This window comes from Lemur catta, chromosome 11, assembly GCF_020740605.2.
Source record: "Lemur catta isolate mLemCat1 chromosome 11, mLemCat1.pri, whole genome shotgun sequence".
Taxonomy (NCBI): Eukaryota; Metazoa; Chordata; class Mammalia; order Primates; family Lemuridae; genus Lemur; species Lemur catta.
The window spans coordinates 58,309,586-58,886,301 of NC_059138.1; the positions used below are offsets into that span (position 1 = coordinate 58,309,586).

The 576,716-nt window shown below is 36.2% G+C and overlaps 1 protein-coding gene across 1 annotated transcript; it reads left to right on the top strand.

Moving 5' to 3' along the window:
• Nucleotides 1-65,036: 65,036 nt before the first annotated feature.
• NXPH1 (neurexophilin 1) lies at nucleotides 65,037-357,057 on the top strand. The gene is made up of 3 exons (XM_045564885.1): nucleotides 65,037-66,196; nucleotides 67,046-67,209; nucleotides 355,104-357,057. The coding sequence occupies exons 2-3, from the start codon at nucleotides 67,156-67,158 to the stop codon at nucleotides 355,863-355,865; spliced, it is 816 nt and encodes a 271-aa protein (XP_045420841.1). The 5' UTR covers nucleotides 65,037-66,196; nucleotides 67,046-67,155; the 3' UTR covers nucleotides 355,866-357,057.
• Nucleotides 357,058-576,716: the final 219,659 nt, after the last annotated feature.

Here is a 576,716-nt window from a genome sequence, read left to right on the forward strand (position 1 = left end):
TACCCTTATGAGAAGAAGAAGGGAGACCAGAGCTCAGATGTTTTCTCTGCCATGTGAAGACACAGTGAGAAGGCTGCCATCGACAAGCCAGAAAGAGAGCCCTCACCCGAAACTGACCGTGCTGGCACCTTGATCCCAAATTTCTAGCCTTCAGAACTGTGAGAAAATAAATTTCTGTTGTTTAAGCCACCTGATGTATGGTATTTTCTTATGGCAGTCCAAGCAGACTAATATATCACTACTGATATTTTTATATCTTTTTATATTTTAATATTCTTCTATACTAAAAAAATACATATATCCATATATACTTACAAATATGGCACTATGCCCAGTGGTTTAGATCAGCACTAATAGAAATGTATTGAGAATCACATATATAATTTTAAATTTTTTAGTGGCCATATTGAAAAGTTAAAAAAAAAACCCACAAAATTAATTTAAATAATATTTTTAATTTAACCCAACATAATCAGAATATTGTCAGCTTAACATGTAATCAATTTAAAAATTATTCCTGAGATATTTTATATTCTTTTTACATTGTAAGTCTTTGAAATCTAGTCTATATTTTACACGTACAGCAAATTTCAATTTCGAATGGCCACATTTCAAGTGCTGTTGTTACCATATTGGAAAGAGCAGGTTTAGATCAAAGCCTTTCAGTGTTGGGTGTGAGCTGGGCCTCTGCACCTTATTTGTCAAATGGCCTTCGGAAATTTATTTAACCCTTTTAAGCCCTGGGTTTCTTGTGTTTAAAATGGAAGTAATAGAAGTTTTATATTATTTTCCAAGTGCTGTCATGATGCCTAAATGATATGATATGTAAAGCATGTATACTCATGGTGGATAGCACTCAAAGAATATGGGCTAAAATTATTTTTTTAGTCATAAAATATGAATCCTTATTTTACAATAAATTCTGATTATATATTTAAAATCATTTCCTGCCTAAAAGTACTTTTCCATAAAGTGTAAATCTATACACACCAGAAAGTGAAATGTGTTACCATTAAAGATCATATCATCTCATTGCAATGCACTATGTATATGTGTAAGAGTGTGTGTGTGTGTGTGTGTGTGTGTGTTTCTCTGCCCATGGTTTAGGAGAAGTATATAGGTGAGAACATGATATCACAAAAATCTTCCAAGGTCTAATGGGCTGCATTACATTGAGAGCTCAAGGCAAGTATGTTATTAAATATGAAATGTCTGATTTTGAATGAAAAGTTTAGTTTATTATATCTCAAACAAGAAGCAGTACAATTTATCAAAGTATGTGCCTAAACTATTGACACAGTTTTGCCATCTTAATGGTAGCTTGTATATGTCAGCAGGGAAGAAGCTTGGAGAGTGAGTGGTGATAAAATTGTGAAAAACATTTTCCACAGCCTGTTGAAAATTGAATATTTTTCCCTGTAAGAAGTGGTCCAAAGCCTGGAGAAAGTGGTAGTCAGTTGGTGCAAGGTCTGGTGAATATGGTGGATGACAATTTCCAAGTCCAGTCTCTGTAGTTTGAGCCCCTTTGTGCAACATGTGGTTGAGTGTTGTCCTGCAAGAGGATTGGCCTGTCTCTGCTGACCAGTCTTGGCTGCTTCATTGCAAGCATCCTCATCATTTCATCCAACTGGTTGCAGTAGACATCCGCTGTAAAGGATTTACCAGGTTTCATGAAGATGTAGTGGTTAATACCAGTGCTGGACCACCAAACAAACACCATTAGCTTTTTTTGATGAATATTCAGTTTTGGACTGTGTTTTGGCACTTCATCTTTATCCAACCATTATGCCAAATGCTTGCGATTGTCAAAAAGAATCCATTTTTCATCACACATAACAATACAGTATAGAAATGGTTTGCCTTTATGTTAAGACAACAAAGAAAGGCAAGCTTCCAGATGATTTTTCTTTTGACACTCATTTAATTCATGTAGAACCCATCTATCCAGCTTCTTTACCTTGCCAATTTGTTTCAAATGGCCCAGTATTGTTGTATTAGTAATGTCAAACCTTGCTGCTAATTCACGTATAGGTTGAGATGGATTTGCTTCCACTACAGCTTTCAGCTCTCAGGGTGGCAGAATGCTCTTGGTTCTTGGTGCGTTCTTGGCCAAAGAATGACCTCACACTCCAAAGTGTCAGGTCCAGCCTCTTGGTGGACTGTTATCCTAGTTCTTTGGCTCCTTGCTTGGAAAAAAAATCACAAGAAGGGTTGGTGGCGGGGAGTGACCACAAGCAGGAAGCAGTTTCATATGAGTAGCTTTTTATTATAAAACAAAACAGGTCTGTCTCCACGAATGGAGAGAGACATACTGACTCATTGACTCACTGGTCTCAGGTTGCCCACGTGGCTCATTTTCATGATTAAAATCACCAGAACGGAACTTCTCAAACTACCATGTGTTCTACTGTGTGTTCATTAGCCACATCCTTCCCAAACACTTAGTTGATATTTTGAGCTGTCTGCTCTGCATTATTTCCACAATGGAACTCATATTTGAAGATAACATGAATTTTTGACTTATCCAAAGTTTCACAAAAATTGCTCCAAAAAAAAAAATTTTAAAGATAATCACAAGCCAAACCATGCATTTGAAAGAATGAGGATGTACCTTCACAATAAAAATAAAGAAAGTGTCAAAGTGAAATGTCAGAGGTATCAACTGTCAAACTTAGTACTTAAGGAAATGAGACACTTAATACTTAGTAACCTAAATATTTCTAATGGTGGTGAAGAATGAAGCATCTTCCAATTTCTTAGTTGACATGCATCATATTACTCCAACTGTTGCCGAATTTAATATCCATTTCATTTATTGAGAGTCTCAGCAAAAAGGCTAGGAAAATCAATTGTGAACATGAATTATGGCATTTCTTTGAATATAAAACATTTCTGTTGTTTCTAAAATCTGCACCATGGTATCCTCTATTTCTGAGTGGTAGGTTATTAATGAAATCCAGTTGCACCTTTTCATGTGCTTGTTATAATTTTTGTCAGAAAGATAATAGCAGTTCCTGGCACAATAACCTTTCCAATGCTCTGTAGCTTGATTTGCTGACAATTCCTATCCTCAGTTCTTGTGACTGGAGAAGAGGTGAAGTGGAAGGGTTGATCAAAGGACAGAGATTATCAAAAAAGTTTAAATAACTAAATCATTAAAAGGATAATATCTTCCTACATGACAAAGATATTAACAAGAAGAGAAAATAGCATAATATGAAAGGATTTTTCACGAAATGAATTTTACAGTATTGGAGAAGAGGAAATTATGCCAGCCTACGTGTATTCATTTGAGTCTGAATATTGGCCTTTGGTACTCAGCTTTACATGTCCTATTTTCTGTTGTAATTTCTGTTAAGAATAGCAAATCAATATGGCATTTTTTGAGGACCTAAACTGGCCTGAAAGCCAAGTTCCTTTTTAAAGTAAAACTATTATATTTGTCATATTTAAATGTATCCAGTGGAATCTAGTATCACACAGATTTGAAATCCACCACTGCCCATTAAAAATTTACAAGACAAAACTCTGCTTTAAGAGTCATTTTACGTTGTTCTTTCTCACTTCTCCCACAGAATTTTACCCTAATGAAGTAGATATTTTTCTGTTTGACAGGTCTTTTATTAGTAATCATCGTATCATGCTTTTCTGCTACCACACTATGTTTATAAATTGATAGCATTTTAAAAAATTTTGTAAGGCTCTGAGCGTTAAAATGTTTTTCTCTTTTGAGTGATGACATTTTTGTTAACTAATAATTTATAAAACCAAAGTAAACATGAACTTTTTGGTACATTGTTATTGCAAAACAAAAATAATTCACAGTTCATTTCTTAATGAGAGGGATTATGTTTCTGTATGTGTCCCATGGGATGGGGAACATAAACAGTGTCCTGATGAGAGAATGGTTCTTGGAAAGCGAGATTTCAGATTGTCCAGAGTCAATGGAGATAATTTAAACCATAGGGAGAGAAGGTATGGGTGGGAGGTGTGCTTTTCTTTTATAAAATGGATAAGGAGCAATTGTGAAGAGGAGTAAGGCTGGGAAAGGAAAACCTGGTAGACAGAACTGCAGGCGTGTTCTCCGGCTGATCAATTTTAAGAAAGAAGATACAGTATGTGGAAGCTGAGCTGTGGCCATAGTTCCCTTTGGAATACTTTTTTTTGAATCTCCAAGGGTCAGCAACCCTTCTTGGAAGACTTATATAATAACCATATATGTGGCATATATTTTGGTAGAACATTGATGAATGGAATGGATTTGTAAAAGAAAACTACTTTCAGGCTCTCCATCCTTTTCTAGGTGCAGGGGGCTGTGTTAGACCAGGAGCAATATCAGTCAGTGTGGTGTAGTGGAAGGACTCTGGGTTTTGGCTTTGTTACTCATTAGCAATTAAGCTGTCAATTATGGCATCAGTGAAACTGAGACAAACTATGAGTAGATGCTATAGAGTTGCTATAAAGGGTCAGTGAAATAACACAGTTAAAGTACCTGGATTATAAAACACATAGTAGGTGCTCAATAAACAGTATTTTAAAAAGTGTATATACCTGTGCAGTATTTACTTGTTAAACAGTTAACTTAGGCATGTTAAAAATTTTGATGGGAGTTTATTTGTGCAAACAGTGATTCATGAATCTGGCAACACCAGACCCCAAGTGGTTCAGGGCTCCGCAGAGGACATGTGAGGGAAAAACTTTTATAAGGTATTCAGGGAGGCAAAACAAAGAAAATGTTTGATTACTTAAAGTGGAAAGTCAGAGGTTAGTTTGTGGCTTCTGATTTGTAAAGTCTTTGATAAGAGGTTAGTGGCAGTTTCTGATTGGTTAAGCTTGTTTCCTTTTCCTAGGCTATGATCATTCACTCTGAGTTGGGTTTTATTTTGCTTATGTAGGAACTCAAGGTTCTGGAGCTGTCTCAGCCTAATGGCCTCCCAATTAATTTTTTTTTTTTAAACAACTTTTAGCAAAATTCTTTAGAGGAAGGGTGGATTCAAAACTGCCCCAAGATTGGTCTCAGATACACTCAGAGTGGTAACCAGGTATTTACCTGCGGACTCAGGGATATTCTCACTTATTTATCATTTTGCAAGAAAAAAGAAAGAAAGGACAACCTACTGCTCTCCTAAACTCTGCTTGGAAAATTGCAGGAATTTTCTCAGCCATCTGCAAGCACAAGAAGATATATGCAAAAGCCGCTCAAAGAGAAGGCCTCACATCCTAGACCCTTATCAGCCAAATACAATGCCCAACAAACAGCTAGAAGGTTTCATTTCACCAGAGAAGAGCTCCTGCTTTGAAATGTTTTCAAAGTTTCCATGACAAAATATTCTTTCACAGTCTCTGCATCAGTGAGCTGCTTTGTATTTCTAGCCCACTAAGCAATTAAAAGAAGATGAATAGATGTATTCCGGCATGTGTGATAACAAATGGCATACTTAAGGTGACAAGGTTTTCTGTGTTAACTGACTTTGCAGTCACTTGCAAGTTTTTGAAAAATATTCCCTTTTATCAGAAGTTTTTCCCTTCTTAATCTCAGCTTAAAGGCTATTTTTCTCAAGCAAATGGGAGAAGGACTTTTCAAGTCATCTTTGATGGGACAAAATATGTACATATTCTCTCTGTGCAAAGGAGCTGCTGCTTTTCTTATGACGGCTTAAAATTGATAAAGTTTTAAGCATCAAGCTGTTCGCCATTACAAAAGATGTTCATGGTGGCTATGAATGATGAGCCTTCTGCAGAAAACTGAGGTGGTCCATTTAAATTGCTACTCTATGGCTCAGGCTTTGCGATAAGGTTAGTGCAAACTAGGGAGTCTCCAAAGAGACTCAGGACATTTTTGGTTCTAGACTATTCTCAGGAACAGGGAACAATGAGAATTAAGATACCATTTTGGCTGCAAATTAATGAAAAGAGAACCAGGCAGCATTCAAGACCTTTTAATTTAATCTTCAGTTCTTATCAAGTCTGTCTGCTTTATTTTCTCTCTTTTTTATTTTTGGAAAATTTACCTGCCTTGGACTTCAGTTAGGATCTCTATAGTTATCTGAACTCATGCTTATTAAATCTGATAATTAGAATCGTAAGGAATTCTAACCTCCTCTTTGGCTTATGTACTGTCTTGTAGCTTCAGGAAACAGGCCATGTGGTGTAAGGTAATAAACATTGACTTGAGGGAAAACAAACCTGGATTCAGGTTGTGACTCTGACACTTTTGGCTCTGTGACCTTGGGCAAGTCACTTGATCTTGTTTAGCTACCAATTTCAAATGTAAAATGAGGCCATGGGATTGATCACATTCTCTAAGGGTGGTAATATGGCCACATGGTTAGAAACTTGTCTTTGTGATTAGATAGACATGGATTTGATAGAGCTCTTTCACTTCATAACTGTGAAATCTTGAGAATTTTATTTGAACTTTCTAGACTTGCTTATTTTCTTAAAAACAATTTAAATGATATAACTATCTTACAGGGTTGCTGTGAGGCATAAAAGTGATAATGCAAGTGCTTGATAAAGAGCAGTTTATATTTTCTGAGATTTCTTACCCTAAAAACATATATACTGGCCAGGTGAGGTGACTCATGCCTATAATCCTAGCACTCTGGGAGGCCGAGGTGGGTGGATCATTTGAGCTCAGGAGTTCGAGACCAGCCTGAGCAAGAGCAAAACCCTGTCTCTACTAAAAAAATAGAAAGAAATCAGCTGGACAACTAAAATATATATAGAAAAAATTAGCTGGGCATGGTGGCGTATGCTTGTAGTCCCAGTTACTCAGGAGGCTGAGGCAGGAGGATCGCTTGAGCCCCGGAGTTTGAGGTTGCTGTGAGCTAGGCTGACACCAGGGCACTCTAGCCAGGGCAACAGAGTGAGACTCTGTCTCAAAAAAAAAAAAACTCACAAACAAACAAACAAAAAACATATATACCATTCTAAGGTCCTTAATAATGATTCAAATCATAGAACATTGGATGGGACTCAGATTATCTCATCTAAATTCCACCTTTTATAGATGAAAAAAAAAAAAAACCCAGGGAGAGATTAGGTGACATGCTCCAAATCCCACATCTGACTCTGACTCTGACTCTGTAATGCTAAGTACATGTGGCACATTCAACGAATATGCTCTTCATTCCAAGAAATTCCAAATATAGTACGTCACCCCCAAATTGTACAGAGTGAATGGCCTGAAAAAGGGTAAAGTGTATTACAAGCTGTCTCTTTAGAACCGCCTCCACTCTTTTTGGGAATTAAAACCTGTACCTCTGCCTTAGGCCAGTGGTTGGAAGGGGCAGGGGAGTGTCCTTTGTTCTTTATACCACAGGAGATGCACAACAGAACTGGAACTGTAAGTTTGAGGGAGATGGGATTGATCAGAACCATCAATTGTAGTTAAACAACAATACCCCGAAGCTGAAAACCCTCCCTTTAAAAGCTCTGTATTTCTGCTTATAGGATAGGACAATGGTACTTTAAGACCTCCTCAAGAGCCAGCAAATTAATAAACCTCCCTTTCTTTCTCCTCAAACCACTTGTCCTCATTCTTTTGATGTGGCCTCAGGGACAAGTGCAGAACTTTTGGTAACAGAATCAGTGAACTCACCAAAACCATTTTTCTTGTGGAGAGAAAAAGGAGATCTTTATGTTACTATATTCTTCTTCCTACCTAAAATAGCAAATTTTCCATGAGTAAACATAGAAATGGACAAATAAGATAGAAGGTTCAGTCTTCAATAGATGAATTAGGACATTTATCAAGACAGGGTCTTTTGTCTAGTGGCTTTCAGTAAGTGAAAAAAATATCTGCAGACTACTCGTCAGAGTTGTGGTGAAATTTTTACATTGAATGCTTAAATTTCATATTCCAGTTTTCATCATCTCCATAGAAAATGTTTCCAACCTTCTCCAACCACAGTTCTTTCAAGAATTATTTTTATTGTACTTTTACAGGAACATTTTGTCCCTTGGTTCCATTTCACACACTTCACTTCATTAGGCAGAAACTAACTAGGTTTCCAATGGGAGAAAAGAGAAAATGTGAAAATTCAACTGTAAAACAAATATGTATTTTATGACCTGCACCTTGTGAAGTTCCCTTGCTGTGTATTTTGGCTAAATGATGCCTTCAGACACATTGCAACTTACTACCTTTTAGACTGCTTGAAGAGATTAGAGTACTTCCCAGCTCTTTAAAATCTAAAATGGGAACATTAAATGACAGAATGCCTTCCAGTATTGATATGGCTTGCGTGGTAAACACATCTTGCCATTTCACAGTTCTATGCACGGTATATCTAAAAGATATCCCCTTTCTCCATTCTCCTTGCTCCCTGCCCTTTTCTTCTGCAGTGGAAAAGAACCTTATGCAAAGGCATAGAGAACAAATACTGAACTGGATTTATCTACAAAGCATGTTGAGGCTGGAGCTGTAATGTTTACCCATATTCTCCAATCTCCATCTGAATAAATAAAGTGGTATCGCGGGATAGGCTGCTCTGCAGATAACAAGTTTTAAACTCATTCACCCTGAGAAATTTCAATTGGTATAGTTTGCCTATCAAATGGATTTAAAATTGTATTGTCACTGCAGTGCTTTCTATGGTGATTGCTGCAGTTCTGTGGTTCCATGCCTCAATAGACGCTTTGATTGTGTATGTCTGCTGCTTTCTTCATACGCCTCTGTTCGTAATGGTCTGTAATGTGCAACCTCGCTATCCAGTAATAAAGCTGAACATCACCCTTTCTGTGATTTTAACTAAGGAGTTTATCTGTTTGTAGTGGTATTTTCTGAGAGTAAAAGAGGATATCCTTTTTGTTTCTTTCTTTCTCTCTCTGTTTTTTTCTCTCTTTCTCTCTCTCTTTCTCCCTCCCTTCGTCCCTCCCTCCCTTCCTTCCTTCCTTTCTCTCTCTTTCTTTCCTTCTTTCCCTCCCTTATTCCCTCCCTCACTGCCTTTCTTCCCTTTTTCTTTGATCTATGTATCTTTCTTTCATGATGGGTTTGATGGATATTTCTGCTGAATTTTTGTGAAGAGAAGATAAGTTCTCAATGCATTTTTTCCTTGTTAATGGCTTCAGTGGCCCATCGTTTATTATCTGAGTGCTGTGTGCCCTGAATAGATGGTAGAGTAGATGAGGCAGCTTTTCACTTGGCAATCTGCCTCCCAGCTGCCAGGGAGTCGTCCTGGAGCTTTGATTGAAATCAAGGACTGTCATGTGCCTCATGCTTCACTGGTTCCAGGAAGGAGGCCAGGATTATATCCCTCTAGAAAGAGAATCAGCTATATTTCCTTCCAATGCCTTGATTTCACTCTTAGGCTCAATTATCTATAAAAAGAGCTTCTACAGCAAAGAGACTTCACCATGGAGAAATGATGTTAATATGGTGAAGAGACTTCACCATGGAGAAATAATGGGATATAAAGAAAACTATATTCCAACTGTCTCTGATAAGTAATTTAATATTAACTTAAATCTGCAATTGCAAAGTAAAAAGACAAAGCCCCAAACTCTGATGCTTTTTCAAAGGAAAGATTGCTAGGCTGCTTTGCTCAAGTTGGCCCCTCTGTTTTCTCCACAAAATCACCCTCGTAATCACTCTCTCTGACTAAAATCCTCGAAGCATCAATATCAGCATTATACTTTCATCAAGCTTGATGTTGACTCAAAATGACTAGGGGTAGAACATCACTGGATTTCAAACTGACCTTGACACGTGGAAGAAATGGGCAGCTATAAACAGGCTGAACTGGTTTAATCTAGTGACAAGGTGAGAAAGAAAGACTAGGTGTACAGACACCAGAGGGCAGAACTGCTGGTGCACAAACAGCAGGAAAGAGGTCAGGAGACACCGGAGCCACTTCATTCCAGATTGGCCTGGGAGAAAACTTCTCTGACCACCCAATTAAATATGGAACCTTATTTCACTCTCCATCCTCTAATTCAGCTTTATTTTTCACCGTGTACATATGTGTTATGTTAAATACTTTTACAATATATGTATTTTTTTACATGTGGTTATTATCTGAATTTCCCACTAGAATATGAGCTCAAGAAGGCACTTGCTGTGTTTGGTTCACTGCTGTAGTTTCAACATCTAGAGTAGTACCTGGCACTAAATAAACATTTGTCAAAATAATGAATAAAAATGGGAAATACAAGTGGGTTATGTTTTATTGTAGCTGGAAACTTTAACCTGGGACATTGATTGCTAATAGTTCTCCTAGTCACTCAATATGTTTTAGGCTTTATAGAACAACTGTACTCTGTTTGGTGTGCAGGAGTGTGATATTAGAAACTTGGTACAGATCTTACAAAGATAGATGAAAAATAGGTGTAGTTCAGCCTTTGCAAGAATTTAGAGAAGTCAGGGCAGATTATTCTCTCTTAGGGAGGAAAATACAGCATAAGTATGAGATTTAATAGTACCTAACATATGTAGAAATACCTAAAAGTTAGTAAATAACAATAGTTAACATTTCTAGAGTGCCAAGCAGTGTTTTAACTACTTCGCATTTATTAGCTCTCTTAATCCTCACAACAGCTCCTGGAGGTAGATTGTGTCATTAGCTCCTGCTACATAATAAAGAATTTGGCTGACCTTTCTCCCTGGCTCATGGGAGGGAGCTTTTAAATCCTTGGAATTTCCTGAGTTACAAGAGTGTCTTTGTTATTCAAGGTGGGCTCAGACAGATTATGCTAATGGGATGGGTCATAGTGGGCCACTAGATAGTTTCAGGATGAGAGCTGACTCTGCTAGAAAGACCAGACATGTGATTAGGGAGTCAGGGAGTTGGGGCTTTGAACCATTCAATATCAGCCCAACCTCTTGGGAGGGGAGAGGGGTTGAAGATTGAGTTCAATCATCACATGATCAATGATTCTGCCAATTAGGTCTCTATAATGAAACTCCAATAAAATCTCTGGACTCTGAATCTTGGGTTGGTGTGTCCTGACCCCACAGGGAGAAATCATGGAAGATTCTAATTTGAGACTCTCTCAGACTATGCTCTGTTTTTCTCTTCTTTTTACTGATTCTAAATTGTATTTTTTTGCTATAATAAAATTATACTGGTATAGTGCTTTCCTGAGTTCTATGAGTTGTTCTAGCAAATTATCAAACCTGGAGAGGTAGTGTGACCTAAATTTGCAGCCATTTGGTCAGAAGTGCAGGTGGCCTGGGAACTCTTGGGTTTGTGGCTGGTGTTTAAAGTGAGGGCAGTCTTTTGGGGTGTGAGTCCTTAAGCTGTGCAGTTTCATCTAACTTCAAGTAATTAGTGTCAGCATTTTATTGTAGCCCCACCTTACAGATGGAGAAATAGAGGCATGCGAAGGTCAAATAATTTGCCCAAAGTCTCACAGCTAGTAAGCGGCAGTGTCAGGAATTAATTAAATCCAGGCTATTGTAGGAGAGGAAAAAAATATTTTTTCCCTCTACTCTTCAAAGTTTTTGGGCCCCTGTAGACTAGGAACCCTGCAACAAAAGACAGATTAACAAGAGAAAAACAAACGGAAGTTTATTTACATATCTACTTCATATATGCCTGTGAGAAAACTCAGGAGAGTAACTTTCCAAGGTAGCTTAGAATTCAGGCATAAATATCATCTTTAGCTCAAGACAAGAGAGAAGGGTGCGGGGGAAGGCCAGTTATGGAAAGGTGACCAGGAAAAGTACAAAAGCAAGAGTAAGGTTTATTCTTGTTATTTAGTCATCCTTCTTTTCCAGGTACAGAGAGGGAGACACTCTTGCAAATGGAGATTTCATTTATAAATGTCAATTTACCTTACAAAAAGGTAACTTCTATTGTTTTCAGACCATCTCCCATGTCTGCTGTTTCTCAAGATAATCAGCTCAAAATAATCCTTAAGGGAAAGTGGCATGTTTTTGGAGTGGCATGTTCTGCTGCCTTCACTCTGCTTGCAGAAGTTTTCTGCTTTAATCATTACGCAGTTCTCTTTCTCAATTAAAGAGCTCATTTCAGTTTTCAACAGATGTTGGATTAGAATTAATTGATTAGAATTTATTACCCTGCTCATACCTTGATTTTGAACTTCTGGCCTCCAGAACTGTGAGAGAATAAACTTCTATTGTTTTAAGCCCACCTGGTTTGTGGTGATTTGTTACAACAGCCCTAGAAAACTAATACAGCACCTCAAGTTTAATATGGCCAAGACAGAACTCTTTATCCGCCCCCCCCACTCAAAGCCCCCTCCCCGGTAGCCTTTCCTCAGCAGATGGCAACTTTATCCATCCCATTGTTAAAGCCAAAATTTAAGGAGTCATTCTCGCGTCCTCTTTTCCTTGCCTCCCACTTCTAACTTTGTACAGATGTACAGTTTGTACAGTTCTCTGTTGCTTTTATCTTCAAAACACACCCACTTTTTCCACTTCCATTTCTCTCCAACTCCATTATTACTCCCCTGCTCCCAGCCACATCATCTCTGATCTGGACTGGTATAATACCTTCTTTACTAATCCTCGTCATTAAGTTCTTGCCCCATTGCACTTGGAATAAAATCCAAACTTCTTATCCTGGCTTACAAAACACTACATACAGATTCTTTTTCTTTCTCAAATAGAGGAACTCTTTCTCACCCTAGGTCTTTGCACTAGTGGTTCCCTCTACCCAGAATGCACTTCCCCTGCTCTTAATGCAACCACTTTCTTCTTGTCAATTAAATCTCAAGTTCAGGGTCACCCTCTTCAAGAGATCTTTACCTGAATACCTGATTTAACTAGCCTTCCTGGTATTTACTTTCTGCCACATTAGCCTATTAAAATTCTTTTCATTGCGCCTGTCATTATCTAACGTTTTTCTTTATTTGTTCATCTTCCCTCACTAGAATACAACCTCTATGAGAACAGAGAACTTGCTTGTCTGGTTCACCACTACTTTGCTAATGCTTGAGTAGCCCTTGGCATGTGCCAGGAACTCAGTAAATATTTTAAATTAATAACTCCCATTCTCCTCGCCCATTGCAACATTATGTAAGAAATATTGACATAGGTTTTCAAGCACAGAGCTTTGAAGGTTTGGACAAATCATCCAGAGAGAGGTGACTAATGATCTAATATGCTCCTTTTTTTTTTCCCTTCATGAGAGTTTTTTATACATTTTAGCTTCCCTTACTAGGTTTGCAGAGTTCTTCCTTTTGTTGATGGATATTAAACCCACCCAATTGGGATGATTATACGTCAAGGAAAAAAATATATATACTCCTTTCTAAGAAACATGTGCAGCACCTTTAAAGTTGTTACTATTTATATGTATGGGGCTCATTATATAAAATCAATGAATAAATGTGCTCTTAAGTAGCGCCTATAAGCCATTAAGACCTATTGAAGCATGCCTAATTTTTAATCACTTTAAATCACCTACACATAGTGAAAATAATTTTTACAGTTCACTGATAGTTTTAGAGATTTCTATTGTTGTTAGAAAACAATGAAAAACAAATCAGTAGATTTCTGATAGAGGGCTTCCTTCTAAAGAAGCACTTAACAATTTGTCTTAACACTTTCTTTTCAAAATATGAATTTTAATTCTACTAATATTTAATTCATGCTTTTAGAAGTTGAATTTTAGGTTGATGTAAAAGTGCTTGGTAAATTCATGCAATATTTAAACACAAGCGATATCCTAGCAATTAATATCCTAGCCCCAAACTACTTATTTCCATATGGTCTGTGAGATGAGAATGTTTTTTACATTTTTAAATGTTTGAAACAAAAATCAAAGAAAGAATATTTTTAGACACCTGAAAATTACATGAAATTCAAGTTTCAGTGTCCAGAAATAATGTTTTATTGAAACATAGCCACGCTTATTCATTTCTAGATTGTCTGTGGCTGCTTTCCCATTACAATCGCAACGTTGAGTAATTGTGACAAAGACCATTTAGCCCACGAATCCCAGATATTTGTTATCAGGTCTTTCACAGAAAGTTTGCTGACCCTTGTCCTTTGTTGATCTTAACCATCTAATTAGAAGACAGCAATCCTATATGTTTAAACTCAGAGCAGCATTTTCTTGTGTCTAAGAACTGTTTACATTTAAAAGAGCAACACAAACAGATACAAGAAAATGGAGCTACCCACATCACGTATAGGTGTATATATCTATAAAACCTATTAGTGGAAATGTTCTTCCCTAGACCATATGGGAACAGGAGACTGTCTTTGTTAAGGCATCTATTTATATTCAGGTATGATATTCAACCAAACATGTATTTAAAGTCCTTGGTGCTATGACACAAAGATAAATGAGGAAGTCCCTACTCTTTAGTAGTTCATGATCAAGAGAGAAGTTCACGTTCTCATTTCATTTCTATGCAACTCAGTGAGACTCTTACTACTATTTTAGAAGTGAGGCAAGAGAAATGCACAGATCAGGCAATTCGCCTGAGACACCCTGAAATGTTTGAAATTTCTATGTTTTGTTCTGGGTTCAGGTTAACATAGTAGTAAAAGATATAGACACAGTTTTACAAATGGCCTAGTGCTGAGCAACTGTGTAGGAAGAAGGAGGAACCTAAGGACAGTCTAAATTGTGCCAGTCCATGTCAGATGAATTCCCAGTATTGTTTCTTTCCACAACTGACAGACACCTATATACATTCCAGGTTTAACGCAGTTGAAGGTCAAGCGTAGGGACATAAGAAATGGGAGGGCAACAGACTTCCCACTTTCTAAAGGAGTGTTTTCCTTTAGAAAATACGTTTCAGTGGATCACAGACACCATACCAACTTTCCCACTTTTAAAAAAATCTCAAAATAGAGTCCATGAAGCCTGGGAAAGTGAAATAACATAAGGGTCGCTGAGAGAAGCTCTGAAGTCTGACCTCGCTCAGATGTGGATGTGCTGACCCACTTCCATTCTAGGTGGAGAATAAATTCAGATAACAATACAGGCTGCTGTCCTGTGGAGCCCACATGTGGCCTTAGAAATGGGCATGCTGCCAGAGCTCAGAGCAGCCAGGTTTATAGATGCACTGATAGTCATTTCTGTGGTTCCAACTGGAAAGGCAATGCAGAATAATAAGGGTCTAGACTTCAGACTTTCTTGCTGCAAGAAGGAAATGGCTCCTCCCCCGTGGCCTGAGCTATTTTTGTAATCTATGAATTTAAAGAGAAAATGTATTGTACAATCAAAAGAGCAGCGAGGGAGGAGCATAAACTCCTGCCCCACACCTCTGGGAACCAGCTGATTCAGACCAACGTTACAACACATGTGGACTGGGCTGTTTATTTCACTCTTTCACTCATTTGGGCTTCCATACATATTTTTCTCTGGTTTTCTCTCCCCCACCCCCAGGAGAGCAGATCCCAGTTAGAACTGACATGACTTTCTCAAATGAGATTTCCCAGAATCAAATTACAAAATATATTATTGTTAACTATAGTCATCCTACAGTGTCCTATATAACTGTTAACAATAGTTAAGAATAATATATTACACAGATTCAAATAGCTAGCTAGATGGAGGATATTGAACAGTCCCAATACAAAGAAATGATAAATGTTTGAGGTGATGGATTTACTAATTACCCTGATCTGACCACTATACATTATATGTATTGAAACATCACTAGGTACCCCATGCATATGTAAAGTTATTATTTGTCAAATAAAAAAATAAAATTAAAAAAATTAACAAATAGCCCCAAATAAACTTCAATCTCATTGAAAAGCACATCCAAGAATGGTACAATAAACATCCGTAAAACTGTTACCTAACTGTTACCTAGATTCACTTAACATTTTGTCACTTTTGTACTTGTATGCTCACTCTCTCTCTCTGTTGCCATTCAATATAAGAACAGCTCTCCTGGGACATACAGACTATTGCTCTTAAGTGTTGGAAGAGATCTTAAGTATTATCTTCTCATGTATGGTAGGAAAAATGTACATCATGTAATTTTTTTCCTTCCCTGAACCATTTGAGAGTTAGTTGTAGGCTTCCTGACACTTCCCCCTTCAGCCTGTGTTTTCTAAGAAATGGACATTCTTTGACATAACCAAATATTAATATTATATGCAAGACATCAACATTAACACAACACTATTACCTAATATATTGTCCATATTCAAATTTTCACAATTGTCCTAATAATGCCCTTCATAGGTGTTTTAAAAAGTTAAAAAAAATTTAAAAATCCAGGATCTAATCAAGGATTATGCATTGCATTTACTTGTCATGCCTCTTTAGGGTTCCTGTGATCTGGGACAGTTTTTTGGCCTTTTGGCCTTTGGAGGAGCCCTGTTTTGGCCTTAAGAAGAGTTAAGGTTAGTTATTTTGCAGATTGTCCTTCCATTTGCATTTGTCTAATGATTTTCTTATGATTCAGTTTAAATTTTTTTTGCTCTAGAAATGTTACAGAGGTGATATTGTATATCATCACCCTTCTCAGTATATCTAATTAGGAGACACACTAGCTCAGTTTGTTCTATTATTGCTTATGTTAAATTTGATCTTTTGATTAAAGATGTTCCCACTATGAAACATATCCTTCTCCTTTGAAATTAATAAGTAATTGGGGGAGCAATAATTTCTGACCGCGTTAATATCCTGTTCTTCAACAATTTTTCATCCATGATTTTGGTATTTATTATAATTCTTACCTCAATCAATTATTACTACGGTGGTTGCAAATGGTGATTTTTTTTTGAATTCTAAAATATCATCCCTTCTGCATTTATTAGAATTTTTTGGTAAAGTATAGATTTTCTTTCTCCACCCACTTAAAAATATTATTTATTTTTCATTGTTATACACACATTCATAATCACATGTACACACATATACATTTTATACTTGTATGAAAACATGGATTAACAAAAATTCATTGTGTTAAAATTTGTTTCTGCCATTCTTCGTTATGATGCTTGAGTCAGAATCTGTTTAATTTAGATCCACACTAACTTAGTCCCGCTGCTGGGGATCTGGAATCTGTGTGATTTGAATCTAGCCTAGACCACAGCTCTCCTGGGATGTTGACTATGGCTTTTAAGAGTTAAAGATATCTTAAGCATACCTTTTCATGGATAGTAGGAATCGGCTGCAGAATGTTTTATATCCATCAGTGGGAAGAGTCTGCACTATTCTGGTTGCTCTCATCTCTGGAATGATGATCTTCTTCCCAGTGAAGAGGCCCTGATGCGTCCGATTCATCACACATCTTCTGCCATCTGGTGGTGGGCTGTGAGGCCAACAAGAAGAGACCAGGCAAAGTCTACATATTTGAAGACTAAAGTGGGACATGTGTTGTCCTATACTGTCCACCCATTACGTGATGGTGCCCAATTAGCAGGTTATTTCTTTTAAAACAGAGTCCTTCATTTTAAACACATATAACTTTTTATGAGAGGAAAGATGGTGAGAAACATTTACTGGTTTCTGTGCTGGGACCCATCACAAATGCTACTACCTGAATTAAACCTCAAAAAATTCTAGGGGGTAGACAGTATTATCCTCATTTTACAGATCAGAAAAGAGAGAACTAAATATTGTGTCATGGTCATGCATCTTGTAAGTGGTGGAGCCAATACTGAAACAAATTTATATGACTTTGAAACCTGGATTCTTTCCTTTCACTACACTGACTCTAAAGTGTGTTCATCTGTGTGCATATGTGTGTGTGTTAAACAAAGGGAGTGCTATTTGATATGTAAATTGATGAAGGTCTTCCAGAATCTCAGACTGAAATGAAATGGGCTATGAACAATTAAAAATATGTTAAATATACTAGTATATACTTTTAAACACTTTTTAAAAAACAGACAAGGTCTCTGTTGCCCAAGCTGACCTAAAACTCCTGGGCTTAAGGGATTCTTCTGCCTCAGCCTCCCTAGTAGCTAGGTCGACAGGTGCATGCCACCATGCCACCATTTTTAGGTGTGAGCCTAATCAGATAATCACTAATACCTGATTTCCTCATTTCCATAATAAATCTAAGGTAGGCAGTGGGGTCAAGTATTTGAAAAAGGCTGGAGTTAGTAATCATGGAGTTGTTGTGAACATTAAATTAGGTAATATATGTAAAGTTAGCTCAAGTCCTGACAGAAATTGTGCTCAGGAAATGATTGAAAATTCCATTATTAAAGATGAGAAGAGTGAATGGAAATCCTTTTAAGCTGGTCAATATTCCTCAGATCCGAAGACTGTCTTAATGTGTCTTCCTAGAGATGCTTCCATGAGTTACTCTTGCTTTTTCTTTTGACCTGACCTTATATTTAAATTAAAGTGATTCTTTGCCAAACAGTTCCAGGGCCTCACTACCTGCTAATCAGACACCCTCTGTGACTGATATATGGAGACTCTTAACTTTTTTCTTTCTCTGCTTGTTGCTGACTAGCGTCCACAGAAACCACCTGATTTGGAAAGAACAGCTGTTACGGATCATCAGGACTGAAACTGTGACAGTTTTAAATTATCTGAGGAGAAACCTATTTTAGGCTACCTTTCTAAGGTACGTTGTAGATTTCAATGTTTTTATCAATGTTGGTGAGTCAAAAAAATAATTAAGCATTGTTGTTCACTGTCTTCAAATATTTTTCCTGTTTTTGTTTGCATGTACATGTGCAACTCTCCCTTTACTTATAGCTCGTCAAATAGAAATACATATTTTAATTATTTGAACCATTTTTGATTTATTATATTTCATAGAGCACTTTACCATAGATTTATTTAAGAATATTTTTTTATCTATTATATCTCAGGCACTATCCCTTTACGAGGTAAAATTTAAGAAAAAAAATAAGTTAATATAAAAATCCATGTGCCAAGCACTGTGCCAGGTATAGGCAATATAAAAACTAGTAAGATATGGGTTTCCTCTATAGGAATTTAAAGACAGGTTTATCATCGCAACTTAATGAAATTAACATTATTAAATACATTTAATGGGAGATCAGGAAACTGACATTAGAAGAAGTTGAAACAATTTGCATAAGGTTACACAAGGAGTAAGTGGCAGAATAATAATTTGAATAAATTAAATATTTTATAATATTCTGTTTTCTAGATCAGCTTTTGAACTATATCTCTTTATGTTTTTAAAGACATTGATCTGAGATTAAAATGTGCATCCTTAATTTATAGTCTATTTAGAATCAATATTATACAACTTCCCATATAATATAATAATCATACAATAGTATACTTCCATTTTCTCCCTTTCAACTTTTAGGCTATTTTTACAATATATTTTATTTATAACTATGTTATAAACCCCACAATATATTTTATTAGTTTTTTAAATAATACATGCTCTTTTAAAGAAATTTAAATAAGGATAAAATCTTATATATTTTTCCATGTAGCTACCATTTGTAGTGCTCATCCTACCCCCCCATGCTCTTAAATTTTTCTCTTTATCATTAGTTTTGAGTAATTTGATTATGATGATTCAATTAATTAATTAGTTCAATTTCTTATTTTTTTGCTTTGTTGAGTTTCTTTAATCTGTAAGTTTATAATTTTCATCAATTTAAAAAAATTTTGTTCACCATTTCTTCAAACCTTTTTTGAGTATCTCCTTTTGTTTTCTTTCCTTTAGTGACTCTAAATATATAAATATCAGGCCACTGGAAGTTGGCTGGCAGCTCAGTAATGCTCTGTTATTTTTTGTAAATTCTTTTTCTTTTTATGATTAATTTTGTATAGTTTTGATTGCTACTTCTTCGAGTTCACTAATCTTTTCTTCTTAATTACCTAATATGTCATTATTCTCATCCAGAGTGCTTTACATTTCAACATTGTAGTTCTCATATTTTGAAATTTGATCGCCCCAGCTTCTTGGTTTGCAGAAAGCAGTGCAGATCTACTGGCAATAAATATTTTTAGCTTAATGTCTGAAAAAGTCTTATTTTGCCCCTTTTGTCTTTTTTGTCTCTACTTAACATTTTGAATATTTTGGAATATAGTAATAATAATTATTTTTTGCCCATGTCTGTTAATTCTAACATTAGTCTTAGTTCTGGGCTGGTTTTGGTTGATTAAATTACCTCCTCATTATGGGTTGTGTATTCTATCTTCTTTATATGCCTGATAATTTTTGCTTGGATGCCAGACACTGTGAATTTTATCTTGTTAGGTGCTGGATATTTTTGTGCTTTGTACTGGGGTGCAGTTAAGTTACTTGAAAATAGTTTGAACACTTTGGGTCTTGCTTTTATAATTGGGTATAATATATACCAAATATATTATACTAAAACAGGACATCACTTGGTTTAGGGATAATTATTCACCATTGTGAATAATGATCACAATTAAAGTTTCATGAGGAAACTAAAGTTGAAAGAATTTGAAATAATTTGCATAAGGTTACACAAGGATTAAGTGGCAGAATTATAATTTGGGTTAATTAAATATTTTTATAAATTCTATTTTATTTCCTAGATTGGCTTTTGACCTGTATCTCTTTGTGCTTTTTTAAGACATTGATCTAAGATTAAAATATGCATCCTTTTAATGTGTGAACAGAGCATCAGTTGGTCTAGGGATAATTATTCACCATTTCTAAGGAAATACCTTCTGCCCACTCAACCCAATGCCCCATGAATAATAGGCTGGTGATAACAGGCAAAAATCGTTGTCCCATGTGACCATTGGGTACTGTTTCCTCTAATTTCCTGGCCTCAGGTATTTTCCTCACATGAATGTGCTGAATACTTGATGGAGATGCTCTGAAGGTTTCCAGGCTTCTGTTTTTGTGCAGATCTTTCTTTTCTGACAATAGGTCCTGCAAACTCTATTTGCTTTGTTTTTCTGGACTTTGAGCTTTGTCTTATCAACTCAGAAAGTGATGTTTTGCTTGTTTTTCCCTCCCTGGGCAGTGGCCTGGAAACTCTCAAGCCAGGAAGCTGGGACAGTCAGAAGGCTCACTTTATTTATTTCCTGTTTCTCAGGGATAATTATCCTTTGTTGACTGATGTCTTGAAAACCATTATTTTATATATTTTGGTTTTTTTGTTTCCTTTTTGTTACTTTAGGTTTTTTCTGTTTTTAACTGTATCTTGGTTTGAAGCAGAAATCTCTTTTAGCACTTTAAAGATGTTGTCTTATAGCCTTCTGGCCTCTGTTGTTTCTGATAAAATGTTAGAGACATCTTGTTATTGTTCCCCTATGTGTAATCACTTTTCCCTGTTTAGGGAAACATAAATAAAATATTTCTTTATTTTGGGAGTTGCTGTTTACTATCATGTGCCTAGGTGTGGTCTCCTTTGTATTTGTACTGTTATAAGTTTGCTGCTCAGTTTCTGGGATCTATGGGTTGATGTTTTTCACTATATTTAGGGAATTTCAATCATTACTTCTTCAAATATTTTTATGCCCTAACCTCTCTCTCTCTTTCTTTCTTATCCTTGCAAGACTTTAATTAAACATTTTCCTATTGTTCCACAAGACACTGAGGTGCTTTTCATTTTTAAAAATCATTTTTATCTTTGTTCTTCAGTTTGGGTGATTTCTATTGATTTAATTTCAAGTTCACCAATCCCTTTGCCTCCACTGTCCAATTTGCTCTTAAGCCCATCCAATGAGTTTTTTATTTCATGTGTTTTATTTTTCAGTTTTTGATTGTCCATTTGGTTCTTTTTATAGCTTTCATGTCTCTACTAATATTCTCTACCTATTCCCTCACTCTGTCCAGCATTTCATTTAAATCTTTAAACATGGTTATAATAGCTTTTTAAGTGCCTCTCTGGTAATTCTGACACCTGCATCATCCTGGGGGATTGCTTCTATTGACTATTTTTTCTTTTGACTGTAACTCATATTTTCTTACCTATTTGTCTGTTTAGTAGTTTTTAAAAATGTAACATTGTTGATGTTACATGATTTACAGATTATGATGTTTTCTTTAGGGAATGTTGAGTTTTTTTCTGGCTGATAGTTTAATTCATGATGGATCACTTAGATCGCACAGAGCAGTGGTTCTTGACCATGGGTAATTTGGCTCCTTGCTGCCCAGGAAACATTTGACAATGTGTGGAGATATTTTTGGTTGTCACAACTTGAGGGTAATGGTGGCATATAGAGGGTAAAGTCTGAGAATGCTGCTGAATATTCTACAGTCCACAGGATAGCACCACACAGCAAAGAATGATCTGATCTAATATTTCAATAATGCTGAGGTTGAGAAAACTGACATTTTGGATTTTGTTAGAGAGAGTCTATTTAATTTTTTTCCTCAGTTCTAGGACATGTTGCTTACTGTAGGGCATGGTCCTTATTTCTAAGGTGTACCCTTTCTGCAGTTTTAATTAGATATCCAAGTTACTAAGTAAAGCCTCTTCATTTCACTGTGACAGGCTGGGACTCCAAAGTCTCCCAGCTTTACAACTTTTGGTATCTCCATTTGGGAGACACTTCCCAGCAGCTGTTTTGTGGTTGGCCTCCCTGCCTCTTACCTAGCACACCTGCAGCCCAGCACTTGGCCAAGGTTCTGAGCAGCACCTCCATGCAGAGCTCTGGGGACCCCACATTTTTAATCTCCCCTATCTCAAGGACCTTTCCATATAAATTCCAGCCTTCTCAGCAACGCTAAGCTCCAAGTTCTGTCTCCTCTGCCTAATGAGACTGCCACAGAAATGTGGGGTCCAAATGAAGTTCACCTCATCTGTAAGTCTCCTGTCAAGGATCACAGAGCCCTGTGCAGTTTGTTGTCCAATGTCTGACAACAACTGCTTCATATATTTTATCCAATTTTATAGTTTACAGTAGTAGTATAATTCCTATACCATTCATTCCTTCATGGCCAGAGGCGGGCATCCCAGAACTACAATTTGAACCCCAACTCTAAATTTTAGATTGCCTTATCATTCTTTGAGAGTAACAAGATAAGATGTTCATTTAATCAGAGATAACTCTTTGATAGTAGATGAAGATAAAATTGTAGTTTCCTTCCCTAGGGAATGCAAGAGAGGAGTGTTTCTTCTACAGCTACCTCATCCCATTCTCCAATGTCATTTCTATGCCAGCTAATAACACCATAAAAATGGTGTCTTATCTACCAAAAATAATAGCTATCTTCTATCAAATGCTTCCTATTCCTGGATACTGTGCCAAAAAATTTACACACATTCTATTTGGTTTAAGGTTCACAGAAGCCTTATTTTCCCTGTTTTACTTATGGGGAAACTGACGCTCCAAGAGGGTAAGTAACTTGTCCATGCTCTCAGAGCTGGTTAAGTGACAGAGCTGAGACATAAACCTAAGTCTGCCTGACTCAAAAGCCTCAAATGTGTATCAGTTACAGTAGACTAATTGCTGTAGCAAACAACTCTCAAATCTCAGTGGCTGAACATAATAACGGTTTATGAAAGTGTTCTCATTCACATCTCATTCTGGCACGGGTTGATGGAAACAGCAGCCTCAGGCAATGCTCTTCAAGTTCTCTGTTGTTCTACTTCATCAGAAGACAAAAGAAGAGTGTGGAGGATCAAGCAGGAAGATTTTAAAGCTGGTAAGTGGAGAGCATCACCTCTGATCGCATTCGGCTGGGCAGAAGTCAGTTACTGAGCCCCACCTAGCCACGCGGAGGCTGGGAGTTGTAGTCTAGCTGTGTACCTAAGAGGAAAAGGGAGAGGTTTTGGTAAACAATTGGCTAATCCCTACCATACCACATTAAGCCAAATTCTCCCCTAAGTCGCTCTTTGGGACTTGTCTATACACTTTGCTCTAAATGGAATTTTTCTAGTCTGGGGGCCTGCTTTAGTTCAGCAAATAATCCTCTTAGTAGCGAAAGTTAACACAAATCATACAAAAGAATATTTGGATCTTAGTTCATCTATTTATCACATTGTCCCTCACAGGGCCAATAATATAATAATTCTTACCATCGTCATCCCCAATTTTAAGCAATGCACCTTTATTCTTAAATTTCTGACATTCTAATCTACAAGTGGTATTGACATTATTTTAATGAAATCCCTGTTCTTGCTTTCCCACCATTGTCTCCTATCATGCCCTGTAGACCTGGCCCACCATGGTGTCAACACAGGTGTTTTCTGGCCTTTATCTCTGAGTCTATAAACACAAAATGAGTGTCAGGAACCTTGTAACTACTCTGGAAACAAAGTCAGTGCTAAATGAATAGTTAAAACAACAACAACAACAACAACAAACACCCCCAAACCAAAAACCCACCAGTATGAGGCAGATATTTCCAAAAAGGACTGGCTTAGATTCCTTTAGGAAATGGTGGTGACAATTGGGAGGTCAAGGTTAACTCAGAAAGAGGCAAAGCTGCAAAGCACTTTAGTCACATTGCTCAGACCACTTGAGTCTTTCTTTTGATTTCAGTACATCTCTGTCATCTGTTTGGTTGGAATGTTTGGACAAATTCCCTAAATTTCGTATCAAGTGCACCTTCCCTAATCCAGGACATCTTTTTCTCTCCTTTCAATGAATGACACGTCCAAATTTTCCTTGTCTTTATTATTTTTCTTCCTGATTCATCCTACAGAGGACTGCAACTATCTTCTTTCTAAAAGTGCAGTTCATTTATCTTATTTTCGCTCAGATATTTTTAATTGCACATTTCCATCTCCAGATAATGGTTCCACCTTATGTCTCTAATTTTGTCTCTGCTTTCTTCCCTCTTATGTCCTCTGATCCAGTCAAACTGGTGCCTTTTGTGTTCCCAAAACTTGTTGTGTACTTTCCCACATCCATGCTCTTACTCACGGAGCTCCCTATACCTGGATACCTTCTCATTCTCCTCTATACTCCTCAAATCCTACCCAGTTCTCAGGGCCCACATAATGATCTCTTCTGTGAAGTCTGCACCATGTTTCTGGTTAGATAAATCTCTCTCTTGTGTTTGTGCAGCACTTTGCACCAATCACAGTATGCTTTGTGTCTGATCTTCCCTATTAGATCATGAGTTCCTGGGGAATAGGTGTCTTGGGAAACTTCCTATCCATCTCCCACACTGACCTGCACCACACCTTGTTCAATGCAGAAGCTTAGAAATGCTTATAGGGAAAAACTAAAAGCAGGATGTGACATCAACTATATCAAGCCCCTTTCTATGAATTAATCTGGCAACTAATAACATACTATCCTCAAAATGACTTGACAATGTACATGAGATAAATCATCTTATGTACAACTAAGAGTGCATTTAAATGATCTCTTGAAAAAAAATACATAATACAATAAAAAAGAATACATAATCTAGAGCAAGCAGTTAAAAAAAATAATTTCTTCAAACAGTTACAGTTTAAATAGATTTATAATGTTCTTTGATAGCCTGCATTTTCTTAAGGATAATTTTTTTTTTTTGAGACAGAGTCTCACTCTGTTGCCCGGGCTAGAGTGCCCTGGCATCAGCCTAGCTCACAGCAACCTCAAACTCCTGGGCTCAAGTTATCCTCCTGCCTCAGCATCCCGAGTAGCTGGGACTACAGGCATGTGCCAACATGCCCGGCTAATTTTTTCTATTTTTATTTGTCTGGCTAATTTCTTTCTATTTTTAGTAGAGACGGGGTCTCACTCTTGTGGAGGCTGGTTAAAGATAATATTGTATGACTTATTAGATAGAAAGGAAGATTGGAATTATCCCTATAAAATGATTCTGATTTCTAGTTTCTAGAAAGGCCTCTTAAATGATAGATATTTCATGTGCCTGGGATGGTGCCACTGCAGGTGTCTTCTTTAGCAATATCCTGGGTACAATTTTGTATCTAGGTTGGCTTTGCAAAGGAGAAGCACAACTTTTGTTGAAAAGCACTACTGCTGGTGCAGGCTTGCATATGAGAGAGATCCTTCAGAAACAGTATATATCTTCATCAAAATTCTAAAGGCATTGGAACTGTCATTCAAAGAGTTAACATCTGTGAAGAATAAAAAATGCAATGGAGAGGTTTCAGGCAAAGCATGGGGAGACTGATAAAATTATCAGTGAATTAAATTCAGACAGATGGCTTTGGAAAGGAATGAAGTACACAAACCTTATGTAGAGTGTAATGACTCTCACTTTGACAGGGGCTTTGTCAACGGGGGTAAGCCCTTTTTATTTTTTAATTTGCATTTTAAAGCAGTTGGAAGTCAAATTCTTCTCCTTTTCCAAAGGTGTTGTTTCGTACTTACAGCAACAAAAACAACAATGAACTTATAAAGCAACCTGGACAGCCACAGACTCTACAATGCCCAGCTTGGTAGAAGGCACATGGTAGGCATCATGCATGCCACTTCTCCTCTGGGCTCTCAGATTGGCTGCTCTCAGATGTAGATCAATAGGTCCTTGGCAGTTAAAATATTTCTACAGAACAGAGGCCAGTCATTAGCTCTGCTTATAACAGCAGGATGACAAAGGAGGCTTTCAGCCATCAAAACAAGACAGAACAAAACAACAACCCCCCCAGACCCCACAAAACAGATAAATAAAAAATCTCTGCAAAACAAATAAATAAAATCCCCAAAACTCACAGAATGAAAAGACATAAATCAATGGATCTCTGATTTTTAAAATTTCAATTTTTATCATTGTTGGTTTTGTTAAAAAAAAAAAAAAGAAAAACTAGTAGGTATTAATACTATCCTTCTACATTTAGACAAAAGTGATGAGAAAATAATATGTTATTTCTCTCTCAGGATTTCTTTTTCCTTATGGTTTCTATTTTATCTTCTCTTATTTGGCTCTAGGGACCCCTTCTTTCAGGTGACTGACCCGGCATATTCACGCTTGAACGCTGATGGCCAGGCTGCTTCCTAGTGATGGACTTTGCTTTTGTTCCAGACCAGATGTTCTGTTTCTCCCTGGTAACAATTTGCATTGGGGTACCTTATTATACGGTGCTCTCTGGAACTGGTGCCAGGGTAGCCTCCAAATCAGCCAAGAGCAGCACTGAATCAATGAGACAGCTGGCGGCCTCCCTGGGGAGGGAACGTATTTTACCTTTTTTGATTCATGCAGTCTCTGCTAGTTCAGATCCAGGACGCCATGAATGATTTTTCTTAGCGACAGGTGAGAACAAAAAAGCTTTGTAAACCTAATTCAATAGAAGCTGGAGACTCAGTGTGCTATTGATTAAAAGGAGAAGACGATGAAGAGGAAGTGTACACACAGTCTAGTAGCATTTTCCCCATAATGGACTTCTGTGCTTCTGTCTCTGTTGGAGTTGTCAGGTTTGCTGGGAGGAAAAGCTTGCAATCAAGAGTATTGTGTTTATTGACCTAGGATTAGGATTTTAATCATGTCTCTGAGATTGTATGTTATCTACAAAAGCAAGAAGATTACTCTTTTTTCATTTTTTAGCTATAAAAGTCACTGATCTATTGCTAACTTTGCTAAAAATTCAAGGTTACTTTAATGAGCTTTTTCACATTATCCCAGATTTAATGTTTAGGATGTGTTTATTTATAAGGGCTATGGATTTGGGTAAAAATCATCCATGTTTACCCTCCAGCAAAGGATTACAGCTCAGTTTGGATCCTTGCCCTATGTGATGCACATTTCAGCACACTTTTTGAGTCAGCAAGAACACTAGTCCTGGTCTCTCACTGCTCTATGAATGCAGGCCAGTCTTGAGCCATTTTAATCAGAGAGCCCATTAGGAGATGAGGTGGTACAATACCTGGGAGCTCCAGTCCTGGTGCAGCTGAAAGGCACAAATGTGACAGTCACAGAAGTCAGGGACCCTGCTGTGTAACACCCCCATCAATCACGGCAGACATATTGGCAACATGATGGATGATACCCAACCACTGACCTTGGTGGGTTAGCCTTTGTCACATAAGTAACAGAATAAGTCAAAGCAGTGGGTCTACCCACCATCAAATAGGAGCAATAAGCTGTGACAGCAGCAGAGGGAAAATGAACATTAGTGGCAAATGGTGTCCATATTTCTGAGCCAGGAGGAACAGCTCTCTTATTGTTCAACCATTAAATGGGATAGGATATTTCAGGAAAGGGGAAAAATCAATGTCATCAATGCATCCTTGTAATAGTATGAGATTTTCTCTCTTAACTAAGGTATAACTTAGAGAGTAGTAGATCTTAGTACAAATGTTAGAGATCTGTAGAACAGACACTCTCACAGGGTGAGAACTATTGTAACATAGGTTACTTTAAACCTGAGAAAAAAATTAGAGTAACCATGGAGCAAATCTCATACAAAGTAAAGTTTCAATTCCATTTGCTATATATTGGCTCATAAACGGGCAGTTCAACATTCAGTTGGTGACAGATGGCTTGGCTTGGGACTAGAAATAATGTAGTTGGGGAATCTTGCTGGTTTTCCCATGATGGTCCTAGAACTTGTCTCTGCAGCAGTCTCTCAAGGCTTCACAGTTACAAATGACCTGCCCCAAGTCCCTTTTCAGGAGTTTCAGTATTACTTGATTGATCATAGAAAGCAAAGATAAATTCTCAATATGATATCTCAGTAATGTGCAGCTGGACATGTAGAGGGCTCTATGGCCACAGATGATAAAGGACACAGAAAAAAGATTGTGATCAACTTGCTTTTCATAGGAAAGTGAGGTTAGAACAGACCGAAGAAAGATCTACCCATTATTTTCCAGATGGTAAGGAAAACATGGTATGTGGTAAAGAATTTGATCAGCTTTATCCCTCAGGCAATGGAATCACTGAAAATTTTGTCTTATCTCTTTTGAAATCAATGTTACAAAAAAGAGACCCAGATGTCATGTGCTTGTCTCCCTCTCCAAGCCAAAACATTCGAGTTGGTATCCTGAGATACCGGGTCAAGGTGAACCAATTAGGTGATGCATTTACATCTAGGGGTCAGACCCTGCATATTTTAAATCCTACCAATTCAAGTTGATGTGTACTTTTTTCAAACGTTTTCTGTGTCCTTACCACTGTGCCAGCCATCAGTAAAGAGTTGTTTTAAGGCAGAGGAGAAACTATTTATTATAGCAGAACTTATAAACTTTTTGAACTTCAAGGGGTGTGTATAAGCTGAAAATGCATACGGAGTCAGAAAAAATTCAGAAAATGAAGGAGCAATATTGTATGCATATTAGCTTTATTAAGGAAAGAAAATCTAGAGGTGTCTCAAAATCAACCTTCTCTCTTTTGAGATTGATGTGAGGAGCATGAACATACCTTCCCAGGGATGATCTGATGATATGACATTTGTCTGACCCAACCAGACATTTCTTATGTTCTCTAGTTCTTGTTGGGAGTTGAGGCTGAAAACATGAAGCATGTGGATGGGCTATGTTTGGCTGTGTGGGCTACTGTCTGGAGAAAGCAGATAAAGCCAAGATTCAAGCCCTGATGGCATTCTGGGTCCATTTCTCTCTTTTCTGGATGGAAGCCTAAAATGCTGCCAGACTAGAAACTGAATTACTTCTCTTCTTAATCTTTCCCATTCTTCTTGACTGCAGGATTTATAAAACATTGCTCTTTGAGTCTAGGTATCATCTTAGGATCACATCATGATAACTCTATGTGTATGTGCTGGGAGGGCAAAGTTGCAAAGCAATTACTCAGCAATGCCGAGGAAAGAAGCAATTACTGGAACACATTGTAGCCCCGCTTGTCAGAGTGAGTTTTACTTGGGCACAAGGGAAGCATTAACTTGGGCAGTAACCCTTTCAGAGGCTTAATTTAATTTTTTCTTTCCTTTAATTGTGTGATTCCAGTATTTTAGCTACAATCCCTAGGCTGTAGAAAGCTTTAAACAGTTCCTTTTATAAAGGAGGGCATGGGTTTTTTTTGAAGTAGAATAAACAGGGAGCTGCATAATTTATAGGAAAATGGCACGATAGGCTTTTTCTTCACAAAGAACATTGGGGTTACATTGGAACAAGCCAAATACCATTTTAATGAATAGTCAGTAATCAGCAGCAGCTACAGTAAGTGCTTGAATTTTTTCTTTCATGTCCATAAATTGAGCATATGATTCTGATTGCACTCATGAATGCATTGGCCTATTGCTACCCTCCCCTCCTGCTCAGATCTCCTGCGGCAGCTCAGGCTCAGTGTAGAGCATTAGGAAAAGTGGAGGGTGAGGCTCTTTTAATATGTTTAATTTCTATCCCCTTTAAATACTATAACGGAGAGGAATGTTGACAATACATTCTACTTACCTTTTTGGATCTAGATCACAATTTGAGTTTGAAGACAGCAGTATTGTGTTCCAGAAAAATAGTTTATACCAATAGCCATATTTTAATGTGAATTTTAACATGAATTGAAAAGTTGTCTTTCAAATAAATTAATTTTTTTTAGCAGAACTTTATCTCATTCATAGACTTCCAAGTTGCTCATTCCTCCAAGATTTTGCATGTTATCTTCATCACTTGGAATGTTTCTCCCTTTTTCCGCCACCCCCCAATTTCTCAATATTTTTAATTCTAACAACAACCCAAACAAAAACTTTAGGAAATTATTCTTTTCTGATCTAATCGGCAATCAGATCCTGTTTACTTTCCTACTCAATAGTTCCTTAGCCTCTGTGAAGTTAATGTGAGCATTGAATTTATTAATTTTTAACTTAGATACTTTCTAAAAATTTAAGATCATTTGAAAAATCTAAACATATTTTCTACTTGGAACAATGTTATATGTAGTACTTATAGCTCAGGCCAAGTTACAAAATTCATTTAGTCCAAAGTATGGGTTAAGTACAAATATTTAAAATTAAAAAGTGGCATCAGAAAATAATCTTGCAATATTGACAACAAAATAAAATATTAGAGTTTTACATATGCCATGTGCTGTTTTAAGTCCTTTACAAGTATTAATTCATTTACTTTTCGCTATATTCTTGTAAGGTAAATGATATTATTATGCATATTTTACAGATGAGGAAACTGATGTCCAAGGAAGTTTAAGTAACTTCTCAAGTTTACATAGCTAATAAGTGATAGAGCTGAAATTTGAGCCTAAAGAGTTTAGCTCCAAATTCCATGATTTTAGCTGCAATATTAATGGTGATTATTTTTTTTTTTATAATTGAGGAACAGAAGAAAGAAAATTAAGATAACTTTAGTAAATATATTCAGAAGATAACTGAGACATTGTTAAATGCTCTAGAAGTTGACAAAAGTGCTTCTACTGAAGTCTAGACAGTTGCTGCCTTCTTATCAAGTTTTTAACCTACAAGAACAATAGAGAGAAAAGGTTGCAAAGAAAGGGAGAAAGCAAGTGAGAATTTTTCTATATGAATTTGGTAAGAATTTGAAACAGAAGGAAAGAAGGAAGGAAATTAAAAGAAATTTATGAAAAAAATATTTTAAAATATTAAATAACGAGCATTGAAAGAGGAAATATCGAATTATAACATACGCCTAATGCTTCCTTATAACTGACTCAACGAGAAAGAAAAAGACTTTATAAATGTGGGATCTGATAGTTTCGTCAAAGGCCCACGAGGCAGCAGCATTGTCTGAGACAGTCTTGTGCCTAAAGTTGGATAGCCAGAGCCTAGGGTGTGCAGCGGAAGGGAAGTGAGAAACACATATGGGAGACATCATTCAGTCGCCATAACTTGGAGAATACCTTATTAAGGGTTGTCACTTGTGATCCTTACATGTTTTGAATTTCTTTATGTTTTTCCTTCAACTCAGTAAATTATAGATTTAGGGATAGGAAATATTGTATCTTTCCATAGCTCCTGCATTTCAGTTTCTCATATTTGAAAAAATGGCAGAAGTCATTCTTACAGAGTGCAAAAACTAAGCACTGCCACGGAACCACCTTCCTGATCAAGGTATTTCCTCATCCAGGTTAAGTTTCTTACTGCCTTTTGAATAGTGATCTGAACACCGTATTCACCCAGTTAATAATGTTGAGTAACCGTTTTCCTGCACTCTGAATTTTGATTTTTATATAAGCACAGTGATTTTGCAGTTTAAGTCTGAAAAGCATCTGTTGTGTCATTCTCTCAGCCAAGGACAGTGACTTCTGCTGCTTTCTTTTGTATTTTGCTCTTACTTGCCCGAGGAGAGTAACACTGAATGGAGGAACCCCTAGGAGAAGATTTGGGTAGAATGTAAGCACTGTGGGGAAGTGAAGAGTTTAGCTTTGCATTAGGTAAGCAGAATTTCAGCAAGTCCGCATCAGCACATTTGTGTGATGTTCTGGTAAGGCACTTCCCTTCTGCAGCCCACTCATTAATTTTCGGAAGCCTGACAGAATGGCTAAAAGGATGATCAATTTCCAGTGTCACTCCTGGCTTGTTTTTAGCCTTATGTAAAAGGAGTTCCTGACAAGTAACCCTGCTCATGCCCTCAAAATGTCTCCTATTATTAAATATTGGGAATAAACTGAAATAAGGAAACTAGCTTTTTTCTGGCACTAGAACATTTGGTTTAGAGATGATGAGATTAGTGTCTATTAACGACTTTTAGGTGGGTTTGAACACCCTACGCAGCAAAACCTTGACAAAAATAAACACATTTCAGGAGAACTTCTTTTCCTTAACAGATTTACATGGAACAAATGGGACATCCCTATTCATGTTCCAAGTGACTGCAAAACATTGTTACCTGGTAGGTAAAATCCCAACTCTCTCCTCCTTCCACTCCCTCTCTGCTTTTATATCGAATGTGTTTCTTTAATCCTGGGTAAATAATTGGTGTCACTGGCGTCCCTAAACTGCCCCTGAGGGAGTTGTGGGTGGCACTGTAGAGTCTCTTTACCACAGGGATGTAGTCTTTCCCTCCTTCTTTTTGCTTCTATCTCCTCATTCACTCAGTTTTTTTCTTCTTTCCTGGGTGTTTCCCTCTTCTCCCTCTTCCTTTTGATAACACCTTTTCCCTCCTATCTTGAGGCCAAATCAAGGCAATGTTTAGCCATTTTGATGTCTAATGGCATTAAAGCCTTTGCTGATGTTGGGCTCAATCCCTTTTACACCCCTAACATTTGGTGAACTCTTAGTCTCACTCAATTGCTTTTATACCCTAATATTTGGTGAGCTGATTTTATTCCTAAAGTGCTTGGTGCAAAAAGGGGAGAAAGTTATCATAGAACCCAGCTGGAGTATTTATATTGCAAAGAAGCAGAAAGTTCTAAGAAAGATGGGGCCTTAAGGTACAACGTACACTGCATGGCCTCGTATATATTAATTGATAAGTGTTGGCAAATGTGAACACCTGCCCACAAGGTAAGTCAATGGCACAGACTTAGTAAGGGAGGGGGAAGAACAGGAGAGCATCTAGCCCATTCACAGGGGGCAGCTGCTACTGAACTCCACTGCTTCCATTCTTCAGGAATGAATGTGAGATTTGCATGGATTTGCTTGGTTTGCTGCCAATTAATACAACAAATTATTGTCCTGGCAAAGAAAGAAAGAAAGAAAAAATAAAACAAAAGGAACAGAAAGGAAAACAAAAGTAAAGAAGAGAAAAGAAAAGCTGTTTATAGGCAGCTTGTTTGTGACTTCTGCCATAAACACTGAATTCCGGAGATAGCGTGTTGCACTTTTGTTACACCTGGAAGTCTTAATGTTACTACTGCGTTTGGACAGAAGTTTGAGCACAAACACTTTTCTAGAGGAATGTTCATCCGCTCAATTAAAACTCAGTAACTAATCAGAATGTGAAGTTCTGAACTAACACTGGAAACAAAAAACTGACTAATTAAACAGCATCACCTAATGCTAAGATACAAAGAGCTATTAATTTATGAAGCTAATTGGATTGGAATCCAGCTAAACCCAAACCCGAGTTACATTCTAATTGCTCTTTTACTCTAGAAAATTTCAAAGACCACTAGATGATATTTTTGCGGTGACGGTTTTTAACAAGCCATGTAGGCCACAACAGAAGCCGTTATTAAAGTAGTGGTATTTGAAAGAATTAAGTGTGAGACCAGTTTTATGGAATTGGCTCAGAGTGCATTAGAAGAAAAAGAATTTGTAAAGGGCTTTTTAAAACATAGCCTACATTTCATATACACTAACATCTAATAGTCTCATAATGTGTTTTTAAAAATTTTTTTCTGGACTGTTGTCTGAAATATAAACTGAATTGTTTTCCATTCTTTGAACCAGTTAAGAATCATTTCCTTTGTCTTAATAGAGCTGTCAGGCTGTTTACAATCACCTTGGCTTTGATGTCTGTCAAGAATTAACACACACAGAGAAGGCTGGGAGATCGGTTTGACATGGTCTTCCCCTGTAGATGCAAAGTGACTGACTTAACCAAGTGGAAGAGCATGTTAGACAACTTGACGTGGAGTATAGGACGCACGGTCACGTAGTCTGAACCCTAACTGATGTTGAGTGTTAAAAGGACTCTGTACACTTCCATTCAGATCTATTCCTCAGATATTTGCCCTCAAAAAGGGCCTTAGATCTCAGGTGCTCTATCTTTCGTAATCTAAGTTGGAACAACCTCAAACAGACCCATGAGTCATTTCGGTTTTCCTCATCAGTGACTTTACTCTAGACTTATTCAGTGCCTTGAAGATGTGCAGCTTGCTGAGCTTTTGTGGGGGTCCTGGGTCACCCATGTCCTTCATTCTTTACAATCTTGTTAGGAAATAGGAGACATCAGCCGCAGCTTAATCTTTCATTCTCAGGGCTGCCAGAGTGGTGGTTCTCAGTAAGATTAAATAACACCCAGGAGAAGTGCTGAGTCCTTCCACAGGACTCCCAAGACTTACAAGTGTCAGAGTGTGTCCTCTGGGCAGCAGCTGGCCAGTCATCGCTGACTTGGGGGATACCACGCCCTGCCTTTGTGTGGCAGCTCTTCAGGAGCCAGGCTGTGCGGGGAGTTTCCACCTTGCCAGGCTCACGGCTGTTGCTGGTCATGAGCAAATGCCCCTCAGCGTGGGCAATTTTTATTTTCCTGGGCTCCATTCGTCATGCATTCCTGCCGAGTGACCTTTCTTCCATGTCTCTTTACTAGGTGCCCATTTATGGGTGCAAACAATGTCTCACTATTGGTTTCCATGCTTTGTCCTTTTCCAGCCTTGTGTCACGATAAAGCCTGTCAGCAACTTGTCACTTGCAGTTCAAAACCAACGCTCTGGCTCATTGTTTCCTGCACACATCTCCTCTCTGTCTGTCATTGGATGGAGTCTCAGTGCCACGCTCTGAGAACCATTGTGTAGTACAAAGGAAGGGAGGGTTAGGAGAAGCTATGATCTCAATCACCTGTCAAAGATTATGTCTCTATGAGGCCATTATCCACCAGGCTTTGTCATTTGGCTTTTAGTTCTTCCCTATCCCCCTCCCACTTGTCCACCTTACTTATTGTGTATCCACTTGGCCACAAGTGAGACCTGTGGTAACTATGAGAAAGGATTTTACCTTGAACAACTTGAGGACTTAAAAGTTGAAGGCCAAGGGCAATACAAATGGAATGAATGGGAAGAAACAAATGATGGTAATTAAGTCGCCAACAGTAAACCTCTGTGGGGAAGGTGATAAAGAAACAATGGGCATGGAAGAAACATTCATAAAGCTCCTTCAAGGTTTTGCACAGGAGAAAAAATAATCTATTTTATTTCAGATATTGGCTTATTGCTTCTGAAGTCGAACAGGCTTGTCATGTGATTACTCCTTCTCCTCTTCCGTCTTTTATTTTTTTCTTACCAGCTGTGGAAACCGACTTCTTACCTTAAAGGCACTGACTGAATTCAGTAAAGCTGCATTTTCTTGACAGTAAAGACGTCATGAAACCCAAATATGTGTGTGACATGTGTTTTATTCATCCCTGGGCTTGTCTCTCTGTGAGCAATGAGTTTGAACACACATACACCCAACTCCATAACAACCTCTGTCATATCTGTATTTAGATATGTAATGTCTTATGTAAATAAAATCTGTAATTAATTTTTACAATTCTGGCGGCTTTCTGCAATGCTTTTCCTCATCACCATTGTGTACAGAGTTAGCATAATATTAAAGATTTTGTATCAATTTGTGTTTCTTAACTGGCTAACCTATTTCCAATCTGTGGCACTTGAAAAATATTTCCTTTGAAATCTTTCTTTTCCTCAAATGGGAAAACTTCATAATTAGATGAAGTGACTATATCAGTAAGATAAAAAAAGAATATCTCAAGATTTAACCCCTTGTTTTCCATCTTTAGAAAGCAACTTTGCATGGAGTGTGAGATTATAAAACTTCCAAATTTATGTTTGTACTGTATTTTTTAAAAATAATTATAGTAATAATTCATGTATGAACACAGATTATAAACCTCTGTAATATTTCCAGTTTGTTAATATTTTTATCCTTGCCTGGAAGCATCTACTTTAATTTCTGACTGCATTTATCTGCTCTCTAGAAGCTATATGAGAATTTAACCTTTCAGTGTCAACGAAAGGTGGACACATGAGACTCTAAAGGGATCCTTTCAGATTTTCCCACTTTCCAATCACACAGTGTCATATTTCAGTTTTGTGATTTGTACAGAAAGTAAAGACACAAATTCACCCATTTGGCTTCATCAGATAAATATACCAACTGGCATGTGCTTTACACACTGAGAAGAATGATCATTTCTGGTTGTGGAAAACTTATTTTTAAAATTTTCTGGCAGTGGGAATTTTATGTCTTAGTCTGGAAGCAGCAGCATTCCTCAGGTTCTTCATTCTTTGTGTGTGAAGCCAAAGAGAGTTTCCAGGCATTAAAAACTGTGTCTTTCCTTTGCGTTGGTGTAGGTAAATTGTAGAGGTTTCTTGTTGCAGATTGTGCACTTGGCATCATCTTTGCAAACACTATAGACCTTTCCACTTCATTACAGGATGTGTTTCCAAAGACATACTGAATCTTTTCCACAGAGAGCAGAGACAAGCTCTTTTTTCTTAGCCAGAAAAGATCTAGTTAGCTTATATCATTAACAGAATTTCTTCATATTATGGCATAACTTTCTCACTATTCATCTTCTGAAATGCTACTCACACTATTAGATGTCATCAGGAGGTGGGCAGTATGATCAAATAGCCCTATACTATGTTGGGCCCAGCCTGGAGGCAGAAGCCTTAGAAATGATATATAGGAATGCTTCCTATTTCTGCTAGTTTAATAGTTTAGTGTGCCCGGCTCCATTTTCTAGAATTGGATATTCCCCTGACCCAGATCCACTAGATATTTTATATTGTAAATACACTGAATTCTTACAATTGATCAGAAATTTGTAGATTAACCTACATACTGATTTCTGGAACAATAGTTTTGTTAAGGCACCCAGAGGGTGAGATTGAAACAAGGGTAAGTTAGGGGCAAAGACCTGATGTGGTTATTCCCTATATGTGTCTTGGGTTGGGCATCCCAGAAACAGACTCTGAGGTGAGGATTCACGTGTGAGTGATTTGCTAAAGAAACACTCCCTGGACGAGCATAAAGAAGTGAGAGAATCAAGGTTGTGATTTCAAGCCCAGTCTCAGAGGATGTCAGCTCCCCTCCCACCCACAGGGAAGCAGCTCAGCAAAGAGCTGGGCTTTCTTGATCCCGCCTCGGTCAGTCACTGGCTGAGCACCACGTGCGGGTGAAGGCTGCAGCTTCAGAAGCTTAAGGGCTGTTTCCCATAGCAGAGAAACAGGTGTTATCTGTTGGAGGTGAAGGCAAAATGAACCCGGAAGAGGCACACAGAAAAGCAAAGCGGATCAAGAGCAACTGGGCAGACCACAGCGCCCATGACATGATGTAAGTCCTGTGGAAATTGGGTTTGGCTTCCTAGTACCACCTTGATGTTTCTTCAAAGGCTAATTTTTTTCCTTGTTAGTTAAGCCTACTAGGGATCCTGGCCCACTAACAGGAAGCTTGGATGCTAACTTGGAGTGGTATTCTGGAACCGACTCCAGTCTAATTACAAGAGCTGATTATGCACATCCTAACTCCCTTTTCAGGGACGTGTTGGTAGCTTGAAATCATCTATGGCAGGCGTATTTACATATGGAAATCTGAAATCAAGGCCTTTTTCTTGGAGAGAGGTATGGAAGAGGGAGCCAGTTCTTAAACAATTACCATCATATTACTCTGATGCTAAACTAAAATGTTAATAGAGACAATGATGTTATTAAAAGTGACTATTCCATTAAATGCATTAAATAATAAATATGAACCATTTTGTAATTATGAAATGCTATACAAATAGAATTCTTGAAAAAATGCCTATGACAACATAAGAAACATACAACATACAATATTTCTCCCTAACTCTACCAAACTGGCAACATATTATTTAAAAAAAATGTGAAAAGGGGATTCTTCAGTTGTACTGAAGTGCTGTTGCTGATATTAGACCACAGCTATCCCAGTATAGAGTTCAGTTATAATTTTCTTCTTTTATTTGCTTTCCCAAGATGCCTACTTAATTGCATTATGAGTCATGTCTTATGCTTTGCTTCACTTTTGGGCAGATATACAATCTTTTATTGATAGGGGCCACCACCTCAATGTGGAATACTCCTCTGTCTGGCAGATATTGTGAAGGAAATAGGCTAGTCCAATAAAAAGAAGCTGCAAAAAAAAAAAAAAATCAAGAATTTCCAGTCTGCCTGAGTATTTTCAAAGAGCACAGCAATCTTCAAACTTTTCAAACCTCTAGCAACAAATCTGTTTTTTAAATGCAATGTCAAGAAGCCCTGTTTGAGGGCTAGGAGGATCACCTCCCTTCCTTTATCAGCCTGTCACTTGCCAGGACCAGGGAGGCTCCAGGCTGGGAGGCTGCAGGGGAAACCTGCCCTGAAAGGATTGGGTCATACCCCTCCCTCGTTCCAGAAGGGCAAGGAGCTTTGAATTTGATAGTTGAGGTTTTGAAAACCCAAGTGTGGTAGACAGAATAATGCCCTATCTCCCCAAAGATATCTACATCCTAAATCCTCAAGCCTGTAAATATATCCCCTTACATGGCAAAGGGACTTTGTGAATGTGATTAAATTAAGGATCTTGAGACGGGGAGATTATCCCGGATTATCTGGATTGGCCCAATGTAATCACAGTGTAATCCCGTAATCACAGTGTAGGAGGGTCGGAGGCAGAGAAGAAAATGTAATAATGGAAGCAGAGGTCTGAGTCATGTAAGGAAGGGGCCATGAACCAAGGAGTGCAGGTGGCCTCTAGAAGCTGGAAAAAGCAAGGGAAGTGATTCTCCTGGAGAGTCTCCAGAAGGAACACAGCCCTGTGGACACCCGTTTACACTTCTGACCTTCACAACTGTAAGATAATAAATACATATTGTTTCAAGCCCTAAGTTTGTGGTAATTTGTTACAGCAGCAGTAGGAAACTAATACACCAAGGTTCTCGGCTCCAGTCTCTCATTTGAAGGGACCTTTATGCTTCCTTTTTTGCAGTACTGCTTAGTGGTTTCCAAGAGCTGAGCAGGGAGAGTAATAAAAGCAGCTCCAGAGAGGAAGGCTGCATGTGACTTCTAATGAGCTCAAAGAACTTTGCTGTATCGGTTCATTTATCCTAACAGATTTTTTTATTAGAAGGGATTTTAGTCTAGCTTAGCACACAAAAACATTAACGATGTCTAATATATGGAGTCTTTTCAAATTTTATTATCTTCCTGCTAACCTGATTTTTACAAGATAAGCATTTTCTATTATAAATGAATTAGGTATTCATTATAGAAAATTGGAAATAGACATAGAATGAAAAAGAAGAACCATCTATTTTCCCATTATCAGAGGAAACCGTTCAATATTTTGACATATTTCTTTCCGGTGTTTTCTATGCAGTTTTAATATTTATTGCACTCATTTATATATATATATATAACATTTTGTATCTTGCTATTTTCACTTAATATTCTATAAATACTTTATGATTGTGAATTTATTGTAACTGTAATTTTTGCTATTCTCCAATTTGGGGACTTCAAAAATAAGGTTCTTGCATATAAATGTTAAGAAATCAACTGTGGCTAATATAAGCATAAAGGTTTTGTAATAAAAGGATAGTCAGGTGGCTTATGGAACTAAAGGGAAGATTGAGGAATCAAGGGACACAGGTGTGGCACAGTATGTTTAGGATGCTAGATATGGGTCTCTCATTCCAGACTGTGCCATCCTTTAACGTTGCCTTTCTTTGTGGAAGGAGGCTTGCTTCATAGCAACTTGCTCTTCCTCTTTTGAGAGAATATTCTGACACTGGGTACCCATAAAATTCCTTGAGTTGACAGGTTCCCGTATTTTTATGGGATTTATCTGCCACCTGCATCCACTCTGTGATATGCAAATACCTTTTCAAGCCTTCTAGGATAATTTATATCTTGATTTCCAGATCATATCATCATGATGTCACCCATATAGGGGACCACCATTATGTCCTTAGGAGGAGTATGATGTGCAAAAAGTTTTGGATTAATTGTGGCATGGAGCTAGAGATTTCATATGATACTGAGGCAAGAGAGTAAAGATGTATTTAATACTATGCCCCCTGCCAGATTATAGCAAACCGCTTATGGTGCTTTCTGCTTTTAGAGAGAGATATATGGAGACGAGTACTTTTTCTTAGACTGAAAGCTACTTGCTAGATGCCAAGGTCTGTGTGTATTTGCTTCAGGAAGAACAGCGCAGATAAAATAGCACCTTCAAGTAGAACAACCAACTGACGAAGCTAACATGTAATTACTAATTTAAATTCTCTAAAACCCACATGTCTTCTGAACAAGCCAAACTGAACAGTTCAATGGAATTGTTTATTCATTTGAACCACAAATACGTATCAGGTGCCTCAGTGCCAGGTCCTGTTCCAGACCCTGGAGACACAATAAATAAAAATTCTTGCCATCACATAGCTTGTATTCTAAGGAATCATCCACTTAGCATTTTTTCAGATTTAGAAGGAGACACTAACCCTTGAGATTTACTATTTGGTAGAGAGAGACAACACCAGGAATTTCCAGGTGGCCCATCATACTGTAATAGCACTCAGTTCATGCACTTGTCCTGAACGTGGGTGGTATCACCCCAAGGGACATTTTGGAAACTTGTGGGCACATTTTTTGTTGCTACAATGATTGATCAGTGTTACTGGATTTAGTAGACAAGGGCCAGGGATGTCATGTATAAGACAAACCCATGCAAGTGAGAATCACCCAACTCCTGCACAAATTGCAATGACATTCAAAGATATTCTGTAGCCTAAAACCTAATCTCATCTTTCATAAGAATGCTAATTATTTTTGTACAGTTTTGATACTCTTTGAATTTTCCTAGAGTAGAAATGCCATGTAAATTGGGATTGAGTTTATTTTGTTTGGAATTTTTAAAGAGTTGCACAGCATTTTGCAAAATCACTTCTTTGATGGCAATGGCACTTGAGTTGCCAATATGACACACAGATATCAGCCTTTGCTGGCAGCTGTAACATTCACAGTGATGCTATAAATGGGACAAGCATATAATTCATTATGACTTCTAATGCAACCATGCCTAAGCATTTCCTTTTTATGTTATTTTGAATTAATTTCCTTTTATTTCTTCTTTGTATTACAGCTGAGCCGTTCTATTGTCTTTTGAAAACTTATGCATGTAGGTGTCATATTATCATGAATTTCATCTCAGGAGAGTAAAGCAGGCTTTTGAAAGTGTCTGAAGGAGGCTTAGGTCTGATTGGCTTGAGATTCACCTCTTCATTGGCCCCATTTTCAAGGAGTCAGAGTAGGGGGTTCTGTCAGGTGATGAGCTGGCAACAGTATGCCCGTGAAATGGGGAAATAACCTGTAGATATGTTTGGGCCTCCACAGGACTACCACGATATGCTCTTGGTTCAGAATTCATCAGTATTTGTCAGCAGAACTACATAAGTGCCTCTCTGACAGGTGAATACCAGTGGTACTCAGTGTGGCTAAGATTTAAAGTTAGCTTCAGCAACTGACCAACAGTCCCCAGTGCCACAGGTCCCCTTTGAAGGCTAGGGGGAAGATTCACTGGAAATTCTTGTGTCATTGCAAAGCCCTCCTCAAGGATTTGCCAGTTTTTCCTCAGTTAAAGAGCTCTGTGTCTATGACATATTGTGATTGTTGACAATTGGTATATATATACCACATTTTCTTTACTTCTTCTTCTTCTTTTTTTTTTTTTTTTGAGACAAAGTCTCACTCTGTTGCCTGGGCTAGAGTGCCATGGCATCAGCCTAGCTCACAGCAACCTCAAACTCCTGGGCTCAGGTGATCCTTCTGCCTCAGCCTCCCGAATAGCTGGGACTACAGGTATGTGCCACCATGCCTGGCTAATTTTTGTATATATATTTTTAGCTGTCCGTATAATTTCTTTCTATTTTTAGTAGAGAGGGGGGTCTTGCTTTTGCTCAGGCTGGTCTTGAACTCCTGAGCTCAAACAATCCGCCTGCCTTGGCCTCCCAGAGTGCTAGAATTACAGGCGTGAGCCACCGCGCCCGGCCTACTTCTTGATTGATAGGCACTGAGGTTGATTCCATATCCTTACAATTGTGAATTGTGCTGCAATAAACATATGACTGCAGGTGTCTTTTTTAGAAAATGACTTCTTTTCCTTTAGGTAGATACCTTAGTATTGGGATTACTGGGTCAAATGGTAGGTCTACTTTTAGTTCTTTGAGAAATCTTCATACTATTTTCCGCAGAGGTTGTACTAATTTACATTCCCACAGTGTATTAAGCATTCCCTTTCCACTGTATCTGCGCCAATATCTATTATTTTTTGACTTTATAATAATAATCCCTGAATTCTTCACCTCTTGGAGTTTCCCCTAAATCAGAAAGATGTTCAGGTGTGGGTAGCCAACCACCCCCCCCCAGTTGTTTACTATAAAGATGTTCAGATATTTTTCTTCAATTTTCTTGCTGTTTTAAATGACACCCTGGTAAATAGCAACATTTTTAGTTATTTTTAAGGTAGATTCTCAAGTAAAGTTTTGAGGTCAAAGGTCTTACAAAAATTTTAGGATGTATGATGTATACTGTCAAAAATGGTTTCTGAAATTTTTGTACGAATTTATTCTCATTCTAGCAATGTTCACTGTATCTTCATCCCCAATGACCTAAGACATTTTCATTTCCGTCAACACTCCATTATTTTTTCTCAAAAATATCAACTTTTAATCTTTTAATTAAATTTAGCATTTCCCCATTGTCTTCTTGATTTCTTTGCTTTCTTCTCAAGCCCCTAAGAATACATAGACTGAGAAGGACACAACATCACTTCTGTGGTATTCCTGACCCAAATACATAACCCTCAATCTGATTATAAGAGAATGTCAAACCTGCCCTGGATATTCTACAAAATAATTGGCCTTCAAAAGTGTCAAGGTCATTAAAAAACATAGAAATCCTCAGAAACTATCCCAGAGGAGGAGAGACTAAGGAGACAGGACCAGTAAATGCAAAGTGGGACCTGAACTGAGTTCTGGACCAAAAAAGGCTATTATTGGAAAAACTGGTAAATTTGATTAATCTCTCTAGATTAGTTAATAATATAATATCAATGTTTATTTCCTGGTTTTGATAATTGCACCATGGTTATCTAAGATAGTCATTAGGAGATGCTGGGTGAAGGGTGTATGTACTATTGGCATGACTTTTCTGTAAGTCTAAACTTATTTCAAATAAAGTTTAAAAGTTTGTATTTTTATCTTGTGTTTTGTTTGTAAATAGTAAAAAATAAACAGTAAAAGTTAGTGCAGGTATCCCAGCCTATTTCCTCACTCCCTTATCTTTTCTTTCCAATCTCTTTGCACCCTATGGAGGATGGTAAAGAAATGTCCTAAGTGTGGCAACTCCCTCATGCCTCACCCAGAGCAGACACAGCGGACTGACCCAGGCACTCTTTCCAGTTGAGCTTATTTCCTGCCATCATGATTTGGTTGGAATTGCCATACTAGTTAAAATGCATTTACCATCTCTGTATGATGGGATGCCTTTCTGTTATGTAATTCTTAATTGATTTCTGAAATTTACAACCATGTGCTTTTACCAGTTTACATTTTAAAAATACATGTTTCATTTTTTCCCAATGTTCCCTTTGGAAAACTCAAACACTCTTCCTCCACTTATTTCATGACCATGTGCTTCAGGCTTTTTCAGCTGGCTGTGCTTAACATTGTTCTAGTTATTTCAGGAGCAAAAAAGAAATAGAATACATGATTCTACTATTTAAAAAACTTAAAGTCCAAATAAAGAGATAAAGTATAAACACGAGAAAACTAGATAATGAGTAAAAACCACACAATCAATATGGGGCAAAAACTGAATGGCTAAGTTCTTAGAGCACTAAAAATACATCAATGATTTAGGGGCCAGTTTAGCGAAGGAAGAGATTCTGGAGAAGTTGCTTTTCCTGTATTGATGCAATAGGAGATTCCCCAGGCCTTGCCAACATGTAAATATAAATACAGATGATATTAATGGTGACAACACAAATTTCAATCCATTTTTTCTTTCAGAACTTGGAGCTGTTCTCCAGCGTTGCAGAAGTCCTTCAGGGGTGAGTGGCACACATGAGTCTACAAATGATCACTTCTTAGCATTTGCTTTTGGCCCCTTGTTGATTTCTGGTACCTGTGAAGGCACTTGCTCGTGCCCTTGGTAAGAGATTTATGTCTGAGCTGAGGCCACTCTCTTTCTGCTGCTTGCTGGGCTCTCATGGGGTCTGAGTTATACTAAAGTCTGCAGAGAAGTAAAGAGAGAACTCCTATTCCTCACTTTGTATTCCACCTTGTCATCTAGACACTGAATTGTGTTCCTCATGCCCAGGAATTTCACAGAATTCCTTGGGAAAATACGTCCTCACTTTTTGAGGAGTTTAGGGCTCAAATAAGGATTCATGGAACTGGATAAGAGAGCAAGATTCAAGGTAGACACCATGGGTTCACCTCTTAGTATCCATGCGAAAAAAAAAAAAAATCTAACAACCCGCATGAAAATTTACTCTTGGCAGGGCTATTCACTGCATCAGACTAGTTTAGATAGTTCCAGATTTTCCAGGTTGAGCTACCATCTTGCTATGTCTTACTTGGTATCATTGCTTTTCATTTCATGATCAAAAATTCTGAAATGTGCTTTCATTTGGATTCCTTGATTTGGGTCTTTGGGAGTCACCTCTGTTAACCAATATTGGGAGCATCTTCTCAGGGCCTGCCCTATTTACAATATCATGGAAGACACAGCAAAGGATGAAGATGCTGTCTGGATTCAGTAACTGCATAGCTTTTCATTTCCAGATTTTTTTTATAACCTTGATTTTTTTTACTCAAAACCATCATTCATCCTTGTATTGTGGTCATTCCCCTTAACCCTGTATCCAAGCTTTACGGAAACTGTCAAGGGCCTTTATAAAATCCATCAGTGAAACTCTCCAACCCAAGAGTACTTTCTCCTCTCTGAGCCTTACTCTAGTATGCTTATGTGTGTTTATTATCCTCCTCTCTCCTTTAACACATCTCTACCTCACACTCCTGAGCACAGCTCCTCAGTGTTTCCAAGAAAATCAATAAAGGTTGCTTATGAAGCATATTTGGTTATTTTTTGTTGTTGTTGACTATTAACCTTTGAAGAATTCTGAAGAATTAAACACACATCCCATTGCGGAGGACTTGCATGCACTATGTTTCCAACCTGCTGTGTCCATTGGTCTCGATGATGCCTGGGCATCACTCCTGTTTTCCCTTCTCTGTCTCCTGGCATGGACACCAGTAGCACTGAGTGTGATCATGTGTCAGAAGTTCTAGGAGTGCTTTAAAAGTGCATGGTTATTTGTTTCCTGTCCCACCTACCACTGAGTCAGACTCACTGGATTCATAAAAAAATATTTGCATGTCTGAACTGTCTTCATTCTTTTCTTATTCTGCCTTGAAAGTTTTTCTGAATATATAATTGAAAACAGAAAATAATGTTTCCTCAGAACTTGAAGAAAACGTTTGATGATGAGAATTTCCTGGGAGAGCTGTTTCTTTCTAAACTTGGAGCAAGAATTGGAGAACTAGCCAGAAAGTTTGAATCCAAATCTCTCTGGATTTTTTAGTTAAGAATTTTACAGTTTTATTATGTTTTGTTTTGTCTTTGTCCATAACGACTTCACTCTATATTTAAATTTTCTGAACTTATTTTTGCATTCATATTTGTACTTCCATTTCATGGAAAGAATAGTTTATTCTTTTAACAAATGTGTCTTTACTGAGAATCTACTTTGAATTAGACACTGATTACAAAGAAGAGTCAAGGTCTCAGCTTTCAAGGAATTAGCACACTGAAGAGACAGACAGGCAATTGAACAAACAATTACATGCCACTTGATGAGGACTGCAGTCAAGCAAGGAACACAGGAGTCAGCTCAGCCTGGGAGAATTGAGCAGGGCTTCCTGCAAATACCGACACCTGAGCAGGCAAGGATTGCAGGCAGCAAGTGTGTCTGTGGTTACTGCTCTGTGTGTGTGTGTGCGTGCATGCACACAGTGCCTCTCTCTACGTTAGTTTGATTTACTTTGGCCATTTTCTCTCTACTATTTTCAGTTCTATTAGTTAAATCTATCATGTTTCTCACATCCCTCTCTTTCACCCACTTGCCTTCCTTCTCTTTTCCTTTCTAAACCATTCTGAGGAGCCAAACCTCTCATCGTCATTGGCATTGACCAGCCGGACCTCCCCATGTCTCAACCACTTGTTCCTTTTGCTTCCATTACCTCCTCTTCTTTCTTGTTCTTTTTGGACCTTGAACGAGCAAATGGAGGTGTTCCTTTAGGATCCTTGCATTCCTGTGCCTTGTGCAGTGGTACCCGTCAATGGCTAAAATAGCTAATCTCTGAAATTGAATGATGTTGAATGAGGAGATATGATTGGCCCAAAACATGCACAATGATTTCTCTCCACCCCCATGAGAGTCAAGAGCAAGTGGTTTACTACATACAGCCCTCTCTTGGCATAGCTCCGCCTGATGTCAAGTTCCCCCAGTCTACTTGCTGTCTCTTTTGGATGAGTGAAGGATGCGACATTGCCAGCCCTGCAGAAAAACATTAAAGACTTTGTTCACAAAGCAATTGTCATACTCTTTGATCTCTGGATCAAGTATCTTGAGCATTTAAGGTGACAGTAATTTTGGTTCTCTTATGGGTCAGTTGCTGACTTCTTCAGGGTTTTCCTATCCCAACCACAAATTATTTTCTGCTTGTGCCTTGATATCTCTTATTTCTCCTTTAGAAACCACATACAATTGAATTTCCTTCTCATTCTCCTCCTTTAAGTAGGCTTCAATGTAGGGCGAATGAAATATATTTAAACATTAAATATTTGAACTAAAGATTCAAAATATGACCAGGAAGAAGGCCTTAGGGGTGTACAGTGTGAGATGCATCCTGTGCACCACTTTGTATCCTCTTAGCTGAGTTTCAGTGACCAGTTCCGCGCAGCGCTCAGAGCTTTTCGCAGGTGTAATCTTTTAGCACCTCACCTCAGGCTGCTGCATATATCTTGTCTTTTCTAGTGCCAAGAGCTTGAGCTCCGTTCATGTGTAACATGGAAGTATGCCTGTGGTCTCATCCTTGACGACTGGAAACAGAAGTCAATGGATAAAATGTGTCTGTTTCCCGTTTGTCCCCTGGGCGGACAGTTCTGACATTTCCCAAGGCTGCTCAGAATGTCTCAGCAGAATCAAGCACGAGTCATCTATGATGCAGTGGCAAACTCAGTATGCAGCCTCTGTTTATTTTTATTTTTTATTGTTCTTTCTTCCTTCTCTGTCTCATTCTCATTGGTCTCTCACTCCTGCTCCCTGGGACATATTCCTAAGTAAATTACCTGTCCCCAAGATCTTCATCAATTCATGCTTTCAGAGAAAACTCGCACTGTGACATCGTGAGCATTTTAGCACATATGCTTAATAATACTACATTTCTCTCTTTTTTCACTCTAGGAATTTTGGGGCAATTATTGAAGCACTGGGAACATATTATTCTATTTTTTTCATTTCTCCCTTCTTTTCACGTATTTCTTTCTTTCTTTATTCTTTTATTCAATAAGTGTTTGTTAAGCTCTTGCTATGTGCTAAGCATTATTTTCCTAGTTTGGGATACATATTTGAACAAAACAAACAATGATTCTTGCCCTTGAAAAGCTTATATTCTAGTGGAGGAAGACAGGCAATAAACAGTAAATCCTATGTGGTAAGTAAATCACATAGTCTGTTAGAAGATGTTAACAACTATAAGAAAAATAAAAATTAAAGAGGATAAGGGGGAATCAAGAATTCCAGGGGTTGGATGGCAATTGTAAATTTAACTAGGGAGGTCAGTGTAGGCTTATTGGGAAGATGACATTTGATTAAAGACTTGAGGGAGAGGAGGAAGTTATTCTTGCAGATAAATTTCTATCAGAGGCAACAGCTGGAGCCGACACGTCATATTGAAAGAACAGCAAGAGTGAACTCCTTTTTTCCAGGCTTCTTCCTTTCTGCTATTGGCTAGTCACCTAAAGCAGAATGAGCTTCACACACCGTGCATTTCTCTGTCTGGTTACTCATGGCTCCTGCTCAGTCTCCTGCGAACTTCTAATTCCTTCACATTGTTCTCCCCATTCTCTTCTTTTTCCTTCACATACTCCCAGTGATAACTTTTTATTTCTGCAAAAGTAATCTCAGGTATATCCTTCCTCTCATGCTGATGGAGCAAACATTTTTATTGTACATTCTGTTAGATAAGAAGGAGGAAGGAAAATGCCAATTTTGCAAAAGAAGAGGAAATTTGTTATTGGCCCCAAAAGAGAGGGAACTTCTATTCTCATGTGCTATGTATTTCCTAGTTTGATTGCACAAAATAAGATCTAGTACCTCACACCCATTAGGATGACTACTATCAAAACAAAAACAAAAGCAAACATAAAGAACAAAACCCAGAAAACAACAAGCATTGGTGAGGATAAGGGGAAATGGGAACCCTTGTGTACTGTTGATGGAGTTAAAATGTTGCAGCACTATGGAAAACAGTATGGCAGTTTCTCAAAAAAATAAAAATAAAATTACCATCTGATCCAGTATATACCCATAAGTGAAATATACCCCCAAAATTGAAAGCAAGATCTCAAAGAGATATTTAAACACCCATGTTCATAGCAGCATTATTTACAATAGCCGAAAGGCAGACCCACCACTGGAAAAAAGATCACAACTCCCTGAAAGCACAGATGATTGTTAGCAATAAATTATTATATTTAATTAAGAAATAAACATTGTTTTTTTAGACATAATACTATGGCATACTTAATAGACTACATAGTAGTGTAAGCATAACTTATATATGAACTTCGAAACCAAAAAAATGTGTGCAACTCACTTTATTACAGTAGTCTGGAACCAAACCCACAATACCTTTAAGATATGCCTATATTATAAATCTTCTTTGGTACAAAAGTCAAAATGTCCCTTTTGAAATGTTTATTTGAAAATTGAGTACAACACGATATAACAACTCCCTTTATTACACTTCTGCTCCTATCCACCTTTTGTAAATGAAGACACTGAAACAGTTTTATAGGGAACCTAGATTCTTCTCCATTCATTGACCTGGCTTGAAATAGGGGGGCGGAGGAAGACATTCGGGCCTAACTGGTGAGCTTTCTCTTTCCTCCTTTGTTACCTGACTAGAATTGCTCAGTAATGTTGGCTATTCCATGAGCAGACTAAGCTAGTTACTATGCTGGTGTGTATCTAGATTTGAAAGATCCAGACTGAAATTCTATTTCCTTAGACAATGCTCTTTATCTGACCCAGTCCTAGCACTTCTTATCTAGAAGCAATGACATTTTTCTGGTTGTTGGATTACTTTGATAAAGAGATTTGAGAAAGAGTAAATCAGAACAAGAATAGTAGAGTATTTCCTCGAGTGAAATATATAGACCATCTCATTCTCATGTGTTCAAGAACAAAGGGGTATACTTTTTCTTAGTGTTATGCTGTGACATACCTAATGTATTTGAAACTTGGGGCAGATCATTGTTTAACAACACCTTTCCTCTATATGACAAAATAGTATTCAGTAATTATCATAAAATAAAATCAGAAGTTTGTAGCTTTTATCCACAGGCATAGTGCCTATATCTTTATCTCTGAGTGTTCCTGTGTCCAGCCATTAATTTAGGATAATTTCTGGTTGCCTGATGCTGATCATAATATAACAAAATTTTGTCTTAAGGATTTGTTACATCAGCCTCTAGTGAATCTTTCAGGCAAGGTAATTATTTGAGCGCTAAAAAGAATAGGGTTGAGACTTTATTAAGCTTAGGATAGACTTATGAACAGTTTTTTACTCACTTGCTATTGAAGATTTATTTAATAAATGTCTGGATTTGTGTCACAATTTGTTCTGAGACATGATTTCATTATAATTTGGTAATGAGGTTGTGGGGGAAGAACTGTCACACACCTTAACCTTCTTTTGTGACCACTATTTCTAACAAGAACCTGAGAGTGTACTCAGCCAATTTTGTTTGTCAGTTCACAAGAATTGTGTATTCAATGGTCACCCTTGTTTCCATGTTTCCTTGGCTGTTTCTGTAAACTCAGCACTTACATGTGTAGATATTCCACTCTTAAGTGTCCAATGGATCAATTATGAGATGACATACTTTTTTTAAAAAGTACAGTCAACCTTATAATTGCTCTGTTTCACCAGGAAACAATGGCAATTAGGGATTTACAGATGGAATGAATCCAAAGATGCGAAAGATTAAGTTCAACAAAAGTGACAAGGACTCTTAGGCATTTAAAAGTATTAATATAAAAAAAAGTATTAAAATAAAAGAATGGAAAACATCTTGACTATAAAATATCAAAATCAAGCTTTGAAGTCTTCTTATTTCCTTTTGTTTAGGATGTATTACTGTCTTTGTAAGAAATGGTTAGCTTGGTTCAGTAGGTGAGCTGGGCTATAGCAATATATGGCAAACACTAGGTGGCGCTGGAGGACTGTAATAATTGACCACAATTAGCGCCCTTTACAAGTCATATCATTGTTGGAATGTAAATAAGTGTGAAATTTTACATTAAAAGTGATACATATGATTGAATTTCTTTCTCTTCTGACTATGCTTTTGCTCACTAAAAATCCAAGTGCAGTTTTGTCATGAGTGAAATAGAGTTTATGCAATGCTTACTAGGCAATAACTTTTCAAAACAAATTACACTGGGAAAGCATCCCTTTGTTTGGATGCTCCCGTTTAAAAATTTTGTTGATCCTCAAAGTCATGGTCATAGTTTGGTTAACAGTCATCAACTCATTGTAAACTATCCACAGGAAAATGTACTTGACAGTAGCCTCTCCAGTGAACCACCGTTCCTTATTTCGTGCAGGTTTAATATTTTTTTTTTTTTATTTAAAGGGTCACTGTAAATCTTGTAGCATAGCAGAGCATATGATGAAAGGCGAAGGCTGTTTCTTCATCCTCCATTTGCTCACATTGTAAAAAAGAATGAAAAATGTCTGCCGCATAAGCTGATCTTTTTCGGGTCTCATCTTTACTCCTCAATGGGAAAATCCATGTCATAATCATTTCACTGAGGGCTATTTTTGTTCATTCTCATTGAAGGGTATCCACTTCCTTGAATCTAATTAAGTTTTGGTAAAAGAGAAGACAGTACACAGGGTTAATTATCATTACATTTCTATTCTCTTTTTAAAAATGATAAAAGAAAGCATATACCTAAATTTTTAATCAACTTATTTGTTAAATTCCTCTGCGATATCTGAAAAGGTTCTATCTCATTAATTAACTGTGAAGCCTAAGACGCAAGGTAGAAATAGCAAACTGGAGACTTAAAATATAAAAATATATAGTCTAAAGATGCAGTAGTACCTTAATATCTTAGTCAATAAGAAGATCATTCTCACAAAATTAACATGAGTCTAATACAATTCATTATATTTTGAATTATAAAAGCTAATCCAAAAGCTCTACATTGCAGATTTACAATTCACCATGAAGATAACCAAAAAGCATTTGTGTAATATAAAATAAGAAAAGTGATTACTAACATACAGTTAAATTTAAGTTAAATTATCCCAATTTTATATTCCTTTATCAAAGATAATTTTAAAAATTAAAAATAACACTTTGGTTTTATATGCAATTTCCCTGAAAATCTCAACATCACTTCAAGTTTTGGGACAGATGACTTTAGGATATAAGCTATATGCTGAGGGCACCCTGAGCCAGCACTTGGGATGCTGAGCGAAATCCTTGGCTACCTTAACTGGCTGGTCTCTCTTACTAGAGAATATATTTCCTTTATAGTAATATATGTTGCCATATAATTTTTCTTTCTCAGTGTTTTTCTTAGAGCCCATAGCCAAAAATAAAGCAAATAAGATTGTTAGACTTTTGTTGTTCACCTTGAGGGATTCACTCATGTTGGGAAACCTGTTAGTAAATTATTCACTGAGATCTCTAATGGTACTCCAATGACCTCAGAGGGTTAAGAAATCTTTCAAAATTCACAAGCATTCTCATACCAGGGAAGTAAATGGAAAATCTTTTAAAATATATCTAAGATAGAGAGTTCAAATAGGCTTAAGAAAGCACTTGCTTAATAAACCATTCTTTGTTTTGTGTTCTTCAGATCAGAAATCTGAGAGAAAGATCAGGTGGGAGAAAGACATCCACTCCAAAGAGGAAACGTATTCCCAGAAAACATATCTAGCCTGTAAGCCATTACTGTTTGAATCAGTGGTAGTTTGACAAAGCTTTACAGATGTACAGAATCAAAAGGAAATAGAGTTGTTAAAGAGCGATGCACTTTGTTGTGTTGACATTTTGTTAAGGTAAATGATCAAACCAATTGTGAGACTAGAAGTTCATTTGCTATTAAAGAAGAAAAGAACAGAATTGTAAAACTACAATTTCATTGAAAAACAAATTCAGCAAAATCTCATCAGTTCCAAATGGAAAGGCTTGAAAAACAGCTTTGAATTAGGTTTCCAGTGTGTTTTATTTATTTTTTTCCCAGGAAGCAACCATGGTGGAAAGAGAAAAGAACTAGATTTTAGAAATCCTGGAATTAAGTTCTGAATCTAGAACTGTATTCAGAAGTTTAGGCTCTAGAGTCCTAGAATCACCATGGGCAGGTTAAGTTCTTTAAGGCTATTTCTTCAACAATAAAATGTAAGCTACCCACATCCTATGGCCCTCATGTAGATTAAATAGGACAGTGTCTGATGTAATAAGTATACAATGTAATAATTATACAATGTAATAACTATAGAATGTAAACTCCTTTGCATCCATCCATCCACACATCCATTCATCATTTATTTATTCATTTTATCATGTATTAATCCTTCATTAAATGTCTTCATATGTGGTAATATTTTGTTTCTCATTTGATTTTTCATTGATCCTGAAAGTGCGAGTTGAAAAATAGAATAAACAGAAAACAAAAAATACTAAGCTAAGCTTGGTCTAAGATTTTTAAAAAGTGACATGTATTTAAAAGTAGAATTATTGAATCCAATATATAGCACAAAAAATACCTCATGATGTTGACATACAGATGATACCTAAAATCTAGGGTAGACGTATATTGCAGAAAAAGTGCCAAAAGATGAGATCAGAGTTAATTTCTGAGAGGAGAAAGGCCCTTGGATTGAAGGAGAAATTTCCAGACAAGGATAATAACACCATAATTAAAATGACAGGTAAAATAAGCAGCCTCTTTTCAGGAAATAGTCAAACTATCCAAACTAAAGCAGCGGGCTGTATAAGAAAATACTAAAAGACAAATTTTGGGTACAGCCATTTCATGAGGTTCTTAAAGGTCAAACTGAGGAGCAGACATTTAATCCATGAGTTGCTTAAAACAGTTAGGCAGAAGAGCTAGGAAAATGGGCAGAGAATGACATTACAGAAATATTTATTTAGTTCATAATATATTTCTGAATACTCACCATGAGCACGGAATTGGGCAAAGCACTGAGGTGGGTGTTGCAGACATGAAAGGAGATATTGACTCTTTCCTCTAAGAGCTTCCAAATAGTTAGAAAAATAATATAAACATAGTGAGGAGTTAAGTATCCTTAAGGGGGAAATATGGTAACACGCCCAAATGAACTGGTCCTAGGTAATATAGAGACTAAGGGAGAAGGAAATTGAGATGGATAAGCATTATCTTGAAAGAGTGGTCTATATTCACTGTCTACACACTCTCTCTCCTTACATTTTCTCTTCAATCCACTCCATTCAAGTCTCCTTCTCATCTACCCACTAAAACTGTTCTTATCAAGGTTACTAAAGACTTCATTTTTCTAAATTGCAATTATTTTCAATCTTACTTGACTTATCAAAGATTTTGATTTAGTTGCTCACTTCTCTTCCTTGGCTTCCTCGCACATCAGCCAGTGCTCATTCTTGGTTCCTTTTGCTGAGTCCACCCCACTCCCCGACCCCCACCTCTTAACACTGAAGTGCTCCAGGGATCGTTTCTTCTTTATCTAGGCTGGGTCCCTTGATGATCTCATGTCTTTAGATACCATCTACATGCTGATAATACCCAAATTTATATTTCCAGCTGAGACATTTAACCTGAATTCCTGATTCACAGTATTCAGTATCTCCACATGGAGGTTTAATATATATCTCAAACTTGATCTCTCCTCTTCTGTCCACCTTCTTCTTCCACAGTCTTCCTCATATGAATGGTGACTTCCATTCTTTCAGGTACCCAAGGCAAAAACTATGGAGACAACAGTGTCTCTCATATTCCACATTCAATCTATCAGCAAATTACGTCATTTGTTCACAATATATCCAGAATTGGCTCACTTCTTACCACCTCTACCACATCCATATCACCAAATCACTGTCACAGCTTATTTGGATTGTTGCAGTAATCTCCTAACCGTTCTTCCTGCTGCAGCTCTTGATCTCCTTCAGGCTGCTGTTGACACAGTATCTGCAGCAATTGTGTTAAAACGTGAGTCAGGACATGTCACTTCTTTGCTCAATGTAAGCATCCTGTAAGAACCTATGAAGCTGAGTCCTTCCAGTGCCCTTCAGAGGCTGCTGGACCCGTCACCATTGCCATTGTCTCTTTGTCACCTCTCCCTGGCTCACTCTTCCCCAGACAATTTGGCATTCTTGCCATATATACAAGGTATGTCCCTGCCTCAGCTTTTTTCACTTGCTTTTCCCTCTAACTGAAAAACTTTTACTCAAAGTATCTACATGGTCTTCTCCCTCACCTCCTTCCTTCTTTGCTCAATTGTCACCTTCTCAGTGGGGCTCTCCTCAACCACTCCATTTAAAATCACTTCTGTTTTTCACTCCTGTCATTCTCTACCTCTCTTCCCTTCATTTTTTTTCTCCATGGAACTTATCACCATGCAAGTTACCATATATTTTAACTTATAGTTTGTTTATTGTCAGTCTCCTTGCACTAGAAAATAAACTCCCTGAAGACAAGGATTTGCATTTATTTGTTCACTGCTGTATCCTCAGTACCTAGAATCACTGCTCATTCAATGCATTTGTATTGAATGGGTAGATAGATGGTTGGGTGGATCGGGAAAGCTTCAGAGAGAAAGGTTTCAATCCAGATGATCAAAATAGTTGGATTTGGACAGGTGAACACAAAGTAGAAGTGGATGGAGAAGGCTATTCCAGTTAGAGGGAGCAGCATAACAGAGAACTTAAGGTTTGAATCTAGCCTAATATGATCGGGGGCAGTGGGCAGAAAGCTAACGCAAATATTCTTGGGAGCACTATATTATTCAATCTTTAAAAAATTTTGTTTATTTTATTTTTAATTGACAAATAATAATTGCATATATTTATACAGTACAACAGTGATATTATGACACAGTTGGTGGATTCCACCAACAGGGCATTGAAAACATTTGAAAAAAATAACAATAAAACAATAAAAATAATGCAAAGAAAAAACAATACAGTGGCACAATTATTTACACAGCCTTTACATTGTGTTAGGTATTATAAGTAACCTGGAGATGACTTAAAATATAGGAGAATATGTGCATATAGGTATTATGCCATTTTATGTCAGGGACTAGAGCATTCAGGGATTTTGGTATCCATGGTGGTTCCTGGGACCAGTTCCCCTGGGATAATGAGGGACTAGTGTGTATGTATACATTATGGGATGATTAAATCAAGCTAATTACTATAACATATCCATGTTATTAAATATTGATGGCTGGGATAAATACCAGACTTTGGCAGATCTTAATTGATGCCACAAAAAGGTTCCAATGCCATCCTGCGAGATGGAGTTTTTTTAATTCCAATCTACCACCCTCTATGATAGGGTTTCTCAAAGCTCACTTTTCTGACAACCTTCATCAGGATCACCTGGATACTTTTTAAAACCCTGAAAGTTAAGGAGCAAAGCCCAGACCAATGAATCCTAATCTAAAGCATGGCCCGGGAAGGTGCATTCTAATAAACCCTCCACGTGAAAACTAAGCAAACTAAGGTTTGGGAACTACTGTCTTGGGGCAGACTAGCTACTAGCTCTAGGATTGCTTGGGGATGAAAGAGAGGAAAGGAGGTCAGGTGGGAAAAACTATATATAGGTGTGGATCTAAGTATTCTACCACAGATTTAATCAGAGAAGCTTTGAGCTTCTCTGTTTAACCTACCATGTTTCTGAGTGAAGATTCTCTTGAAGAAATGGTTTCTTAGAAAAAAATTAATAAATACATGAACATAACCCTGTTCTAGACATGGGAAGGTAAAGAAAGATTATTTCGTTTGTGTGCCAGGGAGTAAGCAGAAATATGCTGTTTAAGAAATAATCTACGGGTAGTATAAGGAGTTGATCCACCGATCAAGCAAGTATTTATTGAGCGTCTACAGTATACTAGGCATCATACTAAGTGCTGGAGGTACAAAGATGAGTAAGACAAAGTCCCTGCCATTGCAGTGCTCATACTAGTGAGATTAATGGGAGTTGGGAAACTAGTTAGAAATTGTAACCCGTAAGAAGACAGCTGCCCAGATGCGAGGTGATGAAGATCTCCTCTAGAGCAGTGGCAAGGAGGTAAATGCAAGAGGTATTCTGAAGGGAAATTTGACAGGACAGTGTGCCTGAAAGATGCACACAAAAATAACCAGAGCTATTCTGAGCTGTAAAGGCTATGTGCATAGAAGATTTGGGTGACACTAATGTAGTCAGAGGCGCTGTGAATAGGAACATGTGGTGGCAGGGAGGGTGGTGTTGGGGGTATTGTCGTATTCATCCTTGAACATTGTGTATCAAACAGCAGCAGAACATTTGAATGAAGATACCCTCTGGTGGACAGAGATACTAGACTATAGTTTAAGTCAAAGGGGAGGGCTGGAGGGTAAATTGTCAGCCTGGGGTTGGTTAGTAGGACACACCAGCACAGGAGAAAAGAGGAAGCCATCAGAGGCGTAAAGAAGAAACCTGGGAAGGATGGTGCTGTGGAGTTAGCTGTTGGTATCACATACTCCAAAGTAAAAACTGAGGAAGGCCATTGAATTCAGTTAAACATTAGATTACTTTAGAGTCCTGTCATGAGTCAAGGAAATATGATTCAGGGGTACATAACGAGATCGGGAAGCAGGAGCCACTGGTATATATCATGTAAGGGGTTTAACCACAGTAGGAAAAGGTGCTAGTGGTTTTTCTTGACAGAAGGCCTCACAGTTCTCCTTTCTGCCAAAAAGGTTCATTCAAAAGCCCAGAGCTCTAAGGCCTAGCATTGCTTTTCTACGGGCATGGCTGACCCCACTTCCCAGGCCTGGAGCTGCAATGACAGTGTGCACAGTGCTTTTCCCAACTCTCCTCCCTCCGTCTCCCTTTCCTTTTTCACGTGGTCCTGAAGGTAGAAGGGATAAGGTGAGGCCTGCTTGTGATAAGCCTTTGGGTAAAATACTAGTAAATGGTGAAGCAATCGAGTGGTGAGATAGGATTTTTGGTGTACCTGTGCAGGGTGAAGCTAGAATTTAGGGATACCAGGGACTTTTTGGTACCACCACACACTTGGCCCTGGATGTGATGTGACCTGGTTAATGGGTCAGTCACTGAGTAACCCATTCAGGCTAAATTTCCCATTCAGTTTCTGATTCTGAGAAGAGTATCTGAGGACATTTAGGGTGAGGGAGCTTGTGCCTTCTGGCCTAGACCTCTTACTCTAGTACTGTTCCTTTGCTCATTTCACTGGGTTGAGTTTTGCCTGAACACTTTCTCCCACTATGCACTATCTGAGCACTTCACAAATGAGGACTTGCTGTTCCAGAGCCTCTCACATGCTCTCTTGCTGGAGGTGCACTAGGCTATTTTCTGGACACTGAGCTTTCTGAGTGTGGCTGAACATTCAGCTCAATTCAGTTCAAGGGAAGGCTAGGGGTGCAAAACTAAATGTCACAGTTCAGTGGAGAAGAGAAATGTACAAACAGCATGGTGCAAATGATTTAACAAGATGTTTTAGTGCACAAATCCCTGAGAAATGTGGAGAGGATGCGAAGTGATCTCTGAGCAAAGGTTTGTAGGAAGATTAGGAGTTTATCTAAGGATTGAGTTGAGAGGAGTCAAAGCAAAGGGAAAAAGGCGCAGAGGCCCAGAGTTGAGACATGCAGTTGTGTGTTGGAAGCTCTAAGGATAGGTCACTGACGAATGCAAAGTACGCAGTTGAGGAGAGGCTGAGTGGCAGAAGAGAAAAATGGAGGAGTGGACAGAGGCCAGCTCAAAAGGGGTCTTCTGTGTGGAGCCTGGGGATTTGGACTTGATTCTGTAAGCAAGGGAAAGTTTACGAAGAGATTTAGACAAGTGTGCGGTGTGGGCACGTTTTGGTTTTACCTCTGTCATTCAGTGAGAAGGGCAATTTTATGGAGATAGAAGCTGAAAAAGTGGAGAACAGTGAGAAGGCTATTGCCGTAGACCAGCTGACTAGCGATATGAGCCGGAGTCAGTAGCAGTAGCAGGAACAGAGAAGATAGGAGAGAAATGAGGTAATTAAATATAAAATTGAGAGATGTTAGTAATTTTATGTTTGATGGGGAGGACAAAAAAAGAATGAATAAGGGAATTTGGTACTTAAGTTTTCCAGAATGGTAGTGGTGTCACTAATTAGTCAGCTTTAGGTGTGATAATGCTGCAAAACAAATAATCCCTAAATCTTGACAGTTAAACAATAACCATTTATTTCTCACTTTTGGATCTGCAGGATTGAAGGTCAGCTTGGTGGCCATGCTCCAGATCACAGGTCAGGCTCTGGTCTGCCTTATGTGTTAATCTTATTCCAGGTTCCGTGCTGAAGAATGCAGCTTCTACCTGGTGCATGCTGTTCTCCTGGTGGCTGGAGGGGCAAATGGAAACATGCTATGCCTTTTGAAGGCTCTGATTATGATTAAAAGGAATAAATAAGTAAGGAGGGAAAGAAAGAAAGCCTAACTTTGCATATGTGGGGAGGTATACTTCCCCATGCCATCATGAGACCTCTTGGCAAAGAGCATAGGCTTGGTCCCATTTCAAATAGAGAACTCCAGAGTCTATCACACCAACTAACAGGATATGTACATAATGTAATGATATAATATGTTCAGTTTTAGGCATATTAATTTTAGGTACCTCTAGCATGTCTAAGCAGACATGCTGGTAGTTGAATATCTGGGTCAAGGAAAATATCAATGTGTACTTATGAACTTGGTGGTCATTGGATGTTAATAATTAATAAAACCATGGAACTAAACAGGATTTCCTACTAGGAGTGAAAAGAGAAAAAGAGAGTTACTGATACAGCCCTGAGGAGCACCAATGTTTAACATATGAAGATGAGTGTACAGATAATCTGAGAAAGAATGGCTAGAGGGTGAGTTGAAAAACTTGGAGAGAGAATGGTGGCACTGACACTAAAATAGTGGAGACAGTTTTAGGGGGTAGTATGCATAATGGTCCAGCGATTCTCAGATTTGCTTTAAGTCAGGTTCTGTGGAGACTCATGTGAAGATCTTCTTATATAATTTGAGAGGTTACCTTTCAGAACTAAATTGCTGATTGGGGCACATAGACTCACTCACAGTGGAGTAATGTAAATAAAACTCAGGGTATGGTTCCTGGCATGTACCTGGCACTCAGTAAACAGGAGCCATTACTCTAATGAAAACTGTGGAGCTTTGAGAAATTACCGTCCATTTAATACAAAATTTGATGTTAGTCCATTTTGCTTTGAACTTTTTCAAGAGCATTTTATTATTGGAACTGGAAGAAGCATTAAATTGTAGAATTATGTGATTTTTATGGCATGACCTCGAAGTTAATTATGGTGAAATTCCAGTAGAGTTGTTTCCATTACTTTGATGGTTAAAAAGGGAAATTGAGAGGGTTGTTGCATCCCTGTGATATCTCTTATTTAAAAGATATTTAATCCAAAACATTGTTATCGCTATGATTGATATTTGGGTGGAAACAGCCCTTTTTTCCCTGCCTGTATAAATCATCTTGTTTTACAGTCATATTGCCAAATTAGGATAAACTCTGCAAAAACATATATGTTTCAAAATATCAGGTACTTTTGATTATGGAGATGAAGTATATATTTGCAGACTCACTTTCAGAGAGATTGTAGACTATGTCCTTATAATTTCTTCCATCCCTATGTGGTTGAGATTCCCAATGTTCTTTCTGGCTGAAGCAGATACAGTATTTTGCTTTGTTAATAGAACATTGGTGATCAAGTTCTTTGTCTTTAGTGATTCTCCTTTAGGAAACTGTCAATTAATAATCTCTGGAGGAATCACCATAAAGAATTTCTGTAATTAGATTATAGTACAAAAGTTTGCTGGCCGGGTGCGGTGGCTCACGCCTGTAATCCTAGCCAAGGCGGGTGGATCGCTCAAGATCAGGAGTTCGAGACCAGCCTGAGCGAGACCCTGTCTCTACTAAAAATAGAAATAAAAATTATCTGGACAACTAAAAATATATATAGAAAAAAATTAGCTGGGCATGGTGGCACATGCCTGTAGTCCCAGCTACTCGGGAGGCTGAGGCAGTAGGATTGCTTAAGCCCAGGAATTTGAGGTTGCTGTGAGCTAGGCTGATGCCACGGCACTCACTCTAGCCCAGGCAACAAAGTGAGACTCTGTCTCAAAAAAAAAAAAAAAAAGTTTGCTTAGTCACAATATTTTAAAAAATTTTTAATTATGATTTTTCGGCGATGACCCCAATCTTCTCATCTTTTACATTCAACTGCCTTTTTAATGCTAGCTTTCTTTAATTTCTCTTATTGTGTTCATTCTCTTTTTAAAGTTTGTGAGCATAATTACAGCTACCCTACCTTTGAGAACCTTCTGTCCTCACCTAGCAGAATAAATGAAATATGGATAAAAGAGTGAGCATAGAAATTACCTCTAAAAAAGAAAAGGCTTTCTACATAAAGCTTTTTTATTCCCTATAATTTTTTTCCCAGAGCTTGATGGGTATTTTTCTCTCTAGTCCAGTGATCTTGTTATTAAAGAATTCTTGTAAAAAGTAATTTAGCACACATGCCTCATCGTTATTAACCAAGTTCTACTACATTCAAACACCAAATATTCTAGGCTGGTAAAAATCACTTTGCAAATGATTCTTCCTTCCACTAGCAAAATATCTTGAGGGTGTGGAGAGACTGGAGTTTTCTTAGTTGTCCTGAGTGATGTTTCAGAATTCTGCAAAAGTAGAAATAGCTTTGGATTTTTTAGCAAATATTCTTGAGTATAATAAAGATGACACTTTGAGTGTAGATTCTCATAAATCAATGGCATTAAAAACATGTGCAGAACAATTTATGTGAAAAAGTGATGTGATTAATACAACAGTCAACCCTTGACCTAGAAGAAAGGTTATGAGGGTGGGTCAGGGAAGAAATGCACACACAGACACACACCGAAAACGTTGGCTGAAACCCACAAACACTTGATTTAAAATATTTGAAATGCACTGAAAAAAGCCTTTTAAATTGTTAACATCTTTGAAAATCATAATGCAGTATACAAGTGTTTTTTTGTGAAGTAGGTAAGTTTTTTAAACAAGAAACGACTTTACATTTAATCATATAAAATAGAGTACCAGAATTTCATAACTTGAAGTCATTTTAAACACCATCTATTCTTACTTCCTCATTACATAGAGGAGAGTATCAAGGCCAGAGGAATCTTTAGGCACTTGCCCAGTGTTATACAACATGAAAATAGCAGGTTATACTGAAGTCATGGCAGAAGGATGATACAATCTTTGTAAGTTTTTTGGTGCTATTAGGAAAAAAAATAGGCACAATGCAGTACATGTATAAAGTGACATAATCTGGCCTGAAGCTTAAGCAAGACCACAGCTGGGTGCTTCATAACAATTTTTTGTATTTACTTGGATTTGGGGTAAAATATGGTGATATTCATGTGTTTTTAAGACAGGTTCATTTTAAGACAGAGTTTTATAGAAATCAAGTTAACTCTCTTTTTATCTCTCTCTTCTTCCCACCCCCAAGATAATTTAAACCTTTAACACTTGCCCTCCCTTTCCTCTGCCAAAGAAGAGAATCATACAAATGAAACAAACCAAACACCTAATTACATTTAACAGAACTATTAGTATATTTCAGAGAAATTCTAATTTTAATTTCTTCTGGTTTCAATTATCAGGAAAATTAATATCACTACTTTCTTTTGATGTCAGCCCATTTAAACCCTTTAAAAATATATCTCTTGGAGAGAAATATATATTGTTGTTCTAGACTGCTCATTTCAGGTTGGACTAGACAGACTTGGGGAAAAGCAAATGGCAGAGGGTTGTGTTTTATGGTGTTCATAATTCATACTAAGTTTATCTGTGTCTCAAGTTGCATTGCACACAAAATTTAGAAAGAGAATGATTTCTGAAAGGATTCCCAACATGAGTAAAGTCTGAAAAAATTGATACAAATACTGTACTTCTTAAGTATAATCACAGTTTTGTTCTATCCAGGTGAAGCTGATTGTTGATGTATTCTAAGAGTGGATTTTAGAGTAGGGTACTACTTTAAACAGAAGAATGTATGAGAATAATGCTCTTGTTGCTTTTCATTCTTTTTAAAACAAATGATAGGAAAGAAGGAGAGAGAATGAGCCATCCTCATCCCCCTCTCCCCCAATATCATGTCATTAAAACTGGAGAGGTTTAACAGAAACAATGACAAGGTTTTCAGTATTACTTTGTGGCTCGGCGTCCTTTGCTGATTGAGTACTACAGGAAATACTGGAGAAAGCTCCTGTGAAGATACAAAAAATGACAGTATACTGCTGTTTTATATCCCAGGTCAAGTGTCTCATAGGATCCAGTGAGAGTTGGATGTCTGGGTAGAAGATCTCAGGTCATTAACAGAAAAAGTTCTTTGGCACCCTGTGTCATAGAACAAAGTGTTAAACCAGTTCCCATTATTGGGTGCCTGTGGTGCTTTTCTTAAATAATCAGTCCCATTCAGACAGAGATTTTAAGGTCCCTTATCATCTTTGTATTTCACAAGCAGTAATTTTTTTAAGGCTAAATGGCACTAGAGGCAGAATGCTTTTAAAGTAGGGCTGAGAAAAGAACTTGGTATAGCCCAAAGCTGGCCTGATTCTTTTTTATTTTTCCAAAGGTCAGACAGAAGTTCAGCTCTGACATCATTGTACTTGGGCGCCAGATAGAGGCTGGCAACGTTCACTCTCAGCTGTAAACTCCAGCCTGGGAGGGCCAGGGAGCTCATGTACAAGTGGAGAAGAGTTTTATAATGGCCTCATGAATTCTGGAGGGTGGAGTCAGACAAAGCTTCCTTTGTCCTACTTTCACCCTTCAGCCTCAGTCATGGGTGCCCTAAGTTTTTAATTTTTTTTCTTCAATCTTTTTAAGAACATAAAAAAATTGTGGTAAGTGAAAATAGCCAAGACAACATTGTAGTTATGCTATATGTACACGTGTATTTTTTCCAAAGTGGATTTTCAGAATTCCGGTTAGAAGGTGTGCTTCGCTGCCATATTCTGCATAAGTCCCAGTAAATTCCAAGTGGTCACAGTGGCAGAGTACAACTTTTGAGATTAGAAGAGCTTGCTCTTTAAAGAGCTATTTTTAGCTGGGAGGGAGACTGTAGGCCTCAAAGTGCCAGCAGGTGTGTCCTATAGTGGGGATCTAATTTGGACGCCTTTGGAGATCTCATTCCAGGTGAAGGCCTTAGCGGGGCTCCTTTTGCATCTGCTCCAGGAAAGGGTGGTTCCCTGATTGTTGCTGCCTTGTTTGGAGGGGTGGGTGGGGGTGGGTGGCCTCCATCCCCAGGGGAATTCAGCCTGTTGTCGTCCTGAGACCTCTTGTCTAGAGTGTACATTGTGTCTGAGTCCAGACCAGCCAGAGTGAAATCCTGCAAAGCCTGAGGTGTCCAACAGCCACACTTGAGGAAAGGACATCCTGAGACTCATTAGAAATCACAATTTTATTTTGAGGCCACTCTCTCAGGCTCCTGAGACAAATTCCAACCAAATTCTTACAGATTAATATGGAATTGTTATCCTGCTGTGTGCATCACTCAGAGCCAGGCTCTGGCCAAGGGCAGGCCTGGAGAGGTATTGGGCAGGGTAGAGGAAGAGAAACACCCTTAGCCTGGCTCCGACTTGTGGCCTGAATTGGGGCATGCTGAAGAGCCTGGCAGCCCCGCAGGCACCAGAAGGGCATGGTCCGGGATCTCACTGAGTACTGGCAAAGCTGGTCTGGTGGTTGTGAGCTGGAAAGGGTGAAGGGGAGAAGAAAAGAACAAGGTTTGAAGGGGAATGGCGGGAGTGGGGTAGAGATATAGAGATGGAGACCTAGAGAGTCAGAAAACCCGAGAGAGACTCACGGAGAGGCAGAGGGAGGCAGAAAGATGCTGAAGGACAGAGACATGGACCACAGGAATGACAGAGAAAGGGTGTGTGTGTGTGTGTGTGTGTGTGTGTGTGTGTGTATCTATATCTATTTATCTATCTGTAGAAAGCGAGACTGAAAGACACATCAAGGGAGAGATTGAGAGAGACAGAGACAGCCAGGGTCAAGCATAGAGGCCAAGTCCGGGAGACGCCGGTTGAGTGGGAGGTGTTCGTAGCAAGAAAGGTGGCAGCGGCTGGAAGCACCCCCCATCCTCCTCCTCCCTCTTCACGCTCGGCCCAGTCGGCGGCGAGGAGTCCAGAGCCCAAGGTCGCCCAGTCCTCTCGGCTGTCGCGTGCTGAATGGCTGGCAGTCGCAGCACCTCCGCCTCTGCCCGGGCAGCCACAGGTCCGAGGCTCCCAGCGTCCGCGCCCGAAGTCGGCAGGGGCTTCCTGCACCCTCTCGCTCCGGTCCCCACCCTATACACCTCCCGGCTGCTCTCCCCGCCACTCCTCCGGCCTTCGCGGTCCTCCCTACAGCCCCGAGGAGGGGGCGCCGCGGCCTCCGGAGACTCGGCAGGGCAGGAGCTACTTCTCCCAGGGGGCCCGACCCACCGAGAGCCTGAGAGCGGGATCTATTTACACGGGGTATTAATTAGTCTTGGAGGAATCATTCACCCAAGTGCCAATGTAAATGCCCGTGTCAGGAAGGTAGGCGTGCCAAGCCGCGGCTCTGCGGAGAAACCACGATCGCCGCGGCGCCCGGAGACCCAGCGCGCTCCAGAGCGTCCCCGGGTGGCCGGGCAGCTCCAGGGCCAGCGCCCGCGACTCTACTGGAGAGCGGCTCCTGGGCTTCTCAGCGTCACGGGTTAGATGTGCAGTTGCTCCGTGTGCCCGCAGACTCCAGATTCTCGCTGCCCCCACCCCTCCCTCGGAAACTCGGACTGCTCGCGCCTGTCGTGTGTTATTTTTTTTCCTTCCGAGAGGCCAGTGTCTTATCTCTCAAGTTCAAGTCCGGAGGACTTGCCTAGTCTCCTCCCCTTAAGTCATTTCTATCATCCTCAGGCAGCTGTGGGAAGCTGGGAGCCCTGGATTGCTCGTCCCAGTGCCAGCGCTGGCAGTCCCAGTCTGTCCGGTGCAGCAGCCCGGCGCATTCGCGTCTCTCTCCCTCTTTCTCTCCCTCCCTTTCTCTCTTCCTCTTTTTCCTCCTCTACTCCCCCCTCCCTTTCTTGTCTCTTAAGTTTCCTGCGCCGTTAGTCCAACTGTGCCAAGCCTAGGCTCCTGCGACCCAATCCTGAGCTCCACCGGGGCACTGGGACGGCGACTCCGCCAAGGCTGGACGAGGCAGCCGGACCTGTCCTCGTCCTCGGCGGAGCATGGAGACGGAGCGCCTGGGAGGGCACGTCCGGGGCGCTGGAGACTCCAGGCCCGAGTAGCTTCTCCATGGAGCCTGCCCAGAGCGGTCCTTGCTCGCCGGATTCGCCCCAAGTCCTGCGCGGTAGGTACCCTTCGCCTCCACTGTTCCCGGAGGGGACACCTTGGGGCGGGGTGATGGGCAGGAGAGAGGGATGGCGGACAGGGGCACTGGTTGGGGGACAGAGCATGTCTGGCAGGTGACCCCGACAGCCCCGGGCAGGCTCCCAGTCTAGAAGTTGGCTACTGGCTGTGCCCCTTTAGCTCTAAAAAAAAGTACTACTAGAGATGTGATTGTGTGTATATGTGTGTATCTGTGTGGGCAGGAGGCTCGAATGGGTAAACTGAGTCCTGCTTTCCTGTATGCAAATTTCATTCTTTCCCCACCCCCACTTCACTGAACGTGTTGAGATACTCAACACCTAATCCTGGTCAGTTCTACCTACCCCTTCCTCTCACCGCGCCCCTTCGCTCAATCTCTCTTTCCCTCTCTCTTTCTCTCTATCTCTCTCTGCTGGTGTGTACGTGTGTGAGCACTGCCAGGGCTGGCGAAGAACCAGCCGCCGCCTTTAGTCCAAGCTGCCTGGCCATCAAACACTAGGGCAGGTCTCACTGCCGGAGACGGCTGGGCTCCGAACCAGCCTCCACGCGGCGGCTCCGTGTGCTCCGCCGCCGGGGAACTCGCACCCGAGGAGCGCAGGGCGCAGGGAGCCCCTCGCCCTCCCGCCCGCCCGCCCTCCTGCCTGCGGACCGCGCGCTTGCTGTTCTCGGGCTCTGGATTTACTTGCTTTTCAATTTTTCGTACCCCTCTTCCTGATTTTTTTTTTTTGTTGTTGTTGTTCCCTCCTCCCCGCCACAACCCCTGTCCCCGCTTGGTCGCAAAGCCTAACCTTGCCCGCGTGGTCATGGGATGTCTAATTTCATTTGTATCTAGGCTGCTGAGAGCGCTCCTTGCTCTGTAAAGTGGATGTCAGGTGGATCTATGTTTTTGAAGGAACAAAGACTCAGAGAAGGCACCGCCAAGGAAGTTTGATACGCGGGAGGATGCAGGCTGCGTGCTGGTACGTGCTTCTCCTCCTGCAGCCCACCGTCTACTTGGTAAGTCTCGGCGGGTCCCGCGCCTCCGCAATTCCACGCCGGCCAAGAGGCGAGGCATCTGGGGGCGCACGGGAGGAGGGTGAGGCCGCCTGTTCAGCGAGAGCAGCGTTCCTGGCGACTGTGTTGGAACAACTTTGGCAAGCGGGTCTCCGGATCCCTGCGGGATTTTCCGGGGTACTCAACCCCATTTCTTGCTCCAGTCTCCCCTCTCATGCGCGTGACTCTGGACAGCGGCTAGGGCACCCTAGACACCCCAGACGCAAAGAGGTAGTGGGACAGATGCTTTATGAGGGACTCTCAGTAGTTCATCCAGAGTTAAAACTAAAGGAAATAAGGGTGGTGGTGGCGGTGGGTGAAAGCACAAGTCTGTCCAGGTCTGTGACTTTGAAAGTGAATCTACCCACCTACTCTTCCAATTTGGAGATGTGACACATAAAGACATGCAGGCAACTTTCTTTGCCTTGCAGAGAGTCAGACAGGATAAGTTTAACTATCAGGAATACCGCAAGCAATCAGATAGAGTTAGGTTAGAGATACTCCGGCAAACATGTCCACCTCCCTCTCCTCTTGACCTCTTCTGTTCACCAGATAACTAAATCTCATATCCAGTGCCTAGCCCCTTATTAGGGAAAGGCAGGCCTTGTTGCCAGGGAGAGAATACTAAACAGCTGTTGTCCACGTCCTCCACGAGCAGAGTTTTCCAGGTCTGGACTTCGCACACTGTTGGAATTGGGCTGGGGCAAAGCGCTTTGTTGTGGTGAACTGGGAGCTGTCGGCACCACGCCGAGCCAAGAAGGAGAGTGCGATTTCTCGAGTCTGACTTCTGGGGTAGGGGGACAGGGACACTTCTGCCCTGTTGGTGAAGTTGTGCTCAGTGCATCGACACCCATAACCTATCCTGGACAGGGGAGCGCACCGAGGGCTCATTGTGTTCTGTCTAGGGGTGAGGAGCGTTAGAGCGGCCTGGGCTCTCTGGTGGGGCTAGATAAACGGGATTGGAGGTGGTGCTAGCGCACCTCAATCCCAAGGGCTTCAGAGCCCACAAGCCTGAAAGTGTTGCCATTCCTGCAATTGACAGCGTTTCTTTAGCCGTTGGCCCTCGGTGCGCGTGACTGCAGGACTGCGAGTTGTGTGAATTCTATGTGTGAGTGAGCATGTATATATGTGTGCGTGTGTGTGAATATGTGTATTTAACAGATTTCAGCTTCGATGCAAGAACCCTCAATGTTGCCTTTCTTTGCACCTTTATCGCCTGACCGTAGCAGCCGCGGACGCCAGAGGGCGCTGCGCATCAGTGTCCTCGCCCACAGGACACCTTGGGGTAAACAGGTGAAAGCAGGGGCAGCCAATCCAAAAGAACTGCCTTTCTGACTCTGTCACCGAAGTCTGTGCCTTCCTCCGCTGGAACGCAGACGGAATGCAAAAAGAGTCCTTACCATTTCTCATCTTCAATCGTTTTCGCCCCTACCTGTGTCCAGTAAGCCCACTGACATTGAGAGCCCAGAGATGGAGGGCAGAAAGTTTGGTCCGAAGAAATACAGAGATTTTTTATTGAGAGATGGGGGAGGGAGTGCAAAGTGAAAGCGACAGAGTAGGAATATTAACGATTCCCTTGACCGTCGTAACCCGCCTGCCCCTCCCCTCTGCGTACCTTTACGCAGACCTGAACCTGAGGACGGTTCCGACGTCCTTGGGCTGTGCTCACACGCACGGCAAGGGCTCGCGGCTATGGTGCAGTTTATTGCTTGGAGCAAGTATTTCGATAGTCTAGAAAATAATCTATCAAAAGCAGAAGTGAAATCAATACGTTGTGTTAAATTTTAAATGTGTTTGTTGGCAGTTAAACCGTTTTCCACTCATTACAACAACAGTGCTGGATTTATTCTAATGCGCTGCGTTCTCAACAACAAGCGCATTAATTCTCCTTTAATTGTAAACTGGGAGCATTTGAAAACCATTCAGTGTGCAAATTATGCTGATTCAATTACCGTTTAGTTACAGACTTCATTACCTGAATGCCTTTTGGCAATACAGAGAAAGGAGACAATTTTTCCAATTTCACTCAAAACAATACGAAATGTGAACAATAAAATAGAGAAGGCGATTTAGAAGTCCATTCTTTTCTCTCCAATCTAAAGTTGTTTTGTGTGTCGGGGATTAGAAACCACACACACCACAAAAACAAAAGGCTGATGGCTGTGACCCAAGGCAGTATTTCCAGGGATTGTAATCCCATGGATATATGCCAGCAGAATTCCGAGCTGTTTTCCTGGAAAAGCAGGAAGCTGACTTTTACCATAGAAATGGATTTCAAAGGTTGAATTGGGCAGTCACTTTAGGATGGTTTTAGGCAAATAAAGAAGCAGGAAGCCTTGATTAAAAAAAACTCTAGGGCAATGAACATATCAAAAAGTGATCAAGACTTCTTTCTTCATCTATTTCATTACCCCCCAGATACTGTTAACTGAATTGATCATTTATTGTAGCTGCACCCTAGAAGATCCCAGCCCTTTGCAAGAACCTGTAATAGATGCATACAGATTGTCAGGAGCTGCTTAAGTTACACTCTAAGAAGGCAAGGGTGGCAAAACCATTGTTTTATTTTTTCCTTCAACTGACATAAGCCAGGAAGGAATTTTATGAGTAATTTTTGCCTTTATGAGCTCACACCACTAGTTAAGTGACTGACACACTCTGTTTATGCCTTGTCTTTTAGCTGATACCTCAGTGCACCTTTCCCTTTAAGCCCATGGATTCCCAGTTATGTTTGCCAAGGAGTAATCACCACATTATGTACAGGGAGTAAGGCTTGTCTAGTTATCTCCTATACAGAAATATTTAGGTTTCTACCTGTAGAGAAATAACTTAAATGGTCCTAAACTTGAAAAGAATTTCTTATGAGAAACAACTGTCTATCCAGCAGATCAATGCTCCACACAAAGCCAGTCTCCTGCCTCTATTAGGGTGAATCTTCTCAAAGTATGTTTCTTGGCCCAGGATTCTTTGAATGCTTGTTCTAGGTGGAGTATTTTGTGTTTATTGAGACATGGGTCAGTCCTAGTTCAAACTGGAAGCTTATTTTAGTACTTCAATGGGAAGCTAATATGAAGTGTTTTTGCAAAGTTATCTTTTAAATATATTAGCTAGAATACTAAAAAATACCTATTAAAGCATACTAGCTAGAATACTAAAAATTCAGCACAAGGCAAGCTCCAACCACAAATGTACGGGGGGTGGGTAAACCATCTTTTAAAAATAAAGGTAAGGAAATACTCAGCTTATTGAATGTTATGTATTGAAGATTTAAAAGTCTAGATTCAATAGTTGAGGAGCCTATGGCTTAGCAATATTTATTTAAAAAAGAAAAAAACACTTCTGCAATCTTTATTTTCCTATCAGTTCTGGACCGATTCCAGGATATTGTCAGTATGATATAATGCGATAACAGGACTATAGCATTTTAACTGAATGAAAGCATGCACTGAATAAACCAGAAAAATATGGTTCTCATCTCAATCTTAAGAATGGGGGCCCTAAATTGAGTTATTCTCAGTGGACCATGCTGAAGGATAGGGACCATGCTGAAGGATAGGCCGGGGCACAGGGAGAATGTCCCCCACAGAAAGTGTGGTGTTCTGTTTGGGGGCTTACCTGTGGTAATTCTGAGATAGAGAATTGAGTACAGTGAACCCTTTCTGAGCACATCAATGAAAAAGTTACTCAGAAATAGAGTGTGGAGGATCTGACAAAGGGATGTATGATGTTGTTATGATCAGACACACATCCAAAGCACTATTTTATTGAGAAGAGTTCCTGCCAGTTCTGCTAGGAATTAAATTGCTAATTATTTAGTTGCCTTTTTAACCAAAATGGGCAAGATTTGAAAATCCTTTCTAAACCTTATGCCACAACATTTTGAGCCATCTATTCCCTCAAATTTAGGGTGTTCTTAAAATATGAATTCTATTCTATTGTTTAACAGAGTTTGAAGAGTGACTAATACATCCATGGGACCACTACATCTGCACTGTTAGAAGCCAGAGGATTTTGGTGAATTCCACTCATTATGAAGGTGGCTATTAAAGATTATGGAAACTGGGAGAAAAGCAGAGCTAGAGAGACCACCAATGTCTATCCTTTGGACTAGGCATGTGTACTCATCCTTTGAAAACTAAGCCAACTGCCCACTGAAAATTTCAATCCATTTGAGATTATTCCTGAAAATAAGCTAAATAAAATAAATCACCTGACAGTGCAAATATTAAGGGTTCTCTATTAGAGCTAGTTCTTGGAGGCAGTACCACATTTCTTAACTCTTCTACCTCAGACTAGCCTTTCAGATATAGGATTAAACCTAGATTTTAGAGGGTCCCATGCCCCAGCAGTACCACAGGAGAACTCATCAGTCCCAAGATGTATTCCTGAGCTCTGTGGGACAGAGAAGTTGCTACTATTGCAGGCATTTATGAAATGTTCAACTCTCCATTGATCAGGAAAGCAGCTATCCCAGGTGTGTGGGAAGCACTTGGGTGGGTCGCCTTTCTGCCCCATTTCCAGGAGGATTATTTGGGTCTGGGGCCTTCTAGTGATAGCTTCAGGGAAACTGCCTTCAGTATTAGAAGGAGAGAACCAGAATTGCTCCAACTCTCTCAGCGGTATTTTTTCGGAAAGCCATTAAATTCATGGCTCCTCTTTGTACGAGGTTGATTTCTATTTGGCTTTGAATTGTTGACAGCTATTTCCCCCTTAATGTTGTCTGGCTGAAAAATATATCGGGTGGCAGGGAAATTGGTTGATTTTTTTTGAGATAGGTGCCCAATGTCCTACTTTTCTATCCCAGGGAAGATTTTCTGCAGACTACAGAAATTGACAGCATTGTCAGGGTAATAACCACCGTCGACAATATTTTCAAAAGGGCATTTGAGTGATGAAAGCATTTGGATATTGCTTTTTCAAATAAGCAATTTTCTGTCTTGGGCTTCTTTGATTTTATAGGGGGTGGGGAGTAGAGTAGAGGGCAGTGGGGATGAAGGAACCACGCTTTTGCAAGGGGATGCTTTTCCCATTTGCCCAGTCCTGAAATACGGAGGTGCTTGTCAGCTTCGCCTGGAATTCGGGGTTTGAACGGCCCTCAAAGAATTCGGCTGCAGAGGCGAGGGTAGTTAAGAGTCAAAAGGGAATCCCGAGAATGAGGAAAACCCTCTTCTTGCACTCCTCTGCCCATAAAAGCAAGTCGATGGAAGCCCTGAAAGTTTACTTGCTCTCAAGTGGCAAGTTAGGGAGTGTGCATTCTTTCTGATTTTTTAGTTTTTTTTTTTTAAAGAAAGTGCCTAGCTTTAATTCGATTCAGGAAAGATCCTTTTGGGCAACTACGTCGTTTAGGAGCTTCAGATCTCATTTTAAGACCGTAACAGTCCTGGTCATTTTAATTAAAGGGAGTCCGCCGGCCAGGAGCCGTGGGGTCAGCGGCTTCAGGCAGCAGAGTCGCAAGTCTGGTCTGCGCTCTAGCCTCCCCCAGCATCCTGCTTGCCACCACTTGTCTGGTCCCGCCGCATGTTTGCAGGAAGTTGCAGTCTTGATTTATCCGCTAGTCAAGTTCCCGACCAGCTCTTTTTCTCCATGTCAGCACTAACCCCTCCCAGAGCTTGGTAAACAAAGCGCGCGCATTTTTCTGCAGCCGATTGGCATGTTGACGACTCCGCTTGAAGGAATGTGACAATAAAGTGGGAAACCAAAGCTTGGCAAGCACTTAATCAAGGATAAAAAGGTTCCGCTGTAAGGATGTCACTCAATTTATTGTGAAAGTCGAATGAATTACGTTTAATGAAAGTGCTCCCCAGATGAATATTACCAGCAATTTCCTGAGTTGGCTCTGTCAGCTCGAGATGAGGAAATGCCAACCCAGATCAGAAAAGAGCGCCCGTCTCAATTACTATGCAAGCTTTCCAAGAGCGGCTTTTTATTGAGATGATATATATTGGCGGCTTCTTCAAGCCCCTCTGTGAGCCCAAGAGCGCGTTTGCGCATTTTCCAAGTTTGCCGTCTGCCCTCGCGGGTTTGCTGGCTGTTGTTTAAACTTCGGACGAGCACGCCGCGTCTCTGCTGCGGGCTGAAAACCTAATTACCTCTTCTGTAAACAACTTTCCCTAATGTATTTTATTTACTACGGAGGTGGGGGGTGAAGGGAGATATGGAGGTGGGGGCGGAGAGAATTCCTTGGCTTTGGGTGCCCTTTGTTGTAGAAAGTTCCTTGGGCGCCTAGTCCCGGGCCCTGGAGAGTGGAAAGCGAGACGGCGTCGGCGGCGGGTGGCTGGGGCGGTGCGCCTGGTGGAGTCCCGGGAGCAGCTAGGGAGCAGCACACGTCGCTGGGCCCCGGCTGGCGAAAAGCTTTCGCAGCTCCTTCTTCCTTGAAATTAATGAGGGTGTTTTACTCTTTCAAGCCGGAAAGACGATGGGGAGGAGGATACACAGGCCTCAGCCCGGGCGCATCGCCTCATCTGCATGAGAATGGAGAACTAGAAGGCTTTTCTCGGACTGTTTCTTTCTCCCACAATAAGACAAATTGCTGCTTAGAAAAACCGCGTGTTTCCTTAGAAACTGGCTTGCGGGGGCTCTGCGCGTCCCCGCTGAACCTGCCTCCGGCCGCCCCTCGCCCGTCGCCCCCGCTGCCCTAATGGGTTCTGGCGGGAAGGATCCCGCAGCTGCGGGGAGGGGCGCAAAGGGGGGCCACCGGAGGGAGGGGGCGTCCTCCCCGCACATCCCGCCTCGCGTCTTGGGCCTCCCTCCCCACCCACTGATTTTAAAGGCCATTCATTTGAAGTCGTCTTCTATAGTGAGACACGAAAAACTTTTCTTCGACGTAGGCTTCCTACCCTTGACTCGGAAACTCAGTCCTCTGACCAAAGCTGCAGGGTTCGAGCCCCGGGAAGTTTCCCAGCCGGAGTCGCCGCAGTCACAGCCGTGTGCTTTATTGTCTACTTTTAGCCGCAGGTGACCTCGAGCAATCCAGACGGGTTTATGAACACACAGGAGCAGCCCCCTCACGTCCGGGCCCCAGGGCCCCCACACCAAAGCATTGCTTCTGGGGAACTTTTCGTCGAGTTTCGGTGCTTCTGAGGCAGCAGGTTGGACGGCCGCAGTTGTCGGGAGAGAAGCCGCGGGCAAGGAGGTGGAGCAGGGCGCCGGCGGGCCGAGGGGCAAGCCTGGGCCACGAGAGCGAGTCTCAGGACCACGGCCAGCGCCGCAGGCTCCGCCCCGCTCGGTGGTGACAGCGCGGCTTGCCCCCCCCACCCCCGTCGCCGCTCGGGCCGAATTCTTCTTAAAGTCGAGTTAGCGCTCCCTGCTTCCGCAGGCGCCTCCCTAAGGCCCAGTCGCGCCTGTGACAACCCTCCGCCCTATCCCAGTCATTCGGGAGTACCTCGCTGCTGTCACTAGGTCCCCAACGTGTCCTGAAGTCAGAACCTCTAGTTTGCACTCTCTTCCCCCGCCCCCTCTGCGGTTGTGGCGTCACGTGATCACAGAGTTTACGCAGCGGGGGGGGGCGAATCCTTCTTCCCCCCACTTTCTCCTCTCCTGCCCCCACGCCCTCTCACTGTCATCAGATCTACCTCTCCCCCCAAACAGAAACGTGAATCATGTAATGTAGAGTTAGAAGTGTCTTTAGTAATGTGAAGGACTCATCTGCAGACAAGGAAACCGAGGCAGGGAGAGGGAAACCAACTTTCTCACAAGAATAAAGCCACCAGAAGCGATTCCTGCCCCGTCTCCCACCTGCAGGGACCAGGGCTGGAGCCACCCATATGCTCTCCAGGATCAGGCGCCTTTAAAGAGCGGCGCGCGGGGTTGGGGGGAGTCCTAATTATTACGAATTTCTAAAGTAGCAGTAATTATTCACGGGGAGCAGGACAAACCGCGGCCCAGGCGAGGGAATCGATATATTTGCTATCGAAAGTGCCTGGCTCGCCTTTAATGCAGACGAATGGGGACGCAGCCTCATTATTTTCCACGGTGAGGCTCACCAGCGTGGGGCCTGATGCAGCGTGAAATTTATCATCATTAGGCCCAGGATGGGGCGGGGAGAGGCTCTCTTTATTTACTTGCCAAACAACAACCACCAACACAAAACAGCAACAAACAACCCCCCAAATGCTCACTCTCACACAACCATTGTCCTGCCTCCCTCGCCCCCTGGCTCCGGCCGCAGTTGCACGTTCCCCCGAGGCCTCTCTGCGAGCTTTAGAGCGGACACTGCGGTCACTTAAGTGTGCGCAGTTCCTCCTGGGCGGCTGTCACACAGTTAATTTGATCCAGAAGTCAGCCAGATAGTACCGAGCGTTGGCGCTAGGGGTTGTCTATGTCAAAGGCGAAGGTTGGCTGGGAAGTTCTGTCAGTTTCTCTCGCCTTAGTGTAAGAGCCAATCCTTTCGTGACACCCGATTTTGCCAATCCCCGCAGTATTAAAGGAACAGAGATCCGGCAGGTAGTGCCGTCAACCCACAGGAGGAGTCAGCTCGGAAAAAGGCAAGCCCCGCAAGAAGAGAACGAATCTAGCGGCGAAGAGGGGTCGGAAATTGAGCAGGAAGGGAAGTGAAGGTGTGGGCGCCACGTCTCCCGGGTATTCTCTTAAGGCCCTGGCGAGACCCGCCGCCTCCCTCCTCGGAGCGAGATTCTGGCCCTTTGCCTGCAGGCCAGCCCGCTGCAGTTTTCTAGGACTGGGGCTAGGCCCCTCCTCCACCCACTGAGGTCACCGAACTGTCCAGGGTCCTGCCTACTGCATTGCAAGCGTTTTACTTCTCTTTCCGCAGTTCGTACTCCCTGGCACAGTCCTTCCCACACACAACTTGCCCGACGCCCCCGGTGGGCAGCTGCTGGGCTGAAACTTGTATTCCTGCGCAGGTGACTTCCCAGTTCCTTGCCATGCCATAGTTCTCAGGGTCAACTGAGGGGAGTGTGTATGTGTGTGTGTGTATTTGTGCCTGATCTTCATCAGGCACATTCCTCCCCTATTACAGTGAATCAATCCCTGCAGAGAAGATACGATGTGGCAATTAAAAAAAATCTAACTTCTAATTCATTGCAGTAAAATCATCATAATTATAATAACATTAATGAGAAGCAAATTAAAAATTGCGAGCTCCCAGGCATTTAAGTAATAATATCTGTTCTCCCTCTTGGATTTTCTTTATCTTCGAGCCTAACCTTTCATGGTGTATTGTGATTACCTGAGTGTCTGTGTTTCCTTGTCGTCAGAGACAGCTAGCCAACACAGTGCCAGGACTATATGATCTACTGGCATCATTTCCTCCCACCGTCTTCATTTTTAGAGGCTTTGTAATTAAACTCTGTGAGATATATGTAACATACATCCAGTGGAGAGCCTTATTATTTATATTTATGTAGCATGCTGAGAAAGGAAAATTAAGGAAGTGCTTATATTGAAATAATAAGCCTGCTTTGATATTAACAGAAATGTCCTTTTAATTTACTTTTCTCAGGCCTAAGGGACTATCTCTGTGAGACCAGACCCCACAGTCATGCCTCTTTAAAGAGAGATTCCAATAAAGTGGAAAAGACATTTATTAGCTTGTACTAACTTAGAAGAACAAAAGACCAGGCTAACCACTCACTGGAAGTGTACACTACGGTGAAGTGCAGTATGATGCCGGAAGCTGAGCAGAAAGAACTGGCTAGAAACAGCTGCAAGGCCCTACACCACCATCATGCATGAATTTACTCATAGTATAACAGGGCCGTACAGAGCCAACACAAAGATACCATGGTGCAAATCAACAGGAATTTTAATGTAATTGAAAACCACAGATTAAAAGGAAGGAGGCACTGATTTCCTTCTCTAAGAGATTATTGCCAGAAAAATTATAATGGAAAGGCGTGGAGAAAATTTACTGGCTCAGAAGAGCCTTTTCAATTTACAGATCACACACACACACAGAGCAGAGCAAGGTTGAAAATATATCTATATATCTACCTCTTTGAAGAATTTCATGGAAAATTATTGTGAAAAATTCTTTTGTTTTCATAAGTTGTTGGCTTTGGAATTCCAACTTGGGTTTGCAGTACCATTTCCTTGATAGGAATCTGGTACCTGACACTACACTGTTGTCCTCTTTATGTCAGTATTTTCAGCTATAAAATGAAAACAATTTTGGTAAAGAGAAACTGCTGGCATGATAGCTGAAATTTTAGTCATGTATATATACTCCAACGTCTCCAACTGAACTTTAGAAAATGATTCTTCTCCTTGTAACCTTGTAGCTGGATGTTATTAGAGGCCCACAGGTATATAAAACAGCTTATATAAAATTAATGGACTGCTTTACATTCACAATCTCTAACTTGTGAAGCCCTTGTAAAATATTGCATCTATTTAAAATAGGAAGAATATAAAGTCAGGTTTGGTGTGCAATCAATAGTTGTAAATGGTTCAGTGAAATATTTGATTGTTTTGAGTGAGTTTGACAATGTAATGGAAATTTATTGTCCATATTAGTGCACTGATATGATAATCATAAGATTGTCCCTTCTTTTATGTACTTGACCTCTTTTGAAACTGATTGAAAGATTCCAAGGTAACATCTAAGTACATGATCAAAATTTTAAGAAAGATGCATTTATTGACTTACCAGATTACAAAGCGATCCATGGGTCACTAAGAAATCACAAATGAGAAAGAAAAAAACCCTCTCACATGGTTTCATTATTTTGTTTAAAATGATCAACAATATATTAAAGGTGTTTGCTGTTGCTATTTTATATGCATTTTTAAATAAGTAAATGGATAGAGGTTTTAATTTCAGCATCGAACTTCATAAAAATGAGACTTCTGAATGTAGTTAAATTATTAGAAACAAATCCCATGGGAAAATTTTGGAAAAATCTGAGGTCCTTATTTTTTTCTTCCTCTAAACTTAAATTAAAAACTACATTTTCTCATTTATTCTGTTACTTGGTTTATGGATCTCTAAGAAATGTCATAAGTCCAATTATGATTTTCTTTTTTCCTTACTGTGTATTTTTATCGGGGGAATGAAACATTTTTTTTCTCTTGCCTTTTTGGACTGAGAATTATATACAGCCAAAAACCATGGTGACATTTTCAAAACCTGTTTCCTTCCGCATTTCACTCCAAGGTTAACTAGAATAGTAACACTTTTATTTTCCTTATAAAAATGACTATTGCGCTATCCTGTTAACAACTCCTCTAAATCAGAAACAATGCCCTGATTTACCAACTGGTTACATATACTGCTGATGCTGCCCAATACTTGATGGAAAGTTCTTAAAAGCGTGAGCTGGATTATACAAGACCCATTATATTTTCTGTTTGAGCAATTTTAAATGAAAATGCCATAATTAATCTCAAGTTTAATCCTAAAATCTATTTGCAGAATGATGCCTTGTGATTGGTTGTTGGAGGAGCTGTGGTGTTGGTAATAGGGCTGTCTACACAATCTCTGAAATTGAAAATATAAAATACCTTTACTCACATATCTTTTCCAGTCATTTGTGAATAGTTTCTTGCACCAGGGCACTATCACTTACTATGTTACAGAATTAAATGCAGAGAAAGATGCAAACCACTGCAAATGAAAGGAAGTTATTCATGCATGGTCAGTGTACTATTTGTCTGGTCTTGATGTGAAACTTAATTGCTATTGATGTGGAGAATTTGCAGAACATGGTAGATTTTTTGCCTCTTTCACAAGAAATATGTAATTGAATGATGAGTGCCTCATGTTAGATTTTAAACCTTATTTCCGTTGGTTTAGTAAGGCAGAATTATGAACAGCTGCACCAAAGAGGCAGCTACAATCTGTAGCTATTATCAAACTAATGCAGATCTGGTATTAGTGGATATGAGCTGAGCTACCACTTTTAGATCTGCATCTCTTGAATAAATATTTTAAAGTGTGGAAGCATGAAAAGTGAATGATTTAGCCTGAGATGTTTAATCCTGCCTTGCATTCTTGATTGAAATCCTTTACAATTAGAATGGCTTTAATTAATGTGTGGACAGATGCATTTGTATGGATTGATGCCCCCAACCCCCATATTCCTTGAGGGAATAGTAAAAAAAGTGAGAGGCTTTAAAGGCAAATTCACATGCCTCAATCCTAAAGCTGACTGATATACTTCTAAAGACCATCACCCAACTTCCAACCAGGTAGATAATGTCAAGGAACATGACCAAGTGTCGACATTGAATTCACAGCAAAAATAGAAGATGTGATGAGGAGAAAGTGGGTGACTTGAGCATGGAGTTTAGTATACACCCTATGAGATGGTGGGTACTATTAATATTAGCAAGGTCTTATTAATATCATTAATATTATAATGTTAATGTCCTAATTCCAGTGATGTAATTAATAATACTCTATTTTATAGATGAGGAAGCTGAGGCATTGAGAGTGTATCTGGTCCAAGGTAGCAAGATTCCATGCCAGGTAGTCTTATTCTTGAGCCAGGGCTTTTAATTACTATGTCATATTGTGTGCATATGTGTGTGAGAGGCAGGAGAATAAGTCTCACTTTTAATATGTTTTTCAAAGAATTGCTATGTTGCTTTCCATTTTAATAAAGAATTCTTCCTTCTCCCTTCCTTTGGGCAGACCTTATTGGATAACTAGGGTGTGCATAAAATTGCTATTGGTGCTACCATAGTTTAGTATTTTTATTAGATTTAGTTTTTATTCTTTGAGGGCTTCCCATCAAATGGGTATGTAAAGTTAAGAAATACAAGCTTGATACTGATGATTGTGACTCCAGCTTCTGCTGATGGCACGTGGGACACAAGCTTTTTAGGAAGTCTGCTTCTATTGACCTGACAGAAATGAGAAATGATCCCTGGGCCTCAGGGTAAGGTAATAAGTGAGACCGGGACATAAAACACAGCCCGCACAGTCATGTGTGGTGGATTTTAAAATGATCCATAACATCTGTATCTTTTCTCACAAATCACACACATGTTTTTTTGAATTACTTGCCATGTCTGGGCAGGAAGAGGTGGGGAGAGAAGATTAGAGTTTATTTCTAAGGCGTAACTGCATGTGCAAGGCATGTAAACTCTAGTTTTCCCATGGCATTTATTGTCATGAGTCCTATCTTGCTTACCAAATATAAAAGGAAGATACAAATCTATGTTCTTTTAAAAGTAAAGTCTTTGTACAATGATACAAACTAAGAAACCGAAAAATCTGCTTAGTTTAATACTTTATATTCAAAATAGGTCCAAACATTCAACTAGCTTAGCATAGGTATTTCCATTCTATTCTAGATATGTAATCTAAAAGTAAAGAAAAATGCCCATAAAATATTTTATAGAATTATTCCCTCTATATTAGATCTAGGAATTTATCTATTTCTGAAGAATAAAAGTAGATCCAAAATACTTCTGCCCAAAGTGGAAATCCTTTGGCAGGAGATGAGGGAGGAGAGTTTGGCTTCATTTCAGTCTTGTACTACATTTGACCTTGGGAGAGCTTAGTTATGCCTTGGGGCAAAAAATTAAATGTTCCATTTTGCAGCAGTATCATCTTTCACCTTTATGTGGATTTAAAAATGTAAATAAAATTGCTTTCTGTAAATGGTATACATGAAGGTCATATTCATATTCTCTGAAAGAATTCAAAATGCCATTTGACCCATCATTGGCTCAATAGATAATAATGTGTTCTATTAGTTTCTAGTAATCTACTTTTTAAGCATTTTATGACCCAATATTTTAATGCCTAGTTCCTAGTTTGTGAAATAAGAAATGAGAAATAAACCTTTTAGCACTTCATTGTAGATTTATTTATAGAATGTGTGCTTTCAACTTTGAACTTTTAAAAATGCCAAATCTTCCCAGAATATATTTCCTTAGTTATAAAAGTGTTCTGGATGAAAATCTGCAATGAGAGAAGAATATGATTTTGAAAGGTTTTGAAGACTCTAGCTTTTTCCCAATTATCATCTGTGTTTCTTTTGCTTATTATTTTCCTTGTAGATCACTCAGGAAATAGGGTTTGGGAACCCTGTTAGCAGAGTACAGCCAATAGTCTTAGAAAGTAAAGTAACTGCTCCTTTCTTTGAGAGAGAGGGTTTTCTTTTCATTGCAATTTGGATAATAAGACCCTGATAGATCCTTGTATTTAATTGTCATGATTTTGATTGTTAATGACTTTTGATTGCTGCTTCTGGAGACACCTGTCAGCCGTTTCTGAAGCACAGATGGCTTTATCAACAGCAGTAGGAGTTTCTTTTTCTTACTAACCTTGAGCTGAACAAATTATTTTGGGAAGATGCACAGACCAATGTCATTCTAAGTTTTCCTGTCTTTAGAAGATTATTTTGTTTATTGAATAATGAATTGAGATTGTTCTTTTTCAAAAGCTTCTAGATTTTTTTTTTTTATAGTGAAGAACATTAGTTTTCTCTCTGAGTAGATGCGTGATGATTGTTCAGTGACTATGGCCATACAACTAAGGTAAGAATATATTCTTGTTTACTTGGGTCAGTCCTGTTTTCTGCCTGTTGCCTAAATCAAAAATGCCTTCTTTTATTTTCAAAACTAGTTTTGGTGATAAATTATATGATCATCTTATGTACAGCTCAATGTTCAAATGGCTAAGAAAGTTTGATTATGAGCCTTTATGAAAGGCTCTGATTATGAAAGACTGTTATATAGGCAAGAAGAGTATTTCCACTTCTTTTTCATGCTCCTTTTTCTACCAGGCATTCAGGATCTTCATGCACATGGGTGCCCAGTATTCACCACTTTGTATGCCTCATGGAACATACCTCATACTTTTCTCTTTAACATTCTGGTAATATTTTTGAATGAAAATTGGATACGGATTAGCCATTAGGTCCTGGGGTTTGTATCAGCCTGATGAAAGTGCTTTGGTCCAGGGCCCAGAAACTGAACTCTGTTGTATGGTGACAAACCCATCTAGTCTTTTTGATAAACGCTTTCTTTAAATGTGTTACTATAACTGATGAAATTTCAGTCAAACAGCTGTACCTCTGGACCTACTGAATATTTTCCCTATTCCCATTTTTTTTGGTTAAATTTTTTAGATCCTCTGAAGGCATTTTTATCTCCTTAATATCTTAGTTCTTGATCAGTTAGAACCTCCTTGGCACCCTTGACTCTTCCCTGTGTTTTACATCTCTCTTGTTTAGGGATCTTTAAAGCCTTGAGACTAGGAATACGAGTGTGTGATGTTGACTTAATAGCTTACTCTTTCACACTTCAGCTCAGAGGTTATTCTTGGTAAGGAATTCAAGCAGTTAGAACTCTAGGCAAAGCCTTTTGAGTGGATGGTGGGAAGACGGGAGAAGAAAGCATTTTCCATAGCCTCTAACAAATGCTTAACTTGTTTTTCTAGTGGGCATTCTGTAGACATGTCTTGGTTTTCCTAAATTTCTTGGGATTATAGAAGTTGGTGCCTGTTAAAAAGTATTAAACAGAGTCAGGGGTAGGGAGGGTGGCCATGGGGATTGATACTAGAACCACTTTACAAATTCTACTCTGTTTTGCAAATGTGCTGGCAAAAATTAACTGGACCATCTTTGGTCAGAAGCATCAGTGCAGATTGCTACTTCTGACAGCCCAGGAGATGAGTGTGCTCCCTAGTTTGCTTTTCTGGGAAAATCTTGTTGGGAGTTATACACCAAGAATCCAATTTCTACAGGCCTCTGGCAAGGACACAGTTAATATCATGACACACCAGGAATTTCAATCCAGCCTGGAAACTAAAATGGACTAAAAGACAGAAAGCATCAGGTTTATTTTCAAAGATACTTTTTCCCTTTTTATAGAATTAGAAGGAGAGATGGAGAGGGGAAGTAAGAGTGGAGGAGAGGAAGAGAGAACTATTCAGTGTTTGCTTCTACTCTGTATTTAGAAACTCTCATCATAAGAATATTACCCTCTCCAATGAGCTCAACAATTGACATAAGCTCCTGCCTTCTTAGTCACTCAACATCTGAAAATCATTCTAAATATTTTAATCAACAGAAAAGAAACCAAAGGGGAAAAAAAAAACCTAACCAAACATGTGCAACTACCAAAAATTATATAGAAATACATCACTGGTTTCCAAGATGGCTGAATATCCCAACCATGACATTTTGCAGTGGGGTTATTTTTCTAAATGTATTAAATGGGCAAATACGCTCTTAATCAGAAGATGTAAAGAACCATTTGCTTTAAGAAAATTCAAAGAGTTTTATTTATTAAACGGCCTTAGTGAAGAATATCTGAATTGTATAGGTTGTAGTTGCTATGAGAACTATAATGATATTAGTACTATTGAATTACAAAAGTGAATGACTCTTCTAACATATTCCTTATACATAATGGTTTTAAGAAATTTATTATAGTGAATTTTGAAAGAGAAGGTTAGAAGACTACCTTTGGGACCTGGTAGATTACCGGTGAACTCTGTAATATGGTCGAAATAATAGATCATTTTCTATGTGTTAGGTGTTTAGAGTTTAAAGAGGATGATCAATTTTAACCACTACAAGGTCTGGGATGAAGCATTTCTCCTCTGCGTCATGCACCATGCTTCCCCAAGCCCTTAGTTCATTTCCTTTTTTGGCTTGTATTAACTGAGGATGTGGCAGAATTAGGGTCTCTTGCAGAGAAAGATGGAGAAGATCCTCTGATGATATGTATTTTTACCACTAGCCCCTGTTTCTGATACCCAGTGTCTCTTTCCTCCCTCTCTCTATGATATCCTCAAAATTACAAATGAATGCAAAAGGGCTCTTTAAAAAGAGAAATGTGTCTCTAGAGGGACATTGGTGGCTTGTGGTAAAGGTAGAAAGGATGAGTCACCTTTTGTAGCAATCAGTGTTCACTGGAGTCCCGATACTGAAACTAGAGTCCACGTCTTTATTGGACTATATGATGCTTCTTGTAAATCATAAATTACTCCGTTCTTCAAGGTGACCATAGCTAGATAGTTGTCATCTTTCATAGGAGCCACTGCATTATATTTATGTGCTCATGGTAAGCTGTGTTTCAGAGACAGAAAATGGAGATATGAAGAGATTGTGTAGAGGTCTGTTTTCTTTGCTAAAGACAAAAGACATTTTAAAATATAGAGTTGAGAAGTCTAACATACGCTACTGATTTCTTTATTTAAGCAGCCATGCACAGTGCAGTGACTTGTGGGCCAGAGGACTGAGTGTGTGTGTGTGTTAGATTATCAGAGGTTAATTTGCAATAGCATACCATGCCATCATTTTCCATAAGACCCCCATAGCAATCAATGAATTATTCCATTAACTATGTTGTTAGTTCTTTTATATGTAAATTTAATAAAAGGAGACTAAAACTGTGGTTGCAGAACGGTGGTACAGGGATGAAAAGAAAATGAACTAGTTCAAATTAAACATCAACTTGTGGTCACTTTAACAGACTAATCCTGAGACTTTAATCAGTTGTCATAATATTCCATGTATGAAGAAAATTGATGTACTGTATATTGTGTCTTGGTGAGTAATCTCTGGCCCTATGTTCCTTTGTGGTACTGTTTAAGAAGGAAATGAGTGGATCTTTTAATGGAAATCAGGGCTATTCCAGCTTTAGCCGAAGGGTGAAAGGTAAAGCTTTCTTACTAAGCCAGGGCATTTCAGCTCACAATGGAAACAGACTTCCCTCTTTCTGTATACCATCTGCACAGCCTTGCAGCCTGGGTTGCCATTACTGTCCAGAAAGAATGCACTTCCCCAAAAGGATCAGAATTTGAGCAATCTTCCAGGCTGGAATTGTAACACTCACAAGCCATTTGTGAACACAAGTTGAGAGGAAATTGCCTGCTGCTTATCAGCGTCCACTTTTTGTTGCTTCTTCCAAAAGGGTTTGGGCTAATATTCAATATTAGATGCTGTTGGAAGCCACTAACCTATAAAATATTAAGTGGCTTGTTACAAGGCACATTGGCATGCTTGTCATCTGTTCAAACCAAATATGAGATGGCAGGGCTTTCTTTCCATGTGTCCTAAGGGCTATTTCTTTGCCAATCATTTATTTGCTGACCCTTACAGAAAAGGAAAATTCTTTGGAATGGTACACATCATTCTTGCAAGGTCATTAGACACATTTCTAGATGTAACCACTGCTCTGCAATGGGAAGGGAGGAAAGCTAAGCAATGGTAAGTCACTTTATAAGTGGTGAAGATGAGGCACAGGGTAGTTAAATGTCTTACTGGAGGTATACACGTTGGAGTGAGGACTAAAGTCTGCTGATTTCCATCTTGTCTGTGAAAGAAATTAAGAGCAGGATTTCACACTGTTTTACTACTCCCCTATTTACATAGGGGTGAAAGGCTAATATATTGACTAAGGGGGATCTTACTTAAAAACAATGTTTGTAAGGGAGATAATGAATTCTGGATCATCTTGGGAGTAACTGATTAACTCATAGATCCCTGGATTGGCAATAATAATAATAATGAATGAATGTTGTAATTGTTCATCACTATTTCTTGATTCCAAGGTTGCTTCAGTTTGAGCAATTTTATAAAATAGTATGCTTATCTTTTTAGAATTCATAGAAGCTGTGGGACCTTGAGTCTGGTCCAAGTGGCTATGTGTGCTCAGCATGTGACAAAAATGATGAATGGAGTTGCAGGTTCGAGGAAACAGAGGTCTTATTGGAATGACATCTGCTTCTCTTCCAGGCCAGACATGCCATACCAAGGGTCAGTGGATCATGGTGGAAGAGGAATTCGACAGGCTTGAAAACATAACTTTTTTCTTGTTCATTTGATTTTGAGCAGAAACACCAAACTGAAACAAAAATATTTATTTTTCTATTACCCATTACTTTGTACATCCAAATCCATAAAGCTATATTAAATTAACTACAATAGGAAAGAGATTTTTTGACATTATGAGACTTATAATTTAAGCCATGTTGCCCTTTTATATTCACTGACTTGCTAAGGTCCAGCTTGGTGAAACTGACATTTCGCTTTTGCTTTTTATTTTCCATGTATTTCTTTGTCAATGATTTCTAAGTTTCCATTTACACCACTCTCCCCACTTCAGCCTAAATAAGTTCTCCAACTCTCTAGCCATATTAGATTGTCAAAATGGTGCACATTATTCTAGGTAGGTTTCCAAACACTGTCCCTGACATCTAGAATAAAGAATCTTATTTCCACAATGCTCCATTGAATATTTATGCTAGACAGGTGGATTCTTAAAAACACTGTGTAGGAACTATGGGTTCTGCCCATTTTAAAATGACTTTTAAGTGATATTTTAAAACTCTTTAGTTGTGGAAGAGGCATTACTTCTTGGCTTTCCCACTAAATTTCTGGTGGCATTGAAGAAATTCTCTTTACTGTGCAACCATTTTACAACAGTAGGCAACTGACACAAATAGAAATAAATGTCTGCTTCTCCAGTCTTCCTAGTTTAATTATCTCAGACAGTTCCAGAGCCTCTTCCTAAATGGGGGAAGGAAACAATCCACAGATACACTATGTGGCTGGTATTGGTATATGCTCGCTCAGAATTGGTACACAGATGGTGAAATCATTTGTCAAGCTATGCAGCAAAAATCCTGGTGCCTGTGACAGCTTGGCCTGGAAGTCCATATTCTTAACATAGTTGGAAAACTGAGAGTCTAGTCACACACCATATTTTTCATTGGTAGAATGCTTTTCATTGCCCTAATACTTGCCTAGTTTTTTTCAAAAACACATTAAAGGAGCTTCCAAAGGCAGGTAAGCCAATTTCATTGGTCCATTTGGTCTCATAGCCCCTGGCATTCTCCCATTGGTCATATTTATGTTCCTCAGCATTCTTCTTCGATGGCGTTCTCAGTGAGGGTCCAGATAAAATATGTGCATACGTATCCCCTTGCTTCTCAGTCTCCTGGTAATGACTAGATGCAGGCTATGTGTGTGTATGTATGTATGTGTCTATATATGTGTTTCTTTAAGACCAATGTAGGCATTTCTGTCATCTTTGTCACCATTGATTGAAATAATTAAAAATTTTGTAGAGCTATAAAAATTTAGACATTGTTCAGGCCAAATTCTGCAGTATAAGAACCAAGGTATAGTGTGGTTCACTTACTTCCTTAAGGTCAGTTAGTTAAATGCCAGAGCCACTTTCCCAGAGAAGTTCTTAATGATGTTGTACTAAATGTTTTTTTATTTAATTCTTTGAGACTTTAAAAAAATTGGAATTGGCATATTCAAAAAAATTATGAACATAAGTGCTAACCCACAAAAATAAAATGTTGGTGCTAATACAATCGAGGTCTAAGATTGCATGTATTCTGCTCTTTTCCCTATATAGTCTGTGGGACTGTGCTGATGTGAAATGATGAACAATCATTTGTTTACTTTAGAGTCTATTGGATCATTTACTTTAAGGTCTATTGGATTGAACAGTGGGGAGAGGACCAGATGAGGAACTGAAAACCTGTATCCTAATGCAGATTTTCTCAGTCTTAGGCAAGGCATAGAATTTAAAGCTGAAAAGCAACTTGGAGCTCATTTACACTAGCTCCTCATCTTATTCCTAAGGAAAATGAGCCAAAGACTGATGAATTGACGAATTCAGAACCACATAGCTAGTTACAGGAGGTATCAGGAACAGAATCCCAGAATTCCAACTTCAAATCCTTCAGTATTTCTCCTACAATAAACTCCTCTCAAAGTTATGCCACCTCTCTGAGCTTCAGTTTTCTTATCTGTACAGTGATGATTGTGGCATTTGCTTAACTATTTAATAGAGTTTTGGGAAGAATAAGCTACTATTAATGAGAGAGAATAGGGGGAGAGAGAGAAGGGATAGTCTACAATAATTCAGTGGAGTGGGAATTATGAGTGATAAACACTGTAAATTTAGCAGGTTGAGATAATCTTGATAGAAAGAACTACTTTACACAACTATTTGAAAAGAGGCTTTCTGGCATGAAAATGGACTTTTGGGGCGAGGTTAAGAAGGAAAAAACGATACCTTCCTTTTCTTTAAATTTATAAATTTATTATTGCCATAGGAGCATTCTTATTCATAAACCTATAATTACAGAAAATGGTCTCTTTACCATGTAGTACCTTTTTGATTCTGATCTATTCATAATATTTTTGATTTTTTTCCAAGCAGAAGTTAACTTAATGAACATCTTAGGTTGTCTCTGTGGTCTAATAATTTAATGCTTATCTAAGAATTTTAGTATTTTGCAGGCAAAGTGGTTAATGAGGGCATAAAATTATTCATTTTTACCTGAATTTTAGATAAAATGATATGAGAGAAGGATGATTAATTTTCTCATGTAGAGACTTTACTGGATTTTACAAATTAAAGCCAAACACCCTTCATGAAAGTTCTTGGAGATGTGACAAACCAATTTATATTCCATTAATTTAACTCTATTTAGGCAGAATCGTGGACTTCTGTAATAAAACACAAAATTAATTAAATTGCCCAATAGTATAATTACAGTTTCATCAACAGAGAAAACAACTTTGAGTGCCAGAGTTTTGAAATGTTAAACTGCATTTTCAGTTTAATTTGGGAAAATGTGTAATTGTACTCTGCCCTGCTATCTTCTTTCCTTCTAGAAATATTGATGCAAATGCATGCACTGCTTTCCCCTACTAATGACTTTGGTTTTGATTCTAGTTTATTAGACTTGTCCATTGTGGGTCCTTAGGATTGGAAGGAACTGTGAGGTTGGGGAAGCAAACACATCAAAATGGAATGAAAGGGTAAGGGACATCCAGGGGAAAAAGAGTAAGGATGGGCAGTAGATATGAAATCCCATTATGAAGTCTGTGTGTTTATGGAGAGTGTGACAAAAAGCAATACAGACCTAGATATGCAATAAATATTTGTCACATGAGTGAATTCATGAATGAATGATACAGGGCCAAAGATCCCTTGAAAATGATGGCAGCCACGAAGTGTATAAAACATGGGTGTTTAGCCAAACTGAGCTATGCCACGGCAACCCACAAGGTTTAATAGAATAAGGTTTAATAGAATAGACTTTCCTTGGGATTACAGTTTGCTGTGTGACAGACATTTCTTGTTTTCATATTGGGTTGTCTGTGAATTTTGTTCAGATAAGTAAATCAAAAGCTTCTTTGTATACAAAAGTATCTCAATAAATATTTAATTTACAAATACAAGAAAGATATAATATATCATTGTTCCCTAGGCTAAATTTCTGAAGTTAAACTTTTATTAGTTTTATCTGAAATTTATCATTTCCCAATTTTGTATCTCTGTTCTTTTTCATTCATTCTCCCTAATGGCTCCAGACTTCCCATTCCAAAGGAAGATGAAGTAAAGAGGGGTCTCCTTGTATCTGTCTTTTCTTGTTCATTGAGTTGTTGTTTTGGGCAAGATTTCATTAAGAATTCATTTCTTTTTTTTTTCTTTTTTTAATTTCAGCATATTACAGGGGTACTAATGTTTAGCTTACATATATTGCCTTTGCCCCACCCGAGTCAGAGCTTCAAGTGTGTCCATTCCCCAGACGGTGTGCACTGCACCCATTAGGTGTATATATACCCATCCCCTCCTCCACCCTCCCACCTGCCTGACACCTGATGAATGTTACTACTATACGTGCACTTAAGTGTTGGTCAGTTAAGTGAGTTAATACCACTTTGATGGTGAATACATACGGTCCTTGTTTTTCCGTTCTTGTGATCGTTCACTTAGTAGAATGGGCTCCAGCTCTATCCAGGATAATATAAGAGGTGCTAGATCACCGTTGTTTTTGGTGGCTGAGTAGAACTCTGTGGTGTACATATGCCACATTTTATTATTCCACTCATGTGTTGATGGGCACTTGGGTTGTTTTCACATCTTTGCAATTGTGCTGCTATAAACATTCTAGTGCAGATGTCTTTTTTTATAGAAGGTCTTTTGTTCCTCTGGGTAGATAGAATTCATTTCTAAAAAATTTACAGCAGTGTACAAATTTAGCTGTTTGAGCCTTGATACCAAAATTTATTCCTCTTGGCATGATACCTTCCTTAAGACTTCCCTGAGGCAGGTCCATTTAGTTAGTGATACAGTGTGATCAACGGGAAAGTTGGGATTCAATGAGAAGGCTAACTTTCAAACCTTGTATTGACTATTGGACACACCTCCCTCTAATCTCCCCAGATAAGTAGTAAGTTAGGGGAAATAAGCCAACAAGGTTTTCAATGGTTTTTGCACTTCAGGTTTTTGTCTCCTGGTGTAATGGGAAGTATAAGCACATGAGCCTTGTAACATACATAACTTGGGTTTGATTCTCAGCACTCCTGATTATTGGCCACCTATCTTTGAAAAAATTACTTAACAACAGCCAAGGCTTTGTTGCTTGTCTGCAAATAGGGAGATTAGAGTAACCGTCTACCAAGACTTTGTGAAATATTAATAATATATTTGAAAGCACTTGGCATACAAAAGAGTCTCATTACATTTATACACCTTCATTTCCTTTACTTTTGTCTCTTTGTGTTTGGAAATTTTTGATATGAAGTATTGAAAAACTGGCATACACTGATGGCAGAATATTGGATTGGCTAAAAATGTGGTAGCCATCGTCTATTTAGAGGGTTAGGAAAATACACAAAAATCTGAGGGCCGTTTGGAGAAGATCTGGGTTGCAAACGAAGAAAACATTTGGAGAGAGAACCCTGGCTTCCAGCATTTGGGCTCTGAATGTTCAACTTTCAATTCTCCATCCTCCCTCTGTACCATTATGTGATCAGGAGCAGATTCCAGCTGGCATGAATCCCTTTCTCACTGTCCGTGTTTGTCTCTCTCTCTCCTCTTTTGTTTAAAACATCACTTGAAGAAAGGGTAACTTCAGCTACTGCAGGGTTCTAAGGTAGAGGGAAAAGAAGAGAAAAGATAAATGAAAAGAATTAAGGAGACTATTAGACAAGGAAAGGCTTCGTAGAGACTCTGAGGTAGTTTATCATTAATGTGAAATAGATAGTATTGCCTAGGTCACTGTATTTCCCCCAAATCCATATAGCTTTATTGCTTTGCTCACTTTAAGAATATATATATACATTGTGTGCACACACACATACATACACACACTCAAACACTGTTTAATACAAATGGTATCATACTCCACAAGCTGTTTGGAGCTTATATGCAGTAAATTATTACCATATTAAGTTAATAAATATACATCAACAACACTCTTTTTTTTTAAATGGTGCTCTTTTAAATGACCACATGGTATGACATTCTAGAGATGTTCCATAATTTATTTATTCAATAAACACATATATGCCAGACACTTTTCAAATGTTAATACATTTACTCTAGATAACAACTCTGATTCAGGTGCTATGACTGCCGTCACTGACAAATGGGGGAAAAAGCTGAAGCACAGAGAGGCCAAATAGCTTTCTAAGGTCACACGACTAGTGATGAGATTCAACTGCAGGAAAGCTGGCTCCATGCACTACGCTCCTAACTGCTAAGCTGTGCTTTTTCCAGTCTCCTGTTGATGAACATTTAAATTACTTTCGCTTTTTGTGTTTGTAGTAGAAAAGAATGCTGATCCCACAATGTATAGATATTTCAAAACAGGGTTGTACATAATATATACAATTTTTATTTGCCAATTAAAAATGCTGAAATAAATATCTTAAAAAATGCATTTCTTTTATGCTTTCTCTCTTCTTGTCACTCTGTTATTTATCTATGTATCATTGCATGTTTGTCCAATTATTTTCTTTGGATAAATTGTCAGAAGTAGAATTGCTGGATCAAGAGGCTCCTTTTTAAAGTTAGACAAACAGAATCTCAAAGCAAAAAGGGATATTATAGGCTAACAAGTTGCTGCCCGGCTTCACTTTAATCACTCACCTGAGGCAGGTATTACATAGATTCCTTTCTCTTTTTTACTCCCCCTTCTTGCCCAGAAAATTCTTTATTTTTAAATGAAACAGTGGAATTTATTTGACACATATAATACATAAGTCCAGGGGTAATGCTTCAGGCATAGCTAAAGCAACGTATGTTGCTCAGACAGCATCACCATGAATCTGTCTTTTTAAATCTTTTGGTTCTGTTCTGTTTTGTTTTGCTCTATTCTCAGACAAGTCTTATACTCTCACCCTCATTCCACGGTTGCTGTCAGCAGCTCCAAATTTACATCCTACAAGTTTAACAATTCCAGAAAAAAGAGGGCACTATTTTCTCAACAGTTCCAGCAAAACATGGATTCTGTTTGACTTGATGTGGGTTGTAAGCTTGTGTCTGAGCTTATCATGACAGCTACGGGGATGGAAGGGCGGTGACGAGCCTGCTCTGGTGCATGTGCCCGGTCTTGAGACTGAGGCAGGGCCAGGCTGGAGCTAGCTGTATGCAAGACACAGGACTTGAGACTGACGGAGGAAGTAATCTCCTAAGTAAAAATAGCAATCGTAATACCAGAAGAGATGTAAAGCAGGCAAAACCAATGGATGACTAGTTTTGCACAACTACTCTGAAATATCTGAAGCCCCACTAATGTCATTGTGATATCAAGCCAGTCAGAGCCAGAGATTGGCTGACCACTGGGAGAACAGTGCCCTCATTTTACTGGAATTGCTGAGCTGTTAGGAAGTGAGAATATATGAGAAACGGTCTGTAAGAAAAGACAGTTTGGGATAAATGACACGGTTTCGATTTCTCTGGAAAAAAATGACTTAAGAAAATGAGAAAAAGGGAAATGAATGAATCCTGGACTAAGGATCTCAATCTCTATGTTCCTCTTCTAGCCATATTTATTGCTTGCCGGTGACTTGGTGTAATACTGAAATATGAACAAAATGGCCCACAGGGAGGTATAATAATTGATGAGAAAGTAAATAAAGCACTTTGAAATTTCAAGAAGAGTGAATGGATTTGTATTTGCTTGTGTCCAACAGTATATTCTGTTGCTAGTTTTCAGGATCATGGATTTCATTGCTTGTTTATGCTTATGGCTATAGTCTAGATACTCAAAACAGATGTACATTTGGGGAAAATAAGCTTTTTATAGTGGATTATTAATGTCCACTGAAATGCTCAAAAATAAAATACATATTGCTCTTTTAAAACACAAACTGAGTCATATTTATATACATGGAAACTTCCTTTTTTTCGCTTACCATCTTGGAGGTGATGCCAAATAGCACCTCATTTTTTTCAGAGTCACATAGTATTTTTTTGTGTGATGATAAATAATTTATGTATTGAGGTCCTCAAAAGGACATTTATAGTTTTTATAACCTTTTGAAAATATAAATAGTGCTGTAATGACTATCTTTTTACACACAACACACCCATACCCACACACTTTCGTGTGCAAATATACCAGTATTGCTAATTATTGGAAGTGGAATTTTTTGGTCAAAGGTATTTGAATTTAAAAATTTGATAGATATTTTCAAATTGCTCTCTAAAAATTTTGTCCCAAATTATATTTCTACCAATAATGTATGAGAGGCCTATTTCTTATATCCTTCCTGACTTTTTGATCATTAGCATTTTCTTAGACAAAATATAATAACTTATTTTAATTATTTGCACTTATTTAAGTTTGAGGGAGGTTGAGTACCTTTCATGTGCTTAGAGCTACTTGGATTTCTTTTTCTATGGACTGTTCGCTCTCTTTTTTAAGTTAATCACTTAAGCTTTCTAAAGGTCAGTTTCCTCAGCTTTAAACTGAAAGTTTTGAGGAATAAATGAGTATGTAAGAGGTTTTGCACAATGCCTGGCAGAAAATAGGCAATTAATAAATATTAACTGTTACCGTTGTTGGAATTATTTCTACTACTCCATATTAGCACCTTTTCCCCTCTGTCATTTGGACCTTTCTCTGGAGTTCCAGATTCCTATTTCTATTCATATCTTTTTCTCTAAACAGTATCTTTCCAGAAATGTTTCTCCTCTTCCTCCTTCTCTTCTTCTTCTTTGTTCTCTACCTTAGTGGCTCCTTCATGCCCCTACATGATCATGATTTGGCACTTAGAGAAAAACAACAGGAAAAGGTATAGCATAGAAGATCTTCCCATAATCTAAAATAAAATCTTTCAATTGTACAAGGAGGTCTTGGTTTGATAGGAAAGTACGAGTAAAATCCAATTAAAACACCCAGAGGATTATCATGGCATCCTTGCAGAAACCCTTAGCTTTCCTTTGGAATTTCTGATATATTCCCTTTTCAGTGTGATCTATATGACAAATTTAGCATGGTTAAATTTCCTACTTGCTCCTCTATGCTCAGGTGACATTGGGGATTGTGCCTCCTGGAGGATTAATTACCATAAAGGGCTTCTCACCCCTGAAAGGCTTCCTTTTAGGTCATGGTCCAGCTCAGCCCGGGTCGAGCTGGGAAGGCTTGTACGTAGGATGCCTGCCAGTGCCCCTGACAAGTAGATAGATGAGCTCTCATTTCCCATATTGTGCTATTAAACTCTCAAGCTAGTGTAGTGCAGGATACCAGGAAAGTATTGCGAAGCAGGGGGCATTGTCACAGTCCCTTTCCAGCTGTTGGCTGTTAGCAACAACATCCATTCTGCTGCTGACACCCTGCTCTCCCTGGCGGCACTTATACTTAGGAATTATTTAAACCACTCAAAGGCAGTAGAATATTTAAAAGTCAAAATGCCTGCTTTCTAATTATTCCCCAGACCTCACTTAGCAATAGCTAGCTTCGTGTCATGCAATGTGACTCTCATGGGGATTACAGCAGCCCCCTGAGCAGATGTGACAGCGTTGGCATACTATTAACAAGACCGGAGACTGTCCTGCCCACAGCCTCAAAGAAAGTCCCTAAGCCAGTGGATGGGACAATTTCAGTGGGTCGTTCTTGGGTGTTTGGGGGGAATCTTGGGGCTGTTCCTTGACTTGCTTCAGTTCACTCAGGTCATTCTTGACATAATGATCTATGAAAAATTGAAGTAGTGCAATGGCGATTTGGTACTACTGGCTTCTTTTGACCCTCTCTGACTTTGGTGAGTATCTTAAAAAGTGGTTAAATAATGCAAAAGAATTAATGCCTTAAAGGAAATAAAGACCTGGACCATGATATTGTCAGGAAGTTTGTTGAATGAGCTTTTGAATTTGCTTTGTTAAATCCTGAAAATGGCATTAAGCAGCTAATGGGGTTGATATATTAAATACATTCCTAGTCTGTACACAAAATGGACACTAGCTAATCAGTGATTTGGTCCATCAATTGATATGGGAGAGATGAGCTCTTTTTATTAGGTCAGCAAAACCAGTGATGTATGGAGGCACTAAAACGAGGGAACAGATTAGGCTGCTCTTTGCAATTTTAATTATGAATTTTTATGAACAGAAAAATAAAATGTAGACATCGTTGTGAGAATAAAGGCATCTGCACCATTTGCTGGAGTTCTGATCTATTCATGTGCCTTTTTTCTTTAGCCTCGCACCTAGATAAAGACTTGAAGGGACATTATGAATTCACATATTCTTAGTTTTTAATATATTATTAAGGAAGATGGGGTGGGAAGAACAGTTTTATCTGATTTCCTGTGATATTACTCACATTATCCATTTTAAAAAAGTTAAAAACCTAGAATTTTAGACCTGGAAGAAACTTAGGAGATACCGAGTCCTGGTCTTTTGTTCCATAGTCCTAAAAATTCAATCTTCTTTCAGTTTTTTCCCCGCATCATGTGCATGGGAGGTGGTATAGAATAGTGGTAATGAGCACGGGGTCTGGAGTCATTAAAGCTGATGAGAATACGAGCCCTGCCACTTGCTAGCTATGTGACCTGGGACTGTTTTCTTAGCCTATCTAAGCCATGGTAGTTTTTGCACCTGTAAAATGGAGATAACAACCTCCCCTTCCTCCAGGGATGTTGTGAGGTTGGGTAATACATGAGAGAAATATAAAGCACTTAGCACACTGCCTGACACTTAGTGCTGAGTGAATTTTTTCTTTTTTATTATTTGGTTATGAATCCTTCAAAGTCCTCCTATTGTAAAGTACATTTTTCTATATGAAAGTCTGTGACTACATTGAGTCTCTTGGATTTTTCTGATTATGGTACTTAAAGTATGCCCAAGTTTAACTAAAATCTGGTTTAAAAGGTCAACGTATTTCATAGGTCTATGAAAGGGTATTAGTAGCTAAATACTGTGAAATGAGAAACCACAGAAACATCAGGTGACAAAGCCTCTTCTAGAATTCTCCCGAAGGCCATATCATGCACATTTGCATATAGTTGGCATATGATTTACAGAAGCTTCCTGTCTGTTCTGAGATATTTTTAACTTATGCCTTTATTATGGCTCCCTTAGGACACTAATTTTCTGAGTTTCCCTAATCTTCTTGGAGACTCTCTTACATCTTACACTTTTTATGTTGTTAATTTTCTAAAAATGTGAGCCTGAAACAGCAGATATATAAGTTAAATGAGGGTTAGAGTAGTGGATTTGGCATAAACCTATGTCAGGGTATTTTAGCCTATTTATGAAAATGTTGAAATTTTGATCTAGCATCTTTAGATCTTGCTCGAGCTTCTTGGAAGTTCAAAGGAATCAGATTGAAACTAGGACCAGCTGGTTAATATAGTAATCAGTAACAAGATAGAAACCACTCTCAATTTGAAACTTTTTTGATTTAAAAGTGAATAATCATGAATAGACATTTTCTTGGAAGAAAGGAGTTACTGGGTGTTCTGCCTATTTTCTTCTAGAAAATTTATTAGCAAGCACTGCTATTTATTTTGAGGCCACTTCCAAATTTTTCAGGCATCTTATACTATCAGTATTATTGATAGTACTCTGTAGGGATGCCTGTAATTTGTATGCAGTTAATTAATAAAGTTTATCGAGCATTTAGCTGGGAAATAAATTGCACAAAAATGAAAAAGAGAGAAGAAATTGTGAACCATCCATACTCCATTTAAATGAGGCAGAAAAAATAAGGAAATTATCTTGTACCATGTTTTAATATACTTTCACCAAAATTTCTAAAACAAATCAGGTTAAAGGATAAATAATAAACATAAACATTTCCAGAATATAATATATAGGATACTGTATAGAATCAAATCTAGAAGGTGGCTAGAGCATTAAAAATAAAGAAAAGTTAGACAAATGTCAGACGAATAGCCAAGTAAGAATGATCTTACCTTGGTGTTTCTCCTAAAATGGTTATGTAGGTGAGTTTAAAGAACTCGAAGGGGATTTAAAACCAGTTCAGAAATTTAAAGCTTATTTACATTTTATCTTGGAAAGTATCTTCTTTGAAAATGTTGACCATTATATAAAAGTCATGCTTTCTACAATCTGCATCTATTTTTTTGTATCTCATTCTAAGAGATTTAGTCCATGAATAGAAAAGTGTTCTCCTTGGTTTTGGTTTTGAATTTGTGTTGTGTAACCTAAGATAATGTCTCATGTCCTACTACACTATTTTCACCAGTACTTACCATTAATCAGGGAACTATGGCCTGAGATGCTTTTCTGCACCTAAGGATGTGCACTTTCCCTGAAAAGCTCTGAGATAACATTAGCCTTAGAAAGTTCAAAGCTTAGGGTTAAGTTTCTGTGTTGCTTGCAGTTGATTGGTTAAAGATGCTTTTCTTATTTCTAAGTTTTCCTCTGATTGTTACGTTGTCATGATAATTTCAGTTCTTAGACTTGAGCTATAATTCTAGTTGTGCTAGTGTAAAATGGAGTGTAAAAAATCACCTGAGATGATAAAATTCTGGAAAGGTGATTTTGTCAGGTTTCAGTGTGAAAATGTCGGTTCTTGGCGTGCCCATGGTCGAAAAATGACCAGACCCACCGAAGTAAGGCAAACATGAGGTGAAATTTATTGAGGGGGAGCAAGATCGGATTACAGGGTAAGAGCAAGATATAGGTTTACAGAGCATGATACATACACCACAGATGATGACCAAACCCCTTGCTGCAGCAGGAAAAAAGGAGTTTGGTTATGGTCTGTGGCTTGTTTTATAGTACCAGATTGGGACCTCCCTAGTGGCTCAGAGGTCACTATGGAACCACTTTGATTGGACAGTTGGGAGTCACGTGACCTTAGTCTTAACTACTCATGCAGGTTGCTCTAGGTCAATTTCCAGACTTTATGGCACTTATGCGGCTTGAACAATGGGCTGGAGAGCCCTCTGTGTTCTTTTGTAGCTGGCGTGCCAAGTTCTGACTGTCAGATTCATAGGATATTCCCTCCTCCCCCAGGTATGGCAGTTGCTCTAGACAGGATTAGGGTGGGGCAGGACCAAGATGGGGGCAACAGCATCCACTGTTGTCCCTAGGAGACCTGGAATCCCTCACTGTTTACCTAACAGTTTCAACTAGAAGAATTTATCTCATTTCTTTCTTCTGGAAAAGTAGATAATGAATTAATTTTTTAAGCTTGTTAAATTTTGTCTGTTATTTTGAGACCATTTCTCTTCTATGAAATTGGTATAATGATCTTGTTTTTAACTGAATGTTTATGTTGATATTCTTATTTTTTAATTCATATATTTAAAGGTTACCTAAAAGTAAATACTTGTCACACATATCTTTAAGATTTAGAAAAAAGAAATATTAAAATGTAAAAAAAAGTGTGAATTTCCTTAGAGTCCTATATCACACAAAGAAAAGGGTGAATATGTTATTTTCTTTTTTTAAAAAGTATCATTGGAGTGATTTTTTTTTTGAAATCTACAGTCTCTGCAATTTAAATTCTTGGACTTTTTTCTACTTGCATGTGAATTTATCTAGACTTTAAAAATGACTTGTATAGTAACCTGTGGACTCCCTGTGATAATAGTCATTTGAACATTAAAAAAATCTTTATTAGTCAACAAATCTTTCTTGAGTCCTTGTCACATGCCAGGCACTGTGGGGGGTGATTTAGCTCCAGCTCAGGAGCTCTCAGTTTAGTGAGTACAATCATCTAGGACATAATGACAGAGAGGGTCAAATATACCTGTGCTCTTAGTTTCTTTTCTGAGTCCTGAGCAATGGGTTCCCTCCCCGCTTACCCTTTTATGAAACTACTAGTCTTTTATCTCTCTTTTTCTTTCTTTTTTTTTTTTTTTTTTGAGACAGAGTCTCACTTTGTTGTCTGGGCTAGAGTGAGTGCCATGGCATCAGCCTAGCTCACAGCAACCTCAAACTCCTGGGCTTAAGCGATCCTCCTGCCTCAGCCTCCCCAGTAGCTGGGACTACAGGCATGTGCCACCATGCCCGGCTAATTTTTTTTCTATATATATTTTTAGTTGTCCAGATAATTTTTATTTCTATTTTTAGTAGAGACGGGGGTCTCACTCAGGCTGGTCTCGAACTCCTGACCTCGAGCGATCCACCCGCCTCGGTCTCCCAGAGTGCTAGGATTACACGCGTGAGCCACCACGCCCGGCCTTATCTCTCTTTTTCAAAGTTAGGTCTTAGAACAATAAGAGTCAGAAAAACAGATAATTTATATCTTATCTTGAATAAGTTAACATCACTATGAAGACTCCCAGGGATCTTTAGAGTTTACATCCCCTATCCAATTGTGGATTGAAATTCACACTATGATGAGGGTAAAGTATACATCATTACTATTACTGCTAGCTATAGAAGTCTACCATATGTATAGTATTTACCAAAGGCTCAACAGTTTGCTGAACATTTTATATACATTATCTCTTATCTATGCAAAAATCTTTGTAAAATGTCAGTAACCTAACTTTAGTTTTACAGACAAGGAAGCTGAACTTTAGTGATGTTGGGCTTGCTCAGGTCTATATGGCCTATGATTAGAAGATCTGTAATTCCATCTGAGTTCTGCCTGCTTCCAAAGCCTGTGTCCATCTCACTCTACTACTTGGCCTCCAATTGTATTTTAACATTGAACATATTTAGACAATGTGGATTATATGTCTTGTTTATATAGTTGAAGTTCGTGTGTTAGAGAAATCCAGCTCAGGTGTGGTCAGATTGAGTGGAAGTACTTTTGGGCTGAGTTTAGCTTAAGTATCTAGAGTTGGCCATGGCTCAACATGTTGGGCCTACAGAAAGAAGTCTACTTCCCATTCATGCCGCACTTACATTGCCAGATGGATCATGCAGACACCTATGTTGACCACTAAGATGCCTGAAATGTGGATTTCAATCATTTGATGCACGTCAGTGGTATTAATATATATCAAAAGGAGAGGAAGAATGAGAGGGATTTAAGTAGTTGAAGTTTTTGATATGTGATGGTCAAGAGTAACAGACTAACATTCTCGAGGAATGGTGACATTGGAAATAATTTTCCTACAAATGGAAACGTTTCACTTTATTCAAGGTGTGGCTGTTCTCAAAATTCTCAGAGAATTCGTGTTTTGCTTCAAGCTGAAACACTTTTGAATATTAGGCCATTTAGGGCTAGCTTCAGCTCTGTAGGGAAAAATGCAGAGTAGGAACAGAAATAGATTCCAGGAACAGGGAGACCTTGTCCTGTATTCACCAGTGGGGAAGGGTCAGACCCGTACTGGAGGTTGATGAGGGGTGAGCATAAAAGAAACACCCACCTTTAGGACCTTTGCTTATGCATTTTGCAGCCTTATTTTCATGTTGATTATTATAGTGTCCATTTAGTCACTTCTTTCAAATGTCCTATCAACCTGTTACCATAAAAACCTTGTTGCCAAAAGTGCTAGTTTTATAGCATGTTTTCAGGGCTGGCAATTGTGAACCCTGCTCCTTCCCACCAACTGGGATGATGAAAACTGACTTTTTAAATAAAGAAGATGGAAATCGCAGAATAGTCTAGATGTGGGGATGGAGTCTCACAAAAATCTCTGGTTCAGATAGGGTCTTACAAATTTCTCCAGCTTCAGGAGAAAACTCCCTGGAGGTTAGGGCAAGAACTGGAAAGGGAGCAACTACTTGCAATTTCTTAGGTTTCCTTTTTGGGCAATGGGGCAGTGGGCAGATGCAAAGTAATGGCATTTTGGGCTTCCAGTGAGTTTGTCTCTGAAAATCAGAGCTAGTGCAGCAGGCCTGGTTTTACCCAAATTGGATCCAAATGATTTATGTGGAGCTGCCAGGTTTAGCACCTCAGAATTAAAGAGAACAACAATGGGTCATGATCATCTTTGAATTTCACTCTTTAAGGCAGAGATCAGGCCAATGAGGCAGCACTCTACAAGAAAGGCTGCATTTAAGGGAATTTATAAGTAGAATGAGCACCCACTCTGAGGAGAAGGATTTGTGAGGAATAAAAACTCTGGGTCACAGGAATACCATTAACACTACAGATGCATTCCCATAAGACTGACCTTTAGTTCAGAAGAGGGATGGAAGGACAGAGGGCTAAGGATGAATATTAAAATATCACAGTGTCTCCATTCTGCTACTCAGGGTAGGGACTGCTGAGTCAATGATTGCTTTGGACAGTAAACACAATAGAGGACAACTTCCTTTAGCAACTCATTTTGTTCCTTACTACAGAACAGATCTTGACATGGCATGGAACAATTTGTCCATGGCCTTCAACTAGTGGGAGAAACTGCTTTTTAACATTTTTATTTCTGAACTATCTATATTTATTCTTTTGTTCTCTAGAGAATAGATACAAATTTTTATGAAGGTTTGTTTTTCTTTTCTCATGAAAACAAACATCCTATTGCTCTTTCACATTCCTTTTTTAAAAATTTTTTCCTAACATTTTATTTACATATTTTTAAGTGGTCTTTTACCTTTTTCACTATTAACGTATTTCACAGATGTTATTTTGTTAGAACATATAGGATAGCATTTTTAATTCTTCTCATTCCAAATACGTTATAAAACAGTTTGTAGAGTATAATCTCATAGTAAGTGGTGTTTACCAAAATGTTACACTGATATTTTTCCTGAGAGAAGGATTATGAGTAATTTCTATTCATTTATTTATTCTTTGCTACCCTTCAGTGTGGCCATAAAAACTGAAAATGTAATATTTGATCATGTTTATAATATAATAGCAATAAGCCATTATTATGTATCCCAAACTTAGTGACCTTTCTATTTTTTTTTATTTAGGCAATGGTCTTCATTTTTTTTTTTTTTTTGCTGAGAAGATAGGGAAATAACTTATTCATATATGTGCACTCATGTTGGAACTGTATTCGTTTGTAATAATCACGCTTTGACTTGTATAGCAGCTCTGCTTCTGTTTGACTTTGTTCAAGTCATTTAAGTGCTTGGGGACTGTTTCCTCATCTGTATAATAAGGGACTACACTAAATAATCTCTAAGGTCCTTCTAAAATTCTGCGATTTTATGAGTGAACATTTTTTTCAAAGTACTTTGATATTCATGATTTCATTTGATTCCCTGGCTGACTGGTGAGGGAGATAAGATCATCACCATTTTACAAAGAAGGGGCTGTGGCACCGAGGGGTTGGATGCTTTGTCCAAAGTCACCCTGAATCAGTTTCAGAGCCCGTGTGAGGCTGTGGCTGTCCTTCTGTGGGTCCAGGCCCCTGTCAGGGGGCTGCCTGCCTCGCCCTCTCCTGTGCTCTCAGTGGCTCCAGCATCCGGATGCCGTCCGTACTTCCTGCATGGGCCCAGCTGCCTGGCTGGGTAGGACACCACATTCCAAAGGTGCCCTGGTGGCAGGAGAGGAGATGGAAGAAATCTCAGGCCAAGGCAGAGGAGCTGCTGGTCACAAATCATCCTCCTCAGCCTAATAAAGACTGAAAACTAGGCTGCTGAAGGAATTGGCTCATTAGCCACAATAGATTTCCATTTGCTTAATGAAGGCAGAAGGTTTGGATAGAAGGATCTAGACCAAAAGAGGGAAACTCACTTGGTTTTACCACCTCGTCCTGGCTTTTCCCCAGCTTCTGGCAGTTTGGAAAAGCCATTACTACTCTGATGTTCCAGTTTCCCTACAGTTAGTTCAACAAGAGGGCCAGTCTACCTCCTCACTGAGACATCTCCTTGTGGACCTTACATTAAGGGGCAGATTACTATCAGTGCTATGTGCTGCCCCCACCAACTCCAGAAGCACACAAAGATCTGTAGCCAGGAGCCACTTTTCTGGTTATGGTGTTTAGACATGCATAACTGCTGGTCTTTATTATTCCTTCTTACCATTACCATACCTGAATTTTTGAGGAAACGCCCTTCAGATTAATTCTTCAATGTAGGGAAATGGCCACTGTCAAGAGTCTAGAACTGAAAATGCTTTAGCTGTGCAGCTCGTCCCAACCAAGGCTTGAAAATCATTGACCGAAGCAGGCTGCATTAAGTTAGTTGTTTCAATGCATTAAACCCAGGCTGTGTTATCCATCATAAATGTACAAGAAAACCTTTTTCCCACTGCTATTGATTTTTGCATGGTGACTATTTGTCTGTATTTTTGACAGGATGACAGTCAGCTGACATTGCTAAGTTCTAGTGTCCCTTTATACCCCCTGCCATCTAAAATTGGCATGTGGGTGTGAGGATTCAGATTAAAATCCACTTAAATAATTGCTCTCTATTGGATTTTTTCCTTATCATTTAATATTGTACTATATTAACAGTTCAACATCTTGTCTCCTGCACCCAAACTTTAACTATTTTTGCAGCGTTCCTTCTCTTTATGCTGCATTTTCTGTGTAAACAAGCTTATATTCTCATTTACTACATTCTAAAGGCATTTTGAGGCAGTTGTCAGTGACTTGAGGTAGACAGAGCATGGTGCTTTCCTAAAAGAGAAGGAAAGTTGTCAAATGATAGAACGAGGATGATAGACCTTCCATTTAGTTAATTTCTCAGCCCAATTTGACTAGTCTAGATGAATCTACCACAAAAGAACAGACGGTTTCAGCTTGGGCAGGATGTCATCTGTCTTTTATAGGCTACTCAGATTTCATTTTCCACTTGAACTGTTGCAGGTATCCTGAGCTCCCTTCAGATTACCCAGGGACTTGATGAATAGCTGGACTCACCAGTGAGTGGACAGCTCATTAGCCAATCTGCAAGGGCCTGCTGTGACTATTCTGAATCAAAAAGCCAGGTTTCTAATGGTGGATAGCCAATTAACAGCAAAATATCCCCGCAAGAATTTTAACTGTTGCCTTATCTAAATTTGATGTTCTCTTTCATGAATATTTTCCTTATTGTAATTGGGAATATGAGAAGACTTGGTTGGAATCAAGAGTCAGGTGTGTAGAGATAATTATAGGATTGCTACGCATGCTTTGTGTCATTTTTTTTTTTCTTTCTTTTCAACTGGCACACATGATTTTGATCACAAATTTCCATCAGATGGGTGCTGGGAGAAAGAATACAGAAAAGGAAGTAGTAGCAAAGCATTCTTGTTTTTATTAATTATTATTATTGTTGCGTATATTGTACAAAATTGGAAAATATAGAAAGGCATAAAAAAGAAGAAAATCACCTGTAATCTTGGCATGTAAAATAAACTCGTGCTAGCATTTGGTTGCGCATCTTCCTGTCTCCTTGGCTTTTGTCTCTGCTCCTTCCTCTCTCCCTCATACATATCTAATTAATACCTACACAAGAATACACACCTCTCTATGTTTAAACACATGCACACAAATGGGCAGATACTCTGCAAACTATTTTGTAACCTGCTTTTTATAGTTCACATATTGTGTAGATCCACCCATATCATTACATATATTACAAAATGTGATTTTTAATAGCCATATAGTAGCTCACAGGGTTTCACTCAACTCAGCTCTAATCTTTCACCTTTTTCTTCTAGAATACTTCACCCAGGCTCACAGTTTTTTCATTTTTCTTTCTTCCAAACTCATTTTTATACCCCTCTCTCCATCTGTAGTGTATTATCCAGCTCTCACTGGCTTTCTCTTCCCTCTCAGTGTAATGGACACATTAGGAAGCTGTGGCCATGCTGGCTGGTTCTTCCATGCATCTTCACCCAGGGTGAATGGAATGAACATGCCTGAAGCCTGTGTGTGGGGACAGCAGCAGGTGGGAAAGCAGGGATGCCACCAGCAGCAAGGTCCCAGTCCTGGATATCACCCCTGCTTGTGGGAGGCCAACCTGGGCTATGCAGAAGAACTCTGAATTGGGGCGGGGTATGGCATGGTTTTCATGCAGTGTTTCATTCTCTACTTCTACCTTCCTAGACTCCTTTGGAGCTCCCTAAAATAAACTTCAGTTGTTTAATTCTTATGTAGAGAGCTCTGGGCTGTGAAACCTGATTCCCAGTCTGGCCTGTCCTCCATAGGCTCCGTATAAGCCCTGCTGCCTGGTCTCCCCGGAGGAAATCTCAGGGACTTTATGCTTCCTTGATGTTACCCTCCATAGAGGCCTTTCTGTTCCATAACGAAACCATAGGTTGTACCATGTAGCTCTGGCCTAAAATTAATGGATCATTTGGGAAGATGTGGTATTTGATATATGAGGGCAAATTTGAACTTGATTTATAGTTAAATAACAACTCAGGAAGCCCTGGAATGGAGCTCTTTTATAAGAAATATCAATAGAAATGTTGAAAAACCAGCTGGACCAAAAGGCAATCCTCAGTGAATTGCGTGAAGTGACTGCCTTCATATGCCTTCCCTCTGTGCTACCTGCAACATGGTAATTAGGACTGATTGCCAGAGAAATTTTAGTGTTCAAAGGATTTCTTCTTTGGTAGGAAGTTCTTTTTTTCCTCTTTTAGGATCTTAATGCTAGTGTTTCCCAATTTTTAAAGTCTTTTTACCTCTTCAACACTTCTATTGTTTCCATTTTTCCCCCATTAAAATAAGGAGATATATATATATCCCTATAAGGATATATATAAGAAGGATATATATATAAAATCCTTATGTATAATACTATATGTATAATCCTCAATATGTTATTATATATAAATTATATATTAACATAACATATATATTAGGGATGGTTAAACAACTTGATTAAAGTAAAATTTAGTCACATTAAAAATGTTATCTCAAACAGGCATTTCGTTTCCATGATTTTATCTCTACCTGTTTTTGTTCCAGCTAATATCCATGTTTCCCCACCCACCTAACCGCTCCGATTTCCACTCACCTTGCCAACAGGAGGTATTTTTACTTGTTTGTTTGTGTTGAAGGCGATGGGAGTTGGGATAGGCTGAGTGTGTAAAGATGCTAACATTATTCTGCCAATCCCGAAGGTAATTTGATTAAGTTCTTGTACTGCTGATTTCTGAACATTTTTGAGGCCATCGGCTAGTTTCTAAATCTGAAAATATTTACAAATCTTTCCTTTTAAAGAATTTGATTACCTCCTCCTATTCTGAATGTATTTAAAGAAGGTCTGTGAATCTCTGACCGTGACACCTATTCTTAGCAACGCTTGGAGTGGTGTCAGCAAGTGTGGACATTGGTAGGAGAAAGAAGCCCCATTCTTTGTCTGTCAGCTGATCACATTCTTCCTTGGAACACTTGACTTACGTTTTCCAATCTTTTTCTATTCTTTCAGGCCTGAGTTTGTGTTTCCATGTCTCCAGCACAGATGTGCCCTTGGCTTTCTCCTAGAAAACCTTCTTACCCTAAACCATTTCTTATCTGAATTTAGATTAAATTCATCTTCTTCCTTTTCTAACATTATTCATAGCTTGTTTACTTTTCCCTCCAGACTCCTAGATTCACGTTTGATGTTCTTTGACACATGCAGTGTTATTTTAGTAAGTTTTTAATGATATTTTCACACTAAACTTCCTGATCTGACATCCTTAGATACAACTGTATACATTAGTTATTTTTCTACCTTAGCTATGAAGTATGTCATAGAAAGGCATGCTTCCTGTTAATAAAGGTAGTAACTCAATTGTTGTGTTTAAAATCTAAAAACAAGGTAGAACTATTTCCATAGCTGACTACAGGAAGAGAGCACAAATGTTCCTCCCTCCTTACACTCACACTCAAATTTATTTTAAATTGAAGATTGACTGGAAATTTTATGCCAAAGGAAGATAACTAAGTATAAATGGGGTCACATTTCTATAAGACTTGAGGTTTGCATATACGTTAAGTAACACACTAAAATATATTATGTCTGTGTAGTCGAGAGAGTGAGCATGTGAAGAATTCCTCCTCTCCTTCTTCTTAGCTCTACAATGGAGACAATAGTCTGGGACACAACCGTAAAAAGGTATCTCCCTGGTAGATGACCTGGGACACCAAATGTCCACAGTTCCCATGAGCAATAAAAAATCCCCCAAAAAGTAAAACCAGATCTGCCCAAAGACTGGTGTATTTCTCCAGCTTGTGTTTACTTATTCTTTCTTTCTTTTTTTTTTTTTTTTTAACAATTATGTTACTAGAGTGCAGGTGACTGATGGTTGTTTATCATCATGCCTCATGGTCAAGCTGAGTTGCTGAGTTGTAGGTCCAGCTAATAAACATACGTTTCCTTGACATGAGGACGACTGGGAAAATAGCAATAATTCTCTTTCCTTTCTAGTCTTTTGCCTGGCAATACATATTAATGTACTATAGGACAGAGGGAACTACATAATTAAAAGAGGAATATGGAAATATGCCTAATTTTCCTTGTAAGTCTTTAATAGGCCTCTTAATATAATTCTGGTTTTAATGGCATTTTAGGGCTTGGATTAGACCAATGGTTCTTAATAAAAATCACCTCCTGCTTCAGGGATAGTCGTGGGGAAGAAGGTTGTATCAGGATCACATGAAGGAGTGTTTGATGTGCTGCCTTAAGGAAACATGTTTTCTGAGCCAAAAAATTATCACTGCCTAGTTAAACACTATTGCTGTTTTATCTCTCATGTATATTATTGTAGAAAAAGGGTGAGGACCACAGAAATAGATTGTCTTAAAGGACTTCATTATAATTACCTGTTTGGGCTGGGCACGGTGGCTCATGCCTGTAATCCTAGCACTCTGGGAGGCCGAGGCGGGTGGATTGCTCAAGGTCAGGAGTTCAAGACCAGCCTGAGCAAGAGCGAGACCCCGTCTCTACTAAAAAATAGAAAGAAATTAACCGGACAACTAAAAATATATAGAAAAAGTTAGCCGGGCATGGTGGCACATGCCTGTAGTCCCAGCTACTCAGCAGGCTGAGGCAGTAGGATTGCTTGAGCCCAGGAGTTTGAGGTTGCTGTGAGTGAGGCTGATGCTACAGCACTCTAGCCCGGGCAACAGAGTGAGATTCTGTCTCAAAAAGAATTACCTGTTTGATTTTCTGACTCCTCAATTAGATTTTAAATCCGTAATGGCCTGGACTATGTCTGCCTCATTAATAATTCCTCTTGTTAATTATTAATAGTTGTTAATAATTTGATCCTCATTGCCACACATATAGTAGTTGCTCATTAGACATTGGATGAGTGAATAAAAGGATAATGCTGGGGAGACATTACAAATGAAGATTTCCTTGAGGTTGAAGTTGGATTTTCTAGTTGGGAATTATCTTCCATGGGAACTTGCAAAAACATACTACTGTCGCCTCCCTCTCTAAAAAGCCACCAGGAAAACATGGTTGGAAAAAAACTGTGATGTATTATATAAAAATGAGCTAAAACATTAAGAAAATGGCTCAATGCATGGGTCAATCAAATAAAAATAAATATACTTAGCAATGAGGGGATGTAACTCAGGAAAGATCAGAAATAAAAGAAAAATCAATTCGGAAATAAAGACTAAACTCAAATAAACAAATGAATCAACACAACAGATAATGCCTTAAAAGAAATATAAGATAAAAAGAAGAAAAAATTTTAAAGATCAAAAAGAAATGAAGTAAAAAGATTTTGGAAAAAAATATGCAGTATAATAGGAATTTCTAAAGAAGCAAACCAAGAGGACAGAACAAATTCTATAAACTATCATTTAATAAAACTTTCCTGAAATAACAAAAGGATTGGGAACTACTTATTGTTGAAAGATGTAGCTGAGAATATCAATCCAGAATGACTAATGCCAAAACATATTCTAGCAAAATTTGATGAAAAAAACCACAACGATCAATTGAGCATCTTGAGGAAACAGAAAGTGATTATAAGTGAAAAGCAAATAATTATCAGAATTTTTTGACAGCAATTCTTTGTGCCAGAAGAAAATGGAGAAACACGTTTAAGAAATTCAAACAAAGAGAATGTAAACCAAAGGTTTTTATAGCTAGAAAAACTGACTTTCAAGTATAAAGGGCACAGACTGCTTTTGGCATACAATGACCCAAGGAATATTGTTCCCATGAGATCTTTCTGGGAAATCTACTAGAGAATGAACTTCAGACAATGAGCATAACTATAGAGACATTGGCATAAGAACTGGTGATGAGAATTAAACATGTAGTTACTTGTGGAACTAAGATTAAATGAGTGTTAAAAGGGACCAAAGATCTATAAAATAGCAGTATATTCATAAAATGTAGACAAAGAATAACTATTAAAATACTATACAAATGGGGCAAGCATATTAAAGGAAATGTTTAAAAACTATTCTCATTAATTACATTGGTGGTGGTAGTATTAGCACTGCTATTCTTAGACAGCTACATATGTAATATGGAAACAAATAAATGAGTAATTTTGTGATTTCTAATTCTATCATTCCATGTGTTATTAAGCATTAGAATTGGTAGTGTGAAAGAAAGGAGATACATATTGTAATACTGAAAGCATTGAATGAAAAGGCTTGTATTCTTGAATTTAAATTGGAACTAACAATATGAACTCATGAAGTCTTCCCTATATATATATCTGTTTCCTATCTCTGCCCACTGGAGAGGCCTAGAAACAATTAGCAACTTAGTGGCAAAGAGCACACCTAACATTCAGATTGTGGTGGCTTTGAAATAGCATTTCCTGTTAAAAGAAATCAGTACTTCTTGGAAAAAGGCTAATTCCAGGACTAGGGCAGGAAATAAATGTACAAGATGAATCTGGAACTTCTTGTTAAACTATATAGCTAGGAAGCTATTAAAAACTACTGGGGTTATGTCAAAAGAACTCAGGAACCAATTTAAGAATCTCCTATTCAGACAACTGAAACTTCAGAAGAGATAATTGCAATGGAATAAAACCTATAAAATACATTTAAATGCATGAGTACAAAATTGTACCTCAAAAACCTACTTACCTGCAGAAGATTCTAGAGAACCAATTCATTGTCTTGAAAATGGGAGACTAGAGGGAAAGAATCAAACATTTATCCTTCCTTTGCAATATGAACTGTATCACTGGAAAACCAAATGGTAGATGAAGGGAAGCCTCTTATTTACAAAAACATTTTAATTAATAAATGAAAAGGACTTGATTATATTAAGCTATTACCATTTTATAAGCCCTAAATGACTTACTAGATTTAGGCATTAAACATCAAAAACTACTAACATAAAAATAGATATATCTGGATATTATGTGGTTTTTGATGAAAGACCACACAAACTAGAGTTTTTACAAAGGGATGAACTTGAACCTATTAAGCCTCTGGATCCAGTTGCCTATTTGTAGGAAATAGAGAAGGCTGAAGAACACATTGAATTTTACTGTGTCCATTAGTAATATCTGGACTGTGGGAAACTCTGCAGGTTAGATGCCCCAGTTCCCTGAACAAATAAATTGTAAAACAAAGAAAAGGATAGCTGAGAAAGCTGTGGATTAAAAGATAATTTAAAAATGTATCAGACTTAATAAAAAGGCCAAGACTAAACTATGAAATCTAGAAATACACACTTACATGATAAAATTATAAAAAGTAATTGCTATGAAAGTTATGATAGTGGTTACTTTTGGGAGAAAAGAGGTGTTTGAAATATGGATGGGGTACTAGATTGGGATTCCGTAGGTGGCTGGAAACACCAAAGTCTATATTTTTAGGTAGGTTTTAGTTGCAGATGTTTGCCTTATAATAACTCATTAAACCATATGTAAGTTTTGTGTAGTTTTCTGCATTTGTTTTATTTTACAGTTAAAATGTTAAAAACAAAAAGTAAAAAAAAAAAAATTAGGATGGAATTTGTATTTGCTCTCCCAGCTACTTTCTATGATTCTTCTTCTGCTCATATGTGTGTGGTCTAAGATCTTAGTACCTGAAGTCCAAAAACTGTTGAAGTAGATGGCAAATCCATCTTTACATGAGAGTATGGCCAATGCTCCAGACAATAGACATGGTTCAAACAATTTTCTTTTGGAATCCAGAATTTTTCTGCCTTTTATTTGTCTCCAGGGAAAACAAGGTGACATAGGCTCCTTGTCACCAGTGAGAATTTCTAACACTTGGTGTCAGGAAGCTAGACAATAAATCTCAGTGGACTAAACGACTGCTTTAAGTGGCTTACTCATGCCTTAGCACTCCCCGAATAGCCTCTAACAATGACTGCAAAAGCTGTACTCTACAGAACCCAGAGTTGATCTTTATTTAATCTATCCATCCATTGTGTGAACTTTGTCACCTGGGAATTGTAAGAAGAAAAATGAGTCACCAAGACTTGTACATTGTGGAAGGCAAACTTCCCCCTTCCTCTTCAAGGGGTCCTGGAAATTAAATCTTTTATTCCTTAGCAATTCACTAAGTGTTTGCAATCACGGTCCACACATTTAGTCATTGTCAAGATGGATATTTCTAAAGGAATTATTTTTTCATTTCATGGCGAGACTCTTTTTATCTTCCAGATACTTCAATTACTGACAGACACTGGATGTGAGAGGCTCAAGTGCCAAGGCTTCATTTGTACATCAGTGCTCAGGGATGAGAAGCACACATGTGCTATGTTGTGTTCAATGTCTGATGAGCCATAGCAGCCTCTTTCCTGGACATTGATGGAGATTTCTGAAACTTGATTCAGGATCTCCCTTTTCAGTCAACATATTAAAAAAAGAAAGGCAATACCTAGAGATGATTATACTGGTCAATCCCTCTTTCTTTTTTGTAAAACTCATGTAGAATAAGCTGCATCATGAATAACCTCCGAGTGACTCGAGAGGGCAGAAGGCCCATTATTTGCATGAGGCCGTAGAGAGTATATTTCACAAAGGGCTTCCCAAGGATGCCAATTTATTCAGTTGTAGTGGTAATTGGTTGGGTAGAGAAATACTTGGGAGAAAAAAACACCTCCATGAAAACATTTGTTGGTGATTGGAAGATTTTTTGACTTGTGGGGCTGACAGTCTTGGGGAATAAAATAAATACTATGAAATGAAACACAGAAGTCAGAGTCGAAATAGCAAACTTGTTTTCATTGCTTTTTGATTTGTTTGTAATTTAGGGACAACCACCATGACAAAGTTAGCATTCAGAATAAAAAATGTAATTGATAAAATTGAAAAAAACCCCAGTCATCCACCAACATAAACATGCTTTATCTTGCTCTAATAATTGGCTTTTAAAATGAATTCTGATGACTTCAGGAGCCTTCTGGAGTTTTTGCATAGACCAGATTCAGTGCTGGCAGAACAGGCTGAGCAGGACCCCATGTCCTTTTGGTCTGGACCTAATGAGCATGGTGTCTTGTTGCCTTCTTATGGAGCTCCCTGGAACACTGGCTCGGGAGGCCCTAAACATCTGGCCAATGTAGCAGAATCCGTGGGCTGGGACTACACGAAAGCGTTGGCCCAACAGAGTGAAACTGCTGAACTTGAGCTTTTCCACCAGTTTGCTTCACTTTAAAGAGCAGCCTCAGCTTGAACAGCTGGGGCTAAATTGCAGGGGAGAGTGTTTCCGTGAGCTTCACCGGCTTTCCCAAATGCATGTGTGGAATCTGGCCCCTGTCAGCAGTGCCCAAACACAGCCATCCGATCGTGCCTCAGTGAAAGGAGGGTGGTTTCATTTCTCTCTCTAAAAGTCCATTTTCCACACCATCAAATCCCCTCTAGCCAGGCCCACTTCTGTTTTTAGCAGGGAAAACCTGGAAGCACTTACTACTTAAATGACTTTGAGAGCATTCAGGGATTCCTAAGCTTAACCTGCCAGATACGTGACTCAAAGTGAAAGCTAGCCTGCCTTAGCTCAGGATTTAAGTCTCAGTATTTCAGCCTTTTCCTCTATTCTGGACTTTTGGCATTTTTAGTCAGAAATCGTGAGGATGACAGGCATGCCTCCATTTCTTCCCCCCATGCCAAAGGCTAACATCGCTCGTGGTCATTGATTCCTGTCTGCTTAATCTATATTCAAATTTGGAATACTTATTAATGTGGCCAATCGATGCATTAGCTCAGGTGTTGAATCCTATTTACTGTCCTTGGTAGGAGTGACGGTGGAGTATAGTGGCCAAGACACTGGTGAGCAGGCCTGGCCCTAGCATTGCGAGGAATGGCATGTTGGAGGGAATTGTTAGAAGAACTATGTTTTGTTCCAGCTCTACCGCTCACCAGTTAACTATAGCTACAGGAACCATTTGATTTCTTTGAAAGGTAGTTTTCCTCATCTGAAAAAATAGAATATTGTCTCTAAATACGCTGCAATTCATTGTCAATATGCAGGAATAAATAAGTAGATGTGGATTCCTTTGCAAACTGCTTAGTGTGGCACATGTAGAAGCTGTTAGCAACATAATATATTGCAAATTTCTGCTTCCCTATTCCCTAGATTTATAGGAACTATCAGGTGCTAGGTACTTTGAGAACCTAACATTTCCAGTGTTAAGAGCTGTAAATTGTGCACTAGATTGAGAATCAGCATATCTGGGTTTTTGTTTCTGTCTTGTAACTAATTCTTACAATATCTTGGATGTTTGGGCTGTACATCCATATTTGTAAAATTTGAAGTTTGGATTAGATAGTGGTGTTAAGCATTGTTTTTAGCATTGGAAACCATATTTCCAATAAAATCTTATAAAAGCCTGTTATATAAATGAGATATATAAAAGGAGCTGTGTTAAATTGTGTCAGTGGGGTGTCCAGATGCCTACTTGTTTGACCTCTTCTGAAAGTGTCCCAGAGACACCTCTATGGCACCCTGAGGCCCCCTGAAACACAATTTGAAAACCACTATACCAGATATTCTCCAACGTCCATTCAAATTTTAACATTCTGTGATTATAAGTGAGCAAGGAAAACTAATCTCTCATTGCTTTGGTCAACTTTCTTTCAATATGTGGTGGAAACAACTGGAAGTTTATGGCCATTTCTATGCAAGCACAGCTAGCAACTAGAATAAATAACACATCCGTTCCTTTGTTTTCTTTGAAGAAGTAGACTGTAGAGGACATCCGAAGTGTCTCTTACAGTCTTGTCTGTGAAGCCATCTGTTTTATTAAGCCTGGAATTTCCCAGATGCTCTGCCTTAAACAAACCAGATCTGCAGAAATTTGTTTAATATCTTCTATGTGCCAGGCATGATGCTGATATTGGGGTTACAAGGGTCACTAAGACACAGCCCTACCTCAAGGGTCTCATACAATCACAGTAGTTTTCAGAGTGCTCAGCAAATCACAACTGGAACTTTATATCGTGGACCTTACATATCAAGATTTTGTTAGGCTTTTAAGGATTGGTACAACAAAATAGTTTGCTTTTTGTACCTGAAATATTTGGTCTGCCTTATTTATCGTAGCTTGTCTTGTCTACACCACCAAGCAGGATGATAGCAATGCCTGTGACTGAGGGCCCAGTGACTGCAGCTGTCAAGGAATATGTTTTGGTTCCATATGTGAGGTCTACAGAGCATTTGGACTTTCTTTTTAACAAAAATAAGAAAAAAGATATTTTAATGTTAATTATTTTTAATTCTAGGATTACATCAATGAATGAAATGAAATTAGCTCTCTACTTTTAAAACTGTATACAACATAACCACTTCATAATTTTCTCTAGGGTTATTTATTCTGAACTTAGTTGAGTAAATGTCATAAAACTGAGCTTTTACAAAAAATAATGGGAAAAAATCTTCAATAAGGTATCACTTCTTAGGAGTAGTAATAAAAAGTGGACATGTGTAGGTGTATTTAATTTTCTCTTTTTCTTCAATCAAAATAATAGTCTCCTTTTTTCATGCAGGAAAAATATTGCATCATTCAGTAATTGTCAAATTCCAATGATGACATTTTACCTCTATCATTCCACACTATACTTAGGTATAGAGACCACCACCTAAGCAATTTGCAAAATACGTAAGCTTCTGACCAATGGAAAAAAAAATACAGGTGAAGTAATCGCAAGCACGAAGTACACTGATGCCAAACTAAATACAAACCTGTCAACTCATCCTCCAGAGTGTCTTGTTCATGGAGATCTCGGAAGTTACCATAAAAGGAACTTGTAATTTCTCATTACCTCTCCTCACTCCGCAGAAGGATGGCACAAAGAACTACCCTGTTCTTCTCCGGACCTCATTAGATCCCATTCTTTTTTAGGAAGTGCTTTGGGCTAGAGGGTAGGTAGTATTTTGGTTAAGCTGGGGAAGGGGCTCAAAGACTTAACTTCCCATTTGGCAAAACTTTTTGTGGTTTAAATATAGCATTAGGAAAAAGGAAACTTGTTTTTCAACCTTAGGCTAACACATTTCAGCGGACAGATCAGAGACAGAGTACAGGAAGCAATAATTAGAAATTATTTTCCTGAAGAGAACATTTTGGATTCAGGTATTGATAAGGACCCTCTGTGAAAATGAAGAGATTGATAAGCTCAAATCAAGGTATAGCAAAGCCCCTGCCTCTGTCCCCCAACTCATCCTGCATTATGCCACCCTTATTCTCAATGTTATGGCTTTATCATCCTTCTTTTCCGGTTCCTGGCATACATAAGGCTTTTTTGTCCTCAGGATTTTTGGTATGCAGTCATCTCTACCTTGATAGGCTTTCTCATTATTCTTGATCTAGTTAATTTCTACCCTTTCTTCAGTTCTTAGGTTATATATAATTTCCTTAGTTAAGCCTTTCTGAAACCCCTCATTTATTTAAATTGCAAGCCTTTTATTATTTCTTGATCATTGCTCTTATGATTAAGAGTTTAGGCATTTAAGTGATTATTTGTTTAAGGTCTACTTTCTATAAGACTAGACATTATGCACATGAAAATAGAGACCTATGTTTACTTTGCTTGCCATTGTATACTGAGAGCCTTGCAGAGCACCTGGCATAATAGTTGCTCAATAAATATTTGTTAAATGAATATGTAATCTGCCTAGCGTATAGTGTGTGTACCATAGATATTAGTTTCCTCCTCTTTCTCCTCAATAAATCATTAGCTCACTGGCTTATATGGTGGTAGACACATCATGAGATAGATTCTCTTTTGTCCTTGCATTTTATCGCTCTACTTCCATAAGTTGAGTACTGTTAATACTTATGAATTGGTATTATATCTCTTTAATCATTGTGAAAGAATTTTAAGTTTCTTAAAATATAAATATTTTTACTTAACATTACTCAACAGCTTGCCCTGAAACAAGTAACTCTACTCGAAATAGCAAGTCTTAGAGAATAAAATTTTGGAATTCAGTTAGCAAGGGGAACTTTGGAGAAAGACCATGGGACATTGAGACAGTGTGAAGCAGTGGAAAGGGCTCGGAAGTTAATATCAGAAGATATGTTCTGAGCTCCTCTTCCAACACCTGGTCACCTCATTATGTCAATTAAACTCCCAAAACTTAATTTTTTAATCTGAAGAATTTTAAGTGTCATGTGAAATAACATATATTAAAAAAACTATAAAGGACTATTACAAAGTTTCCAGGGGCCATCAGTTATAGCTTGACGGGATTGTGTACTTATCAGGCTCTGCTACTGGATTATCAACCAGTTTAGGGCAACCCCTTTTCTCATTATTTTATCCCCCATAGTTCCTGTTCTTCAATTGTTTAATGACAATAACAATATCTAACTTACGGAACTCATGAAAATACCGCATGGAAAGCATCAGCATACAGTAGGTATTATAGTTCTATCTCTTTTCTTCTTTTCCCACCATCCCATGCTTCACAAATGTGTTACATACTACATATCTATGTACTATTCTAATGTGATCTATCAGTTTATAAAGCATATATTAGTTATGACATCAAGGTTCAAGATACCATTTTTGACCATTTTAATGACTAGTTAACCATAGAGATTAAGTTGATTAAGGGATTTTCCCCAAAGCATAAAACTAATCTCATAGAAAGCAAAATGACTGAAATTCAGGCCTTGTACCTCTTAGTTTTGTATTCTTTCTTCCAACTGTGGCCACTTACGGTGTTGCCAGAATCTACATAATGGGAATTTCATTTTATGCCTTTTATTTTAATTTGTATTTTTTTTTTGGTTTTCTGAAGCCTAATGGAGGAATTACCTTTTTTACATTTCTTTTCACATAGGCATTTTTGACTCGGGCCAATCACCCACCAGCTGTGAGGCCTCAGCAAATCACACCTACAGGTCTGCTCTGGGTTCAGGAACCAGTTAAATGGCTGGGTCAGGAGGATTTCTTTGCATCTCAATAGCTTTGCTGGGTCATGTTTTGATCTGACACCCTGGTTCAAGGTAATTGGGTCCTTGATTTAATTAAGCCAAAACACATCTTGCTCTCTCAAGCCTGTATCTTGATCCCTCCAGCACTCAAGTTCTGTTGCATCCTCATTGGAAAAGTCAAAGACTGTTATATTCCTGAGCCCCAGCCTTGAGCGGTCCCCCTGGGTATCCTACTGATTTAGTCGTGCTCTTTGGAATATCTCTTTCAAGGCATATGCTTGATTTGTGCATTGAGATGCCACAATTCTCCACCAGATATTCAAATGTTTTTCTGTTAATAAAACAAGGCTTTCATGAATGTCACTTAGAAGGAAACTAACCAAATCACTCTGGTAGCACTTCAGCTTAAGATTAAATAATAATTTTAAAAAACACAGGAGAAATTAAAAGCTTACACAAATGGTAATCTAATTAGTACAGAAAATTACTGGACTGAGTTTTCGATTCATGTATTCCAATGTTTTAGCAGGAGATCTGGGGAATGGGAGAGGGGTCACTGTCCTTGCAGTTACAGATACACAGGCTGTTTTTCTAACACATTTAATCTCATGATTGCAACTTTGTAACCAAACTGTTTACTTGGTACTTCATAAAAAGGACCCTACTTTTCATTCACATTTAACCCTCTCTGAGGGAGGGAATGTGAAATTGATGATTCATTTGTGCGGTGCTACACTTACAACTGGGGCTGTCTTTGCTTCCTGTGAACCAGATCAGTTCCAACATTTGTGGAAACATTTTGACTACCACTGTTTACTAGTACAAAAATCTGTTTTATAAACTGTGAGAATCACTGTTTCTATATAAAATGTCAGTAGTTTAAAAATGGCAATAAATACTTAAGGGAGGAAGGAGATAAAGTATTTAACTGATTCTAAAGCTTGCTATCCCAAGTTACATAATTTAATCACAACAGCCCCACCCTCCAGTTCTTTAATGTTTTACCAAATACATTTCATGAATAAATATTAGCCAAGTACTTTTGGAGTTTGTGATTAAATATTAACAGTTATTTTTACAAAATGTATAGGAACATTTCACAGGATTATGTCTATGAACGTAAATGAGTCTGCAGACATTTTGACAGAAGCTTGTGGTTTCTTTTAGTGACACCTGCTTTGGTTATTATTTACTACTAGAAAAACATTTTTTTTTGGCTAATGGTCACCATTTGCCTTCTTCTGCATCAGTGTAGCTTATGGCTTATTATCATATGCAAGTGTAATTTTACCAGGGGAATGAATAATAAAAAAAAGTTGTAATTTATCCTACCAAGCTTGAATGGGAATCCACTTGCTTTGGATATTTCCAGCCAGGCATAATTTATCCCCATCCTTGGCTGTGAAACAGTGTGGATCTTCTTAACTGAGTCCCTGACAGATGGTTTCAGCATTTTCAGGACTCCATTTCCAATCATTTTGCCCATATTGCAAAATTGGCCTTGAAAAAGGGTAAAGAGTTGTTATGCTGCATTAACATCCCTTCAGAATTGCTTGCTGTGAAGGGCATGAAGAAATGAAGGAAATCAAGACAGCAATGCTTGAAAAATATGCTCCTGGAAGTCAGAAATGTAAGCGACATATTGATGTTCCCAGATTACATCACAATCTCCCTTTGATTTTGATTGTAAATCCTGAAGACATATTAAATGCAATAATAAAAATACAAAACATTCAGTTAATGTGGCTCATAAGCCATTCTGATGGCACCCATAATGTGGAAAGTTAGAAAGGGCTGTAGTGTAGGCTGGCTTACCTGTCATCTTAAATCCCGCAGACAGGAGCCACCATGGACTATTGGACGAACAGGAATTCTCGTAGTCCTTTTCAAGTCTTGCTACCAGCTCATAATGAAAGCACTGAAATATCTACATTCATTTTCCCAAGAAACATGAATTGATCACATTCAGCATGCCAGATTTTCATTTTCTTTTGCAGCGTCAGCTGACTGACTTCTTCATCTAAAACACTGTTCTTTTCTTTTTGTCGCCTTTTAGTTTATGATCAAAATCAGTGAGGACTGAAGCTTTCCACAGTCATCTATAAAATGCAATTACTGTAAAACTCCTGTGTTGTATATGTTGAGACATAATTTATGCCACTTACCTCCAGAGAGGCATCGATCTTTTTCCGTGAATGTTTTACAAAAGGGTCTCTTGAGTGCAAGCGTAAGGAAATATGCGGCTATTGGGGCTGATCTATAATTTGATTAATAATGACCAATCTTTAGAACCTGACTCCTTACTGCACTTTTATTGTGACCTGCCTGGCCTTAGAGTTTTAGATTTTTTTCTTTTGCCATTCTTTTCAGAAGCATAGTTATTTGTGTGTTTTGAATAACATTACTTGCCTTATCCATGATGTAGCTGTCATTGAGTCGGTGGCACTGTAGGATGATGAATTCTGCATTTGGCATTAGAAGACCTTACTGTGGCTTCTGACTCAATCACTTAATATCTGTGTGACCTTAGGTACGCTGCTTACCTCCATAAATCTCAGTTTTAACCTTTGTAAAATGGAACCAATAATCTACTTCAGGGGACACTGTTTTCTGAGGATTAAATGAGATATTTAATTTATTTATTCAACAAACATTTATCAACGGGGCATTTTAACAAGCTTTGGAGGACATCATGGTGAATAAAACAGACATGATTCCTGGCTTCATGGAGCTTGCACAATCTACTGGTATATAACTAAACTCCATATACTTCAATATGTTATAGATATGAAAGGTGGTATCATCATCCTCATTGTTAGGTTGTTGTTGTCATGCCTGAGAGTGGAAAGCACGATAATGCTGATGCTGTGCCCGCTAGTCGGTCCCATTGGTGGAGGGAGCAGTTAGAGTTAATGACATGGAAATTATTCTGAAGCTGCACAATGAGCCTTCGTAATGCTCCAAAGCTTAGCATTTACTAGTTTATCCCCTTAAGTTTGGCTGGAAACTCTATTTATTGATTATTTCCCTTGTAGCCAGAGTATTCTAAGTGAAAGAGACAGAAAGAAAAAGAAGGAAAGGCCTTTTCTTTTTACTCCTTTAAAATGTAATCTATCAGAGTCAATAAGCAGGGAAAGTTCATTTTCAAAGAACAAACTTTCCTGTTTCATCCAGAGTCCCCCAGGATGTTATCTTGGGTTACCATGTGATGAATAATCCACCATCCTCTTGACTATCTTTGTGAGGCAGGGCAAATTTATGATAAAGGGGTTGTGGCCCTTTGAACTAGAATGGTTTGGTCATCATCAGGGTTCCATTATGTGATTTTCTGCCCCCCAAATAATGTGAGGATGGTGATTAGCTCTCTTGGAGGATATCTTCTTCTGAGGCTCTGCCCCAGCCATGGAAGGAAGTGTGTTTTAAATTGCTTGTGATTTTAACCCTATAGCTCTGGCTATTTCAACACTGCTGGATGAAAGGTAGGGTTTTTATGCAGCATTTTGCTGGCATAGAAAATGGCAGCAGGTAAGTAACTGATACATCAGACTGCCTTGTGTGTTGACTTTGCTTACTGCTGTTCCCAGAACCTCATATTCTCCTGGAATATTTGCCTGTACTGTATGAAGAAAGAACATTTTGTCCTCATAGAGTGAGGGAACAGCTCAGGCCAATTTACCTTGAGCAGGAACCTGGAGAGTAGCATAAACTTCATAGTTATATGAGTACAATATATTTTCTTGTCTTGACCTGGAGTAAGTGTCAACTTTTGGGATTAGAGGAAAATTAATTGCCTATTTTCAGCTCACTGAAGTCAGCAACATAATTAAATGCTCGTATATATGCAATCAGAAAGATTATACGGTCAAGAAAATGTTCTAGTGGAGTCAAGGTCTACTTTTTGGCTTAAGAACAAAAGTCTGAAAGAAGCTGCTTCTAGTCAGATGGGAAACTCACGAGTGCATGAAAAGTGATTTCTCTCTCTCTCTCTCATTCTCTCTCTCTCAAGTTAAAAAAATTTTCTGAAAGTTTGAGGTGCCAGGAGTAATATGGTGTCTGTATTCCTGGATAAGAGTCATGGAATAGGGCATTTTATCTTATTTTTGTTCTCTCCAATAAGAGCAATAATCCAAAAGTAAAATGAAGGAAAGTTTAAGAAGCAGTTAGTTGACTTTTGAAACAATTTTTCTACTAGGAAGGGTCATAGTTATGTATCCTATATGTTTTATTGTCTCAGAATGTCAAAGGCCCTTCCTGAGAACCAAGATGTCAGCAGGCTCTCAAAGAAGTACTTATTGTCCCACTTGGTTTTCTAATTCCTTTCTTGAATTTTCATAGAAGAATCATCTTTTTCATGCAGACAGGCATACTTTCTCTAGGCAGGTATTTATTTCTGCAAAGAGGAGAAGGAATTAATTTTTATTGAATATATAGAATATGATAAACCCTGTTATTAGCACTTTAATATATTCAGTTTTCCTCTCTTCATATCAACCTGTGAGGTAGGTATTATTTTTTTGTATTTTACTGCTGTGGGAATTAGAATTTAACTTATTCTTTCTGCAACCTTATTTGATGTCTTTAAGCCTCAGTTTCCTATTTGTAAAGTGATGCTGATTATACCTTCTTCATAGATATTTAATGATATAATGAGTGTAGAGTGAAGATCACAATCATATAGTAATGTTTTCAGAAAATGGTCGTTTTTTTACAATTTTCACTGTCATTACTATTATGTATTTCCCCCACCCCTAAATACTTTGACAATGCCTACAAATGCAGTCAACTATCTGAATGCTTTATTTTTGTGAACTGCAACCAATTGGTTCTGTCAAGTTGACAGAATTCTTCTGAACTTAAATTACTGAACTAACTGTTCTTGTTCCAGGCACTCATAATTTCATGGATGGGTCCACATGAGTACAACTGATTTAGTGGTCTAGCTTTCATGGGCACAGAGTAATACTTTCTGGTGGTTATAACATGGTCTTTGGAGTCAAAGTAACCTGGGTTCAAATCCCAGAGCTACCTCTTGACTGTACCTTCACTAAATGCTGTCTCCTTGGCTAAGTTTATACCTTTATTTCTTCATCTGTAAAATGGGAGTAATATAGATTTTTGTGAGGTTTCAAAAAAGGGATGTTAAAATAGAAGTTTTGGCAAAACATCATGTATTAGTTAGGGTTCTCCAAAGAAATAGAACCAGCAGCACCAATAGGAGGTAGATAGATAGGTAGATAAGTAGATAGATAGGGATTTATTTTAAGGATTATGGGGAATGTCGAGTCTGGGGTTTGTAGCACAGGTTGGCAGGCTGGACATTCCTACTAGAATTGATGAGTCTGAAGGCAGTTTGGAGGCAGAATCCTTCCTCCTCAGGAAACCTCATACTTTTCTCTTAAGACCTTCAAGTGATCAAATGAGTCTCACTCACACATTATGAAGGCTAATCTGCTTTACTCAAAGTCTACTGATTTAAATATTAATCACATCTAAAAAATACTTCCATATCAACATCGAGGCTGGCGTTTGACCAAACAACTGAACACCATAGCCTAGCCAAGTTGACACATAAAATTAACCATCACACACCATGATACAATGGATGAGAAATTCTAAAGCTGGTTTTCCTTAAATTGATTTCAGAGAGGAGACGGTCAAGAGCTAATTCTACACTTTTCCAGCCTTTTTCATACTCTGAGAATATGAGAGGGTCTATGGAGAAGGAAGAGGGACCCTGTGGAAAGAACCTAGAGGTTGAGCACTAGATTTCTAGCAGCTGAGGAAGGAGCAGGTGGCAGCTAGTATGAGTTGCAGCCCTGGGATTCTCCAAATAACACACTAAAACACCCACCGGAGAGTCAGCTTCAAAATCTGCCAGGCCGAAAGAGTGCAAAGATTGTTACAACAGTACCACTTCATGTGGGGCGTCTCTTTACCACTTCCCCTTCTTTTCTCCACCCGACAAGAAAAGATCCCTCCACCAACTGCAGAGGAGCTGGTATGTGTGTGGGCAGCACAGGGCAGAGAAAGCCAGAAGCCAGTCTTGCCCCTCTTTCCTTCCCCACTCTTTTCAGCCTGAGAAAATCTGAAGAGGAAGAAAGCAGAAGTTTTAACATTAAATCAAGGTCAGAGTTTTGATTAATATCATAAACTGGACACTCTAATTTATGAATTGAGATCATATTAATAATTTAGAGTGATAGTAATTGCAATTTAATATGACCCAAGAATGAGCAGAAGGATCTTGGGACCTGTCCAACTTTTCATTTGGGGTCACTGAGAGACAAAAGAGAATTGGGTCTTGAGTTCTTGATAATGGTTCTTAAATTGTGGTCCCCAGAGCAGCCATAGCAGTGTTGCCTGGGAACATGTCAGAAATGCAACTTCTCTGGCTTCATCCCAGAACTAGGGACTCAGAAACCCCGAGTGGTGGGGCTTGGCAATTGCAAACCCTTAGGTGATGGTGATGCACACCCAACTTTGAGAACACTTTTCCTAGAACAATGTCTCACAAACAGCACAAGAAAACAGTAGTTTACTCTTTTCATGATCAGATACATCTATTTAATGACCAATGCTTCTCAAAATAAATATAAAGGAGGTAGGTAGTAAATAAGATTTAATCTATTTTCCTTACAATGGCAGTGTTGCAACTGAAGTTTCCTCTTCTGTATGAGGCAATCATCCCTGCTCTGCTTATTTTATGAAAATATTGTATCAAATGAGCTAATATGTGAAAATGCTTTTAAAATCATGAAGCACTGTACATATGCAAGTTATTATTATTACAAATACCTTATTTACATAGACTTCGACTTCATTTTGAAAAGATATCTCTTGGGCTTGCTGATCATTTAACTTTCATTATCACACCTGTCAGCCAGTTCCCACCACTAACCAATTAAGTATCAAGCAGAAGAGCCAAATTAGAGGGGGAAATTGGTCAAATCATGTCTGACTGCTTTAATTTTAGTGAGAAAAAAATAGAAATGATAGATTTTGTCTTAGCTGAAATTGTATGTTCAGAGTAACTTTATGTCCATGGATTTATCAGTCCCTCTTTTTTCCCCTCCGATTTTCAAAAATGTTTTGTCCATTCTGTAGAAGTAGTCTCAGGTGAGGTTAATAGTATTTGCAAACCAAAAGGAATTTAAGGATGAGACTGACTTTTTTTGACATTTCTATTTGTGGAAAGTCCTTTCCATATTGAAAATAGTCTCTTATTTTGCTTGTTTTTATTGGAACCTCTTTTTTCAGTTCTATTGGGGAATTATAGCACAACAGGTTTATGCCTTTATGGCTACTGATAATTGTGTGTTACAAACTTTAGTATGCTAGCACTTAATGAACATACTATTTTGAGGAGCTGTTATGTGCAAAGTCCTAGGAAGATATTTAATACGTCTTTGCTCCAAGTCATTCTCAGGGCTTAGTTAGAGGGATACGATGTAGAACCGGGAAAGGGAAACATGTGATGTCAATCAAATAGAGTTTATGTTAGAGTTCGGTAGGTATTTCAGGGGTGTGGTGGCTTCATTGAAAATTTAGGATTTTAGCTCTGATCAGATAGATGGTATATATTTTATGTATCATGTGAGTATAATGTTTGGCAGTTGGCATTCCAGGAGCTTGGACCTAAGAATATACAGCATGAAGTAAACAGATTCTATACAATATACTTCCTATCAGGTAAGATGATATGAAGCATGACAAGTGCCTGTGTGATGGTCAATGGTGCTAGATGGGTCTTTGAACTGTGTTAGTGGAGAGCTCTTTTTTGGTTCCCACACTGAGCAGGAAGAGACAATTCCTAAGGTGGGGGGCGGGGGGGACGGAGGGGTTATTCACAGCAAACAGGCAGTGCTCCAAGACTGCTTTTATCAAGTGCCCAGGCAAAGACCAAGACTCAGCAATATGGGCCCCGATGCAAGCTGAGCTATGTCAGCCCACAAAGGTCAGTCTGGATTTGAAGATTAGAAGAATGAAACTTAGATTTGGCTTAAGTTGCTGGTAGTTTGGTTAACTATTGAGCTACTAAAACAAGCAGTGCAAAGATAAAAGGACAAGTGAGTGAATGGATATAGTATTTTACCAGGGCCTCTCAGGTTCCATACAGAGATGTCCCTGAGTTCTGTAATCAATACTGATGCCTGGTGAGAAATCTACCAAGTCAGAGCAACAGAAACTGGGCTGGAGCGGCAAGGCTCAACCAGCCCTCAGAAGTCTGTTTGTGGTCCTGTTAAAGGGGTGCTGTAGTTGCATGCTTGTGGGCGTGGGCCTGTGCAGCTGGCCTGGCCATGGCTTGCCACACCACCACAGACTTCACAGAGAGGGAAGGGCTAGACCAGCAAAGAGACTCCTCATGCAGCCATGTTAGCTAAAGGTGATCACCACTTCCCTCATGTGGAAGAACCACATGCAGACATAGAAATCTCTTCATAGCCTTTACAGTTTACTTTATTATGAATTCAGTGAACTAGAAAGTGAATCACATTTTTATAATAGAGTGTGGGTTCCTACATTCTGAACAAACCTTTTTGTCATTTTCATGTATTTGTGAGTTAAAATATTGCATACAGGTATAAACTTGAACTGACAAATTTCCTGACCCTTAGGTCAAGATTCTGGAACCCAAAGAGGGCAAAATGAAGCAAGGCTTTTTTTGGTGTCTGGAATGGGCTTAAGTAGAGGTCACTTTTGCATTCTAAATCTAAGTTCCCCTTCAACAGCATCGGTTCCCTTTTGTCTAATACCCCCGGTGGTAATAGCATTGGATCAGGTATTTGAATTTCCTTATGTATGATTTCTCTGGAAAACTGGTGATGTATTGATTTGTGGAAATAATCACTAATACAGAATATTTAAAGTTTGGTGAGCTAGGGAAAGAAAGGATATCATGATGATTAAAAACACAGACTGTAGGGTCAGGCTGCTTGAGTTTAAATCCAAGTGTGGCATTTCTTGGCTGTGTGACTTTGGGCAGGTTGCTGACCTCTCTGTGATTCAGAATTGGTATCTGCCTTATTTGGCTGTTGTGAGCATTAAATGAGGTGCTATGTTTTGAACATTGATAACAGTGCCTGACATGTGTTTGCTATTATTATTTCTGAACACAAGTCTCCTCTTTTGTGAAGGACACAATATTAATCTAGACTGCTCAGGGTTTTGCCTGCTTGCTGTAATATAGAATTTTGAAAGGAACTTGTTTCTTACCTAGAATGGTAATAACACTGCAGCTATTGGGACCAGCTGATGCACTATCCATAATTCTATTAATAATAGCAAAATATGGATTCAACATCTCTTACTTTCCTAACCTCACCTTTCACGGTATCATACAATTTTAATGCAGACCTTCGCCAGTTGGCCTTCTTCATTTATCAGACATGTGACCAAAGGTTAAGCCACTAGGTAGGGGTCCCCTACCTTGTGGTTACAGCCAGAATTTGAATATAAATTTCTAGGCCTTTAGCTCTGCGAAGTCTCCAATAAAACATAATGTTCAAAGGTAAACAGCAGGGACAAGTTCTCTGTAACTAAAATCTTGAAAGGTCTGTCCTATAATGCTGGAAAGTGTCTTATTAAGTCCTTTACTGACACTTGTTAATGAGTTGGGATCTTTAGCATATGTTTTTGGTTTTTGTTTTTAGAGCTAGCTTTGAAAAATCTGTCAGCTCTCACAGATCTGATTTCTGTCATCTGGCTCTTTCAAGCACTAAGGATCTGTCTTTTCTAAATTTCATAACATAATGTGGCTATCAGCTCTCACCAATGAACTGAAGTTAGGCTTTTCATGTGCACAAGGCAAAAATGAGAAACTGCAATTTGTTATTGAGTAATGAAATGGCAAATAATCAGTTCCTGGAAGATTTTAGGAGTTGTGCCATGGAAGATATGATTATAAATTATTGATCCTGAGTGCCTTGATGTAGTGATTCTCATACCTGGCCATGGATACTGTATCCTGGGCACCTAAGACCTTTAAAAATGCAGATTCCTAGGTTCATTCAAATCTTTGTAATCCATACATCTAGTGAATGGAATTATTATGTAAAAAATTCCATGGTGATTTCTGATGAATTATTTTTCCAAATGACACATTAAAACAAACTCTGGAGTCATATTTCATATATTAGGATCAAAGCACTAGGATGCTGGTAGGAATTTAGTGTAACATGTAGTACAATATTACATTTTATAGGTGAATAAATTAAGATTGGGAATAATTTAGCAATTTTAGGATCATAGAAGTTTAGAGGAGGAAGAAAGCTCATCAATTATCTAATATGTCATTGACATTTTATAGAGCAAGAAACTGAGAACCAGAGGAGCTGTGTGACTGGCCCCTAGATACGGTCGGAGTGGCATGTGAGGATAGATCTATCATAACTCCCTATTGCAGAGATAAGAGAACTATAACAGGGACATACTAACGATGCTACCCAGGAGTCATGGGTACATCAGTGAAGATGGCAATCAGAGCGTATGGTGCAGGGCCTACATATCCATCCAGTGTCTTGCATGGATATTCTACAGTTGTCTGGAAATATTATACATTGAGAGAAAAAATTAATTCAAGTGTCATTTGAGTTGAGATCGATCTTGTTCATTGTTGTTGGAGAGTTAACAGAGTGAAGGGAAAAAAGCATTTAGCTGAGAGCTGGGAGATCTGAGATCTGTTCCCATATCCATCACTAATTATTAATAGCACTGTGGGATTGTGTGTAAGTCATTTAGCCTCTTCTAGTTTCCCTATCTCAGAAATTACAGTGGTGATATCTTTCCCAAGTAACTTACAGGATCATTGTGAGTATAAAAATTTTTTAAAATGTATGGGAAAGTATTTTGAAAAGTACAATATGTTATACATTTTAATCTTATTATGTGGGAAATTAGATAGAAATGCTTTTTTATGGAATGAGGGCATGTTAGTAAACTAAAGTTTAATCCATCATCCAGCCAATGCTAATATTATCTACCACTTAAAACACTAAACCATATATGCTTTCACTATATATTTGTTTTGAATAATATTAATATCATTTATTTAATTAATATAAATCTTTAGCCTTTACTTAGCATGATGAGCAATAGATTTTATTGTACTAAAATATATTTAATGGCAAAAGCTAAATAAGATAAAAGGAGAGCAAATATTAGTTTTTCATTCCCCAAGGATACCAGGTGATAGGGGACATTTTCATATGGTGCTGGATCTAAAACTATACTTATTCCTTTTTTTTCTGACCCTAATGTTAGAGATTAATTTCATAAATGCTTATAAAGGTGCTTATTATGTATGAGGCACTGTTTTGCACTCAAAAAGTAAGATTTTACTAATCCTCTTACACCAGTCAGGGTCCAACCAGGAGGCAGAAACCACATAATAATTTGAATAGGGAAAATATAAATAAAACATTCGTAACTGTGACAGGGGGTTGGAGTAATGAGGGATTGGCTAGTAAGAAGTAAAGAAAACTCCAAAAAAAATATAGGAATAGCAAGTATTGGAGTAGTCACTATCTCCACACTAAGATAGAGCTCCCAAGGAAGAAATAAACCTGAAAATGGATTTCCCCTACCCAGAACTAACATCCAGAACTCATTAGAAAGGGTGTAATCATGGCCCACTGGATGGCAGAAGAGATACCAAAGGGCCTCATTGGCAGAACTTGTTGGAAACCCATTCTCTGGGTTGCCGGGGGAAGCTGTTTACAGAGATGTGTTGTGCCTCTAAACTTGTAGCAAGACTGCCTGGAAGTGCCAGGGAGAAGCTGCTGGCTGTTGGATGTTGCTGGCTACTGTACAACAGAGAAGCTGGGCACTGGAAAACTCATCTGTTGTCGGAACTGGATACCGGAATGACCACATACTGTAGAAGCCTGTAGAGTGCAACGTTTTGGAACTGGGAAGGAAAAACTCTTCCTCCTCTAATGTCTTTTCAGTGCCCTTTCATGATGATGCTTAGCTCAGGCCCGCTGGCAAAGGAGACATATTTAAAGGGCCCAACTCTATTTTTGCAGAGCAAGCAACAAGGGGTGAATCTGAAGCTTCAAACCGATAAATTGATAACTGGAACACCTTTCAACAGTTTTGTGGGATAGGTGCTTTTATTATCCTCATTTTACAGGTGAGGTAACAGACACAGAAAGGTGAAACAACTTGCACAAGAAAGGTTTGTGGGTAGTAAGTGGCAGAGTCAGGATTTGAACCCCAGTATTTTGACTCCAGAGTCTCCTCTGAGTTACTCCCCCATGCAGCCTTTGTGTCTCCTTCCTCACTCGGAAGGCATTTTCAGTGTAATCGTGTAGAGTCATGTGCAAGTCCCACTCCACTTGAAGATTGGCTCCTACGTTAAGAGATACCATATCCTTGAACTTTATCACAAAGTTTTCTTGATGCGTTTGCTTCTTTAACCATTTTCCTGCTTATTTCCCATGTTTCTTCAATTTCTCCTACAATCATGTGTCCCAAACCCTACTTCCTTTTTACATTTCTTGTTGCATGTAAGGGAGGAAATGTGAAGAAGCAGTTTGTGGATTCTCTCTGTGACATTTCTCTGTTTTCTGCTTTCCAAATCACCATACTATGAATAGCTCAGACTGATAATATCTTTCACCTAAGTACGGACACAGCCTGCCTGGCAGTCTGTCCGCAGTCCATCCGAGGTCCTGAACATCCCCACCACGTCAGCCTTCATGGAGAGCAGACCAGGTCAGATTACCACTCTCCTCAGCAATCCCCAGTGGTTCCTCAGGCGCTGCTCTATCAAAGCACATCGCCGCAGTTCAGCCTGCAAAGCCCTCTGTGTTGCGATCCTAACTAGACAGCTTTCTAGCCCTAACTGTCCTCTCTTATACCAGTGCCCGTTCTCATTCCTTCAACTTTCTTTCTGTCCCCATGCTTTGTTTCAGGGATACATTTTGCCAGAAGATTTTTCTGCCCAGCTGCATGTGTCCAATCCAACCCCATCTTGGAATCATCTAAGATGCCTCTCCTTCCACAATGCCTTTCCTATTTTTTTTAACAACCTTTTTCTCTTTTGAAACTCAAAAGTGCTATATTTTTCTCTTGTCATATTTTTCTTTTTAATATAGCAATATTGTTCTCAACTTTCACCCTATTACTAGATTACAAATTCCCTGAAGACACGGGCAATATTTAACTAGTTTTTCTTTCTTTTTTCCTATTAATCAATTAATTATTATGTTTCCTTCAATGCAAGAGGTCACTAAAACAGGTTTCAAGGTCTGGATTGTCAGTCAAACTCGTGAGACTCAATTAGACTTACTCAGCATCGAATTTACTTAGAAAGGATATAGAGCAGGGAGCTCACTTGTGTCCAGCAGCTGCATCTAGAGGCTGCAGCCACTCAGGTGTAGTTTCTGTCTCTTAGTCGTTGCTGGGACATGTTCCTGTCTCAAAATTAATAGTAAATTAATGGATAGCAAGGTCTGTCAGAGAAATCACAGACTCTGAGGTCCCTCAGTGCTATGGATCGAATGCCTGTGTTCTCACAAAATTCATATGTTGAAATCCTAAACGCTAAGGTGATGGTATTAGGAGTTGGGGCATTGAGGATAATTAAGTCATGAGGGTGGAGCCCTCATGAATGGGATTAGTGCCCTTCTAAAAAAGAGACATGGGGGCTTGCGCTTGCTGTCTGCCCTTTGCTAAATGAGGATATAATAAGAAGATGGCCATCTGCAAACCAGGAAGCAGGTCCTTACCAGACACTGGATCTGCCAGTGCATTTATCTTGGACTTCCCAGCCTCCAGACTGTGAGAAGTAAGTGTTGGTTGTTTAAGGCATTCAGTCTATGGTATTCTGTTATAGCAGTCCAAACTGACTAATATATTCAGCTTCTATGCCATGGCAGTCACACAGCTCTGCAAGAGTAAGGGACATTCTCTACCATGGTATCCTGCACATAGTAGGAGATTAGGGATTTTTTAAAATTTAATTTTATGGCGTTTTAGTTTAAATTTCTGATCTTTCTATGCACTGAAGAATTCCCAGCCTCATTTGGACCTCCAGGAACTGCTTGATCTTTAAAACTTTCCTAATGTTCTGGATTCATTTTTAATGCTAACAAACTTCTTGATCTTGGAAGGCTTGCTTTAGCTTCCTCTCCAGTTCTAGGGTTTTAGTGTTTGTCTATAATTTGCTCCAGGAAGAAATAGCATTGTGGCTTAACAGTGTAGATTGGATTCCTAAGCCACTCAGCAGAGGTTCCTGGTAGAACCAATAGAAGAAAAATAGTTTTGAAATCACATTCTCTTATATTAGCAAATCTAGAAGATAAATCATAGTGTATACCTGTTATGTAATTTCCATAATACTTTTTTTGTAAAATTTGTGTCCATTAACTTTCTCATGTGACTAATTGTTTGGAGATTTCATTTTGCTCTAAAGTTTTACATATACTGAACATTCAATATCAGTTAGCTAAATAACTGTGTAAGACACATGATGTTTTGTTCTCAATTATCAGAAATTTCACTATTTGCTAGAAAATTGACTCTGAGGAGCATGACAGTGTTTCTGTATTCCAAAATTTGGTGTGCATAAAAACCCCTTCCTATGCATATTAAAAATGTAGATTTCTGGGAATTCATCCTCAATCATTTTGATTTGGTAGATCCAGAAATGGGCTCAGGCATCTGCATTTTTACAGCATCCAGTATGATTCTGATCCACTACATTCTAAGAAAGACTAAATTAGTCCTTATAGAACGTGTTCATGTATTTCACATATTAAGAGGTGCTTTCTGGGTTGAGCTCCAAAATATCACTGAGGAAGTTCTGGTGATTTCTAAAAACTATCTTATCGAAGTGTAATTTACCTACTATAAAATTCAGCAGCTTTAGTGCACAATTCAATATTTCTAGTATACTTGCTGAGTTGTGCAACTATTGTTGCTATGATTTTTGTCTCTTCTCCCTTGCTTGAGTTGAAGAAAGTCTATTATGCCAACTGGTGACAACATACAATGGGATTGCTTATTTAGAAGGCAGCAAAGTGTTTGTGGGGAAGTCCAAAGAATCAAAAGACCCAAATTTGAATTTTGGCTCTATCACCCAGTGGCCTGAGACATAGAGGCAAGGGTCATGGTCTTTCTGAGTCTTAATCACCTCATTTATAAAATAGGGATACTATTAATATTTCCTTTATAGGGAACTTATAAGAATTAGATGGAAGAAAGATGCTTGGAGTATAATTTATATGTTTATTCAACTATTTAGTTAATAAGTACCTGCCTTGGGTTGCTTACTTGTCAGTCGAGGAACTGGAGAGGTATTAATGAGTAAAGACAGATGCCCTCTCTGCTCTCCTTAAGTAGATAGACAGTATGGAAAATGAGCAGGGTTCTATGAAGACATAAAGCAAAGAAATTTGGTTTGGGTGGGAAGAGGGGTGTCTGTTTAAAGAAGTCAGAGAAGCTTTACCCAAAGAGGTAATGTTTGAGATGAGAGCTGACAGAAGAACTGGCATTATCTAAGCAAGGGGATGGCGGTGATAACATACCAGGTGAAAGGAGTAGGGGACAATATGGCAGAGGGTACGTGGAACACTTGAAGGATCTGAACAAATGCTGGTGGAGCTGGAAGGTAAAGCTCAAGGGAGAGAGTGGTACTAGGGAGCAGGTGCCAGATCCTGCATGCCCTGGAGCCCACATAAAGGTTTGGGTCTAATCCTTGAAGGATTTTAAGTGTGTGTGTTTTCATGGGCATGTATATGTGACATGATCAGATTTGCATTTCAAGACTCTGGGAAGATGAAACGGGAGTGAGAAGGCAGGGGATGACAGAAAGACAATTGAAAAGCTCTTACAACAGTTCAGGTGAGAGTCAATGGGCTAAGGTAGTTGTGGTGGATCTGGAGAGATGCTAGTGCATGAGAGAGAGAGAGATTTAGGGGCTGAAATTGATACGGTTTGGCCATGGGTTATATTTGGGGGGCGGAGAGAGGGAGGTGTTTGGATGACCCTTAGGTTTCTGACTTGCGTAATGGAGTGGATGGTTGTTAATTCCACTAGGATATGGAACACTATGCAAAGACCAAGAGGGGGAAAGTGAAGGGAAGATCATGAGTGAAACACATGCAAAGCATTTGGATCAGTGCCTGACACTTAAAAAATGGTAGCCACCATGATGATGGTGATAATTTTAAGATACCATTGAGGCATCCTAGTGGATTTCTTAAGCTTTAATGAGCTATACAAATGTTGACTATTATTATTATTTTGGTCATAAAACTTGGCAAACAATATATTAATTCATGTTTTAATTTCTTTAAACCGATACTTCAAAATCACTTATAACATGCATGAATCCTTCCAGTACTTCCCCCAGTGGTGTCAAAGCAGGATTTTACCGTATTAAATAGGTGCTCATGTTTCATAATCTTCTAAGTTTATTGATTGAAGCTGAAAGCTGCAGCTAGATCATTCCTCAGAGCACCTCTAGGGAGTGTTACATTAGAAAGATAACAGCAGGCTTGTAAATTAGTACAGTTTACCAACTCGCAAACATTTGTCACCCTCTCCCCTCCTCGCAGGAGAGCAGAAAGGAAAATAAGCAGTCTTTCCTCAGTGCCTCCTGTCTCATGATTTGTTTGGCATAAATTGCTACCTGCCTTGTGGCTGGGCAGTTAGCTAATTTAAAGGCTGAATGAGAAAGCTCTGAAAACAGCCAGAGTGTTCTATTGAAGTAGACGGCCAGTCAATAGGGAAAAAGGGGGATAAACTGATTAATGATGAAATTAGGAACACCCTTTGAAAAGAATCTGTATGCTTTGCCAAGCTGATTTAAGTGGATCTCATATTACTGGTCACCTGGTGCCCATTCAATATTTCCGATTTCAAGTTTAGACAGTTCCCAGTATACCACTATTTAATCATGACTGATGTTCCTTTCAGTGGAACAATACTCAGATAATTGCCATTTAGCTTTTTTTCCTATTATAAATTTAGTTGTCTCTCTACCTGTGAAACGAAATCATAATTAGATGAATATTTGCATATTTACAGGTATATTTCACCCAATGGAAGATCTGTATGTTTTCTGTTAACAAACTTAGATTGATTGTTAAGGGCATGTGGAGTCAGTAGTTGGCTATATTGAGTTACATCTCTGAGCTTTGCTTTTCCCATCTGCAAAATAGAAATGATAATAATATTACCTCCCTCACAGAGTAATTGCTGGAATTAAATGAAGCAAGTATCTGCTGTTTATATCTATAAAATGATTTGAGAGGTGCCTATCACACGTGGTAAGCATTCATTCAATGAGAGCTATACTGTTCTTAAAGAGTCCCTTCTAGCTCAACCTAGGGAGATAAAGTGTAAACTTTCTCTGTCCTTGGATGAGCACTGTAGGTGAAGTATGAGTTAGACTAAAAGAAATTGCCCCCTTTTCTTTTTTTTATGAGATCTTGTATTTGCTCAGCATCTTTTTTTTTTTCCTTCTAAGTGTCTTAAATGGGAATTCTGGAGGGTGAAGTGTCAGCTTGTTTCTTTTATAACCCTAGTGTTTGCCTCATGTGCTATACAGGAGCTAGGTTCAATCAATGTATGTTGCATAAATGCATACATAGTACAGTGATACGAAGGCCCTCAAGTCTCTGTGGAAGGAAAAAGCCAGGGTCTTTTAAAAGAAGAGGTATCAATCCAAGGCTATTAATAACATGCCCATAGTCCTTGGGGGAAGAGGGAGGGCGATAGAGAATATAGGACTGGATTCGTGGCCAAAGAGAAAGCTGATTCTTATAACACAACTTCTTGTAACACAATCCAAACAAGTGATATTTTTAAAAACAATCCCATATCTGTGGATATTTCCTTGTTTTAGATGATCGGATTTGCCTGAAGTAGCCATGAAGCACCATGAAACAAACATGCTAACACTTGGAATAATTTTGACATCTTTATTAAATGATATTATCCATTAGTGTGTGACTGCTGAGTCGACTTAACCAGCTTGAGAAGAACTGCAAAGCTTACATATATTATTTAAAAATTAAAATGTCAATTCCATAGGGTTATCAAAGAATCCAAGTCATGCTGATTTCATATTGCAAATTGTGTAAATGAAATTCGTTTTGGAAGGCATTTGGTATAATTTAAGTAGCTTATTTCTACATTAATAAATATGATGTGGTAGCTAGGCTAAACACCTCGCCTTGGAGCAGCACATTTATTTTCCAAAGACAGTGTCAACTTGTGCCCTGTCACAGGGAGTAAAGTCAGTGGAATGTCTTTTTCTTTTTTTTTTTTTGTTTTTCTCTTTTCTGTCTTTGGGTCTACAGGAATGGGAGCCAACCCTAAGGGAACTGGCAGTGCATCTGATTTTTGCACTCTCTTGTATTTTCCGTCCTTTTTCTGTGTGTAGGGGCTCATTAGGAAGCCTGTGAGGGTCTGCAGTGGAAAGAAGCTTGTGTTTTATCTGAGGGAGGGGAGAGTGGCAAATAGGGCCTGGAAAAGTGAGGCAGGTCTGTTTAGCGTGACCTGAGTTTCTCTCCATGTTTTTCACTATGGGCTTCACTCACACCCATGAAACAGTTAACATATGTTCTCACAAAAACCAAAGCAATGTGAAGACAGCTGATCAATGCCTTTGTGTGGTGAGGAACAGGAAGTATGGGTGACAACATTGTACCACGTAGCTGAGAATTAGCAATGATTATTTCTTCTTAAAGCATCTGCTTAATGATAGCTCTTTTAAACTTCATCAGGAAAGAGTTGGTGAAAAATCCCTAGTTATAAATCCTGCAGTGAAGGGTTCTGTTCAGAGGCTTACTGTTTCAGAGTCATGAGCTCTGAGCTAAACCCAAGTTTTAGAAGCTTACTGGGTACCCTGACATGTGGACTGTTGAAGCAGGGCTACCTCAATGTGGGGGGCAGCTGTTTATATAGGAGAGAGCCCCACTGAGCACCCAGTGGGGCCGAAATCCAGGTGTGACATAAGGCTGTGTGGGGGAGGCCAGAAAGATAAACTTGACATTTTGCCTATTTTTGGCCTTGAAATGACTATTTATAAGTCATCGGTGAAAGTAATCATAGTTGTAATTACTAATGTTCATCACTGCACAAATATTAGGTACTTTCACAAACATTATTTCATATAATTTTCACAACTGTTTTCCGAGGTAACTATTATCAACCCTATCTCACAGATGACAAAATTGAGACTCAGAAAGGCTGAGACAGTTGTCTGTATTGAAATTTGGACTTGAATCTAGGATTTGTTTTTTTTTTTTTTAATTCTATATATTCTGCACATGCAGTTCTAGCATTAGGCCCACTAAAAGGTAGAGCCAAAGGGAAAGGTATAATGTTTTAAAAGTTTTTGAAGTTTGGTGACAGAAGAAATGTTATTAATACATTTTGATTTTAGGTAGGATAAGAAATATGGGAACAAAAGCAGGGAAAGCCTACTCCTTTTTGGAGAATTATGTAAATACATACAAATGTAATGTATGGGGACATGTAACTTTTAACAATACTTTATATGCTTATGTTCATGGTGTATATATTTATATATACCCCCCATTAATATTTATTTTAAATATTCTGTTGCAGGGCCAGAGTGAGAGAATAGTGCAATTTGAGGTATTTGCTACTCCTTGCTGAAAGTATAGTCTCTCTCAATAGGCACTTGCCTTTTGGTTCCAATTCTAAACCCTTCCAATGGAATGTTCCATTTATTTTGTTGTGGTCTCTTGGGAAATAAATACCTGTAGTATGCTGGTACTGGTCTGATCTTCTTTGCTTCTCTGACCTTGGATCAATAAAGGACAGGTCAAAATAGATGTTCACAACTTTGCAAACAAACCTTATTTCAACTAGAACAATGGAGCTTAGTTTAAACTGGAATCCAAAAAGAATATGACTTGAATTAAAATTACAGACAAGTCTTCTTAAGAAATAATGCACCATGTATGGCATTAAAGAATCATTCTAACCTTTAATAACAGGCAATATGAGGCATTACCAGTACTTCATTTATGAATCCTTGCTATATTACCTGGCTTTGTGTTGTTGACTTTTTGGGTTAATTTCTGAAGAATTTGTCTCCTTTTCTTTAGAGGGCACAACTCTTGTGAAAGAGGCTGTCAACTACAATTTCACATTTCCTTCCTAAGTGTGGAACCCGTCCTGCCTATGAATATTGTTTGGGCTTTGATTACAGATTTCTGCTGCAGGTGGCCTTGGCTCCAATGGTGTCTGGCACCATTCCCCTTCTCTCACTATGTACAGTGTAGATTGAGCACTCATTCAACTAGAGACCTTGAAATGTCTCCTTCACTCTGTAAGGAGTGGAGATGACCAGTCTAATAGTAGAACAAAAGGGTAAGCTTCACATAGTACCCAAAGGATTTGAAGAAGACTTTTCCACCTCTACAGTAACCTCTTTGCCCCAGAGAACTTGGGGGCTATATGCCACCATGGTCTACTTTGTTGGCACCAATATAATACAACTAATAACAGTTATTTCTGTGCTGGTGCTGAAATAGATTCTTATCTTGAAATCCTCTCATATGCAGCAGGTTTGTAGACCTGACTGAAGATTCTGGCACAATTTCAGTCTTGGTGCAGATAGCTTCAATAAGACATGGTCCAGGGGACTGAATTGAAGGCGTATTTTCTTTTATCAAGGTTGACTGAAAGAAAGTAACCACCAGGAGGTTCTGACAACTCAGGAATGGGTGACCCTGCCCCAGCAGCTCTGGACCCTTGGAGCCCGGCCAGGGCAGATGCTAGAGATGAGTCTCACTACAGCTACAGATGCCAGGGCTCAAGATGCATAATCCTGAGCTTGACAGCTGCTAAACTAGCCCCCTGAGTGTCCAAATGAGTTGGCTCTTCTGAAAGAGATGACAGGAAGGAACCAGAGGGATTGCCGTGGCTCCTCTCCAGATATAGCATTAAAGGGAAGCCAAGAGAACATTGCAATTTCGCATGTGTTTTAAAAGGCACAAAGAATCATACAATAATCTTAATCTAGTATTATCATTACAGTGGCTGGAGGGGGTTGTGAGCTAAATCTCTTACTTTTTTTAACCATTTTTTTGGATTTTAAAGCATTCATCCATTCAATCAATTGACAAACATGTATTAAATGCCCACTACATGACAAGCAGTGAAAACACAGAGGTATATAGAGGTAGAGTAACTTACCTTAAGGTAATGGCTCTTTTTGAACGCAGTCGATTTAGGGGAGGCTAAGGACTCCATGGCTCACCAGCTCCATGCTTTCCTGCTTCAGTAGGGGAAAAATTGAGATGATGATTATGACGAATTTACTTTAGGATTAGTGGTTCATAAAGGAATCGTAATGCCTAGTCTAGTATTTTTAAAACTATAGGCTAAAATAATTTTGATGCAATTATACATTTCTTCACATTATAAGGCTAATCCAGTAACCCAAAATAAATTAACAATGATAAAGTTAAATTAATAGTACTGCTTGCTAATGGTAACAAATACAAACTGCATCCAATTTATAGTACTGATAATGCACTGCTAATAAAATGCTTTTTGTCCAAATGGGAAATTCTGTTCGTGTATGTGTAGGGAAGGAGCTATTCCATGTTGACCAGCATTGCGTGGCAGCCAGATTTCTTAGTAGAAAACTGAATTAGAATTCTAGCTATATTCTTAGAAACGCTAATTTTCATTTACAAATACCAAATGTTAGAAAATTCTGGCACACTTGATACCTTACTAGCAAGTAGCCCTTATTGCTACATTAAGATAAGGGTGGATAGCATTGACCTTTATTTTCCCTAAGGACCTGGAAAAAGGTGTTCATTTCGGGTGTGTACACAGTTAATATGAGAACTGCTAAAATAGAGATATGTGTGTAGAAGACATCATGGAAGAAGGAGGGGAGAGTGCCCAACTGCCTAAGTAATGAAGGAAGGGAGGTTTCTTGGGATTGGTGCTTTTTTCTCTGGGTCACAGACATAACATGGGAGTTTTACAGGTGGATGAGGATATGAGAGGAGCATTCCAGGTAGAAGAAACAGAATATACAGGGATATGGAGGCATAGGTTCTCAGTCCCTTGCCTGCAATTCTGAATTTCCCAAATATTTAAAACCTGAAGAGTTTTCTTAACTTACATATGGCATCAAAACTGATCTTAAGTGATGTGAGACTACATGTAGTTTTTATTTGTCCCCATCAGTGTTAATATTCATATATTTGCTTGCAGAAATAGTAATGTATAGTTTATAGTGTGAACCACCATACCCTGGTGGGAGTTTTACTTAAAAGATGGTAAATGCACTATAACACTTTCTAAAATCTGAATAATCCTGAATTCCAAAACACACCTGGTCTTAAGGGTTTCAAGTAAGAAACTGTATACCTTTGGGCAGGTACAGATATTTAACTATGGTTTGGGGAACAAAGGACATCTGGAGGTGCTGTGGTAGATAGAATGAAACAGGAGGGGAAGAGTCATTTGAACCCCTTGAATTCCGTTTGAGCTCCCTACTGAGGCTTTCACAGAGAACCACCTATGCCATTTAATTTGTATGATTTGCCTGTGCCTTGCTCCGTGTATTAGTTTCCTAGGGTTACCATAAAAAGCATCACAAATTGTGGGCTTAAACAGCAGAAATGTATTGTCTCACATTTCTGGAGACTAGAAGTCTGAAATCAAGATGTCAAAAAGTTTGGTTCCTTCTAAGGGCCGTGGGGGAACATCTGTTCCAGGCTTCTCTCCTTGGCTGGTAGATGGGCATCTTCTCCCTGTGTCTCTTCACATTGTCTTCCTTCTATGCGTATCTCTGTGTCCAAATTTTCCCTTTTTGTAATGACATCAGTCATAATAGATTAGGGCCCACCCTAAATACCTCATGTAAGCTAAAATTACTTCTGCAAAGACCTTATTTCTAAATAAAGTCATTCTGAGGTACTAAGGATTAGAACTTCAAACTATGCATTTTGGGGGGATAAGTTCAATCCATAGCTCACCAGATCTTGCCTGCCCCCACTATTTTCTGTTTTTGATATTATAATACTAGACTGAAGATATGTATTGCTTCTGTTTCATAGTGTTTCTTCCTTTCTAACATTTATTAAGACTTTAATATTCAGAAAACCTACAAATTATTTATTATTTTCATTTCCCTTAGAAATTATTATCCTCATTTCTAAAGATGACTCAGAGGAGTCCGGTCACATCCTTAAGGTTGCACAGCAAATAGCACACTTAGGATTCAAGTCTCAGGCTTTTCTATTGTTATAGAAAAATGTTAGGGTTTTGCCCAGTGCATTGGAAAATGGTTAACACAAAAGAGGAATCCATTCCCTAAGACTACCTCAGGCTGGTAGATAAACATTCCCTTCCCCCGTGTGCTGCTTGTATATTGATTGTAGACTCATGAAAGTTACAGGGTCTACATCTCAGATAGGTAGATCCCACCATGTCTTTGGTGTTTTAGGCAGTCAGCTTATGAGATGATACAAGTTCCGTATCTGTCTCTGATCCAAACAGGCACTCTGCAAGGCTGCATACCAAAGTTACCAACTGCATGCTCTTCTTTTTCACCAGGTGGTTTTCTATCTGACTCGACTTCCAATTCCTCCACTCACCTTCCCTTAGTACAAAAGTCAGTGGTTCAGTTGAGATGACTTAACACAGATCACATACTCTAAAGGAAATCTACTTTACTGTCTTATTTTCCAAATGTTTTACAGTCAGTTTAATTCATATGGCCCATATGTCCTCCATCCCACACAGAAACAGCTGCATACTCAGTGCCTCTTCTTTTTCCAAAGAACATTAGAACAAACAGAGCATTGCAGAAAATGATGCCTGTGTGTATGTTTGTGTATCTAAGTGTGCATGCATGCAAGAGATAGTGAGAACAAGAGAGAGAGCCAGAGAGAGAGAGAGAGAGAGAGAGAGAGAGAGAAACTGAGACGGTTTGTAGTTTACAAAATGCTTTCCAGCTAAAATGACCTTTTGAAGAAACTTATAATCTCATTAGGCTGCAAATGTTTCCCATAGGGGCTGATATTGAGTGAGGCAATTTCTGGGCAGATGTGTGTCTAGGTGGGAAGTGGGAGAAATCAGAAAACAGTGCTGCAGGACCCCCACCAGTCTGTGTGATTCTGCTTCCTCATCATCAATTCATATTCATTGAGTCATAGATCATGGGGCGCATGGTACTGGATGCTGCTCCAAAGGGTAGTATTTTATTTCCTGCCACAGGATCCTGGGGAGTTGCTATATTTCACAGCTAAATGGTGGATACTTGAACAGTTGGTTAAACGGACTGATTCATATATTGTTTAGAAAGATGCTTCACAGTATTTAGAATCAACAGAAACTTTTATGAGTATGTATCATTTTTAGCTGATTATCACAAAAGGAAGATGAATATATATATTACACTAAAAACTAGCTTTTCCCCCTAAGAGTATAGTAGTAACACAACTCATGAACTCCACATTACTTTTCACCATGCTGTTCTAAAGTGCTTTAGATAGGACCTAATCCATATTCCAAATCATTGTTGAGAAGCATGTTTATTGTAGGTGTCATCATCTTCCTCATTCAACAGTTGTTAGGACTGTGGGACTGAGCATTTTAATGACATCAGTAAACTCACATGCAGAGCATGGATCTGATCACATCAGCCCTCCAAGCCACAGAAAATGGAATAAAATAAAAACTTCTCTTTTGTGTGGCCGATGGGTTACTTGTTCCTCTACCATGTTGCCTCTTTCTAAACCCTCCTCTGTCCCCTGCTGCCCTCCCCGTCTCCCTCAGCCACTCATGCACCTGTGCACGTGCATCCAGTACCCTTGCCACACAGGACTATCCACAACCCTCTTCTTAGTCGTATATTTTCCTGCAACCTTTGATTTTATTGCTCACTCATCTGCAACACCCTATGCTATTATTCAAGTTCTGCTTGCTTAAGTGTTGGGCATCTTTAAGGAGCCACTCAAATTTCACCAGTTCTCAAGGCCTTTTTTAGATACCCTGTCATTAGTAACCTCATTAAAAACCTTCTGTTATTCCCTCTTCTACCATTACACATCTTTTTGATTATCTATTATAACACTTTGCTTTGCCCCCTCCCATTTCTCTTGTTCTATCTGCTTGGGATTTGCTCATTAGTTGCTGAATATCCCACGTCACTGGCTGGGTGCTCTCTTGGGTCTTAAGACATTAGAATTATCAGCCAATAAGCCAATCAGTTAAAAATATTTGTTCATTTGTCCACTGTGAAGTAACAGAACAAACACAGATCAAAGAACATTATAATGAGCCTCAAAGGACTATTTAGTACTGTTTTTGCTGATTAGGGATTAAATTATTTTGTATGAAATGCCATTTGAAATTCTTCAGATATCATCTGGGGCTCAGAGATATCTTGATCCTGCTGAGATTTTCATTAAGTTGATCAATAAAAGTAATGGTTTTGTCCTCGAGGAACATACTTGCCCAAGGCCAATGCTGGAATAGGGGAATTACTTTATCCAAGTTATTCCTGTCCTTATAATATACTTGTCCAGTTGCCAAGAGGAGGTAGAACTCTGGAGTTTTTTGAGCTTAGAACTTTTAGTGAGAGGGAGAGAAAGAGAATGAAACTTATTTATTTCCATTCAAATAGGTTTATCAAGCTCTTTATGAACAAAAAAGTCATGAATAACTGTAGAGAGGTCCAATGCCCAGCGTGGATAAGGTGGATGGAAAGAAAGAGGGCAGGTTTTTTCTCTTCATGATCCATAGTCTGGCCACCTTAGGGGCTTTTATTTTTTTGTTGACCTTTAGGGTTAAATTAGATAGGATTCATCACTGGATATCTAAGAAAGTATGTATAAATTAATAAATCATAAACAAACATTAATTGCTTGGTTGATCCATTCAATCCACAAATATGTAGTGAGCACCCTTATGTGCCAGGCACAGTAAGGCCCCAAGAATACAACAGAGAAGAAGGCAGATGTAGCATCTGGCCTCACTGAGCTTGCAGACCAGTGTGTACAGCAGTAATTCAGCAGTGACTAACCATGGAGTGTGGCGAGGCTTTCACAGGGGAAGCACTGGGTGCTGTGGGGGCACAGAGCCACCTCACCGAGATTTGGGTCTCAGAGGATGGGTTGCCTATAAATTGGGATCTGAACAGTAAATAGCAGTTCAGTGATCAGAATGAGAAGAGGGTTGTCAGCAGAGAGAAGGACATGTGTGAAGGCCTGGGATGAAAGAGAACGTGGTATGTGTGAAGGTTAACCTGGCTGGAGCACAGAGACCAGGGGGCATGGCTCAGCGCTGCCCAGATATGAGGTTTGTTTCTGGGGAAGCCCAGCTCCTGGGTAGGGGACCAGGAAGTGGAGTCTGATGTGGTCCTTGCATACCAGCTTTTACCTATCTTGCTTAAGATCTGACTCTGAGTTTGAAGCAGACAGATACTCACACAAAGACAGAAGGGCTGTTTCTCTTTAAAAAGAACATATGGCACTGGAATACCGAGTCCTCCCAGAAGAGATCTCTACCCATATCTGTGTCTGGGCTTCTGTTTATAGAATGGTCGAGAGGGGCTGGCGGAGATAGGAAGAGGAATAACATTTATTTTTCTTATACTCTATTTGGGACATTTATATTGAGGAAGTTCCTGGCAATTCTTTGAGATAATGCAAACCATGCACTGGGGAGAGAGCTATGGAGATGATCCCTGACATCTCTGAATAACTGTTAGGAGTGAACAGAGCTGCCTGGGACTGTGTTTTGGTAAACAAAATTGTATTAGAAATCAACTTTTACGTATGTTTGATGTCCTGAAGCAGTGTCTTTCCACCATTGCAATATTTGTCAAACAAGCAGGTTACAAAAAGGTAGAGGAATAGCAGTGCTCAGGTGCTGAATTTTCGTAGTTCTATTTGTGATACTTTGCAGGCCTGAGATATAAACCCTCATATAAATTATGATAGTACTTTGCATGCAGTAGGCATGAAAAATTGTTATTGGATTGAAGTTGGATTTGAATACATTACCAAAGGCCACATACAGGTCAATATGAAATCCAAAGAAAGACAGACTTACTTTCTTCCATATTCAGAACAATTTATTTACTTCTTATGTATTATCCCTACCTGGTAGCTAGTACTGATCTGGGCACTGAGTATGTAATATTTGTTGACATGTTGAAGGAGTGTAGTCCTAATTAAGAGTAGCCTAGATATCTTCAGTGTCAGCAACACAGTTATTATGATGTCTCATATTTTTCAAGGTGTTTTTATATGTACCTGTCCTAACTCATAAAAATTATAAAAAAGAGGAAAGAATATTGAGAGCAAAAGAGAGAAGAATTTGTACATTTATTTTCTAGCTCCAAGTAGCTCTTTCTAATACATGGATTTTGGAGCCATGCCAGTTTGTGCCTAAACCTGATAGTTTCTCACTGTTGGAGTCGTATGGGGCAAGTTTTAAAATTCTTTGTCTCCTTCCCCAGGTCCCTCCAAACGCTGTCCATTTTTTTTTCCCAAAAGGGAGATAATATTGATTTCATAGGATTTTTGTGAAGATCCAGTGAGCTGTTTCTTATGTAAGCAGGTAGCAGAGTGCCTGGCACAGAGTAGGTGTTTAGTTGTAATTTGTCTCTTCCTCTTTCCAGTACCCTTTCCTTTGTTCTGGAGATTCAAGTTTCTAGCAATATGGCTAAGCCCAATTAGTGCTATCTCATTTATTCTGAGTTATTTATTATTTTGTCAAGAATAAACAATATACTTTTTTATACTCTATAAGGGAAGATTTTTCTTAAAGAGATTAATGGTGTAAAGAAAATTGTGGTAAATACGTTAAATTTGCTCACAAACATACTTTTAAAAATGGTGACGCAAATGACACAGATTTAATCAATTAAAGCTGCCCCTTCCTAGGTAGGAAGTCCCTAAAAAAGTTGATTAAGTAATCTGTAATCCATGATTCCCTTGTTCTAATTCAAAATGGCTTCGCCATGTGGTTTGATTTAGTAAAATTTCCTACAACTTTCCCAACATTGCAAAAGCTATTTTGTTTTCAGCAATGAACACATTTAAACTGAAAACACATTTAAACTAGGGGATTCCAAGGAAAGAAAAGGAATGGACTGTACAAGGAAAGAGTTAAAATATGGACCAAGTACATTCACTGCTTTTTTGCTATGAAATTGAATTGTCAATTTCCTATCTTGATAAGTTACAAAACAGCATTTCTTTTCCTCTGCTTTCTTCTTTTTTCCTTTATCTTTTTATATTTCCATCTGTGTGTGATTTACTTGAAAGCCAGGCATGGGCTGAAGGATGTTGCAGTTGAAAAAATAAAAAAAGACAAACAAAAGCTTATTGATTTTTACTGTTTGTTAGTATGAAAGAATATATATATGTATGTATATACACACATACATCTATATACACATACATGTAGATATATATGTATACCTACACATATAGATGTATGTGCATATATATGTGTATATACTGGTGGACATACTTGTATATGAATTAAAATATCATTTGAAATGGGAAAGTTTATGAGAAAATATCATTTTATAAAACTCAATGCCACATTATAAACTAGCTATAGATAAATGTGCTGGTGTTGCTTCCCAGCTATCTTTATAATAGTGCTCACCAGTAACTATTTATATAAAAATGATATGTAATATATAAATATATATTTTATTATACAAAAGGGATGGAAGTATAGACCCAAAATTTTAAAATGAGAAATTTGGAATGAAAAAGCTCCTTGAGTATGGCGTCACGAGACTCTGGAATAATCTTCCAATCCTTCACGCTGACCTGGATGAGGTGCTCAGAAAATCCATTGCAGTGATCCATCCTCTCCTGCCAGTAGTAGCTAGACAACCTAAAAAAAAAGGGTTTTTTTGCAAGTCACTGTCTGACTTTTTCAGGCAATTCAACAATTTCTTTTTAAGGAAAAAAAAAAGCAGCATTTGTTTTCCTTCAAAGCATTTTTGTTCTATGATTGAGATGACATGGTTTTTGGACTGCTCCCTGCAGGAGGAGAAGCCAGACAGAAGGCAGCTTTCCCTCAGCTTTGGCAATTATAAAAAAGTCATAAAACCCCAGGTAAATGGGAACTCTTTAAACATTTGCAGATATAAATCCGACACAGTAGGAAAGTGACCCAAAGGGAAGTGCTTATTGATCCATTTCCCCCCAAAGCTGTCAGTGACGAATGAACATCATCTAATTTAATAGGAACGGCTCCAAGCTTGCAACCTTGCAGGTATTCTCCCTGGTTTTTCTTGTGTGACTACTTGACCATGCCCAAGAAACTTAACCTTTTCAGGTATCATTTTCCCCACCTGTTAATGGGGATAACAGTGTCTCAGTTCTGATCTTTTCTATCTAAGGCAGCTCAGGGAATGTGTGCTGTTGTGTTGCATTGGATCATAAACATATTTCTTGCCAGATTTTGTCACTTCATTTTCTTCTTGGTGGGGCCTTGTCCATCACTGTTGATTTTATTCTGTCCTAGAATACAAAGCAGTGAAAGGGGACCTTTGAAAGTTGTGGCATTCACACGTAGTTGATTGAGACAGCCACAAGAAATTCTGACTTCCCTGCCACATTCATTTGTCTCGTAAGCCACACTTTTTCTGCAGCTAGACAACGGAGCAAAGAGCTATGGAAGAGACATAACTTGATCAGATAGAATGTTTTCCCTGTCAGTTTTCAGATTAAATCCATCAATAAAAACTTTCTAAGGTGATTCTAGTATATGAGGCACAGTTCTAAGAACTCTAGTGGAATCCTGAAGATGGGTATGATGAGTGCTTTGCACTTAAGGACTCTGGAGAGCTCAGACAACTCAGAAACACTATGAAACAACCAAAGTGCAAATCAAATCCAGTTAGCACCACCGATGTCCCAGACTATTTGGGAGACTTATGTAAACTCACTGTGGTAAAGAATACTAGGGCTCACCCATATGCAGTTCTCCTATTCTTTTGGAACATTTGGGAATACTACACTTCCCAGCCCCCTTGCTGTCAGGTAGGCTGTGTAACGAGTTCTAGCCAATTATGTGGTAGAGGGTCTGATGGATGATGTCACTGCTGGGCTGACACATTGAAGAACTGAGAATGCTACCTCCGTGCTTTCTCTTTCCCCACCACGGCATTTCAGAAGGTCAGGTGTTGAGATGGCAGCATCACCAGATGGAGGGAGTTGGATCTCTGAGTTATTGAATGGTGAAGAACCCTAATAACCTTCACTGGACTAGATGAGAAATACACTTTAGAAGGGTTTCGCAATGGAGATATGGAGCTTTTTTTTTTTAGACATCACAGCATAGTCTGGCCTATTCTGCCTAATGGAGTGTTAAACAAAACCGCTAGAATTAAATGGCAGAGTAATTGTCACCAGGAGGGATAAGAATTATCACCAGATAGGAAGTAAGGCCAAGAAGTTTCCTTAGCACATGGGAAGATAAAATCAGTGTGGGTGGAAGTGGTTTGAAGAATACAGAAGATCTGGATGGGAGAAGGACAGGAGCAGGAGGAGAGATGTTCCGAGAAGAAGGCAATAGTGAGAAACTGTGAGCCAAGACTTCATGGCTGCGTGGGAGAGCCTCTGTGCAGGGCTCTGACACTGCTGCTTGGAGAAGAGAAGCAAAAGGAGAAAGAAAGTTCTTATCATTAATATCTTAAAAATGTTATGCATAAAGGTAGCGGTTGCTCTTAGTGAAGGCGCAGTGTTTCAAAGTTTAGGGCTGCAGTGCATTACTAATATTCGGGGCATAGAATTTCACAGTTTATTATTTGGAAGAGAGCATGACAGGTTATAATTGAACAAAGACAAAAAGGACCTTTGGACAGTAGGAGGTCATTTTTGTGAAATCAATGATACCAGTGTGAGTCTATTTCTATCCCTTGGTTCCACCTTCTGCTGGGCTAGCTTTCCAGTGGTGTGCAGTGTGGACAGTGCAAGCCTACTTTCATTGCACAGTGGTGGGGACTGTAAATCAGTTAGTTCATACAATTGAATGTGATGACTTATTACACCCAATGTTGCTAAAAAGTCCCATAGAACATGGATCTAATTTGTTTTATGTAGTTAATATTATTTTATTGAGTATGCATTATTGATTTTATAGAGTAGACAATCTTTGAGAGATATGTTTATGAATTTGTATCATTTCTAGCACCATACTTTTTAAAGCACAGGAGATGCTAGTGAGGGAATTAAAATTCAAGTCCTTATTTTGTGATTGTTAATTTTATTCCATTGTCATTTAGATTAATTTCCTTCTAGGTTACAGAAAACTAATTTTCCTATTTAAAGGCTGAATTGTCAGCTCAAGCCTATTTTCCTCTCCATAAATGCCAAAGCTGGACTCATTGCTGTTTGCCCCTTGTGGGTCCAGCCCTAGGTGCACCCTGTCCTGATGGAGATGGCCCCTTCTATATCACGCTCTGGGTTCAAAGGCCTGTAGGCTCTGTAGAGCCTACAGGGCACCTGTGAGGCTTCCCCTTGGAAAGTGTTACAATGTGACACAGAGCATTGGCTTTGGGGACTGAGGGACCTGGACGTCAATCCCAGCTTTGTCACATACTAGCTGTGTGACTTGGCAAATCAACTCTACACGCTCTAGTTTCCTCATCTGTAAAATGGGAATACATGGATATGGTAATTGTGGGAATTTTAAGAGAGGATGTGTTTCATGTTTGAAGATAGCAGGCCCTCAATAGGATTGCTGGATGAATGGATGTAACCAGCAATGCTGGCCAGGTCTATCCCAGCACCTCCTTTGACTGCACTGGACCTGATTCAGGGTCCACCTGGAGCCTGCATCTTCCAGAGTGAAGGCAGAAAGCCCACTGTCTCTCTTTCACACGCAGTGCCTTGTAATAGGCACATTCAGAATTCCCTAATATTGAGAGCCATTGTGCATCTGACCTCTGCTGGCACCTGTATCGTGAAGTCAGGGTCTTCTCAACAAAGGCTTCACTACAGGAAAATTCTTAGAGTCAATCTTTTCCTCTCAGGATTGTAAGAAAATGACTGGAGCATTTGTGAATAATAAATACGACTATACTGTTGTCCTTTAATGCAAACTAAGTTCAATTTTCTCTATACTAGTATTTCTAAACATGTGCCCCAGGGAACACTAATTCTCTGAGATATTCTAAATGTTCTTAGAATGAAAAAAAAGTAGAATTCTAAAAATTAAATATATTTGGGGAAACTTGGGTTTAATAATCTGTTTTCTTTTAGTTCAGGATTTCTTGGAGATTTTGTATAGTAATTTGTACTAAAGAGCTCTAATAGGCCTAACATAGACTAGGCATGCAACAAGTATTTGTTCCATAAGTGAATAAGTAAATGAATGTCTAAGTTAAACCTCAGTTGCTTTTTCTGGATCCAGTTTTGAAGACCCATCAGCTTCCTCTCCCTCTGCACGCCTCATTCATTCCTTACTATAGGCCTGGATGTGATTTGTTCTCCTTCCTACTAATCATATATTTTGCAGCCCTGCATGCCCCAGTCTAGAATGTCAGGTGTGAGAGAAAATACCAGTGTTTCTTGTGTGTTCAGGACACAGGAAAGTTATATTCGTACTTGTGAGTCCTTATAGCATGGATATAGTGACACCAAAAAAATCTCAGTCAATATCTTCTTAAGACCCGACTCTTTTTTTCCTGGAGATGCTAAGCTCTTAAAAGGAGGACCTCAAGCAGGACTTACAGGCTTCAGTCTGCAAGATCTGCATCAGAGGCCTACCTGCCCTGTCTTTCTAACCTTTACTTACACAGATTTTGTAATCACCTTTTGGAAATAACAGTGTGGCTTGTTTCCCTACCTTTGCCCAAATAAGACACAATGCCAAGGTGTCTCAACAGAGGGAAGGCACGGTAAATGTACTGTTCTGTTCCTTGGATGCTATGGGCTATGGCAGCTTTTAATTCCTATTCTTCTTGTAGTATTAGTCAGGACCACTATGGCGATAACTTATCAGAAATTCCCCTGCAGTAATTTCCCAATAGAATTTCCCAAAAGAAAGTGTGCAGAATATTCCTACTAATTGAAATTTGGGTAAATCAGACCTAACAACTCCCTCCTCTCTCCACAGTGGCTGGAAAAATAACTGCCATTGAGTAGGAGAAGGCAAGACCATTTTGAGTGGCAGTTTCTCATTGTGCAGAGATTCTGGTTGGGGTCACTGTTGCCAGGGACCTTATATTGACCTGTCACCTCACCTGCAGGCACCAGCCTCAGCTTTCACTTTCTTGGATGCACTCCAGGGATGGAAATTCTGATCCATGCCTGATGACTGGACAATAGACAGCAGGGGACAATCAGTGAAGCTCAGAAGGTCTCCGAGTTGCCTTCAGGTTCTTATCTTCTGCACACACAACTGGTATTCCAGCTGCAAACTTTTGTCCTTTTGGATAAAGTTAGCATATCCCCTCATGAAAAAGTGGCAGCATGTATGCTTTGGCAAATCCATAGAAGGACAAGTCAGGCTCACATAATCAGAAGGGGAGGACCTATGCCACTCCTTAGGACCAGGACTTAAATGTTTATAAGGAATTAGTACAGGTGGTCCACACTTTTGCATGAGACTTCTCTGTGGAGCCCTAAATGGACATATTTTCATGGATCCAGATTCTGACAAGGAGAGAAATGGACTTGTTGGATTAGCTGATTCTTTGGCATGTCCCTCAAATAGCTCATTCATCCAGGATCCAACATGAAATTGTTTAACAGACATTTCCCCCTCCTTAAGAGACCCAGCTATAATGATTTAATATGGCAACGGGATATCCAAAGATTGCTATATTTTTTAGTGGGAAAGATAGGGAAAAGAAGGAACCTGGGATGTGGGAATTGACTGGATAGATTCTGATCCACTATTAATTCCCCATGACATGCTATCTATTTCTAACTGATCATTTGGTGGAAGAGTTTCCTGGGGAAGAGGCTTCTGTCTGTAGATTATTGTCTTTGCTTTAGTCTTCATTTTGTAGCTGACAGAACTTGTAAGGGTGGTTCTTTGACCCAGCTCTAAAAGCACAGTAACTGATGATTTGAATGGAGAGGAGATGTGGTGGGAAGGAGCGGTTTCATTTATAGAAAACAGAGGCTGGAGAAGGGAAGGAAACAAAAGCTTCTCTTGCAAACGGCCCTTCCTCCCCAGAAGGGTGAGCTTGGGGGCCTGTGGCAGCGCCCACCAGCAGTGACACAGATTGTGCCCTTCTTCACAGTGCCGGGGCTGCCTGCTGCTGCGACTGCTCCAGGGGGAGCCAGTGTGGGCGGGAGCACCCACACAGCCTGGAGCTACGGGCTGGACAAATTTCAGGAGGATGTGGTGGGGTTTTAGGCATGATTTTGGATTGCAGAAACGCTTTTGTTTTTCCAACAGATTGCACCCCACAAGTAAACAACATGTAGAGACACACGATTTGTTTTAATATGAAATCTGCACAGATGAAGTGCAAGGCATAGACCATATTGAATCCTCTTTGTTTTAAGACTCTTTATCTGAAATGATGCCTCATTTGCATATGAAAAATATGTTTCTCTTTGCAGTGGTCTCTTCCTCCTCATTTTTCTTTCAAGGAACAGCTCCAGTTTGCCATTGACTTACTTTGTTGAAGAATAGAAAGAGAGACCTTAGAAAAATTGCACATACTTGCTTAGTATTTTAATTTCATTTTGAAGTTGAGACTTCTGTTTTTCCTGTCTGAGTAGTTCTTGAAAGCAGAGCAGAAACTTATAAGACAGAAGAGAATATATTAATTTTCTACTGCTGTTGTAACAAATTACTACAAATTTAGCAGGTTATAAAGACACCTAGTTTCTGCAGGCCAAAAGTTCAACAAGGCATTATTGGATTCTGTGGTTAGAGACTCACCAGACTGAAGTCAAGATACCAACTGGGCTGTAGTTCCCATCTGAAGTTCAGCATCCTCTTCCAAGTTCACCAGTTGTTGGCAGAATTTAGTTTTTGACCTGTTCCTTGCAGATTTCTATTTCCTTGTTACCTGATCCTTGTCATCAAGACATCAACAATGGTGTGTTGAATCTTTCTCCACCTTCGAATCTCTCTGACTTTCCTTTCTGTCACATCTCTCTGACTGCCTCTTCTGCTCTCTGCTTGTAAGGGCTCATGTGACCACATTGGGCTCACCCAAATAACCTTTCTATTGTTGGGTCACTAACTAATAACCTTAATTACGTACACAAAGTCCCTTTCACCATGTAAAGTGACATATTCATGGGGGTGGCATCAGGGTGCCAGCCACAGGGAAGGAGGAGGGGATTCCGGCAGGAAGCAGAGCATGAGCAAAGGTGTAGGCATAGTATATGTGGGTGGGCAGGTAAAGGAACTATGATTAGGTTTGTATTTTAGAAATACCAGCAGAGATAAGGAGACTAGGTAGGGGTGATGATGGGGGTCTACATTTGCCAAGATCTATTGTTCATGCTGGCAAGAAAGGGCTCCGCTATCAACATAGTATAGTGGCTGAGTGTGGACTGCAGTCAGGTGGCCTGCCTGCAAGTCTTGGCTTTACCTTTATGACATTTATTACTCAATCAAATTATTTAGTTCTATTAAGCCTGAATACTCTCATGAGTATGATTAAGAATAATAATATTTAGCTTATAGGGATGTTGTGAGGATTAGATGAACTAGGGCATATCCTGGCATATACTCAATGCTCAATAAATTTTGTAATTTTTATTATTGCCTCTTTCACTATATCAGAAAAAAATGGTCCAGAATAATGATATTAAGCTGAGAATGGTCTGAATTTATTTTCTGTCCTCTCTTGTCCACCAGCTATAATAGCTGGGTGATCATCCTTTCTTCATGTCACAATTTTATCACTTTTAAAATCAAGATGATGTTATTAATAATTATGCTAACCATACCAAAACTAAGCTCATAATTTTTAGAGAACTTTGAAGTAATCATTGGTTATTTTTGAAATGTATATGATGACCTAGAGGAAAACAATCCCAATTTCTTTTACTTCATTCTATATCAGAGAATAATGCTAGAAGCCCAGGAAATTTTCCCTGGCTCCATCATTTAATAGGATGTAGAGAAAACCAAAGAGATGTAGAGATGTCAAAAAGTCAAACTCCCCCAAATATGTCTTCTATTAATCTGCAGCAAATGCCCTAAATACTAAGCTTAGAGATCTTATCTTTTCCAATGTTAAAACCTTAAAGCAATGGGGTAGAGTATAAAAAATATTTGTCTCAGAGCATGAAATCTGGGTTTTAGGACTAGTTAGCTATAAGTCATGCATCCTTTCTGGGTGCCATTTGTGAATGAAAGAGGTTGGCCTCGGATGATCTTTGAGGTCCTTTTCTTCTTTTAGATTCTGTGAAGTTTGATCTTAATATGTACAGTTTGGTGGATCATCCTGCTGAGCAGCAGGAGCTCCATGAGGCTTTCTCTGAGGGGGTGGGCAGAAGGGAGGGATGGTGTAGGGTTTCTGCAAGTGACAGTGAAGAGGATGAGGCCCACGTTGGGCCTGAACAGAATGAGGGTGGGGGAGGTGAGTCAACAGAGGAGATGTTCTCATGGGTGAGGTGAGAGAAAAGGGTGGCACACAAGCCCTTGCCCACTTTCCCAGCCCTGCTGGCAATCTCTGATTACAGGGATCATCTATTTAGACATCTGGTTTGAACTATAAAGTTACCAGCCTGTTTCCTGGGCTGATTGAACTCTGTTGGTGAAACCTTCATCTATAAATGAGGCTAATACCAATTTATTTGTCTGAAGGCAGGGGGTTAAGTTCTATAGCTTTTTCAGGTTCATTTAGCAATGAGGTATATTTATTCTGGAATTTATATGATCTTTTTTGCCCCCAAAGAAGAAAAAGAATTTAACCTAAGGTTTTGTATCTTGTAGTTAGGAAAACTAGAATGGGGATCAGAAAACATGATTTTCATTTTAGCTCTGGCACTAAACAGAGATGTGAACCTGGGCATTCTATAACACATCTGGGTCTCATTGCTTACTGGTGATTGGAGATAATAATATCTTCCCTACCAGCCTATTAAGCCATGCAAAGCATTCTGCGCAGTGTTTCAATTAGTAAATGCTCTATAACTATGAGCTATTATTTTTCCAGCCCCTACAAAGTACCTGGAAAACTTGAAACTGTCAATAAATAGCTAATGAATGAATGAACAACAACAATAAAGGGCACAGTGAAGTTCAGAATACGTTATTGTATGATGTACCATGTAAGAATAAGTTATATTCTATTTGTCAAAGGAAGCAACAGTTTTCACACATGCATTGTAGAAAAATCCTCAAACTTTAATTAAACCTCTCCCCTACCTAAGTGAGGCAGGATAATTGCCAGTATGTCACCTTATATCAGAGATACCTTCTGTGCCCACTTTACTTAAAGTAAAACCCCCTCCAGTTATTGTACTCTCTACTTCTTGTGTTGCTTTATTTTCCATCTCAACACTTATCATCACCTGAAAAGTATATTTTTATTTGTTTATAACCTGACTCCCCCCCCACTGGAATGTGAGATTCATGAAAGTAGGTTTTTTTTCCAGTGTAAACTGCAAAAAACCCCCCTACAAACTGCATTGGTAGAACAGTATATGGCACATAGTAGGCACACAAGAAAGATGATGAATTAATATCTTTTGGGGATGGCTCAGCTGTGACAATGAATTTTCTCAAATGATCAAGCCCTTTTTACTCTAACTGCCATTCCTTAGAACCTACGATGTATTACATCTAGTGTTAAAGCAGTAACAGTAATTTTTCTGTGTGGTTCATAGTAGGCCTCATTACATATGGTTGAATCTTATTACTAGGACCTGGAAGCTGTTTGTGTATGATCTTTTGTCTCCTTAGGGATGGCCAGGATAATTGCTTCCCAAGTGGAAGTGCCCTCAATCCCAGCAGCTACAGAGGTGTCTAAGTTAGGAGCAACACCAGTAATTCTGCTCTGTGCTCCATAAAAAATTAATAGCCATAAAAGTCAAATCGGCTTCCTCACTAGCAAATGAACTTTACAACCGCGTTAGCTTACAGACTCTTAGTAACCAATATGTAAAAAATACCAACCAGGGAAAGATATTTTCCTGCTTTATAGGCTTTAAAAAAACCATTTAATTCAATCTGGCACCCAGGCTGAATGTAAAATAGCTGCAAAGCAGTATTGATGGAACAACACATGATATAATTAAATCTATGTATCAATCCATCAAGTGTAAGATAAAAATCAATTACATGCAAACAGACACCTTCAGGCAGGAAAGGAGGCAGGCATTTGCTGCAGCCCTGTCCCTATGTTGTCCCTCGTGTGTCTCTTAGGGGAGCACCGTTCTCACCTGCTGCAGGGTTACCCTTTGCTATTTGGGGGTTTTGGGGGGTTGCTTTATACATGGTTCTGAATAAAATTTAAGAGTTTTGAGCTTACATTGAGGTTTCAAAGTCAGCTCTTTCTGGAAAAATGACAGAAAGTGACTTTCCCATGTAGACCATTATGTAGCAAAAATCCATGATCTAGGACCTGAGATCTTCCTGGGGAACTTGTTAAACTTGCAGATTCTTGGGCCCCATTACAGAGATTCTGGTTATGCTGATGATAGTTGCAAGGCTATACTTTGAAAAATACTGTTATTTGCTGTCCTGGGTGAGAATCTAGGCTCCATCACTCACAAATTCTATGGCCTTGGGTAAGATAATGAATCTTTTCTCATTTGTAATTCAAGTGTATGAATGATAACATATTCTGGGTATGTCCTCATTTAATCCTACTCTCTAGGATAGTATAGGAGGAAATGAGGCAATGTATGTAAAACATTTAGCTCAGATCCTGATAAATATTGTACTATTGCTATTGCCAGCAGCTAAGATTTACTGAGTGCTTACTGTCTGAGGGCACCATTCTCAGTGCTTTACATGCATTCGCTCTTTTTAAATCTCGGTCTAGTACTGCTATTATGCCTATTTTGTACAGGTGAGAAATGAAGGGACCCATTTGAGGTCACAGCAGTAAGGAGGTAGAGCAAAGACAGGAATCCAGGTTTGTGTAACTTCAGACACCACACACTTTACCTGCTATTATTACCTATTTGCAGCTGCAGCTCACCTATCATTCTTTCTTCTAGGTTTACATCTGGTTGTCATCAGACAAACTTTGGTGTCATCTTTTTGGTTAATCTGTAGTTCTTTTACAGGGTCTGGAATCAGTACATTTTATTAGTTAAAAAAAACCCCAAAACCTCTTAGCATATGCATTTTAAAACAAGAACCTACCTCATAGAATTTAAGAAGTGCAAATAATCAGCTACTCTGCCTCTCCCTGCCCCCAAATCAACATTAGGTGACGAATAGGAAGGATTGGCATAGGCTGTTGTTTTTCTTTTTTTGTTTTGTTTTATTTTTATTTTTTTTGTGGTTCAGAGTAGTGTGCATCTGCAAGGGGAATCACGAAGGAAATATTTAAAGAACAAATTAAACACTTAGTATTGTTTATGGCTATCTATGGCTAGTGGCATTGTGGGTAATTTATCTCTTTAGACTTTTTTGCCTTTTTCAAATTTTATACTACAAAAAACTGATATTACTTTTGTAATCATAATAAAGTGCTTTCCTCAAATAGAAAGCAAATTAATTACAAACAGGACCTTGCGGCACTGGTCCTGTGTTTCTTGAGCCTGCTGTTTGCTCCCAAGCACACATCCTGGTTGCCTCCATAGGACGCCGGCAGAAAAGCAGATCAACATTTTGGTGTCAAGGGGAGGAGGAAGGGACTGGCGAGAGGAGATATTTTAAAACTCTTTCTGTGAGCTCCGTTAGAAGTATGCCTCAGTTCACTGACCTTGAAAATTAACCTAAGGTAACCAGAGGACTAAGCCCCAGAATAAACAAGCAAGCAGGATAATTCATTTCTAATTTTGACCAAATGTTAACAACATGTTGTGGTTCCATGATGCCAGAACTTATTAGTTTAATGAAAAACAACATAAGTCAAGTCATTGGAAACACAACAAAAATCAATATGGGTGTTATTTTATAGATGAAGCTATCACTTTATAGAGGAATTTCTCTGCTGTTCATGTATTTGTTTGGTTATCACTTGACATAGCTAGAGGTCACACTGGATTCTCAACAGATACTGGTACCTCAAAGACAATGATTAGGAAAATACTATGTTGCAAAAGAAAAGGTGATGAAAAAGGCTCCAGTACCTTTCAGCATCATAAAAGAGCCCTTGGAAGTATTCCATTTTCTAATAAAGTGATTGCTAAATGTTTTTTTTATAGCACAGTGGAATCCATTTACCACCAGGTTGGAAACCTTTGGATATAAACAAATTGTAGACTGTGTGGAACAATCCTCCACACCACTAATAATCTCCCAGTCACACTGATGCATTAAGATACCTTAAAATAAGAGTTACTTCGTAGCTAATGGGATAGGAGGCTCTGGAACTACAGCATTTCATAGTCTTTCATATAAAATCATAGCGTCTAAAATGGGGAGAGAAGTTATTGTAAGTTCCTGAGAATTTGGAGAAGAAAGCCTATTATTTGTCTGTATAAGCCAAAGAAGAAACATCAAACAATAGCAATATGTTACATTTATAAATTATAGTATTCTCAAATATTTTTGATGTGTTTTCAGATCTATTTTATCACTCTATCCCTGTTAATAGCACTCTGTCAGGTCAGTATTTTTACCCCTGATTGATAAGGAAATTAAGGCCTGGTTAAGTCATTTGCTCACAGTCATTGGTAGGGCAAAAACGATAACACAGGTCATTGTACCTACTAAATTGGGGCTTATTTGTACACTACTTTTTGTCTGCCTTGGGCATTTGTCATCATGGCACAAATAAATCTGTATGAAAAGTAAAAGAAGATAAACAAACAAATAAAAAGAAAAAAAACAGCTCCTAGTTTGCTTTGTCTTTATAACATTTAATATTTAGACATATCCAAATCAATGAAAGTGAAATGCAGTGTTCCAAAAATGTCTGCATGGTGGACTACTATTTTTCTTTTTATCCGGATGCTTTGGTATCATTTAGACCTGGGTGAAGTCAAAATATGGACAGAAATAGACATGAATACTAAAGATTGTCTGGATCAAATCATGAATTTCATAGTAGTTCTATTTTTGACTCAGGTTTGAACATGGCTAGATGTCTGTCATGTTTAGGTTTGTACCAAAAAAGCGATTAGTGGAAATAATGAAGATAAATTTAGAGAAACATAATAGAATCTGATGCTTCATTTAAGATTTTTTGGAAAAAAATTATTAAAGAGATTTTCCAATTTAAGCCCTTGATGATGTGTTGCTGACTACCCTTGGCTATTAATAAAAAAGAAACTGAAATCAGGTAAACTGGATTCCTATCACATGGGCCTATTATAGATGTATGCTGACATTGTCTTGATAACTGGGATTAATTGGGATTCAACATTGAAAACAAATAACAACACCAACTCCAAACAAGAACAAACCAAGACCCTGCTCTCATGGTGCTTAGAGTCTAGTGGGGGAAGAAAGAAAGAAAAACAACAACAAATATTTTCTATTGCAGGCAGTAGTAAGTCCTAGGATGGAATTTACTACCATAAATAAAGCAAGATAAGAAGAAAAAGATGGAAGAATGACTGGGGTGCTCTTTTAGTCAGGTGCTCAGGCAAGGCCTTTGTTGACAAGGTGAAATTCTACTAATAAATTTTAATTTATGATCGTGGAAAAAGGTTTGGACTTCCAAAGGTAGTGGATATGAAAATACGAAGGCTATATGTAATAGCAGAACCACGTTGTGTCTATCTTTTGTCTACCTGCAGCTTTCTCTGCTGGAAGCATCTTTGCTTCCACATCCCACCCAGCTCTCCCGTTGGTCCAGGTGATTCCCTTAACTCCTATTTATGCTTCAGGTCTCAATTTATATAATCCTTTGCTCAGACAGGCATTGTCTCTTCAGTTCTCCCTAATCACCCTGTACTAATACTTTTGTAATAGTAATCACATTTGTAATTATGTGCTGAATATCAAGACTACCCACTTGATTGCTTTATGAGAGTGCTAATATCATGTTGCTCTGTTCACCATTGCATTTTCTTTCTTCTATCTTTGAGGAGCTTGAAGATAAGAAAATAGGAGTTTATCTTCTAGTTGGGGGATTGAACTCACATGTATACACATGTATTATAACACAGAGTATTTGAAGCTCAACTCTGATCACATATTGAAGGGAGCAAAGATAGACGACAGTAAGTTGATTCTAGGATAATAAGAAAATTGCTATAGAATATTTCTGTTTTTGTCATTCCATCGTGATGAATTAACTAGCAACTTGTATTCTGATGTCATCTGCTGTTCTAAAGAAAGATACCAGGTAACGTATTCTGGTAAATGAAGTCATGAAGGGCTCTTTTTACTAGTGGGTTACCTAGTCAACTAGTAGTAGACTAGGGATGCTAGTTGTACTTTTGGGGTTTATTTGGGAAAGCACTTAAGAAGCTCAGTTATCAACTACAGAGAGGGGGCTATTATGACCATTAGTAGACTTAAGAAAGGGAGTGACATTATCTGGTTCTCTTGTTTTTAAAGACATTCTGATTGCAAGGTAACAAATGTATTATTGGTGTCCCAGAGAGGAAGAAGAGAGACTATTTAGATAGCTGTATTAATAGCCCAGACCAGAGAATATGTTGGCTTAGACTAGAGTTGTGGAAATGGAAAAGGAGAGATGTGGACATATTTGAGATGCATCTTGGAAATAGAATCAAGAGGATTTATTTTATGGGTTGAATACAGGTTAGAGGGCACTAAAGATTTGTGCTGATCTCTGGCATGAGCAACTAGCTGAATGGTGGTGCCATTTACTGAGGTGGTAAGCCTACACGGCGGCCAAGTGAAATTGAGAGTTCCACTATGGAGATTTTAAATTTGAGATGCCAAATTATACATATAAGCCTCTATGTTATGGGCTAAGATTGCAAATTATTGCATTTATTATGATGTTTTAACATAATTGCTTAACCTGTTGTTCTTTTTTTTTCTTTTGATTGTGAACTCCTTCTGAGCATAGCATGCTTTTATATGCACTTTTGCACTCCTTTCTGGGGTCTCTCAAGTTAACTGGATGGATGAATGGATGAATAGTGGCAGGGACTTCCACATTGCTTACTCCTTATCTCTCTGTCTTGCCTCTTCTATCCCATTCATTCTCTGTGCCACATTTCCTTGCTTTCTGCAGTTTAGGAAAAGTGTTGTGTGACAGTGGGTTCTCCAATTAATATTTTTCTAAGCCTCAGTTTCTTCATCTGAAAAATAAGGCAATTAGAGGTGATCTCTAAATTTCCCTCCAGCTTGAAAATTCTGTCACTGGTATTTTTGTCTCTGAGATATGCAAATCCAAACAATAGGTTTTACTCTAAATTTTTTTCAAAAGAATGCATTTTTAGAAATAGACAATTTAGAGATAATCAGTCAATTCAAGTAAAAGGTGAGGTAAATGGAACCCTGTGATCTGTTTCTCCATTTATAAAATAAGGCTATTAAAGATAATAATAATAATAGTAATAATAAGAACACCTATATCAAAAGATTCTTGTGGAACTAAAATTTTATATAACATGTGAAAGTGCCTAGATAGTCATAGATGTTCAAGAAATGTTTGTTCTCATAATGATTATTATTATTAAATGTCATTTTGACTTGCCCCAAAATGTTTGGTGAGTGGCAGAGCTGGGACTAAACTGTATCCTTAAGGGGCACAAGCTTTTCATCTCTCTTTTATGTCCCTTTCTGTCTTCTCCTTCAGCAATCAGAGCTGAACTATGCTTCTTCATACAATGTAGAGATAGTGCAGTGAAATGGTTATGAGTATATCTTTTGGTTATGAGCAAACCCAGTATAAAACTTGGGTTTCAAACTAGTTCTCATGCTCTCTACCTGTGGGACATTGGATAAGTTACTCAATATTTCTGAATCTCAGTCTCCACTTGTAAAATGAGGATAATGATAATGAGTACCAACCTCAAAGAGATGTAGTGAGAATAAAAGACATATGTCAAGGACTTGGCAATGTTCATGGCATGCATGAGGTCAATACATAGTATCTACCTTAATTATCACCTTCCCCCCACCTGCTAAGTCACAGAAGTTCTCCACGTTGCCTCCTCACTGCCTCCTTATTGCTTCTGCAGAAGTGATTACATGTATTCATAAAAGAAAGTCTGGAAACCACCGGTCATGGCAGGCAAAGATATCAATTCAAATGTTGCCTTGGGAAATATTGTCAGAACCATTCACTTTAGATGTTTAGAAGGTGACAATAAAGCTTAAGGCCCAGACAGCAACCTGTAAGGATTTGAGCAGAAGGATCAAGGGCCATTGGAGGGAGGTATTCAGGAAAGAAATGAAACTGATAGATTATCCAATGTGTTTGAACATTTGAAAAATATTGCTGGTGTTTGATCTGTGGAAACATTTAAAAATTTAGTGATAATTTATGTAAATTTAAGTAAATGAGGCACATAATGTCAAGAAAGTATGGATAGTAAAGGAAATGTCATGACTGGACACCATTTGGCTCAACAGTAAACAATATTACATAGTTAAAATTATATAAATGACAAATACCTATATAACCCAAACCTGAAACTTCATCCTACTGGGAAGATGGGTGGGTGGAAGGGAAAGAGTTGAGGGTGGTGGTGAAGAAGAGCTAAGTTCTCATCTAAAATGACAAGAATCCAGAGAATAATATGTAAGCTTGATAAATGAAAAAGTAAGATTAATATTTAGAAACATGGAGGTAAATACGAGGAAAAACAGCTAAAGGAATTGAAAGTGGTTATTTATTTTTATTATAATTTTTTTAAATTTCAGCATATTATGGGGGTGCAAATGTTTAGGTTACATATATTGCTTTTGCCCCAGCCGAGTCAGAGCTTCAAGCATGTCCATCCTCTAGAGGGTGCATATCACACCCATTAGGTATGAATATACCTATCTCCTCCTCCCCCCTCCCAGCTGCCCATCACCCGATGAATGTTATTACTATATGAGCACATAAGTGTTGATCAGTTAATACCAATTTGATAATGAGTACATTTGGTGCTTGTTTTCCCATTCTTGTGATACTTCACTTAGTAGAATGGGCTCCAGCTCTATCCAGGATAATACAAGAGGTGCTAGATCACCATTGTTTTTTGTGGCTGAGTAGAACTCCATGGTATATATATATATACCACATTTTATTAATCCACTCATGTATTTATGGGCACTTGGGTTGTTTCCACATCTTTGCAATTGTGAATTGTGCTCTATAAAAAAAGTGGTTGTAGTTGGAGAACAGGATGTGGGGAGTGAGGGGTATTAGGGCAGAGGCCACTGTCTTTTGTTGCAAGCACTTGGACTGTTTAAATTTTAAAACAATGATTACTCTGATAATAAAAACAGAAAAAAATGATCTACACTCATCTTTACTCTTTGTATCTTTCTAAATGAGATAAATAGGAATTATTCAGTAAAATTTATATGAAGATTTTCCTTATAAAATGCTTGTCAAGACTTTCACAGGGTTTGAAGAGTGACAACTCTCACATATTATGTATGAGAATGTCTATAAGACACAGTATTGGGCAATAGAATTTTTCTGATGTTTATACACAAAATTAAGATAGTGTTGAATATAAAGCATGTGTTGATTAAATTATCAATAAGCTTGTATTAATAATATTACCAAATACATCTTCAAATAAAAATATTGGCTACAATTTTTTATAAGTAGACAGTGTAATAACACAAGATAACACTTTTTATTTTTTTCTACAATTTTAGCTCACTTATGACAGGAACTGAGTCTTTCTCATCTATGATAACTCTTGGAACTTGACAATGAATATAAGAATTACAAATGTGTAAATTATTGGCCTTAATTAGTGATATTTTTTTCTCATAAATATATGAAAAACAGTAAACTTTTATATTATTAAGTAATGATTTATGTAGCCAAAAAGATGATACTCATAGGCTCATCTAGTGGTTTTGCTTCATTCTTGTCAGGAAAATAAAAAATCCTATCACACATTAATTTTATATTTATTAGCAGATCCTATCATCTTAAAAACAAAATCCTAGTGATTCTTATTTGGGGAAGGAGATGATGATGATGTCACAGTATAATCATAGAATCACCAAGTAATTTAAGAAAGTAACTTACTTCCCACCTTGGATATTAAAAACAACTCTCCAATATCATGGGAGAGTCAGGTGGTGGTTCTTATCAGAATCTGAAAGAAGTGACACATGAAAATATTCCTTAGGTTGATTCTCTTAAGACCTTACTGAGAACTACATTATAAACCCAATCTATTACTTCCAGAGGTATAGTAAAATCTGATATTCCCATATAAGTCTTAAACAATAAAATTAATGACATTGAGTCAAATAATATTTAGGCTTTGCAGTATATTTAAAGTAATGCGTTTGAACTGGGACTTACGTTACCAGTAAGAGTGAAGTCATAGGGGTCAAATTTACATTTTCACCTGAAACAACCAAAAATTGACAAAATGTGTGAAACAATGAATTGAAAGACATTGCACATCAGACCATGAAAGACAGTGATCTCTGAGAGTAAGGAGATAAACAAAGTGATCCCTACAATTTCCCTAGCATATTGCCTTGAGAGAGTTTCCAGGCCATGGTGCAGGGAAGAAGAACCCAAGTGGAGTCCAGTCCCCTGGGCTCCCTAAGTGAGCAGATGAAGCTCAGAGTCTGAGGAGGTCTAGGTGGCTAGAATTCACAACTAAGAATCCTTCAAGGAAACAGCAGCTTTTAAAGAGGACTCCAAAGATCTACAGAGGGTCCCTCTCTATAGAGTGAAGTGGTAATTACTACATGCAAGTAAAGAAGTTACTCAGCCTAGAGAAAGAACCAGCTGAAACTATTAGGAGTAATAAAGTCTAGCACTCACACAGTGCCAGGAATAGCAACTGTTCCCTTCAGCAAGACTGGAAAACCTCATGATTCATTGTCTAGAAGGTTCTTGTCTCAGTGGTGGAGAATAATTAGCCCAAGGCTGAGCATACTCCAGACCTGCCTAACAAATCATAAAACCAAGACCAGAAAAGACCAAACTATTTCCAAGTTAACTTAAATGTACCCGAGAACAAAGCTCAACCATACTTCTAAAATACAAAAATATAGAGCTCCCATCAAGGAAGATTTATAATTTACAGCAGCATCTTATTGAAAACTATTAGGTATGTAAATAAGCAGGAAAACACAACCTATAATGAGGAGAAAAATCAAACAATTGAAAATTACCCAGAAATGACATGGATGGACATTGAAACAATCTTTACAACTCTATTCCATATTTTCAAAAAGTTTAGACATGTTTAGACATGAAAAATATAAAAAAGAAAGACCCAAATCAAACTCTAGAGATGAAAACTGCAATGTGTCAGATGAAGAAAAAAAAAAAAGCACTGGAAAAGATTGATGCCAGATTAGATATGGCAGAAGAAAAGATTAATACACTTGAAGACAACAATGGAGACAATCCAAAATGAAACACACACACAAAAAGGATAGCATGTTGAACAGAACATCAATGAGTTGAGGGACAACTTCAAACAACCTAGTATATATGTAATTGGACTCACTGAAGGGAAGAATGAGAAGAAAGATATTTGAAGAAATAATGCTTGAAAATTTTCTAATTTTGATGAAAACTATAAATGTGTAGAGCCAAGAAACCCCATGAATCCCAATCTCAAGATATATGAAGAAATCTACAACACGGCACATCACAAACAAATTGATCAAAACCGGTGATAAATGGAAAGAAGGAAGAGCATTAGAAATGGTAACCACGTGGGTGAATATAGAAGAATTTTTGCTATTATTTAAATCTCATCACAAAATAATTATCTATTTAAACCAATAGCAATGTAATGTGAAGTTTAAAACGTGCGAGACTAAAATGTATAGCAATAATAACACAAATGTTAGGACGGGGAAAATGGAAGGTTTTCCCTATACTACATATGGAGTGGTATAATATCACTTGAAGATAGATTGTGATAAGGTAAATATGTGTACAATGAACTGTAAAGCAGTAAACTAAAAACTAACCACAAAGGGGTTAAAGGGAAAATGATAGAAAAAGATAAATAATATGAACACTAACCAAACAAAACTGGATTGGTTGCATTTAATATCAGACAAAGCAGATCTCAGAGTAAAGATAGTATTAGAGATAAGGAAAGTAATTTCATAATAATAAAGGGGTAAATTCATTAAGTGATTGTGTCAATTATAAACATTTATGCAGCTAATTTCAGAGCTCCACAATACATGAAGCAAAAAATAATAGATCTTTAATAACAACGAGATAGAGACAATTCACAATTATAGTCAGAGATTTAACACCACTTTCCTAGTAACTGATAGATCAAGTAGACAAAAAAAAATCATTAAACTATATGCAGGTACAGAAAACTCCACCTAACAAAAGCAGAATACACAGTGTTTTCAAATCTACACAGTACATTAAGCAATGTAGACTATATTTTAGGCCATAAAACAGTCTCAGTAAATTTAAAAGTATTCAAGTCATATTCTCTGGCCATAATAGAAATAAATTGGAAATCAGTAGTCCATTTATGAAATAAACAAATAATGTTATTTATATTATGCAACAACTAAAGTGAAAATATCCTTTGAGTTTGGGGGGAAAAAACCCTATGAGCTCCAACTAGCTCCCACCTCAAGAGGAAAAATCATGATGCTAGAGTATGTAAAAATGACCAATACAGGAATATAATTTTATATATAAGTTTACACAGGTTATTACAGGAATATAATTTTATATATAAGTTTACACATATATTGCTTTTGCCCCAGCTGAGTCAGAGCTTCAAGCATGTCCATCCTCTAGAGGGTGCATATCACACCCATTAGGTATGAATATACCTATCTCCTCCTCCCCCCTCCCAGCTTGTGAGTATTCAAGAGATATAAGACTTACTCAGCAAATATACATGCGTTTTTGATAAATGAAATGAATTAAGAGACTTTGAGATCTAGAAGGTTTAATGCATCGGGTAATTTCATTTTCTTCTTGAATTGCATATGCGATCTAAAAATCACTGAAACACACTTCAGCCAGACATTTAAATTGCATTTGAACAACTTTGAGATAATTTTTTTCCTCATGATGGTTGGGGGTATACATTTTCAAATTAGTTTTACCATATACGTATGGCTAGCTCACTTAATCCATTGTTTCTGCTCACACAAATACTGCTACTGTGAGCTCCAATTACATCTCATCCACTCCTACGATTGTGCTTTTGCTGATGTTGAAACTCCACATGGAATACCTTTTCCCGGTTCTTTCCATCTTGCTTTCCAACTCTCATCCATTCAACCTCCCATCTTATCTGCTATGGACTTTCCCTCAGCTATTCTGACCTGTAAATTAGGTTCCTTCTTTGAACTCCTATAGAATTTCGTATATGATCAATGCTAAAACAGTATAACACAGACTCTCTCATTTCTTAATTTTTTAACTCAGCAGGTTTTAAACTATAGTATACATAATAATCACTTGGGAGTTATTGTAACAATGAAGATTTTGGGCCAAATCCTTAGAAATCCCAATCCACTAAGATTAGGGCCTCAGGAATTTGTGTTTTATCAAAGATCCCAAGAGATCCTGATGTGATGATTTGCATATCACACTTTGAGAAAAAAACATATTTCTTTAATGGATTTCAATAATTTAGTGTACACATATAGATGCACAGTATCTAATCCTTCTTTTACATCTTTACATCACCAGGTGCCATGCTAAGCACACAATGGATACTTAATAAATTCTCATCCACTTACTGAGATAGCACAGTTAAACAACTTGTGTATGCACTCTTTAGTTAATTTTTTTATAAATGCATAATCACGTGTTTTAATTTTTAATTTTTTTCTAAACTTGTGATTTAGCTTTCCATTTGAGTAATAGAATTTTAGAGCTGGATGAGATCTCTAGAATTAATTTAGCTTAGTTCTCTCATTTTTTGATGAAGCAATTGAGGGCACGAGAGGCTAAGTGACTTAACCAAGTTCACACGGTTAATTAGGGAGAGAGCTACATCTACAGAAGCCAAGGTTTCAGGCTCCCAAGCCTAGTGTTCTTGCTGCTGCACATGTTTTCTCTTACTAAGAAATTTGCCCAGCAACTCTAGGTAGTCATACAAATAGAGAAGACTCCAACACGCATTTGTCAATTAAGTTGAGTGACTGAAAACTTTTATGTCACTCTGAAGAACTCACAGCAGCTATTGCTTCAGATTGTTTGCTGTGGATAACTTTGGGCCCAATAATTGTTTGTTCTGGGATCTCTCCTGTGCATTGTAGAAACTTTAGCAAGATCCCTGGTGTCTAATCACTCATTGCCAGGAGTGCCCTCCTACCTCAGTTGTGCCAATCAAAAAAGTCTTTAGAACTTGCAAAATGCCCTCTGGAAAGCAAAATTGCCTGCAGTTGAAAACCTCTGCTTTATGCAGACAAAGATATAGATCATAGATTTTTTAACATTAAGTTTTAAAAAATTTACCGCCTCCCCCAAAGATCATAGATTATTGGAAGATTTATAAAGAATTTTCACATGGCTTTGCATTTGAAATAATCACTATCTGAAGACACCATATGCATATGTTGTAAACAAAAGAATAGTGAAGTTAAGAGTGCAATACAATGTCACAATGTGGAATATACTAAGGCATATGAAGGTGTGATTTTGATTTTATGGCTTTTTTATTTATATGAATTTTTATTATGTTCTTTCAAAATTTTATTCCTCCATTCTACAGTGCTTATTATTTCTTTAGGTGGAGCATTATGTTATGGTATAAAAAGTGGTTTTCATCATCTATAAACCAATATAGAATATATATATTCTAGACATGAAGCATTTATCTTGTGGATTTTTCAAAAGTCAAGGAAAATTATGTAGATATACCCTTTAGAAAATGTAAATACGTATAGTGTTTTGTTATACGCGATGCCTTATCCTTTTTTATTTCCCCTTTTATTTGATTGTAGAAGCTTAGGGAAGCTTACTTGACCACTTTAGTCAAGCTTGACCTTAACAGAATAATTTTCCAATAAATATCTACTCATCTTTGCTGCTGTGCTCTCACAGAATAGGAAATAGGAACTGAGGTTTAACAGATAAACACCATATTATCAAACAGCTACCAGGGAAACATCTCTTTAGTGCCATTAAGGGTCCAAAATAAAGGAAGAGAAATATTACTTAAAGAAAGTTTTATCCCAAAGAGTAGCTTGTGAAATAGAGGCAGCATGGGAGGAGAGGAAGGTTGAGTTTCAGTCCTGGCTCCATCACTAGGACACTTTCTGATCTTGGGATCATTTTCATTCATCAGTTAGTGATGGTGTTGGGCTAAATGATCTTCTATATGCCTGTACTGCATACCTACAGTACAAATTCCAATCGTTTATGTTGCTCAGAATAAAATCTTTCTCAGCTGAAAGATGAAAAATAGTACTAGCAAAATGCCACAATTAATAATATAAACTTCATCAGGAAAAACTGTCCTCTTCTAGAAAGTTGAATATGGGGTTTTACTTAGATTGCATATGCACATAGAGACCTCAATACACAACAGTTCTAATTAAAACAAAATGCTAACCTCCAAATGATTTTCTTCTTTTATGGTTAAAACAAAATACTGTATTTGCTCTTAGCAATACTCTGCTCAATTAGGTCAATTAGTGGTGTAATATTTAAAGGAAATATTCAGCTATTATTAATATAATATTGATGATTTTCATAATTGAAATATAGAAATTATAAACATCAACTGCTTAGACTCCAATTAGCTTATTAACATGCAGTAGAGAATACACATGTACATTATTGATATCATTTTTCTTACTCAATCCATGGCAACTAAACACTGTCAGCCCTTAATACAATTACATCAGGCTCTCATACAAGCTAGCTTCTGGCCAAAGTCTGACACAAGCAGTCAATATCTAGGCTTAATTATGTTGATGAGCAAAAAAAGTCACTTTTTTTGTGTGTAGGCTAAATGCTCACAGTGGGTAGGGAGAACAGCTGTTGTACTTTTGATTTCACCCTAAAGATTGTAACAAAAGGTCAGGAATCTTTTGATGCAAGCTAATTAAAATATCAATAATTATGCACCCTGTAAATTTGCTCCTGGATTAGTGTGTAAAACAGAAACTTCTTTTTTATGTTTTATGACTATGCACTTTGGGGTAACAATTTTGATGTGTAAGTACCAAGAAGTTCGATATGTTAACCTTTTAAAGAATACTCACACAAACGTTCCTGGAGGAGATTTTTCTTCCTTCACAAAATTGAGTATATTAATATGTGGCTCTCCCACTCATGCCAAAGGGAAATCAAGTTTGGGAGAGAAAGTTGCAAACATGGAGAAAAGTAGATTCCACTGGATCATTACTGAAACCAGATGGGGATATTCTCCACTGATGGTTGTAGGGCCTGTTGTCATGTATCTGTGGATATTACAGCTGAATTAATTGTATCAGCTTCCTTAGAAATTTCTCTCTTTAGTTAAAGTGTGATCTATGGACTCTATCTCTACCTTGGAGTTACTTGAGGTTCTTATTAAAATTCACATTCCCTGGCCTCATGACCAGATGTTCTGTTTCAGTAGGTCTGGAGTAGAGCTCAGGAATATACATCACCTAACAAAAATTCCGGGTGATTCTGATACTCATTAAAAGTTCTCAAACCACTAACTTAGGTAGCAGGAATCTGAACTCAGTCTGGGCAAATATTTTTGTTTTTGTGCTTGCTTACCTTTCTGCTTGTTCATCTCCCAGTTACTTCTCCATTATCCCTCTTCCATGCCCCACCATCAGCTTATCTAGGTGTCAGTGAACAGTCAACTAATGTCTGCTAATTAGGAATTACGGTATTAGATGCTCCCTCCTAGTGGTATTTCTATTTCAACAACAACAACAATAACAGCTATAATGTCTGGTTCTGTACATTTCAAACCTTGTGTCTTTTCTACCCACATACTTCTAGAGCCAGAGGCTGTAGGACATTTTCACATTGTAAAATGACCTTGGCCTTGGACTTCAATGTGATCACTCTAGGTGAGTCAGCACATTGGGAAGTCATACTTCTGGACACCCTCCTAAACTGAGTTGGTTAGCAATAACTTAGGTCCACATGGAACTGTCAACCACATAAATATACCTCATTAAGGTCCAACTAAGTGAAACTATTCACAACGCAATTTCCTCTTAGCTGATTGCCACAAATCCCTGCAGTTACTCTGCTGCCACAGCACGCGAAGAGAGGAAGTGTGAGAGAGAGAGATTCAGAGGGGAAAGAGACAGTGGCCTGAACTGATTGTCGTTAAAGCATCCGCTTTTGCAAATTTTAGAAAGACATACGATTATGAGAACATGTTGTCCCTCCTCCAGCTCACCCCTGAAAGGGACCCAGGCAAGCAAGAGGCCCCGAGGCTTAAGCTTCCTTAGCTTCTCAGCAAACTCACTTCTGCCTGTACATCTCGCTCAGTAATAGACACCTGGCAGCTGCACAAAATGTACATCCAATAAATGAATGAAGGAATAGAAAAGGCATAATTCTTATCCTCCCAGCTTTTCATATGAGAAACTGAAATTGACCTTTTTGAAGTCACATAACTTATACAATGAAATTAAGATTAAAAAGCAGTCATTCTGTTCATGGACTTTTCCATGCTCCTCAAGGAACAGGGCTCCTAGCATGGTCCATTGTTGCTTGGGTTGTTGCTTGGGAAGAGCAATCTGTGCAGTGATGTTTTTTCTCCAAGAAAATCTCCACTTGCATAGGCCCATTCTTTGTTAAAAGGAATCCAGAAGAATGTGATGGCTACTACCAGGTTATTTCTTCCAGATATCAAAACTCTGACCTAGGTAATTTGTGAGTTCTTAACAAGGCTATAAAGTGGTTGCATAAATGCAGGGGAATGGAGAGAGAGAGAGAGATTGATTCAGGCTTTTCTGTACTTTCCCAGTGAGACTATATAATTGCCTATAACTTTGGTTTTGACATGAGAAGGACTTTAATTTCAATTCACTAGAGTCAGTATCATAAAGAGGTTGATAATGTGTTTTCTGGAGTTGGCATTCCTGGGTTTTTAATACAGTTCTGCCTCTTACTGTGTGACATTTGGTCAGTCATTCAATCCTCTTTCACCATGACATTTTCAACCTTTGATAAATGGGACTATTTTGAGGATTGAATGAATTAGTATTGTGATTAGTAAGTACTCAATAAATAGTAGCAATTACTGCCTTTATGCCTGATCTTGTCTTTGACAGATAGGAGCTTCTTAAAATTAGCAGGCACATTATATCTGTAGGCCTCAGTTTCCTCATCAGGAAAAGTAGTTAAGTGATAGCTAAGATAGTTAAGAACATAAAATTCTATGTTAAGAATAACATTGAATCACTATATGTTATACTCAGAAAAAGTATTTTGAAGTTAAACCTGTTATGAAACTCCTTTGTTTAATTATTGAAAGATAAAAGCCCTCTCATTCTCTAGCATCTTAAAAAATAAATGAAAAAAATTCAACAAGTTGTCCTCTTTATTTCTCTTTGGAAGCAAGTGTACTGAAGAGCCAGTCTTGTTGCCTAATGAACCAAGAACCCAAACCTTGGATTTCATTACCGTTATGATTTCAGATCCCACCAGAGTCTCTTATCAAATGTGGCCTCATTAAGTGCAAGAGGCACGGCCCTTCTCCATTAAATTGTGCTGAGCTAACTTGTGGCTGACATGAGCCAAAATGAAATGTAATTATTTAAATCTGTTCCTATCGGACTGTAGTTGCACAGCACAGACAGATATTAACACGTGCAAAACTACTGGCGAATCTTCATTTATCCAGGCTCTGTTCTAAGTAAGTATACTGAATACCAAACCTATTTAATGAGGCTTCTGTCAATAATAAAAACTAAATACTAAATAATTCCTGTATTATCCTATTTTGAGTAAGTTACTACTAAGACTAACTCAATAGATCTTTTTTTTTCCTCCTCCATGAAAATGGAACTAGTTATAAATAGATCTCCCGCCCTGACTACCAAGTGCAATCTATGCATTTTTGGTAGCTAGGAATTTTGTAAACATATTTGTAACCTTGGAAAAAGAGAAGACACAAGAGGACATATTGCCTTCTAATAATAATTGCTAATACTCTAAGCAGAAATGGTTATAAGTGCCGTATACGTGTTAACTAATAACTCATTTAACCCATTTTTACAGAGGAAATAGAAGCACACGGAGATTATACATTTACCCAAGATCATATAGGTAATTATCGAAAGAGCTGGATTCACAACCGGGAAGTCAAGTTTGAATCTGTGATTGTAACCACTAAACTACCATTGTTTCTCGGATTCCCTCTAAATTATATCAGTTTCCTTAGGCAGAGAACCACACTAAACACTGAACTGTAAGGCTTGAAACTACAGAATGCAAGCTTGTGTCTAGGGATATTTATGTCTTATTTTGTTTCTCAGTGAGGGAGAATATGATATCACATGCAAACTGATTTTTAAACAGGAGAAACAGCTAATAGGTGGTTACAAAACTTGCTTGTGGTGATCTGGGGATGTTAGTGAAAGCAGAAACAGGTACAAGCTTCTGATTCTGACTCTGTTCTTGGCTACAGCCACTAGAGAATGTGTCTTCTCAGTGACAGCCATCAGTGGCTGTAGGGGATAGAAATGACTAGGAGACAATTAGTGATTCCAGAGGGAAGTGACAGAACATGAAATGCTTGGGGGCGAAAGGAGGGTTGCAGGGATCTGGCTTATGGTAATAACTTCACTGACAGCATCAACTAAAAACAAAAATAATGATATATTTTAAAATGCATTCCAAAAGGATCTTACCATTCAACACTTGGGTTCCCATATTTTCATCCCTAAAGTCTTTTTTTCAGAGCCAAAGACATGTGGACAATCCTACAAACTCTTCCCTAGATTTATGGGGAAGCACAGTGCTTCTGACTTCTACATTTCGTTGATTTAGAAAGTATAGTATTTTATATCAGAAATAATGGCTTGTGAATAAACATATTATATGCAAAACAGGCTAAAATACCAACTCAGAGAAGAAAATGAAGATTATTTATAATCCCACTATTCAGAAACTATCAGTTAACATTTTTCTATATTTATAGTTATTTTTATATTTATAACAACTTTAGAATCACATGCATTTACAATTTTGACTCTTTCATTTCACTTAATGTGAATATTTCTCCAGGTAATTACATATTTTTCAATTTTGGATTTGAAAACCCCATTGAACAGGTAGATAGTAACTCCTTGTACATTGTACCATAACTTATTCTGTATGCTCCTATTGTTAAACAATTAGATGTTTTTACAGATGTTTTCTATTTTGAATAACACACATTTTTATACTTGAGTCTTGAATTTTTACAATTATTTTTAAGATAATCTTTCTTAGGACAGGCATTTTTTTTCAAAGAATGTACAATTTAAAATAATTGGGGAGGCAAGATGGTGGATAAGAAAAAACGCCAGTCCGTGTGTCTCTGCAAGAAAGATAGATTTTAGACAAAAGTGAAAAAAACAAACAGGCAGACAAACATAGATTGGATGAGGGTCAGAAGGAAGAGTGCCTGAAACTACAGGAGGCTTCATGGGAAGAAATTGCAGAGCAGAACTGGAAGGGGAAAGGCATTGGCAGCTTCTAAATGCTGAGAGGCTAGGAGCCCAGCAACAGGGTGGAGTGGTCAAATTTCCGCTTCCTTGCATCTCAGACTGCCAGTGGGCTCCTGAGCGGTTGGAGAGCCCTACTAACATCAGCCCAGAGACTGCTGCTGCCAGTGAGCAGTGAGCCTCTTGCAGACAAGGCACCAGGCTCCCAGCTCTCTCGGGCACCTCCTGCCCCACAGACCTGAGCCAATCGGCAGGTGCCATATTGCTTCATACTCCCCATCCCTTCTCCTACCCGAGGCTACCAAGAGAGACAATTTTGCCACCACCCAGAGGTATCTGCGGGGAATGGCAGGTGTCCTTTTGGGGCCCTGCAGTGGACTGAAGGGTACTCAGACTGTGAGCTCCCTACCTGCCAATCTTCCTCTCCAGGTGCTGCTTGCCTGGTGACTCCAGCAGAGTGGGGCAAATCTGGAGGTGGAGAGACATTGATCCAGCTTGAGTATCCCGTGGGTGACTTGACACTAGTATTCGTCTTCCTGTCAGGGATTGATCTCTGGGGCCCAGGGGACAGGCCTGCAGGTGAGATCCTATACACCCAGGTCTCGATAGCATTGCCGAGAGCACTGCAGAGATACTTGGGAACTAGTCTACTGAGGTGTGTGTGCCTTCAGGGGCAGGTCAGAGTGGGTCCTAGCTGCAGTGTGCTTGAGGGGCAACCCTCCTCCCACAGGAGGAGTGTGCTTCCAGCTCAGGCTGTGATCCTGGAAAGGGGAACTCCCAGCTCTCATCACAGTCAGGGGCGTTCTGCTGGCTTGAGGTCCTCCTTGCTGGCAGAGGCCTGGGAGAAGTCATGGAAAGAGGGGGGTGGGAAGGAATGAGGCCTGCTCTAGACTGCAGGTCTCAGACAGCCCCACCACCACACACAGACTTTTTAGCTGAGTGGGGCCATTTCAGCCCCTTCCTGTCAGCTTTTCCCAGAAGCAGAGAGTAGACCTTTGACCCCTGCTAACAGCATTTGTGGAGGTTGAGGCCAGGCTCACCCAACCCAGCCCCACCCAGCCTCACTCTGCAACTTGCCCCAGCTGAGGTGGAGAATAAGCGCAAACCTGGAAGTCTCAGGGCCCCATCCACTACTGTAGTGCCTCTCCAGAGGAATTAGAGTTGGTTACAGGACCCGAAAACAACACTGGAGCTTGCTCCTCCCAGCAAGTGATATCTACTGACAGGGAGGTCAATTTACACACCATTTTACTGCATTTACTGACTCATCATACAGGGTGTGGTCAAATGTCACCTATAAACACCACCTACTGGCTCAGAAACTAAACTGGGCTTGTCATTATCTTAACAAAAATCTAAAGGTAAGAAGCATCAGCTGATCCAGATGGGAAGGAATCAGAGAAAGAACTCTGGAAGCATGAAGAATCAAACTGAAAGCATACCCCCAAAGGATAACACCAGCTCTCTAGCAATGGATACCAACCAAATTCAGAACACTAAAATGACATGAGAATAATTTCAAACATGGATTATAAGAAAACTCAATGATATGCAAGAGAAAATGGATACCCAACACAAAGAAACCACAAAAAGAAAAAAAAAAAATCCAGGCCTTAGAAGAAAAATTCACTAAAGAAACTGAACTAGTAAAGAAAAATCAAACAGAACATCTGGAAATGAAGAATTGATTCAAGTAATTACAAAACACAGTGGAAAGCCTCAAGAATAGGGTAGATCAAATAGAAGAAAGAAACTCAGGGATTGAAGATAACATCTTTCAATTAAATAAGTCAGTTGCAGAAACAGAGCAGAGAAATAAGAGTAAAGAGCGAAGCCTACAAGAAATGGGGGATTATGCGAAGAGGCCTAACATGAGAATTATAGGCATCCCTAAGGGTGAAGAAGAAAATACACAAGGGTTGGATAAACTAGTTGAGGATATAATAAAGGCAAATTTCCCAAGTCCTGCTAAAAATCCAGACATTCAGGTACAAGAAGCTCAAGGGACTCCTGGGAGATTCATTTGAAACAGGAAGACACCACAACACATAGTCATCAGACTGGCCAAAATAACCATGAAAGAGGCCTTTCTACAAGATGTAAGGTGAAAGAAGCAGGTAACCTACAAAGGAAAACCCATCAGACTAACTCCAGACTTCTCAACTAAGACCTTACAAGCCATAAGAGACTGGAGCCCCATTCTCACTCTTCTCAAACAGAATAATGCCCAGCCTAGAATTTTTTACCCTGCAAAACTAAGTTTCTTATATGAAGGAGAGATAGAGACCTTCTCAGACAAGCAAAGGCTGAGGGAATTCATCAAGATAAAACCTGTTCTTCAGGAAGTACTTAGAACAATGTTACACGTGGATCAGCACAGTAAACACTCACCAACATAAAATCATCCAAAAGCTAAAGGTCAAAGGCCAGATACCACAATGGCTCGAGAGAGAAAACAAAGCAACAAAGTTCAACTCAACAGGATGAACAGAAATCTATCCCACTTATCAATTCTTTCAATAAACATGAATGGCTTGAACTGCCCACTAAAAAGACATAGGCTGGCCGAATGGATAAATATATACAAGCCAAGTATCTGCTGTCTTCAGGAAACACATCTAACCCACAAGGATCCATTCAGACTCAAGGTGAAGGGATGGAAAACAAAATTTTAAGCAAACAGAAGCCAAAAGAAAGCTGGAGTAGCAGTTCTGATTTCAGATATCATAGTCTGCAAACCAACAAAAGTAATGAAAGACAAAGATGGTCACTATATAATGGTGAAGGGTACAATTTAATAAGAAAACATAACAATTCTAAATATTTATGCACCTGACTCAGGTGCACCCAGATTCATAAAGCAAATCCTACTTGATCTAAACAAAATGATAAACAGCAACATTGTAATAGCCAGGGACTTCAACACCCCTCTGACAGAACAGGACAGATCCTCCAAACAGAAAATAAGCAAAGAAACAATGGACCTAAACAGAATTCTAGAACAAATAGGCCCGACTGACATTTACAGAACATTCTATCCCCAAACCACTGAATATATGTTTTTCTCAACAGCTCCTAGGACATTCTCTAAGATTGACCATATCCTAGGCCACAAAGCATGTCTCAACAAATTTAAAAAAATAGAAATTATACCATGCATCTTCTCAGACCACAGTGGAATAAAATTAGAAATCAACTCCAACAAAAACTCTCCTCTCTACACAAAGTCATGGAAACTGAACAACCTTCTGCTGAATGATTATGGTGTTAAGAAGGAAATTAAGATTGAAATCAAAAGATTCTTTAAACTAAATGATAAAGGAGATGCAAGTTATTAAAATCTGTGGGACACAGCTAAAGCAGTCCTGAGAGGAAAATTTATATCCATAAATGCCCACATCTAAAAGGCAGAAAGATCACAAATCAACAATCTAATGAATTGTCTTAAAGAACTGGAAAAGGATGAGCAAACCAACTCCAAATCCAGCAGAAGAAAAGAAATACCAAAGATCGAAGTAGAACTAAATGAAATTGATAATAAAAAAACTGTATGGAAGATTAATAAAACAAAAAGTTGGTTCTTTGAAAAAATAAACAAAATTGACACACCTCTTCCTAGACTAAAGATAAGCAGAAAAGAAGGAACTCTAATAAGCTCAATCAGGAACGAAAAAGCAGAAATGACAACTGATACCATGGAAATACAAAATATCATCTATGAATACTATAAAAACCTCTATGCATATAAACTTGAAAATGTGGAGGAAATGGAAAAATTCTTAGAAACACATACCTTCCCTAGTCTCAATCAGGAAGAAATAAAGTTCCTGAACAGACCAATATTAAGTACCAAAATTGAAGCAGCAATAAAAAGACTTCCTAAAAAGAAAAATCCCAGACCAGATGATTTCACACCCGAATTTTATCAGACCTACAAAGAAGAACTGGTACCTATCCTGCAGAAGTTATTCCACAATGTTAAGAAGAAAAGAATCCTCCTCAACACATTTTATGAAGCCAATGTCACCCTGATACCAAAACCAGGAAAGGACACAACAAAAAAGAAAACTACAGACCAATCAATATCTGTTATGAATATAGATGCAAAAATTCTTAACAAAATCCTAGCAAACCAAATTCAGGTGCTTACCAAAAAAATAATCTATCACAATGATGTAGGTTTCATTTGACAGATGCAGGGATGGTTCAACATACACAAATCTATAAATAAAATTCACCACATAAATAGAAACAAAAACAAAGACCATATGATCCTCTCAATAGATGCATAAAAAGCATTTGACAAAATTCAGCACACTTTTATGATAAGAACACTTAAAAAAATAGGCATAGATGGAACTTACTAAAAATGATAAAAGCCATGCATGAGAAATGCACAGCCAATATCATACTGAATAGGGAAAAACTGAAAGCATTCCTGCTTAGAACTGGAACCAGAAAAGGTTGCCCTCTATCACTGCTTCTATTCAACATAGTTCTGGAAGTCTTAGCCAGAGCAATCAGACAAGAGAAGGAAATCAAGTACATACAAATGGTGGTAGAAGAGGTCAAACTATTGCTCTTTGCTGATGATGTGAACTTATATCTAGAAAACCCCAAAGATTCTGCCATGAGACTATTGGAATTGATAAATTTAGCAAAGTCTCAGGTTACAAAATCAATGTACAGAAATCGGTAGCATTCCTATACGCCAACAACGGTCAAACTGAGAACCAAATCAATGACTCAGTACTCTTCACAATAGCAACAAAGAAAATAAAATACCTAGGAATATATTTAACTAAGGAGGTAAAAGACCTCTACAGGGAGAACTATGAAACACTGAGGAAGGAAATAGCAGAGGACATAAACATTTGGAAAACAATACCATGCTCATGGGTCAGCAGAATCAACCTTGTTAAAATGTCTATACTAACCAAAGTGATCTACAGATTCAATACAATCCCTATTGAAATATCAACATCATTTTTCACAGATCTAGAAGAAATAATTCTACACTTTGTATGGAACAAGAGAAGACCCTGTATAACAAAAGCAATCTTAAGCAAAACGAACAAACTGAGAGGCATAATTTTACCAGACTTCAAACTGTACTGCAAGACTATATAGTAACTAAAACAGCATGGTACTGGCACAGCAACAGAGACAGAGACCAATGGAACAGAACTGAGAACCCAGATATAAAAGTATCCTCATATAGCCAACTGATCTTTGACAAAGCAGACAAAAACATACACTGGGGAAAAGAATCTCTATTTATTAAATGGTGCTGGGAAAATTGGATAGTCACATATAGAAGACTGAAACAGGATCCACACCTTTCACCTCTCACAAAAATCAACTCACAGTTGATAACAGACTTAAACCTAAGGCGTGAAACTATAAGAATCCTAGAAGAAAATGTGGGAAAAACTCCTACAGACATTGGCCTAGGCAAAGAATTATTTATGAAGAATACCCCAAAGGCAGTCACAGCAACAACAAAAATAAATAAATGGGACCTGATCAAATTAAAAAGCTTCTGCACAGCCAAGGGAACTATCATGAGAGCAAACAGACAACCTACAGAATAAGAGAAAATATTTGCATGCTACATATCAAATAAAGGGCTGATAACTAGAATATATATAGAACTCAGGAAAATCAGCAAGAAAAAAATCAAACAACCCTATCAAAAAGTGGGCAAAGTACATGAACTGAAACTTTTCAAAAGAAGATAGACTAATGGCCAAGAAACATATGAAAAAAATGCTCAACATCTCTAATCATCAGAGTAATGTAAATCAAAACCACAATGAGATAATCACTTAACTCCGGTGAGAATGGCCTTTATCAATAAGTCCCAAAATAATAAACAGTGTGGATTTGGAGAGATAGGAACACTCATTCACTGCTGGTGGGACTGCCAATTAGTACCACCTCTGTGGAAAGCAATATGGAGATACTTCAAAGAGCTATAAGTAGAACTACCATTTGATCCAGCAATCCCATTACTGGGCTGGAATGTTTATAGCAGCACTGGAATGTTTATAGCAGCACAATTCACAATTGCAAAGATGTGGAAACAACCCAAGTGCCCATCAATATATGAGTGGATTAATGTAATGTGGCATATGTATACCATGGAGTTCTACTCAGCCACAAAAAACAATGGTGATCTAGCACCTCTTGTATTACCCTGGATAGAGCTAGAGCCCATTCTACTAAGTGAAATATCAGAAGAATGGAAAAACAAGCACCACCTGTACTCACCATCAAATTGGTATTAACTGATCAACGCTTATGTGTATGTATAGTAGTAATATTCATTGGGTGTCAGGCAGGTGGGAGTGGGGAGGAGGGGATGGATATAGTCATACCTAATGGGTGTGGTGCACACCATCTGGGGGATGAACACACTTGAAGGTCTGAGTCGGGTGGGGCAAAGGCAATATATGTAATCTAAACATTTATACCCTCATAATACACTGAAATAAGAAAAAAGGAATGTACAGTTTAAAATAAAACCTCTTATATATATTAGAAAATTGTTTCACAGAAATATCTCACTGTTTTTTAGTTCTATCATTTGTGTAAAGGGTTGTCTATTTCACCAAATACTCACAAACATTAAGGATCATTGTTAAAAATTTTTGATTAATTGAATAGGTCAGCTATCATGTCCTATTCAATTTCTATTTTTTAAATGTTTCTCATCTGCATTTCCTCTTTTGCAAATGAACTGTCTATTCACCTCCTTTGTCTAAGATCTAAAATAATAAAGAGTGTTTGCTACTGTATATTATGATCAAAATATTGGGAATTCTGAACAAAGGTGGTTAAAGCAAAACAGCTAAATACCAATCAGCTTCACAAGGAGTTTAAAGATTGTCCTTTGCTAAAGTTCACCACGACTGTTTTTATGAGAAATGTGAAATGAATTAGTTGAAACAAATAGTGTGATTATAATATCTTATGCAAAGATGGTAAATGAGAAATAGGACAGTCTTATCCTTTCTAATTTTGGAAGAAGGAAAAATATTCTCTTTAAATAAGAAATTATTTTGACAATTATCCTTTAGAATTTTGAAGAAATTATAGTTTTGGAAGAAGGGAAAACATTGTTATTTAAACATTTCTAACACATATTTATATATGTCCAGCACATATTTCTAAGACTTATTTACTACCCTAAGTATATAATAATCTATTGCTTCTGAATTCCTATAATACATTATAACAACTTGGAAAACCAAGGAGCAAGAAAACAGTTGTACAAATATTGTCAAATATCTTTTCCCCACATCCAGCCCTTTTGGGTTAAACAGTCTAATAGCTTCCTTGACCCCATTCACCAAGTTAGTTTTCAATTTGTTCAAGTAGATCTGTAGCTTTGAAGGTGTGCATTTTCTCTGAGTATTTTCTCCTTGAATCCTCTGGTGTCTCTTTTTTCTTAAACAAAGGCACAGTTTGCTTAGCTGCAAAATTTGTCTGCACTTTTCAGAAATTAATTTGAATCTTCCCAAGTCTGAGAACAATAATTCTATTTGGCTTAACTCCAGTGATCTGCAGGGCGGGGGGATGGGGGTGGGGCAGAGAAGCACAAACTGTAAGGAGAGTAATGATTTGTAGAAATCTGCAGGAGGTCTTGGTCCTTGGTCCAGGAGTACTACTGCTGACAATTACACAAATAGTGTTCCTATGCAATTATCCCAGCAATAACCAATAGCAAGCAAAAATTACAGAGGCCTGATGTGATTTATGTCCAGAGGTTTCTATGTAGTACTTTGTTTGAATCAAAATGGCTATCTTTATTTTTTTTTCTTTAAAGAAAGAATCAGTCAACTCCTTAGGAGAATATAATTTTCTTCCATCTAGTTTTAAATGGCATTAGCACAGCAATCAGATGTCAAGGTGAAAGATAAACATGTCTGCTCCTGGGTGCACAAATGGCAAAAATACCATATATGGGTACCATCTCCCTGGCTTTTGCATTTTAAATAGCATTAACCTTGTGCCGTGTAGAATTATGATTTTTTAAACTGTTTTCTCTCTACAATGGGCAATCAGTTCTATGATTTAAAAATATACTGTGTGCTGTCAAGTTTTTCTCTTGAATATGAGGGCACAGAAAAAAATTCAATTTGTTTTGTTTTTCATTTTTACATGATTACTGCATTGGATTTATCTCCACGATGCCTTCAATGTCACCATTCAACTACCCTTAATTGAAAACTGCTTGTGTTTACTCTTTGCCTAGGAGATTAAATTTCAGGACATTATGTAATATATTTTAAGCAAATGTGGTTGGAGGAATTATATTTTTCCTTTTTAAGGATGAAGGTATGAATGGTCTCATATGAAGTGTGTTGAAAAGTAATAACTTACAGGTCAATTATTTAAGAACTCAGGCAGCCATATTAGTGAAAACTACATACAACTGAAAAATGGAAGAGGGGAGAAAAAAACACACATGTACCAAATCTCTCTCGAATGATCCCCTCTATAGAAAATGACTAATAACAAAGATAAGGTGAAAAACAATTTTAATGAAGCTGCCTTTAAAAATTGTGCAGATTCTATTTGGCTGAAGAAGAAAAAATAGCAGAACTGAATGGACAAACCTATTTCTCTTCTCTAATACATTGAATGAGAAATGGATTCTAGCAGGCAAACAAGTTTTGTCTTTACTGGAGTTTAAAAAGTTGACATCCCAAGGAAAATTTGGTAGCTTTTGATCAAATGTTTCACATTTTTTTTCTGAGGGAGGTGGTGGGCATTTGGGCTTATTATATCTATCAGAAAAACAGAAACAATCTAATAATTTTCTATATTTAAATGTTGAAGAAGATATTGGTTGGTACATAGTCATTGGTAAATAAATGCTTGTTGGATTAAATATTATTTGGCATAATCTTGGCTTGAAGCCTGGGCTTGTTTCATGACTATTTGACTTATGGGCAATATACCCAGATTTTAGTCCTAATCCAGGATGGGTCTTACAGAGATGAAGGAACTGCTTAACAAACTTTCTCAGGGTACTAATTTAGTATATATGTAGCAGTACAGCTCTAGGTTTATCTATTCACCCAAAATTCTGTTTGTTTTTAAATCTTCTGACTAGCTTATCTCCAAGGATTTAGTGAATCACCAAGACCTATCTGACTACGATGTTCAAACAAAGGACTCAAATCATCTCAAATCATGATCAACTTAATTATTTGTTCTGCTTGATAAGGACTACAAAGTCTATGGGTCCTCCTCAGTTGAGACCACACTATACCATTAGTAAATTTGGAATTTACTAATTCCAAATCATCACATAGCTCTTTCATGAATGTTGAGATTTCCTATGGCAATGGGAAAACTTTGCAATTATATTTCTTTCCAAGCAAATTTCTTTGAAGAAATTCTTTGATTTAACTGTGTAATTTAGTATTGAATCTCCAGGGAGCTTAAATGGTCATATCAATGGCTAAGGTATATTTTAATCCACCAAGCTGTATTAGACACACAAGGTAGTTAGGGTTGGAGTTATGCTTGTTAAGAGCTAAAATCTTAGTCTCAACAAAATGTGGAACTCAGGGAGCTTATAAAATGATGGAAGAAAACAAACAAAAAAATGAAATAAGGGTATGTAAAATGTTTGATATTGTCATTGCTTAGGTGTTAGCCTTCAGGCATTTAGGATGATACTGAAGTTGTTTAAAAATACAATAATAGCCAGGGGCAATCCTTCAGTCTAATGAGACAGATGTGATCCAAACCTGGGGATGATGCGCTTACCAGAGGAGGAGAGATGGGAACCATATGGTGTGAGATTGACTAACATGCATTGGAATGATCCCATTAGTGCTCTTTGGATTTGAAACTGAGATTATTGTGTTGATGGGTTTGTATGTATGTGAGTAGGTAAGTAAGCTGCAGTCCTCAGCATTCTGAATTATGGTACATAAATATTAATACATTTATAATAGAAGGGCCCTTGTTCTATTCATATGTGCTATTTATGTTTTTCTCATACTTCCACATCCTTTCTTCTGTTCACAAATTGGGAAAAGCAAAACAATATTTGGGTTTCTACCCAAAGAGGCTCTGGAGATACTTTTTTAACATTAAAAAATAGTATGTGGCTGATTTATTTACTGGATTTTTTGGCTTTTTCCATTTAAGTCCTCTAGAAAGGCTCTTTGCTTGAAATGGCATAGTCTGGTCACCAGAACAATAAACTTTGTAGCAGTATGTGAAACAGGATTTTAAAGATGTAAAAAAAAAAGAGAGAGAGAAACAATCAAGACCTTAGCTTTTCAAATTTTAGTTTAAAATTTGCCTTGATCCCATTGGAATTTTAGAGGGGATATCAAATTGATAGGAAATTGCCATGATGTCCTGATTTACATGGGCTTTAAGACCCTTTTGGATCAGGTCACATCTAGATGGCATCTTCTGCCAAAGCTTGACAGTAGGGAAAGGTAGTCCTGGAAGGCAGTGTGGTAGGGCTCTAAAGTTCCACTTCATTTCTGAAAAAGTGTACGTCTTCAATAAAAAGCATTGAATGAAAAGATCGTAGGCAACCCAGAGATGCTGGTGTCAAGAACCTGTGGTTCAAATGGTCAGGAGTGAATACATTCCACTGGTTGGGGAGCACTAACACACGGCTGATAGACGGAAGTCCAGTGGGAGTTATTTTTGGCTCAGCACTCCATTGGTGTCTACATTTGTGAATCAACTAAGAGTAGCTTTTACTGATATGGTCACTTTGCTTTTAGTTTCCATTTTGAAGTGTGTCTCTTTGATGGCTGTATAAGGAATCCGCTTAGACACTTCTGACAGAAGACACCAGGCAGAAGATACAACCAGATTTTGAGCAATCTCAATTCCACAAAAGAGATGACACAGACTGCTGAGTAAAACACAGCAAGCCAGTTTGTAAAGAGACTAAGCGTTATGTGGCAGAAACACCTAAGTCACTGTTCAGGCTGCTTGTCTTTGAGTGCTGGAGAGAAGGCTTCTGTCTGAAAGGAGAAAAGAAAAACTTTCCCAAGGCCAAAGCACACCAGGTTGTAAAAGCCTAGAGTAGAGCTTTGTTGACCCCTTGCCTCAATCTACTCAACCTCATGTCTTTGTTCTTCTTGGCAAGAATACTCTGGTAGGATTTAGGCAGTCCCCTTCACAGATCTTGTCTGTAACTTGTTCATTACTAGTTTTGAACCTTTGCATTTGCCATCTCTAATTTATAGAATATATTCAACTTCTTTCGGAGCATCTACTCTATGTTTTTTATCTCCTTCAAAAATCTGGCTTAAATCTAAATCTTGGAGAAGCATTTCATAACTAAGCTGCTCCTGGCTATGTATTATGTTGCTGCGTAGCCTCCCATCTGTATTTGGAACAAATGGACCTAATTTAGGCTGCTGTAATTTGCACTGAGGTTAGATATTTTGTAGTTATGTGTTTTGGTTACTTCTGCCTGTGGGCAGCCATTTTCATCAAGGATACCGTGGGCTTTTGAGGGTGAGAACATGTTTACTTCCACAGTGTAGTCTTCCTCCATCTATCCAGGATCAGCCATTGATCAGCAAACAGTAGGCACTCAGCACACGTTATGGCTATAGAGCCTAACATAGGAAGTATCTTTATGATGGAGCTGCTCAGAGAGAGTGAGCATCGGGAAAGTGGAAAAGAGTGATTACATGAAGTGCTGTGTTTTGGGTGTCTACTGCTGAATAACAAACTATCTCCAAATGTGGTGACTTGACACAAGGAGGGTTTGGAAGTAAGTACTTAACTGCTTCCTGTGGAGTTAGCTGTGGTCTTTCTTGACTGAGCCTGGAGAATCTACTTCCAAGATTGCTCACTCACCTGGCTGGCAAGTTGGCTCTGGTTGTTTGCTGGAAGTTCAGCTGCAGGAGTTGGCTGGGCAGCTTGGTTTCTCTTCACGGAGGCCCCTCCACGAGGTTCCTTGTCCTTTCTTACAGCATCGTGAATGAGTTCCCAGACAGTGTTCCAAGAGACAGGAAGGAAAAGCAAACAGACCAGTTGAGGACTGTGTCTAGAACTGATGCAACATAACTTTATCAAAAACAAAATCTCCTCTCTAGAGGGGAGTGCATGGTTGTGTTGCAAAAGAGTATGTTTATTCTGAATGTATTTGGGAAACACAGACTGCCACATGCTGCTTTACTAATGAAATTATACAAAGTCACATTGCATAAAAGGAGAAAACCCCGTGGAAGTGAACTCTATTCAATACTAATAAGGATAGTTACCATTTATTTAGTGTTTATTGTGTCAGACACTAGGCTAAAAGGTTTATACATGACTTCTTATTTGATTCTCACAACTTATGAGTCAGGCATTTATTATTGTCTCCATTTACAGATGAAGAAACTGAGATACAAGGAGTATCTTGTACATGTATCTTGCTAAAAGTCACGACTATTAAATGGCAAAGGCAGGATGTGATTGAAGTGTTCTAACCCCAGAACTCACATTCTTCACTGTCCTGTCTCCTGTTCAATGACTACGTACAGTGAGACATTGTAATGTAGCACGGAAACACGAGAAATAAGAGTGGTCATTTGTCCAAGGGTTAAGAACCTACATTTGGGTCCATGTATGTGCTCATAGGATACTTGAAACCTCTCTGGTTATATAGCATTTTTCATGTGGGTATGTTCTTGGTTTTTATTAGTCTTAGAAGGGCATGAATTGTAAATGCTTAAATGTTTAAAAAAACAAAACCCAAAACAAAACAATGTGATTAGTCCTCCTCTTCCTAAGGCAGGCTTATTCTTAAATATCTTACAATAAATTAATGCTTTCCTTTAAAACGTTCAGAAGGAGACTTGTGTGGTATACTGGGAGCATGCTTGCTTTCGGGCTTGTGACAGACTTGGTCAAAATCCTAGCTGCTCCTTTGCAATCCTTATAATCTCGGGTAAATTATTGACCACTACCCCCAGGGTCTGGTTTCCTGGTTCGTAGAATAGAGCTAATGACAACTACCATTAAGGATTTCGAGGACAAAATAATATACTGTGTGTAACGTACCCGGCAGTAATAGGTTTTCATCCAGTGTTATTTCCTTTAATGGTATTTTGAGTGTTGCACAGAAGTGGAGCAGTAAAAACATTTCCTTTTTAAGTAGCTGCTACCTTTTAAAGGCAGGACAAATCCCCAATGAAATCCATATCCCAAATCACTTATGTATGGCTACATAAACTGCTCAGCTCACTTTTCAGCATTCAGTAGCATGCGAGGCCCCGTATTTTCCTCCTTGTGCGAGAACATTCTGCAGATTTACTACCAAACGAAGGGATACAGAAAATCAATCCAGGCAATTGCTTCTTCACTTTCTGATCAGTTCTTCCCAGTTTATCCCCAGCTTTGAATGTACTTAATCTCCTCTGAGTGGACCATTAACCCTTCTTCTCTCCACAGTCCTATTATAAAACGAAAGACTCAAAGTGCTTCACACATGTAACAAAACTTGTTATTAAAATTTCTCTCTTGTCCTCCCTAATTTGATATTTTCTTAATAAACTCTGGGAGAGATTTTCATTTTAAATTTACATTTGAGCAAGACTTTGATTTTACATTCTTATAATTACTTAGGTTTTGGATGGGTTCCTTTATTATCAGCTTTCATGAAGCAGAATGTTATGTTTTATTTATCTGGCATTTTTTAGTTGACAAATTTTACCTGGTTTTTCAAGAGCAATCATAAAACATGTCTTCATGGGAGGTAGGAGCTTCTGCAGAGCATGGAAGTGGAGCTGGTAATTCTTCCAATTGTTTTGGTCAAGTGGCCAGTGGACATCCTGCTGATTAAAGAGTTAGAGCAGCTGGGATTTGGGAGAGAAGATGAATAAAGGGTTAAGGGTGAAATAGCCTTTTAATTTTATCTTTTTAATGTCTAGGAGACGTTGGAACCAATAAAACTTTGTTACTATTAGGAATGAAGTCTATTATCAATGCTTTCGGTGTGGTCTCTTTCTTTGTTCTGGGGGGCTTTTTCTTATACGTAGATTTACTTTCTTTAAAACTTTGGATGTGGCTCCACACTGAGCTGGATTTTACCTCTCAGGCTCAAGTCACCGATGAACCCAACCCTTTCCTTTAATGTGACTCTTAGTGATATTTAATAACTTTTCCATTTCTCGTTGTTATTTGTTTTTATTGTTTCATCAGCCTACAGTAGTTTGCAAGGTATTTTTTAGTTAGAATTGATTGTTTTGACTGCCTATCTTTCGTGCTTGCTTTTCATTTTAATTGTTTCATGATGACTGCCATCCTTTTTGTTGATTATCTTGCTATAGCTTTTTGTTTGATTGTTTTGTTCTGTTTTTGGAGGTATAGTGAACTGCAGGAAAAATAAAAAACAGTGGACTATTAATCACATCCTAATATTGGGACATTAATATGAACATAAAAACATCTTTATTTGATTAAAAAAACATGTCTTTTCTTTCTTCTTCTGTGTCTTAGAAGATCCGTATTTATAATTTCCCTTATTTTAGCAAGCCATGCTTTTGTCTTAGTTGTTTCAGGTGTTTTCATTAAAATTCACACACCAGACAAACTCATTATTTGGATACCCAAATTTGATAAAATATAAATTCTTTTGGTTCCTATTTTCTCCCTAATACCTTAAGACTCATTGATTGACTTACACTAAGAATAATCATTTTTGTTTTTTAGCTGAGTTTCCTAAAACTTTTAGCAGTTAAAAGTAATAGGTACATTAGCCACTTTCCTATGGTAGAAGCTGTTAATTCCTTTGGTGTTGATAGAGGGTATGGGCTGGTCTATTGCCTAAGCAGACCCAAGTATAGACTCCATAGACTGAGGTCTGTAAATCGTATCGCATATTTTCCCTCAAGATAATGCTACAGAGCCTTGGATTTCAGTGACAGAAACTCAAATGTGTCACTCAATACAAAATGCATCATCATGATGTTACCAGTTTGAAGTGGGCATGGTATACTGGGCCAGTTCTCAACTTGCTTGCCAACTCTAATCCACTTGTGGTGGCTGCTGGGAGTGTTGGTTTTCTGAAATCACAACCAGGCTGATATGAAAGATTGCCACAATTGATGATTGATATTGGCCATGGAGCAAGAAGGGAAAAATGGTAATGGGAGAGCCATGGATTTGCCATCTTTATTCTAGGCATAGTTTATTAAGAAAACAAAGAAGGACTGTTTTTCATTTTATTTTGATGCCTCAGCTACAAAACAAAATCCTACTTGGAAGGTAATATAACTCATTTCTGAACATCTTGAACACCCCCTTAATTTCAATATACATAGCATAGTCAGGAAATAAAAAATAATATTGTATGTAAAAGTTAGCATTATCAAAAAATTACAAGTTGTGAAGTTTGAATTCTCAGACCCAATCTTCTCATTTTGTGAAACCAAAGGCAGTCACAGACCTGCTTTACTCCTTGGCAGTGGATACCTCAAAGACTGCTGACATTTGAAAACCAGAGGAGCTGAACATGGACTCTCTAAAGAACACACTCTAATTCTTGAAGAAAGGTAGCCTGATCTTTATAATTGTGTTTGATGTGATATACTGCAAGGGAGTATACTCTGTGGTCACAAGGATGCTCTCATTTCAGAAACAGCCACTTACTTGAATCAAGGCTATTTCTGTTGCGCCCTCCAATGGTAGATTGTTGGCAAGTATTTATTACCCTTTCTGCAGTGTGTGTAAGTTAAGTTCCTTTTCCAAGGCAATGGGGCCCTGAGGGAATGTCAAGGCGAGGGGGAGAGGAGGAGGAGTCTGGGATGAGATGTCTGGTTCTATAACTTCCTTCCAGGCCATTAGTTGATCTATTGGATCAGCTTTTCTCAACCTTTTGTGTGTAACTTTCCTGGGCAGAGTTGTAGAATTATGTGCAGCCACTTTCAGCAACCTTCTTAGGTCAGGAGGCTTTTCTTTGGCATTTAGCTCCCACATACTTAAACAAAACCTCAATTTGCTAAGGTTTTTAACACTGGAAGCTTGTTCTCCTTACCGGATTTTATTATTTCTTCCACACATTGTTATTCATCACACATCTGGCTGCAGGTTATAGCATTTTGGCTGAGTTTCACCATGCTAACCTCTGTCACCTCTCCTAGGGTTTAGGAAACAGGCCCCTCTGGATTGAAATATTAATGATCATAAGTACAACAGCAACCCTCTGCTTTTCAAGTAATGCAATTGTAAGCCGAAGGGCAGCAGCACCAATTATAACTACGGGAATCCTATATACTCTCCCAGTAGGATACACAGATGCACACACAGGGACTCAGCTGGGCTCTGATACTTGTAACTCGATGCTTCCTTGTGCTTCAGTGTTTTGAGACTCTAAAAGAGAAAAATGATTCTGGCAAGGAGATTTGGTTGGTGAGGGAGAACCATTCACAACTGCTGAGCTAGCTGGGTAGAAAATTGCCCTTAGGTGGATGGCAGGGTCTCCTTACCCCTTCTTATAACATTCAGTTTCAGAGATGACGGAAGCCTGTGTGCTGACTCTCCCTCTCTCTCTCTCAATTTCTCCTCACTCCTCTGGGCTGTTTGCAGTAATTAGAATAGTGTACCAGGGAATGTAGTAGTAGGTTTTATTTTCGACTCAACTGCCACCTGAGAGGCGCTTGTAGACATTCAGCCCAAGGGTGAAAACAAATGAGCAAAGATTATAAAATAGGTCAAGTCACATGATCTAGGGAGCCTGTTGGCAGAAATAGATTCATGGGCTGAATTTTTTGAGGCTGACTTTTCTGCTAGACTACTTCCTAACTTCAGGCTGACAGTCAAAAGCCTTAGATTATTAGAGAACGTAATGAGGTTTTGTAAAGGCTTCATGAGTTCTCAACAGGAAGAAAGAAGAGCACCAGGCGAGGGAAAATTTAGATATTTACATAAAAAGAAAGTGGTGCCACAAGAATAAAACTATGGAAAATGGGAAAACAAAAATAATTGCCAAGAAACAAAAGAACAAAGCAATATGTGATTTTTTAAAATTATTATTTATACTTAAGGTGTACAATATGATGTTTTGATATACACATACATAGTGAAATGGTTACTATAGTCAAGAAAAATTGATTAAGCATTCAAATGAGAGTTACAGATAAAGGCATTTATCATTTATTGAATACTTATAGTGTTCCAGGCACCATTCTAAGTGCTTGACATATATTGATTTATGATCCTCATAACAACCCTGTGAGGGAGTATTTTAATTCCCATTTTACAGATGAAGAACTGGAGGCACAGAAAGCTTAAATTTTAATTTGTTGAAGATCAACCTTATATTCTTAACCATTATACTTTGGTTTCTTCCCAAGAGATATAAGAACCTTTTTAAGAAAACTTGGAGCAGTTGGAAAGGCCAAATGGAAAATATTGATTCTCCAAAAATCTGTAGGATTGAGTTAGGCAGGGGAGCTGATGTCTGTTCCAGGCAGTTGAATAGTATTAACAAAAGTAATCCAGCAAAAGGTATGTCATACAAAGGAGAGCCTTTGTAAATTCATGGTTTTTAATAGCTATTTCATTTTCTTAAAGTAATTGATGAACTTACTTTCCTTTGCCTTTATAACTCTGAGTTCAGCCCTGGTGATAGTGAAATGATGAGTTTTTCTTTTCTTTTCTTTAAATCATCAGTTTCTTGAATGTGACCTTTGCAGATATTCTTTAATGACTAAAGCATTCCAGTTCTTGAGTAACGTTAATGGGAAACTTTAAAGCTAATTTAACAATAAATATGGTTGATGAAATATTGGGACAATATTTAATGTAAATGGAAATGGTTTTGGTATAAAAATAGTATGTCTAGTATGAACTCAGTTTTGTTTAAAATGTGTATCTGGATGTGTACATATTCAATAAGACTGTAAAGATATACCTCTAGTTATCTCTGGGTGGTAAGAATATGGATGATTTATATATAGTTATTCTTACTCTTCTAAATGTTTCAATTTTTAAAAAATTAATTGTATTACCTCTATAAACGGAAAAGATGTGATTAAAAGTAAAAATAAATATGGCTCCAGCATCATGCTTTAGAAATGTCTCCGGTAGGTACTTAACCAAGTTATAAGTCCTAACCAATAAGCATACATATATGTATCTTTTCTGCTTTTTATTTGAATTAAATCTTCTGACTTTAAAAACAAGATAGAATATTGACTTCTGAATCTATAATAGGATTAGTCAAGCCTTAGAAGGCCAAAATGGAACCAATTCCCTATCACACATTGCAAAGAAAACTGTCAGCTCCCATTCTAAATTTTGAGTCCTTGGAATCTTTCTCTGTTTTCTTAGTGAATTGCACTATTTAATTAGGAGAAGAAAAACACTGTTGTGTATTAAAAGGAGAAGAAAATGTATCTTAAGGCAAAAATCAACCTTATTTTATGTAGGTTATATCAGTCATGGGGTTTGAATTCTTAGAGCTCTTTGAGAATGCCCGCACATTAGGAATTTGGATGTATATGCTCCTCCTTAGGTCCTAGAATGGACAATGGAATTGCTGTGTAATATCTGGACACCAGAAAGCCAAACTTATGAAAGTCTAATATGTTGATGTTACCATTTTTATTGATGGCATAAGAAAGGAGGAAGCAGACAGGATTGAAATGAGACTCTAGGAAGCACTTTCTGACTATGACCAATACGGCACAAAAAATGTGGAGATGTAGTAGGAGGGCTGGTAAAGGGAAAGAATTTCAGGAAAAGTGAAATTGCCGTGGGGGTGATTCTGGGTGAGGGAAGAGGTTGCCCACCTGGAAATTTCTCCTCCTCATATGTTGAGACAAATTTCCTCAGCAAATGCTTTATCTTTTTTCTCACCAAGGCAGCCAGCCACTGTGCTCTGTTAGTAATGCACACAGAAATTCTCTAGGAATGCCACTTATCCTGGTTAACTGGCTTGCCCAAACTATAAACCCTGGAGAGAGCTTAGTTAAAAATTGATGGGCCATTGAGATTAAAAGAGCAAAACAAACAACCACAAAACAGATGAATAAGTGATGCTTCTTCAGTTAGTCAGTGCCAGAACTGTTCACTGCCAGTTGGAATTTGAACAAGGTGGAATATATGCAAAGGACAGGGAAAATGTCCATCTCAGTTCCATCGCATAAAACTGAGAACCTCCTCCCCCATCCTTCCTGTTGCCTCCAGGGCACACAAATTATAAATTTAGTCCCTTCTTTGTGACTAACTGCTCACTCCTTGGGTAGGAATACCGATAACCTTGCCAACTACTTCCTCTGATGGGGCCGTACAGTCTTTTCTTTTCATCGTCTGTTAGTCTAATCTCCTCTAGCAAAACAGATTCAAGCCAACTGCGAAAATAATTTTTAAAATAAATGTTTTAAGCCAGTGTAGCAATAAATTAATTTCATGCCTATTCTAAATAGTTCTGTTAATAAAAATAGAACTCTTGTGCTTGAGAATGACTATACAGAAGATGTGATTTTGCTGGCATTCTCCTCGGGATGTGACATTGCTCACAGCTCTTCCCCACCGCTGCCAGAAGCTGTGTTGGTCGTAGGTTGTGGGTGCTCAACAACCATCTGGACAGAAAGTTGGCAACACCTAGTTGAAGGCATATCTCAAACCAAGGGATGCTGGCTGCCATCTCAGTTAGTAAACACTATAGCTTCCCTGCTGAATTGAACATGGAACTCCAAACTCCTCATGGGAAGAGGAATCAAGAAGGAGGGAAAAGGATAAGTGTCACTTGAATGCTTTGCTGACTGGCAATCTGTTAAGGCATGATATTTTTCTTTTATTACAGAACTTAATCCAGGTGAAGTATGGCCGATTTTCTTAATCTCATTAGATAGAGCTAGTCAATTGCTCTTCATGATTAGAAAGAATATGTGGTCTGTGCTCTTTAGAAACCAGAATTTGAAACAGTCTTTGCTGGAAATAAATTGAAGGAGCAGGAGGCATAGGAGGATTTCGTTCTTTGTTTACTTGACACGGCAACTATTAGTTCTGGAATCCTTCTAGTGGATGTTCTTCTATTTGCTGGACTGCATCTCTCAGGAAGTGAACTTCAAGAGTCCCTTAAATTTTGGATCAGAGGTAGCAGTAGAGATAAAATTGGGAACTTCGCTGAGAACTCTTTCCAGTCCAATCACCTCTGGCTCATAAACTGCACATCAAAGCAGATGTGACCTGTGTATTTTTTCTCATGATTATTCACACAGTTTTCAGGGTCACTCTCAGAAACCTGGAGAGTAAAGATGAATATATTCCAACCCACTGTCACCATGGGTGGCTCCTTTCAAAACAAGCAAAATGTGCTTTTGCTGTCATTAGAGTGTCCATGGCTGGGGAGAGTTTATCTTATAACCATCTTTAAGCATGCACGTAATAAAGAATCTTAGCATTTTTAAAGCCAAAAACACCAAGGAGGGCATAAGCCAACAGAAAAATTGAAACTTAGAATTCAGATTTGCTGCCTAAATTTGATAAAAGAGCGCTGGGTTTCACTGTTGTGTTTAGGTGCCTCCACAATATATTTTGTGAAATAAGCTCACGTTGCCTCTTGGCCCACTGTTGCATTTTATCAGAGTTTTGGGAAGCACAACTTTATAGTGGGTTTGGCTTTCTATTTCTACAATTCCTGGTGAATTGCAGGATCACAAAATAAATAACAAAACTAAACTCCCTGAAGCATAACTCCCTTCCTTGGATTAGAAATGGAAGATCTCTTGTGTGTCTAAAAATGCTGAAATTTTCCCTTGGAATTTCCATTGGTTTGGGGTCTCTTGATTACTCCATTAGGTGGAATAATACCAGCTAAGGCCTCCACTGTCAGGAGAATCCAGTTTTTATTGCTTTCTCCTTATACACTTGGTTTCCAAGTAAGCACAACATTGTGTTTTCTGAGCGTCCCTTAGAGACTCAGCAAAGGAGCTTTAATTTCTCTAATTCTCTTGCACCATCTATTCTGATGACTCAGACACTTGTCCAAATGGATTCGTTGGAAGATTTTCTATGTGATTACACTGTGATGTCCTCTTGTATGACTATGAAATTGCTCCCAGACTAAATTTGTTGCTTAACTTCGGTTGCACGGATAGAGACTGTGATGATTAATTTTAGGCACCAACTTGACTGGATTAATGAATATCTAGAGAACTGGTAAAGCTTTATTTTGGGGTGTGTCTATGAGGGTGTTTCCACAGGAGATTGGCGTATGAGTGTGAGTCGACTAAGTGGGGAGGATACTCCTTCAATGTGGGTGGGAACCATCTAATCAGCTGGGGGTCTGGATAGAACAAAAACAGAAGAAAGGCCAACTGGTCTTTCTCTTCCCTGGAGCTGGGAGATACTCTTCTCTAGCCCTCAGACATTAGGACCCCAGGGCTCCCAGCCTTGGGACTCCAGGATTTACACCAGTGGCTCCCCTGAGTTTTTATGCCTTCAGTTTTGGAATAAGAATTACACCATTATCTTCTCTGTTTCTGAGGCTTTTGAACATGGACCAAGCTACTCTACCAGCATCCCAGGGTCTCCAGTTTGCAGACAACCTGTCATGGAACTTCTCAGTCTCTGTAATCACATGAGCCAATTCCTGTAAAAGATCCCCTCTGATCTATCTAGCTATCTACATCTATCTATCTCCTGTTGGTTCTGTCCCTTTGGAGAACACTGACTAATACAGAGATCCATTACCTACTCAAATTATTTCAAGAAAAAGGAAAAAAGAAGAATATTTAAAGTAAGGATTCATGTGGCCTGGAATTTCAGTGGGAACATTGTTAAAAATCTGGGTCTCTCTATTGATTGACTACTTTATCTCTCTCACATAGACATCTCTGATGGAAGCTTTTCTTTTCTTTTAATCTCCATTATAAGCTCTCTACTACCTGGTTTTTCTCTGTTAACAGATTGGCTCTGGTCCCACATATTGTCAGCTTACTCCCAATCTTATGGTTCCAACTCTAAATATGATTTTAGTGTCCCCAAATAAAAGTTAAAAGTCTTTTGGGTTTTCCAGAAACTATTTCCTGAGAAGCTCCATTCCATTTTATTTTAAACAGCAGGTGCTTTCATAGGTCAATTGCTAAGTACAGATTATTTGCCTTTGGTTCATGTTCCCACCTCTGGCCAAAAACTTGTTTCTAGCAGGGATCTTGTGGTAAATATTGTGCCTAGGAATTGTGAGTATTGCATTTCTCTATGGAAGAGGCTGTGGGCAGGGCCTACAATAGCTGACACCTATGTACCAATATGCCATCCTTAGAGTGGAACAATTTCTATAGGATCACAATGAGTCAGTTGTCTATTTAAATATAAAAGATGGAGGATTTAGTTATAGCAAGCCTTATTTTATTCTGAAGTAAGCCATTTTTGTCTGTGTTATATTTTAAATGACTCTTAAACTAAAGAAAAAATTTGAAACTATGAAACAACAAAATACTGAAATTTTGCAATTTATATCAAATCTCTTCAAACTCTATTATTCTCTTTTTCTTGGGTATTCAGTACCACCAGACTAAAGCCTGTGTGTTTCTCTGAGGTGGACCATATTTATTGCTCTCTGAGGTTAGTTTTCTGCTAGTGTGGCTACGTGGAGTGTGATGTTCATAATTGACCTAAACATAGCACAGTTAAAGGAGAACATATGGTCTTTCAGTGTTGCTCAGAGCATGATTTCGTTGGACTAATTTCAATCATGTACTTTTCTTTGGCATAGAACTTAACAGAATCATAGGCAGTTTGAACTGGGAGTGGCTTTATACCATCTAGCCCAAATCAAGTCCAATCTCTTTACAGTTATAGAAAAGAATTTGCCGAAATACAGATCATCTGTGTGGGTGTGGAATTTAGGAGCTAAGTCTGATGAGTTGCAGGGTGAGGCTTTTTTCAACGCGTCATGTTATTTCCAAGGATGGGTAAGGCATATAGCTTTAAAATCGATACTCATCATCATCTCTTTAAATATAAGTGAGCAAAATAGAGGAAGATTACGTAGATGCAAAGTGGAAATGTCCTGTGGATGGTGGAAACTTCTGTTGCCCATAACTGGCCCTAAATCAAGATGCTGGGCTTTAATTTCCTCAAATGCTTTCAGCATTTAGAATTTCCTTTGTATGTTTCTCTTCAGGACCCAATTTCCTCTGCCAGTGAATAGGCAAACAAGAACTAATAATGTACTTTCATTAGCTACATTCTCTCCCCTGATGCTATGAATTTCTTTATCTGATGCTTTGTGCAAATATTTTAAATGATAAATTTTTATACAATGCCTAGCATAGCAGCTTATCATGTAGATACACAAAGAAAAGGTTATGGTTTGTAGAGTAAGCTATATTAATGCAAAGGGGAGTATACTTTTTATTTAAGTTTCTCTTCACAGCATTATGACCTCTTAACTGCAGTTCTATTTTTTTATGCAGATCTTCAAACTTGATGTTTTGATCAAACAATAGGTCATCAAATATCTCTTCCATAATGCATAAAAGAAAGTTTACATTCCTAGCAAAAAATCCTAGTTTTAACAGGATAAATATTTATTGAATCAGTGCCAAAATATTTGTGAAGAACCAAGTACCCTGTTCATACTTGAGACCTATGTCAACTGTAGTTTGATGGAGAGGTTTTTCTTTGGTCCTGATATGAGTAATAATTTCTAAGGCTAGAGACCTTTATCTGTCTCCAGTTCAGTACTGAATGCAATGTTTGATATCTTTGCATTTGTTCCCTGACCCATTTACTGAGCCCTGTGACAAGGACTGATAATAAGAATTCCCACTTCCAAATATGCTGGGATATACAATTAGAAAAAAATAATTATCTTAAAAGCCCTTAAAATATTGGCCCTTGACAACATAAGTCTATGACTTCTAAAACTATTTTGACAAAACTTGTTTGAACACAGAGTAATTAATGCATCAGGCTGACAATTCTTAAACCCACTGTTCAATCTACTAATTTGGGATGACCAGAAATTATGCACATTCTAATTGATGACATAGGACATGTATACCACTACCTATGAAAGTTTTGCCAAAAATAATTGAACCTAAATCTAATTAAGCTTCTACACCTAGCTATCAGTTCTTCATCAAATAAATGGCATGGGAAAAACAAAAAGGAGGGAGAGCCACCATAGATTAAAAGAAACAACATGCAGTGAGTATACATTGTTAGGATTTTAATTCACATGTAACTAGACATTTTGGCACAATAAGGAAAAATTGAACATAGATGGATATTAAATTATATTAATATTTAGGGATATTTACTAATGTTAAGTGTGATAATTGTTTTGTGGCTATTTTAAGATATCTGTTAGAGATACATACTGATGAATTTACCAGTGAAATTATATGATATTTGTGACTTATTTTAAAATAACTCAGTGATAAACAAACTAATAAATAAAGTTTGGGAGGGTAGAGGGTAGATGCAGTTGTGAATAGTGAATTGTTGATAATTTCTGAAGCTGGGTAATGGGTCCCTGGGAGATTATTAAACTCTTGTCTCTATATTTGCGTATTTTTCAAAATTTTCAAAATAAGAAAATTATAAAATAAGCTAAGGAGAACTTTGTCTTCTTCCTAGAGTGTGCAAGATTTTTAGAACTACAACACAGGTTTGACTTGGTAAGAAAAATAGATACTCTGTAAGGTCGCACACTACTCAACACTGAAGGCTGACAAGTTGTCTCTTAGGATAGGGCTACTTTAGGTCTACTTTGCTATGTTACTGGTTGTATGTCCATGGGCGTTAAGCCCTATGAACCATTATAATTATCATTTGTGATATGAAAATAATAGTACCCACAATACATGGTTGTAATGATTTTTAAATACGACAATGTATGTAAACCATGTGGTATAATGCCCAACATGTGTTCACTCCTCAATAAATGGAGCTGTTACTATCTTTGCTCTGTTTATCAAAGATCAATTGAGAGCTGGTTATGTGCCAGAACCTATATAAAATCCGGGGGATTTTATGACAAAAAAGACATGGCATCTGCCCATGAATGGTTCTTAATTTATTAAAAAACTGGCTCATAGGAGTTTGATGTTTCACTGATGTAAAACAGTCGAAGATCAGCAATTTCATTACAGTTCGACTTGGTAACTGAAGTGAGATATAATCATAGAGGCAGTGTGGTGAAGATACTCTATCACCAGACTGTCTGGGCTTGAACCTGGCTCTGGCACGAATAAGCTGTGTGATTCTGAGCAAAAACACCTTCTTGTGCTTCAGTGTCACTGTCTGTAAAGCGGGGATAGGACAGTATTTTATAGGATTTTTATGAGGATTTCACATAAATACACAGAGTAGTCCTTAGTACACAATGAACCCTGTATATTATTATAATCGGCACATGTCCAAAGTGATCTGTGAAGACACCCAGTTGTGGGAGGTAAGGATTGGTGTCGAGTGTGGGGGTTGGCGCTGAGGGGTTATAGAAGGGTTCCTAGAGAGTGTGTTACATGTGAGCTTCCCCAGGAAGAAGGAGCTACTCAGGCAAAGGAGATTATTCTAAGCACATTTTAGGCAGAGTGCCTCGAATGTACAATGGCCCAGAAGTTGAACAGAAGAATTTCAAGAGCAGAAAGAAATGGAGTGGGGTTAAAGTTTAAAATGTGGGTCTTTGTGGATGGAGAGAAACAGGACGTGAAGCTGTCATAGTAGACTGAGTGGTTTATATCTTGGCAATTCAGTAGGCAAAAGGAGTCATAAGGAAATTTTACCCAGAAAAGAAATAGTAACATGGCAATTAATTGGAATGAAAGGAAGGCTGGTTGGGAGTCTATAAAAATAACTTAGATCCTTGCTACCCAAAGGGTGATTTCTGGGTTAATAAAATCAGTATCATCAAGTAACTTGCTAGTAAGAATTCTTGGATCCTATTCCACCCATGGAACCGGAATCTATATTTTAACAGGATTGAATCATAAGCACATTGAAATTTGAGAAACACTGGTCTGGAGACAGCACAGGACAGCCTGGGCTAAGATGGGGACATGGGATGTAAAGGTGACAGCGAGGACCACACACAGAGGTATTTAAGAGGAACTGAAAAAGATTTGACTGATAAGGGATGAGGATGGTGGGTAGTGAAGAGGGTGCATTGAGAATATGTCTGTGATTCTTTATTAGGGTTTCTGGATGGGTGGTGATGGGGAGTACAGGAGAAGGTGAAGTTTTGTGGAGCAAAGGTGGAAAAAAAGTAACTCGTTTTATTGCATGTTGATTTTCAGCAGCCTATGGGACATAGAAGATCCATAAAAAAATGGACCGAGGTAAATGGGGTCACATTAATAGGAAGAAAATCTTAAGAAAGTAGTTATCTTAACATTAAAGAAGAGTTAGACAAATGCTAGACAGACCACTCTCTGCTGTTTATCTCCCACAGAACAAGGGCAAATTAGAATTGGTTCTCTAGCATGCATGAAATGCTCTGAAAAATTTTGAGCTTGTGAAGTCAAAGATCTCTGGCTCTTCTGCTAAGTGTAAATGCATAAAAATAAAACTGTAAGGCACAACAGAGATTGGTAATTTGTATGTAATTCTCCCATATAAAATCAGGTTCTGGAATTTGGAGAGGTTTGGGAGTCCTGGTGATTCCCTGGCATCGGTGTTGGTGGATTTAAAAACAAAACAAAACAAACTTGGTTTGGAAGGATGTGGAGAATTTAGATATCTGAGTTCACTATCTGCTGAGGTGAAATGAAATGCTACCCAGGGGTAGGCATGAGAGGTTATTTAGCCAGACTGTGGAATCTCTAAATATGCAATCACTTCTCCACTCAGAGTTACCAGATTTAGCAACTAAAAATACAGGACAGAGTTAAATTTGAATCTTAGATAAACACAAATAAGTTTTTTAGTTTAAATATGTCCCAAATATTGCACAGGTTATCCATATACATAAAAAGAATCATTATTTATCATTATTTATATGAAATTAAAATTTAACTAGGTGTCATGTATTTTATCTGGCAACTCCCTCCAATGCCCTAATTATGGTAAAGAATTGCAATATATATTAATATAGTGCAGATATAGCAAATATATTAATAGCAAATATTCATGTTTAAAGGCTAAGCTGGGAATTTTAGAAAACATTATGTAGAAATTTATAACATTAATCCATACAAACCATCTATATATTCAGTTTGGAGAAATAAAACCAGAACAGGCTTGCTGGGAGAATTATGCCATGATTTTTCTTCCTGTGCTTATGATAAAACTACTGACTTTTTTTTTAACCCCTCCATACATTTTGGCATCTTGTTCCATAATCTTTTACAGCATTTAGTGTGAAGACAGCCTATAATTAAGACATAAGGTATCAAACTGCAGATGTAGAGCTATGAAGGTAAACTTGATGCTTGTTTTTTAAAGACTCTTATATTAAACAAGTGTGCTTGTACAGAACAAGGCAATGTTGAAAGTAAAACTATTACTGATAGCAGCTAATATATATAGAAACCTCTTCAATTGGATCTAATTTTAGAAATTTTAAGACATAGGTATATATTAGATTTTTTTCAATTAAATTCAATAAATATATCAAGCAGAAAATGTGACTAAAAAATAGTTGGAAGCACAAAGTATTATAGGACCACAGAGAAATAAGGAATTCATTCCAGCAAGGGTCATTTGAGAAGGTTTCATAGAAGGCAGCATGTTAGCATCTTATTAAAATGTAGGATTTAAAAAAATTGTCAGTATATATTTTTTCTGAGTAAGGTAATATATGCAGAAATGTTATAAAGCAGAAGAGAGTTTATAAAAGCAGCGGAAAATAATTACCCCAAATCTCAAGACCTAGAAATACTGATATTATTTTGATATATTTCCTTCCAGTCTTTCTCTGATTTTTTATATAATTAAGATAATATTTTGTACATACAGTTTTCTATCCTACATCACTTAAAAATGTCTTAAGCCTCTTCTTGTCATTGAAAACTCTGTTAACATCATTTAAACAGCTAACCCATAATACATCATGTGGATGAATAATGATTTTAATATAATTTTCTAACTTTGGGATTTTAGGTTCTTATAGGGTTTTTTGTTCTATCATAAAAACAACTATTGTCCCTTTAATGAAATCCATAGCTCTAATTATTTCTGAGACTTAGATGTAAAATTTTGGGGTTATGGCTATAGAATGACATTAATAGTCTTGATACACATACTAACAAACTTCCCTCTAAATAGATTGTTCCAATTTAGACTTGAAGAGTCAACAGAGATTGTGAAAAGGGAGCGTCATAAGGCAGAGGGGGGGAAGTGAAGTATGTAGTCAGCAACAAGGAATAGATGGATTTTTTTAGACCACAGGGCATGAGTGATGGATGAGTGAAATCAGCCTAAAAGGGTAGCTTAGAACCAGATTATGGAAGATCTTAAATGCCAAACTAGTGCAATGAGCCTGCTTTCTGCTGGGAGTTGTGAGCCATGGAAGACTTCTGAGCAGCAGAAGGCTATGACTGCAGAACTTTCTCCCAGTTAATTATAGGTTATTAAATGTCTCTGAACTTTTGGATCATGCCCAAATAATATTTAAGGTCATCAGCTATCAAAATTTGAATGTCTGGAAATAAACTATGCCATTGGCTCATCATGTTTAAAGATGTCATTGACATTTACCTTATTGAACATAAATTGATTTTTACACACTTCTGTCAGTGACTGCATAAAGCTCCTGGAAGGTAGAAAATGCTAGGTCAACTCTATGTCATAGAAACTCTTTAAATGTGTACTACAGTGGTATATAGAACTGTGAGTGTGATAAAGATTTATTGAGGATTTAAGATGTTCTTAGGACCTTCTTGTTTAATGATGTGCCCTGTAACTGTTCTGGCTTCAAGCAGGACTAGGAGAGCAAAAATGCTATAAAAAGTCTATTCAGGTACATATTTTCTATTTAAAATCAGTATGCAGGCAGTGCACTTTTCTCCTAAGTGCTTCTGTTTGTCTGTGACACCAAATATTTATTTGAAAAGTTAAAGAAATAAATTACTCAAATATACAGATTTATTTTACATCCTCCAGGCAAAACTAGTTTTTTTTTAATTAAAAACAATTTTTTTAAAGGTGGGGTCTCAGTATGTTGACCAGGCTGGTCTCAACTCCTGGGCTCAAGTGATCCTCCTGCCTTAGCCTCTTGAGTAGCAGGGACTACAAGCATGCACCACTGCACCCAGATAAAGCTGGTTTTGCTTTGTTTTATTTTTATTTTATTTGCTCAGTCACATAGATGGTGTAAGCACAGACTCAGGTTAAGATTGCTCAGTCTGGTCAAAGGATGCTGTCTCTTTCTGAAGGAAAAAGATGGAATCTGTGAACTTCTTTTATATGAGTGCATGCCCACAGAAAGGAAGATGGAGCCCCACAAAGGAAAAGCAAGACCAGACAGCACCATGGGCTGTTTTCGTGGTGTCTCTGTATCACGTACACTCTGGGGTTCGGAGAATGCAAGCTTCCAAATTTGGAATCTCTTTAAACACTGACGGTTCTGTGTTTCAAATTCAACGTGCTCTTCTCAGCCTTGGATTCTGTCTCCAGCTGTCATAACATTGCTTCTCAATTCAAAGAGGAAAAAAAGAGATTCATAGCACCTCAAACAGAGCTTCTCTGACATGGCTGTGAGTCAAGTGTAAATGAATCAGAAAACCAAGCATTAACTTTTACTTCAAATACATAAAACTTTAAAAAATAGGGATGAAACTGCATTGATGGGTTGAAATAGCTATTCAAGTAGTTTTATGGCACTTACCACCAGACATGCTTGGTTAAGAGAGTGATGCACTCCTTCAACATTATAGCAGTCATCAGAGACATTTTGTTAAATCTAAAATGTAAATAGCTCCTTCATTTTATACCATATTTGACTCTAACATTAATGCTATATCATTTAAGTAACTAAAAGTATTTCTGACTAGGTCTTTTAATTTTGTCATAAAACTTTGCCCCAAATGAAGTTTTGTTTAAAAGGCCAACCATTTAATACATTTTTCTTTTGGCCAATTTAAAGCAAATAAATCAGGTCAGTTCTTTTTATGACACAAAAGGGAAAATGATAAGTTTTCTTACTTTGGACTCTTTTATTTTTAAATTTCTACAACTAAAATGTCTCTTCTCTCCTTTAAGTACAAGCTGACAGGTCATTAATCCTTAATGGTGAATTTGTACCTCAGGGTATTTTGGGGAGAAAAATCATTAAAATTCTTTTGTTTTATATGTGACTGTCCTAATAGAAATTTGGACTTCATGTTTAGAATTTGTTAAAATGAATAGAAAGCATAGAAATCCTTTTGAAAGAGTTGAAGTATATGAAATTACTTCTACCTGTAGTCAATGCTGTCACTCTATTCTTAAATGTCTGCTGCTAACTTTTCTTCAGAAAGAATATAAGTTCTATAAGCCCCATATTTTCAATATGCATAGATTTATTCCATTTGAATTATCTGGTTAGGCCTTATGCACCTAATGTAATTTTCAATAATGCTTTCCTGTTTTTCTGTGAAGCATCGGGTATTTGTTTTTCTTTCATTCTACCAAAAGGTATGGCATTGGGCCATCATTCTCCTGTTTTTTTTTTTTTTTTTAAAGGAAATAGGCTCTTATTTGGTGATTTGGTTCAGGTTAGGTAGCCATGGCTTATCTATAGCAGAATGTTTTGTGGATAGGGTGGATATATTCTGGATTTTATTGCTTTATCATATTTTTCCAATATTTCTTCTCTCTCCTGTTTTCTCTCTCTTCTACAGAATGCTTGAAAGCCTTCTAAAAGGAAAAGAACTACCATTAACAAACTTACATTTCAAGCTTGATTAGAAAGACTTTACTCACTGTAAAAACCTCCCAGCTAAATTGGGGATGGGGATACCCACTTCCCTGATTGTTCAAAATAGCTTCTATCTATTTTTTTTTCTAGCCATTGATAGCGATAGTGAATTCATCAAGAGAGACATTATGCTTTTGTATTTTACTTTTTTTTTCTTAAATAAGTTTACCAAATTCTTCCATGATCTAGCCTACATTCTAGATACATGATTAATTATTCCATCTACCCATACTTAGCAAATATCAATTCTGTGTTGAACCCTGGGTTGGACACTGAGCACCCGATGAGCAAAGTGGTCATTGTCCATGCTCTTTGGAGTAGGAGTGAAGAGAACATGGAGATCAATCCTACCTAAATTGTTCCACACAGAATAAAAATTACAGTTGTGATAAGAGCTACTAAGAAGATAAGTAATGCTATAATGTATAAAATAAGAAGAACTTATTCCCAGTGAAACTCAAGGAAGGCTTCCTTGAAGTGACATTTAAGTGAAAGAATGCAACGAAGGGCACTTTAGACAAGGCACCCCACAGAAGATAGTGCAAAGAGACTATGCATTATAGGACTGAAAGAAGGCTGAGACACACAGGGTGAGGAGGGAGTCTTAGGAAGTGAACTGGGAGAGTTATATAGATGCCAGATCATACATGACTGTGTGGAACAGAGAGTAGCAAAAAGATCTGAAAAGATACCAATGGATTAGATGAATGAGGTGAGGGGGAGAGAGGTGTCCAGGATAACTACCAGGTTTCTGACTTGTTCCTTATATAGTTGGTGGTTACTTTCCATTGAAATACTGCTTTACTCTTAGGTTTATTAGATTACAAACCCCTATAGGGTCAGAGCTATGCTTCTAGGGTAAACTAATAAGCTTGAATATTAAAGTAATCAATTGTGGTCTGCAATGTTCTCTTCTTTCTCTGAATGACCTTTACTGTTTCATGGTCAAAACTTACAAATATTTACTCAAAGATTTAGAAATTCCTTTAAAAAACAGTGTTAAGGAAAATGCAAATAGTGTTATTATTAGAAACTTTGAAGTGATAATTATAGTAACACTTGTATTAGTCAAGAATTCTAAAAGCTCAAATCCTTCCTGTATTGTTTAATGTATTTGCATAACATTCATGAGGCTATCCAAAGCATGAATTTTCATAACAAGGATAATGGAAAAAAAAATCAACTATGGCAGTTTCTAAGTCTCTCATCATTATTGTTTTTACATCAAATATGAAGTCCATTTATCTATATGTTTTGTTCTCAGCTATGCTAGAGAGTCAAGTGGAAGTAAGACTGGGTTCATAAACTTGGGAATTTCCAGGGTTATGTGTCCTCTCCCACTATCACTCACTCTTCTTCTGCAAGCCAGTAGAATAACGATCTTTTTTGCTGTGGTTATTGGGGAATATGTATGTGTAATCTCATTAACTACTTCAGTATCCTAACTGTTTTTTCCACTGGTAAGTTCAGAAACTATGTAGCATCAATTCCTTGGTCCACTCTTTCATCTATCAGTCCATGATTCCAGCTATAGATCCCTTCTAACATTTATTTTAAAGGAAGTCCTATGCTGAGGCACTATGATGGTGATTCTGGACTTAGAAAAAGTCATAGTCTGTGGAAGCCAGCTTGAAGACCTCCAGTATTCCTTGCCTCCAGGTAGTGTGTCCTTGTGTAGTCACCTTCCACAGTGAATCAAGTCTTGTCTGTGTGACTGATCGAGTATGACAGAGGTGATGGTGTGCAATTTTCAAGGCTTAGTTTTAAAGGGTATTGTGTCTTCCATTTTGTTTCCTTGAATCACTTGCTCTGAGAAAGGCCCATGTGGAGAGGGACTGAGGGCTCCTGTCAGTACCAACTTGTCAGCCAGTGGGTGAGACGCCTTGGAAGGTCATCTCCCACCTCTCCTCAAGCCTTCAGATCACTACAGTCCCAGCCAACATCTGGCAGCAACCTCGTGATAGACTCTCGGCCAGAAATACCCACCCAAGCCACTCTTAAATTCCTTCCCCATCAAAACCATGAAAGATAATAAATGTTTCTTATGATTTTAAGCCACTAACTTTCAGGGTAATTTGTTATACTGCAATAGATTCTAATACTGGCCCCTAGCTTCATATCATTTTTCCTTTCCTGACAGGGGAGAGTTAATACAGATGCTCCTTGACTTATGATGGGTTTTGTCGCAATAAACCCATTGTAAGTTGAAAATATCATAAGTCAAAGAGATCTAATTCAAAATTTGTAGTACAGTTTCTACTGTACCTAATGGGTATCTCTTTCTCGCCATCATAAAGTTGAAAAATCAGAAATCAAACTATTAAGTTGGGGATTGTCTATATTCTCGTGTCAGCCATGTCCCCCAAAATAAAGAAAGCTCAGCCATAGCCTCTGTACATGGAGATTTTAGTTACAATTTGAGATTTTTGGAATTCATAGCGTATGTAGATAATAGTAGTGACTTAGATTTTTATAGCAATATGTGATTTACTTTCACAGTTTATAAAGTGCCTTCACACAATATATCATAACTATAGTCCTCAGAAAGTAGAGAAGATTTTACAGATGAGGAGTTAACAAATATGGATTGCGTAACAACCATGTGCCAGTCGTGGGCTAGGTACTGGGGACACACCGGAGAACAAGGCAGACAAAGTCGTTCTGTTTTTGCTGAAGAGGGGAGGAACACTTAGATGGTTACCAGAGTCCTGCTTGCTGCCAAGGTTCAAGTATACATTGCTATGAAAACATAAAATAGGGGGAAGCCAAAGTAATATGAGAATCAAGAAAGACTCCTCTGAAAATGTAATAGTTCAGTTGAGCCTTACAAGATTGAGGGAGTTATCTCAGGGGAAAAATGTGGTAGGTGAAGGTGAGGCAGAATATTCTAGGTGTATTAAAGCCCTGAGTCAAGGTTGACCATGCTTTGTTTGGAAAACAAAAAGAACTCAGGTATAGATGGAGTAGGACAAGCAAGGGGACAAATGTGCTAGATGATGCTAGACAAGTAGCAGAGGCCACGTGTTCATTACCTTAGACTACAAAGTGCCACATGCTTGTAATAGTTAAAGGGAGAAATTGAAGTGCAAGGCTGTGTGTGGCTGAACTGGAACTTGAACTCGGATTTCTTTCCACTCCTTTCATTTTATAGCACTTATTATTTCTTTATTACAGTACCCTTGATAGATAGCAGGTAACCAAATACCTGCTTGAAAAGAGAGGAAGGGAACTGAGATTCAGTGAAGACAAAGAGAAGACTTACCTAAAATTATATCTGTGGTAGAGCCGGGAATTTCGCTGTTGCTTGAACGCTCATGGAATTCAGGTCTTACGTCTCAAAATTCAGAATGTAATTCATTTATCTACTTAATTTCATTTGATCCACATGATTGTTCCACCTGATTTCCAGAGGCATCTTTAGTGTATGTTGCAGAGGATAGGTCATGGAGTGGCTGTCAGAAAGCCTGAAGGCTGGTCCAGCTACAGCCAGCCCTGTTAAACCCCTCAGAAGCTTCTGGAATCATCTAGAAGAAAGGCAGGTATTTGTCTGCTTTGAATGCTTGTAGAGAATAAAAGTAAAGTCTTTACATAAGAAATGGCTTATGTATTTGCCATCAGGAGCAGTGAGTGGGACAGCTGGGAAGAGTCTATGTCATTCTATAACTACTTTTGGCCCCAAACTGAAATGTTTGAAGTGAATGATGGCTGTTAGTTAAGGAGCACAGTTTAGGCTGAGTCCCTGTGGCCTGCTTCACTGGGGAAGGGGTACTTAAACATATGGACTGGGCTTGACCTGCCAAGTACAAGAACAGCAAGCATAAGGGCTCCCAAACACTGCTAGAGAACGGGTACAGATGAAAGATAATGCTGGCTGACTGTGGAATTTAGAGGAGGGAGTCACAGGCTGTGATTATTAAAAGTTTATACTTCCACTGTCTGTGACACCTTGAAAGACTGAAGGGAAAGAGAAGGAGAGAGACACGGTTTTACATGGGGTCTTACGTTTAACTAACATCCACTTATTCCTGGCAGCAAAAGATTAGGAAACCAAGAATTCATGAATTACTAGCCAGAGGCTTCTTCCCTAGGCAAGCAGAAGCTATTACTTTGCTTGGAGATTAGGGGGCTGAGAATAGGAGAGAGGCTGATCCTTGGAAAATTGGAAAGCTGCTGAAGAGGCAGCAGCTGAACGTATTTTCCTTTTATTTTTGAATGTTTCAATGTCTGAAGAAAAAGATATCAGTCATAGTACTGACTGGCAGTGATCCAACCAAACCTCTGGATAGCTTAGAATTCTGGTGATTGGCATTTGAGTGAAGTTCCCTGACATCCAAGCTGAATCTGCTCTATTCATGCAGGCTGACTTGTGTTGGTCACTTTTTTTTCTCTTCCTATGGGGAGGGAAAAAAGTAAACTGTGCATGATTCTAGGACATTTTATAATTTTTTTTAGACAGAGTCTTGCTCTGTTGCCTGGGCTAGAGTACAATGCCATCATCATAGCTCACTGCAGCCTCAGACTCCTGGGCTCAAGCAATTCTCCTGCCTCAGCCTCCAGAGTGGCTGGGACTACAGGCATGCACCACCATGCCCGGCTAATTTTTCCTTCTTTTTTTGTGGGGGGGGGGGACGGGGTCTTGCTCTTGCTCCGGCTGGTCTTGAACCTCCAGCCTCAAGCCACCTTCCCTTATTGGCCTCCCGAAGTGTTAAGATTAGAGGTGTGAGCCATTGCATCCAGCCTCAATAAATATTTAAATATCTGGCACTTGGCAGATGGAATTGTTTTTGTTTTCTTAGCACTTTCCTTTATATTCAGATTTTTTTTAAACCTAACCATCAATCCAGCTGGTCCTGTAGTGTTTCTGAAGGAATCCTCATCCCTGAGAAATGCTAAATCCCTGAGGAGTTATGCTCGAAGACCAGATGGGAGTCCATAACATTCACCTTCCACCTCTACCATTCTAAAAATATTTGGTCTACAATCCTAGAAGCTCCAGGTCCATTGAAATTTTCTCTAGAAGCATTAGTATAGAAGAAGAGGAAGCCAATATTTTACATTTTTCTTTTCTCACTTCCTTTCTTCCTTCCCTTTAATAGATGATCATTAAAGGCATATATGTATCAGGCATTGGGGAAATAGGGATAACCAGGACATGCTGCAGTCCTCACAGAGCCTAGAGTGTAGAAGGAAGCAGACATATGAAACAGGTCATTATAGTCCAGTGGGATAGGAGCCATAAGGGAAAATTGTAGGAAACGAGTAGGCAAAGCAGTGGCTCTTAACTCATTTGGGAAGGAAAGTAGGAGGGAGTCAAAAAGGACTTCCCAGATAAATTGCCATTTAAATTAAGTAATACTGAGCTAGGTGAAATGACATTAGACAGAATCCTCTAAGCAGAGAAAATAGTAAGTTGAGAAGATATAGGATAGAGAGATGATGGAATCATGACACATTTAAGGTACTCAGAGAAGCATGTGGGTGGGCTAAGGTTTGATGGTCATGGTGTTGGAAGGAAGTGTTACTAAGGGCGGGGTGGAGATAGTAAGAAATGATGCTGGAGAGATAAGCAGGTGCCAATCCACAAAGAGTGTGAAAGTCATGTTTGGTAATCTGCTCAAGTACAGGCTAGAGACCCTCTTGCCCACATGGATATAATAAAGATTCCTGCCCTGACTTCTAAATTGTCTGCCAATCTGCAGATCTATTATGACTTCACAGAGCTGGTTCAGAGACCTGGCGTTTACAGAGAATCTAGTCTATTGACAGACTTTGTGAAGTGGTTTTAAGGCTCTGGAATCAGAACGTCTGAATTTGAATTCTGGTATTGCCTTTTTTTAGCTGTGTGACCTTGGACAAGTTATATGACCTCTTCATGCCTCAGTTTCCTTATCTACATGTAAAATGTGATTATGTGAATCATATCATATGATTTATATGAATTTTAAGTGAAGTAGGATCAGTGCCTAACATATTCTAAGCATAATATTTTTTGCTATCATTATTGCTATTACTGCCCCCATTTTAGAGATGGAGAGACTGACTTGCAAGGGGTCTAAGAAGTGTGTTACACAATTATTAGTGATAAAATTGAGGTTTGCATTACCCTGGTAAAGGATGCTGCACTCTCCATTTCTGGAAGAGGAAGCAGACATTGAACCAAGGAGTAGGAGAGCAAGTTCCAGAGGGGCTCAGAGCAACAAATGGAGTGACAGTTGCCAGGTGGTCAGGACTTGAGACCTGACAAAGGATGAGAGGGCAGGAGGCCTCTTCTTATTGCCTCTTTTATCTCTTGCAACTCCTCTAAGGGGTAGAAGAGAGAAGGGGAAGGAAGTTGTTTTTTAATGCTACATAGCCTAGTCCTGGAGCTCCAGTGCAGAGATGGGAAGATATAAAGAGGTGCTCAAGCTTCCAGTAGTTAATGACATGTAGTCAAAATGCAGTTATCTGTGTGGTCTTGGACAGGGAATTTAATACACATGAGCCTCTCAGTTCTCCCAAACTATTAATAAGTGAATAAGCTAATTTTCCTTCAAATATTACTCTGTGCTGGGTGCTGTTCTGTACTTTACAGGTATTACCTCAATGAGTATTCATAGCACATCAGTGAGGAAGGTACTATTATTTTCCTGATTTTACAGATGAGCAAACTGAGGCATGGGGAGGTTAAAAAACTTCCCCAATCTCATACAGCGAGGAAGTAGAATCAGGAATTGGCCCTAGCCAGTCAGACTCTAGAGCCTACACTCTTAACCTCCCTACATACAACCTCCTTGATGTGAAACTATTGAAGCGTCAATAACATTGTTCCCCTATCACTGCAGGAGCTCAGAACAGGCTAGTTTTCCTTCTTTTCCTGCAGACTTTTCTTCCTCAGCAAAAAAAAAAAAAAAATTAGTTTTTCCAAATTTAACAAATATACATTCATATGTTTATTAAATATAAGTTATTACTTTAGGTTTCATTGAGGGATCAAAGATAAATGAGATGTCTCACAAAAGGTCAAGATCTAGTAAGCCAAACATTCATACAGAGAGACAGACACACACTCAGAAGTCTAACACAAGACTAAGTATTAAATGCTATCACGGAGGGACAAAGTGACATGGAAATATGATTGGTAGGAGGGGGTCTGAGGACTTGTTCCAAAGGCATCTATGACTTATGATATCCTTAACCATTGATTCCAAGTAGAATCTGTGGGATCAGAATAGACTATTCTTAAGGTTTGAAGCCATCTGTGTCCACCATTTAAACATCTAGTTCATTTCACAATCCTTTTGTGGCCAAGGTAGGCTATTTCAAATTATTGTCTATGTCAGTGGCTTTACTCATTATTCACAATCTTACATTTCTTTGTGTTGTGTATCTTAAAATATTTCTTTCTCATTTTAGTCTCCTTAGACTGAACTGTACATATAGGAATTGCTTAAGTAACCAGGACTATCTATAGCTCTATGGTAAAAAATAATTTGACTTAAGGCCTCTCTATGGTTTAACAAAAAATTGTTTAAGTTTAAATTTTGATTACTTTTCTATATCAGGGATGTCAGTAGTGTTCAAAGTCTGGAATATTGATCTATAAAATGTTTTTATAGCTCTCTTTTCATTGGGAAATATCAGCAATTTGGGAGACTTTCTTTAAAATCATTCCATTTCTGCAATATCTGTCAACATGAAATACTTTATCTGAAAGGTTTATAATTCTTTCTTTTGTGTTTTTAAAACATCAAGATATGCATGCCTCTTCTCTTTATTGGTGCCTTTGTAAAAGGAATCCAATTTGCTGATAGGTGCGCAGCTCTGCTTGTGGTATCTAAATGAGGCATGCTTGTTCTGCTGGGGGTGGGGAGTTCACTTGAAGGTTTTTTGTTTCTGCTACCAACAATTCTTCATTAGGGATCTTGAACTGGGTCTTTATTATAACACAGAATTTCTTAGATAGCAACTCAATTCTTTAAGTATAACTTATTGGTAAATCATAACCAGGGTTGCTGATTGAACAGTCAGGGTTAGTAGAGAGTCTTAGAGACCAAGAAATTTTGCCCTGATCTTGCCACTGTTAACATCTAGTGTCTCATATCTAAGAATCTTAAATATGTCTTATGAACCTATTTGCATCTTTGCCCTCTATCTGGTAATATGATATATTTTGGCTGGACTGTTTATATTTCAAGAAGCTTCTTTTGTGTATTAAACATAAAAGGATGAGTGTGCATCACATATGTTGGAACATTTGTAATTAGTTGGTGCTACTCTCTTAAGTGATTGGGCAGGGCAGGCAGACTGCCAGCCCTGGCAATCTTTTCAGATGCTTTTTCATGCCAATTTGCAATTTGTGACAGTGCCACATTTTTATTAGGAGGGTTTTATTGAGCTTTGGAAATGACTACTTCTTGATCTGACAAGGTAGATTCTTGGCTACAGTCACAGGTCTGATTCTTTCTCAAATATTTTTCCATGGGAATATTGGGGATAATATTTTAGGAAACTCAGTGTAGAATAGACATTAACCCTTTTACAAGTTATCATGGAGGGATTTAGAATAAAGTTTGCTATAGAAATGGAGAAATAGTGACATAGAAATTCTGAAGGATCTCAATGTCTTGGTTAAATGAGAATGAAAGTGAATGACTGAAATCAAATGAAAATTTCAATCTCTTCTTAAAGAGAAGTTTTCAAGGAAGAGATGACTTTTGTTCAGTCTTGAAAGGTAGATACAAATCAGAAAGGTGGAAAATGAATTAAGGAAGAGAATGACCACAAATTTCAGGGAGAGAAATGGCATGTTAAGGGAATAATGAATATACATACATAGAGTAGAGGCTTCACATATAATAAAATGAGTAGGAGATTCATTTTAGAATAAAAGTAATGATTTTCAAAACTTTTATTCTGGCCTTTTTTATTCCTGGTGGAGCAGTACCAAGATCTTTCTTTGGGTTGGTTTTCTCTGTTGTTTTATGTATGTTTGGTATGTGTGGGATAAAGTATTTCAATTTATTTGAGTTGGGAATTTTAATTCATAAGACTATGAAGGAAAACAGTAAAACACCATACAATACTCTTGCTCTTAGAAAAAAGACTATTGTTGACATTAGGTAAATACTCCAGGCAATTTTCTATGAACTTGTAAAAATGGATGGATAGATAACTATTAGATAATGAGAATTTAATAAAAATGGGATAATACTGTATATGCTTTCATAATTCCATTCTTTATTATTTTAGCTTTAAATAGTTTTAAAATATGGTTAAGAATTTCCATGTCAGAGGATCCAAAATGACCTTTCTTTTCATTGCCTAGTCATTTCTCAAGGTAACGTGTTTCTCATAATCTTAATATTATTTGTGACATTTATTTGAGAATAAATAAATGAGATTCTTTATTTTGAATTTTCTTGGTTTGCATATACATCTCCAATTCTAGTTTATAATGTTGCATTTATTCAGGGGTAGATTAAATTCTTTTTTTTTTAGAGACAAGGTCTTGCTATGTTACCCAGGGAGGAGTGCAGTGACCATTCACTGGTGTGGTCATGGTGTACTACAGCCTGGAACTCCTGGGTTCAAGCAATTCTGCCCCCATCAGCCTTTCAAGTAGCTGGGACTGTAGGTGTGCATGACTGTACCCAGCTCCAGGGGTGGATTTTTTAATGTGTTAAATATATTGTATGAGTGACACTATAGATTCAACTGGCCAAAATATAGCTTGAACTAACTCAGAAGAGAGGGAATTTATTGGAACCGTACTGGGATATCTGATATAACATCAGGAAGGACAGGGAAAGTTGGGTCTCAGGACAGGGGTAAAAAAGGAATTGAATCTCTGCTTCTCTTTGCATGTTGGCCTCCTGTCACATGATAGACCACAAATCTACATGGTGGGGATCATGTTTTCTCAAGGCTGCCAGGCCTCATTTCCCACAGCCTTCCAGAGAGGTACCAACTCTTTTCCCTTAGTTCCGTCTTGAAAGATTTTGGAGGAAGACTGATTGGGGTGGCTTGGGTCAGATGCCCAGTGGATTTTGAATGGAGTCATGTGGCACACTCATGGTGATTGGGAGTCCATTCCTGTATATGTTGTGTTCCAAGAAGAGGGAGCTGAGCAGTCACCCTCCTCTACCTGGTATCAGATATGTTTGTAAAACTACACTTGGGTAAACAGGGGAGGGGAATTTAAAATGTGATTATGTTGGCTGGGTGCGGTGGCTCACGCCTGTAATCCTAGCACTCTGGGAGGCCAAGGCAGGTGGATCATTTGAGCTCAGGAGTTCGAGACCAGCCTGAGCAAGAGCAAGACCCTGTCTCTACTAAAAAAATAGAAAGAAATTATATGGACAGCTAAAAATATATATCAAAAAAAATTAGCCGGGCATGGTGGCTCATGCCTGTAGTCCCAGCTACTTGGGAGGCTGAGGCAGAAGGATTGCTTGAGCCCAGGAGTTTGAGGTTGCTGTGAGCTAGGCTGACACCACAGCACTCGAGCCGGGGCAACAGAGTGACACACTGACTCAAAAAAAAAAAAAAAATGTGATTATGTCATAAAAGTTCAGAGTGCTTTAGAACTTCATTGTTTACAACTATAGAAATAGGATTGATAAATTTATTTACATGCATGCTATCATCCTCTTAAAAAATTCCATTGCATACTAGCATTATATGGAAATTCATGGGACAAAATCTAGGCTATTCAAGTTCATAATTTAAGAATAGAGCAGTGTGTTATTATCAGTGCAGAAAGAAAGATTCAAAACAGGTTCCTGGTGGAATAAAGTTTGCCCGCTTTCACACCTGGGTAACTGACCTTTAGAAATATCAAATTTAACTTCTAAAATATTTTTCCTCTGCTCTGGGCTTTGGAAAGCAGACTATAGGTGAATAATCAAAAAGGGAGACTAATCTTAAAGGATAAGATGAAAATAGACACTTAAAATAGAATCTGGGAATCAGAGAATTAGAGGTGGAACTGAACTATCTTTGTTTGGCAGGCCTGGACACTTCCATTATATTAAGCCACAAGGTGTAAGACTTCAGAGCAAGACTTCTGGAAATTGTAATTTTCTATGGGTGCAGTATTAGTTCTTAAAATGTTACTACCCAGAGGTAGGAAGTAACTATGCTCACCAGTGACCAGGAGAAGATAGCTGAGCACTATGCGGGTGGAATCCTGCCGACAACATGAGATGGTGGGAGAATGGTTTCTGAGGGAGAGTGCACCTGAGAGAGAACCAGGATCAGCTCATACCCAGTAGAAAGCGAAGGGGAAGAGATCAGCTTCTGATGCTGAGCTCTAGGGGCAGGAGACAGCAGTGTGGGTCACACAGACAGGACAGGTCAGTGAGTTAGAAAAAGAAAAAAAAAAGATAATCTGAAGAGAACTTGGTGAATAAGTATTAAATCTTGAACCAAATATGAAGCTGGGGCCAGTTGGAGGCTTTCAAAAGTGTTCAGGGAAAGGACAAACAGACCAGATGGCAGGGCTAGTGTTCCAGCTGCACTGTCCAAATAAGTAGCCACAAGCCACATGTGTCCGTTTAAGTCCATTAAAATAAAATGAAATAAAAATTCAGTTCTTCAATCCCATTAGCCACATTTCAAGGGTCCAATAACCACACGGGGCTAGGGGCTAGAGGTCCATGCAGGTATAGAACATTTCCTTCATAGTGGAGAGTTCTATCGGGTAGCCCTGAGAGATTCTGACAGTGAGCCTGCAGTAGCCATGAACTTGAAGGCTGGATCCAACTCCTGACTTCATTCTTCTTTTCATAGTTGTTGGAGACTGTTTTGGCCATCGACTTGGATCCTGATACTCATGCGACATTGTGGGGCAAGCATCTAGCATTGCTAGAGAGACAAATACTGGTGGGCTGGATTTGGACAGGTCACTCTGCATCCAGAGTCCTCCATTTCCTTCCAAAAAAGTCTGTGTCTCTCAGCAGGCTATGAGGCAAAGACGTGTGTTAATTATGGTTAGCCAAACCCTAGAGCAAGTCCCTCTGCTTCCAGTCAAGGCTGTATGTACCTAAGCTATATAAAACAGTTGACTGGCTGAACTTTTTAGATGGTGCTTCATTTCTCAAAGGAAATGCCGACCCTGTGAAGGATTTATTAGTAAAATCAGATCCTTTACCTATTCAGGTTAGTCACTTTCCCAAGTCTCTTTACATACACAGTCAGCACCTACCTTATCCCGTGAATGTATTAATAGTAGTTTAAGATCTTGAGACTAAAGCTGTATATTTTCTTGCAAAAGTCAATCTGTTTATGGAAAAAAATGTTAAAAAAATGAAATCCACCTTTTACCATTTGGAAACATTAATTCTTTGACTTGGTGTATTTATTTGAATTTAAATCTTTTTTTGCTCTCATCAATGATTCTTCCTAGGGATAAGAACCTTTTCACAGTAATTGACTCCAATTTTGTTGAACTACTGAGCAATTAGGATTTGTATATTTATTTAGTTTTTTGCTAAACTCTCCTCTTTTAAAAATGGTATTGAAGAAGAATGTCAAGGCAACTCAAAGAAACTCATTCTCTCATTCCTTGAACTGTTTCTATTTTTAACTCAACAGTTTTTTTTTTTTTTAAATTGCATCAGCTTTCTGAGGCTATTAGGCTACTATTCAATTAGGTATTGCTTCTATGTACACAATGGCACCACAGAAGCTGTAAAGTGCTCATGCAGTTTCAGAAATGTTTAATTTGCTTCCAGGGAATAGCTTAGTTCAGAATCACATAAGAAAAGCAGAAAGGAGAAAACAGGATACTACTTCTCACATATATATTAATAGTTACCAAGGAGAGACAATGAAAACAATGAGAGATGACATTTATTGAGTGTTTACCATGGTATAAACATTACGTCACTCTTGTGTTTTATCTTATTTGACCCGTGCAAGGACTATTTGAAGTGGGTAATACTATTACTCCCACATTGCAGATGAGGAAACTGAGGCTTAGAAAGTAAGAGTAATTTACCCAATGACACAGAGCCAGTAAGTGGTGGATCCCAGATTTACACTCAAACTGTTTGATTTTAGAGACCACGTTTTTAGCCACCTCTTTAATATCTTAGTTGACTAAGATGGCTGTTTTCTGAACACTTGCTCTGCTCTCCCAGCTGTGTCTTTTCTCAAGCTGGGCTGGAAGGGGCTCTGCTCCTAGTTGCCTTTTGAAGTTCTACTATACTTTAAGGTTTAGATTAACTCTTCCTTCCTCCAGGAAGACATTCTATACCTCTTTAGCCAACATAAACATTCTTCTCTTTCCTTAATCCTATTACACCTTGTGATTCCATTACATTATTTTCAGTCTGCCTTGTGTTAGAATCCTAAGAGCTTCTAGAGAGTTAGAACTTTAGCTTATACAAGTTTTATTTTCCCTGGTGTGTAGAATAGTGTCTTGACTATAGTAGGTACTCAAAATATTTTTGTTGTGGACAATTTTGAAAGTTTGCTAGCAACTCAATTAACATTATATTTTCTGACCCTGGGTTGAAACGAAAGGTGAAAGGGCAGAGGTTTCATTTTTTGATAGTCTCTTCAGTTGCACTTCTTTGTGTTTGAGAACAAGGTGCCTGCTGTCCTTTAATGGTGACCTCCAGGGTTACGGGCATGTATTCAACAGATACTCATTGTCATCTTTGAGTATTCTCAGAGCTGGGCATATAATGGTGACAAAGACAAATTGTATCACTCTTGGAGGTTAGAATCTGGAGGAGACAACAGATCAGCATAAGCAAGTTGCTACCTAAAATTATAATTATACATGATCTATGAAGGAAACAAAGGAGGTTCTAGGATGGAGTGATTGATGAAGTGATATTTAAGTGAAGACTTGCTGGGTGGGAAGGAGAGACATGGGATGAGCAGAGGAAAGAGAGTATCTAGCAGATGAGACATGACGTATGAGAGTTCTGAGGTGGGGCAGAGCTTGAAGAATTGAGTCATCATCCACTCAGATGTCATGGAATACAAAATACAGCAACAATTACTTTCTGGTAATTGTTCATCATTCATGCGTGACAGGTACTATATGCATTTTGTGGTTATACATTGAACCATGCCAAAATTTCAATTTTTTTAGGAACCTTAGTGGCCACTTGGGGGTAAGTCATGCTTTTTGTAGACTTATTTACCTTTGACATTGTAAACTGGTTCAAATGATAGCTTCTAACAAAACAATCATAATTTTTTACCATTCATTGAGTGTTTATATATATGTCAGGTAGCATGTTAACCATTTTATTTAATTCTCTAAAACAAGGATCATGGCAAATTTTTCTGTAAAGGGCCAGATAGTAAATATTTCAGGCTTTGCAGACCACGTGGTCTCTGTTGCAACTATCCAACTTTGCTGTTGTCGTGTAAAAGCAGCTGTAGATAATATATAAGTCAATGGGTGTGGCTCTGTTCCAATAAAGCTTCATTTCTGGACACTGAAATTTGAATTTCATATACTTTTCATGTATTATGAAATAGACTTCTTTTTAAAAAAGTCGTAACCATTTAAAAATGTAAAAACCATTCTTAGCTCACAGGTCATACTAAACAGGCTCTAGGCAGGAGTGGGCCCAGGGGCAGTAGTTTCTCTAACCCTGCCTCCTCATCATCCCATTTTACTGAAAAGTTGGGGTCATTGGGAAGTACGTTGTAGCCAGAATTGAAGCCCAGGCATGGTAAATTCCAAGGTTCATTTCTTTAACTCAAATGCCTCATAGCATTAACAATTTTTTGGGTTCCCAGAATGATTTCCTAATTGTTTCTGGTGTATAAATCCTAATCCCCAACCAGACTGCATGTTTCTTGGAGTTAAGAGATTCTTTTTTCTATTTGTCTTGTTTCCCTCTACAGGAATGATGGGTTTATAGGAAGCATTCAATATTTGCTTAACTGTCCTTCAAATACTTTCTCTGAAAGTGACTCTGAACTGTAGATTTTTGGGAATACACAGCAATCATATTTATGTTGCCAATATAATTTAGTCTCTTAAAATGTGGCCCTGAAGACTGATTAGAAATACGATTAAAATTCTAGATGCAACTTTCATGTCACATTTATAGAATCAGTGTCATATCAGTTTTCACATGCAAATCTCCTAAAACACAAAAATGTTGATTTTTCTTCCTTTGTTGCACAAATTGCCCTCTAGTCCCCTAGACCATGGGGGATTCTTTAATTTCTTGTTTTGAAGTTGTGCCTGTGGAGTCAATTAAAGGTGAATGTAAGAGCTTTCAAAATCTAAAAAATGAGTAAATAAATTGGTTAAAGCGTGAAGAGATTCATAATCATTAAATAATATGTAGGTGGACAGTTTACCTTGCTGTCTTGCTATCTCTGTGTCTCTTCATCTCCCTCCCTAGTTACCTTAAAATTGAAATTCAGATGTGGTGAATTTGTCACAGTGATGTATTAACATGTAGAAAATGTCTAATTGTTTTAACAACGAGAACTGGCTTTATCATTTAGGGTATTGGTTATGGCAGATATTTCCCATAAATTGGAAGACCCAAAATATAGTACCAACATTTGGTCAAAATGTATTTAAAGCAGATATACAATAAGCTGCATGCAAGAATATACATCTTTTACAAACATTTCAAATTGTGATAAAAGTTTTAGATGTCAACTTAGAAATGTATAAGTGGATAGTGTTTCAAAATTCTGGAAGTTATGATAGCAACATATTTTGAAGACTTTAAAAAATCATTTAAGAAATGGTTTCTCTGAAAGCCAGAATTCTTCAAGATCCCTAATAATTATCTGCCTTAAAAGGCCTGTGTTTTACTGGACCGTCCTTCTCCACCCCCACATTTGTTTGAATGGTAAATGTAAACTTAAGAGAATGGAGATGAAATGATGTGCACACAAGCAACAGCAGTTTTGAAACGAGTCTCTTTCACTTTCTAATATTTGCAGGAAGAGGAAATGTTTTGATGTTTACCCTGGATAGGAACATGAAAGGGTTGTTTTGAAGTTTCACATATTTCAGACATGCGGAAGTATGTCATTGTTGAAAATGGTAAACAGCTGGTGAAGATAACTGCCTTGAACAGCTGGAGAAGGGAGTTGACATTACCCTGTTTAGAAGTCTGGAAACAGAGAAAGCAGATTTTCTTAACTACAGTGCACATCAATAGCATAGATGCATAGTCTATGTGCCTATAAAGCAGCCATTCAAGCTTAAAAATATGTTTCTCTTTGCTTGTTTGTGGGACAGGGCTGTGAACAAAATGAATTAAGTGAGAAGGCTCTAACCTTAGCAGCTGGCTTCCACGACATGATAGTGAGGGCTGGGGGAAGAGAAATGAAGTTTGTCTGGCCTCAGTGGAGCCTTCTCAAGGGAGTGTTGGTGGCAAGTTACATTTCTTTGGAAGTCAACTTAACTTTACTCTGGTTCAGTGAAGGAAGATTGCACTTAATAGAGCCCTGGTGTCCCCAAAGAATCAACGCTGCTTCCAATTGGCGCTTTCAAATTTAAACAAATTATTGTCTTGTGGAGGCTCAGTCTTTTCATTAAGGTTTTCATGGGGAATAAACTTTCTGAATTTGCTGCAGGCTGAGTATGTATTTCCATTAATTAGCAATGCAGGAAGCAAAGAAGCCAAAAGATGAGCAAACCTGGGTAAGACTGGAGAGCTCTTGAACCTAACTAAAAGCTACCTAGTTTATAAAAATGAAGTTATGGCCTCTATACTGTTAAGTAGAATCTCAAGGTCACTCTGGCAAATTATTTGGCCTTCATTTTTAATTTCAGCATCATCATAATGTTCTTTGGAAGCACACTTTTATCTGTATTTTTAAAGGTGACTTTAAGTTTTCTCTGGTATAAAGAAGGAGTATAACTTTCTCCAGTACAAATAAATAAATAAGCGTTTGATTTTAAGAATTCTGGCTTATTTCATTTTGAGCAAGCCCAATATAAGAACATATGAAATAAAGGCAACAAATATGCATTTAAAGAAGTCATGAACTGAATTTTAATAGATTTAAAATATGATTGGATTTACAAATAATAATTTTTGACTTAAGAAAAAATTATGTGTAAGCCATGTTTATAAGTTGAAAAGGTGAAAAATGACAACTGTCAGAAAATTATTTGTTGAAATTGTCTAAAATTAAAAAAATATACAAGTAGGGATTTCATAATTTAGTCTATATTGTGGAAATCCATTAAACACTGTAAATATGAATTAGTAACTGAGTACGTGATATTGACTTAATCTTCTAGGCATTTGTTTGGAAGGTGTTTGATAAAATTCAATTTGTAATGCTGCAGTTTTCCACAATTTGTGAAAGTGTAACTCACTTCTACAGAAACCAGAATATACTGAATATATTTTAATTGAGCTTAGTTTTTTGTTTTTGTTTTGCTATTTTTGTGTGTTCCTTTGGGGGGAAGTTGTTTTTCTCTTGAATTTTTAAAGTTTTTTTCCCTAATGAAATAAGCATTGAACAAAGATCATCCTTTACCATTATTTTTAATGGATCATGTACTCATTTGTGGCTCGATTTTAGAACCTGTTCTCTATTCTTAAGGGGCTATTATGAGGACAGATAAATAAAAGGTTCAGTGATTTTTCAGTTACTCAGATGAATGAATTTATAAATTTAATGTTGTACTGACACTCAAATCTCTTTTAAAAACTTAGCATATAAGTTTGATATTTCTATGGTGTACATGTCACAGAAAGGACAAATGGCATATGTATTTACTTACGCACCACATAGTGTTTTTCTGGGGGTCTTGCATTATTCCTTTTTTACAATTATATATATTAGGTAAGGTTGACGACTATTGAAATGGTGTTTTTTTTCCAAAGTGAACAGTGAAGTCGAAATTGGGAAGTTCATTTCGGCTAAGTAACTAAGTTCGTGAGCTCACTTTAATTTACCTGGGAGAAATTTGGTTCAGGAGCAGAATGACAGTGCTGGTATGGAAGTAAAGCCCTAGAAAGGGTGAGTGTGCTTGAGAATCAAACTTTGAAAAGACACAGAATAGCATTCCTGGAAGGAGTTCGTGAAGACATTTAGGTATTAGGGCTTTTGGAAGAATGTTTCCTGCTAAATGGCCCACAAAATCTAGCAGCAACCACTGCCAAAGTGTTTCTATTGGAATGAACTTTACTGTTATTTCTTTCTTTCACGCAGACTACACAGCCCAGCCATCATATCTAAGACTATACCGTGTGTCTACTGGAGATTAAAGATAGATGTCACTGACTTTTTAATTTCATAAATAACATTCATTGAACATTAACTATGCTAAAGCTTTACAGACATCAGATTTTCTAATCCTCACAATAGCTTTCTAAGGTTAATATTATCATGATCCTCATTTTATAGTTGAGGACATTAAGGCACAGGGAGGTTAGGTAACTTGCCCAAGATCACACAGTTGGTAAGGGATAATGTTAGGATTTGAAATTGGGGAACTCCAAAGCCTGTGTTTTTTAACCATTGCTTTACTTCAGAAGTAGCACTTGAAGAGCTTAGCTTCTAGTAGGGAAGAATGGGAATGTATGATTTTAATATGGTAGGATAAATGCAATCAAATAATTGCACAAGATTCAGGCATACTATAGAAAAGCGACTATTAATATTGTTTGTGGGGATAATTGTGGAGTGGGGGAGCTTACACAGCCAGTGACACCTTAGCAAAGTATTGAGTACAAAGAGATGCTTTTTAGGCAGGCAAAGTGGAGATGGATGTTTGCAGCTGAGGGAAGAGTCTCGCAAATGCAGGAGGCCTGCCACTACAGCATGAGTTTGCATAACTACAAGTAGTTTAGTTAGGATGAATTTTAAATGGGGTGGAAGTAGGCAGCGTGTCCAGGAGATGAGCAGGGATTGACAGCAACCCAGAGAGCTGGGTCTTTTGAGCCAGAGTAAGGGGCTTCAGACATTAAACGGTCAAATTTATTTAGCTGGGTTGCTTAGATGGATAGATGTATGGTGGGAAGATGTGGTAGGTGGGAGACCCATTAGGGTCCGGTACTGGAATTTAACCAAGGATAACTTCAGCTCTGGGGTGGGCAAGTAGGTGGATGGTGGAACACCTCTGTTAGAGAAAACAAGAGCAAGAGCAGGCTTGGGGAAGAGAGTGAGTTTGAATCAAAGTTATACAATTTCTGGTGACTCACTTAGTGATATTTTGTATTTCCTTTTTTGTCTAGAATTTCCTTGAATGCAAATTTGTGTATACAAGTGTTCTAAATCTTGATTCTGAATGATCTATTTTGTGGGGTCAAATACTCAGAGGAGCCAATGTTGAAAACCAAACAGCCTCTCTTATTTGCTCATTCAGACTTCAAAGTTGTCAAAAGAAGAATTAGAAAACTGTGAGTAAATGCCTCTAATTTTGCTTATTTAGTCGGGTCTAGGATATGAAAGAAAGAGCCAGGGAGGGGTGAGCTGCAGCTATCACCTTTCTATTTGGCAACATGCTGTACTACTCTGAAGACCAGTCATTCTTTAGCTCCTGTTAATGCTGATTACACAGAAAATTGCACAACACTTCACTTTGAATTGGCCAATTGAAATGCCCTTTTAGGAAACAAGTGGCACTACCAAATCGGTCAATTCCTGAATCAATGCAAATCTGAGAATTATTTTTGCTGCAGAGAGTGGTCCCATCATTTCAGCATAGTCAATTAGCAGAGGTGATATGAAAACCTCCAGCTCTGCTATGGAAAGCAAATAGGCTTTGCATGATTATTAAGCAGTTTTCTCATGTGTCCCTTCCTTGATGGAGTTAAAGGCATTAGGGTTGCAATCCTGCCCACACTCACTGTATAGAGCATATGTCATTCTCTCCATCTTTATTGCTATTCATATTGAGGTCAATTATGAGCTGCTGTTTAATGTCACCATGAAATTGTTCAATTATTTTCTCTCAGCATCTAAGCAGCTATCCTCAAAGGGATTTAGGAGGAGTGGTATTAATACTGAGGAATTCTTAGGAAGCCAGTAGCCCCGCATGGCTGTCCTTTTGTGTTTCATCCCTCCTCAATTATGAGATCCAAAACGCTTGATAAGTTGTTAATGAATAGATTAGTTTCCAATATTCTCTTTGGTTAATATTGGGGAAAACATAGTTCCTCCTTGGTGATGGAGTCAGACTAAAGAAGAAAAGCTGTTGTCTTTATTACTTTTTCCTTCTCCATTGTAACTAGACTCTTCTGGAGCTCCAAGGGCTCGTGTTCAGTGATTCCTAACTAGGGAACCCATTAGGATGAATTTTCTTTTTCAATTTTAATGTTGGAATAGAGGGTTGGGGTAGAGGAAAAAGCCTTTTTTTCTTTCTTTTCTTTTTCTTTTTTTTTTTTTTTGCAGTGAATCACAAGTATCTCTGTACAATGTCAGTATTTATCTGTTTGTGGTTAACAAATAAAATGTTCTTGGATCTCTGTTGTGGTTGTCATGATTAGCAGGGAGATGCACAGAGTAAGATTTCTATATAGAAACAAATATCAGTACTTTCTTAGAAATATTTCATGTTTCAGTTATCCCCTTTATTCCCCTCTAAAGCGTGGTGTGGGTTTTCTGAAGTTTAGTCCAATTACTTTCAGTCATTTTATGCCTGCTCTTGGCTCTGGAATTTCCTTATGTCTCCAGCAATGTAAAAATCAGCAAAATGTCTCTTTGAGATATTTTTATGCCTTCACTTATTCATCCAAACTATTATGTGCAAGGTAGTGTGCTAGGTGATCTCGGAAGAAGGGATATGACTGGATGAATCAGCCAAGGACCCTCTTTGAAGGAGTGGGTGGTATAGTGGAGCAGTAGACATGTAAACAGTTACGTGTATTAGGCAGAATGAACTAAGTGTTATAAGAGGAGCAAACAGAAAGAGCTGACTTCATGGAGGAGAGAATATTTGATCTGAACCTTGAGGGTGAGAGGATATTCAAGGTCAGCATGGGATCACATATCCAGGTGAGGGAATGCCATCAGCACACACAGCTGTCATTACACTGTGATTTCATCTTAACCGTTCCCTGCCACGGCTTTTGTTTTGGGCTTCAGAATCCTTCTATTTCCTAGCATCCTACTCCTCCTCCAGGCTCAACCTTTTGTTTGTTTGTTTTTTGTTTTAGATCTCATTCTCCATATTGCTACCACAGTAAGCTTTATAACTAACATGTTTCATTCTGTCTTCCCTGCTTAATAAGTACAATAGTATTCCATTGTCTCCAAGTAAAGATGGAGTTTTCTGGCTTAGTATCTGCAGCTTACTGTGATCTAGCTGGTCCCTATCTGCCATTTCATATCTTTCTGCACTCTAATTTAGGGTTACCCACTCATCAAGCGTATGCCTTTAATGCCTTTGTTTCTCATCTGCCAAGCAAACACTGAGTTTAATCACTGGCATCTCTACTCTAGTTAGCTATCAAGACCTGGTTCACTAGTACTGCAGGCTAGTGTGAGTGGAGCCAGTAAACAGCCCCATGATAGAGCACTACTGAACGAAACTTACTCATATCCAGTTGTGCTCGTGTGAATCTTATGTGGTGGGTATTTTTTGGGGGGAAGAATTATTGGTGTTTGTTAGCAAATAGAATTTTCAGCTTTAGTGATTATTCACGTATCATTTAGTCATATCATGATAATTAAGTAGACTAGGTTAATTTTGAAGGAAGACCTTGAGGAATGAAAGGACATCGGATTGGGCGAGTGAGTGATATCTGAGGAGAATATTAGTAGTTGAAGGGGAGGAGGTGGAAATGGTGTAGGGGTGTTTTTCAACATCCACAAGTTCCTTTCTAAGAAAACGTGTATTTGTATAATCTTAGTCTTCAAATGAGAAATTAGATTCATTCATTCTTTCCTTTATTCAGTAAATAATTATTAAATAAAGGCTTATTGCAAGAGCATTGGGTATATGCTTGTTCTGGGCCTCTGTCTGTTTTGTGTGTGTGTGTGTGTGTGTGTGTGTGTGTGTGTGTATGTGTGTGTTTTGATTCTGTTAACGAGTCCTGGGAAAGGCATGCCAGTGATTGAGAGGAACTATATAGAAAGCTAATTTGGAAGGTTGGAATCCAGCTCAAGAGATTTTGCAAAGCTCAGTTTATTTCCTCCTTAAGCTTTAGCCCATTCAGTGCCTGACCCACTTGACTTCTTGTGATGTTGGCTCTCCTTTCTGATCTATCTTTTTAAACTCGGTTACCGGCCTTCAGACTGCATGCCTGGACCATTCACTGGACATACTTCCACTGACCACAACTGTGAGAGGCCCGTCATTCTTGTAGGACCTGGCTGGCAGAACCAGCTGTCTGGAACTGCAACATCTAGTCTCTGTCTGTCCAGGGTAGTTTGGGGGAGGTCAGAGATAGATGTCCAGGGCAGATTTGTGGATTATATGGTATGAGCAACCAGTCCTAAGTCTTGAACTTCAAGTGCTTGCCTTCATTAAAGCTTCTCTCTTCCCTACTATTCATGTCTGACCTTTGGTTTGACAAGGATACTTAAATTTTGTTTCATAATACAAATGAACTACTTTGTTCTCTTTAGGAGACTCCATACAAATGCAAATATTCTGTTTATAAAGGAAAAGTATATATAGTCAGCCCTCTGTATCTGTGGGTTCCATAAATTCAACCAAACTCAGATCAAAAAATTAAAAAAAACCTGCATCTGTACTGAACATGTACAGATTTTTTTTCTTGTCATTGTTCTCTACACAATACAGTATAAGAACTGTTTACATAGCATTTATCATATTAGGTATTATAAGTAATCTGAGATGATTTAAAGTACACAGGAGGGTATGCACAGGTTATATGCAAATACTATGCCATTTTATATCAGCAACTTAAGCATCTGCCAATTTTGGTATCTGCGGAAGGACCTGGAACCAAACCCCCTCAGATACCGTGGTGATCCTAAGTTCTTCCTTCCTAAAGCCTTTGCAATTAGTTCCTATCATTCCCCTCTTCTGGGTGTTTTTTATTCCATTTTAAAAAGTAACCAAACTCCTTTTCTTAGTACATGAATTTTAATCTGCTATGGTGTTAGGTCATAGGGGAGCTACACTAAAAGGAAGTGAAAAAGAAGAACTGTTTTTGTTCCAAAATCACTTCTCAACACATTAAGGGAAAAGAAATAAAACAGGACAACGCCACCACATGGGTGAATCCAGTGACTCTGAAGTTACCCAAGTTCTCAGTGCTCTATACCCATTCTTCAGAATGAAATCTCTCAGTCAGTCGCTTCACCATTTTCCTTTTCTCCTCCACATGGAGAGCAAGTAATATTGTTCCAGGAGAAATAAGTAGTGGCAATCCTTGTCCTCACCAATGTTATGCTTGGATTGTCTTTTATTAAAAATAGGGACAGGATCCATAAGAGGGATATCTACTCACCCTGGAATATGTCATGTCAGGACTTGATTTCCTAAAGCACAGGAAGTCAGTGTGCCCTTGTTGCTTATTTAGTGCCTAACTGCTCTGTGATGAGAAACTCCTTCACTTCCCAGATTCGTGATCCAACTGGTTCTTCTTCCTGTAACTCAAAGAGTCGCAGTGCTATTCTAGGACCAGACTGCAGGATATTCGGGAAAGTGCCATCATTTGCTGGCTGCTGGAAATATTTGGGTTTAAATCAATCTCCATAAAAGTCCTGACCAAAGACCAATGGCCACATTTTAGCTTAATCAATACTGAAAGTTAAATACTTTTATGGCTTTATAAATTTTATTTTGCCTCAAGACCTTTTGTATATATATGTAATAGTAATAATGAATAGTATATTTACTATTGGTGGATATGGTGTACCAGAAAAGTATAAAACTTGCTTTTAAAAATATAAACATCAGTCATGTTCATTGCAAAACATTTAGAAAATATCAATAAGCAAAGAGAAATTACCTGGTATTCAAAATTTTCACTTTGATGAATATTTTGGTATGATGTGGGTTTTTTTAGTTATTTCTCTTTGTATTGAAAATAGTTTTGTAAATGGTCCACATAAGTGTTCCAAATTTTTCTTTCTGTATCAGAGATCTGATCACATTATTCCTTGACTCAAAAATCTTTACTTGCTTTCCCTTGTCTATAGAATAAACTCAGACTTCTTGGCCTATTTTTAAGACTTTTCATGGTTTCAGACTGTCTTCCCTTAAACCTTCTGATCCATCCTCTGGTCTCTGACATTTGAGTAGGTGCTGTTTTGGGTACTGGGTCCCTTTGTATCAAATCATTATCCACCTTGCTAAGCCTGTTCAAATCCTCTTCAGAATGTTCTGAGTTAGAATTAATGCCTCGCTTTACTCTGTTGCTCAACTCATTTCTCTCTATTAAGCGTATCTCCCAGTCACTATGTTTGCATACCTGCTTTCCCCACTAGATTTTAAATCTGGAGGGACCTTATTATCATTCTCATAATTTGTGGTGAAGACTTGGTTCATGTCAGTTTTCCTCCACTCTACTATAATCCATATAAAGGCAGGGTCCACCTTCATAGCTTTAATACCATGTTATTGTTGGTTGGGATTATAATAATACAGATTCGACAATTGTTGAGTCTCATTTACCCTTGTATCTTTTTCAGCTCTTAACATAGCGCCTACAATATGGTAATGCCTAAGAGATATTGGTTAAATTGACTTGTTATTGACTGTAAATAAGGAACATGCATGGGTCAAATGCCAAAGGTCTATGACTTGTCCAAACTCTTTGGAACATTTTCAAAGGAAATAAGCTCATTATTTTGAAATTTATTCAGTAGTATAAGGCATTTTCAATAGAAATACAGTAAGTAAATATTATGCCAGGCAGCAGTATGTATTACAGGGTGTTCTTAGTGACCCCAATAACCACTATAATCTTTTGAAACAATATTGCTTTTACTGTTTTTGTTTTCTTGTTCAGCGGGACACATCATCATTAAGATTGGATCAATAATTGTGTCATCATCTGCTTTTCAGGCAGAGTACCACTCATATACTTAAGAAGACCACTCAAGTCTGCCTTTTTCATTTCAGGTTTTATTGGTCATCATAATTTGTTTAGCTTTTCTACAATTCATGGTACTTTTCCAGCTTTTATTTATTATGGTTAGAATTAATCATTCCAAGTCTACTTTTTTTTTCTGTTAATATTCTTTTACCTTTATTCTCCTAATACAGGGCTTAGATCCAGGTGAGAGGGGCCCCTGCTCTGAGCTCCACCTAAGGTAGTGCTGCAACATACAACAACAGAAATGTACTAATCTGGAACAGTAACACCAAAGAAGGGCTCCTGAACACTGTTCAGGCCCCAGGGAAGTGATTCTCTAGGACTCTTCCCCTGGGCCTCAAAACAAAAAACAACTGAGCCTATATTCCGAGTCTACTTTTGGATAGAAAATGATTTTACCTTTTTTGGTTGCTAAGTGACATTGAAAGGTACATGCTTTTCTCACTCTTTCTAGAATCCTAATAGGAAAGAGTATATTTTAGATTTCGCCACAGCGTGCAGTCTCCTCAGTTTCCCTTCTTTTATTTGCTGGGTTTTTCTTTTAACCAAAAACAATCATGCCTGACTATGTTTTTTTCTTATTTATTACACTTTCCTCGTTTGCTTTCTTGCAAACTAATTTAGCATAAGAAAGTTTGTCTTTAATTCTGTTAATATATATCAAATTTTTTGTTGAAATCTATTCTTATGCATTCTTTAAAATGAATGCTCCAAGTCATTGTTCTTTCATGGGATAAATGCAATGAAGATAGAGTGTTAGCTATGTTGTACTATTAGTAATGTGTGCAATTGAGAAAAAATGAAGAAAATATGGGTGGTTCTATCCCTCCTTCTGAAGACTGAGCTGGTAGGAGCCTTCAATGTTGGTGGCATTTTCTAAGTCAAGATCATGTGCTACTTAGTAAGTTCTGAATTTTATATAATAAGAAATGATTTGCATTCAGTTGTTATAAAACAGTATGTATTTTTAAAAAATATCTGTTGATTCAACATTCTCTGTAACTATTTCCAGTATAGCTTGTTCCTTTAATTTCAAGTTGTCTTCTATAAGTATTTCAAGTACTTACCATATAGGCAAACTGAACTGGACTCTGAGGGGTAAAAATGGAATATAAGGTATTGCAGTTAGAAAATACACTAATTAGTTTTAAATTGCATTTTCTCTTTAGTTGCGCTGTTTTCTTTCTTTACACAGTAGATTGCTTTTCTCTAACTATATTTTTGGTTAAAATTAACTTATTATGCAAAGAGGGGCTTTGATACAAACCAATATTGGAATATATAATTTTCAGTTAAAGTTTGAGCTTTATGGTTATATTTTTTCCACTGGATTTTAAAATATCTAATATTTTATCACATAAAAATATACCATCTTTGTGATTTGGAATTTATATTAAATTCTTTTCTAAAACAAAGTTTTATAGTCAGGGTCTAATATGGTAATAGACTACTGCTGGTAATAGCATAACAAATATCAGTTTTTGGATTTGTGGATAGGAATTACTTAAAAATTTGTGGCTGGTCAAATGCTGACATTCTGATTAATTAGAAGTCTTGAATAAGCCTGACCCTATTTACTCATTTCATAAAAAATTTACATTACATGGAAATAATAATGTACTTGTCATTTTTTTTTTTTTTGGAGAGAGAATCTTGTTCTGTCACCCTGGCTACAGTGTAGGGGTGCCACTATAGCTCACTGCAACCTCAAACTTGTGGGCTTAAGCGATTCTCCCACCTCAGCCTCCCGAGTAGCTGGGACCACAGGCTCGTGCTACCATGCCTAGCTAATTTTTCTATTTGTTGTAGAGATGGGGTCTCACTCTTGCTCAGGCTGATCTCAAACTCCTGGCCTCAAATGATCCTCCCACCTCAGCCTCCCAAATTCATGTTTGAATATTCATAAATCTTCCTAGGATTACTAACATGAGCCACCATGCCTGGCCCATTTTTTACCATCTTAGGTTGATTCTCAAATATCATTGCTAATGCTTGGAACTGCATACCAAATGTCATATTTATTTCTAAAGTTTTGTATTTGTACTTTGAGATTTGAAATAACATCAAGTGAGTTCATTCAGATTCATTCTAAATTATTAGCTTCCTAATAGAACTGTTTAAGGAATGTGTTATCTTTGGTGTGTGAGAAATGAAAGGTGATATAACAATGCAGTATTGTGGGGTAGCTTCTGTGTAATTTTGGCTCACTGGAATGCCAGTTGGGGAATGGCAAAGGCTAATACTCAACAGATGGCAAAGTCCTAAAACCTATAATAATGGTTGCAGTTATTTTCATTACTGTCATTTGATGACACACACAATAGTGTGAAAAGGCTTGAACTAGGTAATCACAGTAAATATACTCAAAGGGACCAGATGCATTTCAAACAATCAAAATGGTGATGGATATTCAGGCTGAGTGCCACTTCTACACATATTCTAGGTACATTTATTGCTAGGGATTAGAAGCAACATTACTTGTCAGAGAGGAGCTCTATTTCCCCTTTTAGTAATAACAAGCAACAAAAATTGACATCTGTTGTAACACAGACAGATTATTTTGTATCCTTTATGATTGTGTGTCATTATCATGCATATAAATTTAGTTTGCAGATGTTCAGCGTCAGAGATCAAAACACCAATTTCGCCCACAAAGACGTTGCAATGGATACCGAAAACCTAAGCACTTTTGAAAATAGATAAGTTAAATCTTTTAGAGTGGAGACAATAAAAATCAAATGAGATTAGGAAGAAAAAGCATCAAAAGGCATCAGAAAGGATGTGTGAAAGTTTCATAAGATCTTAATATTTCTGTTTCTAGCTTTGTAAAAGTACCATTCTTGATTTTAATCTCCAGAGACTGAAGTTTAGAATATCTTTGTATTTTCTTCAATACAAAGAATAAAATGAGGCTAACATTTTTTTCCTTGAAAGACAGAATCTGTCATTCTGGAAAACTAATTAGCTCACGTTTGAATATTCATAAATCTTCCTGTGTCGAATATGTAAAAATAGTTCTTGGTGATTTTGTGTGGGGGATGGGGTGGCAATGACCTACAATGATACTATTAAACATGGTACAACAGACAAGTCTACCTTTCGAGGTGTTCAGTACTTTATTTAACATCACTGTTCTATATATATTTTACTTTATTAAATTTAGGAAATATAGATAAAAGGTTAAAGGGGAGATTTTTATATTTTGTGGTACAATATAATATACCTAAGAATAGAAAAAGAATTTTTTTATGGAAAACTTTTCTCCTTTTCTCCACCCAAAGCAACTCCACACCACAAACAACTTCAACCAAAAGAAAGAAACCCAAGTCCCTTGTTTTAACAATCTTGTACCTGCTTCAAAAGCACTGCTAACAATGTGGATATGTTTTGCATTTGCCTCTGGGGCTTTACCATTCAATATTAAAGTACTTCCCACTGTGACATTTTTTAAACTGTCTCTTTCCTCTGCTGAGCTAACAACATAATGGGGATCAAGAAAACAGTCTGGAACGAGCACAGCATAAAATTTGTTCCAGGCATTGGAAGCTAAGGCATGGTTTTTGACGCTCTTTTTGTACTAGGCAAAGATACAAGACTGCTGCGCTCTCATTCTGCCTTTTCAAAAGTATTGCTCTGCTATATTGGAAATTTGAACTACTTATTCAGGGTCCTTGGTTCAGATCTAAGTGTATATCCTACTAGGTCAGTGAGTATGTATAGAATAATACATGCACATCAAAAGTAATAGTGATGATACTATTTGAAGTCTCTAAAAGTTCATAGAGTTGGTAGAAAGCTGTGATTAAATGATAACAGCATATAGTTTCTTGGAAGATTGAAAAATTTCTTTATTTTCTTTTTTCTAGATATGTTTTTCTACCTTGAGAAGTAAAACACTAAGTTTATCGATTACATATTTTCTGGTGGTTTGTGAATATAATCTGTTCTTAGTAGATTTGGTAATCTGAGCACATAATTTATTGAATAATTTTACTTGGGGCTTTGATTCTGTTTTTTCCTGGGACTAATAAATAGTTGGAACCAATGTATGTCCTGGGACTAATATAGTTTAAATATATAGTAAAATTAATGAAATTATCTCAAAGGAATTGGAACCTGAGCAGTGTGAAATCACATTGGATTGTTTTGAATTTAGTAATAATAATTGGCCTATCCATAATTAATATAGTACTTATATGCATTGTTGCTTAAACAGGTGTTTAAATTTTACATGCTCTGGATGATTTTTGCTTAAATGAGTTAAAAGCACAACTTAATTAAGACTGATGAGATGCTGAAAGAATGCATTTTCCTTCATACTTTGCCTGGACCAGTGGCAAATAAAAAAGTCAATAAATTCTTGTTTCCATCAACTAGACTAATGAACTTCATTAGTTGATCATGTTATCAGTATAATTACTACAGAGCACATTTTGCTCTTGGTTATTAATGCAATAGACTTCTGTAACTTATCCTTAGGAGAACTGCCTAAGAAGAAGAGAACTCAGTTTAGCTCTGGCTAATAACCTTTACTTTTTTCTTTCTAAACTCATCATTAAGTCCCCTGGAAAATACTTAGAATATCCCATATATTCAGTTGTGATGGTTTTCACACTTCACTTTGAGAATATTTTGCTAGACCCCTTTGTTTTATTATAGTTGTTGCATTGGCTATGCCTTTATGGGATAAGGTTATAGGTTGCATGGTGTTCCCCAAGATGATTTGTCGAGATCCTAACCCCTGGTACCTGTGAATGTGACCTGACATAGAAATAGGGTCATTGAAGATGTAAATTAAGATGATGTCATACTGGAGTAGGGTGGACCCTTACTCCAATATGGCTGGTGTCCTTATGAAAGGAGGAAAGATGCAAGCAGACATAGGGAGATGCCGTCTGATGATAGAAGCAGAGACTGGAGTGAAGCAGCTGCAAGCCAAGGAATGCCAAGGATTGGTGATGGCCCCCAGAATCTGGGAAGAAGTAAAGAAGGATCCTATCCAGAGTTTCAGAGGGAGAATGGCCTTGCTGACATCTTGATTTTGAACTTCCACCCTCCAGAACTTTGAGAGAATACATTTCTGTTGTTTTTAAGCTAGCCAGTTTGTGGTACTTTGTTATAGCATCCTGAGGAAACTAGTACAGATTTCTTACATGAATTATTAACTGTGATAGATTAACTACTTAGCTAGTGAGGAGGATATGATCAGCTGTTGTCAGGGATAAATAGAAGGTTTAGAATTCTTAAAAATTCAGTGAGATTTTTACCAGAGGAATAACAATGGGGGTAGTTGCAAAGAAGGGGCAAGAGATGGAGGGAGTGGAGATGGAAGTAAAATATAGAAATTTGAGCAAATCACCCAGGTCCAAGAGCCCTTTCTGTGCCTTTAAAACATCTGAAGGTTTGGTGTTCTTTTTTTTTTTTTTTTTTTTTTTGACGTGTCAACTTGAAAACTTTGAAGTTTTTTGTGCATTATATGGCAATAATGGCAGAAACTACCCCCATCAAAATAGCGCTACAAGCTTCAGATAAAATGAACCCAAAAGAAAAATCTGCTTTTGATGTGACATGAATGACAAATGATTATAAGTAATTTTATATTTATATATAAATCCAAAGGGTCATAAGGTAAGTATTGACAGCTACACTATGGAGTTTTGGATCATATTTTAAAATCACTTGTATAAATAGAGCATTCAAATGGGAACCAGAGATATACAGTAAGTCCTAACTTAACGTCCTCAGTAGATTCTTGGAAACAGCAACTTTAATGGAAATGACTACTATATAAATGAAACCAATTTTACCATAGGTTTGATATAAACAAGAGTTAAGTTCCTAGATCATACAGTACATCATTTTTCTTAAAGTCACCATTTCCAAGAACCTATCAACCACATTACGTGAAAGTTACTGTGTATACATTTAACCATGTATTAGGGTCAAAGATTTATCTTTGACTTTTTTATCATTCTACAAATAACTGACGTCTACTAGCTATGCTAGGTAAGTCAGGAAAAGCTTAGAAGCTCAATATATGTAAGCGACTAAAAAATACCAAAATGATTCTTCAACCTTCTACTCCAAAACAATAGCATTTGCTACACATAAGAGCTTTATAGCTTACTCTTTGTAGATGGAGAATATAATAATCAGTAAACAGTCTGAAAAATTGGTAATGGAAGGGAGAAGGAAGAGTATCCCAAGCTTTAGCTAATTCATAGAGTTCCGTCAAATATCAGGAAGCTGGTGTTATGTAAATGGATCTTGTGAGAGGAAATGAACTCAAGACTGGGATTTTGACTATGTATGACATACTTTGAAGATTCTTTCAGAAAAGTTTAAGGACAAAGATGTTTCTTGGTACAAAGTATATTATTAGTGATGACTGTTTTAGGGCAGTTATCTTTAAACTAGTACCATAAAGAAAAATCCTTGTCACCTGTGTAATCCTCTATTATGTTTCTGGATTTTATTGGCCTCATGATTTTATCTGAGCAAAGAATGATCTCAACATGATACAATTTTAATATATTTTTCCAAGCTCTCAGAGCTATTTTTCCTATGAATTTTTAACATAACAGAGACTGTCATATTCTTAGATTTTGCTGTTCTAAGGGAGAAGTATCTCTGTCTTTTACTTTATGCTAGGTAGAGGAAAAGCATTTTTGTAGCTAAAATAAATGTGGATGATTATTTTTGCCATTGAGACTTTCAAATCCCTTGTTGAAGAAAATATTACATTATTAAAATTTACTTGTTTGATTTAGAGGTATTGCTGTTGGACATGATAGGAGTTTTGAACTTTAATTTTGATGTATTTGCTTGCTAGAGTGATAGCTATGAAGAATTTATAACATTTTATTTTAAATGGAAATTGCTAACAGAAATAACTACTTTATAACCTTTTAGAGATAATTTTGGTTGCAAATTTGCATTGGGCTAACAGCATTAAAAGAGATTATTTCAATTAAGGGAAGTGGTAAATATTTCTCTTTGAACTTTCTAAGAACTGAGAATCTTCTTACGAATCAACACATAGCTTAGCATATGTAGGAAACCCAAGCATTCTCCATAGCACAACAATTAGCTAGGAATTTTACTTCAACGCCATGTTATACACTTACCAACATTCTCTCCTTTTCATTTCATTGCTGTCTCTTCGAAATCTTCATTTTCCATGATCACAACATACTTGCTGTGTTAGAAGGAACACAAAGCACTACAGCTTATGACATTCAAAAAAAAATCAAAAATTACTTTGAAGAATCATATTTTATTACATAAAAATTTATCAAATATAGTAAGGGTCACTAGAATACACAAATAGTGTAATTTAAAAGTGGAGGGATGAGAGAGGAGGAGAGAGAATGAATATGCATCTTTCCAGGTATAGATCCCCAAATGATAACAGGGTCATTTCTGGGTGGTCTGATTATAGCTGATTTCTATGTTTTCCTTTTGTTTATCCATTCACTCTAATTTTTATATGATTAACATGTATTAATTGTGTAATCTTTTTCCAACTTGGAACAGATGAATTAGGGTTCATGTTTTAAATCTCGTCTCAAAAAGTTTGATCAAAATACCAGATATCAGAGGGTCTTTTTTTGCAGGCAGAAAACAGGCTGCTATTAAATATCATTCCAGGTACATGCAAATGTTTAAAACGTGTGCATATGACAAGAGTGCTGGGAAGGTAGCACTGATGGCACAGCCACTAAGGGCCTAGACAACCCTTAACTTGAGGGGCAATAGCACCACAAGGACATGGAATATAGCCACTGTAGCTGAAATGCCACTTCGAGTTGTATCCTGTGCCAAACTCACTTTACCCATGGAAATCACAAGTTAGTTATTATTCTCCCATTTTTTCCTTTTATTTTCTGTTGACACATAATACTTATGCATATTTATAGGATATAGAGTGGTATTTTGATACATGGAAACAATGTGTAATGACCAAATCAGGGTGATTAGGTTACTGAAGGACAGGCAGGTAACTGCAAGGTGGATTCTGTCCCCTCTTACCCCTCAAATCTCTCTCTCTTCCAGCTGGCCCTAGGGCTTTCAATTACCTCTGTATAGCTCTGGGTTAAATCACTGTATCTTGAGAAAGTATCTTTGAAAATATATGTGTTAGATGGGAGGGACAACCATTCTACAGGTTACTTGCCAAAGACCGAACCTCTGAAGAAATGGGCATAAAACAAGAATCTTGACAGAAGAAAGGAGACAGAGAGTGATTTGGATTGTGGATGACTACCAGTAACAATCAGGTAAAGAAGTCTAAGTGGAGGGTTTTGAGTTACCAGGATTCATTGTGAAATTCTATATAATTGGCAGGAATTGTGAAGGGAGGCACTGAAAAAGGGAAAGGAAAAGTTAAGAGTGTGTTCTCTGCAGTGAAACCTTGTGACATAGTTAACAAATATGTTTTCAATATTTCTAAGTGATCTCTTGGTATGTTGGAATGTATAATTTTGCTGGGTTTGAATAAAGTTTATGATGAAGTGATGGTAGGAGCTTTGGTTAGCTAGTAGGTGCATCTATCCAATCCCACAGCATCTGCTTCTCAGCAAGACTTTGTTGTGTGTTCTGAGTACTAGGAAGTCTAGAGTAACATGGAGAGTTACTATAAAAAGTTCTCATCAGTGAAACTTTAGGCAGTTGATTGTGGTGTTACAAAGTTCCCAGAACACATATAACTCTAGAAGGAAATGGGATTTCAGAATAAGCCAGATGCATTTATAAACATTTCAAGATGGTGAATTTCTTGATGTTTCCAGAATAATAAAGACTATCAAGAATTGACTCTCTGGAAATCCAGAGTGTTATAAATGCAAGTAAATATGTGAAGGCATGTTCAATGTTTGAGTTTTTTTCCTTTATTTTCTTCTTCCTTCCCTTTCTTTCCATTCTTTTCTTTTCCTTCTCTCCTGCCTTTCTCCCTTTCCTTCTCTTTCCTTTTCTTTTGTCTCTTCTCATTCTACCCTCCCTTTCTCTCTCTCTTCCTTTCTCTTTATCCTTTCCCTTTCCTGCCCTTCCTTTTCCTTTCCTTTCCTTCTTTTTTTCTCTCTCCTTTCTTTCCTCCCCTCATTCTCCTTTCCATCCTTTTCTTTCTTCTTTATTTTCTTTTGTTTTTGCATATTTATAGTGATATAATCAATCAGCTCAGGGAATTTGGCTGCAATAAAGGCTGTTTTGGTGACTTTCTGCTTCTCCCTTATTCTCTCAAAAGTATTTGTGAGGAGAGAAGATTGCTAGTGGGAGCACTCAAGAGACACTTGACTTACCTTGAAATTTCACCAGCATTCTAATGCTATCACGTTAGATCTATAAAAGTATTGACTTGGTGAATTTTGCCAAGTGAATTAGTAAGCATTCATATATCTTAAGTTATAAGAGAGTTTAATCAGTTCTGCAGCCTAACAGTGCCTTTTACTTCTACTTCTGTTACAGTCCAAAGAGAATATCTACAGGGTTCCATGTTTATATTCTGATTTCTTGACATTAGATCACTGCTTATTTTGTTAGCAATCTATCTTCACAATATGTCACATTCATTCATTAAACCCTTTTCCCAGCCTGGTATCATTAACCTTGCTTTGTATATAAAGAGAGACTCAGAGGTCAACAGTCTTGGCAAGTGTTTTGTCCACTCATTGCTATTGCTGATGTGAGATAAAAGTATTGAAAAAAATGCAGCTTCATTTCCTTGTTTACTTTACCTGAAGTTAGGTCTCAGTTATTCACCAGGGGATTATATTCTGGTGCAAAACTACTTTGTCAGGTAGGACATGATCTGTGAACACAAACTAATATTACATTTTATCTGAAAAATCATAATAAAGTTAATCAGTTTGTTGCCATATTACAGAGATATGTGTGTTTATATTCTATACATGTGTATCTACATTTATGTAACCCTGTTTGAATTTTCATGACACACTACCTTGAGTCTTCCTTAGTATATAGGATTCAGAGGTTTTTTCAGTCATTAGCTCTGTGACTTCTACATAGCCAATTTTAATAATTATACTCATGTTTTAAGGTATGTGTACATTTTCTTTCAGCCTTTAAGGTATGGTTACATTTTCTTTCAGCCAGATAAGCTCCATTTTAAATGCTAGCAAACCCATAACTCAAAAGCTTTTAAATATAATCTATTGTCCAGGGCTTTCATGGTGCATTTCAACAAAAAGAATCTCTATGCTCACTCAATTTGCAAACATCTGGAGGAAAATAATGTGATAATTAGAAGGCCACATGGGTTCATCAAAAACAAATCATGCCAAACTAACTTAATTTCTTTCTTTGATTTCTTAACAAGCTGAGTGGGAACACAGTGGGTATTTTTATTATAGTAAGACACTTGATGTAGCTCTCACATTCCTGAAAGGCCTAGGGAAAATACAGATCAGGTAAAATGACTGGCTAATGTAGGATATCTTTATAGAAAGGAATAAGCAACCATTATCTGTCTGTTGATCAGGATATAGTTAGGAGAGATTGTTGGGTAAATTTTACTTTATTTGTTTTATCATCATTCAATATCTTAAGCTTTTGACTTTGGTTATAAATATTTTATCTCTCATAGTTTCTTTTAAAGGTAACTGGCTATGGGATTTTATTTTTAAGAAGTAACACTGGCAATTTTCTTTCTAAAATGAAACATATATCTTGGCCAATTTTTTCATTAGAAAATTGTGGAAATCGTACACATGCATATATACACAAACAAATGACATCCATACATTATAAACATGAATGTATGTATAGTAATTCACAATATGTATATCATAAATCATAATCCCAGTTTCCATACATAATTATTATTATTTTGATAATTGTTCTTTCACACTTATTTCTGTTCATAATATATTTGTTTTTATAAAAGTGGAAATATGCTATGTTTACTATTTCTGAACTGATTCATTTTCACTTAATAATATACTATTAAACATAGTCCCGAGTTGATAAATATACTTTTACAGCATTATTTATAATGGTTGCATAGTGTTTCAGTATCTGGATGTGCCAAAATTTATTGCCTCTCCTCTTGTTGAGATTGATTATATCTGTGTTGTTGTTGTTACTATAAGCCATACTGGGATAACTATGCTTGTAGTTAAATCTTTCTGTTTTGTCATAAGACAAATGCCTAGACATTGTTTTACTGGGTCGAAAATATGAACATTATAAGAGTTTAATATGTGCTCTCTAATTGCCTTCCAGAAGGTTTGATCATCTTACATCCTGGCTGTTTATGAGAGGACACTTTATACATGCATTCCTATCTATAGACATACGCACATTTACATATGTGTATGAGCCTCTATCTCTAAACATATGTATACATATACATATATTTTTTAAGTAAAAAGGAAAGTTCCTCCCTGGGAAAATTGAAATTCACTGGAAAGATTTAAATGATGAAAGTTGCCATAAATATTTTAGAAACTCCATGTTTCATTATGCAGCTGTGATGAAAGAATTTCAAAGTATAGGACTAAATTGACTTTTCTCCTATTTCTCTCTAAAGATTTATCAAAAAGAGAGATTCATTTTGTGGCAGTTACTGTTCTTTCTGAACATCTGAAATAAGAATTATTCTATGCCTCAAAAATGACATTAAATTTTATTTTTTGTTAATATATTAAACAAACCAAGGTCTTTTAAATGGTGTTGGAGATTAAAGATTCTGTTTTGTATTTTAATATTGCAGAAAATACAGTTTCTTAGCTTCTACTGTTAGGTGGCTCTGATTTTTAATTCTCATCCCTTCTTTCTTTTTACTTGTTGTGTCTCATTAAAATTTTAAATGAGACTGTATGATGCTGATTGGAATTGTTTCTGTTGGGGGAAAATGTACACATTAGATGTGCCCAGAAATTCATCTGCATTTGAACCCTGCTATTTGTTTGACACAATGGGTTTTCAGGAATGAGACTGTGGGAGCTAAATCTTTAATAAAATTTTTATTGACTGTCCTTGCAGGAGGCAGTGTGCATGGTGGCTAAACATGAGGATTCAAACCCTCAGCTCTGTAGCTTATTGGCTGTGTAATTAACCTCTCTAAGTACATTTATTCATCTGAAAAATGTAATGATACAAACCTCTTAAGGTTGTTGAAAGGATTCAATGAGATAATTTAAATAAGTACCTGAGACCTAGTACCTGGGACCTAGTAAACTCTCAATCAGTGTTAGCTATTGCTGCTCTCTCTCGGTGATGTACACTTTCCTTGAATGGTAGGGTATAACCCTTCCCATATCCTTTGCAAAAAAATATGACTCTGCTTGCCCCAGATTATTGCATCATTTTGGAACAATTATAACAGAATCTGTAAAATAACTGTCATGTCAGTATTTTCTTCCCTCTTTTCCTTTCTTAGCATTTACTGAGAACCAGTGGTGTTCTATACTCTGGTAGGCACTGGAGAAGGAAACACTGATAGGATCCCTTTCCTGAAGGAGCTTACAGACCAGAAGAGAAGACAAATATTAATCAGATATTCACAAAAATAAATACAAAATTACAAGGATGCCAAGTGCTACATAAATGACAGATACATGGATTATAAGAGTGTATAGGAGATTGGGAAGACTTCCCGGAGGAAATGAAACAGGGAAATAAAGAAAGTATAAGGGAAAACAATGGTGAACTAGCACCTCTTATATTATCCTGGATAGAGATTGAGCCCATCCTTTGAAGCGAAGTATCACAATGATGGGAAAACATGCACCACATGTACTATCAAATTGGTACAAATTGATCAACACTAAGGTGCTCACATGGTAGTAATACTCACTGGGTGCCGGCCAGGTGGTGGTGGGGGCTGGGTGAACCATAACTAATGGAAGCAGAACACACTGTAGGGGGGAAAGACACGCTTGTAGGCTGGCTTGGGTGGGGCAAAGGCATTACATGTAACCAAAATGTTTGTATTCCCATAATATCCTGAATTAAAAAAATATAAAAAAGAGAAAGTATAAGGAGTAAGTTGGCAAAGCAGTGGACTTCTAACTAGTATCTCTATTTTTGCCATTGCCCCTTTAAAGTTTATTCTCCACATAGCAGCTGGACTGACTCCATTAAAATGGAAGTCAGATTAAATTAGATCTCTGCTTAAACCCCTCTCATCATGACTTCCCATCTCACTCAGAGTAAATCTCATAGTCCTTACTTTGTCTTATAGAGCCCTATGTGACTGGGTCTCTTGCTACCTTTCTGACCTCATCTTCCTCCACTTTTTTCTTACATACTTCTCTCCAGCCACACTGGCCTCCTTGCTGTTCCTTGAACACAAAGATAAACTTCACCTTGGAGTCTTTGATTTTGCTGTTCTTTGCCCCCAAAATTCTTCCCCAGAGACCCCCTCACAGTACCAGTGAGCTCTTTCCTGATGACCCTGCAGAAAACAGCTACTCTGTCTCTGTCAGCACTCCTCGTCACCCTTAGACTGTATTTATCACCATCCCACATTTTATAAATTTATTTGTTAGTTTATTTTTTGTTCTTCCTCCCTATCCCTATTCAACTTGTTAAAAACTTCATTAGGTCAGGGGTTTATGTTTACTGCTGAAGTTTTAGCTCCCAGGATAGTGTTTTGAAGGTACTGGACACGCATTCAATGTTTAAGGAGTGACTGAAGGAAGAAGAGATGTGGTGGCAGAGTGTTTAGGACAGAGAGAGAAGCATGTGCAAAGGCCCAAGGCAGGTGGAAGCATGCCAGCTAGGAGAAGCTGAGGGAAGGACATTGCTGCTGTTGAACACAGAGAACAAAAGAGAGTCTGGAAGGTTAGAGGCTAAAAAGGTAGATAAGGATGGAGCATGCAGTTTTTAAGGATTTCCCCTGAAGCAAATGGAAACTACTAAAGTATTTTAAGTTGGGTGGATGGGTTTGGGGGGACCTGATCAAGTTCATGTTAAAAAACAAATACCATTCTGGCTGCAGTATGAATATCAGATTTGGAGGAAAGCAGAGTGGTTGTGGGCAGATCAATTAGGACTTTGTTATAGTAGGTGTGCCAAGAAACAGTGGCGGGTTGGGCCAGTGTCTTCAGTGTATCAGAAGGTGAGTAGACAGTCTGAGAATAATGGTCTTAACTGGATCAACATTTGGAAACTGTCTGGAAACAGTTTTTGTCATTACAATTGGTAGAGGGGAGGGGAGGTTGCTACTGGCACCTAGTGAGTAGAGGCCAGGGATTCTGCAAACCATCCTGTGCACAGCATAACCCTCCAGCACAAAGAATTATCCAGCCCCAGTGTTAATGGTGCTAAGGTCGAGACACTCTGTTTTAGAGGTAAACTCTTAAATTTTCTTCATGAGATAAAAACTTGGAACTTAGTGTTGGAGTAGATATGAGAGTTAAGGCAGGAAGTATTATGAGTAACTCCTAAATTTGGGGCATACATAACTAAATGGATAAAAGTGTCATTTACTGTGAGTATCTTCTGCCCACATGGAATTATTTATTCCTGTCCATACTATATATTATATTTTCTTTGATGGTAACAATACCAGCTAAGAGGGCAGAGTAGTTAGTCATGTTTGTATTTTATGATTGAGGCGTGAGCATTTTATGGTGATGGTATGGAGCTTGGAAAATACAACGTTTGGTTTGATATTTTCTCTCAGCTAACTGATGCCACTGATTCATCTGACTGTACTCATACAGCTGATATCTGTGGACCTGATTCTCAGAGCAGGTTTGATCAAAATTGTCATTGACTGCATCCTTTTGAGAGCATCAACACTCTACTAACAAAATCTTGGAAGTTTAACTAATGAGTGGCTGTGGAAAGATAATTAAATGTTTTATTCGCTTTGTATATAAGAGCCCAAAGTACTTTTGCATACATTTTTCCTTCACACGTTTTATGTGGCTTGTCTTGGCAGGAAGAGGCCAAATTAGCTGTATTGTATTATAGAGTAAACTTTCAGGCACCAAGATATTCGTGAGGCTTAAATTTCACTTGCAAACTAGGAGAGGAACTAGAAAGAAGGAATTAGAATTTACCCTTTTGCTAACATATTGTTTTTCTCAGAAGTGTAATCACTGCATCATTCTTTCTTTTTGAGGGCCTCCTGAGAGTATACAAGATATTTAATACAGTATCTTTATATGTTGAATCTGCATAAAAAGAACTGGAGAATGTATATTATTTTCTATTTTATTTGTTTGAATTTATGCTAAGCACACTATCCAGAATTCAAGTGATGCCTAAATCTGTGCCTCCATCAAAGGTTATTTGAACCCCAGTTCTTTCTCCTTTGCTGCTGCACATTTCATGGCAAGAACCTGGTAGAAGAGGAAAATTGGAAAATTGAAATATTTTCATTTTATGTCTTACTATTTTTAAGCAGAAAAAGTTTAGTTTGTACAAAAGAGGTGGTATCAATAAATTCTTGTGGCATCAATTGGTTATTTTCTCTCTTTGCAAAGGAAGTTGAGAAGTTGTGGAGCTTGATTTTAGGATTATGTCTGTCCTAGGACCTGTGGTGAACATTTCTGCATTTGCCATGTGTTCATGGCATAGCTCTGAGGTAGCATGCATTTTGAAGGGGCATCAATTTCTATTTGGAAGACATTAGGCCTCTATAAGTCAGCACTTTCTATCTTGTCTCCTTGTTCAGATTGGCCTCTTAATCTTCTATTACCCCCATTTAACTTTTGTAATTTGCCTCTATTGTCTTGTTAACATTTGTTCCTCTTCAGGGATAAAGTTTATAATTATCTGTCTATTGCAAACACTTTACTAGAGTTTTGGTTAATCCTGATTTTATTTTGTTTATATTTACTTAGGTAAATGATGGTCAATGCTCTTTCAGATACCTTTAAAGTAATGGGATTAATAATTTAAGCCTTAGTAAGTATGTGTATCCTGGCTGACCTCGTTCTACCCATGTGTCTACAGTGTTAGTTGTCTCTACACTGAGCAACCTCATTGACCCTGTGGATTCATTTAGCTACGAGGCTGAATCAGATAATAGTATAAATTCAATATGAGAAAGTATTATAAAGATCCTATCCTTTATTATCATCCAACTTATTTTTTAAAAGGGAAACTGAGTCTTGGAGAATAGGAATAATGCTTCATACTTGCATAACACTCTGTAGTTTACAACATTGGTCCCCAGCCTTTTTGGGACTGGTTTCATGGAAGGCAATTTTTCCACAGTCGGGGTGGAGGTGGGGGTGGGTGGAGCTCAGGCAGTGATGTGAGTGATGGGAGTGGCTATAAATACAGATGAAAGTTCACTTGCTCGCCCTCCCCCCTCTCTGTGGAGCCCCACCCACTTTCTAAGTTTTTTGGAGAGAATTTTTCCACCAACCAGCTGGGGTGGGGCTGGGGCATGGTGGAGCTCTGTGGCCCAGTCCCTAACAGGCCATGGATGAGTACCAGTCACCAGCCCAGGGATTGGGGACCCTCAGGCTGCATGATTTCATATGATGTTTTCAGTAATTCTGTGAGGTAGGCTGGGCAGGGATTATGATCTTTATTTTACCAATAAGGATGATGAGATATAGTGAAGTTGAGACTTACCTCAACTGCTTGCAAGTAAGTGCTGAATCTGGATCTAAAATCCAGGACTTGAGGCTTTGAATCAAGTACCCTTTCCTAAGTATCATGCTGCCTCCTGGGCAGAGCTTCCCCACCCACAGGCTGCTGTGCTGTGCTGTGTTGAGATACTGGCTCTCTGAGCACTTAGGGTAGCCAGGGTAGCCCTTGACCTCTTGCTGCAAGTCGTCTTCTTACTTCAGCATAACACAGAACTACTATTATCTTCTGTGTAGCAGGACATTGAAAAAGCTCAGAAGCACAGTTCCGTCATATAATGGAAGACGAGAGACCCACCTAAGTTGCTGAATGAGTTTATTGAAAGAGTTCTTAATGCATTAACAGTTCTGGAAACGTGAATCTTGGAAATGTTCCCACAGTATCCATTCTTGCACCCTCTGATACCTGTATCCAGTTTCCTGTGAGGAACTACCCTTCCCCACTCTCAGACTATGTGGTTCCAGGAAGCCAACCCTCTGACCCAAGTTAAAGATGTGAGCCTCAGTAAATCTGTGTGCTGCCTCTTTTTGTCATGGTGATTGGCTCAAGGCTAATTATGAGATTCAACCAGAACCAACTGGATCCCATAAGACTTTGTGACTTTTGGGACAGAGAATATTGCTACTCTTCTGGAACTGAACCTGAAAGTGTGCAGGCTGGGGCTGCTGCCACCATCTTGACTCCTCATGTAGCGTAAGATTGAAGCCAATGCTGGGACTGAGGAGAGATGAGAGGTAAACTGAGCCCTGATGATACCATTAGATGTCAAGCTGAACAAAAATCCAGCACTAATTCTGCTGGCTTTGGTTCGTTATATGAACCAATAAATTTATCCTTTCCTTAAAATGATTGGATTAAGTTGTCATTTAAAACTTAAAGAATCCTAATATATTTCTGGCTAAGCAAAAATAAAATCATCTTTATTTTTTCTCAGATGGTTAAAAATTCTGATTTGTCTCTTTAAAGGCCTTGTGGAGACAGGAGAGATTTAGAAATGAATATTCTAATTTTATTTATCTCTTCCAAGTTGTATGTTTTTCTTCTTCCTTTGAAAAGATGGTTTATAACCTATGAATAAAAACTATCTCTACATAAAGGTTCATACATTCTATGAGTTTCCAAAGGATACTTTTGTCATGGTTGATTTACCTATATTAATTTACCAAATAATAATTATTATTTTATCATTATTTCAGCATATTGTGGGGGTACAAAAGTTTAGGTTACCAAATAATTATTGTTATGACAGAGCTAGGCTGGGGAATGAGGCATCATCTTGTCTGCATCTTATGCAGAGTCGAGCATGTTTACCAACCCTGTAAATTGTTGAGGCAGAACCAACTGAGGACAGTTTACCTCTAAAGTCTATGCAGTTGCTCTATCCATGAAATTCCCTCTCCTCTCCAAGATAAACAGAGCAGTCACTCTGTGCATGCCAGTTTGTAATAGTCTTCTATACGTTTCAGGGAGTATTTGTATTTTTGGCAAGTTTAATACTCGGAGTTACTGTTTGCAAATTCCTAGAATGACTAGATTTAAAGCTGAAGAGCCTCTCTTTTAAAATGAGATTCACTGTTGCTTCTTTTACACTTGAAATGAGGAAGTGAAATCTCACAAATCAGCTTCAACTATTACTGAGAACATCACAACTGCTAGGGATTAGGTTAACTGCAACAGTATTATGTAATTTTACCCCCAACCAACTGGGAATGTCATTGTCGTTATTCCTATCCTATAGACAATAAAACTGAGATCGAAAATATTTAAGTAGCTTGTCTAAGAGATTATAGCTAGTGTGAGCAGAATTGTGACTTGAATTCAAGTCCTTGACTGTCAAGTCCAGTTTTTCCCCACTACTTTGGGCCATAAATGGCTGAAGAGTACACATGAGACTTGGAGTTTGGATTTATTGGCACTACTTTAGGCCTTAAGTGGCTAAACTATACAAATAAAACTTGGCATTTGTATTTATTATTAGTTAGTATGAAAATTCAAAATAATTATCAAATATTAGTGACTGTTAGAGATTAAGCCTGTTTCAAACTCTAAGTTGAATTCCTCATTTGGTTATTTGTTCTATGATCTGTCAATAAGCCAGTTAACATATTTGTTAAATACCCATTTATTGGGTGAAATTATATGCTAATATAAAAAGAACTTTACATGAGCCCGATGCTAATGGACTGTAAAATATGGTTGAGAACAAGGTGAAAAGTTATATAATAGTAAATGAAAAGTTATACAGTATAAATGATGAGTAATCTATGAGAAAATATTAGACAACTGTTTTGAGGCAGGATATAGCTAATTGCCAAATGAATGGTATGGTATGAATATTAAGGACTACGGGTTCAGAGGAAGAAAATGGTTGTAGGTGCTGGAATGGTCTGGAGAAGCTTCATGAAGGAAAGGTTTGAAGTAAGCCTTGAAGGTAGGACTTAGGGAAGTGAGGGCCTCCTGAAATCAGACAGAGCAGAAGCAGAAAGGTACGGAAGTACGAGGTGTGCTCCAAGGAGCAGTTGATATGGAACCAAGATTTAAATAGGGGGACATTCAGGGATAAAAACCACAGAAGTGGGCCAAGGCCAGATGGAGGAAGTCTTAAAAGGAAAATGAAGGCACCTGGATTTAAGGATGCAGGAGGAATGGTGGGCGTGGGGCTGGTGGCACAGAGGGTGAGGACAGGGAGCTCTTAAGGAGAGGAAGTAGAACAGGGGGGGAGCAGAGATAGAGATTCATTTGGTATATAAAAGATGGGGAAAAATTGGAAGAAATAACACAAATTACAAAGTGATTGGAAGAGGTCAGGTCCCCACAAGTTATAGGGGAAAGAGGAAAAGGATAAATGGCATTTCAAGGAAACACAAATTGAAATTATCTGGCATTCTCTATGACAAAGTAAACTGCCACAAAAAATAAACAGGAGAGAGAGAAACAAAAAAGTCAAAGAAACAGAATAATTAAGAACCACTACAACTCCTGAACTGTGATGGAGTCATAGTTAAAAAAAAAAACTATAAAAGCCATTTGGGGAATCAGTGGGGCTATTTGAATGTGCACTAGATTTGAGATAATATTAGTGGATTATTGTTGATTTTTAACTGTGATAATGATTTTGTGGTATTGTAAGAGAAGTCCTTGTTCTTAAGAAATGTTTGCTGAGAAGTTTCATATCTGCCCCTTATTTTGAAATTGCTCTGCAAAATATACGTATATGTGTATTTTTTATCTGCATCTGCATTGTATTTTTATCTGTATGTAGATCTACGTCTACGCTTTGTCTATGCCTATATTTATATCCATATTCATACCCAGACTCATTCTCATGACTATGAGAGTCATCGTTCTCTCTATCTCTGAACACATACCTAGATCCAGATATAGACATAGGAAAAGCACATGTGACATAAAGTCAAAAATTCTTGAATCTAGTTTGTGCGTGTACTGGTGAGCACTGTTCTATTCTTCCAATTTTTCTGTGCATTGAAGATTTTTATAATAATAATTGAGCTGGAGGGAAGGGGGAGAAATGGGTCAGGCCTTGGAGCCTGCAGCAGGAGCAGCGTGAGTGGGAAGCAGCAGCAGATGTGCAGGGATAATTGGCAGCAAGGGGTGAGCGGTGTAACCCGAAGCACCAGAGGAGTCTCTTACGCATGAGTCTCTCACTAGGCCTTGCTGATTGGATGTGGCCACGTTTTGAATAAAGACAGGAAACTCTTTAGAAAAATAGGTTTAGGAGAGAGAATGTATTCGGTTTCAGAACGGTGAATATGAGCTTTCCAGTTGAACACATGCTGCAGGAAGGTGGCCCAAGCTCAGAGAAGATCTGGGCTAAAGGTGCCACTTGCGGAGTCGGTCACAGAGGACTGGCAAAATCACGGAATTGGATGAAAGTTAGGAGTAAAGAAGGATACAAAAGGAAAATTGAGAAAACCTGTAAGAAATGCCCGTATTTAGGTGATGGGAAGAAAAAGTAAGGCCAGGAAAGTAGACAGAGCAGGCCAAATCAGGACAAAGGTCGTGTGCCATGGAGAAATTGAGGGAGGCCACAGCTCGTGGTAGGCCTTCTGTAAATCTTTCTGAACAAATCGAATGAATGGAGTTCTACAAAGGGGTGAGGGTCATCAAAGTAAAAAGGCACAGAGCCGTTAATTGCCGAGTGAATAAAAGGCATTTGGGATTGGCAGTTGAGAGTGTAATTTTAACTCAGACCAGAGGTTTGGGAGAGGCTGTGGCAATGGTCCACCGTGGGAGCACAAGTTGGCCCCAGTAAGGGGAGAAACGGAGTTGAGGAGGGCTCCTCAGTGCAGTTGGGGGATAGGAAGAGCTGGATTCAAGTCATGGCTCGAAACTTGTGAGAGACTCTCCCAGGCTTCAGTTGTTTATTTCCCTAAAAATGTGGCGCAGGCCACGTGATGTCCAACATTTCTTACACCACTCACATTCTACTGGCCCGTCAGCTGTTTAAAAAATGCATTTAGACAGGACTGTCCCAATCGGAATTACAGTGACATTTTCAGTTTCCTGTGTGTCACAATCGCTTTGACTATTGAGACCATATGTAAAAATAGAATTATTATACTCTCATCTTGGCAACCTCAGTGATGTATAATTAAATTATTGGAATGTTCAATACATACATCCATATAGTATTTTGACATAAGCAAAATGCAATTTGGCTGAATAGGGAAATGATGCTTTACTTTTTTTAAATTTCCAATTTCAAAGATTTTTTTTAAAGAGCAGAGGCACTATTGTAATAGCTTGCTATGTATTATTTATAGTAGGAAGTTAGGGGGAAGACCAACTCAAATTCTGCACCTTTTCCCTACTCCATCATAAATTTTTCTACATCCTTTTAGATCCAAATATGCAGAAAAGAATTGTGCAGATGGTACCATTCTGCTTAAATGACAAACCTGGAATGATAAATGCGTTCCCCGGTCAATTAACCCCTGCCAAAGCTCTCAGTGACTAAAAGAAATGCTGTGGAACACAGTCTCACGTAGACTATAAAATATACAATTAGAGATCTTCTGAAGAGGATAGTGTTCCATTAGAAATCTACCAGCTCCTTTTAACTCTATGGTTCACCATTTTTCAGAACATTTACTAGAAGCTTGAGCAGAAACTGGCTCATCACCAGTTTTCTTAACAAAGCTCTCAGGTCTTTGTTATCACAAAAAGAGATAAAAAGCCTGAAATCTTCCTTATGATTCAGGCATCATCTGTTATCCTAGATCAATGTCAAACTAAAGATTTTTGGAAAGGATTTTGGCAAAGTGCAATTGTAGATTAACCCACAGCCATCCATTAGATAAATGGCATAATGGGGAGTTTTAAACAATGAGTCAGAGGCCTGGGCTCTGATCTTGAGATGGCTGATTTTCTCTATGACCTTCAATTAGTTACATAATCTTCTTTTCGTCTGTGAATCAGTTATCTAATCTGTGATATATGGACGCTGCTTTTCTGTTTGGTGGTTTTAGGACTATAGGAAATGCAAGTGCTGTAATTTCTTGTGTTTTCGGGAGACTCATTCTTCTTTGCATTTCTCCCAAGGGACCTCCTTCTTTTTAAGCATGCAGACTTCATTGGGAAACAGAGAATGTGTTAAATCTTATGAGCAAAGTCAGTCCTGAAAAAAGAGAGAAATATTGGTAAGGAAAGTGCTGGCATCAACATCATATGACTGTGATGAAGCATGATTTAACATGCATAATGGGTTATGGATCTTTGGGTCTTAGTCTCTGTTGCAACCTACAACTTTGCTGAACTTCATGGACGATGATTCTGACATTTCAATACAATGTACTCATTGTCATGCTTTTTACCTTGTCAGCAACTTCTAATATTTCCTTACCACAGGTCCTCCTTTCTGCTGAGAGTAACTTGCCACCCAGACAGACCCTAAGACTTTTTCATTGCCCTGGGCAACCCCATACTAAGCACTTTAGTCTCCATCTTTTTCTTTTAAATGACTCCATACAATGACTGGTAGAGATCGGCTTCATTAGTATCAGTACTTTGTGCTAATATTATATTTAAGTTTGAGGTTTTGGGTCATATGAAATCAAAGTGTTCTTTGTTTACCTATTTTGCAAATTCAACATGCTGCATATGGCCCTTCATGATCTGGTTCACAATAATGTCTTCCACTATTTCTACTGGCACAGTCTACTCAGATTTCATGCTTTAATAATAGCAAACTAGTAATAATTCTCAAGATGCAATGTGGTATTTATTACCTCTAACCCATTATTCATGCTTCTCTTAATTTTGAGTTGCTTTTCCCCACACTCTGCCTCCTTAACTTCTATTCATCCTATATACCCCTGCTCAGAACTCCTCTTTCCCAGGTTATCTTTCTTGACTTCCTTACTCCTTTCCTCAACTGGACAAATGGCCTTTCTGCACATTCTCTTAATACCCTATGAATACCTATGACTTTATGCTTCCATCTTTTTTATATTTCTGTTTAGTTATGTTATCTCCATTAGACAGCAGTCCCTTGTGATCACTCCAACACCTAGCCTACTGCTCGGCATACAGGAAATGGCTAATACCTGTTTAAGTGAATTGGCTTACTTGGAAGGCAGAAAAAAAATTAGATTTATGCTGATTTTCATGTATAGTTGGTGTCCAACAGCTATTATGTAGGTAGAAGAGGACTCTTGTATGACCTTGAGCACAGTAACAAGGGAATGTTCATTTTGTAAATGAGGCAGGATAAGAAACCACTTGTTATTCTAGAAATAAAGGCCATATATAGATAGGCAAGTCTATATGGGAGGAGAAAATGGACTCAGGGGAAATTGGTAATGAAATAAACCCCTTAATTATGTGGTATATATTCTTCAGCTTATATCTCATATAAAACAAAGACTTCCAGATCCTCAATGCTCCAAGTTGCTATGGCAGCAGCACCATCACACTTGGCTCTTTGAGGATTGCAAGGGAGAATGGCCTGACACTAGTAGGCAGATTGCCAAGGGGCTGGGAGAGGTTACTGAAGCATTTTATTACTGACACTGAGGAAATGATTATAGATCTTGAAGAAGGAGAACCTACCATACCGTGGCAATGAAATTCATTGGTTTCCAGAGAGTTGCATTTTGACTTTTAAAAGGAGATTTTTTTAAATGATAGTCAAATGCACTTCAATGGATTAAAAAATAACCATTTTAAAAGCAGAAGGGTAGAAGCTGCTAGAGAGTGTATTCAAATCCATGCTTCTTAGCAACCAGACCAGATTTCACCCATAAAAGAAAGCTAGAGGTACAATAAAAAAAGCCTCTTTGGTTCTTTAGAGAATAGAAAGGCATATTAGAGAAAAAGAAACACTTTGAGATGTGGGGATGAAAGGCACTGCATGGGTATAAAGTATTATTATAAAAAGAGAAGGACAAAGAAGAAGCTATGTCTAGACTGGGTAGGTTATCTTGGGTATATGTGAGAATAATTGCCAAAGTCAAAATGAGAGAAGATCATGACAACTAGAATCATTAGAGTGTCCAGACATTAGTATTATTTTTAAACATAACAGGTACAATTTCTTTCCTGAATCAAAGCAAAGGAAATGTAAAGGGTGAATATGTGGATGACTTGGTAACTTGATAATGTTTCCTCAAAAGGTTTTTACAGTGAAGAGAAATGAATAGCTGCAAATAAAAACGTCACTAATGTATTAGAGTTTGATGTTATCTATCTTCACACAAAGTTTCATTGAAATTCTACACAGTGCTTGGTTCTTAGTGATTCAACCAGGTAGAGAACATTGGCACGTTTCTGCATAGTTCCTTAATAATGTAAGGCTAGAAGAATCATCATAAGCAGACAAACCAAAACCCGAAACTCAAACTAAAACCAAACAAAAAACCCAAACCCAACAACAAACATTTTTTTTAAGAGGAAAATCAGGGGCAAGAGTGTAATTTCTGGTAATAAGATTAACAAATTACTAGTTAAACTTGAACTTTCATTTTCTCTAAATTAAACCAGGCCTTTTTGTGTATATGTAAAGAAAAAGAACTGTGAGGTATGAAAGAAATGATTCTACTCATCTACCAAAAACAATGCATAGATTATCTTCAGGAAGATTCAACTAGGTTCTTGAGTGGCATACAAAAAAAGTCTGATGTATTTGAAAGAAAAAGAATGCAAATGAATGTTTTCTGGATGAACAAAGCACCAAAGATTGGAAGTAGAATGTGTAAATTTAGCAGAGATTTGACGCCTTGGTTTGAACAGACGGTGGTGCAGTTGTTATCTGCCGAGGTTATTTTATGAAGGATGCATTTTCCCTTGAAGCCAGACCCCATATGGGGTTGGGATGACGAAAGCCTCATATATCTCACTATCATTAGGCTAATGAGATTGGTCAAGGCCACATGCATTCTAGTTCTTGGCAAAATTTAAGATAAATCTAGTAAACTGTTTTAATAGCTTTGCGCTGTTTTTTCAAAGAAGGAGTAAAAGAAATAAGGAATGAATAAAAACAAATGTTCAAGTACATGAATTTCCATTTCAGAAATATTGTTGCATTATTAAAATGACTGATTCTAAGATTATTGATTATTTACTATTATAAAATTTTATGGTCACATAAATAATTTCAACCTGATATTTGTGAAAATCCAGTATGTAAACGCAAGCATTATGCAAGATTTGTTTCTTAAGCATTCTTTTTGCACACAAAAGTTTCCGGTTTTTAAAGTCAAAAGTTTTGAAAATTGTGGTGCATGGACATTGAAAATAGGTTAGCTTTGTTCTGGAAAGTTTATACTTGAACTGAGACCAACTTTTGGAAATTATAGATAATTTATAATTAGTAAGAAAGTTGAATTGGCAGGAGCTATAAAAAATGCTTCCTGCTAGGAAGCTTATAATGACTTATGTGCAGTTGGGGGAGATACCATTTCATTTAATATCTTTGGATAGGCTTTCATAGCTAGTGAAAAATAATGCAAACTGATTTTAACTTTGCTGTGTTAAAACAATATTACAAGCTGTTATGTGTATAATTCATTGGAATTACTGAAATTGTTCTTTATATTGGTAGGCAGTAACTACATAGTATTGTCTACAAGGTAGAGGCTACTGGGTGAAAAATGTTCAGATTGCTGTCCAAATGCTGAAGTTATGATACAGTGCAGAGCAACACCCAGTAATAAATGGAAGTACCATCTGCAGTATATTACAAATAAGTCAATTTAAAGCCTTGGGTGGGACTCTCTAAACACAGTTGTAGCTGCACAGACAAAGTCAAGTGGGGAGTTTAGAAGTTATCTGGTACATTTATCAGCTTAGGCAGCCACTGTGGATAATTTAGGCCCTACAACCCTTTGCTTCTGTGAGAATTAGGTATTCTTGGTCTGAATGTCTTATATAATGGCTTTAAATTTATATACCTCTTAACCTGATGTGTTTGTAGGGTGCTACAGAAGCCAAGATAGATGTATTGGTGAAAATGCTCCTCCCCCACCTTTTACCCTGAGGTTTTAGAAAGATAATATGCGATTAACTTTGCCAGAACAACTAAATGTAAGGCATACTGATGGCAGCTCAGTAGCATCACACTGACATAATATTATGATAATAGATTCAATCAGAGGATGACATTATAGTGCTGGGTCCTGTGTTCATTAGTAGACTTCAAATGGGAAGTCATTCCTACTAAGAAATTTTCTAAAATTATAAGAGTTAAGTTAAATTCAATCCAATACTGAATGAAAAGCCAATTGAAGAATTAAAACTATACAATGTTTTAGAATTCCTCACTATTCTCAGGACATTTAACGATGCATTTTTTGCCTAGTATTGCATGTTGTTTCAAGTGCAGTGCATCCCCATGAGTGATCTAAAATTTGATCAAAGAAAAAAAAAAAAGCAACAAACAAGTATTTTGAGGAAATAATGCGAACAGAAGTATAGACAGTTTAGCATGGCATTTATAAAAATATCGAGTAAGCAGATAGACAACAAAATCCATAATTTAACATTCTTAGTAAGTTCTCATTTAAAAGGAAAAGAAATACACTCAATCTAATTAAAAATATTGAACTAGTTTTTATGTCTGAAATTTTCCAGTTCTCTTTTTGCCTGAGATATTACTGAGCCAAAATATTGAAGATGATGTATAATTTGACTTCACTTTGTTGTTTGAAAGTACAAATGCAGGGATTTTTTTCTGGTTTGCAATTATTAATAGAATTATCTTCCTTTTTATTTCAGAATATTATGGGGTTACAAATGTTTTGATGACATGAATTGCTTTTGTATAGTTTGAGTCAAAGTTATAAGCATGGCCATCACCCATATAGTGTGCATTATACCCGTTAGGTGTGAATTTACCCATTCCCTCCTCCCTCTCCCACCTGATTGATTACCATTGACTTTTACTACCATATATGCACATGAGTGTTGATCTATAAGTTTCAATTTAGTAGTGAGTACATATGGTTTTTGTTTTTCCATTTTTGTAATATTTCACTTAAAAGAATGGTCTCCAGTTCCATCCAGGTTGTTACAAAAGGTATTAGTTCACCATTTTTTTATGGCTGAGTCATACTCTATGGTATACATTTACCACATTTTACTCATCCATTCATGTATTGATGGGTACTTGGGTTGTTTCCATATCTTTGTTATTGTGAATTGTGCTGCTATAAACATTTCAGTGCAAGTGTCTTTTTTTTATAGAATGTCTTTTTTTACTTTGGGTAAATACTCAGTAGTGGGATTGCTGAATGAAATGGTAGATCTACTTTTAGTTCTTTGAGATATCTCCATACTATTTTCCATAGAGGTTGTATTAGTTTGCAGTCCCACCAACAGTGTATAAGTGTTCCTTTCTCTCTGCATCCATGCCAACATCTATTGTTTTGGGACTTTTTGATACAAGCCATTCTCACTGGAGTTAGGTGATATCTCATTGTGGTTTTGATTTGCATTTCCTTGATTAGAGATGTTGAACATTTTTTCGCATATTTATTGGTCATTAGTTTATCTTCTTTTGAAAAGTTTCTGTTCATGTCTTTTTCCCACTTTTTACTGGGGTTGTTTGCTTTTTTCTTGCTGATTCACTTAAGTTCTTTGTAGATTTTGGTTCTTAGCCATTTATTGGATGCATAGAATGCAGATATTTTCTCCTGTTCTATACGTTGTCTATTCACTCTATTGATTGTTTCTTTGGCTGTGCAGAAGCTTTTTAATTTAATCTGGTCCCATTTATTTATCTTTGTTGTTGCTGTGATTGCCTTTGGGATTTTCTTTATAAATTCTTTGCCTAGGCTGACATCTAGAAGAGATTTTCCAACATTTTCTTCTAGAATTCTTACAGTTTCATACCTTAGGTTTAAGTCTATTATACATTGTGAATTAATTTTTGTGAGTGGTGAGAAATGCAGATCCTGTTTCAGGCTCCCACATGGGACTATCCAATTTTCTCAGCACCATTTATTGAATAGAGATTCTTTTCCCCAGTGTATGTTTTTGTCTGCTTTGTCAAAGATCACATGGCAATATGATGATGGTTTTATATCTGTGTTCTCTGTTCCAATCCATTGGTTTATGTCTCTGTTCTTGTGCTAGTACCATGCTGTTGTGGTTATTATAGCCTTGTAATATAGCTTGAAGTCTGGTAAAGTGATGCCTCCAAAATTCTTTTTGCTTAAGATTGTTTTTGCTATTTGGGGTCTTTTTTCTGGTTCCATACAAAGCATAGAATTATTTTTTCTAGATCTGAAAAAAATGACATTGGTAATTTAATGGGGATTGTACTGAATCTGTAGATCATTTTGGGTAATATAGACATTTTAACAATGTTGATTCTGTTGATCTATGAGCGTGATATGTTCTTCCATTTGTTTACAACCACTGTGATTTTCTTCCTCAATGTTTCCTAGTTCTTCCTTTAGAGAGGTCTTTCACTTCTTTGATTAAACATTCCTAGGTATTTTATTTTATTTGTTCCTATTGTGAAAGGTATTGAGTCTTTGTTTCTCAGCTTGACTGTTGTTGATATATAGGAATGCTACTGATTTGTGCACATTAATTTTGTATCTGAGACTTTGCTGAATTTATTTATCAATTTCAGGAGTCTCTTGGCTGAATCTTTGGAGTTTTATAGATATAAGATTATGTCATCAGCAAAAGAGCAATAGATTGACCTCTTCTTTCCCCATTTGGATACCCTTGATTTCCTTCTCTTGCCTGATTTCTCTGTCTAGGACTTCCCACACTATGTTGAACAGAAGGCAACCTTTTCTCATTCCAGTTCTAAGCGGGAATGCTTTCAGTTTTTCCCCATTCAGTATGATGTTGGTTGTGGGTTTGTTCTATGTGGCTTTCATAATATTGAGGTATGTTCCATCTATGCCTATTTTCTTAAGAGTTCTTATCATAAAAGTGTGCTGAGTTTTGTCAAATGCTTTTGCTGTGTCTATTGAGAGGATCACATTGTTTTTGTTTTCGCTTCTATTTATGTGGTGAATCACATTTATAGATTTGAGTATGTTGAATCATCCTTGCATCTCTGAAATGAAGCCCACTTGATCATGGTGGATTGTTTTTTTGATATGCAGCTGAATTTGGTTTGCTAGGGTTTTTTTTTTGAGATTTTTTTGCGTCTATATTTATAAGGGATATTGGTCTGTAGTTTTCTTTTTTTGTTGTGTCCTTTTCTGGCTTTGGTATCAAGGTGATACTGGTTTTCTAGAATGAGTTTGGGAGGATTCCTTCATTCTCTATGTTATGAAATAATTTCTGCAGTATAGGTACCAGTTCTTCTTTGTAGGTCTGGTAAAAGTTGGCTATGAAACCATCTGGTCCTGGACTTTTTTTCCTTGGGAGATTTTTTATTGCTGCTTCAATTTTGTTACTCATTATTGGTCTGTTCAGGAGTTCTATTTCTTCCTGTTTGAGTCTAGGGAGGTTGTGTGTTTCCAAGAATTTATCCATTTCCTCAACATTTTTGAGTTTATGTCACTGAGGTTTTTATAGTATTCAGAGATAATATTTTGTATTTCTGTGGTAATAGTTGTAATACATCCTTTTTCATTTGTGGGTGAGCTTATTAGGGTCCTTTCTTTTCTGTTTCTGGTTACTCTAGCGAGAGGCCCTTCAATTTTATTCATCTTTTCAAAGAACCAATGTTTTGCTTCATTAATCTTCTGTATAATACTTTTGATATTGTTATCATTTAGCTCTGCTCTGATCTTAGTTATTTCTTTTCTTCTGCTGGGTTTGGGATTGGTTTGCTCTTCCTTTTCCAATTCCTTGAGATGATCCATTGGATTATTGATTTGTGATCTTTCTGTTGTTTGGATGTAGGCATTTATGGCTATGAATTTTCCTCTTATGACTGTTTTTGCTGAATCCCACTGATTTTGATAACATGTGTCCCCTTTGTCATTTAGTTTGAAGTGTCTTTTGATTTCCATCCTAATTTCCTCCTAGACCTGACACCTATTTGGCAGTAGGTTGTTTAATTTCCATGACTTTAAGTAGAGTTGTGTGTTTCTGTTGGAACTGATCTCTAATTGTATTCCACTGTGGTCTGAGAAGATACATGGTATAATTTCTATTTTTTAAAATTTGTTGCAACATGTTTTGTGGCCTACGGTGTGACCAATTTTAGAGAATGTTTATGAGCTGATGAGAAGAATATATATTCAGTGGTTTGAGGGTAGAATGTTCTGTAAATGTCTGTTAGGCCCATTTGTTCTAGAGTTCCATTTAAATCTGTTTTTTGTTTGCCCATTTTATAGTTGGAGGATCTGTCCACTTCTGTCAGTGGGATGCTGAGGTACCCAACTATTATGATGCTGCTGTTTATCATTTTGTTTAGATCAAGTAGGGTTTGCTTTATGAATCTGGCTCATCTGTGTTATGTGCGTAGCATTAGCACTTTTTCAAATTTCACTTTTGACTGCTTCATTTTGATTTGTTATTTTGTTCATTGTATGTCCATAAAATTACCACTCACAAGATTGTAAACATTTTTCAGTCATAGCAATGTTAATAGTATTCACAAGTGCCATGGCCAACATCCAGAGGGCCATGGATTATTCGATTCTCCAGGTGTTAACTCATTTTAATGCTATCCTATTTTTAATTTCCAACATTCTCTTATTAGATGCAAGTTCAACCTTATAATTATTCTTAGGACATGCCATTAAAAACTGTAATCCTAATTTTAATGTGTCTTTATTTTATTTCACATGTATTTGATCAAGATGAGTATTTCATTTTTAAAGGAAAAGTGTCATCAGTTTTCCTGGTCTGATAGAAGACACTGTTATTCATTTGTAAGTTAGAAGGCATGCTTTACTGTACCCTGAGATATAGGCAATACTGACAAAGAGTTAGAGATTCATGCAAGCTAAGCTGTGAGACCTTATGTCTGCCATTCAGGGAGCTGCCATCAGATGGCTGTGGCAACTTGAAAATTACCTTGTACTTTCTTTTCTCTCCAGGGACTGGGAATTTACTCTTAATTGAAATTTCCTGTCCTCTAATTAATTTCTTTTTAAAAAATAAATATATTGAATTAAAAAATCTCTTTATGACAACTAAGCAAGGAATTTTAACATGAAGCAGGATTTAAGTTATAAAACATCTCACAGCTTGCCCAGTAGTATTTTTCTCTCTGTATTTTATATATTCAGATTACTAATTACTTCTATAGTGGTGTTCTTGATTCTGCTGTTCACCTGTTTACATGGAAGTCTGTGTATAACTGTATACATAGACTTTATATTTAGGCATTTTTCTCTGGAAGCCTCACTTTTGGCTATTTTGAGGATTGCTTGTCAGAGGTAAGGGGGAAATCAGCCACCTTAGATGCCAGCCTTTGATTTTCTTCACTTATATATGCCCCGTGGCTAGTCTCTACTGTTTCCCAAATGCAGCAGCTAGAACAGTGACTAGCGCCTAGAATCTCTCTGTTATTGATTTCCTCATGATTCTTCTGAACTAGAAAGTACTCTCCTCAAAGATGGCAGCTGTGTGACTAGCTTTCTTCTTGTATGTTAACATGTTGTTGTCTTAATTCACTCTCAAATCTCCCTTTCCATGAGAATGATTTCCATGATGTAGAGTTGGAACCATAAAGTAGGGCTGTTAAGGCTCCTATAAATCTTCTAGCTTGTTAGAAGATTTTTAATGCACCTTTCTAGAATTTTTTTGAACCACAGTCAAATGAGCATTCTAGTAGATCAAGTACCTAGTGATCATAAGGAAACATGATGAATATATTTTATTGCTCTGTGCAATATTACATTACTTTGGCCATGAAAGTACAGATGATTCTTTTTCAAATTGCAATGAATTCATGTGTTGAGTATGTGGAAGACTAGTTAATGAAATTTTATAGACATTATCAATGATACATCCAGGTACTTCTACATGCAAGAAAAGAACTCATATGAAATCAATTAATAATGATGAAGTTAATATAACTGTAATGTATTACTAAAATAAGAATAACAGCAAGTGAAAACTGCTTATGATATCCCTATTGATGATATGACAATAAAGCTTCCTTCCCTAAAATTGTGGAGATGTGAAAGCACATACATATTGTACCCCAGTGTTGTTTGACAACCTAATTTTTTAGTAGAATACTGAATTTCAGCCTCAGTAAGCTCTAGTAATGTGCAAAGCTTAATTTATGAACCCCAAACTTTAGAAACACTTAATAAACTACCTGATAGGATATTTAGTAGACTTCAACAATTTGTAAAAAGAAATTGCCAATCAATTATCCATAAAAACTGAAAAAAGGGCTTGTAATTTTTATACAGTCAATGGTTCATCAAGCTGGCCCTTGTATGAGCTGACTACAATGCACATATTTGACAATCACTGCTTTAGCTGAACTCTCTTTTTGCAGTAAAAAACTCCTAATGTCTGCAGAAAGAAGGTTCTTCTCAGTTGTCCTAAAGTTAAATATTTTTCTGTTTTGTATGTGAAATATTTGCTTAAGAATATGAACTTCTGGGTTATATACTGGGCCAGTTTATTTATTAATAAGACTTTACTTAAGAGCATCTATAAATTGGGATTTCTTTCTATCATGAGGCCATCTATTCCATTATAGGGTTATTCTGATTTTTTGAAAGTTGGGTCCAATGTTAAGTTGAAATCTGTCTCATGATAACTTATATTTATTTTTTTCTTTTCCTAGGTAATGATAAAGTTTGTTGTTTTGCTATCACACTTGTCTGAGTGTTTTAGGCCAATGACACGACCACATTTGCATTAACTTACAAAGTAATAAGCATGGGATTCTTTGGAATGAATTTTTTTCTTCTGCAGCTATCTCTGCATTATAAAGATTGTCCAGAAGATTTCTTTCCAAAGAGAGCAGCCTCACTTCACCATGCAATTTGCTTTGAGATGGAAATGGCCCAGGAAATGACAGGGTTTATATTTATCTGCTTACCTAATAGAAAAGCAAGCAGACACAAAGATTCCTCTCTGTCTCAAATCTCTGTTAATTTCCCCAGGAGTTAAGTATTGAGAACTCCAGAATTCAGAAGTTCTAACTCCCTTGCCAGGCAGTTTGAAGTACTTGAATAACTAATAATTTCTCTGTAACTTTTGACTGTGTGTAGAAATGACTCTTCTGCTTCCCACCATTGACATGTTACTGGAAACACAAACAATAGTTTGAGGATGTAGCTATAATAATGGGAATTTTTTAAAAAATAGCTATCTTTGCTGTTTTTAAACAGCTGAGCATGTTTGTCAAAAGTAGTCTAGAGGTCTTATCGGTCTAATGTAGTCAACCAGTAGGCAATTTTTCAAGAGGTAACCTCAAGTGCTGAATAAGACTTGCAAATAGAAAAAATTCTATGTCATTGAGGTAGAGATAAACTTGGAGCCCGAGTGCCATGCGTATCTCTTGAAAGTTTAAGGGAATGACAGCTATTAGCAGGCTGAAGGCACAATTCTTTAAGAACTAACACAGTAGTCTTTGTTTCCTTCTGCCCTAAAATCTCACATCACATTCTATTTGGTTAGACAGTTATTGAACTCAAAAGAACTTCAGAGTTTCTTTCAAGATTCTTTTTCTACCTTTTTCTTCTGTTATAAATACATAAAATCTCTTGGGCATGATTTGAATTATTCTATTAAATTCTGCAAAATCTTAGTGATTGGTTTCTGGGATCTCCCCCATTATCAAGACCACCGCTAAATCTTAAGGGCAATGTTATGGTCAGAGAAAAAAGAAAATAGAGAAGCATCAAGATAGATAATTTGGATGAAGAACCCTCATTCGATTATCTGCCAGAATATTGGAGAGTGACTATGGCACAATTGGGTCTATAAGCATTTAAAGTATTTAAAAAGAAAATGTGAAAAATGAATCAACACCTTGTGGAAATCATATTTTATTCGACTGAATTATTTTTTGGAAACATTTGTCTTAAGTCTTTAACCAATGGAAAGATAGAAAAGGTTTGTTGTTGTTGTTGTTGTTGTTTTACAATTAAAAAGGGTTTGGTCCAACCAAATTTAGAATATATACACTTGAGCAGTCTGCCCATTTGTTTGAGTTCACTGGTAGGGTTTTTAAATGTATATTAATTTTACCTCCTATTTATAGAAGAAAAGTGCTGCTTTTTGAGAGACAGAATCCAGGGAATACGATGCTTTAAAGTAATGCTTCTCACTACACCCACTGAAGGTCACTTTATCTATCCAAGGGTAAAGCTTTTCTTTCTCTCTTTTATTTTTTATTGAAGTTGGACTGCAGCCTGCATAGACTTTCTTTTTGCTTTAAAGATATCGTTTTCTGCCTAATTGTGCCCAGCTTCATTTACACCCTGAAAAGGATTGTGTTTGAGCTTACAGACTCAGGAGACTCTTTCACTCAATAGACAAACTGCAGCAACAGCCCTCTGGGATATTTGAGTAAATGTAAGTGAAAGCTCCCTGTGTTTGTCTCTGTGTTCCCTTTAAACAAAAGTTTAACTCAGGACACTATGGGAATATTTAAAGAAATTTATCTGTAGAACTGTCTTCTAGATAAGATCCAAAAAAATACTTTTTGGCCTGCAAAAGCATTCATCAGTCAGCAGAATTTCCATTAGCACCTCTGATGTTTTCAAGCCACCTTCTCCCCATATTAATAGGTAAAAGAACTACAAGCATCTGCCTATAACATATAATGGCATTCCTTTAAAACTTTCCATGAGAACTTTATAGCAAAGGATTAAAAAGAAAAGGGCACATGAAGGATAGTCAATTTATTTCCATTCCAATGAAATGCCAATTCCAATCAATTAGTGAGTTTGGCATCAATGGCAAACTAATGGGGACAATGAGAATGTATCTGCATTCAGGGGGAAAGCATGCTGTGATTGATTTTTGATGTCTGCCATGGGCACGGGAAAGCAAGTGATGATAGTGTATCTTATAGATGTGTTCCACCTCTGGCTTAAATCCTCAACATCTGGTTTGTATAGACCCACCATTACCTATCTGGTTTTCTGACCTACATCATTCATGTTGTCTTAGTTTGGGCTGCTTATGCCAGACTGAAGCTCAATTCATCAGAATCTAAGGTCATTGGATCCCTTTAATTAGGAACATGTTAAAATCTGGAGATTCAGTAACAGGCCAGCTTTGCTAACCTGGTCTTCAGGTTCCAGAACTAGGGGTATTTTTTGATCTTTATGACCATAACTTACTTTATGTTACAATTCTAATTGAACAGCCTAGCTTCCTCTCCTTGGGACCCTGTGCGTGATATGACAATGCTTTTGTGCACTACTTTGGTCTACCCTTTCCTTCCAGCGAGCAGAGTCAATCTGACCATAGACATATGGTCTGATTTTACACCGAAGTGAAGAAGTTTCAGGACCTTTGCCTTTTGTACCATTGTAACCCTCTGAAGCCATGTCCCTCTCACCCCATGTTCCTCATCTTGTCCACTGTTAGGAATGACTCTTATTTCCTGGTCTGGCTTTGATCAACCTCTTTCACCACAGACTCATCTGCTGTGGTAACAGCTCCTTTTTATTGTGTTTAGATTTTGTTTAGATTTAGAAATAACTTTCATGCTTTGAGCTACTCTGGCTATTATTAATTTGTGGAATGAACTCACAATACGACACATGCTTTTCAGCTTCATCGAATTTGTTGCTAACATAGTTTGAAATTTCTATTAGGTAGTTTAAAACAAAAAATAAATAAGTTATCCAACTGGGTAAATATATTAGTAGAAAAGAGACTCTGGTGATATGATATAAGGCAAATCAAAGGAATTTATTTTAAATGTGGTATTGAGTTTTAAAAAAATGCATCAAATGAGCTTAACTCATAACTGGAACAGAAATCCCAGTCTAGACTATCAAATTAAATAAGATAAACTCCTCCAAAAATAAAAAGTCAGCTCAAGAAAATTGGAGAGTCGAATGTAAAAATGGATACATTGCAGGTGGCCATTACTTTGAAAAGAAAAAACTTCAGCTTGTAGCAACGGAGACGAAAAACCTGGAGAGGAGAATGCTGATCTACTGAAGCAGATGGTCCAAACAAACACGAACTAGGAAAACAAAGAACAAAGTCTGGGAGGAGAGCCAACATCTACAATGGACTAATAAAAGTGAACAAACACCTCGGCAACCATGTCTGACAGTTAGGAACCCAAGTTGGCACTGCTCAGCTCATTGTTTTGGGCATATCAGAAAAAGCAGAGGGTCTATAGATGTTCCCATTCACTGTAGACCCACAATCACTGGAGAGAATTAGAATTCTTCTGGTGCCAGGAAAGCTCTTGAGGTTTGCACATTACCACTGCTGGTAATACTCTTATTTAAATATGCTGGCAAACCAAAGAATTATGTTAGATATTATATTAAGTTATAATCTATAGTAAAAACCTTTAAAGGAGGAGAATGGGGAGAATGAATGCTTAATTCAGGGATCAATTGTTGTATCATATTTTTCGTAAATTGTGTTTGTGGCTAGATAAACAGAAAGGTTCTTAAGAGACAGAGAGATTAGACATCTAAAAATTCCTTGCTGTGTCTGTACAATGCTCTGCATATTAATTTAGTGAATGATTATTATATGTAATGTTTCAGTAGTATGATATTAACAATGGAATTTATAGTTAATTCCTGTAATAATTTATAATATAACCAGTCTTGAGTGCATTATTCTTTACCATTGCAATTTATGTATTGCTCATATTTTATAATTGCAACATAGTGTTGGGATCTTTTGAGAGAGCCAGACCTGGGCTTAAATTACTCATTAACTTGCTGTGTAACCTTTGACAAATTCCTTAACCTCTTTAACCCTCAGTTTCTTAAATATATTGAAACTATAAAATGAAATGTATATAAAGTGCTTAGTGTAGTTTCTGGCATAGGGCAAGCAGTCAATAACTGATAGATATTAACATTTTTTTTTTCTGTCAGTGCTACACAGACATAAAATAATAACATTAGTGCTAAAAATTATATAAACTGAAAATGAAACCTCTAAAAACTAATTAATAATGGAATTAATATTTTGAAAGTTCTGACCTTCCTAATATCATATTATTAAATTTCAGACCTATGCAGAACTGTTTTAATTTGGAAAGTGATCGCTTTTCTATTGGATTACTTGGGTTTATCTCATTGATTTATAGGCACTCTATATAGATTTTTACTTATAATGTATATTGTAAATCCTTATTCCTATTTGTTACTTGCCTTTTAATTTTTTAAATTTCTTATTTTTTATTGATACATAATATTTGTACACAGTTATGAGGTCCATATGATATTTTGTTAAATGCATACAATGTGTAATGATCAAATCAGTATGTATAGGGCATCCATTACATCAAGTATTTATCGTTTCTATGTGTTGTGATCATTTCAAGTCCTCTCCTCTAGCTATTTTGGATATACAATATATTGTTGTTAATTATAGTCACCCTACTCTACTATCGAACAATAAAACTTTATTTCTCCTATCTAAATGTATGTTTGTATCCACTCACTAACTCTCTTCATTGCCCCGCCACCCGCCCTGCCGATTATTGTATATGGTGAGAAATAGAGGTTAGTTTCATTCTTCTGCAAATGCATATCCAATTTTCCTAACACCATTTATTGAAGAGGGTGTCCTTTCCCCTTTTGGTGCCTTTGTCAAAAATTGGTTGGCTGTAAATAAGTAGATTTATTTTGAGGCCCTCTATTCTGTTCCATTGGTCTATGTGTCTGTTTTTGTACCAACACTGTCCTGTTTTGGTAACTATAGCCTGTCAATGTATTTTGAAGTCAAGTAGTGTGACACTTCCAGCTTTGTTCTTTCTGCTTAGAATTGCCTTGGTTATTTGGTTTCTTTTTTGGTTCCATATGAATTTTAGGATTTTTTAAAAATTTCTGTGAAAAATGACACTGGTATTTTGATAGGGATTGCATTGAATCTGTAGAATACTTTGGGTACTATGATCATTTTAACAATGTTAATTCTTCTGATCCATGAGTGTGGGATGTCCTTCCATTTGTTTGTGTCGTCTTCAATTTTTTTCATCAGAGCTTTATAGTTTTCCTTGTAAAGGTCTTTAACATTATTGGTTAAATTTATTCCAAGGTATTTTATTATTTTTTGTAGCTATTGTACTTGCCTGTTAAATTTTAGTTATGTTTTACTACATGAAATTATTACTGTTTACATCAGCACAAATCTTTTTCTTTAAGGCCTTGGGCTTTATGTCTAACTTAGGAAAATCTTCTTAACTCCAAATTTAAAAAGAAATCTATATTTTAAAAGCTTCTAAAGTTTTTAAAAATGTTTAGGTATTTATCTAAAACTGATTTTTTTGAGTATGGGAAATGGAAATCTAAATTAATAATTCAACTTAATGTTTTCCCTCTAAGAATATTCAGTGGCATTCATGTCACTTTTGAGTAGTCCATTTTCTTGCCACTGATTTGAATATATTTATCAGGTATTCAACATATCTATAGTTCTTATTTTGCTTTCTTCCATTGATGTATTTGTGTATTTTTTTTTATTCTGTACTTCTGTATCTTTAAATCAATAACACAATTTTTAAATGAATGTGGCTTTATGGTATGTTTTAACATATAGTATGGAAAAAAATTATTTTTTTTGAAAATGATAATCTCATAAGTTTTACTCTTTTAGATAAAATTTAGAATCAGCAGATAAAGTTCTATTAAGATTCCCATTTACATTAGGCTGAACTTTCAATTAATTAAAAATTAATTTGTGAAGGTTTAGCATTTTAATTATATGGGGTCTTCCACATAAGAACACAGTCTCTTCTTTGGTCTTTATATATTTAGTTAAATTTTATAGTCTTCTTCATATTCATCTTTAACATTTTCTATTACATGTATTTCTAGGCATTTTTATAATTTTTATTGCTTAGAAGAATAGATTTATTTCTATTTTTTTTTTATTTTAAGCTATCATCCCAACCATTTGTTTCTTATTTTTCAAAGTAATACCTGTGCAGAGTTTTAACATCAAATAATAAAAAATAGCTGTCCTTGTATCTAACCAACTGATGTGCTGGAGCCAGCTTGTGTGGGTCTCTTCCCAACTCTGTATTCAGAGATGACAAATTGGTACCTTTAAATCGGCCACAGTGGGAGTATATCCATCACAGAAATTGGCACATTTTACACATCTGGGCTTTTTCTTTCTTTCTCTCTCTCTCTCTCTTTTTTTTTTTTAACCAGAGAGCAAATTTTAAACATTTACCAGCCCACCCCTGGAACTATACTACTCTACTCCAGTTCCCAACTCCAGAGACAATTTTTAACATTTTTAGCAGTTTCTATGGCTATGTATATGTGTTTCTAAATCTCACGCTTTTTTTTTAAATTCATTAGCTATTGCTTACGATATTTACGTCCTACCCTGGGTGATGAGAAATTCACTCTCATACACCATTTCTCTCCTTCTCACCCTTCTCCCCTATTATAGTCATATCTCATTTTAGGTTAATTCATTATTCAGGACATTATTATGATTATGTCAATATTTTTCACATGAGCTATATTATATGATTAATTTTGTTTCCATTCTTATACAACATTTTTGTCCTTATTTGAGTTAATAATTGCCTTCATTTTTTCTGCTTAGTTTTCTATGAATATATCACTAATTATTCCCTCACAACCAAATGTGTGAAATTCAAATTTTACTTGTAAGACTGTATTGAGTTTTTTTTATTAGCCTAATACATGTTCAGATATTATCATTATTGCAAAGGACATTTGAAAGAATGTATAATTTATGTTATATATAAGATTTCTCTATATATCTACTTATAAGCATATTAATTATTATTATCCAAATGAACTAAACTTTTACTTTTGTATATTATTTTATAATTTTTGCTTAGAAGTGTATTAATGTGCCTCACTATGGTTATAATTTTTGACAATCCTTCTTATATATCTAACAGTTTAATCTTGAATGCCATGTTGTTTGATCTAAAAAATTTAAAACTATATAGATTCTGCCTTTAGCAATATAAATATTTATATTTTTTCATTTAATACTTTTGGCCTCATATTGGTGTTATATTTTTTGTCTGATAGTAATACTGTAGCGTGTGCTCATAGAAGGCTTTCTTTGAGGTTTAGGAACAATAGGCTGGAAGTCTGCTCTGGGAGTAGTGAGTTTCACATCTGGGCCTTACATGCTTACATTGTACTTATTTCTCTTCCTACCTTTTGAGGAGGTTTGCTTTACTTTTCTCTCTGGCTTGAATGTCTAGGCTAAGAGCCCTCTTAAGGAAGACTCTTCTTTCTTTGGAAAGTAATTCTGAAGTCTTTATTCTGGGAAGCAAGTGTCAGGGTTGCTAGCTGCTTTGTTTTTCGTCTGGGAGAAGGAGGGCCAATAGTGACACAGCAGTTGCTGTTGACTGATGGTATTTTAATTAATTGTACCCATGAATGTCCTTCTGTTTGAATTTGCTGACTCACTTGGAGTTTCTCTGGAGCTCCTTTGGGAAGAAAGGTTCTCACCTTGGCAATGGCCTTCTCTCAGGCTTGCTTTAGGTTAAAGTTTTCTCATTATGGTTTCTGTCAGTTTGGACCCCTCTTTATTTTCTTGTCTAGACATTCTTTTGTATTTTTCATTTGTTTGTGGCATCCTTTCTTCTTGATGACTGCTGTTATTGTTGAATTCCTGTTTTAGGATATATTTTTTTCTGCCATATTGGGATTTGGAGAAGAACATTGTACTCAACATGCTGTCTTGAATTAATCCTGTCATGTTCTTAAAAAGACCAGGATTTTTTTTTTCATGAATATAATGTATTAAAAGTTCTAAATATAAGAAATAATACCACCCACATTAAGAATTAGAATATTATAATGACCCTTGGATCTTATGGTGTATTACTGACCATTACATGTCCCTCCTTCTCTCCAACTGGTAACCATTGTCTTAAATTTTGTGCAAATCATTTTCTTGCTTTTAGTAATAATTTTATTATATATGTTTATGTCTTTAAACATTGTATTGATTGTTTAGTTTTGCATATTTTTGTACTTTATTTAAATAGAATGTCTTCTTTGGCATCTTACCTTTTGCTTAACATATTGTTTGTGAGATTCATTCCTATTGATAAATACAGTTCTAATTTATTTGTTGTTTTTCCAGATATAGAATGTTACACTGAATAAAAATAGTGCTCCTTCTCTTGTTGGTAAGCATCCCAGTGGTTTCTAGATATGTTTTATGAGAAACAATGTTGCTATTATTCCTTTTCCCCTAATGTACATGAGGGAGAATTTTTATGGTTTATATGTGTAGGATTTGATGGTGGAGTCATGAAATACACACTCATCTTTAATGTGATTAGTTAAATTATTTTTTCCCAAAAGACTGTACCTATTACATTCCCACAAGTCCTATACAAAAGTTTTCATACCCTCAGCAGTATTTTTAAGCTTTAAAATTTTTGCAAATATGTTATGTGCAAAGCTGTGTTTCATTTTGCTTTTAATTTGCAGTTTCTTGATTGCTAATGAAGTTGAGCATCTTTTCATGTTTATGGTATTCCAGCTTCTTCTTTTATGAAAAGGATTTGTACATTTTATTGGCTTTTTTGTCTTGTAAGTTTATTTGTAGAAGTTTTTAAAATAAGTTTTATATATCAATCATTTTTGGTGATATATAATGAACTGCAAATATAGTCTCTAATTTTTAGTTCATATTTTTTAATGTGTTAGAATTTTTGCTATGCATGTGGTTAGCAAAATAATATTCAGTTCATCTTTTAATTTCTATAATATTTTTCTTTATGGTTTGTGCTTTGTGTGTCTTTTTATGGAAAACTTTCTATCTTGGTCTCAACGCTGTTATTCTATATTTTCTTCTAAGTTTTAAAGTTTTGTTTCCTATATTTGAGTGTTTGATACACATGGAATTAAGTTTTTAAGTATGCTATAGAGCAGTTACACAACTGGATATTTTTTTCCATGTGGAACTCCCAGCACCATTATTTCCCCACTGATAAGTGATTTCACCTGTTATATATCAAGTTTACATATATTTTGTAGGTCAAATTCTTTGTTGCATTTGTCTCTTTGCCATCTTTGTGCTAATCTCAGATGTGTTAATTAAATTTTTATAATAAGTACTAATGCCTGTAGGGAAAGTATGTTTTATTTTTTAATACACATTTTAGTATCATCTTGTCAAGTCCATTGAAGACCTTGTAGGTATTATGATTTTGATATACATAAATTAATTAATTTTGAAAAACTGACATCTTTTAAGTATTATAGTGACATCCGTTAAGGTCATTAACTCCTCTATTTTTTAAAAGGTATTTTCTAATGTCTTTCAGAAAAGATTTTAATTTTTTCTATGAAGATCATTCACCAGTTTTCTTAGATATATTACTGGGTATAATTAATTATTTTATTTTTTATTATAAACAAACTTATTAGAGAAACACTTTAAAACTCTGTGACTGGTAGATATTTAATATAAGTGCAATTGATTTTTGTATATTTACCTTATATCCAACAATCTTGCTAAACTCTTATTAATTCTTATAATTTGCCTGTATGTTAACAATATTTCAGGCTTTATCTGTTTACAATTTGTTTGTAATGGCAATACTGTTTCTTTTTTTAATCTTTATCTATTTTATTTCATTTTTTTTGTTTTGTTTTCCTGCCTACGTCCTCCAATAGAATTTAAAATAGAATGTTAATAAAGAACATCCTTTTCTTGCTTTTAAAGGAAATGTGAATATGAGCTTTGTTGTGTTATTTGTGATTATATTTTATCAAGTTCAAGGCATTTCCTCTTATTCCTTATTTCTGAGATCTTTTCTAAGTCTTGAATTTTACTATATGTTTTTCCTAATCTATTAAGGTGATGATATGATTTTTCTTATTAGATGTATTGATGAAAAGCACAATAAATTTTATACTGGTAAATCAATCTTCATTTTGGGACAAGCCCCGTTTGGCTATAATTCTATATATTTATAGGATTTAGTTTGTTAATATTTGAGTTTTTATGCTTATATTCATGAATGTGTTGGTTTGTAATTTTATTTTCTTGAAATGCTTTTGTGTGGCTCTTGTATCTCTAAATGATTTGTGAGTGTTCCCTATTTTTCAATTACTAGTGATAGTTGTATAATACTGGAATTACATGTTCCTTCGACTTTAGTAGAAATTTCTTGTAGACTTAGTGTTTTTTCTTGTGTGAAGATTTTTAATGACTAGTTCCATTTCCTCAATCATTCAGGTCTCTTTTCTTCTTGAGTCAGTTTTGATAATTTACATTTCTTTTTGAAGTGATTTGTCCATTTTGCCTACTTTATCCTAGTCCCATTAATTACCTACAACTGTGTTTAAAATTTCCAAATATGTAGGTTGATGTAATTATCTTCTCGTTATTGATTTCTATCTTAATTTTATTTTAGTCAAAGTAGCACATGCCCTATATGGAACTACCCTAACTTGCTTTATACCTTTCCATTGTAAATTTATGTAAATTTCTCATGGGAGCTTGAGAAGAATGTTTATTCTGTTGCTTGGGGCAGACCTCTGTATATGTTCCATTAGATCAAGTGTGTTAATTGTCTTGGAAATATCTAGACCAAATTTATTTATTTTTTTGTTTGCATAATTTATCAATTACTGAGGGAAGGGGCCTTACTTAGAAAGTCAACACTGTGGCGGTGGATTTGCCAATTTCTTGTAGTTCTGTCAGTTTTTGCTTTATATACAATTTATGTTGATAAATCCTTTCAAGCTTCTAATCGGTATATCTTTGTCTTAGACTGAAACTTTATTATTATGAGGGACTCTTTTTACCACTATAATACTCTTTTGCCTTAAAAATCTGTTTTGTGTATGTATCTATACCATTTTCCTTTTGATGGTACTTAATCATCTATTCCACCTATTCTACTCTTTTTCTTTCAACCTTTATATATACATCTTTAAATCAGCCTAGAGTTGGATTTTTTAAAAAATTAAAATTCTGTCTGCATATCTTTGTCTTTTAACTGGAGAGTTTAGTCCATTTAGTTTCATTGTGATTGCCAATATATTTGAATTTATTTTTACTATCTTATTTTGTGCTTTCTGTTTTTCATGTGATTTTATCTCTTTGAAAACTATTCTTTTCCTTTTTAGTATTCAATTTTTATTTTATTTTTCCTATTTATTTTAAAAATTACACTCAGCTAACCTACTTTACACACATAAAAACCACCATGCCTTTCCATATCTGTGTGTGTGCCAAGATCAGGGAAAAATATTTCCATACCAACTCCCTTTGCAGGGTAAATTTTTTTTAAAAAAATACATTTTTATGAATTGAGTAGCCCTTTGGAGAGGGTTTCCCCCCACCCCTCAGCTTTATTTGTCTAGGTTCCAAGTTTACTGCAAGTGGGCCAAGGCCTTGTTTTTTGTCCTTGTTGGCTACTAAAAGAGGAATGGATTTTTTTAGGTCAACATATACTCTTATAATAGCCACAGGCTTAAATTACTGCCTGTAATTTTCTACTTTACTCCTACTTTCTTCTTCTTTTTTCTTCCTTTGAGTATTTTCATTACTTCTTTGCAGAATCAGCTATACATTTTTAAAAACTTCTTAAAATCTAGCACTACTTGGTGTTTGATAATGGGTATATTCAGAGGATATCTAATCAACCATCTTGCCAGAAACAGAAGCCCCAATTCTATTTTATTGTTTATCTCTTTCCTGTGCTGTCCTCCATACAGGTAAACAGGGCTTAAATTAAGGAGGGACTGAGAAACTGTGAAGTGTGGTCAGTGAATTGGACATTAGACAATAATTCTTTGTGAAACCCATCCACCTAGAGGTCTGTCTTCATCACTTGGGAGCTCGGTTGCTGGTATTTCTGGACGGATATACAAAAAGGATACAGTGAATAATTTTTATTTTAGGTTCTTTTGATTTAGAGAAGAAAAAGAGTGTCTTTGAGTGATATAGGAAAAAATTGATCCAGTGACTCTTGTTCTTAAGGTGTTATCTGCAAGCTTTGGGATTAAAATGAATTCAAAACTTCCAAGTCTGCCTTAATTTTTCTTTTCCTAATAATATTATTTGCTGAAAATATGAAAAATTAACAGATTTCAAGATTGCTTAAGGTTCACCAGGTGATTTTCATTTACGTAGAAAGAACAGATACCTCATGGTTGAATTAAAGTAGCCTCTATTATATGTGATTTTTATAAAATTTGGAAGAATGCCTTATTACTAAAGACACAATTTTTTGAAGGAGCCCTAAGTAGGAAGCCTTTGCTTTAATATTATCTTGGTTACTGATGTAAGTCAGTTAGTTTCTATGTTTCAGTTTTGTCTTCTACCAATGCCTGCCTAGCCTAACTCTAAGAAATGTGAGAATATCTTGAGGTTCTTGCAGCCCACTCGTTTTTATTTTTAACGTTCAAAATCCTTGCATGTCTGTGCATTTTACAATAATAACCATATGCTCTCCTGGTCATTTAATAAATATCTTTAGTTGCCAAATGGCAATGATCTATATCAGCCTCACTTCAGTTTTGACAGCATCCCCATTGTTATTCATTAGTGTATATGCAATGATTGGAAAAAGGGAAATTGGTAGTGCTGTTGCAACAAAGGTGGAAGCCATTAAGACAGACCTAAGTCACAAATATTTAGACTTAGTCAGACACTCACTGTACTGATTATGAGTTCAAGTGTGAAGAAAATGAACAAAATTAAACTACATAAATAAAAAGTTGGAAATCTTGAAGATTAATCCAAAAGATGAGATTTCATTTCAGACATTATAATTTTAAGTTCTCAAATAAAATTGTCCTGTACCTGTAAGCCTTTTGGATGACTTTAGAACATTAACTTTGGCTCATCATTTCAAGTTCACATTTTGCCTTTATTACATGTTACGACACTTGAAGAAAAATGTTTCAAAGCAGTTCCATACCAGAGTATCATCAACTCTACGATTATTGTCAGTATACTAGAAATATTTTTCACTACATTTTTTGAAAATGCATATAATGGATACTTCGTGATTAAAATATTTATCTAGTCCTCTTTTTTTGTGTATTGTCTATGAATTATTGAGGACTAGTATACTTTTCTTTAGGAGACTTTCTCCTACTTTGACTGTTTTGTATTATTTTTCTGGCACACAGAACAATATAGGACCATTGATCCTCCCATGCCCATCTTATTTTCTGCTTTTTTTCTTGTGTAAATTGCAGAAGAATTTTTAATTTTTTCTGTCCCTTTTTAAGCTTTCACCAATCCATGATGGAGTTTTTCACTTTCTGGAGCTCTTAGCTTCAGTCTCAGCTTTTACTTGACCAAATTAGTCTTCCGTGTAAGCATGTTAGCCCCCCAAAATTTCCACAAACAATAAATTATTATTATAGAATGTAAAACATAATCCCACTATCCAGAAATAACAAATGCTATGTTTCGATATATACTCAAAGTTTAGCATTTAGAATTAAATTTATATGTGAATATAGTTGTTTTATCTACTTTATATGCAGAAATGAATGGAATCATACCTGACCTAAGGTTTTATAACCTCTTTTTGTCTATTTAACATAGAGAAACCTATATCATGGGCATCGTTCCATATGAATAAATATGCCTTTTGAACTTATAATTTATATCTGCTCAAATTCCATTACATTAATGTGCCAAATTTTAATCAACTCATCCTCATTTATTAGTAATTTGGACAATTTCTAAGAACATTAATTTATGAAATACAATTTTTGAGTCCCTACAATGGGCTAGCCCGTAGTCTAGGGTTAAGACAAATAAGTTTCTCTTCATATGGAGCTTATTTCTGGAGAGTAGCCTCCAATTAATTTCTATTTTCTTTGACGGAGGTGTTCTCCCTCATTATCACCTAGGTACAATAGTTTGTTGTCCACAGATGATTCTTTTTATGCTACACTAGACTTAAGGGGAAAAATGCCTTAGGTGTGCCTCTCTATCCCTTCCCTCTGCTAACTACGAGGAACCATTAGATTTCTCTGCTTTTGTTTGGAAACTTTGATGGTACAGAAAAATCAGTGTTCTTGCAGAACTCTAAAAGCATAGCTGGAATTATTAGTATTTATTGACTTCAGAATCATCCTTTAATGTCACTCTTATTAAAAATAAATGCTCCTGACAACATATTTTAGTATATGTGAGTTAAAGTATACTTTTATCTGACTCTTATAAGGTATATACATTTTAGTACTTGTTTTGGTGGTGAAACTTTAACAGCCACTTTGTACTCTAGTACTGTCCTATGTGACATTGTTCTATATCCTCAATAAAACTGAGTTGGACTAGATGATTTCTACGGTGCTTGCCATCTCCAAACAGGGAGACATTCAACTAGTATAAATTAGTTCTTAAGACTGGCACAAATGACTTCAAATTCTTTCAGTATACACATATCCATGCAATCTCCTGGCTTCTTCTTGTTCTGGTTTCCCATAAAGATGTCTTTCTCAATCATAAGAATGGCACGATTTTCAAAGAAGGATAGTCTATAACAGCAACCTATTTTATATACATAAATTCAATTTCTCTCCTCTGAATCCTGGGGAATATTTGTCCTCTCAAATGCAGAAGGGCAGCCCACCCACCTCCTTGGGAATTTACTTAATTGTTAAGTTGGTTCATAAGCTGATAGAAGAGCTTTTCAGAGGAGTTTTCATTTTATCAGAAGGATGATGTACCATTCATTACATCTCATTCATTTTCTTGTTTTCATTTCTTAGAATACATAGCTGAATAGTTCCTCCTCTCTATACTTTTGCATGGCCAGAGTCAACTCTTATCATTATAAAATGTAGATTAAAAGTGGTACTATTACCATAACAGTTAACCTTGTTGGATTCAATGTGTGAAAGTTCAGAGACGGAGAATTAATTGGCCTTTTCATTATAGTTTTGTCTTTTTATTCTCAATGTATAAATCTGTTTTCAGAGGATAGACTGTCAGTAGGACAGCAGAAATTGAAGAACTCCCTAGCCTTTAACAATTGGAAAACTCTTCAAGTTGCTTTCTTATATTCTCAGTTTCTTCTGTTCTTTCTTCTGGGAGAATTCAAAATTAGTGTTTAAACTTTTTTTCTCAGTAAAACAAACTCTATTAAACCCTTTCAAGTAAGTTACTTACTAAGATTATGTGAGATTAGATTCCAATTAGTATTTATATTTTTAATTGGCATTCTGTAAGGATTTGTAGGTGGAGTAAAAGACAAAGAGATAAGGGACAAACACTTGTTATAGCTCAACTCTTCTGAAAATGATTTGATTTTAACAAGGCCACAAAATGTATATGATTATCTTATCCCTATTCAGAATTTACACCACTAAAACCACAGTCTATTGAAGGAGCATATAATACAAATTCATTGTCTTATAGTGTCACAATGAGAGATTCAAGTGCAAAGACAAGACTCATTCCTTTGAAAATCAGCCCATCCCCTACTGTTGATAGAAGGATTTGCCTGGGTCCCCCTCTTTGTGTGGCCTATAAAACATTCCATAACAGTGTGGAATTTGGCAAGCAATAGCCACAGTAATAGTGATGTCTATACCTCCAATCTTTTCATTCTCACTCAAGCCACCTCTTTGTATAGCTGTACACTTTGTGTTGGGGGAGAGATGGTCCAAGTGGAACATCTTTGTTTGCTCCAAGTAATACCAACATCCATCCGTGGCAGCTTCATTCAGTCTCACTGAGCTGGGGACTTAGGAATCCAGGATAGGAACAGAAGAAAGAAGTGGTTTGGGGCAATATCAGATGGATGATTTTGACAGATTCTTACTGGGAGTGGGGAGAAATGGGTAGGTCTCCTAATCCAAGGGAAATAAGATGCAAAGGTGGGTGTGTGGAAGATCAAAAGAGAACCATAATTATCCCAATTGCTTATTGCATAGTCAGAGAAATTTAGCTTTCCACGAAAGCAAGTCTCTCCACTGTCTCTTTTTTTCTTGGAAATTGACTAATTTCTGAGTAGATGAAATAATACAGGCGATGATCATATCTGATCTGTGATTATTAAAAAATTTTCTTTACAGAATCCTGCCCTTGTATTGAAATAACTAATTGTCTAGAGAAGAGAACAGGAAGAGTTCATATGGCAGCCATGCAAAAGTGAGGCTGTCTTTGTTCAGACTCTCTCCTTTGCCTAGAATTCTCTCCTGAGCTTCTGCACATGGAAAATGTAACAAACTTTTCAAGGCCTCTTTCAGGTGTTAGTTCTTCTGAAAAGCTTTCATTGAGTTCCAGCAGAATTAATCACTTAACTCCAAGTCTTCTCTTAGCATTTTTTACACACCTTGATTGCAAATACAATTTTCTTTTACAGTATTATATTTTGTTTTTCACGTGCCTTTCTCCCTAGGTACCTTAAACTATATAGGGCTAGGAAGGCATTGAACATTGTATCTCTAGTATGCAGCAATTTTCTGGTGCAAATTAGATATAAGATAAAATATTACTGAATGAATGATCTTGATCTAAATGATATATATTATTGGCTCCAGTTTAGATTTACATTTGGGTTGCTTATACAATGCAGATACATACAAGAAGGAAACAGCAAAGGCAGAGTCTTCTGATAATATAAATTATAAGGGTAATTGATAATAAGTATCTAAGTATCATATGCCTTTGCATTACAAAAACACAAAGTAGGTCTTTAGTAATATTTGTGGAATAAATGAATCATCAATAAAGTTTCTTTTTATTAAATACTTGACATATGCTGACACTCAGTAAATTTATTTACTTTATCTCATTTTACTTTTATTAATCTGCGAGTGAGTTTTCATTATTCTCATTACAGAGATGAGGAAATAGATTCAAATAAATTAAACAACTTTACTAAAATTAGATAACTGGTAAACAGTAGAACCAGGGTTTGAATGGAAATTCATCTTATTTGCTTTCTTGTTAAGGTCTTCACCACACTACGTGTTGCCCGTGAATTTATAGTTCTTCATCAATGGATTTTTTTATTTTGATACTCATTGTGAATATGCATGGCTGAGTAACATTTGAGTTTCCACAGTTGGTGGGTCTTCTATTTAGTAACTGTTTATTGTACTTTTATGAATATGATGTTGTCCTAAGTGCTATAGGATATATAGTCTTAGCCACATAAGTGCAAGAATTGCATTTCATTCATTTCTTACTCTTATGGTGTCTAACTGACATAGAACTTTGCTTATAAAAGTGTAAGAACATTTACAATTCTGAATTAAAAGAGAAAAAAAATACTATAAATGCCAAAAGGTAGTGTAAGTGCCGAAGACATGTTCCAAGCACAATGAGCTATGAATTCCGAAGTGAGAGGAAACATTATGGGTGAGAATTCTTGGGTAGTTGGATTTGATAATTTTTGTACGATATTTTGAAATTTCCCCACTTAGGTTATTTTAGGTAGTTCCTGTCTACTTTCAAGTATTGATTTGCAGGATATTTCCTTACGTAAGAAGGGTCTGGACACTTGTCTTGGAAACAACAAGAGAGGGGAAAGTGGAGGAGACCCGTCCCACTCCCAGGCAGTTGGTGGAGGCAGGGTGGATGATGGTGGGTTGGGGCCCAGCACCCAGTCAGAGAGGGGGTCATGGCACCTGAAGGGGAAGTGGAGAGTAGCCTGGAGCATCAGATGCAGGTGTCATTTATAGTCAGCTGTGCAGAAGCAGGAAGCATCAGGGATGTCTCCAATGCCATAAGCTTCAGAAAGTAAGTTTCTTGGCCCCAATAACAATGGGGATGTTAAGAAAGCAGTGCTGTTTTTGAAGGAGAAAACAAATTCAATAAAATGCAACAATTCAGTTAATTTCACTCTAAACTTCTGTTTTCAGATCAGTATTTAGTGACATTTAAAGTACAGTATTTCTAATAATTATGTCCATGTATAATTTCCATGTAAATTTTGAATAAAATTAGCTTTAATACTTATATGTTCATAATCTCAGTGCCTAAATCATGAGTTCCTACTGCTATATTTTATTCAACTTATTGTTCTTGTAATCATAGTGTCTAATTTATATTAAGTGATCAGTGAGTATTTGATTAATGAACAAATTTCCATGTAGTATATGGCAGTGTTCAGCACTTAAGAAATTCTTTTTTGAGTCTCAATTGGTTCTTGGCTTCAGAACACATTGGAACTACAATTACAATAAATCTGATATGATATGCAACACAGGGCAACAAAGAAACTTTGTTTTATGCTGATGGTTGGTTATGGATTGATTTTGAGATTTTAAAAAGCATGCAGATTAAATTTAGCCACATTCAAACATTTGAAAGATAAGTTCCTCCTTATCTATCCTCATCATGGATTTATATATTATATAATCTAGTGGGATTAAAACATTCATTTGAAATCTTTCCTGGTCCTTGCACTAGTGCTTATTTATAACAAAATTATGTACCTCTCACTAAAAAAATTCATTATTTTATAATACTGCATATGGTCCTCATTTCAGATGCTTAACACATTCGTAGAAAAAGTCTATATTTAGGTTACATATGAGAAAATATAAAAATATAGATTAACATATACACAAAATCAGTGTGAATTATAATAGTATGAATTGTATGAGAATATTTTGGGAGAGGGTAGGTTAGTTTTGAACAGTCTGAAAGAAATGATAAATTATATGGACAAGATTTGTGTTAGATTATTAATATTTAAATGCTGCAATTTATAGAAGAATGGTAAAGGGAAAGTTGGCTCAACTTTTGGCTAAAATAGAAAAATATAAAGTGTATATACTGGTAAATGTGTTTGTTTCATGGATTGGAGTCAAATGACAGTTGTTATGCTTTTGAGACCCACTTGGAAGGCTGTAGAAAAACCCCAGAAGTTTTGAAGGCTAATTAACATAGTTAAAAAGGAAGATTACCAGAGTGCTACCAATATGAACTAAATGGAAATAAAACAAGGACCTTAAACAGGTTTAATAGTCCAGGAAACATTGCTATGTAGAAGAACTTTGAACGTCCCCAGTACTTAGGGTTATTGTTTCTGAGATCCTCTATAAAATGCTGTCAGAAGGAGACATGCTTTAGTAGGCATGGTTGAGTATAACTTTCAGAAATGCATTGAATTTTCTTTTCAATCAACTCAAATTATTGTTTACTGTTCAGTTAGTTACTTGAGGATGCACAGCATACCAGATATCTAGTCTTAGCTCTGATGCCATTCATCCAGTGCTGGAGATGCTTGAATGGTTGCAGCAGCAAATGACTTGGGGACATTCCACAATACAGAGAGAAGTTTTAAGGTGGGGTTTGTTTTGAGTGTTCTGTGAACACAAAGATGTGGCATGATCTTGCTTGGAAAAAAACCAGTGTGACTTTCTTCATCTTGCAATGTTACTTTAAATTAACTTAAATCACTAATAATGATAATAGAAGAAATATATGGAGCATCTTATTATGTGCCAGACCTGTGAAAATGTTTATATAAGTTATTTCATTTTTTTTAAGCATTTAGATTCTGCAGGGGAGTTTATTAAGCAGATTAACTAAGGAAAGGCAAAGCTACACAATTATGGAAAACAGGTAGCAACACTCTGGCTGGCTATTTTTTTTCTTATTCTTATTTCAGCATATGGTGGGGGTACAAAAGTTTAGGTTATGTATATTGCCCTTGCTCCTACCTCGAGTCAGAGCTTCAAACGTGTCCATCCCCTAGACAGTGCACATTGCACTCATTATGTATGTATAGTTATTTCATTTTAATTCTTAAAATTACCTTACCAGATAAGCATTAATTTTTTTTGTTATTGTTACTATTTTGCAGATAAGGGAAGTGAAACTTGAAAAGTTTGAGTAGCAGTCTGAGGGGGACTGTATTAGTCAGAGGTAGTGGTGGGACTCAAACTATAACTCTGTTTTTAACTTACATAAACACCTGTGAAGGTTCCAAAAGGAGACACTTACCAAGCAGAAACACGGTGTTTGTGACTAACACAGCTACCGTCAAAATTAAGAATGAACCCTCCCCCATTAAAATAGCTGTGGATTTTAAAATTACAATGCCAAACTTGTTGAACTTTTTAGATGAATAAGGCTCAAATGAAAAACTCATTTTTGGTGTCTGAGGATAGAAAATGTAAATTTGAAAGGAATTGGACAGGAGTAAAGCCACTTTACTAGAACGAAAATCCTTTTCGATTATAACAATTGAAGGCTTCTTTGGCACAAAAATAATTGCAAAATTGTTTATGTATGATTGAATCAGCATTACCAGACAAGGAAAAGATTCACAACTCTTCCAATAATAGGTGTGGAAGTAGGCAAATATTTTTTTTTAATGCTGTACTGAAACTAGTTTAAGGTTAGTCTTTAAGATTAAACATTTGACTTTTAGCTTTACCATTTGTTTTGTGGATAAAAATTTTCCAGCTTAAAAGTGGTTTATTTTAAAAATGAAGAGAAACACCAATTACATGAAAACCAGAGGACATAATTTATTTATCATACCCTTATTTGTTAAAAAAAGTGGCTAACACTATTATCTATAGCCTTAGATAGAATGATCTTTTCCTCAGGTAATCTCTTTTGATTAAGAAGCCACTCAGTGGCACAGGAAAAGACAGCAGAGTGATTGCTTCCTTTCCAAATCATGTCTGAATAATAAGTAGTCAAAGCAAGAATAACTTGGAATATTGAGGTGTCTTCATTTTCTAACCTTAGAGCATTTCATCAATTGCTTTATCCTCAAAATGTATTTGAAACTTTTAGATGACTTAAAGTTGCAGCACACAAAATTCTATTGATGGACAACAGTTGGAACTGAGGATAGGTTATAAAAAGACATATTTTCATCCCAAGTAATAGCAGTCCCAAAGTGATCATCTCCTGCATCTACTGATTCTTAAATAACAATTTGGCTCATCAAATCTAGACTTATCAAAAGAACTCAATCTAATTGGATCCAACAACTGCCTAGAGCAATAATTAATAGATAAAGAAGGGGGATTAACAAGGCACTGTAAATGAAAGGAAAAACAAAATGTAAATGGAATTAATGACTTTGGTTCAATCATACCTCAATTACCCAGAATCTGCAGATATAACCAAGTTGAGATCAAAATTTTTCAAATATAAAGATAGTGTGTAATTTTTAACTTCTTAAATGAGTGGATCCCCTGGGTCCTCTATTATAGTAAACTGATTCATTGCACATGTTTCCAAATAATGAACCACCACGTATGACTGACACATAGAATTACACATTCTATAGCTGAGGAAAACTTACAGGTATATGTCATACACCAAGTATGAAAAAAAACAATATAAAGTTGTAAATTAAAAAATATACATTAAGTAAATAAAAATATAAAAACTTTCTAGGTACCTTCCAACTAAAAACTTGCTTAGGAGCTTGAAAATGACTTTATAAGCACCTCATGACTTGGCTCATATTTCCAATTTAAATGATTATTGCATATATTTTTGAGATATGGCATATGATATATGTACACACACACACACACACACACACACATTTATATACCTGAACAGTCTTATAGTCTTTGTAATTGTTTCTATCTTTGGTTCTTCACTGCCATATAAACTTGTAAATGGCCCTACAAATGATATTGATGCTTTGTCATTTTCATAGATAAGAAAAGTAGACAGATACTTGCGATTTATTTCAGTTCATAACTGTCAGAACAGGTTCTCTTAAACTTTGGATATGTTTGGCTTAAGTTACTAGAACTTTTTCATCAATGTATTTAACCAGAATGAGAAAATGTACTGTGGCAGCTTCAAATATAATTATGACTTTATTTCTTAAATGGAAATTGTACAAAATTAAAAAATTTACCTTTATGTAGACATATTTGTAAAGTTTGTGAAGGACAGGTTTTCAATTTTTCGTCTACTCTGGGTGAGGGGTGGGTGTTATTGCATCGCCCTTCTGTGAATGAGAAAATTGGGAAGTGAAATTATTTGCCTAAAGTCAGATATCAAGTAAATAAATAAATGTCAGAGTCAGGGCTTAAACCACAGCTATCTGACATCAGGTTCAATATTCTTTCCATTAAACTACAACTAATGTTTTAAGTCTATTCAATATTGCAGTTTTATCTACAAGCTATAGGTTGTGATATTGTGCTACCATGAGTGCTGTTACCTAAATATTTGTAAATATGCGTGTAATTATTCAATTGCTTGGAAGATGCCACAAAAAGCAGGTTATGCATTTTTTTAACAAGTGAGGGCATATTTAAATAAGATCATCCATGTTATCCATGTTTTTATCTTTATCAAGAAATTCAGTGGTTATAGTAAGTGCTAAAGGAAGGTATGGGTGAAATACTCTGAACTGATATGCCTACAATGTTTTGGTGTCTTGGAAAATGGAATGCCTGCCTACAAAGGATGGACAAAAAAGTCAGAGGACAGCAGGATGTGGTCCTCCAGAAAGCTCTGGGATTGAGATCTGGGAGTCATTTAATATATTTGGGGTCCTTATGTGTATCAAATATTCTTACTTGTAAAAATAAGGGGATTGGTAGAGATCAGGGTTTCCCATTGGTGACTTCTGGCTGATTCTGCCTTCTCATCACTTTGGCATTCATGATACAAACAATTTCCCTTTTTAAATCCTGTTGGAAGAGCATGTACTTGACATTTAACCCTGGGTCCTATCACTTTCTCTAGTCTTATAATCCACCTGATTCATTGATTTGTTACCTGCCCAGCCCCCAAATAGATGAATTCCAAGGCCCCCTTTTTTTGCTAGAAAAACCTCTGTGGCATTTTCATCTACAATTAACTGGTTGTATGTGTCATTGCACAAAAATAAAAACTAAAGTCTGCTTCTGTTCCAGACCATACTGTTTTGAAGCTGCAAAACTCACTTAAATTTGTTCCAGGTCTCTCAATTACCAGAAAGATAAAGGTATCCCTTACAAAATTAATAAAGTTAATCTAATATTCTAATTCATGGATATTCTTAAGAAGTGCATTAATCACTTAACTAATCAGCCAGGGGAGCTAATATTAGCTTTCTCAAATCTAACTGAAGTGAAAGGAGTTTAATCCTATGAAATGCAAAAATAATAGATTTACAATGTCTGATAGTTTTAATTCAAGGAGACAGCTTCCCTCTTTTGAATAGAAGTAGTTATCCTTTTTGTTTTTATTACTGATTATATCTGGTTATCTGAGTCTGTTAGCACCTAATCCTAAACTTCAATTCTTTTCAAAGAAGGTCTTGCTACCTTTGTTTACTGGATTCGGAACACTGTGTATGATGCTTTAACCTTCTGTACCAAAAACATTCTCCCTGTCTCAGTTCTTGCTATTTTTACTCATTCTCCTCTCTTTGTCTCCTATCTATCTTCCTAGAGGAAGGAAAGGCTAATGCTGTGCCATTTCCCTCAAGTACTTTCTCTTTCTTTCAGTTTTATTTCTCTCTGTTGGCTCCTTCCCTCTGCTGGGATCAGGAACCTCCTTTTCTGACATTCCCTGGAACATTTGCACTCTTTCTTCCCTCCTCTCATTGCCAAGCTTGTTTAAAGAGTAATCTGCACTAAGTGCATGACACACATGCTTCAGCTGCTCACTCCCAAATCTCTTGCAATTGGTTATCTTCTATTGTCCCTCTGAAATTGTTCTGCCTTGCCTTGACTGGCATTTGATATTTTCTTTCTGATTTTAAAAGTGATATCTATTTATTGTAGCAATGTAAAAAGATATAAAAAAATAAAGAAAAAACACCTTTAATTCCATTTCCCAGAAATGGATATAACCCCAGCTAATATTTGATAGCATTTGATTTTATTTAACATTGATAAATTTTCTTTTCATCTTTATCTGTAGTTATGAATATATCATCTATGAATATAGGCATGTATATACATGTATATACAACCATACATTAATGTATACATGTACACTATGATATATGTATAATCTTTTCTTTTGTGAAATTGTTTTTCAACATTAATAGGTTTTATCTTTTTTGCATATCTTTATAGCATGAAAAAATTCTCAGCTCATTATTTAAAAATATTATTTTAATGGTTGTTAAGCATTTTGTTACATACACTAGTTTCTAGACAATCTTTAGTTGCTTTTATAAAATTAATTAACCAATTTTTTTTTTTTTTTTTTTTTGAGACAGAGTTTCGCTCTTTTGCCCTGGCTAGAGTGCCGTGGCATCAGCCTAGCTCACAGCAACCTCAAACTCCTGGGCTTAAGCAATCCTCCTGCCTCAGCCTCTCCAGTAGCTGGGACTACAGGCATGCGACACCAGGCCTGGCTAATTTTTCTATATATTTTTAGTTGTCCAGATCATTTCTTTCTATTTTTTTTTAAGTAGAGACGGAGTCTCGCTCTTGCTCAGGCTGGTTTTGAACTCCTGACCTCAAGCTATCCTCCCGCCTTGGCCTCCCAGAGTGCTAGGATTACAGGCGTGAGCCACCGCGCCCGGCCCTAACCAATTTTTTTAAATTGACAAAAGTGAATATATTTTTTATGTATAACATTATGTTTTGAAATATGTATACATTGTAGAATGGCTAAATTGAGCTAATTAAAATATGCATTGCCTCACATACTTATCAAACACTTAAACTCTACTCTTAGCCATTTTCAACACAATACATTGTTACTAACTATAGTTACCATATTGTATACTGTATCTCTTGAACTCGCTCTTCCTGTCTAACTGAAATTTTGTATCTTTTGACCAACATTTTCCCACTCCCTAATTCTTCCCTCCCTGACCCCCAGCCCATGGTAAACAGTATTTACTCTCTGGTTTTATAAGTTCAACTTTTTTGGATTCCACATATAAGTGAGATCATGCAGTATTTGTGTTTCTATGCCTCGCTTATTTCATTTAACATAATGTCCTCCAGTTTCATTCATATTTTGACAAATGGCAGGATTTCCATCTTTTAAAAGTCTGAGTAGTATTCCATTGTGCATATATACCACAGTTTCTTATTTGACTCATCTTCCAATGACACTTATTTTGATTTCATATCTTGAATATTGTGAATAATGCTTCAATGAACATGAGAGTTCAGAGATCTCTTTGACTCACTAATTTCATTTTCTTTGGATGTACATACTCAGTAGTAGATTTCTGGATCATACAGTTCATCTATTTTCAATTTTTTGAGGAACCTCTATACTATTTTCCATATGGCTGTACTAATTTACATTCCCACCAATAGCGTTCAAGGGTTTCCTTTTCTCACATCTTTGCTAATAGTTAACTTTCGTCTTTTTAATAGTAGCCTTCAAACAGATGTGAGTTGGTATCTCACTGTGGTTTTAATTTGCATTTCTCTGATGGTTAGTAATGCTGAGAGTGTTTTAATATACCTCTTGGCCATTTGTATGTCTTCTTTTGAGAAATGTCTATACTAGTACTTTGCCCATTTTTAATCAAGTTATTTCTTTTCTTGCTATTAGTTGTCTGAGTTACTTGTATATTTTAGATATTAATCCCTTAATAGATGTATGGTTTGCAAATATTTTCTCCATGCCATAGTTTATTGCTTCACTTTGTTGATTATTTCTTTTGCTGTATAGAATCTTTATAGTTTGACATAATTCAATTTATCTATTTTCACTTTTGTTGCTTATACTGTTAGGGTCACAGAAAATAAGTCATTGCTAAGACCAATGTTGTAGAGCTTTCCTTCTATGTTTTTGTCTAGTAGTTTTACAGTTTCACATCTTATGTTCAAGTCTTTAATCCATTTTGAGTTGATTTTTGTATATGATTTAAGATAAGGGTTTAATTTCATAATTCTTCATGCGGATATACAGTTTTCCAGTATCATTTGTTGAAGTGACTATCCTTTCCCCATGGGTGCTCTCGGTACATTTGTAGAAAATCAATTGACCATAAATGTGTGAATTATTTCTGGACTTTCTATTCTGTTCCATTGGTTAAAGTGTCTTTTTATGTGCCAGTACCATGCTGTTTGGATTTCTATACTTTTTGGTATATTTTGAAAACAGGTAGTGTGATGCCTCCAGCTTTGTTGTTTTTGCTGAAGCTTGATTTGGCTATTTTGAGATTCCATATGAATTTTAGGAATTTTTTCTATTTCTGGGAAAAATTCCATTGGAATGATAGTGATTGCATTGAATCTGTAGATCATTTTGGGTAGCATGGCCATTTTAGTAATATAAATTCTTCTATCAACATGGGATTTGTTTCCTTTTATTTGTGTTCTTCAATTTCTTTCAACATTTTACAGTTTTCAGTGTATAGATTTCTCACCTGATTGGTTAAATTTACCCTAAAGTATTTTTTGATGCTATTATAAATGAGATTGCTGTCTTGATTTCTTTTCTTTTTTTTTTGACAGTTTGTTGTTAGGATATAGAAATGCTACTGATATTTGTATATTAATTCTGTATCCTGAAACTTTACTGAATTCATATACTAGTTCTAACAATTTTTCCTTTTTTTTCTTTTAGTGGAGTCTTTAAGGTTTCCTATATAAAAGACCCTGTTATCTGCAAAAAAGGACAATTTAACTTCTTCCTTTCCAATTCAGATGCCTTTTGGTTCTTTCTCTTGCCTAGTTAGTCTGGCTAGGACCTCCAGTACTACATTGAAAAGAAGTGGCAAGATTGGGCATCCTTGCCTTCTTACTGAAGGTAGAGAAAAAAATTCAAGTTTTCTTCCTTGAGTATGATATTAGCTGTGGGCTTGTCATATATGATATTTATTGTGTTGAGGTACATTCCTTATCTTCCTAACTTTCTGAGAGTTTTTATCATGAAAAGAGAGAAAATTTTGTCAAATGCTTTTTCTGCATCTATTGAGATGATCATATGGCTTTTGTCCTTCATCTGTTAATGAGATTGGTGTATCACAATTATAGATTTGTGTATATTGAAACAGTCTTATCCCTAGGATAAATATCACTTAATCATGATAAATGAGCCTTTTAATATGCTGTTGAAGAGGGCTTGCTAGTATTTTCTTGCAGATTTTTGCATCTATGATCATCAGGAATATTGCCTATAATTTTCTTGTAGTGTTCTTATCTAGAATTGTTATCAGTTTAATGCTGGTCTTGTAAAATGAATTTGAAAGTATTCTCTCTTCTTCAGTTATTTTTGGAAGAGTTTGAGAAAGATTGGTATTAGTCCTTCTTTAGATGTTTGTTAGAATTCAGTAGTGAAGCCATCAGGTCCTGGGCTTCAGTTTATTGGGAGACATTTTATTACTGATTCCGTTTCCTTACTCACTATTGGTATGTTCATATTTTCTATTCCTTCTTAATTCCATCTTGCTAGATAGTGTGTGTCTGGTAACTTATCTTTTTCTTCTAGGTTATCTAATTTATTAGTATATAATTGTTCATAGTAGTCTCTTATGATCTTTTGCATTTCTGTGGTACCAGTTGTAATATCTTTTATTTAATTTCCAATTTTGAGTCTTCTGTTTTTTTTAATTAGTTAGTCTAGCTAAAGAATTGTCAATTTTATTTATCTTTTCCAAAAGCCAACTCAGTTTCATTAATCTTTTCTATTGTTTTTCTAGTCTCTACTTTATTAATTTCCACTCTGATCTTTATTATTTCCTTCTTTCTGCTAACTTTGAGCTCAGTTTGCTCATTCTTTTCTGTTTCCTGGAGGTGGCACATTAGATTGTTTATTTGAGATCTCTCTTCTTTTTTTGATGTAGGCATTTATTGCTATAAGCTTCCCTCTTAGAATTTATTTTGTTGCATTGCATAAATTTTGGTATGTTGTGTGTCATCATTTGCCACAATATATTTTAAAATTTCCCTTTTAATTTATTTGTTGACTCATTTGTTTTTTATGAGTCTCTTGTTTAATTTCCATGTATTTGTGAATTTTCTGAAATTCCTCCTGTTATTGATTTCCAGTTTCATACTATTGTCATCAGAAAAGATACTTAATATGATTTTAATCTTAAATCTGTTAAGACTTTTTCAGTGGCCTAACATTTGATCTATCCTAGAGAATGTTCCATGTGTGGTTGAGAAGAATGTATACTCTGTGTCTGTTGGATGCAATGTTCTCTACATATCTGTTAGGTTTATGTGGTCTAAAGTATAATTTAAGTTTGATGTTTCCTTACTGATTTTCTGTGTGGATGATCCATCTATTGCTGAAAGTGAAAGTTCAAGTCCCCAACTATTATTGTATTACAGTCTCTCCCTTCAGGGCTATTAATAAATGTTTACATATTTAGGTATTCTGATTTGGGGTACATATATATTTACAATTGTTATATCCTCTTGATCAATTGACACCTTTATCATTATATAAAGACCTCTTTGCCTCTTTTTACAGTTTTTGACTTCATATCTATTTTATATAAGTATAGATACGCTTGCTCTCTTTTTATTTCTGTTTGCACGGAATGTCTTTTTCTATCCCTACCCTTTCAGTTTCTATAAGCCCTTACAGGTGAAGTGAGGCTCTTATAGGCAGAATAGTCTTATTTTATTACCCATTTAGCCACTCTGTGTCTTTTGATTGGAGAATTTAATCCATTTACATTCAAGGTACTTATTAATAGGCAAAAACTTACTACTGCTATTTTGTTAATTGTTTTCTGGTTGTCTTGTAGATCTTTTGTTTCTGTCTTCCTCTCTTACTCTGTTCCTTTGTGATTAAGCGATTTTATCTGGTGGTATGCTTTGATTTCTTACTTTTTATTTTTTGTGTATCTACTATAGGTTTTTGCTCTGTTGTTACCCTGAGACTTACGTAAAACATGTTACAGTTATAACAAGCTCTTTTAACCTGATAACTTAACTTTGATCAAATAAATAAACCTCAACATTTTTACTGCACACTCATCAAACATTTTATGGTTTTGATGTCACAAGTTGTCTGTTTTTAATTATGTAACCCTTAACAAATTATTGTAACTATTATTTTTAATATGTTTGTCCTTTAGCCTTCATACTAAAGATATAAGTGATACGACCATTAGAGTATTAGAGTATTCTGAATTTAAGTGTGCACTTACTTTTACCAGTGAGTTTTACTCTTACAGATGTTTTTGTGTTGCTCATTAGCATCCCATTCTTTCAGCTTGAAAAATTCCCTTTAGCATTTCTTGTTAGAAAGGTCTGGTGGTGATGAACTCCCTCAGTTTTTATCTGAGAAAACCTTCATCTCTCCTTCATTTCTACACTTGATCTTAGCCAAAAGGAGGAGAAGCAGTTACTTTCCTTCATTTCTAAAGGACAGCATTTCCAGGTACAGTCTTCTTCCTTGGCAAGGTTTGTTTTTTTCTTGTTTTCAGCACTTTGACTATATTATCCCCTTCTCTTTTGTAATGTTTCTGCTGAGAAATCTACTGTTAACCTGATCGAAACTCCCAAATATGTGATTTGCATATTTTCTCTTGCTACTTTCAAGATCCTCCCTTTGTCTTTTATTTTGACAGTTTAATTACAATATGTCTTGATGTAGTATTGTTTAGATCAAATCTAACTGAAAAACGTTGACCTTTCTGTACCAAGATATTTTATATCTTTCCCAAGATTTGAAAAGTTTTCTGTTATTACTTCTTTAAATAAGCTTTCTACCACTTTGTCTCTCTCTTCTCCTTCTTGAGCTTCTTTATCTTAAATAACACTCTTTTGAAGTTGTCCCATAAATCTCATAAATTTTATTCATTCCTTTTTAACCTTTTTTTCTCCTCTGACTGCATATTTTTAAATAGTCTGTCTTCGAGTTCATAGATTCTTTGTTTCTTTTGATCAATTCTGCTATTCATGTCCTCTATTACATTCTTCATTTCATTCATTATACTTTTTTTAGCTGTAGAATTTTGATTTTATAAATATAATATTAATGTGCTCTATTACATTCTTCATTTCATTCATTATACTTTTTTTAGCTGTAGAATTTTGATTTTATAAATATAATATTAATCTTTCTGTTAAATTTCTAATTTTGGTTGTTTATTGCATTCCTGATTTCACTGAATTTTTTCCCTGTATTTTCTTGAAGTTTAGCATGCTTCCTTAAAACAATTATTTTGAGTTCTTTGTCAAGCAGTTAGTTTACATTTCTCTGTGTTTAGCTACTCAGAGTTATTTGTGTTCTTTTGATGGTGTTATATTTCCTTGTTTTTTTCCCTTGATGCTTTATATTGATATCTGGACATTTGAAGAAGTAGGGACTCATTTTAATCTTTGCAGACTGGCTTTGTGTGGGAAAGCCCTTCACCAATCAGCTTGCCCAGTGATCCTGGGTGGGCTATTTGGCATGGTTTTCAGGTAAACTGGTTGCTGGAGTCCTCAGGCAAGCTAGCCTGGTACTGGGGTCAGCAGATGAGTGAGCCTAAAGTCTGAGTCTGATGGGTTGGGCTTGGATTCTGGATCCATTTGAGTGTACCTGTTGATGAAGTCCATGAGGGTGGGCCCAGAGGCTGAGTCCAAAAGGGTGGGGCTGGAGCATGTATCTGCAAGGGCCAGCCTAAAGCCTGGGTCCACAAGTGCTGATATAGTATTGAGGTAGGTCTTGAACCTGAGTCTGGAGGGGCTGTCCAGGCACTGACTGGGATGGACGTGGCACCTAGGTTCACTGGGACAGATCTGGAGTCAGAGTCCATAGGGACTGACCTGGTGTGGACTCTATGGGGTCTGGCCTGCAGCCTGGGTCTGCAGGGGTATTCCTGGGGCCTCAGTTCATGGGGGCTGGCCTGGCACTGGGGCCTCCTGGGGTGAGCCGGAACCCAGAGTCTGCTGGAGCCTGGGTCCATGGGTACCGGAATAGAACGTGGGTTCTCTGGGGCTGGCCTAGAGCCTGTGTGTGTGGTTACTGGCCTGGAGGCTAGTTCCACAAGGGCAAGCTAGAATCTTGGGTCCATAGGGTGGCCCTGGATCCTGGTTCCATCCTAATCAATCTAGTGTTGGGACCTACTGGCAAGGGTCTGAAATTTGTGTCTACTGGAGGTGATCTCAACTGGTGCTGGTGCAAGCTTGGAAGCTCACCCTGGGGGTACTGGTCTGGAGTCTGGGACCATGGGGGCTTATCTGATACTGGGTATTACTGGGGTGGGCCTGGTGTTGGGTTCGAGGCAAAGTTCAGTGCTTGTTTCCCTCTCCTTTCCCCAAGCAGATAGTGTCTCTCTCCCTGCTGTGCTGCCTGAGGTTGGGGCAAGGGTGATGCAGGTAATATAAAACTGTCCTTCCTACTCTCTTTAATGTGGCTTCTCTTATTTTTGATTACACCCAGGTGCTGTAATCTTTCATGTGTTTCCTTAGCTCTTGTGAAGATAATTTCATGTATGGGTAGTTGTTCCAAGATGGTTCTGCCATGCACTGGGAAACAAAGACTGGAAAGCCCTATTCTGCCATCTCGCTGCCATCTTGCTGACTTAGACTCTGATCTTCATTTGTTAAAGATTTAGAATATTTTCTATATTATAAACAAGTACTGGAATTGCTTTCTTGGGGGTTAGCAATGACACTGAGTGATCCAAACCAATGATATTTTCTAGGCCTTCTGGCATTTGGAATGGCTACTACATCTTCTGAGACGAACCTCCCTCTGCCTTTGATCCTCTTTCTTTTGTTCTGACATTTTATTTCTCTCTTTCTCCCTAAATGTAGATATTCCTCAAGGCAGTGCCCTTGGCTTTCTTGTCTAATAAACTCTTCTCTGAACAATTTACTTTCCCTAAATCTACATTTTCAGTGTTGAAATCTCTCACAGGTTCTATCCACCTTTTTCTTACTAAACATTGCTATCTAAAACCAAAGCTTACATAAAATTGAACTTAACTAACCCAAATTCATGACTTTTTGTAACCCCTAGATTTCTTTGAATGGTACCAACTATTGTCTGAGTTCCAATGCTAAAGTCATTCATCTTTTCTGCCAATGTATGCAAGTCTTTTCCCCCCTCCTTTTTTCCCCATTTAATCTCACTGAAATTCATCCTTCAGTGTTCAAGTAGAACTTGTAATTTCTATTACCATCACCTTTAGTCTGCCCAATGTCCTTATTTACCAGGAAAAAAGATACTCTTTAAAATGGAAATCAGTGGCCTGATGCATAACATATCAGAATATAAAAGGAATTTGAACAACTTTTGATACATGAGGTACCTACATCACAGAAGAGTTTTCTTGTTCTCCGTAGAGGGCAGGGGACAGTGTTTCTTTGTTTCTGCTTCTCCAAGGATTTCTAGCCTGGACAGTTTTACAGTATGTGCGCCTGTCTGTGATATTGATTTCTAATCTTTGAAATCAATATACAGTGTGTTAGGTGGTACCTAAGCTGACAGCGTCTCTGACATGGTCTGATCTACTTGAGATGTACTCATTTCTCTGAATCATCATCATGCTCTTTAACAAGATATCCCTCAAAAATTGCCCTACCATGGTCTGTGGACAGCCAAGACAGGCATTCTACAGATATATGCCATTCAGTTCTAATAAAGGATGTACATTTTCCAGATTCCTTATTGTGGCAAGAATAATTTTGTACAAATGTGTTAAATAACTTACATATACCATTTACATGTGTCATGGTACTTAAATGAACAGTTTGACTTTTATGTGAAAAAGAAAAGGATTGGGAAAGTTATTACAGAAAAATACTATCATGTGGAGAAGACCATATGTTGACTAAGGATTTTATTATATTAAGCACCCAGCTGTCTTTGGCCATTGAAACTTTCTTGGACAGATACGTGCTTGAGCATTCTAAAAGCACTTTTTGGATTGCCAATATAATGTTTGGCTTCAGGGGCTTTCTCTCTCATATTTTTGCTGGAAAGAATGAAAATACTGATGCTCTCTCTCAGTTTCAGCAAGAGAAACATTTTAGAGCACTGGAATGAGGTACTGTGGATGGTTGAATAATTACCTCCCATTAAGTTCTTTAAAAACAGAATGGCTATTTATATTCCTGGAATTGTCTGAATGAAGCTCTTTCTACTGGGGAGGAGTGATTCTGTGACGGCTTCTGAGGTCATTTTAGGTCTTGTTTTGAATAGTTTTAATGTCTTAGATAAGTCTGGCTCAGACAAACATTCCTCTTCAGAAAATTGGGTCTTGTACTCCTTCTATCATAAAATTATGGTGTAAATCTTAATTCTTTAATCATTTTTGAAGAGGATGTTTTAAGATAAATGAAATAATAAATGTAAGCATTTTGTTGCTCTTTAGAAAAGAACTTGAAGGAAAAATCTGACATGTCGTGTCCACTTGCTTTCTAATCTCTAAACGGATGAACTGCTGTGATGGTTGAAGCAATTAATAAGAAAGGTCTGTATTCTGGAGAAATAATCAGTGAGAATGAAAGCCAGGGAAGACCATTGTTTCATAGAGGTGACCTAAGTGGTTTCAGTTCATACCAACATTATATGCTCACTTCTGTGGGTTACAAAAGAAGTCCTTTCTTCCTTCCTAACTTTGAGGATTTTGCTCCTTTTAAGTAGTCCCTTTCTTGTCTCATAGTCCCTTCTGCCATCTCTTTCTTCATTACTTTTCCCAGCCCTAGCATCTGTTCTTTCCCCTGTGTGCTGTTAAGGGAGGAGGCAGGGTGGTAGAGTGACAAGTGCATTGGTTTTGAATTAGACAGACCTGGGTTTGAATCTTGCTTCATCACTTAGTATCAGGATTGCCTTAATCAAGTTACATATCCCCATCTGAAAACACTGAAATAATTTCTGTTACAAAATGAGACAATGTCTGGAAAACATCTTAGTACAGTTGCTGACACATAATGAATTCTCAATAATTATTAGGCATTATGGCACTGTTTTCATATGGCATGTCAAAATACCACTGTCTAATATAAATATAATTATAATATTTTAAGGCTAACAAAAGGGATACAAGTTGGCTACAGAAAAAGGAATACATGATAATAAAAGCAAAAGATATCTGAAAGAGAGAGCTAAAAGTAAATAACACCAAGCATTATTATTAACATAAACACTTTCAATTAATATATATGCCTTTAAACCAAATAAATACTGAGAATAGCATTAAGTCCTCGTTCTCAGATACAGTTTGAGGATATACACCTCTGGTAATATTCCTAAATTAGAGGCCATAATGGGGAAATAATATTTTGGGTATATGTTTAAAAATGCAAGTTTAGATTAAGGTGGCATGTTTGCTTGTGAAAACATGTGATGTTTTCCAAGTCAGAGAGGCTGTGTGGCATGAAGGTTAAGGGCATGGGTGCTGGAGCTGAGTGCCAGGTTGCTGTTCCCGGTTTATTGATTAATAGTTGTATCGCCTTGGGCTAGCTACCTGCTTTGTGCTTCATGCTTTCTGGTATACTTTTGGGGTAATGATAGTTCTGTACAATATAGTTCGTACGTGTATGTATGATAATTAACTGAATTATTACACGAAAGAGATTACAACAGTCTTCATTTGGTAAAGACTAAGTATTTAATATTTATTAGGTGCTCTTATTATTATCATTATTAATAGTAATAGTTACAGGGAGATAGTGCTACTTGGAAACAATTATATTTGATATTCTTCCCAGAATTATTTTATGGCTAACATTGATTAAACATTGAATATTTTCAAAGACTAGGAAAGGCCACTGTTTAGCCTAAAATAAGAAGATCAATATTATCAGTATTTTATTCATTGATAAAGAAGTTAAAGAGAGCTACAGTTTGGAAAGCTACTCCATATAACTAAGGATCCATCGTCTATTTGCGTTTGTAAATAAGATATGGTATTTTGCCTAATTTTAAGAAGTGATTTTTTCAAGCAGATATAAATCTATGTGAAAACATCAATTGCACATTTATTTTCTTATAAATAAATTTTTGTCTCTAATCTATATCCCTGGTACTTACACACACAGACACACACACACAATTCAATTCTTGTCACAGCTCTGCGAGGCAGATGTTAATATTTCTATTGTAGAAATGGAAAAATTGGAGATGAGAGAGATTCTGTGGCTTGCTAAAATAATGAGTAAACTGAATCAATGAGAGACTTCTTGACTCTTCATTGAGTCACTTTGCTTCTCTAAAAGTATATTCATTTCCTAAGAGTATGATTATAATGCTATTCTGTGGACCTTTGCTGTATTTTATGTTCAGAAAATGTATCACGTTTAAGAAGAAATTCATTCTTTGAAATCAGTCTCTATGAAGAAACACGGGTGCATTCAGATGGAGAACTGCTGAAGGCCTGAGGCTTGGCAAGAAGATCTCTGGAGGCAGAAAGAGAAGGAAATTCATTCCAAAGACATTCAGGGCTCCAGGTATTTACAAAAGCAGAATGCTAGACATAAGAAGCATGGGAGAAACCGATCAGTAGACAAACTGGAAAAATGTGACCATAGTGACAGAGGGGTCGGATTGCAGCTGCGTTAATGAAGCAGGTTCTTGTCAATTTTGGGCGAACCATGCTGACAGCCAGCAGCATGCACCAAAGAGTAGAGCCTGCTCTCTGGAGGCCTATCACAGAAGGGATGCAACTAATGAGATTCCATACATCACTCTGCAGAGGTATGAATGCTCATCAGGAACAACTGACCTAGAAACAGAGGCCAGCATTTCAAGGGGTATCATATAGCCAAGACTGTACTGGTGTAGGTAAGTCCAGATGAAATATGTGATTTTTCTAAGCAAACTTAGTGGCAGAGAAGCCCTGACTTTTTTTGTACCAGGGCTGACAGGATTTTTGGACTGGACATGCATAGGTAAATCCTAAAATAGAACAAGGCAAGGGTAGGCTAAATCTTCCTGGTCTTGTGTGGAGGGAAGAGAATAGGAACTCTGGAGTCAGAGAGACCTAGATTCAAATTTCAGCTCTTCCATTTGTTTCCTGTAATATTGAATGAGTTATTTACTTTCTTGGACCTTAGTTTCTTCAACTTTAAATTTAGACTAAGAATACCTACCTCAAAATGCCTAATATAATGTACATAAATTTCTGGCACCCAGCATCTATTTAGTAAATATTGTTTCTAATGGCCTCCTTCTATTTTGAGACAAGAATTGATATACAATGTACTCCATATCTTCTCCTGATTACAATTTGCTCAAATTTTTCTCTTTTCCTAAAGTTTATGATCCATTTATTCATTCAACAATTAGTTATTGAACATATTTATAGTACAGTGGGAACTGTGCAACCTGCTGGGATTATAGAAATAGAAGACATGGCCTTGTTTCCAAGTTGATCGCTGCAGAGTTATGGACAATTTCTTTACAATGTGATGCGTGCAGGATGCTGAGGGAGAACCTAAGACAGGCAGAGTGATGGTAATATCCATGGTGTGTTTTAAAACATAAGTATGTGTTATCCAGGTGAAAGAGGATAAGGATAATGATGCATCTCCTGAAAAAGGTAACATTTACAGATATACAGGTCTTGCATAGATAAGCATGGGTCTCTTTCAGGTATTTTAGGCCATTTATAATGTGTAAATGTCTTCCAATAAATTAGTCAAATCAACTCCTACTCAAAGACACATATTTCCATCTAGTCTTCCCTTTTACCACTCATTGGCACCCACCCTTGCCTCTAGCTACATCTAACTATCTAGTTTTCTATACAGCTTGGCTGTGTAAACTAACAAATCTCTAGAGCTAGGCTTTAGAACTTTCAGGCACAGCCTAGATGTTTTTGTAAAACGATTTAATCATGATCAGTGCCATAGATGTATTAGCTAAAGAAAAAATACAGTTTTATTGGGTATTAACATTTGAAAACAGTTGCTTCCATACTTTATATACAGCCTTGAAAAGAAGTATTATAAAGTTAATAACCAAAAATGATTACAACTCCTTATTCCTAAGATGCTGTTATCCTAAGGGTCCATTGTGTGTAATAATGGAACTGGTTCAAAATTCCTGTTTACATTTCCCTCAAAATAGTCTATCAAAGCAAAAGCTAGCAGTCTAGAGCTCTGTACCTTAGTTGGCTTGTGTGAGCTAAAGTGAATAGCAGTGAGCTGCAATCATTTGTACAATGCTCCATCTGAGAGACCCCAATCAGTCATCATGTATACAATTGTGATTTTTACTTTAGTGAAGAAAAAAAAATGTTAGAAAAGATCTTTTGGACAAAAAGATTTTTCATTTGCATGTTATTGGAATACATATATTTAAAATGTCACTTTGCCTGGCAAAGTCTAACTACAGGGAAATGCATGGACATATAAAGAGATCTTTGAACATAAACATTTACATTACTAGAAAAGACAAGTGATAAGCAGTGACTCAGGATTCTAAGGGGTGCTTATTTATTTATATAGAGCTTGGCTGCTTCTGTAGAGTTTCTAGTGCTTCTAGGACATATTAGATAGTTGTTTAACTGGGTTAAAAAACAGCAATTTAAATATATCTGATGTTTCATGATATAGGACGTAAAGGCCAGAGAGAAAGCATATTGTTTGGGACCTGTAGTTTTATAGTCTGTTGTTTCAAATCTCTTTATTTATGAAGAACCACAAAAAGCCAACCAAAATGATTAAGGGGGAGAAGTTTGCTGAACCAATTATGTTTATTTGTCACTCTAAAGTATATGGGCCAGGGCAGAATGCTAACCCTGGTACGAATTTATGGTGTTCAGCAAATGTTGGGTCTCTATGTTTTGTCTATTCCCACAGCCTCATCTAACTTACAGTCTCTAGAAGAGTGGTACAGGTTGAATGTAGCCATCTGTGATGTCCTGTCTGATGTATCAGAATTGTCTTGACAACAGAGAGAGCAAATTTAGTTTATAGATGTAGTTTATTTCTTCCTAATCTAGTAATGAGACCTAAGTAAACAAGGAGAACAATTACGAAATGCACTTTTGAGGAAATTTGCTGTTCTACATTTAACCAGGTAGATAATGGCAGAACTAGGGAATAAAACTAAAACTAAAACTAAATATTTCCTAAAGTTTCCACACTTATATTAGGATTTCTGATTCTTCAGAGAGTAAATGTATTAGTTGGGTTCTATTTAAGTAGCAGGTTATTAGAGTGTGAATACGGAAACTGTATAGATTTTTAGTGGGAAAGTATTTAGAAGTACATTTAAGAAATGACAGACAAAAGAGAAAGTGCTAGTTTGTTAATAGGAACAGTAGACTTTAAATGAATTATTTGCTAAGACATTTACAGGGAAAGGCAGAGCACAGATGCCAGCAACAGACATGAGTTTCCCCAGAGAGGAAAAGAGGAACGAGGATGCCGCAAAACCAGATGATCAAGGTATTAGAATGTGAAGTCTGACAAAAGCTCCAGGCCATATGGACCCTATCCATAATTGTGAAATGGAAAAAAGAATAGATAAGTTTTCTTCCCTCCTCGGTTTCCAAATCAACTAGGCCTTGTATTGAAAGAAAACGCTAACATATTTAATTTAGAACAAGAAACCTAAATTTAAAAAAAAATAAAAAAAAGAAACCTAAATTTAGCTATGAACAAGACACTTTTTATTGATAATAAAACCATGTATTTTCCAGGCTATAAATTAATTAAGGTTTATTTGAAACTTATAAAATTAACTGATAAAATATACCCTCAATCCAATTTATGTCATCAAAGCAATTAGATTATACTAAATAGTTGCCCAAAGAATTAATCCATTTTATATATACATATATAGATTATATTGGGTTATAAAAAATAGCCTTTAGCATCAGAAAATATAAATATCTCAATATTATATGGTACTAATGAAAATGAAGAATAATTAGAAAGGATGAGTTAACGTGTGATGGAATTAGGGGATACTTTTGAGGTAATCTGTTGAACAGGAGGAAGAAATTCATCCTATTTCAACTCTTCTCTAAAGAAGGTGATTTCCTGTTTCTTAGATTACTAACACACTAGCACTATCTCCAGTGGCCCAGGGCTCTGCAGAACTCACCAGGTTATGGGTGCAGAAGAAGGTGATGTTGGCAGTTAATCCAGAAGCTCAATAAACTCCACCAGGGGTGTTTGGTCTAATTTCCGATATATAAGTTCACATCTCTCCCCTGAGCAGAGAAATTTTTTTTTCCTGCATTCTGCTTAGGACCTCAGACCATGCCCTTTTGTGTCTCTGATGCACCCTCCCCCTTTCGAGAATATCCCTGGTAGTCTGCGGGAGTTTCTCATATACAGTCTCTTTGCATCTACATTGGGGTTTTCTCCAGTTGTATCCAGACTTCCTCTGCTTGTTGCTCACTGCAGCTTGCATTGGAGCTGTTTGCACTGATGGACAGCACTGCCAGTGTTTGGGGCACCGGTCACCCCAGGATCTCTGACATCTCTTATTGCTCTCACTTCCACTGCTGTCAGCCAAATCACAGACTCAGGGGTTCCATGGAGCCCCTGCTGAGTAATGGGTCACTTCGTTTTGGTTACTTCTGTCATTTGCAACCTGAGGCTTTCACCACTGCCTCCAGGTCTGCACATGAAGTACTCATAGTGAAAAAAACGTCCTTTTTTGTTATTGTTGTCACTTTGTTTATTTAGAGTGGCCCCACAGCAGAGTTGCTTGAAACCCTAGTATTGAATCTACTTTACCCTTGAAGACCTCTCCTCCCTTTATTTTGGTTCACTTTTCTAGATCGATCTTTGCTTTACTCAACTCTTATTGGCCCCTAACACGTTAAGAAATGTTTGTGTAAAAAACATATTCAAATGTAATTCAGTACAGTCTGCAACACTGTGAACTACACAAGTATATTTTCAAGATATTGGGGTACCGAGATCTTTATGAAAACAAAAATTTTATTCTGTTTACCTGTGTAACTCACATAATGGCCAGAATTTATTCTTAAACAATTTAATATGTTTAATTGCTAGAGTTGAAGTAAGAATTAAGGGACACTCTAGTCACAGCATGTTTAAAATTGTTAATATTTAAAATCTTATTTTCAGTTTTCTCCCAGTTTTTGTCACATAATAATTTTTGTTATTATTTTTGGTGTGAGTTGAAAGTCTTTGGGTTAATAATAAATACATTTCATCAAATGTGTCTGAACTGGATGAAGGATTATTTCTCAGTGAACTTAATCACCCAGGTCTATTTGTTACAATCTCTTCATTAAGGTTTAAGCAAAATCAGCTGTTTGAAAATCTATTATTTTTTCAGACATGGAGTGGTCTTCATTCATGATATGATTACTATTATATCATCAGCATCAGAAACTTTTTATTCAGTGCCATTTGTAGGTTGGCCTATATTGGTAATTGTACAAAAGAAGTTAAATTCATTTCAAACGTTTGCTGAGCACAGGTGATGATATATCATGACAGATACTGGGGATATGGAGATGCATTAAACATGGCAAGGGTGTGCTGGTGTGTTGTTTCAGATGGAAGGAACAGCATATGCAGAAAGCATAGAGTGCAGAAAATACATGGGCTGTGTGGGGTCAGATGAATGGTCAGGCTAGACTAAAGTTTAAAAGGTGTGGAGTCTGTTCCTCCAAGCCATATAATCTAGGATTGTAGATTGCACGGAACAAAGCAAATCTCATGTCTTATAGAGTATTTTCCCAAATGATTAAAGAGTAAATGTTAGGTAGCATGCACAGATGCTTAGTTTAAACTCCTTTGATGATGAGAAAGCATTTAAAAATGAAACAAAAACAAAAATATGTTTCTGACGGAAGTAGGAAGATGGTGCATGTTTCAAAAAGTAAAGTAGTGTGTCAAGACACTTAGTAGTGGCTGAGGAAAATTGTAGAATTATCATGTGATAATCAAAGGAGGGAATTCACAAAACCCAAAGAATCACTGTAAGAGTTACTGATATGAAGTTAACACCTTGAACTGCCCTAGCCAATGAGGTAACTTCCATCGAAAATACCAGCTATCAGCATCTTTTATAAGCAAAGACATGCTAAAACAGCTCCTGCATAATCTATGAGGGAAATTTCTATTAACGGAATGTTAGTGCTGGGGAAGGATGGTCATGATTGGAAGCTATCAGAAGCCTTCTGAATACTTCAACTGGGAAAGCCTTAAGACAATATCAAGTTCAATCCCTTATTTTACAGATGAGCAAACTGAGGTTCAGAGAGGTAAAGTGAGTCGCTCAAAGTCACACAACTGGTTAGTACCAGAGCTGATGCTAATGTCCACTGCAGTGATCCTCTCATAGATTTTCCAGTCCCTGGCAAGTCCCTTTATATTAGGTAGTTAGATAAATAGATATTTATGGGAGAGTTAAGTGGCCTTTTGCAAATCATTTAATTTGGGAGCTACAATAATAATAAAAATCCAGCCCTTTTACTTTTAGGTTTGAGGTCTTTCTGCCATATCACACCACCTTTCATAGAGAAGCACTTACTTTCTGATTAAGGTGATATGTGATGCAGAAATACCAAATTTCAACTTGAATTGATTTACGTTTCTTTCTGTGAAAGTTAACTAATATTTTGAGACAATTTAACCCATAATGTGGATTTCTTTAACTTCCTAAAGATTAAAGTTATCTTGTATTTATCGTGATATATGTGTGTAACATATATTTTAATATATAATTTAATAAAACTACTCACAGTGGGGAAAGCCCATTAGGTGAGATAGTGCCACTGTTGTCACCTCTGCTGCATCAGCAGACCACATGCCTCCATGACTGCACAGTAAGGTCACAGGATTCCTGGAAGGGATGCATGCATGTGGAGGGCAATTACAATAGGTAAGACAATTCTTCAGTGTTAATAGTCATATCTAAGAATTCTTATTTTAAAATATGAAATGGATACAAAATTCTAGGCTGGGTATTATTCTGTTTGAGAAGACTGAGAATGGGGCCCCAATCCCTTCTGGTCTATAAGGTCTTAGTTGAGAAGTCTGCAGTTACTCTGATAGGTTTTCCTTTGTAAGTTACCTGCTGCTTTCACCTTACAGCTCATAGGGACGCCTCTTTCATGTTTATTTTGGCCAGTCTGATGACTATGTGTTATGATGTTTGATGCTTTTTAATGTTGGAAAAACTCTTAGAGATATCAGCCTAGGCAAAGAATTTATGAGGAAGACCCCCAAAATCAATCACAGCAACCACAAAAATAAATAAGTGGGACCTGATCAAATTAAAAAGCTTCTGTGCAGCCAAGGAAACTATCATTAGAATGAATAGACAACTTACGGAATGGGAGAAAATATTTGCATTCTATACATCTGATGAAGAGCCGATAACTAGAATCCATATAGAACTCAGGGAAATCAGCAAGAAAAAAAATCAAACAACCCCATTAAAAAATTGGCAAAGGACATGAACAGAAACTTTTCAAAAGAAGATAGACTTATGGCCAACAAACATATGAGAAAATGCTCAACATCTTTAATCATCAGGAAAATGCAAATCAAAACCACAATTTATAGCAGCACAATTCACAATTGCAAAGATGTGGAAACAACCCAAGTGCCCATCAATACATGAGTGGATTAATATAATGTGGTATATGTATACTATGGAATACTACTCAGTCACAAAAAACAATGGTGATCTAGCACCTTTTGTATTATCCTGGGTAGAGCTGGAGCCCATTGCATTAAGTGAAGTATCACAAGAATGGAAAAACAAGCACCACATGTACTCACCATCAAATTGGTATTAATTGATCAACACTTATGTGCACATATGGTAGTAACATTCATCTGGTGTCAGGCAGGTGGGAGGGGGAAGAAGCGGTGGGTATATTCACACCTAATGGGTACAGTGTGCACCATCTGGGGGATGCACACTTGAAGCTCTAACTTGGGCAGGGCAAAGGCAGTATATGTAACCTAAACATTTGTACCCCTGTAATATGCTGAAATTTAAAAAAAATACAAAAATCCTCCACCACAGTGAAATATCACTTAACCCCAGTGAGAACAGCTTATATCAAAAAAGTCCCAAAACAACAAATGTTGGTTGTGGATTTAGAAAGATAGGAACACTCATACACTGCTGGTGGGACTGCAAACTAGTACAACTTCTATGGAAAGTCATATGGAGATACCTCAAAGAACTCAAAGTAGAACTATTTGATCTAGCAATCCCACCACTGAGTATCTACCCAAAGGGAAAAAAGACATTCTATAAAAAAAGACATCTGCACTCCAATGTTTATAGTGGCACAATTCACAATTGCAGAGATCTGGAAACAACCCTAGTGCCCATTAATACTTGAGTGGACTAATAAAATGTGGTATATGTATACCATGGATTTCTACTCAGCCATAAAAATAAATGGTGAACTACCTCTTGTATTATCCTGGATGGAACTTGAGCCCATTCTTCTAAGTAAAGTATCACAAGAATAGAAAAACAAACACCACATGTACTTGCCATCAAATTGGTGCTAATCGATTAACACTAATGTGCACATACGGGAAGTAACATAGGGTGTCGGGCAGGTGGGAGGGGGAGAAGGGGATGGGTAAATTCACACCTAACAGATGTGGTGCTTGCTGTGTGAGGGATGGGCATGCTTGTACTTCTGACTCAGGTGGTGCAAAGGGAATTTATGTAACCAAAGCACTTGTACACCTCTGATACTCTGAAATAAAAAATAAATAAAAAATTAAAAAATATGAAATGGATGGGAAAACGAAATCTTATTTATTATGCTGTATTAAGAAGTTTGTGACTGTTACTACAGGAGGCTGTTTTTCTTGAGAAACATTAGCCCTGTGTCAGGCTGGGTTCCAGATGGTTAGGAGACATTGGCCTGTTTGGTCAATTCAATCTGTTTTTGCCCAGTCTCCTTCTGCTACTGGGAGGCTGTGGGAGCTTGTTCAGCTCATACGTGTCTCGTTCACTGCAGTGAGACTGATCTCTACCAAAGAGGCTTTGCCTCTTTTAGTCCTGGGGGTAGGAGCGATCGATCACCTTCAACAGTGTGCTTGGGACCCCTGCCCCGTTGAAAGGGCAAGAAGAGGCAGAGCAGGCACTGAGAATGAAGTGTGGTTAGTCACGGTCCCAGGAAGAGGCCGAGGTCAGAATCCAAGGCCTAAACGAAACACAGGGACATGAAACAAATCTCCTGGGAAAGCTTGGGTGGGGCATCCCAGGGTGGCTCGTGCAACAGGAGCAAAATCTGCATGGACATGCACAGGCAGGAATAGAACTCATACTTTTGTAAGTATCGTCTGGCCTTAGGAGTAGTACTTTCCAAACCTGAGTATGCATAATAACCCCTTTGGGATCAGATTCCCAGGGCGGTGGTTAGGAGATGCATTCTGACCTCATAGGTCTTGGGTTGAGATCAGGAGTCTGTTTTCAAAAAGCACACTAAAGGGTTCTGATGCACAATTGGATTTAGGTTACACTTCTCTGGAAATTCTTTATAGTATGAACACAATGATTAAATGATTATATTTTAATATTTAATAAAGACTCTGGAATGTTTACAAGATACCACCTGCACTTTACCAAATTTCTTTGATCCGTATAAAGGTCATACAAATAAGAGGGAAGACTTTTCTTTCTTATTCTTATATCATCTAGGGGAAAATCGCTTGAAATGAGCATCAGTGGGATCACCACACAGATACAAATTTGAAATATAATCTCATTCTCCAGGGCTTAATAGAAACGAGTACCTACCGACTAGACTCTGGGCATGAATAAACAGAAGTATTGACCATCAGTCAGAAGTAATCATTGTAGCATTTTATAAAAGATGAGTGATGCTTGTTCAGAAATGTAGCTCAAAATATGCCATTTAAAGGAACGTACACAGTATTACAGTTTGTCATTAGAACATGATATTGAATATTTTCAAATATCAGAAAAGATGAATTTACCACAAGGCAGTTTGAGCAAAAAGAGCACTGGATTTTAATTCAAGAAACAGGGGTTCTAGTCTTCATTCAGCTACTAACTAGCTGGGTGAACTGCACTCTGCTTCTTAGTATCTCGGAGGAAGAGGAAGGCCACGTCTCCCCCATTTCCTGAGATCTCATATGCTGTGATATTTGTCATTGTGACTTAGGATTCTCAGACTTGAATGGGTCAGAGGACTGCAGCAATATAGTGGTTGGCAGAAAATGCATCAGTGTAGCTTATATTCTTCTGGTAAAATGCTACAATTGATAAGATCATTTCTGGGTTTGCATTCATATTCTCCAAATAAATCCCTTTAATTAAAAAAAGTCAACCTGTTTTTTTCCTGAATCCTTGATTGATTTATTTTTTCTAGACCATCTTAACCTGTCATTCATTGGTTCATTCATCAGTTTAACAAACAGTTATTGACGCATATTATGTTCAAGACACTGGCCTACTACTAAGTACTTTGAAAAATCTACTCCCCAAGGAACTTGGAGAGTAATGGAGATGATAAGAAATATGCAATGTCCAAGAATCTAGAAATATTATGTTATAAAATGATGATTATCATAAGAATTCAGATTAGGAGAGCTTATTTCTGGTTTGAGACGGATTTATAGAGATGGCTTCTGCGTTTCATACTAAAGTTCAGGAAGGATTTGAAAGTGGAAATTTGGCGGGGCACAGCACTTCAGGCACAGAGAGATGAAAGAACTGGATCCTGTTTTGAGAACAATGAATAATTTAGCCTGGTGTATAGGACAGGAGAAGAGTATCCCTGAGAAAGCAGAAAAGATGGGTTGGATAAATGATGGCAAAGCATCTCTCGTAAGGCTCGTAGGTTTGACTTTTCAGGAAGCAGCTTTCTACAGATCAGGCCATTTCTGTGCTTGTTAATTTCTTATTTCTACCTTCCAGGCACCTTTGCTGTTAGCTGTGATCACCACGATAGTATATGTGTGTTTCCTCATGCTAGGGCTTATTTTCAGGAGACATTTGACTGTTATCCTGGCCTTGAAACTTGGCCTTTGATAAGAAATACTTGATGCTAAAGGTAGGTTCAGTTTTTCCACTTTCTTGGCTGTTTTCTCTCAGGCCATACTCTGATTTTATTAATTCTTAATCTCCTTCCTTCAGTATGTTTCAAGATGATATGTATGTTGGAAAGAGAAACTGTTGCTTGAAATAAAAGAGAAGATGCAGGTCTCTTGATACTACGCACTAAATATCTTAGGTGTTCAGAGCTTCATTATTGTCTTAACTGACAATCCATCAGACTTACAGAATTGTAACTGCTAGGAGAGGTTTTATGTGTTTGAAGGGGCTTTACTTCAATTAATAAACTATACCTAATCATTAATTAAATTCTAAAACCAACTTTTGTCAGGGCAAGAAGAAAATTTTCCTCCCATGTCCAATGCCCCCTGTGCTCCTTATTTTATTCCCCTGGCAACTATTTTGCCTACCTCTTTTAAATCTATTAATTTTGACCCATTTATCATCTCCCATAAGATGTACTTGCTGTGTTAATTATTTAACTGTCTTCCCACAAGAGATAGTTTCTCCTTTCAAAATCTGCTGTTAGGTGATGTTCCTTTAAACTCATTCACATAAGAGTTTAATCAACTGATAACTGAGAGTTATCTTTTACCATGTTTATTTGCTTTTAATAGCTTATATATTAATAAATATCAATTGCTTGTAATAGCTTTTTTTACATTATTTATTTGCTTTTAATAGCTTATAATACATTAAGCCAAAGGAGTTATTTTCTAATTGCGTATATTTGAAGTAGAGAGGCATTCCTGACTTATTAAAATAAGTAATGTATTCTTTATCTTCTCCCATCCTAATCAAAAGAGTCATTTTTTATTAAGGATTTGATTAGATATTTCTAAAGCGCCTTATTAGGTATGACCTTAAGTTTAGCAAATGTGCATGGTATTTTATACCTACCAGCTTCTTGCTTCTATTAATAGTTTGCATTTAGAATATGTTCTATTCCTCAAGTGTTTGATGTTTTCTCCTTACATCTAATGAAAATTCTGTACTGCTGTCAGAATTTAGAAAGCACTGTGATTTCACTGTGGTAGTTCAGGAAAATTTAAATTAGATTTGTACTCCTCAATATCACAGTGTGTTTAGGCATAAGAAGATTACATGCAAATAATATAGGAAATATCAGGAGTATTTGTTACACTTGGATATGACCTTTGGGAAAATAATATAGTGCCTGGCCATATCCTAGGTCCAGTGGAAAGGTCTGGCTGAATAGAAAGTCATTTGTGCACAGGAAAACTATAGCTTCTTTATATAATGGCTCATATCAGAATTCTATTCTTGCTCTGACAAGTAGGGGGAAAAAACAAAGCAGGTTAGCCCCACAAATGTGCTAAAGACAGAGAGACAAGTGGTATTATTCCATCTGCCTTTAGTGCTAATCTTAAGTCAAGAAAGAGAGGAGAGAATATTAAAAATGCTATGTCTAGAAAGCCATATTCAACCTGAATCTAGGTTCCTTTAAATCAGCTAAGTTTTATAATACATTGTCACTATAATCATCATTATATTTGTGGCCAGGAATGCTGCATTTTATTCTGATTTATACAATATGGTAAACAAATTATGATAATTTTGCTGCATTTAAGAAGTTGTTTTAAAGGAGAAAAAGCAGGCAGGAAGTCGTACTGTTTGGCAAAATAGATTTATTGTAAAGACAAAGGAAATTATTGTCAATATAATGTAGTTTGGGAAGTGCTACATAAAGATCTCAATTTCAAAACTGGCCACCTTTTAACTTAAAGCTGTGTTATATGTATTACCCTACTACACCTTTTGTTAGATTTCACCGTGTGTGATCCATTGGTGCTCAGGTTGTCAAGACACCAAGCAGGTAACCTATGCTGAGTGGTGGGGAGTTGGGATCAGAAGGCTAGATCTGGGGTTTAGAGACGTGGACACTGAGTGAGCTAATGCAGGTGAGTGAGGTGTTTGTGTAGCTAGGAGAAAAACAGAGCAAGGGGCCTCCAAGGAAGGGGAGTGCTAACGTGGGGAGACAGGGAACCCAAATTTCATCGAATCTTTAAATATTGAGTAGGACTAATTTCAGGGCTAGTGTTACTCATTTTTTTCCCTCATTTGATACTTAGCTTGTGAAAAGTCAATATGCAGATGTTTTCTTGGGAAAAATGTTATATTGAAACATCCTTTTAGCCTCATTTTTCTAGCCATAGAAACATGATTCTTTTTCATGTCAAATTTATATCTCAGGCATTTTTGTCCCTGAAAGTGCATGGGCACAGAATAAGAAAAAAATGGGTTTAAATACTGGCATTGCCACTTAGGATTAAAGTGATTTTAGGCAAGTTAAATAACCACATTGATTGCTCATTTTCTCATTTGCAAAATAAAGATAATAACCTTGATGAGATTTTTAAAGAGCAATATGATGATATCTGCCTATCATCTGGTTGAGTGCTGGTACATGGTAAATGTTCAATATTAGCTAGTATCATTATTATTGATACAGCTGTCTCTCTGCCGACACATTCTGAAAATTATTTCTTTCTGGAAATAAGCTTTTTGATCAGTCTTAACATAAATAAATGTTATTTTATTTTCTGTAACTTTGAAATTAGGGCCACTGGGCTGTGTTATTTTTTTTCTTTTTGGAATGGTACCAATATATGCACAGTTAATTCGATGTCAATTTAAGTGAGTTAAGTGAATCTCAGTCTAACATTTTTATGTCAACAGATGTAAAGATTCCTTGTTTGAAAATTGATGTGTTTCTTTGCATAAATGAACTCATTATGAAATGTACCTTATGACCTGTTTCTCCCTGGTGTCTTGGACAGGAGCCTTTCCTTAGTTTGGCAGAGCTCTGTGTGTAGAAACGCAGGGTGTAATGAACTGAGGGATGCTCTGTGATCTGATGGTCTTAATATAGATTAAGACTCATTATTTGGAAACTTGGTAAACAGAAATGTGAACTTTTTAATAATGCTAATGTATGTCATGGAACTGATTCTTTATAAATTGTAACTTCCTTTGCATATTTTATAGTTAATATTTTCAATAAATTTGTTCTATTATTTAATGTACTATAGCATGTATCAATATCTTAGATTGCTGCTTCTGCTCTTATTTTGCACATCTTCATTGCCTTAGACCTCACCAATCTGTAGATTGGTTCTGTTTGCCGATAGAACTGGGAAGTCTAGCTCAGGAAGCAAATGAGCACAGGTGCTGTGGCATGACAGGCAAAAGATGTGGAAGAAATTAAGTGATGTTTCAGCTGAGTATGTTGTATTCAAGTTAGATAAATGCATTTATCTTTTAACTTTTAAGGCTTTGGCACTCATTAAAGGAAAGTACCATGTGAGAAAACGAGGTCTTAGTTCCTGTTCTTAACTTGCTCATCATCTGATAGTCTTGTTGAGAAACCTCCCTTGAGATTGCAGATATATTTTCTTTTTTAGGACACAGTTAATAATTAGAATTTCACTTTATCCGAAAGCAATTGATAAACATTACAGAACTGGATTATGACTTTCAGGCATGTCCTTCTAAAGATGTTTTTGGCCACTGTATTGTCACATTTTAAAATGGACATCTGTTCATGTTTCTAGGTACCTTTGTTTTGATATCTTGTGGTACTTTCCCTAATTAATACAGTACCAAATTCATAGTGATCACTTGCTCAAAAAATAGTTGTTGAATGAATGTGTGTTCATATATTGTTAGAATTTTTAAAGAGCTTAGTGTGCCCTTCGTTATCTAAAATATAAAGGGAGTCTACAGGATGACTAACTTGGTAGAGGAGGATAACACATAGGTTTCAGAGTCAAGGGCACTCAGATTTGAAACTGATTCTATCAGATCCTAGCTGGGAAAAATGAAGTAGTTTCTCTAAACCCAGTCTTTTTCACAAGCAAAATGGTTGTGCTTTCTACCCCATATTACATTTTGTGTAGATGAAGTGAAAAAAACATAAGCTATCAGTCAGAATCCTGGCAGGAAACATAAGGCACCCTCAACTGGGAGATGGAGAGCAGAGACTATTTCACAGGTATTGGCGAGATTAAAGGAAATCTGTTATCCAAGGTGTTACGAAGCATCCTGGGGCAAACAACGGTGGGGAATCCTTGCTATGTCTAGGCCTGAAGGAGCAAGAGGAGTGAAGAGTTTACAGAACCCAGAAATAGTGCTGTGTTTTTAGGATAGAGCCATCTGCAGCTGTGGCCTTTGGGAGAGGGACTCAACTGGACTGTAGCCAAGTGGGGAGTGACACCAGGGAATAAGAATCCTGACTTCACTTAATTCACATCCTCCCATTTCCTGCTAGTGCTTCTGATTTGTCTAACTTCAATAAGAAGGGAACCCAGTAATACAGTTCATACAGGCCAGCTTCCAGGGGACAGAGTGGGGCGGGAAAGAGAGGAGAATGTACCTACCTAGCTATCTATTGATCTATGGCTCTGTCATGAGCATAGTGATTGCTACCTAGCATACAGGGTGGCCATATAATTTATTGTCCAAATTGCAACATTTTTTAGAGAGAAAGCGTCCACTCATCCATTACTATTAATAATCACAGTGGAACAACAGGCATAAAACAGAACTGTGGCATGCCTGGTGCAAATCAGGGCTTATTGTCACCTTAGTAAGAGAGAGTAATATGTCTAGGTGAATCTGGATTTCCTTCCCTTTCTTTACAGTTTTTCTCAGATTCTTTCTTCTTATAATAATGTAATGTGAGTATTTTGAAAAAGAAGATTGGATTATTTTAATAAGGCAATCTAGACTCATCCCCCTGTGGCAGGCATTCCAAAGTTGGTAATTATTACCCAGTCCCTTGCTAAAATCTGTCGGAAGAGTATGAAAGACTTAGGTTATTCTTTAAACCTGAGTCCTAATTATCTTGTTTAGTAGTCTCTGCTTGTTTAGAAACCTCTTTTGAACACTGAAGACAGTAGAGGCAACAGAAAGTCTATTACTCAATAGGTGGGATGTATATACTTTGCATGAGGGAATTCAGTGAGCTATTTATTTTTCTTTGGCCATGGCTTTCTGTCTTATTTATATCCTGAACCCAATTACTTCACATCCTGGTTGCTTTGCTTTAAAAGACAACTGTGATTAGTATTTTCAGTCGGTGTAAATGGTGGTGGTTGACCAGGAGTGGTTTGCAACATCATTCTATACAATACAGCAAAGAAGAAAAGAGAATACTATCGAATTCAGAGAATTAAGGAAATCAACAAACCTTTTAGCATATGCTGACAGATACATATAAGCTCAAAGATAAAAATAATTTTATTTAAGTGAAAAAATGTCAATATGATCAAATGTAATGGAGTGCATTTGGAACAAAGAAAACTCTAATTGTGAAAATTGTGTGGGGTTTACTTCCTATACATGTCTTGACTGGGATTTTTAAAATTTTTAATTATTATGGGTATATAATAGTTGTATATCTTTATAGAGTACATTTGATGTTTTGATACAGGCATACAATACGAATTAATCAAATTGGGGTAATTGGGGTATCTATCACCTCAGACATTTATCATTTCTTGTGTCAGAAACATTCCAATTGCATTCTTTTAGTTATTTTAAAGTACCTCCTCAGTTATTATTGATTATAGTTACTTTGTTGTGCTATCAAATATTGTTCATTCTATCTAACTATATTTTTGCTCCAATAACTAGCCCCACATTATTGCCCCACCCCACCTCTTGCCCATTACCCTTCCCAGACTCTGGTAACCATCATTCTTCTCTCTTTGGGATTTTTTACAACACACTTTAGAAAGAAATAATCCTGGTGACTTCTGCTTATCAGTATTCCAGCTTTTATATCGGCATTTATACTGCCCTTTTTGTGACAGCCCAGTCAACATCAGTAACCTGCTGCTTCCCTTTCCTGGCCTCCTAACTGCTTTGATAGTATTTCCTTTTCCCAGCTTGGATGAGTCCGTTTGTTCATGGGCTTTTGCACTGCTTCTTTGCCATTCATCTAGATTTGAATAAAGTCTCCTCAAGGAGTGACTTACACCTTTCCTCCAGAGACTTCCTTTTAGTTAATAATTGAGAGATTCACTTGACTGTGACTCTAATTGGTTGGGGTGACATATGGCTCACTCAGTCCTAGGGTTTGCCAATCCTCTTGGAAGGTAGGGTGTAATCCTTTGGGAAAAATGCTTACTAACTTTCCAATGAGTTATTTCTAGAACTTCTTGAGGTCACTCCCCTAAAAACAAATCAAGGGATTTATACAATTTGACATTGATAAATATGCTTTTTAAAAGGCATATATAATCATGAGAAAATATTTTTGCCACCAAATCTAATTTTTTTAAATTTGGAAGTGGAAATTGAAAAATTTTAAAACTGTAATTAACATATAAAGGTAAAGCAAAAATTTGTAGATAAGTTGGTTGGCTAATTTATTTGTTTTTGCACAAAATACTTTCTAAGTCGTGTTATGTACCAGACATTCTTCTAAGCATAGAGATACAATGTTGAGTAAGATGGGCATGTTCTTTAATCTGATAGAGTTTACATTTTAAGTAGGGGAGACATGCAGTAAACAACTACAAAACAAGTGAATAAAAAATAAACACCATTGGGGTATCAAGTACTACGTGGGGATTGGTGTGTTATGGAGTCACAGAGTGGCTGTCCTCTAGGTGAAGAAAGGTCTTTTAGAGGAGTTGACTTTCAAGCCCATGTCTGAGTCACAAGGGGCACCAGGCAAGCACTGATCTGGGGAGATGCCTGTCCACTCAGCAGGAATAGCCAGCACAAAGGGACTGGGGCCAGAGCCAGCCTGGCACATTCTAGGCTCTGGAAGAAGGTCAGAGAGGCTGGAGTGAGCAAGGAGGACAGTACTATAAGATGGCTAGAAAGGGCCTGTGAGGTCCTGTTGGACTTTGTAGAACAGGATAAGGAGGTCAGGTTTTATTCTTGGTGTTCTGGGATATAATTGGAGTATGATACATAGGGGGGGAAATGATCTGATGAACATATTTAAAAGATCACTCTGGCAACTGAGTGGAGAATTAACCACAAGGAAGCAAGAATGGAAGCCTGGAGAGCATTGGAAAGCTGTTTCACCACCAGTGAGTGATGGTGGTGGCTGGCAGTAGGCTGGTGGTGACAGGAATGGGGACGAGTAGGCAGAACGGGGTCAAGTCCTGCTGTGCTGGCTGTTTAGCTTTAGGAAACAGTCTATGTAAATATAATAGTCAAGGACTAGACTCAGAGGATTGTTTGTTCCTTAATAACTGAACAAGACTTCCTAGGTAAGAACTCCAGAGGGATTTTTGTGAGTCCTAGCAATACTACCTTTTCCCTGGTCAGTTTTCTTCACCCATCATCTGAAATAGTGCAGCTCAAATTTTCTCATGGAATACTAGGGGGGAATTCTCCACAGGTGCTCCTCAACCTGCTTGTATTGACTTAGTGCTTTGTGTTAGCCTACTCCCGGCATCATTTGTGTACGCAATGCAACTCATACATTTTTATGCTATTTAGAAAAGGGTGATGCTAACTTTTGAAGCCAAGTTGAAAGCACAAGTGTGACAGAAAGGAATGCTGTGTATAAGCAGCTTTGGGAGGATGAAATGACCCATGCTGAGTGGATTTGACAAGGAAGAAGGGGATTTGAACAAATCACCCTTAGACAAAACACAGCCTGTAAGTGATGTGAGCAGTAAATTACTGACGCCCTTTATGAGTAATCTAAGGCTTCCAACAAGCCCATGTCTGATATCTTGATTAAATATTTAGAAGCAGCTCTGAGGAAAAAAGAAAAAAGAGGCAAGTGAGAAGTCAAGGAGGAAAAAATTTCAAGTAGGCATAGAGCTTAAACTGAGTGAGAGCAAGAAGAGGGGAAGAGTTCCATTCCCCATTGCTCTCAAAAACAAGAAACAAAGTTCCCCCAAACCAAAAACAAACAAGCCAACCTGTCTGTGAACAAAGTCTAGTCAATATTTGGTAGGAAGCACATTGTCTTTAGAGTCAGGCAGGCCTGAGTTTGAATCCGCATTCTAAATTATACATGTGTCCTCAAACAAGAAACAGCTTCTGAGTCTCAGTTTTCTCTTATATAAAATGGAGATGTAATGTCTAAATCAGAGTGGCTTTAGAAAAAATTTAATGAGCTAGCAGTATTTGAATCCAACTTTTATCGTTTTATCTAAGTGTCTTTGACAAGAGAATTAATCTTTTAAAACTTTGTTTCTTTATCTGTAAAGCAGGACTAATATCTATGTCACAAGATCATTGTCTAATACGTATCACTATCCTACATGTTATGATTGTTGGAGTTTTATCACCTAAAAGCTTGGTCCCAAGCTGGCAATCAATATGTGTTTCTTCCTTTCTATTTTCTTTCCTTCCACTCTTGCATCTTATGACCATGCCTCTTCCATTATAGAAAACCTTTTCCACCTACAATGTTTACATCTGATTCTTTGAGTTTGCTTATGTAAATATATACTCACTTTAAACTGTTATTTCTCCTAAGATCATTGCATAAATTCTTCATTATATTAATAGTTTCTCTTTTTGCTCTTAAAAGTGTCCCAGTTTGGACAACAAATTTTATAGTCACCCCCCTTATGGTTCCTGTTACTCATGTAAACATTTAATATGAAATTTGAAAATATGTGTCTTTGGAAGACAGGGCTCTATGAAGGAAGGTTCAAGTTAGAATTACATTTGTAAAAATGACTTTCTGGAAGCAGAAATATCTTTTTTACTAAATATTCAATGACTCTACTGGGAAGCCCTGATGGATGGGGACACTCATGATGACCTGTCATTCTGGGAACTTGCTGCAGCAAGCCAGATGCATTCCTGTGGATGATTTCCTCAAGCTTCATGTCATGAAAGTGCTCATGATGTTAGAACACATTCATGGCCCCACTCTCTCCAAAGCTCAGGTGCTGTGCTATCTCTGTGACTCAGATGACCTTATGTTGCTTTGGGGGAGTGTTGAATTGTCCCTTGTATCCATGTCATGGATGCTTGTCAGAGAACTACAACTGTTTTTGGGAAAAATGAGTTTTCTAAGTTCCAACAGAGTATAGCTGGGTGGTTCTGGGGAAACCCCTGTGATAGCATGTTTCTGGGATGGTGACTTCATTTCTCAACCTGTATGTATGGTAGAGCAAAAAATGTTCTTTTAAAAATTTAGTCTGGACCTAGCCCTGGCACCATGTCAGATTGGAGAAACCATAGAATCCTGAATACTTCATTTCTCCTTAAACAGGTTATAATAACAATTATCTATTTCCTTCATAGGGTGATATTTGATTCATAATTCAATTGTTTTTTGTATATTCTAGGAGGAAAGCAGCCAAGAAATTCATAATGTTATAATTACCAAATGTTGGGCAGCTTTAAAATTCATCTCATTCCCCTCTCTATGCCAATCCCTTCTCCACCACAATGTAACTAGAAATTTATATATAACAGTCACATTAAATAGCTTCTGCATGGGATATAATTTTGGATGTCAGCAGTACTAGGGTATCAACTTTTATTAAAATGTTTCTTTTAGAAAAAACATGAAATATTCATTGCTAATATTACTCCGAACTTTCTTTTATATTATATCTGAAATTAGAAATGGTATTTTTAATTTTTTTAATGGTAGATGCATTATGCTATAGCAATAATAGCTGCAATTTTTTATTACAATAGGTTTGGGGGGTACAGGTGTTTTTTATTACATGATTGAATTGTATAATACTGAAGTCAGAGCTTTCAGTGTACCCATCACCAGAATAGTGTAGATTTTTATCCTCATTCTCTTCTCTTCCTCCCCATTTCTTAGTTTTCAATGTCCATTACACCACTTTATGACCATATATATCCCTCATTTAGGTCCCATTTATAAGTAAGAAAACATGGTATTTGTTTTTTCATTCTTGAGATACTTCACTTAGGATAATGGTTTCCAGTTCCATCCAAGTTTCCACAAAAGACATTATTTCTTTCTTTTTACAGCTGAGTACTACTCCATGGTACATATATATGATGTTTCCTTTATCCATTCATCAGTTGATTGGCACTTAGGTTGATTCCACATCTTTGAAATTGTGAATTGTGCTGCAATAACACTCAGGTGCAGGTGTCTTTTTTATAAAATGACTTCTGTTCTTTTAAGTAGATACTCAGTAGTGGGATTGCTGGATCGAATGGAAGGTCTACTTTTAGTTCTTGGAGGAATCTCCACACTGTTTTCTATTGAGGTTTTACTAGTTTACATTCCCATTAACAGTGTATAAGCATTCCCTTATCACTGCATCTGGGCCAATATCTACTGATTTTTGACTTTTTAATGATGGCCATTCTGACAGGGGTAAGGTGGTATCACATTGTGGTTTTAATTTGCATTTCCTTGATGATTAGTGATGTCGAGCATATTTTCATGTTTGTTGGCCATTTGTCTATCTTCTTTTGAAAACAATGTATTCATGTCTTTTGCCTACTTTTGATGGGATTATTTGTTTTTTTTTTCTTGCTGATTTGTATGAGTTGTTTACATACAGATGTATAGTTTGCAAATATTTTCTCCCATTCTGTAGGTTGTCTATTTGCTCTGTTGATTATTTTCTTTGCTGTACAGAAAAATTGAGTTTAATTAAGACCCATTTATTTATTTTTGTTGTTGCTGTATATACTTTTGGGGTCTTGGTCATAAATTCTTTGTATAGGCCAATGTCCAGAAGAGGTTTTTCTACATTTTCTTCTAGAAATTTTATGGTTTCAGGTCTTACATTTACATCTTTAATCCATCTTATAGGCTTGCTAGGTCTTTGGAGTACATTGTCTTGTGCAGTCGTCCCTATCTTCTTAAGAGTTAGGTGTTATTATCTCCATATCCCAGAGGATGAAACTGAGGTCAATAATTTGGCCAATGTCACATACTTAGTGATCGATGGAGCTAGGTTTCAGTGCCAGAACTTGCTCTTCCTCACAATGTTACAGAATGTAGTTTGCTTATCAGAGTTATTAGCGTTAGGTTTTCTTCCCAGATGTCATCATAATTTTAGTCAAAGTCACAATTTACTGCTGACCTACATGCTTGTTAAACACCTCTTTATCCCTTTCTTATAAGACTGTCATCATCAGACTTAAATCCGTTGCTATGTATATGACCCTTACCTCTTCATTTCCTTATGGTTAGGTAGATATGTGAGACCACTTTGGCTTTCCTTGTTAAGGAATTTTGGATATTTCTTGGACCTGGTCTTTTAAATTAATCTCTAATACACTAAGCATTTGGTGCCATAGTTAAGCATTTGCTCCACTGAAGAGAACTAGCAGCACTCAAATCTTTTCTTTTTTTAAATTTTTTTTTATTTCAGCATATTACAGGGGTACCAATGTTTAGGTTACATATATTGCCCTTGCCCCACCCGAGTCAGACCTTCAAGCATGTCCAAATTCTTAGAAACACACAGCCTCCTTAGGCTCAATCAGGGAGAAATAGAATTCCTGAACAGACCTATATCAAGTACCGAAATTGAAGCAGCAATAAAAAACCTTCCTAAAAAGAAAAGTCCAGGACCAGATGGTTTCACCCCCGAATTTTATCAGACCTGCAAAGAAGAACTGGTGCCTATTCTGCAGAAATTATTGTACAACACTGAGAGGGAAGGAATTCTCCCCAACACATTTATGTTGCAGTAATTTCCAGACATATAGTTCCAGGATAGAGCAAAAGTCCTAGGGTGGGAATAAGTGTCACTTGTAACTTGTGCTTTTGTCAGAAAGAAGGCCAGTTGTTTAGAGAGTAAGGGGAATAAAAGTGAATGATAAGGAGAAGGCACCAGATTGTCAAAGCCCTTGTAGACTGCAGTGCCAAGAGTTTGGGTTCAATTCTAGTGTGAAAGATGCCAGTGGAGAGTTTGAAATGAGGGAGTGACATGATCTGACTTATCTTTTTAAAAGATCAGTGCGGATACTGTGTGGAGATGGATTATAGGGGGCAAGAATGGAAGCAGTCCAGCCAGTTAGGTGGCCTGTGAAATGGTACAGGTGAGAGATGATAGTGGCTCAAACCGAAATAGTAGCTCTGGCTGTGACAAATTTGTGATATGTTTTAGAGATAAAGACAGAACTTACTCATTGATTAGATGTACTGAAATGCTGGGATAAGGCGAAGAGAATTGCTGGAGATTTTAGCCTGAACAACTGGATATGTCTTTTTTTTTTCATAATTCAGATTTTGTATTGAGAATAAGTACACAGACATTTAAGTTTGTACACCATTGATGAGATGGGAGGAATGGTGATTTGAGGATAGAGTGAACAAAATCTCTGTTTTGGGAAATGCTTATTCAATATCCAGGTGAAGAAGTCAAGTAGGATATAGGAGCCAGAGAAAGACTCAGGCAAGCATGTTCCAGACAGACAGAACGGCAAGTACAATGCCTTGGGGCTGGAAGAGGTTTGATGAATTTTAGGACTAGCAAGAGAGTCAGTGTGTCAGGAGCACAGAGCAAGAAGGACACTGGTAGAGAAGAGATCACAGAGGTGGCTACTACGGACAGGATCATTTAAAGCTGGAAGGTCATTCAAGATAGATTATATTCTAAGTGCAATAGGCAAGTAATAAGATCTGATTAACTTTTTTTAAAAAAGAGATTACTCTGTTATGTGAAGAATGGATAAGGAGAGGGTGGTGCAAAGAGCAAGAGTAGAAAAGGGAGACAAGGAACTTATTAGAAGTCTATTAGAGCCAGATACACTAGACATCTTGCAACGTGTGGGTGAGTTCTGCACAATGACACATTTTTTTCACCCATATTCCACATGATCTTTGAATACCTAACTGAAGATTCATGGAGGTAAAAAACTATTTTCAAGTATATATTACATATAAATACAAACCATTTTTGCAAAGTTTTATTGCATACTAAATTTTCTAGAAGTGAAATTATTGCGCATATTGAAGGAAATATTGAACATGTTTTGTTCAGAACTATATCAATAGCTGTTCATCATTTTGGAAATTCAAGTCATTGATGGCAATGTTACCCATGGTATTTAAATGGCCCATATCTCAACATCAATGTCTATCTGCATTTCTAACTACTATCTTATTGATCGCTCTCTGTACAGGTAGAAGCATCTGATTTCAACATGTCTTGTAGAATAGTTGTATCCATGCATTTACATACTGAAAGACAACTTATGGGACGGTATACTGACTTTTTATAATGTGTGTAAGTTATAATATTTATAAATAGAAACTGTTGTTATATAAAGGGGCTATTAGTTTGATAAATTGAGAAGCACAGATCTAGGTGATGATGGATAATCTAGGAATCATAGGTTTCTGGCTATGACTGATCTAGGCTAGATGAAATTAGGACTCATAGTCTCTTAGATTAATATAATTTTCCCAGGAACACCTAATCAGCCACATATGCCAATTTTGAATTCAGCTAAGACTGTCTCCAAAGCCCATATTCATTATCATTGTAACATGATATTAGGGTAAAGATTTACTTTCAGAAGATTATTTATTTTCAGAAGTTTATTCATTGTAGTAGAGTATCCTGCTTCAAGTGTTGGCCCAAGGAAAGGATTTTAAAGCTGTCAATCTATTAGTAATGATATAAACTTGTCAATTAAGCCAATTAAGTGATAAAAATGTTTAAATTTGGAGGGTAAGAACAGATCAAATAATTTTCTGGCCCATTATTTGAGGAACAAATCTTGATTGTGTGTTTTTTTCCTACTTAGATCTGGTTGTTTGGATGTCTTATTGGAGAGGCTAAGTTTTGTTATGATTTTTAATTTAAGCTTGAAATTGTGTTTCTGTTTGTTTCTAATTATCTTCTCTTATCACAAGTTTGTCTCGTACTTGGTTAGGTAAATGCTTCATGACTACTACAAATGGAAACCTTATAGATTTATTTTAAGATTTTAAAACCAGTAATTGTTTACTAGAAAAGCTATTCAGTTTTTATCTCTGATTTTGCCTTTGTAGAAATTCACATAGTGAAATGTTCTTTTTGGTATCAATGTTTTATCTCTTCAAGTACCAACAATATTATTATTCTGTAGAAGAATAGCTGAGAAGGAATTAACTTGGCAGTAATTCTCATGAAAAAAAGTAATTTTGAACAGATATGACAGTTTTGCGAGCCATGGTCCAAGGGACTATCACCAAAGCATTTTAATTTTAACATTAAAGATTTCGCAACGTTTAAGTAAAACAGTTGCTAGGAAATAACATATCAATGTATTTTTTACCATATCAGAAGGGTTTTTGTGGGGAAACTATAAGTTAAAATACTAAATCTGCCTCCTGTTTGGGCCATTTTGCATTGGAAATTGATGTGGTATTACAAGATTTATTTTTAACATTTCACTTTTATTGTGAGGCAATCCACAATACCATAGAAGATTTCTTAATCTTCACGTTGCACCTTGCTCTTCATGGTGATTTGTGTCTGGCTTTGTCTTATGGATAGAAAGGGAAGATCCACTTACTGTGTTGAAGATAGAAACAAAAATTAATTACACTGCCTGTGGTTACTATCTTCACAGAATCAAATTACTTGGTTTAGGAAATATTTCATGTGTTAAAAGTCCAGTGTGGTCCAGAGATACTGCGTCTCAACCAAATAAATGGTGAAACCTGAAGATAAATTTACTTTTCATTACTCTGCCTGTGAAAGGCAGGTGGCACATGTGCAAAAAGCTCTTCAGCAAGGCACCTGAGAAACTGTCATCCTTTCTTTACCAAATTGAATTGTAAACTATTCCTATTTCGGATCGTTAGGAGTGGTTTGAACATTATTTAACAAGCATAATGTTGTGGAGTAGTGTTACATATTGCCTAAGAAGGAGGTTTCTATTACTCCTATTTATCTTTTGCATCAGGCTTTGACAGGTAACAAATGAAATTCCTTTTCTCAAATTAAATCAGGCTTCATTTCTGTCTTTCACCCATAAAGGATGAAACGTTATTTGCTTCTTAGACAGTTCCTGTACTCTATCATCTTTCATTACTTTTATAAATTCTGTCATAAGTGCTTTACCTCTTTGGCCTTGGCTTCTAACTGCCTATTACAGAGATAAGTGTCTGGGTTTGATAATATAAAAACCTCAAATGTTGCTTTACCTTCAATTAAAAAGTACTTTAAAAGCAGCATTAGAGTACAATATGGTCTTTAATTTCTCTACTATATTTGCTGTCTCACATAGTTTTGGTTCTTTATGACCAAGAAGAGCTATGTTGTAAAGCATTTGGGTAGCTCCCTTTGCTGAAGACTGTAGCTGTACTCCTGCTTCCTGGACATCTTTACCTGGATATCCCATGGCACCTTAAATTTATCCTGAACGTTGTTTTTTCTCCTGGTTTCTGTCTTGGAGGGGTTGGCAGATTATGATCTCTGGGCCCGATCTAGCCCACTTCCTGTTTTTGCATGGCCTGTGAAGTGAGAATAGTTTGTATATCGTTAAATGGTTGAAAGAAAATGAAAGCAGTAATATTTCATGATATTTGAAAATACGATGTAAGTAAAATCCCTGTGTTTATAAATAGTATTTTACTGGAACACAGCCACACTTATTTATTTACACATTGTCTGTGGCTGCTTTTGTGCTACAATGGCAGAAGTGCATACTTGTGATGAAGACCCTATGGCCCCGAAAGCCACAGAGTAGTCTAAACTATCTGGCCCCTCACAGAAAACGTTTGCTGACTCCTGCTCTACTTGAGTGAAAATTTTCACCACTCTCTCAACTCAGAATCTTAAAACTGCTGAATCACCTTAAGGCCGGGCCTTTCTTTTATTCACATGCATAACCTGTTAACGTATAAGGCACATCTCCAGACCAAAATCCTCTTCCTTACTCTCACCCTCGCAACTTTAGGGCATAGATCCTTGTCATCTGTTGCCTGGACAATTGCAATAGTTCTCCTTAACTCCTATTTCTCTGCAATAAAATTTAGTTTTATACTATTATCAGAATCATTATTAATAAATTAGATGATTTGTGATTAAGGATGGCATTGGGATTCGGCTTCTCACAGAATCAAGGCCAAGCTCCTTAGCACTGTAACAAATCCCTTCATTCATTGGCCCTGATTTCTTTGCCTGTTTCATCTCCTGTGGCTGCCTGTACCCTCCTCTTCCACCTCTTGCATCCTAAGTTCCTGCAACACAGTACATCTTATTGTCCCCTAATACGTTGGCTCCTTTCATGACTCTCTGCCTTTGCAATGCAGCTGCCTTATCTTTATTGCCCTTTTACCACTTACTAAATAGCAAACTTGATTTAAGTTTTCGAGATTCAGCTTAAATGTCACATTTGACAATCCTTTTCTAGAGCCTTCAGGTAAAATTAAGTGCTCTCTGCCTGTATTTCTGCACTTCCTTGTGTTGTAATTATCTATGTAGATATCAGAGCCCTTCCTCGTTTTCGTATGCTCAGAACCTGGTCTTTGTCACAAAGAAGAGAGTCAGTGAATATGTGTTGGCTGAGTAAGTGCTCATTTACTTTTAGAGAGCTTCTTCAGCTTAATTCAGCAGAGCTGAAATTCTAAAAATAGTAACAATCAAATCTATAATTCTATACGGACTGGAATGAACCTCTGAATCTTTGTGGATGATTATCCAAAAGTCTCTGATAAGCATCTGCAATAGTCTTCAGTATTTAATTTTGTGGTTTCCCAACTTTCAAATTTATTAAATAAAATGTCTCAATGTATCTATTAACTATTTCATTCCCAAATAATTATTTGTAAGCCCAATGCAAAAAAATAAAAAAGCCTTCTTTTTTCTAAAATTTTTTACTTGTGTTATATTGGCTTACTTTTTAATTAATTAATTAATTTATTATTTCTGCAGGCAATAGCTATATTCTCAAATTCAGCTTTATCTGGTGCTTTTTGGCGTCCCAGTGTTTAGAATAGCATGGGGGGATGGTCATGGATAAATAGTATGTGGCTATCCATCACCTCAAACATTTATGCTAATTATCCTAATTTGATCATTACATGTTGGATACACGTATCAAAACATCACACTGTACCCCCTAAATATGTGCAATTATTATATGTCAATTAAAATAAAATAAAACTTTAAGAAAGTATGTGGTTTTGTTTCAATTATACAAGCTGACTATGTATTTGGGGAATTAGCTAAGCTTCTGATAGCCTGTCATTCCCCAAGCTTCTGTCCTTGGATTCACATTACTGCCTGTTAGCATATCCACAGGAGGTTAGACATGGGCCTACTGAACTGTTATATGTGTGTCTTGCATAGACTCGTTGGATGGGAAAGAATATAAAACCATCTAAATAAAGATTTTAAGATTATCTATGAGTTTCATTCATCTATTATTTTCCTGGCTCCATTTAGTGTGGACAATAATAGGGAGACAAGCTTATGATTATATGGTACTCTATGCTTATTCAAAGTGCTTTCACCTACATTATGCCTCCTGCCAGGAAGGCATAGATGGTATTGTTATAGGGATTTTTCAAGTGAAACTGATGCTCAGAAATATGAAATTACCTGCTAAAATTCTTACAGTTAGTTAGATATGTGACTGAGACCAAAATCTAGTTCCTGACCTCATACAATTTTTCTGCAATTTTGTTATCTTCATATAAAATATGTACTGGTTATGAAGCTATTGTCGCTTGGCTCTAAAACTGTCCTTCCATAGTCTAATTTGTACTGGGGCTAGGACTTTATCAAGTGGCCTCCTGTTAGGTTCCTCCAATAGAGGGCGCATGAGGGAGGCTGGATATTAGGAGGGAAGAGAGGGACTTTACCCTTCTCTTTTTGCTTGCTGTTCCTGTGAGCGCATACCTAGCAATACAGCTGAATAGAATGGCCTCTCCAAACCAGACAAGATAAATATTGTCTCTAAATTTATACTAATTAGCAGGGCAGCACCTCTTCTCAGAGGCCTGAGTCCCAGTCCCTCCTATGAGTTTCTAGATTCTGATCACATTTCCCTTCTAATTCTCTAGCCTAAGTGGCAGTAGCTGCTTTCTACAGTTATTATATCGGTGCTACTTTAATGTTCCTCTCATGCTTCTTCAGTCTTCCAATATCCATGAAACCAATTCCTCACATTATATGCTCTCTGTTGAAATAGTTGGTTTGATTTTAGTTTTTCTCACAAAACCCTGCAAGACAGTGCGCTTGGTACCATGAATGGTCCCACAAAACACACTTTGGAATTAGTTGATATTCTGGGATTAGTTTGGTTATATATTTGTCTTGATAGCAGTAATGACCTCTTTGCTTATAGTATGCAGTGGGACCCAATTAATTAAGTCATTATCTATGGTTGCTTAAAATGAAGTGTCTACTGAACCAAGGTGTTGGAGGGATCCAATGGGTGCTGAACTTGACTGTTATGGTAGTAATAATGACTACAAAGTATGTGGGGTGCAATAGCTTTTATGACTTCACTGGGGAGCTTAAAAAAAGGAAAAGGCAAAACTAATAACTTTAGACCCTTGCTTCAAATGACTGCTAGAGAACCAGAAAGCTTTCGTAGCACCTCTGAAAGATTCCCTTATTTCTTATTCTTTTAGGGTCAACCCACTAAAAACAGACACAAAATTACGCTAGCCTCCCCTTGTTTTATATACTTTTGATTCCTTCACCTGGGGCACTTGCCATACAAAGTGATGTCATTCTTTCCGAGACCCCTTCCTATTGTGTCTGGACATACAACTAAAATCAGATCTCAGAATACTCCAGGGGAACAAGAATGAAGTCTTACCCAGGATGGAGTAGCTTATATTCCAGAATGATTGCAGTATTTTTCTAATTGATATCAAAAGTTCTAAAGGTTTTAAACTAAGGAGGAAACATGTAACTGGATAAGTGTGAACTTATTAATATGGTAAACTTGGTAGAAATTTGTGACTTAGTGTTTTAGTTTATGGAGCTGGAAGTAGGTCTAAAAATTTACTTGGTTAGTTAACTGAAACTTTGACTCAGTGGTGGTCTACATTCAATGAGGTTGAAATTCTAGAACTTCAATGGGATAATATTAATGAAAGTATCAAAAAGCATATAGAGGTATATATTTTAGAGTAGATTTATCCTATGTGAGCTGCACAATTAATTCCCTCTCCCCATGCCATCACCATCACACCACATACTATATTCCCAGAGTGAGCCCAAAGGACATTAACTTAAGCATTGAAAAATATATTAGCAAGTAAAACACCCCAGAGGTTATTGTCTTCTGTAGGCCAGAGATGATGGTGGGAGATAATGCCATTGGGATAGGCTCCCAGAACTCACTGAGGATGTTGGAATTCCAGAGGGGCAAGGTCCAAGTGGCAGCGTTTACCTTTTAGAACTAAGGAGAGGCCTCTAGTAGAAGGCAGCACTAGCTCATTAATATTGAGCATTTTTATTACCTGCATGGACTTTTTGATTATAGATATTATCATGGTATTCATAAAAGCAAAAGATATTGGCACCTTACTGAAATATCACTTACTCTCTAAAAAAGACAAAACTCTAGGTCTGGTGGATAGGAACTTCACCTGAGTCACTCATAATGGAGGGTCCTCGTCTCGTACTAAGTTTCTGGACTCAGCCAGTTTGCAGACCTGGAGGCCAAGTCGTCCCCAAAGGTGAATCCTAAATCACTTCCACAAGCATATGCATTATATTCCTTCAAGCTTTCCCCAATAAAGGACCTGCAAGCACTAACTAGGGAAACTATGCATTGAGAGAGGGAAATATTGAGAATATTTAGAGATTGCTAAATATTATCGCTAAATTTATACTAATTTTTGGGGACCAAAGATGTTATTTCAATCCACCAGTCAAAGTGGGGATTATGGTGGTCAAATGACACAGGGCCAGGATTAGGGTAAAGCAAGCATGACATCTAAGGCACAAAATTTTAGGATGCACTCACAGGTTCATGCAAGTGCTAACTCTGCCTTAGGTCTCAGTCCTGAGTTAACAAATGGAGTTTTGGACAAAGCTTATCCCCATAGTGGGTTCATAGATGCACATTGCAATTATTACCCTGGTACCTGTATGTACAATTGGAACACACTTATATGGCAACTGTCAGATTCCACACATTGACCTCTGACTCATGAAGTGTGGGCTATTCTGGCAGGATGGGAGACATGTAAACTTCTTGAATTTTCCACCCCTGCCAGGATAGTGAACCCACAGTAGTACTGCAGCCCTCGAGAAACTGCAGATTAGTGCCACCATCTAAAACTTGAAATATGCAAGAGTGATGATTTCCATTATGTCCTCATTTAATCCACTTGGTTGGATTTTGAAGAAGATAGATGTGTTTTAGAGAATTACTGTGGATTATGTTAAATGTAATCAGGCATTGATTCCAATTGCAGCTGTGGGTTCCAGATGTGGTTTCTTTACTGAAGCAAATCAACACAGCCCTTTGGACCTGGTGCACAGTAATTGATCTGGGAAATGCTTTTGTCTCTATAACAATTGCAAAGATCACCAGCAGCAGTGTGTTTTTACGAAACAGAATGAACAGTATGTCTTCATAGTCTTGCCGTAGGGCTATGTCAACACTTCTTTTCTCTGCTTTAATTTAGTTCTCAAAGGTTATGGTGGCACAAATCTTGATCAGCTTATTTCGATTTGGGGGACAACATATACCACATTTGAGTTTGTTGTTCTGCTGTATTTATTGAGTGACTCAAAAGGAATCTCATAGCAAGAAAAGGCTCTGCAGTTAGTAACGCTGTAGTGTAAACTCCTCTTCTACTTGAGCCTAATGATGCAGTGTACCCAATAATATTGCTGTATGTGGAAATAGAGATACTTATAGAAATTCTGACAAACCCCTATAGAAGAATTGCAGTTTATGATTGCTAGGGTTTGGGGCAAAACTACATCAACTTTTGCAGATTACTAATCTATTTTTGAAAGCAATTCCTAAAAATCTATCAGGCCTTGGTAGAGTTGGAATGCCTGACCATGGATACTCAAGTAACCATGCAACTTTCACTGCCATCATAAACTAGGAATTTGGTTGGGTATGTACAGCAGAAGCTTATCATTAATGGAAGAATATGTTTGAGGTCAGGCTTAAGCAGCTCCAGAAGGCACAAGCAGGTATCTCAGACTTTTACTACACATATTTCTTTTGTGTTACCTCTCCTCCCTCAGTGTACAACTAAGTTCTCATGGGGGTATTTCTTAGGGATAGTTGGGTGCTGCAGAGAAAAATTTGGTTGAAGTATACACATGATCCTTTTGGAATGGTCAGAGTGTGAAGATGTTTGTGTTCTATGTAAAGGTTTAACAAAGGGCTCTACCAGGAAACAGGCTCAGAATAACCATTTGGACTAGATTACCCATACTATGATTGTCACTTTGCTTCTTTCCTCAGCCACTCTCATTCATGTTCAGTGGGCTCATGGACAGAGTGGCCATGGAAGCAGGAATAGAGACTATTCCTAGACTCAAAAACACGGATGTTCCTTTACCAAGGCTGGTCCAATTACTGCTAGTCTTGAGTGACTAACCACAATTCCAGACAATTGCAAGGCTGCGTTGTCTGTGGGTATGGCACCATATCCAGTTGGAGAGGGTGGAGGAGCCCCTCTTGGGGGCAAGTTGACTATATTAGACAGACTCCTTTTGATTATCTTAAAAATAACTTTTAATATGTTTTAATGACTATGGACTATATCAGTTTGAATCTACTATTTAAGCTAGAAACCTGTCCTTGATTTCCATCTCTCTGTCTCCCAACCCATATTTCTTATAGTTACAAGAAATGTATTTGACATTCCTTAACACATTATGCTTGTTCAGCTTCTGGAAGACCCCGTTTTTCCATTCTACCTAGACAAAATATTATTATGTCCAATATTTAAGACCTATCTGAAGTATGACCTCCTTTAATTCTTGACAGCACTTCATAGGTATTTGTACCATAATACTTCTTAGGCTGTAGTATTAGAGGATACTATAAGTGCATGTCTCCCCCTACTAAACTGTTTCATGATGAATTGGCAACCCTGTACAATATTTCATCTTTGTTCTTCTGCTCCTGAGTCAGGGATTGTTACCTTGTTGGTTCTTAATATATACTCAGTAAGTGAATGGAGTATGCTACCTTTCCATTTTTCCTATTTTTAACATTTATTGAACAACAATGATGTTGGAGTCTGTAGGTCAATTTGAACAGTGATAGTAGAGCAGTGTGATATATGAGAAAAACATTGGTCTAAAAGTCAAAGGCCTAACTCTGGGATTTATCAGCTGTGTGACTTTGAGAAAGTCACTAACCTCCCTGAGCTTTGATTCCTTCTTTTCTAAAAGGAGGCCTCTTTTAACTTTATAATTCTACTGTGCCATGACTTCAAAAGAAAGAAACAAATTGCATAATAGAAACAATTAACTTTTAAAATTTCCCTTTCTTATTCTTTATTTTCACATAGTTTAGAATAATTGCTTAAATAATGCAGATAAAAGCTTCTTTTTTCTTTTGAAAATGATCAATGCTCGAAATTTTGCTAGCATAGAAAACATAAATCTTTAAATAATTTAATATGCACTCATATATATGAATATGCAAATTTTAAATTGGATTAATTTGAAACTGAATATATTTATAACATGCTATTACAAAGGATTTGTCCTACACTTTGAATCACTGTAGTGACAAAGGACCAAATTATAGTCTATAAAGTATTCTTAATTCTTTTTTCACCCATAAAAATTATCAGATATGAGAAACGTAATGCCTATTAATTCATTCATTCAACTGATATGAAAAAAATGTTGTTCACCCATTGCTTATCTAGGTGTTTTAGATTTTGTCCTTGGGCAAAGTAGACATTAAGAGATACATGTGCCTAGAATGCATGCTTTTCCACTCCCACCTTGTAGAATTACTTTTATAGCATTGTATATACTGAATTGATGGTTTGCCATCTGCATACCATAAAGAATGCTATAAGAAAATTGTGAAATTCATTATTGATGGATTGCTAGCAAGAACATCCTTGATTCTTTTAATACCTTTTTTATATCAACATGTGGTCTATGACCAGCACCATTGACATTATACAAAAGCTTATTAGAAATTTGGAACCACAGGTTCCAACTGTAGACCTACTGAGTCAGAATCTGTCTTTTCACCAGATTCCAGGAGATCCATATGCACATTAAAGTGTGAGCAGCACTGGACAACATCACTTAATAGTGTCCTTTTTATAAGATTCCTCAGAAAATTATTTTATGATAAAGTTTATTGTAAAATAACAATAAAACTATTAAGACAGCATACATAATAAAGAAAAAAACTGTGCTTCTCCAAAGAAGAGTTTTTGTTGTAGTTTTTAATCTTATGAACACTGTGAATTTTGTGGTTGGTCTTGTTTCTCTCTCTGCCTTGGCCATACCTTGGGGTCCACGCTACTACTTTGAGTTCTGTACAGCAGGCTTTTTAAAAAGTACTTTTCTTATCATTTTGTTTTTTCACCTGTATGTCATCCACATGTTCCCTTTGCCATGATACTTTCAGTTTGTAGAATCATTATGTGGTGTATTGGTACCTCAAGTCCTTTGTGGGATGAGGTGAAGTATAAAGAAATAAAACCAAAATAAACAGCCTAAATGTTTCCAGGATTTGTGATATGATTTGAGCATTGCAAACCTAGACTCTTCCCTTTTTATCACCTACCTTTCTGTAGCACCCTAATTAATGTTCAGTATGAAGATCTTGAGGCACTCTGGGGAGTATAGTTATCAGAGAAGTATTAATTATACGCAGCACACTATACTGTACTTACTGAGCCAGAAACATAGACTAATATGTTTTATAAAGATTTTTAAGCAAGAATGGAAAGCCCCAAAGATTTCTGACTAAATCAGAACATTCACTTCATTAAAACATTTCATTTTATGAGAACACTGGTGAGTATCAGTTTATTAAGTCTTTACAGGCAAATTATTTTTCCAGTCCTTTTTTAAACCAAGATATAATAATCTGCTAAGAATTTAGAAATTATTTACATCAAATATATAGTGATAAAACAAGTAGCAGGTACATTCTGCATTGATGTCAGGCTATATATCTTTACCAGCAGGCAGCCAAAGAGTTGAACTTATTGCCTCAGGAGGCCATTGAGCCAACTATGGTGGCTGAATAATTTTATGACCAGTAATAAGGCTTACAAGTTATACATGCTAAGAAAGGGGTAATCAAATCTTATGCTTCAGGCCATAAATTAATCACTGCAGGGGTCAGGAAGGAATCTCCTTGCCCCATGAACAGAATTGAATAATTAGGTGGTGGCTGTTTTGATATTTTTTAAAGCCTTCTTAAGCATCAGCATTGGTTATAAGAACAATTCTGAGACTGCATGAGGGTGTTTGAGCTCTTGATTAGAAAAGTAGGGGTGCTGCAAGTTGAGCAGTTTATTCTGGCAGACAGAAAGGTTGGGCAGCTTCCTGATTCCACACTGTTCAGCCTGATTTTCATTAAAAGCTCAAAGTGCCTGCTGTTAAAATGTCTCCAGGCAGCTGGGGCAAATAGGCCTTCTTGCCTATCTGGAAATCTGGAGGTGGATTTTCATCTTTTAATCAAGTCTCCTTCTAACAGGGAGGAGGATGGTTTACTAAGGTGTGAGATTCATTCTTTACCTTTTATAATTCAAATTTTACATTTTAAACAAGAACATTTTCCTAGGGTTGGGGAATTAAACTTTGAGGTTTTTTTTTTTTTTTTTTTCTGGGAAACAGGATCAAGGGGAAACCTGTTAATCAAATGGCACTGAAGACCAAGTGCAATCACCTGCAAATACATCAATCTTTTCAGGGTTGCCTGTGTGGTTATTGAATGAAGTATGTCAACTTTCACGGTTTTGTGATGACACAAAGATACTGCATTCCATGGGAAGTAGATTTTATTTCCTACAACTCTTCGTGTATACCTCCATCTTCAGAAGTTCTAAATTTAGATAAAGCAAAATAACTTTCAAGCCATTTCTCAGGAGTATTCCTAGTAAAAGGAAAACTAAAGAATGAATCATTTCCAAATAATAACTGCCTATGAGTGACCTAGATTCTCAGTACTCCTAGAGAAGAAAATAGAGAATTTATTACCTATTTATTGACCCCAGTGGCCTTCTAGATGTTTTTATATTTGATTCTCTTTGTCTTTTCTTTGTGATCACTTTGAAATCAAATATTATTGTGCAGCTAGGCCAGCAGTGCATTAGACATACTTACTTTTAATGCAAAATAGTATGATTTTTTTTCCGGAAATGATTTACTGTATCCTTCCAATGGGTCTAGCACTATGGAAGGCATAGAAGTTGAAATGAAAGTAGCAACTCTTCACTTTGGAGGCTTATAATCTGGTTGGGAACATAGGACATAGCCACTAAGTACAGTTGAGTCATATTACGAGAAGTGTCAGGTTAAGGGTCAGAGTAGATGTTGTCAGCCTAGGCTGGTACGATTGGTAGTAGAGGTGAGGCTGTGGCTGGGACTGAAGAGTATGTATGCTTTGTCGGGGTATGGGAAGAGAGCTATCATATACAGGCATGAGAGTGTGTGTATGGGGGTGTGTATGTGTGGATATGTGTGCAGGTGTGTGAACATGCACCTCGTGGGAGATGGTGATGTGTCAGAATGAGCAAGGACTGAATTCAAGAAGGCACTGAACATGAAGAGGGTCAGACAGATAAAGAGAAACCTGATCTTTGAGGAACTTGGATGCCAGGTTAAGTGATATCCTTCAGAGATTATGAAACCACTGTCAAAAGCAAATTTTAAGAAGAATAATATAATTACAGTAGGGAAGCTGAACTACCCCAGAGAAGGGCTGGGGTTAGGCATTCCATTTAGAATGCTATTCAGCTGTGTGACATTTATGTTTATACTGTTTGCCATTCACTTAGGTTTCACAACCAGAAATTCCTCTTGACCAGCTTGTCTTTTTTATTTTCTCTGAAAGCCCAAGGTTGTTCTTTGCATCAGAGAGATGAGAGGTGGGGCTTGCTTTACATGCTAAGTGCTAATGTGACTGCAGTGCTGGTATTGCCTGTTTAGGTTCAGGATTCAAGCATCTTTATATTTAGACTAGCAATGAACACAATTGTGTGTCCCTAAGTCAATGTTGAAGTCAATATGCTTAATTTCAGGATTCTCTTTACTTATTTTTCCAGCAAAATATCCAATATTTTTATAAGGCTGTTTTCTTGAATTCTGTATACATTAAATATCTCATCTAGATAATAAATCTTTGTGTCAGCAGCTATCACAATCTCACCAGATTTCATTTTGCTGCATTTTCCTGACACACTGAGGTAGCAAAGTAAATCAACTGTTTTGACAAATGAGCGAGTTAAACTTCTTCAAAAAGTCAGTCAACAGTGCCTACTGAATGAAAATCCTTCCATGTCTTCAGAAGATACAAAGAACTAGATGACTAGTCTCCATCCTTGGCAGATTGCAATAAAATGAGGGAAAGAGGAAAAGCACAAATTAAAAATTAAATGAATACATTAAAAAAATCCTAAAATAGTAACATCTCCTAATCTGATTGCTTTATATCAAATACTTTACAAACAGTATCTCATTTACTTCTTGTATCAGCCAATGGGTTCTATTACCAGCATCCCTAATTTCGCAGGTGAGGAATCTGAAGTCCGAGAGGTTAGCCAACTTGCTCATGGTCACACCTCTAGTGAATGGCGGAGCCAGAATTGGAACTCATGGCTCTCTAATTTTTAATCCAGGTCTCCTTTCAGGGTACTATAATCAGTTACGAAAAGGCAAAAATGCCAACGTTATTGTTTCCTAATTTCAAATTAAATGATTTGGGAAGGTTAAATAGAGTCATGATTTAGGAGCTACTAGTGTTGTGAAGAAGAAACACAGATTAGGTAAGTCTCTTTCAGAGAACATCCCAGGTGAGGGAAATGGTAGACATAATCACAACGCAAAAGGCTACACGTGTGAGGCAGGAAATGGGACTAGTCAATTGAGACTAAAGACGAAGGGAGATGTATCCACAAGCAAAGAGCATTATTAGTATTTGAAACACTGATTAGGAAGCGTAGTGCTGAGCACATAAAATGTGACTGATACATACTCACATTGAGACGATGGTGGCTGGTGGGTGCCGAGCACTGATGTGGGTTTCCCATGATAAAGACAAGGTAGGGAAAGAAGACAAGGCAAACAAGCTCACATCTTTAGGTGTTAAAAAACCCTCCACACTACAAAACTCAGCTTATTCAAAATTATTTAAAACCCCTCACAGCAGTAAAGCAATGTGAGCTGTGTGCTCATACCTGAAAATTCCATGTGACACACTTGTTCGTATCACACACCCCAAAACTTTAGGAAGCCCTCCCGCTCCCTTTTAAGGTGCTCTGACTTTACCTTTACTCCACAATTCTTTGTGTCAAAGTGCTTTGGAAGAGAGTTTAACTGATATAACTTTCCCCAAACGTGGACCCTGGGATTAAGATGAGTGGATCGAGGGGAAAAATGCACCAACTATGTTTCATAATCTCATCCAAAGCCAGTTTGAAAAAGATATTTGCTTATAAAATTTATAATTAAGTACAATAGATTTTGATCCAATTTATTGTATCAGACAGCAATAATGCAAAAAAGAATTCTACCTGTGTATTTAAAACCTGTGAAGAGTGTACTTTCATATTTTCCATTACCTTTCAGTCATTTTGAATGCTTTGGCTTTTGTAGTTAAATGGTTATTACTGAGATATATCTGTTTCTAGGCTAATGAACGGTTGAGAATAAGTGATAAAAACAAAAACAGTGGATATTCAGCTAATAAGCACCAGTGTTAAAAGATTTAAATATTTGTGCACTAGTTGGTAAACAGCCACTGCCTGGAGTCATTGGAGTGTCCTCTCACCCCACTCCTGCCCCTGCTGCTGCTCCGGGCACTCTGGCCTCTGGCCCTTCCCTGAGGATCATTTATTTAGCACCATAAGGTCCAGCATCTAAAGGGTTGACTTGCACAACAGAAAGTCTCCAGGACACTGCCCCAGTGCCCACCATCATGTTGCACAGTTGCTAGGCATTTTGAATTGCACCCCAAGAAATAACATGCAAAAGTTATTAGTTGAATGTGATTGGAAATGTATCCATTTCTTCTCTTATTCAAGTTGTTCTATTCCTATTTCTTCCTCTACTTTGCTTCACTTCCTAGGTTTGCCAGGGAACATTGACGTGTGACTTCAGGGATGATGCATCCTTTCCCTTGAATTAAGTGTATCTCTAAGTTCTACCAATTTCCTACCTTCTTTTTTCTTGACTTTAGGGAAATAATAGGAATGGTTAGTTGGTTGCCATATATGCCTATGGGCTCATAAAAAGGAGGATTTATCATTTATGTTTCTCTATTGCAGAAACATAATCGATAAATCTTCATATTTAATGTGAAAAAGAGATTGATGAAAAAACTCCAACAAATTGACTGTTTTTCAGTGAGTGAAACTCTGCAAAATGTTCCTAGGATTCAGCTAAAAGAGATAGTGTGTAGATTTTTCGCTGTAATCCCTTAGATGTAGCTAAGATTTCAAAGCTCAAAGTTCTTGAATTAATCAGAACTTGGAATCTCTAGTTAGAGACTGTCATCTAAGTCTCCTAATTTTGAATTTTTCACCTGAAAGTCCAGAAGGTGTCTTCACTTTCTGGGCCACAAGACACTGGAAAGAAGTTTGCTGGAATAGCAGCTGTGCTTATGTTCCTGTCTAGAGGATGCTAGCTCCCTCCTAGTACAAATGTAATAAACTTACTTTGCTACCACCTGTGAATATGATTTAATAATGAATTTTTTCCTTTCTACAATATTCATGTCCAGTTTAAAATGGCTTTGACAGCAATGGATTCTAGATTTTCCTAATAAATATTAAGTCATAAAATTTAAAAAATTGGATCATGTGTATACATATACATGTCTGTGTATGTACATGTACACACACAAAACATGTAGATATGTTTGTGTACATGCACACACATACACATATACACAGACCCATCTATTCACATGTGTTGGCTTGATGGCTCAGGGTTTAAAGAATCATAACTATTAATATTCAATAATACATTCATGTATTTCTAGTACAATATTTCTTTAGGTGTTTATAACATTCCTTATGATGTGGAAGTGTTCTTTCTTTGCATTTCTTCTTGAAAAGCATTTGCTCTCTCTCAAAATAGAGTATTTATGCAGTCATATTTAATGTGAAAAAGAGATATTTCTTTGAATATATTATATGTAAAGCAGGCTTGAACTCAGCTTTTGATTAAAACATAGTTGTGTGGCCTTCCAGCTCAGCTTTAATTGCATTTAAAATTCCTTTCTGCACCTGTACTGAAGATCACAAACCAATATTAATAAAGTAGGCTTAGTGCAGTGTAGCACCTGAGCAATTGGTTCTTGACAAACGTTATTTACCTAGCTAGAGTTTCATTTCAAAGTTAACATGTCTCTGTGCTACTTGCATAAAGCACTCATCTGAAAACTCTGTTCGACATTTTAACCCAATTTAATTTATTCCCTGAAAGTTTAATCCCCTGCTGAAAAGAGTAGTTGCAAATTTTCCAGAGTTACAATTCACCGAAGTGAAAAATACTTAATGACATCATAGGTACCGAGCATTAAGAGTTTAGTTAAAAATCTTTCTCAAAATGTAAAACAGGGGGCAAGAGTTAATAGGATATTTTATATAGTTATATTTCAATCCTATTCCAAATCTTTCTAAAGTCACTTGCATCTCTACCATTAAAGCTGTAAGAAATGAGTTACTTATACATCTCCAGGGAGTGGGGGAAAAAAAATTAAATTTTAAACCACAAAAGCAAATCTCTTTTGAGATTTGACATATAAGTGGCTCATTCAGTCATTTTACATTTTATGGAACTCTCTTTGTAATCACATCCACCAAACATAGCAAATATTAGGTGCCCACCATCTACAGATTTCTACACAACTGTGTGAAGAAGCAGCCTACAGTACACAGCACAGAATGCTTTGGCACCCACACAACATCAACTCAGACTTGGTTTTATACAGTAAATTGTGCAATAGAAGTGTACTTACCTGTTATTGAAATATTTTTGGTCTGACTGCCAGAGAGTGAGGATAAAAACATGGGAGGAGAGAAAATAAAATCTGAATTGACTTTGTTTTTGGCACAGTAGGAAGTATTTTGGTCCCCTTTATAGTCTCCTAAAAATCTAATTATTCATTTGGCAGATACACCTCTATAGTGCAACTGGATAGTTGTTTTAAAATATGCAAAGCACAGATTTCAGACTTAATAGGAGATAATGACTGCTTTGCAGCCTGTCAGGTCATGGCCTATTTGGCCTAGTTACAGAGATATTGCTCCACGGTTCAGCGCTCCAGGAGCTGACGATGGCTCCAGGCCAGCAAAGGTGTCACTGACATAATAGAAAGTAAGGGTTTCTCTGGAACTCTAATGGGATGCTCTGTAAAGCATAGATCAAAAATGTTATGGCTTGAGTGGCACAACCCTGATGGGGACGTTGGGTGGTATTTTTTCCTTCCTGTGTCATTAAAAAAAAAAAAAACAACCAAAAATATATGTGCAAAGTTATAATTTTACATTCCAAAAGTAGGATTATTAATGAAAATTATATTAAGTTTAGAGGATAACCACTTCAAAAAGATAATAGCTCTCTGCTTACCAGAATGAGCTGGAAAGTCACCATTTAGGCAGTTCCCATAAACAAGGGCATCTACCTTAAAAGCCGGATGTGAAACTGTAGCTTAGTTCCAGTCTACACTCTTACTGTGATGCCATGCTACCTATAATGTGCAATTTTTTCCTACACAAATTAAATTATGGAAATGAAATTCTTTTATACAAAGTTAACTATACGTACCCGTCACCCGAATAGTATACACTGTACCCAATAGATAATTTTTTTTCAGGTGCAATTTATTTATTTATTTATTTATTTTTGTTTTATTTTTAAATCAGTAAAAGAAACTGGGTCCTAGAAACTACAGTGGTCTAAGCAGCAGCAAGTTTGTACATTCCTTTTTTGTTGTTGTTTTTGTTTAAATACGTTTAAATTGTCACAGTGCTGGCAAACCTCATTTGCATGAAATTCTGTACCATACATACTAATTGTAGTAAAGTTCCCACCATCCCAGGGGGAAAAAAAAAACTACTACTCTGGAAGATAATTTTCACTGAAATCTAACCAAACTTTGTTAAGTGGATTGTGACAAGATTATAAATAATATGAAAAATAACATTTTAACATTTGGCCATCAACTTTAAGAAAGTGATTTGCCTATACAAATTTTTGTAATTTTAAAAGGTAATATAATCTACCCTCATATGGTCCTCAAAATTAAAGCACAATGAACAAAAGAATGCAACTGAGTGCTAAGGCAGAACATCTTGCCAGAAGTAATTAATGAAGGTAGAGTATATACTAAATATCAGGTGCAGAATTTCATATAGCTAACAAGATAACAGTCTATATTTTTCACTTATACAAGTGAAGTGGATTTTGCAATTACCAGTTGCGTTAAATGCACCAAATAAAGCTCCTAAAATTGATACTATAAGGTGCCATCTTAAGTTTTCCAGGCTGCAACTGTGCATAATTTTAAAATGGTTTTCTTAAATTTATTTATTTTTTTAAACATAACATGAGGAAGGTGCATTTTGATCCCTCACCCGAGCAACCTTCCCCTTTCTTAGTTTCCAGTGTGCATTATCCTACTTTGACTGCATATACCCATCATTTAGCTCCCACTTATAAGTGAGAACATGCAGTATTTGTTCTTCCATTCCTGAGGTACTTCATTTAGGATAAAGGTCTCCAGTCTCATCCAAGTTCCTGCAAAAGACATTATTTCATTGTTTTTTATGGCTGAGGAGTATCCACGGTGTGTACATACCACATTTTCTTTAGCCACTCATCAGTTGATGGGCACTGACATTGACTACATGGATCAATATATCTGTATTGATAAGTAAAAAATAAAATAAATTAAAATCAATATACTATTATTAACATCCACCATTTATTGAGAAGAATACTTCATATACATTATCTTTAATTCTCAGCATAATGCTAGGACAATGGTATTAATATCTGTAATTTAGAGTGAAAAAAATTGGATTCAAGGGATTATGGATTCAAAATTAATTGTCCTTTGGCTATGAAGTTCTTGCTGGATATATAGTTGAGTGTCTGTATAGCTGAGCACCTGGCATATTATGAACAGTATGATCTGCTTGTTAGCTCTTTTCGGGAAATGACATTTGAGTTTGAACTTGTATGATTGAAGCCTGAGAATACCTCTACTTGGTCAAGTGTCCATTCTTGGTTCATGCCCATTCATGAACTGAATCACCATGATGTATACTCTTAAATAGCAATATGTAGGACAACCATCTTTCATTTGGTAACAACAGAACAGTCCTGTGATTTTGGGTCAGAACCTGACTGTTGCTTCCTGAATGTGTGATTCTAAGCAAGCCTGTCAGGCAGTGGGCCTTGCATTCCTCTACTCTCTCCTTAGGTTACTGGTATGTACACCCCAAGAAGGGTGTTGGCGATCAACCCACTCATATAATGTGTTAATAAATGATGGAAATGATAATGCTATGCAAATATTAGTTTAAAAATCCTTCTGATTGAAACAAAGAATGTCAGCCTTAGGCTGATAGATAAGTTTAGTGAATCCAACAAATAGATTTTCAAAAACATTAGCCTCATTTAAACAAAACGTGAAATGAGAAAGACCACGAAGATGACAAGATTTAATGAGTTTATTACCAATGATACTAAAACAATTGTATATAATGCAAATTAATTACCTGTAAAATTATACTAAATAGTCTAAATGACTTACAAGGCTATGATGTATCATACTATAATATTATTCTCTCTGTAACTACTAAAAGTATTGCTTCCTACACACTCAAATCCAGGAATACATTTTCCCCACTATCATCTTCGTCAAGCTAAAATTCTAGAACTTTATTATAAAATTATTTGCAGTACAAGTCAGTGCAACCCAAATTGAGGAACATTTTACAAATTAATAGCCTATGTTCTTTAAAAATGTAAAAAAATAAGAAATAAGAACGCTGCTGAAAAGTCACGGCAACTAAATGCAACACACAATCCAGGATTGGATCCCAGACTAGAAAAATTAGTAAGCGTAAAGGATGCTATTGAGGTAACAGATGGCACTTGAATAATGACTATAGATTAAATTAGAGTAATGTATCAAGGTTAGATTTCCTGATTTTTATAGTTATATTATGGTCATATAAGAGAATATAACTTTTCTTAGGAACTACTTCAGGGCATATTTAAGAGTAAATGGGAATGATGTATCCAACTTACCCCCAAAATGGCTCAAAATGCATGCATATATGCATAAATGTGAGAGTAAAAGAGCAATAAAGTAACATGATCAAATGAAATTAATTGGTGAATTTGGGTAAAGTGTATATGGAAGTTTCTTATAGCTTTCTGTAAATTAAAAATTACATCAACATAAAAAATAAAAATGTAAACATAAATACTATTTTCTGTGAAGATTTGAATTGAAATGGATCATTCTTGCAGTGTATTTAAAGAACGAAGATTACTTAGAGAGACATGATTTCACTTATAAAGGTATTTCTTGGCTGTTTAAAACCAACTTCCACGTTGAAAAAAAGACACAAATCTCATACCTTTATTTAACATTATGTGAAACTATGAAATAAACATTTTGACTAATAGGAAATGAATGGTACATTTGGAATAATTCCACCACCCTCACTGCCAATTCCAACATGATCCGCAAAATATATTACAGATCATGTTACCCTGGGTTTACTTTAGCAATCCATGTTAAGGATCACTGACTTTCAAGGCTTATCGCAGGAGAGAGTCTCCAAAATTCTAGAACCTTTATCCATTAGAGAGTAAAAAGTACTCATGTAGGTTATCTGGAGTGAGTTGACTTACACAAGGATTTGAAGCAAGTAAAATAACTTTGCTGAGGCTTTAAATATTTTTTTTTAATTTCAAAATATTATGGGGGTACAGAAAATTTTAAAAATCATAGTTACTTAACAAATACTTGATAATAGATTTATTCATTTATTTTTAGCTGGGGTAGAAGACAGAATCTGACAAACCTTGCTTTAGCTTTCCCTTGTTAAAAATAAATCTGTTGAAAATAAAGACTAATGAGATTCTGGAAATCAAATATAAAACACTTTCCCTTTTGGAGTCTGAAGAATAATTCTCTCTGTTACATTTGTTTGACTGAAACCTTGGGACAATGGTTCCCTCATTTTGATTCTCCTTCTTCATAGCAGTCACAGTTCAGGCTGAAGTGTGGGGAGGTCTGAGCCCAAGTTTGTGTCCACAGTCAATCCAGGGGACTCAAGCTGTAATTGCAATGTACTAAGTAGTGCTTCTTTGTTTTAGGATTAGCAGATAATGCCAAATTTCTTTTTCACAAAATTAAAACTATTTAGCAAAATGGAGCCAGTTCTTTATTTTGAAGTGACACACTGATTTTCAGAGCTTTGGTCAACTATGAAGGAAACATGAATTACTGGCTCTCAATAAAGGGAAATTTTGGAACACAAGAAACGTGGGCTGGATGCAAATAAACCTTCACTACAATTTTGACTCTGCTCTTAACCATCTTGGTGGCCTTTCCTGAGTTACTTCTGCTCCATGAGACTCAGCTTTCCAAGACGTAAAATATGTTCAAAGGCCCCTTCCAGCTTCAGATGTTTTGTAATTGTAAGTCTCAACAGTCATAGTTTTTAATGACACAGCCACAGAGCAAAAATGTCACAGTCAAACTGTGTTTATTTATACTTTATCAACTGTAAAACCAGAAATGCCTTCAAGACTTACATTTTAAATATCATTTTAATTTGTGCTGTTAATGGACACTTTCACAGCTCCATTTTAAGCCTTTGCAAACATACCCACACAATTGGGTATGCTTCATATTTTTAAAACCCCACTGCATTTCCCAAGCAAATGGGCATTTATGCAAAGAAATAGCATGACACTTGCCTAACTGCCTGTTTCAAAGAAATTATTATTTGCAAGTACAATGTCCACTTGAAAGAAAATGCATCAAGAAAGTTTGGCAGGCTCTTGTTGAAGGAATCCCTGCTTTTAGAATCCCATCAGTATTCTTTTCTTTTTTTTTTTTTTGTTACTGTCTTAGGATCAAATTTCTGGATACTCAAAGAAAGAAAATTTAGGGAATGATGCTAACTTTCTTGCCACTCAGGAGACCACACTCATTGTTTTATTAAGCTTCCCTAATGTTTTTCAAATCTATTTTATGTTCATCTAGGTATTTCTTCTCTTATTTTCCTTCAACTTAGGTGAACTTAAATTTATTTGCAGATTTTTGATATAACATTCCCAGTTATAATGGCCTATAGCAAATCAGTCATATTTTCCTAGAAACATACCTTTTCTCTTGTGTCACTGTGCATACTTGCAGAATTACACAAAGCTTCCATGAAGGATTACAATAAAAACACATTTATCTACGACATAAAGTGAGCTGTTGATCTGTTTGTGGGGGAAGCTCATCTGCAAAAGGATATCATTATGTGTGAGTAGGCATTACATTTAAATATGCATTTATTTATTCAACTGATATTTGTAGAGCACCTACTTTGCAGCTGGCATTATACGAAGTATAGTAAAAAAAAAAAAAAGTGAGCGAGGCATTAGATGGCTCTCCCATGGAGATGACAGGCCAGGAAAAGAATCCTTTACATATATATTTTATACGCATAACATGAACAAGTCTGATATGATCAGAATCCTAAGGCCAAAGGGAAGAGTCGCCAAGATGAGGCTAGAGACAGAAAAATACATGTTGCATTTACCTAGACTACTAAATAAATAAATAACTAAATAAAAATATTCTATCTTTGAACATACCCTCTATCAGGAATCCCGGGGTCACAACAACTACGTTAGTTGGTGATGGCTTCTAGTAGTAGTTCCTTGAGCAATGGCATCTCTTTACTGGTATCTACAGTGCACAGAAGGGGTGGCTCCCAGCGCTGTATCAGCCAGAAGTTACAACAAAGATTCCTGTTCCATCTTCTTTCTTTGAAGAGACCTGGGCCCTTAGTGACACAGTTCTGACTTTCAGCATCATGAATAGAGACAGCTGTCATATGTCCTAGCTGTGCCCCCTAGTGGCAGCTGGAATGTTACCCAGCTCTTTTGAAAAGGGTAATTAACCTCTCAGAACTTGGAAGTCTGAGTGTAAGGACATACTAAGAGAGGAAAGTCTCCTATAATAACCTGTCCTTCTCTCAGTTCTCCTATGACACTTTCTATCCATAGTTTTCAAGGTAGGACAAACTACTAATATTGAGTAAGTCACTTTAAGGTACATTAAAGGAAGGTCAGGGGGAATTTCTGAGCTCTGAGTATACACATATTTTTATCCAGCCTCTCTATCGTGACTTCCCTTACAGCATCCGCACTTATTTTTGGACTCTGTCTGCCCCATTCTCTCCATGACTTGCCTCCTCATATAACTTAATCTTTGGGTAAATATCCTTCTTTGATTTGGTGGAACAGTTTTCTTAATTCCCTTGGTAAGAAAATGAACCAAGTCTTATTTTTATTTTTTAGAGTCCAGGCACACCACCAGGTTTTAAATCTGTTAACTTTCCCTAAATCCAAAGAACTTAAATCCAGAGGCCAGACCATCTTTTTGTTTGTTTATGAGATCTCTTTTCTGAAACATCTTTTTCCTCAGAGCCTGGCTCTTAAATATGAGATTACACATACCTTGCTTTAAGAAACTGGGGAAAGGAAAGAGAAGAGGTACAAGACCAAGGTAAAATCTAGCCTAGACTTGTGGACAGCATTTGCATCTGATTCCAGGTCTGGCACTGACTGGGTAAGAGGTCTGCAGAGGGCAGAGTGTAGCTACCCAGTGGTAGAAATCTTGCAAAACAGAAACAGAAAGTCAAGGAATGGATGCTAATCTTCTTATGGGAAGGGCTTTACACAAGAATATGCTACTTTAAGAGTTTTCAAGGGAATTGCTTTCTTGTGGAAATAGTGTTGCTTAAAGTTCCCTCAGTGCATGAGTTGTGTCTTCCCTGAGCTATGATTGAGGGAGCCTGGTGTTCTAGGTTGGATGTGCTGTTACCACTTTTTCATCCGGCCAAGGCATGATCCCAAATATTTATTCACTTATTGTCAACAATTTTTTTATATAACTCAAATTACAACATCATCAGCCTTTGGCGAAATGATAAGAGGTCCATTCTGCCTACTAGACATTATCTTTTCTTAGACAATGCCCCAACAGAACATTGGAGTTGCTCCACTCAGATAGTTGAAGAGTCCCAGTCCACAGGACATTTACAGCAACGTGGCGGGACTGTATTTCCAGGATCATTGCCCCCTTTCATATTTCTGGGTTGACTGTCTTGTTGTCCACTCTGTACCTGGTAAGCTCTGAGCGGTATCCATGCACCATAACCTGATAAAAAAGAGATCCTAGAAGAATTTTTGAGCTGATCCAAGATCTAAATGGCATAGGGCTGATGTTCCCCACAATTTACCTCCACCACTTCATTGACATGATTTCTTCCTGTGTCTATTAAAAGATTTACAGATCAACTTCTGGGTAACCAGAGGATGTTGAGTTAGGCGTATTGTATCAAAAATATCAATGTCATTGTTTCCTCAGGATTTCGGCTCCTATTGGATAGACTGTGCTATTGTTGCTATTAAGTATGTTTTCATATACCACAGTTGTATAGGAGAATATGTGTACATATATATAGGTTGTTGAAAATAGGGCTGGAAGGCGAATCAGTTTTTCCTCTTTCAGCCCATTCCATACAGAGCTTAACCTTGTGTGACTTTAATAAGCTATAAACTTGTCCATTCACATTCACATAATAGCCTTGTTATGGACGGTCACTCATATTGACCTCCAATTCAGATAGAAAGAAGATATTCCTATGTATACAACATTTCTCTTTCCCTAAAAGTTGTCTGGATTTACTGACAAATTCAAATTTTTATGGGTAATAAATGATGATGTAGAAGTGGCTGTGTTTTAGCAAAGACACAGTCTTTTAATATGTTATTTTCGATGTCTTTGTTCATTATTATAACCATATAGGGGACCCTCACATAAGATACTTCTTATAAAATTTAACGCACCGTCTGGGGAATGGTCATGCTTGAAGGTGCTAACTCGGGGAGGTTAGGGGAGAGGGGATGGAGGTATGACTACATGGTGTATGTCAGGCGCACTGTCTGGGGAGTGGACGCGCCTGGGGCTCTGACTCAGGGGGATTGGCGGGACACGGACAATGTATGTAGCCTGAGGTTTTGTACCCCCATGAAGAGCTGAAATAAAAAAAAAATATAAAAAAATAAATAAATAAAAGGAAGTAATATAAAATATTAACTGTTTTTTTTTTACTGGAATATTTTCACTCTGTTAGTGGAATGACATACAATTTATTAACGAAAAGCAACTTTTACAATGCAAATCTGGGTAATATGTAATTATGTTTAAGAAATGGCTAAGTTCAGCCATGTAGACTAATAATTCTTAATTTTTCATCAATATTAATGTGTCTATATGTTAAAGTGTATGTGTATATATGTCCATTATATGTGTTGTGTGTGTGTATATATGTGTATGTGTGTATATGTATATATGTGTGTGTGTGTATATATCTCACATCTTTTTTATCCATTTATCCCTTGATGAACACTTAGGTTGATTTCATATCTTGGCAATTGTGAATAATGCCACAATGAACATGGGAATGCAGATACCTCTTTGAGACACTGCTTTCATTTCCTTTGAATATACACCCAGAAGTGGGATTATTGGATAAAATGGTAGTTCTATTTGTAGTTTTGTGAAGAATCTCCATACTTTTTTCTATCATGGCTATATCAATTTACAATCCCACCAACAGTACACAAGTGTTCCCTTTTCTCCACATTCTCACCAACGTTTATTATTTGACTTTTTGATAATAGTCATCCTGACAGGTGTGAGGTAATACCTCATTGTGGTTTTGATTTATAGGAAATGATGTATTTTTGATGTATTATAACACTAACCCATTTCTTCTGGCTTATCATGTATAATAAAGGTACCCTGGGTATTGTCAATGAAGTGAAAGTTCTAAAATTGTAAGAGAGAAATCTCTGAGGGCCACTTGTCCTCCCCAAATCTTTATTGTGAATCAGTGAACCTTCCCTGTTGAAACAGATGTTGATAAAAATATAAACCATATAGGTTATGAATGCTTACTCTGTGCTAGGCACTCCCTCCACTAAGGTACACATGGCATGATATAGAAAAAACGTCCCTCAAATAGCTTATAATCGTCTTGGGAGAACTTTAAAATAAAATAGCCTAACACATCTAGAAAAATCTGCCTGCCTTTCTCTAAATTAGTTCAGAAAGGGAGTAGAGAAAGCATGGGCACATGTAACTCATCTTGTGAGGTTTCAGAATGCCTGATAGAGAAAATTCTAAAATTTTTGGAGACAGAAAAATAAAATAAAGCAAAATGAAAGAAAGGATGAGTGACTATTATACCTAGCGTAAGTCTATGGCTAATAAAAACATTTTTAGGCATGGACAATTCAGATAATTTATCCCATATGAACTCTTTTTAAAGAGAATCACACAAATCTATACACCCAGAAAAATGAAAATCCAACACAAGAGAGAGGAGAGTGGGATACCTGAAATAATAGTGAGCAGAGAAACCAAAGGAATAGAGGCTAAAAGAACAACTACATAACTTGGCTGTGAACAAATGTAATAACTAAAGATCTATCACACAAAAGGTACACAAAAAGTAGAACTATGGCATAGTCACATTACAGAATTTTGCATTCCAGTTTAAAATAAAGATGACATATCTGGATATACTAGCAGGGATGTGTCTGTCTCTAAGATATCAAAATTCAGGTGGCTTCTTTTCAAATGCTTATAGTATTAGACTTTTACTTGGAATTTAAATCTTGCCCACACTTTCCTACCCCCACCTTGGTTTCTACAATATTATTTTCCTTCTGATGTCTTCCTTTGTCTCTGCCCAGCCTGACTCCTATTCTGCCTGTCCTCAAAGTGTTGACATTTCTTAGACAGTGTCACCATCCTTCTTTATCTGCATGTTCTATCTGCACAATACCAACTACTCATACTACAAAATCAACATCACTGTCCCTCTCATGTCTCCAGACCTTCAGATCCATGTTACTGACTTCTGTATGGAAGTCATTCCTCAGAGTGACTTGACTTGTAGGCACATCAGTGCTCAATGTCCCTTCGAGATTTAATTTTATTTTTCAGCTAACTTGTTACTTCTGTTTTCCTTGCAGATGCAAGCAAACTCACTAATTCTCAACATTTTCATGTTTCTCTTTAGCCAATAAGTCATCAAGCCAAGTTAATCCCATCTCTGAAATATCTCTTAGATCCATTCCTCCTTTTCTCCACCACTGCCTTGATTCAGGCTCATTTCTTTCTCAAATGAAATGTTGCCATTAATTATTTAACTACTGTCTCTTCCTTGAAGATTTCTCCCTACCAATCCAGTCTTCAATTTCCAATCAATGATTCTTTTAGAACTGGGACGACCCACTTAAAAATAAAGAAAAACAAAATGTAGTGATTCTCCATTACTTATACAAGTCATTTAAATGCCTTACTGGGACCTTCACAATTTGGCCCCAGCCTATCTTCTGCAAGTTCTTTCTACTTCTAGCAAGTTCTTCTGTTTCTCCTTCCTAGAAATGCTCCTGAAGTTTCAGAAGTAAGGAGCTATTGAATTTTCCCCCTTCATTTATTTATTTTTAATTGAAAAGTAAAAATTGTATATACTTACGATGTACAAATGATGTTATAATATGTTATGATGCATGTATATGTTGTGGAATAGCTAAGTCAGGCTATTTAACATGCATTATCTCATATACTTATTTCTTTTGTGATGAGAACACTTAAAATCTACTCTCAGCATGATCTCGCTTACATGTGGAGTATAAAAAAGTTGAACTCATAAGAACAGAGAGTGAAATGGTGGTTATCAGAGACTGACAATGGGGGAGTGAAGAGATGTTTGTCAAAGGACAAAAAATTTCAGTTAGACAGCAAGGAACTATTTTCCAGTCTTACATTTGACATGTCCATTCTCAGCTCTGTGCTTTTGCACAGTGTGTTCTTTATGTTTGTAAGAACTCCTCTTGCCCATACTCTATCTGTGGAACTCCCAAGCCTCTTTTATCTCTCAGATCTAAGAATCATCTCTTCTGTTATACCTTCCCTACCTTTCAACTTTGACTATGACTCCTAGAAGGTTACACATAGTGCTGGTCACATCACACTGTGATTGCCTTATTGATTATCCCATTAGATTATAAACTTCTTGAGAGCCAGGACCATGTGCCATTTATCTTTGTATTTCTTTATTTAGCTCAGTATTAGCAGAGTCTCACTATATAGTTATTGTGTTAACAAAACAAAATAAAATGGGCTTGTTGATATTGAACAGGTCTGGGGACTTTGCTAAGGACCCTTTCTGGTTTTTCATTGATTGATATGCTCTTTTAGACACCTCTCCTAACCTAAGTGAAGGGAAGAGAAGAGAGAATAAGAATCTTTAAGACAATGCTGATGATGGTTACAGCTGAAAACTGCTTTGATTCTCTACCCAAACTGGGATGTTCCAGAGAGGTTTCTGGACTGTCAGCACTGCTCAAAGTCTTTCAAATCACACCACTGAAGGCAAATAAATTCACTGCATTTAGAAGCTGAGCTGTTTAATATCTGAACTTTTGCTCATCCTTCATTAACTTGAGTTTTACTATCTATTCAACCTACCATCTGTTTTAGGTAGTCACAGCATCACTTTCAAAATATATGCTTTCTTTCTTTTCTTTTATTTTCTTTATAACATTTCCATGTATGTTTTATTATTTAGAGTTCAATATGTTTGTGGTTTTCTAAACATATATTTTAAAAAATTATTTTATTGTAGCATGAACACAGAACATGAGATCTACCCTCTTAACAAAGTTTTAAAATGTACAGTACAGTATTGTTGATTATAGGTACAATGTTGTACACCAGATCTTTAGAATTTATTTCATCTCGCTTAACTGAAACTTTCTGTCCATTTATTCCTCATTTCCCTTTTCTTTCAGCTCCTGTCGTACTTTCTTTTTTAATTGTTTGCTTTATGTTTATGGTTATGTTAAAGGGAGATTTCAAGATTCCTTTCTGCTCTCAAATCCTATTACAAGTTATTAATTTACATAAAATATTACCTAGTGAGATTCAGAGGTAAAAATATCTGATGATAGTAACAGCTAGTACTACTAACGTCGAATACTCAGCATGTTTCAGATACTGTCCTTAGTGCTTTAAACGGAATATCCCACTTAATTCCTACAACAACCATGTGAGGGAGATAGGTATTAGTCTCCTATCCCCTAGAAGAGAAAAACAGAAGCTTAAACAAGTTAAGTAACTCACCTGCATCACGCAGCTGTCAAAGATCAGAGCCTGGACTGGCAGTCTGACTCCAGAGTGCACACTCATGATCCCTACAGCTGTGGAGAGCATAATTTAGAACTAAACCATTTCTATTCAACCTGAAAATCAGAGGCTTATTTGCCTGTCAGAGTCTTAGTATCCTTTTGGATAGATTGATTCTTCCTTCTTGAAATCATACTTCCCACTCCACATGTTTTTCCTTTCACTCCCATATGCCACTGGTAAACTGAACTCTAAATCCCTTTTCTCCACCTTATTTGGGCTAATTTCATTACTGCTTCATGAAACACTGCATCATGAAAACATCCCAATACAGCCCCCAGTGCTGATGCTGAGACACCAGTTGCTAACAACTACAAAATGTGTGTCTGCATTTACTCTTCCTGCCACCCAAACAATGGGAAATGATATAATTCCAAGGAAAAATCAGAGAAGAGGATATGCACTTTTTAAATACTTACATTTATAAGGCATAAAAATAGGAACTGTGATAAGGACAATGTTTATATATTTAGTGAAGCACAAACCTACATGTTTAACCAATCAATTAGATTTCATTAAAGCAAATACACACAAAAAAACTCCCAAATCTAAAGATCTGTACCTCTCGTTCTGATTAAGGTTAGTTTTTAATTTTGTATTATAGCTACTCTGTGCCATAGAAAAATAGTATATTTTGAAATGTGCTTCATTCAGGGACCTAGTAGGAGAATTTTAATGGCTTTTTTAGTTGTATAATTATAACAAAACGATATTATTTGCAACTATTTTGGATACGAGAGTAAATTTCCCCATAGTGGACTGGCTTTATTATCAGGTAGAGAGGATAGATGGGAAATTTTATGCTTTTCCCATAAGAAAACTTGACCCTCCCAAAATAATATTTTCCTCTCAATTTCATTCTATTAGAATTTACTCAGTCCTTGTTAAAAAAATTAATTTTGCTAAAGCAATCGTTTTGCTATTATGCATACTGCTTGAATGTGATGCATTTCTAGAATAATATTTTGGCATGAAGAGAATCTGTAAACAGGAAACAAGTTGGGTGCAGGGGAAAAAGAGAGAACCAAAGCAAGGGGTGAGCAAAAGTGAAGTATCCAGAATTAAAAGAAAGTTGTCAGCAAAGACAACCTTCTCTCAAGCCCCAGTATTTTCCCCAAGATCAGTAATCTGATTATCCCCATCTGATAATCACATTTGATTCTACACCAGAGCGTTTGTTCATTTTGGGTAGGTGATACTTTAAGATGAGTGACTGCAAACATGAGGCTGGTCTGTGTTTTCCTTAGATGTGACTCCGCCCCTGCTATAATCTGTCCATTTTTTCTGGGCCTCATATTTGTCTAATTCTCCACTGATAAGTGTTTCTCTCTCTTTTATTAATTTCTGCACACAATGACCCTCTGCATGTTTTCATGAAGGCATTGCTATTGTCTTGGAGATCACAAAAGAAGCAATTGGACCTAGGCTAGCAGCCTGAAGTAATTGATAGAGCTTTTATGTCAGCCTATCCAAAGTTTCAGTCTTGGCTTTTTCAGGATGCTATCATGGGATGTAAACCATAATAAAACTTCACCTTATCTGAGATGCAATGAATTTGCCTGGAGATAAACTTGCAGGGTTTCTCCAGCAAATTATTGGGAAGAGATCAGCTTTGGCTGGTATTCTTTTCAGATGGGAATAGTTCTACCCCACTCACATTGTCTTAGTCTGAACTGGGCAAGGAAGAGACTATTTGCTCGCTTGCCATGGAAAGCTCATTGATCCTGAGGTATTTGTGAAAAAGCAAGACTACAAGATCTAAGAGACTTTGTTCTAGTTTAGATTACCAAGGCACCCTGCATCGTATCCCTGGAGGAACCTATTCCTTTGAGGTTCTAAGTACTTGGCTGGGTAATCCAGGGTAAAGCTACTCTCAGGCCAGATCTCCATATGTACCATTTGGTGTTCTTTTTTCTCTGATTGTCTTCAAACATCAGTTTGAGATTAACAATAATAGTTAAATTTATTGATCCCTTCCAATATGCTAGCTACTGTTCTAAAGATTGTACATGTCTCAGCTCATTCAGTCCTCACACCCCTGTGAGATATATAGCATTATTAACTTCATTTTATGGATGCAGGAAACTGAGATAGAAGGAGGTTAAATATTATAGCTTGACCAAGGGCACACAGCTTGGAAGTGGAAGACTGGAAGAAAATTCTGGGGAATCTGGGTCTTTCTTCAGGGATTGAGAGAATGTCCTTGCCGCACAAGTGGCTGAGTAAAGGCTATTTTCAGGCCAGGTTTGTATCCTAACCAAAGGCCTGCACAGCTAAGTCTAGAGAGGGGTCCCCAGAATGCAGCTCTAACTCCTAGTGGGCCTGAATTTTTAAAAAATCTCTCTAGGAATTTAATTTAATTTTGCAAACAGTTTGGAAGGAGACTAGAACATTCAATGGAGCTGCTGAGTGGGAATCAGGCTCGTATCTGAGACAGGACTCAGAACTCGTTCTCATGGGGCCTGGCAATAGAAGTCTATTGTGAAACTTGGCTTTTTAATGGGCAACTGGGGACTCCCTTTAGCGGTCTTACCTTAGAGGTACACATCTTAAATGGTTTATCTGTATTAGCTGTTTTGGTTCCTAGGGGTCTTTGGCTGTGTTATGAGTCTTGAGTCCTCCAGGTCAGGATCAGAAGTCACTGCTTTATTTTCAGGACAATGGGGCCATTGTGGTGGCCGGGTCCTCTGAATCCCTGGCTTAGTGGGGGATAAAATTCTTTCCAAAGAGACAAGCCTGGGGTCCTTGAATAGGTTTCTCAGTGTGACTCTCACAATCCTACCTGAAGTGACCTCTCTGTCATTGACCGCATGTTGTTTGCTTCTCTAGATTGACAATTATAAGTCATTGTATATTAGGTGTTTTCACTTATGTCCTTTTTCCTAGATCACATTGTAAGTCCCTTAAGATTAAAAAAATTGCTTATACAATACGTTCCTTGCTTATGATAGGTGATGATAAACATATTATTTTGTTTTGACCAGTTAAAATATACTGGAGTCTCTTTGCAAGTCTAACTTTTCTAACATGACTGTGGTGTGGACAACCAAATAGTCAGTAGGATGTCAGTTGACACATTTCTGAGAATCATAAAGTTTTAAAGCATATGGTAATTTTGAAGTAGAAAAAGAACATGATGATTTATAAAGTTTATTCAAAAGTGTTTGGATTTTGGTGCTTAGAACTTCAGTTTACTTTAAATTGGAATTCAGTTTGCTTTATTCATGCTGGATGACATTTTCCTACATTGGTCAATGGTTTTATATAGATCTTCAGGTCATGTTTAGTGGTTTTTATCCACTTACATCTTTCCTCTTCTATTGTTTCATAAAAATAGATGGCATTTTATCACATCTTAATAAATATTGGCCAGTTGCTAAAGGTGCTTTTGTAAAAAAGTATCATCATTTAATTCTGAGTTTCGGCATAAGGGTTGGATCCATGTGTTGGACATTCTTTCCAGATGCAGAAATGTAAACAGCATTTTTCTGTTCTGTTTTCAGGTCACATGTGCCAATTTAACAAATGGGGGAAAGTCAGAACTTCTGAAATCAGGAAGCAGCAAATCCACACTAAAGCATATATGGACAGAAAGCAGCAAAGACTTGTCTATCAGCCGGCTCCTGTCACAGACTTTTCGTGGCAAAGAAAATGATACAGATTTGGATCTGAGATATGACACCCCAGAACCTTATTCTGAGCAAGACCTCTGGGACTGGCTGAGGAACTCCACAGACCTTCAAGAGCCTCGGCCCAGGGCCAAGAGAAGGCCCATTGTTAAGACGGGCAAGTTTAAGAAAATGTTTGGATGGGGTGATTTTCATTCCAACATCAAAACAGTGAAGCTAAACCTGTTGATAACTGGGAAAATTGTAGATCATGGCAATGGGACATTTAGTGTTTATTTCAGGCATAATTCCACTGGTCAAGGGAATGTATCTGTCAGCTTGGTGCCCCCTACAAAAATCGTGGAATTCGACTTGGCACAACAAACCGTGATTGATGCCAAAGATTCCAAGTCTTTTAATTGTCGCATTGAATATGAAAAGGTTGACAAGGCTACCAAGAACACTCTCTGCAACTATGACCCTTCAAAAACCTGTTACCAGGAGCAGACCCAAAGTCATGTATCCTGGCTCTGCTCCAAGCCCTTTAAGGTGATCTGTATTTACATTTCCTTTTATAGTACAGATTATAAACTAGTACAGAAAGTGTGCCCCGACTACAACTATCACAGCGACACACCTTACTTCCCCTCGGGATGAGGATGAACATGAGGGTGAGACTGAAGCCTGAGGAATTAAAGGTCACATGACAGGGCTGTTACCTCAAAGAAGAAGGTCACATCTGTTGCCTGGAATGTGTCTACACTGCTGCTCTTGTCAACTGGCTGCAAATACGCTAGTGGAAAACAATCTGATGTAATTTCTGCCCAGTCAGCTTCATCTCTTAGTATAGTTGTAAATCACCACAGATTTTAAAGCCACACTTAAAGACATGCTCTCACATATAGAGGTACACAAACACACCCTCATGCACATTTCAGCTTGCATCTGTCATGATTCCTGTTGAGAGGGCTTTCACTGTCTGACTCATAACGGTTCAGGATAAACTATTATCAAACAAAAGGATTAACTAGACAGAGAATGTTTCTAACACTTGCTGTTATGGAAATCTCTTTTAAAGTCTTGAGTACATGCTAATCAATAATCCCCAGTCATGCATTCCTACTGCTTGGAGTAGCTGTACTGGTAAATACTACTGTAGGAGTATATGCTTGTTCAAACGGAAAAATGTGTCTTTAGAGCTCAGTATTTTTTATTTTATGAACACAGCAAAGTGTAGTAACTTTTTTCCAGCATACAGTAGGCACATTCAAGGTGATACAAGATGGCTCTTGTTTTCTATGGAGGGAGCCTGTTCTCAGTAAAGATGAGCAAACATTTGAAATTTACATGTGGGCAGACGTTGGGATTACAACTCTCATCGGATCATTGGACTTTTGTGAAGTGGAGACCAGCTAAAGCTGCTTAAAACAAGTTCTGATCATTAAATAAGAAGGGAAATGCCTGGCAGACACCATGTAAGTTATAAGTGTCTGTCTTATCTTTACTACACATATTGTAACAAATTCAATATCCTAGTCTTCATTTGTATGAATGGTTTGTATTGTACATAGTTTAACCAAGTGTTATTTGAGCTGCTTATTAATATTAACTTGTACTTGTCTCTCTGCTTGTTATTGGTTAAAAAAGACAAAAAGGATATAAGGAATCCATTTTATCAATGTAGCCGTGAACTCCATTAAGAAGACAAACTTAATGTACAAAGCATTTATTCAGCTCAAGTATTGTTGAAAGCTATACATATACAACATTACAGTCTGTCTGTATTTAGATATTTTATTTCTGGATAAAATGAAATGTACATAAAAAATAAAACACTTAAAGTTGAGTTTCAATATGTACTTGTGTAAGATGGTGATTTAAATGGTTCTGACAAGCAGAATGTGCTGCAATACAGTCATGGCTTTGCATCCCATGTCGTTAAATTTGTACAGAACTATTTAACTGCTGTCAGTTGCCTGGTCAAAATAACTTAAGAATTTCAAACTCAAGCCTGGGGAACAATTGTGGCACACAACACTGCATACATTTTTGGTTTATTGTCAGACTCATTATTCAAGAATACCAAAAATCAATGAATATAAGGAGATAAAGAAGATAATTGAGGTCTCAAATTAATTTTAAATAGTGGATTTTTTCTTGTTTAGTCTTTATTTAGCAAGAGAGTTGAAGTGAAGGCATTACTTTTTCTTTAAAAGAAAGTAAAGATGTCTGCAGATTGTGGCTGAATTTTCCTGATGCTATTGTTAATACTCAACTCAAATATAAAAATTGTGATAGTAGTGCAGGGTTCAATTTATCTATAGCAGAGGAACCAACTTACTTATGTAGCATTGTTTATGAACATTAATTTTCTTTTAAAAAATAAATGCTGTACACAATCCCAGGAAACTAAACAAATGAAGAAACATATAAGTAACCCATTTTTAAAGCCATGAATTGGGGATTGGAATACGAAGAATTTCAAAGGTTAACCAAAGAAGCCAAATTAAGAACACTAATGCATTATCATCTTCCCCTCATGCTACTTAGGAATAAGTCTGTTTAACAGAAGTACTACAAGAAAAACAATAAGACAGAGTTCTGAAGTGAGAACTCAATAAATGATTTGATTAAAGAGAGTCTTCAACTGCAAGTCAAACACACATCATTCTGTTAAATGTCCATCTCTTGAAATCCTCCAATATGTAATATCTAGACAACCATTTATCTCAATATATTAATTAATTTGCCATGGAATTTAGAAGCTGATGTTAGAACAGACTCTCTCTGGCTCAACAGTCAATAAGAGCTTCACGAGTTTTGGCTGTTGGACATATTTGCCACAGATACATCTTGTCATGCTGGGGTTTATTTATCAAAGTGATCACTTAGGAGTTAGTTGGCTCTTAGCAAACAAGAGACTGAGAAAGGGAAAATCAATTTTTATTTAGGATCATTTGATTAGTGGACTGTGACTTTCACTGTGTGGTCTGATCTGTCTGTTTGTAATCTAAAATTCAAGACAGGATAAAAATATGCTTTGATCTCTACCCCTCTACCCTGCTCTCTAAGCTCCCTATAAAACGTGGCTTCTACATTTTAATTAACATAAAGAATACAGCTACCTAAGTAACATGCAATGAATTGAATTATTTTTCTGTTGTTTCTTTAGAAGAAAAACATAAGAAGAAGAAAACATGTAGCAAACTTTCAACAAGAATTTTAACTTAAAATAATCCAATTTTAGGACCCCTTTTCTGGGCCTGTAGATGCTTATCCCAAATTCCCATATCCTCAACACCTCCATCTGTAATATAGAAAAATTATCATGATGTAGAATTTTGATTCAAAAGAAAATGTACTTGTATCCAATATACTCTTCCTCTCTTAGACAAGGAAGTGGATCAATGAAGATGATCTTTATGAAGATGATCTTTATGAAGGTTCAAAGATTCAGATTAAAACCTTTATTAGACCAACTTGTTGCTTCAACAAACTGGTTAAGTTTTAACTATGCTAGAAAATGCATTTGTTGTTTGGAAAAAAACAAACTTTAAGCAGCACTAAGGAGACAACCTTCTGTAGAATCTTAAATATTATTCCATGACTTCGCTAAAATATGGAAAAAAACCTTCCCAGTGGAAGTAGATAGCATCTGATGCAAACATGAGTTTGTCATCTCCTATTGTTCATTTCAAAAACATTTTAGTAAAGTCAAAATTATTATGAATAAATGATTATTGTAGCTTCTTGCCTCATGGAAGAAAAATGATACAAGTTACTGGCTTATCTATTAGTGATAAAATCAATGAATTGTCAGAGTATGGTCTCACTTGGGCATTTTGGGGTCCAGGGCTCATGGGAGAATTTCTCCGCATGAGCAGAAGGGGCATAACTGTTAATGGCACATACTAAAGTTCTGGAAGTGATTATTCTGCAAGTAACTGAGATACTTGTTAAATTTAAAACTGTGGACTGGGAATCTTCAGGTTCCGACATTTCAGCAATAAAATGTAAGCCATATTTTCGCACAGAATAGATTAAAAAAAATCATGAGAAGCCTGAGAAAGTGTTTTTCTTTCCCCTTTTTCCCACTGCTTTACATGTAAGAAGCAGCTTAACCAATATAAACAGCTCTTTGGCAAAGCAATTTGCATCTCCACCATCAACTTTGAATGCCAAGTTTTAGCCTGAAGCAAATTGGAATGGCTGTGTTTATAAACCTTTGAAAGACTCAGTTGATGTACCAATTTCAGACATTTATTTGTTTATTCAACTATCAATATATTTATCTATTTTCTATTATTATTTATCTTATATTTCATTCAAATAAAATACATTCAAAAATTAAAAATTAAATGACATTAATGTGCATAAACACCTAGTTTGTAGGTGACAAAAATTGGGTACATTTGTAGCCTGAATTAAATCCCGAAAAGCCGATTGCTAGGTCAGGCTTTTCTCAGGAGTCCCATGCATATGTCAAACAATGATTGCTGGGGCTGGATGCATAAGGGAAACAATTTAAAATTGCAGTGTATCATTGAGTTGTATAGGCACTGATATGCAAAATATTTTTAAGTAAAAATATTATAATTTCTTTTTACTAGGATGCAAAAGAACAGAAATTTCATAATGAAAGAGTTTTAATTTGGATTTGTTATGTGAGCAAAGTCTAAACAGCCTTTAATTAGGAGACTGTTAGAGCTAAGGAGCTATACAAGTGTCCCAAGTTTGACCAAAAGAACTTTAATAAGTATGCACTTGCAGGAATATGCCTTTTATTACTGTTGGTTTATGGGATGCCTCTAAAGCTCCTGGATGTGATGGCTTCAGATGGCTTAGAGACCTTCTGTTGGTGACTGGAGTTGGTGTTGCCATTGGAGGCCAGGTGTTGTTTCCCCAAAGTCTAGCGAGTGAGGTAGACATAATACCCTGTTCACATCCCTATTTGGCAGGCTATATTTGTTTTCTAAATTTATGTCAGGGTTTCAAAGGAACTATAATGTGAGTGCTCTCTGATGATCAGATTCCTCCACTCAAACACAGGAGTAAACTTGGCTCCCATGATTGTGATTATTTAAAGAAATAATGCAAGTTGTCAGAATGCAGCTATCACTGAATGAGCTTTTATTTATTTAGAGATAGGGTTTTACTCTGTCTCCCACGCTGTAGTGCAGTGGCATAATAATAGCTCACCACAGCCTCGAACTCCTAGGCTCAAGTGATCCTCTTGCCCCAGTCTCCCGAGTAACTGAGATTACAGGCATGAGCCATTGTGCCTGGTCAATAAGTATTTTTTTTAAATTAAAATTTGTACCATTGTTTCTGTTACTGCCAAAATACACCCTGTCAATTTTCTGAAGTCCAGTTTTTCCACCAAAATTATTTTTTTTTGGCATTTTATAAAAGTTTTTAGTAGAAAGCATGGTCAAGTGACATTTTCTAAGCAGGTTAAACATCTTTTACCAACTCTTTAAGAGAAATAAGCAGCTGCTATTCTCTTTTACTACTCCCCTCACCCAAAAGAGAAAGGGTTGAAACTCCATGATAATGGCTAATATTTATTGAACACTTAAGGATGAGCCATTTCCTGTACTAAACCATTTCCATGTGTTTTCTCCTATACGTATCACGACACTATGAGGTAGGTGTTATTATGCCTGTGTTGCGAGAGGAGACCAATGCTTAGAAACATGAAGTAAACTGTCTGCAGGAACACAGCTCTTAAGTGGTAGATCTAGGAGTCAAATCCTATCTCCAGACTTCAGAGACTGATGTTTTAAACTGTTATTTCTCTCTGTTACCCTACTTTTTAAAAATATTTCAAATTGTATTGAAAAAACTTCTACACAAGATTAGCGCATTTAATATGAACATAAGCATAGTATCATTATATAGAAAAGAAAGACATAATTCATTTAGCCCATTTACAATAATAATAATTATTATTGTTTTAGCTGTTTGCTGTTTCTCTCAGTTGCTCAGGACCACTCAGAATCCTGTGGCAAATTCCAGCCCTGGTCCCACCAGGGCAGAAGCCAGCTCTGCAGTGTGGCTGCACATGCAGATCCACTACTGTGGCAGCCAGTATTGCTCCCCAAACCACTTTTCGTGAAATCACTTTTGATTTTGTACCAGAGATGCCTTTGAGCTTGATAAATATGAAAGTTGTAGGTCAGGGATGAACGGAGCTATAATGTAATTCTGAATTACCCCAGATTCCTACACAGGAATCCAGTTTCAGGGAAATACTATTGCATGTTTAGGAAACTTTCAACAATGTAACTTCAGTCTTCCTCAAAAATGACTCAAGTAATTTTAATGTGGATTTTATTCAATTCTTTTTATGTCATTTCATAATGCATCTTTCTTCCCTTCTGCATAGGCTTTGAATTGGGTTTTCTCAGAGGCAAAACAAAAATGCATAAAGGTATTTTCTGAGTAAAGCTTAAGTAGGTGGGGATATTTGAAAGGATTGCTCAATCTTCTCTTCTCATATGTTTCATTTTTCTTGCTTGCAAGGTCTTATTCTTTAAAAGCAAAACATATGTGCCAAAAATTGTAACCATTTGCTTGCTTTACTCTCTCAAGTTTCTCAGAAACCCAGCTCTATACACAAAAACAGGAATTGGAACACAACGCTTCTGACTGTCGTTCTCTGGTCCTCTGACTGTGACAGTGATTCTTGCACTCACTTTTTTCCCACCTACTCATGTTTTGCTCATGTATAAAATTAATGTTCTCTAAGAAAACCATAAGTGTGAAGGCAAGTTATACTTTATTGTTTAAGCTGGAATCATACTCAAATTCTACCATGTTATAAATAATCTATGAACTCTCCATTATTAACTGAGCATAATCACCTCATCATGTATTCCTAAAATTTTAGGGAAAATTGAATTTATTATTAAAAGAATATGTGCTCAAGTCTAAAAATATTTATAATGTTTTACACTATATAAGTTAGAAAACACTAGGGGATCAGTTGAGTTTAAACTGTTGTTCTTTCTTTAGTTCACAGGAGTTTTGTTTTGCTTTGGTCTGGCATCTGTCAGGTATTATTCATGCACTTATTACTATCAGTGGGACCTTTTGAAGGATGTGTACCCCACCCCCATACACACATTTACTTCTTTGTACCATGTGAGCTTCCTCCGACTTAGGCAACCACAGTTTTTCACATTCAGTACTCCCTTGTAGCAGAGCCAGGAAACAAAGAGTGTAATTCTTGATGAAGTTATGTTTGAAAATTTGGCAGAGCTAATGATTTTGACCAAAAAGTTTTTCTGTGTGTTGCTTTGTTCTTTTTTAGCTTGAGTGATGTATATCTAAAGAAAGGATTGAAGAAGCATGAGGGTACAAATTCTACATCATATCTGATAGAGTTTGTGAGAAAAGGTGAGATTATATAGGGCTAGTTCTTCCTCACTCATTCCCCCCACAGAGATTAGGTGCTCCTTATTCACTCTACGAAGAAAAGGAATTCACTAGTGAAGGCAAGATTATGAATGCTGGTGTGTCCCTGGGAAAGAGCCTTGTGCTCTTGGGTCTTGGAGGTCTGAGACCAGAAGGTATTTGCTTCTGGAATGGAATCTGGGGGAACAGCAAGCCTTGCAACAGAGTTGAGATGGCTATATGGAGTATTTAGGCCATTGGGAATGCGGTGTAAAAAGTCTCATGAGCGTAGCAGAATCTTCTCTATTGTAGCAAAGACTGACATAAATTGGGCACAGTCCAGGGCACCCACGAGGCCTTGAGGTAAGGACAAAGAGTATGGAGGCTCAATCTTTCAGACCTGATTGCTGCAGATTGGATGGGATGTGAGTTTCTGGGAGGCCAGTGTGGGCTGATGATGAATGACAATCTGGTGTTATCTTCTGCCAACACCATGGCATAATATATGCCCTGGGAAAGTTTTATGCAACCTTTGAAACAGGTTGGGAGAACCACTACATAGACTAAAATTGAGCTCGATTGGCTGAGATTTTAGTGTCCTGCATATGGTAGAATTTAGGTTTAATATAAAAAGTTAAGTTATAGAAAGGTAAAGTTACATTTTCCCCAATTGATTGTGTGACTTGAAATTAACATCGGCTAGATATTATTTCATTCATTTGATGGAAATTATTGTTATATTAATAAAGTTTATGGAAAGTGCAGTGCTATTGCACTGTGAAACAGAGAGGCTTTAATATAGAGATACCTATACTGAAGGGCAAAGTAGTTTATCAAAATACGGAGAGGATTTGTGAACTTTGCTTTCTATCCAGTGGAAGTTCGTAATTTTATGTTGGCTTAAAGAACCATCATAAATAATGGTTTCAGATTCAAGGGATAATTATAGAGGTACAAAGGAGACGGGTAGATGGTAAATAATGTTTTCAAGTCACATCTTCAATCATTCTTCTTTTTGCCCCTTTTTTAGTTACATTTTTACAGTTTGTGGATAAGTTTAGAACTTAGTTCCAAATGCTGACACACTGAAAGAAACAGAATTTTTAGGAAATCTTATAGACCCTTGGCTATAGGAGATGCATTGCAGTGGGAATAGGACTCAACCTAACATATCAGGCTACTAGTCTAACACTCTTTCCGTTAGGCCTTTGCTACACTTTCTCCACTTTCACTGAGAGGTCCTAACTTGCATAGTTGAAGAATCATGTTTCTATACTAGAGTCATGGTTTGCACGCATGTTCCAAATATCCCTAAATTTCCATACAGCTGCCTCCTGGGCCTCTGGAGTAGGACATGAAGGAGCCTGAGAAGGGGATGGTACTAAGTCATCTGTGTAACTTTCTACCTTAGTATTCATTTGACATATTTCCTGAATGCCTACTGTGTGTTATGCACCAGTTTAGGTCCTAATGATAGGCCAGTGAGCAATATGAACTCTCTGGCTTTATGGAGCTTAGAATCTAGTGGGAGAAGGCACCGCCATTAAATAAACACCTTGTATGTCTGGTGGTAATAAGTGCTGTGAAGACAAATGAAACAGAGGGGGGATGTGGCCCTGAAACTTTCCTATCATTCCTTAATTTTTAGCTTTTGAAATACTACAGATTTAATAAGCTCATCTTTGTTTGATTAAAAAAAAATCAATGTGACAATTCTCATTATATAAGTCTTTGTAAGAGTTTCTCCTTTTTTTAAAAAAAAAATATTGGTAGATTGGAAAGGTGGCTCTTCTATTCTATTGTGACATTCCAGGTAGGTGAGGGAGTCATAAGACATAAGGATATCTAGGACAAGAACATTCCAACACAGGGCATAGCAATTGTAAATGCCTGATGCAGAGGTTTGCCTGGTGTGCTTTTGAGGAAAGGCAAAAAGATGAGTATGTGGACAGAGTGAGAAAATGATCTAAGAAAAGAAGCAGGATTTTAGCTTTACTTATGAATGCTAAAGCAATTTTCAGAGAGTTTTGAGCAAATAATTGCTATGATGTGATTTACCTTTTAAAAAGAACACTTTGCACTGTAGAGAATGAATTGTAAGGGAGTAGGGTGGATGCAGGGAGGACAGGTGTGGAGATACCATGATAATACAGATGAGAGATGATGACTCAGATTCAGGCCATGATGGTAGCAATGTTGGCAGTGAGAAATGATTAGATCCTTGCTATATTAATAACAAAGGAGGGGCCTAGGATTTACTGGTGGACTGGCCGTGATGTGGAAAGAGAGGAGTCAATGATGCCTTATTTATTTTTTACATTCAGGTTACATATAAAGATAGATGCTTTATAAAAACAAATATTTTAAAACCTGCTTAGAGATTTGCTGAAAGTTACAAATGTGCATGCATCATTTGATCTCTATTCTAATACCTTTCGTCCATCTCTTTGGAATCCATGGAAGAAAAAGGAATTAATTTTATATTTTGAAAACATAAAAATCTGAGTTCATAATTTTTTATTTAGATGTCACTTTTTAAAAATATATAAAGCTTTATCCAAATACCATGCAGAGTAAAAATATTTAAAAAAATAAAAATATATAAAGAACTCTTCCATACTTTATAGAACTTACCTTACATTGATCCATTGTTGAAACTTTGAGAAAAAATTACTATTACATAAATTAGAAGCAAAAAGTAGAAAGAAGAATGGAACATATATATTTCTTCATGTTTTAATTTTAGCCCATTATTTCTAATTCATGTCTAAGTAGAACTAAATATAATCTGCTAATATACCAATGGTTCTAAAGCTCACTTCTATGAGGCCAAAAAACTCCCCAAATTGTACATATATCCTTTTTTCTTGGAAGAGAGATTGTATTTTCCAACACATTTACAAAAGAATTATTAAAAGTAAAAAATTTTAAGAACAATGAAAATGTTATGATTAAAGAATTATAAAATGATGGATGGGACCAAAGCTACCAGTTAATTAGCCAAATTGATAAAGGAAAATTTGAAATATTTATGGAGGACTACTTTAAAAGCATATCTATTTTATACTTAACCATCTGCAATTTTTAAAATTCTTTTTGGTGTGGCTGGACAGTTATTATTTTTATATACTTTTTAACTTCTGAATAAAAGTTAAATAAAACAATAATTTAAACTTTGAAAATATTACCTAATCCTAAAATGCCTGGAAATATATTTAGGGCATACTTTAAAATCAGTTGTTGACACCATAATTATTTGTTAAGCTACAAAACCTTTTCAAAATTTGTGAGTACTAACATTTGACTTGAACTTAAGTTCCTCTGAAATGTGCAATCAAAACTCTGCAAACCAGGAAAGAAGCTATAAATCACAAAATGGAAAGGCTATAATAATCCATATGGCTAGAAAAAATTAAATAATGTGTAATTGGGTTTGTCATTGTGCCCTGGCTAATACATTTAATCTATATTGATGTACTGCAGTGGGAAAATTGATTCAAAAGTACTGTGCTTGGAGATTAAGTATGTAGAATTGATATTTATTTAGAAATGTAAATATATGTGGTGGTTGAATAGGCAGTTATAGGCATCAGTTGATACTGACTCTTCCCACATTGTTGTTTTAAAACAAAACAAAACCATAAAAAGTCTAATCGTTTTATTTCACATATGGAAATTTGTACTCATTCTCTTAGGCCTCTGGGATAACATTTAGTGTTCTTCTGTTGCAGAATAATAGTTTGATAGCTGTAACAGTTAAGCGTCTTAAATACTATAATGTATTTATCCCTAAATATATTACTGCTAATGAGTGATCCTGAGGAAGATATAGTTCTATACCAAATAAAGACCATAGCAGGAAAGAATAATTGGAACATTTCTAAATTATGTTTCTCTCGTTCTTCTCTTTACATTGACTTGTATTTAATTTGATGATAAAATTTCATTTTCAGCATATTTGAATGGCACATACCCAACTATCAAATTAGTGGTCAGTTCCTTGGGCTTACATCTTCATAGTCGTAAAAGATGTGCTAGTCTTGAAAGCAAAATGAAAACAAAAGTAGAAAGGGTGGTGGCTCACTGGTGTAATCCTAGCACTTAGGGAGGCCAAGGCAGGAAGATTGCTTGAGGCCAGAAGTTTGCGGCTGCAATGAGCTGTGATTGTACCACTGCACTCTTCTAGCACAGGCCACAGAGCCAGTCCCCATTTCTAAACAAAAAAAATAAATAAATAAAATTAAAAATAAAATTTAAAAACTGGTTACTTTTAACAAAGAAGTATAAAGGATCCAAAGTTGTCTTTAACTCCAACATCTATATGCTTAAAATTTCTGAATCAGCAATTTACCTTCAGTTGTTTGGTGTTCTTTTCCAGTATAGCTCTAGCAGACATGGACAGTGTCCGGTCTATGTCTCTGCTCTCCTTACTATTTCAGTCCACATTAGCTCATCTTCCAACTGTCAACACATGCATTTCTTTTCCTGAAGCCTTTCTCTGCCCCTGGAGCCTGCTTTGTCTGGACAGCACGACAAGAGTGCCCAGGAATTAATGCTCTGCAGACACCCCAAAACAGGCTTCCAGCAGTGACCAGGAGGCCTCCACCAATGATCTCAAATGGCATAACCTCGATGCGTGTGTTGTATACTTGTTCACCAAATCCCACAGTAGTAACTTGCTTGATGGTGTGCGTTTTACTGAATATCTTCTTTTTTCTGCCTCGTTTCTCTACTTCCTCACTTCTCCACTCCATTTTTGTTGCCTCCTATAATCACCTCCACTGTAAATTATTTTCATTCAAATCTTTATCTCAGGAAATACTTCTAGGGGAATCCACACTATGACAAACATAGATTGAAAAACTTTTATTTGATCGTAATATTTGCTTTCCACCATAAATGTAAAATAAAATCTTTCGTGAATGTAGATTTTTAAATCACATTTATTGAGGTATAATTACATACAATAAAGTGCAATCATTTTAGGTGTACAGTTCAATAAATTCGTATACAAGATAATTGCTACCATTACAATCAAGGTATAGAACATCTCCATCACTCTAAAAATTGAGTCAATCCCCCTTCACACTCAATCTGCCCTCTCTCACTATAGATTAGTTTTTCTTAGTCTAGAATTTTATATAGAATGAATCATAGCATATGCACTCTTTTTGTCTGGCTTCCTTTGCTCTAAATTATGTTTTTGAGATTTATTCATTGTTTGTTCTATGAAGCAATAGTTTTTATTTTATTGACAGGTAGTATTCCATTGCATAGAAACACTACAATTTGTGTATCCATTTACTTGTTGGACATTTGAGTTGTTTTCAGTTTTGGGCTATTATAAATAAAGCTGCTTTGAACTCTTGTGAATAAGACTTTGTGTGGACCTATGTTTTATTTCTTTTGGGTAAATATCTAAGAATGAAATTCTGGGTTGTATAATAAGGGTATGTTTACCCTTAAGATATAAACAGGTTTGCAAAGTATTTTCATACATTTTACATTCCCACTAATGGTCTATGAGAGTTACAGTTGCCCTATGGCCTTCCAACATGACATTGTCAATATTTATAAACCTTAGCCAACCTAGTAGGTATATAATATTAATGACATCTCATTGTGATTTTAATTTGTATTTTCCTCATGATTGCTAATGCTAGATATCTTTTCAGATGCTTATTGACATATCTTCTTTTTGCAAAGTGTCTGTTAAAATAATTTCCCATTTAAAAATTATTATTGAGTTGTACAAGTTCTTTATATATTCTGGATAACAGTCTTTTATCAGATATATGTACTATAAATAATTTCCCTTAGTCTTACCTTGTCTTTTCATTTTCTTAAAGTATCTTTTAAAGAACACAGTCTAATTTGTCATTTTTTAAATTGGTTAGTGCTTTCTTTGATGTCCTGTATAAGAAATCTTTGCTACCCTTTATTTTATTCAAGAAGTTTTAGAGTTATAGTTTTTTTTGTTTTGGTCTATGAAGTACTTAAAGCTAGATTTGGTATGTGTGCTGTGTGAGGTTTTTTTTTTTCAAATGAACAGTTTTTTACAGAAATTCTATGCTCACTTGAAAACATTAGTTGAAGACTATCTTTTCCCTGTTGAATTATCTTGACAGCCTTCTAAAATACTGATTAAACATATATATATGGTGTGTTTTTGGACACTACTCTGTTCTGTTGATCTATATGTCTATACATTTTGATATGTTTTGGTTTCATTTTTCTTCATTTCAACATATTTTCTAAGGTTCCTTGTCATTTTTTAACCTGTGATATATTTAGAAATATACTGTTTAATTCCCAAATATTTGGGGATTTCTCAGATACATTTTTGTTATTGATATTTACTTTAACTCCATCGTGGTCAGAGAATATACATGATTTCAATTTCTCTAGATTTATTGAGATTTCTTTTATGGACTAGCATATAGTCTATTTTAGTGGATGGTTTGTTTATACGTGCTTGAAAAGGGTGTGTGTGCTGTTGTTTGTTTAAGCATAGTACAATGTCAATTATGTCAAGTAGGTTGTTAATGTTTGAGTATCCTATGCCATTACAAATTTTGTGAATACTTATTTTTTCATTACTGACAGAAGAATATTAAAATCTGAAATTGTTACTATTAGTTTTGTCTATTTCTTCTCATTTCTGCCACCTTTTGTTTCATGTGTTTGGAAGCTCTATTATTAGGTGTATATACATGTAGGATGTTGTGTCTTCTTGACAAAGGAAGACGTTTTTTTTTTATTATGAAATGTGCTTCTTTATTCCTGGTAATATTCCTGGATCTTAAGTACACTATTTTTAAAATATTAATATAGCCAGCCCATCTTTCTTTTGATTAGTGTTTTTATAGTATACTTTAAAAAATCCTTTTACCATTCACCTACGCATGGCTTTATTTTTACATTGTGTTCCTTATAGACAGCGTATGGTTGAGTGTAGTGGATGCTGTGCTGCATCGCTCATATTCGTCTTCAATAAAAGACTTATCAGCCCAGCTTTTGAGAGTGCTGTCAGCAGACAGACTTCAGCTTTTAGTTCCTTCGTGAACTGCCTCTGCTCCAGAGGGCTGCCTCATCACGTCTTTTGAGAAATTACATTTCTGGCTCTCGTTGACATATCAAGAGAAGATAAGGCTAATTTGAGTGTTTTGATTTCTTGAGAATATTCCTTTTTCTGAATCACGTTTATACTCCATCTTTGTTCTGATGCTTTTATTAAATTCTATAGAAAAAAATCAAATAATTATCTGCAAATTTTTAAGATTTTTAGAGGCACTTATGCCTCATGCTTTCTCTTTTATGTTAATCTATGAAATGTAGCCTTTAGGTGAGTTTTGTGTTCTTTGGACCCGGGAACAGGTGATATATGTTAATCCAGGAAGGGCTGTATTTTTTGTAAAATTCTGACTTCTTTTTAAGGGACTAATTTAGATGAGACAGAATCAAAATAAAATGCCAGGGCTGCATGGCAAAATGTGTTGATATATTCCTATCAATAGCCTCAACAACAGACCCCAATTTATTTTATTCCTCTACTCTATGCAGGTATCCTATAAGAGTACTTACAGAGCATATATGAATTGTCACTTTTCAATTTGGTAACTGATGGAAAAAGTAGAAAATGTTTTCTGAATGCGTAATAGGTCTCAATCAACTATCCTAGGCACTTTACATATGTTATCTCTTTCAATCCTACAAGTAACCCTGTGAGATCTATAGATGCAATCATTCATGTTTTACTGATGGTTAAACTGAGTTTCAGGAAGGTTAAGTGATTAGAAGTTGCGTCTCATTTCAAGCTGAGTACTCCTCTTATCTTTCACTTTGGTTTTAACTTTTGGACATAATTAAATCCATGTTGGATATAAAGAAGTGTTTTGGTACTAATTTTTTAGAAGTCTAGAAAAAATGCCAATTCATCTCTAAGCACATATTATATTATATTTTATTTTTTTGTTGGTAAATATGTATAAAGAAATTTATAAATAGAGAACCACAATATTTGTATTTGAAGGTTATATGAACAGTTTATTCCAAATAAAGTATATGAAATACTTAACTCTGATGACCTAGGTACATTACGTTGTACTGTAGTATTCCAATTACTAACATTCAAAACTGCACTCACTTTTAAGTTATACCCTTATTTTGAATAAAGGGGCCATGATACAATATTTAAACAAATACCCAAAGGAATGGCAGAGAAATGTTTGACATTGCTACAGTTGTGACTGGAGGGTCTTTTCCTACTTCAGTGTGACTATTTGCATTTAGTATTTGCTTATGTGTAAGAATAGGAGTGTGCACATAGCACACTGTTATGTGATGTTAGTAGGAATAATGTATGAAACAATACAGCATTCTTTAATGCTATTAAAACCAGGTAAACTTATTTTTAGTAATTTTTGTTCTACTTCAAGTGAATAAATTGCATGGGAAGACATTTTAGAAAGTATATGGATTTTCATATAACAATTAGTTTATGATATATGAAAGATTTAACTGGCAAGACTAATGCATGATTATAATTTCTGTTTAATATTCTGTTTTTCAACCACTGCTTACTTTTACTCTACCCGAAATATATTTGTCCTTTTTTTTGTATGTTACTGACTCTGTTAGTATTAGAAGTATTTAAGGAGATCAAATGATATTTCAAATACTGGATCTTTATTTATTGCAGTCATATTTCAAAAATTTTATGTAATAATTATTAAGAACCTAAAATGTTCTAGACATCATAAAAAGTACTAAGACTGAAGCTATTTCTACAGAGAAAAACGATCTCATGAGCTCTTTCTCAATATATATTTTTTGGAATTTTCCTAATTAGTCCAAAGTCTTTTGAATGCTCAACTTGAAAATATAAGACGAACGTGAAGCTGACATTTTCTTCTAAGGATATCTCACCTGAGGTATGTTCTGTGAAGCAAGTAGATAGCTTTTACTGTACTTCTTTGCTTATGATTCGATAAGAATTTGTGAGGTGGGTTGTTGGAGTTGGTAAGAGAACCCCAATAATGGTAACATTCTTTTCTACATACTCTATGCAATGTAAGAAATAAAATAAAGAGTTAATTTGGAGGCTAAAATATCAATTATCTTATTAATAGAGGCTCTGTATAAATATATAATTTACTGTGAGAGCCAAATGGGTCTGATATCCACACCCGAGAATTGGGCAGACATCCAACGGTCAGGGAAGTGTGCTTTCTACATGCATAGCCTGCCCAGGGAAGACTGAGTACGGTGAGGAGAGTCCCTACTGTTGGAGGGCCAGCTTGGTCTCAAATGGAGAAAGGTAGAGCTGGGTTGAACATGTCCAGTTATTCTTCCCACATTTATTGTCAGATACACCACTCTGCTCCCCAGAGGTGGAGACAGTGAAGGAGTAGAGAGAAGATAGGAGTGTCTTTAGAACAGACTCTTTGTTTTAAAAATCAGGATTTGTTTTGGAAAAGTGGCAGGGGAGGGATGTTTTCTTTTTTTCAGAGATTTTGTAATAAATACTAAAAAAAAAGATTATAGGAAAATTTGATGTAATATTTTCCTATTAGAAAAATTGGGGGGTTGTTTAGAACAAAATGAAGAAAACCCTTAATTTTATAGCCTCTCATAAAGATAAAGATATAGAGAATCATAGCATCAAAACATGCCTTAAAATAAGAATTTTCTATTTGTTTAAAATCTGGCTAGTACATTTGGGGCATCACCTTTGTTCTAAACAATAAGTTTAAAACACAATTTAATAATATATTTAACTAAAATTTTGCTTTGTCAAATAGGCCTAATTTAACAGTGTCACAATGGTTTTTAATTTAATGTACTCTGCATCATCTTTCAAATTATACACTATAGAATATCTAAGCAGCAAGATGTTCCCACTCAAAAAATGGCCCAGTATATTAGCTGGGGAAATACTGAGCTAGTGAAGTTCTACAGGTTCCCTGACTTTGACTGTGGGACTTCTTAAGATATTTAAAATTTGAATATAAATTGTGAATATCTTAGAATCCTCAAAACTTACTTGACTCCTTTCTTTCACAAACTATTTCATAGGACCAATTTTGTTTGAATCATGCTTTGGGAAATATTATTTTTTTAATTTTTAATGTTCTTTCATGTATGTTATTTTAGCTTGTTCTAAAAGTTGCCTTCTCAGGTTGGCAGAAAGATCAGAATACGAGAGGTGAAGAAATTGCGATGTTAGGTTATGTCATCAGCTCAAGACACAGGACTAGAAAGCCTGGGAGTCGAACTCGAGTCTTCTGACTTCCGTGCTATCAGCCTTTCCATTGTGGTGTTACTTTTCATGAAATACCATGTAAAGTCCTTGTACACAGATCAATAGAGTCAGTTGCAGAGGGAAAAGAAAAAACATAACTAACTTAAGCATTTAATAATAATATTGTAATGGGAAATTGATACTATTCAAAATAAATATTTAGATGTATTTTCTCTTACTGAGTTGCTGAGTTAGTTTGGAGGCACGCAAAAAGGATTGAATGACAACGTTTTGTGTATAATGGTTTTCTTGACCCTTCATCCAGTTCATTTCTCTTTGAGATAAGGTACTGAGGTGACATCGATTTTTCTACAAAAACTCTGACATGATATGAATAAAAGAATTTCTCTCTTGCTCTCTTATAGTAGAAAACTTTTTCTTTTACTCACTTAACGGTTGAAGATGAAGGGCTCATGGATATGATTTTTAACTAACAATTAGATGAAAATTACTATGCAAGAAATTGTGAAGAAAACAAACACGAACCTGATCCTGATTTCTGAAAAGCTATTTCTTGTGAAACAGAAAATTGAATAAATTGGTAATACAACTTCTCTAAAAGTGATCTTATAATTTTGATGCTAAGAGGTACACTCATAAGAGCTTCATCATCTCCTCATTTGCATGACATTTTATGGTTCAAGCATCCCCTTTAGCTGAAGCTAGGCTGGTGAAACAGTTAATCTAGAAGAAATTTTGAGCAAACTTTGCATATCAGCTGATGGCAAAGGATTCTACTGTTCTGAGTTCTTTCAATTTTTTTTTTTAGGAGTGTTTTTGTTCAGGGTTGCTATTTACTAGCAGTTGAAAATTATATGGAAATGTATGGGATTAAAGTCTGTTTCTGGGATGATTTATGTGCAAGTAAATCCTGTAAACCATCACCCCAAAGCATATTTATGGCTTCAAATTTTTCTCTGTTTTCACTACTCTTCTGCAGAAGGGAAGCATCTCATTTTGGATTCACGTCCTCTGGGAGGGAGAGAAAGTAGTCAATATGCATTTTTGAGGATATTCCCTCAAAGTGTGCTCCCATTATTGAAATATTTTTGAAGCCAAAATACAGACAATTGTGTCAGCATTCAAGTCTTTACATTAGTTAGTTGAGGAGGACAATTCCTACACTCTGAAATGTGTTGACTTGACTCCAGGATAAGTAGCTATAAAACCAGATCACTTTCTATTTGAGAAATTGGAAGTTGAATTGGAAAATAGAAGGAGGTTTGAAAAGATGTTCTATACAGATTTGTTTTTTAAGCTGTTTTGGTTTCACCTGGTGCAAATCAGTTTACCTCACTTGAGCCTTAGATTCCTAATCTGTGAAATAGAGGTAATAATACATACCTCCGAGGGTTATAAGGATTAAGTAAGATAGAGGTTTTAAAATAACCTAGCATGAGGCTTTACACATAGTGGACACCCCAAGAATGCTGGCTGCTGTTATTGATTTTAGTACAGGATATCTTTTAACCTGAGAATCCAAATGGAATGTTAAAAACAACAACAACAACAACAACAACAACAACACATTATTTTTTAATTTAAGATTACCATAGAAGCAAGCAAAATAGGCTTCTGAAACTCTTTGAGACAAAGCTATTTGGAAATGACTTTGTTCTTTTCATTAACTTTGTTTATGTGTACATAGATGCACCTTCAATTTTAAACCAGTAGTTTTCAACTATCTCAACCAATAGTTATCAAACTTTAAAACAATATGGATGTCCAGGTCCCCAATTGACACCACTTAAATCAGAATCTCAAGGGTGAAGCCTCTGGGTTGGTAATTAAAAAAAAAAAAATCCTCAAGTTAGGTGAGGTGCAGCCATTAATAAACACTTTTGGCCTACCATTGATCTAGCTCCAAAACTGATGTATCATTTTTATAAATTGTCTGCAATAAGACAATCAAATTAGGTTAAGAATATGAGTAGTATCTTAGGCTGTAATGATTAATTATACTCCTTAAATTTTTTACAGCCTGGGTCATGGGCAAGATTAGAAATTTGGCAATAAAGCCAAGTTTAACAGAATCTGTATAATAGGCTGTTCGGAAGTCCAAAAAATGTAAGCAGACATGGGGATTTTTATTTAGACAAACACTAAAAATGGTAGGTTATGGATTATTGATACACCTTGCATTTTACTATTTAAAAAAATCATGATCAACCTCTTAATTAAGGCTGACCTCAGAATATATTAGCAAGTGAGGATGAGCAAGCCCTGGGACATTTTTAGGGCTGCTTTCTTTGCTGTCAACCATATGCCAGGAGGCTTGTTTGGGGATTGGTTTACTTAGCCAGAATGAAAAAGGAAGAGTTTCAGAATGACTAGGTACCCAAATTGGATGATGCAGAGTCAAAGTTTGCTGATGATGCAAAGCAAACACTGCCTTGGAAGCCCTGGATTTAATCAGTGTTTGTGATCTTAGATCATATTAACATCCCCCAGGGTAGTCGGCAGTAGAGGTGTTCAGTTAGGGCATCAATCTTTCTGCCCATGTTGGAGTTTAAATCTGGACATTTCAAAGGACTCTTGCAAAAGTAATCACAATGTGGGTAATGTGATTTTTCATTCCTCTGTGGTTTTAGATAGCCGTCATTTTGTATAAAACTAGCATATCCTCAATAACTAGAAGAATATATTTCTCTTTGTAAGTATATATCCATTATAGGGAATGTATACACCGACACATCTAGATGGCATGTGTAGATAGTATATATCTCTTGAATTCTAAAAAGCATAAAGTTATAGTTAATATATATCACTACACCTCCCTCTTCCCCCCCCAAAGAATATTCATTGGTCACAGTATCAGTGGAGACATATTATGCTGTAACATGTCCATGAACTGATTAAGGAAACCACAACTGACTATTTGCTTTGCTGGAATCTATCCAGCAACAAGTAATTATTTTAACCAATAATATTTGGTCCAGCGAGAAATCTAATAGTACCTAAAGGAAGAAATTGCCATCATCTGGGATAGTATATAGATTAATATGTGGACTACTGTTAGGAGAATGATAAACATACAAATGAAAATGTTTTCCAACATTATAAAACACAGTATTAAAGTACTCTTTAATCTTGGATTTATGACCTACCTTGAGCTAAAAAAAATATGCAGATCATCTGGTTTTCTCTTTCTTTGTTCTTAATATCAAACTGAAACATTTCTTTTGGCATACGGTTTCATACTGTGAGATCCTTTGTTGTTTGTGCAGTCTTGTTGTACTAGACTGCATCCTCCTCTGAGTATGCAGTAGAATATGCTACAATAGTGAGAATATATTTTATATGCTCAATGAATTTGTGTTGAATCAAGTTATGCCATCCAGTGTTGTTTCAGGTAAATAGTAGTTTCCTTGCTCTTAATTTCTTTAAAAAGTAAGACTTTTGTCTTATTAAAGTATACGTTCTTATATATAATTGTATGCTAAAGATGTTGAAGACGTTTCATACATTTTGAAGATATATTCAAGATATATTAAGATAGTTGCTTATTATAATGGATTATATTAAACAGTGCAATTTTGTTCATGAAGATCAAAACAGTTTAGTTTTACTATACAAATTTTTTTGATAATAATTTCATGGAAAAATGTTAACAAAAACTTGGAAGAAAAACAGTACATGTGGCAATGTTCCTCTGTCCTTAATTTCAAAACAAAACAAAATGGATGTTTAAGGAAGCACTTATGGCCTAGAACTGTTTTCAAAAATTAAAGAAATTCTTCTTGTTTTTTAAAAAATTTGGTATTGCCTCATGAGTAGTCAGTAAAAATTAGTCAGATTCAATGTAAACATTTTTGTATATTTGCTGTTTTTAAGTCTAAATTACTTATTTCCCCAAGCTCATAGTGGAGTATTAGTAAATATTAACTAAATTACTGTAATCTTTTACTCCCTCTTTCCATCTCTGTTATTTATTGTCCCTTTTGCAACAGAACAAGGAAAGTAAATTGGTATAAACCTTTTAAAGTTTGGAAGTGTGTACTCAATGCCTTTAAAAATGTTCATAAATTAATGTAATAATTTATGCTTAAGTTATAATCAAAATTGTATACATATATTCATGTACAAAACATTTATTACATCTTTTAACGTACAAGAAGACCATGAAAAATGAAAAAAAAGTTAAATTTCTAATAACAAAACTGTTAAATAAATCGTGGTATATCCATATTGTAGAATATTATATGCTTTTTTAACTCATATTTTCAAAGGCATGAAAAGGTCTCATAATATAATGTTACCTGAAAAACTCAGGATTGCAGGCTGTTTATATAATATGGTTTTAGTAGTTGGGATGTGGTGACAGCAGCATTGTAAGTATGGCATTGTGTGTTTCCATACATTCAGAAGGAAATGCATCAGATCTCAAAAGGGATTATTGCTAATGGCACTAAAGGTAATTCAGAATATCTTCCTTATGCTCTTCTGTATTTTTCCATTTTTTTTTACTTTAAACATGTATTATTTTGTTATCAGAAAGATGTTACAAAAGAAAACTGTGCCACTGCTTTAGCTCAGTAAAGATAACAAAGGACCCCAAAAGCATAATTTTTTGTCAGTGACTGGAGGAACACAGCCTGCAAGGTGACTGCTCCATAGCTGAGAGAGCAGATCATCCCAGTCAAACAGAGGAAGATGAAAGATATTCAGAAGCCTCCACTGACCTTTGACTCCAAAGCCAAACACAAAGGCTTTGTGTCAGCTCTGTTATTCTCAAGTTCAGCAGCCTTGGTAGCAACAAATATTTGGTTCATATCAAACAATAAAAAAGCTGATGTAATAAAGTTTTAAACACCATAATATGAAAAATAATTTAACCCTTTTTGGAAGCAATTGGCAATAGACATCAAGAGCCTTAAAAATGTTCATATTTTTGGGCTAGTTTCAATTCTGAGGATAAATTCTAAGGAAAGAGCTCCAAATATTCAATAAATTTTATGTATAAACATGTTTAATGAACGTTGATTTAAATGGCAAAATATTAGATAAGAGCCAAATAACTACTAGGGAAATCATTAAACTGATTACAGAGTATCTACAAACTATTGTATAGACTTTAAAAATAAAATTTTGAAAATCCTTAATATATGTTAAGTGAAAAAGCAAGATGTAGCAATGAATCTGCATAATGGATTTTAATAATTTTGCATAAAAAATTTGCAGAATGATTGGATTGAAAATAATTACCTAGAAAGAATTTACTCTACTCTCTGGCTTCAATAAATGGAAGTGGATGTGCGTAAGAGATGAACTTTGGAGCTAAACAGTGTTCTGTGGTATGAATGTTTGTGGCTCCCACAAATTCATCTGTCAAAGTCCTAACCCCCAAGGTGATGGTGTTAGAAGGTAGGGCTTTGGGAGGCGGTTAGTTCAGGAAGACAGAGCCCTTCATAAATGGATTAGTACCCTTATAAAAGAGGCGTGAGAGAAAACCCCTTCTACTGTGTGAATTCAGAAATAAGATGCCGTCTATGAATGAGGAAATGAGTTCTCGCCAGACATCAAATCTGCTGGCACCTTGATCTTGGACTTTATAGACTCTGAGAAATAAATTTCTGTTTTTTTATAAACTACTCAGTTTATAATATTTTGTTATAGTGACCCAAATGGAAGAAGACACAGGAAAAATGCTGGCTAGAATGAACCTCGTAAAAATTTGAGATTTTCCTCCAACATTACTGATTTTATTCCTTCCCAAGCCAAATGGTCGGATCATATGGTTAGAAGACTGGCCGGCTCTCCCTGAATCACTGCAGTATATTTCAACAACAACAAAAACACAGAGGCAAAATCCAGTGAAGTACCACAGGAACTGTGTGTTTTGTTGTTATTACTTCATCACAAATATTTAAAGGTGGTTTTTATTAGGTACGTATTATAGAACAGTGGTGTCTTGTGATACTTGTGGAAAAAAGATTTAGTGGTTAGATGAGTTTGGAAAATCATTTCTTTCATGGAGGTTCACAATGTACATTGGTCCAATAAAGTCTCAAAGACATCCAACAGTAAAGAAACTCCTTCGCCTTTTTTTACTCAGTGTCTTCTAAAGGTTTTTGACAATAAATTATAGTTTATTTTTATGTTTTCTTGTTTCTAGAAACATCAATTATCATCTCACAAATATAATACTCTTAAAATGTTACTTTAGAATGGTTTAAATTTTATATTAAAAGGATAATTATGTTAAGAAGAGAATTAACTTGGAGTTTATGAATGGTGCATATAACTGTATATGGTTAAGTACTGACAAACCGGAAAAAATATTTTTGAGGTCTTCATGATTATTTTTTTCCACTGAAAGTCAAAATGATTTGAAAATAGCAAACAGGTTCCTAGACCTTACATGGCTGATGGTAATTTGTTGCACAAATTTGCACCGGTAGATAATCAAATTTTTATCACTCATTTCAAGCTGAATACACTCTTTGAAGATGTTCTAGTTTTTCTCAGCTTTGCATCCAAGGCACACATTAGCTGAACAATTGCTTGCAGTTTTTTGTTTTCCATTCTCTAGCTTTTAATGCCATTTGAAGATCCAAAAACTTTCAAGAAGCAGCAAAGCAAGAAAGTACTATACTGCTAGCTAAAAGAAAATAAAACCATTTTCAAGCTATGCTTATTCCTCCAATTTCATGGATGCTAAAATCCATGAATGGGCTCCATCTCAAGGCCATCTTGAGCAGAATCACACTGCTTTGCGTCTAATGTTGGATTTGTCCACCTGGGAGTCTTTTTCCTGGGAGAGTATTTCTTATTAAAGATGAGCAGCAGCATTTCCCAAGATGAGCTAAACTTTGTAATGGCTTGGGTTTTAGACACCTGGCACGATATGCTAATATAAACAAAATTGCCTCTCTGAAAGAGTAACAGCATCCTACGGGCAAAATAAAACCTTGCTATGCCTTTTTACTTTTGTTGCTAATTAAAATTATCAACCTAATGAATAGATTTCTTGTCCTGTATAGAATTTTTATCTTTCTTTATTTAAGTACCATGAACACTTTAAAACTGTTTATATTTCATTTGTGAAGAGAGACCACTTGTTAGAATAAAGATCAAATGAATGGCTAGATCGTGAATGAAATTAATATCAATAATATGCTTTGTTGTCTCTAAAAATAATCCAATAAAAGAAGGCAGCTTCAAAGTAAGACCCAACCTGTTTTTAGTTAAATTGTGATCCTATCAAATAAAAGACCCAAACTGAACTTGTTGGAGGCATCATCTATCAAAATGAAACAAAAATTAATTAAATAAATATCTATTAAACTCACATGTATTAATCTTATATTATGGGCTAGGCACTCTGATAGATGTTGGGGAGATACAAAGTCACAGTCCCTTTCCTAAAGAGGCAACATTCAACTAGAGAAAAAGTTCAGTAAATAGCCAATCATGCCATGCTTAGCCTCAGAGAGTAGGGAGGGGGCGGCAATTCATGAATGTTTCTGGAGGAAGTGAATCTGAATTGAGTTTTAAAAGTGACCCATAGGCAGACCTGGTGAGCTGAAGGGATAGGACATTCCAGGTAGAATGTACAGTATGTGCAATGATGCAAGGTGAGAAAGAGCATTTTGATGTCTGACGACTGAGAATAGTTAGAATATGGCCAGAATGTAAGGGATTGGCACAGAATGAGGCTAAAGAGGTGAGTAGGAACCACAACGCAAGGAAGCTTGTATAACATGTTACGGAGTTCAGATTTTAATTTGTAGCCAGTAAGGGTCATTGACAGATCTTATTCAGGGATCTCATAGATCAGGCTCTATTAAGCAAACAGTTATGATTAGGGTGGCTGGCATACAACATATCAGACGGTGGAAGTGGTCAAATGTGTACGTGTACGTGTGTGTGTGTGTGTGTGTGTGTGTGTGTGTGTGTGTGTGTGTGAGAGAGAGAGAGAGAGAGAGAGAGAGAGAATCAGGGATGGGAGATTTACAGGGCTTAGCAGTTTAGCAGTGGTGGTGGTGGAGAGTGGATGTCAGGATGTGAAGGGCACACACTCCAATGTTGGTAGATGAAAGTAACATTCCTTTTTGTTATTAGAAATAATTCACCCATTTGGAGCCAAAGGTCAGAGTTTTTCTCTGCTCGTCCAAGGAAATAGCGATTTTTTTTTTCTTGTGGAGAGACAAAAAGGGGGATGACTCTGGGATCTGGGTCTCAGTCTGGGTGTCACTCTGTCTTCTTTGATAGATTTGTTTTTCTTCTTCAATTTTAAAATCTCTTTTATGTCTTTACAATTTTATTTTTTTCCATAATATAATGTGAATTTTTCTCAAAGTGAAAAATGCAGCTGATTATGAAATCAAAACTAAAGCTGCGTTGTACTGAGTTTACAGCTTTATTGATCAAATGTTCAGACATTTCCCTCCAGTGCATCCTCCTCAGAGCTGTCAGATTCTTTCCTCTTAAAACGTATTTGTCAACCTTCCACACATATAGAATAAATCTTTAGTGACCCTTCATTGCATATCTGATGTAACATCATTTCCTGACACATGGTGATAGTTTATTTTTCAAAAATCATTAATACTACGTGGGCCCCAAATTTTCTTAGTATTTGTCATGATTTTTTGGATATAAAGAGTTCTTTAGAGATGAGCAACAGAACTCAATCTACTAACTTAACAGTAAAGGTGGTAGAGTGTGGAGATTTTTTCGGAAAGGTTCGGGAGTTAGTCATTAAATGCAGGGGAAGGAAGTATTGGCCATGCACTGAGAGCTATGAGAATCAGGAATTGGAATGTTCTTGCACTGTTTCTTCTTCCAGGCCTGCCCTACTATGCTCTGTTAGCCCTACTCTTCTCCATATACCTGTTTCAATTCTCCTCTCTAAAGACTGGCTCTGTTTAGGTATGAACAGAAGGTCCTGGTCATAGTGTTATGCAATCTTTTCAGTCAAGACCCCTATAGGAAACAGCTAATGTCTCTAACACAACTCCAAAATCACAGGAAATAAATCCTTATTGGTTCATGTTAGCCCAAAGATTAGCCCATTCCAATTAGTGAAGACCAGGGGCTAGGTCACGTGTGCCCGTGCCTACTTGGTGGGAGTGGGGAGCACAGCCTAAGAAGGGAGCATGGAGAGGTGCTTCAAGGCAGGAAGAGTATATTTGGCACCTCTGAATCACCAGCTGAGCCTTATTCCTGAACCTGCTGTTACTCTCCCACCTTTTTTCCTCAGAGCATCTCACAAATCCCAACTTAACCTAAGTTCCAGCTCTTTAATTTAGATGCTAATGAACAGTGAAATGATCAAACCATGTACATGAATAAGGAAAAGGTAGAAAACAAAGGTCTAAGGGGACACTCATGAAGAAGATAATGAACCCTTGAATAATCCAACATTACCTGGTGTATGTGTGACCTGCTGTCTATAGGGTAAAAAGACTCACTCTTCTTCCCAAACTACTGGTGCAGTTACAGGGACCTGAATTTTTTCTCCACCCAAGGTAGAACAAGCTGAATTAGTTCCATGAATCTTTCCTGGAAACTGCTTGGTGCTTAACCTCTTCTCACCTTCTGCTAGCAATTCTGAAGTGTGTATTTGTCTTGTTTCTATTTGTGCTGTTTTATTCCTCTCTTCACAAACTGCACCCTTAGTATATTACTTTGCTATCTTAATAGTGAGAATACAACATCCCTAGAAGGAAATTAAGTAAAATTTAACCCTCCATGCCTTTTCATGTGGGAAAAAGCTTTCTGTAGTTTCTTTCCCCCGTTTAGTATGTATGTAAGGATGAGGATTGACAGGTACAGGAACATTTCCTTTCCTGTGGGTGACCCAGGGTTATAATTGGGGGTGAAGAACAACGGTCTTCTTGCCCACACCACTTCCAGCTTTGGTTGAAGTAGCAGTAGAGCTGACGGGCAGCCACTACCATTCTGATGCTGAAGTAACAGCTCAACAGGGAAGATACTCAAACTACTTTTCAGTGGATTTATAGAATTGTAATTTCATATGTGGGCTCATTTCAGGAGCTACCTTCCCTAAATGAGGCCCCTTCCATCAAATAGCTGTCTGGTTTGACACTGGCAGAAAAATAAAGGAAATAATCTAAGTTTTTTTTTTTTTTTTTTTTAAAAAGATCATTTACAAAATTAAACCAATGGTTTTTCAAACTCTTGAAGCCAGGATTTCCATAGAGGTACATCTGAAGCACTAGAGAATGCAGAAGTAAGGCCAAGTGGCCCATTGCCTTTGAACTAAAGCAGCTTCATAATCTTGAGTGATTTATAATCTGTATGGAAGGTAGATCACTGTCTTTCACTTGTCAATTCATTGACCTTCTCATTTCCAATGACTTCCTATGTCTCTTCACCTTAACAACCTATTTCAATAGTCATGTTTTTCCATTATAAGTGCTTCCTCCTATAACTGGTATTTCAAGGATCCAACTTTCTGACCCAAATCTCTTTTTTCAGCTTACTTGTTCACTCATTCCCATAAGGCCTATTTTTGGATCTCTTTGGCTCCCCCAATCTCCTCAACTCATTTCCCAGTTCATCAGTCTCCTCCTTTCCTCACCACCTTCATATTCATTCTGAATTTCAACTTTTATCACGCCAATAAACTCTCACTATTATAATAATCTTCTCTTCCCTTTCCTCTTCTCACAGCTCTGTGGCAGAATCCAATTCCTGGATGAAGTCAACTGTCTGCTTTATTCATACCGGTGCCCAGGGAGCACAAAGGTCTTTGAGAAAATATTACAATTAAACAGATATCTTTTTCTAAAAATTCCTAACTTTCAACTCCAGATCAACTCTTCACTCAACATTGATATTTCAAAGTTTCTCCTCTCTTCTCCATTTTCTAATGTCCACATTTTCGCTCTCAATTTCACTTCCTTGGTGTCAGGATATTATCTTACTTTCTATTTATAGAGGGGAAAAAAGAGATAGGAATAGACAAAAGAGAACTCGTTCCCACACTTAGTTTCACTTTTACCCTTTATCTTCTTCTCCTCCTACAATGGAAGAACTGACCCTTGTGTTCTCCTGGTTAAGACTAAAGTAACTCCATCTATCTTCTCAGATACTGCATGATATTGCTTATCTTCTTACTCTTTCCTTTTAATTAATTCCAATTTCTTCTTTCTATTGGATTATTATTCACAGTGACAAACATGTTCAAATCACTTCCATTAAAACAAAACCAAAAAACAAGAAATAAACTGTTGTAGCACATCTTCTCAAAGAAATTGTCTGTATTCACTGCCCAATACTCAATAAGTGCTTTGAATAAATGAAGAAGTTATTTGAAAAATATGTGGTTTAGCAAAATATTTTATTTTGAGAAGGATTTTTTACTGTGTAAAAGTTTCAAAACAACTACAATATTTATGTAGGTTCTACTGTACTAAGCACTGGGGATATAGAATATATAGCAGAGTCCTCTTTCTATCCTGATAGGCTTACATTCTAGTGGGGAAGACTGGCAAGTAAGTAAAAATGAACAGCACAATTTGATTTATGCAACGTAGAGGAGCTATGGAAGCATGTGCATAAGCAATTAAAAATTCATAAGGGAAACACAACATAGTTTTCCCTGAGGTAGGATAGAATTAAGACAAATGTCAAATGTGCTTTTAACTTAGATAACTGTAAGTTCTAAAGACACTCTAGCATTGTGTGTATTCTATCCATAAATTAAATAAATTTCATTGTGTGAGATCCTTTGAGTTAGAAATTGCACAGGAATTTTAATTTGCAAATAAACTCTACCCTAAAATTCTGTGCTTGACCATTAAATCTTTCCAATATTTAAATGAGGTCTATTTTTTCAAGTTACTACTGTTTTTTTCTTCTATAGTGAGTCCCTTGTGTTTACTTATAGTCCATAAATTTGTTTTCAGTTTACCAGCTTTGGTGAACTTTCTCTATCCAAATAAACCTCCCAGGAATAACCATTAGTAACATTATCTTCAATAATAACCTGTTTGAAGCCATTGGGAGATTGACCATATCACACAGGACTTAATGATCTGAGAGGCCAAATATGTGGGTAAAGTAAAATAAATACTGAAATATCAAAATAAAAATGATATCTTGTAGAGTTTTTGTATGCATATACATGGACACGTGTGTGTACATGTGCATATCTGAAGCAGTAACATTTAAACCTTAAGTTATAAATAAATAATCACATTAAATGTAAACGTACTAAAACCTCCAATTAAAAGAAAATATTGCTAGAATGTACCAAAAAATTAAAATCATTTATATACTACTTACAATAGGAGAAGCTTAAATATAAGGTCATGGACAGGTTGAAAATAAAGTGCCATAAAAGATACTAACCAAAAAGGCTGGTAAAGTTATGCAATATCGTATAAAGTAGCTTTTTAAGCTGAGACATTCTAGAGATAAAGAATGATAATTTATAGTAAAAAATGGTTAATCTACAAATATCTTAGTTTATTTAGTCGTACTATAACAGAATACTTGAGGCTGGGTAATTTATAAAGGAAAGAAGTTTATGTGGCTCATGATTCTGGTGGCTGGAAACTCTAAGAGCAAGGAGCTGGTGTCTGCTTGGCTTCTGGTGAGGGCCATGTGCTGTGTCACAACCTGCCCTAGGAGCAGAAAAGTGAGTGGATGTGTGTAAAGAGAGACACACAAGAGGCTGGACTCACTTTATAACAACTTGCTCTCACAGAAATAAGAGAGTAAAAATTCGCTCACTTCCAGGAGATAGAATTAATCTATTCATGAGGGCAGTGTCCCCATGATCCAAACACCTCCTACTAGGCCCCATCCCCAATGACTGCCACATTGGGAACTAAATTTCGACATGAGTTTTGGTGAGGATAAACCACATCCAAACCACAAGCAACAGGGACTGCATACGATTCTATATATACGTTATTATATTTGTATGCACTTAATACAGCTTCAAAGCATATGAAGCAATAATCTACAGATACAGAGGAAGAATTAATCAGATTCACAATCATAGTGTGAGATATGGATGCATTTCTCTCAATAAATGATAGGATAAGAAGAGAAAAATAAGTATATGGAAGCTTTGAAGAATGTAATAGACAAGTATATACATATATATACAAATACATATACATACACGCCCAAATACGTATATATATATGTGTGTGTGTTATATGGCCAACAATTACAGACCATACAATATTTTCAGGTGCACATAGAGCATTGGCCAAAATTGACCATATACTGTTGCATATAGTAAGCTTTAAAAAATCTCTAGAAATTAAAATATTATACACTATAATTTCTGACAGTGAAATTAAACTAGAAATTAATAATAAAAAGAAAAATAAAGATAAATTAAAAATTGAATATTAAGCAGTTCTCTTCTAGAAAATCTACTGGTTAAAGAAATTAATCACAGTGGAATTTTAAAATTATTTTAATTGAAAGATAATGGGAAGATACCATTTTAAAACTTGTGGCATAAAGTGAATCAGTGCTTAGAGAGGAGCTTATAGCCTTAAATAAACAAATTAGAGACAATATTAAAAGTAAACATTATCTCCATAAGTTGGAAAAAGAACAGCAAATTAAATATAAAGAAATTAGAAGGAATATAATACCAAAGATAGTGGCAAAGATCAATGAAATAATAAGCAGGCACACAATAGAGAGGATCAACAAAGCCAATAAATAGTTCTTTGCAAAGATTAATGAAATTAATAAACTTTTAGCAGGATGCTTGAGGAAAGACAGAGAGGAGGGAGTGAGGGAGTGGGGAGGATAAACTATCAGTTTCAGTAAAGAGAAAAGTGATATAATTAGAATTCTACTGACTTTCAAAGCATAACAAGAATATTAGGAACAACTTTTTGCTATTAAATTTAAAAATGTAAGGGTAATGAACAAACTCAGAAAATAATCAAAACTAACAGGATAATAGATAGCAAACATATTTAGGAAGCTTTAGGCATAATTTAATACTTCCCACAAAGAAAACATTTAGACTCAGATAGCTTTACTGCTACAATAATTCTTCCAGCAATTTTTAGGAATAAATAACATCAATTCTACACAAATTCTTCTGAAAACAGAGAAAAAGGAAACACTAACATATCAGCATAACCTTGATAAAATCTGACAAGTACCTTACAAGAACAAAAAAAATTATAGACCAAATTCTTTATAAACATATATGCAAAAATCCTCAATATAATATTGGTAAATGACATATGACATGGAGTTTATACCCAGGAATGCAAATTTTTAAATAATTAATGAATCTGATGGAGTCAACATAGTAAGATGCTAAAATTCCATATCCAATTTTACTTTTATAAAATTAGGAATAGAAGAGAACACCTTAATACACACACAAAAGGTAAAATAAAGATCATATTTAATTGTGGAAGCTTGATAAGTTTTACTGTGAGTTGGGGAAGCAGACATGACATGTCAAACCAATCTGAATAAAATGGAGGGATCTGTTATTATAGTCTTGGATTGAAAGTCTCCATATTACATAAATGTTAGTTAGCCTTAAATTGGTTCATAGATTTAGTGTGGCCCTAATCAAACTCTCAACAGGTGTTTTTTCCCTATAAAATTGACAAGAATATTCTAAAAGTCATATGGTGATACAAATGATTGAGAGATAGCTGAGGCAAACTTCAAGATAAAGATCAAAGGTGAAAGACATACTACAAAATATCAAGACTTATTGTAAGCTATATCTATATTAATCAAAATATTATACTATTCATGTATGGAGAGAAAAACAGGCCAGTTTACCAGAAGAGCTACTCAGAATAAAGAATCAAGCATGTGCAAACACCTGACAAAGGCAGGTTTGTGGGGCAGTGGGCAAAGGAGAGGCCTTTCAAAGAGTGGTGCTGAGTTAATTGAACATTTATTTAAAAAATAAATTTTAAACCTCATCTCACAGCATATACAAAGGCCAATTCCAAGAAAATTGTTGATTTAAATGTGGGAAGTTAAAAAAAAAGAAGAAAAAGCTTTTAAAAATAATTATGAGAGCATCTTCACAATCTTTGGTAAACAAAGATTTCTTAAGTAGCAAAAACAGCAACAACAACAACAAAAAACCCTTACTGGACAAAGGAAAAGAAAGCTATATTACACTTTTGAAAAATTAAAACATTTTTTTCACCAAAAGTCACCATTATATTGTAAAAAGACAATCCAGAGTTCAAGAAAATTGTTGCAATATTCAGGTTTAGTAGCTCATATCCAGAATACGCAATGGTCTCCTACAAATTGATAAGAAAAAGACAAACTAATAGAAAAATAGGCAAGATATTTGAACAGGCACATTAGAAAAGAGAATATCCAAATGGCTAAAATAGCATATTAAAAGACTTTGGAGAAATGAAAACTGGTTACATGAGTTACAACTGCACAGACACGAGAATGGCTAAAACTAAATGACAGTTATTACTTGGGATTCGCAAGGTTATAGAGCAACTGAAACTCTCATACATTGCTGGTGGGAGTGAAAACTGGTAAGACCACTTTGGAAAATCGTTTGACAGCATCCTGTAAAGCTGAACCTAGACAAGCTCTGTGTCTCAATACTATCTTCTCTGGGTGTGTAACCCTTAGGAATGCATACATGTGTTCATAAATAATATTCACAGCATTAATAGTAATAGACAAAAACTGTAATCTACTCCAATGTTCATCAAAGGTAGAATGGATAAATACACTGCCATATGTTATTATAAGAAATACTATATAGCCATGAATTTGAATAAATTGTTTCTACATGCAATAGCAAGAACAAATATAAGCATAATGTGTAGTGAAAGGAGTCTGACAGAAAAGTTTATAGACTATGCTATTCCATTTATTTGAAGTTCAAGTTCTGGCAAGATAAATCTCTTGAGTTAGGAGTCAGGGTACAGGTTACTAGGAATTTCTGAATTGCTATTCAGAATTCTATTTTCTGGCTAGGTAGAGTTAGATGGGTGTATAAAATCTCCATACATTCATTGAGTGCTACACTTGTTATGTCTGTGCTTTTCTATATAAATGCTATTCTTGAATATAAGCCTTTATTATAAATTTTGGAGAGCACTATAATTTATAATTATCAGAGGTATGGAATGGAAAGTTCATGTGAATAAAATAAAGAAACCTGTTATTGTTTTGAGCAATGGAAAATTTCCCATCAAAAAGAAGGATGGTATAATAATAAATCATGTACTTTGGGATTAGGCAGTTTTGAATACAAATCTTAAATTTACCGGTTACTAGCTTTATGACCTTGAACATACCACTTAATTTACCTAATCTGTGGATTCTTAAAAAAAAAAATGCCCTTACAAGAATGTAAGAATGTATAATATATGTCTATAGAGCTGAAGTCTGTTTTTTTTTTTTTTGAGACAGAGTCTTGCTCTGTCGCCTGGGCTAGAGTGTAGTGGTTCACTGTAACCTCAAATTCCTGGGCTCAAATGATCCTCTTGCCTCAGTCTTTTGAGTAGCTGGGACTACAGGTGCACACCACGATGGCTAGCTAATTTTTCTGTTTTTAGTAGAGACATGGTCTCGCTCTTGCTCAGGCTGGACTTGAACTCATGAGTTCAAGGGATCCTCTTGCCTCAGCCTCCCAGAGTGCTAAGATTACAGATGTGAGCCACTGTGCCTGGCCTGTTAGTATTTCTTATATTCAGCTCTGCTTAAAGAGTAAAGCCAGCATGATCCCAGGGTGGCCTACAGCCGTCCTAACAGAAGTGGCTTTGTTGGTTACTGTATTTCTGCTTTTACTCATTCGGAAAAATCTAATTTAGAAAAATATAAGGTGTTTTTACACACAATTCATAATTACTTTGCTTTGCAATCCTTGCTCTTTCATGGTTAGCTCCTAGACACGCCAAAACACAGCAAAAATAAACAGACTAATTTTCCTATACTGAAGCCTCAGTCAGCAAACTCATTTATCTCATCTGTGCCAAAAGCAAATATCTTCACAGTCCTCTCTGCTTTGCCTTTTAGGTGACTCAGAACACCTGGTTGCCAATTGCTAGCTGATGATAATTAGCTTTCAATTATCACCAGTTACATTTTCACCTGTTCAATTTGCAAATTCCTGAATTTTTTGGCTTGTCTTATTAACAAGTTCTGATCTTTTCTGTCTTGGGCACACCTGGCAATGTGATAGTGGGGAAACAGTTCTTCCACTGGGGAATTCCCCTTTCATCTGCCATCCTGTCCAGTTTTATCCATCTGGTGTTAGACAGGGACATGCTCTGCAAAGAGACACTTGGAGAGACCCAGGTTGTTAGTCTCTTGTTTCCAGGGCTGTCCTGCTTTCTGTGGCTTTTCACACTTTATTCAAAAACAGCCAAATAATCTTTTAATTCTGTAAATTAGCTTTCTTAAGAGATAACCAAAACAATAGCCAGACAATATAACTAACGGGTGAATTTTTAACAATGGAGGTCTCCCAACAAAATTCAATAATGGATTAAGATTCAATAAACCAGGAAATGAGGTGAAGTTTAAAGATATAATGCAATAAGACTTTGAATGCGAATAAGAAAATATCCTAATGAAATTTGTTGGTGGTTATATTTGAAGACACTAATTCCTATAAATTAGATAGAATATGTTCATGACTGTCTGGTAGGTGGTCTTGGAATAAACGTAAATTAAAGTGGAATCTTCCAAATAGTATGAAAGCACCATGCCCAAAGGCAATATCACAATATAATACTAAACTCAGTACTAAGAGTATATCACATTGATTTATACATTAAAGAACATGAACATAGCTCTTATATTCACTTGTACTGGGTATTTGTATTGCATCTGTTTCTTAAATTACTGTAATTATATACTGAATATTCTTCTGTTTTTATAACTTTTAGAATAGTTATGGGAATTATGTGTCAAAAGGTATGAACCAATTCTTATGCACCTTGATATATCGCCAAATTGCCTTTCTAAATGTTATTCATCAATTTGTTTTCCAATTCCAAATCTATATTACTCAAACAATAATGTTAACTCCTTTTACATTTTTTTGTCAGCAAGGACATATTTTTACCTTCTTATATTGCAGATCAAATCATGTTTAATGAAGGAAACTAATAAAATTAGAAAATTACAGAGAAGATCAAAACCAAATTAACATTATTCTATGACCTGAAAAATCCTTTAATATTTTGGAATATATCATTTCAGACTTTTATAGGAAAATATTTTAAAATTGCATTATAATGTTGATATTTTGGAACAATTAACAACACCCACTTCATGGTCTTATCTTCCCAATTACATTTTGAACTTTTTAGTTGTAAGCATCATTCTCTGTCTGTATTCATTCTGAATCTACCCAGTGCAAATCATAGTTCTGTCATATGAATGATATTCAAATACTTGAAAATATTCAAATACTTGTTTCCTGTTTTTCTGGAAACAGGCATTCACATTTAGAAAAAATCCAATTTATTAAGACTGAAAACTTCTCTTAATATTTTAAGTTTCTGCTATCTTGGATGTATGATTTATTTATATATTTATTCATTTACTCAAGGGGCATTTATTGAGTAGCAAGCAAAACCCAAAGGAGGATGTAGCCTTTTAAGATGAGGCATAAGCTAACTAGAAAAGACTTCATTGAAAGAGTAAAATTTGATTTGAATATTGAAAGATATCCAATAGAAGATAAGTAAGTGTTCACTAAGCTCAAGCAGACAAAAGAAGGAGTATTTCAGGAAGAGGACAATGATCAAAGACTCAACTGTGTGAGAGAACCATGACACTGACAATAGCTTGATGGTCAGAAGTGTTAAGAAAGGAGCCTGAAGAAGTAGGCTGGAGACAGATCAGAAAGAACACACGATGTGTCGAGCTAAGGATAATCACCAAAGGCATTATAAAGCAGGTATTGACTTTGTAGTAGAAAAATCCCTAACCATATGCAATTAAATACGTTCAACATTTATTACATCAAAGCCAAAATTCCCTAAGATCCAGGAAATATGTTTCATGTAATTAGTCAGTATAAACAGGTGTCTATGGAAATCACTTAAATAATAAATTAGTCATCATTTCATATATATGCTCACAATTTAAGCAATGAAAACAGTAAGTTTTATGAATATCTCCCTCTTATAGTATATGTATGAAAAGGCAGTTTTTCACTTCATCCCAACTAGGATTTAACCCTCAAGACTCTAAACACCATTAATTACCATTCTGTCTCTTAAAGCAGCAAAAGCAACAGATTCTACCCATGTAGATCCATAGACTAGATAACAATTTATTGCCTTACAGACTTTTTCCTTGAAACTAGTACTCTGTTAAAAGACAATGGCAGTAAATATTAAGAAAGCATGAAAAAAGATACACTCTATTTCTCAGGGATGATAGCTAAACTAAGCTGCCATAAATGGCCAGAGACTAAATATCCTCAAGGCATGCTCAATTTTAAATGAAGTAGGTTTGTCAGACCAAAGGAAGTGGCTCTGAGTATACGTCAAAATAGATACAAGTGATGTCATTTGACCCACAAGAAGTATCAATGCTGAGTCTGAATGTGCAAGGGGAATTCAGTGTATTTGATTTGTTACTAAGCATTTCTTGAGTATTATGAACAGCACTTCTGAAGCATGTATAGAGACTCTGAATCAAGATTTGGTTCTTTTTACTTCAGCTGCCTAGAAATTGGCCAAGCATTATAAGGTAATGTTGTAACTTTCTCATCCCTCAGCCTGCTGCAAGAAATTAGCGTAGGATATGAAGAATATATAGTACCTACTAAATTCTCTATACTAGCTTTGATTTCTGGGCCTTAGATAAGAAAATTTGATTGTAATTGATTTGATTACTTAATTCGCTTTCTATTTTTTTTTCTAATTTTAGATTGTTCATTGCAATGATGTTTCATGAAAGAATCTTAGTTTCTGGATTTTTATGCACTTGTAAATCACTGAGGCATTAATATTTTCATTACACATACTGAGAAATGTAGTCAACAAGAAAGAGATTATAGAGCCTTTAAAGATCTGACATGTACCAGTGAGTTTGTGGTCTCTATTTAGATAGTCAGTAGCTGCTTGCATTGATAAGCCACTTATAAACTGCTGGCTTCAGTGGTTCACTGATTCTATGATTTATATTTGTGCAATTTGGTACATAGTATTAGAAATTATACTGTATTATACTTTTGGTTTGGGAGGTTTAAAGTGGTATGATTTTTTTTTTATATTTTAATTCACCTGATGATAATTAAATGTGTTGACTATCTCTCATTCTTATGGCTATCACACTCCTTTTAGATGAAATCATTATAAAAGCCAGATAATTCCTATCATTTACAAGAGGGGACAAGGAGTGAAGAAATCCCAGAAAACCTAGGTCTTTTCCTCATTTCTACTATGGCGTCACATGTCCTGATAATTGTTGAGTTTATATAAACTACTTGTACTTGCTGCTCTCTTTTAAAAAAAATGGCCCTAGAATTGGCATCTAAATGTGGAATAGAAGGAAATCAAGGATTAAAGTTATAGTATTTCTATACTATGTCATACAACCCCCCTATTGCAGATGTTGTAGAATATTTAATGAAGTGTGACCTCCATTTGCTTATTCATGATATGGGAGTGTTGGCAATGTTCCACATTTAAAAAAAGTCTACATTTCCCAGCTTTTCCTTATCCCAAGCGGTAGATGTGTGAAATGATTTTGGCCAGTGAGTTGTGAGAAGTTGTTGCTGGGTAGGAGCAGAGTCAGCTGGCCGTCACCATCTGTCTTCTCCCTTCATTTCCTGAACAGGGAAACATACATGGCAGTGCAACAACCATTTTGCCTCCAGAAGACACCAAGGATGGGGTGATGTCACTTTCTAAGGAGAATATATTTATGTTGGCATCATGGCCCTGCCATATCAGAATTGTACTACCCACCTCTGATAGTGTTGTATGAAAAAAGGATCTCTTTTTGGTTAAGCCACTTTATCTTATCTGCAGACAAGTTCAATTCCTAACTCATATAACAGATAAAAATATTTACTATAGAAATTTATTGTATTTACTCTATAGTGCTAAATTTTAAAAAGTGAGCTTTGCTTCTGGACATAGAGAATAACTGGTGTGGAATTACTCTCTCCACAAAAACAACTAGAAAAACTGAAATAAAATTTAGCCACTGTTTCAGGTATTGGATGCCAGGCAACACAGGACTGAGATCCCTGAGAGAAGGGAAACAAATAATTTGGGCCATAATCTTGACTAGACTTAATGCCTGGAGGCAATTTCTGTTTAGCAGTGCAAGAAAGAAGCAGCCATGCAGAGTCTTTAAGTTTTCCCAATTTGAGGAGACAGGGAGTTTTCTAATCAAAAATTAATAGGTGTATGAAGAAAGAAATATGACCCCAAATCAGGAGAAAAATCAGTATAAGCAGTTGTAAAAATGACCACGATGATAGAATTTGCAGACAAGAACATGTAACAAGCTGTTATGCTCAAAATACAAACATTTTAAAAATGAAGATATAGAAAAGAAGCAAGCTGGAACTTCTAGAAATGAAAAATACAATGTCTAAAGTTAAAATTTCACTGGATGAGTCAAGAGCATATTACATACTGCACAATATATGACCAGTGAACGTTAAGACATGGTATCAGAAACCAGCCAAGATGCAATACAGAGAGTGAAAATACTAACAACAAAACCAAAAATACTAACAGAGCCTCAGTGCCCTGTGGGACACAATCATGTTTCTTAACATATGTGAAAGTGGAATCACAGAAGAAGGGTAGCCATAAAAATATTATTTTAATAAATAATGGCCTAAAACATTTGAAATTTGATGAACAAGAATTACAGACCTTAATGAATCCAAACATCACACACACACAGACACACATACAAAATATATATATATTAAGATCAAATAGCTGAAAACCAATAATAAGATAAGATGTTAAAAAGCAGCCAAAGAAAAGAGATACACATATTGTAAAGGAATAAGTTCAGTCATGCTTCATTTAATAACAGGGACACGTTCTGAGAAATGTGTCATTAGGCAACGTCGTTGTGCAAACATCATAGAATGTACTTACACAAACGGTATAGCCTACTACACACCTACGCTGTATGGCATAATATATTGCTCCCAGGATACAAAGCTGTACTGCATATTACTGTTCTGAATACTGTAGGCAATTGTAACACTATGGTAAGTATTTGTATATTTAAACATAGAAAAGTTACAGTAAAAATATGATGTTACAATCTTATGGGATGACTGTCATATATGTGTTCCATCATTGACCAAAACATCATTGTTAGCACATGACTATGTAAGAAAAATCATAAATTTCTCATCATAAAATATGCAAGACCTAAAATGGTGCAATGATGTCTTCAAAGTGTTGAAAGGGGAAAAAAATTAACCCTCAGTTTAGAATTCTGTCAAATAGTGATATATTTCAAAAATAAACAATAACCAAATATATTTTAATGTACATAAAAGCAGGAAGTATTTGATGCCACGAGATGAGCACCAATTTCAATGTTAAAGAAGGTTCTTCAGGCAGAAACAAAAGAAGATGGAAAATTAGATATACAAAAAAGAATCAAAAGCATTAGAAATATCAAATATGGGTAAACATAAAATGTTTTATTATTTAATTTCTTTAAAATTTAATCTACTTCATAGAGAAGAATACTATTCAGGTCCTGAATGGTCTTAACAGAGAAAGAATAAACTGCATGACAAAAATGTTGGACAAAGAATGGGAGGAAAAAGAAAGAACAGTCATCCTTCCATATTTGTGTGGTCCACATCAGCCAAGCACAGATCAAAAATATTCTAAAAAATTTGCATCCTTATTGAGCATGTACAGATCTTTTTTCTTGTCATTATTCCCTAAACAATACAGTATAACATCTATTTTTATAGCATTTATATTGTATTAGGTATTATAAATAATCTACAGATGATTTAAAGTATGAAAAAGGATGTGCATAAGTTATATGCAAATACTATACCATTTTATGTCAGAGACTTGAACATCTGCAGATTTTGGTATCTGTGGGATGTCCTGGAGCCAATCCCCCATTGATACCGAGGGATGACTGTATACTATTGCAAGATTCTTACATTATATATAAAGTGCTGTAATATTATATAAAGGTCAGTGGGATATGCTAAAGATACATTTTATCAACACTAGAGTGACCACTAAAAATACAACATAAAGAGGTATGGTTAATAGGTCAATAATAAGCACAAAATGGAATTATAAAAATAGCCCAAATAAAGTCTACAAAGAATTAAAAAGATAAAAATGAAAGAAATATAAAAGAAATAGCAATATAGTACATTTGTACCCCATGGCATAGAGAGTAACATCAAATATAAGTGGGTTTAACAGTTCAATTTTAAGGCAGAGGTGGTCAGACTTAATGAAAATGGAAGGTTCAAAACATTAAAAAAAAACCCCAAAACTTGTCCAAAAATTTCCTCTAAATATAAGAACACGATAGATTAAAATTTAAAAGAGAAGAAAAATATACAGCATGCCACGTAAATTGTAATTATAAGTAAGTTAGTATGACTATATTTATAACAGAAAAAATAGACTTCAGAACAACAAATGGTACCAGGGAAAAGGAGGGATAGATCATAATGATAAAGTGTTCAACTCATTAAGAATACACAATAATATCAAAAGCTTATACATCTAATAACAGAGTTTCAATAGACATGAAGCAAAATTAATAGAAATGGAAGGACAAATAGACCAACCCACTATTTCTATATTTCTTTCCTAGTAATTGATAAAGCATGTATCTGAAAATTAATAGGAATTTATAAGACTTCACCATTCTTGACAACCTTAACATTAAAAGAACACTCCACTCAACAACTACTAAATATATATACTTTTCAAGTACACATAGAATATTCACCATGATAGACTATATTCTGGGCACTACACAAGTAGGATTAGAAGTTTATTTCGGCAGGTTTGGTGGTCTGGTGAGGGCTGCATTTTCCAGAGGGGAGGAATGTGGTGTCAGATTTTGACCTAGTAGGCAGATTTCTCAACATGGATCTGAGCTAATATCTCCGGTCTTGTATATAGACATCATGATTATGTTTTGGTTTTATTTTTAATTATTATGGGTACATAATAGTTGTATATCTTTATAGACATCGTGGTTATTTTTTTTTAATAAATCAAACTTTGTTTCCTTAGCCCTGAGAAATCTGTTGAAATATTATCAATTTTTATAATGTCTAAATGACAGCATTAGTTTTCAATTGAAATATAAATGAACTTTGATTTAACAAAATGATAATGTTTAGAAAAATTACATTTATATATCCTAAACACAGTATCTAGTGGTCTCAGAAAATCATCTATAGAGAACATATTTTAGTTCATTTCACACTATGTTAATTGTGTGACATACTGTAACCATTACCTTTTACCAACTACAATTACTCTTCTAATGAAAAGTGATGAATTTAACAAGAAATTATTAGATCTGTTTGATCTAAGCATGAAAAAGTGGTTGATGGGAAATGCTTCCTAATGAATATTTAATTCCCTTTACCACTCCCTTCTTCAATTCTATAATTGAATTACATGCTTCAATTTAGTTAAATAAAGAAATAATAATTTTACACATCTAGTGTACACCATAATGTGCAACATTAGCTATAAAGAATCTTCTCTTTATTTCAGACCAGAGAAGATATCGTCTTCCTATCATTTGATTTTTCTTCATCCAGTGTGTGATGACAAATATTTGGAAGTTATTTTTTTCCTTTAAAATTTTTTCCTCTTCCTAACTTCTCTGCTTCCCAAATACCTTTCAAATATATTCATATATTATCCCTCTCTTTATCACTGTCTATACAAACCATTATCTCTGGGATCATTATCTGCTGCTCCCCTTTCTTCTCTCCCATTTTTCTTCTAATCCTCCATCACAAAAATCCTCAAGAATGCTTGAATTCTGACGTAAATCTTGCAGAGTCTCCCACTCCCTTATGATAAGGTGTTAATATCTTAGAATAATGTAAGACATCTTTTAGGATGTATTCTCTGGCTACTTCTTAGCATCATCTTCCAGTGTCAAAGTGTGTCATAAGTATAACCATCATCCTAAGAATACTGTAAAATGATCTATATTTTTAAACTCATCTTCCATATAAAATTTCCATTTTTCTATTTTGACCATGTTTACAAGAGAGCCTTCAAAGAATGCATAATGAAGAAGAGTGCAATAGACACGATCAGTATCCTACTCACATCTTACTCTGACCTCTTCAGAGGGAACCAGAATTGCAGAAAATTAAAAAATTCTGTGAGCAGCCATCAACCAATTATGGAGAGAACTTGATGGATAAATTTCACAGGTCCTTTGCCTCTAGTTTGGATTATATAAGAGGTATTCCTTAGAAATATTAAGATCCTCTTATTTCCAGTGGTAATTTGCTGGGTAGTTCACCTTTAATGGTTTCCTTCCCTTCCCCTTCACACTTCTCCAATTCATTTATTCAGACCCTTTACCAAATAAACCACTTGCACTAAAATCTTCGTCTAACAGTCAACTTCTAGGAGAATACATACTAAGACATGGGCATTATGCCATTTTTGCTTTTAACTTTTTGCATGTTGCCATCAATTAATATTCACTTTACTAATCTGAATTATCTTAGGAGTTGCAAAGTAAATAATGGTAGTCCTGATGTAAGCATATAAACTTATGTACAGTTCATGTATAAGCATTAAAACTTTGAGTATATAAACTTCAGTGGTATTCAAATAAATGAAAGTAGTTTGAAAGTTAAAGAATGGTATAAAATAAGCCAAGGATGGTGATGTAAAACCAGCCATGATCTATGGGGTATCATTTGACCTATAGCATTCTTCTGTTAACCTTGGGAAAAAAACCCTGAATCAATGTTACAACCAAAATATTATTTAAATCTATTTGTTATCTTTACAATCTGGAAATACAATTTTAGACTTTGGCTAAACTTTGGGTTTGGCTTTGTTATTAATTTCTACCATTTATTTTATAATAAAATTTTGTTATAACAATACAGTAAATCAAAAGGCAAAAGAAAATAACAACTATAACACTTATCATTTCTCTGTGATAACACTATTAAAAATCTGGTGTATATTTCTGTAAAATTTTCCACATGTATTGATAAATACAAATTTAGGATAATCATGTTCATATCATTTTGTGAACTCCTTTTCCCATTAAATAGATTCTGAATTATTTCCATATCATTAAATATTCTCCTGTAAAAGTATTTTTGATGGCTCTAGGTTACTCCATCAAGATGATTTATTTCACTTTGGTTTGGCTTGCTAAGTGTCATGTTTATAAATCTTTAATGTTAAATTTTGTAAACTAGTACTTATGACAGAGCCCACTCATGGTAATCATATCTTGGCTTTCAGAATCTTGGGAAATTTTACTGGACAAATGATGCCATCTGGCAACAGAGAATCGAGTAATTCAATGTCTCCAACCTACTTCAAATGTCTCTGTTCAAATTTTATTTTATTATAAATCCTTCTCCTATATAAGACACCTTCCCTACCTTTCACTCTAATTTCATCATCAACCATCCTTGCATTCTGCTTCCCTCCCTCCACATAGTACACCTTACAACCTGACTTATTTCATAGTTATTCTTTTTTGCGTGTGTATTGTCCATCTCCCTGATAGACTTTATGAACCATGAGGATGAGTAGTTTAGTATGTGGTAGGTATTTAATAAATATTCAATAAATAAATAAATAAGTGTAAGTTTTAAAAGGCCTCTTCCATATTATATAATCTCTAATTCTTGCTATTGCCATTTATTGAACATAAGAACCAACATCCCATAATAATCAATGTTATATCTTTTCTTCAGTTTGGAGATTTTTGTCCAAGGGTGGCTCAGCTGCCATTTTTCCCGTGGGTTCTTGGACTATTTTGACATATATCATCTGTTCACTTGCACTAGAAAAATCTTCCTATGAAACTGGGTACTCTCAACATAGAGGCAGGGAGGACTGTCCCGAGATCCACCTGAGTTTCCTCAAAGCCTAGCATTAAAGTTAAGCTATAAATGTAACCATTACGACCATAACAAAAGTAAATGCAAATGATCATTTGATGAGTATCTATTATCTATTACATGTTAGTCTATATAAAATTATCATTTATATTTTCCCATAGAATATTTTCCTAGTAGAAATAAAAGTGCTTGAACATTTTAAGGCCGACACATTCATTATTTTTACTTAGATTTTGGCATGTTAAAAATGTTCATATGATTTGGAGTAGGGGAATAAAAAGAATTTTTCATTGACTTACATTTTGTTTGCTCTTTTAAAATTTTATTTCCCTTTGTTTGCCATTTTTGGAAGCAATGTTAGGTGCTTTGAGAGGAGGAGCTTTCCCTTTCCATTGCTGAGCTCAGATATTAGGGTATGACAAGCCAGGGTATTCTATCATGATGCTGCTACTGATTAGCATGGGTCTTGACACATGAGTTTAAGTATTATCTTAGTATTAAGTATTATCTATAATCATAAGTGTTGTTATTAAGCAAGAAATTATTCATGTCTCTTTAGAAACAGCTTTGATAGTTGATGCTATAACCTCCAGAGTTGAGTCAAAAATATTATAATATATACTATAGAAAAGGAAGAAGTACCACAATTAAAATGAGCTTGTCATAAATGCCATTAAATTTCTAACTTTTCCCCAAAAAAGTGATTTTCAAAGATTATATACCATTAAGAAAAAAAAAGCTTGTGTATATGTTTACTTATTTAAAAACTGAGAAAGATATTTACTATATTGCATTTGTTACACTGTGGAAATGACTTTTGGTAACTTTATGATACCAGTATGACTCAAACTTACATTTGGAAGATCAATGCCTCAGATTATCTAACATAAATGAATTTAAAAAAACCACAATGACATTAATAATTTATTTTATTACAAATTGAGTAATTTACACTTGAGCCCCCAAAAGGGCATCTACACAAATTGAAAAGATCAACCAAAGGCTACAAAAAATTTGCAATGCGTGGAACTCAAAATATCAGGAACCAGAATATATAAAAATTCATAATTCAGCAAGAGAAAGCCTCAAAAAAAACAGGACAAAAGGTATAAAAAGACAATTCAAAGTAGAGTAAACCTGTGTGTTCAAAAAAGGGTACAAAGTTTCAGTTAGAGGGAAGAATAAATTGTAGAGATCTTTTGTGTAATATGGTAACTATAGTTAATAATATTATATTGTACATTTGAAAATTGCTAAGAGAATAGATTTTAAATGTTCTCATCATCAAAAGTGATAAGTACATGAGGTGATGGATACATTAACTTGATTTAATCATTCCACAATGTACTCATATATCAAAACATCACCCTGTACACTGTAAATATATACAATGACAAAATTGAAATTAAAGAAGAATAAAAAAGACAAATGAAACATATTCACATATACACATAATATTAAAAGGTATGTTTTCTCAATAGTAAACAGACAAATGCAAATAAGTGAGATGCTTATTAATCAGTGAGATGCTTTTCAACTCTGATTAAAAAGGGCTTGCTGATGAAGTCATGAAAAATAGTGACTCTCATATACTACTTCAGTATGAATTGGTGCAACCTTAATGGAAAGCAATTTGGCAATATCTAATATAATTGAGGGTACTGACAAGAAGCAATCCAGCAATTCTACCCGTAGTCATACATGCGAGAGAAACTCTTTCAAAAGCAGTCTTCCAGCTACCGGAGACATGAATGAGTTCAACCCATGGGTCCACTCAGATTTCTCTGATATCTGAGTGTAGCTATCAGACAAATCAATGAGACTAGAATTATAAGAACTAATAAATATGGTTTTCAAGTCACTAAAGTTTGGAGTAATTTGTTTCACATAAAAAGGCTAGCTGGCACTTTTTCCATAAATATCTATGTTGTGTATGAATATATATTAATATACTGAAAACAAAAATATGATCATATTACTATTACATAACTATAATATAAAATAATATTTTTTAGGCATGGGGCAAGAAATTTGTTTTTGTTATTCTCACTACGGCTAGAGAAAACCAGGGAAATAAGTAAAGAGAGAAGTACATTTCTCTCCTCATTACAAGAAGGTAGCTGAGTCTTTGTGCCCTGATTCTGAGTTCTCCTGTCTCAAATGATCTTTGGGGACCTTAGTATTTCATGGTCACAAAGATAATTTGCTTTGCCTTCCTCCATTGAGAGAAGTTGTTTCTCAGAGCTGAAGTGGCTGAAGTGCCCAGATCTAAAAGGAAACAGAAAATTGTATTGGTTTAGGTTAATCCCAGAAGAAGACACTGAAAAAGGATTTGAATGCCAGAGATTCACATGGGAAGTGCAGCAAATACCAAGAAGGAGGAAGGGAAGTGATGCACGGAAGGAAAGGAGACAAATAAAACGTACATTATCCAGCCTGTGCCCACAGATATGACTGGAGCTCAAGCCCGTATACCTACATGATGAGTGCGATGTGCACTGTCTGAGGAATGGACACGCTTGAAGATCAGACTCGGGGGGGGGGGATGCGGGGAGGCATGGGCAATATATATAACCTGAAACTTTGTACCCCCACAATAAGCTGAAATAAAAAAAAAAAGAAACTACAAAATGGTGCAAAACACATGACTCAAGTCCGTCTCTACACCTGCCCTCAACCCCGGCTAGGGGTGAGGTAGCTGGGGTATTTACACACCAAGTCCAATAAGTTCAGGCCTGTTCCAGTGGTAGGGTGGTATTAATTCTCTGGAATTTCCAGCCTGCTTTGTGGGAGAAAAGTCTTCTCTGGTTCTGAAAAATAAAAAATCTCTCAGGTACAGAAAAATTTACTGGAGAACATGAATTTCACTTGTCTGAGAGATATGGGCAGGATCTGTGCCTGCTCCATGGATCTTCCCCAAAATTGGGCAAAGGAGAGGGTAGTTGATTTGGAAGTTTCAGAGACTAGCCTACTTGCCCAGAGGTTGGGTCATGGGGCGGCCGGGGATGGCTTCAGGTTGTAATGGCTACTGTGAACCATGACCCTGAGGGAAGAGTAGAAGCTGATTCAGGGTGTGCTCTGCTCGGCCTCTCAGACAACCAGGCTCTCGCGGGTTCCATGTTGCAGAGGGCAGGCCCTAGGGAAGCAAGTTATAGTGGGAGGCGGAACAGCAGTTGTAAGATTTTTGGAGACATGAATATCGTTAGGGAGTGGGATGCCACATTGCCAGAGATGATTAAAGTAAGGTTTTTGCCTCACTGTGAAGTGGTGCATGGAGACAGAGTGATTCAGAAAAAGAAAACCACCTAATTTTATGGAACAAACTGATACCTGCAATGTATACTATTATTATATATTTTAAATTATTATATTGTATTAATATATATGCAATATAATTTTAATCTAGTTACTGTATTCCATTATAAGTATGTTATTTAACCAATTTATTTAACCAGTCTGCTATTGTTGGACATCCAATGTATTATAAATAAAATCAAAATGGTTATCCTTGAATATTATCTGTGTAAGGCTAAAAATTTCCTCAGCAGAAACCTCCACATGTGGGATTCTGGATCAAAAAGTATGCACAGTTTAAGAGTTTTAAAATATATTGCAGAATAATCTTTCAGAATGTATACATTGACTCATATATACTTCCACAATCTACCTGGGGTTTGAAAGATGTGTAAGTAGCATTTTAAAAGTATGTCTTTTAACTACACAAAACAATTCCTAGCTTTCCCCATCTTGATCGGCTCATTCTACAGTACAACAGAAAGTCAAGGGTTAGGACAGGTGTGTCAAGTGGTACCAAATTAAGAAACTAGTTGAGAGTCTTCCCACTTTTCAGATATACCTGGACACTGAAAGAATTTACTTTTTTTGATGTTTAAGTTATCTAAACCCATTTGCTAAATTTGCTTGCTTTCATCTAATGTTACATTCAGGTTTGATTTAATGTCAGGAAGCTACTAAAATTCTAGTTCTGTGCTCATTTTCCAGTTTTATTCTTTATTATCTTATTATTTATTTAGTTTGCATGATTGAGAACTGATAAACAGAATTTCATGTATATTCTAAATACCACTTGGTTGATTTCCAATACTTGAGACTTCCCATAGGTAAAAGGAAAATGAGAAAGATTGAATTTTTGATAAGATTGGAGTCCCATCAGGAAGTAATATTAAAATTGGCTTTCGGAACATAATAAAGCATTTGTCCAGTTATCTTTAATTGATCTGCTGTATAAAGGAGAGTGCAAATTGCAGATGAAATTGCATTGCTTTACAAATTAAAGAAGAGGATAAAATAAAGCAATAAAACAGGACAGGGATTTTTAATTCTTTTTTCGTCTGGGCACTCATGGGCTACTTAGTATTTTTCAATATTGCTAGTGGGGGAAAAACGTTCAATAACTTAAAATGAACCTGGACTTTAAAATTATATGAAAAAGAAAGTTCTCGTAATTTTGGTTACTTTTTATTCAAGAAGGGAGTTCTGTGACAGGCTGCTTGTTACTGCCTTGTCTGACAGCCTGGACAAACTACTCACTCAGGCAGCATGGGTGAAGGGCTAATTATGTCAATGAGGGAAGAGAGGGGTTAGAAATTAATGAGCCTGAATCTCCCCAGTGCTATCTTACTCCCTTATTCCTGTTACTAAGTTAGGCTTGTAAAGATGTGCCTTCCTTTTGTAGCCAGAAACGCTCAGGGAAGCAGATAAAAACATGGGATCTCATCTGTTTCTTATTAGCTGAATTGCAAGCTGTTTATTCTTCTTGATCCTCAATTTTCTTGTGTATAAAATGGGAAAAATAATACCAATTTCATTGGCTTATTGTGAAGATTAACAAAGATAAAAATGTATGCATTGTCCAGGTTTGTATGTGGCATATATTAAGTATGAAAGAATAGTTATATTATTGTCATGTGCTGCTTTGGCTACTATTCCTTCCGCTACTACTATTATAATTCTTTACTTTGGTTTGGGGTTAAGTTTTTTACTAGAAATAAAGGTAGCATTCTCTAGGATTCAACTTTCCTACAAATCACACTTAAAAGTGAATTTCAAGTGATTCTTTTACTATAGTCAGCAGAATAGGCTTTCTGTTCATTCTGCTGAAAGGATTCTTACTAAGATTCTAATGTCTGTGTCATTATCAAGAAATTCAGTACATAAATGTGAGCATTTATATAATTTATTCATTATAATAACAGTAAAATAAAATAGTTAAGTAGTTGCCAAAACTAGGTGATGATCAAAATCACTTTGGAGAGCTTTTAAAACACACAGCAACAGAGGTCCTATCCCAGACCTACTGCGTTCGAGTTCCCCGGGCAGATCACTCTCTGTAGGATAGGCTGCACTTTTGATGGTTAGGCCCACGCGGCAACTACTGCCGTATTTGAGGAACATTTTTTAGAAATATGATGCCCTTAATAAATTGGAGTAAATATATTTTCCCCCTCTCATGCTATTTAACACTGTGCTGTATTTCAGCATTAATTTTTAGAAATGCTCTGAGAAGCAAATGAGCTCTCCCTCTTCGCCTTTACTTTTCTAACAATGTAGTCTTTAGAGTTAGTCTAGGCTCCTTCATATGCAAGTAGCCTGACACTCTTGACTCACTCAGCAAAGGGAGTATGTACCACTCCACGGATGCATCTTATTTAATTCAAAGAACCGCCTCCTCATGGAGCTAAAAGGTACCTCCTTGTAACATTCACAGAAATTTGGGGAGGCAGTCCTCTGATGTGCTTCTGTGTTTACATTTGAAACTATCTATTATTTAAAAACCAACAATTTATACAAAACGCTCGGAAATAAAGTACAGATGTGATTTGTGGGAGAAGGATGTGAGAAAAATTCAATGACTTTTTTGATCCATTGGGTTTTCTTCATCAAAACCATCATCTCTTCTGACCAATTTTGTAAAATTAAATGCCAACAAAGACCAAGCAGGTAGCATATATGAGTGAAGTAAATGGAGAGACTATCTCAAAATGATGTCCTTAATTGACTAACTTGAATTCTTCCTACATTATTTTATTCGCAGTTTATACACATAGTGATAGTCAACTGTTGAGAAGGTGTATGCATTCTTTCAGTTTAGTTGAAAGCTGTGGTCCTCTTGGTGGAGTGGTCTTTGATTTTTAAATTTTGATAGAGACATGGGTTCAATAACTATTTCATTTTTCTTTTAACTCTACTTTAAGAAAACTGGCAGTGCAAGTGTGATGATAAATGGCAGCTGACGCTGGGCTTCAGTATCTGGAGACAGCAGGGAGTAGTAAGGATGATGATGAATGGAAGAATTCATTTACCATCTCAGGAGAATAACTGCTTCTTAGCTCACTGCTGCCATGTAGGAATAAAGACCTAATGTTTCTGGAGCTAGATATCTTTTTAAGAGCGGTCTCCATATTTTTAAGAGTTGGAAATTAATACAAAATTGAAAAATATATTGTTGATTCATACAGTTCAGGCCAATGAAAACCCCTCTATGGGATAAGATGCAGCCCATCTTGTATCTTCTGACAAATTTCATTTTAGACCTTTAATGATTTCAAACATAAAAATAATCAGGGGTACTTGGTATCAATCTCTAATAATGCCATGCTTTATTTTTATGCTTAATCAAAAATAAAATTTTAAATTTTATAATTTTTTTTAATTATACCTTTCTAACATTAGGATAGTCACTAGAAGAATATTTAGAGTCACAGAATGTCAGAGTTAGAAGTGTTCTTAGAGAAATTTTTATCCATTCCCTTTGCAGATGAAGAAACTGAAAGGAAAATGGAGTTGCTAAAAGTCATTCATCTAGTAAGTTAGTGGTAGAATCAGAATTTGAACACAGTTCCTCAGTATCACTCCAATGCTCTTTCACTACTCTACTATGGCACCTCTGATTTGCTTGTTAGTTTATTACAAGGCCTGGGAAATAAGATTCAATGGACACAATTTCCATATGGAAACGTTTCTACTTATCTATTCTATAAGGGAAGATACATATATACCTGGCACTTTAGATTGTAGCAAATTAAAAATGACCTCCTAAGTGTATGCTTTGTTATGACACTTCAACATAGATTGTGATAGCAGAAGTAAAACTGTCAAACTAATGTCCTATTTTACATATTAATAAAATACTAGTTTTCTGGTTAATTGATTATACTCATCAGATTGTTTTCCACATAGGGTAAAGCCTCAGAAATTGGGCAGTCAGGCACAGAGTTGTGCTACTTTTATTGTTCTTAATTCTCTCCTGGAATTCATGAAAAGTGAGCTTTCTTTGAGTCTTGTTGTGGTATTTTTATTTTTGCTTTGTTCAGCACATGTATTATAACTAGTAAATTCCAGACCAACTTCCAGTAGAACTCAGATCTTCTAACTCAACCATATTTAGAAAACAGCAAGTGATAATGCAGCTATTTAGTTTCTGTTCAAAATCTTCTATTTCTTAGTGCTGAAAGATACAGCCCAAATCCCATTTGCAGTGTTTATTACCTCTCAGAATCTGTGAGCAAGCATCTTTCCTGGTCCTTTTACTTGTCTGTCTTGTCTATGGGCTATCCATTTTCCATTGTTGTCCCAGGTTGGCTGCCAATGGTACATTTCTCAGCCACTTAATAACTTTACTTAGACAGATTTATAAGAAGCCAAGTGCTGTCAAGTCCCTGAGATGTATAGATTGAGGCATTCTTCCTCCCCTCCACCCGTTCCAACTTTACAGTATAAAGTCTGTCTCCTTAATAGCACTTTGGTCTTAATAGAGTGTGTCTCTCAGCGTCCAGCATCTGCTGCATTGTTGGAGCATGGCTGATGCTCATTTCTTTTGAGCTGGACTGCAGTTAAATAGGAGCAATTTATTTCTGCTGTTGTCAATATCACATTTCATGAACCTGAAACTCATTACATTTTTTTTAAATTACCTTGCTTAGCTTTGTAAGGGCATTCCGTATTTGCCACAGATCATTCTTTTAGATTTGGAAAGAACTGCAACTTTTTGTTATACTTCTGATTGGTATAATAAGGTGCATTTAGGCTAAGGGTAGACAGGAGAAGAAAAGCACACCTTTTGACTGCAGAGATTGCACTTGTCATGCTCAGTAACAAGGATACTTGTTGTAGAACACCTACTTCACAGAGCAACGGGAAGAATACACAACCTCTTGCATTAAGAAGCTTCTAGACACCGTCTGGGGGATGGACACACTTGAAGCTCTGACTGGGGGGGGTGAAAGGGGAACATATGTAACCTAAACATTTGTACCCCCATAATATGCAGAAATAAAATAAATAAATGATCTGTGATACCCCTTTGCTATTAAAAAAAAGAAGTTTCTAGAAATACACAAAAAGTTTTCTCAGAAGGAATTTAACAAATATATCTGAGGGGAAGCTATCGATATTGTAAAGGACACACTGGGTGGGCATTGCAATACTTTTCTTAGATAAAAATTTTTTTCTCCTAAGCACATTTTATATTTACAGCTGGGCTTTTTATCATTTTTATCTGTATGTTTCTCTAGAGCAGAGGTTGACAAACTACAGCCCACCATGTTTTTGTACAGCTTGAGAGCTAAGAATTATTTTTACATTTTTAAATAGTGGAAAAACCAAAAAGAATAATTTTTTGTGACACGTGAACATTATGTAAATTTCAAATTTCAGTGTCCATTAGTAAAGTTTTATTGGAACACAGCCACACTCTTTTGTGTTCACAGTAGGTTTATGGCTGCTTTAGTACTACAATAGCAGTGTTGAATAGTTGCAGTAGAGACTGCAGCTCAAAAAGCCTAAAATATATACTATCTGGCTTTTTACAGAAAAATTTTGCCAATCTGTTCTACAAGCACAGTGCTAAGTAATCAGGCATATATTTTTCTTTTCTTCTCCCCATTCTGCTACTTAGAGGAAACATCAATAACAGGAGCTACAAAATCAGGGCTGGACCTCATCCTAGATGGAGTTGCATAAATGAAATGATTTATAGGAAACAACAAAGTTTCCTCTACCTACCAATATCTCACTGTGTCCTGTCAAGATACAACTCTTCTATCCTTGTCTGATGTGAATCATTCCCTCGAGTTTGATGATCCAAAGGTGATGAGGAAGGGCATTTTTTATAGAAGACTACAAAAAAATATTTTAGAGTAGAAAACATTCTGGATCGAGACTGGAGAAACCTGAGATCTAATTAGGAATTACCAATGACTCAGCTATATGCACTTGAACAAGGCATTGGTGCTTTTGCAGAGTTAGTTTTCTCATCTGTAAGGACGGTGAACCACATGTTCTCTAAAGTCTGTTTTAATCTGGAAGTTCTGATTCTGTATATACATGGGAGGGAGGATTAGGGCATTATTTGGATTTCTCCAATGACTATGAATTTGCTAAATAAATGAATTGTTGCTAAGGAAAGATGCAGAGATTTTGTTCCTTAGTGCACATTATTCATCACCCTATCAGCAACATCCTGCATAAAGGAGATGCTTAATAATCAGTTTTGAATTAATGAATGAGTGCATGAATGAAATAACCTTATAAATTGCACAGCCCATCTAGCATCATGTCTCTAAACCTCCCTTTTTTACTGTATTCTAGTCTTTGTGATTAGTCTTATTTATGACCTTATTTTACACTTGTGGGTTGGGAAGGAACTTGACCTTTTGCTATCCTCATAACCGTGGCCTAAATTCTCAGACTGCCTTCTGTAGGTTTGGCTTACCCAGGGCAAACAAATCAGTCAAATCAGCTGGTACGCTAGACCCTTGGCAGAACTCTCCCTGCCAGACTGGCTGAATTCCCATAAGTGGGAGCCTAGAAACCCTAGGGGGCTGAGAAGCAGCCATAAAACACTGAGTCAGAGGAGAAAGCATCAGTTTTTGGATGAAGCCCAACAATTACAGGACTGTCAGTAATAAACTTTAACACTTAAATTTTCTCAGAACCAGTACTCAATTAAATGTCGATATAATGTTGAGTATATGTTGGCTTTGTGGTTTTTTAGACTTTAGAAGCCCCTGTAGCTCTATTTTCAGAGGCCTCCTTTTTCTAAACAACAGCTTAATATATGTTTAAGGAAACAAAGTACAATCTTTGTATTTAAGAAGTTTATAATTTTGTTTTGAACTTTAATAAAAATAGCAAATATTTATAAATGGTGTTTGCATGGGAATGTTTGCCTTGAGAGAGGAACTATTTTAAAGAAGCATCATTTATTATAGTTTTTTTTTAGGGGGTGTCACTTTTATAGTGGTAATATCTTCAAATATCAGTTTTCCAAGATGAAAAAAGATAGAAAAAGCTATACGTATAGCTCTAATGCAAGACTTCACTCTGCTATAGGAATTTGACAAAGATGCTCTTCAGTCAAGGGATTGTAGCATCTCATAAATACAATGCAGGAAATATTTTAAAATATTTGTAAAGGACACTCTTATTTTCTTTTCTAGTCCCATGGTTTAAAAGGCAATGACTATGAGAAGGTGAAAATTATAAGAATAAAATGAGAAACAACAAAAAACAACAAAAAAATATGTAATTGTTGTCTTTTATATTGAATGACATCAACATAAACTGTATGTGTATCTTTCTGCCCTTTGCCAAAGTCACCATCAATTACTGATCAGACCAAGTAGCTAACTGTTTGTATATTTTCATTGTGTAGTTAATGTTGGTATGAAATTCAATGATTATAAAACATGAAGAACAACTATGTTTCTTCCTATAGCTAACATTCTCAGTTTTGAGAATCCATCGAGTGGGGATATGGTGTGGGTGAAGAAGGGGAAATGGTATCTTATCCAGATGGCTATTTCTTTACTTTCTTTGATTTTTCTCTGCCCATATTAAAATAGTTGCTCTATGTGCCTTCACAAATATAAGAGTAGTAAGACCTAGTTACATTTCTAGGGCAATCCTTGATGGGTCTCATTTTAAAGACTTCTATAGAAGTTTGTTAACTTTCTCCATAAAATTTCTGTGCCAGGTATCTCTAAGTAACTTTTCCTTTTCCACATTTAAAGGTCTGGGTCATTGCCTATTTCAAATGGTTATAACAAAGGTGAACTATCATTATGCTGTCATTGATTTTGATATCATCATGTTGACATAATTATGTTTATTAGGGGCACACTGATACCATTCTCAATGATAAATAAGAAAACTTGGCAAAACAACAGCAGATTATAATAATGGGTAGTGTTTATTGAGAACTTCAATATGCCAAGAATAGTTCTAAGTAATTTTTAAGTGTAACATTTATTTTCAAAATAATCCTGTGATTAGCTACTCTTATCGTCATTGTTTCATAGGTATTTTACAGATAAGGAAATTGAGGTACTAAGTTTTTAGCCCACTCGCCCCAAGTGACACAGCCATTAAGTGACAGAGCCAGAATTCAAACCCAGACAGTCTGAAGTTAGAGTCCATGTGTCTCCTAATTTCTTTTTACACATATTTTTGAACTTTATGTATTTTTCACAAAAATATTATTTTATTAAACTTTCAAGTTGCATTTTCCAGAAACTGTGTCCTGGAATGAAAGTTCCAAAAGGTATTTACTCATGGGGGGATTCCTTGGCTGAATTTGTTTAGGAAGTGATGGGTTTGACAGTTGCTCTCAAATGGCCTACTCAGGGTTTTTATTATGCTAATGTACATGGTGCCCCAAGGCTAGGAGAAATACTGGTCATGCAGTATTTTCCTCTCCTGAACATACTACTACATTGACAGTACAAATGGAAGTATAGAATACTTCCATCCTCACAGATATTTCTGTTAGACAGCACTGCTATTGACTTCTGTGTCTGCAATTTTGGCTAGATGGAAATAATGCTTTGTTAGGTTACTAAACCACGTAGGTAGACACTTGTGACACCGAAAATCAATCTAGAGATAAAAGCAATACATTTTAACTGACTTCTTTTAATTCTTCAATGGAAAATGAATCTTTTTATTAAAATAGATTTGCAGTATTTATGAATCACGGATCTCTTAACGTCTGCGGCAAAATTAGAAAAATTTATAGCACTTGGAGTTTGAAATTTAATAAATATAAACAGCAAAATAAAATAGAAGAAAGCATTGTAGAAAGGATAGTATAGTAATTGATCTTGAGAGCAAGAGACTGGATGCAGGTATTCCCCTTTCTGTGTGCTGGATACATAAATCGCATCTAACCGTAGGGTGAAAATTACATACTTATGCCTCAGACTCCAGAGAAATAATGATTGTGATACTTACCTTGATAAAGCTAATGATATAAAATGGACCCTCCCATCAAAATGACATTAAGGGGTGAGGGGTGTGGAACAGGTAATAGATTAGACCTAGGGCTACTTTTAGATACTTCGTCAAGAATACTGAAAGCAATTATCTCTAGAGATCAGGCGGGTAAGATAAATACAGGAAGGGAGAGGAAACAGAGGCAGGGCAGGGATTACATGAGGTGGGGTGAGAGTGAGTGATGTAACAGGGAATTTTCCCCAAACCAGTACTTCTGACTTTGGCCGCCAATGTGCAACATCTGAATCTTAACTGTACTATAGCAAATGGAGATCAAAATTCCACATTTATTAAAGTGAATAAGGAAACTATTTTAAGTTAGGGAATGTGTGTATTTACATTGCCATACTTGGATAACTAGAAAGCAAGACATCGCCACCATCTGGAGGGAGCTGCTCTGAATTGCAAGTTCACCATCTCAGATTAAATCAGTTTCTGACATTTCTTAAGTGAATCCCTGGAAAAATCTGTAATATTTGGTGGTGTTAAATATTATTCACATTAAAGAGATTTTAAAATGTTGTGAAGACAAGTTTCATAGATACAAGCAAAATTGTGATACTTGAGAGCAGGATGTTTTATTTTTAAATTATTCTTATTAGCATCTAAGGAATGCATGTATACGACTTATAAAGGAAAATAAATATTTGGACCAGCCATCAATATTTTTAAGATCTTTTCACAAATTTGTAACTTTATATGCTTAAATAATGTGCTTCTACTCATACTTCTCATTCAACAAATTTAGATGTTAAATTGACTGCCTATTAGAGAAGTTAAAGATAGCTCTATGTCTGCTTCTCTTCCCTCCAGTTTAAATCAATATTCAACATTTACATTATTATAGTTGTGTCAGTACTATTTCCTGCTCAAATATATATTATAGGTTGTATTTATTTTTTTGTTTAGTTTTTCCTGTAATTAGTAATTGCTTTGTTTTTATTTTTTTCTTTGCTTATGATTCTGTCATCATCATTTATTTTCACCAAAATTTCCATCACAATTATAAAATATTTTTACCCAAAGTCAAATATATTAAAATTATTACCCCCTATTTTTTTTTTGGAGATATTCCTTTGGGATCCATCCATCATTTTGCTCCAGTATAGACTTGGATGATCTCTAGTCCTCTGAAAGGTAATTGTTCTGGGACTTCCCTGTAACACTCTTCTGTTAAACCCCCTGTGTCCTGTGTCCCATGCTCAGGGTTTTCCTCTTTGCTGGTATATACCTTCATTTGGTACTGGCTACACATCTTTTTCAGTTTCTCAAGAAAAAGGACATGGGATTTTGTGTGTTTAAAAAAAAGATCTCAAGCATGTCCATTCCCCGGACAGTGTGCATCGCACTCATCAAGTAGGTATACACCCAGCCCTTCCCCCCAGCCCCCACCTCTGTCCGATACCCAATTGGTGTTATTCCCAAATGTGCACTTAGGTGATGATCAGGGAAACCAGTTTGTTGGTGAGTACATGTGGTGCTTATTTTTCCATTTTTCGGATACTTCACTTAATAGAATGGGTTCCAACTCTCTCCAGGAGAACCAAAGAGATGCCATATCACCGTTATTTCTTATAGCTGAGTAATATTCCATGGTATACATATACCACATTTTGCTAATCCCTTCATGAATTGATGGGCATTTGGGCTGTTTCCACATCTTTGCCATTGTGAATTGTGCTGCTATAAACATTCGGGTGCAGGTGTCTATTTTATAGAATGACTTTTGTTCTTCTGGGTAGATGCCCAATAATGGGATTGCTGGATCGAATGGTAGGTCTACTTGAATCTGTTTAAGGTATCTCCATATTGTTTTTCATAGGGGTTGCACTAGTTTACAGTCCCACCAGCAGTGTATGAGTGTTCCTGTCTCTCCGCATCCACACCAACATGTATTGCTTTGGGACTTTTTGATAAAGGCCATTCTCACTGGAGTTAGTGGTATCTCATTGTGGTTTTGATTTGCATTTCCCTGATGATTAGAGATGTTGAACATTTTTTCATATGTTTGTTAGCCATTTTCATTTCTTCTTTTGAAAAATTTCTATTCATGTCCTTTGCCCACTTTTTGATAGAGTTGTTTGATTTTTTCTTACTGACTTTCCTGAGTTCTAAATATATTTTTGTTATCAGTCCTTTATCTGATGTGTAGTATGCGAAAATTTTTTCCCATTCTGTAGGTTGTCTGTTTACTCTCATGACTGTTTCTTTGGCTGTGCAGAAGCTTTTTAATTTGATCAGGTCCCATTTATTTATTTTTGTTGTTGCTGTGATTGCCTTAGGGGTCTTCTTCGTAAATTCTTTGCCTAGGCCAATGTCTGTAAGAGTCTTTCCTACATTTTTCTAGAATTCTAATAGTTTCCCACCTAAGGTTTAAGTCTGTTATCCACCGTGATTTGATTTTTGTGAGAGGTGAAAGCTGTGGGTCCTGTTTTAGTCTTCTACCTGTGGCTATCCAGTTTTCCCAGCACCATTTATTAAATAAGGAATCTTTTCCCCAGAGTATGTTTTTGTCTGCTTTGTCAAAGATTAGATGGCTATATGAGGATGGTTTATATTTGGATTTTCTGTTCTGTTCCACTGGTCTGTGTCCCTGCACTTGTGACAAGGGGGGAGGGGATGGGTGCATACCTATGTGATGAGTGCGATGCACACTGTCTAGGGAATAGACACACTTGAAGCTCAGACTCGGGGGGATGGGGGGGTATGGGCAATGTGTATAACCTGAACTTTTGTGCTCCTATAATGAGCTGAAATTAAAAAACAACAACAACAACAATATTTGTGAACTTTTTCAAATTATTAATCTCTCTGAGAATGCTTTCTCAATTGTAAGATCATTGTCTTCATCATCATCATCATCATGTATATTATACATGGTCATTCTGATATAATATGTAATGCTTTGAGGTTTTTAAGTTCATCTGCAATTGTATAGTTTTAACAATAATTTTTGTGTTTGTGTATGATATCATTGCCACATAATTTTATGTTAAAACATTTTTTAAAGTAAAAAAAAAGATCTCTATTTTATTCCTGATAATTTTCCCTGCGGGAGCAATTCTAAGTGAGGTATGAGTTGATAGGTTGCAATTCAGAAGCATCTTACTATTTTGCCTTTCAAATCTTATATTAATACATAAATTATTTTCTTTCCCATGAAGTCCTTTCCAATCTTCTCTTTATTATTTATCTTCTGAAATTTTACAGTGCTTTGATTTGGAGTACGTTTGTTTTCATTTATTGTGCTAAATGCCAGATAAGAACTCTTGAATTTTTTTTTTCCTTCTCCTCTAGAAAACTTTCTTCTCTCAATATTATTTTAAAAATACATTCCTCCTTTCCCTTTGTCCTCCCTTAAGGAAATCCTGATAGCTTGAATCTTCTGGATTGTTGTTCTTGCTTTTTAAATTTATTTGTATCTGTTTTCCATTTTTTTCAACTTTCTGGAAGATTTTTCTTAATTTCATTTATAGTCCTTTATTATTTAATTTTTACTTCTGCTGATTTTGGATTTTTGTAAGTTTTTACTGAAGTACAAAAATGTGTAAATCATAAGTGTGTAGCACAAAAAATCATCACAAGAGCACAGAGTGAATACAGCCTGTTACCACCACCCACTCTAGAAATGTCATTTCATGCTCTCTTACAATCACTACCCCTTCCCACATTCCCCAGGGTAATCACCCTCCTGAGTTTCGATACCGTAGATTAGCTTTGTTTGTCTTGAACTTCATATTAATGGAGTCATATCTTTTTTACTTTTTTGAGTCTGGCTTCTTTCATCTCAATTCTATGTGAGATATATTCATTATTATTTCTTTCAGCTGCAGTTAGTTTGTTTTCACTGCTGTATAATATTAAATGGCATATGGTACGAGTTTACTGTAATTTATATATCTATTCTACAGTTGATGAACTAGGATTATTTCTAATGTTGTATATTATGAATAATGCTGCTATGAATATTTTTGTTTATATATTTTTGCACATGTATGATGCATTTCTAGGAGTGTAATTTCTGGGTCCAAATGTGCATGTCTATATTTTGTGAATACTACCAATGAGCTTTCCAAAATTATTGCACAAGTCTCCACTCCCACGTGTAGTTTATGAGAGTTCCAGATGCTCCATATCCTTTTAATGGGTAGTATTGGCAGTCTTTTAATTTTTAGCCTTTTTTGTATGTGTGTGGTGCTATTTTATGTTTTAATTTTCATTTCCCTGATGACTGATGCAGTTGAGAACCTGTTCGTATATTTATTGGCCATGTGGGTATCTTCTTTCCTCACTTGGCCATTCATTTTTTTCTTTCTTTTCCCATTTTTCTATTAGACTGTCTTTTTCTTATTGATATGTCAGTGGTTTTTATATATTCTCAGTATGAGTCTATTAGCCATTAAATGCATTATAATTATCTTCTCTTACTCTGATTGCTTTTTTCCTCTCTTAATGGAATTAAAATCTTTGGTTTAATAGAAGTTCTTAATTTTAATGTAGTCCAATTCATCATCTATTTCTACTCTATCTAGTACTGTTTTGACTTAGGAAATCTTAACTATTCCAAATTTATAAAAATTTTTTCTGTCATCTAGAAGTTGTTTTTTTGTTTTTTTTGTTTGTTTTAAGAACAGCTACTCACCTAGAATTGATTTTGGTGTAAGGTAGCAGCCAACTTTCATTATTTTTCTTTTATAGATTTACAGTTAACCTAGGTTGTTTTCCATTCCAATTATATAACATATGTTATTGACATCACTATTTTTATTTAACACATTAACTGCCATGTGAGTTGTATTTAACTCATGATAGTTTTGAGCCTGGGGCCTCATGAAGCACATGTAACTCACATGTCTCTTCACCTTGGGAGTCACGAAAACTATTTTTCAAGTTGCATATAATTCATGCACAGAAAACAATAAAAAATAAATTTTTCATTAAATTAGAAAAGATCACTTCATTTTTGACGTTTTTATTCTATTTTTGTAATAAAGCACGGTGGCTCCAAGGAAATGTTTTTTTCTAGCATGGCAGTCAATGTGTTAATTATTGTAACAGTGGTTATTGACATCAGTATTTTTATTTAGTTATTTCCTTAGATGTAATTGAAATAAGTATATTAATATACCCTTAGCCCTGAAAAGAAAAACATTCTGCTTAGTTCGAAATCTTTTCCTAGCCTGATGCCAAATTATGGGGGACTGGGTTATAGTATTTGACTTTAAACAGTAGATAACCAATAATTCCCAAGCTACCATTACTGAGGCACTGCATTGTGGTGTAAAGGACATGGGCTCTGAAATCAGTTAGAACTGGGTTTAAACACTGATTGGGCCACTTACTCATTGTACAACCTTAATCATTTTAGTTTAGCATTGAAATGGTATCATTATATCCACTTAAGAGCAAGTAATAACATTTGTAAAATCGACTTAGCACATAACTGATACTTAATAAAAGTTAGCAGATGTGATTTCAACCTGATTTCTGGTTTTCACTTCCACTTCCTCTCCTACCACTCTGTTCACCCCTAACTTACTCTCTTGCCATACAGAATTATAAAAATTTCTTCAATATTCTAAGTATTCTTTTACTGGTAGATTATTTTTCTCCTTCCCTGAATGTAACCTTGCTTGGTTAACTCTGACTATTCCTTGAGGTCTCCATTAACTACTCTTTTCTCTGAGAACCTCTCCTAAGGCTCCAGACTAGGATCACTGCCCCTTCCCCATATGTCCTCACAGAACCACAATCAACCACTCATTACACTGTGTTAAAATGGCTTATGTGCTTACCTATCTTTCTTACTATACTGTAAGACGGCAGTGAATGTGTCTTTTTTATTATTAAATTCCCAGTTCCCATCACTAAGAGGGGACTCTATAAAACTTATTGAATAAATGACTAAATGTTTACTGAGGATTCAATCATAAATGTGACACACAACTGAGAAGCAGGATTTTTGTATTAATGGATATATATAGCTTTCCAGAGATAGAAGAATGTATTAAATAAGTAATTACAAAATGGATCATTGCATTAAAATTATTATAGGTGATACAAAAAAAAGTAACAATAGGAATAAAACCATGCAAGAGGGGATCTGTGACAAACTATGATTGCAAAATTGTCAATCTGTGATGGTTAATTTGTATGTTAACTTGGCTAGGCCAAAGTACCTGAATATTTGACCAAATGCTAGCCTACATATTGCTATGAAGGTATGTTTTTAAAGATGAGATTAACATTTAAATCATGAGACTTTGAGTAAAGCAAATTAACCTTCATATGTGAGTTCTACCTAATCATTTGAAGGCTCTAAGAGTAAAAAAAAAAAAAAAGAAAACAAAAAAAGACAACAATAACAACAACAACAAAAACAACCTAAGATCCCCAAAGAGGAAAGAATTCCTTCTCCCAATTGCTTTTGAACTCCAAGACCACAACATTAATTCTTTCCTGGGTCTCTAGCCTACCAACCAGCCCTGCAACTTTGAGACTTTCCAGCCCCTACAATCTTGTGAGTTAATCCCTTCAAATAAGTCTTTCTGTCTTTATGTACATATCCTTTTGGTTCTTTTTCTCTAGATAACCATAATACATTAGCCATAGAAAGCCACATTGAAGAAGTGATGCTTAGTTTGAGTTTTGAAAGAGGAGAAAGAATTAGGTTAAGAAGAAAGGAATGGAAATTACATTCCAACAGAAGGCAAAACATGTCCAAAGGTGAGAAGAGAGTGCATCTTTAAAGAATCAATACAGAGAGTGTAGCAGAGTATACCAGTACACCAAAAGATAAGTCAGGCGAGGCAGACAATATAGCATCATATAGAACTTTGTGATTGTATTTGAAGGAAATTCACAGAATACTATCTTTTTTGTATTTGACTTTAAAAACTATAAAATTGATCTACATAGCATTAGCATTCACTGTAATTTAAACAGTTCATAATTTCAATGGTAATATAATACTACCCTTTTCTTCCCTTTAATGAAATGATCAAGAGTGAACTATTATCTGCTTTTTACTATCCAGACTCAGACACAGTCTGAGAAAAGTAACAGAAACAAATCCCACAAGGTTCAAATAGATGTTTGAAAATGTGAGAAAAGATTAAATATCTGCTACATTGAATAAAAACATCAGTAAAACATTAGCAGAGGTTGAGTGAGCCTGACAAAAGTTCATAAAACAATTCACTTGAGATAATGAAGAAGGAAGCTCAAGTGTGAGGCAGGCAGAACCAGATTCAGATTATTTAATATTCCTTAGTTATTGTGCTTTAAAAAATACAATTTGGCCTTCTCCTAAAATGTCAGTGCACATTTTTGTAAATTTCACTGCACATCTATTCATCGTATAGCTTCTTTTAGACCTTTTAATGCTGTTGTGTACGTTCCTGGGATTGTCAAGTATTTCTGAAACCATACACGTAGTAGCGTTAAAGACTTAGGAAAAAGTGAAATGGTAAAAGAAAAAAATAAACAAAGCAAAAACCTTAAAATAGTTTTATGATATATATTTTTAAAATAATCCAAATTTTAAAAATCGGAGCAAATTTTAAAGGGGAGGATATGATAGTAAATGGACACATAAGGCGTTTCCTACTCTTTCTTAAGTCAGTTTTTCATAATTAAAACGTTGGGTGTGGTGGTAAGAGAATTAACTATTTAGGATATAAGCTGATCATGAGCTACTTTTTTTTTCTATGAACTTAGTGAATAAACTTTTAGGAAGTTTATTAAATTCGGCATTATATACACACAGCAGTCTGCTTTCTACAAGGTGATGACCCAGGAAAGCTTATGGTATAGTTTGAAGGCCTGGGATCTAGAGAGCTGATGGTATAGATTCCACTCAGAGCCTGAGGACCAGAGTACAAGGAGTGCTAAGGACAGGGGAAGAGAGATGTTCCAGCTCAAATAGTCATACAGAGAGTGAATACAAACTTTGTCTGCCTTTTTGTTCTATTCAGTCTCTTGGAGAGTTGGATGTTTCCAACCACCTTGGGGAGAGCCATGTGGTCCACAAATTCAAATGCTAGCACTTCTGAAAATACTCTCTCACACACACACAGAAATAATGTTCAACCAAATATCTGGGCATCCTGTGCCCCAACTGACACATAAACACTAACCATTTCACTAATGTATAAATGTTATATTGTCTGAGAAATAAAAAGTAATGCATATGCTTCTGACAAAATGAAGTTCTTTGAAGACAGCTCTACCCTGATAATTTTTCCCATATTGCTCTTGCCCACCTTACCAACTGTTTTGGCTTTATATCGGTGTTAAGACTTTTGCTCCCTGAATTTTTATATCTTTGTGTTTTTAAATGGCCATCTGCACTTTTTTTATGTTGGCTAACATTATGATAACCAATTATCTTTTTGTCATCTTCTCCTTTTTTTCTTTTTAGCCAGCTCTGGATAATTTTCGTGGTGCTATTGCTCTAGATGATGGAGAAGAGGAAATGTTAGGGAAGGCTGAGTGTCAATGATATTGTTAATTTCTATTAGATAATTTATAAGTTAAAAGTACACACGTCACATCAGAAGCATCAAAAATGACCAAAAAATCACTATGGGAATAAAACTTATTAATATATAATATCGGGGCCAGTGGCCAGCAATATTGTTCAAGGTTCAGGGAATTGGCTTACTTCACTCTGGACTGAGTAGTTCTGGGGTCCCTCCTATTTAATTAATATAGTTCATTGATCCTTTACTTTCATGGCCACTTCCTGTTTGCATTTCAGAAGAACTTCATTTAGTAGGATGCATACTTATGGGTATTGAGGAAATGTAAAATTAGATCACCAGGGACCTGTCTAAGTTAAGTATTCAGGGAAGTTTTCAGACTTAGAGACTTTAGGAATTAAAGGTTCTCTTATTTCTTCTACCCTGAGACCACTTTTAAGTTTTAGGCTAATCCATTTTATATTCCAATATCACCAATATAATCTTGACTGTATTGTAACCACATATCTAATTTCGATTAACGCCAAGATTCTTAACTCCTAGCCTGGTACCCCTTCCACTATTTCATACTGTCTCTCCTGCCCTCAAGGAACGAACACAGAAACAAGAAACAATTTGGCTAGAACTCACCAAGATAAATCATTACCACTTTTCTAAGCTTCCTTTTGTGATGCATACCCAATGGCTTGGGAAATTAGCAATGGGAGCTTCAGTAGTGAATTTTCTTGCCAGCAGTGTTTGCCAAGTAACTACATAAAAGTACTGAACCCTTGTTTTCTTACTAACATTCCCTTTCTTCATTGAGAAATGGATAGGTTGCAAGTACTGATTAATTTTATTATAGGACAAACAATTACTGAGAAGCAATTTGATTTTAAAAATTAAGCTACTTAGGAGGAAACTTTGATTAAACCTCATGAACTAATAAATCAGCCACAATGTCTAAGCAGAACAGGGCTGATTTTTGTTATTCTTGGGCATCCAGCCTTTGGTATTGGATATAAGATATCATGCAGAAGATTAGCAAATGGCAATTTTAAAGTTATAACAGTTCTTTGTCACATGAAAAATGTTTCTAAATTTTTTTTTGTTCAAATAGCATTGTTCCCTAAAAATGACAAGAGTAAAAGAACTAGCTATCCCTTAATTTCAAGCAGTGTTATCTCAAGCAACAATAGTTCAATGATTTTGTTCTTCTTTTTAATGACCTAAGCCTAGGGTAAATGATTTATAATGTTTGCTTCACAGTCACACCAGTAAAATTATATCGTGAAATGATCTCTTCATTTTTCATGATAGATTACTTTGAATAAAATCATATTTAGGCAATATCCAATATTTACCAGCCTTTTCCAGATATATCTAAATTACAACAAACAGTAGGCTCCTCTAGCTGAAAATTGCTATATTTCCACAACAGAAATTTCATTTCTTTCTTTCTTATAACTCTTATTCAGATGGTAAGATAAGTAATTCTAGAGACAATGATGTCATCTCAAAATTATACAAATTATTTTTGCATAAACTCAATTTCTGAAGAGCAGATATGAAATAGATCTATGATATAACTTTATTAACTTAGCCAAATATACATACTTATGTGTGCATATTTATTACGTATAAGTGTCTATACTGTTGGAAATTATTTTGAAACCCAATTTAGGCCTAGAGTGTTGTAGTTTCTTTTAGTATTTAAAATTTAAAGATAGATTTATGAATTAAAACAAAATATAAAAAAATCCTATTTGGAGACTTTCTAACTGTAATCCAGAATTCATTTACTCTCCCTTGTGGTTTAGGGGATTTGAACTGTGTTATGCTAACATAAATTAATACCAACTTAATTTTTAAATACATTTTATATTCTATTAATCCTCAATCATTTTAATAGATGATATAATATATAAAATGAATTATCTTTAATTAACATTATATGTTTTTTTCCACCTATTAAATGTATTTATTTATTTAAATTTCAGAATATTATGGGGGTACAAATATTTTGGGTATATATAATGCCTTTACCTGGCCCAAGCCAGGGCTACAAGTATGTCCTTCTCCCATACATTGCGCTCAGCATCCATTAGTTGTGAGTTTACCCACCCCCACCCGCCTCCCACCTGACCAGCACCCAGTGAATATTACTACCATGTGAGCACCTTAATGTTGATTAGTTAGTACCAAAATTTTTAAAAATTGAGCTTCTGTGAAAATCTCTTACACTGAGAGGGTTTTAGGAAATTTTCTTAATAAACTGTAGTTTATTTATTGTAAAATAAGGGGTTAATTGGTTTCAAGGATTTCCAATCCTGGGATATTAGTGTTCTATAAATAAGTTTTATGCAATAGGCATTGTTTTGTTTCAGAATACACATCACTTTGGGAACTTTACCAAATCTGGCAGCATTGACCTGTTGAGCACTTGGTATAGTGAACAGGTCATGTTCATACCAGATACAGATTTGGAACTGCATAGAATGTTACTTTGAAATATTTTATGAGCAGAACGTAAAATTCTGCTCTGCAAAGAAGAAATGTAGAACATGAGAGGCAACAAGAGACCATCAATAAGAACTACAAGAACACTGAGGTGAAGCCCTTCAGTCAGTCTTGGTTCCAGTCTAGAGTGATATATGACAGAGGATCAGTATTACCTATAATCATACTTTACATCTGAGAACCTCTTGACCCTTCAAAACTGCGAGCTGTTTTGTATGATTCGCCTGCCAACCAGTAATGAGGAGAGATGAAGGAGAAGATCACCTACACCTGAGTGTGGGAGCACGTTTATTTTGACATACATGTTTTATTTTCCCTTTCTTTGGACTGATTTCTTTTTAGAGAGCTGTCACCAAGCATGGAATGAGGAAAAGAAGAAAAAATGAGAAAAGCATGTAGACAAAGCAAATATGCATGAGTAAATTGAATTAATTAGAGAACAACAAACTTTATCTCTTGCTTTAAGATTTAATATGACTTGGAGAATACATAATCTCTGTGAGAACAATTTGGAAAAATAAAAGAATGGTATTCTAGTTTGAATGTATAAAAAAGATTAAGCGTTCTGAACATAATAATAATAAACGCAGAAAAATAATGAAATTCACTCAGATGCTAATATGCAAGCACCAGGGGAGCTCTAGCAAAAATATAACAATAAAATCTAGTTTCACATTAATTGTGCCATTTGACAAACTGAACATTGAGTTGCTTATGTCCAACAGCCCCTTACTAGGCGAGATCACAGATATAAGTCTGAGATGTTAAAACGCTGGAAATCCATCTTCCCAGGAGGATTTTTGCCAATTAGTTTGGGACTAAAGAATCCTGCCAGGCGTGTGGCTGCCCAGCAAGGTAGAGGATCAGAAACAGGTAAAAAGAAATATTTTATAAGAGAGAGTTAAAAAATCAGCAACTCAGCTGGCAGCACAAAACTATGCTTAAAAGTAACTTTAGGATTAGGAAGCTTTCATAGTGGATTGCATTATAATTTTAGAAGTCTTTTTGGGGAGATTTGCTATATTTCTGGCATCAGAAAAAATTGTGTAAAGATAATGTGATGTGCTTGCTCATTATGATAGCCTGCACCTAATGAAGAATCTAATCAACTGCATGTGCATATATTACAGAGGAACTGATGGGACCAGGATAGGCCAATTTTATCACCTTAAACCAAAGGAAGTACTCCTGGATATTTAGACCTCTGTAACAATTGGTTAGATGGAAACTTTATTTCCTAAGTCTTTATTTGGAGATAAATCATGACCATATGTGGAGGAAAAACACTCGGTAAAATCAGAACCCAAAATATAAATATAACCTTCAAATTATTGAATCACTCTAACACATGGAAAGAACTGAGGTATGGACTTTGTCCTTATCTGAGTTAGCTACATGGCTTATATAAAAAAGAAGGAAATATATTTTCTGCTCATTCTTTTTTAATTTTCTTGTTTCTAAATGATTTAGCTATATTTTATTCCAAGATAGCTTGAAATAAATATGCTTGTTTGGTAGAGGATTGCATTCTACCTACTCTTTGAAAACCTGTAAGAAGATACTTCTTCCGAGTTCCAAGAGTTTGCTTGCCTTCATTGGACCTTTAATTAATTTTCAATTTGTGTTTTCATGATACAATTAAAAATTATTGCATGACAGGAGGAGGTCACTGAAAGACAAAGCTCAAAAACTCACTTGGTAACTATCAATGAACTGAATATTCTGGCTGTACTTGAGACTCTTCACTACTTTTTGTTACAGAAACCCTTTCCTCCCTTGGCCCAGGTGATAACACTCTCTTCTAGTGTTTCTATTTCTTTTTGTAGATAAGGAGTAGATACAGACAAAATCTTTGATATATTCCCCAAAAGACTTATTGGAAAATAAGCAAACTGCGGAGAAGTGACAATTTACTGGGGACTAGACAAACACAGACCAAGCAAGAGACAATCCCTAGAATTTGTAAAATAAAATTTTCCTAGTACAGAGATCAACTTTATGAAACCAAGGCTCAGCATATTTAAATGCTGGATATGTATCAGTCAGAGGACAACTAGAGAAACGGAATAAGTATGGGTCATATATTAACAGATTTATTGCAAAGAATTGCCTTACAGGATCGTGGGGGCTGCCCACATCTACAAAATAACTCCAGACTGACACCTAGATTAGTGTTTGGTTGCATAACTGGGAACTGTTACTTGGCCAAGTTGACACATAAAACTGACTAACACAGGTAATTCTCAGGGAACTGTCTGGCATAGAAAAGGAGGATAACTTTGGATTTAGTGAGTTTGGCATGAACTTGAAAGGCACCTGTTACTAGCTGTGGGATCTTGAATAATTTACAAAAGCTTTCTGTTCACCTTTATTTCTAAAATTTGACATATTCTTATTAATGAAGTATTTGGTGTTATCATTACCCAAATAGAAATAGTATTAGTGTAAACCATAGTACTGACACATAACATTCAATGAGTGTTAGTTTCTCCTGCTCTTAGAAATAAAATCTTAGGGTTAGTACAGTGATGTTTCTTAATAACAATGCTTTGTACAATTTAATATAAGTAAAAAAAAAAAAGAGTGGCAAAAACAATGACACAAAGGTGGCAAAATATATTGCAGTTTCTTTAAGGTATATTCTTAAGGTTGTTGGAATGAGACCTAAATTTGAGTACTGGCTTAATTAGTGAATAATTATGACACAATCATTTTGAACCTCAGCTCACTTACCCATAAAATCTCAATGTAAATACTTGCTCTACTTACTCTATAGGATAATTATGAAATACAAATTTAAAAATTATATAAATGAACTCTGTAAACTACAAAAATAAATATTATATTCATCGATTCTGATCTACCCTCTATGGAGTGGATATAAAGATCTGCCTTCTTGAGTGCTTCCTTAAAAGATTTAGAAAACCACAAAGTAGATTTTTTTTTTTTTTTTTTTTGAGACAGAGTCTCGCTCTGTTGCCCGGGCTAGAGTGAGTGCCGTGGCATCAGCCTGGCTCACAGCAACCTCAGACTCCTGGGCTTAAGCGATCCTACTGCCTCAGCCTCCCGAGTAGCTGGGACTACAGGCATGAGCCACCATGCCCGGCTAATTTTTTTGTATATATATTTTTTAGTTGGCCAGATAATTTCTTTCTATCTTTAGTAGAGACGGGGTCTCACTCTTGCTCAGGCTGGTCTCGAACTCCTGACCTTGAGCAATCCACCCGCCTCGGCCTCCCAGAGCTAGGATTACAGGCGTGAGCCACCGCGCCCGGCCGTAGATTTTTTAAAACCACTAAAAATGGGGGAAAACTCCAAACCTCTCAGCTATTTATTATTATAAAAACTAATTTCTTAGGGATGAGAGAAAAATAACAAGCAATTAACTAACATATTAAGATATTTTCCCAAGCTTTTTGAAAATTATTTTAAAACAAATTTATCTTAAGAAATGGCGCAGCTAAGTAAGTTAAAAATTCTATTATGACATAGAACTCATTCTGTACAGGTGATGAAATTTTGACTTTATCAGCAATTTACTTCTGCATTAGTATATAGAGCAATCTCCCAGTACTTTATGAATAAGAATTCTTTATATATATGAAGTGTCCGTGTGTATTTATTCCAGTTATCACTTGCTGAGTAACAAACCACCTCAAAACCTAGTGGCATCAGAATAATAAAAAAAATTATGCTCATGGATTCTGTGGGATAGGAATTCAGATAAAGCATAGTGGTGATAATTTGTCTCTTCTCCATGATATTTGGGGCTTAAGATGGGAAGAATAGAATGTTCATTCTGACTTGAAAAATTAGAGGCTGGTAACCTGTAAAGGATTGGCAGCAGGCATAGAAGTTTGGGCCACTGGGTTCAGCTGGGACTGTAACACTTGACTTCTCCACGTGGCTTTGGTTTTCCTATTGCATGGTGGCCACAAAATAGTTGGGCTTTTTACAGTGGCTCAGAGCATCAAGAGTGATCAAATCCAGTGATCAAGGCAGAAGTAGATCACCTTTTATGACCTGGTCTCAGAAGTTACAAAGTATCACTTCAGCCACAACTGCTGGTCAAAGAAGTTTAAAATTTACCGCAATTGAAGGAAAGGGGACATAGTATCCAAGTGTTACTCGGTTAGAGAATCAGTTTTAGCTTTTAAATTTAGTTTTAAGAGCCATAAGATACATTCAAATCAAATTTTGAATATGGAATGAAATATTGATTGAGTTTATCTTTTTTCATGATGGGCATCCAATTTTTCCAGCTCCATTTATTGAACAAATTATCATTTCCCCCAGTTTTATAACACGCATCCCCCACACATTTCCCCTATTACTCTGTGTGTGTGTGGTCTCTGACTGAATGTGTAACCTTGTATACGGGAAAGTTAAAGCCAGAGCAGGTTGGTAAACTATTTAAAAGTAGAAAGCATTTCCAAACCTACACACAAATCCATTAGCAAAGGGTCAAAACTTAACTGTCTCAAGGGGTTTCAGCACAACTTCTTGCCAATTATTGGCTTACCACTAAGCTGTGTTGATCCAGTTACAATTCCTAAGAAATCAGGCTTAAAATTAGAAACACCGTACACTACAGGAGAGACAGACTCTATTGTATTAGTCTAGACAAGTAAATAAACACACATACATACAACAAAACAGTAACAGAGAGATCAGAATCCAGAGTTGCTACAATACAGTGTCTAAAATGTCCAGTTTTCAATATAATGAGACTTGCTGCTATGGTTTGAATGTCCCCACAAAAATGCATGTTGAAATTTAATTGCCAACATAATAGTCTTGGAAGGTGAGGGCCTTTAAGAGGTTATTAGGTCATGAGGGCTTTGCCCTCATGAATGAATTAGTGCCATTATTGTGGGAGTGGGTTAGTTGTCATGGGAGTGGGTCCTTTCTGTTTGGCTCTCTTGCCCTCTTTTTCTTCGTACTCTTTCACCATGTAATACCTTCTCCTTGCTCTTGGACTTCCCTGGCTCCAGAACCATCAGCCCAAGAAACTTCTTCTCGTTTTAAATTATGCAGCCTATGTAATGTTTTAGAGCAGCAGAAAATGGACTAAGACACAGGCAAAACAAAATAAGACAGCATAATCTTACACAGGGAAAGAGCAAGAAACCACATTTAAAGAAAGTATGATAATAATGATTCATCAAATAAAGAATATTAATAAAGAAAAATAAATAATAACAAAAAAACAAATAGAAATTCTGAAGTTAGAAATAATAATTAACAATGTATAAAATCTGTTATCTTCTTATATTGGACAGTAGTGAGAAAGCATAGCTATAATATTCACAATCTTTTCATTGTGGGAATTGGGAATTAATACAAAGTAAATTATTTCATTTGATATTTATTTTCTCTAAGTAATCATCATAAATTAAGAATCTCCCAAATATAAATTCTAGTTTATATTTTAAAAGACCCCTTTGTTAGACATACACATATCAAAAGTGATATGATTTCTCATTTATTATTCTTATTTCATTTGTCATTAATTTTCACACTTTATAAGGCATTTACCACTCTAATTTTGTTTTAAAAAATAGGAGGAGGAACAGTAGTTAGAAGAGACAGATCATAAAGATCAATTTATTCAGCATTAAATGAAAACTGTTGTTTATTTAACCAAGTTTAATGTTAATTAAATAAAATGAAACATTTGCTTCTTATACAGATAAGTTTCTTCCAGCTGTAAACATCATTTTGTGTCTGATTTATCAAACGAGTGTTTCAAATCTAAAGCATGACTTTTCACACACTAACTTGTTTTTATTTGCAATCTGGGGCCACTCATATTCAGCTGCACCTGTGAGATTGTCCAGTACATAGTAGACAATGTGAATTTTCTTTGAATTTTCTTTGGTCAACATACACAAACAAACACACATACAGAGATAACTAGTTTCCCTTGTTGCCATTAGTTGGTATGTGAATGACAAAAATAATGGAGCAAAAATAATGGAAGTTGATATGACAGAAAGCATTTTGGATGGCAGAATAAGTATTTTAGGTACTTACCTATTGTAGGATTGAAGATCTATGAATGAAATTACTTAATTTCCCAATGAAAAATACAAAAAAATAAAATGGAGAAAATCCTTGATCTAGTCTAGGGTTGTTGAAATTCAAAGAATGTTTTAAAGAATGTCATCCATTTATAGGTTTACATTATTTGGGTTATTATTTTTAATAGATTCACAGAAATATTTAGATATTTGGCTGAATTAGAAGGAAAGAATTAGGTATTTTTACTTGTGATTCTCAAATAGCACTGCAGCAATAATAAAATTCTTCACAAAACTTCATTTTATGCATTTTAATACCTCTACAAATCTCATTAAAAAGTGTACCTATTTAATTCTTTTTTATTGCAAAATATTAAGGAGGTACAAATATTTTTGTTAATGGATACCTTTTATAATGCTTAAGTTGGGGCTTTTAGTATGTCCATCACCCAAACTTATTTATTTCTTGTGTCAGTTTTTTTTCATTTTGCCATTTCTGTCAGTTTTTCTGATGAGTATATTTTGTTAAAATAATTATTCTTACCAGTTCCAAAATCAAGCATCTTTGCAAATACATACACTGACACAAATATATTAATTATTGGGGCTAAGTTAGAAGAGATAAATACTTTATCTTACAATTATTATTTGGGTAATATTCAAACATAGTGCATTATTAACAAATTATTGATATAAGATGAGTCTCTCTCTCCCTTCTACCTAGTTGCATAATGGATGACATTTCAGTTGAGTCCTATATTTATGTTCCCTTTTTTATTTTAAACTTTTTTGCCATATAATATTTTAAGTTTAATCAAAAGGCAACTTAGAAAGGCCATTCTGCCTAAGGGATATTTTTCCATTAAGTATTATGACATATTGGTGGCCTTGAGGGATTATTGGTTTTTGAAGAAATATTAACAGCTGGAAATTTGCATTTTAATACAGTTCTCCTCAGCTACTGAAGCAATTTTATTTTTAAGACCTGTGACAGGTTTCAAAGCTTTAGTTCTAAGGCAATCTAGTCAAGTAGAGCTAACATAATTTTATTACAAATAACTAAGTTTTCAGTAGTCTTTTTTTCACCTGAAAATTTTAGTTTGAGATGTCGGGGAAATCAACACCCAAATTTTATATCTGCACTGAAACCAGACTTGATAATTGGACCAAGTGAGGATGAATTATTTTTAAGCCTCTACTTTCAAAAATTGAAGCATAAGAAAATAGCACATCTAATTAATTTTCTCTTATTAGTAGTTAAAAATGAAGTTGATGAAAAGCAACCCTTCACAACAATTGTTTCAGTCTATCCAGGTAGTTGTCCCTGGGGGAAATGATTCCTAGGATAGCATTAGAAGATTCCATGAAATGAGAACAAAATCCATCACCCTTGATCCTGGCATTAAATACATATTCAGAATTGCTATTGAAATTAATTGGGGATTTTGAGTCAGGATCAAGTAACTCATCACCACTAAAATGGTGTCAGTGAACAGAATTGAATGGTAGCCTTAACAATTACAAATGGATTTTTCTTCTAAAAATGACTAAGTACTTAAATACCTTAGGATGACAAAATGGGCAATACTGACTTCCCCATTTAATTTTCAGTCTGAGACGAAAATTTGATTTGTTAATCAAACCTAAACATCTAAAAGGACAGGATTAGAGTATGGACAATTGCTCATTTGCTAATGAACAAATCAAATCACCATATATTACTGTTCTCAACACATTGTAATATATGCAATACCATTCTGGGAGAATGGAAAACTGGAGAAGGAAAAGTAACAAAAGGGAGAAGAGAACAACTGAATTTGTAGCAAATAGGAGAGTGCAGAGCTTCCAATAACAAATCAGCATTATTGCTATTATAAATATTTTTCAAAAAATTCTTACTTTGTAAGTATGGTCACCTAACAGATTACTAATTCTAACACATCAACTTTTAAAAATTTTCACCCATATTTAGTAATTTTAATATTTAGCCCCATTTCAAGACAAGAAAAAAAGATAAGGACAGTTATCAATCTTTTGTTTCAGGTTTTACTATTTGGCTACACGCCCTACATCTTTTAAGTATTTAAAGATATATTTTAACAGATATCTTTCTCAGAGTTTATTTCTCTTTGAAATATGAGTATGAGTGTGTGTATTCTCATATGAGTATGAGTGTGTGTATACTTCCTTTGATCACTTGGGAAATTGTATTTCTTAATATTAGAGTTAGGGAAAGCTTATTATCTATGTACATATGTCTAGAAGTTACAATATAAAGTGTTTTAAAGAGTCTGAAATAGCTTTTTTAAAAATATGGTTCAATGAATGATTGAATGAATTCAATTTAAGATACGTCAAAAATGGCCAGTAAGGAAGGCCCTTGATAATACCAGAGAGATGTGACCAAGTCCTTCCCCAAAAGTTATAGCCAGGCAGCTGCCCAGAAAGCACCTCCATGGTTTTATTTTAATCCAAGAGGTTCCTATGTGGTTTCCACGTACATATTATACTAGATATAATAAGTGGCTATGGGTATGTTTAACGTGACAGCAGAAATAGGGTAGAAAAATGTCTACCAATAATATAAGGCCTTAAAAAATAAAGTAGTTTGAGAGTACATAATATAGTGAGGAAAAATGACCATATATCTGTGTCAACTCCAAGGACAGTTATGCATAACAACAAAATAAGATGGATGTATATGATTAAACTGTAGTCATTCAATAACCATCCAACCTAAAATTATAAACTTTCTGCCTTCCCAGGAGTTACCAGTTTAGTAGGGGAGAGAAATATTTAGTATATTTTCTTAGAAAGGTGAGAGATTTTTGTGTTCACATGAACCAAAGAACTGAGGAAAAAGTATTTCATCCTCCTTAGAGAAGTCAGGTAATACTTTCAGGGGAGGTGATATTTGTGCTGACGGGATGTGTCCTAATCTGATAGAATGCTGAAAGATCATCCCGGATATACCTGACAAACTCCTCCTTGACTGTGAGTTGTTTATCCAGATAAGCCCACTTAAATATGGCCTAAAATTTTCTGAGTCTTTGCATATCTCCTTCAATCTTTTCAATCTCTAACAGGCATTTGCAAAACATGCTTGGGATCATTGGGCTAAAACCCATTTATTAAAAACAAAATATGCCATCATAAACTTATTGTTTTGTGTTCCTTATATTCTTATTTGCTTTTAAATGACCTCAACCGACTTATTTTATTATTGAAGAAAGAGAAGTTTCTGTCAATTTGAAGATCAAAAGGAAAGTTCTGTCATACGATTTCTTGTTTTCTCTCTAAATTTTTAAGTTAAAAAATTAAATTAAATAGACTTGGCACCAAAGTACTAGCTATTTTGCAAACTGACATAAAATTATTAGACCCGATTGCATAAGCAGTGCTATGTTAAGTGTCAAAATCCTTTCTCTAAAAAAGTTAAACATTGAGATTTACCATAGCCAGATGCAACACCAGTTTATTATATATGTAACAGTGGTATCTAAGTTAACAGATTAATGAAAAGAAATGGAAGAGAACTTAAGACATAGAACAGGACTTATGTAGGATATAAAACACCTAAAATTCACAATATAGCCATTGCATTGTACCTCATGAACCAAGAGCTCAGAAGCATTACGTAGTCAATCCAACCTCATCGTACTTCTGGGTACCACTTAGTGAAAGTAAAGGTTATCCAAGTTTTATTTTATATGCAACTATGGAAGCAATGTGCTTTGCTTTCTAAACTTATATATTAAGACATTTTCTAGGGAGAATCAGCCAAGATGGCTGACTAGAGACATTGCTTGTTGGATAGTCCTGGCTGGAAGGTAGAATATTGGACTGAGGAAAATGGAGTGCATTTGTAGTTGAGGTGTGGATCACAGGGAGAGACAACAGAGACATCTGGAGCCCCAACTGAGAAAAACTGTGAAGCTGAGAAAGAAGAAAGACAGGAGAAGACAGCAGCTTGGACCAAACCCAGAGAGGCTCAGAGCCGGGTGAAAGAGTAAGAGGTGGCTTCCCTTCCCCCACATAGGTGCCACCAGTGTACAGCGGGAGAAAAAACATAGTGGAGATGCTTCCATCCTCCACAACCTCAGGCACAGTGACTAAATAGGAATAGCAGGGTGATCCAGTGAACCCCAGGAGTTCAGGAGTTCAAAAATGACACTCCATGGGACAGTGCCACAAGAGACCAGAGTGCTGGTTTTCTTGCACCTAAACACTTACTCCTCTGTGCCTTCTCCAATCACAGAATCAGAGAGACTAATTTTAGCCACAGCCCCTCCTTCCTCATTGCAACTGCGAGAATATTCCGAACTGAGAAGCACATGAACAACTGCTTTTCTAGGGTGGGTGCACGTTCCTAGCTGAGCCCAACACTAAGACGGGGCTGCTGCAGTGTGTGAGCTTCCTGCCCATTGGTGTTTTTCAGGATTGCATGCTGGCAGCTTAGACAGGTGGGCCAGGCCCAGTGCCCACCCAACATGAGAATGGTGCAGGGAGATGCACAGAGAGATCTCAGTCCTGGACCAATGTGGTGAGGAAGGCCTCATGGATATATCCAACAGGAGAGTGTGGAGGGGCACTGAGGAAAGGGGAGGACATGTGTGAACTCACCCATCCCCCACCTCTGCCAGAGAACCACCCTATTGGATAGGGGTGTGACACTTGGAGTGAATTAAGCTAGCCCCTGGTTCCCATGACAACCAAATGCCTCAGGCACGCCTGCTGAATGGTAGCAGTGGCCCCTCTCCTAAGTCATTACTATAGGGAGGACAGCTTAAGCCAAAAATTTACAAGCAGCTGCTTATTCCCGGCGCCTGGCGGAGGCCCCTACAGAGAGGCCTACTTCTCTCCTGTTGGAGTCTTGTGCTGGAGCAGGCAGACACAACTGGGGACCCTGCAGAGACGCACACTCGTGGGTCAGACACACGACTGAGGGGTAGTTCGAGAGCTGGTCTCAGGCATTGAGGGAACTCATGCAGACTGATCTGGAGGGAGAGTGCTGTGAAATTCCAGGGAGTGAATAGGGATGGTTCGGGCCTCACCCCACAGAGAAACTGTGCTAGTGGACAAGGGTGGAAAGAGCCTGGCCCACGGCCTTAGCACCCAAGCAATTAGGCTGCTCCATTGTTAACAGCCTTCCTGGCTTGGAGAGATTACCCTGAACTTCATACTAGTGGCTCCTGCTAGAAGCTAAATAAGCAATCCCTGAACACTGCTGGGGCTCTGCAAAGTTTCTCAGGCACTCCCAACCCAGCCACGATTTTTCTTGCTCCCCACCACCTCAGGGGAAATAGAGATCAAACAACCCCCTGGGAGTTATGGGGTCCCTCCTAAAGCTTGGGGCGTTTGTGTGCCATACTTGGGGTATCAGACCTTAAGATGGGCACAAAAGACCATCTTGCCTGGTGGCTCTCCCATGCAAACTTCAATCAATGATGGGGGAACAACCCTATAGCAAAGCATAGCACCTTCTAACTCAAGACAAAGGAGAGCAGCTGATTTATGCTCACCAGTGCCACCCATTTTCTCAGAGATTAAGCTGAGGAAGCTAACTCACTACACACTGTTGGGAAGAGGTAAAGACAGCAGGTCAGAGGTAACCCGAGAGGTACAACAAACTTGTAGAACACCCCATAGGCAACTCAGGACCAACACTCCTCTCAGAGATCAATCTTTAGTGACCTGGAGGTTTTTTTTTCCCTCACGCTTTATGCTCAGATCCTTCTCCTTTACCTTATATTTAAATATTGGAATTAGTACACAGCTCTGCAACTTCTTCCCATCTTCATATCTTCTCCCTAAATAATACCAACTATCTCACAGCCTCCAATTCCCCCTGTTTAATAATGACTCCTTAACATTATCTCCATCTCAAATATCCCTTCTGACCTACAAAATCACATAGCCAACCACTTTTTGTTGTAAATTGTCACTGCTCCATTTTCCTTGGTCTTGATAGCATGTCCTCACCTTTCAGTTGGCCCTTCCCTAAGGCACGGGCTGTAGTAGTTCTCCTTTTCTCATAACCTCACACAAAATCACAGATAACTTTGTAAGTAACACTGTATCACAATCATCAGTAACCCAGGGTGCATTTCTGTATGTGTAAACTGAGGCTGATCACTACTCCACAGCCAGCCCGAGCTCCTGGGCCTCAGCATTAGCCAGAACTTTGGGCTTTTATTTGCTCAAACATGTGGGTTTTCTGGAACCTCATAAGCATACTCTCTTTGTGGCGTCAACCTCTGAAGTGATCATTAACTAGGAAAGTAGTAAGATTCTCTTAGTTTAGAACATGGTTGCTTTATTACTTCTCAGAGGGAGTGAGAGAACACACAAGTTTAGAGAACATCCAGCTCCCAAATGCTATATCCTCAATAGCAGTAAAGTATCCCAGAAAAAAACTGGGTTGATCTCGTCTGCTTGGCATACATTTTATCTCCTGTTTATTTTATAGTGTTCCTTTTTTTCCTATTTCTAGTGAAACTAGCTGCATAAGACTTCTAATGAAGAGACAGGAGGATATCAAACTTTCTCAGAAAGCACCCTAAGCTTTTGAAATGAAGTCATGTTTTTAAAGTGGAAGTTAATTTGAAGTTAGCTTATGCTTTTTATCCCTAGAGTGGAATAAGTAAGTGTGCAATTGATTTTAATTTAATATTCATGGTGTATTACAGCTGCCCAAGAATATAATTTTTTTTTTTTTTTAAGGAAAGAAAGCACAGCCTGGACCTAACTTTACCCTTAGAATTATTGCCAGAGTTGCAAGGACACTCTTGAATACTAAAGAACATGTATTTAGGAAATAACTGTACAAACACAATGTTTTATACAGCGGTGCCTACATAAAACATTTGAAATCAGCTATGTGCTATGGAGACCTCAAGCAGAGCCTTTTCTCTATGTCATGATCTACTTCATATAAAAATGTGGTGATGACTCCTTATATAAATTTCCCTCTAGAACTTTTCTGCCCAGACCTTCTCTTGGATGACTTCTCATTATTCAGTTCCAGGTTCAAATGTCACTTCCTCACAGAGGACTCTCTTGATCATCAGTTTGGCATAGACACCCCCCTACCACTTCCCATAGCATGTATGATTGCATGAAATTACCCTGTTTATTAATTTGTTTATTTTTTTCCTCTACCATAAGAACACACTCAAATATAAACCCTATGAGAATAGGGAGAATGTCTGCTTCCATCACTGTGGCAATGACAGCTACTTCCTATATGTTGGTATGTATGTTTTAAAATGTGTATGGCACCGTATGACACAAAGCCACTTAACCCTTACTAAGACTCAGTGTCCTTATCTAGAAAATGTGTCTAAAACTTGCTTACAAGATTGTTGGGAGTTAAAAAGGAAATAAAATGTGAGAAATCATTTTATATACAAAAAAATTCTTTTTTTATTTCAGAGTATTACAGGGGTATAAACATTTTGGTTACATGAATTGCTTTTGTACAGTTTGAGTGAAAGTTATAAGTGTGCCCATCATGCAGATGGTGTGCATTGTTAGGTGGGAATCTACCCATCCTCTCCTCCCCCCTCCACTTGAATGATTTCTAATAAATGTTATTTCCATGTGTCCTCATGAGTGTTGATCAATTAGTTCCAATTTAATAGTGAGTACATGTTGTGTTTGTTTTTCCATTCTTGAGACACTTCACTAAGAAGAATGGTCTCCAGCTCCATCCAGATTGTTACAAAAGGTATTGGTTCACTATTTTTTTTTTTTTTACGTTGGAGTAGTACTCCATGGTATACATATACCACATTTTATTAATCGACTCCTGTATTGATGGGCACGTGGGTTGATTACCCATTTTTGAGATTGTGAATTGTGCTGTTATATACAATTGAGTGCAAGTGTCTTTTTTATAAAATATCTTTTTTTCCTTTGGGTAAATACCCAATAACGGGATTGCTGGATCAAATGATAGGTCTACTTTTAGTTCTTTGAGGTATCTCCATACTACTTTCCATAGAGGTTCTACTAGTTTGCAGTCCCCAAATTTTTTGGCACCAGGGGCCGGTCTTATGGACGACAATTTTTCCATGGACAGGGGTGGGGGGGTGGAACTCAAGTGGTGATGCAAGGCTGATTCCTAACAGACCACAGACCAGTACAGGGCCACAGCCTGGGGATTGGGGACTGCAGAATATTGAATACTATCTGTAGGTCAGCTATTTTACTTTACTCTTGTAATTTCCTGTGAAGGAAGGAGTCCACTTTAGGAAACTGAGGCATTAAGAAACTAACTCAAAGTCTACAGATAGTTGGCAGCAGTGGAGTAGGAGTCCTTCTTTTTTCCTTCAGGAGAAAGGGGTTAAATGTAAATCACCCAAAATGGCTTCCTCTACCAAGTTGTAGCAAAGTTCATAATACTTCATAGCTATGAAAACCTGAGGTTTCTCTGTTAGATTTATTTAAAACATTATTTTTGTTGATAAATGATTTAAAAGTGCCTCCATGCAGAGTAGTGCTCATATTTAGAACTTCTCTATTGTAATACATGTCCCTTCTTTACAAAATAAATAAACTCACTTGAGAAATCTTAAATATCTAAGCACTAACAAGCATAAATGAATAATAGATAAATGATGGATGAATCATGTTTATATATCAATATCAGATATTTAAACCATCTTACCTATAATTATTATGAAACAATAACTAAATCTCTGCTCTTTCCAAAAATACCAATAACTACATGTAAATACCCACTTTAAATGATTGCATTGAATAGAGATTTTATATATAAAACCTAACTGTGTTGCCTGATACTTGGTAAGTAAGTTGTTATTAATAGTATTGGTTGGTTGAATAAATGAACAGATAGAAATAAAATGTAGTGTTTTTGCAACAATCCTTATCAAATAGTACCCATGGCATCTTTGGGAAGGATGCTCAGTTAGTGAGAAGTGTATTTTTAACGATTAGTTTCATCCATGCTGGCTCATCATTTGATCATGACTGTTATTCAATTTCTGTAGCATTTAAGGACAGAATAAAGTTACTGTGGTTACAATTGAAATCAAACTGATAAAAAGGCTTCCAAAATGGGCAAAGGAAGGTCTACAACTGAGTCTATCATGTTTCACCTTTTCCTTCAAGTCAAGTATGAATGATTCATAGCACTTCCATATCTGTGATATTTTCATTATTAAAAGTTTATTTAATTGTCAGTATGATGCCCCTTTCTATTACAAAAATCATATTTTACATTGACCATTCCTCGTGAATGGAGTTATCAGTGTCATTCAATCCACTTGGAAACATGAACATCAGTTCCATTAAGTTGATGGACTTTGCTATTGATAAGTTAGACAGAATACATTTGTCCAGGGCTTTGGCAACTTTTCCACGTATTCAATTGAACTCTGTAGTGCTCGTATTTAAATATATATAAAATGGATTTCTTCTTGTTTCCCATTTGTTTTTTTTAGGTTCTGGAGTGATGATAAATTCAATGACAGTGCCCACTCTTTAATGTTTTTAGATTAATTTATTTAGCTGCTATTTCATTATAAATGCATGACAAGAAATACAATAATCACCCTTTGTAAGTTAACAAATGGACGGGTAGACTAACAACATTTATTATTTTCCCTTAATGTTGGTTGTTTCCAGTTTGTCAAAGTACATTAAAAACATATTATGATATTATGTGAACACTAAAATTAACATATTTTAATACATGTACCTATTTTTGTTTTCCGTCCCAGATTGAAATCCATTATTAAGATTGATGTTTTATTCCTCCTGTGCTTGTAATTGAATTCTTCATCAGAATAGATAGTAACTATTTATATGAGAAAATTAGAATTCCTCCAACCAGAAGAGGATTTCCTCTCCTAGTTAAGTTGGTTGTCATGCTCAGAAAGTCACGTTTTGCTTTGTTGTTATTTCCAATTGTTTTTGAATTGGAAAATACTTACCATGCCACTGAATTATTATAAATAACATAACAAAATAAGATCCTAAGATCTCTTGCTTTGCTAACTGCTCGTCAGGAAGCATTTCTTTCTTTGCCACTTCTCCTTCCTTTGCTATGTTATCTGGTAACTGGTAACCTGGTATAGGACTCTATTACCAGGGAGTAATTCTCTAAAAAATCCTTAGAGTTAATATCAGATTTCCACTTAGGAAGTTCCAAGACACAATGCATTCTAATTATAGTAAAACTTACTATATATTTTCAAGGGAGATGCTGGCATATTCTTTTCTTGTGTGGAAAAATTTGACAAAATAAAAATCAGATAGCAACCATAGACTGTAAATATTAGCTTCTTTTCTAAGACACTTTAAAAAATCTAAACTGTGCCAAAAGAATTTTTTAAAGGCCTATGTATCACTCTATAGCACAAGAATGGCATTTCTTTCTTTTTCATCTTCAAATTTTATTATAGATACTTTCACAGACAAAAATAGAGCGAATAGGATAGTAAAACTGTATACAAAATTTTCAGAAATGAATCAATTTTCTGACATTATATAGGTGGCAAATTTCAGTAAATTAATAATTGCAAGTTCATAAATAACTAAAAGATCACCACATGGCCCTTATGTCTGAAAAATTAAAAGTTGTTTTTCTAGTTTTTTTCTCCTTAACTTAGAGAACACCTGATAAGAAAGCCTGATATCTTATCAAGTTTAAGCTATATCATAATTTATTATTAATACAATCACATCTTTTACTGAATCCTGAATTTTCTTTCTATGAAAGAGTTATAGAATATAATTAGACTTCACTCCTACCCTCAGAATCTCACCTATTTATTGGAGAAGAGATGGTAAAGATATTGTGTATATATTAGTCCAAACTAGACTTGAGTTAATATCTATAAATGGAGAAGTATTAACATATTAATTAGGATATTTGCATTTCCATTGTCATGAAAAAATATTGTGTTGTAATTTAGATCTCCCTGTTATATTACTTTCGTTACTGCCTCTCAGTAAGAGATAATCAGCTTGAAATTTATCTGAGTGCGTAAATAATACAGGCATATATTTGGCAGAAGGGACCCATCCTGGTCAATATTCCACAGCATGACATTTCTTCAACACAATAGGGTTGTACTTAGATTATTAGAGAATTATACTTTACAATATAGCTATTAATAAAAGAAACAATGACTAAATTTACTTATGGCCCTTTCATGTGTTTGGACATTAATTGGAGTTTGTTCTTTATCCAAGCATATGATATACAGATGCACTCATACATAATATATGTGCATACACTCACAATGAGAAAACACAGGTGGTCTTAACATTACGTGTATGGATTGGTGCCTGGCTTGTGCTAACTGAAAAATATCTTACAACACAAGTAAATTTTACATTACGAAGTATAGAGTAGTAGGAGTGCAGCTGGTGATTGGAAAGATGGCATAAGATGACCATACGTAGAGTATAAAAATTGCTCAGAAATGAGTGAGCAATGGACATCAGAGAATGCAAGAAAGCTGGGAACCAAAGTATCCTGAGATGTCTTGAGCAGTTGTAGCCAGAAAGCACTGGAAATCTAAAATTAGATTTTTATATTTTAACCATGGAACATTTGGAAGCTTAGAAATACTATTATAATAAAGTCCTCAAACATGAATTTAAAAAATGAGTAACGGGTAATAGTACAGTGGTTGATTTGACTCATGTTCTATTAATATGTGGCTGAGCATGCACGTCTGTGTTGAACTTAGAAATAAAACAATAGCATACATGGGTCCTTCTTTTATTTGATCAACATGTATTTAATAATTTCCCCTCTTAATTTTCCAATTAAAAATGTGTCCTTTTCACAGTGACTAATGGACAATTACAAATTTTGGCCCTTTGTTAACAAATTCAGGAAACATGACTTGTTTGCTTCACAATAATGAAAGTAATAATTTTACTATCCTGATCTTCTTATCATCTAAGGAAAGAAGAAATATTTGAGTTCAGCATAGCATCCAGAACAGAAATACTTGTTGAACTGAAATATTCAGCAGAAAAGCAAAGCTGATTCAATGGTAGAACTTAGCTCCCAGAGCAATTAGAGTCCATTATTTTGAGGAAGAGCCTTTCTACAAAAGCAAATGTAAAGATGGATTTGCTTATTCAGCAGAGTATACAGTGTTAACCAACTGTTTTGCTTCAATACACTTATTAAAGCTCCAATTATTGTGGAAAGTCATTTTTTGATTAATGTTGCTATTTCTATTTGATGGCTTTGCCTGAAGCTTCTAACTGTTTTTGTGGAGCATAATGCAGTTTAAGCTTGTTAGATCGATCAATTCCCATATCAGATAGTCATAAACATTTACAAACATCTTTTAATCTAAAAAGTATATAATAATATATTTCAGAGCCTCTTTAGTGTAACTCATACTAATCAGCCATCCCTATATCTGAAACTGTTTATTTTTACAAACATTGGTATATGAACAATGATACCACAGCATATAGCATGTTGAAAAAATTACATGGTGGAGGTACTAGTACATAATCAAATTCCATATAAGGCCTTTTATAATTTTTTAAGGAGACAAAAGTTGCTGCATAGTGAACATCCGCAAAACCTATTTTTTGGTGCAATATACTGTTATATAAGACATTATTTGGGTGCTTCTGTAAACTGGGAAGGGAACTAACGTTTATAGAGATATATTTTAGTGTCTAAGCAGCCAGACTTTCAGATGGAATGATCGCATTTGGCTCAGGGCTGAGGAAGATGTCAGAAATCCAAAGGGGAGCTTTGAGCACTATTGAAACTGGCTAATATAAATCAGTATAAATATCTTGGAATTAATGAAAAAATTGACTGACTAAAAACAAAAAAAGTAGCCAAATACAAATGATCAGCTACTCTTGCCTAGAAACTTTGTCAGTACATGAAGTACTTATTGTAACATATTAATCATATGAGTCAGATTGCCAATAAATAAAGAATTACCATATTTCACAAAAGATAAAAGATGGATCTAAGACTTTACATCATCCAGAAAGAGAAAACGAGACAAAAGTTTAATAGACTCTTTGGATGCAGAAAACTCTTTTGACTTGGGGAAAGCAAGTATCACTATTATTTTCTGCCAGTGTCCCATGGTTTAATTGGTAGTATATGTTTGAGAACAAAGGAAAAGATACTCTTTTGGAAGATCCACATGACTTGATAGAACAATATTCCTGTTGATTCTAACTCCTACTGGCTATTTCCTCACACAATGATTTTGAAAATATTAGAACTGAGTAACAGAAAAACTCAGTAGGGGCTCAAAAGTGATTGTAGCTTGGATTAATTAGAGCTTCGTGATTCTTTGTTGGTAATACACAACATAACACTCTTCAGAGGAGACGTGGATATACTGTCTAATTGGGCTGGAATGAGGAGAGCCATGGAGTCCCATATTTCATAATTATGCCTTTGTGTGAAAAGGCATAGCACCCTAGTCAGAAAAAAATTGTTAACTATTTATTGTCATAATGTCCAGGAACAGGAAATACAATAAAGTAGTAGACATAGTAATGTAGTTTTCTTAATTCCTAAACCACTTGAACTATCTACGACTCTTTACTTTATGTAATACACATAAAATAAATATACTATTATACTACGATTAAACGTAAATAGATATGCCATCGAAATCCAAGGTGGTTTTGGCCTAGGTCTTGTTAGTTTTTTGTTGCATAAAGATTCAATTATTGAGACACCGAGGATTGGTTTATTGAACAAGGAAGAAAGGAATTTTTAATACAAAAGACATCTTGTCGGGAGAACAGGAGAAGCTGCCTCAAGTCTATTTCTCTGACTAATGGAGATCATGGGCTTTTTAAGAAGGGGCCATGTGCCTTGGGCAGGTGGAAGGGGATGATGAATCCTGGTGTCAGGAAGGTCTGTTTCTTTTGGTCTCCTTAGCCAGCAGGGGGTCTGGTCAGTGGGCAGGGAGGTACCTAGGATTTTATTTTAGTTTACATTTCCCCCCTTTTGGACAAGATTTGCTTGAGGCAGCATCAAAGGGCAAACTTTTATTTTGTCTCATCAGGCTGGTGTGGCTACCTGCCCAGGTTCCATCCATTCCTTGGTGGGAAACTTATGGCCAAAAGACTTAAAGTCAAAAGACTTCTAGCCAATTAAATGTTCTGAGCCAGATGGGAATGTAGGTGGACAGGCATTTGTCAACTTTCACAACATAAGAGCAAAAAACCAAATGCCAAAAGCAAGGTTATACAATTAACTTATCTATAAGCTTTGAGTTATTGCAGTCTTGGGTTTAGTCACAGACTTATAGCAATTTCTTATATGAAACATAAGTAATGTTAACCATTTAAGCTAAAGAATTTAGAGACTTTTTTGTACAGCAATATTTTTTGTGGTCACTTTAATAATAATTTATCCTAAGGTGCTCAATAAATTTATTAAATGTCTATTTGCGTAAACTCCATAATTGGGAACAACTATACCCAGGAACATCTGTCACCAGGTATCTGGATATGCTTTCTGTAATTGTCTTTTAAGTCTATAGAAAGTAGGAAATTCTTCATGGTTGGGATGGATGCCGGCAGTATGTGGCCTGAAAAAGCAAAGTCCCTCATTTTGCCAGCTGTGTAGGCATCTATGTGTCCTTCCTTGATCTGGAGGGTCTGAACTAATTCTATCCCTCAAAATTGGCCATTACAAACTCACATTTCCCCCTCTTCTTCGTTAGTCCCTGAGCCTAGAGGGAGGATGTTTGTAGTTTTAGCAGTAGGAAGTTGGCAGTGGAATAGTCTTTAAATTCTGGGGATATCAGGTAAACTTTGCTATTGATTTAATATTTGTCTTGACTTTGGAATTCAAAGCAAAAAGAATCAGTAATTTTTTAAATAAAAAGTCATTTAAAAATCAGTTTTCTATTTCTGTCTGTGACAACTACATGAATTATATTTTCTATGAATTTATGCATTGCAAAAAAATTCAAATTTATTGGAATAAATATCCCTCACCTACCCTGACAAACTCCTCCTTTTTTCTGTTTTAGGTCTTGCCATTTAAATTATCAATAACTAAAATACTGTAATTTCTTTGTGTGTTTTAGTTATTTTTTGCCTCTGGCACTAAGATTGGCATTCCCAGAAGACAAAGTTTTTGGTTTGAGTTGTTCACTGTTGTATTCTCAATGACTGTCCCAAAGAAAACATTCAATAAATACTTGTTAAATTAATAAGTGGATTATTTAATAACATGTCAAAAATGAAACATTTATGTTAAACTCAAAGCAATATTTAAGTTTCAGAAAAAATATACATTAAATATAAGAAGTTAAAATTTTTCCTTTTATAAAATGAAGTTAATATGTTATTATGTTTAAATATTCTTTTCTTCCTCTCTCAATGTGATGTCAGTATATAAATATATCATAAATTCCACCTTTATGATGCCGTGTGCTATTATAATGTTGGTACTTTTTCCCAGAATAAAACCCTATTTCTTTTTCTTTGTGATTCTGGCCAGCTTAAATATCTAACAAGTCATAGTCATGAATAAATCAATGTGTTAAAAGTAGAGAAACAACTGTTGCATGTATCTTAATAAATTAAAAGGAAAAGGACTGTCTTGTTGGGATAAATATACCATTTTTATTGCATTGATTATGTAAGGTAATTATACTTGTTATAAGGGATGTATAAAGAACATAATATTGTTTCATATATAATAAATAGTAAAATTTAACTTTATTTAAATTCTTTTAACATTTATTTTAGAATAACTTTTTATAGGATAATTTAGATGTCACATATATTTTAAAATGTGACAAAATTAGAACAATTATCTCTTTTCTTGCCTGAGATTCTTCTTCATAGGATGCAGAGGAATTCAAGCCATTCCACTGACAAAACACAAAGACTAATTATAGCACACACAAAACTTGTAGTCAATGTTGATATTATTTCTTCCAATGTAAGACATCTTAAAAAGTAAGATCTAAAGCATCATTTAGCTGTATTATCTTCTACCTCCTCTGATAAAACTACACTTACAGGTGTGTCTATTCACTAGCAATACTGCAAAGAACCTATAGTTCTGTTAAATTACTCTCTCAGCTTTTACTGAGTTGGTACAACAAGAGCACTTCACACATCATTGGAAAGCCAAGGAAACTATTTCCTGATCATTATCACAAACTCCAAAGGATTACTCACAGGATTTCTTGCTTAGCACTAATGTTAACTTCTTTGAGAGGCCTTCACTGACCAGCTTATTATCAACCTTACCTTCGGTATTATCATAAGACTTTATTTAGTTTTCTATTGACACTTTTCATATTGTATAAGAATTATATCACAAAAAATTCTCATTCAATATATATGAATATATTTATATATATAAATTCATGGGCATATTCTCATAGAACAAAACAAACTTTGTTCCTAAATTTTTAAATATCTACCTAAAACACCTTGAAAATTTCATGTTTAGGTCATTTTTAGTATTTATGCAGTAAAATTAAGTAGGCAGTTTTGCTATTTTCTTGGACTCTATCCTCCGTGTTATGCCAAATACAAATATTTATATTACATAAGAATTAGATCAATCTAAAAATTGATTATACATCTTGTACATCTTCATTTATCCATGTTTTTAAAAAACAAATGCTTGTGGTTAAGGTAAATATTAGTAAATTTTCAGTTAATGTTATGAGATAGTGGTGTTATCTAAAGTGAATTATCTATCATCAATCTATATTTATAATATATGTATCCTACTGATTATAAATTTACATGTTATAAAGTCCTATGTGTGTTTTATTCACTAATTAAAGTATTATGTCAGATTCATCTCTACAATCTCATGGCCTATCATAATGATTGACATGGAAGAGACAGTTAAATACTAATTTAATTCAATCAAAAACCAATGTTTTGGGAATTTTGTTTCTAGAAATGAAAAAGTAGCTTTTTATTATATTGTCCCTCCTAGAGATAACAATTATAATCACTGGAAAAAATATTTGTATATTTGAAGATGCTAAAAAGTGACTAAAGCAAGCAGAAACTGTAGGGGGTCTAACCCTTGAAATAAGGAAGTCTTTTGGATGAGATAAAGGCTTGTATGGCTTTCTCACTGAGATCATTCCCAGTATTGTATCGCGTGGGGCACCTAGAGCACAAGCACAAAGCTTGAGGTCTCCAAGTATGGACTTCAAGATTGCAAAGGCAGCTATAAACTAAGAGAGGAAATTAGGAAAGGGTACCATGGAGGATGGCAAACATTTTTGGTATTCTCTTCTCAAATTCTACACATGTCCGGAGGGGACTCTAAAAGTCCATGGAAAAACAGCAGCTGAATAGCTGAAAATTTGACCATGGATTTGATAATCTTCCCACCCCAAGGTAGACAGAATTTGCAGTTTGAATTCTCCCACCTGTGAAGTATTTAGTAATAAATTCCTTGGGTTTTTGAATAAAACCTAAGAATGGACACACTTTAGGATTAGTGACTAAATTTCAGGATTAAAAATTTTGCCCCAAGATGAAAACCAAAACCAAAACAAACCTTTCCTTAAAAAGTATAAAAGCAAGATCAGTCATTAATTGAATTCAGTCCCAGAAGAAAAATCCATACTCAGAGAAAGATAAGAATCAAAAGTCCCTGTAGTGTATCATCTACAATGCCTAGTATACAATAAAAAACCTAAACCAGTATTTCATGAAAAGACATGGCAAAGAGTGACTCAAGGTCAAATGAAAAAGTAGTCAATGGAATCAGACCACAAGATGACCCAAATATTAGAACTCACATAAAAGAACTTCAAAGTAGATATTATAACCACACTGAAGGACTTAAAAGAAATGATAGTCATAATGAGTGAATAAATGGATAATATCAGAAGAATAGAAACTATAAAAATGGAAATTCTAAAACTAAAACCTACAGTTTCTGAACTGAAAATTTTGATAGATACACTTAATAAATTTAGGACTACGGAAGAATAGGTCCATAAATATATATAAAGAGAGATAATATAAATTAACCAATGTGAAGAAAATAGAGATAAAAGGAGGGATGAAATTAAAAAGAAAACAGTACCCTAGTGACCTATGGAACAATATCAATTAATATAATAAATGTACAATTCAATTTCCAGAAAGATAAAGAGATGATAGGGCAAAAAAAATTCTGAAGAAATAATGATTGAAAATTTTGGTGAAAAATATCAAGTTACAGATTCAAGGTGACTAGCAAAGAACAAGCATGATAAATTAAAAAAAAAGATGGTTATGCTAGAATTCTATATTCAGCAAAAATAACTTTCAAAACTATAGGTAAAATGAAGACTTTCAGATGAACAAAAACTAAGAGAATTTTTCATCAGCAGATCTATAGGATAAGAAATTCTGAAAAAGTTCTTTAGGCTAAAGAGAAATGACACAAGATAAAAATTTGGGTTTACATAAAATTATGAGGCCATCATAATTTGTAAATACATTTTTGTCCTCTAAACTTCAAGAGACAACTAAACTAAAATATTATGACCATTTATGTTTATAATGCATGCATAATTAAAACATATGACTCAAGAGCACAGAGAATGGATTTAGGTGGTGTAAATAAAATTACACTATTTCAAAGTTCTTATATTGTATGTGAAATGATGCAACAATAATTCTAATTAGTTATGATAACTTGAGGATGCGTATTATAACCTTTAGAGCAACTATGAAAAATGATATAAAGAGGTATGGAGAAAAGCTATTAGAGCAATTTAAATAGAATATTAAAAGATATTCAATCAAGCAAATGAAATCAGAAAAGGAGAAACAAAGAAACAAGAATGAGATGGTATAAATAGAAGAAAACTAGCACACTGGTAAACCTAAACCTACCATATTAATAATTACATGAAATTCCAATGGACTAAGTATTTAATTAAAAGGCAGAGATTATTAGACTAGATCAGGGATTGGCAAATTATGGCCCATGGGCTAGCCACCTATTTTGGTAAATACAGTTTTATTGGAATGCCATTACATCCATTCACTCACATATTGTCTGTGGCTGCTTTGTGCTATAATGACAGAATTGAGGATTTGCAACATATGACTTTCAAAACTTAAAATATTGGCTGTGTGGCCTTATAAGAAAATGCTTGCCTTATTCTTGTTTTTCTAGTTCTAGTTTTCTAGCGACCATTAGGTTGTTAATTTGTGATCTTTCTGTCTTTTTTGCTATAGACATTTAGTGCCAAGAACTTCCCTGTTAGCACTGCTTTTTTGTATTCCATAAATTTTGGTAGCTTTTTATCATCATTGTCATTCAATTCAAATGAATTTCAATTCAAGACAAAATTTTGATTTCCATCTGGATTTTATTACTGACCCAAAGATCGTTCAGAAGCAGATTGTTTAACTTCCACATATTTGAAAGCCTTCCTCTTAAGTACTGGAACAAGACCAGGGTGCCAACTTTCACCACTTTTATTCAATATATTACCAGAATTTCTAGTCAGAGCAATAAGACAAGAGAAAGAAATAAAGGGCATCCAAATTGGAAAAGAGGAGGTCAAACCATCCCTGTTTGCTGATGATATAATCTTATATCTGGAAAACCATAAAGACTCTTCCAAAAGACTTCTAGAATTGATAAATTCAGTAAAGTCTCAAGTTACAAAATTAATGCACACAAATCAGTAGCATTTCTTCTATACACTGATAACACCTAAGTGGAAAATCAAATCAAGAACTCAATCCCATTTACAATGGCTACAAAAAAATACCTAGAAATATATTATTACTTAACCGAGGAGGTGAAATATCTTTATAAGGAGAACTATAAAACGCAGATGAAAGAAACCATAGATGACACAAACAAATGGAAAAACATTCCATGCTCATGGATTGGAAGAGTCAATATTGTTAAAATGTCCACGCTGCCCAAAGTGATTTACAGATTCAATGCAATTCTCATCAAAATATCAGTATTGTTTTTCACAGAGTTAGAAAAAAAGTCCTAAATTTCACATGGAATCATAAAAGAGCCCAAACAGCCAAAGCAATCCTAAACAAAGATTATAAAAGAAGTTATTATACCAAAAGACACATGTTCATATGTTTATCACAGCACAATTCACAATTGCAAAGATATGGAATTAACCTATGTGCCCATCAACTGATTAATGGGTAAAGAAAATGTGGTGTATATATACACCATGGAATACTAATCAGCCATAAAAAGGAATGAAATAATGTTTTGCACAGAAACTTGGATGGAACTGGAGGGCTTTATCCTAAATGAAGTATCTCAGGAACAGAAAAACAAATACTGCATGTGCTCACTTATAAGTGGGAGCTAAGCGATGGGTATCCATCATCACACAGAATGGTATAATAGACTTTGGAGACAGAAGGAGGGAAGGAGGAAGGGAGGTTATGATCAAAAATTACCTATTGAGTACAATGCATACTGTTCAGGTGATGGGTACACTAAAAACCCTCACTTCACCACTATACAATTTATCTATGTATTAAAAAAAAAACCCTGTACCCCCTAAATCTATCAAAATAAAAAAGTTAAATTAAATTTTAAAAAAAGAAAATATGTTTCTAATCAAATGCTGAAAATCAAGAGCAATGTAATATGCATTAGATTCATATTGTGGGGAATATATTTGTATCTAATGCTTACATACTTTATTCCTAAGCTTTGAGAACAGAGAAATAATTATAATTTTGCTCTGAATCAAAATAACAGAATCTGTCATATGACATGCAAAAAAAAGCACATTTGAAATCACAGTACAATTGTCTACTTTGTAAAAAATGTAAGTTTTGGTTGTGCTCATATGTGTTATAATCTGTGTTGTGTTTGTGTCTTTATGGCAACGAAAATGCCAATTAGGAGTTCTGGAGTAAATTATTTTAAACTCTCAATTATAGTTATTTTAATTCTTTTTTCTTTTTGCTTATCTAAGATTTTAATTTTTATGTAATAATCATGTATTGTTTTTATAATGAGAAAATATTTCTGTTGAATATATATCAATTTCTAGAACTCACAACTTTGGAACATATAGTATTTAACCCAATACAGGTAACTTTTAACTTTTAAAAAGAAGATTTGCATAAATAGCAAAAAAAAAAAAAAAAAAAGAAGATGCTTGCCAACCTATGGACTAGATAAAATATGTCTGGCAGTTTCTTATAAATTAGACCATATACCTATCCAATGTCCTGTAATTATTTCCTCAAGAGCAATGAAAACACATACCCACAAAAAGATTTGTACACAAGCATCCATAATAGCATTATTCATAGTAATCTCAAACCACAAGCACACTAAATGTGCATCAGTTAGAGAATGGAGAAGCAAATTGTGTTATATTCATACAATGAAATGCTACTCAGTAATAAAAAGTATGACTCAAACAATGACATTAGTGAATCTCAGAAACACTGTTTTGATTGGGAGAAGCCACGGGACAAAAGTACATAACAAATAAGTCCACTTATATGAATTTCAAAAATAGGCAATGTTAATCTATTTTTAACAGAATGAGAAGAGAGATTATCTATTTGAGATTGGGAGTTGGTCAGAAGGGGACAAAAGATAATTTTCTGGGGTGGTAGGAATATTATGTATTTTTTGGGGTGTTATAACAGTGTATACACACAGCAAAATTCAGAGAGTTGTATAATTAAAATCTGTGCATTCAAGTTTATATAATTTTTTTCTCCATCAAGAAATAGAAAAAATAAAAAAGAAATGAAAAAATGCTTTATTTTTGGAATTCTAAACACACATTACTTGGGAAAACTACTTTTAACCATGAAATACTTTTAGTTTTGGGTTCAGATACAATGTTAATTATATTTTGTGTACTGGTCTTAAAAAAAGAGGATGAATTGTCCTTCAACAAATGACTTAAATTATTTTTTACTTTCTAGAAAAACGTTGCTGTTAATAGTTTTATTTGCTGACTCTCTAGTAATATAGATGAAATGGAGAGGGCTGGCATTTTCCATTCATCTGTTGCCTCTTTGCATTGAGTCTATCTGTTTTTGTTTTGTGTTTCAATATACACAAACTGTTAAGCTTTCAAAAGAGCCTTCATAATATTCATTGGTTTCACTACCAAGGAGGTATTTGATCTTTGTCTCTAAATCTCTACAGCTCTGGAAATGTTATTTAAATTTTGAACACTTGTGAGTAAATTGTAGAATGCTATGAACTTTACAGAACTTAATGATACATATAATGAGTTTCTAATAAGACTTGTTATAACATAAAATTATAACAATGATGTACTGTGAAAAAGTAATAATTACTATTGTGATAGAGGGTTGGAAAATGATTTGAATTAAATCAATAAAGAAAGTGAAAAATCTTCAAAAGTATCTGTGCACGAGAAAAAGAGAGAACATATAGTTGGATATCAGGATGTAAGGTAATTTCATTGTATTAAAACTTCCAAAAGGCTAGGATTGGCAAAACTGTCAAATAAAATAAATGGCAATGGTATAAAAGTGAGATGGTGAGATTCTTGGAATAAGTAAAAAAAAAAAAAATGAAAGACATAAAATTCACTATTACTATACAATTTAAATTATACTTCACTGATCTTTTTACCCAAAGCCAGGCCCTTTGAGTAACTATAGACCATGTGTATAAAAGTGGGTATATACAAACATTTATTTGCTTCCTTCACCTGAAATTTGTACTGCTGATAAAACCCTAATTCTAGTTCTAAGATAAACATCGGGAAAGAAGCATGGCTGCCAGGGTGTGGTGGGTGTGAACCTGGCATGTTCCCTGCATAACTGGCTCAGTGTATACATTTGCTGTTCTTCTTTATGATTACATGTAGCTCTACACTATAAAAAGAAAAGCAACCTACTGTTTAAAATGCATTTAGGGAGTATGAAGGTCACAACTGAAGTGTGAATTTATTTTAGTTCGCTGGAGTTTCAATTCTAAATGCTTTTACTTTACTGTGTAAAATCTCTCTCTTGCTGTTTTGAAAATTGCCCCTATACAGAGAAAGGTCTCATTTAATTCAACATTACTTTACTTTTATATATAGTCTTTCTTTAAAATCATATTACAAAGGGTGAGTTAAATAATACTATTTCAAAGTGAAAATTCAAAAGTAAAGTCAGGGAGCATAAAAACAATTGTTCACCAAAATGGTGAAACACTAAGATAGATAATTTTAATATTACTATCCACAAAGCTTCATCTTCAAATAAATCTTCCTTGGGCTAGTACAGGCAGAGCCATAGCTGAAGAAGTACCTGCAATATTGGTTTCTTCTATTCTTTACCCCAAATTTTGAGGCCCCTTCTCTAGAGTTGCCAGACTTCACAGAGTAAAAATATGGGATACCAAGTTAAATTTGAATTTTAGATAAAAAGTGGGTTTTAAATAAGTATATCCTATGCAATATTTGAAATATACTTCTACTAAAATATCCATTTAATTTAACTGAGTGTCCCATATTTTACTGTCATCCATTTAATTTGACCGAGTATCCCATATTTTACTGGCATCCTACTTGTCTCATGCTCCAACACCCAGAAGGAAACAGTGGCAGTCTTTCTGATGGCTAAGGGCTAGAACAAACACCAGAGTAAAATTTTGCATAAGACGCTCTTCTTTAAATATAGCTCATGGTGTCAGGATGGTTTGGCAGAGGAATATATATATATATATATATATATGTATGAGGGTAATGATGGTTTAGATTGTAGAACTTTTTCTACGTGACAGATTCTCTAGGGGGAGGTTGTAATGATACCCAATTTTTCCCAAGTACATGTACATTTGTTATTAACTGTCTCCCAAGATTCTATTAATAGGTACTTCCAAGATCCATAGATCCTTGGTACTGGCTTGACTGTTGTATGAATACTTGCTTTCCTTCTGCAGACTCCAAACTCCAAATCCAGCCGTGTGCTCTGGTCCTCAGAACCCTTAATCACCATTAAAACACCGTCTGTTTGCCCTTTCATGAAATGAAATAATGTCATCAACAACAATATTGGGTTTTTCTATAAATCTTTTGCAGGTTTTTTGTCTGTTTTTTCAGTAAAAGGTGTCTTATTGCCAATACATTTTATTGGAGTTAAAAAGATTTCTTCTCTTTAGCCACTCATCAAACTAAAATTGATGATAAGGTACCATAGTTTTTCAGGTTGATGATATTTTCCACTTTCATACGGGGTGATTAATTCAATAGAGAATGTACTTTCCTTAACAAGTAGGCTTATCATCCAAGACAGATTTATCCATCCTATTAGGGGATTAATGGTACTGTGAATATATCAGGAACTAAAAATGCAGACCTTTTTCTGGAATATTTTATCTACTCTTGATAAACCCTACTTAATTCTACCATACCCCACACTTTATTTGCCTTACAACAGGACTTAATATCTAAATATATTACAACATTTTACCTCGTGAATTTATTTACCATTGAGAAGGATCAAAATAATACGTATGATAATAACTTTATAAAAACTGATATTTCCAAAAACCTAGTGTCAGCTCACAGACAGCTATGGAGAAGAGAAACCCTGAGCCCCACTGAATACGATTAATACAATCAGAAGCTTTATAATTAAGAGTAAGAGAATGAATACAAGTGTAATCATCCTTAATATTGGTATCTGGCAAGCAAGCTTTTCAGAATTCATTAAAGAGTTTCACTGATACTCTGTAATAGGATGTGAATAATAGGATTAATATAGCTATGGGCAGTGTTAGGTCAGCTGGCAATAGATCAATCCAAAACACATAACATATTAAAAGGATTATAGATTAGCAATTAGATGGCTTCACAAACAAGAAAGAGTTCCTTGAGCATCTCTAAATGTTAACAGAGACAAAATGTCAATTTTTGCAGTTTATAATCCAGTAGTGCCTAAAGATGTGAGAAGAGATGGGATTTAGGCTATGATCATGATTGACATAATCAGACTAAACTATCCTTTTAGTATCAGCATGTGGATTTCAAAAGGAAAAGATTTTAGTATTAGGTGAAGGAAACACTTGTAAAATACAATGAAGCAGTTTGAAGGACAAAGGTTTGAGTGTTAGAATTCTGAAAGACATGTCATAACCAGTTAGTCAGATCTTATATTCAGCATTTAGCTTCCAAGCATTTGGGAGATCCCACGGGATAAGTAAGTGAATTCTCCATTTCTGTGGATGAAAATCAATGCTGTGCATTATGACAACCATGTTCTACTGGAATTTCAGCTTGACACATACTTTAAGTTTATCAATAATATATAGCTATCTGAGTTTCTGTCTGCTTTATTGTTTTCCACTGAGATACTGCCAAGTGGTGGTATTATACTGCTTCTGATTATATTTTATATAAAGACAGTATGGTGTGTAAGAACCTACCCATATTTAAGATCTGATTTTTGATGATTTACAAGTTCATGACTAAGGAATTTGCACCAAAGAGCTACAGAAACTAAACTGTTTCCAGGAAAGCGTTTTTGAATACCCCCATAAAATGACATAAAATCACTACTATTTGGGAGTCTAGGGTATATACCACCATTTATTTGGTTTAAGAATCAATGTGAAAACCTGGAAAATATGCTGACTGAATCCCATTAAACAAGAGCATGTAGAATGGGCCTCATGTTTCCGGCATGTTAACACCATCATTCTGACCTTTAGCTCCTCTGTAGTCTTTGGCCTTCTTGATTAGGCAATTTGGCACAGTAGAGAGAAAAGTTTAGTGTTTAAGAGCCAGGTTTGTACAGTAGTGCTTTCTTCATGTATCAGCTTCTCCATTGCCTTCTGAGCTGTACTTATCAATTTCAATTGGAATTAGCCCACAAATTTTCATGCACATTTGACTCACATATTCAGGGACATAGCCCCCACATATGATTTACTACATCCAATTGTTAAAGGAATGCAGACTGTTGGCAAGGCAGTCAGGACAACACAAAAGCTCATAGTCTTAGAGTCCTATTTTAACTTCTTCTGACTAATTAATGAATATATGTTGAGTCAACCATTGTCAGAATTGGCATATTTTGTCTTGATGTTCAATGCTGCTAACCCAAACTTTGTTAGGCAGTTAATTATCTGAAATTATTTGAGACTCACATACTCAGTTGAAAAGAATGGATTTTCCAACTTCTGCAGAATCTTGATATGAGGAGTTTTACTAAAATGTTTGGTTTTCCAAAAAGAAAGAAGAATTGAATGTGGCTTATCTGACTTAAAAGTTTAAAAAACTGATTCCTATATCCATTCTGTTAGAAATCTGCCAGTCAGGGACTTTTCAGATACTTTATTCTTTATAAACATTCAAATGGGGGCTCAATAATGCTATGATGCTTAGAATGATGTGAGTGGTGTGTGTGTGTGTGTGTGTGTGTGTGTGTAGGGAGATATTTTGCATATCTCTATAAACAGTTCACTCCTGGACTACCAACACTGTCTGTATTATAGAAAGCAGAGTATTTAGTATTTTTAAGTCCAATTAGATTAGAACGCCAATTCCAAAAATGCCCAAAACAATTAAGGATACTCATCCTTAAAATTCTGTTCCACTAGAACGAATATTGGTGTCTGCAGACTGGAGAATGAGGAAAAGCATGGCTCAGTTCAAGTGCCAAGTCCTCAGAATCAAGGAAACCAGCGGTGTAATTCTCCATCTGAGGCTTAAGGCCCAAGAGCCAGGGTGTGGGGAGCTCGGGCTGCTCCTGGTATTGAGACCTGGGATCTGCAGGCTGGAGACCTGGAGTTCTGACATCCAAAGGAAGGAGAAGGGTGCCCAGCTCTGGGAGAGAGAGAGAATTCACCCTTTCTTCACCTTTTTGTTCCATCTGGACCCCAGTTGATCGGATGGTGCCAGCCCACATTGAGGGTAGATCTTCCCCACAGGGCACTGACTGAGACCCAGTCTCCTCTGGAAACACCCTCACAGACACATCTGGGCAGCCCAATCTTTTTTTTTTAAATTTTTGATTGATACATAATACTTGTACATATTCATGGAGTACATGCTATATTTTGATACAAGCATATAACATATAATGATCAAATCAGGGTAATTGTTTATTGCAGCTTTATTCACAATGGCTAAAATGTGGAATCAGCTTAAGTGTTTACCAAGGGACAAATGGATAAAGATGTGGTATATGTACACAATGGAATATTATTTAGCCATGAAAAAGAAGGAAATTTTGCCATTTACAGGAACATGGATGGATCTGGAGGACATTATTTTAAGTGAAATAAACCAGGCAGCCCAATCTTTCTGATCAAAAAAGCAAAACCACCTGGGTTTCCCTTTCAGCAGAAGAGGAATGGGCTCAGAGCCTGCTGAAGCATTAAGAATAAGTGACGCTTTACCAGCTATCTGGATATTCCTTAATGCAGTCAGGTTGACACTCCAAAGCAACCATCACAAGTCATGCCAGTGAATTCGTAGAAATTTTCAGGTTTGGGACACAATTACACTTAATATACTTTGGTGATTTAAAAAACAATTCAGTTTATTTGTCATTATTTTCCATTCACATTTATCTTGTTGTATTTATTGATTTTTTTATTTTTGAGCAATTAAGTTTATGCTTTCTTAGAATAAATGCATTTAAAATTAATGTTTTCTCTGTAGTATTTAGAATATAGGTTTTAAAATGTATTTATTATAATTCCGTGTGATTTTATGTTTTATTCTAGGTTTTATTTTAAAATCATTTTTATTTAGGGCAGTCTTCAAAATACCAGTAGTTGCCTTTTTGTTCATATTCTAAACTTAATGTCTGGTTTTATTGTATTATGGTGGGACAATATAGAATATATAATTGTATTAATGTGATTTTTAATATTTTCTTTAATGGGGTGAGAAGTTGTTAACAATAAGAGGTTAATTATTTTTTCCTTTCATATTTACTGTATTAGTTTTATTATCAGCCTGGAAATTCTGTAAGGGTGGTTCTTACCCTAAGTCAGTGAGTGTAGTATAAAACAAATTCCAGGGAAGTGATTTAAAATTCACCAAAATCTCTACTTACTTAATATGACTGTAATGTCAGAAAATGTTTCTCAAAGGAAAAGCCTTATAATTAAGTTTGTATAGGATGAATTGATTTAGTCAGCACAAGAAGCAGGGAAAGTGTAGGCCTAGCAAAGGAAGAGAATGCAAAAGGCACCGGGAGGAAGGGTTGGGCATGACCCCAGATTTCTAAATAGAATGAGTAAATGGCGGTGCTCTTTATCAAAGTGTGAATACAGGCATAATGGGAGAAGGAAGATAATCAAATTCAGTATTAGCCATACAGTCATGCATTCATACTGTTATTTGCACATTTCAAAGCAATTTTAATGTAACATGCCAGTTTTTCCTTACAACAAAAAAGTGCAATAAATAAGGCAGTTAACATTTCCATTTTACAGATGGGGAAATTAACTAAATTAAGTGATTTACTAAAGGTCACAGAGCAACTCAAGAGTGGACTCAGGAATCAAACACTGTCTCTAATGTACAAATCTAGGGCTTTTTTTCTGCTATACTACTGGAGATCCACATTGTAACTGTTTAGCATTCTCTTATGCACATGGATTGTTTAAGTTATTTTGAAATGAAGTAGATGCTCATTCATGACCTGTCATATATATTCATATCTGTATCTTAAGCTGTTGACTTCCTGACAATTATATTAACGATGTGACTTTTTTTTAATCGATTTCTAATGTACTAAAAATTCTTCAGTTTCAACTGTAGGAGTGAGTAAACATGATAGCAAGAAAAAGTAAAGTTTTTACATCATGACTCTAATTCTGGAGAAAAGTTATTTCTAAAGGCAAGAATTTATTTTAGCTGGTGAAACGAAAACCATTCCTTTCATTACAAATAGCTTAAACCTGTAGTCTCATAACTCCCCCTAGCCATGAACTTCAAAGCTCTCCCAGAACAGTACTGGAACAGGTTTCTTATTTTTCATTTGAACTTCTTAATCAATCTTCTTCACTACTTACTATTCACGCTTTGGAAGCAGAAAGAAATAGGAATCTGAGTTTTAGCTGAATCAGACAGAAACAAAAGCTAGGAACCAGAGTGAAATCTGCCGTTGCATGCAGCTGTTTTTTTAACTAACCCTGAAAAACCCTTTGAGTCTATCTTTTTTATAAATTGAATCAGTCACTTGTTCATGCTAAGAAGTTTATACTACAAAAATAAATATATTTGTGAAAATACAGAGTGACTTAATCAGTAATACAAGAAAATAGGCAGTGGGCCAATACACTGGATCTCTTATCTCTATTCTATCTAGTCCATGTGTGTATGATTTAAAGAAAATACATACTTGAGATAGAGCCCAATTTATTGCAGTGGTTTGTGTTCATTTTATTTCCTTTCATGAGGAACAACACATAGGAATTAGGGTTACAAAGAGGGCAGAAAGTGGCACAGGGTAAAATCAGTTACTAACGAGATATGAGGTGGAGCATATTTTTCAAAATTGGCTACAGAAATATTTCTTGTCCTACCTACATATTCTTCCAGTAGGTTGTCACATCCTATCAAGAATCAGAATCAATTTTCCCTCTCCTAAAACCTGGGTGGGGCTTTATGACTGCCTTGTTGAATAGGATGTTGTGAAAGTGACACTACTTGACTTTTAAGGCTATGTCATAAAAGGGGGATTGAGTGTCCACCTGGCTTTCTCTCTCTGGGAAATATATCTGGGGAGTTCTTGGATCATGTGTCAGCAGTTAGAGTTCCTAAAGCTGCCATGCTAGACAGACCACAATTAGAGACTGCAAGAGATAAAGAAAGTTGTCTGAAGACCCCCAGCTATTAAGGTCCCCATCTGTTAAAGCCCCCAGCATCAGCTGCCAGATGCGTGAGTGAACAAACCTTAAGATGATTCCATTCCAGGCTTCAGGCTGTCCCAGCTGACACTGAGTGGAACAGACAAGCTGCCTCCACTAAGCCCTGCTCAAACTGCAGATTTGCGAGGATACTAAATGTTGTCACTCTTTTAAGCCACTAAATTTTGGAGTGATTAGTTACACAGCATTTGATAACAAGAACAAGATGTTATATACATGTTAAATTGCATGGTATCAATAAATTCAGTCCATCATTATTTAGGAAATAGTATCAATTTATACTTTATTTATGCACTTTTATCCTTCATCTTATCTCTTCTCTCCATCTCTTGGATGTTGCATCCCTATTAATGCTACACTGGGAATGTGAAAAATAAAAGTAAAATTAGATAATATGGCTGTCATCAGAACCTTTTAAAAAGAGATAGTTGGGAAAGGAAGATGGGGAGAAAAATTTGCAATACTAGGACAAAATATGTTATAGGCAGGATGTCATTGCGATTTTCCATAAGGATCAGTGTTACTTGAGGCAAAAAAATCTTTGCTGTATTACAGTTTGAAATTATTAAGTGATTTCAAGGTAACCTTTGGAATTTCTGCCCCAAACTGTAGGATAATAGTATTTTTAAGACGTCAATCTCCCCACTTGGACTATAATCTGTCACTTTTCCTCCATTAGATTTGGAATCTAATTAGATTGAACAACTCTCTTTGTTTCATAAAGTCTTAAGCACAAGTCCATGCAATGAGAAGACAGGGGATTATTATTTAACAATATGTACAAAGAGCGAATTGGGCTTGACACTCAGCATGGAAGCCACTAGAGACCACTTAGCCACAGAAGTGTTTTCAGGTTCTGATTCCCGTGGAACAAAGGGCCTACTCCTTCATAGGTACCTTGCTGCTATCTCCTTCCAAAGTGTAGCAGTTCCCTCAGGGATGAGGTCTCTGCTGCCCTGGGAATCTGTTAGCTCTTTCCATGCCTTTTCTAATTAACAGGGTTACCCGAGACATGTTCGGCCCTTTAAGAACACAGTCTCCATTATCTCTCTGCTAGGATAATCGCTATGTAATTGTACTCAGGCACCTGTACCAACTGCCAATCATACATATCCTTGCCAGAGTTGTCTCTGCGTTTGTTTACCCTCACTCTGGTACACACACACGCACACACACACACAGCTACACATACAACTACACACAGGGCTATTTCCTGCCCTTGCCACTTGGAGGAAGTACAACTAGTATTTATGGAAATACAAAACCATTCTGAAGCAAGAATATGAGAAAAAGGGTGGGTTGAAGAAGGAGATAAGGTTCATTGTTTTCAAGTGAGACTATAGACTGAAAAGAAAAAAAAAGACTCCAATATTATATAATGAAGCACTTTTTTCAATTACACAGAGTCACCAAGTCACTAAGAAATGCATTGTTTAGAGAAAATATAATGTTGACATTTTATTTCTGGGGCCTAGTTTATGTTGAGTTGCTAATTCTGTGAAAAGAAAATACAAATGGCTATTAAATTTATAAAAAAGATGTTCAATCTTAAAAAAGGAGAGAAAAGAAAAATACCACAAGTTATGATTTTTTACACCTATTAAATAAGCAGAAGTAAAAACTAGCAAGAAATTGGTGACAGGGGCACATTATTGAGTATCGTTGGTGAACGGGTAAATTGGTACTGCCACCACGTGTACTATATTTTTACAGCTGTCATAACGAAGTACCACAAAACTGGTTAACTTTAAACAACAGAAATTTATTAACAAATCTGGAAGCCAGAACTCCAAAATCAGGGTGTTGCTAGGTCCATACTCTCTCTGGAGGCATCAGGGAAGGATCTGTTGCAAGTCTCTCTCCTAGCTTACTGTAGTTTCTTGGCACTATCAGACATTTGTGTATAACCTCACTGTAACAAATTACAGCTGCAATGACCCTATTTCCAAAAAAGTTACATTCTGAAGTACTGGGGGTTAACCTTTCAACATGTGAATTTGAAGAAGAAGGGAGGACACAATTCAACCCATAACAGAGAGCAATTTATAAATGCATGTCACCACTTAAAATGGAAATATATGTTAAGTCAACACTAGGCATTTATCCTATAAATAAGCTCACACATGTGGAAAATCAGTAAACAAGAAATTAATTGCAGCACTGACCATAATAGTAAAGGGTGGAAAGAGTACAAATGACCTCTAAGGGACAACCAAAGAATAAAGAAGATCTATATGTATCCATAGAAACATTACTGAGAATATTTTAAGTAAAAACAGTAAGGTACACAATAATTGAATGACATTTCCCCATTTGTATGAATATGCATTTGTGTATATATGTATGCACACCCTTATGCAAACATATCTACAATATTTTGTAGCTTCTTCAGTGAAGAGGTAGTGTCTACTTCCCCACCCTTTGAATCTGGGCTGCCTGTGAAAAGGAAGATGAGTGACTAGGGAACAGGGGAAGGAGGGGGCCAGTGATGCTATTTGTTTTAATGTGTATGCTCTTTAAATCTTTTGAATTTTGGGTCATGTGTATATGTTACCTATACAGATATAGAATAATTAAATAAAAGACTCACTATTATATTAAGGTACCAAGCAATGTGATATATTGGCAGGCTATTTGTTCATTTTGTATGTGCTACTCTTACAAAACAGGAACTGGCAGTGGCTATACTGGAGAAGAAATACTGCTGAAGGGCTTTGCAGTGGAAGTAGTAGAATTAGTTTCTGAAGTATTATACTCCTAAACACTCACAAAATCTTATCAGAAAGTAAGTTGGCAATAAGGCTTATTAATGAATACCCAAGCAATTCCTATAAAATACTCAGTGATATTTTGAAGATGGACTGGTAATATAGACAAAAAATATTATATCTTATACAGTCCTTTAATAGTCTCTGCCAAAAAAAGCAGCAAAAATCAAATCCATGAAATAATGCAAAACAATACAAACCAAAGTTTTACTTTTTATTTAATTTTTCTATTTTGCTTATGTAATAATATACATGTATTTCATAGGACAGAGTGAGCAATTTGATAAAAAAACAAAACATGGAAAACATTTGAAAAAATCATTGCCAATTTGAAAGAGAAATGGCATAAAGTTTGTGTGTGTATGTAGGTGTGTGCATGTGCACATAGGCACATGCCAGAGTGTTCTATTTGTCAAATTATTGATTAGAAAAATGTCTGTATCAAAGATTTCTGTTAAGAGATGTTATCTATTGGGGTTGGAAAAAATTATATAAAATATCACCATGGCAAAAAGTTTAAATTACTGATGATTAGTAGCATAAGGATGGAGAATAATCCCAAGTAGAAGCGTGAAATATATCTAATTCAGCTAATTAGATCAATTCCATTTGAAACGATAATAAGTGAATTTTAAAATTCTTCTCCAAAATCCTCATTAGAGGGGAAAAGTAGGTTGCATTACATATCAGAAAACAAAAATAAAAACAACCTTAGTTTGGTTTTTTTTTTTTTTTTTGAAACTAGCAAATTGTTTCCGGGAGCAAAATGCTTCCAAGAACGCATGCTTCATTATCTGAAATTATTTGCCTTTAATGGTCATAGATCTACAAACTGCACTGGTCACTGAAAAACCTAATTTTAATAAATGGCAAAAATTACATTATTGCAGCAGTCCTTTGTCTGAAAAAAATCACAAATGCTGACATTGTAATTATACGAACATAATAAATTTAATAAAACTACAAAACTGTTATTAATATTTTAATTATCTACTATGTGCCAGATATGCTTTATTCATTTTCTTTAATCCTCAAAACTACTATCCATCCAATTGTTTTGATTTTTGTCTTTTCTACACTTCAGTGATTACTGATGATTCTGCCTCAAGAATATACCACAAATTTGTGCACCCCCTATAGGCCACCAAATCTACCACAGCCTCTAAATCCCTTGCTTCCCCATATCCTCCCTTACTATTGGTTCACCACACCATTGCAAGTAGAGTTTTCAAGTCAAAACTAAATAAAATCCTTTAATGGCTAACCATGACCATAGCAATAAAATACAAACTTACTATGGAATATACAGTTCTGCATGATCTTGCCCTGCCTATTTTTCTCACTTCATGTCAATCTACTCTTCTTCAGTAGCTGAGCTACAAATACTCCCTATTCTCATATTGTTCCAAAATGCCTATTCCAACCTCAGAGCTTTTGTAAATTTTCTTTGCTTGGTTTGCAAAGACACTTATGCTACTCTTTGCATTTTAGCTCATGGACTCTGCTTACATCTCCCCATAGAGAGAGTTCTTTCTCAAGTGTATTATTTGAAGTTGAAAATACTCCATACTTTTGTTATTCTCTATCTCAATCATTAGTAGGTAACCTCCATAGCACTTACAATTTCCACATATTATTTTTATATTTGTATATTTATTCATATCTTTCTATAACCAAATATATTATCATTCCAGTTAAGAACAAAATAAAAAAGGTTTCACACAAACAAACAAACAAAAAAAACTAAGAGAGTTTATCCTGGGGGAATATTAAAGAAATACTAAAAAAGAGACAGTAAACTCAGAGAAAAAGAGTAGAATAAAAACAAATTAAATAGTGGTATTACATTTTTATAGTAATGACCAATTACATTTATAGTATTTAAAAATAATTAAGAGAGAATGCCCTGGGTATTCTTAAGTAAATTTCTTTGAAAATCCAGAGGGAATGCACAATGTCAAGAAAAAAATGTCTTAATAAGTAATATAAATCTAAATAGAACTTTATGATTATATAAGTTAAATTAATATTTAAAACTATGTGCTTTTAGCAAATCTTAAATCAGAAGTTCTTGTTTTCAGACATCAAAGGAACACATGATACATATTGTATACAAACTCTTCCAGAGAATAAAACAGAAAAATCTCCCTCAATTCCTTGGGTTATTATTACCTTGACAGGAAAACATTGTAAGAACTTGACAGCCTCTCAAATTATAGTTCACCTTCATAAGGAAACATAGATGCAAAATTTCTAAACTCCCAGAATATTGAAATAGTGTATAAAATAAAATATATTGACAAAATTGGCATATTTTCTAAGAATTAAGAGGCAAGCCAATATTAGAAAAATCTGTCAATGCAAGCCGTGACACTAATAGATTAAATGATAAACCTCAATGATAACTTCACTAAGTAAAAAAGACACTTAATAAAAATGATTTTAATAAAAATCAACACATCCATAATTATACATTAAGCCAGCTCAGAATAGAAGGATGTGCTCTTAACTTATGAAATTCGCCTACAAAAATCTTATAGCAAATTAATTCTGATTTTTGGAAGCATTTCTGCAATGTCAGAAACAAGACAAGGATTCCTGTTGTCACTCCTTCCATTCAACATTGTAACAAAGCTACTAGTCAAAGCAATTGAAGAAAAATGAGAGAAATGCTGATAGAGATGGTAGTAATAATAAAGCTGGAGATAGAGAGGAGAGAGAAAAAGATTCAAAAAGAGAAAGAGAGAGAGAAGAGGGAGATGGTGAGAAACGGTAAGACTGTTGATTTTTATAGACATGATAGTGCTTACATAAAAAATCCGAAAGAACTTAAATATGCAATTAGAATAAGATAATTAAGAAATTGTGATATATAAAAGGAATAACATACAAAAATAATATATCAGCATTTCCAATGAGAAAATATGGAAGTAAATTCTATTCATAGTAGTCATAAAATCAGTAAGGATTCCAGAAATAATTTTTCAAGATTGTGGTAAAATATCAGTGTAAAAAGTTAAAGTGTACTGAAGGATATATAAGACAATCTGAAAAACATTCGGGGATGGAAAGTCTCAATTTTATTAAAAACGTCAATTGTCCCCAGTTTAAGTCAAATTTTTAACTACAATTCCCATCAAAACTCCAATATTGTTTTCATGTGGGAATCAATTAGTTGAATTTAAATCAGGCAGAATAGGTAATGTCTAAGAAGAACTAAGATAAAAAAATAAGGAATAAGAAATAAGGAATAGAGTACTGTGGCAATATACCCATATGACATATGTATGACATATATTCTGATAATGCAGTGTGATACCAATGCAAGAATGGAGAAATAGTTCAAAGGAAAAGCATAGAGTTCCCAAGAAAGACATGAGCATGCATGAATCCTGTGATATAATGAGATACCTCAGGCCAGTGGAAAAAAAATTATTTGTTCAATAAATAGAGTTGGGTTAATTTACTTTTTGCCATAATCTATCAATCATAAAATGCACTTTTCCCCCTTTTGAACATCTTTGAAATCACAATGTGTCCTAAAGGCAATGGCACTGTGTAATGGACATTGACCAGGTGACAGTCATCATCTCAATTGCGTAATGTGCTTTTTTGGGATGTTACTACTCATGTTAATACCACTGACACAGCAATGCAACTTAAAGCAGGAGGAGTTGGCTCATCTTTTGGAGTAGATGAAACAGTAATGGGTGTCAAGGATGACTGATTTGAATAGAACTATTGTGAAAGTCTTAGACATTATCAGCAATTTATTGCTTTCTTTGAAGAGAAGCTGCTTAATTTCTAGCAATGTGTGTGACTTAACCAAATGGACAAAAACCCCACCAAAACTAGAGTCTAGTCAAAAAGTAAAATAAATTAAATATTGTAGAATAGATTTTAATTAACTGAAAGAAAATTCTGAATATAACCTGGAGCACACTATTAAGGAAAGCTGTATTATAAAGCTAAGTGTTAGTAAGAATGAAGAAGAATTTTTTTAGATATCATCTAGCATTAAAAATTAGTTCAAACTCTTTAAAGGGCACTTGAGAAATGTTTGGTAAAACTGAAAATATGCACACTCTGTACTTAGCTATTTTTTCTCAAGTTATAAGCTACTTTGGCAACTCAAAGTGCAGTCCTTAGATCAGCAGCAGCCCAGTGCCAGAGCTTGTTAGAAATGCAGCCTCTCAGGCCTTACTCCTGACCTATTGAATCAGAATCTGGAGTTTAATAAGATCCCCTGGTGATTTGTACACACATTAAAATTTAAGAAGCACTGCCCTACAGAATCTCTCACATATCTTTCAAGAAAATACGTGTTAAAATATCCCTTTATTCTTAAAAAGGCTCATAGAAAAACAACACAAACGTCAATAAAATGAAATGTACTCACATTATGAAATATATACCAGTTAAAAAACATGAATTAGATCTACAGTCTAAACATGGATCATTTAAAAATCCAATCTTGAATAATATTAATAATATTGAATGAAACACCAAGTTACAGAGCAATAAGTACATTATGACAATTTTTTATGTAAATTTAAAATGAAACAAAAACACCACAGGAAATATAAGTAGAAATATATAGATAGAAAATGTACACTCAAATACGTGTCACTGAATTATGTCTGGAAAGGGAATAAAAAGGAGAATGAAAACTTCGAAGAAAAGGTAAGAAATCTCAACCTTATTAGTATTGTTTTTATTTCTTAAAAATAAGGAAATACTGAAAGACATCATCATTAATTATTTTTGTTTAATGGGAACAGTATTAATGTATTTGTTATATATAGTCTAGTGTATGTGTGTGTGTGTGTGTATGACTACTATTAAATACTTTTCTTACATATATAAAAAAGGCTACTATATTTTTCTAAATATAGTTTTAGTTAGAAAAATTAGACAAGGAACATAAGACAATTCACAGAAAAAGAAAAACAAAGACTGCTAAACATATAAAAAACTGTATAGTCTTCCTAGTAACATAAATGTAAAATAATGTAAGAAGATTTTTTCAGTAGATTGGCAAAGAAAATAAAACTTTTGATAAACAATATTTGGTAAATTTTAAGAATTTTTTATGTACTGTTTGTGGCAATGTAAACTTGCCAACATATCTTAATATCTATCAAGATTTCTTAGAAAATGACAAAATACTTGGTGATATGTGTAGATTAAATGACACACTTCTAAATAATACTTTGGTGAAAAAAAATCTCAAGAAAAATTTAAAAATATTTTGAACTGAATGAAAATGTAAATGAAAATATAGCCTATCAAAATTTGTGGGATGCAGCAAAAATGGTACTTAGAGGAAAATTTATAGCATTGAATGCATATATTATAAAAGAAGAAAGATCTAAAATCAATATTCTTAGTTTTCACCTTAGGAAATGAGAAAAATAGAGCAAATTAAATGCAAAGTAAGCATGAGGAAAGAGAATAAGAATTAGATCAGAAATGAATGAAATTGAAAACAAGAAATCAAGAGAAAATCAACAAACTAAAAGCTGCTTTTTTTTGAAAATATCAATAAAATATATAAGCCTTTAGTGAGGTTAAGAAAAAAAGACACAAATTACTAATATCAGAAATGAAAGATCACTGTAAATCTAATAGACATTAAAAAGATCACAAAAGAATATTATGAAGGATTACCTGCATGTATAACCTAGATGAAATAAACCAATTTCTTGAAAGACAACTTGTCAAAAATCACACAAGATGAAACAGACAAGTTTAATAGGCCTATATCTACTAAAGAAATTTAATCAGTAATTAATAACCTACCAATAGAAAAGACAAGACCAGATAGATGCAGTGGTAAATTCTATAAAACATTTATGGAAAAAAATTATACCAATTCTTTAAAATCTCTTTCAAAGGAAGAAGCAGAGGGATTACTTTGTAACTCATTCTATAAACCAGCATTACTCTAAAACAAAACCTGACAAAGACATTAGAAGAAAAGAAAACTACAGACCAGTATCTCTGATGAACATAGATTAAAAAATCTTCAACAAAATATTAGCAAATCAAATTTAACCATATATAAAAAGTAATATATATTACAACCAACTAGGATGTATTTCAAGTATGTCAGCTAGGTCAACATCTGAAAAATCAATGTAATTTTTCACATCAACAGGCTAAAAAAGAAAAATCACATGATTATATCAGATATGGCAAAAAATAATTTGACAAAATCCAACAGCTATTCATGAAAAAACTCTCAGTATACTAGGAAGAGAGAGGAATTTCCTCAACTTGATAAAGAACATATACAAAAATCCTGTATCCAACAGCATACATGATGGTAAGAAACTCAAAGCTTTCCCACTAAGATCAGGAACAAGATAAAGAAAGATGTCCCCTCTCACCAGTCTTTCTAACGTCATTCTAGAAGTACTAGTGATTTTGCAATAAGACAAGAAAAAGAAATAAAAGGTATACAGATTGGGAATGAAGAAATGGAACTGTCTTTGTTCGCAGATGAACATCTATATAGAAAATAAAATAAGGTTAGAAGACTGATACTACCCAACTTCAAGACTTACTATAAAGCTATAGTAAAAAGAATTGACAAAAAAATCCTGGAACCAATAAACGATTATAGCAAGGATACAGGATACAAGTTTAATATACAAAAGTCAATTGCTTTCCTATACACCAGCAATGAAAAAGTAGAATTTGAAATTAAAAACACAATATCATTTATATTAATACCCTCAACAATAAAATACTGAGGTATAAATCCAACATAATATGTTCACAATCTATATAAAAAACTATAAAATTCTGATGAATAAAATCAAATGAGAAGTAAATAAATGGAGAGATATTTCATGTTCATGGATAGGAAGACTCAATATCATCATGGTGTCTTTTTTCCCCAAGTTGATCTATGGTTACAATGCAATTCCATTCAGTATCCCAGTAAGTTATTTTGTGTATATATACAAACTGATTGTAAAGTTTTTATGGATAGGCAAAAGATCCACAATAGCCATGCAATTTTGAAGAATAAAATTAGAAGACTGACACTACCCAACATTAAGACTTACTATAAAGCTATAGTAATCAAGACAATGTGATAGTAGCAAAATAACAAACAAATGGATCAAAGTAATAGAATAGAGAGCCCAGAAATAGGCCTGCATAGTCAACTGATCTTTGTTGACCAACAAGGGGGCAAAAGCAAAAAAATAAAACAGAATAAAGAAAATCTTTTCAGCAAATATTACTGGAAAAACTAGAAATCCACATGCCAAGAAAAAGTGAATCTAGACATAGAACATTCACAAAAATTAAGTCAAAATGCATCATTGTCCTAAATATAAGATACAAAACTAAAAAAAATTCCTAGAAGATAACATAGAAGAAAACATAGATAACCTTGGGTATAGTGGTGACTTTTTTGACATAACACCAAAGGCATGATCCATGACAAAAAAATTGATAAGCCGGACTTCATTAAAATTAAAAACTCTGCTCTACAAAAGACACTGTTAAGAGTATGAAAAGATAAGCCACAGGCAGAAAGTACGTATTTGCAAAAGACACATCTGATTAAGGACTATCCAAAATATACAAAGAACTCCTAAAACTCAACTGTATTCATAGTTGCCAAAACTTAGAAGCAATCAAGATGTCCTTCAGTAGGTGCATGAGTAAATCAGTGGTGTTACATTCAGACAATGGAATATGATTTAGCAGAAAAAAAAATGAGCCATGAAGCCATGAAAAGATGTGGAGGAACCTTAAATGCATATTACTAGGTGCAAGAAGCTAATCTGAAAAGTCTACATACTGTATGATTCCATCTATATAACATTCTGAAAAAGGTAAAACTATGGAGATGGTAAAAAGGCTAATGGTTGCCAGGGGTTGGAGGGAGAGAAGAATGAATAGAGGGAACACAGTGGATTTTTTAGGGTAATGAAAGTACTCTGCATGATACTATAATGATGAATACTTGTCGTTGTACATTTGTCCGTAACTATAGAAGGTGCAACACTAAGAGTGAACTCTGATGCAAACTATGGATGTTGGATGATTATGAAGTTTCAAGTTCATTGAATTTAATGAATGTGCTACCTTCATGGGAGATGTTGAAAATGGGGGAGGCCGTGCATGTGCGGGAACAGGGGATATATGGGAAATCTCTGTGATTTTTTTCTTAATTTTTCTGTGAAACTAAAACTGCTATGAAAAATAAAGTCTTAAAAAAACTGTTGCTGTATATTATAAGGGGGTTAGTAAAATATGGTAGGTACATAAATTCTGTAAAGGATAGGAGTGGTCCAAGACTATGGAAAACTTTAATTTTGAATTTATGAATTTGTTTTATTCAATAAGAATATTTTTATTGCTTTTGAATTTAGAAAAAAATAGCATTTGTGAAAATATTTACTGCCTTTAATTTCTTCTTATGTAACATAAATAATATTTTCATAATACACTTCTTTAAAATTAGTACATAAATCTCTCATTTCCTTCCATGTGGTAAGTACAAAATAGCTCATTGTTGTTATCACAGAAAAATGCCATGAAAAAAGGAGGATATTTTATTTGGTATGTATTAGGTTCTGAGAATATAATTAGATAGAAAGTCTAATGAAGTCTTTGTAGTTCTACTACACTGGAAATGAAATATGTAAAATCACTTTGGGTACTATTAGGTGTCCTTCATTGTTGACAGTGAGGGAAATAAGAATGCAGTTGAAGTGCAGAGTTTCATGTACATCATGGATTTTGACATTGTTTTATGAGAAAGTATAGTCATTGTATTAAGGAATTTAATAGATTATAAATTTTCAACTATCATTAATATTTGAATTTTATGATTTATTTAACTTTGAATCCTCATTAATAGCTAAGCATTATGATTTATTTAAATTGATAATATTTCACTAGATTTTAAAATTTAACATTAATCAAATTAAATCTAAATCATTAAATCCACTGTTATTGGAGAAAAATTATGAAATGTCAGGTAGAAGAGGAAGGAGTACTTTCCGAACTTATTTTTTTATACAAACATCACTTTAGTCATTAATTCCCTCATATAAGTATACTTAAAAGTATCAGTTTCTCAAATGCAGGGGCCATATTTGCTGATGTAAATTTTTCTGCAACTATCCTAAAAGTTTATCTGTAACTATATTAATATTAAACTATGTTCTTAATAAATTATTTTATTGATGACTGATAAAATATACATATATACACATTTATAGATATAAAATTATCTTTTTAAAAATTATAATATCCTCATATTTATGTATCTATATCATATATAATCACTGCATTATTTTGTGTTCCTTAAATACTACCTAGTTGTACCTTGTATATAGCCCAAATTCTTTTCTTCTATAGAATAGAGAATGAAATGAAATAGTATGATTTCTTTCCCATCTTATAGCTGTTTCCTGACAAGTAAATAAAAGTGTTATCAACTTCACTTTCAGGTTCTTAGTTATGATGATTTCCCTTCATGTAATAAAATACCATTTTTGTGAGTTTACCTCTTTTATTTTGTAGTCACTGACCTAGCCCTGAAAAACACAATTTCATAGAGCATTTCTTAGACAGTACTTCCAGAAATGTCATTACAGCACTAGAGAATTGGCATTTTCTGTGCCAAGATGTCATTCCTAATAATACTGTGTCTGAGGAAGTAAAGCTGGGAGAAATAGCTCGCAGAGTGGTGAAGGACAGGTTGCCACATCAGTAAATAACAGTGATTTGTGGGATGATGATCTCACCAGCAGGGCTCATCTCCTCTTCTCCCCTCCCACCCCAACATGAGGATATTCAGCAGTGCAGGGGCGAATTACTCTCAAGGACCCCAATGGGAAGTGAGAGTTATGATGAAAAGCTCCCTGTTCTGTTTTGTATTTTAAAGTCATTCATGAATGTACTCTAGCTCTCTTTATTGCAGAAGGTGGAGAGCAGGTTGTTAGATACAGACAAATGGAACTCTTTTTATCTTTCCATGCTGCTAGGTGCAATTCCTTTCTCTGTTACAGTTCTGCTTACTCTGTAATTCAAACTAAAACTCCTTTAAGGGGGCATAGTTAGGTAATGCTGGTGGAAGAGTCAAGGCCCATATTCAGGTAGGAATTTAGTAACTTACTGTCTGGTTGCTATTGTCAAACTCTGGGGAGAATTTCCTCAATCGTTGAACCAGAGAAGACTTAGTGAGTTCATTTAGGTTTTCCCTGGGCAAAATTGTTAAAAGGATAGTGTCCGTGTTCCTCTGAATCACATTGCATATAACCTGCAGTAGCACGGCACTCGTGATCACATAATAATTTCTACAGAGCTGGAACTTCATATGAGAATATATTTTAAAAGAGAGATCCCACTATAGATTAAGGGACCGGGAACAGCTTCAATGAAAGCAGCTTCTAGCAGGGACCAAAATGTGTCATTTCAGAGGACTTAGTGGTGGATAGCAAAATAGACCCACTGCATAATCATTTCTACAGTTCTGATTAGAAAGAATGTTTGAGTTATACACAAGCTGTTTGTCAAGATAAATGTGAAAAATAAATCATAATTCTCCGTGTTACCCTTTTCACCTTTGACAATTCAGATATTTTCATCTCCTCCTTAGAAAAATAATGTCATCCCATGTTTTCTATTTGGAACCAATGACTCTGCTTCCAAATTATCTCTCTGCTTTTGTTTATTGTTTGAACAGATGAAGAAATTAAGGGGACTTAATAATTTGTCTTTTAAATATCAGATTCAGGTGTGGAATTTAAGTCTATATGGTGTCAATCCCATGTTTTTTTTGTTAACACTGCTATATGGTTCCTCATTCTTTTTCAGTTATAAGAACTAGAAAAATCAAGTTACACTAACTTAAACAACAAGGGTTCTTTACTAGTGAAAAACCTGAAAATTCCAGAGGCAATGTGTTAGGCATTACTAGTCACAAATACCTAATTCCTTCTACTATGTCTGAAATCTAGAGTAACCACAGATTATACTTTACCTGGAACTCCCTCTGTACCAGAATTCAAGGTATTTTCATAATTGGATTGGTCTCAATTGACCTTTCCAAAATTACCTATTTGTCTTTTCCGGTCCAAGTAGGCAGGACTAAATATAGGACTAGGAGCCCATCTCCTGTCCATGTTCCCTCAGTTAAAAAGATCCAGGCATTGCTCTGTCCAAACACAATTCCACTAGTTCTTTAACATCTGCTTCAACAACAACTTCTTCAGTAAATACTTATGTGATTGCTTTTTGTCCACTTTGATACATTCTTACAGATTTTGTGGGTTACAATGTTATTCAGGTATCAAAAATCAAATCAGAATTTAGACCACATTAAAGGAGAGTAGTGTGGAATGAGAGTGGAGACAGTCCTGTCTCACCTCACTCTTCTCTAAGATCGTATCAAGGGTGATGATGGTGATGATGATGATAGCTAAAATTTCTTGAGTGTGTCTTACAGCCACTGTTAAGTTCTTTGCATGTACGAAGACATTTAATGAACATGAAAACCTTGTGAGATATATGCATGCATTATCAGTATTTTACAAATGAAGAAACTGAGGGAATGAGAGGGCCATGGAGCTAGGAGGTGCCAGAGCCAATGTTTGGATCCGTGCTTAACTGCCACACAGTACTTACCAGTGAAAGCGCATGGTCCTTTAAAAAGGCTATAGTCTAATGGGTGATTATTAAACATGTAAAAATCAGGATGACAAAGGCACTTATAAGAACTTTAAAGCTGTTTCAGAATGAAATGGGTCAAGAAGACAGGATAGACATGATCAGGAGAAAATAGACACGTTGACTGTCTTCAAGTATAATACAGGCTGTCACATACGAGAGGGATGAACTTATCTTGAATAGCCCCAAGGACTAGAATTAGAAGCATTAGGCACATATTTTCACCAAAACTATAAAAAAGCTATTTCTACCTGTCAGAACTGCCTACACATAATTTCAAAAAAAGCTTCTGTGAAAGAGCAAATTTCCTATATCTGGAAGTTTCACCATGTTATGTCAGTTGACATCTTTTGGCAAGCATATTGTCCATGGGATTCAAATATTAGACACTAGTTAAAACACACACATTTTAAGAGGCTGCTGGAGCTGGGAGGCAATGCAATGCCATGGGTAGATAGGGGGCAGAAAACAAAGAAGTGAAGTAAGAGAACAGAAAATACAAATGGAAATGGGATGGGTGGGTGGTGATGCCTAGGAGACGAACAAAAAAGATAAACCGTGTCATCTAGTGAGGCCCCACCAGTCAGAGCAGCTGAGGAAGGGAGAGTTAAGGCCCCACACAGCCTTTCTCTGACCTTTCCAATGTTCACACGTTTAATGGTGGTTTGGGGTTGGCTTAGCTCGGCTGTTATTTTTTCCTTTGAGACAGCTTTTTCCTCTTTAGTTAGGAAAGCAGAGCTCTGACTCTGTTGTGGAGAAAAAGCTATTAAAAGGAAATTGTGGTATATAAAATGGAGACACTTTTTTGATCATATTTCAAAGGATTTGAAGGGAAAGACAAGAAAATCAATAAATGCATGGATTCTTTTACACTTTTAAAAGACAATTCTTTCTTTTCTAAAGTCTGTTTCGGGGTGTTCCTGCTGTGAAATCAGCCCATAACACCAAGATTTAATGGAAATTTACTTGGTAAAAGGATAAAATAGTAAACAGAATAGTGAAGAGTTCAGTTGCTTCCCTCCCTTTCTACCTTTTGACAAGTGATAATGCCTTCAATAGGAACGATGTACTCTTCCACTTGTTTATTTATTTAGTTAGTTAGCTAGAGGAAAGGTCGCATTCACTTTTGATTCTGCAATGTGGAATTGAGATCTTTATTATTTATCATAATATACAATAACATTTTACAGATTCAAATTTTCTATGACCCAGGAAATTCTTTCTCATTGTTTACTATGGCTAACAAAAATATAAAGAAAATGTAGTTACATGTAATATATTGGCAAGGAGAAGATCACAATAACAATAAAATCTCTGGCAATTTGGGAAGATAGGTCTCTATTTTAGATTCTTAATTGTTTATTCCAAAAAGCAAAACATCTTATGTAATAAAATAAAAATATTTTCTGCTTTGAGGATATTTCTCCAAACTAAACCCTCTCTTCAGTAAGTACAAAAATGAGGACTTCAATTTCTATAATTACTCTTATGCAATTGGAAACTTTGTCCTGATTCATCTAAATCTTTTGATTCTTGCTGGGATTATTACATGCTATTAACTTTCTCTCTGTCTCTTTCTGATTCATAGCCATTTTTAATTAAACTTTTTAAAAATTTTGACATATTGTGGACTTACAAGCTCTTGTAGGAAATAATAGAGAGAAATCCCATGAACCCTTTTCTTAGTTTCTCCCAATATTATCATCTTTCAAATCCTCAGTATAATAACCAGGATACTGACACTGATACAGTCAAGACACAGAATAGTTTCCTTACCATGACAGTCCCTCAGGTGGTCATTTTATAGCCACATTTTTCCTCCTATTCCTACCGATTCCTTAACCCCTGGCAACCACTAATCAGTTCTCCATTTCTATAATTTTGACATTTACAATGGAATTATATAGTGCCTTAGTCTTCTCATGTTGTCATAACATAATATCACACATTGGGGGGCTTAAACAAGAGAAATTACCCACTCACAGTTCTAAATGCTGGGAAGTTCAAGATAAAGATGTTGACTAATTTACTTACTGTTGAAGACTCTCTTCCTGGCTTGCAGATGGCTACCTTCTTGCTGTTCCCTCACATGGCTTAGAGGAAAAGTGAGCAAGCACTCTGGTGTCTATTCTTACAGGGGCACTAATCCCATCATGAGGGTCCCACCCTCATGACCTTATCTAACCCTAATTACCAAAGGCCCCTTCTCCAAACACCATCACATTGGGAGTTAGGGCTTCAACATATGAATTTTGAGGGGACACAAACCTTTAGTCCATAACATATAGCATGTTACCTTCTGGAACTGGCTTTTTTTACTTACGATAATTCTGTGATTTATCCAAATTGCTGGTGTATCAATAGCTCATTTCCTTTTATTAGTGAGTAGTACTGTCTAGAATGGATATACTACAGTTTGTTTAATCATCCACCATTGAAGGACATCTGAGATGATTCCAGGTTTTGGCTATTATGAATAAGCTGCTATAATCGTTTGTGTATAGGGGTGTGTGTGTGTGTGTGTGTGTGTGTGTGTGTATAACTTTTCTTTTTTCTGGTATAAATGCCCTGGAGTACAATTGCTGGATTATATGATGGTTGCATTTTTAGTTTCTAAGAATCTTTCAAACTGGTTTCCAGAGGTGCTGTACCTTTTGACTTTCACACCAGTGATTTTTCCCATTTTCTAATTGGATTTTTTTGTTGAGTTTTAGAAGATATTCATATATTCTATCTATATCCTTGCCCTTCATTGGATATGTGATTTAAAAATATTTCCTCCCAGTCTGTAGCTTGCATTTTCATCCACTTAACAGGACATTTAACAGAGCAAAAGTTGTTAATGTTAACGATGTTTAATTAACCAAATTTTCCTTTATGGATTATGCTTTTGGTGTCAGGGATAGGAACTTTTTGCCTAATTCTAGATCACAACAATTTTCTCCTACTTAATTTTGTGATCCATTTCAAGTTATGTTTATATAAAGTGAATCTTGAGTTTCATTTTTTTGACTATGGGAGATCCAAGTGTTCTAACACCATTTGTTGAAAAGGCTCCTTCATTGAATTGTATAATATCTCTCTCTCTTTCTCTTTCTCTCTCCCTTGTGTCATAACAGGAAATTCCAAATGAAGCAGAGTTTAGCTACCCATTCCAAAATAAACTTTTTGTTTGTTTCTAGTCAAACTCCTCCCACATCTTGTATGCCAACATATGTCTTTGTACCCAGGCAAAAACACAATGGACAAAATTTGTGACAATTCTCTTATATTCCTAATCAATCCTCTAAACTCTCACTGGTTTTATTGACAGGAACATCAACAGCTTTCCCTTTTAGATTTGTATATGTATTTTATATTGTTAAAGAACTGGAATAACTTACACAATTATTCCAGTTTTGGCTATTCCAAGCCAATTGGCATGTGATTGGCATCTTACTATCATTTCATATTACTGCCAAAGAAAATTATGTTTGGACACTGGGCTGACAGATGAAATCTATACCTTCCTGTAATAACTTTTTGTGGGTTCAGATCTTTGCTCAGATGGTAGTGGAATTTAAAGGAAGATGATCTTTCTCAATTTTAACCTATATCTCCATCCTGGGGATCCTAAAGTTAAAGACCCAGTGTTTAGCTCTTTCAGTTAATACCCAGTCACTCACCTTGGTTTAAACTGAACCTGAGAGTAAAAAATCAGATCTGCTTTGGGTATCTGCTTCCTACCATCCTTAAAAGCACCTCCTCCCCTACTTAGTTGACTCAATCCTCCCTAAGTTTAACTAAGGAGTTAGTAAATTATATTTTAAATTCTGAAAATGCAAAGGTCTTCTGAACTCCTTTCCTAGGTAGTTGAACTATTCACTCTCATGCCATTCTTCCAAGGAAATTCATTCTCACTGATACCAAGAAGATTTATTCCTAAATAATTCAGTGTAGTTCATGGCCCTGCTCTCACCAAATAAAGAATTTAATCTTTGGTAAAACATCAGATGAGAGTGTTTTATCTTTGAGAAGGGGAAATAACAGACAAGTTTCGCACATTTATTTGACCTTGAAATCAGTTTTCACAATATTGCTTGGGACTAGTGTAGTATTGACATTTGCATAATGTTTTATTTTTCTAAATCTTAAAAGTCAAGGGGAAAAAACTATTTCTAATGTAAAGATATATGGAATTAGGAAAGTAAAATGACTGTCCCAAGGTTATACCAAAAGTTCTGGTCCAGGTTCATTTACAATTTATCTTTAACTATCTCTTAGACAGGGACCTGAGAAATGCCAACTACATTCCAGGAATTGTTACTCCAATTAAAAGTTTTAAGGAGATTCATAAATGTATCTTCTCTTAGATTTCATGTTCAAAAGCTTTTTTATTTGCAGAATGGTGAAAGAAAAAAGAAAAGATATATTTGTATATCACAAATCTACAATTTCTGGTCCCTGAGATTTGTCCTCATTTGCAAGGTCACTTGCTTGCCTTGTGAGTTATCTATGCTTTCTCTTCTCAATCACTGAAATAAATTTCTTTGTAGAAACCCAATAATCTTGAGACAGGATAGGGTAACATATTGTCCCAAGGATAGAAAAGTTATAAGGAATAATATACTACATTTTTATGGCAGTGTCTGAGGTGGCATTTAGTGGGGAAAGAAAAAAAACGCCTTTTGCTTCTTAGAATTATAAGCTAAGGTCATTATCACACTACCATCTTTGTGAATTGATCCTTTTAAAAGTCATAACCTTAAAAAAATCTCAAGAAGAGTAAAGCAAAACTATTTTTGGGGTGAAAAATATATTAATTTTCTAGTCTGAATTTCTGGCTGTTATCTGTATAATTACTGGTTGGACTTAACCTCGGTATACAAGACATTCTTTAAAATAATTTTTTATGTTAAATTGTGACAGCTGCTTTGATTTTGACAGACATACAGTGAAGTGTTTCTGATGCCAGCCGTGACGTTAATTGCATCTTTTGTTGGAAAATGCCACAAGTAACATTTCAAACAGAATCCAAACACCAGGATGACTATTCATTTATTTCATTTTGCAATAGAACTTTAAAATATTAGCCTTCATTTTGTCTTTCTCAGTTTTATAATTGACTACTTCAACTATATGCACTGATCGGATCAGCCTGCACTATCAGTTAACTAGACAGTCTAATCAAGTATGTCTGTTATCAACAACATATCAGACCCAATCTACTTAAGAAGATGTTAGGTTTATAAATTGGTTTTTATTTTAAGTGTAAAGTTAATTTGGGAAACAAACAAGTCAGTATCATTTTCCCTGGGAAGTCATAAAATGTGAAACATAACTTCAGGTTTGGAGACATTGATATGAATGTGTATAGAAGAATGTAAACTAATCCCTTCAACTGGAACTAAAGTTTCTTGGGTTTTCTGTTGCCTATTTTTTTTTTGACAGGAACATTTTTCTTATCATATATAGCAATAGTGTTATGGCTAAATTATTACATTGCATGCATTCATATATTTATTTACTCATATATTGATTTAATAAGCATTACAAAATCTATTCAGTGCCAGGCACAGTGGTGAGCAAAATAATAAATGGTTGCTGCCTTTGTGAGGGTTGCATAATGTGAAAATATTACTTTAAAATAATGCATAGTTAGTATCATGGACAGATTCATGTTTTCTTGCACCTGCAATTAGCTTTACGATTGGGTATAAATAACCCTTTATCAAGAATCAGAATGTTCAATTTTGCGATGGAAGCACTGTAATAATTTTTACCATAATTGTATCCGTCACAGCCTCAAGTTGTGCTTCTTACTTACATATTGCTTGAGAGACTTTTTAAATCTATAGCCATATTTACAAGACCACAATTTCAACCTTAGGAAATTAAAATATCCCTGCTCATTTTCTGATTTATTAATATTATTGTCCTGGCAATGCAGAGAAAATTAAAAATGGACATGAAAGGGTATCAGATAATTTAGTCTGACTATAGGAAGTACTTTCAATGAAAAAATTATTATCTTTGGGTTTGATAGTGATGATCAGTTGCTGTTTCATGATAAAGTTGCTATCACGTTGATAATGTCAATTCATTTGTCAGAATCGGGTTCATACTGTTGCAGTTTTTAAGAATTTGTGCTAGCAGTTGGTGACATCCAATGTCCTTGGAAGCATTAGCCAAAATATAAACATCCAATCTTCATCATCAGTGAGGCCATTGGAGAAGAAAAGACATTTGGAAATGATTAAGAGTAAGTTAATTATCAGATGTTACTAAGACATTGAAGAGACTAAATGTCCTCAATTATTGTTTAGAATCTTGGGACATTAATAGAGGTATCAGCACTGAATAAAATGATGCAGTATTCACTTGATTATATAAGATGGTATCATAGGTTCTTCAGCACAAACTGGAGCATGTTTTCAGCCTTGACCTATAACTTATTAATAAATAGAAACGATCAAGATTTTGATACCATTTCTCCCACATTTTATCTTTATGCTTGCCTTGAGTGAATTTGTCTATTCTTGTGACTTTATTTTAATGGTTCTCAAATCTAGACCTCTCTCCTACACATAATTTTCAACAGTTTGCTCTATATTTTTAAATTCTTTCTTTTTTTTAGTATAATATCACTGAGATTTAACTGAGTTGCCCCCCTGAAATTGTGTTCAATGTCTTATATTTCCAAAATGGTTGTACCTTTCAATTAACCAGTTTAAAATATTGCTAGTGACTTTATCCCCTCATCCTAACCTCCACCCCTAATTTATCAAAATGGACACATTTTTTATCTTCTCTCATATTAGTGTTCTTTTTTTTTAGTTCTACTGTCATTTCTCTATCTCAGGCCATATTTCCATATGACACACATTTGCCTTCCAACATATACTTTCTCAGAATTCTCTTAAGAAATTAAAGAATCAATCTTATTCTTCTATTCCAAGTGAATCTTTAATATCTCATCACTCCAGATTCCTAAGCCTGACATCAAGACTGTCTACACACTGCAATACCCTCCTCATTTGTTTTCCTGCTTCTACTCATGCCCACTTCCAAGTCATTCGCCTCATATACACCAGAGGGACATGTTAAAAATGTAAATCAGAGCATGTTTCTGACGCTGCTTATATTAACAGTGTTATTATAAGCTTCCCATTGCTCCTAGAATACAATCCAACTTCAGTTCCTCAGCCTACAGAGCTGTGCATGGTCTGGCCTGACTACTTGTTTAACTTTCCAGGCTCTATTTGTACCATTCTATCTCTTGTTTGCTATGCTCTGGAAACATTGTCCTTGATAATCAGAAGCACATAGTTTATAAGGTACTTTTTAAGTACCAACTGGGATGGCAGAGTGAGGCCAAATTAAAATAGAGGAAGGAGAGAATTTTTTATTGGAGAATAATTGCTGTCATTCACTTCACATTACCACTAATAAAGAAAATCAAATAAGTCTTTATTACTAGGAATATTAGTATACATCTTTATCATAAAAATTTTTGAGTTGTGATTTTTGACATAACTCATGAATTTGTATGGATATACAATTGTAAATGTACAACTTTACACATATGAACACAGTCAAGCTGACATTACAATTATGTAGTTTGTTCCTGTACTCAGAGTGAGTTGAGTTGTGTTTCTGAAAAATCAAGACTTTTCACAATTTTAGCAGACTTTAATGCTGTCATTTTGACTTTGGCACAATCTTAGTTGACTTTAAAATAGTTATCTTACTCAAATCATTTTCAGCATTTTGTTCTTGATATTACTTTTGATCTGTTTCACCATTAACCATTAACGTCAGGACGCAAGTCTCATTACATACACTCATAGGCATACGTGCATTACGTGGGAGACAGCAAGGTGAGCAGGGAAGGTGGAGTTGCTGCAGCCTAGAGAGAACACTGATAGCTGTCTTCTCATGTATATTCCTGTTGATCCCTTAACCCAATTCTTTCATTTCCTCTTTCTCCCCAAGTGGGAAACTCTTATGAGGTCTTCCAATGAGTTGAAATATGATAAAGAGGCAATAGGTTCCAGAGCTGGATTAAATCGGGGGCTTTAAGAAAATCTTTCTGTAGGAAGTAGATTGAATGTCTAGAAATGTTTTTGACTTTTGTCTTTGTTTACTTGTTTTCCTAGCAGTCAGCTGTTATAGGTAATCTATGTGTCTTTAATGAATTTGGTTGAGAGTTTATCATTTATATGTGCGTTAAAGACTGAAATGAAAGCCCTGGCTAATCATTCCCTTATGTATTAATGAAGGTCACACAGAGCAATATCCACTTGTCCACAGATCCATGAATTGTGATATCAAGGCATAATATAATTTCAAAACATTTAAAAATTAACTGAGCATCTCTTTTAGGACTGTATCAATAATCAACATTTACCAAATTTTTTAAGCTGAGTTATCAGATGATAGTTTGCATTATTTATGAAAAAACATAATTTTTTTGGCAAAATTGAATTGTAATTTGTCAATGGGAAATTGTTTTTAATTTGAAATCATTTTGAATCTAAATTTATATTTTTAAAGAGTTTGCTTCTGGATTATATACAATTATTCCCTTAATTTTTCTAGGATCAACTTCTCTTTCAAAATCTCTATTTCATCTGTTTATTAATTTTCATCATTAGAATACTGAAAATTTTACAGAGAGTTATCTGTTTTTACACTCACGTGAGTTGTATTTGTAGATACAGAGGGACAGAGGATTAAATCTCCATGAAATCATCACGTTTCCCTAGATATCACCATGAAATTGGTACTTTCCCCTGTAAATTTCCATAAAATTATAAAAATTATTGCATCTTTGTCTCTGGATATCTTGCTTGAAAATATAAATGAGACTGACAACCTTTCTTGTAGTTCAGTTCCTGTTATAAGTAATTATTCATGAATTTGTTAATTAAGAAATAGGTGAAAATGTGTGTATTTTATATGAAAAAATTAGAAAAAGGTGAGCTAATGAAATGTATAAATTAAATGATCAAAAAGCCTTAACTTCTGTCTATTTCCAGTGAGTGACAGATTGTGGCATGGGCAAGTTGTCTATTTTTGCCAGTTTCACAATTAATGGTAATTGTTGCGGCCAAATAATTCATGTAATAATGTTCCTTATCATCAAGATTGGCTAAACTAATGAATTCATCTTAATGGAGAATACTTTTTTATTGTCTGTGGAAATAGCTTTTCTCTTTCAAGTATGATTTAAAATATTAATAAATACTCTAATCTTTCTCTCTCTCTCTCATACACACACACACACATATACACACACACATACCTCGTTCTTTTGAATCATACTTCTAACAATTTTAAAGTTAGATTAAGAAACTTTTAAATATAATTTTCCCTCCCTGTTTCGGGATTACACATCCCCACATTTTAATGTCTTGTTTGGATAAGTGACTTGCATTATTCTTCTTTACAAGAAAATAAGTTCCTGCTCCATTGAAACCAGACTTGATTTATAATTTGCCTGGGACAATTGAGTGTGAGTGAAGGGGCTTTGTGCCACTTCTAAGCAAACGTTTGAAGAGCCATTGTACAGTTCTGTGAGGGTGCTTTTTCTTTTTGCCATAGAACTGGTAATTCCTCAGATAGGGGCTGCTCCCTTATTTCATACTTCCTGAGTCCTGAAATGGAAACAAAAAAATGGGTTGCAGCCAACCCACAACGAACATGTACTGTTAGTGAGAAATAACCCTTTATTCTTTTAAGGTAAATCCATTGAGAATGGTGATTTGCTTGTCACTGTAGCAAAACTTACACTAAATTCACTGATGTGGTAAGCAAGCCAAATTTTGAGTTATTTCAACAAGTTGAAATAGGAAGAAGACCATTTATTGACATTTATTTTCTCACTTTTTGAATGAAAAGGCAGAAACGTTATGCAGATATTTATGTCACTTATTTCTGATTATCTGACAATTACTCTTGACATGCAATATCAAAGCATAATCAAATTAACCTGATCAAATATAACATTGAATCAAGGATAAAAATATGCTTTTAGCCTTTATCTTTAGAATAGTTTTTAAAATCCTGGCTTTTGATTCATAATTAACTCTTTTAAGGGCATATCCTCTTATTATTGAGTACTTTCTCATAGAGGAAAAATAGACCTAATACTGACTCTTCTATCTTAAAAACATCTAGTTTCTAAATGATTTATTTGTTTATTTCAAAAATTATTCAACAATCGTTAATTTGTTGCCTACTACAATAGCACATGTTAATATTTACCCTGTGCTAACTCTATGCCAGGAATTGCTCCAAGGACTTTCACCTCTATTGACTCAATTTTACCCTAAAGCGGATACTATTATTAATTCTGTTTTGGAATTGAGTAACATAAGGGATGGCAGGGCTTGGTAACTTGCTCATAGCACACAACAGAGTGAGGATTAGAGCCCAGGGGGTCTGGCCCTAGAATGCACTGTTCTTAAACACTAGTTAAGCTGCCTTTCACACTGGTAAACTACTATGTGTTGGTGGTTATTTTAAGTTCTGGAAATACAGCAATAAACAAGATGGTAAAGATCCTAATGTAATGGAGCTGCTTTAAGTTAGAAAATAACTATTATAGTCTTAGTTAGTGATGTGTACTCTAGAGGATAAAGGAGCGGAAGTGAAAGAGATGACTGAGAGGGAGCAACCAGTGTGGAAGGAAGAGAACCAGGGAAGGATGATTCCTGGAAGCTAGTGAAAAAACATGCATCAAAAAGAATGAAATGTAACTGTGTCATAGGCTGATGAATATTGAATTATATGAGAATTGTCTTTGGTTTGGCAACAAGTGTATAAAAGCCTGATAGAGACAGATTAGGGAAAGATTGAGGACTTCTGTTCCTTCAGTTTGGAGTGCTTGATACCTGACTAAGCTTTCCCCTTCAAACAACAATCAGGGTGATAAAAACGATAAAAAAAAAAATTTGAAAAAACCTAATAAATTGCTTAGTGAAGAAAAGGAGGAACTCTCAAAGAGTAAAGGCAGCAAGAAATTTGGACTTCTGAAAGATGAGTGTGCACTCAATCCAGTCTTGAACCTGTAGACACCTCCTTCACTCTGGTGCTACTGAAAGCTTATTTTTTTTGATACCCACAGATATGAGGAAGGCAGGGGACAGGTGACTAACCCTAGCGCTGTCCCAAGTGGAAAAGCCAACTGGAGACACTGGAATAAAGCTGAAACCCCAGACAGACACAACTGCAATGTAAGAGGCAACTAAAAATAACCTTACCCCCAAAAGGTAAAATGAACAAAACTTGTCTATTCAACCTTGGTGCTGGATAGAAGGGGAAAGACTCTGCTTTGAGAATTTAAAAGCAAATTATGGATCTCACTTAAGATTTGTGCCTATCTAATAAAATAAAAACAAACAAATGAACAAAGCAAAAAATAAAAACTATAATCCAAAATACCTTTGAAAATGGTCCTGAGTTTGTTGTACTACCGGAAGCCTGGAAGCTGACAGAAGCAAAAGTATATTTTGCTTTTCAATACGGAACTCAAAATGCTAACATAGATAAAGTACAAGAAAATAAGATAAGAGGCAAAAATTACAAAACACTTAAGGAACTAGCTAGGCTTCAGGAGCCAGAGTTGTCAAGAATAAGTGACAACTGAAGCAAATCTGGACAGTATTCAAATATTGGAACTCAATATTATAAGCAGAAAAATATGTGTAAGAAATAAGAGATATAAAAATGTACATGACAATGATGTTGATGGGTTAAACAGCAGAGTTGAAGTATTAATAGATTAGGAATGAATTAGTAAACTTAGAAAATTCAGAGGAAGGAACTTCATAGAAAGATAAAGAGATGGAAACTATGAAGATGAGGTTAGGAGACATTAAGATTAGAATGGCATGTCTAATATATATTTATTTTACAAAAAATAGAATGCATGAGAGATAACATAAAAAGTAAAAATTGATGATAAGGACTCCAAAATACAGATTCAGGAAACCTACCAGTTTTAAATATCCAATGCAGGATAAATAAAAAGACATTCTAATCCAAACATATTGCAGTGAGTCTGTAGAACACCAGAGATAAAGCTCTTTGAAGAAATCTGATGGATAAAAATAAAGGAGAAAAAAGAAAAATAGTTTACTTATAATTAAGCTGGCAACCGAATTCTCACAGAGAAGATGAAGACAGTGGAATCATTTTCTGTGCTGATAAAAAATAACCCTTAACCTAAAATTATAAAACAAGAAAAGCTATCTTTAAAAAAAAATAGGGCTTAAAATCAAGACATTTTCAGACAAATGGAAGTGGAGAGCATTTAATATTGGTGGAACTTACAGACAAAAATCTTCCATGAAATATATTTCATAGAGAAGGATGTTGATCTAGTTCAGATGGTCTGAGAAGCAAGAACCAATGACGCACACAGAAACTGGTAAGTATATGTGTTATAAATAAACTTTGCATAAAAAAAAGGTATCATTTATAGACTCATAAAAAGAAAGATATAACTAAAATGCTGAAAAACATAATTTCATAATGAGAATGAGCTGGTGACACATAATAGTTTGTCTCCTTGTTCTGTTTGGGAGAAGCATACAGATACTGATCAATATAATGTTTGTTAGATATTCTGTCAAAATCAGTAAAAGAATATAAACTGAGTGTATTAATTTAAATGGAGAGGAGAAAAAATAGAATAAATAATTAATGAGTAAATTAAATAAATTCAAGACAAGAAGAAGGGAAATGGAGCCAAGAAAAAGATAAAACTGATAGAAATAAATCTAAATGTATTAATAATCACAAAAAACTTCATTAATGCTTCCAGATAAGATTTATTATAAAAATTCATCTGTATTCTATTTTAGAGAAACAAGGACAGACTTCCAGTTTTCAGTCTGTCATGTAAAAAGCCTGGAATTTGTGACTCCATCCTAATAAGTAAAAGCTGAACAAATCTCTCCCTATTGTCCCCTTCCTCCTACTCTTCCTGGAGTTTAGTATCCTCTGTTCTACTTTTTACTTCTATATTATACAGTTTCAAATAGCTAGGAGGAGGATATTGAATGCTCACAACACAAAGAAATGATAGACATTTGAGATGATGAATATACTAATTACCCTGATCTGATCACTTACATTATATGTATCACAACATCGCTGTGTACCCAATAAATATGTACAATTATTGTGTCATTTAAAACATTTATAAATTAAAAAAAAATAAAAAATAAGTAAAAAAATTAAAAAAGCAGAACAAACTGAAAAATCAACAACTCATTTTAGGTCTGATAGTGAAGTGAGGCCACAGGGCAAACTGCTGCCCCCAAAACTGGAGAGACAGACAGGCAAACACAAATCATTGCAACTTACCTGAACTCACAGGCAGAAACCTCCTGGGGAAACCATACTGGGATAGAAAAATCTAAACAGTAACTGACAAATTGCTATAGGCTCCCAGAGGATGTCTGAGAGTTTAAAAACTCCAGGGGAACCGAGTCACAGGGGTCTGCCATACTTTGATGAGTTTCACCTCTAGCAGTTCTACTAGGTTCTCACAGTGAATATCTGAGAAAAATCCCCTCATGATTCTGGCAGGGAAATGGGAAAAGGAATCATTTTGAGATATGTCAGAGCATTCTATTCTTCTTAATAAGGCTTGCTTTCAGGAAAAAATGTTTTACCAGAGCCTTAACAAATGGGATTTTATCAAATCCTAACCAAAAAGGAAGAGAAATACCGAACTTCATCCAGCTCTAGCCTTCCACGTGGGAAAAGGGAAACACCCAACTCCAGCCCACTCTTGCCATCCTGTTCTACCTAAATGAGGGGAAAAGAAAACACAGGAACATTTATCAAATTCACAGTCCGGAGGCGTGGGCTTACTATAAGACAGAAATCTAATCACAGGACTATAGAACAACTTCCCTCCCCCTACACTTTACAACCCATTACAAAAGGCCTATTTACCAGAGTTCCTTTTACCCAGAACGTCATGTCCAGCTATCAAGAAAACATAAGAAACACCAAAGGGCAAACATACACACACATACAGATTGAAGAGACAGAACAAGTGTTAGGACCAGTCTCAGATATGGCAGGAATGTGGGAATTATCAGACTGGAAAAATAATAAAAAACTATAATTAATATGCAAAGAGCTCTAATGCAAAAAGTAGACAGCATGCAAAAATAGATGAGCAATGTAAGCAGAGATATGGAAATTCTAAGATTCAAAAGGAAATGTTAGAGATTAAAAAAAAGTTATAATAGAAATGAGGAATGCCTTTGATGGGCTCCTTAGCAGACTGGACACAGCTAAAAAAAGAAAGAATCTCTGAGGGTACACCAATAGAACCTTCAAAAACCTAAAAAGAGAGAGAGAGAGAAAAGACTGGAATAACAGAAGGAGAATAAAAAGACAAAAGAGCAAAATAAAAAGTTGAAGCAGTAATAACTAAGAATTATCCTAAATTAATGTCAGGCACCAAACCATAAATTCAGAAACATCAGAGAACATCAATAATAAATGCCAAAAAAACTACTCTTCGTGTATCATATTCAAACTTGAGAAAATCACAGATAAAGAAAAAATATTTTAAAAAACCTGAGGGGATAGAGGAAAACATCTTACCTATATAGGAGCAAAGATATCAATTACATACCACTTCTCCTCAAAAACCGTGCAAGGAAGAAGAGAGTGCAGTGAAATTCTGACCTAGAATTCTCTCAGAACCAGTGTCATGTCCTGGAAAAAAAATGTTCCCCAAAATGAAGCAGAAACAAAGACTTTCTCAGACAAAGGAACATTGAAGGAATTTGTTGCCAGTAGACCAACTTTGCAAAAAATGTTAAAAACCTTCTTCAGAGAAAAGGAAATTGATATAGATCCTGAACTTGGATCTACATAAATAAGGGAAGAGCATCAGAAAAGAAATAAGTGACAATAAAATAAAAACTTTTATTTTATTTATTCTTATTTTTTTATTTCAACATATTAATAGAGCTGGAACCCATTCTACTTATTCTTAATTGATCTAACATATAACAGTTTGTTCAGTATAATAATGGCAACAATGTATTCATCTATACATATTTCACTTCTAAATAAACATAAAAACAATTTATTTGATTATATTCATATGCTTATGTAGAATTAAAATGAAAGAAGGAAATGGTACAAGAAACAGGAGAAAGGAATTAGGAAGATTTTGTTATAAGGTGCTTTCACTCCCCATGAAGCAATATAGTGTTATGTGAAGGTAGTCTTGATTTAGTTGTAAATGTATATTGCAAATTTAAGGATAACCACTAAAATAAGATCAAAAAGATGTGTAATTGACAAGACAAGACAGAAAATAGAATCATATATAATGCTCAGTTAAAACCACAAAAGGAACAAAAACGTGGAAGACAAAAATAAGAATAAGGAATAATGGCAGCACAGAGAAAACAATAACAAATATGGTGGATGTTTAACCAACTCTATCAATAATCACTTTGAATATCAATGGCCTAAATGAAGCAATTAAAAGATAAACATTGTCAAGGTGGATCCAATAACAAGACCCAAGGATATGTTCTCTATAAGAAATGCACTTTAAATATAAAGACATACAGATTAAAAGTTAAAAGTTAGAGAAAGATATGCCATGTTCCCACTAATGAAAAGAATGTAATAATAGCTATATTAATTTCCTACAGTGTAGACTTCAGTAGTTATCAGGGATAAAGAGAGGTACTACATAATGATAAAGGAATCAATTTTCCAAGAAGAAATAATAGGGATCCAAATATATGAGGCAAACACTGAAAAAAACAGCAAACAGAAAGAGTTATTCCACTATTACAGTATGAAACAGACAGATCCAGCAGGCAGAATATCAGTATGGATAAAGTTGAACTTAATCACACCTTCCATCAACAGGATATTTTTGACATCTATCAACTACTTTATTCAACAATAGCACAATATATATCTCCTGAAGCTTCATGGAACATTTACCGAGATAGACTACATTCTGGGCCATAAAGCATGCCTTAACACATTTAAAAGAATAAAAATTATGCAATGTTTGCTCTTAGATCACAAGGGAATTAAATTAAAAATTAATAACAGAAAGATATCCCCAAAATACCAAAATATTTGCAGGTTAAACAACAAACTTCTAAATATCACATGGGCCAAAGAAAGAAATCTTAAGAGAAATTAAATTAAAAAGCATTTTTAAATCTAGAACTATATACTACAACATATAATATTCACAGAGAATTTACTATGTGTCAGGAAATCTAAATTTTATATGTATTGTATTAGAATATATGTGTATAAAAACACACACACATATAGGCAGATATCTCCTGTTATAAAACCTGTCAATCCTGTGAGGAGTGTGCTATCATTTATTATCCCCTTCCTGTAGAAGAGAATATTAAGACTTAGCAAGGTGGAAAAACTTGCCCAAGGTTACCATGAACTTGAAGTAGTGGATTCAAGATCCTAATGTAGTATTTTAATAACAGAGCCTGCACTTTGAACCATTATATTTAAATGCCTCTCGTAGAGTAGACTCTCCATATATGTTGAAGGCAGATTAAATAAATCTACTTTAGGGAAAAAAACATATAAAGCACAATGGCAATATAATTCAATATGCTGTTATGTAAAATCAGTATACTATAAGGTATGCTATACTATGTGTATACTACGTACACTTGAAGTGGTCAGAGAATGCTTCATAGAACAAGAAAAGTTTGAACTAAAATTTAAACTAATGCAGTTAAGAAATATCTTGTGTTCAGATCAAATACAGGAAATTTCATTTTATGTTTGTCAGTGGAATACCCCCTTAGGTTCTTATTCTGTTTTACCAATTTATTTAGTATTGCTTATTTAGTAAGGAATTAGTAAAATACATTGTAAATCATTCTTAATAAACATTTGACACAGATCCTATCTATTTGTATTTCCCTATATATCTTCAGCTGTACTTTTCTTGTGAAAAATGAATGAAAATCAGAATCAATAACAACCTTCTTTAACTGAGCACCAAGAGTTAAGTATCCCAGTCCTCATATCATTTGTTAAATTACCCATTCTTGAATTATCAGCATTTAGTTAACTGTCTGTGGTTTCAGAAAAGGGTATTATTTTTGGCTCTGAAACTAAGGAATTTGATGCCACTGGTACTTATGTTCACTTTACATTTTCAAGATTTAAAATAATGTGATGGGATAATAGAATCTTACATGTTTATCTCTGAAATAATTAATTTTAAAACAAACTTCCCAACTGGTTATCTTTTTTTGTGAAACTTAAGGTCTTTATAATGCAAATAAATTTATTGATTTTAATTTTAAAAAGACATTACCAAAGTTCTTTAATTTAATTTTTAATTTCTCAGATAGTTATTAATGTTTGTCCTGCCTTACCCATTTCCCCCTAGATCTCCCAGTAACTGGGAATTAAAAGCATAGAATAACACATCCAATTTGAATCATGAGACAAACCATCAAGCAAACTGGAAGACTTTCCACAAAATACCTAATCCATACTCCTCAAAACTATCAAGATCTTCAAAACAAGGAAAATCTGTGAAACACTATCAGAGCTAAGAGAAGTTAAGGAGACATGACAGCTAGATAATGTAATGTGGTCTTATGGATGTTTTCCTGAAACAGGAAAATAACATCAGGTATAAATTGAGAAAATCTCAATACAATATGGACATTCAGTAATAGTAATCTATCAATATTGATTCACTAATTATAACAAATATACCATACTAATGTAAGCTGTTTAGAAATAACTGGATATGGGGAATTCATGAACTCTCTAAACTATCTTTGCAATAATTTTGTAAATCTAAAATTTTTCTAAAATAAATTATAAAAAAATATTTAACAATTTGCTTAGTCAGGTTAGAGGTTCCACCAGGAAACCCTGGGAGATTGAGCTCTCTTGATTTTTGCTTATAAGTGATAAAATTGGGACATAAAAGTATTTTCTGTAGTAAATTAGAAAGCAACTTTGGTGAATTCATTTGAATATAGACACTGAGCATATACCCTACCACCAAATATTCACATGGACATTCACACACAAAGGAACAACTCCTCTTTTCCATATATTTATTTTTCAATGTAATAATTTAAATGTGAGGGAAATCTGTGTTCTACAGAAATTACCAGATAGGTCTCCAGACTTAATTAAAGAGAAATAAGCAATTCTTGTGAAGCTATTCTGAGTATATAAGTAGTGTTTCCTATATTGTGCAAGACATGCGTGCCCAATAATGAATTTCATTTAAAAAATCATGCAATATTGGTAACTGAGAATCTCTTGATATAGTGACATTCCATGAGGACAAGGCTTTAATCATATCTGTTTCTAAAAAATATTTAATTCCAACCCTTATTTTGGTATAAAGCAAATGGTATATCCATTGCCACTGCTTACTGGATGCATAACTGGTCTAGGATTCACTTAGACATGCTCTCAGGACTAGGATGACTACTCAGAAAAATTAGAACTGTAAAGGTCCAAGATCAGTCAATCATTATGCTTCACAGTTGTGATTTTTGTTCCCTACCAAAATTATAACATTTCTGTTCAAATATTCTTGTTTTCCCAGTTAAAAAGTTAAAATAGTCTTCCTGTTAATCAGTGCCCTCATCCCCAAGCCTTTTTCCTGTGTCTTGCAAGACCTCGTTTCCAACTGAGAACAATTTGCCAACTTCTGTAAGTTAATACAGCCAGTTTCTCCATTCTCTTTTTTGGTTGAATTCAGGATCTTCTGAGGAAACTACCTTCCCTAGAGACCTCTTAAGTAGTCCCTTTTATTTCCACATGACATACATCCTCAAGGGTCAGAAGTAATCTACATCTTTTTCTAAAATTAAGAGTGCCTATTTTGAAAAATGATGAGTGAAAACCATAAAATGTTAATATTGATGTGCTTTCTAGACATTCTAAACTCTCTAGAGATTCTTCCTTTCTTTCTTTTATTAAAAAATATATTAAGCTTTTTTATGTGCAAAGTACTTGGTTGGTACTACTTTAATTATAGCAAATTTCCTATTTCAGCAAATATTCTACTTGTATCAGTTTTCTGTTTCTACATGGAAACTTACCCAAAAATTTACAAGCTTAATACAACACACATTTATTATCTCACAAATTCTGTGGACTAGAAATCTGGGCATGGTTTAACTGGGTTCTTTGCTTCAGAGTGTCTCACAGAAGTAATCAATATGCCAGCCAAATCTGCAGTCTTACCTGAAGGCTCTACTGGGGAAGGATTCACTTCTAAGCTTATGTGTTTGCTGGCAGGATTCAGTTTCTAGTGGACTGTTGAACTGAAGACCTTATTTCTTTGCTGGTGGTTGATCAGAGACCACCCTCAGTAGGTCCTGCCTCTCTGCTTCATCAGGGTTGTAAGTGAGAGAACAAGAAAGAGAGAGAGACTTTTAACAAGACCAAAGTCTTTTGTAATCTAATTATAGAAGTGACCTCCCATCACTTTTCTATATTCTACTTGTTAGAAATGAGTCAAGAAATCCATCCTATACTCAAAATAAGGGGATGACAAAAAGGCATATGTATCCTGAAATGGATATTTGAAAGCTGCTTACCACCAACATTCCAGAAATGTATCTCACACTCTATTTCTTTATGTACCATATACTCTTTGCCTCTAGGTCTCTACATGTATTTTTCATGTGCTTCTACAGCTGTCTCCTCACTCCCTTGTCAGTCCTCATTTTAAAATAAAGATCATCAGTTGGAACATCAGTTTTCTCCTGCCCCTGGACTGGGATTTACACCATTATCTCCCCTGGTTCTCAGGCCTTCAGATATGGACTGAAATTATACCACTGGCTTTCCTGGGTCTCCAGTTTGTATATGGCAAATTGTGGCATTTCTCAGCCTCTATGATAATATGTAAACCAAAAACAAATACTAAGACTCCGCCAATTGAGCGGACCACCGTCTTGGCCAAGGAGACCCCAGAAAAACCTTAAAACTGAGTTCCTGGCCATGACAGGAAAGGGATGTCATACCTGCCTCCTTATGCTTCATCTCTTTGGAGTTAACATGAACAGCATTCATGTTAAAACAGAGATCATAACACTGACAAAACAGACTCATCATGGCAATAAGATGCCAAATGACAAACCGGACCTAAGGCAATGCAAGGCAAAAGTTAAGTCAGGGCTAACCATAATATCTCATTAAATGGGTATTTTTATTAACCTGGTATAATGTAGCTTACTTTCCAACATGACTGTGGTGTTATCACATGATGCATAGCAGATTCCCTTATCTTAACTCAATCATTCCTTTCTAGTGACTCCAAGTCTTTAAAGCTTTATTTATTTAACCAATTACTAACAAAGAAATCTCTGAACCCACCTATAACCTGTAAGCCCTTGCTTTGAGCTGTCCTGCTTTTTCAGGCTGAACCAATGTATGTCTTCCATGTATTAATTTATGATTTTTCCTGCAATTCCTATCTCCATGAATGTATAAAACCAAACTGTTACCTAACTGCCTTGGGCACAGTTTCTCAGGAACTCTTCAGATTGTGAAGCTCTGGGCTGTGGTCACTCATATTTGGCTCAGAATAAGCCTCTTTAAATTATTTTACGATTTTTTTTTCCATTAGCACATGTGAGGGAATTATATATTTTTTATATATATATATATTTATAATATGCTTTTGGATCTGTTTCTCTGAAGAGCTCTGATTCATACAATTATCAATCATCAGAGACATCTCTCTGATAATGCTATTCTTAATTTTTATCTAAAATTTTATCACCAAATAAAAGGGTATAAGAAATCATTTAAAAATAATTTGATAATTGTTTAATAAAATATTTGGTAATTATAGGATGTTGAAACTTGAAGAGACCAAAAATAATATCTAGTTTCTTTTCATGGGCACTGACTATGTGAAATTACTTTCTTGGTGCCATATAATTATATAGATAAGAAACACAGTCTCTTAATCCTGACATCTGTCAATATTACTGCTTCTCTAAAAGGAGGTGATATTCCATTTGTGATTAATAAAATCATCAAAGAACTGTTTGAATTCATAGTCATGGCTTTGTTTTTCCCTGAATGCTATCCATACTAATGGATATTTTAACTTAAAGCTACATGTTATTTTTTTTATTGAGGCAGGTGAATAAATAAAGCCTTTTCCCCATTGATGACCTGGAATATCTTCTTAGGGTAGAAAGAGTTTAAAAAGGGAGAAACTGACTATTTTCCAGGTCTCTCCCGCCACTTCCTCTCCTCTCCTCCTCTCTATTTCCCCCTCCCATCCCCGCACTCCCTGTCTCTTTTCCCCTACCCTTCGCCTCCTTTCTCTCTCTCTCTTTTCCTCTCTGTATGTATGTATTTACAGAATTAGCCATAAAAATGTGAAACAAGTTGCTAATTCATATGACTAAGTGATGCATTAAAAAGAGCCCAGTTTCAATTCAATGTATATTGATCTTATCCACTCGAAATTGGTTAATTTAAAGTACTCCTGATGTCTTTAAGCTGCACATTATTTTGGAGACTTCACAAGAGTGTGTGTGTACATATATGTATGAATTTATGTTTCCGTACATACAGAGTATTTAGAAGGACATTTATAAAATAATTGAAGAAAACGAACTAAGCCTCCCATCTAATAACCCATTAATAACTGATACAGAACAAGTACTATTGAACAAGAGAGAGTACCCAGCCTCCAGAGCTTGGAAGTCTAAGTTATATATTGAGATGGTGCACAAAGATACTGAAGTCTGCATCTACAAATAAAATGACAAATGTTAGCTATTCTCCTAGATTTATGATGTTGAGATGAATGCAGGGGCATATTTGGCTGCATGATTGTAGGACATTTACCAAAGAATGGGAATTTTAGCACTGAGTGTTCTCTCTCATTTGACTACTGATTCAAAATTTGATCATTGACTACTGATTCATAATTTGATCATATTCATGCCATCCAAACATAGTTGACCACAAAAGGAGAAAATATTTCCTTTAATTGCCATACTGGCCAAGCACTGTGTGTTAGGTCAGAGCAGGGAGGGAGACGGACCTAACACTGTGATGTTAATAGATAGTTGAAAACCTCACTTTGACTACTTCAAATCAGATTAATGTTTGAATGCTCATCTTGCACTAAATTTCCTTTTCACTGAATTTTCTTTTCACTGACAGTTATTAATTAAATAGGTAAAGGGCATTAAATGGTTATACCATACAGCATGAATGCCGTGAAGCACAGCCATGGTATGTTGTGTCAGACATTGCTGTGACTGTGCTTAATCTAGAAGTGGGACTATTTGATGGAATTTTCATGAAAACAATGTCAGCCCTCATGGAAGATGGTGGGTCATGGTAAGGAGCCAAAGTTTGTAGCCTATTGGTGCTGGCTGCCTAATTTTTCCTGATGTGCTTGCTCTTCTATGCTTGGAGGGTCAGCATTAGAATTGACAGCATCCCCATTAAACCTCACTTTACAAAGAAAGAGTGATGGTGTGGAAACTAGTCCCAAATCTTGGTTATAAAGAGTGTGACAGTATGGAACTCCTACCATTTGAAGGAATGGAAGGGACAACACTGAAAGCTTGTGCTCCTTAAAAATAGTCAAATGGGAAGGCACAAACATCTTCACTTGAAAATAAGAATTTTTTTTCTTTTGAAAAAAATGTGCTGTTATTAAACTCAGCATGGGAGACAATCTGAACCAGGATCTTCATCAATCACATTAACTACTTTCCAAGATGAAAACAGACGAGGCACAGTGTGAGGCAGAACAGATATTTATCAAAAGCCATATTAATAACCACTTTCAGCTTTTTCCTGACAGTTTCATCTGAGGTTCCATGTTTAACATTTGAGTATCATATGTTTTTGTCAGGATGAGGCTGCTAAGAGCATCAATTAATTAATTCCTTTATGGTTCAGAAAGGTAATAAAGTAACTGTCCCTAAGGCCAAACCAGTAAAGGTAAGCAACATTCTGGAGCTAGACAATTTGTTACTTCACAGAAAAATTAAAAGCAAAATGTCTTCTTGAGCCCACCTGAGAATAAATTCAGATATATTTTGCAATGTGGCAATAAGGTATATATGCATTTATATATGTATAGCCACAAAAACATATTCAATGTGCATAATTGCCTACCAGCTGTAATATTTCTCATTTACATGCTAGTGTACAGTTTAGCACACACACAAAAAAAGAATGGACTCTTTAATTTGGTAAATAGGGCAAAATTAAACTTGGAAAAATAATGAGGAGAGTTTTGTATTATTAAGATTATCAACCACACTTTAATGTTTGAGAAAATTAATTTGGTGGGTTTAAAAAAATTCGAAGCTCATAAAAATTAACTCTTGAAGTAATGCAACTCAGAGTGTAGAAGAAATTTGTACCTTGTCACAGCCAGATGTAGGCTACACATATTCAGGGACGTAGTCTTCTATCTCGACGTTATGCGGGGCACATCATAGATGTGGGCAATGTAGTTCTCATTTCAATGATGTAATATCAGCAACTAGCAATCAACCAAATCATAACAACCTCAGGGATACTTTGGGGTATGTAAGATGTCAAGGTAAAGCAGGAAATAAAAATAAGACAGGTGTATGCTGATGTGGGCTCATCTCACACGGGATATTTCTTCAGTCTGGAGACATGTTCCTTATGAATAATTTAGAATGAACTCTCCTTCTGTTACTTGAAGCTCACATCACCCCTATTTACTGAGATTCAAACTTATGACAAAATCTATTTCACAAATTCCTGGATGAGATGGTCCATTTTAGAAAACACTTTGACTAACAAATATAGGGACTAAAGAGAAGCAGCTTGGAGTGAGAGCTAACCTTGGAGGTAGAAGACCTGACAAAGCAACAACATATGGCAATTTTTCAGAGCTCTCTTTAAATCCTCCTCATTTGCTTCATCCATTTATTTTCTCTAGAATTATTTCTCTTTTAATTTTATTTATTCTCATGCTATTTTTGTAAACTTCTAAATCATTGATATATATTAAATAAATTCCCTTAAATTATTAAAGTACAAACTATTTTATTTAACACTTTTATTCAATACTTCCTATATATGAGGCATTATACCTTAATAATGTATAAATTAAGTTCAATTTAGAACCATCTCTAAACCACTTGTACTGGCATATTTGTTATTCTGAGTGTAAAGTTGAATATTGTTTCTGATGGTTTTCATCATCTGCATTACTTTACTGGATTTTCTCTTCATGTCTGATGCCAATTTTTCCATTAGAATTTTCTTTCATATTAATTTAAAAAGAACCCTATAAAATTATGTATATTAATATGCATATTAAACTTTTGCTTTCCTAAACATTTACTGATATAAAACTATATGCTAGTCATTGTACTTTTTATAAATATTAGACAATATAATTTTCTTGATATTCCCATTGGATGGTATTATAATCCCCATTTTAGAGTTGAAGAAAGTAAAAGTCAGAGAAACTTAAAGCAATCTGTTGGAAGTCACATGGCTAGTAGCAGATAGGCTAATATTAAAGCTATGTATCTCATTTCAAGCCCATGTACTTAACTCCATTTTCTGCTACCTCCCTATCTATGCAGTAATTACTTCCCCCAGGCTTTTACTTTTAACTTTGTTAACAGTTTCTTTTTCCATAAAAATTGTTTAATATTTATGTAGTCAAATCCATTTATATTTTCCTTTAGGGTGTGTGCTTTTGCTGTTATGCTTAGGGAGTCTTTACCTGCTTCAATATTATATAAATTTCACTTATATGTTCTCCTAGTTTAGTGTTCTAAACTTTAAAAAAGTAATTACAGATCCTTTCACAAAGTTTATGAAAGATAAAGCCTTTCAATCAGAAATATGCACAAATTTTCATGTATGAAATTTTTTTCTACAACTTCAAGAAGTTCACAGAATCTTTGAAACCTGTGTATTGAGGTCAAAGGGTCTTCTAGTATTTTTTAAAATCATTCCTTAATTTCTTTGAAATGCATTTGATGTAAGTATTATGGGTTGAATTGTGTCCTCTCAAAATTCGTATGTTGAAATCTTAACATCCATTACCTCATGATGTGACTGCATTTGGAGATAAGGGCCCTTAATGAGGTAATTAAAGTGAAATGAGGTCATTAGGGTGGGACCTAATCCAAATGACTGATATTATAAGAATAGGAGATTTGGACACAGACAACCACAGAAAAAAGACCGTGTGATGACAGGGAGGAGATGGTCATCTCCAAGCCCAGGAGAGAGCCCTCAGAAGAAATCAACCCTGCCGACACCTTGATCTTGGACTTCCAGCCTCTAGAATTGTCAGAAGATAAATTTCTATTGTTTAAGCCACCCAGTTTGTGCTACTTTGCTATGGCAGCCCTAGCAAATTTACATAATGAGGTACGATCTAATTATTTTGTTTGTTTGCTTTTTATTTTTATTTTTTTGCAAATGGGTTTATTGTTTTAAAACCACTTATTCAATAACTAATTATGTATTATTGTAAAAGCCACTTAAATGGTATTCTAAAGTCATACTGTGCACATGTAAAGTGTGTGTGTTGATATACAGGGTGTGTATACAAACATACACACAGGAGCTTCTTATTCCATTTTCATTCATGTGCTAAAACCATATGCCTTTATTCTTGTTTTTTAATGTTATGGTATAAAGAAAAACAAATCATCCCATATAGCTTATTCTTTCTTTCTTTATTTATTTTTGCTCTTTTCCTATCCTTAATATGTCAAAATAATTGTAAAATTGTGGGTTTTTTTTTAACACATTCTAGGAAAATTCAGTATTTATTTGGAAGGGGATTGGATTAAATTTATAGTTTCATGCAAAGAGAATCAGCATCTTTACCATACTAAGTCTTTAAATTTGAGGTAATGTATATACGTATGTGGTTCTCTATTTGCTGTGTCTTGTTTTTGCTCCTCTGGTTTTCTAGTGTTCTTCCCATGCTCTTATATATTTCATGTTTTGTTTATTCCTAGGTGTTTTATATTTTTGATGTTATGAATAAAATTTTCTTTATATTTTATTTCCTACTAGGTTTTGGCAGTAGGAGTAAAGCTATTGGTAGTGATTATGATGCTGCTGCTGCTGATGTTGACGACTAGGACAATGATAGTTAAGCATTCTATTATATGGTCCCATCATCATCATATGATATTTTCATTATCTTCCTCTATTTTCTTTTCCTTACAAACATTCTTCTTCTTTTTCTTTGTCTGTTTCTTATGATATTTATTTTGAAATTCAGATGTATCACAGAGTCATAAACAGACGTTAGGATAGCTAGTCCCAAGCAGTTTGGCTCTTAGAGGCTTGGAAGAATACCAGTTCTGGAATCCCTGAAGATCTTTTCGTTAAGACCTCTTCCTTTATGGTATCTGTCTGTTCTTGTCTGTGTTAACAGTAAGAGATATCCCTGCTTTACACTCTTATAGATGGCCTTGTGGTACCAATCCCCTGCTAGATCCTAGAACTCAATCTTTTCTTCTTTTAATTCAGATACTAAAAAGAAAAAAGAACAGCAATTCTCTTTTCTTTACTGTCTGCCTGTGATCCTTATCATGACCTGGAAGTCTAATGCTTTGTCTTTGTCCATTTTATTCTATTCTCTTCTTTGGTCTCATATCCTTCCTTCCTTCTCTACTGCTACCATGCATTAATACATATGTGCTCACAAACTCTTTTACATTTGTAAAACCAAAGGTGTCACTCACAAACTTAACTCTTTCACAAGCCTTTCTTGCCCTATTTAGAGAAGAAAGACCTTTGCATTCTGTATTCTGGACTCTTTTACATGAACTCAAATGAAAAGCCTAGTTGGGAGAACGGTAGAGGCAATGGTATTGGTTACACAGCAATAAAAGGAAACAAAGCAAGTTGACTGTTTGTGTGGACAGGAACATGGAGAAAGGCCTAAAAATAAATTAGTTTTGGGATGCTGAGACTGAATTCTCTGGGAGCCTTCAGAACATAGGTAGCTGGAAACACAAATCTGGAGCTCAAGAAAAAGATTTTCTGTAGGGCATCCTGGGGAGGAATTCTCATTTTTGTGTTTCTTTTCATTCTCTTAAAAGCCACATGTAGTCACAAAATTTCCTTTTGTAATAATATTTCTCCAATTTCTTAATTTATACCCCTCTCCCATTGTTTTGAAACCAATTTTTTATAATATTGCGATTGTTTTCGAACTAATCTTCCTTTCTCCCTTCTACAAGACTCTCTACAAATTGCAGCTAGAGTTGTATCAATGTATCTCCTTGTCAAATAACCTTGCTATAAATTGTTTGTGGAATAAAGTATGCTTCTCAGCAAGAGATAGGAGACCCTACACTGGTTAGTTTGCTCAATTGTTTCCTTTCTGTAGACTGTTAACTGGGTTTCTGTGATGTGCCAGGCTATTCCAGCTTTGCAGCTATGAATACAACAGTCTTTCCCCTCAAGTTGCTCACAGTATAATGGGGATGTCAGAAAGGTTAATAAACCTACCTTTGCAGCCAAATAAGCTATGCCACCTTGCTTTGAACCCTGTGTAGCAGACTCACTCTGTCTGTGGCAGTTGCTCTTCCCAGAACACACATGCCCTTATCTTAGCAAACCCTCTTCTTTAAGGCAGGACTTCCATCAGATTAAAGAGCTCATAAGAACTACTGCAGAGCTTTGTAGAAGTGGTAGGTGTGAGTACTGGTAGGTATTTCCTAAACAAAGGTACTGTCTGTAGCTCATTTTCTGCTCTTTTTGGGTTCAGAATTGAAAACTAGCACACCAGTTTGGTGGCTTGATAATGGCAATATCTGAAATATAAAGTAAGAAATTTTTGTCTTTTGTTTATCATTTCAGATATTTGCTTTTTTATTGTATGAATAGTAGCAGCAGTAGTAATAGTAGTAGTAATAGTTTTAATAGTATTTTCTTCTGGTTCATAAATTTAAAAAAATAGAATAACTTTATTAGCAGAATAAGTCCAAATTAGTTCTGCAAAGAAATTCTCTATGTTTTATGTATTTAGAAAGAAATCAACTTTTTTTTTTTTTTGTAAGATCTGCTTATGTACTGAGGGTACCTGGGAATAAATGAGGTGGAGCTGCTTTGGCAGAGCTGGAGTGGTCAGATGATGTATCATTTTTATATCCCTCTTCAAGGTGGAGGATATAACCCCAGAGCCATGTGGCTTTGTGGGGCCTGAGGCAAGAGTGGCACTGATTGATCATTTCAAGCGTCACTGGCATTAACTCAATCTAGACAGCAGAACATAATTCTGCATTTTTTTAAATATGTAGCATAATTATATAATTTTATGTTCCTCTTTATCATAATCTTGCTACATTTTATTAGGCCTTAGGGCATAGTAAAATTTGAAAATACCAACAATTAAGTGTTTTAAATCACTTAAAAATCAGCAAAAACCAAAGTCACACTCTTTCTTCTAATGCACTATCAACAATTTTAACTTAGACTATTCTTGGAGCAGTGAGTGAGGCTAGCCAAGTTTCTGGGAAAACATAACTGTGAGACCATGAGAAAGTACTGTACTCCTGACAGCCTGATATACAAATTCGTCAAACACAAGCTAAGATAGGTTAGCCAATTCGTAACACCATGACTGATATCCCAATCCAAGCCTATGGTAATTCAATATTTATCATTTTACTCCATTACTTTTCCTGAGCTAGAAAATTTGAAGTCAAATATTTAGCTCATCCCTAGTCCAGAATTCTCTCTAACAGTAAGTAAGACCCAGGGAAATCAGAGAGAAAAAACCATGTTCTATGGCATCTTTCATAACTTGGGAATACCTTCATACTTTGTGTATCATTTCACATCCTTTTTAAAATTGCTACATTTTGAGCATTTCCATTTCAGTAAATCTATTAAATATGATGTTATATTTTTGTTATGTGTATATTTCATTGTATGGGAGTGTCACAGTAAGTTTTATTTACTACCTACGGCTGGACATTTAGATGGATTTCAAAACATTATGGTATACTATGTAGACTTTATAAACATTGAACACTTAGTCTACAGTAAGTTTACTAAAATTATTTTTTTCTTTCTTCAATAATAAATTAGCCTTAACTTACATTTTGACTTTATAAACTTTTACATTTTTTAAAACTTTTTGACTCTTTTATAACATTTAGCTTAAAATACACATTGTACAGCTGTACAAAAATATTTTCTTCTTTGTATTCTTGCTCTGTAAGATTTTTTCTATTTTAAAATTTTTTAATTAGTTTCTTTTTTTACTTTTAAAACATTTTTGTTAAAAACTAAGACACAAACACACACACTAGCCTTAGCCTACACAGGGTCAGGATCATCACTATCTCCTACTTCCACCTTCACATCTTGTCCCACTGGACAGGGGCAATAACACTCACGGAGATGTTATGTTTTATAACAATGCCTTTTTCTAGGATTCCTTTTGAAGGACCTGCCTGAAGCTGTTTTACAGTTAACTACTTTTGTAAGTAGGTGGACTACACTCTAAAATAATGATAAAAAGTATGGTAAATACATAAAGCAGTAACATATTTATTATCATTATCAAATACTATGCACTGTACATAATTATATTCCTATACTTTTATAGGCCTGGCAGTGCAGCAGGTTCTTTTACACCAGCCTCAGCACAAACATGTGACAGATGCATTGCGCTAAGACGTTGGACGGCTATGATGTCACCCAGTGGTAGGAATTTTTCGGCTCCATTCTAATCTTATGAGACCACCATTGTATATGTGTTCCATTGTTGACTGCAACATTGTTATGCAGTACGTGACCATATATACAACAGAATATTATTCAGCCATAAAAAGTAATGAAGTTCTGATGTATGCCGCAACATAAATGTAAGTGAAATAAATCAGACACAAAAGGATAAATATTGTATGATTCTACTTATATGAAATGTCTAGACTAGGCAAATTCACATAATAGAGGTTACCAGGCTTAGGAATTCAGTAATGGGGAGTTATTCCTTAATGGTTACAGAGTTTCTGTTTGAAGTGATACAACAGTTTTGGAAATACAGTAGATCGTAACAATGGTGGTACAACATTGTGAATGTAATTAATGTCACTGGATTGTACACTTAGCAATGGTTAAAATGGCAAATTTTATGTTATATATATATATTTTACCACAATACAATTTTTTTAAAGTGCTTGTGGGTCTTCAGAAGACAACACTAAGTAGTAGATCCAGCAATAATAATTATCTAGAGCTGTGTTTCAGTTTCTGCTTGAACATTTCACAACAATTAATTTATTGTCCACTTATAATAACTTTCTTAGGAAAGTATTCTTACTGTAACTATTTTACGGATGAGGAAAGTCAGTCAACAAGAAGTTGAATGGTTTTCCCAAGATCACACAAGTACTAGTGGCAGATCCAGGATTTAAACTCAGGCAATTTGGTTCTAGAGGCCACATTTATCCATCACACTGTGCTGCCTTTATTCAACCACCATATTCTCTAGTCATTACTTTTCAGAATATACTTAGTGCATATTTTATGTAAAAGCATACAACTTAAGTTATGCATCACTAAATAGTGTACAGGGTTAAATAGTAGGTTGCAGAGTTCATTTCCCCTCGAACCTGTGAATGTACTCTTACTTGGAAATAGCGTTTTGCAGATGTAATCATGTTAAGTTGAGGTCATACTGGAGTAGAATGGGCCCTAAATGGAATATAACTAGTGTTCCTATAAGAAGAGGAAAGTTTGACACAGAGACACAGGGGACAAGGCCATATGATGGCTGGGCAGGGAGGGACTGGGTGATACAGCTGCAAGCCAAGGACCACAAGCAGTACTAGGAAGAGGCAAAGAACTATCATTCGCTGGAGCCTGCACAGAGCATGGCTCTGCTGACAACTTGAATTTGGACTTCAAGTCTGCAGAACTGTGAGGAAATTAGTCTCTTGTTTTAAGCTATACAAGGTGGGGTAATTTGTTGAGCAATGCAAGAAAACTAATAAAACTAGTACAGATAGCATACAGCTATTATTTTTAAAACTTTGCAGATATAATTCTGCAATATGCTTTACTGAGAGTCAGCCTGCTCTTGACTGATGTTTCATTATAGTATATTTGTGTCTATTTATAAGGAAAAAAAATCTGCATGCAACTTTAAGTAAACAGCTATGTATTATAAAAGTTGTAAAATTCTAGTGATCCTAAGACTGGCTTTGTATTTTGGTAATAAACTTTTGTTCTATGGCTTTGTCAGAGCAGGTAGTGGGTAGCATAAAGGATAATCTGATAAAAACAGTTATATTATTAAAATTCATTTGAGGAATAAAAGGCCATGGAGAATTTATAATTATATTTTGAAAATGAAAAAAGTTAGCAAACAAATTGCACAGTGATATCTTTGAAATGTCTATGTTGAATACCTTTAATAGTCATCTGCTTCCCCCTTACCTCAATAGGCATAGGTTCAGGTCCAGTTTATCTAAATTAAACCCTGAAAACTCTCCTCCATACAACATGGCACTTACGTCCATTAATAGAATGCGCAAGTTAAAAAAAATTAAGCCAAATGTGCACATAATTGAAGTAAACTAGAATATAAATTAGAAAACTCAAAAAAAATTGCTATTCATATGACTAGAGTTTCGACAAGCATTAAGGGGTAAATACAATCTTATGGATCTATTTTGAGGTAGCAAAGTATCTAAACATTTAAGGAAAACAAACAATACCAGCGATTGCATATTTTTTACTGACATTTCAAAACACATTATGAAAACATATATTTTTTAAATGGAGCTACTGAACAATGAGCTCCCAGAGTAATTTTAAAAGTTTACTTGTGACTATTGAGATTTCCCTCTGTTACTAAAAATAAGACTCAAGCCATTTGACTTTCTCAGAAAATCTAGTCATAGCTGGATACCTTGTTTTAGGTACTGGTATCCATAGTGAATATTAAGCTAAATTATTATGCAAAAAAAATGTGAAAGGGAATTTACCTTTACTGTTACTTACATGCTTGCTCAAGCATTGTAACATTTCTTAAAAACTAATTCAACTTTTGACTCATTTTAGGTACCTACTCTGAGCCAGACCTTCCACTGGAGAAGAGTGGGGAGAACAGTGAACAAGGTATACATGATCCCTACCTGCAGAGAGTTTATAATCTAGCAGGAGTGATAAACATTGAGCAAATAACTATAAATAATAATCTTATATAAACAATAGTAAAACAATTAATTATTTTGTTATAATTGTAAGAAATGTAATAAAATAGTGTGCTATATTAATCAGATATTTGGTTATATGTCAGAGATACCCAACTGAAATTATTTTTAACAGGAATGGAAGTTTATTGGTATGCCTACCTGAAGACTCCAGAGGTATTCTGGCTTCAGGCACAACTGGATTTAGATGTTCAAATAAGGTTGTCATCAATTTCCCTCCATGATTCAGCTTTGTTTCCTTCAGTTTGTCATTATTCTCAGGCAGCATGGAGAAGCTAAATTCACCGCCAGCAGTTCTAGGCTTATAGTCTGCTCACTTAAAACACAAACAGCTGACTTATATGCAGTCTGTCAATTTGTTAATTGATCACAGGTTCATTGCGTGATCCTTGGTTATCCTGTTAGGAAAACTCATACACCTGGGTCAGCTAGAATCAGCTAGGTTCAGACTACATGGACTAAAATAAGAAAATAGTTGATTCTCTGGAGGAAAACTGAACTGGTTAGAAAATAAAAATAGATAAACAAAACAGAAAAAGAATTACTGAGAAAACAACAACAAAAAAGTCTGCAAGTGGATACACCTTTCACTTTGCTAGCACTCACCTTGAATGTAAGTATACACTAATTACGTAGAAATACAAATCTTAGATCTAGTTTAAAATTTAAGACTACATTAAATAAATTATATTGCCTTTAGCTTTTATAAGGCAGACTATTTCCATGAAATGCCAAGTACACATATTTTCTGTATGGTTCCCCAGATTGCTTGGAACAAAATTCTTTGGGTTTAAGGTACTCAGATATTTTTATTTGTATAAATTTATTCGGTACAAGTACAATTTTCTTACATGCATAGATTGTATAGTGGTCAAGTCAGGGTTTTAAGTTAGCCATCACCTGAATAGTGTACATGGTACCTGTTAAGTAATTTCTCATCATCCACCTCCTCCCACTCCCTCAGCTTTCTGAGTCTTCATTGTCTATGAATTCCATTCTTTATGCCCATGCATATACATTTTTTAGCACCCACTCATGAGTAAGAATGTGCAATATTTGACTTTCTGTGTTTGGTTTGTTTCACATAAAATAATGACCTCTAGTTCCATCCATGTTGCTGCAAAAGGCTTGATTTCATTCCTTTTTATGGCTGAATAGTATTCTATCGTGTATATAAACCACATTTTCTTTATTCAATCATCTGTTGATGGACACTTAGATTGATTCCATATAATTTCATTGTCTGAATGTTGTTGAATATTAAATAGTGGCCCTTAAATATTTTGCCTCTTGAGGTAAAAATGATACCACTACATCTTAATGATCCGGAAAGATGATTTGAATGTTTTTGAAGACATATTATGTGCCGTATAGTACAAAATGTAAAAGATTAAACAGAAGAATGTAAGTTTCCTCCCTCCACTGTTCTTAAGCCCCACAGTTTTCATTCATGGATGCAACTAGTGTTATGACTTTATCATATCTTTTTCATAGACATGTATGCATATACTTTTTAAAACACGAACGTTATTGAATTTGTACAGTCTTATTTACTTTGCATTTTAAATGTAAATCTCAAAGACTTTTGCACACATGATTTTCACGATAGCATATTTACAGCTGTTTGAATTTTCCAATATATTGCTAGTATTAAAAAGCTGCAATGGATATCCTTGCACATAACCATTTCACACATATGGAAGAATATCTGGAGGAAAAATTCCAGAAAGTGGAATTGCTATGTCAAAAAATGTATGCATTTAAAAATTTAATAGCTATTAGGGAAACAAAACCGCAGACATCTGCTCACCATATGGGTTGTACCAATCTTATCAACAATATATGAACATGCATATTCCTGCACATGTTTTGTACCTAGTGATATCAAAATTTTGAAATTTGTGATTTTCATGGGTGAAAAATGGTACCTCATAAGTCTAATGTGCATATCTTTTACGATTAAAGTTAAACATTCATATTTCTCTTTATACATAAATGTAACTTTTGAAAAATATAAAATGTATATTGTAGGTTTTATTATTGAATTTTAGGAGCTCATAAGATGGATAAAATGAATTCATCTATTTTCTGTGATATATATTGCATTTTTTAAAGTTCCAGTTTGTGGAATATTTGTCATGGGGGAAGAAATAACATTTAGGCACTAATATGTGTCATTTTTCTAAAAGAAATCTGTTCATAGTACTTAAACAATGTATCTCCCCACTGAAGAATATAAAATAATCCTGTTACTTTTCTTTCTATTTTGTTAAGATGTTACCTCCTATATTTAAACCTTTGATATAGTTGGACGTTATTTTTTATATGTTTATTTGTATCTTTCCAGTGTCATGTGAGGTGGAGCTGGCCAGCAGGAGGGAGTGGCAGGCAGGATGGAGGAGGTCTGCCGGGCACAGTGTGCACACATGCAGGCCTGGGCAGCCGGCATAGCCCATCCTTCTGCAGTCATTCAAACAAGGGATATAATATAGCGTTAAATTAATGGAAAGGCTAGAAAACAAAAGATGGGTGAAATGAGATTATCAGACATTAATATTAATAAATGAGGAAATAACTTACTACCCCTGGGGCAGGAGAAGCAAAAGGGAAAATGGTGTTACTGAGTGCTCACCATCACTGTGCTCTTGAGATTTTTGTAGCTAATGGACTTCATGTGGGGTGTAAGGAAAGGGAGAATTCTGGCTCACCCAACCAAGAGGTTGGAGGCGCTATTCACTGAGATAGGCACTAGAGAAACACAATCAACCCTGTTTTGCAGAAATGCAGAGTTTATGTTCCCACTGACGCTGCAGTAGACCAGGAGCCTACCCCATAGTAGAGGGGAGTATGGACAACAGTGGTAAAGACAGCCAGCTGATGAACAACCTGTACAAGGAAAATAGTTTTTTTTGTAATAAAAATTACATAAAAACCTAAATAGTTAACCTAAATTGGATTACAACCAGCAAATAAATCAATATTCTTTAAAATTGTGTTAACTTGAAATATATATCCATTAAAGTTTCGAGAAATACAAATATTAACAAGCATTTAAAATCATTCCAATGACAATGTACATTTTCATCATGATAATACCAAACTTGATACAGATCCATGAGACCAGTGTTTGACCTAGAGATAATAAACAGAACATGGAAATTTAAATATAAACATTGCAGGTCAAAAGGTAGTATGAGATACTAACTGAATTCCTAGTTTAACTCCTTGAAAAGTAAATACCTTCCAATAAAGTGTTGATTCAAGTCATGCTTCTCAATAAGAAGCTCTGGTTTGTTTTTTTTCTCCTTTGCAACAATGCATTCCAAATCAAAGAAGCTCTGATTTAAATATTTAACCATCAGCAGTTTTTGTGTTCCTCTGTATTTCCCAAAAGGACTTCTTGCGGCTCCTAAAAGGCATTTTGAAAGTAGGTCTTACTGACCTTGAATGTCTTTCAAAACTATCGTTCTATGATGCTGGGCACACGGTGAGAAGTGAGTTTTCCTCACAAGCTTTTATTGAAAACCTACTACTTTACTATGCCCCCTGTGTTGGAAGAGGTAAAAAAAAAAAGGGAAATAATAGTCACAATGATATCAAACTCTAACTTTTGACTTCCTAATCCAGTAAGTCTTCCCCTTGCTCCAAGCTACAATTTCTGTTAGAACTCTACCCTCTGCAATACAAATTAGAAAAAAAAATGCCCTGAGGAAAAAAGCAGTAGTGGATATCAAGATCTATTTAATTCCTTTCATTTTTTTTCTCTGGAACCTATGCCTCTCAGGTCTTTACTGCCTTAGTTGCTCTTCTAAGCTTCTAACAAAGTTTATATTTGAAATTAGTGGGAATGTTAGTCTGATACAAGCTGTCCCTTTTTTTTTTGGTGATAGCACATCTGACATAAAACTTTGTTACATGAATAATGAATAGACATTGAGTTCATTTACCAAATTATTTAGTGATTATTATTTAAATATACATATTTTAAACATCTACTATGTGCCAAGCATTTGGTATATAGCAATGAATAAAGCATATGTAATGGCATTCTCAGGAAGCTTGGTATCATATAGAAAGATATTAAAAAGTAATAAAAATATTAACGTATATTATAAGGGTAATGAAAGCAAAGATGTGTTGTCTATAGGAATGCATATGAGGAACACTTAACCAAGACTTATGAGCTCAGAAGTGAGGGCACTTAAGTTTTGTTCTGAAGATTAACTAGAAGCTATCAAATAAGAGGTAGGGGAATTTGGAAGGAAAAGAAAAGGTAAGTCTTGGCAATGAAAAAAAAGTTCATTAAATCTTATAGAAGAAAGAAAATTTGCTGTTGAACAGAACTGAAGAGAATAATATGACAAAAGAATGATAAATGATTAAATTAAAGATGAATAGGGAACAACAGTTTATGAGAACCCTATGAGTCCTGTGAAGAAACCTGAACTCTAGCCTATGATCAAATCAACTCATCTAGGCATGTAAGTATAGGGAACATTATAACTTTTGCATTTTAAAAGAATCATTCTGGGAACACTGTTAAGAATATATAAGAAAAGGCAAGATCAAAGGTAGGAGACCAGAAAGGAGTTTATAAAACTAACCCAGATGAGTGAGGACAGTGGATTAAAATATTTATTTTACACAAAATATAAAAATATACATTTTTATTGTAAAGTATTTGAACCAGTCAGGCATGTATAAACATAGGGGTTATGAGCCTTCCTTCTCTTAGCTTTACTCCCCAGAATTAACTACTATAGCTACTATGAATAGCTTGGTGAATATCATGAGATAATTTTTAAAATATATCTGTGTTCATACATAAGAATATATATATTTTTCACAGAAAGATAACCCTTTATACAGTATAACTCATTCAGATCCATTATTCCTAAAAATGAAAATTCCTTAAGAAAAATAATGATTTAAAGAATAATATGAGGAAAGGAAGAAAGGAGTGGGAGGGGGACAGAGAGAGAAGGGGGAGAGAGAGAGAGGAAACAAAAACACAAGTGACAGGTAAGAGAATTTGGCAAGATAACAGAAATATCCCATGGAAGTTATAAAATTATTTTGCTATGCTGTGTATGTGTGTGTTTGTTTGTGTGTGTGTGTGTGTGTGTGTGTGTGTGTGTGTATATATATATATATATATATATATATATATAATGTTTTCCCTTCATCTATTTCCCCATAGTATCTTGAGTAAACAAGTTATCTAAAGCTTTACAGAATGTATTTGACTCTGGCAGAAAGTTAGAAGTTTTGGGTCCTGACTTAACCCTTCACCTAGGCATAAATAGGGTATGCATGGAGTGATTTCTCATATGGGTAATATCTACCTATTTATTCCCTTCTATACATACATATTTGTATCTGTATTTATAATACTATGTATATAAAATCTATGCATACACATTGTGTTCATCTGTTTAGGTTGCTATAACAAAATACCTTAGACTGGGTAATGTATAAACAATAGAACTTTATTGCTGAGAGTTCTGGATGCTGGGAAGTCCAAGATCAAGGCACTGGCAGATTCAGGATATGATGAGGGCCTGTTCTTCATAGATAGTGCCTTCTAAGTGTATTCACATGGAGAAATGGGCAAACAAGCTCCCTCCCATCTCTTATATAAAAGAATTAATCCCATTCATGATGGTGGAGCCCTCATGTCTTAATCACTTCCCAAAGGCCCTACCACTTAATGCTATCAAATTGGGGATTAAGTTTCAACATATAAATTTCAGGGGAACACAAATGTTCAGCCCATAGCACCTATATATGAGTTTATATATTTATATTTATATCATATATGTATATATATGATATAAATATGTGTGTATATAACATACATAGCTGTGCAACTTGCTTTTTTCACTGTGTATAGCAGCCATCTTTCCACACACACATATACAAGTTCACTGGGGTTATGTAAAAGATTTCATACAATTCCATGGCTTTATCACAATTAATTTAGCCAATTGCCTTGTTTTGACTATTTTGGTTGTTTCTATTTAGAAAAATCTCTGATCAACATTCCTAAAGAAAATTCCTAAAGGAAAATCTTTTTTGCTTATTCATGTTAAGTTGTGAAGGGCAAATTTACATGTGTGGGAATCATAATGTATTGGCATGCTTCTCTGAAGATTTTGTTATATACTGTGAATTTGATGCTTAGAAAATTTTTACCTGTGTTCCCATCAGAGACGTTTGAGAGTGCCAAGACCTTTCTAGTCTAGACATTTTGCTTTTGGTAAAAATGCCCATAGTAGTGAAAATATTCTCTTTTAGAGGCAGTAAAGTTGCTTCAGAGGCAATTTGTGCTTCCTACTTTCATCACCAGTTGCTACATCCTTTTTTCAGTTGGAGCATTTTGATAAAGTCTTCCTTTTAGCTGTCTTACTGATTTGCTCCTTACAATACTTACCTACGTGATATGACAAGACATTCTACTGTTTGCTTGGTATATTCCTGATTCTCTGTTTACCTAGCAGGACTTTAGTTTTTATTAGTTTACTCAATTCTGACACCTTCTTGACTAACCAAAGGAAATATTTCCCATACTGGCTTGGAGTCAGATCTTGACCAGAACCAAACTATAATGATCATTCTGATAAAGTTACTCTCAAGAGTGAACATTTTATTCATGTACAATTTCAGAATTAGTCTATAAATTTTATATTTCCAGCATATTCAAGAATACTTTCTTAATACCTGAGAATATAGTAGAGAATTGTTATTACAAAAAAAAGCATTTCTCTAAATTGCTAATATTAATATTACAGTGAAGCATTTATGTGAATCATGTATAACACAAAGTTGACAAATTATTATTAAATATTTAAGACAAACGTTTAAAACATAATTTTCTTACTACCTTTGTAAGGGTTTGCAAATATTTAGCTTAAGCATTCAACTTTTTTTTTAATCTAAGGCACTACCTATTTTTAAGATTACTTAAATTTGGCCCTCAAAAGACTTTATTGGATAATGATTTGTACTCATTATTAAACAGATAGTTTCTAGGGAATGTCTTCATTGTTGGAATATTTGTTTGACATTATAAATTTAATAATTTGTTAATTTCAGAGTCAGTATATTATAATGCCCTTTTACTAAATGCACTGCCTTATTAATTTGTGAAATGCTAAGAGAATTTGTTAAAAAGTGATTAAGTCATAGTAAGAACATGCAAAGGTTTCTATTGGGAAGTTACTGGTTGGCTGTCTGACAATCAATACGGATCTCTTAACCTTAGAACTCCTTTTTCTTTAGCGTAGACTCATAACTCCTGAAAAAAATGATACGGAACACATGAGGATTTAGATCACAATCCTATTTGATTCAGTTTAAATGTTAAAAACTTATTGAAGCTTTCAATAAATTATGACTGAAAATTATGTCAGAATTAATTTATACAAGGATGCAAATAAGCTTAATAAAAATGTAGTTTAGGCATTTAAATTCTTTCACAGCCAACACTAAAATCTATTGAATATGTTAATCAGAACATTAGAAATTTTTTATTGAAAGATTTACCACTCAACATTTTAATTATTCATAAGAAGGCTTGAATGTCCATGAGCATGTTTGTCTTGTTCATTGCTGTGTCTTTGGGCCCTAGCACAGTACTTTACCTTCAGCAGGCATTTCATTACAAATGGGTACAATGAGGTGATGTAGAAGAGTGAATCGATTAGAGTTGGCCTAGACAGCTACCCAGCATATGTATTTAAATAATGATTTCTTTTAACCCTCATAATAATGTTTTTCCATTTTTTAGGGTGAAAATATATTAGTACTAGTATTAGTGCTTACAAATTATAATTTATCAAATTCTCATTTAAGTAAATGAAAGTTCCACTTTCCACCTTATTCCACCTTCCTTTTTGTCAGATATTTTAAAATATCTGACAGATTAGACATCAAGTAGTTCCTACTTGATTAGATTAGTGTTAAGTAAACAGGAAGTTTGTTTTACAAAAATAAGGTATTTGCTCTTACTGGCATAAAGCAAGCTGAGAGCAATGTTGTTTCTTGTATTTTGTTTTGCTTTGTTGGATGGTTTTGTATTTTTAAAAAACATCTTTCTTAAAAATGCTGATAGAGCTGTGGTTTAATCCATTTTAACCACTAGCTTTTCAAACCTTTATTTCTACTCTGTATGATTTGAAAGTTAGTGGAAAAACTTAGAAAACTGAGCTATCATAGTGATCCATGCTTATTTTGTCATTCCTTTTTGGGATAAATCTTTTTATCTTCCATCTTGTGCTTCCAGTGATCTAAACAATAGATCATTTTATAGCATTTTAGGTAAGGGATGTTTGTTTTCTCATCCTTCTGCCATAAATCTTTGTGATATCTTAATATTATCTGGTAATCTTTAGCAAATTCCAATTTTAGTAGCATTTCTATTCTCTTTACACTCAATTTCTAAGAGATTAAACTCTCTAGAGCTGCCCTGAATCCTGCTCATTCTTATACTTGAACGCTAAACTCTTCAATTCTGTGAACTGCATAGTGTTCTACAAATATTTTAGTTTGAGGGATTAGTTTCTATTACTTGCAACCAAATAACCACATGTAAGTAAGAGAATAAAAATATTCTCCCCCCCATTAAAAAAAAAATCCCCAATCTCTGACAAAAAAAAAAAAAATGTGAATGCTTGTAAAGTTATACTCAGCCTGAATTATACACATGTCTTGAAGTATTTGTGATCATTTTATAAATATGTCTCTATAAAACCTAAAGTTGATCTTTACTGTTTTTCAATCTGTTCTTGGAATAAGAGTTTGCCTTGCATTAAAAAATTTTAGCAGTAAATATTGTTCACAGGACATGAGTGAAATAAGTATTTAAAGGTGAAGTAGCTAGTAAAATATAGCAGAATTAAAATAGATGTTTTACAGAGTGGCCTGAGAAAGGTAAGCAAACTCCCATCTTGTTTTAGAGAGCCTGGAACCCAGATTTATATAGAGGGGCACCCTGAAGGACACATGGCGTCTTATCACAGCCCAGTGGGCTGTAGGGGGAAGTCAGAGGCATAGTGTCAGGCTATACCAGTGTATCAGGAAGAAGAATAGGTAAATAACATGAGTCCACATTTTAAAAAGTTTTCCAGAACTCTAACATAAAAATTACTCTTTCTCCAGAGGCAGCAAAAACTGGAAAAGTTCTTCACTTAGTAGCAAAAGGAATTAGAAAAATTCAGCTTTTAGAGTTCTAAAATTATTTGAATCAATTAGCTATTCTGTATATTAGTTTTATATTTAGTGCTTTTGATTTACTTGGACTATACAGCAATACCAACTCAAGATTCTTTTTGAGAAACCTTTATATTCTATATTTATGTAACTGTATCAATTACATTTTATAACAACAGTTTTTAATTCTGTTAGGTAGATAGCAAGGGATTCCGGTTCTCCTAGGGATAAAGGTGGGTGCCATTGTGGTTCACCCCCCACAAATGGGCTTTCAGAGAGGCTCATAGGAGATCTACATGCACAGTAAGACTCAGGTCATATAACTCCCAACTGTCCATTGAAATGGTTCCATGATGATGTCTGAACCACGGGTGAGTCCCAATCCAGATATTATAAAAAAAAGACCCAAACCGTAACCAAGCTTTTTCCTTCTTTTGCTACAATAATGGGTCTGTTTGTCATCTGTGGCATATGTATCTTGTTCTGTAAACCTGTATCTTGCTCTTGCTTTATAATCCTATCTTTTTCTTCTCAATAAACCTCATTTTCATGCTTACCTTACTTTGGTGTGTCTGGTCATTCTTTGGCCATGAGTGCACCAAGAATCAACATTTTAGATGGCAACTAGACAATTCTATCTTTTGATTCAGAAGAAAAGAGTTACTATAGTGCATGAACCTGATAATTTGTTTCAACAAAAATTTTAAAGGAGACTTGGATGGGAAATGTATTGTTTAACCTTATGCTCTGCCATTAGCTCTGTCCCAAGTAAACAAAAAGTATAGTCACAGTAAGAACATCCAGCAAAATGAAACAAGTCTTGTCCTGAAAATAGCCAACTTAACAGACCTACAAGAGTGATATTACAGTAACACATATGTAACAAAACACCCAAGTGTCCTAGTTCACTGTGTTCCTAAAAGGAAATGAATTTAATAGCAGTAAGATCACAGCAAAAAGCAGGAACTAGCTATTAATATATGCAGATAGATTTCTGTAAAGGGCTAAATTATGTCCCCCTAAAAGTCATATCTAGAAGTCCCAACCCCAGTACCTCAGAAAGTAATCTTATTTGGAGATAGGACCTTTAAAAAAGTAATCAAGGTTAAAGGACATTATATGGGCAGGCCCTAGTGCATGTGACTGTATGTGGAGAGAAGGCATTCAAAAAGGTGATTAAGTTAAAATGAGGACCATACGGTGGAATCCTAATCTAATATGACTGGTGTCCTCATAAGAAGAGAAAGAATCACTGGGCATACCTGCATACAGAGAAAAGGACAGAAAAGGCTATGTGACAACAAAGAGAGAAGACACCCATTTGCTAGCCAAGGAAAAAGGCCTCAGGAGAAATCAAATCTGCTGACACCTTGATCTTGGACTTCCAGCCTCCAAAACCATGAGTAATACATTTCAGTTCTTCACACCACCGTACTCTGTGAAATTTTGTCATGGCAGCCCTAGCAAACGAATACAATTCACATCTTATCAAAGCTTTCTCTTTCATGATAGTGGTTTTTACTCCTTTTGTATGAATTGAATCATGTTTTATTCATGTGGGAGCTGCGGTACAATCAAACCACTATTTATGGTGTAGTTCATTTTTTCAAGTCTCTAAGTGTCCAATACAGAGCAGGCATCATGCATGATAAATTCACACAGTAGCTTAACTATTTCTGTGTTCTTTAAGAACACAGCTCTTAATTCTATATACTGTAGGATCTAATGTTTTGATTTTTGTAGTATGCTAAAAATTCAAGTGCATCCTGTTGAAACTCTCTCGGCAGCAGAGAATAAATTTAGCAAAATAAAAATGTTTTACTGAATTAAATTCATGGCGCTTGCACATCCTAAGAATACACTCCCAAAGATTTCAATAATATTTCACTGTTTTATTAGGCTACAAAGTTTCCCAGTATGAAACTTTGATTGTATGATTATTCTAATGCCTATGATGATCAAAAATATCAATTTGATATTGCATACTCCTAGCACAATTAAGTAAAACATAGGTGTATAAAATAGAAAAGTGGCTGAACTCAGTCTTGGAGAATTTGTTTTCATTTATCTACTTTACTAGGCTTAACTTTGAGACTGTTGGTGATCATTGAAAAATTACATGTACTTCATACTTCCAAAACCTGATATTGTACATTGACAAACAATTGATCATTACTCTCATATGAAAAATATCTGGTCTAGACAGAAACTCTGGTAATCTCTTCATCTTTGCAATTAAGATTCCAAAATTTAAATTTCTCGTGGCATTCTTTAGCCTGAATTCCAAATGTATTTGCTTGCATAGGGCTAGATATAATCAAGAGGCACTATCCTCTTGATTGTCAACCTCTCTTTGTGGCGGTTCTGCCCATTATAAAGCTGGTATATTCTTTGGTATGTAAGTGAAGGTTGCCAAATAGTATAGTTTTTACTGTTTTTAGAAACATACACAAGAAGTCACCAGCCCAGCATGTAAAAGGAATAAAAGAACTCAGTAATGTTGAGTGCTTAACTTGTGTCAGGGACTTGCTATACGACTTTATTTATATTCCCAATTTAGAGAAAAAACTGAGGCTTAGTTTAAGTTGAAATATTCCTCAAATAGGTATCTACTGCTGTCTCAAGAGCAATTCCTCTAAAGCCATTTAGACCAGCTGAGTCATGTCTGTTTCTTGTGAATACTTGGTACCCCACTGTACTTGCATTGTTCCTGCGACATTTGAGGCCTCTGTGAGCACTGAGATATAGGAGTTTCAACAGTGAGTGGTCAAACCAAAGGAGAAACTCTTATATAATGAAGCATTTGGCCTGAAAAACAGTGTCAGATGGACCATGAGTCAGCACAGTTTTTTTTCCCCCACCACACAATCTGAAGCTACTTAATTGGGTTCTTCTGTTAAAATGGTTTGTGTCCTGATGGACATTTTATTACACAATTTCCAAGTAGAAACTGTTACATTTTGAGTTATGTAATGCTTTCTCTTCTGAAGAAGTTAGCTGGGTTTAAAAAAATCTGACTTTAATACATGCAGGGAATGCATATGTTAAGGTTTAGGGTTTATAAAAACAATATTTATTTAGAACCCCTATGCTGGGGACTATTATGTGATTTCACCCTCTGTTAGGGTGGAGAGGCAGAATAGTTGGTTAAGTTGTTTATTTGAGAAACAAATTCTGTGTAAGAGTGGATCTTCATTAATATGTAAATTTGCTGTATTATTGCTTTACTGGCACATTCCTTTCTTATTCCCCTCATTCACAACTCAAAAGAGAATCATTCAAGACTCAGTTGCTTGTCATTCCTTTTTGACTAGACAAAAAGCAAAGAAAAATAAAGGAAGGCATTTGCTAGTGCTAAGAAGGCCTCCTTTAGGAAAGCTGAAAGGGGCTGTAATTAGTTCTAAAATACCATCTTAAATTCACTGTGCATATATTTTTCACACACAAAAAATTGAGCACTGAAGACCAAAGGGCCTGGAATGTAAAATGATGCAACTAAACTCCATTTAGAAATAGTTGTAATGCAATTCCCAGTGCCTGGATTGATTTGATCTTCTCATCTTGGGAAGAAATTGAACCCTGCAATATCACCAATATTTTCTAACTCCCCTCTTATTATTGTTATAAACCGACAGTGATTGATTTTGAATAATTATCCTGAGAAATAAATTAGATTAAAAAATAATCTTCCAGATTATAGAGGAGTCTCATCCCTGTCCCTGTTTGTAATTGATCCCTTTTTAGAAAGTCATTTGAATAGCATTTGAATAGCACAGCGGATTTTTTGCATACTAACTCCTTGACTTTGTTTTGCAAGAAACTATATTTGTTAAAGGCCAAATTTTTAGTAAAATCTGAATTGTGGGTTAAATTATTCTGTAAGGAAGGAGCATATAATTAAAGTATCCAGGATATCAAAATCAGGGAGCCTGAAATATATTCTTGGCTGAGCTATTAGTTACCTTTGTGAGCCCAGAAGACCTCTCTGGGCTCACAGATTTCCTGCATCTGTGAAATGAAAGAGTTCAATGAGAAGATGCTCTCCAAAGCCCTTTCCTCTTCGATCATTCTGTTTTTATCTATTACATGACTCCATCTTACTTAAATTAATGGTCCATTTTCCATGTGAGACTCTAAAGTAACATTGGAGAGTGATTAAGGGAAAGTGTAAAGAAAGACTAGCTCATAGGAGAAATAATATTTAATAGTTCCTTTATGTTTCATTGCTTATAGGAATATGTTCTCAAGAGTAGTACTTCTTAAACTTTAATTTGCATTCAAATCACCTGGAGATCCTGTTAAAATGCAGATTTTTATGTGGCAGGTCTGGAGAGAGGCCTGAGAATAGGCATTGTTAGCACACTCCTGGGTGATGTCCTTCCTGCTGGTGGCAGAGCACATTTTGAGTAGCAAGGACTCCAGCTGTAAAACTAAAGTATATATAAGAATCTGGAGAATAGTTAAAAATTCAGATTCCTGGCTTAGCTCCAGAGATTCACCCTACTGGGTCAGGCCACAAATTCTGAATTCTTAAGAAGCATCCCCTGTTCTGGGAGCAAACTCAATCCATTTGAGAATTACTATTATAGATTCATGGAAGGAATCTATTTACCAGCCCCTTTTCTAGTCTGTTCAGGTTCTCTTTTCAAATCCAGCCACCGACTAATTTATTACTGCATTTGTTTGTAAAATAACTTTGGGAAACCAGTTTTATGGCTGACTGGTATTAGTCTTTTCATTTCATGAATCATCTGTTGTCTAGTTAGAATAGCAATTGATTGTGTGTAGAGCTTTTGTTTGCCCTTGTTTTTTAAACTTGAAGTCCAGCAGTTAGTTTTCTTTTCTTTTTCAAGACAGAGTCTCCCTCTGTTGCCCAGGTTAGAGTGCCCTGTTGTCAGCCTAGCTCACAGCTACTTCAAACTCCTGGGCTCAAGCAATCCTCCCAAGTAGCTGCCACTACAGGCATGCACCAACACGCCTGACTAATTTTTTCTATTTTTAGTAGAGACAGGGTCTTGCTCTTGCTGAGGCTGGTCTCAAACTCCTGACCTCAAGCGATCCTCCCACCTCAGCCTCCCAGAGTGCTAGGGTTACAGGCATGAGCCACTACACCTGACCAAGTCCAGAGATCTACCTCTTTAATAAGTATCCATGAAGTTACCATAAAGAAAATATGGTGAAGTGGAAACAAAATCATGCCAGAATTAAGAGCCCAATCCCTAATTTTAGCACTGCTAAATATTCATTCATGCATTCATGCCATGCTTTTCTTGTACCTGAAACTGTGGAAGATCTTGGGCATTGCTAGTGAAATTACACATGCTCAACAGCATGGTGGCCTAGTGGGAGTTGTCAACAACTATAATAATGATTAGAGTTTTGAGGCATAGAGTTATGTTATAATTCACAGAATACTTTAAAGTAGTCACTAATGTTCTCTGACTCTAAGTAAAATAAGTAAATAGATGATCTGCCTGTTTCATTTGTAAGCATTATATAAGAAAATATGAGATTAATAAGTAAACTGGAAATGGTATATCTATTAGCATGTACAAGTGGTTCTGTTAGAAAATATTGAAGACAGGTTAAACAGTCATTTTCATTTTGAAGACAAGGAAAAAAGGGCATCAAAATTTCAGGTCAATAATTTAAATTAGAGATAAATGTTGGCAAATTACATTAAAAGCCTTAAATAATTTCTATCTTGTGATACAGTAATTTCTCTTCTGTACATCTAGGCCAAAGGCCCTCTCTTGCTATGTTCATCTCTACTATTTCATTCAACAAACATTTATTTATTGGTACCAAAAATGTTACAGAAACTTGTCTAGATTCTGGGCATTAAGTAACGAACAATTATAGCAAAATTGCTCCCAAGTATATCCCACAATTCTAATGGGATATATGCTAAGGAATAGGCAGACAGATTTTAAAAACACATTCTCTAGCATGACAGCAGGTGATAGTAAAAATTTCTATGGCAAAAAATAAAACAAGAAAAGAAAATGGAACATATTGGAAGAAGTTTGATTGTAATTTCTCTATGAGAAAAGGCCTCACCAAAATTGTTACATTGATCAAGGACCTAACGAAGGTGGAGAACAGTTTCACGTGTTCTCTTTTGAGTTCTCTACACAGACAGAACGAATGCTGCCATACCTGTGGCAACTGCAGAGAATGGCAGAAAGACCAGTGTGGCTGGATCACAGGAAGAAAAATGGAGGAAACATACTGTAGAAACTCGTTGTGCCATATTTGGGGTTTTACTGTGAGTGAAATGGGGAGTATGGGAAATTTTGAGTAGAGGCATCATGTGCTATGACTTTTCTTTCAAAAAGATCATGGTGGCTCTTGTGTTGAAAATATATATTAGGGAAGAAAGACTAGAATCAGGGAGATGAACTAGAGCAGGTGTTGGCAAATTATAGTCCAAAAATCAAATCTGCAGAACTGTCTGTTGTAGTAAATGGAGCTTTATTGGAAAACATGGATGCTCTCATTCAGTTGCATATTCTTGGTGGCTATTTTCACATTGTGGCAGAATTAAGTAGTTGCAACAAGGATCTTCTGGCCTGCTATACTTAAAAAAAAAAAACCTTACTTACTCTTTATTTACAGAAAAAAGTTTGAACACCTTTGAATTAAAAAGTTATTGCAATAATCCAACTGAGAGATAATGGTGACTTGTATCAGAGTAGAAGTAGGGGAGGTTATGAGAAATATTCAGATACTGCATATATTTCAAAAGTAGAGCCAAAAGAATATGCTGACAGAGGAAGGTGTAAAAGAGAGTAAGCATACATGACTTTTTTTTTTTGCCTGAACAATGGGAAAGACAGAGTTGCCATTTACTTATTTGAGAAAGATTGTGGGAAGGGCATGCTTGGAGATTTGGAGGTACAGATCACAAGTTGAGTCTTGAGATACCTAACATATCCCAACAGATAGGTCTAGCAGGTAGTTGTACATCAAAGTGTAGAGTTCAGCAGAGAAGTCTAGGCTGGTGATATAAATTTGAGAGTTTTTGGCATATAGGTGCTATTTTAAACCATAGATGAAATCACAGGGGAATTATGTTACAGAAGGAAGAGGCTTAAAGCTTAGAAGTGAGGTTTGGAGCTTTCCAATTTTTGGAGGTCATGCTGATATGGTAAAACCAAAAAAAAAAAAATGTAATGAGAAGGAGCAGCTCATAAAATAGGGAGAGAAACAAGAGCATATGATATCCTTGATGCCTCACAAAGGAGTTCATTATCAATCAAATTAATTGCTGCTGCTCTTTTAGGTAAGATTAGGATGAAGAATGTATCACTGGCTTTGAACAACATGGAGATCATTGATAACCTTCAGGGATATTTTGGTGGCATATGGGGTGAAATTCTGAATGGAATGAATTCAAGAGGGAATGGAATGAATTCAAGTGGGAATGGAAAGAAAGGAACTGAAAACAGCTCCTAGAGAACACTTCCTGGAAATGTTTCTCTAAAGGAGAGAAGAAAAGGTAGCAGAAGGATATGGTATTGAGATTTTTTTCATATTTTTTTAGATGGGAGAAATAGCAGGCTGCTTGTATGCTATTGGGATAATTCAATCCAAAGGAAAATAATAATAATAATAATATCTGAGAGAAAGAAAAACATTTTAAGAGTGATGTGTTTGAGCAGGTGCACAAGTAGAAGGGATGTCCTTCAGTGGGAGCACAGATTGTTCAACCAAAGTAACAGAAGGGAAGACAGAGTATGGATACAAGATACACACCGGTGAGTACATAGGAGTAGATCAGCTGGGGGCAGTCTTTTCTGATTGCTTCCTTTTAAAACTTTTTTTTCTTTTCTTTTTTTTATCTTAGCATAAGAAGCAAAGTCAACAAACTGAGGGGAAAGAGCTCTTAGAGATACCAGAAGAGACTGAAGGAGCAGAGGGTAAGAAAACATCCTTTAAGACAGGGGGCAAGTGAATAGACGAAGGGAATAATACCTTAGTCTTATTGTTATTAGTAGTATTAGTCTGCATAATACCTTGGGCTAAGATTCAAAACAAAACATAAATTATAACAATAATGTAAAATGAAAATGTTCTATAAACAACCAAGAGGATAATAGATAAATAATGGTTCAGAACTTTCAGTAAATGGACTATTGTGCAATTATTAAAATAATCTTCTAGTATGTTTAATAACATAGGAAAAGCTCCTCAAACTATGTTTGTGGAAAAGGAAAACTACAGCTCTTGATGTTCTATACTTTATTATGCAATTTGACAAGTGACATAGACATTAAAACTCCAAAGTCACATTACAGCCTGGGTTACAACCCAGATCTCACTAATTTCAAACTGATTACCACACCACTTAAATTTTCATTTTATTTTAAGTATCTGTATCACACAGTTAATTGAAATTTAGTTTTATGTTTAAAACCTTCAAGAAAATTTCAGTAAAAACCCGTTACATTGATAAGTATTTGTATCTTCTACTTGAACAATTAATCATTTCAACTGCAATATATAACTTTTCATATTCACTAATTTCATTTCATTTCAGTGTTCTGGGTCAATCACCCCAACCACTGAGATTTGTGGAAGCTGATTCTGTCATTCAACACCTTAGTCATATTTTTGTAAAATATTAGCCAGCTCTTCATCATTTTAAAATTTGTTAAGTGTTCCAATGAAGTCTTCCTAGAAAACAATAAAAGCATTAACATGTTAATTCATTCTTTGAAAATAGTAAATAACATAATAGAATTACAGGGGCTTCTTTGAACAATGAAAATAGTCTTATCTAGCTAAATAAAATAAATTTCAAGTGTAGAAGAATTAAGAAAGAAAACACAAAATTAGTATGAGTTATTCCTCTGTGATAATTTTTTTACCAAACGTAGTTTAAGTTTCAGGTTTTAGCCTCCAAAGACTTTTTAGGTTTTCTCCACACAGGTGACCTACCTCTAGTCTGTGACAGCCAGCATTTAGATGATCATCTCACCTGGACCTATGACCATAAATAATACTCTTTTATATGCTAATTACTCCCAAATTTATGTCTTTTGTCCAGGTCTCTTCTTCTGAACTTCAGTCACACAAATTTAACTGTCTTGTTTGTTAGGCCCATAGTCAGGGCCTCTGGCTCTCCCAGGATGAGGGGGACAAGTTTCTCTCTTCAGATAACCACAACCGGAGGGAGGAAGAGTGTCTGGCCAATGAAAACTCAGCACACTAACTGCAAAAGTGGCCAGGGATTCCCAGAAGAAGGTACATTGTTCTTCTTTGTCTTCTTTGAAGACCCAAAGTTTTTCTAGCTTTAAATTCTTTGTATCCATTCTCATCTTTACCCAGACCACTCCCCCAATCTCTTCTTATTCTTTACATCCCTAATGAAATGCCACACCTGAGAGGTATGTTTCTTGATCATTGTATCTGGGGTAGGTTTCCCACCTTTGAATATTTTTCCCTACCAAAACATCTGCTTATTTTTCCTACAGAACTTAACATAATCTTTGAGTGTTTTGTTTATGCATTTTTTTTGTTGTTTATTTTGTGTCTCACCAATCTGTTGAAATTTGTCACTGAAATGTCAGTGCCCATCAGATATCATGTTCTTAATAAATAATTTTTGAATGAATGGATAAATGCATGCATGAATGAATGAAGTAATAAATATACCATTTTCACTTGTTGCAGAGGCAATAGTTCACTTTCATAGTTTATAAATCCATTAACTTCCACACACAGTCAATTGATATAAATTACAGGTGATAACTGCTTTCTTAACACTTCTTTACTCCCCACTCTTAGTATGAAAGAATTATGTTTTAAGCAATTTCTAGAGCCACTTGGTATATCAAACTTCTAAATCTTTTTTGCCTTTTTTCATCCTGAATAATTCCAATGGATAGTTGTAGGGAAACCACTTAGCTGGATACCCTCAGCTGTTTCTCATTTTCACTCAAGGCCTTACCTCTGGGTGGATGCTTTCCCTACTTTAACCACCTGTGAACAATTTTAACATTGCATACATCAAAATGCAAATTTACAAAGCAGAAAAGATTTCTTTACCTTCCTTCCACCATTTGCACAGTCTGTCTACATAAATTTGCAGAAGGTAGTAAAGATAAGTAAAAACTGAGCTTAAGTGAGGGGGAATAGGTTTAATCCAAAAGACCCATCTCAAGTGGCTGGAATCACAGTGTGAGTCAGAGCATTTATTAAGATTCTGCCTAGGCAGCTGAAATATATCATATTTTTATATCATCAACCATGCCTTTGGCAAATAAACTTGACCATAGCCCCTCAATTTTAATTTTATGGAATATCATTTCCAAACTTTCAGTGATCTTTAATATAAATTCCAGAATCTCACAGAAAGACATGATTAGAATTGTACTATGTCAAACCTCAAACTTCTGCAATAAAAGTTATAAAAATTAAATTGTCCTTGGAGAGTTAGTGAATTTATGTATAAAATACCTACTCAGATATCCTTTTGTGCTATGGAGAGCATTAGGAATGTTCCCTTTCAGATTCTACTCTAGAGTCTGATGGGCCAAGTGAAGACAGCCAGAGCCCACTGTCGCTGGTCTGTATATTGGCCCAGATAATACTTCAACAGAGCAGAAAGCAAATTTACTTCTACTGTTTTATTTAAACTTCTTTTCTCCATCCACAAGCACAGAAGAAACTAATGGAGAAACAGAAGTTGGTGAACCAGATAGACATGATAACTTCTTCATCGAACTGTGCTTTATAGAGGCTGAAACACATAAAACAATGAAAGGAATGTTACAAAAATCAAGTACCTAGTACCCTCATATCTGCTTTATTGGTGGAGGGGTATTAAAGAGTAGGTAGGGCAAACAGAACAAGCTACATGAAGGACCCAAAGTACTTCTAAGTACATAAAAGATGGTCAGCATAGCTAACAATCAGAATGTAGGTGAAATATGGCTGAGATGAGGGGAGAGGAGAGATGAGTCCCTGAGCATGCAGAATTTGTCCTTAAGAAGTCACTCAGAGTATAATAAGGATAATAATCTTTTTGAAGCATTTCTCAATAATTTCCCCCTCATTGGATCTTTTTTAAAATCAATTAATTAATTAATTAATTTTTGACATCTTGGCCCCAGGAAGTGGAAGAGCAAATCATAAGCTCATAAAAATGAAACTAGCCATTCCCATTGCCAGAGGGAGCTGTGTAGGCAAAGACAGAGAGTGAAGAAAACTTTCCTCTTGGCCCTCCCATTCTCTCTTCCTCAGTCAACAACCTCATAATTCTAGCAATAGAAACAACCAGATAACTTTCCAGCAGTTCTAGAATAAGCTTCCGTGAGAGGGAATGCCCCTGCAACACGTGGCCACCCAGGCAGTAGGTAAGGCGTAACTAAAACAGCTGAGAAAGGGCAAAGGCAGACTCCCAATTTTCTCTAGGAATTTTTAGTTTTCCTTTAAGCTCAGAGAAGACTGTAGAAGATAGCTGGAATATGATCTGGCCTGCCAGCTCACACCACAGTCTATCCAGTTGGATGATAGAGACCCACAGAGAAGGAAGGAGATGAGGAGGAGCAGGTATGCCTCTGGCACAATACACAATGCCACACGGCTGCAGGCTGCAGAGAAGGTGCCCAGGTGGATGTCTGAAGACACTGAATGTGCCCACGGCAGAGTAGTAGCCTGCCTCGCCAGACTCGGCAAGAGCATCATTAGTTTGACAAAGCAGGAGGTAGGCCACAGGTTTCACTTGCCATAGACATCAGCAGCTGTTGCCAGCTGGGCATCAGTGCAAGAGGTATTACACTGGAGCCCAAGAGATTTCATAGGAACCTACAAGGAAGTTGAAATCAGAAGAGTGAATAAAATAATCTCTGCAGAGTGTGTAGAAAAGGGAGGCAGAGGACAGAACTCTGAGTTTTGAAGCAAAGGGTCCAAAATAAAAGAATATTCCGAGTAAGGAGTGTTCAACTGTATCTATTGCTATAGACAAATGGCTGAAAGTCTCCATTGGACTTAAAATTTGGAAGTTGTTAATGAACTTAATGAAAACTGATTTTGTGACGAGAATTGAAGAGAGAATGAAGTAGTTGTTGAGAGTAAAGGCGAGAGTTGAAGATGAATGAGGAACTCGAGGCAACACTATAGGCTTTTCAATAAATTTGACAATGATTGGGAGAGAAATTCGGTGATTTTTGAAGAAGGAAGTGGAGTTGTCTTCTGTTTGTTAAATCACTTTTTTTGTTTTGTTTTGTTTTAAGAAAGAGTCCTGAGCACATCTAGCTGTTTTAGGAGAGAAACCAGAACAAAAGGAGAGTAGATAATCCTTCCCTTGGACTCCCCATAGGCCCTATAGGTGATCAGGAAAGGCATTGTGGGCTCTATTTTGCAGATAAGAAAACCAAGACATAGATTTACTGGTTTGCTGAAGGTCACAGAACTGTTGACTTGATTTATTTGGATAAGAAGAAAGCCTTTTTTATTCATCCTCTTTTATTCTTCTTTCAATATATTTAATATCCTCATATGCATTAGGACACTCCTGGATGCAGGCATTGGTTAAATGATACAACATTTCATCTCATTGCATTGAATTCAGACTACTAAGGGCTTAGGAGTCCCTGAGTGATAAATATGTGAGGTTTTTGTGCGATCTTTGCATGTGAGAGAGTTATGCTTGTACTGCTGTTTGTGAGTTTCGCAGAGCTGTTTACTCCAAGCACACAGGGCTAAAACTTTGCCCTTTCCAATCCTGGGGGAGAAGAAAATAGGAAGCTCAAACAGGGGAAGAAAATGAAAACACTTCTAGTCTTGGTCAACTGGGAGAGAGAAATAAATGACTTTTGCAGTTCTTGGTACAGGATCAGCTGAAGAGCAAGATTCTCCCTCCTTTTTATGAGTTTGGGGGAAACTTCAGTGTGGTCTTTGCTAAACGTAAGAAAATTTGAGGAAGACAGTAACTGACATCATTGTCATCTATCTCAATGAAAATAGCTAACAGTAGATACAGCCTTTATTGAGTGCTGGCTACGTGCACACTCGGGTGATAGAACTTAAATACCTCAGTGAATCCTTATAGTGTTTTGAGGTAGGATATGTTTTCTCCATATTAAGACCAAGGACTAACTAATTTCAAATCCTCACTCTACCACTTATAAGCTATGTGACCTCTGGCTGGTTATTTAACCTGTTGTGCCTCAGTATCCTTATCCATGAAATTTAAATGAGAATGGTAATTTTAGTACCTTCCTCACAGGGTTGTTAGGAGGAGCAAAAGAATTGATATTTACAGTGCTTAGAGATTCATGGTGAGCAATATTTGTGTTTGTAACATAAAATAATTACCTGATTTCTAAACATATTCTTTCCACTTCACCAGCCCAGATCTATGTATCAGTTTCTCAGCTCCCTTGTTGAAACTGTTAATGTATTTTTCCAGAGCAAAATAAGCAAGTATAATTGCCTTAATACTATAATTCAAATAAATCAAAGATTAAATAGAATTTTTTGGACTATCTTAAGAATCAAGTGATCATGCATCACAGTAGAACCTGGAATATATTTTTATTAGAAGTAAAAGCAGATGTTAAAGAAATATTTCTTATTTCTTTGGAAATGGGTTGGATATTGCTTATTGATTAAATACAGAAAATGAAAATAAATTTAATATCTTCTAGTGAGTTACCTTCTAGTGAGTTATCACTCAGATAAGTTCTCTGTTTCTATTCACTTGACTCAGTGTAAGTTGAGCTTTTTATACCCAGCTGGAAGTAGTACCTACAAACCACAGCAGAGGAGTACCTGAATGTTTAGGTGAGAAGGGAAATGAAAATTGACCTGTCTCCAGTGAAATTTTTCACACTCTAATCTTCACTAAATTGTAGAGAAAGTGGTTTCTGTGTAACTGAATTGACTTGAACTTGTATTAGACTATCAAACAGTTTTGTTTTGTTTTGATAAAGTGATTTCTGTGTAACTGAATTGACTTGAACTTGTATTAGACTATCAAACAGTTTTGTTTTGTTTTGATTTTGACAGCTAACAACATATATTTTCCATAAAATCCAGAGATCTCACTGCCTCAGCCATGTCTGTGTATTTTACTATTCATATTTTCCTTACCAGTTGAGTTCTTATAGTTGAAAATGCCTTGAAAAATGAAAAACACTGTAAAAGATAGTATTTATTTTTATCGTGCTTACTTTTATGTTTAAGGACTCAGCTAGACTAAGAGGTACTGAGTTTACTCTGGATTATTCTATAAGTAAAAATAAGCTTCAGAAATTACTTAATTTGAGAAATGGGATGGTTTTCCTTCATTTAAAATACTATGAAGTTCAAGGTAAGAGAGAAGAAAATGTTAAAGAAGATAAGTAGAAGTTTGAATGAATGAAATATGTTTTTATCTTCTGGAAGGTCTCTCAAATGTCAAACTCATATTCAAGAATTCCTAAATGTCTGATCTCACAGTATGAAGATGGGTAAACATACATCATTTTTAACTGATGTATTGAATAATTTCATCAAAAATAAATTACATAATATATAAATTTTATACATCACTGCCCAAGTATAAGAACACAATTTTAATGACATGGTCATATTCAAGAATTATTACCAGAGATATTATATTTTAAAATTTTTGTATGTATTTCTTCTCTCTAAACAAGAAACAGTAAGTTCTTAACAATTTAGTGTGTTTGTGTGAACATGGTGACTTAGGACAATGTACTGCTCTCTTCTGCTTCTGCTTCCAGTTTCCCCTCTCACTTGCTTTGTCCCCAAGACTCTAACCACTGTGGGCCACAACAACGCATTTCCTGCCCCCTTTTTCTAGTTGGAGTTGTTCAACAGGCTGCACCAACAAAAGATCAGAAGGAGAGAGGAAAGTAATGTAGGAGTATGTATTCCTGTCCCTCTGCCAGGTTGTGGTCAGGTTACTATGTCCCTCTAGAAAAGGCCATTAACTTCTTTAAGGAAGCTCTATCCCTATAGCTATGCTCTCAGGTTCCAGTTGTAGTACTATTTCCTTGCTATTACTAGCCTCAATCTGCTGCACTATCTGTTCATGATGTCTTTAAACTGTGGCCCACTGTTGAAAATAATCTCTTTAATAAAATGCCCTCAAATTATCCCATTTGAGTGCTCTATCTGTTTCCTGACTGAATCTGTTAAGAGTGGGGACTAGATTATCCAGAGTACTGAGTTTTGGGGTAATTTTTTGCTTGTCTTGTTGCAATAAGCTCTTAGTGGTCTCCCATCTTCTAACCTTGTTCCATGGAAGTGGATCTTCCACACAGCCTCCACAATAACCTTGTTAAACTCTAAGAAAGATCGGTTTCTTTCTCTGCTCAAAAGACTCTACTCTCTTAGAGCAGCAGTCCCTAACCTTTTTGGCACCAGGGACCGGCTTCAGGGGGGTTTGGGTTGATGAGGGGGAGGGATTGTCCTGGGATGACCCAATAACCCAAGTGCACCACATTCATTGTGCAGTCAAACTTCTCTGCCAATGACAATCTATCTGCACTTGCAGCTGCTCCCCAGCCCTAGCACCACCCCAGATCATCAGGCACCAGACTCTTGCAAGGAGTGCACAACCTAGCTCCCTCACGTGTGCAGTCCACTGTAAGGTTCTCGCTCCTATGAGAATCCAGTGCCATCGCTGATCTGACAGGAGACAGAGTCCACTTGGTGATGGTGATGCCAGCGATGGGGAGCGGCAGCAAACACAGATGCACAGATGAAGCCTCGCTGGCCCCTGTCTGTCCGCTGCCCACCTCCTGCCCCTCCTCCCCCGTCCCGCTGGCCCCCAAAAGGCAAGGGACTGGCACCCGTCTGCAGCCTGGGTGAGGCCTGGGGTTGGCAACCACAGTATTAGAGGACTTTAAGTGTAAACGTCCAGTCCAAGACATATCTATGTGACCTCAGGGCCCTAAAAATCTGCCCCACACCTTGCTTGCTCCCTTGCCGCTCCACTCTGATTTCTGCAAGTAACACCCTCACCTGTTCGTTCCATGACTCTGAACCTATTGATGTTTCTTGAACACACCAGGCATTTCTCCTGTTAAAGATCTTAGCACTTGCTCTTCCTGCTGCCTGGAATGCTCTTCCTTAGGGCTTCTTCCTTCAGTGACTTCAGAACTTTGCTCCGATTTTAACTTCCAAATTAGTCCTTTTCAGAACACTCTATTTAAATGAAACCTCATACTATTCTGGTCTCCTTTACACAATGTTTTATTTATTTACTTATTTTCTATAAAGTACTCATCACCAACTAACAAATTTATTTTGGGCCATCTCTCTTTACAAATGTAAACTTCATTAAAAATCGATTTACTTTTGTTTGCCCCTATACTCTGTATCGGTAGGCAACACCTGACACTTAGTAGGCATTGACTGTATATTGACTGAAAAAATGAAGCAATGGGTACAAATTGCTCAATAGAGTTCAGTTATATTTTATTTAAGTCACATTGCCTTTAGTTGCAGTGTTGTACTGATTAAACTAATTAAATCAATCATTTAACAAACAGCATTGTCACTAGCAGTTCTATGCTGAAAATTTTATTGCTCCCTGATCCTTGCATCTTTTTACTATGCACAAACAGGCAAATTACACGTTTTAATTTACACTTAAATCAATGGTTAAGAATAATGTAAGTAAAAAAAAAGTGAATCAGTTAACCTAGGTTTTTGATTTTGAACTAGCGCTACTAATAACTTACACTACATAACCTAAGGCAAAGTCACTTTAATTTCTCTTCGCTCCAGTTTCCTTAGCTGTGAAATTAGGGATAGGATTAGATGATTCCTAAGGTCCATTCTTGTTCTGAAATTCTGAGAGGGTGGTTAAATGTCTTTTCAACATGTTTATATATTTTTTAATGTCATCTAAAATTATAGCATAATCAATGCTAGGTACCAAGAGTTAGTGACATCTGCAAGAATCACATAGCCCTTATTATCATTTGTCTTTTCATCTTCTTTGCTAACACTATATCACTAAGTCTCTTTCTGAAGGATAAAAACAGATAAAATTACCAGGAGACTAGTGATCACAGATAACACATTGATTGCGACCAAAGCATAATTTTGAATTGACTGTTTTCCATGAATATATTAAGAAGCAGATGAAATATGTCAGAATTTCAGATTACTTTGCAACAAATATATTTGTCTTTTATATTTTTAGAAATTCATTGAGAACCATTCTCACAAATTTCCAAATCCAAGAAAAGACTTTACATTGGTCTCAAATGAGTATTTTAAATTGAAGATGAGTCTTTTATATTTGACATATTTTCACCTATAGGATTCAAACTTGACTCCCGCAAAATTCATGTAAAATTTATAGGAGTCTCTAGATGGTTCTTTTTATCTATTTATGGATCTGAAAATGTGAAGCCGCAAATTTCTGAATTTTGCTCAGCACTTGTATTGTGCCAACACGGCAAAAATCAGATGCTATTTATCATTTTTGAATTTTCACCACCAGAAATGTCATTAATTTTAATGATAAAATCCTGTTATACCTTGCATGGAATTGACCTTTTGAGTTCTCAGACAAAACGTATCATATAACCATAAGGTGGTATCATTGTTATTTGGAAATGAAATAGAGCTTCTTATCCTTCCTTAATAGTATGATAGACAAAAATGTTTGTGTCGTTTGTAATTTTTTTATTTCTCTAAATTATTATGTGCAATATTTATTTTAAGAATAAATATTGCCTATATATTTACATGCACACTTTATTTGAAATTGCTGGAAAGTAATAACGAACAAATACACAGAATTATTTACATACCTCTAGCAGGCAGCTGGTAAGTGTGCTTTTATTACATTTATTGTTTTATCTGCCTCAATAAAATGTGAACTAAAAATCATTAGTTATTAATATACTTAACACTATATGTGTCTTTTATCTCCCTACAAAATAAAGAATTTTCTTATCTTGCATCAATTCACCTTGATTATGATACAGACAAAATCTCAACTGAGTAAAAAAACATAGTGTCTGCTTCTCAGACATCTGGGCAGTGGAAAATTCTTTTGTTTGGAAAACAAAAGAACTCACAATTTCTGGCCTCTTATAGCTTGATGATATTTGTTTCCATCATGCCATTTTACTTATTGTACAATACATAGGAGAATGCCTTCCACTGGCTTCAAACGTAGGCTTATAACAGGCATCGTTCAAAGAAAAGGCTCTCTACATGCATCACAATTTCTTCCTTGCTGCTGCCTTTTCGTATACACTTAGGTGATACATCCATCCTCATTAGGAGGCACTCTTCTTTATGGACAGACTATTCCCCACAATCAAGCAAGCCAGTTCTTCTCTTGGATTTAAAATATCCTCACAAAATTCATTCCCATTGCTTCTGTTTTTGTGGTCCCCAATTAACACAATCTTCTTTGTTCAGAATATCTCCTACATTTATTTATGTCAATATAATATAGATAGAAGAATGCAAGAAATACAAAAGGCAACATTAAGAGAGGGCACTGCCAAGTACTGGATTTAAAAATAAGTAGAACCCTGAAAGAGCAGTTCTTAAAAAGTATGTTTAATCATTGCTAAAAGCATAGAGCATAACTATTTCATACAACTAGTCACCTACCATTTAATATTTATAAAGCACATTTCTACTTTTTATGAATCTTAAATATTTTATGGTTATTATTTCTATAATTTCACAAAAGCCCCCCTCAGAGAAAGCATATTGCAAGTTAAAAAACTGGCTGTTGTGGCAAGGGGAGCACATGTGTAAGAGAGATTGTGTCACAGAGTGAGCTAAAAGTAACTAACTGGGATTTGGGAAATATGGGTTACATTTTAGTTTCTGCCACTTGCTACATTTGTGACTGAGCAAATTCCACGGTTCCTGTGATCTTTAGCTTTCATACCTAGGAATGAAAGAAATGGCTATCATGTTCCACCTTTTACATTATTTGAGAATTTTTTGATAATATGTGGGAAAATACTTTCAAAAGATAAAATGTTTAAAAATATTATTTTGAAATATCCTAAACTCTATATTCCTCTCTATGTACCACCTCAGAATTGACCTGGCCTATGAAATTGGCTCTATCTAACTCATCCTGGTCCCCATCATTACAGCCTTATAGGTACAATTCTGTTGAATTTAATATTTAAAAATTTAGTCTTTCTCTCTATAATTTGATCATTTGTGGTATAAGAGTTTCTTTTTTTTTCCTTTGAGACAGAGTCTGACTCTGTCATCTTGACTAGAGTGCAGAGGCATCATTGTAGTTCACTGCAACCTCAAACTCTGGGCTTAAGAGATCCTCCTGCCTCAGCTTCCCAAGTAGCTGGGACCACAGGTGCACACCATGATGCCCTGCTAATTTTTGTATTTTTTGTAGAGACGAGGTCTCACTCTTGCTCAGGCTGGTCTTGAACTCCTGTGCTCAAGCAATCCTCCAACCTCGGCCTCCCAGAATGCTAGGATTACTGGTGTGAGCCACTGTGCCCAGCCAGAATTTCTAAATCTGATTCTAACTCTAAGCCTTGGCCAACATTGCCTCCTTTCTTCAAGGTATTTTAGTAGCGGTCCCCAGCTAAACTGTTTTAGTAGGGTGAGTTCTATAATTATTTCATTATATATTACAATGTAATAATAATATAAATAAAGTGCACAATAAATGTGATGTGCTTGAATCATCCTGAATCCATGCTCCCTGGTCCATGGAAAACTTGTCTTCCATGAAAACAGTCCCTGGTGACAAAAAGGTTGGGGACCGCTATATAGTGTATAGTCTCTTATTCATCATCTGAAACTGAGCTAATACCATGAATGGTATTTTTTGACCATTAACTCCTTGCAGGAATACTATATTTCCTGTTATGAACCTTTAACATAGGATTGTGCTCCGTATCTATCTCTCACCCTGCACAGTCAAAAACAAACTCAGCAATCTCACTTCTGGATATAAATCCAAAGGAAATGAAATCAGTATTTTAAAAAGATATCTACACTCCAATGTTCATTGCAACAGTATTCACAATAGCCAAGATACAGAATCAACCTAAGTGTCTATTGATGTAAGAATGCATAAAAGAAATATGGTTATATATATAGATAGATATGAATATTATTCAGTCATAGAAAAGAAAAGAAAATCCTGCCATTTGCAACAACATAGATGAACTTGGGAGACATTATTATGTTAAGTGAAATAAGCCAGGCACAGGAAAAAAAAAATACTATATGATCTCACTTGGATGTGGAATCTAAAAACGTCCAACTTATAGAAGCAGAGAGTAGAATTGTGGTTGCCAGCAGCCGAGCCTGGGGGAAATGGGGAGATGTTGGTCAAAGAACATAAACTTTCAGATGAATAAATCAGATGAATAAATTCTGGGGATTCAATGTACTGCATAGTGACTACAGTCAATAATACTGTATTGTTTACCTGAAATTTCATGAGAGAACAGATTTTAAGTGTCCTCATTTCACACACACACACACACACACACACACACACACACACACAGACACATACACACACATACACACACACAAATAATAACTATGGGAAGTGATGCAGGTGTTAATTAATTTGATTGTATTAATCAGTACACAGTATATATGTATATCAAATCGTAACATTGTGCAGCTTGAATATATACAATTTCTATTAATTAAATATTTTAATAAATAGGTACTCAGAAAGACCTGGGTTTGAATTTTTTCAACCACATGCAAGATATTAAACCCTAAGCTTTAAAATGGGAATAATAACAAAGCCTGCCAAATGTAATTGTTAAGAGAAGTAAATGAGATGATCTATGGAAAGCGCTTGCTCCAATTTTGGCATCCCATCAGTGGGCACTATCATCATCAACACATTATACATTCTTTATCCTTTTACTGCCATTCTTGACTTTGCAAAATCTATGCTAGATTTTCTCTTACCTTTCTTTTCCCTCTGCAAATAAACAAAATTGTTCTCCCCTTTGTGAAAGTATAAACAAATAAAAAACTTTTCCTCATGGGCCTCATTTCCAGACACACCCTTCCTTTATCTATTGTTATTTTTTTTTTGTCAGATTTGTGTGCCAACTGTCTTATGCCATTTTTAAAAATTCTTAAATGATAGTGTCACCAGTAAATAATGACAACACTGCACAGGTCTGGCTGTCAGTTTCAAGATTCTAGCACCCAATTTTGCCTTATCTTAACATAGATATAGCTCTTTCTAAAACTTGTGATCCATTATGCTTCAGCCTGATGCTCGTTTTCTTGCATGCAAAATCACTTCTTTAATTTTTCACTCAAATCTTTCATGAATGAGCTAGATACTTCTTTGTGTAACCTCTCTTTTGATCACAAATTTTAGATTATATCATATCTTGCTTACTGGACTACTACTTATTACTACTCAGTGCCTTATTTTCTCATATATGTAAAGAAGATGGAAAATAGTACCTAGAATTTTTATTTGGATTAAATGAGCAAATAAAAATAGTGCGCATATGGATTACCTGAAGGAAGGAGCCATATAGTATTTCATTTTTATTTGTATATTTCCCATAATATTTAACACTAAAGCAGTTTTTTTTGCCCATGTATATAATATTTTTACTTTGGCACACTGAGTGCCAGATAGCTAATATACTTGTGTATATTCATAAATCACATATATATAATCTATGCATACTTTTTGTTCGAGATCTTACTTAGTTGTACTTACTGTTCTGAAAATGAATTTGGAGAGGTAGATATTATTACCCTTATTTTAGAGATGAAGAAACTGTGGCTTCAAGAAGTCATAGCTTCATTGGAATCACTCAGCTAAATAGTGCACAACAGGATTCCAAAGCACAGGTTCTTCTCTCATTAGCAAATGTTGCTTACACCACCTTATCTAATTACCAGACATTACTTTAGTCAATGATGATGGGTTTGCGATTTAGAGTAGCCTCCTACATCTAGTCCCTTTTTCCATGCCCAAGCCTGAGAAGATTCCTTCATCAACTACATCAGTTGGATTAGATAAGACATCATTTTCCCACTTTGGAAACTTGAACAGAACACGGTCACTTCCCTTCACCTCTCTGAGAACATGAGTGACTTTCTCCACGTTAAATCTAGTGATCAAAAGTCTCTGAAACAACCCTCACTCCATCCAAGCGGTAACCAGCTTTCAGTAAGTAAGCTTTCCCCTTCATGAATTAAAGTCAAAAAGTTGCTCTTTGAGAATGCAAGAATCCCTTCATTTCATTTATAGATGTATTTTAACAAAACTGGTAAAATTCTGTCATAATATTATATTCTAGCCTAAGACTGCACCAGTTTTAGAAGTTGTGTCAAATGACCACAAATGAACTGAAAAATTTGATGAGTCGGTTTTTCACTGGTCAGTGACATTCTCATTATTTTAGAAGTGAGTGTGCTTCTCTAGGTTGTCTATAAATTATTACATCATTTATTAAACAGTTACAGTTCCTTAGATATTTCTGAAATATACTTTTTAATGTATTTTAGGTAGAAAGTCCTTGCAATCCAGGCTGCCCATTTCCTTAAACTTAAGAGTTATTCACCTTCATCCTATAAATTCAATGTTCTATAAAATGAATTGACTTCAATGAAGAACGCTTTTCTATAAACGTCCATGTGCATCGTTTTAATTCTCTGGTGAGTCTGGCTTTATTGCTCTAAGCAAATATTCCTTGATTCCATTTGTAAAATATTTCTGAAGAAACAAAGCTGGCTTTGAACATATTTTCATTCTTTCCCTTTTACTGAGATTATGATTCCTTTGAACAGTCCTCAGATGAATTTCACCTTTCCTTTTTGGCTATTTCAAAAAAAGGGAGCCTTTGAAGAGAGAGAGAGTGTGTGTATGTGTGTGTGTGTGTGTGTGTGTGTGTGTGTGTGTGGTTTAATATATCTAAAGTTTCTCTTACACACAAATGAAATTTCCATTTAATACCTTGGGTTTTCAATGAGAATAGGCTATGTGCAGTGGAAAAAGGACAACAAACCTATTTGTAACTATTCCTGTTCTTCATAGTGACCCATGTCTGGGTCATTCATCATTTTGCTGCTACGTGTACAACATGGGTACAACAGAGCCCCAGCTCAAGCACAATTTGCCATGGATATGGGGACTCTAACTGTGCAAATAGTGGACGCTATTTGCCTTTCATTTTCATGAATCATGGGTTCATAGAGGAAATACTAGGGCAGAAAATCATGGGGGAAGCCAAACTCTATTTCAGCCCTCCTCTGCCCTTCCAAATGAACCTAACCGGGGATGCAGAGGGAATGCTTCCACTCTTTCATTGTGATGGTCACCAATGTGATATGCTTTTTCACTCTTAATTTTAATAAAAGAAAGTGACAATGTAGGATTTATTTTTGTGGAATGCAATACTCATGTTATAGCTACCTAATGCTTTCAGAGAATTACCTTTCTGGTTTTCCTCTTTGATTAAAAAAAGGTATTATTCAAGTTATATATGAGAGTTCAGTGGCAATTCTATTTAGAGTGTGTCTGTGCCAGTAGAAAATGTAAACTATAGTTTGATTTTAGAAATTAAAACAGATAGGCTATTGGTTTTTATTTGAAAAAAAGAAATTACAATTTGCATGAAAATAGACATTACAAAGAGGACCCCTGGGACTCAGTTACAGGACACCTACTCATTAATTTCAAAATTCAGTTGAATAATGACAGTACTTCACACAAATACTTCACAATATAAAAGTAAGAACTTTTAATTGTTCTTTTTTAATATTTAGACGACTCAAAATTTGCATTGAATTAAAGTAACAAAAAATAGATATTAAAAAAATAGATGATTCAGATCTGTGATACTAGCTAATAACAAGAGACAAAAAAAGACTAGATAACATTTGAAAGTCATATGCTCTGGACAGTGGCATCTTCCTACTCCCATCCATTTTTCTTGCTTCCTGCTACTAAATAAACAAATAAAAATACTCCAACCATGTATGTTCTTGCCAAAAAAATTTAAAAAAAATAAAAACTTTTCTGGGTATCTATTTATACAGAAAAGAATAAATCTCCAAACTTCCTTTAGGTATTTAAAGTTCGAGGTAATGTGTCCTGGTGTACCTTTATAGTAACTTTGACTTACTCCTCTAGAAAAAAAGACTCCTATCAAATGGTTCTACTTGTTATTTCTCAATATTTTCCCTTCATTTCAGCTTTCAGCTTTGTTTATGCCAGAAAGGCACTGGTTTAATGTATACTTCTGTCCTACATCAAGTCCTCATTACACAATATCCTCAATCAAAGCCCACTCTCTTTTTTAAGTTTATGTTCAAATTCAGCCTCAAACATAAAGCCTTCCTGATTGACTTACATGGTTCATTCTTCTGAGCACTTGTTTTGTACCATTTCTGGCACTTGCCCTATAGGAACTAATATATTTCAGTTTGTATATTTATTCAACCAAATTGTTAATTCCAGGGAAAGGGGCACCAAGATTTTAACATCCCTGAATTGCCCTCATTGGTAAGGCAATGTCACATAAAGAGATGTGGATGAAAGAATGAATTGCTGTTGAATACCTCTGAAGAGCTTGATTCCACTAATCATAAGGGAAAGCTGGTTTCATTCTTTCATAGTTATTGTTTTACGGTCTTGGCTACTATCAAAATCCACCTATATGTTTAACCCTTTCAAAAAATTAGCTATAGATTAATTTTACTGGTTTCCTCCTCTCGCACTTTAGACTATCTTTACCTATTTTCTAATCGCTCTTCACCACCTGGCTTTGTTTCTCAGTTAACAAACCTTCGGTGGAGTCCTGTGTTTACAGGAGTGTCCAATTCCTACAACTCACTCTTTTGGTTTCATAATCACTTCCTTAGGCAGCTCCCTTTCTTCCCCACCTCTTATCCTCTCAGTCTCATTGGTCTATTCATCTTCACGATATAATTATTTTTAAAACAGAAACATTTTCCTTTGAAACAAGGAAGAAGACACGAATGTTCTTTGTACTATTATTATTTTACATGGTTCTGAGTTACCAGCCGATGTAATTAGTAAAGAGAAAGGGCAAAAAAATACAGAAATTAGAGTGTCAACTGTAAAATGATTATTACCTGCAAATAACATTGTTTATCTGAAAAACTCAAGATAATCTAATGCCTTACAATGAAAAGCAAGAGAATTCAGTAGCATGGGCACAGAGCATCATCAGTGGCCTTCTTTATGTATTGAAAGAAGAAGCTACAAGATCTAATAAAAGAAATGATTTTTTTTTAATAATAGCAACGGACAAATGAAGTACCTATTGACTAGAAAAGGAATGATCAAGACTAAAATGAGGAAAACTTTAAAGCGCTAAAAAGGCTTATGAATAGATATCTTAACAAACGAAAAACAAACCATGTTCTCACAGAGCAAGACAGGAAATCATAAAGATATCAATTTACCCTTAATTGATCTATACATTTAATGTGATCCCTTTAAAAAAATACCAGTAGGATAAATTTATGGAACTAGAAAGGCTGATTTAAAAATGTACATAGAAAAATCAGATGCCTTCCCCTGAATCATTATTGTACTGTTGTTCATCTATAGCCTCACCCAAGCCAAACTCATCTTTCTGAAAACTGGGCACAGACTCCTCCTCTGTCAGAAAGCTTTGTTTTCTACTTTCTACCCTCAAGTCATAGAAGGCCTATTAACTCCTCTGCCCTTCATTTGACCCATAATTTCTTTTTTTTTTTTGCGATTCTTAAACATGCCTCCTTGTGACTTATTTCAATTCCCTGACAAAATATTGAGTCTAGGCACATTGTCTTATATGTTTCTATATATCTCTAGGTGCTTATCCCGATGTCTGAATAGGTATTCATTATTTGGAGTGGGAACAATTACGCTATACAATTTTTAGTTATTTCCTTGATTCTGTGTTTTTCAAATGTGTCACACATGCTGCCAGAGTTGATCTTAACCAAATTAAACCCAGGTTTAAATTTTGCCCCTTTTTCCAGTTGTTCTGAAATGTGCTAGCTAAAGTTGGGTCCTGGAAGTTGAATATATGGTGCATCGGTCCGTAGTTGAAAAAAGCCTGGACATTCTGTGGAAATGGATGTTTATTTCAGCTTTATCTAATGATTTGATGCAAAATATAAACTTCTTTAATAAAGCCAGTCTCAAGTGACTCCATGTTGCCTGGAATCGTTAGGAAGTTAGAAAATGAGGAGAGAGGATGGAAGTAGCTTTAATAAGAGATGTGAAAATTAGTTGCAAGGAAAACTGAGGGAGACCTGAAAATAGACAAAGGGGGACCTGAGCAGCATTCCTCTAGCCTGGAGTTGAAGGCAACTCAGTCTCCCATTGAGATTATGAAGCAAGAGAGCACAGAAGCAAAGATCAATTCATCTGTTAGATCCTGTTAGTTTTTAGTCTTAAGAAGCCCTGTAAATACTCTTTCTTTTTTATTTTGTTATATTTTATTGACTATTAGTGTATTTAAATTACTGTAGTCCTATAATCTCAATGTAACTTACCAAGGAAAGCAGAGAGGTATTAGTGAGTGGTGATTTAAGAGCCTGGGCTTTATGAAATTAGCAGATTTGAATTTGAATTCTGGATTTGCCGCATGCTGGCTGTATGAATGTGGGCAGTTTATTTAACCTCTCTGAGTCTCATTTTCCTGTCTAATAAAGAGAAGAATCTACCTCACTGTGAAAATGAAAGATTATAATTTATTTATGAAAATGCTGAACACATTGTCCAACCTTTGGCACATTCAATAAATGTTAGTTTAAAAATGCATTTATTTTTCTAAAATTCAAAAATATTCTAGTTCTCTTTTTTTTTTTTTTGGAGATATATATATACATATTTTTTTTATTTCAGCTCATCATGGGGGTACATAAGTTCAGGTCATATACATTGTCCATGTCCCGCCCATCCCCTCGAGTCAGAGTCCCAAGCGCGTCTGTTCTCATTCTCCAGACAGTGCGCCTGGCACTCATCATGTAGTCATACCTCCATCCCCCCCCCCACCTCCCCGGGTCTGCACCTTCAAGCATGACCATTCCCCAGAGGGTGTGCAACGCACTCGTCATGTAGGCATACACCCATCCCTTCCCCCCAACCCCCATTCCAGTCTGATATCCAATTGGTATCCTTCCCCGATGTACATTTAGGTGATGATCAGGGAAACCAGTTTTCTGGTGAGTACATGTGGTGCTTGTTTTTCCATTCTTTGGATACTTCATTTAATATAATGGGTTCCAGCTCTCTCCAGGAGAACCAAAGAGATGTTGTATCATCGTTATTTCTTATAGCTGAGTAGTACTCCATGGTATACATATACCACAGTTTACTAATCCATTCGTGCATTGATGGGCACTTGGGTTGTTTCCACATCTTTGCGGTTGTGAATTGTGCTGCTATAAACTTTCGGGTACAGGTGTCTTTGTTAAAGAATGACTTTTGTTCTTCTGGGTATATGCCCAATAATGGGATTGCTGGATCAAATGGTAGGTCTACTTGAATCTGTTTAAGGTATCTCCATATTGCTTTCCATAGGGGTTGCACTAGTTTGCATTCCCACCAGCAGTGTATGAGTGTTCCTGTCTCTCCACATCCATGCCAACATGTGTTGTTTTGGGATTTTTTGATAAAGGCCATTCTCACCAGAGTTAAGTGGTATCTCATTGTGGTTTTGATTTGCATTTCCCTGATGATTAGGGATGTTGAGCATTTTTTGATACGTTTTTTGGCCATTCTTATGTCTTCTTTTGAAAAATTTCTATTCATGTCATTTGCCCATTTTTTGATAGGATTGTTTGATTTTTTCTTGCTGATTTTCCTGAGTTCTAAATAGATTCTTGTTATCAGTCTTTTATATGACGTGTAGTATGCGAAAATTTTTTCCCATTCTGTAGGCTGTCTGTTTATTTTCGTGACTGTTTCTTTGGCTGTGCAGAAGCTTTTTAATTTAATCAGGTCCCATTCGTTTATTTTTGTTGTTGCTGCGATTGCCTTAGGGGTTTTCTTCATAAATTCTTTGCCTAGACCAATGTCTGTAAGAGTCTTTCCTACATTTTCTTCTAGAATTCTAATCGTTTCCCATTTAAGGTTTAAATCTGTTATCCACCGTGATTTGATTTTTGTGAGAGGTGAAATCTGTGGATCCTGTTTCAGTCTTCTACATGTGGCTATCCAGTTTTCCCAGCACCACTTATTGAATAGGGACTCTTGTCCCCAGAGTATGTTTTTGTCTATTTTGTCAAAGATTAGATGGTTATATGAGGATGGTTTTATATTTGGGTTTTCTGTTCTGTTCCACTGGTCTGTGTCCCTGCCCTTGTGCCAATACCAGGCAGTTTTAAGAACCACAGCTTTGTAGTATAGTTTGAAGTCTGGCAAATCAATACCTCCCATTTTGTTTTTATTGCTTAAGATTGCTTTTGCTATATGGAGTCTTCTCTGATTCCATACAAAGTGTATAATTATTTTTTCTAAATCTGTGAAAAATGATGTTGGTAATTTAATAGGAATTGCATTGAATCTATAGATCACTTTGGGTAGTGTAGACATTTTAACAATGTTAATTCTTGCAATCCATGAGCATGGTATGGATTTCCACTTATTTACGTGTTCTGCAATTTCCTTTCTTAGCGTTTCATAGTTCTCTTTATAGAGGTCCTTTACCTCTTTAGTTAAATATATTCCTAGATATTTTATTTTCTTTGTTGCTATTTTGAAAGGTATTGAGTCCTTAATTTGGTTCTCTGATGGAATGGTATTGGCATATATGAATGCCTCTGATTTGTGTGAATTGACTTTGTAACCTGAGACTTTACTGAATTCGTTAATTAATTCCAGGAGTCTCTTGGTTGAGTCCTTTGGGTTTTCCAGATACAACATTATGTCATCAGCGAAGAGTGAGAGTTTGATCTCTTCTGTCCCTATTTGGACACCTTTGATTCTGCTCTCTTGTCTGATAGCTCTCGCAAGGACTTCCAATACTATGTTGAAAAGTAATGGGGACAGTGGGCAGCCTTGTCTGGTTCCAGTTCTGAGTGGGAATGCTTTCAGTTGTTCCCCATTCAGTATGATGTTGGCTGTGGGTTTGTCATATATGGCTTGTATGATTTTTAGGTAGGTCCCCTTTATGCCTATGTTGTTAAGTGTTTTTATCATAAAAGGGTGTTGAATTTTGTCAAATGCTTTTTCTGCATCTATTGAGAGGATCATATGGTCTTTATTTTTGCTTCTATTTATGTGGTTAATTACATTTATAGATTTTCGTATGTTGAACCACCCCTGCATCTCTGGGATGAAGCCTACTTGGTCGTGATGAATTATTTTTTTAATAAGCACTTGGATATGATTTGTTAAGATTTTATTGAGAATTTTTGCATCTACGTTCATGAGAGAAATTGGTCTGTAGTTTTCTTTTTTTGTTGCATCCTTTCCTGGTTTTGGTATCAATGTTATATTGGCTTGGTAGAATGTGTTGGGGAGAATTCCATCCTTCTCAATATTAAAGAATAGTTTATGTAGGATGGGCACCAGTTCATCTTTGTATGTATGGTAAAATTCAGGTGTGAACCCATCTGGACCAGGGCTTTTCTTTTTGGGAAGGTTTTTTATTGCTGTTTCAATTTCAGTTTTTGATATTGGCCTATTCAGGAATTCTATTTCTTCCTGATTGAGCTTGGGAAGGCTGTGTGTTTCTAAAAATTTGTCCATTTCCTCCTCATTTTCCAATTTGTGTGCATAAAGATTTTTGTAATATTCATAGATAATGTCATGTATCTCTGTGGCATGGGTTGTGATTTCTCCTTTCATGTTCCTGATGGAAGTTATTAAAGATTTTTCTTTTCTGCTCTTGGTTAGTCTAGCCAGTGGTGTGTCTATTTTATTTATCTTTTCAAAGAACCAACTTTTTGTCTTATTAATTTCCCTTATAGTATTTTTGTTGTCCTTTTCATTTAATTCTGATTTGGTCTTAATAATTTCTCGCCTTCAGCTGGGTTTGGGGTCAGTCTGTTCTTCTTTCTCCAGCTCTTTGAGTCTATTCATTAAGTTGTCTATTTGTAAGTTGTCTGTCTTTTTGAAATAGGCATTTATGGAAATGAATTTTCCTCTCAGGACTGCTTTAGCTGCATCCCATAGATTTTGATAAGTTGTGTCACCTTTGTCATTTAATTCAAAGAATGTTTTGATTTCTGACTTAATTTCTTCCTTTACAAAATTGTTATTCAGGAGAAGGTTGTTTAGCTTCCATGACTTTGAGTAGGAATGAGAGTTCCTGTTAGGGTTCATTATTACTTTTATTCCATTGTGATCTGAGAAGATGCAGGGTATGATTTCTATTTTTTTAATTTTTTTAAGACTTGCTTTATGTCCTAGGATATGGTGAATCTTAGAGAATGTCCCGTGAGCTGATGAGAAGAATGTATATTCAGTGGATTTCGGGTAGAATGTCCTATAGATGTCAGTCAGGCCCATTTGTTCTAGCATTCTGTTTAAGTCTACTATGTCTTTGCTTATTTTCTGCTGGGAGGATCTGTCGTGTGCTGTCAGTGGGGTGTTAAAGTCTCCAACTATTAAAGTGTTGTTGTCTATCATTTGGTTTAGATCGAGTAGGGTTTGCTTTATGAATCTGGGTGCGCCTAGATTGGGTGCATATATATTAAGTATGGTTATGTCTTCTTGTTGAATTGTGCCTTTCACCAGTATGTAGTAACCGTCTTTGTCTTTTATTACTTTTGTTGGTTTAAAGACTAAGTTATTGGAAATTAAAACTGCCACACCAGCTTTCTTTTGGCTACCATTTGCTTGAAATATCAATTTCCATCCTTTTATTTTCAGTCTAAATGCATCTTTGCCGGTTAAGTGAGTTTCCTGAAGGCAGCAGATACTTGGTTTGTGTTTTTTTATCCATTGGCCCAGTCTATGTCTCTTGAGTGGGGAATTCAGGCCATTGACATTTAGTGAGAGAACTGATAATTGGAACTGATTTCTGTTTATCTTATTGGGTAGAACTTCATTGCTATGTTTTCTCTCTTGAGCCATTGTGGTGGCTAGAATTTGATCTTTAGCTCTTGGGTGGTTTTACATTCGTGGGTCTTTGTTGTGATGATCCGTGTGTAACTCTCTTTTGAGTAGTTCTTGGAGGGGTGGTCTTGGTGAATTCCATCAGTCCTTGTTTATCTGATAATGTCTTAATTTCTTCTTCATATAGAAAGCTTAGCTTAGCTGGGTACAAGATTCTAGGCTGGGCATTATTCTGTTTCAGAAGAGTGAGAATGGGGCCCCAGCTTCTTCTTGCTTGTAAAGTTTCAGTTGAGAAATCTGGCGTAATTCTAATGGGTCTCCCTTTGTATGTTACTTGTTTCTTTCTCCTTACAGCTCGAAGAAGGGTCTCTTTAGTGGATATTTTGGTCAGTCTGACGACTACGTGGTGTGGTGTTTTCCTATTTGCTATGAATCTACCAGGGGTTCTTTGAGCTTCTTGACCCTGTATATCTAGAGTTTTAGCAAGGCCTGGGCAATTTTCTTCTATTATGTCTTCAAATAGTTTATCCAGCCCTTGCTTATTATCTTCTTCACCTTCAGGGATGCCTATAACTCTCACGTTAGGTTTCTTCACATAATCCCACATTTCTTGAAGACTCTGATCTTTTTTCTTATTTCTTTGCTCTATCTCTGTGACTGTCTTATTTAATTGGAAAGAGTTATCTTCGATCTCTGAGATTCTGTCTTCTATTTGATCTACCCTGTTCTTGAGCCTTTCCACTGTGTTTTGTAGCTCCCTGAATAAATCCCTCATTTCTAGGAGTTCAGTTTGGTTTTTCTTCAATATTTCTATTTCTTTAGTGAATTTTTCTTCCAAATCCTGGAATTTTTTTGTGGTTTCTTTGTGTTGGATATCTATTTTTTCTTGTATATCATTCAGCTTATTTATAACCCAAGACTGAAATTCTTCTGGTAACATGTTGGTATTTTGAAACTGGCTTGTGCCAATTGGAGGAGAGTTGGTATTTCTCTTTGGGGGCGAGGTTTCCGTTTGTTTTTTTGTGCTCCCCATATTTTTCCGCTGAGCCCTTCCCATCTGTCTCTATCGTTAGATCTTTTCTCACAGCTTTAGTCTAGTTAACAGCACGTCTTATACTCTGTTCTTAGGCTGTGAAACAGTCCAGGTATGTTGCTTCCTTTGTCTAGAGGGGGAGACTGTTGTGTGTTGTTTAGAGTTTTTTTCTATCTCAGTTGGGGGACTGCTTCTGATGGGTCCACTCCCAGAGGGTTGGCTTGACCTAAGACCAGTTTGGCAAGTTAAATCACTGTGTTGTGGACTTTCAGTTAGTAGGCAGGATTCACACTATTTGCAAGCAGAAAGCCTCTTCTCCCTCTCTTTTTCTTTTTTTTTTCCCCCCCTGTCTTTTGGTTCTTCCTCTGGATGTGTGGTTTCTGTCTCTTTCCGCAGGAAAGACACTGGCTAGGCGGAGGAGGCGGTGCCCTACTCACTCAGTGTCCCAGCTGCTGCAGCTCCCACGGGCAAAGGTCTACAGTGTTCCCAAGGTCCGGGCTCCACACTCTTGCGACTGGGGAAGCACTCAGTGTTCACACCTGGGAAGGGGACCTGGAGAGGGTCTATGGATCAGGGGATGGAGTCTCCTGGGGAGCTGCCTGGCACCCTATGGCTCTGCAGCGGTTAGACTTTGGCCCGCACAATTGCTGCTGCCCACCCGCAGATCACTGGCACTGGGGGGCAATTTTCAGGGTCTGATAGGAATCAGAGGTGGGGGTTTGGAGCACTCAGGAGTATACAGTAGCTCCTGGGCTGGAGGGCCACTGAAAGGGAGAAAAGAAAAAGAAAGAAAAAAAAAAAAACCAAACAAACAAACAAGCAAACAAAAAAACCGTTATGATAATACTAAAGAATAATAATAATAAAAAAAAAACCCTGTTATTCCGCGATCAAGAGTCTTAGCTCTTTCCCGCTAATGTCTCCTGTCCACAGAGTTCACTCAGGGCCACGGCTCTTGGCGTTGTGTCGAGGGCTATGAAAGAGGGAGCTGCACGGGGACCCTCATGGCCCTCTATGGATCCCCGGCAGCTGAGCTGTGGGAACCAAGATGGCGACCGCGCACCTGCCGGTCGTGGACGCTGGGGGAGAGTGTTCAGAGCTCAGCAGGCACCAGGGCCCACAGCAGCTCCCTGGCCAGAAAGCCGCCGTAGGAGAAGAACTGAGCAAAAAAAAAAAAAAAAAAAAGTCCTGCTTTAATATTTCATGCTCGAGGCCCCTCCCCTCGGTGCAGGTCCGCGTCTGTCCCTTTAAGAGATAGGGCACAGCGGAGACCCGCCAGAGTCCAAGCTCCTTTCCGCTTATGTCTCCCATCCACAGAGTTCACTCAGGGCCACGGCTCTTGGCGTTGTGTCGCGGGCTATGAAAGGGGGAGCTGCGCGGGGACCCTCATGGCCCTCTATGGATCGGCGGCGGCTGAGCTGTGGGAACCGAGATGGCGACCGCGTGCCTGCCGGTCACGGGCGCTGGGGGAGAGTGTTCAGAGCTCGGCAGGCACCAGGGCCCACAGTAGCTCCCCGGCCGGAAAGCCGCCATAGGGGGAGAAAAGAGCAAAAAAGTCCCGCTTTAATGTTTCACGCTCCTGGCCCCTCGCCTCGGTGCGGGTCCGCGCCTGCACCTTTAAGAGATAGGTCACCGCGGAGACCCGCCAGAGTCTAAGCTCCCTCCCGCTTATGTCACCTGTCCTCGGAGCTCCACGTCTTCCGCGGTGACTCTGCACCAATTTCAGTCAGATCCCTGACCAAGTGGATGTGGGGGTCAGTGGGGAGATCAAGCCGCTCTGCTGTGGGGCTGAACCCGCCCCACTCGCCGGTGAGGCAGGTACGGCCGTCCCGCACTCCGCTGTCTGTTTTCCGTCCCGCACTCTCCAAACTATCTCGGTCTGACTTCCCACTCGCCTCTGTTTTTTCCTGTTCTCTGTGTCCCACGGTGATTCTCCATGGGTTCACCCCACCGTTCCTGTGGAGAAGCAATCCTCTAGCGTTGTGGCAGGTCGAGATCCATGCCTTCCTCTCCGGGAGCACAAATCCAGGAGGTCACCTCCACTCCGCCATCTTGCCCCTCTGCTCCTGGAGATCTCTAGTTCTCTTAAACACTTATTGTCTGATAAGAAATCCTAAGAGCAGGTGTCTTGCTTTTACTTGGTCATAAAATTAACTAGAAAAATCATGTCATGGCTCAGAGTATCATATGCAGTAGAAAATTTATTTAAGGGTCAAGAGAAGTGGAAATATACCACCACACAATTAGGGTTTTCATCAGAATTGAAATTTGAAGGTTATTACACCTTATGAATTAAACTCAGTAGAATTTTAATTTCTTCATTTTCTTGTGTCATTGAGATAATGGCAAGCATTTTCAGGGTGATGCCTAAAGCAAAACAAATGCCATCCTAAAACCTTCTTCCCTTTCAAAATCTAGTATGAATCTTGGTAAGTTAAGGCCATCCTTCAAGCTTCACAGTTACAGTGCAGATAGTCTTATAAATGTGGTGTCTGGGGAAGTCACAAGTGTTTTCTGCAACCCATGCCCCACTTCTATAAAAAGGAAATAATTAATACCTGGCTGTCAAAATGTGGTGGGGATTAATTGGATGTTTATAAAAGTCTTTAAAGGTACAAAATGCTATAACTGTTTCTGTGTTTCTTAAATTAATCAAAAATGTGGCGATTTTCCAGGGAATGTATTTAAAATATTAGAATATCATCATTGCTCAATTTCAGGAGATGATTAAAACACACAGCATTTTTATTATACAATTTCTTGATAAGAATCATAGCTCTATTAATTAGAGGATTTAGGAGAGGTTAAAATCAAGTTTTCATTGATTCTTAATGATCACAGAGCAGAGGTGTTTCTTGATGAAAGTGATTGCAAATGAAAAATGAAGAGTCCATGAATCTATGTGCATTAATGTCCTCTTTATCTTATCAAAAGAGCTTTGAGTGTCTGAAAGAGCTGGGCATTCTTCTCACTTCTGACCCATGATATCCTATTTCTAACACTGCTTTCCTTTGGACAGCTTATTAGTTCTCATTTAATACAAAATTCTTAACAAAAATAATTATTTTCCCAGTCCATATAGAAGTCCTAAGAACCAAGCACAAGGAGAACAGGAGAAATAGTATTTTATGGTACCAAAAGCAAAAAGAGACACATAATATGGATTTCACACACTAGGTGATGGTTGTGTTGCTGTGCTCAATGGCTTATCTGAGGAAGCAAGGATGTTAGTAAAATTCTTTAGTGCCATATCCATCAACAGTAATCGAGAATAAAACGTGTGAAAGCTGTAGTATTTGAGGGGTTCAGTTTCAGACTCTGGAACATTTTGAATATGGAATTCCTTTGTGCTTTATGATGCTACATACCATGAGACTCTGGTGCACATAAAATATGATGAGAAAGAACTCTGTATTTTATATAAGCACAGAAGTAGTAAAATATTTTTAGAACACTCCTAGTATAGCCCAAAGCTAAATATAGACACTATCCACGACTGGATATAGTAAAAACTGGAATAGTTCCTTTCCAGTTCTATAGAGCAAATAATTCACTAATTTAACAGGCAGAAATCTGAGAACGAGAGAGAAAGTGTGTGTGTGTGTGTGTGTGTGTGTGTGTGTGTGTGTGTGTTTAGTGTACATATATTCCTGTTGCGGGGAAGGTGTTGTGAGGTAGTGATGGAAGATGCCCTCAGGCCCGTGGAAAGGAAGTCTCAGACATGGATGGATATAAGACCATTGGGTTAGAATTCAGGTTGATGTGGCATTAAATAACAGATTCATCATTCACAAAATTGGATGACCTTAGACAAATAACTCTGAAACAATTTCTTGTGTAAAATGGAGGTAATGAGAGTACATATTATACAGATTAGTTGTTAGGAAGTCTTATGTTAATTGATGCTAAAAGGTGTAACAGAGTGTCTAGTAAGCACAGAGGAAGTACTTCATAAATATTAGCTGTTATTATTTTTACATCTTACCGTTAACACAATATTTCTAGTAATAGTCTTGGAAGCAATGATCAATTTATTTTTGAGCATCATAGAGCAAAATCCACTCTTCATCTGTCCTCAACATCCTCCCCACACTAACCTCTAACTGGTTAAACCAATTATTCTTCACTTTATTCCAAGCCTAACACACCATCAGTATAGCACAAGCTTTTCAATAACTGTATTCACCAATTAGTACTAAGGGAAAAGATTCTCAGGGATGGGTAGGAGGAGGAGTGGGATACAGAACCTATGTAGTGTACTCTTAGCTTTCTGATACACATTTGTTCCTCTTCGAGGGTCTCTAAGCAGAAAACAAAATGGGGACTTTGGAGGAGTAATAAGCAATCTCAGAACTAAACCCAAAGCCAGGTGTTTTTTTTTTTAAGTATCTTAATAATTTTTTTTTTAAACTTTTTGGGCATTTTTAAATTCTGGCATCTCTGTGTCATTATTTTATCTGTTTACTGAGTATACAAAAGAGACCCATCCTGGGGCTATTAACTGAACAGAATTCCAGATTCAAGATCCATTTCCAGGAGCAATTTCAGAGACTATATAATTGCAGAATCATGTGTATGTTGCTTGTTAAGAGACTTGCAGTGCCTAAGCTAGGAGATCTGGCACTGAAGACAAATAACTTCTTGAAAGCCAGCATCTATCTGCCCCTTACTGCACTGTATCTAATATCTCCGTGCCTCAGTTTACTCATTGTAAAACAAGGATAAGAATAATTAGCTGCTACCTCATGGGATTCTGTAAAGATTAAACGAGATGAAAGATATAAAGAGCATAGGATAACTTCAGGAACATAATAACTATTTGGAAATATGTTATTATTGTTGTTATTATTTTGTCTTATGGAAAGGGTATACTTAAATACTAAACTAACGGTTAATTGATAATTAACAATCAAATTGAATAATGGCACTATGTACATGTAAGAATGATCCTTAGTTTCTTTATATCAGGTACACTTACGGATAGAGGAGAAACCAGAATGAAACTATTAGTTGTGCAGTCACGCTTAGTGGAGAAACAGTAACTTCAGCTGGTAATAACACCTTACATTTCTTTAGGGCTTTGTAGATCACAAATTTCTATGTATTATGGTTGGCAATTTGCAAAGTGCCTCGCAAGTATTGCGTCTTCTATCTCTGGTAATAATCAAACAATTCTGGTTGTTATTTTCATTTCAAAAATAAAGTCCAAAACAGTTAAGTCATGCAATCCTAGTCAAACACTAGTGCTTGTTAGTATAAGTCTAATAAATCAAACAAAAAGGGTCTAAAACCACATAGGGTGCTTCTCTTTTTCCTCTCCTTCCCTTCCTTCCTTTTTTCTTCTTTCCTTTCTTACTGTCTTCTAAAATAGGGACTAAACTGAACCATGTGTCATGTACTATGCAAGGGGATGGTCATGGAGTGATGAAATGCAGGCATGATCCTTGCCCTTTTTGCAGGTCACGTTCTGGTGGGGAAGTCATAAGTAAGCAAGGAAGCAGAGCTGTCAACTTATTGACTGCAGGTCACGATACTATGAAGAAGCAAATGAGGCTATGTGATAAAGGGAAAATGAGTTGGGAGTGGGGGCTACTTCAGGCAGGGTGGTCACAATACACTTCCCTGAGGAATCAGTATACCCGAGAGCTGAAGGAAGAGGAGAGGCTGCCCAGGGAGGAGCCAGGTGAGGTGCACAGATGTATTACAGTTAGATTGGCCCAAATTATTTCAGGTCCCTATTATTTTGCAGATTTAAATACTAGAATTAAGTCTGGAGTACAAATCCTCTAGGGAGCTGAGATTTTTTTTTTTTTCGGGGTTGTGCTTATTAGTCTTACCCTGAGTGCCTGCTAGCATTTTGCTTCATGGTTCTAGAAGGGCTACCACAAAGTTTTCTGTTCTGGGGACCCAATAGCTGTGACACATCGGACCTACTCTGTTAGTTCACCCTTCTCCAAATGCATCTCCAAAGGTCCTTTATTGTAACTGCCATATTCAATGATCATCTTCAATTTTTCTCCAGGTTCATTAAAAGAGGATTATATTTTATTTTGTTTTTGCTGCTTTGTTCTCTATAGCTTTGTTCTCTGTAGCTGTTTGTTGGACCACCAATGAGATTCTAATCCTACACTGAAACCTAGAATTCTCATTCAGGTTGTTATCTAAGAATTCTAGGTTTCAGTACAGAACAATAATACTGATCTAGACAAGATTAAAAGAAATCTTATTCCTGAGAGGATGCAGTGTAAACAGAGCATCACGTATCACGTGGCCAGCTGTCTGTGAAAATCTCTTTGGTTTATTCTCCCCTCAAGAGTGCAGTAAGCTGGTCCTTTCACTATATCTACCAGGATACTAATAGGAGGCTAAATGAAAACACCTTTCAAATATCTGTATCTGCCAATAAATTCTCAGGCTTATAAATTGAGTGGATATGATATTCTGTTATGTGACTTACACTGAGTATTTATTTTGTGTTGCTTGAACCAAGCTCTTTAGCATCAGGTACAGAATGCTGAAAGATGCTGCTATATTACATTTAAGTTTTCCTGCAGCCTCTTTGGCATTTCCCATGAGACATCATCGTGTACGTAGCTTTGAATGCAGAGTGATGTAATAAAGCAGGATAAAATATGACTGCAGAATGCAATGATGGCACCACGGCAGGCCTCTTTAGCTTTTTTCATATGGAAAATTCAGCAGGACTATTAAAGTGTAATGGCACAGAACATCTTGTTTAAAAAAAAAAGCCACAACCCTGTATGGTATTCTTGTTTATGGATGATATTTATTGCTTTTGTATTCTTATTGTGTGCTCCGAAGTCAATTGAAATGCAAATGCTAATGAAACCTCCACCATAACACATTTATTCTTCCCTACCCCAAATGAGTCTACAAGATGTAAATGACTTACATATATCAACTGCTCAGGTTTTATTGTTTTGGGTTAATTTATTCACTGTAATATTCTTAATGAAAGTAATGACTCTTACACTAGTTTGTATATTCACATACTACAGTTTTATTAAATCATGCTGGGAAAGTTCACAATGAAGGCCCTAAAATAAAGTTCCATGTTTTATCAAATATATAAATGTAATCCACTTACGAAACATCAACACTACATATTTTGCTATTTATTGTTCTTATTAATAATTTCAGCACATCAAAATTTTAAGGTTAGGGAAGTCCATGGTCTAACATATTAGTTATATAGTCCCATTGCATAATTTTTAAAAAGGGTACTTGCCAGAATTATCCACTTTTTATTACTACCTAAAGCTTATTGCACATTTTATTGATTATGAAAACCTAAAACAATCACTTCAATGTTTATCCTCAATGTTTACATTCCTGTGAACATTTGTACTTTAGACAAAAGCAAACATTTCTGCAGAATTATGGAAATTCCAGGCTGAGTGAAAACAAAAAAATTCAATGTGTAGTTAATCCCAACCTATGTTTTAGAAAAACAAACAAAGAAAAATCAATAAATGGGATTACTGTGTGATATAATTTGAGAATGTGACCTCAAATATTTTTCTTTATGTCCATTCCTCTTCATATACTGGATATGGCATCTTGGAAGCTTTCCCTAAATTTTGCCGAGTAAATGAATAATCTACTAATGCTTAACCTCTTGTGGCCATCAATCTCAATCTGTCCAAAAAATGAGCCCTGCTATTCCCACTTTTTTTCTGTAGTCTTTTTTTGCCATGTGTTACTGTATTTATTAATTTTTTTATTTTAGAAGATATCAATTCTCTTGCAGAAAGATAATCTTAACATTTTGGACTAATTTTCAAATCACTCTCCCTATAGGACTGAGTTCTGTCATTTACACCCCCAAAAGCCATTTCCAAATATGTTCTCTCTTCTCCATCCTCGCTGCATGCTTCAGCCTTATATTTTTATGTTTTCTGCTGCAAAAATCTTCAAATTGGCCTTGCCTGTATCTTCCACCTCCATTTAACCCTTAGCTCCAAATGATCACTATATCACAGTCTATTTATCTTCCTAACTTATAGTTCTGATCATGTAACTTCACTGCTCCAAAATTATAAAGGCTCCAACATTGTAAAGCATCCTTATGATCCAAATTCCCTTACACAGTGTGTAAATCTAAGATCTAATGCCAACCTACCTTTGTAGATATTTCCCATCCTTTCTCCACATTTATCTTATGCTACAATTAATCTTGAAGTTTCAGCATTCCCCGTATCCATTGCTTTCGATCATTCTCCCAGTTTAGATTGGCTCGTGACTCTCGAGGTCCATCGCTATAGCTGAGTCTCCGTTTAGCCTTCTCTGATAAAACCAGTGAAAAGTATTTGTTTCTCACAACCACTCTCCCCCTAATTATCTGTCTGAATCTCTCTTAGATCCATTAAAGTATTTATAACAAACTATAAATCATTTGCATTTTTAAAAATATTTGCCTTCTATATGAAAGCCCCTTGAAGGTCAATTTCTTGTTTGTTCTCCATATTCCTTTATGATGCTTAGTACAAAGCTGTGAATGTGTTTAGTTTTCAACAAACATTTGTTGAATTAAATTGAATCAACCACAGAATACTTTACACATTTAAAAACTTCAATTCTCTGTCTAATGTTTGCTGAATAATCCTTAGCTCCTTTAATCTCAATTCAAAGCTTTATTTTCTAATTTACAAGTTATTTTAATTGTTCTTCCTTGAAGCAGAGGAAGAGGAATAAATGAAGTGGGGAGAAGAGGGAGAGAAATGCAAGATGTAGGTTCTCTGAAGGCACCCAGAAAAGTTAAATCATGTATGTGACCTAAAGAAAAAAAATCTGAGGCTGCAGGTCTCAGAGGGCCCGTGCATGCTTCTTGAAGTAGCAAGCGGTTTTATCCATTATATGAAAAGCGTTTATCACATGGTCAGCCTTTCCATTTTAAAGAAAATATGTTTTCTGAGTTTACAAAGGCCCTTTCTTCCTGGTACTGATTTTCCATCCATGTGGCAGCAATTTTAAGTTCATCTCTGAGTGACAGTTAATGTTGCATCAATGCGAGCTGGTGAATGATAGCTTCCGAAGAAACAGCCAAGAAACCCTTCCAGGTATCAAAAAGCTTTTGGTGAATAATCTGTTTTTGATTTAGAACCTGTAAGAAAAGGGCTTTTTAAAGATGTCATGAGTTTCACTGTCCTTTTCCTTCCATATCTCCCCATTCAGCCTCAGGTATTTATAGCACAGTAATGGTTACATTCTTTGTGCTTAGGGCAGAGATTTTTATTTTCATTTCTTTGTAAAATTAATCATTCATATGGTAGGGAAAACTTTTTGATGTCAGCCTTCACATTTTGATCTTCAACTTCATTTGACACCGACACCTTTTTTTTTTTGGTTTGTTTTTATTTTCTAGATGACAACACAAAAAATTGATGGAAACTTTTTTACAACCTCCCAAGAGAATCTGGGATGACTGCCAATTTCAGAAATGGAGGTGGGAGGTGATCTTTAATTATGAAGATAATGCCTCCTATTTTAGTGTCCTAAGTGTTTAATTGACCACATGATCAGAAAATTCACCCTTATACTTATTCCTTATCTTCTTCAGAGTAACATGAGCCTATTTTTGTCTAATACGCTGTGGAGTTAAAGTCGGACTTTTTCTAATGATAATTACCATTTATTTAATGTTTGTAAGGGCAGGGCAGGCCCTGTCTTAAGCAGCTTACATACCCTTTTGATAAATATGTGTTGGTATCCTGAATCTTCAGATGAAAACCTTTAGGTGCAGTTACCCACAAGTTATATTAGCAGAACCTGAATTTGTACGTATCAAGGCCCATATAACTTTGAAACCTATGCTTTTACCCACTCCATTCTGCTGACTCCTGACAATAAATTTTCAAGTATTCAAACAATAATGATGTAAATAACTTTCTCTTTTCATGCTTTTAGTTCTGCCCACATGAATATTGGCTGTCATTTAGTTATGGTTTATGACAATACTCTTCTCCAAGTAGTAATACCAACTACTGTCAATTGGACTTTTACCTAATGATGCTGACAGTACCTACAACAGACATTATGACCATATGGGTTTCGCCACCATAAGGCTTTAGTCTGGTTTTCATTGTTGTTTTCATTTTTTCCCCAGATTCCTCTCCAATTTTAAATGCCAGCTTCTAGGGTTGGTTTTTATTTTTAAGACTTTCTTTCTGCTTAGATTTCCATTTTGGGAGCAGTGTAGGATTGCTCATTTTTATCTAAGTACTCTGTAGTGTGAAAACTGAGAGCTAGATGGAGATTTTGTATGACAGTAAGACTGTTGTTTCAAAGTCTGTTGATTTTGGCATTATCATATTTTAGGTTTTTTTTGTTGTTGTTAATTAGGCTTGTTATCTTGATCATACTACCTAGTTATGTGGAAGAGTTTTTGTTGTTGTTGTTTTGTTTCTTTGTTTGTTTTGTTTTGTTTGCCCCTTAGGTTCACATTCTAATTTTTATTTTTAAAGGAAATCTCTCTAACTGCAACTTCAGAGACATAATTGTAAATCAAGTTAAGAGATATATAAAGCCACTACATTCCTTTTAGGATCAGTATTTATTTGTGTTATGTACTGTGTGCAACCAGTGGCCAGGAAGACGTGGCCTTAGCCTAAATTCTAGAATAGTGATAGAAATTTACATCACTATTAGATGAATTGAATGTGTAAAAAGGGTCATAAAAGTTCCAAAAATAGGTTATGCAATTTCAGAAAAAGAAGAAATTAATTCTGCCCAATGACTGCTGGACAGTTCCTTGGAATGTGTAGCATGCTTTTTGATTTCATGCTTTTTTTTAAATTTTATTTCCCCATGAAAATATATAAACTTTGTAATTAACATAAACTCTGCTTTCTAGAATGAGGCAGGTAGAATTTGGACAAGTGAGTGGAAGGTACCAATGTAGAAAGTCTGTATTCTACACATTTTAAATACAAAACTTAAATTTTACCTTGAAAAATAAAACACATGAGCTTTGCTACTGATTTTTCTAACATGATCATCAGAGAAGGTAGAGAGTGGGAAAGGTAAGGAGGGACAGAGGGGAAAAAGGAAAAAGGTTGTTGGGGAGGAAAAAAGCAAAGCCAAATACTTTGACTAACTTTCTTAACCACAACTAAAAGCTGGTGTAGGTGGCTAAAGTATAGGAATATGCATAGTTTTACGTAATTTCACAATATTTCCTCTTCTACTTTTTGGTTGTTGTCTACATATAAAATTCAAATTTACGTTTGCAGGCATTTCATATTTGATAATTCTAACAAGTCTGTGCACCCCATCCTTTCCTTCAATAATGCTGAGAGAGTCGAAGAATTCTCTTTCCAAGTAGTTCTTGGTCATTTAACTCTTAATGTACTCCATTCCAGAGAACAATCCCATCCCTATTCCAGACAATATTAGCTTGCTGTCAGGTGGCTAACAATTTTCTAAGAACCAATTTTATCACGCCATAGTACTTTTTTGTGCAAATGATAGTTAGCTTGTAAATGACAGGCAGTAACATTATAGGGTTCTCAATGCTATTCAGATTGTGAACAGCCAGAAACATCATAGAGCTAGTCTGCTATTGAAATAGTAAAATAAATATTTTTATTGAAATGCATTAAATGGTTGGTGAGTCATACACTGAAAATGAAATAGAAAAGGGGCACTCACTCTGAGATAAATTTGACAGGGGATCTCAGAGCTACTTCCTACATAATCATAGTGCAGGGAATGAGGGATCCTGTGGTAAAATTTACAGCAATGGTTTAACCTTGAATGACTATAATAAAGAAAGTAGGGAGGCTGAACATTTTATCACTGTAGAAAGGATACTGGAGGGATGCTTGGACTGGTTGGATATAATTCAGCCTCTTCAGTTACAAATGTGACCCAACTAAATCCCAGAGACCTGAAACAAGTGAGGATCAGTCCCCTTTTTTTTCCTGTGGTGACCCAGAGAATAAATGTGCAAAAATGAAGCACATATTCACTTTAACATATTTGTGCAGGGGACCATGGTTGTAGTTGTCACAGGTTTCTACTGTAACTGTAGTCAGGGAAAAAGGAAATAAACAAAAAAGGGTCAAAGTATGTAATGAAGCCTAGACATATTTTTAGATGTCCTATTGATGGAGGATGGTATTTGCCTTTGAAATAAGAAGCTTGGTGTAAATCTCCAACATTCTTTGACTAGGAAACAATGATCATTGGTTAATGATATTATCATACAAACAACACATACATTTTATTAATTTCATGTTGTTCTTTTATCCATTTAGCCATTTTATGTCTTTTGATTGGAGAATTGAATCCATTCACATTTAAGGTAATTATTGACAGGAAAGGATTTATTGTCATTTTGTTACTGTTTTCTCTTTTTTTTTATAGCTGTTTGTCCTTCTCATTCTCTCGTCCTGCCTTCCTTTGTGACTTGATTTAAGTAGTGTTATACTTCAATTTCTTTCTCTATATTTTTGTGTAGATTTCTTACAGTTTTTTCTTTATGATGCCATAAAGCTTACCTAAAACATCTTATAACAGTCTATTTTAAGTTGATAACAACCAACTTTGATTGCATACAAAAATTCTGCACTTTTACTTCTTCTCTCTCATACATTTTATATTATTGAAGTCACTATTTACATCTTTTTTACAATGTGTTTTACAAACACATTACTGTAACCATACTTATATTTAATACTTTTGTCTTTTAACTTTTATACTAGCATTACAAGTGATTTGTGCACTGCCATTACAGTAGTAGAGAATTTTGAGTTTGACTATATACTTACCTTTACCAGTAAGGTTTATACTTTCATAAGCTTCCATGTTGATATTTAGCATCCTTTCATTTCAACTTGAAGAACATCCTTTATCATTTCTTGTAGGTCAAGTCTAATGATGATGACCTCTGTCAGTTCTTGTGTATCTGAGGAAGTCTTTCCCTTTACTTCATTTCTAAAGGAGAGCTTGTCTTGGTAAATTATTCTCAATTGGTTATTTTTTCTGTTAGTGCTTTGAGTATATCATCCTACTCTCTCTTGGCCTACAAGGTTTCTGGTGAGAAATGTGCTGATAGTCTTGTAATGTTTCCTTTGTGTGCAACCAGGTGCTTTTCTCTTGCTACTTTCATAATTTTTTCTTTAGCTTTAACTTTTGACAATTTAATTGTAATGTGTCTTGGTGAAGTTCTCTTGCTATTCAGGCCATTTCAGGTTTGTAGGCATTATGGATCTGGATGTTCATTTTTCTCCTCAGTTTTGGGAAATTTTCTGTCATTATTTCTTTACATAAGCTTTCTGCTCTTTTTCTCTGCACCTTCTTGGTACTTTCTAACATGTACATTGTTTCTTTTGATGGTGTCACATAAGTCCAATAAACTTTCTTCACTTTCTTTCATTCTTTCCTTTTTTGAAAAATTCTTCTGGCTGTATGATTTTAAATTATCTGTCTTGAGTTTGTAGATTCTTTCTTATTATTCTTGATTAAGTGAGGTGTTGAAGCTTTCTATTAATTTTTTTGACAACAGAGATGATCCTGGATCTATTATTTTTTTAGTACATTAATCATATTTTTCAGCTTCAAAATTTGTTTATTTCTTTTTGATAGCTTCTATCTCTTTGTTGAACAACTTATTTTGTTCATGTATTATTTTTCTGATTTCATTTAGTTGTCTGTATTTTTTGTAACTTACTGAACTTTTTTAAGATGATTATTTTGAATTGTTTTTAGGCAATTTTTAGATCTCAATTTCTTTGGGGTCTGTCACTGGAGATTTAATGTTTCATTACTGTGATGTTATGCTTTCTTGATTCTTCATGTTCCTTGACATCTTGCATTGCTGTCTTTGCATTTGAAGAAGCAATCCCCTCTGCCAGTATTTACTTACTTGTTTCAAGAGAGAAAGTCCTTCACCTGTTATCTGAGCTCTATATTTTGGGGGTTTCTTAAGCCTTTGTTCTGAATGCATTTATCCCTATTTTTATCACTGTTGGTGGGGAAGTCTTAGGATTGTGTGTTTTCTTTCCATCCTACAAAGTCAGGCAAAGCTCCGAGAGCCTCCATTTATTTTTATTTGGGCAGTGTCCTTGTTAAGAAATGGTATCATATTGAATTTACTGGTTCAACATAAAATATCTCATATTCTTTGGTTATAGGGCCAGATTTCATGGAAATTCAAAGGAACTTTGTACTTATTTCCCTTCCATAGAAGTATGATGCTGACTGTTAAAATTAGCACACTATTTACATGTCCAAATAATATCTCTGTATCTATTCCCCATTTTTTAAAAAAGTTCACATATTTTCCTTGAATAATTAGTGAATTAGCCAAAAAGCAAGACTTTTTTCTTATTAATTTTTTTAACATTGGCCTAAATCTACATATTCCATCCCCCAAATATATTTCCCTGACCTAGAGGCCAATTCATGAAAACTTATTGTCATAAAAATTTACTGGTCATGTCAGGCCGGGCGCGGTGGCTCACGCCTGTAATCCTAGCACTCTGGGAGGCCGAGGCGGGTGGATCGCTCGAGGTCAGGAGTTCGAGACCAGCCTGAGCGAGACCCCGTCTCTACTAAAAATAGAAATAAAAATTATCTGGACAACTAAAAATATATATACAAAAAATTAGCCGGGCATGGTGGCGCATGCCTGTAGTCCCAGCTACTCGGGAGGCTGAGGCAGTAGGATTACTTAAGCCCAGGAGTTTGAGGTTGCTGTGAGCTAGGCTGACGCCACGGCACTCACTCTAGCCCGGGCAAGAGGGCAAGACTCTGTCTCAAAAAAAAAAAAAAAAAAAAAAAAAAAAAATTTACTGGTCATGTCAAAATATTATTTATTTATTTATTGGTATTTACCCAAATTGCAAATTCATGTTCATATAAAAACCTGTTCACTGATGTTTATGGCAGCCTTGTTCAAAATTGCCAAAATCTGGAGACAGCCAAGATATCCTGTAGTAGGTGAATGTATAAAAACATTCTGGTATATCCAGACAATCACTATTATTCAGTTTTAAAATGAAATGTACTATCAAGCCAACCATGAAAATATATGGAGGAAACTTAAATGCATATGGCTAAGTGAAAGAAGCCAATTTTTAAAGGGTGTATTTTATATGGTTCCAGCTATTATATGACATTCTAAAAAAGGCAAAACTATGGAGACAATAAAAAGATCAGTGATTGCCATAGGTTGTAGGGAGGGATGGATGAATAGGCAGAACACGGGATTTTAGGGGAGTGAAACTACTCTGTATGATACCACAATTGTGGGCAGATGTCCTTAAAACACATAGAAACGTAGAACACCAAGAGTGAAACTTAATGTAAATGATGGACTTTTGGTAATAATCATGTGTCAATGTTGGTCTTTTGACTGCAACAAATGTATCACTGTGGTGCAGTACGTAAAGGGAGGTTGTACATGTGGAAACTCTGTACTTTCTGTTAAATTTTGCGGTAAACCTAAAGCTGCTCTTAAAAAATAAAAAGTTCATTAATTAAAAAAATAAGCGACAATGAAGACATATATTATTTTCAGTGCTTGATCATATCTAGTTTTATCTTTAATGTGTTGTATTGAATTTAATTTGGAAGATTTAAGAAAACCAGTTTGTGTTCTCAAAACAATTTCAAATGGTTAATATTTTAAACATGTAATTGCATAAAGCTGAACCTTACTTTATTAGATTTCATTTTGTAGGAGACTATATTTCTCAGCTATTGTAAGAACACAAAATTCTCATTGCATATTTGTATGCCACCAATTCTTGCCAAAACCTACTGCTTGAGTGAGTGAGTGAGTGAGAAAATAAATGTAGGTGGAATCAACTGGTAGGCATGGAAAAGGAGGTTCGTTTGTGTCCCATACTCAAAAACATTATAAGATGCTCTCGGTATATTAATAGATAGTTTGGATTCAGTGGCTTTATGGGAGGTATAAAATGTTACATTCTATCTTCCTGGGTGATATAAAAGAAGGAGGATTATGTGGTTTTTTGGTATTTGAGGAAATAAATGGACAGAGGTATGAGAGAAAGGGTAGAAATAATTTAGATAGCATTGTATTTAATACTAACAAATATTTCCTGAGCCATCAACGTGCTTTACAGAATGATCATCTTCACTTTGGCTGAACATGGACTCAGAAACCCCTGGGTGCAAATGTAGACTTTTGTGCTGTTTGTTTCCTGCTTTCTCAAAAACACAAATAATCATAATAAAAAAATCAACACAGCAAGAATTCCTAAGAATCATCTTTTCACTTCCACTCCCAGGCTTCCCAAATCACTGAGAAATATTTGAGAACTTTGTTGCCCAGTTTAAAATTACTAGTCATGTCATCTTAGCATGATAGCAATAAACACTAGTTATAGAGCCTCCTTGGTATTAACAGGAAAAGATCACGATTTAAGAAAAAATACCTGGTTCCAATGGCCCTGGTGTTTTCCTGATTAATAAAAAAAAAAAAAAAAGAAAGAAAGAAAGGAAAAAGTTTTTAAACAGAAGCCAAATTGAAGACATTGAAAGTTGAAAATAAACATTGTATTTTTCCTTTCTCTTATCATTTTATTTTCAGTTAATAAAGAGCATAATCTGTTTGTATCTGCTTTTGCCTTAGGAGTTGGAGGAAGATAATGAAAATATTTTACTATCTGTTTTCAAATTATAAGCTGTGTTTCCAAAGAAAGTCAAAACTCATGTATATTATGGCATTATTGTTCTCAGGGGATTGCAGTCACCATAGCGATTGTAATTACATGGCATCATTAACTTTATACATTCTACCTGTTATGGGGGAGTTCACATTAAGAAAATTTGCATATGCAGGAAATGAATGTCATTTGCAGGGAGCTAATGTCATTAAACATTTAGGCAGTCCCTATCAGGCAAAGGGGTTTCCATTGGGATATGCTTTTCAGTATGCCCTTTATAGTCAGCATAAGCACAGAAATCTATATCCAAAGCTCTAAAAGTAAAACTTTAAAGAAAAATATTAGAAAGCAACAACTATTTTAACAGATCTTATTTATGCTGGAATTTCAAATTACTGACATTAAGATTATTAGAATACACGATCTAATATAATATGATCCTGAAAAATGTAAACACTTTGAATATTTTGGGGGCTCTTGCATAGCATTAATGTGTATGTGGATGTTTGCATGCTTTCTTGTGTGTGTCTGTGTATGTGTTTCCAAGTTTTCTTGTACAACTTGATAGAGTGATGGGTATTTTTAAACATTGTTATATGTTGGCACTTTTCTAATTTTATTGACCAGTTTAATCTATTAACGTTCACTACAATTTTTAAAAAAATTTAATATAATTTCAAGTAAAAAACACAATAAACAAAAACCAGGCAAAAAAGAAAGAAAGAAAAACAGAAAGGAAAAGAACTTCTTAAATATTAAATTCAGACTTAAGAGCTCTACAATGTATGCATTTCAGATGTTTTGAAGGGCAGGATAATGAAAAAGGACTTCATACACCTTTTTCTTTGTCATATGTGTTATTAACCTTTTGGTAACACCAGAATTCTGAGTAGTCTAGAGAGGTAAACTGCAAGGTGGGAGAAAGTAAGGGGCCACCCCTTATTAGCAAAAAAATGAACACTCATATCTTCATAATCCTACCCTAGCACCCTTCAAGGAACAATCAGAATTTCTTGTCTCCCTAACTTCTGTTTGCCATACTAGGATCAATATCAACTATTGAGAACAATACTATTAACAACAATAAAGCACTCCTTGTATAAATAAGGAAATGGGCTGATATTTGTCATATGACAAATCTATAGTAATTCCTAGGAGCTGTCTTTGAGGCAGACTCAAATGATTTCTTTTTAGCCATTATAATTCAGAGTAGTTTATGGGTAATAAAGAAATTACACATTTTCTGATACAAAATTACATCCTAGGGAATTACATTACACATGTAAATTATGGTGGGCTCTTTTCAATCTGTATCTTTTTAGGTTAATTAATTCTTCAAGAGAGGTGATGTATGTCAGTATTGGATAAAAAAATCACTTTATACAGGCAATTCACATAGATCTCTTCAATTAAGGTTGAAAGCAACCGAGTTAACAATGACAGAGTTCATAGGTAGTCAAACAAAATCAATTTTTTCATCAAGTTATTTCTACATCCTCTGAAATTTTCTCTATTTGATTAAAAAGTTTACAAAATTTATGTTAAATAATTTAGAAGAATGAATACAATGAGTAAATGAATGAAAATATATTTTTCGTTTTCTTCTATACAAACAATTTTGATCTCCTTTTGAGTATAATTAGTAGGGTGAACTTTCTTAGGGTAAAGTAATCACTTTTTGGATCACAGTTACCTCATTTGTTGACACAAGTCATGTAAATTAATTTATGCCTGCTTCTAAATGAAAATGACCCAAAATCAATTGGTCTCCTATTAAATGGGTTGCGTACCTGCTATTAATTTTGGACACTGCAGTCAATGACTGTTTAGATTTATTGCAAACAACCCATAGCCTGTTCTAGTTTGTTTGTTGTTGTTTGAAATATATAAAAGAAATTTATGGACTCCTTCCAAGTCCATCCACAGTTATTTATTTTGTATTTGGAAGCCAGGCAACTCTTTTTTTTTTAATTTCAGAATATTACGGAGATACAAATGCTTTGATTACATATATTGCCCTTGCACTGCCCTAGTCAGAACTACACACATGCCCTTCCCCCAGACAGTGTGCACCACACCCGTTAGGTATGAATTTACTCATCCCCTTCTTTCCCCTCCCATCTGCCTGATGCCCAATGAATGTTACTTCCATATGTGCATGTAAGTGTTGATCGATTAGTACCAATTTAATGGTGAGTACATGTGGTGCTTGTTTTTCCATTCTTGTGATACTTCACTTACAAGAATGGGCTCCAGCTCCATCCAGGAAAATAAAAGAGGTAGTTCACCATTTTTAATATGGCTGAGTAGTACTCCACAGTGTGCATATACCACATAATCCACTCAGATATTGATGGACACTTGGGTTGTTTCCACAACTTTGCAATTGTGAATTGTGCCGCTATAAACATTCATGTTCAGATGTCTTTATTATAGAATGTCTTTTATTCCTTTGTGTAAATACCCGGTAGTGGGATTGCTGGATCAAATGGGAGTTCTACTTTTAGTTCTTTGCAGTATCTCCATATAACTTTCCATAGAGGTTGTACTAATTTGCAGTCCCACTAGCAGTGTATGAGTGTTCCTATCTCTGTGCACCCATACCAACATTTGTTGTTTTGGAAGGCAACTCTTTAAATAATTGCAATGTGGTTATTTTTGGAGTATGACTCTTAAAACATATTGACATTCAACGAATGCTTTTGAACATCTACTGTTCTAATCCAGTGCCATACCCTTCATCAGCTAGGAAACTTCTTAAAAAGTACATAGGTGTGAGTGCCACTTCAAACCTATTGTATCAGAGTTTCTGGGGGTGTGTTTAGGTTCTTGTATATTTTTTAAAGCTTTTCAGGGTTTTTGATATTCAATAACAATTGAGAATCACTGTTCTAGGTATTATAAAGTATAAAGAAAATGCACATGTGATTGACAAATATTCCATAAACTCTTTGATGTTCAAGAAAGAGAGTTTTTTCTGTTTTTTTAGACAAAAATCCCTAATGCAATGCAATTTTATTAACTATAGCCATGTTGTACATTAGATCTCTAGACTTATTCATCCTACATATCTGCTACTTTGTATGTATATGTAGAACTATAGCTCCCCATTTCCTTATCACCAGCCCTGCACCTGGTAACCACTGTTTTATTCTTCTGTCTTTGTTGTATATTTTACCTTTTTTTAAAATTAGATTCCACATAGAAGTGAGATCACGATGAAATATTTTTCTGTCTTACTTCACGTAACATAATGTCCTCCAGGTCCATCTATGTTGTGTCAAATGGCAAGATTTCCTTTTTTAAAGCTGAGTAGTGTTCCACTGTGTATTTTATACATACACACCCCCCCTACAAACGCACACACATTAAGAAGGAAATTAAACACAGAGAGTTAACTATACTGAAAGCCACTTTGTAAAGAAGATCAGATGAGTAATAAAAATAAAGGGCTGATCTGGGTGAGATATTTTAATTTAGTACAGTACTCACCGGTTTCTGCACAGGTGTCTGCACCAGACCTCTGAAGCCTTAAACAGTGTCAACACGGAAGGAATGAATCTAAAATAGAGACAGTTTTGTGGGACTGATCCTTTAATTTGTGGGATCTGATACTAACTCCAGATAGTGTCAGAAATTGAATTGAATAGTTGGAAACCCAGTTGGTGTCCACATACAATTGGCAAATTGGTGTCAGGAGGGAAAAACACCTCTCATTTGGTGTCAGAAATGTTTTGAGTAAAAACAGTTCAGATAGTTGCACGTTATGTTGTACTCAGCCTCTGTCTCATTTTCTTAACCTCTAAGTATCATGTCCACTAGTTGATTAAAATGAATCTTAATGTTTCATAGGTCAGCATAGGGAATTGATCCTGGAAATGCTTAAGACAGGTCAGGAGTCTGGAAATACCTTGCTAGAAACTGAATCATGTGTTGGTTTTTTATGAGTGAAAGTGTCAATTTGCTACCGGTAGCTGGAGTAAAAGTACTTGCAGAGATCAAGAAAGTAGAAAGTGAGTTAATTCCAGATGTGAGCTAGTGACACAGATGAATTTCATTAGATAACAACTCTTACAGAATCAGATACATTGTTTTCATCATTATATTTTTAGCACTTAACCTGGCACATGCACATGGTAGGTATTCCATCAGTGTTTGTTGAATTGTACTAAAATTCCAAAGGGATAATATAATAGCCCCAAACCAAGTAAATGTAGATAAGGAACTATATGAACTATATAATGGGATGGATGTCAAGAATGGCAGTTAATAGAGGCTAGTTTTGACATGGTAAACCACAATGAAGTCTGGTTTTTGGAAATCATAATAATGTCAAGGGAGGTGCTTCTATTGAATCTCTCTTTACCCCATGTGGTCCTTCCTCATGGTCTGCCCTAGGGGGAAAGAATTGAGGAAGACTATATTACAAGGAATATCTATATTTTTTTCTTCTTCAATGGATTGATAGTGGTAATAGACCAAACCAACCAACCAAACAAAAAGCCATATACTGAGGGAAGTGGGTCATGTTCATTAGAGGTTTTGGTTGGTGGTACATTGAGTAGGTTTGACACTCAACTAGCAAATGGCATCAGTAAGCAATAAACAGACATCCAAGTGGGTAGAAGAGCAATGGGGCTTATGATAAAAAGGCAGACAGGGATCCTGATAGGTGAGCAGAATGCCAACGCTGGCAGTTAGGCAGGCATTTTTCCTAACATGGTTGTGCAAGAGGCAGAAACATGCCTTCATTAAGAACAGGAAGAGGGGCAAGAACAAGTAGAGTATCATAGGAAAGAAATTTCAGAACTCTAGTAAATTGCAGTTCATCAAGGTAGAGATTGAGACACCAGGTGAAAAGCCAGTCAGAGAGTGACTACGGTCAAGGTGGATTTAATTCTTATTTGTAATTTAAGCTTTGAACTGCCTAGAACTCCAGTTATCACATGAGCTAGAAGATTGAGGAAGCTAAGAGGAACACAGCTTAACATGCCATTGCACTATATTTTCCCTGCTGCAATGTTAATGCCAATTTATTTACTAAATTGCTTAATTTAGCCCTTATACATAGCCTGAAGTTTTATTTAACTTTTTTAAAAAAACATTTTTTCCTTTGAGAAAAAATATTTTCTACAAGTTGTGCACTATTTTATATGTATTTTTGTAGATTCCTACTGCTTAACACAGTGTGATCGATTTAACAAGACCTCAATAAATACTTGTTGGGCCAAGTGCAGTGGTTCACACCTGTAATCCTAGCACTCTTGGAGGCCCGGGGAGGAGGATTGCTTGAGGCCAGGAGTTCGAGAGCAGCCTGAGCAAGAGTGAGATCCTGTCTCTACATAAAACAGAAAAATTAGCTGAGCATAGTGGCAAGTGCCTGTAGTCCCAGCTACTCGTGAGGCTGAGGCAGGAGAATTGCTTCAGCATAGGAGTTTGAACTTGCTGTGAGTTATGGTGACACCACCACACTCTAGCCTGGAAGACAGAGTGAGATAAATAAATATAAGCACCTGTTGAATTGACATGTTAACTTTTTATGTCAGGTAGGTAGATTTGACTTTTCTAAATTAAGAGGTTGAAGTCAAATGTAGTCATGCTATTTTTAAAGGAAATGAACTCATTGGAATATACTGAACCCCACAAATGATTTAATTTTTTCTATATGAACATGAGTTTAACAGAGATTCTATAACTACTTTTGTATTTTTCTTGTAACACTTGGTTACTGCCATCTTGATTGGTTTAGGATGTTTTGTGAAATCTATATCTTTGCATTTTATAAAAGGGGAATAAAGCTCTTCTCAATTGATGATGCATTGAAGAGAATTGCATGGGCAATCTCCCTTTATTACATTCAGTGGTCCAAGGCACAGAGTAGCCTAAAAATGTTCTTTTAGAAATGCTACTGTTCAGAAAGATACACTAATGTGGCATTATTAGATGTCTTTTTACTGTCTTTCTACTGCAAAATGCAACTTTTAAGGAAAATTAGGTACTTCTATTATATGAACTTTGTCAACAATCAAATGACCATAATGTGATTTGTTTTCTATGTCCTTCCTTACAATACATGATCCCAGAACTTCAAAATGAAAATGGTGGCACCCCAGGAATCTGTACCCAGAGCCAGTGTCTATTATGATAAATTTAGTTCCTATACAATGCCTTCTCCTTATTAACATCAATTACGTGGTAAAGGAAATTGGATGATTCATAAAAGCAGAAAGTATTTGGCTTGACCACATTTTATAGCAGTGCAAATAAGAATTGTTAATGCTGTTTAACAAATGTCTTTTCCACTCTTCATTAAAGCCTTTTGTTGCCATCCAATCTTGATTTTAGAAATTAAAGCTAACAACCAGATTGAGAGAATCAGGAAAGCAACAGCATGGGGCAAAGTCTCAAAGCCACAACTAACAGCATGAAGCAAAGTGAACCTCAAGCTATTGCAGCTCTCAGAAAAGGCTGGGAAAGGGAGGGATGCATTTTCAGGGAAACTCAATTATAGCAACCCTCAGCTATAGGAAAGTACTTGTGAATGTTGACATGAAAGCTTTTTCCCTTAATGTTTTAATTAAATACCTAGAAGCCAATGCTTCTTCTCAGTTAGTGTCAGAACACTGCTTCTTGGTGGATAAATGTTTACAGCAAAATCTCAGCTGAGGGTTTCTACAAACATGACTCTAAGAACTGGGAAGGCTTTTGCAGAGGCACTTGAGATCAAGAAAGCAGTAGTGATTATAAACTAGCAGTACAATAGCAGGATGGTTTAATCCACCCAAATGTCAATTTCTGGTTTGCAAGTTGGCAATCCCACCTTCATCTTCAGACAAAAGGGCACTGGTTAGTCATCTGTTTAATTCTTTAGCTTCAGTGTGTCATTCGGATGTTGAAGGAAAATCCCTTGATTCAGTCTGCCATTTCTGACAGCCTCCCTCTAGACTCCATTAATAAGCCTTTTAGAGAACAGAATGCAAAGTAGGCAGCAGGCAGTCCACAATAAAAATGGAGATAGAACAGACAGTAGAAATATCTTCCCTTTGTGAAGATGGTGCTGGGGTGACCTTTGTTGAAGAGATTTTTTTTTGTTTAAAAACTGTGTCTTTCAAGATATTAAAGCAGCATTTACAATGTGGTGGATTTGGGAGGTCATTTGGAATTTGGGAGTTTATGATAGGATACAGAAAAACTCAAGTGATATTTACAAAATGTGCAAACAATGGCACAGAAAAGAAGCCAGGCTGGCTTTGGGCATGCCTGGGGAATATCCTTCAGAAAACAAATATGCCACTCTTTAATGTTGGTTTGAATCTCATTACAAAATTGCAAGTGAAATGAGACACACTTTACCTCTGTAACAGTGATTCCAGAAGCAAGGCAACTGTTCTCTAATAAAGCAATCTTGTTAAGATTTGTAGGATTTTAATGTGCTTTGAAAGCACATCATTTATTAGATTATGGACTCTTTCTGTTGAAATCTAGTTTCCATTTTTCAAACATTGATATACTAATTTCTAGCTGACTGTGTGTGTGTGTGTGTGTGTGTGTGTGTGTGTGTGTACATTCTTAGGAACACTGCTTAATTTGTCACATGCAGATTGATAAACTAGCTCTCTAGAAAACACCCATCCCAAATAACCTTTCCCCAGGCATTGCCTGGTCCACAGCAACATTCCAAAATGCACAATTTCCAGAGATATAAATTCAACTAGGAGTAGAGATCTTTAAAGGAACCAAAACAACCACAGGATCTCCTGTGAAAGTTCTCCATTAAATGGGCAAGTTCTTTTAGAGACAGAGATTGGAACAGAATCTGTGTTGTGCTGATTTCAATGCAATGTCAAGTGTTTTGTTATAACCACAGATTGAGAAGCAAGACCACAAAAGAAATGGAGAGATCATTTATTACCAGGGAGATCACTTTTATTTATAGAGTAGCACCAGGGAAGTCACTTATTTTTTATGCATCTAGTCCCTTAATAAAACACTAATAAAGCTTTTATGTACTTTTATATCTCAGTAAACCATTCAGGCATGCCTTTTAAAATATACAAAGGCAAAAATAGCTATTTTCTGCCAGGAATTTGTTTCTAAACTGTCCTTTTATTAGAATATACATTAACATGAATTTGCTTAGGTAAAACAGTAAAAACTTGCCTTCTAAGAGTGCGTAAAAATATATGCACAAAATGGGTACTTAAGTAAGCCATATCATGTATAAAATGCTTAGTAAGTACAGGGGATTAGATATTTTTATGAAAGAGATAGACTATACATATCCGTGTGGGTGTGTGTGTGTGTGTGTGTGTGTGTGTATTCTGAGAGATCAATTTATTTTCAAAAGAAAGAGATTAAGACATTGAGAGCCTTGGGCTCACCCAGGTTTCCAAGGACTGTTTAATATCACTACCTGTTTGTCCTATAACAAGTAGTGGCAATTGGTATGTTTGTTTTGGGGACTCCCTTAACTACATCTTATTGAAGCATCTGTTCGTTGTAAAACAGCATTTAAGCTAACGAGACTTGGAAGTCATCTAGCACTTCATGTTACCGTACTGAATATTGTAGGCATTTGTAACATATTGCTAAGTATTTATATATCTAAACATAAAAAAGGTAGGTACAGTAAAAATATGGTATAAAAGATTTAAAAATGGTACACCTGTACAAGGCGCCTACCATGAGTGGAGCCTACAGGAATGGAAGTTGTGCTGAGCGAGTCAGTGAGTAAGCGGTGAGTGAATGTCAAGGACATTACTGTACACTACTGTAGACTTTGTAAGTAGCATACACTTAGGCTGCACTAAATTTATAAAATCTATTTTTCTTTCTTCAATAATAAATTAAACTTCCCTTACTGTAACTATTTTACTTTATTAGAATTCTTAGGGGTTTTTTTTTAGCTTTTTAATTCTTTTTTTAAAGCTAAGACACAAACACACACATTAGCCTAGGCCTAACAGGATCAGGATCATCAATATCATTGTCTTTCACCTCCACATCTTGTCCCACTAGAAGGTCTTCAGGGGCAATAACATTCATGCAGTTGTCATCTCCTGTGGTAACAATGTCTTATTCTGGACTATCTCCTGAAGGACCTGCCTAGGGCTGTTTTACAGTTAATTATTTTTAATATAAGTGGAAGAAAAGTACACTCTAAAATAATAATTAAAAAGTATAGTATAGTAAATACATAAACCAGCAACATAGTTGTTTATTATCTTTATTAAGTATTATGAACTGCGCATAATTGTATGTTCTATACTTTTATACAACTGGCAGGGCAGTAGGTTTGTTTACACCAGTATTACCACAAACACATGAGTAATGTGTTGTGCTGTAACATTATGAAGGCTGTGATATCACTAGGTGATAGGAATTTTTCAGCTCCATTATGATTTTATGGGACCACCATGGTATACGAGGTTTGTCCTTGACTAAAACATCCTTACACAGTGCATGGCTGTATATAGAATATTTGGGGTCTTATAGCAGTGGTCTTCAAATAAAGAACATATAACTATGGAGGTAATGGACCACTTTCAGGGTGGGGTAAGTGCACAGATAGAACTGAGAACATTATCTTCCAAATCCTAAACTACACGTACCCTTTCCAAACTAATCTGACTTAGCAGGGTATTAGTGTGGCTTTCCCAACTCTGCCTCTCTTTCCAGAACCATCTTGCTACAACTTTACAGAAGAAAGTGGTAACTCTCACCAAGCTATTCCAAATTCTATTGTGACATGATCCCAGGGTTTAAAAATCCCTGTGGCATCAAAAAAGGGGAAAATTCAAGAAAACACTGTCTTCTCTACCTCTCTGCCTGCCTGCTTCCCTATCTAGCCAATTACCTGTCCATATGCTCACTCCTCACCTCTATATCTGTCTACCCATATTTTACTTTCTGTCTCTTAGAAATAAAAATAAAACTGAGATGGATTTCATGGTGATGCTTCTTAACATGATACTTGAAATGAAAAGTAAAGTCATTTTTTTTTCTGATATAAAGTGAGTGAATTTGAGAAAGATATGACTAGGTTTGCCATTTGGATTATTAGCATACATTTTCCATAAATTGAGTAACCTAAATTTGTACCTTTACATTTTTAATAAAAGCATACAATGCAATAGAATATGGCTATAATTACATTTTTTGCAACTAGTAAACATAAAAATATTATGTGTCATTAGAAAATCATACATAGGGAAACAATTTTTAAAAGTTCTTTTAGGGGTACACAAGCAAAGTTTTGAACATCACTTTCATAGACTGCACTGTCTGATCTAGGCCAAGTGTCAACAAACTGCTGCCCAGGGACCACATCTGTCCAGTTGCCCTTGTTGTTATTGTTGTATTTAGGGCTGGCAGCTAAGAATGGTATTTATTTTATTTATTTATTTATTTATTTTGAGACAGAGTCTTGCTGTGTTGCCCTGGCTAGAGTGCCGTGACATCACCCTAGCTCACAGCAACCTCAAACTCCTGCAGCCATCCTCCTGCCTCAGCCTCCCAAATAGCCAGGGGTAGTAGCTGAGAATACAGGCGTGTGCCACCACACTGGACTAATTTTTTTTTCTATTTTTAGTTGCCCAGCTAATTTCTTTCTATTTTTACTTGCGACAAGGTCTCGCTCTTGCCGAAGCTAGTCTCAAACTGCTGACCTCAAGCGATCTACCCACCTCAGCCTCCCAGAGTGCTAGGATTACAGGCGTGAGCCACTAGCCTGGTCGGTTTTTACATTTTTACATGGTTACATTTTAAACAGCCTCAGAAGTACCTATATAACTTTCTCCATTTTGTCACTTGGCCGAAGACTAAAATATTTACTAACTAGTCCTTTAAAAAAGTTTTCCAATTGCTGATACAGGTAATTATCTTAATGGTGGTTGGTTTTCTTCATGCAAACCATATCACGCTTCTATTGATTCAGATTTTGTAGACATTTCTTTTCTATGACATACTGTAGACAAGAGCTGGTGTTAAATTTTTATTTAACTTCTCTTGTACTTCTAGGGATTTTTTTCTTGGTACTTGCCACTGAGTGTTGATTCGTGTTTGCAAGAAGTAGCCACCAGGTGAGATTAGCTGTGTAAGAGGGTGACACAATTGTGAGGAAAAACTGGGAGCAGAGTCAAAAGAGGCGAGAGACCTGTCTGGTGTGACCAGGGTGCAGATCCAATCCCTTCGGAGGGAAGAGGAAAAGAAGGAAAGTTGGATTGGTAAAGTATTGGACTGTGGAACAATTTTAAGAAAATTTTGAAAGACAATGGGAAGTCCTCAAGCCCAATGAGTTCTCAGTGGAGTCCACTGTCTTTAAGAATGCATTGGCCCTAGTATCCTGCCTCAATCAATCATTGGCTGGAAAAGCCTACAGAATCTCATCACCAACTGGGTGACAGCTTTCAGAGCACACTGCCTGGGGCTGTTGGTCACTTACACTTCACTGTTTGTGATCTAAGAGATACATATTTATAGCAGCCACACTTTGAAACAACAGAATGAATGCTAAGCCTTCTTTTTTCTAAAATAATATCTGAGCTTGAATTTTAATATGCTTATTGCTCATCATTTTACTCTGCTTTTTGTGTCTTGATTTAGGGATCCCTCTCAACCCTGTAGAAATGAGATATTTTACCGTATTTGCTTCTAATAGTTTTAATCGTATTTAAGGTTGGGTTGAGCATGGAAAAAGGAAAGAGGAAAGAATGAAAGAGAAGAGAGGTAAGAAGAAAGAGGAATGAGAAGAGGGAGGAGAAAGAGAGAGAGAGAGAGAGATATGAGGATATTATTTTATTTTATAATGAAAAGGAAACTGCCCAGCACTGTTAATCAAATAGACTACCCTATATTTTCTGATTTTAATGTCCACCCAATCATATACCAAAAGTCCTATATATGCTTCAATCTGCATACTATTTTTATTCCTTTGATCTATTTGTCTGTTCCTCTAAAATACCATGGTATCTTCAATTACCATGAATTTAAGTTTTAGCAAGAAAAGTTACTCCTTTTTTCACAATTTTCTTCACCATTGTTAGATCTTAATTATGTCATATAGATTTTAGGGTCAGTCTGTTGAGTTTATAAAAAAATCCTATTGGGAATTTGATTCAAATTGCAAATATGTTAATGTTTTAAAAATTGACTTCTTTTCTAATACAGAATATTCCAATCCACAAACATGGTAAACTCTCATTTTTTTTCAGGTTCTGTTTTTTTTTTTTGTGGTTTAATAATGTTTAATAATTTTTCCATAAATGTCTTCTTCAGATTCTTTTAGAGTTATTTCTGCAGAGTTTAGGAGATTTTTTTGTTGCTGGTGTGAATGGTATCTACTAAAAAGTTACATTTTCTAATTTATTATTGCTAGAGTGTAGAAGTGCTATTAATTTTTGCATGTTAACCTTCTAAACCAAAAAATTACTAAACTCTTTTGTTGTTTCTAAAATTTTATCTATAGGTGCTCTTGGGTGTTTTATTAGATAATCTTATAATCTTCAAATAGTGGCAGTTTTGTCTAATTTTTTCTAATCCTTATATATCTTATTACTTTTATCTTTATGCTTTATGGTTAAATTGGTTAGGACATACAAGGTTTTTTTTGTTTTTAAGACAGAGTCTTGCTTTGTCACCCTGGCTAGAGTGCAGTGGTATCATCATAGCTCACTGCAACCTCAAACTCCAAACCCAAGCGATCTGCCTTCCTCAGCTTCCCGAGTAGCTGGGACTACAGTGGTGTGCCACCACACTGGACTAATTTTTGTATTTTTTGTATAAACGGGGCTGTCACTCTTGCTCAGGCTGGTCTCGAACTCCTGAGGTCAAACAATCCTTCTGCCTCTCCTCCCAGAATGCTAGGATTACAGGCGTGAGCCAACTCTCCAGGCCAAGATGTTTTTTATGTTAGTTATTCTTATGTTTTTTAATCAGACTTTACATGAAATG

Excerpts from the sequence above, each read along its gene's own strand:
- NXPH1 (XM_045564885.1), top strand. The coding sequence starts at position 67,156 with ATGCAGGCTGCGTGCTGGTACGTGCTTCTCCTCCTGCAGCCCACCGTC. Across the intron at positions 67,210-355,103 it reads TGCAGCCCACCGTCTACTTG|GTCACATGTGCCAATTTAAC; the intron begins GTAAGTCTCGGC and ends TTCTGTTTTCAG.